The following is a 412,984-nucleotide window of genomic DNA, read 5'->3' as shown; positions in this document are numbered from 1 at the left end:
CTGCAGAAACGATAGTCCTCTACTTAAGACTAATTCATCAACAGCCATTCAGCAGTCTAGCTCTACAAAATTTTTAGGGTTGAAATTAACTGAAAACCTTCATTGGCAATATCATATTGATGAGGATTTAGTTAGCAAAATGGCAACGGGAATATATATGATTCGCAAATTGGCTCCAACTACTTCATTAGAAATACTGAAATTGATATATTATGCCAAAATTCATTCTCACTTGGCTTATGACACTTCCCAATAGGGTTGTTCACCATATTTTTTTTATTTAAGAAATCGAAAGATCGTGCTTCAGAAGGAGCAATGACAATAATATTATGCTATTTTCTTCATTGTACATGTTTAGAGAAGGCTTTAAACAGTGACAAATTTTACGTTACGCCAAAAAGCCCTACTTCCATCTTGAATTGGTGTGTGACGTCACAAGCCTGTAGATGCCCTACTGCAGTGTTTGAAGTGGCTCAGCAGGGTTATTCCACTTGTTTTAAAGATCTCCAGCGTCTGCCGCCAGATCAGTGTTTAAATAAAATCCAAATTTATCCTATAATACGAGTAATAATAAGGAAAATTACCCTTACTTGTACATATTTATTGCTCATCATATCAAAAATAGCACTACAACGCACACATTTCACGAGCTGTCTTTTTGATACGTATAATCAGTATATTCCAAATCGATTCAATAAAAAACTTGGCTCACAATAAATATAAAACACTATTATGTAACACTAATAAAACTTGAAAATCGGTTTTCCAATCACTCTGCACACACAAAAGAATTTGCACTCCTTGAAGTTCGAAAGGATTCTCCACACCTCACTTACCACTCATCACTAACGACTTAGAATCAGTTTACGTTATTTTACGTTGACATTACGAAGACAATGAAATGAATAGGCTGAAACAAATTATTAAACTAGCTAAACCAGTTATTGTAACATCAAAAAACTTCGAATTTCACTTTCACTACCTACTACCGTAACCAAAATATGACCAAAACAAAAACAAACAACAGCGCAACGAAATTCGTGAAATGTAAACACTGACGAATGCTCCAAATGAATTGGCAATAGGTAATCAAATCAAACAGAACTTAAGAGGCGAACAAACGAATGAAAATTAATATACGTTCGATGTATCCTCTAAGTACAACTAGCTCAAATATGAAACATATCCTTCGCAATAGTTAGATACCTTAGATCGAAATGTATAGGGTTGATTGAACCAGCATGGAAGAAATACATAATTTCGTCGAAGATGTTACATTCACAACTCACTTCACTTGTCGCTTCACTCTTTACTTCATCGTCTATATGCAATCAATTCACTCAGGGGTACATTAAGGGCACAAATTTTGTTCACTTGCACTAGCGGCAAAATGAAAGTTCACTGCACGTAGGTAGTTTCCTTGCAAATGCAGCTATACAAAACTTTCAATTCCTGTCAACAATTACACTACATACGTTGCCTGCCTAACTTGAAGAATGGATTTTATGTCGCCTTGATCCATCCGGAAGGTTCATGCACAACATAGGCCATTTCAAAATAAGGAATAACCTTGGCAAATGTCCAGTCGGCATGCAGAGTGCTCAGCTTAGCATCGAGCGATCGAGGGTACAGGCCAGCCGTACAGGCTTGTTTCGTCATCACCTCTATTTCAAGATGGCGGACCGTTTTTGGCGGCGTTTAAAATTGTTCGAATTTTGATTGCTAATAATTCCATCATTACTTTTTCAACGCATCTGTCATTCATCCCAATCAAAATGAAATTACATCAGAAGTGATATACATTCGTTTTTTTAGACCGTTCTGATAGGCTTGAACAACCCTATTTATTGGCCAATCCATTGGATATTGGATTGTGGACCCACTGACACACACCAATTTCTAGCCCAATCTCCGTTTCACAATATTGGGCACAATTTCTTGGCCAATCTAGATTTTAGAACGGGTTCTATTTTCTCGAGGCCAATCTCCAATCAGAACTCAGTCTTGTCGACTCCTAGTGGCCAAATCTAGAAGCTCGTTGCAAAACATTTCACCTCGGCATTTTAATATCATATATAAAAACTTTAGAAGCATAGCAATCCATGGAATAGCTCAAATAATTAATATGTACTTTGAGGGAACATAAATTCACAAACATCAACTGTCTAAAGTGGGTAATTCGGAAATAACATTTCGGATATTTAATGAATAAAAACGTCGTGATTCTCCTCGATTGCGTCTATATTTTGTTTAAATTACAATTATTAAACTATTTTTCATGATTTGAGCGCTAAAGTTTCGGGTGAAAGTCCCAATTGATGACACAATCTCTGTTTATTCGATGAACATATTCCAGCCAAAACGAGCCGCTACGTTATCTTGGCTCACCTATGAGATCACAATATTTCCTATCTCTCATCATTCAAGGAACTCACGCGAATGAAATTTCGAGCACTTCGAGAATATCTTTGCAGCCCCTCGAAATAGTTATTAAATTTACAATTATTATGCCACCTCCCATTCTGTAGCTCATTGGCCATGGCCCTTATATAAGGGCCTTGTCATTGGCAATCAATCTGCGTCTTGAGATGCTCTTTTGTCATTTGCGTTATGTGGCGTTCTCTAGTGGGGTATTAGAACAGTATAACGGCCAATATTGGTGTAAAGCCGTGTCCCAATTGGCCATTTGGCTATGCCAATTCCAGGATTTAGCCATGACGCCATCTTGGAAGGATGTCCCAACTCGTTAGCCAGCATAAGGGAGGGAATTTAGGCAGCTAACGCGGCCGCCAGATTTAGGCATCGAGGAGTGCATCCTTCGCCTCACTTTTCCCATGATTCAAAGCGTGCAAAGCGTCTTCAGGAGAAAGGGCATCATGGCTGTCAACAAGGGATAGTAGGTACTTGTTTGCAAGTAGTGTTGATATTTTGAGACTTGTTCGAATAATTATTAATTTTTATTTTGTTTATAATAATGAAATTGCGTTAATGGAAGTGTAAGAATTACGGAGAAATTAGTTAAAGAGAAGGCGGCGTTAATTTTAATGCTAATTATTGTTTATATGCTTCTTGTGTATGTATATGTTATTTTATAACTTTTTATACCGATCACATGTTATGTTTTGCTACCGTTTACTTTTCTAACGTGTTAAATAATGCTTATTGATGTTTATATGCTTCTAATATATTCTTAATTATGTAACACTATGTCTAAATTCTTATTTAACACTTTTTGTACATTAGGTTAACACCCGTAAGAATAAACAATTATTATTATATGTTATTGGACAAAGTCCCGAAATTGGAATCGGAATAAGTAACAAAAATTAAAATGTATGGTGATTAAAAGATGATACCGAAACCTGATTTATTTACGTAAACCATACTTTAAATAAATTTTGAAAATAAATCCCAAATCAGACGGTAACCGTTTGAATAGACTAAATAGACCTGTTCTAATAATACAAAACTAAAAATTAAATTGCTAAAATATAAGGAATTCAAAAAAGTACTTGGTTGAGAGACGATTTAAATATTACAAACCAATTAAAAGGGATATAAGTTAACATTTCGCCACCAACTTAGCTAAAACCTCTTTAACAAAACCATACGGAACTAAAAATACGAATTTGAAAGTATACCCCTACTTTACTATTACAAAAAGGTTGTCTAAGATACTAAAATTATGATTAAATACTCTTCTCCGACATCTAATACTCAAAATCACATTTTAACAATTTAGGGTGGGTTTTGTTCATCATTTGTTCAAATCATTCCGATTATCTCTTGTTTTGCATTGGCCTAGTGCCCAGTAGATGGCAGCACCTCCGTAAGGATGTCCCAATTCATGCTCCCTTGTGGTTGGCTGCCCAGAATCTGGCTGGCTAAATACATGATGCCTAATGGCTAACGAGTTGGGACACGGCTTAAATATTGGTACGTGTCATACGATGCCTAAAGCGTAGCCTACGTTATATACAAGGCCGTCCAACGTCGGGAAAAGGCTGGGACAGCGCACGTAGTTGAGTCTTCGGCCGGTAGAGGCGCTCTTTTGAGAACATAAATTACATGAGATCTTACGGGAAATAGCAACGGAAATGATGAAATTACGTTATTTTTATCTTAAGAGAGGCTCTAAATTCTTTCTAATACTTGTAAATCTACATAATACCCAGCAAGCCACCTTTAGGGTGTTTGGCAGGGGAAAATAATGAAGAATGAGAAAAAGCGAGGATATTTATTTTAAGGAGGTCTCGAGAAAATTAGTCCTATTTTCTAGGGTAAGTCTATAATTAGTCCTCGAAATTTCATTCGGGTGAGTTCCTTGAATGATGAGAGATAGGCAATATGGTGATCTCATAGGTGAGCCAAGATAACGTAGCGGCTCGTTTTGGCTGGAATATGTTCATCGAATAAACAGAGATTGTGTCATCAATTGGGACTTTCACCCGAAACTTTAGCGCTCAAATCATGAAAAATAGTTTAATAATTGTAAAATAAACAAAATATAGACGCTATCGAGGAGAAACACGACGTTTTTATTCATTACATATCCGAAATGTTATTTCCGAATTACCCACTTTAGACAGTTGATGTTTGTGAATTTATATTCTCTCAAAGTACACATTAATTATTTGAGCTATTTCATGGGTTGCTATGCTTGTAAAGTTTTTATATATGATATTAAAATTCCGAGGTGAAATGTTTTGCAAAGAGCTTCTAGTTTTGGCCACTAGGAGTCGACAAGACTGAGTTCTGATTGGAGATTGGCCTCGAGAAAATAGAACCTGTGCTAAATTGTAGATTGGCCAAGAAATTGTGCCCAATATTGTGAAACTGAGATTGGGCTAGAAATTGGCGTGTGTCAGTGGGTACACAATCCAATATCCAATGGATTGGCCAATAAATTGGCAAGTGTCATACGGGCTTAAGGCGATTGGTTTTGGACCCTATTGCAAAATATTTTTCGATGGAAATGATTACTCACTAACCAAAACTTACCAAATATACAAGAATTGCCATGAGAAAAAAATCTCCTGAACCGGGAATCGAACTGCGGTCATACCGCCATGCGCGTCTTTAGGGCAGGGTTGAGACTCTTAACCGGTCGTGAAGGGGCCATAACTAGGACTTTTTTCAGGGGGTGCAACGATCAGTTTGCCACTATCCCTCCCGTGATCCCCTTCTCTCTTCCACCCCTAAAATATAATACCTCTGTAATCCATTTTTTTATTGTGCGTTAGTGGAAATTACTCGCCGTATATATGCTGTGAAGAACTTTTATTAATATTAGTTACAATGATTTTTAATTATTTTGGCTAACTAATTTAATTATGAAAGTTAAATAACTTTTCTAATAAATGTTTCAAAATTTTCTGCTCCCCTCTCTGAAATCTTCGCCAGAGGCACACGCCCCCCTGCAACGCCCTAGCTCCAGGGTTCGGGGATTTTGAAAGTTAGGATTTTCCAGACTCAAAGACGGCTGTTTTAGACTAATTCATTGATAAAAAAGACACTATATTATGCAGGCGTAGTAGATCGTTTTACCAATGCCAAAGCGTTAAAATAGGCCCTATAAGGTTAAAAATAATTTGTATTTTGACTCGTTATAGTTGGTAAATTTGCCGGAAAATTTTGCTATCTGCTTTACGTCAAAGTAGTGACATATGAAAATTTCAATTTTTATCTATAGCGTATGTTACGACTCCTAAGCATCTCCCCTCCCCATGGATCCGCCACTCTCATCTTGTACCATGAGCCTCGGAACAATTTCCATGGGAATCAAAGAAAGTCTGCTCAGTGGCCTGGAAATCCAAGATCACAGCCTCGATTCCCGGTTCAGGGGAATATTTTCTCATGGGAAATTCATGGATATATCACCGCCGTTCACGCAGCAGGTTGATTGCGTGAATCGTTCAGGGGCAAGGGGGTCGAACCGATTCTCACCCAATCTCACGTGGAGGGGAGGGGGGTCCTGGCAAGTATCACGTCATTTTTTCCGCAAGAAACAGCGTAAAATTGTAAGAAAACTGGGTGGAATTGAGCAAAACGTGTTCCTCTATTAAACTAGTTAAATTATATTTTTTGTGGGAATTTTCACAGATGGCCAACGTTCATTCAGAAGACAGTATTCCATTGCGCCTTGTGACCCCATTTCGGCCTCTATTCCTTAGCTACGATTCTAGTCACACCCTTGAGAACATGAGAAATCAGTTTCTTGACCGTAGACTGACATGACGGAGTAAACGTTTCCAGTGACTTCGTCAAGTTACTCTACCGACAGCAGGAAAACAGTGAAAACATGTCAAGAACTTGAATTTCAAAACTTTTTACCTCTCTGCGATAGAGTAAATGACTCTGAAGATTGCAAATCACTGTTGCTTATCAGGAAACTCAATGACATTTCTAAGGGCCATGAAACTCCTGCAACGCAACCGGAAGATCTTCTCGAGATATTAAGTAGACCTAGTCCAGGTAAGGTTACTGAAAAAGTGTTTGTCGACTGATTAATTATTTGATAGTTAATTAATTATTATTAACAAATTTCCCCAAGTGACCATCGCTTATATATTTGAAATATATATGAGAGAAGCTGCAGTAGCTTTCGTGGCGGGTTACCTAGTCCGAATCGCAGAGGAGAGAACTGAATGTATAGGGTGTCTGGAACCTCTCGCCGCATGTCAAAAAAGTGCTCCCTCACTGTTATTAGTGAATCATTTGAATAGATCATAGATAGATTGTTATCCTAGCAAAAACTTTACATATTTCTCAGTGTAAGCAGTGCGCAAACTTGACAGCAAAATTTTATATTCGGGCAGTACTCTTTCTGCAACGCCAGCTACTTGAAGAGCAATTACTGACATTCATTTTACCAAGATTTCTGAAGGAATTTGCTTGTAAACAATGCACAAACCCGGTATTGCTTCGTATAATATTACAAAAAATTTTTAGGCCACTTCTGGACAATTATGCTAAAATGAAACGGACACTGTAACATGGAAAAAGTAACAGCACCTGCGTTTAAAAAAATATCACTTTGTCGGAAATACCCATAATTTTGAAAACATTATTCCGTGAAAAATACCAAAAAATAAAGGCCAAAATTAAATAAATATGGTAAATGTTAGCATAATCACGAAAAGAGAACTAATTTTGACAAAAATCGCGTCTGTTTCAAATGTTCGCCATTCATTCCCATACGAATTTTGTTCTCAAAACAGCGCCAGCGGCGAAAATTGGAACTAACTCCAGACATGCTCATTCTGGCCGTTTTAGGCTCACGTTGGACGGCCTTATGAATAACGTAGGCTACGCCTAAAGCCATGGCCAACTTTAAACAGGCCGGAACATGGAATTTTGGCAACGCTGTGCCGCGGTCCTATCGTGTTTGTTTGAGAGCATGGCGACTTATGCGTGAAGAGTATCCGTGTAACCGAATAAGCATTAAAATCTCTTGTTAAAAAGGCAGAACTGGACTTCTTTTGTGGATATCATATTGTCTAAAGGTACGTACAATAGTTTTAAGATAATTTTTGGGAGCTGAAGGAGGAAAATCACGTTTATTACTTCAAAAGTGTCGCGGTCACATGCCGGCCGGCCATAAATGGTGGGGAATTGAGAGTGCAACAATACTGGTTTAAAAGGGGGAACAAGAATTATTTTTCTGTACTTTGTTTTGCCTTACGGTAAGTAAAATAGTTTAAAGATATTCTCAGTGAGTTGTGAGTGGATATTCAACTGTATTTCATCCAAAGCATAGCGTCTGTTGGCGGCCGGCCACGAAGTAACCTTGAGAGTACACAAATGAAACGAGGCGTATTTGTCGGGATATAAATGCTGCGCTGTTTTTACAATTTTATTATTCTCGGGTTAACAGTGATTGCTATATTTGGTGTGCCTTATGAATAACTATGTGTAGTTGTGTTTATAATAACGTCGTATATTATTGAACGACGAATGGCTTCTCGTTTACTCTGTTAATATATGTCTCCAGGTACTGATGTTATTCATATTTTCCAAACTTATCATGAATGCACTGCTTTTTTTCTGTGATCAGCGAAACTATCTTTATTAATGCAACTTTCCATTATTTTCATTAAAGGGGCCCAAGCGTTGTTGGGTGCATATTGCAGAAGCAACTACCTATCCACCAAAAACAAGGGGTATGTGACTGTGTTCCAGTTCACCAAAGATGAACGCAGTAGACAGAAGTGGCTGAAGAATATCCCTTGGAAGGATTGGAATCTTTCTTCAAGCGCAACAGTTAGCGTCAAGCATTTTGCTGAGCGGGATATCCTACACCGAGTAACTTACATGAATAAGAACGGTGGAGTGAAAAGTTACGAGTTAGATCGCCTAAAGTTGTCCCCTGGTGCTACTCCCACAGTGTTTCAGGCCCTCTCCTCTTCTTAAAACTTCTTATTGTGATCAGTGAACCATGAAAATCTGTGAACATAAGTAGATGAGTTGTACTTCTAAGAAATGAAATCAGGAAATATTGTATGAATCAGTGGAACATGAAAAGACTGCTGATGAAATGACAATATATATCTTTATTTCCGAAAGACATGCTAATTTGACATCTGGCCGCCTTCTAATACTGAAGGTACATTGGAAAATCAATTGCTACTAAGTGATATGGAATATATAAGTGGTATTTTGAACTAATTCATCTTTCCCTTCCAGGTAAAACTTCTTGTTGTGATCAGTGATCTATGAAAACCTGTGAACATAAGTAGATAAGATCTTGGAAATGAGATCAACAAATATTTTATGAATCAGTGGAACATGAAAGAACATTGATGAAATGTCAATATTTGTTCTCGTATCGATAAGGGTACCTTAATTGATATTTATCTGCCGTACTATACTCTAGGTATGTTGAAAATCCAAGGGTACTGAGTGATATCATATATGCGTGGTATTTTTGAACTAATCCATCTTTGTATTGCAGGTAAAACTCCTTATTGTGATCAGTGAAGCATGAAAATCTGTGGAAATAATTAAATATGAATTATTTCTTGGAGATGAAATGAACGAATATTGTATGAATTAGTGAGAACATGAAAGAACTACTGAGGAAATGACGATACAAGTTCTCATATTGAAAAGACTTAGTAAATTGACGTCTAGCCGCCTTCCAATACAGTAGGTATATTGGAAAATCCATGAGTGCTGAGTGAAATTATGTATATATGTGGTATTTAGAACAACATAATAATTTTCTCTGCAGCTAAAACTTCCTTTAGAGTGAACTTTGAAAATTTGGTCTTATAATCAATTATTAAGAACCTGGTGTGGCTACCATTATCGAGATTAATTCAATAATTTCCTTTCGTTTGTAAAATTTGATTTGATTTTAATCAGTATTGAGTTATACGGTAGTATAATGTTATTTGTTGAGACATTTCTCCAATTCGGAAGTCATTATTATTTCATTATACTGGTCTTGGTGTTTAGAAATATTATATTGACAATATATTTATCTTCCTTATGGCTTCATATTTTTTTCACATTTTTGTCTAATACATAGAATGTTAAGACTAGTTTTTTTGTTATATCACATAAAGTTTTCTAATTAGCCCTTACATTTGTACTAATCATGTTTTTTTCATCAAATTTTTCCATCAGATAATGTGGTGCCTGTGAAACTGATAGCTGTTGCTGGTGACGGTTCATCGGTGAACTTCAAATGGCACGATCTATGGAGGTTGTTTCCGGCTGAAATTGAAATTAAGAACCTGTGGCAGCTTTTATTTATTCCACTTTCTGGAGTAATATTTATGCTTTGATGGCCATGCCTTGTGACATTGTGAGGTTGTTTGATATGTTGTTTGACCTCTTCAATGTGAAATGTTTACCGGAAAATGTATATATCTGATTTTTATTTTAAATAAATGTTGTTAAACGTCATACATTTTTCTCTCTCCTGAAATACCGTGGCGAAAGGTGCTATAAAATAACGCATTACTTTTTAACATGTTAATTTATTAGGTTATTCAGGGAGGTGAAATGATGTTTATTTTAAAGCCGCTCTTTATTTCTAAGTCAATAAATTTTTTAGGGTGCTATTCTATATAAACAACCAATGGGTTAAGCGGTATTTCCTTCTTGGTCTGAATTTCTGGGTCGTCGATCGCGGTACTTAAATATATTTCCGTGCATAATCTCGTATCCCTTGCCTTGTTATTAGTTCTCACGATTACTTTTAATAAACAGCTGTTATAATACGAAATACAACCACTCGAATAACTCAACCCTACCGTAGTTTTTATCTTAACTTTAGGGAGGGTGAAGGGATGTCCATCCGTATTTACATCACACAACGTCAACAGCTGAGAGGCCGATCCACCGGACCCCAGGCAGTAGGACCCCTGACGTCACGTAAAGCGCTGTCGCCAAATTGCATGTTCCGGCCTGTATTAGAGTTGGCCATGCTAAAGCCCAATATTTTAACCAATATTGCGCGCCGATATATTGGCCAATAAATTGGCAAGTGTCATACGGGCTTTATTGTGTAGTTTTATGGGGAAACACAAGTGCTGCTACTAGAGCATTCTCTTTGCAAAAAAGAGCCTTGAAAGTTATGGCAAATGTGTCCATCAGGTCTCCTGGAAAGCCATTATTTCTAAAATATAATATAATGACACTACCAAGTATGTAAATTTTTTACTGTGCATTATTTGTAAAAAAGAACCCTACCTTATTTTTACCAAACTCCTCGGTTCATGCCTATCTGACCCGAGGGAGTGAAAATATACATATCTTACAACAATAGGGAACTTGCATACATTTCAGATTTAATCAATAGCCCCAAAATTATATAAAAATATATGTTTGCATACCTCGGTGAAAGTTTTTTTATTATTTTATGACGTGGTTTGCGATATTTAATGCATCAAAGATCACGAGAATTTTCAAATGCAAGTGAGAAGCGAAAACGCCCGATGATTGGCTGGTAGAAAAGTGACGTCATAGTTCAGTACGAGGCACGGCGGCACGGCCATAGTAGGTTGCATACTTGAATACATGCGACGGCGTGGTTATGATTCATTTATTGAAGTGCAGACGTATCGGAGTTGTTCATTGTGACTTCAGGGCTATTATTTCATTTATTTCTCCTCCATTGAAAGCGATAGATTGCGTAAAGATGAAGGCATATGGTTATTCTTAGGCTGATCCTAGCAAGCTTCCTGTTACTGATTCCATCATGATAACAGGGTATTTTAGTGAAACTGTAGACTTCGTCGGCTCGGAAAGTCGATGCCGAGAAATGGAAAGGTAGCTGATGTGCATCTGTAATGTTTTATAGTTCATAACATAAAAAGTGCCAAAAGAGGTCCACATCACTCTGCCTCGCTTATTTTTAACAAATTGCCTACGAGTATAAAACATATTTCAAATATTAATGTTTTTAAGACAGAATTAAAAAAAATTCTACAGCCTAAGGGTTATTACAATGTAAATGAATTTTTGTCTGATAGTTTATGACAACATGTATGTTTTGATGTCCTCCCTGACAATGTTCTATGTCACATGTTTGACCCATAGAACAATAAAGATATTATTATTATTACAAATCGTGTGCAAACCAAGTTGCAGGATGCGATGGCACAGAAAATTGTCTTCGAAAGGCTCCGACGACATTATATAAGAGGCATTAAACACGAATTCCCATCATTAAAAACCGCCCCACAGGTGAAGTTTTCAAACTTATATATTAAAAATACAACTAACGGAAACTGATTTCTTTAAATTGAAATATAGTGTATCACTATTTGTGATCACTTTCTTTTCACATAATTATATTTTCCATGAAACACAAATGCCAATCGTGTTAGGATTTTAACACTAGTAAGATCACATATGTAAGCCTACGAAGAAATTGTTATTCGTTGAGGTTTTCAAGAGGCTGGCAGAACACTAATCCAAGAAGAATAAAATGACTATATCTTCCAAATAAATCACTTATGTGGTATTGTATTGTTAAGTCGCTGGCTTTAAAGTTCACCGAACGTCTTACCATTTATAAGATACAAGTTCACCGAAGGAAATTATAGGAAACAATCGATAAAATAATATTCCAGGTCATTATCACTAGGCCACACGACGACTGAATGTGCAAAATAGTTTACGGATCATAAAATACTTGCTATTTAATCTGCGAAGAAATTGAACTGGTTGACATATGTTTGGATAGTTCAGTCAGATTAATTGCCATGACAATGATCCTTCAAAAGGATACTAATTCAAAGAAAATTATCAAAAATCCATAGGGTTCTTGGGATAAATATGCAGGGCTCTTGGGATACACGCTTGTTGCTCGCGCTTGCATCTCACGGGCGAAAGCAGAACTTAATCGAAATAGTAATGCCACCTGATGGGCAAAGTCTGAACTTAATCTTAACAGTGCTGCCATCAGACGGGAAAAGAGAAAACTTAATCAGACGAGTACTGCCATCTACTTTCCAAAAAACCTACCGAAATACAGAAAATTGATTTCGAAAGGCATCCACGGAATTATAAAATATGCATTAAACATGAATTCCCTTTATTACAACCCAACCCAACCCAACCCAACCCAACCCAACCCAACCCAACCCAACCCAACCCAACCCAACCCAACCCAACCCAACCCAACCCAACCCAACCCAACCCAACCCAACCCAACCCAACCCAACCCAACCCAACCCAACCCAACCCAACCCAACCCAACCCAACCCAACCCAACCCAACCCAACCCAACCCAACCCAACCCAACCCAACCCAACCCAACCCAACCCAACCCAACCCAACCCAACCCAACCCAACCCAACCCAACCCAACCCCAACCCAACCCAACCCAAACCAACCAAACCCAACCCAACCCAACCCAACCCAACCCAACCCAACCCAACCCAACCCAACCCAACCCAACCCAACCCAACCCAACCCAACCCAACCCAACCCAACCCAACCCAACCCAACCCCTTACCGACCATATGAAAATCGAGCAATCCGTCGTTAGTGGACAGCGCCCCTTTGGCAACGTTGTAAACTAAAAACAAATGAGGTTTGTAATGCCCGCTTTTATGTCCCCTCACGCCACCCCCGGCGACATTAGGAATTAAAACAAATGAGTACTGAAACTCATCTTAACACCTGGCGGCGACTTTTTAAACTTAAACGACAAATGAAATATGAGAATCGTTTTTATTGCGCTGTAGGTGAAAAATATATTTACGACACCCAAGTACGTAACGAAGCGAATGCTATTTTCCAAAGGACGTGGATACGTAGAACCATCGTGGAACTGAGACAGATAACACTCATCTATCAATTTTGATTTATTAAATGCGTTTAATGATAATAAATTTTGCAGAATCTTTCGACGGCTTCTTTTTTATCTATATTTTTTTTTATTTTTGAAGTATGTATCATTTCTTCAAATATTTTTTTGAAATTACTAGCAGTATTTAAAATTACGGTATTTTTTGTAGATTAAGCAGTAGAAATACTTCCATTAAATAGACATCCTTATGCATCTGGTAGATATTTAATGATACTTGCCATTCCATCTAAGATTCTTCCATGGCCACTCCAAGAAACGAGTTCCAGCCGACAGAAATTCCTAGGTGGGTTTCAAATCTTTTCTTTCATTTTGAACTCCGCTATTAATCCGGGATATCCTAGTAAATTGGTAATTTTACAAAGAGATTTCATGTGAGCATCAATCGGTGGACGAATTAGTGTTGGTTTCTCGAAAAAATTCTTCGCGCGAGTGTATTTGGAGGTTGATTTTAATATTGTTTGAGTTATTGCTTCAATAATTAATAGTTTTAATTATTTCTCAATAAATTCTTACCACAGACTTATATGCTTTTGACATTCTCGCTCACCAACGCTAATGCGGTCCTGGTTTGTTGTTACGAAAAGAACTTGATTTTTCGAGGGTATTAAATGAATTATTTTTATACTTATAGTATATTGTGGAAGAATGTGGAACACTATGGATGAATAAATGACTACTTAGAAGGAAGAAAAACATGACCCGTGACTGGGTTAGCATTTTACATTGACGCTTGTTAATCTATACCTACACAGCACAATAACTCGCGTATATAATGTAATATAATTTCCTTGGTAATGTATTTTTTAACGTATTATTGCTGTATTACAGCGTTGTTATATGTAGGGATTTTCATTATGTATATTGGTGTATCCATACCGGTATAATGCATAAACCTGTGTAAAATATTAGCGACCAAAAATATTCATGTAACATGTAGGAGAGTATACTGCCGAGGAAGATTATATTTGTGGATTAATATTCACTTTAAAAACTAATAATTGCCTATTTGCGCATTATCGGTTTTAATGAGTCAACTCATCATCATTGAGCGAAGTAGTGATATCCTTGAAACTACTACGTTGTGTACGAGTGAAGTTCGTTAAGTTTCACGAATTTTTAGGGATTTATGTGGTGTTAGTTGTTGAAAAGGATAGTGAATTTTCCTTTTTTCTTGAATTTCATTCGCTGGGCTTAAGAGACATGTGTTTGTGAGGTATTTTTGTGAAAAACGCCTTTAACGTGTTCAGTGCCGGTGTGCGTAGAAAACTCCAGGAGTGGACCCAAAGTTAAAGTTTTCAGCTTTCCAAAATATCTTGAGTTGGAGATCAAGTGGATTCGGCCGATCAGAAGAGACAATTCCACCTCCACGAAAAACAGTAAGGTATGTACTTACCCTTTCACGCTGTAATTATTTGGATGTAACCTCTATACTATCTGATCACCGTGCTCTTCTTTTCTCGCTTGAGTCCTTGAACAAAACCTCTTACAAAATCCCTCATCTTATCCATAAGAGAACTCTTGATGATGAATCAATCATTAACCTTGTAAATTCAATAGCTCTTGAAACCTGGGATGATATTTATGAAGCAGGACATGCAAAAGACAAATTTAAAAAATTCATTGATACCTTCACCATGTATTTTAATGCAGCTTTCCCCAAGATATACCTCAGATGTAGACCGAAAGACTCCAAAAGAAAGCTCTACTCCCATGACCTAGTAGTTGAGAGTCGACGCCTACGAGAGCTTCATCAGGAAGCTAAATATGTTGATAATTGCCTAATGGCCTCTTACAAACAATCTCTTAAGGTCTTCAAAGAGCGAGTGATGACACACCGCAAAATCAACAACGAGATGTACATCACTTCCTCGACCAATCCCATAAAATCAGCATGGGATGTTATTAAGTGCAACACCAAATCAGGTCAACATAATGCTATGCATGATAATTTCAATGGTACCCTAACTACAGATCCTGTAATTATTGCTACCAATAACTCAACTTTCAGCAGAAAAACCACTGACTCCCCTCCCCCATACCCCTTACTCACCAAAAGCTCTCCATCCTTTAGGTCCTTTTTTCTTTTTCCCACTTGTCCCAAAGAGGTTCAAAAAGTCATAGAATCCTTTCCAAATACATGGTCCTCAGGTTTTGATGAAATCCCCATTCCAATCATCAAAGCAGCTAACAAATTCATATGCCATCCCTTGGCAGACATCATTAATTCCACTTTTGACAATGGATATTTTCCCACCTATCTTAAGTTAGCCCACGTTACCCCTATTTACAAAAAGGGCTCCCGGTCAGATCCATACAACTATCGGCCTATATCCATTCTCTCATACTTCTCAAAAATTTTTGAAAAAATCTTATATAATCGTCTTGTAAGTTTTCTGGAACAACAAAAATTGCTTCATGAAAGTCAACATGGCTTCCGAAACAAAAAATCAACAATCAGTGCCATATTCCAACTACTAAACTATATCCACAAGGCTCTAGATAATAGAAATTCCACTGTTGGCATATTTTATGATCTTAGCAAAGCCTTTGACAGTATTGATCATGAAATTTTGTACTATAAACTCTCGAGGCTGGGTATCAATGGTAATGCCTTACTCTGGATAAAATCCTTCCTTACTAACCGGCAGCAGCAAGTCAAATTTAACTATCATACTGCGAAAGGTCCCAAAATTACCCTGTCAGAGCCACTAGAAGTTCATCAAGGTGTGCCTCAAGGCTCAATACTTGGACCCCTGTTCTTCCTAATATTTGTAAATGACCTTCCCAACTCAATTACTGTTGGGAAACTGCTCCAATATGCTGATGATACGTCATGTCTGCTACAATCAAAAAACTCCACTGAACTTGGATACCTCTGCAGAACCGCTGTCTCTGACATGAACGAGTGGTGCAGATCCAATGGTCTCACCATAAATTCCCTGAAATCCTTTCATCTTCAGTTCCATCATAAAAGAAGTCCTCCCTCTTCCAGCCTCCTACTCCGAGTAAGTGATAACCCCATCCTTCGTTCCCAAGCCATTAAGTTTCTTGGGTTAACAATCAATGAAAACCTGGATTGGTCTCACCATGTAAATAATGTTACAAAAAAAATAACAGTTGGCATCTTCCTCATTAGAAGATTAGCTCCAATCGTCACCTTAGACACCTTGAAATTACTTTTTCATGGTAAAATCCAATCCCACATCACCTATGGGATATTATTCTGGGGAAATAACTCTCTCTCCAGAAAGATCTTCTCTCTCCAAAAGCAAGCCCTAAAAGCTATGCTTCGCCTTCCCTCACGTACCCCTGGCAGACCCCTATTCAAAAAACTGTCAATTCTTACTGTTCCATCCCTCTACATTCTAAACTGTGCCCTATTTGTAAAGCAAAACCCAGAAGATTTCCCAGCTCACCACAAAGTACACTCCTACCGCACTCGTAATCATAATAACATTCACTTGCCCCATTATTCTCCGTCCTCATCTCAGCACGGTCCACTTCACTCAGCTTCAGTCATCTACAATAGCTTACCACCGAGCATAAAATCCATTACATCCATATCCAATTTAAAAAAATGTCTAAAGGAGCTCCTAATTAAGAAAGCATACTACACCTTAGCAGAATATTTTGATAATGGCTGTGATTGTTGTAAAATGTGACCCTCTATTTTATGCCTTGTATATATTTATGTATGCATGTATACCTGACGATTTCTATGTTGCATAATGTAACCAATAGAAATAAAATTATATTATTATTATTAAATTATGTAATTTCTAGCTAGATGTGGCTTGGGGATGTTGATGAATGTCTCCAATTCTAAAAGTGGTGATTTAAAATATTGTAGCAGCAATTCGACTGAAAATTCTTTTATTTTAATTGTTTCTTGTATTATTTCGTTCAGTAAACGTGTGGTTGAAGGAGTTACTGGGAATTATAATTTAGCAGCCAAGTTTATAGTATCGAATATTGTTTCTTAGCTTGCCCTTTGGTGTGTTATGCATCTGAAACTCAGTACTCAGTTAAAAACACTTATTTAACTATTCATTCGTAACCTAGAGTTGAAAAGCTGCTTGAATTATTTACGCCCTAAGTTATATAATCGGGTATTTTCAATGAAACTTACTGAGTCATTGTATTTTTGGCGTAGTACCGTATACTACGGGGAAAAGCACATACATTTTAAGGTATTCTTGCTTTCAAATTAATTTGAGCTTATGTATCATTTCGCAAGACCAACAATACTCACTTAATAAGTTGCATGGAAAGCAATGATGAGAAATTCATCGAGTCTCGTCAGAAACTTGTATATGTTATAAGTGTGTATGAACCGCCGTGAATGGAAATATGAGTTTTTCTATTACAATCGTGAGTGGTGCAATGAACCGGAATTTAACTGTGTCCGGCTTTCATCATCTCAAATTATCTTATGCTTATATCTAGTTTTATATAAAAAATCATTGAGGTATGTATAGTTATCTCCTATATTTGCCAGCCAAGTCATTAGATATATTTCTCGTTCAGAAATGCCTTAAATTGAAAATGAAATGACTAAGTAATTTAGTTGCTATTTTTTTATTTATTAATTTTAGGTGTGTGAGCTGCACTTCACATCGAGTGATGTCAGAAAAGAATCTGTGGCCTTGCACGAGAAGATGGGGAGATAATTCGTGTTGAATTAAAGGTGCCGAGACTGGGGGAAGGCGCCATTTCTTCAGTTGCCAAACTATCATTCAGAAGACAGAAAGACAGTGGAATAAGTTCCATATATATAACAATGGTGGATGTGGATTTGTTTTTTTTTTAAGTGGATGATGTGACGATGTGGCAATAGACATTCGTTGGAGAAACTATTGAAGATAGTTAGTATGGCTTCTGCCAATGCACTTAAAATAATTTTTGATCATAAGAGAAAGACAGTATTTGTTTCAGCAAAGTAGTTCATGGTAACAAGAGAGAATTGCAACTATTATTGTGGTTGAATAATGAAAATATAAAATATCTGTATTTTAATTCTGTGTTTTTTTCTTTCCTGCCACTAAAATTCATTGTGGTGATGTCTTCATGCATGGTAAGATCTGAGATGTGATTTAAGAGATATCATATTCTTTATACATATTTTTATGCTGGTGATTTGGCAGGACTTTCAAATTTTTATTAGATTGATACATCTACTGAAGTGACATTGAAACTTACGGTAGTTATAACTACCGTTGTGTGCACAGAGAATCATTTAAGCCTTTTCTGGTGACATCGTTATCGGACGACGGTAATCTTCACTTGAAATACAGTTGTTTGTCTGTGTACCATTGAAATTATCTTTATTTTAAGGTGTTTATCCGGTATTACCTGGCTGAGGATGTGGTACATGAAACCTCCTACCTCGATGAGAAGTCAGGAAAACTAATGACCGGCCAAAAATGAAATATTACAGCCACATGCCAAGGGCCTTCCCCGTGGTGCCATATCCCAAGGGTCTTCCCCGATGTCCTTTACTTTTCCACTTCAAAGTAGACAGGGAGGCGCCATCACTGAGGGAACAACGTCTTGAAAGTGCTGTTGTGGAAGATGCTTTAGCTGAGAGTTTGAAAACTAACGGAGCATATATGATGCTGTGGAAAAGACTTTTGGTAACGTAATTTCTATTGTGAAGTTAATAATACTCTTTATTTGCCTAGAGATCATTTCACAGAACAATTAGTTATGTACATGATATAAGGCACGTCAATTATTACCAGGGATTACATATTGCAATCACTAAGGTTAAACATAGGATATATAAAACTGGAGAGAAACATTATCTAAGATTGAACTCGATCAGGAAACAAATTTTGAGTTCTTAAACTCCTTGATAGAGTAAAACTGATTATTCTTTAGAAACATCAACAATTTCCTTTTGAACATCATTGTGTTCTCTTGATTTTTGATGTCAGGAGGGAGCCTGTTGAAAATCAACAGGCCCATATGTTTAGGACCTTGAGCAGTGTTTAAGGTCCTGATGAAAGATTGGTGTAGATCTCTACAGGTCCTGGTTTGGTAACAGTGGAAATTGTCATTGGTCATGTACTGGTTTATGTTTCTCAAAGTAAATAGACTTAGAACATAGATAGAGACACAAGGTATGGTCAGAATACTAAGTTTTTTGAAAAGAGAGAGGCAGGGTGCATGGTACGGAGCATTACAAATTAGTTGTATTACACGTTTTTGCGTTTTAAAAATTGAATCACTTGAAAATTTGAAGTTAAATAAGCTTTCAGCAATAAGGATTTTGGATGTGGTCGTTAAGGGCTCGTCCTTTGGGGCTCAAATCCATTATTATCTTGATTGCAGGTCTTGTGTCGAGAATATGTGTATTTTTAAAATCCATATGATCCCTCAATCCGTCTGAATCAGTTTTCCATGTGAATTATTAGTCCATAATTATCTTGAATCCATATGAATATACATTTGAAAATTTCAACAGTTAATTGGTACAACTGTTGAATACACCAGTAACTATTCAAATCCAAAAGTAACTATTGAAACTCAACGGTAACCATAGAAAATCCAACAGTGACCGATGAAACCCTAGAGTAACTGCTTAAGTCCAACAGTAATTGTTGAAATCCAACAGCAACTGTAGAAAGTCAAACAGTAACTGTTAAAATCCAACACTAAGTGTTAAAATCCAACAGTAACTGTTGAAATTTTCAGTAATTAATTGGGACCACTGTTGAATTCAACAGTAACTTTAGAAAAATCAAACAGTAAATGTTGAAACTCAACAGTTCCCTTAGGAAATGCAACAGTGACTGATGATAGATAGATAGATTCGTTTATGCGGTGGGGGATCAGCTCCCAGGGCACTTTTACCTGTAGGTCCATTGTGCTTACCACCGTTAATGGATCACCCAAAGAGGCCAATGTCCTTAGCGAAGGACAAAAGGTCCCCAATGGGAAGATCTCTTACTTCCTTGGGCTCTATAAAAGGTGAGCCCTGTAGGGGCTTTCTCTAACTCGATAGCAAGTCTTATCGACGTTGCTACGTCGTTAGCTTATCGAAAATCTTATCTAAGACAATTGGTTTTCTCTATGTTTGCTTAACGATATTTTCTCGGTAGCACTTACGAAAAATGTCGATAGCTTATTGGGGTGCTTGAGAGCATGTCTTAAGCTTATCGACGCCCGCCATAATGTTTTTCGGTATCGGTTTTAAAGTTTTAATTCTGCTACATCAAAGCGATAAAGGTGTATTCACTTGAAAAATTGTCGGAACACTTTTGCGAAGGAGGTGTAAAGCATAAAACGTTTTGCAGTAATCAATTAGTATAAATAGTGGCAACAGAGACATTAGTTTTTGCGGGGGCGTAAACATGCTGTTTGAAGTAGATTTAAGAAAGTTAAGTCCTTGTGAAAATTGGGGGGAAAATAATATTTACACATTCCAATTATGGAGCTTCGATTATTTTTAGTTGGTAGTTTCTTTCGGCTCGATTGATGGGACCTCACTTTCACTCTTGAGGGAAGAGCAAATGTAATCAAGCATCTAGTGCAGAGAAGACGACTTAGGAATACTCAGAATAGGTCTCTGAACACCTATTTATAGGGTGTCCCAAAAAAACCGAAAGTTTGAAAGTTGAGGGGGCATTTCCATTTTCCTATGCGAATGCATGAAAAAACATCCCATAAAATTTTTTAGCTCAATCGGACAATATTTGACCCTGCCGAAACGCATTCAAAGTTTGAATTTTTGAGTTTTCCAAATTTCATGCAATGTTGCCTAGCTCTAAGGGTCTTGGGGGATTTTAAATTAGAAACCTCTGAAAGAAAATGCTCTCTTATTAGTATACTGTCACAATGCGGGTACATATGCACTGTGAACAACAAGCAATATGAAAAACTAGAGTTTTTTGCCACTTTTTTCATACATTTTCCTATGCCGCTTAACAACTATAGTAACAGATGTTGCCTCTGAGCCTCATCATTTTTCAATTTTTTCTTGACTTGAAAATATTTTATTAATTGAACTCCTCTCTCTGCAGTATCATTAACAACCTTAAGGTGTTGAACTATAGATAGGCCCTTCTGATAGTCTTCGTCACTTTTCCATGTGCACGGATCTCGCAAAAAAAATGTCGGCGAAATACCAATAATTTTGAAAAACTTCACAGAATTTTTGAAAGCGAAGTCAGCGAGAGTCAGCTCACTAATAGGTCGATTAGGCGGAAGAGTAGCCCGAGGTGCGTCATCATCAGACCCCTCATTGTCTCTGATTGCTTCCGCAATGTCTCTTTTCTCGTCGTCAGAAACCATTTCATCGAAGAGGGCCATACAATTCAAGTTTTCGAAAGTTTTAACCATAGATGGTTACAAAACTTGGCCAAAGGTGCTGCGTAGTGAGGGTCTTTCTTCCGACCAAGGACTTTAAGTAGCTCAAGATCCATTCTCGGAGCGCTCACTGCCTCGGAACAGGTGTACCAATGTTTCATAAATGCAATTGCAATGAAGCAACACAATTTGAATAAATTGTCACTGTCATGTGTTGACAAACGCAATTGCTTGCCAAAAATCCACGTTTTAAAAGCGTAGAGCTCCTTATTCATCCACCGTGATTTGTCAGTTGGGCCTGGGGGGGCGAACCACATACTTCTCTTTCTTGGGAACCACACCACCCACCCACACTATACACAACTCCAAAAGTTCTTTGTAGTCGTCTCGAGGATGGTGGTTCTAAAATAATATGGGGCATAATTTTAAATACTAATCCTGAGGATGGACTTTAAATCACCCTGAACATCCTGACATTTACCATTTACGAACCTGCAGCTGAAGAATACAAAATTTGATAAAGTCATCTACATTTGAAATATCCTTCAAACAGCCTCTTGTCGTCTTCATTGCTTGGAAGTAATTTCCCATCCCAGTGCAATGCTAAAGGAGCTTGAGGGTGAAAGTCTTGCTTGATAAGCCTTACTGTCTCGGTCCTTTTATTCACTCTCATTCTATGTAGATGAGATTTGGAAGATACTAAATGGATTTCATCCCCTTTAAAACCCAATGCAGATGCTGTCGCATTGGCGACAGCCTGGACTATCATAGACCCAGCGGCAGAGGACGTCTGAGTCCGCTCTAGGGAAGCAGTCACAAGGCTGTCGGACATTATACTTACTCTACGGCGCTTTCCAGACCTTGTCCGCCTTTCAAATTCTGTAAAAGTAACAAAATGTTATTTCTCCCTTTCTTCCGCCATATTGGTCAGCCTTCCCGCACCCGGAAAAATTACTTTATTCCGAATCCGACGAGCTTGTTGTACTCTCTGCAGACATCTGTCGAACGAGGTCCACTTTCTCATCCAATATTTCCTTTTTTTTTCTCATGCCGTTTTTTCCTTAAAAATCCTCTTCTTGAAGTCTCTTACGGTTTTCTAAACGCTTACAACACTTAATATCAATACCCGCCATATATCCTTTTCAATCAGTTTTCATAGATATGTAAAACAACTTGTCCTCCTCCACAGTAATGTTTGAAAGGGCGTCTTTGCAGCCGATGTCAAACAGACGGTCGAGCACTTTGCTGAATTCCTCTCTTGCGGACACTGGCTTCTCACTAGTTTTATTTTTATCTTTCCCAAGGGCACGGTAGTTCTCGTAAGCTGTCAGGAGCTTCTTTGGCTGCTCGAACCTCCTGCGTAGGAATATTAGACTTTCCCCACACAACAAGTAACTCTTTGATTGCAATCCTTGCTGCATCTGCCGCTGACATCGATCCTGGAGAACAGTGCAGGTTGTAAAAGAAAACTTTGAGAACTTCACGCAGCATTGGGAGTTTACCATTGCCGGGAAAATGTTTGGACTCATAACCCACCAACCAAACACTTGTCGCACTTCGCATAACAGGCGTACCCTTCGACTTCACGCTCATTCTGGCCACCGCCGAAACAGCCTCGACCTCAAAACACACGACAATACCTCACGTTATCAGTTAGTGCACAACAGTAAACTCCACGAGTGACTGATAGACTAAGCCGGGATGCTTTTAACATAAAAAGAGCGATGTTCTGAAAGCGCAAAACTCGAATCTCAGCGCGACACGGCGGGGCAATATGCACTCGGCTGGCGCCTGGCGGCCGCAACGGCGAGCGGGACTTATAAACACACCAAGTTGTGGCTATGAAGCTCATTTTGACTCAAGTGTCGCTGCCAACGACTATAGAGCTAGAGGAGATGGTTTGAACTTCAAATTGGTTGTTTTTTAACACTCGAACCTCCTGCAGGGTAGGCAACATTGCATGAAATTTGGAAAACTCAAAAATTCAAACTTTGAATGCGTTTCGGCAGGGTCAAATATTGTCCGATTGAGCTGAAAATTTTTATGGGATGTTTTTTCATGCATTCGCATAGGAAAATGGAAATGCCCCCTCAACTTTCAAACTTTCGGTTTTTTTGGGACACCCTAACCTATTTAGCTAAAGACGTTTCTGAAAAGTAGGTGTAATTATTAAGCTAAAAGTTATAACAATATGGCTGTAAAGTCGTCTATTTTTTTATTATGAGCATTTAAAATACGTCTTACAAGCCATCAAGGAAAAACGTAATTCGCACCGCCGCCATCTTGAATGACGTCAGCTCATGCAATAGTGTTGTTCTTAACCCCTCAAGCGCGGCGGGCATTTAATTAAATCCCATGTCAGCGGCCGGATGAGATTTAAATGACTTCGCCTTTTTGGCATACTATCATTCAATAATTTATATCTTTCATAATATACGATCAGTATCGTTGAAAATTTTAGTTAACTTGCGTAATATAATGCGCTACTACATAATAATTTTTCGAGCGATTTGAAAAAGTATTTATTGTTTTATGTATCTCCTTTTATAAACTAATGAATAAATTTTCAATATCGAAAGATTTTAATTTGGTTTCGAATAAGCAAAGAGATCTCTAACATTCCATGCATTTATAAAATACAATTACATGATGTAATTTAGTTATTTGGGGTTGAAAATGTCATAACATATTGGATACTTTCGATAGGATTACCCGTTTCGTCTACTTGAAATTTACCACTCCGCCCACTTGTCTGACTTTTTTCCATTATTACCGTATCATTTCATTTAGGTAATCACATGCTAATGTTTCAAACGTCAACATGTAAATATTCAAATGATTTTACCTTAGAAAATCTGCTTTGTGTGACATGCTTTGAAGCAATCCGAACATAATCCTACTGCACATTTTTCACACCAGTACACGCAGTCTCTTCATTTCCCATATTAGGCACAAACTGCACACCTCCTTTGAAACTTTGATTTCTTCCCAGCTGCAGGAATTTTCTTTAGGAAATGTATTTCTGTGAGTCTTGGAACTAAATTGTGTCATGAGTGACGGCCATGTCCAAACAGTTCGTATGACGTTTGATATTTCAAAAATATTACCTCGACCAATGGCACGCGAAATGATAAGTCAAATTTTTATACGTGTTTTTCCTATGATCAACATATGAATTTAGGACTCCTAAATAACTTCATATACCACTTGTAATGGCGTTTTCTTTCCATTAGTTACGAATGCAATAACAGGTCCTTGAAATTCACCCTACCAATGAATTTACTATAACCTAACACACAAACACACTTCCGAGTCTTTTTTTTGCCTTTCAATACTATTCCCATTTCGTAGGATCCCCAATTATAAAAAATACCACTTACAGGAAGTACACCCGATGAGAATTTCAACACACTGCCTGAAAGAACACCACACAGCATGAATGACTCTAGTGGACTGAAGCTCGTGGTTTAGAAGCTCCCTCAAAAGACGAGAAAATATCTCGAAGGGGCCCTGGTATATGCTGACTGTGTAGATGGAATCTTATCTTCGTTGATTACTGTCCAGAAAAAAAAATAAAAAAAAATAAATGCAGAGCGAAGCACATGGCCCCTTCGCCTAGGACTCTAAGCTTATAAGGACTAACGAGGCGGGCCAAACACACTTGGGGCTCGAGGTGACGACAAACAAGCAGAAGACGGAGAGAAGGCATTCAGCTCAGAAGATACCGTATCTCAAGCTAAAGTAGCTGACCCCTCTTGACGTCTCTCAAGCAGAATAGGCGGAAGTTTTCATGATAGAACAGTCGAAGGAAGGCGTTGAGTTTTTGGACTGAAGTCGTCAACGCACTGGTTTAAAACGGAATTTTATCGAAGTATTTTAAAAACATCTTGAAGGCATAAAGCCGTTATGGATATTTTATTGGAGAGGAAAAACATTTCTTCGAATATTAGAGTAATTAGTTTTAATTTAACATGCAATATCTGGCGGAGAAAAAATATTATATACGGTAGGTCAGGAAGCGTACTGGGTACGCATGACGGCGGCATACGAAATTTAAAGGGCGCGTACTGGGTACGTATGACGGCGTTGAGGGGTTAACCACCTTGACCGTGCACATTATTGAAGTTTACAGCGGAGATATTGTGGTTATTACGCCGTATTTTTCGTGTCGTAGTTATTCCTCGATATGTCGCAGCGTATAGCTTCAAGTACTGCATTGTGCCTAAGTGCAGAAATACGACTAGAAATGCTCCAAATAAATATTTTCATGCGGTCACCAAAGACGTAGAACGAAGATTGGTTCGGATGAGAAAGTGCCGACGAATGTGAATGAATGAAAAAAATTTATTCTAATATTAACGCATTGTTTATCAGATTTGACACAATCCTATACCTACTCATCTTCACCAGTGGAAAGTTTTTTCACTAGCTGGCTTTATCCACTTCGAGGGGATCTCTGTCCGACACTTTTTGAAAAAATTGTATTCCTCAAAGAGACTAATGCAACCACATAGAGCAACATTTGAGAAGTTTTACTTTAAAAAATAAAATATATATTTTTAAAACATACCTTTCTCGTGTACTATTTGTAACTATCCTTACGAGCAAAAACAGGTTAAATATTTTTTAAGATCTCTTAGTTTCCATAAGGTGGGGTAAGTGCGACTGTGGGGTAAGTGCGACTCCCCTCCAGGAAAATCGTATTTCCGTTCTCGAAGCAGGTGGCGGTCGTGCAACATATTCCACACATTGTTATGAAACCAGAGCCAACGACTTTGTAATACTTATCCCTTAATTTCTCGTTCCACATGCTTAGGAAATATACCTGTCCGTTCATCTCGTAGTCTTAGTTGGTTGTGAGGAGAGTGTATACCGCAGTTCCCTCTGAATCAACGCATCGGAGGTGTTTGGTAAGAACTATATCTTGTTTTCTCTTCTTCATGGATTGGTTTTCCTTGCTTCACTTAAAATTTAGGAACTTGGGTCATTATATTTAGTTTAGATGGGGGTCGCACTTTCCCCGTCGTAACCATTCATTCCTACCTTCCGGGGCAAGTGCGACCCCGTTACCTGGGGTAAGTGCGACCCCCTGTCGCACTTACCCCAGGCTACGAGGTTGAAGTATGGATTGAATTTTTAGTTTCTGTCTAACAGATCTTGCGTTAAACTTTTAGTTTCTGTCTGGCAGTTCTTGCGTTAAACTTTCTTAAATAAATGTTGCAAAACACCGAAGTTTATAAAACTAGGTCTTTTAATAGAGTCCTCTCATTAACTCTTATTTTGAAGGTTTATCTGATAAAGATAGCTTACTTCAGTTTGTTGATTGATTATGATAGGGCATTGGATATCATGTTTTCTGACGAGAAGGATGTAGACGACATGTAAACGGGGTCCCCCTGGCTATGCCATTGCGAAACCAGTTGGAAAAATTTTCAGCTGGGATTAGTGTTCCTACTGGTAATTCTCTTTGAGTTGAAAACTATGTGTACAGATGTTTTGGATATATGCATGCAGGCAGTGTGCGATTTATACATGTAAATGGTTTGGCTCTTCAGCGATCACCGAGGCCCCACAACACACATGTCTATTGTGAAGTGTATCTATTTGAAAGAAGTTACAAAAAAGAATAAGATTCTTAGAACCAAAGGTTTTTTGTAATTATATAAAGTTCTACGTTTTTATTTGTAACTTTATTTACAACATACTAAGTGAGAAAATATGATAAAAAAACAAATAAAATAAAGGTGTTCCAAGATTAAAGAGAACCTGACGCATATTTGAGAAGGTTGTTTGAAAAGGTCATTTAGAGATTTTTTATATTACAATGCAATTAGATGGAACAAATTTACTAAACAGTTACTAGAACCATAAGACATTATTACAGTTTATAAGCTGTGAAATAGAACTTTTTCGTGACTTTTGTCTGGTTTTTAAGGGCCAGAATAGTGTTAAAATCCATTTCCGGGAATGCAATTTACTAAACTTTTCTGGGAGGGGTGGATATGTATGAATGCACCCATTGCTTAATTATTAGTACATATGTACATACAATAATATTGATGGTGTAACTTGGCCTTAAATCGCTACTTTAGTTAGAAAAACCACCATACTTCAGATGGAGATAATTTCACTCCAATAATGCCTCCTATATGTATAGCTACTCTTACGTATATGGTTTGAAATTTTGAATTGATTACTATTTTGTGTTGTATGCACTAAATTGGAATGGGACAATCAAACGTGATTTTATTCTCACCACACTATATAGTGTGCAGTACAGTATATAATGTCCTAAGTTTGATGGAATATAAATAAATTAGACGGTTTCTGGTGTAGTAGCATGTGTGGAAACCAAATTGGAAGCATTGATGAAAGTCCTGGGCGCTCGCGAGAGACTGGGCGCTCGTCCCGGTCACAGCCAATTTCCAACTCAACCGAGTCCCTTACCGTAACCTGCTTATATATGACCAAGCAGCCAAGATGGCCGGCCTAGGCATATATTAGAGGAGTACGGTCCGGGATGGACGGTCGGCGAGATTGGCTGCAGACGGGACGAACCTCCAGCACACATTGCGTGTCGGATCCTTTATTATGGTTACAAACATATTGCAATAGTCATCATTTTGGAATAAAAGGCCTGTACCCTTGCGGAGACAAGCTAATACAGATTGGTTATCAACATACATAGTAAGTTCTACAAAGTCAGGTAACATAGGTAAAAGAAACAGAACACCTCGCAAAGCAGCTTCCCCTTCAGCGTAATAGATAGGTAACTGGTGAGGAAAGGGGATAATCCTTTCGTAGTCCAGTGCAGGACAGACAACTGCACCCTGGAATGGGGTGGCGTCAGTATAGGCCCTGTAGTGGATACCGTACGGAGAACATTTCCGTACCTTCTGGAAGATGCCATCATCCCAGCATCGATGGAGCCAGTCGGTCCGACGGGCGTAGCAGTGATTAATGAGGAAATATGGCAACTTCAGGATGTAGGCAATCCACGCGACATATCCCGCCAGTTTAGGAATGTCAAGAGTTCTAAGACGAGGAAGAATATTAATGGCTAAATGTAGCCGAGTGAGAGAAGATGGAGTGAGCTGAAGGGTAGAGGAGATGGTGTCGATACGAACACCCTCGTGAGTGTCTACGTATTGTTAAAAACGATAGAATATTCGGGTAATACGAAAAAGGACTAAATGGAGCAGTTTACCTGACTGAAATATTTTCCATATTGTTGGTGCACTGATATTTCGTTAAGAACGAATAATGATATCCGCGAAAAGCAAAAAGAGAATTTTCTCCATTCAAATTTTAGAACGACAGCAGCGTTTTATTAAGTTAATATGCGTTAAAGTGGATTTAAAAAATGTCACTGCCATTCTATGTAAATGAAAAAAAAAAAATTTGTGCGGAGAGGTTCGAATTACCTACTTCGGATTGTTACCGTGGTAAGTCTTCTCCTTAACCACTAGTCCACCTCGCTCGTTGACACGTCGTGCAATCATTACGAGCTTTGTCAGGCAAGGGAATGAACCAGTCTTCCAGTGTCGCTAAAGCAAACTGATTTTAGACACTCAGTGGCATTATTTGCTGTGATATTGCGGCGGATATCTTATGTGTATGCTATGTTCGCTATCGCGGATCGAAATGCTTCAGCGGTAATTGTAAGACAATATACTTCGACGGATCGGTTAACTTACGAGAGAAGGTAAATTGACGTTCTGGACGTAGATGTATTATCTAGCAGGAGCTGCATATTTTATGTGATATTAAACATTGCACATTTCCTGCATACATTTCACTTTAATGATGTTTTTATAAAAATATTACGGGAGGTGGGAATGTTGTTCAAATTTCCCTCCCACTGGTACAATAGAAAATGCCGAAACTCGATTTCCAAACTGCGGCGAAAGTGGCGCCACTCCATTTGTTGCAATACTTTTGAATCCGACTGTACCATTTGAGTTGTATCCGTTTATATCCGAATATATCTTGTTGAACTAACGCTGCGTGAATCTTATTACCACTGCCATAACTCCCTATAACAATAACATAATACAGCCATAATTTGAAAATCATTCACATTTATAAGATAATCGCAAAACCACGGTCACAACAAAGGAACATGTTTTTACATCAGTAGCGACGTAGGATATAAAAATGCCAGAAAGAAAACTATAATATCAGTTATTTACTCGTTGGATTATCTGAACAAAATTAAATTCATAAATGTCAGATTGACATTGTGGACCTTGAATGAATTCAGTTTGTTTCATGCATGCAGCATCTAAGTTTTTCTATAAAATTACATTTTAAATTGGTAACAATGTCACTCATACTTATCTAACACAGTGGAGTAGTAGTGACATGTGAAGTATGCTGTTCTGCCACCTTTGGTGCTCATACAACAGAAGCGACTTATGTTAATCTGAGGATATTTGACGGCATTCCTTACCTATTCTTCCCTAAAATCTTATCTTTGCCTTATGTAAGTCACTTAGCTCTCAATAAGCTGCCTATCGTGCTTTTCTATAAGAAAACCATAAGTAACGAATAACTCTCTTACTTTGCGCTATTTGAGTTAATTCACATGCCGTGGCCAAGAATGGGTTGTGGTGTACGCTCACCTTTCCAAACCAACCAGCTGGTTGAATCACTGAGTGAGTGATATGCATATTAGAAAACAGAAGCTCTCAATTTTTCTTTCTGGTTCAGGCTAATGTAGTTCATGATTGATTTGTAGTTTTTTATTTCAGGAAATGTTTTACCATGCAAAAAACTCAGTTTTATTGGTAAATGCTGCCTTATGTCAAACAAATAAGCACATTCCTTATGATATCAGTGTGATGTTGTTACTGGGGAAAAGAAACCAGGACCATCCGGAAACATTTGGGACAATATTGTCTTTTCTTTACCTGTCTTCTGCCTTTTTAGAAAACTAATGTACCGTATTTCTCCGAATATAGTCCCCCTCTGAATATAGTTCCCCCCCCTAATTTTGAGGCTTCAGTTTCAAGAAAAGGTAAAAAAAATGCATTTTAATATATTTTAATATTTCCAAAAATGCCTTTACTTTTACCACAGGCATTTTTGGAAAAAAAGGGGGGACTATATTCAGACACACGGTATTTTGGAGGTTCCTCTGAGGCCCCTTAAGTTGGGGGCCAGCAGAAAACTTACCCCTTGCACCCTCTCTATGCAGCCCTGGAACAAAAGTTGATGCATATCCCTGTGATTTACACATGAACACTTCTCCAGTGAATAAAAGAATCTTTATATGAATCAGTATTGTACAAGATAAAATGTTTAACAATTGTATAAAGTGAGTCATATATTACAAAAGTGATCATATGTACATTCATGTTTGTATGTAAAATTACATTTTTATGAAAAGAAGACAGTAAATATCAGTTACAACATCATAATATTTAGGAGTCAGTGTTGTATTAAAAATATCACTTTCACTCTTGCCGGCAGCACTCATTCTTTGAGAACAGTTTTTATGCAAAATATTTATAGACTGCTGTTTGAGTACATATCATTTGCCAAAATTCGCTCAGTCCTTCCTTAGGCTCATGATATAGTGAAATTTCAATTGTGGGCCGCATGAGATGGTAATTTAAAAATTTTATCACTCAGTCTGCTCTGTGGCCTTGTGTTCCTCTGCAGTTTCTTCAATTTTTTTTGGTGCTTTCTCAAGTGGTGCTTTGATCTCCTTCCTTCGATCTGCTATCGTTGAAATTGAAGCCTCATCAGAGGAAGAATCGTCGTCTGACGCTACTGTCATCAAATCATCTAGCGACACCGAACTTGCAGAAATACCAGCATCATCATATATGTCATCAGCATCTGTTTCTGTTTCATACACGGATGTATCTGCGACTGTGCTCGCAGAATCATCTATTTTCAGGTCCTCTATTTTTAGATCGGCACCTATGTCAGAGTCGTAGCCAATTGGTGAATCAGGAGGTGCCTCTATTGTCTCTCCTTGTGGTTTCAATGTTTCACGGGAACTTGCTATATCTAATGGCTCAATTTCATCCTCAGGTTTCTTTTCTTGCTCCTTATCCTCCTCTTCTCCCTCAGTCTTTTTTGCTGCTTTCGCTGCAGCTGCGATATCTGCAGTCAGAGACAACCCAGCTGCCTTACGAGACATCAATGCCCTCTTTATCTTTTCCTTCCTTGCTCGCTCATGAACCACAGCAATGGCATCTAGCAAACTATCTCCTGGTGATGTTGAGCGGTCATCGGAATCCTCATCTTTCTTGCTTTTCCGAACAGCTTTTTTGATCGATTTGATTTTGTCCTTTTTGGTCTTCTTCTTATCGCCTTTTGTGACTTCCAGTAGAGTTGACTTCAGCTTCTTCTTTTCTTTTTCCTTTTCTTTCTCCCGTTCCTTCTCCTTTTCTTTCTCTTTCCTTTCCTTCTCCTCTAACAGTTTATTCTGAAATCTTGTCTTATCCCTCATTAGTTTCTTTTCCAAGTAGTCTCCAGCATCTATAGGAGACATAAAAGTATGTTATCAGGGAATTAGATAGAAAATTCAAATGCTTCCTTAAATACAGGCAAAATTCTGTATTAAAAAAAATGGATTATCTGTTGACCTGGTGCCCATGTTGTTGCTTTATCGATGAACTTGTTGGTCGTTTTCCTTGAGGGATCCAATATTCTTGATTTCATGTAGTCTTCTGCGTCTGTAAAAAAATTAATGTTGAGGTATTAATTTGCTGTAGGAAAGATTGAATATAATTTTTTATACATTAATGGTATGTACCTGAATTTTTCAACGATATGTTAAAAAATTATTATTTACTTTACAGATGAGGTCTTCTCTTTCTGTTTTAGAGAAAGTAAAGATGACATGATATTTATGATCTACTTTCATGGTTTAAAAATAGAGTTATCATTATTTTTGGTCCTTAGGTGCAATAAGCTTACTTCTTAGAAATGAGAAAAGTTTAACTGTTTTAAGTTTGCCAATTATAAAGATGTTAACATATGTAATGCGGTCACCACTGATTGAAAATGTTACATCCTTTCTAAAGGAAAGGCCATCACCTTTTGGCAGAATACGAATAGAAATGTTTTCAAAATCCACCAACTCACCTAGTGTGATTCATGTATACTTATTTTTACTATCAATAGTGTGTCATTTAAGATTTTTAAGGTTTTGCGAGAGGTATATTCTATTTATTAACTAAGAAATAAGTGGTGTAGTGTTGAAAAATCCTCAGAAACTTCGAAATATATCTTAATGGAAGCATTTTTTATAGCATTCAACTTTTAGAAATATATTTGAAATATTCAGAATGATATTTTCAAGTTTTGCTACATCTATGCATTTTACAAACCCAACAAGAAATTGCAATTCAACAGTAAGGCTTTTCAGCCTCCTTAGAATGCTCACCTTGTTAGAGTCATTTGCTGAGATTTAAAAAAATGAATTGGTAATTGGTGCAAAATTAAAATTCCTTACTCAATAATATTAATTGGATCTGAGTAAATTTTCATGCCAAAATGACGTATACAATTTCGATATAATGTCTTTTGTGAATGCTTAACTATATGTACTATGGATCAAAGAAGTTTCCCTGCAAATTGATTGGGGCTTTTCTCACTATCGATAAAAATTCAGCTTCTCCTCTAATGACATCTTTTTCTCAAGTCTAATTGTGACATTGGAAATTTAGGACATATGAAAATGTTTAACGGTACACTTCTGTTATTTATTTAATCGACTTTCCAATATGGTTGAAAGATGAAGCAATTTGTAAGATATACTCTCTTCAACCCACTCACACAGACCATTCCACATTGGATATGAATGCTTACTTGTTGAGATTTTTTATGGAGCAAGGTTACATGGTAGCAAGTGCATTTGTTTACTTTTCATCCAAAGTTTAGGATACTAGGAGTCTTTAGCATATTTTATTGAAATTAAATTTTTTAGTTGCATTTACACATGCGGTGGAAGTCAAGGATATCTATTATGAGCATATGAAACCGTGGGATTGGAATTTTTATCTTGATGGACATGAAATTAGAATAACATACTGCAGTGGAGGAAATTGAATACCATCCTCAAGCATATGTAGCACCTCTCCATTTGTTGGGGAATTTTTTTGATCCATTGTACAGTGTACCATAATTTTAACCTGAGTAATGCGAGAAACTCCAAATCTGAATTTCATTCATTTTTTCATAGTACTGAAAAACTCCTGTTTCATGAATGTGACCGATCATTATTGTCACAATGCATAATTAGGACTTAGGATTTTGTGGTATCATTTGGGATATTTTAGGAGTACTTATCCTATATGGAAAGCCTTACTAAAGTTATCATTGGTACCAGGGGTGGAAAATGGATATTCTTCTGGTAGGGTAAGCCTAGAGTACCACACCAGTACTGGACAAGATAAATAAAGACAAAGGGAAGAATAGTAACTTAGGGTTTGGGCGCACATTCCAGGCTGAATTCAGCCTTATGAGAAAGAAACTTTTCTCTTTTCAATCAAGAGGAATGAATTTTTTTAGATGTTTCATCGAATCATATTACACTCTCTTTTACTCAGGTTTTTGCTCCTCAAAATATTAGACTTAGTAATTCCTTAATTAATAAATTGGTTCAACAATTCATTTCAGACAAAATTCGTAAATTAAGATAATTAGCACATATATATTTTTTGTATGAAATGGCTTCACATTGCTTATTTATTCTTAAAATTATGGTTAATTGGTGCTCTTTATGAGTATATCAATCAAGGCCATAGCGAGGAGGTGATATCAGGCTGTTCAAATCCCCCATTAATATTGGGGAGATATAATATTAATGTTATTGTATCCCCTCCTTAACAGAATCTCCTCTCCAAAAGAGCTCCCAAATGTTTTTGCTACGGCCTTGATCTTTATTATTTTGATTAGTTGTTAAATATTCATTATATTATCATGAAAGCAATACCTATTTGAGAGGAAATGTTGAAAAATGCATTTAATGTCATAATAATTACAGCTCACATTTCTATGATTACTATAAATTTAAAATTAATTTGATTTACCCCAAAATTTGTGAGTTTTTAATAATTATGGAAAGTAATGTGCCCTTTTCTGTGACTTCAAGTCTTTAAGATATGTCTTATTGCAGTTACCACATCATTTTTCTTCTCCTTTATTACTACAGTCAACTCATACGCAAAAACAGACGGATGAATAATTTGATTGAGAAATGTATGGTTGAGTTCTATTATTATATTGGTACATACTTATGTATTACTACTGGGCCCCTACATGCTGTATTTAATTTTTAAATATTTTCTTTCTTGCGTTGATGTCATCTAATGAAGAAAGATATCAGTGGGATTTTCTTATAATTCTAATATCTCTAGAGTTATTTGCTGGTATTCATATACAATGGTGGGAGTGAAGTACATGATATGTTTTTCTTCATTACTTGAATGTGACATGCCATGTAAATCAATTTGTCTAGTTGTAGATAGTCAGTGAAGCACACACTGCTATTAATTTGTGTTAGATGCATTATAAGCCAAAAAGTTTAGTTTGCATGGCACAGGAACTTTATTGCAGTGGCCAAAGGATGCTATGATCCAACATTTCTAAACTGCATTGGAGTTCTGTTATGCAGTGTTTTTGCGTGCAAGTATCACAAAAATTATAAAATGATTGCCGACAATTTGGTTATGAAAACATATATGTAGAAGCACCCTTATTGAAGTTATGGCGTTTGAATCATTGATTTATGAATTGTCTTTCTCAAACGTTTCTGGGTACAAAAGAGCATTTCTACTATTTTGAAATGGGATAATTATTATGGTGTTGCCATTTATTTTTGTGTTGCTTTGTACTACCTTTGTTTGATTTTTTTTTAATTTTGCAATTGACTAGTGTGGTAGTGCATTTTTTTTATGATTCAATGGAGAAACTGCTGGAATGCAATGCTGGTTTGAACATTGACGTTAACTCAAGAGACAGATTTGTTGTGAAAACTTACTGATTTTCAATCTCACCTTACTTTGTAAGGCATATTTCTTGTAATAGGAAGACAGCATTATGATAATGATTTTAATCTATAAATTTGTCATCATGTGACCAGTATATTGTATCCTATCCAGCCTCTGACAGCTTTTCATACACTGTGGTTACCAGGCCATAGAAAGAAAATTTTTTTGAGAGGACTATTGTGGTACTTCGATAGTTGATAAATTATTGGGGTATTATCATGGGGACAGCCCTATAACTCTATCAGTGATAAATAGTTCTTGTTTTTTTTTACTAACTCATATCAGCTGTGGAGTTCAGTTGTATCCCATTATTTATTTTGTTGGGATTTACTAAGAGTTAACCAAGTATAAATTTCATGGGGTTTTAAATACCTTGATGCCCTTCACTCTCTATGGCCTTTTCATTTAGTCTGGTATTGAAAATTTTAGCTCCCGAGGGATTTTCACATAAATATCCATTTTTAAACGATTCTAAAAAGAAATTTGGCATTGAAGGAACATAATTTGTCAATATAGGTGTTCACGCAGAAAATGCATGTTCATTCATCTGCACGTGACATTAGTAAGGAATATGAGATGTTGTAAGAGAAATCATTTTTAGTTCTTTCTTCATACTTATAGTGAAAAAAATAAGAATGAAGTAGCCTAAGTATGCATTTATAATACACCTCATTGTGGTATTAGTAATGTTAATCCTAATTTACTGAAGTTTTTTCATTGTGTTGAAATTTTTAATATATGTTGCATCTTTTAAATTCTTACTTTCTTGGGGAAATTAAGATTTTTCTCTCATTTTTTGAGAAAATATAATTTCTTTGGAAATCCAATTGCATTTGTGTTAAAATGATCAAATGTTACATCTAAACATATATTTTCAATATTTTTCATTCATAAAATTGAATTGCCTCTTCAATGTCACCTAATGAAATACTCATATGCTTTCTTTGATATGCACAACATAATAGGATCCATCATTTTATGCATTATGTAAATATAAAAGTATCTAGTATTAATGTACTACTAGAATATGTTGCAGGCTTGTTTTTATTAACTTTACTGAGGCCTAAACGGCCTTTTTATAATGGAAGCTATTAGCTTTTCATATGTGACTAATTAAAACTGTTATTTTTTTAGGTATTATCTCATTTACTTTTGCTGTCATGGTGAATAATTGGATTATATATTAACAATTCTATTAAGTACTGAACTTAGAGTGATTGGTCTATTGGACTTGACATTAACATTTATCATATTGTTTATTTAATTTAAAGAATCATTTTTTTTGTGGATATTAGTTATTTCTATTAAATTATTGAGATTTAAATTCCCTAAGAACAAAAAACCAATCAAACAAGCAATATGGACATTAGTGAAAAAAAAAAAAATTGATATTCATTAATTAGTGGCTATTTGATGTTATTTTGTTCTACTTTAGCGTTTAACCTGTTCTTTTTAAAGTTACCAGCTTTAAATTTATTTGGACGAGGTGACTCATTATTATAGTGATTTAGCTTTCATTTTGCAAGAGAAAAATTAAAGAATTATTTAACACAGTCACCCTTAAATTTAATCCCACTCTACTGCACCTTACCCTCTGTTTATGACACAAGCAGTCCAACCGGCACGAAGTCATTAGGCGCATCAGTGGTGTCATTTTGCAGTTTCAGTCAGGTTCAGAGGTTTGGTCCAGTTTGCAATAATACGGATATGTTGGGTTAATAGAGCTGTAAAGTTACTGAGACCTGCACACATGGTTGAAAAATAATTTACTTGGGTGCCAAATTAACTTTAGAGATCAGTAGGCCTACAATTGTGTACTTTTACAGTGAAGAGATACATACGTAAGCATTTCATAGTTGAAGTGAGAGAGTGATTTATAAATAACAAAATAAATACATTTTAAAAAGGAAGAAGCGGGGATCTAAATGCAATGAAGCTTGGAAAAATATTATTTCTTTCTAATATTTTAACCTATATGTTGTCGTGCATAAAATGATTTGTAATTTCATTGCCTTTGATTTTACCTTGAAAAATAATACCCACTGTAAGAATATTATTTTACTTCATAAATTTAATTTTCCGAGGTGACCCAGTTTTCACTGAGCATTTGATTTTAGGTCTCTGCAGCTGTGTGGATTTTTTATACCTAGTGATGAAAACTGTTGGAAACCAAAATCTGGTAAATGAATTGCCAGGCACTTTTTACTATAAAGGTGGGTATGTATTTATTTCTAAGGTTTTCCAAATGCATTATGATGTGTATCTAAATGATATTTTCTTATTTCACTCAAATACTCACGGAGAAAGTGTTGGGAATGGGTCAAAGGTGATATTGCTGAGTTCACACAGTCACATGCCTGACGTTTGACAAATGTATTGAATCCATGTCACTAACATACACTTCTTCAATTGCTTTCATCCATATTAATTTTCATTGATTTTGCTTAAATTAATACCCTTTCTATGACAAAGTGCTTATAATTTGGAGTGCTTAATGGTCTTCATTAATTTTCCTCATAGAAAGATGATTAATTAATTGATTCCTGTGGTAATGGTCAGTTGGCAAGTAACTGTCTAAGGAAAGGGAATTAGATGTTAGTCTATGGGAGAAGTTATGTGCTGTGGCCAGTGGCGTAGTCAGGGGGGGGTCCAGACCCCCCCCCCCAAAATATAAAAATACAATTATTTTTCCCTTTCAAAATAATAAAATATTGAAAAATTGTAAATGTACATAATATTTCTTTAGGAAATGAAGTTTTTTCGATTATGAAAAGTGTTAAAATTAGTTTCAAACCCTCTACTTAGTACCCTGTTTTTCAAAAATTTCCCCCCTGGTTTTGGACCCCCCCATTCCCCGAAAAAAATTCTTGGCTACGCCACTGGCTGTGGCCTCTCTATAGAGCTTTTTTGTGTGAAGTCTTGATATCTTCTTGCATTATGTTTTCTGGCCTCCCAGACCATTTGCATATTAATGTATAAGTTGGACTGATACTTTGCTTGCATGGTGGCACAACGCAAGGCAGAATTCTTATTGCCATTTTCATGAATAGCTTCTGTGTTCATGGTATTGCACAAGTAAATAAATAAAAATAAATGATAATTCCTCATGTGTGGGACTGAATGGAATGGTGAGAACCACCAGGCCTAATTATACGTAATCGCAAAATAATATCGCAAGCTGGGGTAAGATTTTTCTCTTCCGCAAAATGGTATGGACTCGAGTCACACGCGGATGCAAATATCTTAGAAGTGGCAAGCAGTAATAATGATTTTTATAATTATGATGTTCTGTTCTCCGTATTGTGATTAGTGGATATCCTAACGAATCAATGAACTAAATAACTGCCAACTATTTACAGTATTCCATCAACAATAGAGCTATGTAACTGAAAATTTGAAAAAATATTTAGGTTTCATAAATATTGCACACCTTACATTCCGTAGATTGTTGTTCAGTTGTGACGATTAGTAATAATTAAATAAATTAGTAATAAAATTAAGTCTTGTATCATTTTGGTTTTCTAAAATGTGGATTGTTCATTTCACTTTAGATTCCTGTATTCTGCGTTTTAGGGAATAGCGAAAGTAATTTTTTTCCTATTATCTCCAATGTTCCCGATTCTAGGAAAAGGTTCCCTACCTGTCTGGGAACATAATGCCACAGCAATTTTTGGGACTACTATATTTCCTTCCACTGCGGATTTCAATCAAACATTTAGATGTTGAATTAAAATTTGAACTATTCAAATATTTAAGCATCCATCCACTACATCGGTTATATCTCTAGGACTCCATTATTGAACTTAATGAATAGATACTTACAAATATAATTATAATAAACTGTTCAAATGAATGAAATTTTCGAAGATTTATCAGTGAGCTGATGTATTATGGTATTTTACGACATATACTTTAATTGTTTCAATCATAGGACGTGGTTATGTGCTGAGCTCCGGCAATAAAAAGGGGGGTTGATGACGATTGTGTTACGGGTTGCATACCGAAAACGCCTTAATGTTAGGTCGCATTCCGAAGTGGTAAGAAATTAAAATCTCTAAAATTATTTTGATATTATTTTTCGAGAATAGGTTATCTTCTTGCCCTCTTCATGCATTTGTGGGCCATTTCTTGGAGCATTGGTCTCTTGTTATTATTGTTTAAATAAAATACTGCAAGACCAACGTTACCATAAACCGTACCTTTGCATGAAAGCCTTGATAATAGAACAATAAAGTTCTGAAACGTTGGCTTTATATGTTTTTTTTTAATAAAAAATAATAATTATAAGAGACCTATACTCCAAGAAATAGTCTACAAATGATGTTCCTACGTTGGTTGCCCGTAATATTTTGGATGAACATTGGAGATCGAGGAAAACTAATGTTCGCTATCCCTTACTGTGCAATACACCGTGCTGTTGTGCTATGAAAATGTCGCAACACCTAACACCTTGGAAGTCCGTGCCGCGTAAGTCCTTTATACCCACATCGATCTTTCGGCGTGACATATGGAGATCGCGTGCCACGACGGCAATTCTCACATAATCGCACCTTCCACGAATGTGGTTGTTTCATGCAACAGGGTACGGTAGTCCACTAGGGTTGAAGCACCGTAAAAGAACGGTAATGATGGAATCACGTAATTTTAATGAGACCCCGTCTTTGTCCTCTCTTTCTATGTAGCAACTGACGCCTTGGCATGAATGATACGTCTTGTCCCCTTTGACAGGCCCGGAACTTGAGCGAGACCGACGGGGCACAAATCCCCCGGGCGGCAGATTTCAGGGGGCGGCGACCATTGAAAAGTTTATTTAAAAGTTATTTCATTTTTCTTATTGAATTATTAAACAATAGTTATTAAATTATAATTTATTAAGCTAAACTAATTTGAACTGCTTATTAGCAAACATATGGTGTGTAATTTCAATTACCGCATCTCAAAAAAAAAAAAGCTTACGGATATATGTATTACATTTTAGTGGTGGGGGAGGGAGGTGGCGGCAAACTGATATTTGTCCCCTCTGACAAAACCCCTAGTTCTAGCCCTGTCCTTAGGGTCGGTTTAACTAGACGCTTAGAGAGAGCACCTAGTTGTGTCTTGATGATATTGGCTGAGCTCCTACGCATGGGAAACCATTTTATATAGGAGCTAACGAATTCGTGCTCAATCAGAAAAAAATTCAACAATTGAAAAAGTACGCTCTTATGTTCTGAATACCCTCAAGGAAGACTGTCATCGCGGAATGAGTGTTCCTTAAACAATTTTTTTACGGCTTAAAATATGCTCGGAAAATAATACGTACCTACTTTGAATTTTAATATTGTTTATATATCGTGGAAGGACAATTTTAAATGCTGTCGGCTTAGAACGTAAGATTATATTTGTGAGTGAAATTCTAGGATGAATATTGAAATTTAAAACGTATCGCATGTTGGAACCAGCAGGGGACTTGGGGGCAGTTATGAGGAGCGGGAATTTCCCCTAAGTAATGCTCGGAAAAGTGGTTGCCACTGGCGTGGTTATCTGGCGTAAGATTTTATTTCCCCAGTCCAATGCACTGTATTTATGAGTTTTGCGTAGCATGTGTTATGCGTCAATTTTACAAGCGAAAGCTTCGCGTACCCTTGTTCCGCATAAAGGGGTTGTCCAACTTTCAAGGTCATCGTGAAAGGTGTGAGTCCCCCCCAAAAAAACCTTTATCCACCCTTGGCTTTAACGGACCTACTAAAGGAAATATATTTTTCTTGATTGTTTTACTACGTTTTACATGAGTCAATCGGACGAACCTAATAAGGAATATTTTTCTGGGAGATTAGAAGGCCATGACAATAAATGCTCTAGTCCAATATGCATGGAAAACTTGTTATTTTTTTCATACGGTCTTTCGTGGAATTTCATAGCATTTTTACCACACCACGACCCCTAGGCATCGGCAGCGGATTTCAAATGTGGCTTAAATATCGCCGAGAGATCAATGGAGCTCGTCGTATTTGATATGGTGGAAGCGGAAAATTTGGTCTCGCAGGTTTGTCTGTGAATTATAATCAAATGATGATCATATGCTTTTTCATTCTTTTTTCCACGATGTGTGGTGACCATATCGATTACATATCAGTCGTTTTGAGTAATGCGTGATATAGAGTTCAAGTGTAGGTACGTGGATGATTCACTCACTGGCCCACCAAAGCTTCTTTTGAATAGCCGAGGCTTTAGTTCACATTTGACGAAGTCATTTGGGAATGACCGTCTCATGTACAGGGCAGGTGGGCCAGTCCCTTTCCCTACGGCACCGCATACCGCCAAGATTTTTCTTCAGGTATTGAAGAGGGTCTACCCGCGATTTGAACCTGAGCCCTTTGGCCAGAAATCAAGCGGTCTACCTGCTCTGCTACTATGCTCGCCTTGAAAGGCTTGATTTCTTCAATTTTGGATTTTATGTGATTTTATACATCCTTCCATTGTACTGTCTCATGCTTCAATTGGACTAGTCAGCTTTCATGAAGAGATTGCATTTTCAATTATTACCTAACAACTCGATCAGCAAATATGTGGGTGACTAAATGATATAAAGTAATTGACATATTTTAAGCAAATGTCATTTTTTGCTGGAAGTAACCGTGGAACGGTTTTCCTCTTTCGAGTTTTCGTCCAATGTAATGAAATACTAGTTGTAGTACCTTCTGAAAATGATACCTAATACAAGAAACTTACTCGCGGAATATTAGTGAGGGACGACTGGAGTTAGTCTCTGATTTTTCGTCAGATTATATTCTCGAGAAATGTGGCGAAAAATTAATGACTAATACCATCTCGCTCAAGTAATTAGATGTATTAGTTGCGTAGTGTGTGCAATAGGATTACATTTTGAAGCGCCTTCTGGGATTAAGTTTGGTGTCTAGTTAGTATTTGTTTCGTAATATTTTTTTAGGCAATTTGAATTTTAATGAATCTTAAGCTTGAATTTTACTCGTAGAGTAAAGTTTTACGTTTCTCTGTTGGTGAAATACTTTCGTAATGCTATCATTCAACCGTATAAATTCAGTGCGCAGTTGTAAGTGTCAAGAAAGTCATGCGGAAAATGCTCTGATATCATATTTCCCTAGTAATTATCAGGGTAATTCTACAGATACATTATTATTGAATTTTTCTTATGCTATCTATCATATCTTGTTTTGTGACATCTTTGCTATCTCATTCCAGCCGTTTAAATTCTCATTTTTGTCGTGAAATTATTTATCAACATTCCCACCCCGCTTCGTTCGGTATCGTTGACTGAGAATTATTGTTTTTCATTGTTTCGTCTTTTATTTTTACGTTTAGATGCCACACTTCTCCATTCACGGATAAATCATACACAGACGTAAGGCGTAATAAATTATTCAATGTAACATATGAATTATTCGAGTCTCTACCGTAAAACATTATCTTACATGTTGGGCCTGAATTTAGAACAAAGAAATTTTGTCACTTGAATCATCGATAGGATACGGGAAATGTATCCGTCATGACAAGGAAGCAGAATTTTCGTGATAGGCTGGATTTGGTCCTGAATTAAGGCACAAGTCAGTGAAGATAAGGGGGTAATAGTTGCCGAATAGTTCGCGTCACGAATGATCTACGCGATGGCCTCGGCAAATTTATACCAATTTATCGGTGAAGCTGTCTAGAATTGAAAGCACGTTGTAGATAGGCTTTCCATTATCTGATATCGTTTAACTTGATATTAGAAAAATATCTACGAAATGGTCAAATTCTAGAGAAAAAATGCACTAAATATACAGTATTCATCCTTGATTTGATCATATTAATGTAGCATTTTTTCTGTACTCCTATAAGTTTTGAATATTCGTGACTCCTTTGGTCAATACAATCAAGATTTTCTTTTGGACTTTACACATATAATGCCCTTGTATTTACGTCATGCTGGTGTATAATGGTGATATCTCATATTTAATTTCATCTAGCTGGCCAGTTCAGTAGGAAATACATGGAAATGATCTGTAAGCTTACGTATTTCACGTGCCTTAGCCGTGGTTAGTGGTAAAAGATCGTTTGAGCTATCACCTGGAAGTAAGCTTAAGTTTTATGCAAATTTATTGGGCACGAGTTCCAACAGATCGAGTGACTGGAGTAAAGAAAAAGGTAGGAAAAATATAGGGTTTACATTGGCGCCGTTTTATCACAAAAATGCATGCCTATGTCAGGAATGTTGTGCATTCATTCCGCCGATTGCATGTCAAGTACTAATGCGTCATTCCGATGGCGTTGTCCTTTTTGGAGACAAAGATTAAGCAGCTTTATTCATCGTATCGAAAAAATCACATTTTCGTCTCGTTACTTCAACTCGTTGTACTTGAAGGAATATTTGTTTCTTTTTTTAAACGTTTTATCTTTTGCATTTTTTCCTCTGATAAAGGAAACATTGTCTCGTCTGGTGACTCTGTTTTTAGCTTCTAAAATAAATAACTTGGGATAAATACCTTCCAGACCTAACCTGTGCCCAAGGAAAAAAATTATAGTTTAGGGATAACGAGCCGGCCGCTTTGTGGTATTACTCATGGTATTACTGCGTGCTCCGGGATGGAAATCGTTGAAGGGAAGAGCGAATTTGTTTTCTTTTATATCTTTTAAAATTAACGGTCTAGTGAGATCGTTTAGCTTAATTAGGCTAAATGGAGTGCTTAGTGACCATACCATCGATAAAATTCAGTTGTCTGAAATACAAATATCTATATTCTTAAGAAGTATTCCTCCTTTCTTGAGAAGATAATTACCAGGGATGCCGACTTACAAAAAATATTGGGGGGCCCAAAACGGGGATCTTTCCCCGGAAAATTTTTTAAGCAGTGAGTTTTAAGTTTTTTAAGCATTTTATAAGAGTCATATGATCAACATTAAAATCCTGATAACTTAAATCTCGATATCTGGACACTCCGGGGAAAATCGACAAGCCTGACACTTTTTTCCTCACACCCATAACGAATTTTTGTGGGGGCTCGGGCCCCCTTAAGCACCATGAAGTCGGCGCCACTGGTAATTAGTGATCTGTAAGTTTAACACGGGCGAATAATTACGGCTGAAGCAGTGGTAGTAATGCGTTTTTAGAATCAGAACTAAGTTTGACTAAATACAGGAGTGCCCATGCCCCTCAAATCTATTGGCGTATTCCTACCCCATTCTCCCTGCACCCTGCGAAATATAGTTTTCATTTTAAAAATATCCCCAAATTTTTATTAGCCTCCCTAACATTTTGTTGCGCCTGTTATTCACTCTGTGGGAAGGCCTGACGTAATAGCACTACATTACCGAAATAATTGCTTTGAATTTTATGTTATATATTTCAATAATACCCTACTGATGAATAAACACAAATTTTATTATATTCTTTAGTGAGGCCCATAGAGGAATACAAATTATTAATGAATGCAGTAACCGTCGCTAGTATGACGTGAGTTGTGCGTCAGAACCTGATATTTTTTCTCCCTTTTGAAAGTTTGTCGAAAACAAAAAGTTAACCTTAGGTGTTCATTTATTTTGTTTTGTAGCTACAATTTTCCATGATTTATTACCAATGCCAAAGTTCCACTCAGTAGTGATTTGGCTTTGACGAAAACAATTTTAGTCGTGCTATTGTACTATCATGTACTGAATATCAAATACATATGGCTGTAAAATGGAAAATATGTGATACTATTATAAATTAGAATTTATTACGGAAAGAACCATTGATTTATTTGCGGTTTGGTTGAAGGATAAGGACTGTATGGAAACAAAGCAGTCAAGACCTTAAACTATATAATCCTGAAACGAGAATACGACAAAAATATAACCAACCTATCTATTATCTTGTTGCATGTGGTTTGGGTTTTCGCTACCTTACGAGCCGAAAAGAAGCCCCAACTCCCAAAAAATTGTTATTTTCAGTATATTTATAGGATTATAAATGAGCTTTTAATCTCTTACCATGCTGAAATATTTAATATGTCATTAATTAATGTGCGATTTAGCTTTGCCAACTGTCGCGAGAGAGTTTTTCATACATGTAAAGAAGGATTTTTTCTCTCAGTTAATATTTTATTTGCTTTCTTTGAATTAAAAACATATTTATTACATACGCTCAAATACGCAGCAAAAATAGCGTTAATTCGGTCATATTCTATTATGCGGTAATCGTTTCATTTATGTCTATTCTTGGTACCGATTCCTCCTTTTATTGAGGGTTTTAAATCCGAAATTTGTGATTTATAATAAAGTACCAAGAAATAAACGACCACACTGGTTAGTTATGCGCATATTAATTGAAAAATATTCTCAACAAGGAATTTAAGGAGTTAAATCATAGTCTTCTTATTTTTATCGAGAGTTTATCTCGGAAAAGTGTGCCCGGATTGCAGAATTGAATGTCTAAACGGATGCTTTGAAAGAAGAAAACTTGCTGTGAAAGAAGTACTTAAGTAGTGGTTCTGCCTCAGCTTTCCCTGTTTTCTCACTCGAGTGTTAACCCCACTATAACCAATGTAGCTTATAAGCAACATCAAACATTTATAAATGTTCTGCTCAATTTAGGAAATATCTAAACTAAGCATTATTTTGTGGTGTAAATTGTAATGACGAAATATTTAGCTGCAACGATAATTATGATTGAGAGCAAAATTTTCAAGTTTTCAAAACGAAAAATCTTGAAATTTGATTTCTTAAAGAAGCACCTCTGGATTAGAAAGGGCTAATACCTGAGAGACACCCTGGATGGGAAATTCTATTCATGCCTACTCTCACAGTATCTCACACTAGTACCTCACAGGTTGGCGCCGAAATATTTCACGTGGTAAATATAAAATATTTTCATGTTTTGTCGTGAAGGTCCCACCTTTTCCTCAACCGTCTTTGGACTTCCCTCAGCTGTAATTTAGTGGTCTAACTCGCCAGTCCGAAATATTTGTTCCCAATCGATTTATTCGGCTAAGGCGCAGCTATCGAGTGGCGGAGGTGTTTTAACCTCCTTTTTTCGGGCGGACGTGATCGGATAAGCATCACGCATGTGAGGTCTTTTCCCGACCAATTTGTTCGATGGTGTGACTGGAAGTCGTGTCGTCAGCACATGGTGGACAATATCCTTAGACTCCAATAGTCCATTGCCATTAATAATTACCAATAAATCATGAAAAAAACTTTTCATGGTATATACCTGCATGAGCTATCATGCAATTGTATTTTCTATTGTTTACTTATCACAAAGATTAAATCGAGATTTGAATATTTTTAACGGTATCTTAAGCAAAAATTTTGTTGTATCCAGATTTAGCATGCTATCAATAACTACATGGAGTGCGATTTTCTTTTGATAGGCTGCGTTCGATAACCTATAGGTCAAATAAATCGTTTGATAACAGCTGGAATAAAAATAGTCCACTGCGTCTGAAATTCCAAATCTTATCTTATCGATCTCATCTGCCTCATCATTAGAGTATTTGGAAAAACATCGAGAATTGAAAATAACATCGCGAAAGAAAACGTTCCAGCAGAGGTTTGATGCTCGATAATGAAGCATTTAGTGTCAAGCGTATTCACAACGTGAACTAGCTAACCGGTTCCCAATCGAATGCAAGGTGGCCGAGGTCATACTAACTGAGGGAATCGTCTTGTATTTTTATGAGGAAAAGGAATACATTATGATTAGCAAGCATGAATGCATGGTAAAATGAATACAGAAGTTGATAGTGAGTTTTATTATATTGACCAAGCGCTAATCCCTTTTTAATTTTCCAACGTGCAGTTCCATATACTATATTATGCATAAATTGAAATTTGAATCAATCGTCTAGCCTTGCCACGTGAAATTCTACTTCTCAGACAGCGGTCATCAAGTTAAAATCACGTATTTTAGTCAATTTGTAAGTTGGTCAAATTTAATGTTGTATTTTAGGTATTAGGTACTTATTCTTCTGAGGCGAAACATTTACGATTTATTTCAAAACTTCTTTACCGAAAAATCATTTTAGAACCATTTTATGCCCAATGTGAAAATTACGGCGGAATATTTTATCGCAAAATTAATCACTTTGTGCGTTTACAAGCTAAAGTTTATACTGTTCATGAATTAATTTTATCCTTATTGTAGGCTATGCTTATTCGGAGGTTATTCTTAATATTGTACTTCGTGCGTCACAGAAATTCGCTGCGTTAATATTTCCATCACATCTTCGGCCGTTGCCGATTTTATCCGGGTAAATCGCTCCATAGAATTCTAGCTCTCAATGCCATACCGAATATAAACATCTTTGGTTGATTGTTTTACGGTCCCACCCGGAAATTAAGCCTTTGTTAACGTGAAGTCTATGTTTTGACGGCAGCCGTCCGACATTCGCGCCGGAACGGCCAAAATAGTTGATCTTATCTTCTCCCTGAATATTCATGCTTTTCATTAATTAGCTGGTGATATGGGTGTCAGTTATATAAGGGAGCCATTCAGCGAAGGGATCGCTTTATGAGTTTAAGTAAAGTTTTTTTTCTTTCAAAAGAAGTATAGTTAAGTGGCGTTGATGAAGAAATATGGGTGCAAACTTTATTTTTAATTTTTTTAAACAAAATATTCTGTCGCAATGGTTATCATCTTAATGTGCTGTAATTACAGAACATGGGAATTAATGCTACCCACTGAATTAAATTGCAAGAAAAACCCTTAAATCATCGTCAAGTAAGCTTCACTTAACGCTACTTGTAGTTGTTCAACCGTGGAAAATCGGAGGAAAATCCTATGGAATTATTTCTTCCGTCATTTATCAACATATGTTTACCATGAAAAAGTAATAAACAGGTATTAGTAATTTTGGTCTCTAACTCTCGTAGGAATCATGTAAACTTAGACATTCCGTTATGCTTGGGAGGATAGAATTTACCGTATTCGACAAGGGAAGCGGAAAGTGTTATTATCTTTTAATATTATGCGTCCTTCGGTCACGCAATGTGCATGAAATCTCTTCCCTTACCGGTAATGTTTCAACTCTTAACTAAGAATCTTTAATGGCGTAACAAACCTGGAGGAATAATTAGAGTATCTGCATAAAATAAGTTGTTAATGAGAATTAACAGCGAATAAGTCCCTTTTGAAAGGCATTTTAATGCCATAAATTTATGCGCATTAAAATGCTATTATCTTATGCTTAGGAAATAGCAATTTTTTCTTACACCTTTATCCACGGCTTAGTATGTGCGCACTTAGTTTTCAAATCTTTTCATCTTATGAGTAGCGCGTTAAGTAGAATCCTTTGTTTGCCTTTGTTTATTGACGTTTCTATGAATATGTGTGAATTATGGCCTACGCTAAGCCGTTCATTTTTTCTTGTGTTATTAACATTGCGTTATATTCACCCTGTTACTTTTTATTCGTTATAATTTTTATCATGTCCTGCGTCTAAGTTATCGTTATATGTTTTAATGCCAGTAAAAACATTTCAGACGATTGTTAAAATTATTTTAAAAGCAATTGTATTATTTTATTTGCTCCATTAATTATTTTTATCCGTACATATCATGCATATAACTATAAGGCATTTTGAGTGACAATTTCACGCCGTTCATTTAGAATTAAAAATAATATATCCTCAAATTTTTCATCCGTCATTACCGTTAGGGTAATGAGTCACCGTTGTATACCACGTACTATAAAACGGTGAAATTCATATGCATAAATCCATCAGTCGGAAACTCTGAAGTTGCTTATATTTCGTGTCCCATTTGAATTCCGTCGCTTGGCATCTGATTGCGCTTGAATTCTAGCTTTTGGGGTTTCCCGCCCTCATGATATTTTTAGATTCTTCTGTCAGATAAGAAACTTATTGGTCATTTGGAGGTGATCGGACAAGAAAGTTAGAGCGCTATTTCTGTACTGATTGGAAATTCTTAAAATAAATCTCTCTCTTGATATCAGTTTGCCTCCGTAGATGTAGAAGGTAACTATTATCGAAAATGATAAACGCAACTCAAGAGTTATTTTGCCATTCCTGAAAATTCATATCAGCTTTATTGCACCGCAATAAAAATGCAAATATGGTCCGCTACCGAAAATATATCCTTTATAGTATTATGAATCAGGCATACAGAAGTGGCTCAGAAATGGACAGTTTACTATCTGCTCTGAAGGTCGCATGTAATTCTTGAATTATTTGAAGCAATTGCAAGACGATGTTCAGCATGTATCAGAACTCGGATTATTTTTTCGCGGTTAAGGGATGATCTCCTACCCGTGCGTGATTTAGCTTGCTGTATTAATAATGCATTTCCAATATTAACATTATTTATGAGAATTTTCAGTTCTCTCAGTCTTATTTAAATCAATGTGAATTCGTGATAGAGACTGTATGCGTATTGGAATCAGGTTGATCGATAATTTGAGCTGTTTCAAGGGCAGGTCAATAAGTATTTAATACTCTCTTTTAAATTTTCCAATTCTGAATTTATACCTGGCATGGCTGCGGTTAAGAAATTAACTGAAACTACTCAGATTTTTAGTGTAAGAAAATAGGAAAATGACTTTTCATTCTGTGAATTGTACATTTTATTTGAAAGGTTAAGGAATCGAAGAAAATCAGAGTTAAAAGAGGGCCAAGTTGACAATTAATAATTACTTAGCCAATTATAATGTATTTTTAAAATTCATTTGTTAGAACTCACTCTCATACGTTTAAATGAAGTGCTTTAAGAAAAAAACTTCCCAACATACGAGGAAAATTATGTCCTGTGAACTTTTAAACTCCTGTGATTTAATATTGTCCGAATTGTCTGCTATTTTTAGCGTTATGTTCTCCATCACAAGGTTTATTACGCAAACCTCATTTCATTGCAACAGTGAATACTCATGATGAGTAGAGTTCTTCAAGCCGAGCCTCTAACCCCAGAACATGAATTTCCAACATTTCAATCAGTGATAAATTACCATATAATGAAGGCAAATGGCTGAGCGGATTGTTTTATTTTATTTTGGAATCGATTTACTACGGTCGATATGAAGAACGACGAACTCTAATCATTTTTCGTGGATTGGGGTCACACTTGCCAATCAATCGCTGGATCCGGAGGAGAGCCTTCTGGAGTCCTGCATAGGGATCACGAATTATATGGCTAACGTGCGAAATTCATTTTCTTGATGTCTGATATTTCCCTTTGCAAGGTGTTTTATATAAAATTGTGAATTCCATTTAAGGTTTAACTTCCATGTTGAAGAGTTCAATTTGATGAAAATCAAGCAAGGCTAGCATGAAAAAAACTGCTGCCATAGCTCCTCAGAAGTGAACTTGTGAATGGATTATTCAGGTCAAAAATAAAAGAAAATACCAGTGGGGTAAAATTACACTTAATCGGAGGGTACGTAATTAACAGAAGTGGTGCTTATTAATTGTAGATTATCGCAGTGATTCATGTATTCGTTGCTTTTCGGGTTCTGCTGCGTTCTGAGGTTATAATATTAGACTTACAAAGATAATTGATACCATGGTGATTCGGCGAGCTTTTTAGTCTCCCCCTTATTTACTTCTCTTGTTGTTCATTTGTTTCTCATCAAGGTCAACGTGTCCAAATGTGTCGCTTGTGGATGGCATTTCAAAACCTCAAGACGTAGCAGACCCAAAAAACTGCGAAAACAGTGGTAGTGCTTCCTTTTAAAGCGATTCAACGTTTATTGCCGGTCTGCATTCGACTTAAGGGTTGGGGAAAGGCCATTAAGTAAGATAATAATCCAATCCCACCAAAATTGGTGTGGATAGCTTGACTTGAGTTTTCATTTGGGCTGACCGTTGTCTTTCGTTATCATTGCGCGGGAAGTCTTGTGATATTTTGTGAGAAAAAAGCAGTGGGGTAACTTTCATGTTTAGGGAGTCAATTTAAACAAATTTTAGTATTCAGATATTAAGTCGATGCGCATTCATTAAGTGAATGGTGATTGGCAGATATTGGCAAAAAGGTGTAAATATGTTGTAAATGAAAAAGAAAACCCTGTATCTTTCCCCATTCCTCCTATTTCATTATTTTTATTTTGAACAATTTAGCATTTTAAATGATAACTTTGACTGGCATAGTTATACGAGACAGTTGCAGGGAAATGATAATAAAAATACAGGGGGCGAAATACCCTAAAAATAAGTAGTATCCCTGGCATATACTTTAAACATTTCATTGAAACTTTAAAGGCAAGCGAATTCTATAAGTGACAATTTTCGTTCTTAGCTAGCAAATACTTTGAACATAGGCCCATAAATCTGTTGATTGGTTCAAAGCGGAGTATCAACCTTATGAGTATTAATCTTTTTGAAGTCTCCCATTAAAAATCCCGCTTTAGCGCGTGAAAATGCAGTTAAAATGATTTTTACGCTCGGAGCCCTAATGAAAGATTAAGCTGAATAACATCCTGGCGATTAATGAAATTTTGTGGAATGTTCAATATTGGGGAATTGGGTCGACTATTGGCAGCCGTGAATGCAGCCATGCATGAAGAAATTAACAGTATTGGCCTAGGCTATGTAGAGCTCCATAATGGTGTATTATCATTCCTGACTTTTTATTTGGATATATCATTATATATAAACAATTTTTCTCCGATTGGGATATTTTGAGTACGACGTCCCAAAATAATGGAACTCAAAGTGGTTCAACTTGTCATATTTTCACTTGAGTGTTATTTATTTATTGTACTCATAATTTTGAAAGAACATAACGATTTGGATTAAGTCGATTGATCATGGAGGAGTCATCCAAGGTGTGTATAATTGAACTACCACCTCTGATTTCGTTACATTCGCTGGAACATCAATTGTCCTCACTTTTTTCATACTCCTCAATAATCCTCAAGTTCTATCTATCTTTTCTATTTAATTCTATCTTTTAAAATATTTTTCTATTTTTTATTACCATAATCGTATTTTTTTAGCAAAAAAGTCTGATTATTTTTATGTTGGATTGGTCCGCTTTTAGTCACCTCAGAGGATCTTGTTATGAGGTTCTATTATTTTTTAACGTATTCATAAATTTATGGATGGCGTTGCGGCGTTATGGATTAGCTACTGCGTTATAATGTTGCTTATAGTCTTCGTAAACTCCCAAATATAATTTTCCCCTTACCTTGAAAGTGTGAAATTCTTGGCCCTAGTCAGGTGTCAACTCTACCCTTGCGTAGTAATATTAATATTCGGATTGAAGCGCTGAGTGATTTAGCAAACACATTTGTAATTGATAATAATTTTAGAGAGGTACTCTGTTGTAAAATCATTAAGAAAAAATTATCTTTGTTGATAAAAGTACGCTGGTTTTATGACTTACAACGCTGCTAAGTTTGATTCGTTGATGCTTTATTAACATAGCATAGAAATTTTATATGTACATGGCTATTATTAATGCTGTAATAAGTGGAGTTATCGGTAATGTATAGTTACGGAACCATCCCTATATTTTTAATATTTAGTTTTTGTCAGTCCGATATTAGAAGATAAATCGCATAAAAGGGTGACAAAAAAGCGGATCGATCCCCGAAAACTGAATAAAAATCGAAAAATAATGTTTGAGCATAGTTTAAAAAATTCAAATTGATCTTGTTGCCACGTTAGACAAAAATATTTATAAAAAACTATCTATTTCTACCAATTTCGATTGACTGATTAACTGAACCTCTTCCATCAATCTAGTTCAAACGTATGTCAAACGAGTGTTCATGATGGGAGAAAAACTCATAAGGAATGCGCTTGCTTTGTTTTGTCTGTGAATTTTTATTTGATATTTTTTTGCGTCGATTATTTAATTTTTTTCTTACTTCTCTACATGCCATAGTTCCTATCTTCTTGGTGGTGCAGGCGAAGGAAATTCATGGCCTAAATTGATTGGTCGGAGGAAAACGTATCTGAATCCGGAACGAAATGATTCATCGATATCAAGAATTTGACTTGATATTGGCTCTGCCCCCTGTTGAGAGGTGAATTTTGTATCTTATTTTTACTGATAACGACCGAAATTTTGTTGTAGATTCGAGTATAATTTCATGTTAATGGGTATGGATATCCCATTGGTTCCAAGAAGTCCTTGTGCTCAGGGAATTAGACTGTGTTCGAACCTTATCTTGCCCATTGCAGAAAAAAGGTAAAGAGTTGATACTATTAAAATTATAATATTATTGCTACTAAAAATTAAGTAAATAGTTGTTACTATCACAGGATGTGCCTAATACTTCTTTTTGTCTTATCATGAGCGCGTGAATATGACTGGGTCGTCTACTTCCTTCTCCATCTTAGGGCCGTGTTACATGGCAAATTTATTTATTCTAACTCTTTCGTAAACCCTTCCATACGGCAAATGGTATTGAGTAAAGAACCTAATTGCACGAATGAATATACGCAGAATATAACCTGTACTAATTTAGTTCAGTCAATTATACTATTTCACGTTCATTCGTTTATATAAAATCTTTCACCGCGCCCGTGAATACAAAATCGTGCGGAGTTTTCTGATGCAGTTCCATGTGCAATTTTATTCCCACTCCCCATTCACCAGAATACGGCTTAAGAATTCGCGTGTTTTAGATGTATGTGGCGGTTATATCGTGAGGGGCTCTGATTTTTTTTAAAGTCGTTAAAGATACACTGCCCTTCCTTTCCGAGCACGTTCACCTGGCCGTTGAACTTGGTGTTTGTACGAGGAAGGAACGCCAGCGCTCAAAAGGGAAAGTCGGAACCATTTATCCTTGTCACTCTTGAAGTGGGCGACAAAAATTAGGCAGGTCGCAAGGGTGTTTTGGGCGTCTCACGAAGTTTGCTGGAGAAGAAAGTAGACGACGATATGTCGAGTGCACTAACATTAAAAATTAAAGATAAAATCACTTTCCCGGACTTAAAACCAAGAGGTAAATGCCCCAATGGTTTCTGTGAGATAGTGAAGGGGGTTGTTTTACCCATAAATTTCTCTGTAATTTGGGACTAAATTACGCTGTAAAGACATTTATTGGCTCGTAAATAAATTTTAAGGCCCAATTTTCTCTTATTACCTCCAAGGAATATTATTGTTATTAGTAGTATTAATATTATCATGAGTATTCATTGGTTTCGGAGCCAAGACGCTACTATAATCCCAACCTGAAGAAAATAATTCTGAATCCGTAATGTTGCTGAAATAATCTTACCCCTATTGACGATAGAGCCTTGGAAAGATGTGCACGAACACATTCGGAGGTTTTTTTCATTCTCAATTACTAATACACGCATTATTACGTCAGTGATCGATAAGTGGTGAAACTGTTTATTAAATAGTTCAATTCTTATTTGTTATATGATAGGACTGTTAACTCTAATGAGCGTGGTGCCTCAATGGCATGAGCATTGGGTCTGATTGGTAACTGAATCCCTCGGACACTCCCAATTTTAAGTCCTTGTGGCTCAAGGATAGGAGCTGGCTCCCCTACCCTGACTATGGGCTCCACACTACTGCGATTAAGTTTTGGGTAAGCTTTTTCCTTACCTACCTTCGGGTTCAATCACTTGTGAGTGTTAAGTCTACCGAATCAGATCGAATGTTTTTTCAGTACAGATGACACTTATCAGCCAAAGATCCTATAATTTCTGTTGTTTTGATGTGAATTTATTTATAAGAGAAAATTTGTATCGCTGTCTTATATATGACGTATAAAATCCTTTATCGCTTCCGGTTTTTCGTGATTCTTACCTGGAACATCTAAATAGTTTCAAGAGTTCCATTGTGTTGTATTTCATTTCTAAATGCATAATATGCTGCTGTTTTTTTACCGAATAAGTTTATTTTATGCCTATACGAGGAATATAGGTCTTACACAACAAAATAAAATAATTTACATGGGATTATATTCTCCGAATCCATTTTTCGTAAATTTTGGCTATTTATCACTTGAATACCTACAGAGTATCATCAGAAGTGTTTTTGCCATTTTTCAGTTTTGCATTCATGCCGATGTATCATATTTTTTATTTGTTTGTTAAATTCTCTTTTTCGGTGTTTTCTTTTTCTTTGTAAATTGTACTATCTGTGATACTTATCGTAGCCTCCTTCACATATTATGAGCAAATTTTTTCTCCTGTTATTTTACAGTGTAATTTATTTACTTTTTTATTTCTCATGGGAGCACTGTGATCTTTCACAGCAAAATACAATAATTTAAATCGTATCGTATTCTCTGAACGCATTGCCGTAAATTATGGACGCCTGCTTAGGCTAAAATTTTCGCATACATCTACGCTATCCTCTCGGTCTCTTTCCAAGAAGCTCCGCTCAAGTTTCATAGAAGGAAAACAGATTCCAGAAATTAGAACGCGGAACTGATTCCGGGGAAGAGGGAGAGAGAAATAACCGTGTTACCAAGCCTGTCGCTATGTTTTCCATGAATGGTCATTACCCCCTTGGTGTCATATGTTCGTGCGTGAGGGAAACACGACCGTGCACGCGAAATAGGCGATCCATCGATTTCCTTACGATTATTTGTTCGGGGGTGGGAAGTGGCGGAGTGGGAAGTGTGGAGGAAATTTGTTGGGGGGAAGGGTTTGAGGCGATAATCGCGGGGAACGAGCGGGGTCGGGTGCTGGCGATGTAATCTCGGAAAGGCACGAAGGCACCTCTGGAAGCGCTGTCCCTTAAAGGCGCAGGCGATATGTGTCGGCGGCTTCGGTCTAAGGGAAGGTGGCGGAGAAGGGTGCTGGGGGCCATACCCTTTTTATATTTTCCCCCAAACAGCTTGCAAACAATCGGTTGAGCAGTCGGGTGTGCGGCACTTTTGGGAAGTCATGCTGGGTACTCGTTCGAGCACAAGACGGGCCGAAAGGACGTCGTTAAGGTGATACGGCGAGGCGGCTTTCTCTCTCGCCGGTGGGAGTTCCGACGGTGATCGCGCAAGGCGTGGAACGCGATGTCAACCGAGGATAAAAAATGCCCCCAGGAGTGCGAATTGAAGCGCTCCGCAATGGTTGCCTACGTGACCGATGTTTTCCTGTGGGGAATGTCAGAAATAGAACCCCCAACCCCGGGAAAGAAAAAATGATTCTGGCTGAGGTGTTTCTGCGGCTGCGGAGGAATCAATTTTTTTATGCGTTGACCTCTCGGCACGAGGGTGTATAAATAGGAATAAAAGAAAACAGGTAATTGATTAAGCACACTTCAGAATTCGTGTCCGATTCGAATGCATTATTTTTTCCGCCTGGAAATTTTATCGGTGCTAAGGGGCGAGATATATTTTCAAGCATGACCATATTCAAAAGATAATATTTAGTTTTAGTTTTTTAGAGTTTTTTACCTCTCCTGAAAATTATTTTGCCCAGGAACGCTAAATTTGAAGTTTTATCATGTTTTACGTCAGATTTCCAAATATATTAAATATATTTAGGAGTAATGGGTAAAAGTATGCGTACTGCTTTTACCAAAATTACGGGAAAAGGTTACGGAGGAAATTCTGATTCCAGCTTAATTGTTTGTCCTAAAAGCATTATTTATTATATAATGAAAAATCCATTGATATTTTACATACCTTTATAATCACTATGGGCGCAAAATTTCCCAGGCTGATTGTACCAAATTATTTTTTTCTTGGTCGACTGTTCATTTATTCTTATGCTGCGACTAGCGTTGGAAAGTCTTACCCGAACAACCTTGTGCTGGAATTTAGGGCAAAGGTTTGAGGGAGATGTTATCTTTTCTCTTGACCCTATCGTGTCAGAGTGGCTTAACGCAGGGAGTATCGAATAACTTGCGTGTATGCCAGTTTATGGTGGTGAAGTATATGGCACAGTAACGGCTGCATTAATACTTGACGCATAGATTCGGCTATCCTTTCATTGGTGCCATTTATACAACTCGGTCGAATTAATGCTATTCGACATAATTTTTCTCTTCATTCTTCAGAATATCCTTTCTACCGGATATATTGATATCTAAATTACGACAATATTTTATTTTTAATGTTTATAACTCCCGAGTCTGTTGATAAAACATTTCCTATATCCATACATAAACTCAAGTGAAGGCCCTAATTCTTGCCCTAAAAGTGACGACTGAATAAATGTTTCCAAATATTACTAAATTTGCTAATCTGGGTTTCTTTTCGTAAACTTATATGGCTGGTATTAATTCAGTGAAATGTGTTTGAATATATATCAGAATAATGGAATAAATTACGTATACGAATCCTAAAAAGTTTAACTCTTATCACATGCATTCATAAAAAGAATAATTTTTGTTGTTAAGTGTAAGCTTGAACAACTAATTACACAGGGAATCCATAAGATTTTAATTAAGGAAGTGATTGCGTGGAAAGTTTTTTATTTTTCTTCATCGAAGGAGTGTTTCAGTGATGTTTACTAAGAATTCATTAATATCCTAAGATGATTCATTTTATCGCATCTTATCGTAATTTTACCGATAAAATTATCGCCATTTGAATCGTTCATTGACACTCAATCAAAGCTCGAAGTGTTTTGATCGTAAGTGTGCCTCTCATCGCTTTTACCCGAGGAGTGACGGTGAAGGTTAATATTTGAGAAATACCCATGTGATGAGAAGATTTAAAGTAAATATAATGAATTTGATTCAGTAAATGCATGTAATAACTCTCTAATGTTTTCATGGTATGAAAAATTGATTGTGTTATTAATTATTCATTGAATATTTAGAAATGCTGTTTTAACTTTTCTATGAGACAAGTACCATTACGGCAGTTTGAGGCGTCTAAGTTTCATTGTCTTTTTTCTTCCACATCTCATTTCCATAGCCCTAATTGAAATCTTGATTCGGAGCATACGAGGACCGCAAGTATGTTATTACATACCTTAATTAATTATCTAAAAGAAAACTAAATTTAGTGCCTTGAAAATACATTTATGAATCCTTTAGAAAATTATCAAGCAATATCGTTGATTTTCCCTTTCTTAAATTGATATAAAATGATTTTTGTGTTTTTGAAATGTTTTTCACCCTTCCAGTCAAGCGCCTTGTGAGACCTGCCTTGACTTTCAGGCCTTGCGTCGTAACTCCTTGAAATGCGGCCCATATATTTTCCAGGTCAACTTTTGAATTAATGGCTTGGGTTTCCGCCCCAAAAAAATGCCTGGTGGATGGAAAAAAAGATCTGAGGTCTCACTGGAATGGGAAATATGCTCCTTTTTACTTAGCTCACGAGAGCTGCAGTCCTGAGGAAACTCGTGAGGTATGATGTCATGGTATATTTAGTTTAAGGCTAGCTTATGTTCTTCTCACACCATGGTTGGTGGGTGATGATACATGGGGAGAATTACTCTCAGTGATGCTTTTCGAATCAAATGATGAATTTTTCGTGCTTTGAAAATACTATTTTTTAAATTAGTCATTACTTTCAATGATTCAGTACTTTTTTAATTTACTTGAAAAACAAACAGAAAATGATCTTAAGTAGTGCAAAAATAAATTCTTTTTTGAATCTTGAGCCTTAGGTTCATTAATGTTTATTGGTCTCCATAATAAATTGAGAATACTGGCAGAAAATTTACAAAATAATATGCGGAACATAGATTAATAATGAACATTTTTGTTGCCCAATAACTCTCTGGTAAAAGTAGATGTTTCGAAGCTAAGGGAGTAGCATATGGTAGACATAAGTACCTGAACTGATCCTTCACTTTAAAATTCCATTGGAAATATAAGGCTCCATATCCCATTCTGTAGACGATTTCGGCTGGCCCCATTATTTTAAGGATCTTACTCATTTCACATTCTCAATAAATTTCGTCATTGCTTTTAAGAGAAAATAAATGAACCTGGGCTTTACATATTTCATCTAGATTTTTTATCGTTAAGAATATGTATTTTGTATAAAATGTCATCCCAATTTCCCATACATGAATATGTATAAATAATACCGCTTTCATCACTCTCAGGCATTATTCTCCAAGCTTAGGAGGAATTCTGCAAACTAATTTACGGGCCGTAGTTTCTACAATGAGTAACCTAATTTCTCGTCAGCTGCCTCATATTTTCAACATGCTAAGCGTTCATTAATTTTCATAAAGGTTTTACTACTTTCTGGAGACGGTCTCGATTCGGTTGGGAATATGAGTTTGGAATTTCATTAGTTTAGTTGAAAATTAATTGATATTTAAATGCTTGAAAAATCGACTATCATGTGTTGAGGAAATTGGGAATATCGTGAAATTTTCGCAGTAGCAAAAGCCTAAAACTTTCTTATTAACATGACGATTATTCACAAGAGGTAGTAACTACGAGTTTTATCCTTAAAGATGGCTTTAAACTTCAATTTATGTTTAAACTTCATGTTAGAATAGTTGGTTGGTATTTTTTGTAATTCCACGCTCTCCACCCTAGGAAAAAAATCAATTTTGGCACCCCGCTGCCAGGCTTTTTATGAAGCCCTGAGTGCTTTGTGGGGATAACATGACAGTAGCCCGCGCTCGTCGCGTGGAAGAAAGCCGGCCGCCGCTTCTCACTTTGCCCTCTTATCTTTATGGCCCTCCCCAACAAAGGGACAGTAAGTAGCTTTTGTGTTTTTCCCCATCAACTTGCATAGGTGTATGCCCCGAGCGAATACACTCACTTTGTCTCGGAGTGAGAAAGACACGTGCGCCCTAGGTTACATGGATTTGGTCATGAATGACCTTTTCATTTCTCCTAGTTTCCCCTTCTAAAATATAAGGATTTAATTTTGGTAACAACAGTCAATTTTGCCACTTAAATAAATGTTGAAATATATACATTTTAATGGTGAAACTTTTTTCGGCATTCACTGTGGAAATTATTTACTTTTATCTCCATAATTTTCTCACGTCTTGTATTTTCCATTTTTTTGGCTGAGATAAATGTACTGAAATCGAGTAAATATTTAAATTATAGAATATTTCAGTTAAAATATTAAGCGTTGAAATATTTCTGTGTCTTGAACACTTTACACGAAATCCATGAGAACTTAGTCAATTATTTGTGCCTCATTGCATTTCAACTATTTTAAGTTGGCAAATTCCCCAAAAATTTTTTCTTACGAAAATGTGGTTTGTGGTTTAGTGGAAAGCGACCGCTAGAGGCAAGTTTCATGCCTATACTGTGATGTTTCATTGAACGTAGTTTCAATTTCCACAGCTATCGAGATTTTGTGGCGCCGTGTATACTAGCTACCCGCAATACATTGCTCAATCACACGTAGTGTCAGCGAGGTAGCAGGGGTAAATAACACCTTTCATGTCATCCGGTGGTCTCCAAATCAATCACATACTGCAACATTTTAATCTCTTAAGGTCGTTTTACACGATGAATGATCATTCGAATAATCATTCGAACCGTTTCTGACATGATTTGTTTTCGAAGTTGCCGACGACGGAATCCTCCGATAACGTGTGCGCTTAAATATAAAATGTGTATTGCTTTGACTTTCGTTGGGGCATGACGGACTAAGTAATGAGAGGGATCCAAACGGTCGTAGTGGATAGCGGAAAAATACTTTAAGAAATCGCTGCTGTCGTGCCTTTTTTGATCCCGTAACGAAGTAATAAGTTGTTTTCGCTTCTGTGCAACCATACGAGGGCTTCAAGATAGTTCGATCTAGAACATGAACCCAAGGAAACTTACTCTGCAAATGGTTATCCGAAGTTTTTCCCCTTCTGATTCGGTAAATTAAAAAGTGAGTGAAAAAATAATAAGAAGGAGAACTATACGTTGTTTTTCGATTAGAAAACCTTTGGATACAAGACCCTAATTGGCACCGCAGCGTCCAGCACCAATAAAAAAAGCACAATAAGCTTAGAGCATAGGCTCTGCAAGGGTGGAGGCAAGGAATTTTTATGTTTGGGGTCCCGTCTGGTGCACGGCCTTTACAATGTTGTCGAACAAAGGTCATTCCTGTGCAATAAAGTGAAGGTACTGGGAAGAGAAAAAAGGAAGGGGCCTGCTCTATTTCCGAAGGAGTGCGCATAAGCATCCTCATAATTTCTACCATTAAGTTGGCTCAATGTTATTTCAATGCTTGCTACTTCCCAATTTCCGCAAGGCTACGAATGCTCTCACGTTTTCTTACGGGATATTGCGCGTAATTACAGTTAAATGTGTGCCTAAATAAGTGTGTTAAATAAGTGTTTAAATTAGTCACCACATAGAATTCACTTTTCTTTAAATATCGATGCAGGGGAAGATATTGGGCTGCGACATTCATGGATTAGTTTATGGGGTTTGCCCTTTGACTTTTAGGCAATATTGTGACTTCATAGGTGGGCCAATATGCTGTAACGGCTCGTTTTCGTTGAAATGAGTTTACCGAATTAACACAGATTTTGTCATTATTTGGGTCTATCACCCTAATGTTTTGCGTTCCAATCATACCGTATAGTTTGATAATTGCCAATGAACAAAATATCGATCTAATCTTGAAGAAAAACGACATTTTAATTGAATGAAAAGTCACCGCGTAAAGCGGCCTTTACTATCATAAGTCACTCATTCATTTATAAATAAGTGGACTGTCTTTTAAAAGCAATGTGTTTTGGAAAAGTTAAAATATATTCAATAGTATTCTGAGACGTACTATTTTGTAAATTAAATAAACCATTATGTCTTCAATACTTTGTGTAATTTATTGGTAAATTTAAGGGACCATCAGGAAAAGAAATTAAGTAATTTTCTATTATTTGGTCTTAAAATTTGAATAATATCATTTGAATTTGTTTGAATTCCGTTGTTCTATATTTTGAAATAGCACTTGCTAGACCCCTTACCTCGTGTTGTACAGCCCAATTAGTTCTCTGTTGGAACTGGAAATTAAATGTGTTATCTCATGATGCTACCTTAGTATTAGCACGTGTTTCTCAGTATCTCCAGGAGAACGAAACAAAGGAATCGGAATAAATCATCCCCGGAGACAGATAAAGGGAGTAGATTTGTTACAGTGAAAGTGACCTTTCTGTTACCACGTATCAACCATTCTAAGAACATTTAAAATAACATTCCTTGAATTTTCATTTCGTCGTTATTAAACGTATCTTCTCTTTATCGAGGTATCAGCGTTCTTTTTTTATTTAGAAGTTGCTATTTCACGACATCTTGTCAAAGAATTTAGAATTTTACGATTCTTCGCGTTTACTGCTCGTATTTATGAACTCGTTCTTATATCTCATTTTCGAATGGTAAAATTTTATTCGCTCAACAAGAATATGTTTACCGAAATTTGTAGACTGCCTGATTCAAGGAAAGGTTTTCCCTCACATTTTATGAATTCAATGAATTAACTGTTGTATTCGGGGACTGTCAGTTTTTGGGCCGTCATTGTGTTATGAAAGTGCATTTTAAATGTAAAAAGACCTCTTCATTTCAGACGATAAAGTAGTTGAAGCTAAGCTAACATGGCTTATTTTAGGGGAGGGTGATTATCTAAGTCTTGTGCTATCTGTCTTACCCCAGTGAAAACTGTTTATCAAACGAGAAGGGATGGAAGTGAGCGATAACGTTTCGCCTAGGCATAGGTCAAATGGAACAACTTAACGTGGTAACCATTCACTAGGTCTTTCATCGATCGCACGGGTGCGTATTGATGCTTGGTACTTAATTAGCGGTATGTAAATGATCAATTGGTCACCACACGCCCTCTAAGCGCGCTTGCCTCATGGGGATTGCATGTTATCATTAGGAATCTGCTCAGTGTGCCATCATAGCTTTCAGCTGGAATGCATAGGTTTCCCAGGAAGGGGTGCTTCGCATGTAAAGGAATCTTATATCCAGATTTTCTTTATTGCAGGGCACTCGTAGCGAACAGTTGCGTGCATAAATTCGTGCATCAGCGCGTTTGATGCTCATGACCTTAAACTACACACATATTACTTATGATAATCCTTTTCGTCTTACATAAGACGTTTCATCTCCAGTTATACTCTTTTTCATTTAGAAAAAATGAATCATTATTAAATGGAAGTCCCGCCACACTCGGAAATTGGGAACTTATTAGACGATTAATAGCCCAAATTGGAAAGCTTTTCCTTTTGTTAAATTCGAGGTACTAGTTGTTGCAATCCCTCATTCATTTATTTACAAATGCAAATTCCGGTGATGGTGAAGAATACATAGACCTTCTTGGGTGATATGTGAGAGCACGTTAAGAATATTTGTATGTCCGTTAGAAGAGTTGAGAGAACAATCAAGAACAGTTGTATGTACTTTGAAGACCAGTCTCCATCTTTTCCCTTTTGAAGAGAGTACAACAATAACGCCGAATTTCTCTCAACTACCCAACTTAATGGTGCTCATGAATTATGATTTCGATCGACTCCTCAATACAAGCATTCATTAAAATCGCAATCCTCGAGTAGATGATATCTAGGAATGCGTCACATGATATCTCTAGGGAAAGGAACTGCCTCCTCACTTCCCTGAGTGTGTGGAATTAATTTGTTTGTGGGTTAGTCTGGGGTGACCTCTAACTTCACCTTTCCAAATCAAACTTCTTGTTGAATCACGGAGTGAGTGAATAATATAATATGTAACGGTAGGCGCTCAGTCGACTTAGAGCTAATTCACAAATCTAAATGAAGGAATTATATGATATCGGGATTATATATGGGTAATCAATAATAGCGGACATAAGAAAAACTGAAGAATAAATCTCATAAAATTCCTCGTAAGCTTATTTTACGATCTGTATCTTACTTACTTACGATTGACCCTTACTCATATTCAGGTCTGAAATCTTATTTGAATGTCAAGAATTTTGTGAAAGTTTTTTTTTGTTTAGAAAAATAGAAACGAAATCTCGAATAAAATGTCGGCTGCATTGAAATAATTGGTACATGAGGTCCTACTGACATCCCAATCGATACATAAGAGAACAATGTAGGTAATGCAGAAATTAATATATAATTTGGCCGTTCTAACTTATTCGGGAACGTTGTATCGTAAAGTATCGTTTTTGAGGTACACTTTAAAATTTTCGTTGTAGGGAACAACTGAAAATGGCTTCATAGCGTTTCGCACGAATGCTTAGAACGAATAGTGCTTGCTGCAACGTGAGCCGTAAAAGTCTCTCTTCGAATATATCCTAGTATATTCATAAATTTTACTTATCTGACGGAGGTTAGTGGGTCGATAATCTAGGTACAGGCATCCTAAAAGGGCGCGACTGCACAAATTTCAGATTTTCATTGTGTTGGGTATGTGATAAAATACTCTAATGCATAAAAATTGGTTTTCGATGGGTATTGCGTTTTCTCTGGACCAATTTTTTAAATTCTAATACACTTTTTGGTATAAAAATGTACGATGGAAGGCTATGGCATCGCATACAGAAATGAAATTCCTGTCAAAAATGCGGCTAGGTGCATAAGTTCTAGTGACGGTGCAATATAAGTCACTAATCTAAGTGTTGAAACTGTTAAATAATTGCAAGCTTCAATGAGATACATCGGCTTAGTGCCTTTTCTTGAATGCTTATTCTTATTGCAACTGGAATAATAACATAAACCAACTGTATCTGCTTCTTTATTTAGACAGATTATTACTTTATTCCCAGTGGACATCAACGATATCAGAAGGTTCATTCTGACGAATGAAGAGGTAGTGCGTAGTGGTTGAAATGCTGCGAAATGAATCGCATAAATTTCTTTATTTAGTCCATATTTTCGTTGACAATAAATATGATAAGTAAATAGGAATATGAGGGCATATTTTGTTTGAGCTTTTCGTTTCGTAAATAAATCTTTCGTAAATAAAGTTTTTATTATTGTAAGTGAAGTTATGGGATTTAAAATTTGTCGCAGAGGCAATTACTCTACTATTGATATATTACCAAAAGCCTGGTGAATACAAGTAAGTATATTTTTAGAAACATAACTACATTATATGGGTGCTTTTTGATTACTCTGGAAATCTACTTCACCAAATATATTAGTGCTCTCTATCCATGGTTCGTATTTTAGTAATTACGTTGCATCCATTGCATAATTCTAAGTACCATGCATGAACTAAAAAACGAACTATAAATTACTCTATGCGTGATAATAACTTTTATAAATTTATCCAGCCTCTTTATTTAGGAATACTGGTTTCCTGCGTATACTTTGCCACGGTAACTTTTCGGTAGCCACTTACAACTTTATGAATAAAATTTTATGATTTCTGTGACATGACGAGGAATTGAATAGGATGCTGAAAAGCTAAATTTGGCAGAAAATGTCTGTATATAGTCACTTCATGATTGAAATTCTTAATTTTACTTTCTTTTTAGTTGAACTTACGATTGAAATTCAATTAGAAGAATATAAAAATTGAAATCTCTTTCCAACGGGAAATTATTTGGTGAATGTGACATAATTTGTCTTATTTTACCATTATGAAGGGTATAATGAGGTAATGCATGAAGTCCCCGAGTATTCGCTTAAAAGTACTGTTCTCTTTAACTTGGATGGAGCCATCCAAATAAAAATCTTCCCTTAATTATCTTGCTTTATTAATTAAAATAGAAAAACATGTTTTATTGCCATCTTGGTTTTATTCACCGAAAATCTTTTCATGCCAGAATTTAGCTATTGTTAACTGTGGCAAAGTGACAGGAATCCAGGCTTGGGTTACATTTCAGAATGAAACTCTTAAGCCAACACTATTTTCATAATTCATGGCCACAAGCATAACTCAGTGTAAGCCATTGAAATGTAAACCGTAACCTTATACCCCCACAGTAATTTATATAAGCAGCGACATGATTGGCCGGAGACGGCGTTTTACATCGCAACCCTGATCGTGCTCCAATAAATTATTGCTGTGGTACAAGGTGGCGTGATCAATTCCTCTCCGGAAAGAAGTTCACGTTGGTGGACGGAATAATTATAACATTCTCCGCTTTTTTGGAAGACTGAAATGTATGTACAGAAAACTCTCCCCCACATGGTAGGCAGGGCTGGGCGGTATTTCAAAACACCTATTTGAAATAAATTTGCATTTGGTATTTCAAATATGTGATCCGAATGAATGTTTGTATTTAAATATAGATTTTTGGTATTTTCCCATTCTAAAATACAAAATAAATTTTTTAAATACTTTTGAAGTAACTCTGATAACACTTCTGTAACATTATGCTTCAGAGATTACTTCGTTTTCGTTAGAATCGTTTTCTCCATTTTTACAACTATCCATTACGTGCCAAGACAGGTTATATTTTTTAAGATCTCTTAGTTTCCATAAAAATTTATCCTATATTTCAAAAGGTATTCAAAACACTATTTTCATAGTTTTTTTTTCAAATACCCTAGCCAAAGGTATTTTGTATTTTTCATTTCAAATGCATTTGAAGCGGCATTTTGTATTTCAAATAGGCACTCCTCGGCCTGTATTTTGCCCAGCCCTGATGGTTGGTATGTGCGCAGCATTGGTAATATGCGAGAGTCACCTGACAACTTTCTGAAATTGGTCTCAGCGAAAAATGAGACGACGCCTTCTCCGCCGCCCGCGACCCCGTTGCCGGCTTCGTCGAGGATGTTGGCCACGGCGTCGTTGTATCCCCCAGCAGTCTTCGTTTGGTCCCGCCTCTCCTTCTGCTTCTTTTTGATCATTGTCGTCGACGGCGCACTGCTGGCGCAGCCCATTCGTTATCACCTCCTGCAATACATGTCACTCTCGTGAGTATCCGCAATGACGACGCAGAATGTTTTTTTTTTACTAAGAAAAAAATCATCCCCCCTCCTCACTCTGCCAACCGCGAAGGAATGAGGGTAATGTCACGTGAAGACCCCCTCCTTTCCGCGTTATTCGAAGTAATTTTCATGCGATTTCGGGTGAACATGGGGTTTTAATCACGGCGTCCGCCTCTTTTTATTTTGGTGCAATTTCCGTGGAGGAAAATATCATTCATCTTGACCGAGATGCAAACCCGAATCCTCCGAATTCCCGAAAAGTCCACAAATTTCCACAGAGGAGAATGCTGCCTCAGTAGCTTAACTGGCTAAAACACTCGGCCGGTAATCATGAGATCCCGGTTCAAATTCCGCTCAAGGCGAATGATTTTTTCAATGTGGAATTTTCGCACATTTGTAAATCGCGGGTTACTCCCTGAACTTATCATCGTGGCTAGTCCCTTGACATAATTTAGCTATTGTCGGTATTAGATATTTTTCCCCTGCAAACTGAAACTTTTCATCGAACAATAGGCTAATATAACTTAATTTTCAAGTTTACTATATCCATAATGGTTGTTTTTTTTGTTTTTGTTGGTTTTGGCATTGTTTTGAAAATTGATATATTATTTTAAAAAGTTGTTTAAGCATCTTCAAAAGTGATCCCTACTCCTACATTAGTCAAGAGTGTATAATTCTAGGTTTCCGGTCGAATGCTTCATCAAAACTTTAGGCTAAAGTACTCGGCTAAAATTTGAGGGATCCGGTTTCAAATTCCGGTCAAGGCGAATTAATTTTTTCCCTCTTTGAGAATTTCGCATATTTGTGCATTGCGGATGACTCCGTAAAGTTATCTCCGTGGCTTGTCTCAGTGTACTAGAATTTGTCTTTTGTCTTGAAGAAATTAAGTTGTGATTAAAGTGAATTAAAGTACCTCATAGTTGTTGATGAGTGTGGTTTATTGTTATGGAGAGAAGAGAAATTGAAGTAATTATTGTAGCAAATGAAGGATTCGTGGAACTAAAATTAATTCAGAGTAAAAGAATTTATTATTACCAAGGGAAATTATTCATCAGAAAAACTTTGTCAACATTCACTACATTCACTCTGTCATAACATACGCTAACAGTCACTACATTTTGAGGCCTCATGACAGGATGTGTCGATGCTTTTAACTTATTTTGGCGAGGAAAAGTAAATACTCTAAGTATACAATGTAAAATTTCTCTCATCAGTGGTGATACAAAGGAAATATTACATTGCCTTACCCCTAATATCGGTATTTTTCGATATTTTTATTTGCGGCAGTTTGTAAACGTATAGAGAAGAGATTTGGTATTGAATGTATTTAATTTTCTTGCATTTTGCAAAAAAGTGCCTTGAATCATATAATTACTCCTATTTCACCGCCAAATTGTTTTAGCGTCATGATTTATGACTTATTTTAAAGCTAAGACTTTGCGTAAGACACTAAATGTAGAAAAAATGATTAAATAATCTTTTCTATTATTTCATTGAAATGTTTTAAAATTGTTAATGACTTATTCTCAAACTCTCCATCTCAGAATTGGTTCAAACTTTTATTTTATAATTTAAACGCCTCTATCCTTATGTTCCAAAAATAAAATTTAGTGGCAACTCATAAATGGATTTTTATAAAATATTTCAACATTTACATATTTTACCGGCGCGGCGTTCCAGCTCCTCCATTAGAAATACCGTAGGCGAATAATGTATGCCTGCGGGCGTGATGACTGCGCCAGACTATCGTAGTATGACCTACAGCTTCCATTTTTCACTACCAACCCCACCAATGCGTATTATCGATATTATTAACTATATGATTTTGACGAGCCCCATACGAGAGCTGCACAGAAAATCTGGATCAAACAACCGGCTAGTATAACTTAATTTTTAAGTTTAGTTATCCTATAATGGTTTAGTAAGATATTACTCATTGTTTTGAAAAGATGAGACATTTTTTTTTAATCGTTTGAACATATTCAAAAGTGATCTGTGCGTAAAAAGTACTCGTTTTATTTGTACATTGGTTCTCGTCATTTTGGTTGCAAGTCAATGGTTATTCGACGTTTTAAATGTGAATCTTACAGCTTCAAAGTGACAGTATCTTCATTTAAACCATTTTATCATCCAAGTGATTTGCATTTTTGATGCAACGCTAACTGCTGCAGGAAAGTTTACTAATATTAGTTTTTACTGTTTAGTTCAAACAGTGTTCGAAGTGAAATTTTCGTTATAGCTCAGTCAAAAATTTTTTTTCACCTAAAAGTTCCTCGGAGAAACAACCCATCATTATCGTGCGACTGAGACGAGATGGTTATTGGTTATTAACTATCTGGAACTATCGCTGTAAGTTTTACCTTATTTTTTCGCATAAAGGCTTGGTTCTCTACTGTAGATCAACATCGAGAAACTACTGCTAACAGTGGTGATGAAATCGATGTTTTTTTTAATTTCATAAAACTTTCTCAAAATGCTAATATAAATGCCATTAGATTCCGCTTGAATCCACCGGCGGTAATTAATCAGATTGGTACATCATGCCACTCATTGATTACGGGTATTTAATAATGAATGGGGTACGCTAAGTATCCATACATAAGTATTATATTTAATCTCCTCAAGAATAAAATTAATTTCGTGCCTCAAGATGGGTGAAAAATAGATCGCTTTAGCTGACTAGGATGAAGGCAAAATTTTTCTTCTGGTTGTGACGCGTTGGTATCACTGACAGTCGGTTCTCACAATTGCTTTTAGCAGAAAGTTTTTATATTTTTACTTAATTAAATGGTGGATATTAGTCAAAGTGGTTAGGTTACAATAGATGGCTTTCCAAAGGGCAGATGAGCCTGACAGCATGGCAATTATTTTTATTATAATTATTTTTACTCCCAACTCCATTCAATCTTCGACTTCCCTGTTAAATCTACACTCTCGGTGCCATCGGCAAATTTCATCACATTATACTTAGCAGTTTCCCGCGTGATTTAAAATAATAGCTCGCGTAATGAGGTGATCTCATTGATATCAGTGACGTTGTCAGGCGTTTCCATGTGGGACCATTGCATGCTGAAGTAATACAGTAACTTTGCAATAAAAGATAAAACCTAATATACTGGTGTTTGCATAACTTAACACTACCATGCCCGGCATAATCAGGTATGATATATTAATTTGCAAAACCTGTAGTTTTATATCAGGATGGAATTCACAGTGAAAAAAACATGCCACTCGACCAGGATTTCCCAATTGGAAGTCAGCTCAGTTACCAGGTATCCCTTTATGCAATTCGCTTCAAAAATACAATGCGGTTGGGGCAAAGCAAAGTATGATAACTTGATGTGGTAACTTGCAGCATCTCTAACCGGCATTTAGAAAATTCAGGATCGAAAACCGGACGTGTCACACGATTACTAATCGGCGAATCCCATCCTTGGTGTATGCTTTGCTTGAGCGCGTGACTGCGCACCAATTCTTTTATGCATGCGGCGCGTTTGGAAAACCTGTCTCACATTCTGCACTTCAACCCTATGTTTGGTTTTGATAGGTGAGGGTAGAGCTCGCTGAAGACTAAGCCATGTACGAAAGATATTCATGGTAGGGGGGTCAGCTTCTTCCCTGATTCACGTCGCATTTGAAAAGCGTAATGAACGTAATCTTCGAGTTAAAAGAAGCATCACTCTTTCCTAATAAGTCTTTTTTCCGGTGACGTAATAATCGTTTAAAGCTTTCATATTAAAATTTTGTGGAGTAAATGGGGTAGGCAATTCTCTGCATTTGCCTGAATCTCGAATTTCAAAATGTTAACTCCATATTTTCTTAAAAGTATTTGAGGTGCGGGCAAATATCAAAGTAGTTTGTACGACTCGGAAAATGACAAGATGACATGGTGAATTTAATAAGAGTTCAGCGTCACCAAAAAGACCAACTACTACCGCTCGAGAGGGCGTAATGCGTTGTCTCGTTTTGGTACTGAGTCAATGACAGATTTTCCGCCACAGAAACTAAAGAACCGTTTCGCAGTCACGCGCTCTAGTGCAAAATTTACATACGCCAAGGATGGTAATCCCTGCGAAATAATCATGTGGCCTCGCTGAGACTTGATCCCCCATCTCCCACACTGGCATTCGCCCAAGAATCGGTTGAAACTTAGGCTACGGTTACTATGCGTGCGAGTTCTGACCAAAATTTGTTTGAACGAGTACGTACGAATTTGTCCGAGCAAACAAAAGCCTGTTTTCCAATTAGAGTGTTTACACTGACAGCGACTACCACGTGAGAACATGCGCGAGGACGTCAGAAGTAGTTGAGCGATCAAGTAAATTTGATTTTTTTTCGCGCGATTTGCGTCTTTTTTGGGTGTCTTATTGGTGTTAGTGTTTTATCGTTTTATTAGTGAGTTGAATTTCGAGTGATTTGGTTGTTTCACCATGGATAAGGATAGGAGAAATTGATAAGTCTTGTGTACGGGAACAGGTGTTTGGAGTATATGAGAGACAAAAACTATCACAACAGAGATATTTCTCGGCAAAATTTCAACTTAATCAACGAACTTTCAAGGAAATATAAATGTAATAATAATTATTCATCAAATTCTTCCATCTTTGGAGTGCGGCAGAAACGTACTGACCAAGGGGACTTCATAGAGGAGGCCCAAGTCCATCCCATTGAAGGCTGATTTACGTATGTTGCCTCTTCGGTCGAATTTTAATCTGTTTTTAAAGTGTCCGCTCCAAGGCGATGAGTGCAATGCGATCCACTTTTCTCCAATACTCTGCAGGAAAATTTTTGCAATTGCGAGGAATAGCATTGGGCTTTTATGAATTCGATAGATCACATCATCATGTATATAAATTTCGATTAAAACCGCTGATTATACCTTATTTCCCCATGAAACTCGGATCAATTTCCCCGTCAGCGACGCAAGTGACGACTTTTGTTAACCCATTTAAATGCACCGTGAGTGACAACACGTTTATAGGCCTACTTGAGCATCCTCTTCTGTAATATTCGTGGTACTGACTATCAGAAAACGCGCGCAGTGTAAAAACCGTGTTCTAACGAGGATTTCGGACATACTCGTCAGAAAAATTTTTCGTCAGAACTCGCATGTATATTAACCATAACCTCAGGTGGCGTACCCCCATACCTTTGCGATTGGATTGTGGCTCTTCGTCAAATCACTCCTCCTAGCTCTCCTGTGCTTGCGGTGTCGGAGAATTTCCCGCGCTCCTTTTTCATTTAAAGGGCTCTTTCTGGCCGTTTCCTCTGGCGCCTCTTCCTCGGCGTCGTCGCCTCAACGCGGGCTGTCGCGTCCTCCGCCGCCGCCGCTTGGTCGAACCCCGGAGTCGTAGACGACGAAGACCCAGCCGCTGATGCTGCACGTGGAGGACGCAGACGGACCCACGCGGACGCGTTCGGTAGACTCTCCCCGCTCGAAGTCGACAGCTCACTTCTTCTGACTCCTCGGCGGGGATTTCGCGTGAGGTGTTTCGTGCTCCGACCGGCCGTCGTCTTCATCGATTTCAAATGGCATGCGAGCCGAGACGAAAGACTTTTATGTGGAGTTGCTCCGTTTTGCGCGTGCGCCTTCGAAAAGGTTAAACGGGACAGGACCTTGCCGCAAGGAAACCGTGAGAGAGAAAAATCCGAATCTTTTTTAATTTGCGAACTTCAATTTTCGCTTCGAGATTAGCCGCGTTAATTTATTCCCCTTGCGTTATCGCGTCACTCCTCGTTCTGTTCATGGCATTGGTAATTATAATTGAAAAAATTCATGCGGTCATTGTTGACCCTCCTGCGTGTATGCGTCATTCATTAATGTCCCTCGTAAGCGTTTAATCTGAATTCTGCATGCCATTTGCTAATTTTCAGGTGGCAGCCGCCGCGTCAGATTCGCACCTTAGGTAACTAGAGGGTTTAAATCTTAGTGTCGCCTTGGAACTTTTCGAGGTTTCGTTTATAAATGGCGCTAAAATTGGTTTTGCTACCAAGCGAATGTACACAAATGGCACGTCCGGTATGGTATGTCCGTACACAAATGAAAATTCAACTTTGTAAAAGATAGTTAAGTATTATTAATAGTACTTACGGTATCAACTTTTGACTTACACTTCAAGATATGTACTTTTACAGGTTACGCCTTATTTTTTAATATACCTGCAAACATCATTAATTTGTTTCCAAATAAAAAACGGCGGAGGAATGCGAAATTTAAAATGCTCATATTCGTAAATCACTTTCGTTTAATTCAATTTCATTTTCCTCGTTTTCGTATCTGAATAACCTTACTATAGTTGGTCCTATGATGCCTACCTTTAATGAAAATAGTTATAAGTTTGCGTTATCATGGAGAATAAATACAAGTATGATGATATCACACTTAAAGCCAATTTTCATCTCTGATTACTCTCCAGGAAAGAAATGAAATTCAAATAACATTTTCATAAAAAATAAGTTAGATATTTTACTAAAGAAATTAAATGGATTCATTTAGTTTTCCTCTCAAGAAGCTCTGCGAAGAGTCTTGCGCAATTTGCATTCTGATAGTGATAATTTTTGTTCATTTCCAACCGTCAAACTTTTTTTCAAAATATCTAGAAATAGATTATCTAAGGAATGCCTTGCCTATTTTTTTTTAGGAAGTTTGACCATCGTGCATATATCATTGGTTATGGTTACTACTGCAGACTTTTCAGAGGTAATTAAATTTCGTAACATCATAACATTTACCGTCATTTATCAGAAATCTAGATTTAGGACTGTATTTAACACACTTTGCTTGTGGTTTCATTATTTTATTTATCCTGCGTATCATTGTATCTTTCTAGGTATCAGCGTAGGCATACAGTTAAAAAAATTAATAGCCCCGAGGAAAACCTTTCTCACTCGTTAATTCGAATTGAAACGTTTGAAATGAGAGAAAATTCATGTTTATCACGTTGGTTTGGGCAATAATCGAAGCATATTTATAGGGCGTTACCGTTTTGTTATGGAATTTGCTTTATCATGTGGTGCTAATATTTCGGGTTGTTGTAAATCTGTTATTATCATTTTGCATTGTAGATACTAATAATGAGTTAGTGCAGATGAAGCATGGATTAAGGAAATAATCCTCAATAGCTATCACCCAAATCGCATCCATGTGAATTATCCCTGGTGATATAACGGAGAGAATCACCCTTGGAATTACGCTAGTGATTGTATCCTAATATAAACCAACCAAAAAGTTCACGAAGAAAGTAAAGCCATGAATTTTTTGCACTTTTTGTTGATTCGCATTATCTTTCACAGTAGACTTTTATTTTGTGTCTGCTATCGCGAAAGCAAATTATCTACACTTTAATGCTGGTATTGGTTTTCCAATATGATAGGATACTGATTGTTCGAAATTGCGGGGCCAAAAACAATTTGTGATCTATCTGAATCATTCGTTTTGTTTGTGATGTGTGAGTGCGTACTCTCCGTCATAAATAAGCAGAAAATTATCAGCGAAAGATATCTTACCAGTAAAATGAATCATTTCCAGTCAGTCCGTTTCTGAGTATCGTATACTCATTAAGAGATTTTTGAGTACGTAAATCATCATATAATGATTTGCGATTATCAATGATTTTTTTCTTTAGAGGACGCATTACCCCAGAATGGTCGTATTTCGTTATTTTCCGTGTCCCGTGTCGTATTACTCGTTTAAAACTAAATCTATGACCCGAAAATGAAAAGGAGACTTCGTTGACATCCACTGATTTATTTCGTCCGTACGATATGTTTCGAACCATAGAGAACCACATGGTTCGAAACATGTCATAAGGACGATATAAATCAGTGGAAGTCAACGAAGTCTCCTTTTCATTTTCGAATATTAACTTCCACATAATTGAGCCTAATACCATTGAACGACTTAACCTATCATCTTTAATTTTTTGGGACCATTAACACGTTGCGCGCCGGGCTATTTAAATGTAGAGGAACGGCATATCTGGGTATCATAATAAGTAACGGACAACTGAAAACTTACTAACAAATACGTTTAGTGAGCTTTTAAATTGTTTTAGTTGACTCGCCTAAATGATGAGAATCTTTGTCGTCCGTTCGGACGCGGGGGAAAAAATGACGAGAATTCTCGCCATCCGTCCGCAACGTTAAGTAGATTTTTTTCTTAATTTTTCTCTACCTGAAATATGACAGATTTAATGAAATGAAAATAATATGCCGGTATTCCTGGAAAATTTCAATATGATAGCGTATGTTATTAACGTCTTATGCGACACGAAAAAAGACAGATCGAATTTGCGTCCTCTTAATAAAGGGCGTACCCAGGATCATAACTGGGGGGGCAAGCCAAGTTACGACATTTTAGCATGGAAAAGGTGAATGAAACAACATTTTAAGAAAATTATAACAGCACTTTATTAGTTTATGAGATTATTTTCTTGAAAAAATAGTTTTCTTTTACTTACATATCTTAAAAGATATGTAACTAAAATAAAATTATACTAATAACTTATACTAATACATATCATTTTTCTTGGGTTTAAAGAAAATTTGTTGAATACTTTCGCTTTAATTCAGTACCGATTTTGCTTAAAGACTTTGGCGATTTTTGCTTCTAGGGGGGAGGCAGCTGCCCCCTCCTGCCCCTCGCTGGGTACGCCCATGCTCTTAATAGCAATTAATTAACTAAAATTGGAAGCCAAAAATAATTATCACTCTCGTACTTTAAGATCTCATCATAAATTGGCACTGGACGCATTTTTCTCTCTTGAGCTAACAATCTCACAAAGAAACCTGCGGGGACAACGGCTTAATATCATATCTGACGGAGGAAGTCTTATGCTTAAGGTCCCCTTCCTACAGCATCCGATCTGGTTTCAGGATCTCTCTAAAATTTGAACGCGAGCGCTTGTGCTTTGAAGACATTCTAAGCTTTCACATCAGTCCCATATACTTCTGCTCAAATTCCTGTCCCGAGTGTATAAAATTTCCTGCAAATCAGAGTTCACCAGTAAAGAGAGGAGGCGTTCGAAATGTAGTGCTTCAGGGACATGTTGGCGTGATGAAGACGAGCGTCGAAGGAGAGGTAGACGGGAATGAAGGCAAAGGGAGGCCCGGAATGCGTATTATAGGTTAAGTTATCTCGGATAAGGATAGATGTTTAAGAGAAGAATTATGTCACTGTGAAAAGGTTAGCTGATGGGAGAGCTCCGCAAAAACCAGTGACTGGATTTTTAACTTTCAGGTATAATGGTGATAATGAAAAATTCACCGTGAAAAAAGTGGCGAACGCAGTGTAAGTGGGTATCGAGCCTTGATTTATAAGAGGTATCGATTATTTATATTATTAAGAGGTATCGAGCCTTGATTTGAGCACCCACAAGCCTTCTGACATCCAGCTAGACAATCTGTAATGGAACGTTTTAATTCCTATCTTGATTGACTCTTGATTAACACAAGGATACTGAGAATATCGGCAAGTATATTTGCCTAGGGCCTTAGCGAGCGCGGGGGGGGGGGGGGGTTGTTAGGGTTCAAATCTCCCTCCGAAATGCTTGAGAAATAGCTTTAAGTATACCCCCTCTTCACGTTGATTTTCTGGAAACATATTTCTGGTTACGGCCTTTCATTCAGCGGAATCTTGCTGTTTATCTACAGTGTGTAGTTAATCATCTTGTTTTCTATAGGCCGAACACCCAGTGAAGGACTGAGTTGAATGGATTGGAATGGGTTGAAATAAAATAACTTTATTTAAAAAGGAATTTACTGTATTGGAGCAAGTTCCGGGAGAATAAAATTAAAAAAAAACTGAGTTCATTAACTGTCAAAAAATATAAAACATATTTACTACAACTGCGAATTGGTAAATAAGATAGATAGCACTTAGCTATCAATATTTTTGTAAATAAAAAGACCACATTCGTGGTGGCAAATTTGTAGCAATTTTACGATTTTCAGGCGATTACCTTGTTAGTTAGCGATAACCAATAATTTACTTTCACTGTTATATAACAAGTCAAAAACTAAAATTGTGACTTAAGTTCATGAAATTAGTAGCAATTAATTGGTAATTGATTTAATTAATAGAATAAATTGATTTTGTACTTGCGGTGTTATTTTAAAGGTCAGTAATTATCATAGAAATTGGAATAATTATGCGCGCAATTTCTCTTCTGTGTACCTTGGGTCAGTAAATAGCTCACCACTTGTTCGAAGCGGATGCCGACGAATTGGAAATAAATTTGGTAGAACATTCCTTGATATCGTTTTGGTGGTCACTTGTTTGGGTAGATGGAAATTTGATAAGAAAATTACCATAGAATAACGTAATATCGATTTTTATTGCTGCTCTGATCTCCCATTGTTGATAGGAAATGATTTTTGGAATTATATCTCCTCGCATTGATACACCGAGAGACGGTTTAGTCGTGACTAGAAGCTATACATGCTCAGGTGACGTTTTTTCTCCACAATATAATGTCTGTCTCTTGAATAATTATTTTTCCTGTTGAGCAGCGAGTATGGATTTGAGCATGTAAGTCGGCCTGGTTATAAAAGCGAATCATATTTCGTCTACATGTAATTTTGGTCATTTATGGACCTAACATCTACTTCATCTACTATTGTTTTACATAATGGCTCATGCATATTTCGCTGTAAAATTTTGTATGCATCGCAAATAATGTAAAAGTAAGAAGGATGAGATCTTTAGGTTCACCGATGTCGTCTAATCCCATTTTTCTTCTTGATTGGTGGTATTATTAGTTGCTTCAACGGCTATGAAATGGCTATTGAATAATATTTTTCCCAGTAACTTGTCGTTCTTCTGAGGAATAACTTATTCAGGTTACGTAAGTTGTAAATAATTAGCGTGCAAACAGTTTTTTTCTACTCGATTTACTCTGTGTGGTGTGTTTTTTATGGTAACAATTAACGAAAGTATTATACAATACTTGTAAATGCATACTCAGTACCAGATTGAGAAGTGAGTAATTAAAAGTCGGTGTCATAACTATCTTAACTAACTTGGGAAATATAACTTCATCCTTCTAGTTGTTGAGTCGCTTTTCCTACGATACTATTCAAATCCTTCAAATCAAAGATCCCAACTCGTGGAAAAGCGCATCTCGACCGGTCAATCCAAGTGGAAGGTTCTTGATTATTTTCCCAGGTATCCAGGAATATATGGGGAACATGGGGCTTGAGGGGGCTCGGGCGCCACTGTATGAGTCTTCATTTTCGTCATATTTTTCGCTTACTTTATCGACAGATACTGCAGATGATGAAATAATTAATAACAACTTGTAGAAAATCTCATACAAAGCTCCTTATTTGTTTTGGATATTATTTGTTTAATGATTGGTATCGAAAGGGAATTATGGATGTAAAAGTATAGAAATAAAATTATAGCAAAATATACGTCTGGGCTCAAAGTGTAAAAATCGAGACCGTACGCAATGCTTAGTTTTTTTCGACGTTGATCCATTGTGCGGTATGTGTATGAAAAGGGTAGAGGCGTATCTCATTTTCTTGAAAGAGCGATTTACAAGCCTTTTGTCTTGGATGAGGTACTTGACCATGAATTTCCGTAATATTTTGGAGCATTTACACACCTCCTTCTAAACTAATCGCTAATATTTATTATTTCCCTTCTATTTTATCCCAGGAAGAATATAATGATGAGAGTGTACCTGAAAATTGAACTTGTATCGTTTATAAATTAATGAAATGCATACACGCTAGGCCATATTTAGGATCTGTAAGTAAATACCAGCAGGGCCAACCAAGGGTATAGATAAACTCATCGCGCGGAGTTCCGAGAGGGTTTGTGGGTGGGACTATCGACTATCGGGTTAAAAAAATTATCTTGAAAATATTATTTGAATTTCAAGATAATTATTTACATCTGATACATTTTCAATTGCTTAATGGATTAGTTTTTTGGCAGATATTTTTCGATTCTTGTCCCATGACGCTCACCAATGTACTCTGATTGTGAGCTTAAATTTGCTCCTGTGCATCAAGAGTAAAATTAAGTGTGATTCACCGAATAAATATGTACGGGCAAGTTTTTCCATCCGCGTCAGAATTAACGGGCGGGAAATTGGTTTATAAATGGGTGGTATTGGCATAAGCTCCCCTTGAAATGAGGGAAACTCGTGAAAGGATTTCATGCAGAGTGCTCTGAAAATATCTCTTATTTTTTTTCTTTCCCATTTCATGGCCGTCAAAGGCTGTAAAAACTCAAATATTCCTCTTTGTTGTCTTTATTGTTTTCCTGTCTTCTAATCACTGTAGCCACGTAAAAACGTAGCTAATGAGTGAGCTTTTTAGAGGAAGCGTTGGTTTTTCGCAGTTAATTATTTATTAAACCTTCCCTTAACATTACATAGCCCTTTGGATGTTTAATATCACTCATTGCACTGCTAGATGTTTAAGCCAGACACTGAACTGTCCTTTGGAACATGCGACTCCTGGGTATGCCAAGTAACAGAATGACATCCAAAGAGTATTAAATAATATCTTCCCCAGTTTCTTCGGTGGCCTATTTTCAAAAGCCCCGCTATGCCTCCGCCCGCCACGCGAAGCTCAATTGTTTAGTCACATTTTTGTGGATGGTGTGTCTGTGTTCTTATAAAGCGTTATCGCGTTATCATCAAAAGTCTATTTGCCAAAACTTGGATATAGATACACATTCATCAAGAGTTTTGAAGATAGAGAAATTTTGTACGCTTTATAGTCAATGTAAGGTACGGACAACCCAGACAATATAATATGGTGTCGTTTGGGGTAAGTTCAGTTGTGATGAATGTAATCGTTTTAAAGAAAACGTTTCATAGTTTTGAAGAAAGGTATAATAACCCCATTTTGTTATCATTATAGGAAATGCCGGAAATTCAAGTGTTCAGGATAGTTTTGTTTTACTCTGTTATGATAATTGTTATGCCAGTTGTGTCATTTTTTGCATGTAAAACTTTCCTTTTTGACGGTGAGTGACACCAGTTTTTTAATATTTGTTTCTTTAGCATATAATATTGCACTTTCTCCATTAGATTGTTGCGTATGAAAAATAACGGGAAATGATCTTTCTTTCTAGGTTTGCTTCAGCTGTCATCAATCCAGAGTAACGTGTATTCTGCCTTGTCCGCTGTTTTAGCTCTTCATGTTGCTTTGGGATTTTTTATTCATAGAGCATACTTTAATTCAGAAGCTCCAGCTAAGCCTGCCAAGGTTGATTAAAGCAATCAAAGGTAAATTTTACGATTTGATGGGATTATTTACTTTTCAATAAGAGCGAGGGGACTGACCTCCCTCCAGTTAACAGATTTACGGAAGAGTAATAATTCGCTTATATTTTCCCATAGTTAAACGCTGACGAAGAGATGGACAAGGTGTACGTGAAAGGGCAGAAATTATTCATTACGACAGAAGAGGCGACGTATGATGGCACATTCCATTCAATGGACGCGGGGAGGAATAGATTGACTGTTAAAGATGTTATCAAGCATCCTTCAGAAGAGGCCTTTGAGGGTCTCTACCATTTTTATCGCTCTGAAGTATTAAATGGTATGTGTTGATCTGTGGCTTCAGTGGTGTAAATGACCGGTATTATGTTTTTACAATTTGGCTGTTGTACCTATTATTTTTATGCACTGACTTATCAAATGTTCATGATTTAGGTTCGAATCCAATAAGTATGACTCACCATTTATTAAAGCTTCATTTGTAAATGTGTCCTCATGTTGGTAACGCAATAAAATACTAAGGCAACAATTTTGGGTGAATCAAAAATTGTTGCATAAAAATTTTAAAGGTTAATGCAATTTCCATTTTCTGGCTCTAAAATGGATATCATATCTTGAGGAGAGAACTCCATATTTTCATTGAAAGTAGCATTTGCAGTGTTTATACTCATCTTTTTGATTTTTATTAAGTTCATTGCTTGGTCATTATACCCTTCTAAATTATATCTTTATCTTGTGTTGGGTGTGGGTTACTTACCTAGAGAATTCATTTTCATGGCTCATAATCTGTACCATATTAACTTTATAAATATGGATTTGTAAATTTCCTAGAGAATGTTATGCTTTGATATTGACTGTGGTGGAAAGTTATTCCTTTTGTGGGATGCAATGAAAATTATGGAGAATTGAAGTGAGCAATGGGATTGATATCATGGTCGTTTCGTCTTAACCTTTTAACCTGTGGTTTTGACACTGACCATATGTTAATTATGATTACATTTTATTGTAATCATTTGTTGAGTTTTTTTCAGTTATCTTATCTGTTATTGTGAAAACTAAAACTTTTACCCGAATATTGTATCATTAGTGCTTTAAATGTTTTGTACTGATGCTGATTTACCTATTATGTTTTCCAGTGCTCATCTAATTTCCGCTAATTATTCTTCATTATTTTGAATCCTAAATTCATATTCTAATGAGTATATGTCTACTTTACCTTACTAGGTGGGAGTAGAAACTGGCCAAAATGAATGTACATACTCAAATTTATGTTTTCATTGCTGAGAGATAACTGAAGGAAATAGAAGTGTTAGTTAGTATTTTGGAAAAAGAGTTCATTCATATCAATAATTATTTTAGGAGTTGAATGTGCAATTATTATGTCAGGTGGAGTTATTTTTTCTTTCTAATGAATTACAGTTGAGCCTCAATAATTATCTGTCATTTAATGAACTCATTTATATATCTGCCTATTGCTTTTGCAGGCATTTCTCCTTAATTTTCTCATACTCTCCTTTTTCTGTCCTCTATTATCATTCCCCGCCCTACCCTACCTCAAAAATACTTAATTTTCAAAGCAAAAGATGGAGATAGTGTGAAGTGAATAAGAAGGTGTTAAAAAATCATATATCTGTAGTTGGAAGCACACAATTGCTTCCAGGAAATGCTCATATCTTTGTCATATATTTATTTCACCTAGCTTTATACCTTATCTTGCACTCAGTTTGGATTGTAAATAAATGAGAAATAATTGGTTCAGATAGTATGTCTTTTTAATAATGTAAGGAGGCATGTGTGAATTATCAGCATTCCATGTGTTGCCTTTGTTGATAAACTTAGTTTTGGAAATTTCAGTGACACTTGTGGTATGCGTGTACAAAATTTAGTGTCTTGAGTTTAAAAGTGATTTTTTTCTCTGCAGACTTCTAAGATTATTGTGTTACACATTCAGGTTTTATTTGTCATTGAAAATGATGAACACCCAATGATTCTTTCCAAATTAGTGAGTGATAAAGGAGCAGATATTGTGATCTCAATTAACTGAAGGTTGTGTATAAATAAAGTCTCTTCTTGATAGTTCATTTATTTTTCACTACTTTGTATCAAGTTCCAAAAGTTTTACAAGATGTGTCATTGTTGTTGATTTGAATAACCACCCCAGTACTACTTAGATTTCCTTTGAATTTTTTTTTTTTCATGGTCTGCATTTATTGTTTTAGCCGGTAAATTAATTCATCAGTTTACCTGGTGAAGTAAATAAGATAATAGGAAAAGGCATCAAAGGATATTTGATTTTATTTAAGTTTGATGACCAGTGTCTGCTTTCTCGTATGGGCATCTGGTAGTGTCAGAGTCTAATGCCTCAGTCTGGTGAATGCTTGTATTAATTTCTCTTACATTTGTGCAAAGGAAGTATTTTCAATTGGTATTCTATATTTCATTGAAGATTGTGCCAAAAGAACCTTTTCAAATTGTAGTTCATTTGAAGATTGCTCTTCACCATTGACATTAAATGAAAAATTCGGAATTGGCCAAAATAATCTCTTTAATTGTTGGAATTACATTAAGAATGAAAGAACTAAACTTATTATCCGCTTTCCCAGCCAAAATCTCCTTAGATTAACAAATTTTTTCCATTTCATTTGATTGGAATTGATGTGGTATGGGTAAAATTGTGAAATTTTATAAATAATTTGAACAGGAAAATTTTACAGTTTTAAACGATTGGAAATTATTCAATATATATGAAAATTAAGTTAAGTTATCTTCATTATCCTTAGTATTGGAGTTAGTGGGGTACAGCGCCAGGAAACGTATAGCCTCTTGACACTTGTGATGATAATCCTAGTTTTGTATGATCTTTTGAAAAAAAAAGAAATGATTGACCCTTGGAAACTGGCTCCCTTACCAACATTTCAAGTCTATATTGTGTTCGCTACTTTCGAACATGAAACACAACATGTGGTTGAAAATCTATTCCACGTAGTAGGGTAAAGCCACCGAAGAGGGATCCCTTGTTAAGCTGAGTTATGAGGGTTGCAACATGCCCGAGTTTATTGCTTGGGACACTGTCACTTCCTATCTCCTCCATCAGATGTAGCAGACATGTCCTTTAGTTTTGAAAAAAAAATTTTGGCTATAGCTGAAATTTGTTTGTTTGCTTAGGAAAATCTGCATTGGCTGTAACTGACTGTATGCGCAAAAGTATTATAGGACTTCTGGTCATCAGGATTAGCTTGTGAGGATACCTATTTTACTGTGTTCACAATAGTATATGTTGCTTCAATGAATATTGATAAGGTCTAAACATTTACCCATAATTCTCTAGCATGGTGAGCAATGCAGTAGCCTGAATTAAATTGAACTATTTTGGTCTCTCCAATACTATTCTTTGAATTCTTTTCACCTCTGTTCTTCTTGTACTTTCATATATTATAGCAAGCCTAATGGCTATATGTTCTCGTTAGGGTATTTCTAATCCCTGCCCCTTTATTTTATGAAAGAGTAATATCTCATTACTTTATGAGATGGACTCACATGTCCATGGACGAATTTCTTAATTATCCGTCAAACATTTAAATTTTTATTTTTTATCACGGGAAAGAAAGAAGAACGGGGAAATGTTGGGCAACTTTTGCTTTTAATTGGTCTCAAACTTCCCTTTCGCCTATTTGAAGTCACCTTAAGTGTTGTCCGTTAAGTCTTTTAGTATACCTTTGTATCCATGATGGCAGGGATTAGTAGTTAATATATCAACGTGATCAATGTATTTTCTTGATATTTAGGAATTATTAATGTCATGAAAATTTACTTTCATTGGGGCATGATCCTCTATTGGTATCTTTGCATTGCACCTATGCCTTTGATTTTATTTTAATTTTTGTTCTTAGTATCCTATTGTTTTTTCATGTAGTGCAAATTATGGACCCATTAGCAAGTCCTTGGTTGACCCCTGGTACAGAAATAGTGGGAAATAGGAATTCAAGTATAATGAGAGGTGTCCAAGCTCCACCCGCTGCGCGTGTGCCCTTCAGTCGGCGTGGTATGTGGTAGCATTTTATTGAATTTTTTTATTTATCCATAGTGCTTGTATAAAATGGAATTTTAACATTTTTAGGAGTTGTTTCACAGTTAACATGGCTGTTCAATTGTTTTTCATAGCCAATTTATTGATGTATTTTTTGTAATTATTGGATGAAAAAATCTTAAGATGGCAATGATGAATTTATTTTCAGCTTTGTGTTTATGAGTCTGTATTTTTGGTTATAATTGTCCTGAACACTTGTGATTTTATCTTTTTTCACATTGACAGTTTTGCATTGTAGTTGAATGCTTACCATTCATTTTTAATAACAATTTTATCATAGTTTAATTTGTTTAGTAGTTGCAGCCTATCAGCAACTGCAGTCCTTATCTTATGTCCTTGAACTCCACTCAGTAGCCATTAGTGTGAAAATGATGCTGGGGGTCAGCGTAATTGAACTTATGTGTATACTTCTTAATCAATCAATCATGAAATATTTGAAGGAGGCTTAGGCCTCTGAGGGGTAGGGCAGATGGATGAGCCTTTGTATAACCCTCCTGATCAGTTGATCATGTTGGGAGGGCCCCAGGGGCTGGTGACAGATTAATGAAATGATTACATGGCAAGAAATTAACTGGCAAAATATTTACTTGGAGATGATTGAATAGATTATTGGAACTTCAGCTAAGTATTGAGCCAATTTTTTTAGTAGATGTTGATCTATGAAGCAACTACATTATTGAGTTCTTCTTAGTTTTCTTATTTATTTGGAGTGAAATATCAAACAAACCCATTAATGTTTACTCATTTTAACTGGGACAACCAGAGTGCATTGATGATATTCATAAGAAGGGTTTGCTGATCAGGGTGAAGGAATGCGGACCCTACAGCTTGAGGTAGGGGTTCTTTTGGATAAAATGGCCATTACCAGGTTTCCCTCTCAATAAAGAAGAGAAATGGACCAAAAATACAAGGAGTGAGACATGTTGCTTCTAATAAGAGAGTCTCAAATATTGTAGTAATTTTTTCTCTAATGAACCTCTGCGGTTTGAGAGCTTGATGGAAGTATGAGGAATACAATGCAAACAAAAACCCATGAAGAAATTCAGCAATTTCAGCCTTTTTTTACGTGTCAGGCACCACATTTGTAGGAATGACTGTAAAGTGCTGAATTTGTTATTAACTAAGAAATCTAATGCAAAGCTTTTAAATTTTTAATTTTTCTATCACAATCAATTGAAGAATACCACGACGAGCCAAGGTGATAAATTTAAAGAGTCATCCGCAATACACAAATGTGCAAAAATTCCACTCAGAAAAAGATCATGTGCCTTGACTGGGAATCGAACCCGGATCCCCCAATTACCGTTATAGTTCACAAATTTCCACAGAGGGGAATGATACCTTGGTAGCTTAACGGTCTGAAGCACTCGACCAGAAATCGAGGGATCCGGGTTCCAATCCTGGCCTAGGTGAATGATTTTTTCTGTGTGGAATTTTCACTGGCTCCTACTCCTGTTACTCCTCACTGGGAGATTTATTTAAGCAAATTGTAAGCGCTGAGCTTAATAGTAAGGGCCGGCTTTGGAGAAGGCACAGTAAGATGACAAGTAGACGTCTGGTTTAACACCTTTTAATTTGCACACAGCACAAGTACATTGCTCCCTCTATCACCCGGCACGGGACTCCTCCCACTGCTTTTGCTCTCCAACCACCTACCACACCCACGTCATCTCGTGACTCTCTTGGCATCTTCCTATTGCCTGGAAAGAACAGTGGGATCTTGCTTTACATGCATCTTCCCACGATGACCACGTCCCACGCCAAGATATTACAATGTGTTGAACGGTGTTTGGTATTAGAGCTATACCTGAACGCGGAGACCGGTCCCACGCCAAGAGGTTGCAAGGTATAATGGGTGTCAGATGCAGGGGCGCAGCCAGGAATTAAGGCTGGGGGGGTTTAGGTGTAACTAATACCGGAATGTGTGGGGGTGTGGTATACCTACCAGGATAAGCGGTAGGTGCGAGATTAATAAATTATGGAATTTTAAGGTAAATGGTTGAAAATGGTGAGTTTTGCGGCTTTCTAAGGGATATTTTATTAATCCTTACACTATTCTATTAGTAATATCAATCAAATTAAGTACTATGGATTAAACTTAAAAAAATATCTATCCTCGGGGGGGGGGGGGGGTTTATCCCCCAAAACCCCCACTCGCTGCGCTACTGGTCAGATGTTAGACCCTCGTCTTAACGTGACTGGGTCTCTGTATCTACTGATACCCCAAGAGCGAAACCAAGCCGACGCGAGACTGGCAAATCTTGTTTGCACTAGAGCTATTAATAAGTGTCTGTCTTTAGCCAAAGGCATTGCAAAAGAAGCAGGAGGTTTGGTTTGTGAGAAGTAGTGAGAGAGGGTAAGTTATTAGGAGGAAGATGGTTATCGCCTGTGCTTTTAATTTGAAGCTGAATGGAAATGAGTCCATTAAAATTATAATAGGTGTAATGGTTTTGCATTAGTGTGTCAGTATCTGTGGTATCATTTCCCAACCTTAATTTTTGTATGGATGAAAGCATCTTGGGTTTCCAACCGGGTCAGGGTCTGCATGGTTTAGGCCGATGTTTCGTTGGGAGACTTTCCCTCTTCAGGGCTTCTCCTTTTTTTGTAGCAGCAGTTTTTTAAATTTCAGGCGTAAAAATTTTTGCTCTCACTATTCCAACAATTAATTTACTATCAAGTTCACATCTGCTGCTCCTTATATGTGTAACATTAATATTTTTTCTACATTTCATCTATTGTTGAGTATGTCTGATGCATGGGCTTACCCGGCGAGGGGGGGGGGGGGCAGCTGCCCCCCTTAGAAGCAAAAAGCACAAAAGTTTTTTTTAAGCAAAATTATCACTGAATTGAAACGAAAGTATTCTACGAATTTTCTTTAAACCCATGAAAAATGATATGTATTAGTAAAAGATATGTAACTAAAATAAAACTATTTTTTCAAGGAAATAATCTCGTACACCAATAAAGTGCTGTTATAATTTTCTTAAAATGTTGGTTTCATTTACCTTTTACATGCTTCAATGTCATAACTTGGCTGGCCTCCCCCCTAGACCATGGCTTGCCCCCCCTCCCTATACCATGGCTTGCCCCCTCCCCCCCTTTTATGATCCTGGGTACGCCCTTTGTCTGATGAACATTTTACAGCCCTTTTTCTTAGAATAATTTTTAATCTACAGAAGTATCTATTTTTTTTTAGTTCATGTTACTACTAAATTTAAAATTGCTTAATTCTTGTTACATACTAAGTTATGTATCACGGTTAAATTGTTTAAAGAAGAGAAAGTGTCCTTTTTATTTTCTCTCCATACTGTCACTGCTTATGCTAAAACCAGTATGAATAGCAACATTAATTGAGTAGCAGAGTCATAGCTGTGTAGCTTATAGACCTAATTTTCATCTATGCAGTGAAAAAAGTTTAACCCACTAGTGCATAAAGTTATTTTTGTCGAATATTCATTAAAAAAAGGTAATTATTCTGGTTAATAAAGTTCATTTAAACTTATATCTGCCATTTTAAAATTTTCACTATCAATTGTTTAAATAATACAGCCCGTCCGATATATCGGACGTTATGCACAGGGAGCAGCAGTGTTACTGTAGTGCATTCCAACGGAAATTTCGCTAAAATTATTTAGTAAATGAGAGCAATAATCATGACAGTGATTTGCCATTAAAAGACAATAAATGAACAACATTTCACTTAGAAACATAATTTATTGTGACACTTTTACGTGATATTCCTAGAAACATTTTGGATGAAACCTAACGTTGCATTTACTACAAATGAATTTTGCTTTCCCTTCACACACTACGCTGTCTTTGGGTAACAATAAATAGTGGCCAGAGGCTTAGGCGATCAAATCTAACAGAATTAATTGGAAAAGGGGTACGTTTTCTTTGGATAGTTGATTTTCAAAATTATTTTTAGTATGATCAAGGCAAGTGACCTTTGAAATTTAAAAAGGAAGTCTTTTATGTTCAGTTATTTTTCGATAAAGATGCCACGCATTTGGGACAGTAGCATTGAAAAAATGCTAACATTAGCCACCACCACCATTTATTCTGGACCTATATGAAGCAATAAACTGGTCCATTTGATCAGCTCCACCCACCCCTAGGCTATGAGATAAGAAAACTGTTGGCTGAGGTACAGAAATCTTGCTTTTTTTCTCTCTTGACCATCGAATTTTAGCAGCGACTGAAAACTTTTCATAGTTTGTTGCAGTAGTGATGACACAATTATCTTTGCACCTGACAAGTAGAGCATCATCGCAACTTTTAAAGCGATAGGCACCTTGCCTATGTCCCTTTTTCATCATCATCTTTGTCTGGGGAGGATAATTTTATACCATTCCCTCCTGTATTCCACCACTAGCACTAATATTTAGAGAAGAAAGGTGCCTAATGAGTTTCACTGAAGTGAAGTAATAATAAAAAATTTGTATCCTATACCTTTTGGTACATTAGCAGCATTTACAAGAGGTACAACAATATCTCCACTTAGACCAAATTGCCGAGGTTTGTTGGCATCATTACCGGAGTACACTTGAAATGTGAGCTTAAAACTAGCACTGTTATATAAGGACATTTTTAAAGCCAAATGAATAGGCATTCCCTAATACGTTGCCTTACATAATGCTTCTCGTAATAGGGTGTCCTGCTCTCAACAATCGATTAGTTTTCTTCCAGGATGCCAAACAATTGGAAGCCAGTTTCAAGCATCATCAAAATAAGTCTGATTTTGAAGAGACGGTCACTTCCTTCACTTTGTGAACTATCATTCAGGAGTAAATGTTGTAATATAGTTTCAAATCAGTTGTAGCAATAGCTTTCCGATAAATGTGAGGGCACATCATTCTCTTTGGACCAAAACAAACCTTTATTAGGATAGGTACTTGCAGGCCACCCGGCATTGCTCGGAAAGGATAGTACCCAGAGAAGGGAAACTTAAATCTTGGAATTCATGGTCATATTGACCTCTCAATGGGAAAATATGAAAGAACGTATGAAGAAACACGATTTGTCGGAATGCATGGTTGAAAGGTCAGCAGGGATATCCGTGGGCCATTTACCTTAGGACGGTGAAGTTACGAGAAAAGGCAGTATTGGAACTGGGAGATATACATATAAACATGTCAGAGTGATTGGGAATGTTGCCGGACGGTGGGAGAGTAAGCAGAGAATGAGGAATGAGTGCTAGGTGATGCTGAGGGCAATTTCAGGGTTCTGTTGAGAAAAGGACGCGTTGGACACAACCGAAAGTAGTGCTACGGGGTTTGTGAGCATGAGATGCTCACAAACATCCGTGGCGTCCATTTTAAAATTCATCAAGTTACTAGGAAACAATAATAAGATAAACAAATCATAATTTGTGCCTGAAGATTATGATAATTCATTGAAACCCGGGTCGTGCTCTGTAAAAAGTAAGTGGTATAAGTAATTGTGTGATATCCAAGAAAAATTATTGTTAATAATTTAATTAGAAAAATGAAGTAACTGTTTTAATAAAATTTTCAAATTTTTCTGCCTCATGAAATCTGCTGCCCAGGGCACATGCCCCATCTGCCCCACCCTAGTTCCGGGCTTGCAAACATATGCGTAATTTCTTTTCTTCGCAAGGGGTCTGGAAAGACTTGTTTGTCTCTCCCACCTGCAAGTGAAATCTTGTAAAAAAAGTGGTGATGATTGAATTTTCTTTCAAGTCATTCTTCTTCTGTCAATTCGGGGGTAACAAAGGTCAAAAGGTCACAATCTATCAGCTGTGACTGTTTTTATTCTGCTTATTTTTAAATGGCAGTTCACAGAAGACCTCCCTAAATTCTTACTTGTCTGATGATTAATGACTTTGATTCTATGTTTTGCTATCCTGATGTGGCGCAAATGCTTACCTAAAATTTCGGCAAGCAACATTATTATATTATATGTACATTTTTTTCAGTAGTTATTTTTTTTAATAAAAATTTTAATTGATTCACATTTTATTTCAGAACCAAAATCTATGCCCAAGGATATGCACAAATACTACTTAAGCTTATTGAAGAATTTAAAAACCATTGATGAAGTTGATGATAATTTTGATCTTGCGGTAGGTAGAATTAATTTCAATTCCTTATTACTTGAGTTTTTTCTTGTAAAATAATTTTTAAAATTTTTTATTGCACTTAGGTGGCTGACATAATGAGCCACTCTATTGTTGGTGTCAGTTGTGAAGGAGCTATGCTGGGACGCAGAGGGAAACTTTCTTGGATTGGTGTGTGCTGTCCTGATTTTAATGCTGATGAGGAAGAGGCATCTCAACTTACAGCTGGTCCATCCAGTTTGAATTTGTATTTGTTTGATGTTGCCTTGATGGGTACAGTTGCCTTCAGCAAAGGGCTTAAGACTTTCTTCGAAGACAAGCACAGCCCTAAAAAAGTAATACATGACTGCAGATTTTTCTCGGATTGCTTGTATCACGAGTTTGATGTTAAGCTGCAAAATGTCTTGGATACTCAGGTATGTATTTTATAGATTTTATTATTCTCATTGGAGTCATATTCTTTCTCTCTGAGACTGAAGGTAGATAATGTGTAGGTACTTGTGCTTTCAAGCTCATATACATGATGAAATCTTGTGAGGATTTTCATTGGTACTGGAAAAATAGCCCCTTTTTCTGGCCTCTTGAAAAACCGGAGTTGAAAAACCAGAAAAAACTATGAAGGTATCTTTTACTATGGCTTAAAAGTTGCCAGAAATCAACTTCTGCATTTTTAGCTGATTTCTCATGGCACCATTAAAATAAATTACTGATGCATGTATATTGTTGTACATACAATTACAGCAGACTCCCGATTATCCGGCTGCAGTATATCTGGGTTGAGGATTATCCGTGCATGATTTTCACTCTCGCTCAATTTATTCCGCGATCTTTATGAAAAAATAAAATTGGACGCAAACTCATCGGAATTACTGCATTAATGCTAGGATATCCCGGGCTTATTATTTCTATTAGAATCCCCTTCGTAAAACGGAAGCGATCGATCGCTAGCTGCATTCACAGGAGCACCGTGTTCGTGTTTTCAACTACTATCAAAAGCAATTAAGGCCTCAAAATCATTAAATGCCTCTTGGGTGCTGAGTAAACATTTAAGAGTTAAGGTGATGCTATCAGGATGTCCATCACTGCATATTTTGAGCTCTGGTCTCAACAGCAACACTGTGGTTGTAATTGAAAATCCAAGAATAAATAAAGAACAAGGCAGGGGCCTTTTAACAGTGAACCGATTATTAAAATATCCATTTGTAACCCATGATATTTTTAAGAGTTGGAAATAAAATTTAAGGAAAAATAAAAGTTAAACTACATCGTGCCTCTCCCCATCTCCGACCATTCAATCCATTATAGACTCTTAAGCTTTGATTTTCTATGGGAAGCCATGGATTGATTGAGGAGGGTGTCTGAGATGTCTCCTCTTTAAAACCAATTGTGAAGGGATAGTGTCCACTGTGTTCCTTTCAAGGAAGTCCTTCAGACTGTAAGCCACTCCGTAGGGTTCTTCAGTGTTATGTCTTGATGTTGTGAAAAAAATGCATTCCTGGAAGTTAATGTCACTATTGTCATATGGTATCATGTTTTGGGGAAACTCCCCTACTGCAGCTAAAGCCTTCTCTTTACAGAAACAAGCCATTAAGGCCATCTGTAAAGTTCCAATCCGAACAAGTGGTCGGCCACTGTTTGTGTCCCTTAGGATACTCACACTTCCATGTATTTACATTCTCTCATGTGCCATGTTTGTGAAGTCTTATCCATATTACTTCCGAGTTAACTCTGACTTTCACAGTCACAACACTAGATCAAAAAGTGACATTCACAGTTATCTGTATTCATTTAGCCAATGTCAGAAGGGACCATATCACTCGATTGCTGCAATCTACAATAAGATACCCTCTGATTTGAAATCCCTTACCTCATCAAAGGTTTTTAAGAATAGATTGAGAAGCTTGCTATACAGCAAAGGTTATTATAGTGTTCAAGAATTTTTTAATGATAATTTTTAAATGTTTTAATGTTCAAGAATTTTTTAATGATAATTTTTAAATGTTATTATAGTGTTCAAGAATTCTTTTTTTTAATGATATTTTGTAATCTGTGTTTTGTGATTCTTTTATGTCTCTCTGTATCTTGACGAAACCCATGGATAATTGTATCCCTATGGCGTTAGTGAAAATATTATTATTAAATGTTATTATTATTAATGTAATACAGTCCAGGAGCGGCCAAAGGATTTATTAATATGTAGTGATTCACTTTGATGCTGTGGAAGTACAAGTACATTTGTAAAAAAAGTCATTTTGTGAATTAAACAGCCCAAATGGTAGGGTGACGCTTGGAGAGACACTTCACATAGGAGACTACCTTAGAAAATCTTATGCTCCAAAAAATCATTCTTTGACAGCTGAACTACTTCCTCCTGTTGAGAATGGATTTTTTAGTAATTTTAAGATGAAGGACTTCTTTGATTTGAAGTTAAAGACTATTATTAAATTAAATTTTTAATTTGGAACAATTTTCTTGCCATAAGTTTTGCAACAATAATCTATTTCAAGTTACGTATGTTGGTTATAAAATGGAATTCAACATATACAGTAAAACAGCAATGTAACTTTCACAGGTATAATGAAATTTCACTATTGCAAACAGTTGTTTGCAGTCCCAATAAAATATATGCATATAAGTTTACGGAAGGTTTATTCAAGATCAAAGCCAGATCATTTTTTATATCAATCTTAGAATGTTGCAGGGAATAGCAATAAGTGGAGGGGGGAGTTCATTTATTGGATGAGACTTTAGGGAATGCAAACTTAAGACTTGTACTTCGCCAAAATCAATAACTAGTCTAGGCAGAATCATTGAAAAATTATGTCTGCCCAAAATTATGTTATTACAGCAGCCTTGTTAATCAGGAAGCACTTTCAATGTCCCCTACTCTTATTAAAATGTAATGTTAATACATAGAATAGATGTATTTATTTACCAAAATTATCTTTAAGATTTACAATGAGTGAAATAGCTGCTTTACAGATTTTGCATCATGAAATCAATCATGAAGTTACTTTATGATATCCTCTAAAACAAATATTATTTTTTAGTTTGACTACTGCTGTGCTATGAATAGTGGCACTTTATGAATAAGTATTTCTCTGCTAATGATGCGGTCATTAAATATCTGTCACTCTCTTCTAGGTTGCTGAAAGTCTTGTAAGTTTTCCTCGAATGAGGGTTGCAGAGGAAAAAGGAGGAAGTAAATTAGTATTCACGAGGAGTTTGAACTCGTGTCTTACCCATAAACTTGGGCTATCCCCAAATATGACATACCAACCAAATATCAATGATGGCTTTATTAAGGTATTTAAATTCATTGCTTCTGTTTTTAATTGAAATTGATTAAATAATAATTATTTGCGACTAACAGGTGAATTTGAGTAAGATTTTATCTTCCATTCAATTCTTTATGCTGGCATTACTGTATAAACTAAGTTTAATGCAGTGAAAATATTTAATTGAAGATAACTAATGTATTGATATGTGTGTATAAAGATAGATTAAATTTAATATGTATATACTACTGTTTAACTCTATTATCTATTATTCTGAAATAACTATATGAAGTCTAAAGCATTTCTGTGAACTTTTTAATATGCTAGGATATAAGTTTTGAATCTGAAGATATTTGATTGCACGAGCTCCTTCTATCCCCTACTTTTTCATGTTTTCAGAAAAATATTGAGATTTGGTTCCAGCGCCCTATCACACCATTGATGGCTAAGGCTCTGACTTTTCAATCAATATACCTTATTCATCTTTGGAACAAACTGTCACAAGCCCTACCTTATCCTGCATTTAAAGCTGGTGTTGATATATACTTGTCATGTGTCAGAGATGCTGATGATGACACTGCATTTCTGATGACAGTAAGTCCTTATTATTAGTCCTCAAGTGAATATGTATATTTCTCTGCATAATATTTGATTGTTAAGAGATGATCACCTTTATCTAGGGAAAGAAGCTAGACTGAACTGTCTGTTTTACATTAAAATAACATTTTGTTCTCCTCCATTCAAGTTTATCAAACCTATGATGTCATCTATAGATGAGCCAACACCAAGGACATATATGTCCTTGGTGTTGGCTCATGGTTTTTTAGGTTTTTATTCAATGTAAATGGAAAAGAACAAAGTATTTTTTATCGTGTGTGAAATCACAAACCTCATTTTTATCATGGGTACCATTGATTTTTATAATTGCATAATTATATGATGATCTTATCATAAGCTCCTTTCTGTTTAGGAAAGCGTCCATGGCTAACTCAGTTCTCTTCCTGATGTCTGTAGTGATCTATCTGTTTTCCTGTAATGTGCTTCCTTAATAGCTTTTTTTTGCTAAATAGCTGCCAAAATAGAATTGCTCTACCTGATCAAGTTTTTGCCCGCCTACTTTTATCTCGAGTTTCATATTCGTAGTTCACTATGCTTTACAAAACTGCATAACCTTGGTCTCCCTGTGATTAATCCTCATGCCATACTCTCCACAATGCTTGTCTAACACATCCAATAGAGCCAGCAGGCCTCTTGCTGACTGGCTTATCAACGCCAGATCATCTGCGAAACTCACTGGTTTAAACATCATTCCCCCCACTTTTACTCCTGTTTCCAACTCATCCTATGCCTCTCTTACCATCTCCTCAATGTACACTAGGATGGCCTGAAAAATGACTCTTTTTCAGGATCAAACTTGCCTTAAGCGGGAGAGTTGCCAACTTATATCAGGGTCTCAGATCTGAAATTGTATCAAACGGAATATTGTTAACTACTGCCGCCCGAAACCTGAAGTTTAACATCTTGCAAAAATTCAGGCAGAATTTCAGGATAAACACCTATGGATGATAAATAACTACAACAGATATGTTTTACCAATAGCCAATGATGAATATAACATTTAATATAATTTTGATGAAGTCTAAAATTTAAACTTCGAAAGAATGGCAAGTGTTGTGATCTTGCTGGTTATGAGTTAGGAGACTTAGATTGGATGCAATCCTAAATTAAACAAAAAGGTTATTGATTGTAAGTATTAATTTCTTTTGAAGTGTTAGCTTAAATTTTAAGAAGAGCTGGAATTATGATGAGACCATTACCTGATTGATTAGCCACCCTCAAGTAAAGAACGTAGCAGCACTTTGCTTAGGATACGATCATCATCATCGCAGTTTCTACCGTACATAATTGGAATAACATCGAGCTTCTGCAATGAAATTGTTTTCAAGGCAACCCACTGTCACCCTCCTGCCAGTTACACTGAATTAATTTTGCCTTAAAAACAATCTTTTGATAAGGACTCATGCACATGAATCATAGGTAAGACATTTCAATAAAAAAAACAAATACTGATTATCTTATTCACTTACAAACATATATTTAATTAATCCCAAGAAATGATTGGGCCCAATTTACAGCATTATGTGAATACAATTATTAACAGGTAGAAATATTCCTGGACAATTTGACAAGAAATGGGTTATATTCTTCAAATTTTGTTTGAAATTTGCCAGTTCTTTTTTTTTACTCATCGTGATCCGTTTGTGGTTATCGTAGTGGATATCCTTGCTAGCCTAGGGATCTCCCTTCTCAAAGCTGAGCCGTAGCTTGCCCTACGCATCTCTGCTTTCCTTCCACACCTTTCGTCTGCACTCTTTCTCCACCAATCTCCTTTTTTTGCTCATATCCTTGCCTCCTGTTTTCTCTTTCTTGTCTCCCTTATTAACCAAATAAATTACATTGGTAGTGTTTTCCTAAGGGTAGGTAAATTTCTAAATCATCTTGGCATCAAACCAGCCTTCCACAATAGAAAGAACCTGATATATTTGCTTCCTAGTGTAAAAGACCCTGTCGATATCAGAGACCAAAGTGGAATTTATAGGCTAAAGTGTGGTGATTGTACGGCGTCTTACATTGGACAGATGGGGAGAAGCCTGAAGGTCAGGGCAGAAAAGCATAAGAGGGACTTTGAAAACTTCTTGACTGAATTGAGATCTTTGTTCTCAATAAGTTATGAGGAAAACATTGTATTGAAAAAAATATTCTGATACTCATATCTGTCTTCAATGAGAGAAATTCTATTAAAAACAGAAAAAAATTTCAATGAATATTAATGCCAAGATTTTGCAAAAAAAAATTGTTTTTCCAGAAGTCCAGCACGCTATGTAAATTTGGCTGGCATATGGGTATTCCCAGACTTGAGATTTTCAGTTTTGGGGTGCTTTACTTATTTTAGCAATTTGATAAAAATTAAAAAATGAAGGATGTTCAACTGATGTGTGTAGCCAAAATTTTTGGCTCGCGGCCAAGTGATGCTATAAGGAATCAATACATTTGTGGACTTGCATCCTCATGGAATGCGATCTGAAATCTTAATTGTTAGTGGGCATATGTTTCTTTGTGGGCAACTTTATTTGTGTTTAATTTAAATTCTATGTGTCAAGTTGATAACCATTTTAATTTCAGTATAAATATCATTTTTAATCTTCCTTTTGACTTTATCAAATAATTGTGTGTGTGCACAATTTTAGTCTTTCCCCCATGGTTATATTAGAGTGCCTTATACACTCCTCTTTCTTAATGCCCTATGCAGCTGTATATTTGGCTTACACCTTGGGCCAGCTTTGATTGATTCTTGGCATGATATAATTTTGGCTTTTAAATTACTTACTAATTACATACCCCTGTAAATCACTTCATTTGCCAAAGTAACTATAGTGAAAAGTTTCCACAGATTTCCACAGTCGCTTTGCGTTAGTTTAGTGTGTACCACTGCAAAAAGGAAGTGCCATCTAGGAGAAAACCATCTGTGGCTACTTTCCTTGTAGGATTAACAGGATACCAGATTGGCACCTTTTTCCCGAGGTTTAGAGACCCTCTCTCTGTCAGGAGGAGACCATTCTTGAGTGCAGCTGCTCTTGTGCCTTCTCTGTCTCATTCCTTATCTCTGTCATGCCTTATCTCTGTTATGCCACATTTCTATTGGAATTTTAGTATGTACTCATCATCATTATTCATTTTGTTTCCTTATGTGGAATAAATCATATTTTACCTTGATTAGGGGGTCATTTGTGGCCGTTCACGACGCATACTTGTGTAACCATGTACTCCTTATATATTGAAAATTTAAATCTTAATCAATCAAATAGCATATTTTTGGTATTGTGTCAGCTTTTGTTTAGCCAAAGCCGCAAATATTCTGATTGAGTCATATTATTAATTATTAAACCAATATAGTTGAGATTTTAGTTGTTGCAATGCAATATAAACAGAGTAATAATTATATTTTAGATGTTGAAATTGGTGTGCACCACTTTTTTGGTTTTGAACATGCATTCTTTTATCTGTAAAATTTAGATGCGGGGCCTGGGCCAAGGCTGGGTGATTTATTTCCTTTTTTGAGTTTGAATAAAAATTTGTTTTTTTATTAATTTAGTATAATATTTTAATTTTTTAGTGTATATTAAAATGTTGTTTTTTATTTTTCATTTTTTAAAACCATTAATTTTTTAATGTTTTAATATTAATTTTAAAAGCGGTTGTTTACTTTCGCTCAGCACCAAATAGCCATAAACAGTTTTAATTATTGTAACCATTAAAATTTATGCTGCAGTTGAGCGATTAATATAAGTGTTTATTTAAAAAATTCATGTTCTTTCTACCTTAGAATATAAATAAAATAGAAATTGCTTAAAATAGAAATAGCTTAAGAACGTCGTGTTATCTGGTTCTGATATGTTCTGAAAATTTAAGTTGATAGCTAATCAGGAAGTGGGATGTATTTGGGTTGCCAGATTTTTCCTGGAATGACTAGCAAACAGACGAGAAAGTGACTATAAAAATGTTGTGATATTCAGATACACCTGAGATGCTTATATGGGTCTCAGATTGCATAAAGAAGGCTCTTGTTGACCGTTACAATGTGTATTTTATAATATTTTCTTCCACCTTTTCAGAATTATTATCATTTGATGCCTGAGAAATTTGTTCCTATTTTACTGCTTCATCATAATGAAATGCGAAGGACAAGAAGCAGATATGGTAAATGGCAGAATACCAAAAGTGTCAGAGAAGATGGGCGGAAGAAAACGGATTCGGTGCATTAGTTTACATCAGGCTGCTGAACCAGTTTTTCAAGAAAATTCCTGAAATTAATCTTTTGTTATTTGATTTTTAATGGTAATATATGATGGGATTTTCAGGTTGAATACGTATTGCATTGATGCTTGTTACAAACTGTTGAGAGTTGTTTTGTAATGACACTGCTACAATGGGATAGGCCTCTTTTTTGATACTCAGTATTTTAATATACAACCACTTTTTATGTTGTGAATGCAATTGTTGTTGGTATTCATCAGTATATATCTAGGACATGTGCTAGTGGCTCTTTATTCCTTCTGATAGACTGTATATTCCAGTGTTTTTTTAGTATTGATTTCATGTGGAATAAATATTTTGGTATTTAGCAAAAGTTAACTGAAACTTTTATTTTATTAACCAGCTGATTACTGAGTAATCATGTGTGCTGTCACTCTCTTAAAATATTTTATTGGAATCTGAATTTTGAAGGATAATTACATTAATTCTATAGTTAATTACAGTAGAATTTTTAAGATTCAAATAAGTTTCTATTTTTCAATATTCACAATGATATTTAACGCATTTATTGCCTTCACATAATGACCGAAACACGTACTTACTTCATCTTCACGCCGTTTCCGTCATTATGACCGAAGAACTATTTTTGGCCTCTCATAGCTGCTTAAGTGCCACCTATATGACGTGACCTGCATGTCACATGCAGCCGAATGCTCACGAAAACTCAAATGGAAAGGATACAAGTTTTAAAATAAAAGAAAAACATTTTGGTGCAATGGGTGGATTCGTCTAAAAATCATCGACAGGGAACGTGTCAAAACTTACCGACTGAATCAATCCATTTCCAGTCTTCTTGTTCTGAAACGATTACATGAAACTCTTCAAAATATTCTGACTTGAAATGGAACAATATGTTGGATATTTGTGGCTACAAAATGATCAAAATCCTTTTGGAGATGAAGTTCAGTTTGTCATGGAGTTAAGTTTTACCATGATCTGACTTATGCCAACCCATCACCTGGTATTTAAGAAAATATTGGTTATTTTAACACTTACAGTGCAGGTGTAAATTTTGAGTTCATATTCAATGGCGAATCTATTATTATGCTAATTTCATGTTTAAAAGACTGATTACCATACAATTATGTCATGTAATAATTTTTCTGCAAAAAAAAATAGAGGCCTTTGACAAAGTGCCCAAGTTGCCTCTTTCTGTGGGTGGCTCAGTATGCTACGAAAAATGTTTTGATGGTTAAAATACGAACGTATTATTCTAATGGCACCAACTATGAATTATGTAGTTGTCTTCTTGTTTGCCCATCTGCTATGTAGCCAAATCAATTTTATTGTTATTTTGACAGTCTTATTATAGGGTGCACTTACTTAAAGCACCCTAACAGTCCCTTGCATGCCACTTAGGCACTCATATTGTGGGTTTGCATTCCTAACTTAAGGTTGCCTGCCTGGGAAGTTATTCTATGAGTAAGCCAAAACCAAAATATTTGGTCAAAACTCTTCATACATCAAGAAAGTTGAGATGTGTTTCACATGAACCACGAGACGCACATCTATTCAACATCGTGGATTACTGAAAACAGGAGAAATGTGACACATGAGAAATAAGAATTGGTAGGAGCATATCCTCACTCTGGTATCTGGTACTCACATACCAAACTCTGTTTATGGAAAGCTTGCTGATATGCTTTTTCAGCAGATACTTTGAAGGGGTTTGCAAAAGTCACTGTAATTTAGGGACTTGAGCCATCTTTGGTAAGAATTTGTGGAAAATTGAAATTTTGCTTGCGTGAACAGCTACGATCTTTAAATGGAATTCTAAAATTTTTAATTTTTATAATATTCATGCATTCCTCTTGAGCTCCAACTTGAGAAATAATTGGGTGAAGTGTAGATATTTCTCGTTGTTTAAACAATATAATTTGGCAAAGGCACCAGGGCAGAAGAGGAGAGAGTGGACAAGTGCCTTATCAGAAAAAAGGGAGCGTCAGCAATGCAAGTGGCCAAGGAACAAAAAAACCATTGGAAAGAAATGATTTCTAGAGACTAGAGCACGTGATGCATTGAGGCACAGGAAAATCAGCCGACCATGCAGCATGTGAAAACTGAACATGGAATTGGTGTTATTTTGCCACCAATGATCATGAAATGTTAAAAAAAAGCCAAGCATATGAAATTTAACAAAACCTTTTGCCAAAATTGGCTCACTGTAATTTCATTGTCTAACTGCATTTCAGCAATGGCCTGGCATTGGTTATATTCAGTTATTTTGGCCTAACTAATGCCCTAGCCAGTGTCTGGCTGATATCTGATATTATCTGGGAGAGGAAATTAATACTGAAAAAACAGTAATTTATAGTAACTTGGGTGTCAGAGGAACGGCAGTGGGAGACTGGGTAAAAGGGATTTAACTCGCTCTCCATTAACCACCAACGCAAACGTCATCATATCGCCCAATTAGCCTGCTTAATACTCTGGGAAAATTATTTGAAGCCGTTATTCATTACCATTTAAAAGTCATTCTCCACGACGAGAAAATTATTTGCCCGGAACAGACTGGTTTTAGTCCCAAGACTTCAACGGTCCATCAAATTCTCCGTCTCACAGAAAACATCACCGCTGGATCCAATGCAAGGCTTGTTTAGCATGCAGTTTTCATCAATTTGGAAGCAGCTTTCGATCGAGTCTGGACCCTGGGCCTTATTCACAAACTCTCCTTCCTCCCAATACCAACCTACCTTCTTAAAATCATCCAATCCTTTACCTTCGGCCGTTCCTTCTTTGTCCAAGTAAATACCGCAGCATCAACATTCCTTCCTATCACCTCCGGCGTCCCACAAGGCGCAATCCTTTCTCCGACTCTATTTAACCTTTACGTAAACGATACCCCTACCTCCCCCTATACCAGCCTATTTTTGTATGCAGACGATACCACAATCCTTGCCCAGGGTTCAGACCCGGAGAAGACTGCATATTTAATCCAAGACCACCTGGACGAGTATGAAAACTGGGCCACCGATTGGAAACTTTCCGTCAATGCCACCAAGTGCGAACATGTGTGTTTTTCCAGACGCCCAAAAGCTGGCGATGGCCCGCAACTCTTCTACAGAAATAAAAGAATCCCAAAATGCCTGTCTGCCCGATACTTGGGAGTTGAAATGGACAAACGACTAACTTGGGTGATCCACATCCAAAATAGTATCAAGAAAGCCATCGGAGTAAATGCATCCCTGTTTCCGCTAATTGGGCTCCAAATCGCCGCTGCCCACGAAGATAAAATTACTCCTGTATAATGCTACGATAAAACCATTACTAAGCTACGCATCACCAGTTTGGCTGCATGCAGCGGCAACTCACTTGCAGAAAATACAAACCACAGAAAATAAAATCATCAGAAAAATCATTGGCGCGCCTTGGTTTATCCGGAACCAAAACATCAGAAAGGATCTCAAAATTACTCCTATTCTAGCGAAACTAAAATCTGCTCTAGAAAAATTTGCCCTTACATTTGATAAAACAAATAATGCACTGTTAAAAAATCTTTGGGACTATGAACCTCCGCTGAAACCAAAACACCGCCTCCCCAAATGTGCCCTCAAACCTTCCCATATCCCTATCCCCTAATTCCCTGTCCAGTATTATTATGCCATGACTCTTTTAATCTGTAAAACGTGATCAATTAATCTGCCTGCAACATTACTAAACGAAACGCCCATGAGACAGCTGCAAAGCTGGGAACTGCGGAAAACAACAACGAGAAATATACTTGGACTTGGACTCTCTTCATTAACCAACTTATCTTTTAATTTTTAAACAGAAAAATGCCTTGAAAATTGGTTTTCATAGTAAATAAATTATTTTATATGATAACTTTGATTTATTTCTTGGAAAAGATAACAAAGGATATGTGGGAAGGGAATCTCCATAAAAAGTGGCTTTGAGACAAATCATAGATCAAAACTAATATATGATGGCTTTAATAACGATTTAATTGTTGATGTAAGCACATGAAATTAATATAAAATTGAAAATGAAAAAAGGAAGCCAGTGAATTCAACATCGATTATCCGTTTTACTTTTATTGCCAAATAATGTTTTGACGAAGCATACTTCAAAGTTTTCGTATTCCCGCCTTGTACCATGGCGCCCCTGGCGCAGTGCGTGCTTTCCTTGTCAGTAACAGAAAACATGGCTCGTTTCTGTGTCGTTTACAGGTGAATACTTGGACGACTTCATCTACAACTTCTGAAATATTTTTCGTCATCACGGTAGAGTTGGAGATGATAAGCAGGAAGCGGTCTCAGTACGGAGATTTAGATCGACTTGAAGGTTAGCACAGTTTTACTTTTTTCATTTAATGACGAGAGCCGTTTTTCGGATTGTAGAACAACTGTATGATGTGGAGTTAGATTTCTTTGAAATATACCCTAAATCAATGGAACTATTTTAATTTCGTAGCATTAACATATAAGCAGTTGATATTTCAGTTTTTACGTAGTCAATGGTTTGGTAGTGAATTTCCGTTTCAATTTAATGGCGATTCAGACATTTGTGTGCTTGTGATCGGTCATCTGAATTTTTGATTAATTTGTTGGTAGTTGTCTATTGGCATCTGTTATGTAGGTATTTATAAATAGTAATAATGCTTTTACATTGTCATTGGCATTGTTTTAGCTAATGTTTATTCTTTATGCTGTTATTAGAGTAAAGTGTTATATTGACAAAATATGACCTCCCATATTTCGTGCTTGCTTGGTACTGAGTGGTCTGCGGTGTACGAGCTTGGATCACTGGAATTGCGCCTCAATTTAAGCAAGCTAAATGTCGCAAACTTGTCTTAAGTTGAATTTATTTTAATCGTATAGTAATGGGGAATGTTATCAATGACGGTTATTGGATACTAGGCTTAATTAGGGCCTAATCATTTAAATTTCATATCTTTTCACGGCAATGGTGAAATATCGGTGTTTTTCTGTGTGTTGCACTATTATATTGTACGATAATTCATCCTCCATATGGTACGGTCCGCCCATTGAAGCTGTCAGTTGGCCCTTCATTTATAGTATATTTACAGATTTAGCGGATTGTGCAGAAGTGTCCGAACGCATTTAAATCCAAGTAAAAATGAATTAAGTTTATAATCAAGTAAATATATGTGCTTCATGATTTGTTAGTTGCAATCGTTTGCGAAATTATGATTTTCGGATCTTCCGTGTAACATGAAGTGCAGTCTGCTAATTGAAGAAAATTTTATATTTCTGTGAAGATTGTCATATTTGCAAAGCTCCCCCTGCAAGTGTGTACTTCATTTTAAATGTGAAATTCCAGTGAAACGAAATCGCTTTATATATTTTTTGCCCTATGATCATTCACGGGGTTTGTCAATATGTGTCTATCTTGAATATCTTGCGAATGATGTGTTTGCAGCTGTTGTGAGAGCGGTGCAGGATAAGTCGGTTATTTATCAGTATTTGCACATGATCCCGTTGGTTGCTGTGCAGGCCTCTGTGTCCTCCGTTACATAACCATTTCTTTACTGATGGGGTGCGGAACTTGCGGGATCTTTAGTAAATGCCCAACTTCGGATAAGAGGAGATACTGTATGTTTCTGAATACTCGGAGATTTTATATCCATCCATTATACACCCATCCATTCCTTGGGGGTTTACCTTGTTATTTTGGAAATCAATTTCGGTTTTTCCTTAGACCAAAAGTGATGTACCCGTCATACCACGGTTCCCATATCTTTTCTTTTGGCATTGCCTATTAGTATAAGTTAGGAAAGCACACCCTGAATCGTTTACCCAGCTATTGTTCGAGGTCTCACATATGTTGCGTGTGAATAAATTCGCCTTAAAAAAGTGTCAGCTCGTTCTTTTACTCGTGTATCTTTTGCCTAGAATTCCTGATTTTGTGGTGCCGCGAACCGACATTTTCAGAATTATTGCTGGAATTAAAAGAGGAAATGGAGAAATTAATAATTATCTGTTTCCACGTATATTTGAATTCATTTTCATAGTTTAAGTAAAACTCTCACGTTCAATTTAACTGTGCAGTCGAGTGCTGACGATTGCAGTCGAGGTATCATTTAGTGGGCTGAAAGTAAAAACTGCATTTCAGCCATTCATATTCTGTTATTTTTGTCTTAATTTTGTATTTCTGCCGAATGAGATGATATTTTGAACTTTGTCCATTTCATCTTAAGCAATTACCTTTCAATTGATTGGTTTTTCCTTGTTCTCAGTCCTAATGAGGCACTTGGTAACTCGAGTTTTGGGTAGTTTTCGAAATAAAAAATGTGTGCGAAGGGAATGTTGATCGAACTCTTTCGGCGAGTGGAAGAAATGGATATTTTTCGATTTGTCTTTGCAGTCTGTGGTTTAATCTTTGGCCTTGGTTTTTGCATACTAGCAATACTTGGCGCGAATGTAGGCTATAGAGAGTGCTCGCCAAGAGACATTCGGGGGCCTGTGGCAATGTTCTCCACCCCACACTTACAAGCACATTGAGAATATTTTTTTAAATTGAACCCCAGATCCGCCCAGGCATCTATTTGACCCCCCTGATGACATCCATCCGTATGAGATCCAGAATAGTGAGGCATACGCCCAAAGGCTGGGCCGTAGCGTGCGGGTGCTCAGGGGTTCCAACCCCTCGAAAAAGTGTGGGAGATGTGTACCATGCAACCCTCCAAATGCACCCTTCTCGAAGTATATAACCCTCCACAAGTAAACTGCTCTCAAAACGTTTTTCTATCTCTTGTGCATAGAAACTCGGTGAAGGTCTTTTATTGCTATTTTTTTCATTGAAAGTCAATTTATCCGCGTTCCTCTCGTACTCGTTCTCGACGTGATAACATGAAGCTGTGTCTGACCTAGTCTGAGCATGGGATGAAAGAACTAACTGGCTTTATTTTTTGCGCGTACAAGATGATAAGAATGCTGGTGTCGCCTCTAAACGCCATTGCATACAGAGTCCTCGACTCGCCCTCTTCTATCTTTGGATTTTTACAATCAGACGTTATTTTTAGCTCAGCATTTTCACAGTGATTTCCGTTGATGGTATTTTCTGTAATTGAAAAATAAGCCTAAAGATTGCATTGCGTTATGGCACAGAAATCGAGCGTCATGCGTTCAATATATATTTGGTTGGAGCTAAAATCACGACAGAAAATTATGGGAATGCATAAATGTCAAGATTTCATTTTGCTAACGATACTATTAAACCTAATTTTTTATTAGTTAATGATCAGTTATCCGTGTGAAGTAGTTCAGATTTCTCAGAAGCCGTATCGGCGTACTCCGTGGGGAAGACCTGCTGCTGCCCCATGAAAAATTTATGTTGTTGTATCCAATTTCGAATCTTTTCGTCAGGGCTAGTCATCAAGAGTTGTGACCTACACACTCCTTGATAGGCTCTATATAAATCCTACTACGGCCATGGCTGTGTACCTTTCACAACTGTGGAAAAATGTTGTAGTTCGTGTTGAAAAATACAAACGTATTATTTTGTAGAACGTATTATGGATAACCTATTATTTACCGGCTGCGAATCGAAGGGTTTCAGGGTGGGGTTCAAATCCCGTTTGAAACCTTTGGACGTCATGAACCGTATTCCTCGGAAGTGCCAGGAGGCACAGGGAAAGAACTGTCCCCCATTTCATGAATTCCGTGAACATTTGAAATTCATACGCCTGTGGTTTTGTGTAGGGTGAGCTCTACCTTCAATTATACAGACTACCTTTGGCTGATCTCTGCGTTAGTGTGTTTTATTGTTAGTTGTATACATATTTGATTCCCAGATTTCGTATTGACGAGATTTTTTTTCTATTTTTATCTATAAATTCAGGTATTTTGGAACGTCGTGACGTTCTCATCCGATTGCCTACCGTACTCTACAGGCCGTTGAATTATTTTTCGGTGTTCATTTACATTTCCAATGTATATTCCCTTCTTCAGGTGTGACTTTATTGAGATCTTCAGGTATCACTTAATTGAAATCCCGTGTCACCGTTTAAGTAACTGGGATAGTAGCGGATCCCAATGGCCTCTTTGACTATGAGATCGGCTGAAAATTTAAGAAAATTCCTGATCCTCCAATTTTGGGCATAATAACGGTTTCTTTGAATCAGTGTGAATCTTTGCACAGGGGTCAGAACACGCCCTCAGGTTAAAAAACAAGTCTTCCTTCGAAACTTCAGCGTTATAAAAAAAACATCGCTCAGAGCGAAGCCCGAGAAATGTTTTTGACTCAATTCACCAAAAAATCCTAAATCATTTGTATTTAATTTTGCGAATCTTGAATATCGTGAAATCTATTTTCGTTTCAGCAAGCAGCAAAGTTTGGTGTAAAATAGATGGATTTGGCATGCAGTTAAACCAGTGATAAAGATCTGTTCGATGACGAGAGGAGTGCCGCCTCGTAAAAATAGTACCCACCGTTTTCCTTTTAATCTGCTTAAAGCCTTTTCTTGTGTTGGCGAACCTATTTCGAAATGTTGGGAAATTGATCAGAGCCTTTAACGGAAGGGAGCTGTGGGCCGGATACTCAGCAGCAGGCTGGAGGGAAAAAAATTATATTCACTTTCCTTAATCAAGAGAAGAGTTTCGTGTTGCACCTCGTCTCCTTTAAGAAATTTCCCTCATCTCGGCACCTAAACTTGACCTGTTAGACTGGTTAGCAGGGTTTGCGTGATGGTGTTTTTCACAGTGGAACGTGCTATCTACGTTCCAGTCTGGTTGGGTGTTTATATCCCTTCCATTTCATACTCTGCATTTGATTTAACTCGACTGTCTTTTATGCTTGGCGCACATCATTATATTCGTTCGATGTATCGCATTCCTAGGATGGATACAATGCAGCATTCCATCTTTCTATGTCCCTTGCTAATTTCTTACGCTTTCTCGAAATTCTTTTTCCCTTATGTCCTTGATCCGCGTCTAATCTATCGACCTTCTTCGGATGACTTTTCCATAAAAATTACCCTTCATTATATTTCTCACGTAATTACTTTGAGATGGCATTATCTATTCAAATTTTCTGTCTTTGGTATCTACGGAAAATCGTAGGGTTTCTCTTCTTCATTGGGAAATCTTTCCTTTCTGTAGAAATAGCAAAGCATGGTTTCGCTAGTAGTGGACCTCGTCGTCCCAATGACGGCGCGTGTATTTCCCTAGTCCCCACCTATTCCTATCATTTCCCCTGGAGGCGTCGTCGGGCTCTCATCCTATACTTATTTCCTTCCCCGTCCCCTCCCCCTTCCGAGGTGTGCGGGTGAAAAGCTTATAGACCCGGCCCTCGGGAGAGTAACCCCGCGAGCCTTTTCTGGGTCCTCTTTCCACCTGTCCTTCTTTGGCGTATGGTGCTCCACACTCTTTATGTTTAGCAGTTTTAACATAATTTAAATTGCAAACGGTTAAAATAAATTTCTACATGGTAGTAAATAAAAAATCAAATGAATAGCTTAAACTAAGCCCATTAATCATTTTGTGCCCTACCCATGTCTGGTTGTATCAAATTAATAAATTAAAAGCTACTTGCAAATTACTGTTATGGTAGAATTCCACCAGGGTAAGCCTGAAACAAACCTCTATATGGTTGTGTCTACACCCAAGGGCGTACCCAGCGGGGGGCAGGAAGGGGCAGCTGCCCCCCCAGAAGCAAAAATCGCCGAGTCTTTAAGGAAAATCAGAACTGGATTGAAACGAAAGTTTTCTACAAGTTTTCTTTTAACCCATGAAAAATTATATTAGAATAAGACTTGTAACGAAGATATTTTTTCAAGCAAATAATATTATAAATATAGCGCAGTTATAATTATCTTAAAATGTTGGTTTAATTCACCCTTTCCTTGCAAAAATGTTAAGACTTGAACGACCATGGCTTGTCCCCCCTAGTTTTGTTCCTGGGTACGCCCTTGTCTACATCCCGTTGTGTTCACATTTAAATCAGCGCTGTGACATCGTGTGGTAACGTGGAAGGGGAGGTGGGGAAGTGAATTGTCCTCGAATATGTTTGTTGTGGACTGTTGTCTTTAGATCGGGGAATAAGAGTGACACGCGAAGGTCGACTAAAATTCTTGAAGGGAATGGGACTACTTAAGGGTGCTCTACTACTCTTGGCTTTACCCTCCTATCTGGTCGACCACACCCCGCGATAAGGTCCCAAGAACGTTTAAAAGACTGATGAATGAAGCTGTTTTTTTGCCCATAGCAAAGAGCTCAAAATTTGGTGCAAGCTGAACGTTTTTAGGGCCTTAAAAATATTTTTGACCGAGTAAAGGGGAAATCTTGATAAGAGGAGAGCGATCGGGAATCGCGTGGCAGAGGAGCTTTTTCTTACGCGATTTATTTACGTTTCGGGTGGGTAATTAATCGTAATACTAATTGAGAAACCAACCTAAATTTGAACTTCTATTGCGTGTTTATTAAGACTAGTCTGAGGTGTTTCGGTTTTGCAGGTTAATTTGGTAATCAATGAATCTATCTTTGACAAATGTCCGCAAAAATATGCCTCTTTGCGTAGTATATCCGCAATGGTTGCAGGACCCATTTTAAAAAGTTATTTCAATCTTATCCTATTATTTAATGAGTCAGCTAACCAGTTAGATGGCTATAAAAACTGCATGCAAAGAAAAAATTCCGCATGGAGGATTTCATCGTTCACAGATCTTAAAGGATTTCATTAAAATAATATACGTTAATATTCCTTTGCAATAAGTTATTGCATATCGGACGTTATATTTTACGCCAATTATATTTTACTCTTAGGGTATGAATTCTATATTACCTTACTTGGGGACAGTCAAATGAATTCTGCTAATGTAAACACTGCAGCTTTCTTTCTTAAAAGGTTTACGAATTTCGGGTTCAGACACGTTGGTAATTCTGATTGAACAATCCGGTCTTTCATAAATGCATGTCAGAAATTCCGTATTAGTGTCTCATTGATGTATTGGGGAGACGATAAAGCTGTAATGCACCGTTTCTTCAATTAATTAAAGGTATTTCGAAGGATAAAATATTTTTCTTTGCTCCTTTCACGTAAATACAAGATACTAAGTGCCTTATCCATTTATCCTGATCTTGTCGTATCTGACGTTATGCAACTCGAAGGACTTGATTCGCCCCCATTTACAATTATTAATTAGAATGCCGCGCGCGATAGCTATTGTACTATGCATAAAATGGGAAATGAACATAAACGTGAAGTGACGATATTTGGCTAAAGGGCTGTCAGTAAAGCTTTCCATGAATATGCGCAATATGTATATTCTTTGCGTGTGGGAGAGGATATTTGCGATGGGGGAGAAACTCATTACGTCACTTATAAGTGAAGTAAAACCTTCTATGAAACGTTTGTATGCAAGCTAACATATTATCTGTTGCTTGTTCTTCTTGTAGTACTTATTTTTGAAAAGCGATTTACCTGTGAGAGATGTTGTTGACATGTGATCGTCGTATGGGTGCTTGGTATCTTGCGTGAAGATGTACTAGCTCACCATTTTCGAATTCCGAGAAGTTGGGTGGCGTAAATTTCGTGGTGTCGCTTTCATAATTGAACATTTCTGTGAGACTGCTACTTTAGTATGATCTCTCTGGAGGAGTTGGAGGATCCTCTTCGGCTTCTCATGCTACATGTAAATAAAGGCATTTCTGTTCTTTGAAATCAAAATTTGGTCTTTGGCCAAAGGTTATCACCTCTGGCCATTCAGTCTTTTTTACATCCGTTATTATTTACTTTATATTCATGCCTCATTCTAAGTATTTATTTCCATTGATAAATTCATTGATGGCTGACTTCATTTTTATATTCTTGTTCTGCAATATCTAACTACTTATGTGCTCAAGTTCTTCCGAATGCCCCTTGCCTTCCGAATTTATGCGTTTAATGTTCATGTAATTCCTCGTCGTTAGTTCTTGCTCATTGTTTGTCGCGAAGACTGTTTTCCGCAATACATTTATCTGTAAAAGTCATGCGATTTAAATCATTTGTGTGGTAAATTGTACCGTCTAACATGGCCAAAAATTGAACGGTGGGAAAAGTGTGGCACGTCTGTCTCTTTTGCAAAACAGAAAATAGTTAGAAATCTATGAAAAAGGTATCAAATTTCGATACATTTCTTGGTAAAACATCCTACAGAATATGAATCGGTTATAAAGACCTGATTACTCGATGAATTAACACGTTAGTGTTACTTTGCGCATGCATAAACTATTTTGATGTACGAATGCATGAAGATACTTAATTACAACAGGTTCTATTTCTGTTCATGCATTTCTCACAAGTTAAGTGGTTAAAATTTGCATTTTTATGTTCATGCATTTACATGTTGTACTTCTAATTTTGTCGTGTAAACCTTAATTCTAGGTTTTCGAAAATATTTTGCGGCTTCTCGTACCTTTCCAACTTTACAAGCAATTCTTCAAATTGCGAAGTTCTACTCTCAAAGGCTTCCCAATATATTTTTACATGTAATCGCGCACATTTCACCGGGGACTCCCACCCAAAATCCCCTCTTCCCATTTCCTGGTCTTTTTAGCCCCATGCTTTTATGTTTCTGCGTCCCCATCTCGCCCGCTTTTCTCCGTGGAAGTGTTTTCTGTCGACATGCACTTTCACTTCTTCGCCCAGGATCTCCCGCCCCCTCATCCCGTGCCCCCTCTCCTTGGCCCCCCTGTCGACCTCCTTTCTCGTCATCACTCGCCTCTCATCAATGTCCCTCGCACCCCTTCCCTTTCAGCCCTTTATACGGAGAGTCGTCTTGTGCTATTGCTTGTTCCCTAAGTTTGCCTCGTGACGGGGGAAACGTTGACGATGACCGGGGACAAGGGCCGACGATAGGCGATAGGTTGTTTGGTTTCGGTAAAAGCCTTTTTCAGTGACGGGACACTCAGGCCTCTTAAAATTCTCAAAGGATAAAAGTATGTTACGGAATAAAGGTGATAGAGACTTGGTGGCTCAGTACAAAGTGAGTGGAATCTTACCATAATAATACAGACACAAGCCATTTGTGGATTCCAATTTTTAATGCTAGACAATCGGTCTCCGCTATCTAACCATTATATCTTCTGGCGTACCTGTATAATTATTTTTATCGGAAGTTGAAAATACCTTCCAAACAACTTTATTCGTAGTAAGCGATTTAGGACCTGTATTTTTCGATAATTTCTTGGTGATTAGGTTGTTAACCAAGCTTTTATGTTAAACAATACCGAGAAGTAGTCTTTCTTGATGATAAGTGTAATGTATGTATGATGATAAGTGCGCGGTCAACCTGCGAGGTTAAAATGCCGTGATATTCCAAAATGTTGCCAGTTACACTGCAATAAGTGCATCCCCATTTTCAGAGACTTTCTTCCGAAGAGAACGACAATTGTGGATTTAATTTAAAAGCTCATGCGTCTTTCATCAGAGTTTCGAATTCATATCTCGATAATAGAGTATTTGCACGTTTTTGGTGAGGCCTGTTAAAAATATCAGTTTGGTTTAATTAAGCAAATTCCAACTCCTACAGTCGTACGACCATGGGCGAATTTGTTATTAACAAATAAACATTCCAAAATCAATGTTGCGCTTAAAACACTCCGCCGCCATGCCAGACGGCTTGTGACGTCAATCCCCATACTCAACTGACTGCAGTTCCTCCGATCATCTGCGATTGATGGAAACCTTGTTTATTGTTGTTTACGAACACTGAGGTGAATCTGACGGAATAAACCATCTGTCCTACTATAAATTAGTGGTATATTTCGTACAATAATTCTTTAAGTTCGTAGCCATGAGCGAAGATAGATTAATGGCTTGTGGGACAAAATTCCGGAATGAATATTGTTTTGTTCCGATACGTGGGAGCACCCGTGTTTCTACATCGAACAAGATTTTTGTGGATGTTCCCGATAAGCCTGAACTACGACGGAAATGGTTATTGGCAGCCCGGAGGGATCTTAAGTCGATGCCATTATTACACACAAAAGAGTTTATTATTCCATTCAGAAAGGAGAGACTAATGCGTAATACTGAAGCATATGAATGTTTGAGATCCAGTTATTCTTGTATACAAACGGCCGTGTATTCATTGATGATATACATTGCATATTTTTTCACTTCGGATGCTTACTTTCATTATGTATGCTTGATGACTATGGAAAAACATAATTGGTAACGTCAGTATTTTAAGCATTTATACTCGAAAAGCAGATATAAACAACGTTGGAGTGGAAAAGGAAAATTTAAAGAATTTACAATGCAGTAAAGAATCGTAAAGAAAATAACGTTACGGTAAATGTATAAATGGTACAAATTTGATGCATTGCAAATACCTACATGCGAGCAATTAGTAACATATGTTTACCCCTAAAATATTATAGTTGAGGAAACACAACAACCTGCCTCCCTACATTTAAATTTTCAAATATTGACAGCATAAAAGTGCGGAAACATAGGGAAAAATAGTTTACTAGAGGTGTTAATGAATAAAAAACTATGCAAAATTACCCTTACTTGTACTTATTTATTGCTCATCATATCACAAATAGCACTACCACGCACACATTTCACGAGCTGTCTTTTTAATACTTATAATCAGTATATGCCGAATCAACTGTTTCAATGAAGAACTTGGCTCACAATAAATATAAAACACTATTATGTAACACTAATAAAGCATAATTATCGGTTTTCCAATCACTCTGCACACCACACTAAAAGAATTTGCACTCCTTAAAATTCGTAAGGATTCTTCACATCTCACTTCCCACACATCACTAACAACTTAGAATCAGTTTACGTTATTTCACGTTAACATTGCGAAGACAACTAAATGAATAGTCTGAAACAAATTACCTACTAAACCAGTTATTGTAACATCAAAAAACTTGGAATTTCACTATCACTCCTACCGTAACCAAAATACATATGACCAAAACAATAACGAACAAAAGCGCAACGAATATGCGTGAAATGTAAACAATGACTAAATCTCAAAATGAATTGGCAATAGGTTAATACGTAATAAAATCAAACAGAACTTAGAAGCGAACGAACGAATGCAAATTAATACGCGTTCGATGTATCCCTAAGGCACAACTAGTCCAAATATGAAACATATCCCCTTCGCAATAGTCAGATACCTTTGATCGAAATGCATACGGTTGGTTGAACCAGCATGGAAGAAATAAATTCCTCGAAGATGTTACATTCACAACTCACTTCACTCTTTACTTCATCGTCTATATGCAATCGAGTTAGAGACTTAATTGTTGGATGAAACGCTTCACGAGTCTATTTTCTCCCAACTCGGGAGACAATGAAGTTACAGACCTTATAAAAACGAAGATAGGCCCTAGGTATACACCGATCACGAAGGAGTCAACGTCTGTGAGGTTATTTGAAGAAGCCTTAACGAAACCAGGTTCCATTTTGCAAATTTACTTGCAGAAAAATGAAGAAATATCGCGTAAAATACGTGAAATATAAGTTATTCGTCAATGCTCCCGTCTGCTTGCAACTATAATATGGGAGATGACGTCACGTAACGAATAGCCAATTACAGGTCGTTTTACCCTCCAGAATTTCGATGCTAAAACAAAGGTTATTAAAACTTAAATAATAAATTAATAACAAAACACATGGAATTTTCATTAAACATATGAGAACTTCAAACATGTATGCACTAAATGGAAAGGGTTTCATGCTTATTCCTCACCCATGCAAACACACTATACCGGAGCATCATATTGTGTGTGAATGGTCGTAATTTTTTAAATTGGGCATTTTAGAGTAAAATCTATGGCTTATCGTGCCATCTTTACGTATTCGCGAGTGAATTTGTTTTAAATTTCTTTGTCTGCTAGGAATTTTGTCAATTTCAAGTCAATCATCATTATATATTTTTCCTCCGGTTAATAATCCTCATGAAATTTGAACAGTCCTTTCGAAGCCAAGAATGAGCTCATTTATGGCAGATTGTAGTGGAAGTTGAAAAAATTACTTTGTGGCTACTATTTTATCAATCTCGGATATCTTATCGCGTTTTCAAGTTCGGTTATCTAGTCGCACTTAAGGTTGCCAATACAGGTTTGAACGATCGGTGATAGATGTTCCTAATGTGATGTCTAACTCGGTGCGAGCTCTACTCGTTATCGCTTACCTTTTAAGTGAAAGACGTAATGACCGCGTAATTGTTTTCCTGAAATTCTTATGGGAAATAATTAGGGATTTCAATTAATTTGGAGTCTCAGTGGAATGTCCTGATGTTAAATCGGCAGAAGGCCCTGACGTGCGATTTCAATGGGGAGGTGGCAAGCGTATCCTATTTCCGTCCGTCTGAGCGCCAGCACTCCTATTTCCCACGCTTCCACTCTCTCCCTCATGCGGAGTTCTTCCTCATCACTTCACGGGGAGAGGAGGGTGCGAGGTATCAGCCAGCCGTCTTCGTTTCTACCCTTCGACTACCTTATAAACGGTTGTTTCGTTGTCAAGGCAAAATATTAGTCCCAATATCACTGCCTGAGAAGCTCCAAATCATGTTCCGGACCACTAGCGTTACATGTCTTCGTCAGCTATTGTCGTCTCCAAGGAGTTGCGTGAGGTTTTGTTTTGAAAATGTAAATATACGATGTGAGGATATATCAACTATGATTTCAACACTTTACATTAACTTATTCTTTCCGATTTATTATAAATTTGGCGAATTTAGTAATGCTTGCAAGTAATGAAAAATACCCAATCGTAGAATTTTATTCAATGATTAACAGGAAAGTTTTAGGACCCAAATGTTTGAAAGTTTTTTAAAATTTGAGCTTCTATATAAATTGATAAACGTCCCACGTCAATATGTAGGTAATTAAGAAATGCTTTTTAATGTACATTTTTGAAAATAGATAAATGGAACTGCTATGCAGCGTGGCCTATTTGTGTGAATTTTCTAGGAAATTCTATCTTGAATATCTCGAAAAACTCTTCATTCAATCAAAAAAGATATTTCATTGATCCTGCCTCGTCTGAAAATATAAGGGACAATTTTTTGCGTCGCTTAAAAAAATTCAGTTCATTATCAGAATTCCTTGAGGGACACTGCCGTTTTCTGACGTGTATTTGAAGGTGACTGGATCGATATGGTGTATTTTTAGCTTAGTTTACGTGTAATTATGTTTTGGTATCGCATGAAGAGTATTTTTGAAATCGGATAATATCAACGACTATGGTGCGTAGGTTATTAATGTTTACGACTGCAGCTAGAGCATTAAAATTTAAAATGCAAATGTTAAGGCATAAATGAGACACAATCAACGATGAAAACCAAGGTGATATTAGCAATGTCGGCGGCGTAGCATGTTTCATAGCTTTAGTTAATACCCTTTCATTAAACAATGGAAATTAACAAGTTATTTTTAAATATTTATTTAAGTTATGCAACGCTAGGAATTGTTCAAAACCACACGACAGATTTGATTTAGTTCATCGTCAGGTCCATCCTAGGGTGCGCGTGAATAATAGTGATGACAGGACAAACTACGTGTAAAGCTTGAAGTCGTTATCAAAAAAGATGGCGACTATTATTTTAAATTGCAACTGTGTGTAAATATTTACAGCATGACGTTAGTATTCTGGGTTAATGCTGGGACGAACCGCCCCTATGGTAATGTATACTTAGCGGCGTATCTGTTAACCAACATGGTCTAGGATTCCTCTTCTAAGGTGCCCCACGTCATGGTGCGCGGAGCTCCTGGAAGCCGGCTTCGCTTCTTCCTCCATGCACCACCGCTGTCGTCCTCGCCAGTCTTATGTGCTACCTTTCCTGGTGATGTGCGCCCTTCTCAACATCTCACCTCGTCGCCCAGAGTTCTTTTCCTTTAGTAGCGGCGACACGGGTGTGGCGTGGCACTCGAGGAATTATCAAAGCGCGATAATGGGAAATTTTTGCTTTCGTCATCCCGTCTTGGGAAGCTTCTTCGACTTCATTCACACAACACACTCCCAGGCCCTCACCCCTTCTACTCGGGCTGGAGTTGGCTGCGCTCCTAAAGGGTGACGCGAAGTGCTTACGTCTACCAATTCTGTCTCCGTATGCTCCTCACATTCGGGTGTCTCGGAGATCCTCGTTTTGGAGTCGTTTCTTGTGTCCCAGGAGAATGCTCCGTCATCAGTCGCATTCGAACCGTATTTTGTAGCGTATTCAAAATCCTAAGATCGTCGCTCTTGCAATATCTATTTATTCACGACCAAAATCGTGTGGCATTATGGAAATTTATGCTTCAGTCATGTTATTCTGTACTTTTAACATCGCATCGCACGGGAAAAAATTATCTTTCATGTAGTGAAGCTTGTTTACTTCGCCCTTATGTCAGCAATGAAACTTGGATGCGATTGTAGTAAGGGCCGTTCGAATAGTCTCCGTATACTAGAAAATTGCGTTTGAAAGTGTATTTTACGGGTCGTTGTATTTTGAAAATTTCATGTAGGCCTCGGTAGCGGTGGGGTCCTCGCCTGCCAAACCTTAGATTGCGGGTTCGAATCCCGCCTGGGTAGGTGGTCCCAATCCAGGGCATGGATGTTTGTGTCGTGCTTCATCAGTCCTCCGTTGTAAAGGCCTATATGTGCTGTTTACGGGGAATTGGAAATAAATAAATGTAATGACTCCTAGTTTGAAACAAATACTGCGTATGTTCTTACCGCATAAAAACGTAGTAAGACGCTTGATCAAGCTTACATCGGTCAGAAATTTTGTTTGACAAATTTTCAAGGTTATAAAAATTTCAAATTGTGAACATTTTGTTTTTTTTTATCTCGGAGAAAATAGCCGACTTGAATTGTTATTTTCCTTATAAAAATTCTACACCATCTTCTGTCGACTTCTCCGAATTTTAGCCGCTTAAAATGTTAGGGGACATGGAGGGGTAAGAAAATTTACTGCTCTAAATTTATAGCAGAGAGACTTTTTTGGATTCCTTTCCGGGACGTAACATCTATCCTATCCGTACCGAAGAAGAGGACGGCTTGCTTGGAGAATCCTTCGGTCAGTGGAGGCAAATACCTTGGGGAGACTTATGACCAGGTTGACCTAGAAGGGGACGTTGGCCGAATTACCATTCATGCTAAGGGCCTCTTGTTTCGAATCTCGGTACTTTTAAGTCTGATTTATGTGGGAAGAGAATGTGTGAGTATAATATATCGTTGGCTTTTCATTGAGGGTTTTAATTTATGTTGCTGATTTGAAGGGATTTGATGGGTAGGGTAAACGGGATTATTATGATTCCCAGTTCCCGTTCTCTTTCATGACCAAGGTATCCTGCCCCTGAGGCGCTCGCTACGTACGCCCTATCAGGGAAGTGTTTAAATGTAACTGTGTGTACAATTAAAATTGGTTGTTACGATTAAGATTATCAATTTACATGTTGTCATTTACTGAAATAAACATATTTGGATGTAAAATATGTGTATGAATTGATAGGGTGAAAAGCCAAGGGGTACAAGTGATATTTTTCTCAACTAAAGTTAATTGTTAGAAGAAATACATAAAAACTTGGTTGCCATGGGATACGAGTGCGTCTCTGTTGTGTGCTGACATTGAGTGGAAGATCAAATGCACTATTAACTATCAATTTGATCTTGTTTGTTTTCCATACTTAATTTATGTAACTAACAATGCATAGAAAAAAGAAATCACTTGTACCCCTTGACTTCTAACCCACTCAATTAAGTTTAACGGATAATTGAGATTACTTCTATTCTTCGTTTACTGGTTATCCAATTGTGTTTCTACTGACGGGATTCCATTGGCGGCATTTGATTCCCTTATTTATTTTTATGGACGTTTTCTTGGGAAGGGGAAAATTGCAAGCATTTATTTCAATATGGAGAAATTCCATCCATCACGCGACAGTCTTCGGATTTTAAATGTATAACAGGTTTTGAAACGACAAGACTAGGCATATACTTACGAGTAAAGTGAATGAATTTGCTTTTTGTCGTTCACTGACGGCGGAATTGTTTTTATTTTGGCGGGAGGAACAATTGGAACCAGTGCGAGAGCGCCCTGGCAGGAACTTATTTGAGGTAGTCGAGGTATTCCCTCATACCCTCTCCTTTTCTCATTCATTCCGACCCTCGGATTCTAATCCCGCGACCCTGATACGTTCCTGCCCTCTCTCCCACCCCAACCTAATTTCTGCTCCCCGTGCCCCCACCCCATCCCGACCACCCCTCCTCTTCCTCCTCTCCACCGTTTTCCCTCGACCCTAGGCCGACAACGACCTTCCCCTCCGTTCCCCTTCAATCTTCCTCCCTCTCTCCCCACCGAACCCTTCCCCACATCGAGTCCTTATTTCCGAATCGAGAGTGGCGCTGCCTATGCAGTGGTTGGCTGGGCATTGGCGTGCACGGCGCGGTCCTCCCCGGGACCATCTGCAGGGATACAAGTGTTTTGCGGGAAAGAGCAAAGTCGCCCAACGCAGCGCGGCACTCGTTTGCGTGTCTGAACCCGTCGGATTCGTGACGCTGGGACTGGAGTGCTATAAGAGCGACGAAGTTGACTGTTTTCCCTTCGGAAACCCTGCGAGGGAGCTGGGAAAAAGTGGGATGATTCCCCACTGATGTTTCACTTGTCCCGCGAGCTCTTCCGTGCGTTGCGATAGATTATTTTTTTGGAAAAGAGTCTTCTCCTTCGTGGCCTTATTCCCGTTCCCCTCTTTGATCCTTTCATTGTTCGATGTGCGTGTTCGCGCCGCGGCGTGTACCCTGGAAACCAACGCGCCTCTTCACGTCGACAACTGTTTGTGTCCGTCCTTTCATGATGGAGCACATCCACCGCACTTTCTCGTGAAGGCGAACCTTCCGGATTTTCTGCAGGATTCACCTTCCCTCCCTCTCTTTCCGAGATGGTTTGTGGGTCACGGAGTCTTGCTTCCTGAAGGAGAGACGACCCTCGCAGCTAGTGCACGCAGTATTCTCCCGCTGAAATGTATAGGGCCGAAGAAAGGTCTTCCGGACGGTGGTGGTCCAAAGATTCAGCAGCGGTCTCGCCGGCGAGGTCGTAAACACAACAAGCGGCGGTTCCGGGCGTTGAACCCCACGCGGGTTCGTTCCCCGGGCGAAGGAGAGGGGACACGCGGGGGGATTTCCCTCCGCACACTCGAGGAGTGGGAGAGGTCCACATCAGTCGTGCATTCTAGTGTTCTGCCGGAGAGAACGGAGTCGCGAGTTAGCGTGGCTGTCGTTCGCTTGTGTAACCAGTCTCTCTCTTCTTGACGCCGTGGAGTGATGAGAACGCTGGCTGTTTTATCTCCCGGAGTGTGCAGGATGGAACCCCGGGCAATGTTTCGCCCCTACCTGGAGTAGTACTCCTCCGGTTTCCCTTTCGTTCCGCGCGCGCCGGGCACGCCCCTCAGTCCGAACGAGGCTCCGGGTCCGCCGCGTGGTCCATGCCTTCTCAAGCCGTGCCTTCTCATCCTGCCGCCTCCTCCTCTCCTTCCCCGGACGAGACCGCCACCCCCGCCGGTAACGCATCCCCCGCCTCCCCCTACGTCTTTGCCGGTCTCCTCCTCCCGCATTCTTCACCTCGGTCCGGTCCCTCGTGCGGCGTCCCCGACGCCGATAGCGACGTCGCCCGCGAGGCGCCATGAGGGAGGACAGGAGGAGCCAGGCGGGGCAGAGGCATGGCAGGGCCGGCGGAGGACGTCGCGGCCGGGAGCACATCGAGCTTGATAGTTTCAAGGCGGAGTATTGCGCCTCAGGTGAGGAGGGAATAAAGGCTGGGCGATACTCCGAGAGGATGCTACCTCTCGACGGGTCATGCTTCGCCATTTTTATTATCTTATAAATTACAACAAACGTACGACATCATCTTGAAGATTCAGGGTGCATTACATGACTCTTATATCATATGCGTGTCAAATCGTGAGTCTTGAGAGAGTTTTTTTATGCCACTAAGGAGTTTCAAATTATTCGAATTAACGCGATTAACGGAGACATTTAGTTATATCATCTGCCACCAATTGACTTACCCACAATTGATACTCACAATTCGATAGCGACGAAAGCAGACAAGGGCAATAGCTTAGTGATTTTGATAAATAGATTACTTGATCATATGCCTGTGTATCAAATATGACATGCCAGGCATTTACTTATCATGGATCATCAATAATCTAGAATATAATAATTGTTTATTAATGTCTTGGAGTGTAGTTCTTTAAGAAATAAATGAAAATGTTTTGGCCTACGTTTTGGTATATTCATATATCAACAGGGCTTTTTTTGCTATTAGTAAGATTTGTTTTTCAAAATAATGTAATCATTTTCATGGCAAAACTTTTACTTTTAATTTTTATGGACTTAGACTCCAAGACAATAATGAGCGTTAAAAATTGAGGTTAAGAGAAAGAAATTAAACCTTTATGTAATTTTCTTAGACCATACTGAGAAAATATGTAAATCAAACTCTCCGTACTATGTCACACTTTTCATTGTAAACCCGACCAGTTTCTACATTTCGTTTTCTTGGGTACACTTCAATAAACATCGTGGAACAGTGTTAGTGTTTGCTTTCAATATGCCTTCTTTATTCCACTTGGCATTGCCGAAATTCATTTTACCCAAAGTAGCAGAGTTTTAGGTTCTAAACTGGGAACAAATCAGCTCAAGTTGCACTTATACTCTGCGAATACTGTATATCAGTTGTGTAAAGTTTGTTTGCTCATATAATGAAAATATTAAACCATAATCACACGAGAAAGGTTTTTTTTTTACCTATAATACATGAGGAATTCAGTCTTCGTTTGCTGTCATATTCCCATGAGCCCACCTTAATAGCTCTTCAAAGTTGAATAATTTTGTTAGATGTTTTTCAGGGGGGTTTGAGAATTTTTTCTAGAAAAAATAATAGCTGAACCATGGTAATTTTTCTACAATTAGTGTAGAATACCTTTTTACTGCACTGCACAAAAGTTGTTTCGGAAAACGTAATAGCTTAAAAAAAATATTATACACAGGGAATTTAATCCTACTTGACTTAACGCATCATTAAGTGGATTAATCAGTAGCTATGCTGTTATTGCAATGACCATTCGATTCAATTATTTTATCAGTTTGGGTAAACCCGCTGATGTAACTTTAGATCTAGAATATTGTTTCAAGATGTAGCCGAATTTATGCATTGGTGTATTTCTCTCGGTGCCTGATGGGGATTTTAATTCTCTAGACCTAAGCTTTTAGCTCAAAACAATTAAATCACACGAGCCTTTTCACGCTGCTCCTGCGAGGTCCACAAGTCGTATTAAACAAATTTGCTATTCTCACGATTTTTAAATTTATATTGGTCACCCCGAAAATAGCACTATTTTGCGATACAAAGCGGAATACAACAAATAACAATAGATGACCACAAACATTAATGGGATTAGGGGTATCATGTCCAGGTGGGACTCGAACCTTCGGCCTGCTGTTTGGCAGGCAAGGACTGGACCACGCCGTCACCGAGGCCGGGTCTAAAGGTGTCTTTGAAAAATGTCCGAGGATTGCTCACTTTATTATGCGATGAATCATATGCAATAGTTTAATATTTTCTCAACTATGACCAGCATTATTGAGGCCGAGTTGCCTTCTTCAAATTTTTCATCAGCTATAAACTTACTAAAATATCTAAGGCGTTAATTCCTTCATCTCTCCGGCTGTTAGGCCGTCTTGCTTCATCTACGATCCTTTTTCTTATCCTTTCTTCTCCTTTAGGTTTTTCTATCTTTATTCCACACTCTTATATTCGCATCCGTGTACTTCGTCGTGCCAACTGTCATTTTCCTGCTTTTTTCTGTGGCCATCTCTCTTGCCTTTATTTCGCGGTGAAAATCCTTATAAATTCATATGCTATGAGAGGGGGAAACCCATTAGGTGCAAGTCCAGGGCTGAGATGAATGATGAGGGTTGTCATGAAGGGCATCCTGTGCAAATCCATGACTCAACTTAGAGAGTGATTGATGCTAAAAATAAATATTCTACGGTAGAAAATAAACTAACGATAGGGTCTCTTATTGCGAATAATCAGATTAATCTAGGAAGAGACATTTTTGTCATCCGTATTGACATTGTTACTGTAGCGTTTAGAGATTTAATTTTCCAATTTAAGGTTAGATTAAGTAATTTTATATGAATACTCCCCGTGATATTATGTATGTTAAATATATGTGTAGTTAAAAACGAGATCGAGCGATAGCAGAAGTAGATTGATAGGAAATTCTAAGATTTCCCTAATCGGCGGTTGGTTGGGAGCTAAAAACTCTAAAATTTTTCTCATATTGGGGCTGGAGGAGCAAAGCAAAAGGAAAATAATTTTTTTGATACCGTCAATGATGTATGAATCTGTTCGGTTAGCGCTGTGACTTTGGAAATTAAATTCCACGGCAGGGTAGGCGTCTATGTCTGTTTATCTAATCAATCGTAAATTTATTCGTTTTGAGCGGACACCACGTTGCATGTTTTGTTGCGATCCGCTGGATCTCATGCGCCGTTCTTCTGATGTGAGGTTGAGAATTTTTAACCCGTTTCGTAAAGAGCTGGCATGTAACCACCACGGGATTCTATCCTAATTTCCGCGAGACCTTACCTTCTAAGCTCAATATTTATACTCACCTCCTTGAAGGGGAGAAACTGTCTTTTTATCAAGCCAGCACAATGTGACTGCTCACCCGGAAATGGACTTAATCTATCTATCCTTCCCATCTTAAGTGTGGATTCGTCTTTATTGGCTAAAATATACCCTGAACATCCTGGTAATACGCAATAATTTAGCTATTTTAATCTCCTTTGTTGTTTTTCCCCCTTTTCCTTTCGGTTTGTGGGTTCTTGGACGGTTGTGTTTGTTTTGCACCACTCTGGTCTACAAATAAATAAGCCGGAAGTAATTGAGAGAATTTTTATCCCATACTCAATTGAAATAAAATATCGTTTGCCTTTTTCTAAAAAACGGGGCTTATGATAAACGTGGATTTCTTTTAAGAAGTCTAAGAAGATTTTGCATCTCCCAGGCTTTTTTTCCAAGGTCCCATGTGCATTTACTCGCTGATTCGCATTCCGTTTGGATAGGCGTGTTGCAGGAGGTGTTTGGACACTAGCCATTAGGCTGTAAGATGAAACAAAAAAATTGGGCAATTGATAAAAAAATACTAATTCAGTAAAATTTACTCACTGCTTGAACAATCCTTATTTTCAGAGAGTTTTTTTCCAGAGAGTCAGCGTTTTTATCGGTGAATGATTTCAATGAATTCTTCTCGGGTTTCCAATCGGGTTAGGGTCTGCATGTTGTAAGGCGACGTTTCGTTGAGAGGCTTTCCCAACATCTTCAGGGATGATGATTAATATTTAAATGTAGACCCAAACTGGATTTGAAACCCGAGAAGAACTCATACAATTACTTACTGCTTGCTTCGAGAGGAGTAGTATTTCTCGTACTCCGTTAGGGTATATCGTACACTCAGAATCGCCCTCTCGGAGTGGTATATCTCTGCTGCTTTGGGGACTGCCTTCGACCCCCAGCTAATCTTCCCGACCTGTTAGCGATGGGAATTGAGGTCAGGGACGTGCAGGTGGATGCTGCGTATCTCATTCTGCCGCGAACAACGGTAGCCGCGGATGAGTTGGCGGGTGGTGCGGCCCAAGGAGAAGGGGTGGTGGAGGGTAAGGGTGGCGAGCTCACGGCTGTTGCACGAGTCTGCCGCGAGCGTAAAAAAATAACACGCGATAACATAAAGGGAAAGCTTAGCGGTGTCGGATCGATGAAATTCCATTTTTACCTGCAAAGCTCTTTCATGCGTTCCTTGATATGTTTTCTGGTCGGGATTGCTGCTCTAAAAGTCGACTCGAATCTCCACCCGTCAATCATTGTGAGTTATAACTCGTGAGAGAGAGAGATTGAGCGCAGGAGTCAAATTGACGAAAGCTTTGTGTGCGTTTCCTTATCGTGTTGTACTGGGGTGATAAATTAACGTGAATGGTATTTGGTAATATGGTGTCTATAAACATTGGTTGTTGCTTGAAGGAAGAGTTGCGGCCAGTTTCTATTATTAATCATCATTTATTTTTGTCATTGTTACCTTCTTAGTGAGAAAATTCTTCATATCGTCTATGATGACCTGTCATCATTTTGCACAATAAGTATTTATGTTTGAATATGAGGATGAATAAAACTCGTCTATACTTAGGTTTTGCTTTCTCAGGTTTAGGCGATGAAAAGTGAGATCTTAACTTGGCAGTTTTACATTACTTCTCTCTCTAGGTAAATGTAAAAGTTACATTCTGTTGCCTACATGGGACCTTAAGGGGTGAATTTTTAGAGAGCTTCCGGAAGATTTCTAGCGTCAGAAGGCCTGTACAAGTCTTTCAAGAAAGACTGAGATGTTTATAGACGCATAGCTACCATCTGGTTTGCTTGCAGAGGCTTAAGCTGTGTAAAGATGAAAGCTAGACCTGCGACATGCCCGTGAAGTAGAAGTAATATAGATACTACCCAAATTAAAGATAGTAAAACTTTCTATGTTTTTGTACTGATTTTTACGACTCGCCTTGCTCCAGTTGTGGTGTCTTGTTTAAATGTATACATATATTATGCATACCGCTTGGACTGTTGTACAGATCATGCGATAGTTGGCATTGGTATTTTTTATAAAATACTAGTCGCTTTTTCCGTAGACTTGCATATGTTTACCAATAAATGATTTTGAATCAGAAGTTGAAAGTATTTTTGTAATCCATTTCGGCGTCGTGACCGTTCCCGTCATTGGTGGCTGTCATTGGTGCTGTCACTTGACTCGGATGAATCGAAGACACTTAGTGTGGCTACGAAAATCACGAGTTTTGCAAAAATGTTTATTTTTTTAATTTTGCGCTGCCGTTTTTTTCTTTGTATCCTGGGAATAAACACGGATTTCGACTGTGGCGCATGCACTCGTGCTTTCTCTAGCGACGTCGTCGTAGTTCTCCTCTCGTGGACTAGATGGGGAGCATGAAAAAGCCCGCAACGTTTATGGCCTAGGATTTTCTTTTTCGGCCTTGGCAGCTCTCGGCTGAGATCTTTCCTCCCGGGCGTATCTTCCTTACGCATCGAAACATCACGCACTCGGGGTCATCCGTTTGCTTTTCCGCGCCCTCCCTCTTCTGTAACTCCCCCTTTTACCCTCTCAGGCACGTCTGGATCTCCCTTCTGCGTTTATTCTAAATGATGAGTGCTGTAGAAAAAGGGACCATGGAGATTCCGCTGGGTATTAAGGAGGGAGGTTCGTGACTGCGCGATTCTTAGCAAACACCGTTCACCCATATTGTTCTAAATATCAAAGGAAATATATAAATATGAGCATTGGAATTTCTACGCGAGGAACCAAGATCGAAATGGCTAACTCAGAGATCACGTGATGTGTCTGTTGGGGCTTATTGGCTGATATATAGATAAGTTTTGTTTTCGCGTTGCTCGCTTCGATTGTAAATTGCATTTCCATTAAATTGAGTGCTCAAAAAGAAGGAGAAGCGTCATAATTTTGATGAAATATTTTAAAAAGTATTTCATTTGCTAACTTTTTCCATTTTCCATGTTAATACCGAAGTTGTGGATTCAGTATTGTCCTCGGCTTGTGGCTACTGCGTTGCCACTTTGAGCACTCTTGTATTTAATCTGAGATAGGAAGTAAATTTTGGCTGGTTTACAACTCCATGTTAATGGTCGCCTTTTTCCACGACGGTGGTGGTAAATAAAGTAAGCTAGATTTCTAAATTGTTCTCAACTTATGAGTAATCTCTTCAGCAGTAATCATGGCAATGAATGACTAGTCAAATTATTCTATGATAGTGTTGGAGCGCCGCGCTTTACCAGAATTTTAAGAGCGTTCAGTCTTTTCTGGTAATGTTTTTCTCGTGGTTTCTTGAATCCCTTTATCTTGAAACTGTCGAAAATATTTTCATTTAAGCATCAGTGCGTGTGAACTTAATTTGAAAAACTTCTCAAATATATTAGACCGAATTTATCACGTGAATGCTAATTGTCCTCGCCCATTCATTGTGTTATTTAATAATGATGATAGTATTAATTATAAGAGAGTAATTATAATTAGACGTAAATATTTGAAGAAATGAGAATCCATGTGCGAAAAACTACTTCACTAACATTATCAACAGACTTAAGTCGGAGCCTTAATTGTTTTCTCTATCCACTCCGCCGTATTTTTGCATTTTTCGTATTTTGGAGAAGATATTGCGTCAACCACTTGGACTTTTTTTCACAATTTTCACGATTCATTTTCCTTGAACGTGGTGTCTACATCCTCTAGGAAATGGGGATTAAACGAAGATGTTTAAATTATATTCTTTCTTCTCTCAAGAATTTGACGGGGAATTTGAGAGGAAATGAGGTAATATTGAGGCTGAAGATGTTTCATTGCTCTCCCACATAATGAGCGAGCAATATAAGGGTGGTGAAGATTTTTCGAAAAAAATAAATTGTTATTAGTCGCCATTTTCCCTGTAATGGGGGCTTTTCCTATGGGATGCAATCTGGTATGGCACAGAAACGAGATACACTTGTTAAAAAAATGACTAGAGGATTGCCTTAAGCCCCTTCTGGGCTTTTAGCAAATGTCTCGTGTCATTTTCACTGTTTCAAGGATAATGCTTTGTAAAGAATTTTTTTTATTGATTGTAGTTTTTGGTTTTTTGTTGCCGTGGTAGGCGGTGGGAGAAGTTTTTAATCTCGAAGAAATTTTTTGTATGCTGCTGATATTATGGATAATGCTAATACCAGGAATCTTTATCGCTACGCATTCAGGAATCTCTACGCATTGTCTACCAGAGAGTTGTACCTGAAGTCCTCCGTCTCACGGAGAAAGCACACTGTATGCAACCCGCATATCACGGCGTGGTTGCGTACGCCATACGCGTAAGGATATGCGAGCCAAGTGAGAAGGGGGGGGGGTCTGGCTCCGAGTCATTATTTCCCCTGTACCTGCATGCCTCCTATTTCCATTGATTCTCCAAATTTTTGCGTTTATGTTTCCACCATTTATGCTAGTTTGCAAATTTCATTCAGATATTTCTAAAACTACCGGCTGGCGTCCTTGTCAACGACGAAGGTTCTTCCTGAGTTATATCAAATGAGTGTTAGCACTCGATCCGTGACTCACAACGAAGGTGAGGTGGTGATGGTGGAACTTACCTCAGACTAAACCACGGACGTATGAAGTCCAGGGTAGGTGGGCTAGATCCTTTCCTCTCGCCTTTCGAGGATTTTTGTACGGGATTGTCCGAAGGCTTCACTCAGGGTTTGGATAAAGTACCTACTGGTCAGTAGCCAGCCGCTCTATCCAATACTCCACGATTCCGTAGCGATGATGGTATCGTCTCGAGTATTGAGTGAAGAGGTGAACTCCACTCCAAGACTCATTTAATACCCCCGAACGAGTGAATGTGCCGCAATCGTTTGAGCTCAATAGTCCTCGGCCACCCTCTAGGTTAGTTGTTTATGCACCAAGTTTTTCGCAGCTTTATTCATCGTCTATGGTTCTCCATTATTTTTTATTTGTCCCCCTCTGAGTCCCCTTCACTCCACCTCGTCTCTGCTGCGTCTCTTTTTAAATTCTCTCTTCAGAAATCATCGACATGTCGTCAGTAGGGTAGTTTCCCTCATCAAAGAAAACGAAATGCATTGATTGCTATTCGTTACCTACCATAAGGGTTTTCATAATATACAAATTATTTGGTTTTTGGAAATCCCAGTTTAAACGAATGGCAATGATCAATTTTAACCTCATTTGAAAAAGGCCAGATTGGCGCCCATGCGATTCCACTCCACGTGACGTCACAGGGACCTAGTTTCTACACGAGAGGATAGGAGTTTTACATCGTCTGAGATTACCAATGCATGCATGAGTCACAGAGCTCAGGGAAACATATCTTAATAACCACTTATTAAAATTGTCTAAGGTGGGAAAGTTTCCTTCGTTTGATAAGGTAGTAATAATACATATTTTAGACAAGCGCTACCTGCTAGCAGGGTACTCTGCTACCTGATAGCAGCCTGCGTCGTATCAGCGCTCAAGCCTCGCCTCAAGGTCACCTCACAGGGCGGCAGTGGGACCCAGAAATACGTCACACGGACTTTTCCCATCATTCCTACTTAGCCGTCGCGTTTTCGCGAGCTTGAAAATTTTTCTCTTTTCGTTTAATCGCGAAAAATAGATGTCGTCATTCGAAAATCTAAGAGCGTAAAGTGCGTACTCCAGGAGTAATAATCTTTCGATTAAGGCAATAAAAAATAATAGGAAACCACCCTATTCGAAGATTGTTTTCGCTCAGTTCTCCTCTCCGCTCTCCTATCTGCTAGCCTTTTCATATTAACGTATCTATTCTCTCTCACGTCCTTAATAACGTGTCCCATGTAATTCATTCGGAGCGGTCCTTTGCCCTTCTTCCCGCCCACTTTGTTCTCCTCTTCATGCTTCCTGATGTGACCGATCAAGTTGTCCCGTCTTTTTTTATGGTCTCTTTTTCTTATTAGCTCTTCCCCGTTACTCACCAGTTCGATCCATTTTATCTTCATAATTTTTCGGTAGCTTCCCATCTTAAATGCTGGTACTCTTTACTTCTCTGCTCCTGTAAACGTTACCACGCTCTCTCGCCTTGGTTGGTTGGGTTGTCTTGTGATATTCTTTCAAATACATCTCCCCTTCCCTCTTTATATCTGCATTCGGTTGATTCGCATTATCTGCTTGTGTTGGGTTTAAATATTTCCTTTTTGCATGTTGTCGATATTTATATGTTTTTGTTTGTTGTATCGTATCATCCAAGTTATAGACCTTAATGGAATATTGAAATGAAAAGTACTTTCACTTATCCAAAATAATTAATTCTTAATCTAACCAATAATTAATAATTATTGTGGAAAACTGTAACTACATTTCATGCCAATTTGTAGAGTTTCCACTTCATCACGCCTGAATCAGTTGAACTTATGCATGGAAATAGGAAATACATATAAATAAAATACATATAAATAACAATATAAACTAAATACATATGAATATAATACCTGTTTTAAAGGTCTATAAGAATTATTTTGATCTCTTATTGACCCTCAAGAAAAAAAACTATTTTTAATTTTACTATATAGTTTAGTTATATGTTGATGAACCCAATATTAAATGCCGTTCAAAGGACGTTTCAAAAAAATATATTTTTCATTTTACTATATAGTTTAGTTATATGATGATGAACCCAATTTTAAAAGCAGGTCAAGGGACGTTTCAAATAAGTAAACCAAATTTGCGTGATTCTTGCGTTTTTGAGTCCGGGAGCATGCTCGCAGCGTACGTGCTCCTATCGATCGAAGGTCGGTGCGAAAGTAGACACTGTGTCAGGGAGGAGTAAGAGAAAGGGGAGATAAGGGGTGTGTGGGGGCTGGGGTAAAGGGGAGTGGATGAGAGAGAAAAGCGAGGGAAAATGGCCGAGGGAAGAGGCGGTGGGTTGAGGAGGAGTACCCCAGGGTGGGTGTGGGATATGCCGCGGGGTGGCTGCATTTCTGCGAGTTCTTCTTCCAGTACTTTTCCTTCTTCCGCAGTCGAGATTTCTGTGCCCCATGAGCCCGTCGTCTTTGACACGGAGAGAGCCCTGGTTTTTTTCCTCCCTTGTGTCAAACGCGTCGCCCATCAGATTTTTGGCCTCGAGGAGAATTTCGGGGTGTTCGACTTAGTTGTGGAGTACTTCATCTCCCCAACGTCATGGCGTTACAGCCAGTTCTCACCATTCAAAATTTGTACATCTCTTTTTTTCTATCCTTTTGCTCTTTTTTTCTATCCATTTCTGTGTTAGGGCTTTTGCCAAATTTTTCTTCAGAATATTAAAATAAAGCGAAAGTGATATTGGACAATGAATAAACTTTTCTTGGGTTCCCGCGTGGGTTAGAAAATTTGAAACAGCTGACGTTTCGGTTTCCGTCTCGTATGACTTTGTCTTTGAACAATTATGTCTTCTATTCCTCCTTATTCCATTAATTCTCCATGTCGGCAAAGTTGACGAGGCGGAACCCGAAACGTCGGTTGTCTTAATTTCTTACCCGCGCGGAAACCAGAGAAAAGTTATTACATTCTATTCGACTGGAAAGTGTCATCATAGATTTTGGAAAAATTTTTGAGGACAGTTATCTGTATATATGTTACTTTTTGACGTAAACATTGATTGGAATTAGGTTCAGGTCTCTTTTTTTACCTAGTTAAATGCAGATACACTTATTTCAGCACAGCTTGTAAAATTTACAAGTGTTTCATGCTTCTACAGTGGAAAATATTTCCAGATGTAATTTAAAAAATTTAAATCCTGTCCCTACATACATCTGTGTATAATTTTTCTTGCTATGAAGACTTGACTAACGTATTTGCTTTTGAGTCTCTGCATGGAGAGTAAGTCGTTGAAGGCTACTCTCTTGATGTTATTTTATTGGACTGTTTGCTTAAAACTTAAATATCCCATCATCTGCCCACATAAATCTCTTCTCTTTAAATTTTATAACTTACAGGTATGAGTTTTCCATCTGCAGTACCCATTTGAGATGACGATCAAATACTCTAATTATCTTTTCGCGACTTAGGTGTATACATTTTTCCTCATTCGTCAATTTATAAAAATGTTTGTGTATCTTAACGAAGAGACCTTAGGCGTCGGTTAATTTCTCGTTATACGTAATTTAATGAATTAATATCATGGATAATTAATATTTGTTCTCTCAGTTCCCTGGTTGGTTCTGGTGAATTGTTCTGTATCGGTGAATTTTCATCATGATTTTTTGTTAGTTGTAGCCACTATATTCTTCTTTTCTTGAGATAGTGGTTATGGTTGATATAGTTAACAGATGTGAGTCATTTTTTTTAAATTCGTACATCCCACTTATCTCTATTTCTTTCTTCTCGTGCCCATATCAGTATGCCCATTCCAAAAAAAGTCTTTGTGTGGCTACAGTGGAAAATAATCAAGATAAAGAAGGCCACGTCGTAACTTTTTACCGGATGGGGAATAAAGTAGATGGTCGCGCGATAATGTACGTCGTAGAGTCTGCGTATTGTTTCAATGTAGGTGACCTATTTATCTAGCGGTGGAGCTCCTGGATTTCCGAGTCAAAATTACCGTACGGTGCGACAATTGACCCGACTCGCTTGGCTGATAAGACTCGGCAAATGAGAAGCAAGCTTGTGGGACCCTGGAGGGTAAGCGAGGAGGAAAACTTTTTTCGCAGAGTTTAAGCGAAGGAACCAAAGAATTAAGATTGTTCTGTGCATCCTAGAGATAAGCTATTTCATTGACGCTCAACAATTTTTCTAAATTACAATTAAACGTGCTAGTTAATGAATTTAGTCCTTCTTGTTGGCCGTGATGAAATTTTAGTATCATTTCGGAGCTACACAGTAAAAAGCCTCAATTTTGAGCCTGGAGAAATAATTTCATAAGTATAGATCCATGAGCTCTTGAGTTTGATATCAATGCCGTCAATTATACAATTCTTTGATTTCACACTTCAGAGAAGGGAAAAATTACCTTTGAGGAGATGCGGGGCTGGAGCTGGGACAAATTTTCTTTTTATTTAAACAGTGTTTGACCTAGGATTTCTTATTTCGTAAGAATAAATAGTGGAACACAAATTAAATTTACTTGAGATGCTCTCGCTTTAAATGGCACTCGTTGAAAATACAGTGGAACTTGGTTATAACGGCATCGGCTGTAACGTCAACTCGGGTTTAACGTCACATTTTATACAGACCAGCCAAATTTGAACATTTTATGTGTTACGAAAACCCGTTTATATCGTCAACAAATATTGCGACGCTCGGGTATAGCGTCAAAAATTTTGCGAATCTTAGGTTGCAAAAGTGTGATTGTGTAATGTCCCAAAGTTCATAGAAGCTGTGTGTAGAAACATCAAAAGCAAAAACAGGTCACAAGCTGGACGTTGAGCTGGTGACGGGATGCAACTCTTTTGTTTAAAGAAGATCACAAATTTTTTTCGACAGTAAAGTAAGATTTTTTTTAGGCTATAAAACGTTTAATTGTGAATGTCATTTTTTTTATTAACGTTTTTTATTATACATATTCCAATGTACGAGTAGATTTCAATAAACAGTGTTGTATATAGCAGAACATTAGCGTTTTTACTTTGTCCTTTCACTCAGATTTAAGGCTGCTTTTTTATAACGTCACTCGGATATAACGTTAAAAATCTTCTGGTCCCTTTGATGACGTTATAACCAAGTTCCACTGTATTCTTATATTTCACCTTTTTCTTGGGCACGGTGCTCTTTAAAGTTTGAGATGAAATGATGTCTTTATACAAATGGAGCCCCTTAAGATGCAGGATTTAGGTACTCATCCCATGGAATGAATGGTTGAATGTTGTCGTAGGATGCATCATTAGAACGTATTGGGGGAGAAAGAAAAATAAATAATCCCGAGGATGGATCAGGACCATAAAATGGCAAAGGTGGTGTGGGTGGAGCGTTTCAGAAGGCCTTAAAATGAAATTGCTAAATGAAAGCCTTCTGCTGAATACGCCGTATCTTGATTCTTCTCCTGTGGATTATTGCCACTTGTTTCGCCCCTATTAAGTGCTCCACTGCTTCTGTATGGTTGGGCCTCATGCCGTTTATGTTTAGGCAGCCTAGATAGACCATTTTATACCGTCTGCTCTACTGATTTTGGCATTTTATGTTTTCTTATGTACTTATCTTAAAAAAAATGCATTTTACTTTTATTATATTCAGCTCCATTATTTTATATATTGTCATTAGAGTATTTCCTTTCATCTAACACTGGACATTTCAATCAGTGTCTGGGAAATTCAACGATATTTTCGAGCTCTCAGGGAGAAGTTGCCGAAGGACGATGATTTTGTCTGTGGCCGAAGCATTGCTATTATCAAATTAGATGAATTTCTTTTCGTTTTATTATGATTTCATAATTTTTGAATTATTTTGTTTTGTGAAAGCAATATTTTTGGGTTTTCTAAACTTCATGGAATCTTAAAATTGTCCCTGCTCTCCGATCGTCACACAGCTCAAATAAAATATATGTCATGCGTGTCAAGAAATTTCTTTTCCTCAATCTAATGATACCCGATCGAGTGATTGTTCGACACATCATTTGTTGAATCACGGTTCTGATTGGCTGAAGGACAGTGCAAGCGATGGTTGCAGTGACGGAAGAAGGGACGAGTCGAGTAATGGAAAAAGGGATGGGATATCCATCCTTGGAGCCATCGCGGAAAATGGTCGTGTGGAAAGGTCATTTCTTCCGCTATTATTGGAGCTATCCCTCGGAAGGGATGGAAAATATGATCATGTGATTCAGGTTTTACCTGAGTGTATGTCCTGCTTGACTGACAGTATTCGATGGCGGCGGCATCCGAGCGTATTTTTTTCCGGCATCCACGTCTTCTCTACTGAACGCATTTTTCACTAGCGATATAAATGTAATTCCTAGAATTAAGAAGTGCGAAACTAAGAGTAAATATCTAATGTTCATCCTTCCATCCTTAGAATATCGTGTGAGATTTTTCGATGTTTTTTCAGCCGATTCGGCGTCAGCATCGTCAGACCTACCTCCATTGCGTACATTTTTGTCCATCAATGTTCATTTATATACTTATCTCCATTTAAACGCAATATCCCCTTTCGGAGGTTTAAGTTTCGTATTTATACGAACAGATCTGCTTCCCCTCCCGAAATTTCTACGTTTTAATCCATGCGCTGCTTCCGGGAAGTATAAATGATAAACAGTGTTGCGCATTTAAAGGGAAGGAAATGGCCTGAGATATGAGAAAGGAAGGAAGGAGGGAATAAATGAAACTTGAACCAGTCTGCGCTTTTTTCGCCGTGCGTGAGGTCGCGTCGGGCGGTACTCCCATGGCCCCGAGTTCGTGGAGCGTGTCATGGGAATGATGTTTGGAATCCTTCGGTGTGGGATACGTGTCCCAAGTCGGCGGCCTGATTGGATTATGTGTAGTTGAGTGCAGTCGGTGGTGAAGTGTGGGTTAAAGGTGGTCACCTCCAGTGCATCTCCGTACGGTCAGCTTATATCTTCCATCTCATCTCACCATCTGGGTCCCTCTCGCGCCGTGAATCGTCGGCCTTCCCTTTGCCAAGCTTTCTCCCACAGTCACTATGGTATCAAGAAGGAAAATTGCTGTATACTCAATCCTGCGCTACATTATCCGAAGGAAGGTCAGTTAGGTCATCTCATTTTCCGATTCCGAAGTGAATTGAGTTAATGGGTTTTTTTACGTTAATGTATTTCAGTCGTCTAATTTGCTGATGTTATTAGAATGGAGTAGCTAATTTAGTTTACTGTTTCCATATTTACTTTGTGCATTTAATTCAAATTGCAAATAGTAATGAGCATAAATACTTAGTTGTTCCACTAATAAAACATTATTACACAACTCTAATTTCGTCGAGGATTAACATCATCAGTGTTATTATTTTTTTTGGGTAACTTAGTCGCAAGACTTCTTTGTTTTATTTTGCTTATTGTCTCCGTCGTCAGGAAATTGTTTGGAGGGACGTCCTGTCATTAAGGAAATAACATAATCATTCTTGTCGAGCTTATTTTCGTTTTTTTTACACTATTTCTGTAAAATATTCCCACTTCTCAGTAGAAAATTAAGGTTTTCACACGAGATGTCTGAATCGAAAGGAAGGTAGTTGTGTATTATCTATGTAGGACGAATTTGTAAGCGGAAACCGTGTGCACTCTCGTCCGGTTAAGTGGTTCGAAATCTCGTTGGTTAGCACATACGTTTTTTTTAAAGGGAAAATTCATAATTTCTAATGATCTCCTACCAGCGAAGTTTTATCATTTTTTACGCATTCATATACTGTTTTATGATGGTGATAAGCCCTTGCCATTCGTAAACTACCGTTTTACTTTTTTATTTAGTACTTACCTTAAATTTTTATTTTTTATTCGAGTAGTCGGCCAAAGCTCCGTTTTAGCTTTCAAAAGGAGGTGACAATATTTACATAGCTTAGTTTTCCTTTGTTGTATTTTTGTGAAATGTGAGTTCCTAATTGATTGAAAATCTCTTGTTTAGAACGAACGTGGATTAAATTCGGCAAAATTTAACACGTTTAATAGATTTTTAACATTTTTAATCACAGGCATTGATATTTTACGTTATAATATGCGTGACATCGCTAGGTTAAAAATTTTTAAGAAATACTTCTGGTTCATAAACTGGTTCATAAACTAAGTTTGACGTCACGATCGTCAATATTTAGTTTGATTTCAGCTTTGTTGAGAATAGTTTTGTGACTGCGTTAAAATTAAGTGTTTTCAAAAGAATCCTTTTTTTGATGCGTAGTATTCCTCGGCGTTGTCTAGATGATGTCTCCATGCTTCTGGGTTCTGGACCTGAAGACGCCGGTTGGAATACCGGAGAAACTGTCGTCGCAAAAGAAAATCTACGCGGTGAAACCCAGAAACATGGAGACCTCAAATCCTTTTTTTTTTTTTTTACCAAAAATGGAATCTAGCTCGAATTTGTGACTTCAGTCGTGTCTACAACAAATTCACTTCTTTTGGCATAACTATGGAATTGAAAGTTGAAAGAGAACGTCTGTTGGTCCATAGCAGTTTAAAAGTGCGTAAATCGACTTAGGATAGTAATAATTTAAGAAAAGCTCGAATTTACCTCTAAATTTACCAGCATCGAGGAAGAAAGTTATGTCGGTAGAATGAGATATAAACTATCCTAAATACTGAAAACTTGATTTCACGATTGATAAATGGTTTTTGCTGCATTTTGAAGAATATACCATCATTTGTCTGGTTTATTTTAAGCCGAATTACTCCGAGTTTAGCTTTCGTGAACGGGACTTAAACTCGAGGTGGTGACGTGAGTGGTTGTCGCAAGGAGTTGAAAATATCTTTGGAAATGCGCGTGGTTTTTAGCATCCCCAACCTCAAAGGATTCGCCATCGTTCCCTTTGAATAATATCAGAGGATGGGGCCGACTAATTGGTTATGTCAAGGACCGTTGGGCCGTGAAGCTACCTTTTCTTTCACGTAATTTTCTTACGTGTACGTGATGCGTTCAGTCCTTACCCCGCTTACTCCCTTGCCTATCGCCGAATGAACTAATCTCATTCCCGTCATCGTTTTTCGCTCGAAAGGGATCATTAAACTGTGCCCGAGTGTTATCCATGTCATTGCCACCGGACGGAGCGCCGGATTGTGCTTGCTCACTCGCCTCCCACGATTTATCATTAACTTCGATCCCAGAAAAACAAAACCCTGTTTGGAGAGCGTTAACGATGTGTCGCCGGTATTCCCCGCTGAGCCAGTTCAATAATGCAAAGTTCTCCTTTACAAAGGATTTTTGAGTTATTTACTGCTGTTTTTTTGCAATCCTTACGACGCACGTGAAGGCGAGGATTGAAAAATGATGGAGAGTTTACCCCATTAAATGTTCTCAATAATTTTTGCATGGCAATAATATGTCCACGCTTTGATAATGGCTCGTGCTCAATGTTTTGTACAAATATGGCTTGACGCGCCATTTGTAAAAGTGTGTGGCATAGCGGTGGTTGGAGGTGTGCTGTTTTTGGAACGCGTAAATTTTCCCATAGTTGTGTTTCTCTGACTCACTCGATTTATAGATTCCATCTAGGCTATTGAATAGTGCCTGTCTTCATGCGTTCCAATTAATTCGAGTCAATTCTTACTAGTTATTTGATGCCTTTTTAAATCCAGACTTATTTTATGTTCCGAATTTAAGTTTGATCAAATTTTAAGGAGACCAATGTTTGAGCAATACTTTAAGCTGAAAATTGTAGTAGCTATATTTTAAGCTGAATCTTTTATTTTTGTCAGCGCTTAAGCCTTTTGTTAATTGAAGTTTTCTGAGTATAACTATATTATTGAATTTCATTTAGTGTAAAAAGGATGTTGGGCCTTCTGCAACCCTATTTCCTGTGGAAGATAGGGGACAAAGAAGTGGCTAAAATATGAAGGCATTTTAATACTTCTAAATTAATGTAATACGTAATGATACAAAATATAATCATATGTTATTTATGGAAACCCTACGTTGTCTTGAACCAAAATAAGCCTCGAACCAAAGGAGGATAAACGAAATAACGCATTCACTCCCTCAGTTGTTTCTCCCGGAGGCTGTTTTGGATAGTTTAGGGTCTCCAGACTGAGTCGCAGGCGTTGAATTTTTCACACATTCGGGGTAGGGGGCCAGTTAATTTGCTGGGCTACCTCCCTCTTCTACGATTTTTAAGTGGAGTGTCCGAAGGCTTTTGGGTTATTGTTATGCCCTTGGTATTCGAAACAGAGACCCTTTGATCAGTAGCCAAGACTAGAGTATTACGCTCCCTTAGCGAAACAGAGAGAAGGGAAATTAAAATACGAAGTAAAGTGAGACTTACGTCTCGTTTTCTATCACATTAACGATTACTGCGATGAGTAGTTACGCCAGCGCGTTGGGGGAAACGGGGCCGCGGAGTAAATACATATTACCGCCGTACGTTAATAGGTCAATGGAACCGTTGCCTCGACAGTCGTGTCCCCAGAGCGAGAACTGTATTACGAGCCTCGGGCGAGACGTCCCCTCGTTACCGTCAAGGAGGAGGAGGAGAGCGGGGGATGTGCGTTTATTCTCCGCCTTCGCCCACTCGCTCCTTCCTCATCAATTTCCCCGTCATCTCCGAGGTGCCTGCCTGTCATATCCCACCGTGTTTTATATCCTCCCATCCTTAATGTGCTCATCATGCTATCGCCCCACCCTTCCGCAACTTCTAAAGGCTTACAGAAAATAAAATATGTACTTCGCATATTGCACACTCAAATTAGTAGTAGAAACCAGGGTTTCCTTTGCTCTGCTGTCATTTATTTTGTGTCAAAGGAAGTGCTCTAGCTTTTATGCATGCATAAATTAAGAAATATGGGTTTGAGGAAATGTGGGATAAAGGGATGCTGTGAGAATATTTGGGATAAAAACAATTATTGAGGTCAGGTTTTATTGGTGGGAGGGGAGGCTGTTGACAACGATGGGGTATAAATTTGGAAATTATATGCATTTATAAGGTTCATATTGAACGCAGTAAACGTTTACGCTGCCTATATTATTAGAGGAAATAGGTATGTCACCTTTTCCTGTGTGTGTAATTAATTGGGATTTATACACTAGTATTATTTGGTAGTATTTCTCAACTAATTTTCTTTTGCACTTATTAATTTGATGCTATGGTAGCTGGCCACTGATGGATTCAAGGTGGTTAGGAAAAATAGCGGCAAGGAATAGATATCTACTTATTGGAGGGCCTACGTGCTCATATCATGTAGTGTGGCAATGATGTTCTTCATTATGGCAAGTACAAACTTAAACCGGTTCATAAATTTAGGGTCCTCCTTGACGATTTTTCGTTTGCAGTATATCAGCCCTTAGATATGATAGGGCTCCTTTAATCCACACTGCTGGTTGGTCCGCAGTATCTTGAAAGTATTTATGTGAAATCCCTTTCTATTTTTTTCTATGCCACCTTTTGATTTATTACTCTATACACACTCCTATAACCGACCGTACACATGCCGAAAATTTGGCAATATTAATTCATTACATTCCAACTTATTATGACGTCTCTCCACAATTTACTTTTTATTTCATACCTTGGTACCGTGAATCACTTGCAAATATTGGCTTGCTCTCTTTAAAACAGCTATGCAAAGCTTTGTATTGTAACTGTTTTACTCGTGATGAGCATCGAATGACCTTAGGCATAACTTCGGAGAAGTTGACTTTATTAATTTTTTAGTTTTAGGAGCTGTAGTGGAGTACATTTTATATTACGAATGATTAGGGATCATACCGGTCAGGGAAGTCACGGAAGTGTCAGAGAAAATCTCCATTAGCAAAAAGATGAAAATCGTGGTTGAACGCGGGGAGCGTTGCTGTGTTGGAGCAAGTGGTTGTTTTGTTACCGTCCGGGCTAAGTAGCAAGAGGTACTTCGTGATACTTGACTTTATCTCTGTTTCTACTGATCTCGTTGGCGGTGGGGTAAAGTCCTCGCCTACTAATCCAGGTGTCGCGGGTTCCAATCCTGCCTGGGTGGCTTTTCGCCCATCCAGGGCATGGGTGTTTGTGTGTTTATCAGCTTAATTTTAAGAAAGGACTCTATAGTCCTAAATTCGGCCGACAATTGAAGGCGAAACAGTAATTATAATAATTATTATTAATACTGCTTCACTGAATTGTATGATACACCTCGCTTCATTTTCCACAAAAATGCCTTTTTAATTGGTATTAAATTAAAACGACTGGTAATTGATAAATTGCTAAATGCAAACAATTCGGGTTGAAAATTGGGAAAAAGTCAGGGGAATTGAAAATGGTAAGTTAGGATGAATCCTGATGCTGTATAAGAGTATATTATGCATTTAAGAAATAGCGTAGGGAATCCCATTTTTATAAAATTGATTGATTTCAAGAAACATTTACCAAAAATTTATCATGGTAACAGACATCAGAATTACTTCGGCTTTTAGCGCCTTCTGTCCCCGCTGTGTTCCCTTAGTCTGGGATGTAGATTTGGTACACAGCTTATCCTCTCCTTGAAACCCTTGTCACACTCTCCCTCCCGACCCAAACACCCTCCTCCCTCCCTATCCTCTCGTCTTCACTCGGCTCACTCCTTCAAATCGATTGTCCTTTTTAGGAGGGATATGGAAGCAGAGATGGAAATTTCGATTCATTTCAGTGCATCATTTCTTTGGATTTAGTTCATGTTAATGGTTATTAGACGCAAGTTTGGTAGATGGGTTAAGCCATATCCATGAATTCCACTAATTTGTCAAGTTCTTGGTTTGATCCAATATTTACTCTAGATTTATTTCCAGAATAGAAGCGGACATCTCGCTTTGTTTTTCAATTGTGGTCAAGCCTTATATTAATTGTTTTTATGAAACAACTCCCTTTCTATGACCAAAATGTGTTTGAATTATAAGGTAAAATGTAAAAATTATACTTCAACATGGCACCGCATTTAGGGAATATCTATTACCTTTTGCGTGTTGTATGACCGAAAGGATTCAAGTTTTATCTTGTTTTTTTAGCTGCAGTCAAATTTTAGTATATTGTGATTACAATTGAACATTAATTTAACGCGAATTTTGAACCAATTGTTAATTTTGAACCATTGTTTTCGGTAGCCAACATACCACATAAGTAGAAGCTTCATAAACGTAATCGGAAACCGTGAATCTTGTTAAACTCCAAAAGCAACGATCGAAGCTTCCATTGAACTATGCAAAAACCATTCATTTTGTGCGGTTTGGAATAGGGTACGTATCAAAGCAGTTTATTCTGCTTGGAAATTTATCATTTCGAAGGATTAAAATATGGATACGATTCAATTTTGCATGTAAATGGCTCGATTTGAACCATGTGAAATGCACATTGTGCATTGAACACTTTGATGTATTGCAGTCAGTAGCCTTGAGAATAGGCGAAGATTTGGAGCCCGAGACGTCGGTCGAATTTAAATCCCTTACCCTGTGGCCAGGCTGTGAGAGTTTCATTTGTACTGTTCGCCGGGAAAGTGTCGAACCATGCATTGCAATAGGTTCATGCCTGTGAATTGTCCAATCTATTGAACGTATTTCGAATGTTTTGAATTTGGTTGTCATCCGATTCTACATTAAAATAATCGTTTGAACTATTCTGATTAAAACGATGGGCATCGCCTCAAAATCCGCACAATGTTTTCAGGTTTTACGGAAGCGTTGAAAAAAGAGAGATTCATATTTTGCCAAGCGGAGTGGTTCAGGGTTTCGATTTTCCTCCAAACATCAAGGGATATGATAGTGTAGTAACTCGAGTATTTTATTTACTTCTCTTATTGAGAATATTATATTTACTTTTCGCACTGAGAATAGACCGTAGAGAGTGCGCATTCTACTTGGTCGCACCACATAAAAGATACCAAATGGATATTTTATTTTCTTCGTTGCTTTACGCTTAGCGATGGACGTTTAGCGATAGCGTCGTTTTTGAGCTTACGACATTACGGTGTTTAAATTCCGACCTTCATGCTGCTCTTGATATACTGCGATTGAGGACATCGAGAGTCGTCTGGAGATTATGTGGCGCCACTTAGTTAGTTGGGAAATTATTTAGTCCATAGTAAATTTAGAACTACGATTCAATTGATCCGGTTCAATTCCATGAACTGTTCTTTTTGAACGATTCATTTATAATGACATTGCTCCAGTGGGGAGAAGGAAGTTGGAAGGGGAGGAAGCTGGGAGTGGGAGGTTTTTTCATGGAGGGCGGTGAAGTCGGCGGGGGTGAAGGGGGGTGTGAATTGGGAGGTGCCGGGTGTTTTCTGGGCGCCGCCGAGGAGATGGGACGCTCGGAGGGAGTTTTGAGTTAGTGAAATGGGGAACCGTCTCTTTCTCTCCCGGGGTAAGGCAAGGCCGATCTTTACGGTATTCCCCCCGCTCCGTCACTACGTCAATCTTTTATATCATTGCGGAAAATAAATGCAAATTCCACCCGGTTGGAGAGCGAGCCTATAACAGTATTTCCGTGTTTATATTATTTGCCGTCGTCGATGCAATTATGTAAAATGATTTCAGTAATAAAAACATTCTTTGCTTGAAGTTTTCTGGAAACTTCTACCGCTTTAATTCGTTGTATATCGCCAACGTTTCAATGGACGACTCGTCCATCGTCATCAGGGTGAAAGAATTGGACGATGACGGCGACTTGTCCATTGAAATTTTGATGATATGCAACGAATCATACCGGTGGAAATTCCGAGAAGAGTTCACGCAATTGATTCGCCGGGAAAGTAATACTTCATATAGAATTACTTAATATTTTAAAAACACTCTATATCTTATAAATGCATTGAGCAGTCAATAACAATTAGTTACATTTGCGCGGAATATCTCATCTCTTCATTTTATCAGCTTCTATGAGAGTAGCCTCAGGTTTTTCCAAAATACGCACGTATTCATTATATTTGTTAGTACATATTTCAAACTATAGGGCTAAATAATGCAGCCCTCAATATCTCCTCAACTTGTGCTTTTTGCAAAATATACGTATATCTGTGGGAATTGGGTAGGAATTTTGTTGTAGTGGCTAGACTGTTGGCTTCACATCCCGTCGGCCCGGGTTCAAATCTCGGTGGTTGCAGGAACTGCCTGATCCTTTCTTGAATGCTTTGTTGAAGGCACATGTATGTGGTGCAGCACACCGCCCGTCAGATGGGAAGTTAAGGACTGGGGATCTTTAATCTAATTATGGCTATGAATGAATGAATCATTCAGGAATAAATGGTAATTGGCTGTGAATGATTGTTTTAGGTTAGCTTCAATCTATTATTTATTTAAAATTTTCTGAAATCCGTTTGGTTTTTATTCTATTGCATTTAATGCAACAGGTTTAGTTTTTAACTGGATTATTTACGGACGTTATTATTCTAAATTATCACTCATACTCACCTGTATTAATTAAAGGTTTCTACCTCAACTGTAGTACTGCATGCCGAATTTCCTGCCTTTATTAAGAATGTAGTTCACGCTCGTCAGTGTATCGCTTGACTTGACGGAGAACGTTTTTCGGTTCAAGTGGTGTGACATGCATTGTCATAACTATCATGTGCATCCCAGTCGACCTCCCCTGCTCTCTACATGCAATAAGGAGTTTAAAAAGTTTAGTGTTGCATTTCACTTTTTCTGTTGTTGAGGACGCTACCGTAATGGCTTTTGCCTTGAAAGTCGCGAAATAACAATTCTGCACAGTTAAGCGTTTGTCACAAGTATTCTACATCATCGTGCTGTTCTAATTGCAATTGCATCCTATTGCCTTAAATAAATTTTTAATATAGATCTCCGAACTTATTATTTTTCATATGTTAATGATTATGTGTGCATGTAGTCTCTCAGAATATCGAGCAGAGGCTAGCTACCAAAATATGCAGAAATTTACTTGTCTTAATACATCGGCTTCCAAATATCTAATCTGATATTTTTTTATGCTCCAACCTACTTATTTTTGCATTAAAAATTCTGCTGCGGTTTCGCTGGTTACCTTTGCTCAGCCAAAATATCATCGAAAACCGGATCAGATTGGAAAATGATATTTACGATAGATGAATTAAATTTCGAGGTAGAGAAGTAAGGAATGAATCATTTCTAAGGTGATCATGACTTATGAAATCAATAGGTATGTGGAATTAGGATTTCAGAACAATGTCAACAACGTGAAATTTAATCAACTTTCCCTTCTATATGGATTTATTCTCTTGTAAATCATTGTTTATTTTCTAGAATTCTTGGCCCTCAAAAACTTTGAAAATCCCTAATACACTGGAGAACCTTTTTGTCGAGCCTCTGAAGCAATTTCAAAACTTTTTACAGCGGAGAAGCAGGGAAGGCTTGCTCACCCCTCTTCTTTCGACTTTAGATATTGAAGATCAACTTAAAATCTTGATTTTGAAATAAGGTGATGCCAAGCCTTGGCGAAACCTGGGTCGTGCATTAAACTTAAGTGAGGAATTGCTGTGTCGACTGAATGGGAATATACTGGCTCCTTTGTAGAATTAAGTTTCCGCATGCTTTTCTCGTAAGAGTGTATCAGGTGTTTCGCTTGCTTCGGTGCGGGAGTCTTAATTCTTCCCTTCGGGCTCAATTTGCGCGCCGCCTTTATGGTAAGTGGAGTGTGTGGTGTCAGAGTTACGACCATTCGCAGGGTAAAGCACGCTTTCTTTCAAAGTAATCTACTGAAAGCCGCATTAAACTGTCTCGCCTACGGCCGGAATACGACAGCCACTGTGGTAGACTTCTGTGTCAGTGTCATTGGTCTTAGTTTCGTGCAATTAGCGGATTGTATTTTTTCTTCACCTATTTGCTTCACCGTTGGTAATTGAGCTCATAAATTCTCTTACAGTGTGTCTGAGTGTACATTTTTAGAGCTTTTGCGCTAAAATTTCTGTTTCTTTCTAAGTGTATTTTAGGTTTGTAAATTCATAGAAGAATTTTTGAAAACGGGCTAAGATTAGAAATAAATCGACTAAAGCAGCTGAATATGCGAAGAAATGGGTTAAAGTTGTCCCTGAAAATTTGATTTCGAGGTCTATAGAAGTGCTAATGCAAATATTAGCCTTCCCAATTATTGCCTTGTCTATTATGAATTGCCCATAATTAATATTTTCGCAGTTAATTGTACATATTTATTACAATGTGGAGGAAAATCACCGTGAAAAAACGTTTTAATTTAATCGGGATTCGTTCCTGGATCTCCCAATTGATGGTCAGGAATGATTCCACCAACAGCGCCAGACCATATTTCTCTGAAGTGAATTCCATTGTGAGAGTGACAAAAGTTGTTGTGTGTCTCAGGTCCTCTCTGTTGCACAGGATACATCAGTCTTGCTTATTTCCAACAACCGAAGGAAAAATTAATGGCAATGAAAAAAAACTTAAGAGGGACATACTCATGACGATCATTGTGAATTTCGCCGTCGTTATCGCAGCAGGATTGAAATATACCAGCCAAATCGGTCCGTCTATAATTATTTTGCCGAATATATTTCGAGCCACATTAGTATTTGACCTTGCATTTTTCCTATGATTCATCAATGTTCATGTATTTGTTTCATTTAATTATCTCTTTTACCTCGTGAAATTTATATGTTCATAGTATGTTTTTGTTCTATCATTGTTAACTGAGCTCTAATAATAGATTCGTTTTTAAAATTCATAAATCAGTATGAATATAAAATAAAAGTAACTGATGCAGGCGAGATGTAGTGGAAGTTCATTGTGACTTAAAAATAAAGAGATGGCTCTTTTCCACAAATTTATTGAGTAACGCGTTTCAACCGTAAGGTCACTCTCAAGTACACTGTGAAAAGGATAAAGTATGGAATTGTGTTTATTTTTTTAGATTTTTTCGTAAACTCTTTTAATTTTTTTACTGACATTTTCACCGTGTACTTCAGAATGACCTCACGGTCGAAAGGCTTCGTACGTCATTCAATAAATTTGTGGAAAAGTACAATCTCTTTATTATTGAAACTAATACATAGCATTCTAAACTCTGCCATAGACTGTCCCGATCTCATCTCCAATCTAACTTATAAAGTTCCATGCAGACCCACTCGCACGCATTCGCTCATCCATATGCCCATTCCCAGATTGTCACTGACCAAACGTTCCATCCTCTTCCGCCTCTCTTCCCTCATGAATTCTCTTCCAGACCACGTTGACCCGTTCTCTTTTCCTAACCACACCTTTACGAACCGCGCTCTTTCCTACCTTAATAGAAACTCTTAAGGTATATAAGTTTACTTTCAATGCATTGTCATTTATTTAAATTTATTATGTTTAATTGTGTTTGTATTTTTTATGTTTGTTATACTGTGCCTCTATAAACTGGCAACTATGCTGTATGAGGACAACTTGATAAAAAATAAAAAAAGTAAATGTAAAATACCCAGGACATAAATAAGTTCTCTGTCCCCGTTCCACAGTTCTCCTTGCCTTTGCTCCGCTTTTTAGGGCAGGACTCCCATGATCCAGCCATCTCCTTTAAGGAGGAGAGACTGCCGCCCTAATTCCACTCATGGGGGTCTCCTCATCCGTTCCACCCATAATAGCGTCTCTCCTTTGGCCCTCTTTCACTTTATCTCTTCCTTCCGATCCACGCTTCATCGGCCACGTATTCTTTCCGCCTTAGCTTCCCGTTTCGTCCCGTCCGCTTGATCAAAGGGAGGAATTCCCTTTCCCATCTTATCCCTCCTTACACACATCCCCTCTGCTTCCCGAGAAAAAAATATCCTCCGATTCTAGGTGGATTTTTATTATTTTTACCTCAGTGCCATCCTCGCAGCTTGCTCTCTTTGCTTGGTGAGTGCTGCTCTGTGGAGTTGGCGTCCCCATAGGCCTCAGCTGCCCGCCCTGCTTCGCTCCCGGTAGTTCCTAGGCTACTCTATTTTTTCCGCCCCTGCGAGAATTTCTCAAGTACCTCCGGATACTATAATACGGGTCAAGTGGCTTAGGGTATGGAGATGGGGATAATGCAGCAGTTGAGGCTTCAGTGTTTCTTCCTTCAAAGAGGAATTGCATCACTCAGCACATATTAGTTTCGCATCTGGTGTACGCCAAACTTTCAGGGGTTTATGTAAGAACTCACGTTGGTGCTGCAAATTGGCACGCCGTGGTTTCGCACGAGATGTGGTTTCATAGTGAGACGTTGCTCCATCCATTTCTCGTCGTATTTTTTCTATAGATCTGATTGATTGAGTGTTAAAAATTTCATTTGCTAACAGCACCATCTCCATTCGGGAAGTTTATGGTTTCCAGGAACTTTATAATCATCTTTTACTATTTTTATCTGTGTGTGATATTTCAAGATTTAATGAACACCAAAATTGAAATCTTAGGGATTTGCGGTACTCGAGTGTTATTTTATTAATCGTGGTCTGGCTGCTTAATCATCATTTACCAAGGTAAATATCTATGTGTGATATTTCAAGATTTAATGAACACCAAAATTGAAATCTTAGGGATTTGCGGTACTCGAGTGTTATTTTATTAATCGTGGTGTGGCTGCTTTTGCCCTTGATCCTCTTTATAAATATTTTCATGCCGAACTGCTGCAAAGTTTACTACGCGTATTTGTTTTCCTCTTTTAAGACCTTACTCATCAAGGTCTTTTTTGCTAACCAAGTTTTTTCTTTTAAAATTTTAGTCAGTGATAAAGTGGTTGCTCTCTGATATATTTTCGGTAGAAGCGTTATTTCGTGTTATCACAATTTAATCTTTCTACGTGCCCTGAAAGTAGATGGGTCTCCCTCGATAAGACGCATTGTGGCACCCAAAGGGTGGTCTTGTGCGTCAGTGACAGCTTTTCTCGTTGGAAACTATTTTTTATCGTTAACTCGCTGAAGGCATAAGATTGAAAGCCTGGTTTGGAAGCGAAATAAACTGTGTTGAAAACTGAAATTTTATCCTTAAGGAAGTAGATAAATTGGCAATTTGATATGTTGGATTTAGTTAGGGGAACACTGCATATCAAACATATGTATTTTACTTCAGAGTATTTATTTATTTCATTTTGGAGGAATTTTCTTTGACAATCATCGATTGCACGAATTCTTCGCCGTAGTGTCGTGATTCGTTGTATCAACTTAAAAATGTAATGTTGTTGTCATGTTTTCTTTTCTCATAGTTTTGATACCCTCGAGGGCGGAGTATAACCTATTGTTAGAGATGGATTTTTTCAGCTATTAAATCTATCATTTTAGTTCATGCTTTTTTTCTGCATGTGCAAATTCCATTATCCAATTCGACTGTCACCGTACTAAAATGAGGTTACATTATGAATACTAATTTATTAACGAGTTTTTTCCTCATGCCGTGCGTAGGAGTTGATGAAAACAAAATTATGAGGGCTATTTGGAATGCAGCGGTCGTTCTATTGCGCTCGCCTCTGAAGGCGAACCAGTGGGATCACGCACGGTCAGTGGCACATAACCGTTCCGTCTCTCCTTACTCTGTAACTAATAAAATAATGTTATGGTAATATTTTGCTCCCTGCTTGAATTGCAACAGGTGACCGTAATCCACTATCGAAGTTGATATTAAACTATAATCGAACGTATTACGGAGCATGAAATTGGAATAGGAAATTATATATTCTAATTATTTCCATAAAAGCTTTAAGTTAATTACCATTCTATCGGTGCGTTCATAAAAATCGCACTGTACATCCTGCAGAAGACATTAACCAATATTTTGAGCTAATATAATTTTCACATTAAACTTTTATTTTTCTCGTACCTCGCTAAGTTGTTGATTAATATTTTCTCTATCGTTGTTGATGATGGTTGACGTAGTAATTGAGCTTTCAGGCCCCTTTCCTTCTATTTATTCTAATGAAATGATATTGAAATTGATTCAAAACAGTTGGTAGCAGGTTATACCTTGAATCATTAATATTTACATTTGGCAATTATTTTTTACTTTTATACTTACCGTATTTTGTACTTAATCAATGTAATTATCATATTATAATCAGTTAATAATAATTCATAGTAAGATCACGAGTGATTTTAAGCTAGACGTTGTAGCATGTTTTCAGCCCAAAATATGTACTTACTATTAATTTTTTCTTGAATATATATTTATGTTTCACGACTTCCATTTCCTCCAGCTTTTCAGCCGTTCACGAGTCGTTTTGATTAATTTTTCGCATTCGGTATCTTTCTTTTGTCATAGCTGCTTGTGTTCAGTGATTCACTCGTTATCACTGGCTGTGAGGGAACATGGCTTCTAATCTGCATTCGCTTTGGCATTCGTTCCGGTCTCTCGTGGCTTCGTTGTCTGCTACCCGTGACGCGTTTTATGGCTCGCGAAAAAAAATATTGTCATCGTGAGGGAACGCGTGAGGGCATGGATTCTAGCAATTCTAGTCAAGTCACTTTTAATCTCGGGTGAGATATCGTCTCTTGATTAGTCTCCCGAATCCCCTTTTCAGTAGCCATGAGGACGTCGTTAACGAGATTCGGGTGACGCTATATCGCACACTGGCACAGGAACGCAAAAGCTGGCCAATATGACAAAATGGCGTTTGAAATTCCGATTTTTTTAGCGTATAAATAAATAGAACAGTGTTTCATGAATCAGGAAAGGATACCAGTAACTTTATTGTTCTGTCATTGTTGATTTTTATCGAAGAACGCGTAGTGCGACTGAACCTGACTCCGGCACGGGGTGAACCTCGCTCATTTAGAAAAGAACCTGCCGGTCACTAGTTCATCTAATCCCCATTGAAGAAAGCATACGCCATACCAGAAAATACATACTACCAGCGTAAATAGTAATAATATATTTGTAAAGGAGACCAATAATTGTATTTTTAATTTTTTAAACCCAGAGTTAGGGCGAGTTTTGGAAATTTATTAACAAGCGTGTTATGCATGCTTGTTCACTCCTTTCCGTCGAAAAATTACCAAAAACTAACGAGCGAAAATCCGCAGAGGTCCGAAAATTCACTGGTTAAAGCATTCGGCCGGAAATCGAGGGATCCGGGTTCGAATACTATATTACAATATACATGTATAATATTGCTGTAGAGTATCATTCTTTTATTATTCAATCGATTTCGATTATTCTTCTCTGAATTTTCGCACAGTTGTGCATTGCGGATGACTCCGTGAAGTTATCACCGTGGCTAGTCCGGCTGTACTTTAGAACCTACCAAAACCTAAGTTGTTATTATTGTTCGCCAAATATTTTTTCGATTTTGAAGAATTTGCGGACATAAAAAAAAAACCCGGAGCTAGGACCAGTTTTGGAAATAAAATTTGTTAACAAGCAATGTATGCACGCTCGTCAATTTTTCTCCGCCGAAAAAATACAAAAAAATTAGTTTTTATTATTTTTGGTCAACTTTTTTGTTCGATTTTGAAGAACTTGCGTCGCCGCGTGGTCGCGCACTTGGGTCCGTCAACGGTATCCAAGGCACCCCGTGCGTGTGTACCCCACGGGGTTCCGTGCCACTGGGATATGTCACGCGAGAAATACTCCATTCACAGTTGTGCGATACAGTACGTTCGTGTCGGGTTCGTTGTTTTTTTGTTCGCGTCCCCGTTCTCACGGCTCCCACCCGTTTTATTTCCTTTTCCACCGCGGATACCCCGCCGACCGCCAATTTGTGTGTGCTTTTCTTCCTCCCCGCTCCTTTTAATTAAAGCAGGCACCTCAACTTCTTCCTCGTGTGCAGCGTCTGTCATCCTCCTCTCCAATATAAGTCTTCTCAGTCTCTGTAGCTGCTGTTCGTGCCGTCCACCTACAGCAGTTATTAAGCCGAGTTTGATTAATCAGGCGACCGGCAAGGTCGCACGCATTGGGGAAATAATATCTTTGCTATTTTTATCCCAATCTTGGGGCGCATTCCACTCGCAAATCCCAGTACCGTCGTTCAAAAATGAGCATCTCAAGCGCTGCTTTTAAAAACTTTTTTGGCTCCTCATGATCTTTCTTTTTATTTCTCCTTAATGCTCCCATGTTCTTCTTTACTCGTTTTGGTTAAAAGTTTGATATTTATTATTAAGACCAAGGTAGATAGAATTCGGGCTGGGATTTGGGACTTAGGTGTGGATGGGGTAACCAATATCTGCTGTAGCCTGTGAATGTCAAACAGTAATTGTACGTCTTTATTTCGTGTATTATTATTTGAAGATCGTTTGCAAGTGGGAAATTTTCCCAATGGTCTCGGAAATAAATGAAATCAAAACATGAAAAAATTACGATATCTTCCTCAAACCTTTATAGAAAATATATATTTTTTTTTTTTTAATTGGCTCGACGTCCACCCGAGTTTTGTCCTATTCAAGTTCGAAAAAATTATACTATTATAGGGTAGTGGAAAAAATTTTTACCGATCCTTTTTAACCCGCACTTTATTCTGAACTCTTAATAGTTTTTTACCGGCAAAGATTGGTTTCACCATTTTCTTTCCAAGTTCTTGTCATCAGCATTCATCTTGTTCACCATTAGCTCCTGGAAATAGTGTTTCTCTCGCAGCAAATATTTCCCGTTTATCGAGTCAGATTCGTGAGTTAACTTAGGGCATTCCCGAAGTGGGGTACAACCCGCTAGTGGCGAAAAAATGTGATTTTTCGTATTTTTCTGGTTTTGGACCAAGATACAAGACTATATTTAGGAGTTGGAAAACAAGGAGGTACCTTGAGCTGTTTTACAGGACTGCGAGCGTTAGATCTCATGACATTCGCTTTTCGCAAAGAACTGAAGGAAATCCTTTGATGTTGAGTCAGTTAGTCCTTGATCTCTCGCATCAAATACTTCACATACAGAACATGAAGTTTACTACATTTTGCCTTTTCTACGCTTGGCAATGAACGAGCTTGAAATCTTCCGAGGCTGGGAAAATTTCCCCATACAGAGCGGAAAAATTCATCTGGGATAAGGCGAAGGATATTTTTATGGAAAGAGATCCTCCCTTTTATGGATAATACAATTACTTCTTAATTGATAGTTTGATTTATTATCTCAGCACGTTTCAATGTATTTTAAACTTAGGATATCCTGTGATGATGGGTGAGAAATCTCGATGTTTAATACAGCGTAAATGACCAAAAGTGAAAATCATTCGCAGTCATGAGAAATTAAAATCTGAAGGTGGTTAGGGTCGTTCGTGAAGTTATTTCTTGTAATGAATATTAATCAATTTGCTGAAACTGCTTATCATTTGGTGTATCCTTATATTTTTACCTTCAGAGTTATAAAATCTCGATTTTTAGTTCAAATTGGTCTCTGTAACCAAGGATTTTGGTGGATTTTCTGCTGGTCCGAATTAGGAATGAAAACATAGCAAATTCAATTGTCAAAACTGGAAAACTTATCGTTCTCAATAAGCTATAACCGAATACTGTCGACTATAAAATTGTATCTTGGTGGTTATTTTGTACGAATGATGTGGAAAAGTTTTGTGAATTTTTTAAGGGGAATTCTCTCCATGTGCGTTAACTTTGAACTAACAAACTTTTGGCACTATAGTTGATTGAAGGAGTACCTTTCTTATGTTTATTGGGTAGTAAATATTTGTTTCGCAATATTTATTATTATTATTTGTATGCATTCTGAATTCAAAACCGATAATGCGATTGTTCTATTACCACAAGTTACGAGATATTCGAGCTCAATTTAGTGTAAAAATCACCAATTTGAAACTAAAATCAAGTATACCTCCTATCCTGTAGTATTATCGGTCCCGACTTCAAAATCAATTTTAGTTGAGAGATTAAGATTCAGCTCGCAAAATTGCGGCAGATATGGCCCTTAAAGTTAAAAATGATGTGGACCGTTAGATTAGCAAGTATGTGTGATCGGTGTAGCGAATGAAAATATGAATTCTCTTGTGCTCCAAAGAATAACTCTTATTTTTCGAAAGTTTGTCCTTAAAGCACGATATTAGAGATGAGGATACTACTTTTTTCTGTGCCGCTGGAAGTGCATTAGTTTTTTTCTCTGCGTTAAAGTACAACAAAATTATCGGTAATACTTTATTGTTAAATCTTAGAAAATCAATCAATCGTTTAGGCAAGCTACTAATTCATTACTTCGATACAGTTTATTTCCTTCAACGCCCAAGTTGGTGTTTTAGTTAGTGTGTTTATTTAATAAAACATGCTGAGTTAATTATTTATTAGCATTTATTATGCTGATCTCAACAGGAAAAAACGTTAAGTCTCTCACTCGATGCAGCCATTTATGTTCAGTTGCACTATTTTATGACCTCATGAGAACTCGCCTGTGAATGTGGATTTTTGTGTAAAGTTCTTAGTTGTGAAATGAAAGCTCAGAAGGGCTGTTTTGGCCATCAGAGGGTTTTGCGATTTTTTACTGGCACGCTGCTAGTCTCGTGGAAGCGGAATAGGGTTATGTGATACGCAAAACTCTATTAACATGCATGGGTCTGCCGGCTATGTTCTAGTCTGAGACTCGGGAGTGCTATTCACGACGCTCTTCTGTGCTTGTCGAAAGAGAACCTTTGAAATCTCGAAAAATATTTTGCCGAATATCTTATTTTACGATCGCTCCGCAGTAGTGGCATTTCCCAGCACTGGGTGGCGTGTACTATGCCGTAGTACCCTTTTTGGTTTAATGAATAGACAGGGAATGTTATTTGGTACCTTCTTTCGCTTGACTTGAAAGGAGTTTGCTCCTTGCGAATGAATTAGTAAAATAATTTGCTCGCGCGGGGCACGGCGAAGTTCATTACGTCTTTGCAAGAAGTTGGGCGGTTATGAGCGCGTATTCTCACCCTCAGCTTTTCGGAACGGTTGAAAGAATTTTATGGAAAGGGTCTTTACCGAAGTAGTTCCTCTCTCGTTTTGATGTTTGAAGAAGATTACAACGAACATTTCATTGTGGAAGAAAATTGGAGGCCGGTATTTCTAATGGAAAGTAGGAAATAGCGTCGTGAGATTATCCTAGAGAAATGGAGCGTTTAAAGTCGCTTTATAAGGCAGCCAATCTGGTTCGCTGAAAATTACAGCCAGGATACAATTTTAGTTGCTTCATCTGGATAGCCATGCTTTCTCACTTTTGTATTCCTTTCTCGTATATGTCCGCTTATTGATTACAAATGACCTGAGTGATTTCATGTTCTTAGTTTTGCCAACACAAAAAGAGGGATCTTTGGAGCTTGCGCCGTTGAGAAAACTTAACTTCATTGAAAATGTCGTTGGAATTTTTTTTATTATTTTCTCCTTCCTTAAATTTATCTCTGTGAGAGACGCCATGGTTGAGTAATGGGCTTATTCTCCAATTTTGTTATATTTTCCATTGCGTTAGAGTTGTTAATATTAATATTAACACGCATTATACATTATCAATACGTATTATTCCGTTCCTCGATCTAAAGCCTACTCTCGAGCTTTTCGCGACGGCGGCCGTAATTCTTTCGCAGATAAGTTGATGACGTATCGAACTCATGCCGAGCAGGTGCTCGCTTGTCCCGTACTCCTCGGTGTTGTGCATGAGACTCGTGAAGTTCATTGTTGTAAACACTCCTCTGAACGATGATGTCCCTAAATGAAAGGTTCTTCCCGTAATATCTAATAGTAAATTAACAATAGCTTTAACGACGTCACCAACTCATGGAGAAGAGGCAAAACTATTGCGTTTTCTTAATAAACTAACGAGACAATGACTTAATTCGTTAGATTTTTTAAAAAGTATCTTTCCCTTCCACCTATCAATTATTCACCAATTGCGACCTAGGGTAAGATTGAACGACCCCATTGCTGGAAGAAAGCTGCACGGATCCGAGAAATCCTGGTTCAAGATCAGAGCTTGGAGAATGATTTTTCCCGCATAGAATATTCGCTTTCTTCATGACGTTAGGGGGTGTAAAATCGAGGAATAGTGATTTTAGTTTGCTGTCAATCACGGTGGAAAAGCCTGTCACCTCTTGAATGCCAGCCGAAGTGCTTCGTTCGCCCTGATAACTTTTCACCCCCGTCTCCTCCCGCCTGACCTTTCCCTCGCGAGACCTTATACGTCTCTCCACCACCCAATTCTTCCGCTTCCTTCCCTTTTCGCGTCCTGCCATTAGCCTGCTTCCGTCCCTCCCATGTCATCCATCGCCCTAGGTCTCCTCTTCCTCCCGAAGTGCACCCATCCTGAAACTTCATAGCTTCGTCCACCTTCTTACTCTTTGCCCCAGCTAGGTATTCCTCGTGTAAAATAGGTGGTCGGATTCCGTAAAAGACCTCCCTAAACCATGGCCTTCGATGCCGGATCTGTGAGAGTATCGCCTATCTATAAGATATGTAGAAACGGTTTTAGTAATTTTCCACGCTACATATTTTATTCACTCAACCGGTTTCAAAGTCACTATCAAGAAAACGGTCGTGACGTGTAAACGTTGAAACCGGTTGAGCGAAAAAATATGAAGTGTGAAAAATACTACAGCTGTTTGTATCTTATTGCAATTAATTTACACAACGTGAACTCGTCAAAAATCGATCTGGACCGCCTATCAGTTTTTTTCATGTCGTTATTGTCGATATGGAATAGAGAAAAAACTGATTTTGTACGATTTCGTGCGACAAGAGATATTATTTTGAGGCCTTGCGATCAGTGCAAGCTAATTTATGTGCAAAATTAAGCGTAGATCGCTAAATCATTGTTAGCTTCGTATTTGGTTTTTTAAAAGGTTAATTTTTTGGATCCTACGTGTTGAGTCTTATAATTTTTATTGCATGATCTCATGCTTGTTTGAGTATACAGTGTGCAGTTTTTTATTGGCAAGCGTTATTGCTTGCCCTCTTGAACATGCAAAGTATGATATCCTTCTATGCTGGCTTAGGTGGCACTAAGCTTGCGTTTTAGTCGTCGCTTTTGACGTGAAAGACCTTGTGAAGCACGTGGTGGTATAGGAGTTGTTCTATCTGTAATGCTTCCATTTTCGAGCGAGACGTCTTCCTGAGACAGTATTTCTCACGTTTTAAGTACCATTGTTCTCTCCTCGCTCGTGGGGCTTTCGGCTAAGCGAGTTGACCGTGACATTTTCTGGCTACAATAATAATACGATCACTTTTCACGGTTCCGCTCGAAAAATTTGCCAGCTCGTCTGCTTTTGTGTTATTTCACAGCGGAGAAAGAGCATTCTAAGTCGTTGCATTAGCCTGTTGGAAATGAGAATGTTTCCATTTATTTTGATAATTAGCGTAGGCACGAGCAGAACTTTTATTTTTCCCCTTATTCCGAACACCCTGCCTTTTTGGCGTTTAATTGTCGCAGTTATAACCTTAGAGAGTAAGAAACCCTGAACAAAACACGACACAACTACCTACAGCATAAAATAATATAAGCAACCCTAATCCCTATTTCTCAAAGGAACACGTATTTGGTGGAATAATTTAAAATTAATATTATTAAATTACAAATATTCAAAATAATTATAATATGCGATAGTAATCGTGGAATTAGTCCAAAATGAATGTAAAATTATTTTTTGACATTTTCAATGACTCCAAAATTTTGGCGTCTCTGTAGAAAATAGTGCTGGTTCTTCAGTAATTAATATGCAAATGCCAGTGAAAATTAAGGAAAATTTTAGCGCCCTAGTGTAGCGTTCTCTTAATTATAAAAACACCAACCGGGTTTAACAATTTATTGTCTCTGAGTTACATCGAGGGAAGACGTTGAGTTGTAGACTGCTCCCCGTTATGCCGGGCCACGGCCTTTTTTGCGAACGGCAGGCGATGACGCACAGGCTCTGCGTTAGTCAGCCGCCTCAGTAGACTGTCTCGGCTAGCACCTGGATCCCAACACCTAGGAACGACTGCGGAGTTAACTAATGAAATGTCGAATGTAGAAGACCTTAATTGGTGGAAAACTCGTTGGGTTTTGTCTGATTATTTCGGCAGGAAAGAGATGAATATTGTAATTCGTTGTCTCGGGCGTGATATCATGGAGTCGATTTAATATAATGAAATGTAAAAAACTTCATAATTCCGCCTTAGTTTATGTAACTCTACGACCTAGGGTTCGCCCTGGCACGTCATCATCATCACCAGATGATTCCGTGCCGGCAAATGATGATGTCGAAACCTTGATCGTAGAGTGTTAACTTTATGTGAAATCATAAAGTTTTTTGCATTTCGTTATGTAAACAAAATCATAAATTAAGGAAAAATTTGGGCACTGTGAAAAGAACGCGAAAAAAATATTCAAACATCGAAACGAAGCGTAAAAGTAGTGCGTTTCAATAAACATTAGCCAATTCCTTGTAGTTTTGTTTGTACAGTTGTTTTCATGAAGTAATTAATTTATTATTATCTTTGAAAACGTCCATATTGAATGGGCTTCTTGTGCTGGAATAATTATGCCGGCCGTTGGTGCACGGTTTCTTTCTACTGTGTCCGACTGAGCGAGCACGTCCCAGTTCCCTCGCATCATGGATATTCTCTCGCCTCTTCCATTGCCCCGAGCCTTCCTGTTGCCGAGACCAATGCTGCCTTCCCCCCGCCCATCCTCCTCTTAGCCCTCCTGATGGATTCTCGTCCGGTCCTCCCTCGATCGATTCTCGGCCCGCGCGATATTTCCTCTCTTTCGCCGCGTCTCCAGCTCCCGATTCCCACCATCTCTCGCACGCTCGCTCGCCCCGAACGAAGTGTTCTTTTATTATTCCAGGATCCACGGTACGGCCGGAGTAGACTCTTCCGCGTGTTCCGTATCCAACGGTGTCGGCGTAAAGAACGTTCTGCTACCACTCAGGACTGTAGAGTAACTAGAGTTTAGACTCAAACATAGGCGGATTTAACGGGGGAACGGGGGCACGTGCCCCCCCAAATGTTTAAAAAATAGACAAAATTTTTATACGGTTATCATTACGTTAGTTTTGTTTCGTGTGTGACGATGTGCCAATCATTTAATTTCTTATTAATAACTTTCATATTAGAATAAAGGGAATATTTGGTACAGTAATTGTTGTATCTTGTTCTTAATCTCAAGTATGAGAAGATCGTTTGCTTGTCAGACCCTTGTGCCCCCCCCCCCCCCAGAAAAAATCTTGGATCCGCCCCTGGGCTCAAGTCTTCCGAAGGAGGGTGAAATGAATACAGCTAATCAGAGAGAGCCAATCAGAGAGAAGCGCCCAGTCAGACAGCCAATCACAGTGGAGCTCCCATCCAGCCTACAGTATATAATCGAGGCAGAAACCAACAGCCGACACCTTCGACCTGAAGACGCTGGCAGGATAGCCAGCGAAACTGTTGTCCACAAACAAGCTGACGCGGAAGAATACCCTGAAGAAATGCAGAGATCAAACCATCGCCGCGGAAACCTACGTTCTAACACGAATACAGCTAATGTTGATGCACAAAAAGTATGTTCAATTGAAAATTATATTCGTTATTATTCGTTGTCTCGGGCGTGACAACGATTTTTTCGGGGATTAGCATCGGGATTTTAAGCATTGAATGTTCTACCGGTTATGAGGAACAATCTCTCTCTGTACTCAATACGATGCCATTACAGGCGGAACCGGTTGTAGACTCAGGGTGAAAAAAATCCTGTCGAAGAGACAAAGTTACTATTTTTGTTATAATTTGACGAACAATGACATATATATTTTATTTCGAGTGCATAGTTTCGGTGGAGGCTATTGCTACAATCCATGCGGAAGGTATCTAATGCCGATGCGAAGTTCGGAAACGCCCTAAACACGGACTTGCCCTCTTTTCGCCAAGACGGTCTCTTTGCGGTTTCCTCCCTTCCTTCCCGGCATAGAATTCTCGACCTTGGAGTAGGAATGTCGTCAAACGGACTTCCTGGGTGCGGGAATCCCAAAACCACCCTCAGCCTCCGGATGATCCCGCAGAGTAAGGAAACTGGGCTTTGCGGTGAAGGTTTTTACCTCGAGCGGAAGAGTTACATTTTATTTAATATTCGGTGATACTTTACCAGCTCGGAATTGGTTAAAGTAAAACATAATCTGGATTTTCGATGAGGCTACAGACATTCAAAAACATTCTGGCCAACGGGCTACCGAATGCCAGTTCATCGATAGTGCCGTAACCAAGGTGGTAGTGGAAACGAAAGGTGGGGATTCTGATGAAGAAATTCTCTCATGGTTGGGTCGTTTTTTCCTAACTAAATATTAAATCGGCGGATTCGTATAAAATCTACCTCCTTTCTGAAAAGATGGTTGTGAATTCTGAGATGTCCTAAAATTGTACCGTTTCTGTCAGAAGTCAGTTTTCACGGAATGTTTTGGCAACTTTTTCTGGCCCGTTCTGTTTTCCCGTCGAAATTTCACTTTCTGCATGTGTCCGTTTTCTTACCGATAGAAGTTGTTCATAAACATTTCTGTATAGAAGCGGTTCCCAACATTTTTTCCCTCCCTTACACCTCTGTGTGTACGTATATAACTAATATTGTACCCCCACAAATGTAGCGTGGCCATTTTATTACATAATTTCTTTACGGGTAGGTGACACTTTCACTTATTACTAATTGTATAAATAGAAAATATATTTTAAATACCGCATATACTCAATATGTATACATATTTCCTGGTTAAGAGAGACATAATTCTTGGCGTCCGCCATTACCGATTATTTTCGGATGGTTCGTTGCATATCCCCAGTACGCGTATCACCGGTTGGGAACCGCTGTTGTATAGAATGCATTGTCAGCCGTTTTTATCAAGGTGAAGGTTCGGTGGACAACGTCTTCGAGTCATCGATACCTACAAACGCTTTCGTCGCGTTGGAAACCCGATAATACGTAATGACATAATTCGTATGTTTCCACGTATGACGAGTTGCGAAAGCGAAGGAAACCAAGGATAAATTAGCGAGAACAGTGAGGTTGTTAGCAAGCGCGAGCGAACTGTGTGCAGTCGAAACGAAGGGCGGGGTAGGAAAGAGACCTTAAGGTAAGGAGGTCGGCCCAAAGTAAGTACTACATTGTATTTGTATTAAAATGTCGTATAATGCTCTTCGAAGTAACATTGGTTTAAGGCCACAAAAATCTGTTTTCCCCGCTATATTTTCGGGAAATTTCATTTGAAAATTTGCATTTTTACCTATGTTTATGTGGTGATACTTGGCTGAGCATCCGAAAACTATAATTGGTTAATTGAAATATGTAATAAGCTATTGACACAGTATGTATGTAGTTTTGACAAAAACTGGCTCGTAAGGCTGGCTCAAAATTTGGTCGTTCTGACATAATAATCATGATAAAAATAAAGCTAAGGCTCGTGACTGTACTGAATGAACTTGACTAGCGAATGTTGGAATTAAATTTAAATCACATTAGCTATATGGAAATGGCGCTAGTGTCAGCTAAAATCGTCCAAACAGATTTAATTTGGAAATGTAAAGATAGAATTATCCAAAATCTCTGTTCCGTAGCTCTGCATTTTTAACTCGATGCATGTTGACTATGATGGTATAACATTTCGTAATACCACAAGTGGAAAGCATTTTCTGAAATCGCTCTGGCGCGAAAACCCCTTTATACACCTTAGCGGAAGCTTTTACTATGTAGTACATTAAAGTATTGTACAATCGGATCATCTATGGCAATTGAGCGTTTTTCTGTGCATGTGCTACCTTTCAACCGAGGCATGGTCTGCAGAATCGTATCATTGATGGGATTCATGTCGGTTTTGCTCGATAAGTCTGCTAAGACAGAGAGAACATTGATTTTCCACTTTCCAGCGATTTTCCTGTTTCTCTAGATTTCAAGACAAGCAATGGCATAATCAGGTGACTTCCTCATCTCTTTGACTTATCTCTATGGCCTTCTGAGGTTTCAATGCCGTCTCGTTACCTTAAACATGCCCGCTCCCATCAAAAGTATGACAACTTATTAGTATTTATTTAGATTTCGCAACTTTGAGTCAAAATTTGAGTCTAAAACCTAGGTTGGAGTTTCCATTACGATTTGTGAGTGAAGGTATGCATTGATTTGAAAATAATTTACGAGGTTTCATCACTTTCGCTCGACCAATATTTTTTCGTCACGCATTACTCTTTTAAAACTTTTATCACCTTGAAAATTTCTGGGTATATAGAGTAGACACTTCTCAAATTCCTTCTTCTAAGATCCGAAAAATTTAGATGAGTATTTCCTTCATCATTAACTTTTTTTAATCGAGAAAACTATTAATGCTGCAAATGGGGTTCTCTGTATAGTCTGATAATTTCAAGAGGGTAACGCAAGTTTTAAACAAACGATGGGTAACGATAAAATACAGAATATGACTGGTTGAGGAGGATTGTTGTTTCCTCTGTAACTAAGATAAAGGTGGGAAATTTCTTCCGCGTATTAAAATTCTCTCCGGGAAAGAAAGTGGTAAATCGAGACACGCTAGCAGTATAAATAGTTCCCTAAATAGATGCGGCAGATCGCTTGAGATGGACATCACTAGCCTGCTCTTAGCGAAACACGGAGAGGTATCCACGATTGAACGTCCAATCCGATGGACGAAGTTTTACGCGCGAGTTCCCTTCTCAAAGAACCTTGGTAAGAGCTAAATTTCAAATTAGTTTCCTCACCCATAGGGGATTAAACGTGGTACCAAGGCTGGGGAAACTGTGCTATTTCCACTGCATTAATCCGACGCACTGGAGAATTGCATTTGTAAAATTATCTCCTGGGTTAAAACAGCGAGCGACCAGAGCGAAGCAGACTGCTTTGTTTGGTGGCGACTTAAATTCTCACCGAAACTCTTCTCTCCGTAATGAAGTTGGTTTCATTGGGCCGCTTTGTTCAGGGGCGAAACTACTTCGAGCTTAACTAAGAAGTAAAAGTTGCTGGGTACTTAAGAGGTTCTTTGCCAGTTAGTTAATTCGTATAAATTTATTCAAATGACTGTGAGAAGTGGAGTGTTCTTTATGTTTTTCAAAATTTTGAGAAGGATATAGTGGTTGCTTTGGGACATGTGGTAGGGATTAGAATATTTGGTAAAATCTTATGGAATCCATTGAAATAGAGAATGGGGGAAGAAGGATTTTACCAAGAGTAAGCTACAATTATGTTATTAATAGAACAACTATTTTACATTTTTATCTGCCTATTGAAAAATGTGACGTAGGTATCGAGACAAATCACCTTTAAATGTAATCTAAAAAGTATAAACATCTCTTTGGAGATTTTACTTGTCATTTTTTCATCACACAATGTAAGCACCACTTAGACAAAAATTTTTTTACAGCTGGTGAGGATTTAAATTTTATAGAAAAGAAAAGTTTAATAATTTATGTTTTTTGGATTTAATGAATTATAGATTCTATATTTTCAGTTTTCCGAATAGTATACATTTCGTAACGTTTTGGAATGGTGCATTCGTGAATAAAATATCGGAGACCAAATTCTGGCAGGTCAAGATTTGAATTACTCCCATGAATATTTCCTAGTTACATCTTAATGATAGGAATATCATTTCATTCTCGTATTCTGCACAATTTCTATTGACAAATTTTAGTCTGGGAATTTTGTCGTGTAAATTTTCGTTTCACGAATTGAGTGTGGTGTATTTCGTCTAATTTTCCATTATCTCCTTATTGATACAGGGTTAAAGGTTCAGAGTTCAAAGAAATGCGTTCCTTCAGCTGGGGAGCTGATGAGGAATGGAATATCTTTTGGCTCGCTAGTAAAGATAACAAAAAATAAGTTCATCGTTACCTTTGCATAAATTTACTGGTGCAGAAAAGTAGGTATTGGAAATCCTATAGATGATTTTCTTTGGGGAAGGACAGTGCCTCCCTTAAGTCACGTATTTATTCTGCCGCTGTAATCCTTTTAATCTCCGTTATCCGCACGGCTTTCGTGGTAGGGTTAACTTATAGTGGTTACAATTTATGAGTCTTGACCTCCACTACAATGTTCGTTTGCCGAACATCGCACTTTTCCGTGGGAAGAGGATGAGGCTTGGTAGCGGACATTTGTAAAGGTGTGGTGGAACGTAAAATGTAAGCATGCCGACTTTATTTTATGGAGTTGGGATTCTATTTAGGATTGTTTAATTGCATCCAATATATCGTATCTCATGTTTATTTTTCCCTTCCCTATTGTCTTTTTTCTCTTCGTCCTTCTTGATCTCCTCAACCACATTTTTTGTTGCTCTTTCTCGTGGGATTTTCCATAGATTTTTCTCTCGATTATGGTTTCCATTAATTTCTGTCTCAGGATTTGGCCATTCAACTCTGTTCTTAAAAATAGTCTTTCGTTTTTCGATCCGATGTCTGCTTCTCGAGCTATACGCGGTGAGAAGCGACGGCCTTAACCCTATAGCTGGTAAGTTGATGACGTCCCGCGCTCCTCCCGAGCGCGTCACAACCACTCAGCCTCTCTTCGGCCTCACTCATTGTGCTCGCGTTATTCGTCGTTATTTATACTTTTGTGTTTCCTTTCGTTGTGAGTGATTCCACCTGACTGAGTTAATGATTTTGAGCTCTAAAGACGTTACCTAATCATATAGAATAGGTAGCAACCTGCGCGTTGTTTTTATTTTAACTATGAGAGAATGGCTGAATAATAAGTATTTTTTTACTGTAGATTTAATTTCCCTTTCATCTACCGAATTCTTTTTGCCAAATCTGATATCGGGACTGAGTGATGACCCCAATGTTCGAAAAGGATTTTTCTCGGGCATTCGACCGGGTTAGCGACGTTTCGACGCTTCGAAGGAACAGTTTGAGCTGGATGATGATCCAGACATGAGAGATCTTCATCAGTCCCCCCTGAGGACGATGGAAATTTTTTTCTACGAAGCGTCAATTCAGCAGAAATGGATTTCCTAACCCAATCAGAAGTCCGAGAAAAATTCATCCCCAGTTGTTCGACTTTCATGAAAGCTTACCTAAAACGGCAGACTGATGTCCGCTCGTCCGAAAAAAAAACATAAACACTCCCTACGCTTGTGCTTCCAGCCGCATTCTCTTCCGAAACCAACCACCCGCGCCCTCCCACGGCTTCTAATCCAACTTCCACGACGGCGGAGGAGCCCTCCTTCCACTAATCCGGAGCTTCGATCTCGTCCGTTGGAGCGAAATGGCCGCGATAGATCGATCTTTGGTAACGCAGTCACACAAGCCACTGGGCCTTAGTGAGACGTAAATAAATGGAAGGTCCATCCGTTGATGCTATTAAGTGGCTTGGCTGTTTAGTAAGCAAACATTCCGCTCCCCTTTGAGATAGCGTTAAAGCATAAATGCTCAGACTTCTCGTCAGATAGCTTTAAAGCGCGTTTGCGGTTACCTCCAACAAATGGAATTTAGGTACAGGCACATAGTAGCTTCAAGTTTCCAAAACGGGTTTTCACCGTGTGTAAAGGTATAATGAGATGGTTATATTTGATGGAATACGTACTTCAATTTATCATGCCTTCAATTTTTTTTTGCATTTTATTCAGACTCGAAGAGGGAATGCCAAAGAGTCCAATAAAAATTGTTGCACTACAAATTTAATTTGGAATGTAATAAAAAAACAACACGGTTGCGAGGGTATGCATCGTGACTATGGTATAATTATGCATTAGTATATCAATGCGTGTCCGAATTTTTTTAGCTCGGATAAATTGTTGATTATTTAATACTTTTAAATAGATTATTTGAAGAGCATTATTAGAGGAGATGTCGAATATTATTTTTGGCTCTTAGCATATATAGACAGTATTTTGTCTTCTTCTGGTATTATGTTGGCCATTGGTTTAATATTTTTCTGCTGTAGAGCAGTTAATTTGTATTTAATTTCCCAATAATTTGCTGATAATGGTATTAATAAACCGTTTTTAAATATTTTTTGAAATCGTATTATTATATTTCGGTCATAAACTTGAGAATATAATCGTTGATTACCTGTTTGAAACGGAGAGCGGAGCAGCTAAGTGCTTTCCGTCTTCAAGTTTAGAAGCTGGCCTGTAGATGGCAAGGGGAGCCCGCCACTTCAGATTTCCCCTCTTTTCCACTCACCTTTTTTATTGAGGCGGCTCGCGAAAGAACTGCGTGAGATTGTGGGTGGTGACCCTTTCGTGATAAATCTTTGGTCAGTTCCGAGGGAGTTTTTATTACGGCCCATATTCTTTTCCTTCCTTGATGATATTTTCTTGGTTCTTTCTTCTCCTTTCTTGATGATATTTTCAGGGACATTTTTCAGAATGAGTACAGTGAAACCGGTCAAGGACATTCCTTTTTTCATAATGGATATAGAATGTTGAACTGTAGTTTAATTCGCTGGGACACGACTTGCATATAAATTGAGCTTTATTTTCTGATTATTGGTTCTAATGAAGGTTGGAATACTATTTTTAATCATGAAGTACCCATTTCATGATCTCCAACGCTTATAAACTTACTCGAATTGACTTACCGAGATTGTATTAAGTGACCCTTGCGTGATCAATTTCTGGTCAGTAAACAGTTAGCTTAGTATTTGAATTTGTTTGGGAATAATCATGGAATTGTCTGTGGTGTGTCACTGTGTCAGTAAGCAAAGATAGTGTGAACGAATTAGTGTGAAAATTCAGTTATTTCGTAGAAAGTATTCTTGTTGCTCTGAATGCAAAAAATACCTTCTTGACCTATACTCAACCCGTATCAACGGGTTTTGCTTTTAGAGCTTTAACCACTGTGGAAGAATGTCTTTTTGTATGTACTGGTAACATACATCTATATTGTCTATAGCATTTTACTCTTAGTCAGGGGATCCTCGTTCGAGTCCATGTGAAAGGTGATGATCATTTAATGTGGAATATTAAGCTTAATCGTTATAAATCTTGTTCTAACGAATTTGTTCTCAAAATGGCGAATTTTAATGTGGGTGCGGTTTGAGTTCATTTGACATCTAATCCATTTATTTTTTCTTTCGTTAATAACTTGAGAATATAAGTGTTTTGTTCATATTTTATTTGAATTGAAGCACTCGCGAATGAACCTCTATCCGTAGAATTAGAAGTTTATTTTCACATATTTCTTCCTGGCCTCAGATTCTCTTTTTTTTGTCTATGTCTTTCTGATGTAAATTGTATCAGAGGCGCAGCGATGGGGGATTTTGGGGGATATAAGCCCCCCAAAACTCAGAGAAATTTAAAAATTTAATACAATTTACTTTATTGAATAAATATTACTCATAGAATAATGCAAGGATTAATAAAATATCCCCTAGAAAGCCATAAAACTCACCATTTTGAACCATTTGAATAAAAAATTTCTGGGGAAGGCCACCCGCACCTCCTGCATTCCATACCCCCCAGTATTAGTTGCTCCTTTTGCCCCCCCGCCTAGTCTCTAACCTAGCTGCGCGCCTGAATCGTATGTTGTAGCCAGTGCATCCTCATTGGTTTCGTCTGATGTTTCTGCTTATACAGTGGAACTTGGTTATAACGTCTTCAAAGGGACCAGAATATTTTTAACGTTATATCCGAGTGACGTTATAAAAAATAGCCTTAAATCTGAGTGAAAGGGCAAAGTAAAAACGCAAATGTTCTGCTATATGCAACACTGTTTATTGAAATCTACTCGTACATTGGAATATGTATAATAAAAAGGGATAAGACCCATGTATGCGGGACAGCCCCCGCTCCCTCCAGAAACCAATTAAACAAAAGAGTTGCATCCCGTCACCAGCTCAATGTCCAGCTTGTGACCTGTTTTTGCTTTTGATGTTTCTACACATGGTTTCTATGAACTTTGGGACATAATATAATCACACTACCACTTTTGCAACCTAATAATAGCAAAATTTTTGACGCTATACCCGAGCGTCGAAATATTTGTTGACGATATAAACGGGTTTTCGTACAACATAAAATGTTGAATTTTGGCTGGTCTGTATAAAATGTGACGTTAAACCCGAGTTGACGTTACAGCCGATGCCGTTATAACCAAGTTCCACTGTATATTGTAGTGAGTATCCCATTAGAGATAAATAAAGCGGATCAACATATCATCTGTACGTAAGCTGAGCGTGTTCTTTGGCTTTCCTTTGAACTCTTCGCAAATTTTCCGTTTGTTTCCCACCATTGATTTATCATCTCGGGAGTAGCGCGCTGGTATTGCGCGGTCATAATTCTCTTCTGCTTTCTAGCGTGCGAACTCGGCGACTGGAATATTTTATATTCTCTTTGCAATTACCTTCGTGTCCATTCCTGGCTCTCCACCGCTTGCTAGAAGCTCCGGGATGAGTGCAAGATCTCGTCTAGTCTTAGGAGCCTGGGGGAAGTTCAGGTGGTATTATTATCGGCTAGATGGGGCTGCGCCTTACCCATAGTACATTCCTCGATGCATCGGTAGACCGATAGGGAGCATGCTGTGGGTGCCGTTAACACCGCTTGCGAAAGGACCGATTTAGCATTCTTTCTTGGTCTGTGGTGGGCGAATCGAGATCGTCTACCGTCTTGGTGAGTGGGCCCGATGCTACCATTCCCAGTCGCGACCTACCTACTCGCCTCCCTAGCCCGTATTTTGGAATGTAGTTTCCCAAGCTCTGTTTGGAAATCGATTATAGAGCAATCTTATCGTATTTCCTTTGTTTCACAGAACAGTCATGTTGAAAGAAATGAAGGATCCTCCAAATCCACCCAAGTGATTTAGCCGATTCCTCTGCTTCAAATGATTCAATGCTTTCCCGATGCATGCTGTACCGATAAATTTCTGGTCTTTCAAACGGGGTCAAAGAAGTTACCTCCGAAATGTTTCAGTAGCATTATTGTTTGAGATTTTTCAAGCCTCTGCTGTTTTCTACTTAGTAGTTGTAACAGTTGGTAACCTTAAACGAAAAATTTCAACTGGGTTGCGTATAAATTCCCCTGCGTTTATTAAACTATTTTGTGTACTTATATGGGATGGATTTAATTTACTATTACATTAGGAAGTATGCCGGATTTTTTTTTGTAATTGCATCCCTTCTTCGGCTTGGATTATTGTACCTCTCCATTCCTCCCTATCCAATGTCGATTACTATGCTGCCTCATGTGTCTTTTTCCCCTCGTCCTTCTTAATTACCCCCAATATTTGTCCATTGGCCATCTTCGTAGGACTTTCCCTTCCCTATCTCTCCTTAATGTTTACCAGGTTTTTGCTGTCTCCTGATGTGACAGTTCTTTGCAGTTCGTTGGCGTTCAGTAGGTACTCCTTAGTGCCCTATTTTATCCTATTCTTATATGTACGTCTCTTTCCTCTTGTAAATGTGCTAGTTTTCTGGGTCGGCGACGCATACCGCTAGATATGTGTTTGCGCAGCACTAGTGGGCGAATTTTCGCGAACAGCGCTGATGAGTTTCAACAGTGTTCAAATCCACATTAGTCAACCAAACTGCAATATATCTACAGCTATACGTGTTATATTTCTTAAAATTTTGCGTTGAAGAATCATTGAACTGTGCGTATTCGCTATTCGCAAAAGGTCAATGCATCTCGGAGGTATGGTCCTTTGAAACCAGAGCTTCGGCTAGGAGGAGTAAGACCTCCAGCGCTCCCCGATAGGCTCCGGCAAAGCCCCTGCCGTCCTCTGCCCTGCTCCCCTGGGTCCCATTCTCAGATTCTGCGATACCCCAGGGAGTGCGCGGTGGACTTCTAAACCGGCCGGCCGCCCATTCAGCCAATCCCACGTCAGACGGAACACTTGCGAGTAGGCGACGCGCGCACACCTGTTGGCGTCCCTGTTCTCAGGGTCTTTGGGTCAGGGCACCAGAAGGGGGTGGGGCGGTTGGTGGTTGCCCCGTGGTGTGGTGCTGGGCGAGGATGGGTTGTGGCTATCGATCGGGTCGCTGAATGAGGGTTGAAATGGGTAACGGCCTCTCTCAAGGAGACGAGGGTATAAAGGTCTGGTGGTGCCAGAGGGTGAGGGAGGGTAATCAAGTCAATGACGAGGATTTTCAGTAAATATCGTGCTCTTTGCTGATATTAAATCAGTTCTACTGGTCATGATAGGATATAGCGAAAAGGAACTTTTAAATGAGTAATTGCATTCATAAACCGATATGGGTTTAACTCAGTAGTAGAGCCATCATCTGGGATATCAACCCACACAGTAGCTACTATTGCTAAAAGCGGTTTGTCTAAAAGCTTTGCCGAATGGATTTTGGAATTCTTAGAATAAAAAATTAATTTTGTTATACTCCTCACAGTATTTAATAAAACTCACGCGGTTTCGACCTTTTCAGGTCATTATCAAAGAGGTAACAGAATATAAGTTTATTTTTGAGTTTAACATGTCACCATTCCACGAAGTGAACTCGCGAACCATTTATTTGATATTTTGGAATTCTTGGATCGGAATTATTTGATTGATTCCCTGCTAATTTTGCATTTCCCCAGAAATACAATAGTCCTTAATATGCTGAAGTGTGGCTTCACATACCATGATGTCGTCTCAGCCATGGAGGTGTAATACCTCGAATGTATGAGCAGTGCTCTTCACCTAGAGCCATGATTTCTAAAACGGCACTTGGCATGAATTTGGAATGAACAGTTCTTATGCATATTTTTGGGGCTGCTGAAACGTATGCTTTGATTTTTAATGAATGAATATTAAAATGAATATCATACGCTTTCATGCAGGAAAAGTGATGGATTTTGGTAGCTTAAAAATTGTCAAAAGAGAGTGGTTTTTATTTAATAATACTGTAATGGGCTAGTGCTGATCTCAGCTTGACATGTTTTCATGACTATCTGAAGCCTCTTTCTTGGCTCTCCAGCCATTTCTGAAGCATTCAAGCGAAGGAGGACGGTCGATAAGGGGCAACCTTGGAGGCTTGTCTATCGCCTTGCATCATGGCTCTCTCCGTGCCCTACCAATAGATCTCTCCGACTGATTTCCTATCCCAGGTACAACCTCTCCCCCCACTTCCATTGAAAACCTGTATTCTGTTCCGCAGTTGATCATGCGACCGGAAAAATAATACGTTTCGAAGGCATGGTTTTGCAATAGTCCTCAGTCCGTGGGTTTGTTTCGATTTTGTTTTTAGTTATTTTTTCACAAGTTGAGTCGTAATGGTTATATTTTTAAGTTCCTTAACAAACAGTTGCAGAGATGCTTTCCTTTAGGCCGAACTGGTGTGTTATTTGGCAGGTAAAATATGCTGAAAAGCGAAACATGAATGAACAAGGAGGAAAATAACGTTATGTTTCTTGGTTTTTCTAAACTCTCTTGTTTTGGCGATGTATTTGAGGAGTTTTTTCTGTGGTGTTTCTTTCTGGTTCAGGATAATAATTCTGGGTAATATTTATGGATCAACAGCGTTGCAAGCATGGCCATCAATTATATTAAGTGACATCATTCTTATAATATGCAAAGAGATACTTAAAATTTCTAAACAGTCGCGTATGGTTTGTAGACATATCATGGATACCATGCGTTACAATTAGCAGTTTATTCAGAGAATCGTCGGGTTAAAGTTGAACAGATAGCATGTATTGCTTATGAATAGCCATACCCTTGTATATTTTCACTGTCGATCATTCTTTTATTTTATTCTGTTTAATTCACTTCATTGCGTTGGGCTAAATTTATATTGCGTCAGATAGTAGTGCCTTATATCTCTCTCCATGCTTTAAGTAATTAACAATGATCCTGCCTTTTATGGTGAGAAAAATTCTACTTTGAGATCTTCTCCAACTGATTGGCTCAGACAAACATCCTAGCCTTAAGAGTAATGGATCCATCCATATGCAATTGGGAGAGGATGTCCCTTTACATTTCGTTCAGCTGGAATTCATTACCCTTCGGACATGGCTACTCTCATTCGTTATCGCATCGCTGGGGCAGTGATATATATATATAAAAAAAAAGATCTCTTGCCTCTGCTGACTTTTCTCTTTCCCAACTCACTTGGCAAAACTTTCTCTCCCTTTGGATTTTGCTCCCTCTCTTCAAATTCCAGTCCACTCGAAAAGCCGCACTTCTCCACACATTCCCCCTCCATTGCGCTCGTGAATTCATTCCTTTTTTTTATTTGTTTACTTTATTTTTTTATATATCCTCGACTTGATCAATTGGCTCCAAGCCATTCCCTACACCCCCCATCCTTCGCCTCCTCGCCGCCTTTTGCCGCGGCCTCGTCCGGTATGTCTGGGCTGTTCAGAAGGTCGTGAATCGGTTCTCGGTTCTGGAAAAATCCGGTGGAGAATGCGGTGCAACGGTTCAATGCACGGAACCGATTTTTTCGCGGATGCGTGGCTCCTTTTCTACCGGTCGTATTTTTTTCTGTTTTCGAAGTAGAATTACTCGTATAAAACGTAACTTTATAATCTTGAAGCTCACGATGAAATCGACATTTTATTCGCAACACAGAATTTAGTGAAATTTTTGTAGTATGCAGAGTAAGCAATTATCTATATTTGCTTGTATCTCAAATATAAATGTACTACATCGGAGAAAATTCTGATATAAAATTTTCAAATTTGAGTAACAGGCAGATGTTGCCTATATGTGCGCTCAATATTTGAAGATGCTTAAAAAAAAGTAATGTTCGAGCCTTACTCATGCTGGACAAAAAAATAGGTTTCGAGAGTGATTCCTTACTGTATAAGGCAATTAGTATTGGTATGTATTGGCTCGTTTGAAGGGATGTACAGGTTAACGAAATTCATCGATCCGCAGAATTCTAACCTACCTCGATGAAATCACATATGTTGGCATGATTCAACTGTTCAACCAATTCAACCGTTTACCCATTTGGAGTCGCTTGTCTGCTGTACCGGACGACACATAAAATTTTATATCACACTCCTAAAGTGTGAGGTAAGCTGAGATTATCCATAAACATCTTCTTTATGGAAAGAATGGAAGTTCAGAAAAATTAGGGTGAAATTGACGACGGCGGGGAAAGCTTGGTTTTATTTGGCGTAATACTTAAGTTAAGGAAGCGACATTCTGAGCAGCAAATGTGATAAATTCAACATGATGTAATGCCAAGAAATTGAACTTAAAAAAAGGGTAATTTTTTTACCCTCAGTGCCCAACCAAGGCCAGCAATACGGGTTTGGGTGGTAATACTCTAGCGGGTTACTCTGGGCTTCGGGCCCAAACCAAACGAGTTATTTCGTTGAAAGATTTCGTGCTTTCGCGACGAATAGATTGCGTGAAGCAATCTTCAGGAACTGCATCAATGCCTGTAATGCAGTTCCTGACCCGGTGGCGATCCCGAGAACTCTTCGCGCGGTTTATTTCGTGCCTCCTATGGACCCCGGACATTTTTGGGACCCCGGCGCAAAAGGGGAACGGGTCTTGCTGGACCTATGGTCCGAAAAATAAAGTTTTGCCGAGTGTCGGGTCACATCCCTGTTCGATAGAGATTCGGCTTGCTGTTTTTTTCAAATACTCAGTGGCTGAAACGGGGCAATGCACCCAGTCCTATCGTCAGAAGTCGATTTATGCGGCACAATGTGTGAATTTCTGTTATAATTTTGATCCCCAGTTACCAGTCAAATGTCTGACTCGTTATTGTTCCTCTTATTTCTTGGTTTCAGGAAATTCATTAATGACGAGATTGACATGGAACAGAAGAAGTTTCAGTAAAGCGAGGACGGGTTGTGTGCGAGGCCAAGAGCGAATACTGGGAATTGATATTTTGGGTTATCGTAACGTTATCATCTCATAGGTGAGGCAGTAATAGCCGACGCCGACGTTAAAAATCGACGGGGGCCGCGCCCAGGCGCATTTAGCGCTAGCGTGGCGACGCCGATGGTCCCTACGTCACTATCAGTAAAAAAAAATTCAGTTCGAAGAATGAAGAAGTGCAAAGCTAAGATTAAGTGATGATTGTTTATTTTAGCATCGAGTACATTCTGAGAAATACACATCCTCTTTACGGCTCAGTCGGCGGTTGCGACACGACGTCGACTCGTTTCCGGCACGGTGACGCCCACCCGTAGACAGTTGTTAAATATTTGTGTTCGGAATGATCTAGAAAAGTTTTCTTATCAAGTATTTTATTTAAGGCGTTGCGCAGAGCAGTCATTTTTCAATCTATCCTTATCTATTGCTTGTGAAACTTGGGCTCCAAGTATTCTTCAAGATATAATTCGTTGTTTCTGGCGTGACTTCGTGGAATCGACTTGGCGTAATGTAATACAAAAAACTTTATGATTCCACATAAATGTAATGTCGTACGACCTAAATTCAGACGTGGCACGTCATCATCTGGTTCATTTGTATCGAATACAAATAATAAATTGTCTCACAAAAATTCATTTGGAATTTTTCAAATGGATTTTATGTGACTATTTATTCTGAGTAATCTTCGATGGAAATGTCATAGATAATGACTTGCCACGTCAAAACCTAGGTCGCACTGCATTAAGTTTATGTGGAATTATATTTTTTTGCATTTCATTATATTCTTTTAGATTATTGGGCGCGGACCACCAGCTCAGGCGACACAAGTCTCCGGTACATCCGCTTTTATCTCGCGAGGGCGGATTGGAGGGGAAAATAATACCTAGAAAAGCCGTCGTGGCGGCGTTAAAGCGAGACAATTAGCACATCGATCGGCCGACACCCCTTGGCGGAGATTACGAGAGAAAGATTTTTAAAGGATTACGTAAAAGAGTGGCAGTGTGAGGAGATGTTGGAGGCTTGAGTTTTGAAGGGAAGAAACGAGGATAGCCGAGAAGGGATAGGTTAAGCCTCGCTCGCGGCAAATTAAGGAGGAAGGTTCGCGACTGCGCAATTCTGAGGGAATACTTTTCGCAAATCATTAAAAAAAAATATGTTTTGACATCAAAAAGACAGCAGTTGAGGTCTAAAAGAAGAATTAGGGATAGAAATAATGTTGATGATTCAATCTTTTGATATTCATTGAACACATGCTCCAGCTTTTTGAGCCGACCGTTGCGCCATTTACATGAAAATAACGTGAATTTATTTTAATAAAGCTTTCACTTGTTAATAAGTGAGAAAGTAGTCCGGTGACGAGCCTAATTTGTATTTTAATGTGTTTCTCACTTTGAAATTTACATTATATCGATGTTTGTTGAAATGAAATATACATGCTGGCATTAATATAAATTTTTCGTCTGCTTGGAAGAGTATAGCCGCGAGAACCTTAATGAAAAAGTGGATTTTCATATTTAATTTCCAGAAAATACAGTGTACTATCTATTGTCTAGCGTACTGTCTATTTTTGGGACCGTCAGGCGAAGTCGCACAGCTCGGAGAACAAATTTTTATGAAAATAACATTTCTTTGTCTCTCGGACAAACCTGGGATACATTGGATTATAGCCTTGAACGCAGCAGGTTTACGAGGTTCATTCGAGAAGCGTAGGAAGTATCCATCATGGTGCAAGTTTTTTTTTTTACTATGAATCAAAGCGGCGAAACGCCAATAGCGAATAGGGTTGAGGTAAAGTATTGACGTCATCGGAAAAATTTGATTTGATGTTCTGACGGAGAGCTATGAAAAATATTGAATGATAGATAGAAATAATAAATATTTGAAAAATAACGTAAAATACTCCAATGGCACCAGAGTCGACGAAAATGCGGTGTGGTATACACGACACACTAAACGATCAAAAATCTGCACTTTGGCTATATATCATGTGATAAAGCGTGTGGTTCGTAATCCCATTCGGCTCATTCGTTACGACTTCCGCCAAGCGTATTACGTCCCATGGAAGGCCGACTTTACACCCCTAGCGTCTTGGCTTTATTGTGTCTTCCAGAGCGCTCTTCTGAGGTCCCATATCGATTTTCGTTCCGGAGTATTCTTCTCCACATCTTTTACGCCGCATACCGCCGTGGAAAAAAACACCATTGTAAAGGCGGGGAAAAGGATAGTGTAGGCAAATTAGAATCGAATCTTCTGAGATGAATCGGGTAACTTGAGGTGCTGTTTGCCGTTTTGTCCTCGATTGTGGAACAAGATCCTCTTTTGTTACTCACTGAAAAGGGTGCGATCCATTTCCGCCTGGGTAAGAGCTGTTTCCTCACTTAAAGAGATGAAACTCGGTCACTGGACCATCGGTTGACTCCGGTTACTTCCGATCAATCGAGTCCTGTGAGGTCAGAGACACCCTTGTTGGAGTATCTGAATGAATTTATCGACACACATAATCACGCGCAATTCTTTCACTTTTCTCTTATAGAGCTTTCATGGCATCTCCGTTGAGTTTGGAGGGGGCTTCCGGAGAGTGCAGTACACGTACTAATTACTATTCCTCGAAATTTCACGGGGAGTAACAAAAATTTTAGCGATCAAATCGAAGTTGTTATATCAAAGGTGATAAAGGTTTAAATAGAAATTGATGAAACATATTCTCGGGAATCGATTCTTTTATTATGGTAGTAATTGTTACCATTAATTGGATTAAAAAACAATGAAGTAATGTTTTTCGCAAAGCATCTTTCATTTTGTCCCTGTGCATTAAATCAAAAATTTTTACTGAAATTTTAAAGATTACATGTCTGGCAAATTTTCTCTATTAAGTTAAGTAAATAATAATGAAATGGAAACAAACTCAATAAGGTTTATTTCTTTAATCCGTTATTAACGCAGACTAGTCACATTTCGGATGTTTATTGAAATTTTCATGGTATTTACTCGAGTAGTTTACTAACTATGTATAAGTAAACTACTTAATATTTAGTAAGTGTAAACTTTAACAGGGTAATAACAACGCTAAAAATTATTTCTCACCAAGCTCCTTCCTTAGTGCGCATACTAATCACAATTGGGACTGAAACATTCATATTTGTACTATTTATACTTTGGCTGTGCCTAGATGTGCGAGTTAGTCAATCAGTCTCGACATTTTGCTTTATATAAGGGATATAGATGTCTTGGGCGGGCGTGTTTAAGTGAGCGTAATTTATTTGATCTAATACTTTTCCTTATATCCAGTATCAATAAGATCTTGTTAATCTTATGCGGTGTAGGTAAGATTAGGTCTTGCATTAAAGAATTCTATTAAAGTATCGTCGCGACGCGTCGTCGGTTCTTTTTTTCGGCATCTCCTGCTTTTAAACTTTGAAACTGGTATCACAGAGACTGGAATGTATGATTATAAAGATGTTCTACAAAAATTTAACTGTAGTCGAGTCATTTTCGTCTTTAATTTTACTGTTCTATGTGGCGTAAACTTATCGGGACATGATTTCTATTTAGTTTTATTATTTAGAAATAGCTACCATCTAATCTCTATGCTGAAGGAATTGTGCGATAATGAGCGTAAGTGTTGAGAATGACTGAAATTGAAGGAAACCCCAGTGTTATTGGGACACGTAACGTTAAACACGAATGTTTTCCAGAACAATGATCATTCATGAGACCACATATTTCCCATTGGAAAGTGTTTTTACATCCAGTAGACTGCTGAGATTTAATGTATAAAGTCGAATTCCCGGTGCGTGATACACTTTCATTTTGTGTTCAAATTTTGATGCTTCATGATGTTCATAATATCTCTAGGATTATATTTTTTCTGCTCTATGATTTTGATGTAATAATAGGGTAGCCGTTCATGATTTACGAGGTCGCAGAGTGAACTCCCGTGCGAAATTTTCTTTCGGATTCCAAGAAGGAGGTTTTCTCATAATGTTGTGAAAACGTTAAGAGAGAGTGAATACGATCGATGGCAAGATGCTTATGGACACGCGACTCTATTTAGCTCGGTGTATTTTTAAAAACCCATTATTATGTTATTGCCTCAGCTCCTTCGAGGGGATACAGCAACACGAGGTTTATTATTTTGCATTTATCACCACAAGATGTGAATTTTCCGTAGTACTGGTTTTCGTCTCACTGGCTTGTTGACCGTAAATATTTGTGGTATTTTTTAATTTCATGGGGTTAATTATTTTAGATTTAGTTAATAACTTAATAGCTTTTTTTAATCCATCTGTAGTATTTTTTGAAGCCTGTAAACTCGTGGAAGATTTTGGAATTGCGCTACATTATCCTCTAATTTCTTTCTGATGCATTGTTGTAAGCTTTTTGGTCTTGAATTACGTAAGTACCCGTTATGTAGAAGTTCGAGATGACGGCATCGTTTGGCTCTCTTTTGTAAGATTATTGATTCCTAATCAAATGAAAATTATGTAGTGTTTAAAAAATATTTTAATTCTGGAATGAGATAGGTTTATTAGTATAGAAAGCTACAGACTCAAAGGACTGCTTATACAGTGATAATACCTCTGGATAATGGTGTTTGTTTGTGGCTTACTACCCGAAAGTATTTTTTTAAGATTATGTACAATGGTGACGGATACCAACTTAACCACTATTTGTAATATTATTTTATTAATTAAAAACGTATCTTCTTCAAAAATCTCCCTTTTCCGTACTTTTTCGACATTAAAGTAGAGCTAAATATCATGTCTCGTATTTTGTTTCATGAGATATGGGGATATGTGCCCCGTCATTTATTTTTTGTAGGTCCTTGTTTCGCCGAATGTTTTATTCTGACGTATGCTATAAAATAAGTATTTGAATTGTAAATTTCATTGCTTAAGTTAGGGTATGAATTATATTTTTGAAAAACGACTGTTACTCTAATTATTGATTTCTAAGTTTCCGTGGTTACTAAAGGTCAAAGTAAAAATTATAATATTTTGTTAAGGAAATAGCGTAAACTGCGCCTTATTACGTACCACAAACTTTCAATCTTTTTTAGTCTTGATAGCTCTTTACTCAGAGCTCACGATTAAAATAAAAAGCGAGAATGGGGCATAACATTTTGGAGCTGTACCCCAAAACCACTCTCTGACATATTCAAAATTAACTTTTTTTTTTTAAGTTAAATTAAATTGTGGACGTTTTGATAGATGTCTCGCATTGTAAATTATCCCGCGTAATACTCACGTAATTATATGGCCAGTCGTAGGATTCTATCGTCTAATTTCATTTCTCTTTGCCGTTTTATTATTAGTCTCTTATTATGGCTTAGGTATTATGTCTTTGTCTAATACCTTTGTTCGTTAGTAATTTCCTGTTATTTTAAGTGTTTTTGTTTTTTTTTAATTTTATGAATTCTGAAAGTGCTTTCTACAAAATAGAAACAGCATTAATGGGGGCTGGCGTCGTCAAGACTTTAGAGAAAAATGAGAAGGCAGTTCAATCGTCAACAGACCGCCGCCCGGCTTTTTTCATTCCCTTCCGACTGTAGTGACGTTAAGTTTTATGGTTTACGGCTGCAATGATAATCTTGGTCGTGATGACCTACTTTAGAGATACGGCGTTTACATTTCAATGGTAGAGGGATCGTAAAAATTTTAGACAAAGAAAACGCATCAAATCGTCCCCAAAAGCGGCTATTTTTCTTATTTGCTTTTGCGATGTTTCTTGCGAGGGTCGCCCGAAATGTCCGCGTACAAGATTCTTAGTGTATACGTACTGTTTTCTCTGTATGGGTAAGAGATCTGTCGGCTGGAAATTCGGTCGTTGAAGCGGTTTTAAGAGTACGTATTTGTCTTCCGGACCAAAAGTCAACGTACGGTCGTACCCTATGACCTACGATCCTTCCTATCTCACAGGCCCATTTGCTCTCCCTCAGCGTGTAAGCCGATGCTTCTCCGTGTTGGCCTGTGTCAAAATATCGGAAAATATCGCGATGTTAAAATGTATCGGGAATCTGATATTGAGTTTTGAACAATAGTGATGTATGGTTGTTGGATAAAAATCGTGTTATATCCACCGATAACATAAATGATAAAATTATTTTGTTCCTATAAATTTTTTGCTGCATTAGAGATACAAATACAGTCAATCAAAATATCTCGTGCGAGAAAAATATTACGATAAAGTACTCTGATATATTATGCAATAATTACCCGATCATCGGCTATTTAGCGATACATCGTGATATTTTATCGGTTGGCGATTTTTTATCGCGTGATATATCATGATATTTTATCGTGGTATTTTTATCAGTCTTCATAACAGGAATGTTATCGTCTCGATATTAGTAATTGTAATCACGGTTGTCCTTATTGAATATTATTATCGTATCACGATACTGTATTTTTAATATCGCCCAGGCCTACCCCCAGCGTTGAAGATGATGCTACTCCGGGTGGTTAGCCTACCGAAAGACACGGGGCCGTGTTGCGTGTTGCAAGCCTCCAGGCGGCACTATTGATCGCACTCCCTGTCCTCTCCCGGCTCCCCATAACCTTTCCCTACCTCTCGTAAGCTCCCTCTCGCTCTTCTATACCCTTTTTCTCTCTCTATATGCATGTGTATGCCTATATCTCCCTCTACATCCACATATACATTCATAAATCATGCTTTTCATTTTCTAGCCCTTTTTTATTTTAATGCGTCTTGTTTGTGCGTGAAATTTATCTAAGATCACTCACTTGGTGACTCAACCCGAAGAATATAAGGTTGGTTTGTGTAGGTTGGGGTAGTGCTCACACCAGACTAATTGTAATCCTCTATCGTGTGGTTCCACTCACTCCGGGAAGGGGAGCCTGTTCCATTCCCTGGGTCCCCACTGATTTTGAGGATTTTTGTTCAAGGTGTATATCTTTTAATGTTTTTCATGTAGGTTTGATCAGGCGTTTTTCTTGTACAGAGATAATCTACTGGTTTTCAAACTCATGGCAGCCGGGTGTTACAGAGCCGGGTGTTACAGAGCTAGTTGCCAAAATCCCGTAAATATCCTATGCTGCTGAAGAGTTTTGCTACTTATAAAGTATGACCGTTGGTAGCTAGAGGTCGCGTCTGCCTCAAGCACCATAATTTTTGTGCAAAATTAAGCTGTCTAGAGCGGAGTCCAGCTACCAAGAATTTGGGGGAAGGACATTACAGCATGCTATTCTTGCCTCACATATCTTGGCCCATAAATGTGTGTAACGTCATCCCTAATAGGATAATTTGGTGATCATGACTTCCGAAATCTGTAAAAATATGCTGCGAATAGATATATTGGTACGAAATACGCCGTTTTAATGAGAAAAACTTCAGTGTTTGATGACGCGATGTTGCTTATTAAAATGCGATCGTAAAAATGACTCTGATTTCTCTTCTGGTTGAAGTCATGACCCCTTTTTTGCTTCATCCTTCTCTCCCCTTATCGGTTGCACAGCGGCTGTAGCGTACGCTTGTCCGCTTTAAAATTGAATCCATTGTTCGCTTCCAAAGCCATGCAGATTAAAAGTGGCCTGAATTGGGAACTCTCGGGGCACTCAATTGCGGGCTAAGTGAAAATTCACGGGTCCAGGTTTAGCGATAATGTTCTGTTTTATGCGACTTTGTGCTAGGATTAAATGGATTATGTCATAGTGAATTTTTTATTCCTTAAAAAGCAGGGTTAACGAAATAAAATGCTTGGTATTCTTTGCGTGACTGCAATATCGAGGTGCATGTACTCGGAATGATTACGTCGGCCTTAGAGATTATCTGTTAATGCCTCTGAATATTTTATCAATGGAGAAGTATATTTTAAACCGATGTGAGTCGAAAGTTTTGTAGCTAACTCCACCATATGAGTGAATGCTGTTAATTTTCTCCCTTAGTAAATTAGTGATAGAGTTGCAAACAAGATGAAAATTACCGATCACATGGGAAGTGAAAGAATGATGTCTTCTAGATATCAGCAACTAATTTTTTATTCCTAAAATATTATATTTATGAATTGGATGGATGAGGCAATACTTTGTGGAGATCCATTATGAGATATGAAGTGAAACACTTTGCACTTTCCACATAAAAAATTTATTACACTAGAGTCGACATGTTTCGCTGCACTGCGAAACATGTCGACTCTAGTGTAATAAATTTTTTATGTGGAAAGTGCAAAGTGTTTCACTTCATATATCATATTATATTTAGTCTACATAAGGCTTGAATTTTGAATTAGTTGTAGATTATTCTCGGTATTTGAAATTTTCAAGGTACTGACTTCGTGGAAATCATATATCATTTATGTTTGAAAAAAATCTTGTTTTTTCCTCTCTTAATACATAACCCGGTCATGGATTCCATGGAGGTTTTTTTATAAATTCTATATGCATTTTACACGTTGTGCTACCGCGTTAACGAAAAATTGTGTTTTTTCCGCTTCCAATTTACTTGGGAATCTTTTCCGACTCAGTTCTCTAAGCTGCTAAAGTAACCGAATTTATCCTCGAATGTATGAAATCTTTTCTGGCCGGACTTGTTGAAAATGCGATATATCCATCGGAAAATATAATCTATAAATGGTAGTTTCCATAAAAATTTAGACTGTAATATAGAACTCCGCTACCGACCACGTTTTCCAGTCTCCATTTCATTTTCCTTTAAAATGACGTCGGATATCGAAATCACAGGTCGTAGATTTGTGTTGAATAATAAATTTTAATGGAAATCACCATTTTTTGTTTATAATTTATCACGGATTTATCCTCGAATGCTATGATGTAAATACGACGGGTCAATGTTGACGCTTGCATTTATTCTCGGTAACTTCACGTGGGAAACATCCTGTCCCTCTTATCATTTGTTTTATTTTCAAGGAGCGAGAGAGGGTAAGCATTTGCTCGTGCTCGGAAACTATGCGAGAATGTTTCCCGGCCATTTGACTCCTTTGTGTGTTCGAGGAGGCGAAGAAGGAGGGGCGGGAGAAATGAAAAGGGTCATTTATTCATCTTTCGATAGCCGCGTTTGTCGGTCCTTTTACCGTTCCGGTTCATCTCGGAGCGAAAGTTTTCTTTTATGAAGTGGGCCTTCGTCGAGGAAAGGGCCCTGGAATCGGAGATGCCGCAGGAGGGAAGGAGACTGGCGATAGAAAGAGACTTGGGCTAAAGAAAATGAGGAAAAGGGGAGAAATCGGTTCTTAAAGGTGGTAGTTCTGTGACTGAGCTTTTCTAAACAAGTTCTTTACTAGAGTGTCGTTGCAAAGTTTCGTTAAAATAAGCAAACTCCATCGAGGGTGGGAAGGAATTCTAAGAGATTGTCTGTAATAAATTCCTTATATTTTTAAGTAAACAAGTTTTTCAGTATGTGGAATTACCCTATAGCCATTTTGACCTGATTATTTTTCTTCAATAACAATATTCATTTCCCTACAACTCAACACGTAGTCCGAGTACGAGCCTGCGTCATATCTTCATTGCAGTCCTATATTTTATGACAGAGTATTATTTTTTTGTCGTAACGATAGATATATTTTAGAATTAATCAACATTCTTCGCATGCCTAAACAAGTGTTGCCTAAGGAACTTGAATAAAATTTCGGTTTTTCAAATGCATTTTACGGAACATTTAGATGGGACAGCCTATTTCTTTGGCCTTCATTCGATTAAGTACTATTGTGGAAGAGCATACGTGTTAACTTTCTCGAAAATGAAATGGACTTCGTTTTGCGAACAAGCCCTCTTAAAAAGAGCGGTTTTTAGCGTCCTTCTCTTGTTTCCATTGACCAACCCCTCCCTTCTCTTCCGTCCCTCCTTCCACTACCTCCCAACCCTAATGTCCTCTCTCAGCCTTCAACAAACACATCCTCTCCCTCACAGCCATGAGAAAGGCTTTTCATTGTTTCACTTCGACCTTGATGCCCTCTGAATTGATATCAAGTGTCTCACTGAGTGGTTTTCTTCATGGTGTTAGCAACCTTTTGGTAAAATAATACTTCTATGGGTGTAGCATGGATAAGTTCTCATAATACGACACACACATATTGTTTTTGGTATAATTGTATGTTCTGGTGAATGCGGCTTCACTCTGTGGTGACTAGCAAAGGTGCGAAACTTGATGCACGATTTATTTCAAGATTTGTGGAATTGTACAAGTTACTATCATGATTATTTTGCAGAGTTCTCTGTTTCGTTTCATAATGCTTCTTTCCAGCGGTTATGCAATTTTTCCTTACCTCCTCGCTAAATTATGTATCTATGTCCGCCCTGCGAGTATGAATAATGTCAGAGAAATATAACGCAGCACTGTGAAACACATCGACCTAATTCATTGTAAAAGTACATAGATTTTGTTCAAACTTGATTGCAATCGATGTAGACAAAATGATGCTTCAAAACTTAAAGTTTAATGTTAGTCTGTTAAAATCACATGGGCTATTTTGAGAGAGAGATATCACTGGGAAAAAAAATCCTTGAAAATTGTTGTTCTGTGAATAATGTTTTCAAGACTTTGAGAAAAAAGTGGTATCTTTGTTCGAATGTAAAGGTTTTGGAAAATAATAAATAAAGACGGGGAAATAAGTGATTGAAACCGAATAACCAACCGAAAATTTTTAATAAAAGAAATTTTTTTCATGTAAATGAAATACCTCGCCTGAGCTAGGAAAGGAACCTTAAATCGACTTCCCTTAAAACATAGTTTCCGGCGTAATTCTGTGGAAATATTTGATAATTAACGTAGTGAAAATACTTGTCTTTTTCCACTCTTCTTAATTTCTACCTTTGTTTTCTTTTCACTGCGTCCATTTCTGTAATCTTTTGATCTCATATAAAATTCCTCTCTGGCGCATTATGCCGTTTTTGCCTTGAACATGTCATTATGTGCCGAAACCTGGGTCGGTAGAAACAATGAAGTGTGGAATTAGATAAGTTCTTTCATTATGTTAAACACGTTGCCCTGCCTTCCAGGGCACATGCGTATTTACGTTATTCATTATTCAGTTTTCCTTGTTTTCTTTTCACTGCGTCAATTTCTTTAACCTTCTGATCTAATCGAAAATTGCTTTCCACCTCTCTCCCTCGGCTTTAGAAATATATTTTTTTGTGGGCTTGCGATTTTTTCTCAAGTATAGATCTCTTGCATCTCTTTCTTTATCGTTTTTGATGGGTTTTATGGCTGCTCTACTTCTTGAATATCATTATTGATCTCTCATATAATAGAATCATCCCGGCAAGGATTTTGAATTCGTTTATAATCTGAATAAATTTAGGAAATAAATCATAATTCCATCGCCTGCTCTTCATTATCTCTCATCTCAACGGAATGTAAACCTATATTTAAGCAGAGATTTGATTTCTCTCGTGACCATATATAAAATGTGTTCATTCAACTCCTTCCGGCTGTAAGTCTAGTAATATGTCCATTCAAGCCAAGGAATAAGTCAAGAAACATGCTCCAAATCAAGGTATAAGAGTCACAATCACGAATTTGATAGTGTGTTCTCATTGCTAAAAATGTATCTAGAAAAACATCTCTAATATTTCCAGTGAGAGAATATTTCGAGCTGGTAAATAATTGAAAAATATTTTCGTAGTAATTTCATAGGAGAAATGTTTTTTAATTTGATGCTTTGTTTTTGCAAAATTAATCTTTTGACTTCATCTTTACGGTTTGACCTTAAATTTTAAGCCGTTCTGGGTTCGCAAGTGCTTATTGATGGGAAGATTTCTGTTAAATTGAATGATTTTTTTGCCTTTTTTATCGCTTGATGACCCGTCAGCCGATGGAATACCAGATAGCATTTGCTAAAAATAGTGAAAGAAAATCAGTGAGGTAGGATGGTGAAGCCTCCCGAACCCCATTTTCAGAGGCTTTCTTTGCGCGACAAGGTGTCACTAGACTTATCCGTCTTCCTGTTTGTTAATATTTTTCTTTAATTTTTAACCCTTCCATTTGATCCATCAAGCACTCTCCTCTTACCTTTTCAGTCTGAATTTCACGAAGAGTAGAATGAAAGCACAAAATGTCGGTGCCTCTTGATCGATCGCTTCGCTGTCAATTTCAAGTATTTGTTCGTGTCGATATCAGCTCTATGAAACGGCCCAAAACATCAATATAATGGGAAGTTAGACTCCCTTTACTGGTAATAACTAATGGTAATGATCCAATCGATGTGAAAACTGCCATTGCGGACTTTTGCGTATCCCAGAACTTATTACAATTCTTAATTTCATTAATTTGCTTATTCCTTGGCTTGAATGGACATATTACTTGACCTAATAGTAACTTATTAATTTTATCCTAACCTTATATGCGTATCTTTTTGGTTTGCTTGTTAAAGTCAAATCGAGCCCCTAACCGGAATAATTTTTCGGGAGGTATTTCGGGGTAGCGCTTGGAGAGGGGATATACAATCTTTCCAAAATTTCGGGGGGCGGGGAGGGTATTTAAACCCCTCACCACCCACGGTGCGGCCTTGAGTTTTGTATTTGTTTGTAACGTAGATATGATTTTTGTCGTTCCAAAAAGCTGCCAAAGACGTTGCAGAATTTAAGCACACACCAACTTTTAGTCAAATTATTTCTCAAGGTAAGAAGTTACTAGACTCGCCGTCTTGAGATTCTCGTTTTTTGACCTAGTCTATGGTCATTTATCAGCTGCTGGTTGTACCATTTTCAGTGCTTTTTTCCTCTCTTTTCATCTATTGCATTTTTAGGTTTAGTTTTTTTACCATGGACTACTTGAATGGGAGAGTATGTAATTAGAATAGGAATTAAGTTTTCCGCCGCTAGCTCTGAAAGATCTAGGCGCTACTACTGCTAAGAAGCCCTCGACTATGTTTTTTTAGTCTTGATGGTTCCACGGAGACTTTAAATTCTATGTGGAGTAATGGCTCATGCAGCGCGATGGCAGTTCCTCGCCTCTTCACTTAGTAGTTCCCCTGGGAGACAAGCGGCGTTTTCCTAGCACTAGTTGAGTTACCGACCGCTAAAATGATTATCTCACAGGCGTGGCGGAGGCTTTGCATGGAAATGAAACGAGCTATGATGATGAGTGGGTGCATCCCTGGGAAAAGTATCCGAAATACATAATACAATGCCTTCTCGCCCGTAGAGGCAGTAATTTATTGCATTAATACTGTTATGTCGTCCGCGAACCCTGTGACCCAGGCGCGTTCGCGTGGAATAAAAGGGTTTTAGTTTCCTGTGAAATGGTGCCGTGGGTTTTATTAATCCTCATCTCTCCGATGCCACTTTTCCTCCATGCGTGTTGGTTCTCGCTTCCTTATTCTCCTCACTTTATCTTCAAGGGCTATTCCCTATTTATTTGCTTATTAGTGCATTTCCCAGTATTCTCGCGCTCCATTTTCCGTTTTGAGGGAAGGGTGTTTTTCCCCATCCATCATTTTTTTTCCTGTGGTTACTTCCTTTTAGTCTTTTAGATGCCGATGTTTGAACTAATTTCTACTGCCAATCTTTATGAAGCATTTAACACGCGAGTGCTTTTAGGGGTACATTTGTTCTTGGGTGTCCAAAACAGATCTCCACATCAGTTTTACCTTTTTAACTTGGGAAATGAATATTCGCTGTGCACATTCTATTTTAGAACTTCAATAATGGCCATAGTTTCCACATTAAAAAGCCATTATCGAGTTAAATAAATTACCTTTATAATGAGAACGAGAACCAGAATGAATCTTGCGAATAGTTTTCGTGGTTTCAATGTGTCTTGGGCTTAGGACCGGGATCGGAATCGAAGCCGAAGAGAATCGGTACCGAAATAATTTTCCTACAACCTAAAGCTTTTTGAGCAGAATATACATTACATTGTTGAGTGACGTTATGGATCCTGTCACCTGTGAGATAACTTGGATTATTGGCGATTTTCATAATTGCCTAGCAAAAATCATTAATTACTTTTTAAAATTATTTAATGGAATTGAAACTTTTGAATGAGAACCGGAACATAAAACATAAATCGACAAAACTGTTCTCTAGTTAAATTCAACTGAATTTAACGTGATATGATAGAAGCTCGACACGTTGAAATAAAACTTAAGAAGCTTGTACCAGATAAAATCTCTGTGAGCCGAAACGCATTAAAATAATTATGGCAAAGTGCAACTGTAGGCCTGTTAGTTCAGTATGTCCTCTAGTTATTTATTACACCTCGATTTTGTCATTGAATAATACAATAGTTTCAGATGAAACGTGATGGAACTCCTTCGTGGTAGTTCAAAAAGGTTAGGCAGTCGCAGGTTCCACTATTATTTAATGATGGGAACTGACTAATGACTCTTACTATATAAATGCAAATGATATCCATAAGAAGTTCCTGATGATACTTCGTATATAAACCAGTCGCATCAATGAATAATTGTGTTAACTGCCATATCCTTGTCTTTCCGAAATTTCTGGATTAATGTTTAGGTTTTTAATCATTCAATGTAGGGTCCCATGCATCAATTTTCAAAATGGAAAGCGCATCTGTCTTTTTATGATCGATACTCGTCCATGTATTCTTTTTATCTGCTTGTTGCATCCTACTCCACACCAATTTAACACTGGATGTTATTTTTTAATTATATTGTATTATGTAAGCACTCATCAACATGATATAGATACACATCGTAATTTTTTATCTCCTGGCCTACTATTTTTTTTTAATCGAAGCGTCCCAGTTTATTCTATCGTGTCAGTATATTTTTTATGGAGATTCTGTAGATCAGCGTATCTTAGCAGGTTTCTGTCATCGTTGTCCAACTTGAAGGCAGTTCTCGGAAATCATTATGCTCTGGGCTCGTAAAATCCAAAAATATACTTTCCTTCCTTTCTTCGTCTTTTCCGCCGGCGATGTTTCTTTGCTCACCTTGCTGATCCTCCCGGTCTTGTTTCCACTTCTTCCCTTCGCCTTTTGCATCTGTATCCTATTTTCCATTTGTCACTTTCCCTTTTAAGCTATCGAAAGTGATATATGTGAGGAAGAACTTGAATGAATATTGCTTACACTCTCATCCTTCGCTTACCCCCGCGCTTCTTGCACTCCATCCGGGCCCTCCGCGATTTTCAAATCCCCTTTCACCTCTGTAGTCCAAACTAGTGTCTGATTTATATTGTTATGTAATTTGACATGTTCAAATTTTTCGCTCTCGTTATTAAGTGAATGACTTGCTATCATAAACCACTACTACCGAGGTTAAAATGAAAATGACGGTACTCGGGAATTGTTAAATGTAATTGTTATATTTTTAACATTTTTTCTCAGGAATTAGAGCTGCCCATAGCGGCATTAAATCGACTAAAATATTCTAATAATTATTGCAATATTAATTAAGAATGGGACAAAAATTCGGATATTCTAATGCAATTTATGTAAGATATTGCGCGGGTATCCATTTTTGCGGCCGCCAGCCTATGGGGTGCAGTTAATAGAGCACATTTAGAAATTTATGACTTAACACTTTCTGGCGAATAGGATGATTATACTTCTCTCCGGTTTGCGCGCGGATAAGAAAATCCAAGGCAGTCGACGTTTCTGGTTCCATCTCGTTGCATATTCTCAAGGCTACTGAAAATAAATGTCGGCTGCCTTATATTTTCTTACCCTGTCGCAAACCCGCGAAAATTATATTCAAATTTAGATATGTTTACAAAAGTGACATTTACTTCGCTTGTCGAACCAACGTTATTAATGCCTATGATTTTCGCTATCGATAAAAATCCTAACTCCCTAGTTCTCTTCGTGTCTCCATCTTCATGCTTCATTCATGGTGGGTTTTTTTTTTAGCCCTCCTCTCCCCCCACAGCTGCTGGTCGTCCAAACCCTCAGTCCTAATTCTCCCTCCCTTTTCATCAATATAATCCTCCCTTTTCACCCCTCTCCGGTCCGTCCGTGGAACAGCGTTGACGCGCTGGAATCACCTTTAACCTTTTGGATCCATTTGAGTGATGCGAGGGAGGTAGCGGGGGCAGCGGTGAAGCGGGGAGGAGAGATTGTATACACTTTCCAGGGAATCACGCTCGTTATGCTCCGTGATGTGGGAGATTCGTCGAACAGACTCGCTTATTTTTCCTGCCACTTTTTTATCCATCGCGTCGGGGTTTAAATGAAGTTACTGACTCCTCTAAATTCTCTCTCCAGTGCTGGTAATCCTGTATAACGGCGAATCGCGTTTTCTACTCAGTCATGTCTTCGAAGGGTAGAACCACGTCGTATCAACTGTCAATGAGTTGCGATTGCGTCAGTGTTATTTCTGGATATTCATCATCGCTATTCTCGGGGCACATACGTCCTAAATGCTATGTTTGCAATAAAATTGAATTTACTTAGTCGGTAACAAAATTTCCTCGGACTCAGGAAAAAAATTATGGAGTCTTTCCCGTATGGAACACTAATTATTTTACATTAGTTTTTTATTTATGTTTATAGATGAAATCCTTCTCAATATTTTACCTAAAATAATGAACTTATTTATTAAATTCATTAGTATGCATAAAAATTATTTTAATCTTTTATTTCGCAATTCGTAAATAGAATTTTGGTGCGTTTTTAGCATAGCCAGAACTTTGTTTTACAATTGGATTTTTTTAAATCTTGGAATTGTTGGGAAACTAGTATTTATTAAATATTATAATGGCCTCCATCTTAAACAATCTAAAAAATTGACTATATTTGTTACTAATCAGCATCATTCATAGAGTGTATTGCCTTCTAGTATTTTTCTGCTGATTTTGCTACTCATGCCAAATAAAAGGAGCTTTGCTTTAAATCGAAATAATAATTAAAACTGGTCTCATAATTATTGAAATCTACTTTTCAGATATTTACATATGACATTCTCGCTCAGTGGACGTTATTTAATAGGGAATCTTTTTTTATATTTTTTGAACGCCATTTGAATTACGTGAAAATAATTTTATTTACGCCCTGGTAGTTAAATTCATTAGCTGTATAGTACATCGGCATAGCAATATGAATTATCTTTTGATTTACTATAGCAAGTTTATTTCTCCACGTGTTTCATTAAATTACAGAAACTTTCGCGGTCCATGTTCGTCAGCATTAATGACTATTTTAAAATATTGACGCGGGTCATCGCTAAAGTCATATAGTAATATTGAGGTCACTAAATGGTTACGAATTCCAATAAAATAAATGGAGACTTGGACAAACAAAATTGAGAAAAAATAGTATCCCTATTGATAGATTAGGTATCATGAGTCTCTTGTATTTTTTTCTCACCAAGCAATGATTGAAGGCATAATTTACAGTAAACTGAGGCTACTGTAATGGAAATTATCTGCGTGATAGTGTATCCTATCATGTATATCAGAAATTATCTGGTTGCGGTTCGAGTCTTTCAAATGCTTGGCAATAATAATGGTCAAGCTTGATCTTAGTTACTCATAATTTGGTGTCGCAAGATATTCCGTTTTTATTGATGTTTTTTATGTTAAAAATTCAGCTCCAAAATCCTTTTGCCGTTGACAGCAGGGAAAATATTTTCTCACTTCTAATTTTCATGGCGTTTAAATGGAACGGATGGTCGTAATTCTTACCGTCTCAAAAACTTGAAAATTTTGAACGTGATCATTGTTCTTATTTTTATAATTTTTGCTTTAGGTGTATTTCAATGTTCCAATGGCTATTTATTTTCATCTCTCGTTGTAAGATATCCGCTTAAAGCTATGCAAATCTTTGAATTTTTTGTAACTGTCCATAAAATCTATTTCCCCAACCGCTCTTCTCAATTACAGTCAGTTCCGACTGCGTTGTCGGGGAAATAGGCGTGTCAGGTTGGGTACGGAAATAGCATAAGGTATCGATCCGCTTATGGTCCATTTTCGATAGTCTCATGATTTGATGGCCTTCTATCTTTTTCGGCGTGAGGCAAGACATGAAATTGATTCGTTGTGGCGTAGACGGCTTTAAAAATGGCTTTATTTTTTTCCGGCAGCGCAATAATATGGGGATGGAAACAAGTCTATCGCACTTTAATGAAGCGATGTCCGATGGGATCCTCGACGTCTCTTGACACAATTTGATGTCTTCCACCTCTGAAGCAGAACGGAGACAATATCGAACAAATGTAGTGCATTTGGAGATTGATCCTCGTGGAGGGGGTATAATTCTTCGGCTCACCATGAGGCTCGCTTCTTTTGACACATTCTCTTGTCCTGTAAACACGTGAGCTCGTTAAGAGAATAATTTGTATCTACCTGTAGTCGGTTATTTGTAATCCAGCATTTCAATTGCCCAGGAAAGTTTGATGTGTGGGTAGACTGATGGATTATATCATGTAGGAAATCCATCATGGAATCCATCCGATTTTCCTCTTTAGTGGAAATATGTTCCTTTTTACTTCTAGTCTTTTTAACTCCCACACCGGAAATTTTAATGCTCTGCTATGGTTTATTTAAGTTTTAATCCTTATATTCACTGAATTTAAAAACCATTTAAAATACTTATTTATTCTTCGCCTATCATAAAAGTATTTCGATTTTTTTAGATTTGTTCACTTTTTTGAGTGCTTGAGTGTTTACCAATATTTCGTCTTATTCAATGACATTTTCATGGTGTAACACTCAAAATAAAAACAACATATGGGCATTTGGTTTTAGATTCATAACTTATGTAGTCCAACACTCGAAGATTTTCATTTGAGACGTAAGATTTCTCCATGTTTGTTGCAAATTGCGTTCCACGAAACAGCTAAATGAATAGTATTTAATGGTGTTTTTCAATCATGCATTATGATATGTGCGCCACGATAGCGTGTACTAGATTTCTAATAGATTTTATGCTAATTGTGTGAAAAAAATGGTCTTATTCAAGGCGGAGTTTTGAATAATTAAAGGTATGTGGATGGCAGTTCAAATGAAAAATGGGAAATGATGCATTTATGGATAAATATTTTGTGTAACCAGGCGACAAGGGAAATGGATAGCTCTTAATTCTCCACTGAATAAACTGGAGAATATCCGGGAGAATGTCTACTTTGAATTCGGTGGTTTCATTTTTCATTGAACACGGAAATGAAAGATACAAATGAGGTCAGTTGGATAGCATATTTTAATGTTAATTATGCCAAAATTTTACCTTTGCTCTCACTTCGTAGTAAATTTATATGGCGCATTAGACTCAAAATAAAATTCTTGTACAGTCTGTTCTCTCGAGGAAATTCGTACAAAATTTTGTAAAAGTTCTTTGTAAGGAAGAGAGATGGCAACATTGAAGCATCCCGCGATAATTAAAACCAAACTGTGTCTCTAAACCCTGTTTTACCCACTCTGGAGAGGTGAAAAAAAGAGACGAAAAATATGTTGGGCTAAAGAGTTTTGACGTCGGGGAAAAACGTCTTTTTGAGCACCGCGACTGTCTCGAAAGTGGATTTTTTACGTATTCTTAGCATGGGACGCGGGAGAGCTAAGAGGATGAATCACCTCCGCTAGGCCGGTCTTCATTCGTAATGCATCACATGTTCGCAACTTATGCTACCATGGATAGATATTTTGTGTAACCAAGCGACAAGGGAAATTGATAGCTCTTAATTCTCCACTGAATAAACAGGGGAATATCCGGGAGAATGTCTACTTTGAAATTTAGTGGTTTCATTTTTCAATGAATACGAAAATGTAAGATACAAATGAGGTGATATATAGGATGGATATATAGGGTGATATACAGACGAGGATAGCATATTTTAATGTTAATTTTGCCAAAATTTTACCTTTGCTCTCTCTTCGTAATAAATTGAAAGATAGTATAAAGTCAAGCAACATTTGCTCACTTCTCAAGTTTGAAATTTTTATCCCTGTACTTCCTCAGTTTTTAGCGTTATTGCATTTTTAACTTAGACGTTGAATATTGTTGAAATTTTTAAACTTGTAGTACGTCACGAAAGAAGACTGGTGGATTCATGCGTCCTATCGACTTATTTAACAACGAAACGAAGGCGGCGCTAAAAGAGACTTATTGGATTAAGTGCAGCGTGTTCAATACAAAACAATTCTTGCAATAAATACTAGTATTTCTTTTTCCAGTATATTGTATTAGTTTCATGAGGACAGTGGCAAAAAGTTGCTTCGCTGAGAATAATTCAAATTGTAATGCCATTTCGGTGCTAAGCTATTTCATATTTTAGTAAATTTTATGTGTTGATGTCCACGGCTTTCATGTGCGGCTGCGTATTGCGCGTTGTCATGCAAGCTTTCGCGGCCATTGCAGGCCGCATCATCAGGCATTCATTGCGGCGCGAAAGCTTGCATGACAACGCGCAATACGCAGCTGTACCCGCAAGTTGACGATATCAATGACTATCCCTGCGAAAGCCTCCGCTCCAAGCTATTTTATCTGTTGGCAATAAAAGCATGCAAAGAAGGATATGAAAGAGAAGAAATATGTAGATTTAAAAGATTAGCTCATAGGATAATTGAGTAGAGAGTTGTGTCGAATCGATTTTAGGATTGTTACGTGTTTATTACACTTACCATGTCCAAATTATATTATTATTTGTTGATAAAAATCACTGTGGACTTAAAAGTGAAAAACTTATAGATTACTGCCACATATTAGAGACTCATCAATCTAACTTTCTTAGTTTTTTTCTTTGAAATTATTAATTATTGCTTGGTTTCTCATACAACTTCGAGCGATGGACAAATATTGTAAACCCATGTGTGTGCAGTAAATCTTATTTTAATCTTATGTCTCACGATTCGTTCGACGATTTAAAAAAATATAGCCTTACTTGGGCATATATTTTTGCCAAGTTTAGAAGTCTCGCTTGGAGCAAACTCATGAGTCTATTCCCCTCTTTTCCTTAATGTTTCATCGACGAAGTTAAGGAGTTTCCTATCATGAACTTCCAAGTTTTCATTTTTGCAAGAGTATTGAGATAAGAGGAGTATATCATGAGGTCATCCGGGAAAAGTGAAGGCACCTGGTTTATAATCCCATTGCCTGCACTAACATTTTCGTGCGTTTCCCAGGGCATCTCGCGAGCGCACGTGTGTGGAGCACGGCTCGCAGAATAAAATAAAACAAAAGAAAAGCGGTTTAGCGTTCGGCCGGGTATCTTTGTTCGTTACCCGCTGACGTCACTCTTATATCGATCCCCGTCCCCCCTCACTCATGGCTTTCGCCTCTCTCATTCCCCTCCTCCCCCTCCGCCAGAGACAATTGTCTTCCCATACCCTCCCCCTCCCCCCTCTCTCTACTTTATCCCATTCTACGAGCACCCTGACCCCCCTCTCTCGACCGATTAGCCTCCTCCCTCGCTAATGGAGTATTCTACTCGGTGGATTCTCCAAACCCCCTCCACCGCGTGTCCCGAGTACAAAAGAGCCTACTCCAGCGTCGTCCGCGGACCAACTTTATCCCGGTAATTGCTATCTTCTCCTCCTGGAAGTGGTTTTATGGTACGAAGTCTCTCTCAGTCCGCACGGTGTAATTGCAGTCGATCCGGTATCGCTCGCCCGGAACCTACGCACATTTTTAATGAGGTTGCTGGACGTGATTGTGCGGGATTAGTGGGTGAAGAGTCATGAACCCTGTCTTTTGGTACGGACTTCGGGTCAGTTTTGGGCTCGTCAGGAGTTTTGCATTTATCACGGATTTGGGGAAAGTTTTGAAGTCAGTCTTCTCCTTGGTGTAGAAACTACTACTTACCATTCGAGACAAATATGGATAAAATTATAATTAATAAAGCATCATCGTAATAGTATTGATAACCTAAAATTTGTTTACTACAGCCCTCCGTACCATTCGAGACACTTACGGAAAAAATTGTTGTTGCTAAAGCCCCATCCTCATAGTATTACAACCCTAAGATTGGTTTACTAAATTCCTCTGCTGTATCTAACCTAGCTCCTTCCAGTCTCTATTGTTCTTTTACTTTGCGTTTTTATTATTTGCCACAGATACTTGTCTCTTTGTCTTCCTCGGGGGACTTTACCTTTAGTTTTTCCCTCCATGATATTCCTCACGTAATTGCGATGCCTGATGACAAGGCTTATCCACCGGGTTTTTATCTGACGTACGGTACTTCATAGATCCTGGTCTTCTCATATACTTCCTCGTTTTGTTACGTATGCGTTATTAATGTATTTGTAGAATTTAAATAAAATAAATTTTTTGAGCTGTTCATTGGAATGTCTTAGGTATCACATGCATATTAAAATCTTAAATGTTTGTCCTATCATATGAGAAAATAGTCGGTCGCTTTAAAGTCGAAAAGTTAAAAATGAAACCACTGAAATTCTACAATTTATTAATTGAATTGGTGTGTCGATTCTCTTTCTTGTATTTCTCCATGGAGAGAATAATTATGTTACTAGGACTACAGGGGAATAATATTTTTGCACATGAACCACTGAAATTCTGCAATTTATTAATTGAATTGTTGTGTCGATTCTCTTTCTTGTATTTTTCCATGGAGAAAATAATAATGTTACGAGGAATAATATTTTTTCATCGGCAAATTTTGTTTTGACGGTGTAATTTTTGAGAATATACAACACCTAGTGTTTTATATCGTTTCATAGTTTTATGACAAGTTAGTCATATTGGATACAATGTTAGACTTGCATTGTTTTCAGTTAAATTGGTGTGTGGTATATCTTAATTTCATTGGATTGCGTTATTGTAATTTATTAATTCAGTGTTCGTTCTAATTAAAATTTGTAAACCTTTTAGAGAAGATGTTTTTGTGACACTGTATACTTAGTAATTTCAGGGGATCACTCAGGTTTTTTTGCTGTGACATATATATTTCCCATGAAGTGATGCGGTCAATTTTTAAGAATATTTCTATATTGAAGTGTTAAAAGTGACCGCATCGTTAAACTTCTTTCATGTCTCGCCACCGGACGCAGTTGGCTGCCCTGAATACCGAGTTCCACACAAATTTATCATTTGGAGTGGCCATTAGGCACGCGCGTTTTACTTCGTCCATATTTCTCGCATCCGGCGGACGAATCGAAGCACTTTGAAAAATCAAAATTATCGCTGAATTGGGAGTTCTCGCTGAATTTCAAATTCGGTCGTGCGCGCAGCAACTTGTAATGATTTTGACCTACATTTGCCCCTTCCCTAGTTACGTGGCTGAATCTTCTCCTAATTCATTCCCTCAAATGGTGGTGGGTAGTATCAACACTCGTTGTTTTCTGCTAAAATATTCCATGAATTTTATTTCACCCCGTGACGTCAAACATGCTAAATAGTATATGCATCTTTGCGGCAAAATGTGAATGGGAAAATTGGAATTCGCTTTGAGCCGGAAATAATGTTTTCAAATTACAGTTATTAATTTTCTTATTTTCCAATGAGGCCGTATACTGCACTTCGCCTCAATTAGCAAAAAAAAACGCTTATAAGATCAATCGGGTGGCGTCAGTTATCCAAAGCTTTGCGTTCTAAAATGATAGTGTGGCCGGCTTTGCCCATGTTGGGAAATGTTACCGATATCTTATAAATGCTAAGTTGAGTTCGGTCGTTCAAATTCCCCCCCGTAGCCTGTATCAGCTGGAAGGGAGGGCTTAGTATTCATGTTTATGTGATAATATTTATAAATCCTCAAATACTTACCCCCGTGAAAAATCGATGAATTAATCTTATTTGTAGCATTTTTGGGGGTGAGGTTGACATGGCGGAGGACGGAGGAATCAGGAGACAATTTGTTGGCGACGCCAAAAATCGACTTGGATTTGAGTGGTCACTGGAGTGAGTGAGTGAAAGCACTTTTGACTTCTGTCTCCGGCGTTTGTGATTGCTGAAGGAACAAAATTGAAGGCAGTAAAAAATTGTCACTATCTTGTCTTACGTGTAATGGATTAACTTTTTACTGAATGTTTTTACACTATGATAAAAATGAATAATGCATTTGCCTTTTCTCTTTTTATTGTTAACTCTATACCGTATTAATTTATGCTCAAAGAATTTATTCACATGATAGATTTTTTCATAGATGTGGTACCACCTTGTCCTAGGTTGAATGCTTATATTTTGTATAGGATTATTTGTACTTCATAAAGCACATTTTACTTTGGATATCTCAATTTAATTCTTGAGAAGTCTTTAATAATTATTTCGAGGTGCCCATAGAAATCATGTTATTCTGAGTGAGAATTTACTTTTTGAGGGTCCCGTCAAGTGTGTACGTGCCAAGAGAGTTGGGAACAGTGTTGGGAATTTAGCTATCGTTTTCCCTCTCCCCATCTTGAAATGCCCCTACGAATCTTCAGAGTTGGCTTTCAGTTTTCCTCGACGCTACATCAAGAAGCTCTCCACTACGTCTCTTGATTCCCCTCTAAATAAGTGGTAAGAGGAGGCAGGCGGTTAGGTCCTCATACTCTGGCGCAAGAACTAACTGAAATTGCACTTGCTTCGGATTAAAGGCAATTCGTTTTTGGTGGCCGTAGGTTTCTATCGGTGCTCTTTCACGTTTATATATGCTTGAACATGCAAAACGTGTCCTGCTAAATCTTGAAAACTGGTCCTCATAGATTTATGTTTTCTTAATCACTACAGCAATCACTAAAAATACCGTTTAGCTGTCCTTAAGTTTCCCCTGTTTGTTTGGTGTAGTTGTCCACCCTTTTCTGTGAGAGTGGGAAGAAAACATTTAGTTGTTTTCGTGTAATTAGGATTTGAATGGGTATTTGTCTGGAATAAGGTGAAGGAGATAAGAAAAATGAATGTTGAGGAGGAGGACAAAAAGACAGCAAATTATACCAGTTTAGAGGGTGTTATGTGTCCGAGTATTGTATTTTACTTAATTTCAATTCAATTGAAAGAAATCTGCTGCTTCGTCTGCTACTGGTGCGTTTGCGCTCGTCTTTCTGAAGTCAATAAAAACTGTATTCATTACGAAACTGAAGACGGTACATGGCCTCGTTTAACGAACTAAAGCGTTGTTATTTACTTCTTTGACTTATGAAAATTGCTACCATTGCTGTTGCTACTCATACTCGCCACTAATTATTGTATCCTTTCTTTAGAAAATTTAGAATAAATAGGCGATTGGGCTGGCGCGGATATCAACCAGCATCAAGTTAACATTTATTGTGTCCCATAAAAATACCAGCGAAAAAATTGAGTTTAAGACTAAGACACGTTGGATTTTCTTGTAACCAAGATCATAGCATGGATTAGACATAATTTTCCTCAAACCTTATTCTTTGTGACTTTGAGAATTATGATGTGTTTGCTAGGATTTAAAACTCGTGCATCATTTTATCCTTCACAAATTTCAATGTTTTTGCGCAGTTCGTTTTTACCTTACTTTTTATAAGCAGTTATCGATCCAATTTCGAGAAATAGATGTTGTTGTTATTGTTGGATTTTGTTTGAGAGGTAAAGTACATTAAATATAATGACAGGTACCAAAAACATTAAATGGACCCATGTAAAACAACATTTCCTTACTCGAGTGCTCTTTAATATAAACGAGTCGGTAACTTCGCGATCTGTTTTACGATGTATAACTGTTCACCGTTTTGCATCCCTCCTTCAGTGATTCACCTGTCGCTCCTCGTTCGTAGCTGCGCCCTTCGTCTCCCGTAATGACCTGAGGTCACGTCACATAATTTAGCTCTTCCACTTCAAACATACAACGGTTATTTCTCCTCCAAACCCAAGCAGTGCTATAAAAAGGCCAGTCTCTGCCTCTGTTGCTTTTTTTCCACTATAATGGAACGTATGAAGGCAAGTAGTTGTCATTCAACCATTCCCATGAATGGTTGGATTCACAACGGAACCACATTCTGTGTCATTGAATTTTTTTCGCTTTCTTTGTGTTATGCTTGGGAAATATTAAATTTTACGGTCACGGTCTTTATTAAAATTTAATTTTTTAAATAGTTTTTTTTTGCCATTAATATTAAGAATATTTAAGTTATATTTCGCTCTAATGGAAAGAAAAATTATTGGACTTGTTGCCTTTTTTCTATAGATACGTTCCTGTATATTGTTGCAGTAGTTCGGTAGTAAATCCCTTTTCATTTCAATTTTGAGGTAATCAAACCTCTTTTTTTAATTATTTGATGTAAGTGACCTCATATATAAATGTGGCTTTTCTATAATACTTAAAAAAAAGTATGTCTTTGGTACCATCCGCCAGTTCCACTTGTCCATTAATTAAATTAATGATCTTATGCCTTGCTTTATTGTCTCTTCCCCTTCACTTCGGTTCTTCTACGATGCCTGAAAATTTTTATTCCCTTGGAGTAGTTTCCGCCTGAGCTGGGATGAGAAGGAAGGTTTCCGACTTCTCCAATCAGCCGTTTCCTAGGGTGGAAAATTGCTTAATAATCTGCGAGGGAAGTTAAAAGGGGCTTCTCGCAGGAAAACTTGAGAGTAACTTTGAAGTTGTCCCGTAAACTGATAGTGCTAGCGGTGAGATATTAAAGGTAATTTCTATGAACAAAGCTGAGGCTGCTTTAGTTTCCGTGGCTCATCAATAAACTTCCAACCCTTGTGTCTGTACCATCGAACATTTCTCTTACGCCAAAATGGAAAGGACTGAAATTTTATTAGAGACCAATTTCCAGTTTCGAAAATCGGCCAAATTAAAAGGGAAGTTTCCGACGAGCAAGTCAATAGGTATGATATACTCTGGTTTTGTTTTAGAAGTCTTAACTTACGTCATTGCACGGAATCAGTTTATCTTTGCGCATATTTAACTAAGCTATAGAGCATGTTTTTTTTTTCGAAGTAATATAAATATGGATGGGCAACACGAAAAAAACGAAAGGCGTGTGAAGAAAAAAACTTTTTTTTCATATGGCTCGGAAAGAACGTGAAAAAAAACTTTGTTTACTTCAACCTCGGTTCAGTTCCAAGCAAAGAGAGTAGGTATTTTTTTAACTCTATAAAATTTCCCTTAATGGATCCCTAATTTCGTACGTGTGATGAATATATTTCTCCTGATATATAGAATAATATATCTCCTCCTCCCTGTACCTTATAATTTATCGTGTACCTGAATGTGATTCGTAACCGCTGTTTGTGATGGATGGTTTTAAAGAGAAAGTTAGGAAAATAAGTTATTTGAGAGGTTGCTCGTTTTATTAAGTATCAGGACACCTGAAAGTGCTGAGTATGTCGGAATCTTGAGGGTGTAAGGTAAAACTTGCATATCGTTGGTGCGTCAGACGTGGGAGCATTTTAATTTAACGGAGGAAAGCATGAGACCTTGTGCTGAGCTTCGTGCGTAAGATTAAACACGGTGGCGTATTGATCGAGATAGGTATCCGGAGTACTCTTGCTAACAATTCCATCTCTTCAAGCTTGGTCGTCCTCTATCCGAAGCTCGGACTTGGGGGATTGAATCTTAAGCGCGATAAACGGCCATTCCATTCATAGCTAATGGAAGAGAAAAGGTATTGGTTCTGTCGCACAGAAAGGAAAATTCATGTTAATTCCGAAATCTAATTTGCGTCCGTATTCAATTCTACTATATCCTCTGCTTCATGTAAGAAAATATTAAACCGAGAGAAATTTCTGCAAGTGTGTTGATATTTTTATTTACTTGTTCACTATTATACTCGTTCTCTAGTATTATATTTTTCTTAAATAGTTATTCATTCTATTTTTCGCCAGTGAAGGGGTCAAAAATGAATTTCCTTATCCCTCTTTGCCTTTGATTCTCTGCCTACAATTTTTCAGTTTCGATGGTAATTTTTCTGTTTCGATCTTTGAATAAAAAGAAAAATAGATGTGCGAAAAATCCGCAGAGGAAAAACCATTCGCCTTGACCGGGATGAAGTCGCATCCCGGTCAAGGCGAATGATTTTTCCTCTGTGGATTTTTCGCACAATTTGTGCATTGCGGGTGACTCCGTAAAAGTTATCACCGTGGCTAGTTCCGGTATACTTGAACAAGAAAAATAGATAAGTAAATAGATAATTGTCTTGTTTCATTGTGTTAGCAGACCCCCATTATTTGCATTTGATAATGATTTAAACTTAATTCATTCCAATAATTCATTCTCGGGTATTTCCCTTATACTGTCGGAGGATACCTGTTAACGTTGCGGTGGATTTTCGTCTATGTTTTTTGGGATAATTTTTTTTGGTGTATAATCCCATTCTAGAGATTTTATATTTAATGAGACTCGGTCACCGTCATTCAATCGCTAGTACTTTTTTCTATTTGCTTCGCGAGTGAAATAGTGGTGAGATTTTAAGTTGTGTTAAAACATTTGAATTTGTGTTACATATTTAAATGTTTGATGTGACGTATTTCCCCTACGCCACCATTGCTATTGATCGAGGTTACTATTGATTTTAAATACTAAGTTCTTTTTTATCGAAATAGGCATTTAGTCTTAGGTTGTGATGAAGAGAAATTGGATAATCATTTGACTGCATCAAATTTTGCTGTTTTTTTCACTTTTACCAAGGGAAGTTGACTTGGCGTGCAACAAGTGCTTCAGAAACTTCATTTTATGTCTGTGTACACCTCTGTCGGTTATGTTTGATGGTACTCCTTCCGGTCATCGCTGCTATCGTTTTATCAAAATCTCTCAGTTATTTTCCCCCAACACCAGTTGGCCGAGGAATTTCCTTTTCCACATGGGTATCCACTGTTTATTTTTTAATGGTTATTTTTTGGTGTCTCTCTTGGTTGTATATATATTTTTTGGTCGCCATAATTTATTAGGCTGTTCACTTATATTTTCTTTTACCATTTTTGCAGTATTTTTTGAAATATTTTTCTTGCAATGTCTTCCAATTTTAACTTAGATATTTAATTTGAAGATTTTCAAATAATATTACTGAAACTAAAAAAATTATGTTATTTTATATTGTCGTAGGTGTGTTTGCAACACCGCAATTTCCCTTTTTAGTTCCATTACTCTGTCGTCACTGCAACTTCATGTATAGTCTATGGCCATTTTTTCACTCAGTAGTATTTCCGCTTTTTCACGCTTACATTGTCATTTTTGGTGAGGTCGCTGTTTGTATCCATATCTATAGCTTTAACATGGGAATAATCAGCAGTTATGTAGGGGAAAATAAACATAGCAATATACGACTACTAGTACAAATACTTGAATTTTGGAGGATCATGAATGTCAGAGTATCAAAGTTTCAATAACATTTGTGATATGTGTGTGGAGTTTTCATTTTTATATCTTATGGTAGGCGACCTAATTTACTCTTTATCTTATTAATTATTTTAATTTTCATCACATTTAATGGTATTACGTTTATAAGTTCTGAATGTTTCGTGTATAAATTATTTTATATTAATTATTATTATCATTATTATTATTTTAAATTATTCTCTATGTTTTTATTGGTTCTTTTTTAATAATTTTGTTTTCTCGTCCTTCCCCCCTGGCATCCCATGCTTTCTAATTTCAGAGGAGATCTAAACAATCCGTCAGCCTCGTGCTTCGTCCGCTTCAGTTCCGGCATTCAAATGTTTCAGGCATGCGATCCGTCCGTTCCTTAGGTGGTCGCCTTCGCCTTGACTCTCGACGGAAACTGAGACGACACATGGCACGCCTAAAAGGTAATTGGAAGACTCTTTGGTTTCCAAATGTATTGCGTAACTGCCGCTCTCTTATCTTGCTTCTTCATTCGGTAAAATTTATGTGCCTGTTAAGAATGCTCATTGCCATAGGTCTTGCTGTGGTTGTTCCCGACCGAGGATATTACAGAAAAGGATCCTCAAGTCAGCCTCTAAATGTGCTGTCACTCATCACGCATTCAAATATGTTTACGAGTGTGATCCGGAAGGGATCCGAGTTTCACTGGAAAATCAGGCATAGTTGGGGGTTTAAAACCGAAGTTTATATACATGGTGATGTGATATATCAAATTGATAACTTTTTAATGCTATTCCTCGTGATAACAAAAACTAAAATGCAAAATATTAGAGCAAAAGTGGATCGCATTGCATTCATCATCGCGCTGCGGATATTTTCGAAAACCGATTAAAATGCGACCGAAGTGGCAACAGAAATCAGCCTAGTGTGGGATGGAACTGGACCTACTCCTGCCAGTCCCCTTGTTCCCAACCTGCCGAGTTTGCGACGGAGGAATTTATATTATGAAGTTCACATGCATTGAGAGCGAGTACGCTCACATCGGGGTCGAGCCGAGACCATTTTGGGTTAAGGACCTCTGAGATATCCAGCATCTCAATTTGGGTTTTATTCCCTATTGAGATATAAAATATGGATACGGAAAATTGCAGATGAAATCAGTTTTCATTTGAAACTTAACTTTGAATTAACTGCTTTTTGCATCTCATTCATTTGAATTTGATCACGATGCAAGTTAATCGTTATCTGTCATTCATAAAATATCTGTTGTTTTTGAATTCATATTACGTGGTATTTCGTGAATTACGCATCAAATATACATTAATTTTTCGGAAATCAGTCGCTATTTTTGTGAGCTTGGCAAATAAAATTACCGTGATCTTGGCGTATGCCATTTTTCTGTAAAACACCGTCGAGTTGCTTAACTGCATCATGCAGTTAATACGACAGTATTTTTCATTTATTTTCAAAGAACTCTTTGAGCATGAGCTCTATGACTGTCTTTTTAAGCAAAAGCAATGATCATGGTTTTCTCGTTACCATTGAGAACGTATCTCTCTTTTGGCGTTTGCCAACCTTATCTATGCTAGTGCTAGAGGCTATATGTATTTGCCTAATCTGCTAAAGATCATCAAAAAAGCGTATCAATCTGGTAATCTTTCTTAAAAATATCTAAGAAGCCGAGTTACCAACCGCCAAGAAAGTTTCTTTACGGCGATCCCAAAACTTAAGTGTGCGTGCATTTGTAAATTTTTGCTACTAATAATTCAAAGTATGACTTCTATGCAGATTTTACCTTCTACTCATGTGTATTTTGAACGTTATTCTAATAAAAAATAAATATGTGTCTATACGAACTTTTTTTCTGAATAACCGTAAATGTTTTACGATTAATCGATATTTTTGTGCAACTTTAGAATCATGTTGAAAATTTGACCTTTTCATTTCGATTAAAAATCGATTGATCGAAAAATATATTTCGGCCGAAATTTTTCCATTACTACTCCCGCCCCTATCTGATAGTAGTGACATTGTTTTGTTTTTCGTATGGCCTTTGCCTCTGTATTACCCTTTCACCTCCGCCCTCTCCTTATTCATATCACTCAGCTCTGTCGGCATCCTCCCTTTCCCCTACGCCTCTCCCCACAACCGTTTTGACCTCTCGCCGTTTTGCCAAATTGGCTGGGCCGCCACTGCAGTGTTTGGATGGTTGGGCGTGTCCGCTTCCTTGCCCTCTCATCGTCTCTGTTCGCGTTTCGTTTCTCATTCTACCTTTCTTCGTGTCATCCACTTAATCCTTCACGCCATCTCCCGTCTTTTCTTTCCCTTGTCGGGTTTTGAGTGCTGTGTTGAATCAAGCCGGATGCGGACATTTTCATTTCCTGCATTAGTTTTAAGAGCATTTCTTTGTAAGCCTTTTCCGTGATTTCTCTACTTTTGTCGCGACCTTGAGATGAATTCTTTAATTGGTCATTCAGGGGTATGTAGCGCAAAGAATTTTTTTTTCTCGGCCTTTTACTACATGCATCATTCTCCTCCCCGTGGGAAAGCCAGGTCTTTTGAAGTACTCCAAGTGTTTTGTGAATATATTTCTTTGCAATAAATATTTCGTGATATTACTCATTGAGGTATTTACCACAAATATCACCAAAGTTGGGATAGACACAGTATAAAAGAAGACACACGTTTATTTTTTAATTTTCGGTGGCACCACCACCTTAGAGTTAGGAACAAGAGTCAAACTTTCTCTCCAATAAAACATACCAACTTTGGGCATATTACGTCAGTGTAGACAGTGAGCTCGCATTTAGGATTTATATTTTCTTGCTTGTGTCCCTAAGGACAAAAATATGAGAAGAAAGTGGTTGATGACTTACAGAATGGAGTTAAATACTTCATCTACTTTGTCAACGGGATATTTCTCTATGTAAATACACTCTTGAATCTCGGTTACCGTAGGGTTTTATCCAATCGCCAGTTTTTCTCGAATGGCCACCAAATTTAGTATGTATCACTCATTTCACTTATGTAAACAACCACAGAAATGTACCTAATAGTCTACCAATTTTAAGATTAAATGTAAAGGAAGGTGGCTACTCTCGAGAATAAATACTGATTACGATTAAACCTAGGGGAAAATAAGGAATATACGAGAAATATGAGGTTTTTAGCAGGGTAAACTGAACATTTGCTATTGTGATGCCCATAAAGTTAGCTGCATGCCAACGGAAAACCTAAAATTTCTACTCGTTTCTGCAGTTGGTTTCAGTTCAAAAACAGTGTAAATAGTACTTCAAACTTATTTTTGTGACTATAAAATAGTTTTTTATTACCTTTTAACAATCATTTGGATATGTAAGATTTAATACTTTCCCGGCGAACAACATGTAAAAACTCTTCTAGGGATACCGCGCGGTAAAGATTATATGAGAGCGCCGACGTTTCGGGTACCGACTCGCATATCATCATTCATTTGGATCATAATCATTTGGATCTCAACTCCGGCCGATTGGGGAAAACTATATAAGTTCTGCATGGTAGTTACTAAGTAAATGTATAAAATATAATTTTAGCTAGCAATGGATCTATTTAAACTCAATAGACAATGTATTTACAATATTACAATACTTGAAAACGTTTGTAATGTAATTTTTATTAATCGCATTATTATTTATCTGCTTACTTGTTCTCCACGCATCGCGCTAGTGACGACGCAATCAACGTTTTACAGAAAATCAGCCGCCACGATCAGGGAGACGATCAAAATTAAACTCGTATTTTGCCTTCTTAAATCCGTCTTAAGTCAATTTTTCCTTTGAGAAACTATTACAAAGCTCGACGACGATACTTCGATACCTTGCAATCTAGGCTCTACCGCTCTACTCTTTTGCAAAGTGAATGGTTTACCGTACGATGACGTCGGAAGTCGTTTCAGGTCACGCGACTTCAAGCTGTATTCGAGCTTTTATAATTAGCATTCAATGACGTTTTGAAGTACTAGGAGAGGTTTGGGTTATATATTTGAACTCGTGAGAAAATTGTCTATTCAATGTGACTTACTAGCACGATGAACAAATTTCATGCATGCCCCTCATTGCATCAGAAAACGAAATGCATGCTCTATGAGAACGCATTATAGAAGGGGAATGACTCAGCACTGCTCAGGCATTAATTCAATTGTCACGCATCTTTACTTTTTACCAATCAAATTCGTCATTATCACTTGTTCCGATGGAATTTTTACTTTAGTGGGAAATGTGTTATCTTATCTTATGTATCTCTGATCGGTATCGTACTATTGCTGTTGCAATATCTTACAAACCACGATCTGTGACTGTTTAAAAGACATTCAGTCGTCAAATCTTTATGGACTATGATGTGGAACGTGCCAAATACTGTGCATTGCAACCCGTGTCTTACGGTTTTGGTGATTTGGGCCCTAACAATACTACAGCCGTACCGGATTTGTTTAAAAGTAATAGCCACAATCTTGAATGTTTTCTCGTGCTATTAAGTAGCTCGGAAAAGGTGAGTTAAAGTTATTCTTTTCATAAGTGCTCCTCTGGGTCGTTTTTTGATGGAAGCAGCAGTATCTACTTACTTCGGAATCATGTGTCGAGTAAAAGATTCTTGTCGTATCGTACGTCCTCTTTATCCCATCCATTGAGCCTCCTAGTCCTTATCACACGCAGCTTAGTTCCAATACTATTTTGTGTTACGCATGCATTACAATATGCGGTACTGCATCGCTTAAATCAGGTGTTTTCTATCTTTACCTATTCCACCTCCTTGTTACTGTTTTGCGAAAGCAGTTTCACCCGTGTTTCTTGATCTGCCGAGGCACCAATTCGGCTTTCTTAAGTGGCCCTTCATTCTCCCTTCGAGGATTTTCGTATTCAATCGCTGCCATCAGAAACAGTGCGAGCAAAATGTCGATATCCTGTTTATGTTCTGTTAAGTATTTTATGGTAATTTCTTTAGGAACAGTTGTGTCTATTTAATTTAATGCAAAGAGGGATGGCAATTTTCCACAGATCTATTTTATAATGTCCAACGCTTTACGACCGCCAGGTCATTCTAAAGTACATAAACTCACCATGCATTATTAAACAAATTTGTGGAAAATTGCCATTTCTCTTTTTTCATTTAATCAGGATTTCATTCCACTTCATCTCGCCTGCCACAATAGGGTAGTTTCCTTCATCAAAGAAAACGAAAGGCATCGATTGCTCGCCCAGTTTAGACGAATGTTAATGGTCAATTTGGTCAGATTGGTCAATGGCCAGATTGGCGGCCATGCGATTTCACTCCACGTGGCGTCACAGGGGCCCATATGCTATACGAGTAGTCAGGAGTTTTACATCGTCTGAGATTACCAATGCATGCATGAGGCATAGAGCTCAGGGAAACATCTCTTAATATAATCACCCATTGAAATTGCCTATGGTCGGGAAGTTTCCTTCGTTTGATAGGGTATTAATAATCCTTATTTAATCAAAGCGCTACCTGCTAGCAGACTGCATCGAATCAGCGCTCATAGCCTCGCACCGAAGTGGTCTCACACGGCGGCAGCCGGAACCAGAATGACGTCACACGCGCTTTTCCCAGTATTCATACTTAGCTGTATTTTTTCGCGCGCTTTAAAATTTTCACTTTTCATTTAATCGCGAAAAATAGATATCGTCATCAAAAAATCTAAAAGCGTGAAATACGTACTTCAGGAGTAATAACCTTTCGATGTAGGCATTCAAAAAATAGGAAACCACCCTATTTCTCGTGTCCATGCTAGACGTGTTTGCCAGCAGTAAGAATTTGATAGCAGCGGTGCGTCGTCCCTCCAATGATATCAGTCCTCATTCAGTCGTCGAACGGTGCGGTCGTTTCCTTCGTTTCGGTCTCTGTGCCGATGCCATGGCCTGCTGTTAAGTCTGTGGCCGCCAAGGAAATCGCAGAAGTGGCAACTGTATCTAGTGCGGCAGTTGCTCTGCTTTATACCGCCCACGGTATAAGTCCACCGAGGAGGATCACGAGACGCTATAGATCGTTCAGAAGCCATGTTCCTGTGATACCTGTCTCGGGAAGGGCAGGGGAGAGCGGAAGTACGACGCCGCGATTAGGAGACATGGTTTCAGGACTCCTACTGACGTCGATTCCAGGGTACCAGAAGGTCAGCTGCCATCATCAGCTGCTAAACTTGGAACTCCCGAGATGTCAGCGTGGGAACTGCGGAACATGTTTTCAGAAGTCAATTGGAAATGATATTATCTGTAGATTGATCAAGTGCCAATTCCAAGTTAAGTAAGTGGATGGAGTGATTTGTCGGCCGGTGTTTCTTCAAATATCGATGAAATGCAAAATGAATCGTCAAATATAAGAGAGGCTGGGCCCTTGCTCGAAGAAAAAGTGAGTGACCCTGAGATCAAGCCTAACGAAGATGGACAAGATATCTTGAAAAACACTGCCGAGATTAAGGTTGAACCTTTGACTGTTGTTGACCATGTTCAAAATGTTGTGGTAAGAATATGCTCCGCCAGTGATGTGAAAACTTCCGCAGAGGACATTGATGGGATATTGAGGCCAAGACCTCGTCAAGGTACGAACAATGTCTTCCATGCTCCTCCTATTATAGTTGGTTTTGTGAAATAGAGAAAGGGAAATGAGCACTATCAAATCGACGGGATGAGAAAAATTTCACCTTGTGAGACGTGGGGCTCCTTTTTGATTCAAAAACCTAGTCCCAAATTAATCCTACTATCTGCATTGACGAAGTCCTGGCGAAATTCAATAGGAAAGATTTAGCTCTTGTGGAGGTCTCTAAATGGACAGAAGGCTAAATTTTAATGGGTGAAGCACGGTAAAGCTTTTGTTAGATAAACAGATTAACAACCAGGTGTTTCTATTAAGTCACAGAAAGATTTGGATCGATTTAAAAAATAAGGATATTTGTTCCCCTGAACTTTAATTCAATGTTAACCTAGGGTCCCCTTCTTACCCAGAAATAAGTATAGCTGATGTCTCTGCGATTAATTAACAGCACCCTACCTTCGGAAATGTCTAATGTTTCCTCTTGGCCGTTAAATGTATCCCATATTAAACCTCAATCACTTCACGCTCACACCAATGAAGTCAAATTATATTATTGCTATAATTTTATGCATTTAATTGGTATGAGGGAGACATAAGCCTTCTAATAAATCGGAGGTCTTTTACCATCCTGATCATGTATTTTACTGGTAGGACAGAGAAGAAAGAGTTGGAATTTAAGTGCACTAAAACGCAAAAGCATAGGCCATTCAAAGCAAGTGTACGATGCCTAACCGGAGTTTATCGCCGTAGAAGTTGACTGTACAAATTAGAAATGATGATATTATCAGTATACAACCCATCGAAATAGCATTTTCTGTCTGACTTTGAGGCATTTATGTATCTAACAGGATTCCGATGAATGCTAATGTTGTAGTTATGGATGATTTAAGCATTAGTCCTGCTAATCACTATTACATAAGGATAAGGTATAAAATGCTTTACTATGTAGCAATCTCAACATAGTCCCGATAACACACACCATCCATACGAAGACTGCAAGCACCACTTTGGGTATAATTTGTTTTGGCGACTTAGAAAGAGTGGCATCGTATAGACAAACGTCTAATACTCCGATCTCCTGCCATGAGCCGGTTTACATTATCTATTAAATGGCAGCCCCTGCCTTTATGCCCAAAATTATACTCTCTTGAGACTTAAAATCGTTCAGTGATGAGAAATTAACGAATCATTTCTACGAAATAAATTTGGTTGTTATCGGTGAACTTTGCTCAAATTATGAGAAAATAGAGTTGGTAAACGCTGTGCTTCTCAAGACTCATGCTCCCATAGCAACAATCCGTTATCCGCCCTCCAAATCGCCACAGTAATACAGACAAAAATCAAAGATAGGAATGATACTCGAGCATCGTTTAAACGTACTAATGACCTGAACACTTACGCGGAATGCAGAGAATTGCGAAAGCAAGTTAAAAATATGATGCATTAGGCGAAAAGAGAATACTTAAATAAGGACACCAGTGAACAGACAAACACCAAAACCATTCGAAAACCTATGCGTGAACTGGGTTTAATACTAACAGTACGGAATTAATAAGATAAACGTCAACGTACTCGTACCCAATAAATTCACAGTTAATGAATATAGTAATAGTAGTAGAGTCTTACAGTGTCATAGTGCCTCTCGTTTTTCTGGAAACCAGTTATTCCTTTCTCACGTTCCTACCCCCTATCGCAGGAGAGCCTTCAATCTGCTGTCTGACCTGTTGTTATCTGCTATCTTATTTGCTGTCTGCCTGCTATCTTCAGAAACGGGACGAGTACCTCTGCGCCAACGAGCAATAAGCATGTTATAATAAACATCGCCGTAAAATAAAGGTTCATTCCCGTAATTTTTCCTGTGCTTCTAAATACTTTAAGTTAAAACTGAGTGACATGTTATGTAAACAAGTTACGTATATCATGTTTAACGAAAAAGTTACAAATCCGTGTGACATTGTATTGTAAAACAATGTTACATGTAACATGTTAAACGGATTTGTAACTTTTTCGTTAAACATGTTATATGTTACTTGTTTATTTAACATGTTACTCAGTTTAAACGCAACTTTAGGTGCACCACTCCTAATGGGCCAACATCCTGCGATATGGAAGTATTCGCTAATTCGCCCTGTCCAGAAATTCTCCGAGCACACTTTTTCGATCAGACCTTTGAGCGATAGAAATCGTCTGTGTCTGTGCGAAGATTCTTGAGTGAGTGGTGTACGAGCTACAGAAAACAAGAATTGTCGAAAAAAACATATTACATGCATGTTAATCTGGCTTTCGAACGGGATATATCATCGGAACAACACTTCTCAACAGCATATTAGAACTGCAATGGAAAATCGTAACTTAATTTAAGCGGACTCAGCGTCTTGGACTAGTTTTCGATGGCGGCGGTTCGGCGGAACCCATGCCTACAAAGTTGTAACTGTTTGAAATAACTTGTATTCATATTATTTTGATAACTTTTGTTCATGCCAATTAGGTTTTAATTAGCAGATTAATTCCTCTCTTCGATTTTTTTCACTCCATACGATTGATTGATTGTTCAGTTTGGGGAATACTATAGTCTCTCATTATAAGTTTTCCCTTGTCAATTCGATAGTTTCAAAAATTTTATTTTTTTCAATATTTTGGTTTTCGCTTTTTGGCAACAGCTTTAGGTTATTTGATAGGATTATTGAACGCAGAAGATTAGTTTAGATACCATTCAGAATTTTCTCAGGGTGTTGCATTCGGATTTAATAATTGACTAATGCAGTCTTTCACTTCAACGTTGCCCAGAGCAGTTGTTGCATTTTTTCAGGATACGTATTAATGATTGTATAAGTTTAAGAGTAGTATTTATTTAATTTTGGTTAAGTTGAAACCAAAATTACAATCCTGTCCCTCAGTAATTTCAAGAATTGGAATGAAAATTTTCTTCAACCAAAAATATACACCAAAACAATAGTATTAACTGAAGTCACCTCGTTAAATAAATATTTAGATATGTATAAAGGAACGTGTGTGATAATCATGTGTCATTAGCGGAAGAAAACTGTGGCATGATCACTGGAATTTTCTACATTCTAAACATTTTTAATTACCGCATTATTTTTCTCGAACTCTTGATATAAATAACATCCATTACATCGAGTTTAGCTCATCCGTAATGATAATTTTCACCTCTAGTAAGTTTTCGGAAATTATTACTTCAGGATTTGGGAAATCTTGCTTGGGTATCACATCACAAATTATTATTATTAACTAGGTAAATTCTTTAAATGCGCTTGAAATAAGGATAGCCATTGAGGAACATTATCATATGAATAGTTCTAATATACGTGATTATATTTTTCAATAGTTTTCTATATTGAAAGCGAATCAACAAAACGTTTATAATTAGTTTTAATTGCAGATGTCGTGGATCTCTCAATCTTCTGGGTTTTCGCCGCGTTGTTTTTCAGAGGTTGACCTCAACAGATGTCAACCTTTGGCAAACAGCGCGGCGAAAACCCCGAAGGTGGAGAGATCCACGAATCCAGAACGCCGCGAAGACGACGAGCCAACAATTGCAGATGTAATGCCTGGCAAGAGTGTCCAAGCCGTGATAGTGGAATCATTTAACTTCGAAACGTTAGTAGAGTTTGTAAGAGAGTAATTAGATTTGTAGAAAATATTAAGCGTTATAATTTCAGTTTTTTCCACGAAACAAAATCGAAGAGATATTTCGGCTGAGCAGTGGCGATCCAAGTTTTCAACAGAATGTGAACAGTGCTGGAAGTGTGACCGCGTATCTGTTTGGTGAAAATGGTAATCTTCCCTCTCTGCCATATCCAGGGAAATGGACGACCCCAGCCCGACCTTTTGCTGCACGGCGGCCTCCCTCGTTTCAACGGATTGTTAATTTCCTCCCGGGAAACGTGAGGTGGATTCTTCAATGGGCATGAGGATATCTTTTGTCTCAGCGGCCCGCTAACCTTAATTATAATTTCGCCCGGTCCTGCCCTACTATACGATACTTTCACCTTTCTCCGGAATCCAGTGACGCATAGGTCTTCCCAATGTTCTTTTTTTTCGCACTCTCGATCCAGTTCTGCAGTGTAAATAGACCTTGAGCGAATATATGGGATTATTTCATAGCATCGTGCACTTGTGTCCTACGATTATCTCAGAGAGACTCCAGTTTTCACTTACCTCAATAATTCATTGATCTGTCTGTTTCCCTGGTGGAATTCAGTCAAGATTTTAATGGTAAACTTATCGTAATTCGTCAAGTTTAATCAACTTACCTATCCGGATGCGACATCATCATGAGGTTTTCGAGGAGAACGCGTGCTGCAAATTTACCTGACGATGTCAAAACCATATTTTTGTTTTAATCGTTTCTTGTAAAATATAACATCGTATTTTTACAATCACTGCTTTTGTGGAACTGTCCAATCGGTGTCATCGACGTACGTCATATTTTTAATGCCCATTCTAGTACATAGTTGAGAGGAAAGGAATCACGTGTTTGTAGTGAACATAAAATGAAAAATTGCTTATAAGTTAATGACACAGGTGCTAAACTAATTGTTAAAAGAGAGAATTTGAGATATAAGGCAACAATGATGAAATGTAAAATTTAAAACTCAATATGCCGTAAAATATCTCCCAACGCTCGTCCCCTGCGCTACATTGAATCGATGTGCCTGTGTGCGGAAAGAGGAGAGTTTCACCGCATTGACCAAATCCCAGCTTCTCAACTGTAATAGCCATAATCACTTACACACGTTAAATAAAGCCAAAAAAATCTTTTGTGAGGTCTTAAGGGACCTAAACTAAGGCTTCCTGGTCGAAAACCTAGTATTCTTCGTAGCACTGGAGAGACCCTGCTAAGGATCTTCCAAATGTCCGTGGTTCGATTCCCGGTCCATAAGAATTATTTTTATTGGAAATTAATTTGAAACTGCTAAGGATACCTAGTTATTGGTAGGTGTGCTCAACAATCGCTCTATTAGAAATAGTCGCACGCATATTCACTCACATACGGTTGGCTTTAACGCAACAGGAGAAACTAGCTCCAAGAAGAGCGTAGTTGATGGTCGGAAAGGGACGAGGAACAGGTCGATTACGTATTTCGGCACACAAAGTGGCCTTCATCAGCGAGCTTAAGAAAAGCGCATTTCTAACCCAAGGACGAAAGTGAAGATGGAAGGACAACCTAACTTAATATTATTCCCCACCAGTTCCTTGTCTTTTTCAGTTAAGCTGTCCTCCCGTCCTCCACGGTCAATAAACAGTCGCGGAAATCTCCCTACCAATGAAAGCACTAGGTTCTTTACCTCGAAAACTTAACCGAAATCGACTGTGATTACGTTCACTCATACAGCTTTTAAAAATTATGTTGTTTTTGATGGGTGAAGGTACCCTATGGTTAACCCAAATGCTTACGAATCGCTCGTATTGAGGCTATTATCTTTAGCTAGACAATTTCGCTAAATTAGGAAGTTATCTTTGGTAGTGCCCAGAGGACTCACCCGATTTTGAAACGGCAGACCCTTCACCCATACGTATGGTCTACGTAATGGGTCACCACGCATCCCCCCTGCCATTTTGTAGGTAGAGCTAACAAAGTGAGACTTGATTATGAATTAACCGTTATTATTCTTTTCGTTGCGTATATTTTCTGTTTCTTTTGTCAGTTCAAGATATTATAATATATACCTATTTAATCTTCACATTGGCGTACGATGAATTAGCTTAATTTGAGTACAATTAATTTTTTTCTGAAAAACACAGGTTCTTATCTTTAATGTAACTAAATACAATTGGTATGGATATTGCTGGGAGTATTGTTAGCTCTGAAACTGCATCTATTCATTTTTCCCTTGCATCTCTGCACTCATCGATTCTGCCGATTAGTAGTAATATAGCTGTTGTGTTGATGTGTATTTTAGTTAATTTATCCCCTGGCCTGTGATCAGGCTTAATCCTCCTCTTAATACCTGGTCTAAGTTAATGTGCTGTATAATATGAACCCTTGATCATCACCCACGTTGGAGGGTTATGACAGCGTAATTTCAGAATTGTGGATATAACAATTATAATTTTTAGAGAAAACAAATCAAGGTGCATGCAGCGAGATGAATATCGAACTAAACATGAAATGACGATGCGAATAGGATCGACCACGCAGACTTAGTGAGTGGTGCTTAATTTCTTTTGAAAGTTTTAACAGAAACCAAGGATTTGATCAATTTTAGCGTTGCACGATTTTTCACTTACTTCATTTGCGCAGAAGGCGCTTAGTTGTATGCTTCAACATTATCAAGTGCACTGTGTTTCACGAAAATCGTTCGTGAATAGGCTGACAGGCAAACAGGGAAGAGAAAATGGGAATCGGTGAAAAGGCCTGTTTACGAGCGGTCTTGCAGAAACACGGTGCACTCGAGAGTGTTGTATCAATCAAAGAAACGCGTCTTGCGCAAATATTTTTAAGTGGGAGATTGTGCAGTGTGTCACTTAATCAACCGAGCACTTCGCCACATCGTACCGTATGTGAAACGGAAAAGCAATATGAGAATGTATTCACTCACGTCGAACATTTCCCACAAAAAACCCTGAATTCGCAAAAATATCACCTCTACGAGATGGCGGCCCGCTCACCTGAGGTCACATCAGCATGAATCGAGTCGCATCTTCCGAGTAAAGTACCTAGGTGCGTCCTATTATTACGATAACAGCGATAATTACGATCATGCGACATGAACGCTCTCGCACATTTCTGAAGAAAAGGAATACAAAATAATAATGGGAGAGAAAAAACATAAAGAAATTAGTGAAAAAACATGAAAATTTCGTAGGGAACAAATAAAACAAACACTTAATACTGGTCATAAAGTTAAAAATACATTAATTTTAGTCTTATTTGACTTACGTTTTTAACGGCATTATTAATAATTAACATAAATGAAAGGATCTGATAATAATATTTCTGCCGTTAAAAGTATACACTAGCTGATAGACTGCGTTTAACTGTAGATGCTAACCGTTATCAAGGATATTTGTATCCCATCTTAGCTCGGTTTATTGTGTTTGAATCAGTCTTATTAGCCAATAACCCCTTTACCATTCACGGTACAAAAGCGTAGAAAAAGGAAATTTCTATCTCCTGCGTGTGGTGAGAATCTCTTGCTTAGCCACTTAGTGAGGCACTGGTAATTTATTTCGTGGAAATTCAAAATATCTGCCCTTCCTCTCGCCCTGAAAGTGGTAAATTTAGAAGGGATAGTTTTTTGATCCTTCATGATGGAATGTAATCCCGCGACCGTTGAATATTCCCATGGGGCTTTCGAAAGCCTCCACTCATATTTCTTCCCTCGAGGAGAGGCAATTTCCCAGTGGTATTAGCAAACTCAGCGCCCATTGGCCCCCGACTAAAAAATCTGTCGTTCTTTTTTTTACTTCAAATCTCTCAAAATCAATGCCTTCATTTTGAAATTTGTGTCTGTAGTAAAACTCATCTTCCTCTGTTTATATTTTAAAAACAAAATTTGTAGGAAATATGGATGTCATAAATCCATGCTATTGTTAGTTGATGCTATTTTCATAATGTTCTCTTTTCTTCAGAAATCGTTGGAACGCTTTGAACCTCTTACTCTCTGCTTCCAGTTACTTCCGTTTTGATCATTACCTAAGAATTCTATTGATTTATTCTAGATGCTCCATAGAAACATTATTTTTAAACCCTCGCGTTTTTTAAGGCTCGCCGAACGGCGTCGAGTTGCGATGCAAAGAAACTACTTAAGTGTTGTCGTTGGGATTAACGCCCTCTATCGACAAAGAGTCGTGTCGGATAATATACCGCTAGGTAAAACTTAATAGTGACTTGAAACCTGGTTAAATTAGAACTTAACGAGTGTGTTGCCAACTATACGAAGTTATTCTAACTTCATCGTAATATATAGGTGACGGATCAAGGAGAGTGCAAACCTTCATATCACACTTGCTGAAGTGGGTGTTGCATTAATTTATTCTTTATCTCTCATTGTATTATTAAATTTCATCAAGTATTGTAATTAAATTGAAGTAAAAGTAGCCTTCAGTAATAATAACTACCTACATTTGTCGATTAAAGGTAAACTTACTGAATGACTGCGCAGTGCGCACCTCTATATCGCCACCATCTAGTTTCATTTCGATAAAAAGCCAGGATTGTAACTGCTCCTGTCAATTTTATTGATATGATTTTTCGGCTGTATTGTTTTGTTGTTCTCGGTCCTTTTTTTCACTGGAGTATGCTCTAGTAATGTCTTGTAATGTGGTCAGGTGTTAGATTACTACTATAGATTTCTCTAAAACAGTGAATCGCATGAATGTGTACAGTACTGGTGCTTAAGAATACTAAGATATTTTGTCGTTGAATTTTCATAAATATGATGTTAATAATGTGAAATTTTATTTCAATTTCATCGTCGTTCAATCAGTTGATCGATATTATTAAAATTAGGAATAGGTAGAATTTGAATGCATAACGCCCAAAGTGTACCCTCCATTTTTGCCTTATCCTATCATCCATAATCTTTTAATGAGGCTTGGGTGATTGGTCGGCGTCAACAGTATTTGTCAGCAATATACTTTGGCGGTTAGCTTAACCGCATGAAAGAGCGTTTTCTTGCCAGTTACACGTGGCTCGTATTTCTTACGCATGGTTCCCAGCTGAAAAGAGCTTATGGAGCCAAAAAAAAGCATCTGTGGGGTTTGCCCTCTAGCGCAGGTTGATGTCGGAACTCATATTTTTGGTGAATGCTATACAACAAAAGACTGATGTACTATTGGGAAATATGAAGATAACATTTTGTTTTATATTTTAAGCATCCCTTCCAAAGCTACAAATTACATTTCCTTTCAGAAAGAATCGTCCACGAAAAAAATGTTTGAAGCATAATATGTCGGCGTTTTATTTGAAACCGATGTAAATGTATAGATTATTTGCTGCTACATGCTGTATAAATTCAAATGGACTATTATGTTTTTAGTCATTCAAATCTTATTATTACCACTACCATACCATATGCTTCGTAGTATAGAAAAAGATTTAGAAAATAGTTTTTCGTATTAATCTTACCTTTAAAAAGTCATATGTTGTAAAATTAATTCAGTAAAGTTAGGGAGGTTAGGGTTTTTTTGTGGTTTGCATAAAAGCCTGCTCATCTCAAGCCCTTTGGTCCGAATTTGCATATTGCTAGGTAGGAAGACCTCCGACATTTTATAAACCGACATTTAAAAAATTCATTTAAAACATTCAGGAAAAAATAGCGTCGATTGGTAGCAGTTACTTAATTTATAAAACATGTATGTGTATGAACAGCACTACAGCTAGTAGTCTTTGTGGGAAATCTCGCAGAAATCTATGGAGAGTTAATTAGTGTGGGATTCACGTGACCAAATGTAATTAAATTTAAGGAATTATTATTTTCGTCGTTCTTGGTAATTCGTGGACTTCTATGTGACTATTACGTACTCTCAGTGCGCCTCGTGTCCGAGGTAGCATCCGTAGTGCATAAAAGTGAATGAGTGTGACGTAAAACGGTGGTCTTGGTTATTACCGAATAATACGGCGTTGCGCGATGTCTCATGCTATGGCAAAATGCCGTGGAAATGGTTTTTAAAGGTCCTCAGAATGAGTCAAGGGATCTATACATACATACGCCCCAGTGGCAGAGGAAGAAATCCTGGGGAACGTGGAACAGCGGAAATTGCTTTTGCTGTTTGGACTACTCTCTGTTGAGCTCACTCTTGCGGGGAAGAAACCAATTTATTTGCCTGCGAGGCTGTTTAGTTTATTCACCGTCGCTGTGGATTTTTTTATTCGCGGAGATAACTTGAGGGAAGCGTAAATGCCGCAGATTCATACGCTCTTATGGAAATGGTATCCACGTTTACTCGCGCCCTTAGGAATCCTCCTCGGTTTTATGGTCATTCTTTTGCTGACGAAACAAACAAATGCCTCTCATGAATTTTTATTCGTTCTTTCCGCGTTATAAAAAGTTTATCGTAGCGTTATTGTTATGTCTCTTATAAATGTATGCATGATCAATATTAGAGCATAGTTTAAGAAAGTGTATATTTATCATCTTTAGAACCTGAGCACCCGTTGATCAGAGATTAGTATAGGTGTTAACTGTGTTTATTTGAGGTTTTACCTTGTTTATTTTGACGTTCAATGCATTCATTTTGGAGCCCAGAAAGGCTTGAGTTTATTTTCCTAACGCGGCGTTTCATCGGATGGAAAGTATTGAGTTACATTCAATCAGGAAATTATATTCCCATTTTTATCGTTCATATTAAGATATCACTCTAGAAACTTAAAATTTTCATTCATGTGTTAACTCATTTTCCCACGCTCGTTGCCTGCGATCGGAACTCAAATGTCTTCTTTTATGAAAATCTTAACTATCCTCTTGAATGAAGTTCGTGCATTAACTGATACGATTTCTTTATGCCGTGAGATGTTTTATTATTTTGAATCACCCCAGAGGGAAATATTTATTATTTAGCAGGCATTTCTTCCAGGGAGCGTTTTGATATCTTAAGGAACTGGAAAATGTTTGGTGAATTTTTTTAGTTGAATTGTAAATTAAGTTTTTGATGTGCTAAATATGTTGATGAATATGAACTCGTTATAGTTTATTCTCCCACTGCAGGTCTTGAAATCATATTCCGAACGAGTTCTTTTTCTAATTTTTATTGGCTGAGCATATGTGCCTTTCATTATTAGGAAGCATTAGGAGGACCCATCAATCCCGCTCGACCGGTCTTATTTTGTCTTTTTACGACATATTATTAGTTGTCCATCATCATCATCATTATCATCATCACTGGTCAACATTCCTAGGATTGGTTTGACGCAGCTCTCCATTCAGTTCTCCTATCAGCTAATCTTTTCACTCCTAGGTATTTCTTCTCTTTCACATCTCTCTTTGCTTGTTCCATATATTTTGTTCGAGGTCTTCCTTTTCCATTCTTGCCTTCCACCTGTCCTTCGACGATTGTCTTCATCAGGCCATCATGTCTCAATATGTGGCCTATAAGGTTGTTCCGTCTTCTTATTAAGGTTTTCATGAGGCTTCTCTTCTCTCCTACCCTTCTTAGGACTTCCTCGTTACTAACTCGGTCGATCCATTTGATTTTCATCATTCTTCTGTAGCACCACATTTCAAAGGCCTCTATCCTTGCTTTTTCCGCTGAGGTCATTGTCCATGCCTCACTTCCGTATAGGAGCATACTCCAGATGTAGGTTCTTATAAATTGTTTCTTTACTTCTATATTTAAGTTTCCCGCTGTAAGCAGGTCTCTCTTTTGGTGGAATGCTCTCTTCGCCTGGGCTATTCTACTGATAATTTCTTTCTTGCTAGTTGTCCATAACTTGAATTGTTATCTTGAAATTTTCGGGGTTGTTAAATTATTGTCAACAACTACCTGGGTCTCAAATTTAGATGAATGACGGCCGAGAAACCTCTCAGGTAAAATTTTGATGCTAAATAATATCCGAAGATTCAAGCGTATTGTGTAATTTTTCATAACGAAATGAATACTTTCAATTTTCCACCATGATAATAATTATAATCGTGGAAATTTTCAGGTGTTGATTTCAACATTTGATTCTTAAGATACACTTAACGGTAGCATCAGTCTTTTTAATGTACACCTAAACTTTTATCTTGATTACATAAGTTATAAACGACCGATAAGTCACGAAAAAATACCGGTCGCGGTGGGGTATTATATTCCCTTAAAGAAAGCAAGCTTTTTTTTCTTTTTAAGTTTCTTCTTAAAGAAGCGTTTACCCCTCTTCCCACGTTTTTTGTATCCCATTTTAATTTTTGTGAGCGTGGGTGAGTATATATATCCTGATGTTCTGGAATAGACTGCGGTATTTCGGCCATCTCTGAGCGGAAATTGCTTTGTCGTTAGTGTGCCATACTTATGGATGGAATCCGGATATAGAGCATTTTGTGATGCGGAAATGCTACGTAAAAGAATAAAATTGCATGTGGTGTTGAAAGAACGAGTCCAATCCTCCACAAGCATAGGATGATGTACGAATTACTGAGATTCATGATGTTTTTAGTAATTGAAAAACTCATGTTTTAATTTTTATATGAACAATTTTTCTGCTTGTCAATCGGGTGTCAGGCATGCAGTACTATTTATGCGACAAAAATATTTCAAGCATATACTCCTAATAATTCTGTGATGATACCTGATAGTCCTCCGTAATGACTTCATTTCTCGCGCTCATGGCGTAGAGCTCATTGAAACTGCGCGTTATTTGTGTTGCTAAGGAGTGCACCCCATTTAACCTTCGTGTATTATCTCACTTTGTCAGGTGATGATTATCTTAGCATTAGGTCGTAAATGCGTTTTATTTATGAGTGGTGTATGATTTCCGGTTTATCATTCCTTTTAATCGGTCGATCACATTTTATAAGGCCTTGCGAAAGTTCATCTTTTCCATGTCAATATAGCCTAATCAACTAATACCTGCTGTTTTTGTAGTGAGTGGCAATATCATTTTAAATGATATTCGTTTTTGTTTATTGGTACTGACTGCATTATTGAAGGAAAGGAATGTTAATTTTCAATATTTTGCATGTTGAAGGTAGATTATAAAGATAATTAATGCGAAAATACGGAAGAGTAAAATAGGTAAAAGTATCCTACTAGTATCAAGCGTTACCTTGTCAATTAACGACTGATTTATTATTCACTATTAATTCAAATGAGAAATCCTTTTTTCAGAATGAATTATCACCACTAGAGTGTTACATTGTGCTCCATCAGTATTCAGATGTATCCTATCGTTATATTAAAGAGTATTTCTGTGAGTATTTGCTATTCCGTACTTTTTGAAATTATGGTATAAGAAGATAGGCAAAGAAAAGAAACTCGTCAGAGTTCTTATTATACAAATACAATTCTTTACCGAATCATCTTAAGCGTCATAGCTTAACTAGTAACATGAATTTATAAGGGACTTAGGATTTTCATAATTCCTCCTTTTATCTCTGATATTGTGTTCCTGTGTAGAGCAATGGCTTGCAGCGTTGGAAATAAACTGAATACTTTTCAATCTGCGAGGTTTCCCTCGTGGACTTCGAAATTAATCCAAGACGTGTAATTATTTTGAATTATCCATCTCTCGATAATGAATGGCTTTTGTTGGCTTTAAGGTTCAGGCTTGGAACTAGAAACATACTTGCGTTTCTTTAATGTGCTCGTATGGAATTCAAGTATTTTATCTTACAAGTCTCCATCTCACCTGCATCATTTGAGGTGGGAAAAACCTCACAAAGTTGCTTGTTTACCCGAGAATTGAAATGGGGCATAATGCTCGAGGTATTTTTTCGATAAGGGAGAGAGCGCCCCAATTCCATTGTTCAGAATGCCCTGTGATAATCACGAATTACGTCATTGTTATCGGGTTGGTATTTATTAATCAAGAGACTTTTACATCCAAGCGAAGGAAGGCAGAAGACCATTCGGTGTGTCTAGAGGTTTTATATTGGTTTTGTTATTATTGCATTGTTCATAATCAAAGAAATTATGTCCACTTGAGTGCTGCATGCAACGGTTCTCGTTCGCTCAATGCTTCCACCCATTGGTTGGTTTGCACGACATGTAATAATATACTATAATGTCTTGAGTCTTCGTGAACGTTGTATCATGGCTGTTTTCTGAATCCCGGGTTGTTCAGGTATGAAGGCGTACGGCTGCTGATAGATTTTATGTCGTTGCAAGTTTTATATTTACGAAAATGGATTTTGTGACGAGCTGTGAGGATGATATACTGCTGAAAATACTATTGCTATTTAAGTTTTTCACTTCTTGATAATTCAGTGAATCTTTTGGTTTGAAGATACCTATCGGCGTCCCTTCGACAGCGTGGTTTGATCGATATTATTTATAATTGATTATTTTTATCTTGTACAAAATCATTTCCGTGATACATCTGTTAGTAGCTGACGAAAGCTGGTATCTGATGAAACGGGTCGTATAGTAGTGTCTACTCATATCATCATAATGGTCTGGTGACATACTCTTGTGATTGGGGATTTTCCAAATCCTCAAAGGTATTGCCTACGGAGGTGACAGGGCTGTAGGTTGGCGTAGATTTTTATATCTAATTACAAAATGTTTGCTATTGTAATCCTATATGTCGAAATTCTTGCTCAACGTCATTGTTTAATTACCTGGCATGGGGAAGGGGATTTATTAAATCTATGGGAATATTAACTCTCCGTTGGCGGCAATGGCGCCGTAATATATGCAGATATTATATCTTTCGCAAAGATGATGCCAATAATACCCCTTTCATAACCTATATGTTATCGAAATAATGTTTGTGATGCCCTCGTCTGAGGTTTACTAAACCCTTGGGAATATTGGCACTATTACGGTAGCTATGGTGCGGCAAGTAGATGTAATTTTTTGTATGAAATTTTATCAAAGGTGATGTCTTCGAGATGATAACCTGGGTGTAACGAAAAAACGGCTCTCTAGGTCCGGATTCCATCCATAAGTATGGCACACTAACGACAAAGCAATTTCCGCTCAGAGATGGCCAAAATACCGCAGTGATTGTTGATTCTGTCATCGTCATTGTTTGCTTACCCATGTGATATTATATATAACACATGAGATTTACTTAATCCTTGTAAATATTGGCACTCCAATGGAGCTTAATGTGTGTGTAGATTTTATATTGTTCGCAAAGTTTTGCCATTATGGTCCTATGATAACCTGTACGTAACGAAATAATGTTCTTACAGTGGCTATGGTGTGGCAAGTCGGTGTAAATTTTTATATTTATCGAAGGTGATATCTACAAGATCCTATGATAACCTGTATGTGACGAAATATGCTCATTTCGTAAGCATATTTCGTCACATAAATCGTCATTGTTTTCTTATCCATGTGATGTAGTATTTGACACGGATATTTACTTAATCCATGGGAATATTGGCACTCCAATGGGGCTTACTGTGTGTGTAGAATTTATATCTTTCGCAAACTTATGTCATCATGGTCCAATGATGTACATAACGAAATAATGTTCTTAATGTCACCATCATTGCGTGCTTGGTGAGCATGGGAATGTAGTAAATCCCGGGGAATCAAGGTGGGTATGGTGGTGGCGAGGGTTTACGGGGCGACCCTTATCTTTCGGATGATGGGGTAATTCCCGGCGCCGGCGATCCGATGACCTCGCGCTCTTCTCTGGGGTCGCTGGTGACCGCTCGCCACGGCAGGATGAGCGACGGGGAACAGGGTAAGGGTATGGGATGGCAATAAGGGAAAGATCGGGGGGGTTGGGGGTCGTGTTGTGGAGATAGCGAAGCGAGAGAGGGTGGAGCAGTGTGGCGTGACCGGGGGTTGACGCCCCTCGTGGTAGTGTTTCCACTCGAATTGGAAATGTCAGCGAAACCTTTTCCATCTCCGTGAGCTCACCCTTTTAAAACCCTCCGGCTTTACCTTCACCCCTCCCAGGTCTGCCATCTGTGTCCCCGCCCCAAACCCCTTTCATCTTACCCTTTTTGATTTCCTTCCACTAGAGCAGTGTCGTTCATGAATGTTTCGTTCTAAATGAACGATTCGTGGTCACGAACCGATTCAATTGAATCACAGCTATCAATTCAAATCGTTCGCAATGAAATAAACATTAGATATACCGCGTGAGTTTAACCGTAGGTATAAGTTTTACTTCAAAATTCTACTAGGAAAAATGACATTTGTAGGCATAGCAAATTTTTGTTGACTCATTGAGGGGGTTTTTGTGCATCGTGAAAATAATTGATGTAAGATTTCATTGAACTGGCCAAGTCATTAAATTAGTAAGACATCCAAATTAATTTTAATATGTAGTACATCATTCCAGTGGCGTAGTTGCGTTTCAACCTTCCCTCCCTTTAAAAGAGGCGCCAAAAACGAGTAAGATGGCCTCAGTGTATAAAAAAAATACTTTATTTCTATGAATAATTTTAAAAATTTACTGTTTTTGAGTCCTAAAAATCACGTTTTCAGCATAAAAAATCTCCGTACCCCCCTTTGCCCTAAGGTGTTTTCCATATCCCCTGGAAGGAACCCGAAATCTCCGGTTAGTTCATCTCTTTTCAATTTCCTGGCTACGCTACTCTATCATGCGATGAGCCTTGTTGCACTTCACGCATTCCTCCGAATTCGTGGATTTGTTGGATTCACTGAATCGTGACTTGTCATATTTTCGTTCATCGTGAACGATTTGACGAACCGAATCATTCTCGTGAACCAAGTAACATGATCCGATTCATCTAAATGAATGGGAATGCCCACGTTTTCTCTTCGCCCATGGCAATTCCATCATTAATCCCCTTCTCCAACGCATCTCCTTCTCTCGTCGACCTATCTCCAGGTCTTCCCTCCCACTCACGGCCTTCCCCCTCTTTCCCTTCCGGTCGAGTTATTACGCGTCTGTCCTTCGAGGAATCGTCTCCCTCCGAACCCTTTTTGTGAAACTCCCTCGAAGGGGGGGGGGGAGGGGGGCTGCTGTATAATCCTGGAAAAGGTTTCCTCGGAAGCCGCTGACAAAAGGTGTGGCGCAGGTAATTTTATGCCGGCGTTGCGGTGATAGTAAAAGGGCATCTTTTGTCGGGAACACGGGGTTGAATGGGAGGAATATTTTTTTCCAATGTTCATCGCCTCACGGGTATGAATAGGTGTGATGTGTTCCTAGTTTCGTGGAGTTTTGGTTATTATTCCCAACTTTTCAGGCATGGAATGCCAATATCGTCGTCAAATTATATGTTTGGGAATTTGCCCTTTCCCTCTTAGTTTTTATCTCTCGAATACACATGATACATGGCCTTTGCAAAGAAATCCGTGTGAGGATTCGGGATTGAAAATATAGTGAATTTATTTTCTGTGGCAATGCCTTTGATATCAATCAGCATGTATCGAAATTTTTCCCTCGTCCAATGGTAGGCAAAAAGAGGAGGAGTGAAATCATCCTGTTTCATGAAATCAGGCGTATTAGAGGTATCTGTTTCCTTCGGTGTGTAATATTATGAACCACTCGTACACAATAATTAGTAGTTAAATAATATAAATGCATGTATTTTTATTGACAAAACTTTATTATATATCTCAACAAGGGAAAGATCGGGGGGATAAAGATTTATATTTGTTAATTATTAATATGAAAAACTGATGAAGGTCTTAAAATAAAGCGAAACGTTGGCTTACAACTTTTTGCATTATGTATGACCTATACTTAAGGAATTGTTTAATCATTAATTAAATGAGGTCGAGATAAGAGAAAAAAGAAAAAAATAATTAGTATGAAAAAACTAAATTCAAAAAATTTTAAATGTAAAATTTACATTCATATTTGTTGATTACGTACTCATGGTCAACGTCGCTAATGATGAGATAATAATTGGCATTGGTGAAATTATGCATGAAAGCGTTTGATACTTATGTTATTTCATTTCATCACGACTCGTTTCCAAGTACATTATATTACCACTTGGTGGTGATCATCTAACTGATTATTATGCATGGGTGATGTCGCATATGCCACATGACACAGTGAGCATGGAAAATCTATTCTTGTCATTTTTGTTACAGCTGTATTCGTCTCTCCTATCTTTGATAAACAAAATAATTTAGTGTTTAAGGTTTTAAGGCAATCATACGCATTGTGAAGATAAAATATCGTATTTTAGATTAAATTGGAAAAAAAGTGTTAAGGTTTGCCTTTCGTTAATCAATCAAGAAAAAAATAGGCAGTATTTCACAATGAAGTATCACGTTAAGTAATAAATGCTAGATGTGGGAGTTCTTGTCGGATATTTTCTATCAAAATCTGTGATTTATCATTCACGTTATCGGGGGAATACATTGTTATTTCTTTTTTGTTTCTCTGTATTTTTGAGCCGACCTACAGTTAAAGTAATTTGCGCCTAAGGGAAAGGAAAACCCAATGTTGACGTTAGCCTGATAATAACGAAAGTAGCCAAGGGGACCGCTTCTTAACTTCCCATCTTACGGACGAAAAGCTGCACTTATAATGCCCTTCAAAAGACAGGGATTGGGCTTTCTCTGAATAATCCCCGCGACCGCTGGGATTCGAACACTTTCCCACGGGGTGAAAAACGACAGCGTATTCCAGGATACTACATTTTGTGTCCACTTTATCACTGAGAGCAATGACTAATAATGTAAAGAATATTGTGATAAACTCGATTCAATACTCGATACTCAAGCACTTATTTTGATTCGGGGAAATGGGATTTAACACCTTCCTTGTTAGGCCACTGAGTATGTACCGATAATTAGAAGCAGGTGGCAGTGTAGGATGTTTCCTAATCGAGATGCGGTACAGAACCACCTGAGTGTAGTATTCAAGTGTATCGGGAAGTCGCGAATCTTATCCTTGGAAGAGATGAGTATCTTAAGCCCTTGTTGCGGAGCTTCATTACGTGAATGGGTACGGCCGCAATAGCGCTCTGAGCTGAACGGCAGCGGATTTTCCTCGGCATCGTCGTCGTTTTAAGCCGGAAGTCGTTTGCCGCGGAGCGCATAAGGCGATGAGCGTGCGGGCTGGAAATCGGAGAGCGGATTTGTGGACCGGCAAAGGATTCAAATGTGAAAGCGCCGGGTGGAATTGGGAGCTCAAATAACACGAAAGGATTTGTGCCGGCGCGAGTGCGCCGATGGGAAGGTGCAAGGAATGTCGGGAAGAAAAGGGGATGTTGGCTAGAAGAGAAGGGTTCGCGTGGAGAGTGTTGAACCAGGTGTGCCATCAACCTGCCCTTATGAGATGTTGACTAGGGTACCGCGAGATGAGTTAACGCACTCACTGTTGAAAAAATATATAATCCACTGGACAAGGTTTCTTGGGTAGTTCTCTTTTACTTTTACCACTACTTTTTTACATAAAGCGACCCGGGTGATATTTAAATGGCAGGGAAGATTGGCTATCGACCAAATCTATTCGGCGGACGAAAATAAGAAAAAGAAATGGTGCACAGTGGCATACCTCGATGCACTTTCTCTGAAAATGGCTCATCATTTACCTGGAGACAAATTCCGCATGGCCTTCAAACCTAATGTCACTCTGAGAAGACTGCTTGTAAAATGTGAGGATCCGATAGATCATTTAGACAGCTGTTGAGTGTATTCGTTGAAATGCAGCGATTTGCAATGGTGTGTACTTGGGGCAGATGGGAAGAAGCTTCGAAGTCAGGAAGAAAGATCATCGAAGTGCTTACAGAAATAACAAAGACGATGGAAGTAATTATTTTAAACGCTTAATATGCAGCTACCATGGTAGCGATTTTAAAATTAACATTTTGAATGTATGCAACGAATTAGACTCTAAGAGAGCAGTTGGAAATTTTAAAAATTATTGAAAACCAGGACAGCACTTTGATAAACGAATATCTTTACCTATCCTTTTTCCCTTTTCTGGCGTCCGTTTTAAAATTCATCTCTTCCTCCGTTAGGTAACTACATTTAGCTACTACTAAAATACTATTACTAAAAACGATAAAACGCTGAGCCTTAAGCATTTGTATAAAATCCGGCTGAAGCTCCGCAGGATCGTGTCGGTATCGTTCCACTCATTGTATATTCTACTACAACAATGATCCATTTAACTATGTATTTAAGTGTAAAGGTTTAGCGTCTACAACAAAGATTCATTTAACTATGTATTTAAACTTAAAAGTTTGGCTTCTACGGTCAAAAGAGTGAAGAAGAACACGCGAAAAACTCTGAAAACGGCGAAACGGTCATTTCTTCATCTCGTCACGGGCAAAATATTTGATTGGTGCACTTCATTGTATTTTTTAATAGATAGAACGACATCTTTGCATTACAATGAGCTTTTTAAAATTAAATTTTACCCATTCCTTGATTTTTGAAATGGCCGAAAGGTAAGTTTCTATTTCCGAGGTTTGGCAGGGTACATGAATATCGCAGTTACGTATGCTGTATGTAATAATATTACTCAACTTTTCACTTAAGGAAATGTTTGTATTAGTCCTCCTACTCAAAATAAACTAAAAAGACGAAAATCGTCGTTTTGGTATTATGCATTGCCGTGGGGCGATTTTCGTATGTACCACATTGGTTCAAAAATTTTATTTAACTACGGCGATTAAATTACTCTAGAAGGAAATGTTAGCATTCCATTACATCTGATAATATATTATAATTACATGAAGTCTCATTCGCGGAAATCATCATCATTTGTATTCCGCGGGTGAGGATTGTCGAGGGGCTTACATGAGTCATTTCTTGGAAAATAATGCCGTTAAATATAATCTGGTGATTCATTTGATATTTTATGTTCCCTGTTATCGTAGTAGAGGATAGGAAATAAGGAAAATCGTTCCATTCTGAAGAAAGCCTTACTTCACCTCTCTTCCCAATACTACTTTCCTGTGTCATTTAAAAGTTTGCTTATCAGTGACGTGTTTTCACTGGTAATGTTTTAAATATTTCTCGAAAGGAGAGATATTTTCATAGGGACTAATGATGCAGTTTTCAATCAAGCAATGTGGGCCTTGCCATGCGGAGCGTGATTAGAGAATAATGCTTTTTTATAGTAATTACTATATATTTTTGTCGTGTATAATGCCTGAAAATCATATCAGTCATATTTTACCTGACTTAATGCGTTATTTTTCACCCACGAATGCAAAGTGGCGAATTGGAAAGTCATTAATATTGTTTTTGTATGAAGATGAATCAGTAATGTAATTAAATTTTTTCGTATGTACCAATTTCTCAACTGGCGTTTGTAAATGCCAAATTTTAACGGGCTTTGGTTAATCACTCTCATTATTTTCTATGGACTTCATCGTTATAATAAATTGCTATCAATTCATTTCATTTATCGTTATACCCTCGTGGCCTTTAATTTTGTCCATAATCAAAAATTATTTCTTAACACGTGCTGGACGCCGGTTATTTCAGTGAATAATTATATTTTACCAGAAAATAATAGGGTTTTCTCCTTTGCGTCGCCTTCTTGGTAGATATTTTTTGTGCTTCGGCAGTGGAAGCTTTTACCCGCGATTACAAGTTAGTGTGCGCCCGGATTAGGTAAATAGCTAGAATTTGATTTCCCAGAATCCTTGCCTCAATTTTTGTTAATAATTACAGTGCTGTTACTTTTAGTTATTGGATACAGACCGACCTATTGCCTCTTATAAACTTCAGTATTGTTTCTTCGCAAATTTTTATCACTTGGTAATTTTTTATTTAAATATCATTTTCCTCTCTGTCTTTTCTAGGTGAGTAATCTGGTGTGTGACTGCCTTCGGTGGAAGTGATAAGGCTGAAGGGACGGCACGCTTTGCGTCTGGATAATAGATATTAGCGTCCGGTTTCCGCCTACGTAATCCCTTCCACGCGCAGAGATCGTGTTGCCAATTCAGCTGCTTGTAAGTACGGCCCATATTCTCGTTTTATGCTCCGCTACGCCTTCGTTTGGACGGAACGTAAATCTTCCTCATTGCGTGTTGTGGGAGGAAGGATTTCGCTCGGCAAATGCAGTACGCGTGCCGTGCTTCTTTCGTAAACAGATCGTTGCCCGTACGGTGCAAAGCTGTTGTTAATATCGCTACGGATCATCTTCTAGAAGACACTGTTTTCCATGTCTCATATCACCCTAACTAGTGCGAACTATAAGTTTTAGCTGTTTATGGGGAAAAAATAATAGTGCGGAAAAGTAATAGTAGGGAATAGTTATTAGAATGCCTGTAATAATAATATATTGCAATGATTATGAATAACTTTTGTGCCCATGTCACACGGCTAAATAGCAGGGGCTTATATAACGGGGGTCTTCTCCCGGAATGAGGAAAAATTTTAGCGGTTAAGCTGTCTACCGTCCCAAGCTCAGAGCTATTGCTATATTCCCTATATATTTATTAGTATTGTTTAACCTCCTGAAGTCTTTATGCCAAATTCATTTAATTACGATTCCTGGAGTGTTCATTTAATTTTATTTAAATTTTTAACTTTATTTAAAATTATTAAACGTCCCTTTACTTCGATCTTGTCCCGGTCCCAAAGGAATACTCATGAATCGTTTAATCTACATAAGCTACTGTTACTTGGATTAGCCTTGGTTATCAATCTTGATGGTTACCATCTCGATGCAGTAGTTTTTAAGATTTAATCGTAATCTTGTATGGCTGTTTATGGCACGTGTATAGAAATAGCTGTAATTTTCTGTGTCCATGACTAGGCCTCTTGGATGAAAAAAGTTAAGTTAATGCCGCTGTGTGATCCTTTGTAATAGTGTTTAATTGATTCGCCCTAATTTGTATGCTATTGTAGAAAACGGTATTAATCGCTATTTGCATTTAATGATTTTAGTTTTCAAAACCGACTTTCAGTAGATATCTTAGTACTGTAGAATATTTTAAGCGTGTATTGAGCCTTAATTATCTTTTCAGTTTAAGATTTATTATATAAAGAAGCTAATCGGGGAGAGGAACTTCGTGGTTCATTTAGCGGATATGGAAATAGCTTCGCTTCTCTAGAAATAGTATTTTTAATATTAGAGAAGGAATTTTTGTGGGGAGGGCCTTAATTTTGTGTAATTAATATTTATGCCAACTTAACCAGTATTTCTGGAAAATAACATTGGTAAATATCGTTCATTCCGTCTCTGCGGTACGTGGCAATGGTCGATACTGGAGCCAGAACAATAGGTTCTAGGTGAAGTACAGAATTATTCCTCTTGTTGCTCGGTAGCTAACAACTACGTCAGAGGAGAGATTAATGAGAGCAGGGTTCGTGCTAAGTTCTGATTCATGGACTAACGCATTATTATTATTATTATTATTATTATTATTATTACATAAATTGTTACAAGTCGACCATAATGTCGGGTGGTAACATAAAATCAGGAAGCACATAATACAGAGAAACAGAACCAGAATATATATCCATGATAAAAATAACACCCTAATTCTAATCACATACAACTAAGAATTTAACATTATCCCAATAAAACAATTTAAAACAATCCATTAAATACATTAATTCTAATATAATGCAACTAAAAAATAAGCATTGACCCAACTTCAAACTCTCTTTTTGAACCATTATGTATTATATACGCAACTGATATCAAAGTTGTTGAGTATTAGATACCGTTCACATTGTTTGATGAGGAACAATGATGAAAACGAAAATAAAAATTGTAATCTTTACCAAGGATCAGTTCATATTTTTAATGGACTCAACCCCGGTTTCGTAACTTATTGTTGGTTAGATGTTCAGCTGTATGCTCATGATTATATCTGTGTATATGCAAAATGAAGTGCAGAGGGAATTTATCGGGGAAAAGTGAGATTGGAATTTTTGGTAAGAGTGTGAAAGGGTTGTAATTTGAGCTAAATTGAATGCTGATTGGAAACAGGAAGGATTAGACATATGAAGATTTAACTGCGTAACCAAACCCGAAGCGTTTCTATTTAACTTATTAACGTGTGTAGTGAACCTTACTGACATAATTGAACTGCTTTTATTTTCCGTAATGGTTAGTTATCACAGAGGTACGCCTTAATTTAGTTATAGTCATTAGTAATGTTGAATTAAACTAAGTTTGCTTTTTATCCGCGCAGCCACGCAGCTCTATTTTATTCTTGCAAAAATATTGCCGTTATTATGGTGGGAAAAATGCATTCCATAGAAAGCAAATAATGGTAAATTCGGTTTATATTGTTTTTATGCGTTCTTAAATCTGAAAATGTAAACATTTTAATTGGTTGTCGACTGTGGTATTGCATTTTGTTGGCTATAGTTTATTTGGCATTAACTTGACAAATAGGTTGGCAACCAAGACAAGTTTTTGGTGCTGGGTTTATGAGTATTATTTTTATAAATACAAGAAGTGATGTTTACGCGTAGTGCTGCTTGCCTGTGAAGAGGTATGTTAGCCTTGGAATCGTACTTTGTTCATCGAAATCTGCTTAACGAATATTGTGAGTAGCATCTCAGGTATTGTGGCATTTTGAATGATAATGCTTTGCCTCTTTTCTGGGCAAACTTGTACTACAAATAATGGCTTAAATATCGTTCAACTCGTCGGGGCGCTGTGACATTAATTTCATAATTAGTATTTCAATTTAATTTTCCTCGATTATTTTTACATGTACTCTCATTTTTAAAAGCTAAATTAGTTCTGTCTTATTCTCTGTTTTCACTCGCGGCAGTGTCTTCCAAAACTATGTTAGGTTTGTAATTTTTCACGCACACCGAATGAATGGCCTAAGGACTGACGTTGGCCGCAGAAGGCATAGTGATTTAATTATTCTTCAACTCATAAGGGTCGCTGTAAGTTTGTGCTCCTAATTAGGATTTCAGTTTTATTTCCCTCAATTATTTATACATGTGAACTTATTTTTTTAAAAGCTATATTAGTTCTGGGGCTCTCTGGAGTGTCTTCCAAAACTATGTTAGGTTTGTAATTTTTCACCCGCGTTGAATGGATGGCCGAAGGACAGACGTTAGCAGCAGAGGGCAGGAAGAGTATTGTTTTTTGACATGCGAATCCATCAGTCACTTCTTAATATGCTTTTACTTCTATTATTCCTATCGAAGTGGTTTGGAAATGGAGTGGCAATAGGAATGAATAGGGCGTTGCCCAACGTTTCGTATTCTCGCGTGAAAATGGCTTCTCTCCGCGCCACTTTTTGTTTTCCTCTGTCTCATCTCGTCAGCAATATCTATCCTTGGGCGTGGTTTATGTGGCCTGGGCGAGTTGAGTTCCTCCGAGAAATATAACTCATTTATCATTTTTCACGTCTTCCCCGTCGCTATCTTCCGTAGCCTCTCAGTGATTGCATTAATAACTCTCGGAGGCTTGTTCACGTGGACACATTTTGCTCAGTTCTGCAACCGTTCAATTGAGAATTCCTTTCTTCGCTTATTTCGCTCTGCGTTTTTTCAGTGGATGGTTTTGCAATGCGATCTTCCAATGGTCTTTCAATGTGGCCATGTAATTAAGTTTACTCGTGGTAAGTGGTGAACGTGAAGTGATCTTTTTGAATTCTTTCAGTGGAGATACTTTTCATCGGCAGTAGTGGAAGTCAATTTTGTGAGAGAATTTGATAAAATTCATTTTTCCTAATTTTATGGATTAGATTCAACCTCTCGTCCATTTTATTTCGTTTATTATTGGCATTGTAGTTATGATAATTGTGAGTAATTTCTCTCCGGTATAATTGAAAAATTGATTTCTTGTTGTTTCTTTCGAGAATGTGAAACATAGTTTTGTGGACAACTTGCACTTTATGAATGTTTCCAATTGATATCAATAAATTTTAGCGTTGTTATTTATAGTAGTCCTTGTAGTTGCTGAAATTTTGCGAAGGAAATTTTTCTAAAGAGTTACAATAAAATTTTCAGCCATTCAAGTAATTCATGGTTAATGATGACTTACACTACAGTCATTGTCGCATTTTGACTATACATGGAAGAAGGTAGAAAAAAATTTAAACTATCTCTGGGATTTGTTATATTCAAGTTTTAAACCCCAACGGTATTTAATCCATTTATATTCCATCTCAAAAACTTATTATAATATATCCATTGCTCCATTATCATTCTGCGGGGAATTTCAGCCGTTGAGAGTTCTCCATGTATTTTTTAAGGAGGGAATGTTTTAGGAAGACTATTAAAGCTTTTTGCAGATTATCTAACGTAAATTTTGATGGAATCTGTTGGCACTTTTCAGAGGTATAGCTCAATGTAAGCGTACCTCCTCTTAATTTTCGACGGAAGGGTTTCGAAAAAAATTTTAGTGCTTTGAGGTCATATGATATGGCCGTTGAATTCGAATCGTGGCAAATAGGGCATTTCACCGCCTGTATTTTAAACTTTGCGAGTAATCTAGGTTCGTGCTTCAATATGTTCTATTGCCTAAGTACGCTTGTCAAAGTTGTGCTGGAATTAAAAGCGGTCAAATAAACTCGTTGAGCACTTTCAAATAACTAGAGGCGCTCTCAATGAAAACCTATCGCTTCGCGTCCTTGGCTCTATATCTCGATTCTCTTTTTTTTCGCGTTCCACTAGACGTTCATTGATATTCACTCAAAATATTGGCTTCTACAACCGCTCATGCAGGTCAATATGAAAATAAAATTTAAGTAAAAAAAAATTTTTTAATCTTGCTCTTTCCAAAAACAGTGAAAAATGCACTAAAAGTAAAAAACAATCCTTCTATCACTCAGAGAGTAAAGCGTTGGTGATGATTAGGTTTATTATAAATGTGAAGAAAGACAAACCCGATAGGTGAGTAAGGCTTAGCTGCCACGCTATAGTGTCCTAGTGGTGAAAAGCGTATTTTTTTACTTTTTAGTGAATTTTACACCATTTTTTGAAAAAGCATGTTTTTTAATCTTTGTTATGTTATTCATATTTTCTTCTTTTTCGTTAGAATATAATGTGAATTTTAAATTTATCGTTAAATTCATATTATTTTCATTATTTTAGTTTATTAAAGAGAGGCCAATAAGGATACCAAAAACTTCCTAGCATAAAATGCGAAATTGCAAGGTCCAAAACGATGGTGGTCGCGTAAATTCAACTGGAAAAAAAAAACATTTTAATATGTATCTTTTCCCGGATTAGATCTTGCAATCTTCTGGTCGCTAGGCAGACGCATTAACCGTTTCGCCGGATAATTTCTCAGACCTGCTATTTTATGAAGAGTGAAATCATTATTATTTACCCTGAAGCTGAGCGATTAATAAAAATATTAACTGTCGAAAAAGGTGACTCATATTGACTTTGAAGATCTAAGGATATTGTATGAATGCATCATTATCTGGTTCTTATATGTATTGAAAATTTCATGCCGATCCGACAATGGAAATTGGGTTAAAAATCAGTTACAAGATTCCATCGATGAAACAGACAAAGCAAGTTAATAAAACGCGTGTATTCAGCAGATGTATTCAATACCTTCACCTTTGAGTAGTTTACATTTCTCTGACAACCTCATAAATTATCGGGACGTGAAAATTAAACTGATAGCATAATTTTGCGAAAGTTTTTCCCAGAAAAATGTCAATATTTTATTAAACCCTCCTGAAATTATTACAAAAAATGTAAATCTGAATTTTGCTGCACATGTTTTTCCGACTTCGTGTAGTTATGAATTTTTATTACTTTCTTTAGATTGGTCACGGCTGGCTTTAAATTGTGTGTTACAATATTGCCGTTTTGTTTATTGCTATGAGATTGATTTTTTGTTCTTTACCAAGGACATGATGCTATCTAAACTTTGGGAGGGATCGTGGAAATCTGGTGGGTCGATCTGTTGGCTTACGTTCAAAATGTCCCGGGTTCAATGTCGGGTGAAGCCTTAGGACACCCCACTCCAAAATCCTCATTTTCGATATGGTTAACGGAAAAAACTGTCCTCCCTACCCTGAATGTGTGGCATTACACGCATGTGGCTTAGTCTGAGGTGATCTTCACCCTCACCTATCAAAACCAACCTTCTGGTTGAAACACTGGGCGAGTGAGTTTGTGTTACAATAAATTTTTCAGCAACTTAGCTAGGACACTCTTACTATGATGTCATTGTGTTATTCGCTCTATTTTATCACCATAGAGCTTAAGACATTGGTTGGTAAAGCTAATGTATGGAGTAACTTGTCGTGTTTTGTTTCATCATTCCATTCAATTAACAAACACGCGGCTTCGCTCTAAATGTGGCCCATTAGCTTGGAGAAGGTAATTCTTTCCTCACGCGGTCTAAATATCGAATATAACATGCGAATTTCCGCGGTTTCATGCATGTGGCTACTTTTGAGTATGCGTGACGGAAAATTAGTATTTACGTGATTATCAAGCAAAATTATGCGGGAGCACTCTCTTGGATATTTTTTCTGCGAAAACATTGCCCCTTGGTATTTTCGGTCATGAAATAAAGAGCTACCTCTTGGACTTGAAATATTAACATTTCACGTGCGTAACATTTATTCCAGTGGAAGGAAATGATGGTTATGTGTGTGGGAAGTTTATAGACAATTTATACACAAAAATTATGTGAACTTTCAATGTTTGTGCTGGCTCATCGTGAATTGCTGGCGTGTGAATGACAAATTTAACTGATGCTGCAGTAATCGTACTAGGAAGTATTTTGGGGGATAGGTTATAAAGAGAGGGAAAAAGAAAAGTTAATATAATGTTTATTTTAAATTTGGATAAGAGTATAAATCTGCGCTAGGGTGATATGAGCCATAATCGATCTTATGTATCATTATAATCCGAAATGGCTTTTATTAAAGTATATTTTTATGTTTTCTTAAAAATATGTCTTGATAATGTGTTATGGATGTTCTGTATTTTATGCGTGTATATACTTCACGAACTTCTACTATAACCTTATCTAAAATTCGAATGAATAGATGAGTTATTTGGTTTATACGACGAGAAAAACACCGAATTCCTTGGGGCTTTGCGCCTAAAATAATGATTCCTCCGGCTGTATGGAGGCAATTTAAGCTCTCTAAACTGCTGCCTGTATTGTGGCTCAGGTGTTTCAACTAAAGGATTTTATCAACGCTGTATATGCTCAAGGTATGAAAAATACCCTCCGACTTTTGCAATTCGTACTCCTCTTGCGTACATCTTCAGAGTAAGAATATGCAAGAATAATTTTTGGCTCCTCTCGGTACCGAGATTTGAATTACTTAAATCCGAAATCACGTGATGGCTACGACGATAGCGTTTGTTTTTACTTTATTTATTTCGATATTTTTATGTTATTTATTTTTATGTTATTTATGCCTCCACCGTTGATTTCTCCGCTGCTGTCATTTTCCATGACGCACTCACATCTACATCTGCATAATAACCCGCAAGCTGCCTAAAAGGCTTGTGGCAGGGGTTGTTAGGACACCAAAACTCGTGGAGAAGCATTCTCCAAATTTAAGTTCTGATAAATTGTTTCCTTGCTTCTATGTTTAAGGTTCCCGCTGTAAGTAGACCTTTATTTCTGTGGAATGCTCTCTTCGCCTATGCTATTTCTACTGTTTATTTCTTCCTTGCTTCTTCCGTTGCTTGTTATCTAGAAAAAAATGGGCACTTGGAGTAAAGCTAGCTCGAGAAACAACGTATGATGAAAATTTTGAGGAAGGTGTTATTTTTGGATAACTGTCATGGCATTCACTTTCATTCCTCCGTCCGTTCTCCTTTGCCATTCGTCCCACTCCTTATCTCGACCAATCAATTACCGTCATTTTCTTTTTCCTGTTTTTATCTCCACGCAGTCCATCACGTGACGTGGGTTTACCTTCGTTCTTTGATTTCCCCGAACCACGCCCCTGCGCTCTGCGATTATGTCCTGTGCCTTTTTTCACCCCTGACTTACTCTGTGCAGAAATTTTGCTTCTTTTTGAATTCATCTAATAGCTTTTTTATTCAGGGCTGCAATAAGGCCATTAACCTCGTTTGCAAGAGTGCACTAACATGTATTCTTTTCCTGAGCGCAAGTGGAAATTGGTTCCATTTGGTGATCTTCCTATTTTTGTTTCGCCTCCCTCGTATTTCGATCCTTCGTCACTAATCGTGTCCAAAGATGCATTAGTTTTACCCTGGTTATGAAGTATTTTGTTTGTGCTCTTCGCAAGATATTTTTCCTTGCTGGAAATGTTCCATCCGTTGTCTTTTTGTTTTTTTTTAAATTGGCATTACAGAGACTATCCATGACGGATTATTTTCTGCCATCGAATGCTTGATAAAATCACACATTTCTTGCCAGTGAAGTTAGCATTCTTGTTTTTATTTCGAATTTTTATTTATTTTGATAATTGCATGGATTTATTTTATGTTAATCATTTATTTTCATCCAATTTAACCCCTTCCACTTCGATTAATTTTATTAATATCATGCTCCTATTCTCTATTTATTTTTCCTGTGGTTCTCGTTTAAATGATACACTCGTCATTGAGCGGTTTGGCATCGAAAGTTCATGATGAGCTAGACTCGTCATTACAGCGCAAGGGGTTAAGCCAATCAAAAAGGAGGAAATTGTTGCATGAGATTATTTAATGTTTATACTTTATTTTTCCTTTATTCTCAATAAAAAGTTTCTCAGCTTTTCTTTCTTCAAACTTTGAACACTGTTCCGGCGGTTAAGAAGTAGTCGATTCCTTTAAATGGTGTATTCCTCTTTCTATGAATTGCCGTAGTTCCATCGATTACTACGTGAATTCGGTATGTAGAGCGTGGGTCAATGTTAAATATATTGTGGGTGTAAATTTGCTGGAATTCAATTATATATCGTTTGCATAACTGCTGTTACTTAAATTATAGTAATTCAGCTCTGGATTTCGAATATAAAAACCCATTTTCTGTTGGAAAAGCATGCCATTGGGGTTATTCATTGGCGTAGTATTCTGTCAAAATTGTGTAAATCACGTTTTGCCATGGAGAGTTTTTTTGTGATAATAATTAAACCTGTGGCAGAAAATCCTTCAAAGTAGTTTAATTTACATTTATTTGTGGTTTATAGATATGTTATCTCCATTTAGATGAGCCGCGTAGCCTTTAATAAATGTTATGGTCTATGCATTATTAAAAATATTTTTATTGGAGTGTTGTTGTTCGGGATTGAAATTTTTGATTTTGAAGACATTACTAAGAAGAAATACCTTAGAGAGTGCTCTGAGTATTGCTTCAGTATCTTACCACCGAAAGAAGTCTTTGTGTTTCAGGAATTAGGTTTGATCGAATCCCAGTAATGCTTCACGCTTTCAGAGTGGAGTAGTTTTAATGAACTTTAGTAAAATATCTTTAATTGCAAATCATATTAATAGGGTGGTTTCTTATAATTTTGTATGGCCTAAATCGAAAGATTATTACTCCTAGTGTACGTATTTCACGCTTTTAGATTTTTAAATGAAGATATCTATTTTTCACGATTGAATGAAAAGTGAAAATTTTCAAGCGCGCGAAGATGCTAGCAGGTAGCAGAGTACCCTGCTAGCAGGTAGCGCTTGGCTTAAATAAGGATTATTAATACCTTATCAAGCGAAGGAAACTTTCCGACCTTAGGCAGTTGTAATAGGCGATTAAGAAATGTTTCCCTGAGCTCTGTGCCTCATGCATGCATTGGTGATCTCAGACAATATGAAACTCCTATCCCCTCGTGTAGAAACTAGGTCCCTGTGACGTCACGTGGAGTGGAATCGCATGGGCGCCAATCTGGCCTTTTTCAAATTAGGATAAAATTACCATTGTCATTCGTCTAAACTGGGATTTCTAAAACCAAATAATTTGTATATTATGAATACACTAATGGTGGGTAAGGAATCGCAATCAATGCATTTCGTTTTCTTTGATGAAGGAAACTACCCTATTGAAGACTTTTAAGTGTTAAATTATCGTTGATGCAGTAAATTTTATGTAAAATCGAACTAAACCGGTAAATTTAAAAAATCGGTAACAATAACTGTATTATGTCTTATCTGGACTTATTTGGATCTATTTTTCATTGTTGTTTTGATAACCAGTTGGAAGTGAAATGCATCAGAGTTCAAATCAGGAATCGTTTAAAAAATATAGGGCTAATGTTGTTTTATTTTTCTGTTGAAAAAGTTCTTTTCACGAAAAAGTATATGCATTAAGCCTCTTAGCCTTTTCCTTAGCTTAATTAAAAAAGAAACTTCTGCTCCAATAAATGTTATTTCTCGTATAATTTATTATATTATTAAAAAATCACTGCAACTTATCCTTAACAATATAAATTCATCAGATTTCCAAAATTGTGTGTAGAATTATATCCGTGAATATATTTTATAATCCGTGACTCGTAATTTAAGTAAATTACTTCAATCAACGAATTACTTTATTGAGTATTCAATTCAATTTGAATAATTTTGATTATTTTGATTGCCTGTAAAATCTCCTGGAGTGTATAAATCGTCCTACAAGGATGAAAGGAAATTAAGTCGGTTGCATACGGAACAATGTAACGTGAACTTAACTAATTATTCCACCCTCTCAATGGCTATGAGAACCTCAGCTTGTGTAGCCAATATTTGTTCACTCTTGGGTTTGATTTTGGGGCCCCAATCTGTCTGTTATTAAAACTCTTAAACGTTCCACCAAGTACCAACCTGTGCACTGTATAATTTAATTTGGAACGTCGACCTAATGACTAAGTTTAGAATGTCGAAAAAAAATCAAAATAAGATTTGAGTTGCTGAATTTGAGTCCGAGATTTTACTTTCGTGACTCCCCACAGGTGTCACTTTCTATCGATTGAGAAATATTTTCCTTGCCCTTCTGAGGCTCTCGCAATTTTTATTGATCGTTCCATTCCAACTGTGGTGCATGGAGGCTCCTTCACATCCCTCGTGTTCAGTAATTACTTTGGTGCGGCCTTTGGCATGAATTGATCGCCACTATCCGACTCCCGTGGCCAATTTATATCGGTCCCCGAATCCAAATTTAATGTCGTGCCGAACAAAATGGTTCGAGAACCGAGTGGAAAGAAATGGAGGAGGCGGAAGAACCCGGGCAAATATGAGCATGACATGAAACGATCGACAGGTAGAAGTCTCGAGACATTCCGATCAGAGGCTTTCATAAAATGAATCCAATAAGTTTCTCGAACCATTCTGAGAGTCGTTGCCTATATAGCTGGATTTTTGGAATGCATGTCCTCCTTCCTCTCTCTCCTTACATTTCAATGATCGACATACATATATAATAGATCGATAGATATTTAATCTAGCGTCTAATATGTGTCTATTAAAATTTTACCGTTGAGGAAGGTTCGAATAAATTTGTTAATTAACCCAAGTGAGATGAAACGATAAAGCTTGGTTTGAAAATAGTGTGCTTCAGCAGAAATAGTCGTCGTTTAGTTTGGTGGATCGGAAAAACCATTTTTAGAAATAAATATTCAGTTGTTGATTTAATTTTATGGTTGTTACAGTTCTTCCAATTTAATCATGTGCGATAGATATACAATTAATCTTCTACTATTTGTATAATAAAACTTTACCGTGGAGCATTGTTCTTATAAATTTGTAATTCAACTCTTCAATTGAGAACAAACGTTAATGCCTGGTTTGAAAATAGTGTTTTTCTGTAGAATATGAGCATTGTTTAGTAGGGTGGGGTGATTTAATTTTGTGATTGTTGCGCTTTGGTCAAAATATCATTGTTTTCAGAAAAAATGTAAACACCACAGAAACTGTATATACCTATTGGAGCCTCATATAGTAATATTATATCAATGGGGAAAAAATAAATTTCATAATGCAATAATAAGCTATTATAATTAGTATGCATTAAATAATATATATTATTAAGGTATTATAGGAACTTTCCATGCAAATTTATATTTTTCTAAAGATAACTTTCCGATTATGGTTTCATTTCTTAGTACCATTATCACGGTATATACAAGCCAAAAACTTCGCCTTACACTTCGAATATTGGGTATTATAAAATAGAGGGAGTGGAGCAAAAGTGGAAACCGTGTTTTAAATTATGTTATAACTATAGCTTGTTTTCTAATGGAATTATTCTAAATTCATGAAAAAACTCGCGAAGATATTACCCTTTGTAACCGCTTTTGGTTTAATTCTAAATTTATCGTTTACTTCGTAAAAATAATAGTTAATTAAAAATTGGCACTTTGATTAGATATTCAAAATATGCTAGTTATGTGGAAACGTTTGTATTCTGGCTATAATACTATAGCAAAGTGAAATATCATATCATCTACTAATTATTCATTGAAAAATCAACGCATAGGCTTAAAAAATAGCAATTTTCAATAAAATGTTCACTTGCAAAAGTCATATATGTAATTCTCATTTTCACAACTGGCGCACAAAGTATGTTCTTTTCTCTTGCGGAAACAATCGCTTTTATCATAGATTGGACTTCCCAATTTTCCCATTTACTTTTGGGCTTGGGGCCAATAATGTTCATCGGCTTCTCAAACTGGCGATAAGGTGATGTAGTAGAGAGAACACATTTAGGTGAGGAAATGTGGAAAAGGTTTCCACATTTACCCGAGTTGCATTACATTGCTTCCACATTACCAGCATCGGCATATTGAACTATGAAGCTAAAACTATGCTACATTTTCCAGCTAGTAGATTACTTAATTACACCTGATTGTAGCATGTTTTATGCTAAACAATAACTTATATAGCACTAAGAAATGGCTTGATGGAATAAATGATTACACTAAATTTAAAAACTTACCTCAAAAGTTTTACGAGTAATGAGAAACTTGGAACAAGTATTTTACAGACAGTAAACCATGAGTTGACCGTCACCGCTCCTACAGGCTTAGTAAAGAAGCAGGCCAAGAAGTTGATGCGGTCACCGCTAGCCTACAGTACCTCCCAACCCCTAAGGTTATGCTTCCACATTTGCACCAGTCCCTCTCATATAATATTAAATAATATATATTATGAAGCTCTTATAAGAACTTTCCATACAAGTATATTTTTCTAAAGATTACTTTCTGACTATGGTTTCATAACATGTGGCCATTATCAGTGTACATACAAGCCAAAAACTCCGCCTTATATTTCGAATATTTGTGATTATTAGGTCTCGTAGGAGGAGGATGAAGTGGAACAAATACAAGAGGTGTTGCTGGCGAAGATGAGGCAGCACAGTCAGCTATAGGCGGAAGGGAAAATAAGATTCAGCACAGGCGATATCTCATTAAAACATCCTCATTAATATTCAGGGTAATGAGCAATTTCGCATTGCTCGAAAAAAATGCAGCTTGGCCCCTTTGACAGAATGATGTAACACAGCCGCGTCAAAATTTATCTGCTAGTTTACGCGCCTACGAGTGACACTGGAAAATTTCTTTTAAATATATGTGCTAAAAGTATCTGTTTTAATTCACGACCTTACTTCGTTTTTATTATGACCTCGTTAAACGGTTTTGAAGCTGACTGAATATGTCGGAATTATGGATGTCTGATAGCACTAATTAAATCAGTGCTTTTCTAGTTTCACGTGTATATCTCTCACTGGTCACATTTCATTCACTAGGCAGGTAAGAAGATTTTAGAAAAGAGTGTAAATGGTAAATTTTATGGAATGGAATGTATTTTTTTTTGGCCATTAAAGCTAGTAGTCGAGCCAAAAAATATCAGGAGCAATAGGTGCTGTTTGTTGATATCCCTATCAGTGTTGGGCGTTGTCTTCAATACTTTAGTATAATATTGACGAACTGTGCTCAAACGGAGGTAGTCATTTATTATGTTTGTGGGTCATTATGTATTTAGGTTCTAGGTGTACTAAATATCATAACCCGAGAATGTCAACGAATCACCTCCTAAGGGAAATGAATTAATCCTGTTTACAAAATCTCAAAGTTTAGCTTATACATTCCGTAAAATCTTGCTACTCTCTTCCCCATCATGATTGCGTTGAAATTTTTTCGCCTAATCTTTATTTCCACACATTCAGTACTGTTCAGCGCACGCCATTCCGTGTCTAACATTCCAGTTCCATTACTCTCTTTTAGTGTATAGCGGCCCATGAAATTCATAGTCGCTTTGACCCGGTATGTCTAGGAACCCTAGGCTAGAGAAAGGTTCTCTTAAATTGACGTTATTTGGCAAACATCGTCGGTTGGGGTTTGACCACGCCCATCGCACAGCTGATGGAGTTCGTTTTTCAACTCGTTTTTCCTCAGACCGGAGTGAGATCTGGCATCTTTCCATCTCGATCCAAATTTAGTTTCCAGCTTACATTCTTGACGTTACGTCAGAATGTTTTGAGTATTTCAACGAAAACATCCTGCCATCCTATCTGTCTATCTTTACGAAACTAGGTCATCGCTCATTATCCTTAAAAACCACGCTCACTCAGTGGCTCAACCCGGGGCTGGTTTGGATAGGTGAAGATAAGGCTCACCTAGGCTATGGGCGTAAAAGGGTTTGAGAATCGTAGTTGATAAATTATTCTTTTTTAAAGGCCAGTACTTTATCTGATCGTTTTTTTAAAATCTATCTTGCTTCTATGTGTAACTTTGAAACATCCTAAAGTTAAATAAGAATAAATATTGAATTCCATAGTAATTATAGGTATTGTATTAATATTATTAAGAACGGTAGTAATGTCTATTGCATCCATTCTATCAAAAAAATCAATCGTAGACCGAGAAAAAAGAACCCCTTTTGAATGTGGATTTGACCCATTTTACGTAGCACGTATTCCATTTTCACTTAAGTTTTTTTAAATTGCAGTTATTTTCCTAATTTTTGATGTATAGAAATTGCCATTATTTTACCAGTAATAATAGTGATAAATACATCGTTACCAGAGATATGATTAATTACATTCTCAATTTTCATCGTAATCTTATTAGTAGGATTATATTACGAGTGATATCAAGGAGCTCTTGAATGATCAAGCTAGGATGGTAGTTAATTATAACATTTGATTTGCATTCAAAAAGTATTGAAATTTTTCAATCCATCTTGAATGGAAAGTGAAATATTACAATCAGTTTCGACCTGAAAATTGGCATACTATGCCTCCATTTAATTTAACTGAAGCCAAAAAGAGGCATATCACTGTTAATGATAAAACTGAATATATTATTCCAGTTAAGAGAATAGACTAGAAGTGAGAGCAGAGTTATCATGTAACTGTAAGCCCTAGCGGGACCATAAATAGCCGTTACTGTCCCCGTAAGATGCAACAAATAATGAGATGTTGCTGGTGAAAATGTGATTATTTATCAAACTCACCATCTCACCGTGTGATTCAATCGGAAGGTTGATTTGGATAGATGAGGGTAGAGCTCACCCCGGATTGGACCATGGGCATTTAAATGTCGTACATTCAGGGTAGACTATCCTGTGCTAATTCGCGCTTTGAAGAGTATTATTTAGAGTTTCCCAAGTGTCCCTTTACCTGAGATGTGAGCCCATGACCCATATCTTATTAGCCTAGCACTTAACCCCTGGGCTAACGTGCTATAGAACCCCACGGACTTAGTTATTAATTGTGACGAGAATACTTTCTTAAGAAGGTACGCGGTAAAATATCTGATGCTGGAAAAGTCCAAAAATGTTTATGGTAAATCACATGTTTCAATGTATTGGTTGGTTTTTCATTCTGTATTTCACTCTGATTTTCGGAACGTGGTCACGTATGGGTGTAGGTTCCCAAGATTGGTTGTTACAGTTAATCCATGTGCTGCTGTAAAAATTAAGTAGTGTTTGTAGATATAGAATCCAGTAGTGTTTCATGATTGTGCGTTTTTGTCGGAATGTTCATCCACTCAGAATTAAAATTCTCAAATTCCGTATTTTTGGCCATTAAGTACTTGCATTAGTTGTCATGATTTCCCCCCCCCCCCTTGCCACTTCTGGTAAGAAATGTTTTCATCAGGCGCTTAGACCCAAGCTACTATCTCGGAGTGCTATAAATATTCTGTGGATATAACATTTTATTCTTCTTAGTCATTGTGAAACTTGTGCTACAGATTGAAAGTTTAGCTTTGACATGGACTTTATTGGACCCTTAGTCGCTCGACAAGAGAGAAACCAACGTTGACATTATCCCACTCCTAATGAAAGGCAATACTGGGGCCAACGGCTTAACGTCCCATCCAACGGACGGAGTGCTGCTCTTGAAGTGGCACTCAAGCAGGGTTGGGGATACCTCTGAAAAACCTCTGCTTCCCTATCCCTACTTTCTCCCTATGAATTACTGAAACCCAATCATTCTTTTTATGATAACCCTGTATTAAGATACAGAAAAATGCTGTTACCGGTCTTTTCTTTATGCCCTTTAAAGTTCCAAGATGTTAACGTCAGTTCATAACTCGTAATAAGTCACAAAAAAGACAAAATTTTACGTTTCGAGTGGGAGATTTGCGTCCGGTTATACAAAACTCCTGTAATTCTCAGTACATTTATTGGAGTTCGTGGGTTGAATGTTCCTGCATTTGTCCTCAAATGCCTTGCGAAGACGTGGTCGCTCCCTTGCTCAAATCGCTTCGCTCGTCCTCGAAGACTGCGCTTTCAGAGCGCGATTTCTTCCTTAACAGCGGCTCCCATTGAGAAGCACTCTCCTAGAGAGTCCCCAATGCCCATTCCCCTCCCGCCATCGTGTTCACTCGTGGACGAAGTTGTGCGTCGCCGAAACATTGCCTTTTGACTACACCGGAATGGGCTGAATGGCCCTTTTCGCGACCCTCGTGCGGCAACTTGACAGTCACTAGCGCTCTCAGCCTCTAATATTGCTGTCCCCTTTTTCCCTCGCGTCCTTCCCCATTCTCCTCATTGCCTCACCCACGCCTCCCCGTAGGAACTAACCCTTCCTCTTCTCCCCCTCCCCTCCTTCCGGCCCTTTGCGTATTTTGAGGCGCACGGCAGGAGCAAGTTGTCTAACTTAATTTCCTTCCTTCCTCTCCCTGTCTTCTCTCCCCTCTTCTTTATTCGGTTACGCATGCGACCCCGTTCTCTTCCTCCCTCACACTTGGCTGTTCCTTTTAGTAGGAAACCAATAAATTACGGCCATGATTTAATTATTTGACTAGCTTTGCCTTCGTTCGCGATGTCGGCGTTGGGAATGCTAAATTTTTCACCCGTCCTTTCCCCCATTCAGTCCTACGTTCGGCATTTGATAAGTCATTTTTATTCTCCTGCGTTTATGCAAATTATTTTTTATCTGCGTGTAATTTGTCTCGGAATTTTTTTCAATTGGCCGATAATTATGTTCTCTCATCCCGTCATGCGGTTTTGTATCGAATTGAGGGGAGTTGGCAGTTGAAGGAGCGATTTTTTTTTACTTAGAAAATATGGGGAGGGAGTGAAAATAATTACTTAGAGCCATGAAAATACATTCAAAATACAGTTCCGTGACTCGTTGATTATTCTTATTCCATATGGGGTTGAATGAACCTTTCATCTCGTGATATGATAGAATTCCATTGGGATGCAAGTCATTTTGGAGCGTTAATTAAATTAAAAGTTATTGGGAAGTTTTGTAAGTTGTTTATTACGTTTTATTTATTTCAGTGAATAATTACTACATTGTACCTTATGTATGTCTATATTCTCTACACTTAGGCATATTAAAACGGAATATCAGTAAACGTGAGTACTCTCAAGTAATTTCAATAAGTACTAACGTAATGGTGATGGTTTTCCGGGTTGCTCTCTTGCCATACGTGGCTGGAACGTCGGAAAGAATTGCTAGAGTTCTCGCCAAACATGACGTTCTGACGCGATTTAAAAGTTTGAAGAAGACCTCAGACCTCCTCCGGAGTGAAAAAGATCGTCATCCATCAGATATCTATGAAGGAGTGTATGAAGTAGCGTGTTCCTGTGGTTTATCATACATCGGGCAAACATCTAGATCACTCAAATGCAGAATAAAAGAACATCTCAAGGCAACCGAAAAGAAAATTTTTCGTCTTTCTGCGGTTGCAGAGCATGCATGGTCGGAACCTGGGTACGTCATACTTTTCAAGGAATCGAAAATCATCGCCAGGGAAAATAGATATTTCCCTAGGCTGATAAGGGAGGCGATAGAAATAGCGAGTCACCAAAAGAACTTCAATAGGGAAGACGGCTATCCTTTAAGGTACGTTTTCATAGACGCGTCAGAGGCGCACGCGCGCGACGATACGCGTCACGTATTCGCGTGAACCGTTCACATGCAAGCGAAAGCGAACCTGCGCGTAGGATGTGCTTGCGCGACATCTACGGCAAAGAAGAAATTATAAAAAAAAAGAAACGACACGACCGTGTGTGAATGTTGCAAACTAACTTTCAGATATATGAGTTGGAGTGTATTTATGCGAACATATTTGAAGGGAAGAAATGGATGCAGTACTGCCATTGAATCCTGTACAAATGGAATGGAGGTTTAATGCCTTATTGGGCCTTGTTTTACTAAGAAGACGGCGATATGCAAGAAAAAGGTGGTGGTTCGCCCAATATTTGAGGAACGCAGAAGGCAGGGAGACTACCATCATTTCCTCCAAGAGATGAGGCTTAACGACCGCGAGTCATTTTTTAATTACTTAAGAATGTCCCCAGAAATGGTTTAGTTAGAACTATCGAATTCTGATGAAATTTATCAAAATTTTCGGTCGTCATATGGCTCATTGAAAAATTTAGTAACAATTACCAAACCAATTTGATAAATTATATCAAACTGGTTTGGTAATTGATACCGAAATGGCCACAGCAGTTCGATAGAAACTATCAAAATCAAAAGATAATAAAACATACGTAGCGTGCACATGTGAAATATTTTCAATCCATAAAACACTCTTATGATTTAAAATCATAAAATTAATAGTTAAACGTAAGTTTATGCCAAAAATATACATAAAAAAGTAAAAAAAAAAAAAAACTCCTGCTAGCAGCATCGAACGTGGGCCCTCCGCATGATAGCGTTGGGCGCTAACCACTGGGCTACACCGGTTGCCATAACAAGTGCCTACACAAACACAATAATATTTTATTAATGTTCATAATTAACCTTTGCGTTGAAATGTGAATAAGATGTGATTAAACTTTCCCTTTGTAAGCTTAAGAGTAATACTTGATGCACACAATTGCACTAAGTAGTTACTCCATATCCATATCTAGTGCATATGCGCAAGAAAACTTTGTTTGTACGCTTTTTACATCGATCTAGAGGTGATTTTAACGTGCTGGGTGATATCCTTAGCATGGATTGCGTCTAGTATGACGACTTTAATCACGTCATTCAACATGATCGCGAATGATTATGCCTCAAGAATACCTCCAATTAAGGTTTTTATGTGTCGAAATACACAAACATCTCCTAACAGCTTTAATATCCATGATAATACGCTGTTCAATCATTGTCTTTGATGCACCGGCTTACGGATAACATTGCAATGTAAAGCAGAAATAAACAGAAAAATGAACGTAAATAAAACTAAAACTTTATCGCCATCACAAATAATAAAAACAAAATCATTTCTACCAAATTACCCGGATTTCCGAAATGATAACTTCATCAACGAAACCTCGCTGGTCGGCCATGTTTGAGATTCTACGCGTCCCACGCGTCGAAAGTTGAACATATTTCATCTCGGGAGACGCGAAGCTAGGCGAACGTACGCGATATCACACGAAGAAATCCGGGCTTCTGATTGGCTGAAAATTTCGCTTTCGCGTCGGTTCGCCTGAAACGCGTTCATGAAAACGTACCTTTATCCTCATCTTTCAAACGGCTTTTCCAACAATGGAATTCAAATCAACGGCCGCCGACTAGCTATATATATATAAGGATCGCAGATCTGCAGATCATTTGGACCCGAAGACGGGAGCTGGAACGCGCCCGAAACTGTCGTCCGCAAAAACATGAATCAACGCGGTGTAAACCCGGAAAACCATCACCAATCAACTCACCGCGGAAGCCTCCGTAGTACTAACGTAATCTTCTATATATATAAAAGAAAGTCGAAAATCGTGTTAGTTAGAACACTTATAACTCTAGAACGGCTGCACCGATTTCAATGAGATTTGGTTCTTTGGATTCGTCACAGGCGGGGTTAACACATAGGCTATTAAAAAAAGGATAATTTCACAAAAAAAATTCATCTCTTTCCTATGGACATGCATTTAGGAGTTATAGTAACACAACAATTGATAAGTCGGTCAAAACTACAAATTAAATAATTAGTTTTGTTTTTACCACTTTAATAACTGAATTTAGTAACAATATAACATTTTAATTACTAAATATATTCAAAATATTAATTAAATTGAAATTACATTTTTTAAATTTAATTCGAGCTGATTGTAAGCCCAGCCGTGGCCCAGCTCGAGTTGACACTTCACTACCGTGTTTGTAAACAAATCTCCAAGCAATTGTTGGCAAACGGTAATGTCCGACGATGTATGTTATCTATCTATACATATAAAAGAAAGTCGAAAATCGTGTTAGTTAGAACACTTATAACTCTAGAACGGCTGCACCGATTTCAATGAGATTTCACCGTGTTCCTGTCGAGGAATCGAGTAGTTTGCTCATCAACAAAGAGTTCCAGAATATGATTGATCACCAAAAGAATCAAAGATCGTTGATTTAGCGAGCAAGAACGAAGATGTGGATGACTAAAACGAGGTAAATTCAAATAGTTCGTACTCTGCATGGATTCGAATCTTTTAAATGTGTAACAAACGAAGACGAAATCACCAACTATCTATCTGAATATTTTAAGTCCTTGGACGTACCTGGCTTACCAAGGCTCGATTTACAGAAAAATGTAGTTTCTGTGCTCATGATCTTTCGAAGCCTAAACCAACCATAACTATCCAACGGAACGTGTTTGATCATTAAAAAAATTGGTGATGAATGTGATTCACGCAACTTTACTCAAAGGAAAATTCAAAGGTTAGGAAGTCCTCATTCCGTAGATTCCATGATCTCAACTCATATGCCCTTTTGAGCTAAAACGTATTCAATTTACAATTCGTGTTGCATTCGTGATAACGATTAAAAAATCGCATGGTCATTCTTTCAGTTTTTGTGTTGTTTGTGCTCATGTGCTAATGAAAACCCATGATTTTCTCATGGTCAATTTAGCGTGCTATGTTCACGAGTCGATAAACCATCCTCTGTATTTCATCCATCGCTTCAAGTGCGTAGCTAGGATAGGGGGTTTTGGGCGCAGCTAATACCACGGGTCTGTAGGGTATAGAAAACTCGCTAAGGTAAGCGGGAAGTGTGGGGGCACTTCCCTCAGACATTTTTTGAGATAAATGGTTCAAAATAGTGGGTTTTGCGGCTGTGTGAATAGTTAAATATGTTTTGTTTGTTAGTCATCCGTCCCCCTAATATTAATAACAAAGTCTTTCATAAAAAAATTCTCTAAGCTCTTGGGGGGGGGGGGGGGGTTATCCCCCAAAACCTCCCCTCGCTGCGTCACTGCTTTGCTTCGCTATATTTATTTAGCTTCATCCGCTTCATCTTGCACCTGATAGCAAAACAAAAACTGTTGTTTCTCAGAAGGTGCTTGACGCAAGGCATTAAACCCGAATGTGTAGGGCTCACCGTGGTGCGTTTACGTATGCAGTACGTTTACGCAGTGCATTTTTTCCAAACAGAGATACTAAAACTGGCGCGCCTTAAGTCATTTAATGCGAATGCTGCTTCATAGGGGCTTTTCTTGCACGATTTTGAGCATCAGTCAAGCGTCGGTCTGGGGTCGTGTCAACCTGCCCCCTGAATGGGCCAAGTGTATGCAACAGACTTGGACCTAAAAACATTTTTTACAGCTAATAACGTAAATAGCCAACAACTGAATGCGTATAATTTTTATTTCATGAACTGCTTTATTAAACCACAATGCCCAAAATTTCTTAAGCTAAAACGTTAGAAAATTTGTTGAAAAAATCCGCGTAAACGTGCTCCGATTCACCCTATGTAGATTCAATAAAGAAAATGTCTTTCTGACAAGCAATTTTGATACTCATTTACGTAGTTTTATTGAATTTTTACCCTTATTTTATTATAACAAATTAAACATGATTAAAAACGATACAGACGCTCCTGATTTATAAATGGTGTAAGTAAACTGTAAGTTCATTGATTGTTAGGCGGTACGAAGTTCGCCGGGTAAGCTTGTATTTATTAAAGAACTGTATTAGAGTAAACGTTCGTTTTTGGCCTTCAGGTTTACTCTTATTTACATATTTCTTTCACTTCAGCGTTTTCATTCGTTTCCTCAAGTCGATGAAAACAAAAAGAATCCGAAAGACTTAAACTGAAACGCTTCTCTCTATAGGTGCGTTTACACCGTGTAACATGTTATATGAAACAAGTTACATGTAGCATATTTAAATAGTAAACGCTTCTTAATATTTCAAATTTCCTCCTGAATTTGTTAGAGATGTGAAAGTACAACTAGACTTAATTGACTTTTTCTCAATCACAGATTGGTCGATTATTATGCAATATTTTTTGCTTTGAAGTAGTCTCTTAATGCATTAAAATTTACTGGCATTTTTTCTAGTATTTGTGGATAATTGCCAGTAACTTTTAATTCATTAATAAGTTAAAGTTCCACGACATTTAGCCTTAAAAAACTCTCGCTAAGTTCAAGTAGTCTGTTTAGTAATGGTATCCTCTTTATTTCAATCCCTCTCTCCTGTTGCTTAGTCTGTCGGGTGTAGTTAGCTTCGCCTGCCTGACCCCTAAGGGACGTCTCTTTTGAAAATTTGAATTTCTCCGCGATCTTGACGTTCATTGATTGTGAAAGGAGGGTCAGGCGGGATTACGAAGATGGTAATGGGCTAATTTTAGGGCTATAGGGATTCTCTGCTACTGTTAGCAAATCCTCTCGCTGGCCCAGCTCAAATTTTGGCCGGAGGTATAAATTCTCGGTTTTAACCTATATTTGAGACTGTTGAGATAATAATTTCTCCTTGCTGAACTGGTTTATGGGCCCAATTCAAAATTAAAATCATCCCGTGTATTTCTCTTGTAAAATATTCAGAATATTCAAACAAACGACATATTAAAATGGAATTTTATTGTTACATCTTTGTAGTTAAAATGCTGTTACATTTAATCAATAATAATGGAAAAAATTATGCGATTTGCATTCTATTCTATTGTGTTTATTTTGCGTTAGTGACCTTGGTGGTAGCGTTTCTAACGGTTTTTTGAGCAGGTTATGTCATACTCCTTTTTATTCAAATATCATGTGACTTTTTTGCTATCGTGAATCTGGCAATGTAGCTTTTGGATACTCTATGCCCAAGCAAACAGGTCTTTAAAAAATCGTCTCACCGAGTAGCTGTAACGGAGGGATAATTTTTGCTACCTGGACGTGTAGAGTTAGTTCGAATAGGACGAGACGTCGCCTTGACGCTGATGACAGTAATATAACCAGGACTTTCTTTATTGCAATTTAGGGCTCTTTGTTAGATTTAGGCGATAGTGGTGGCTCAGTGGTTATTGCATTTGTTTTATGATCGAGGGGTCAGGTTTCAAATCCCGGTTGAAGTCTTCAGGCTCTCCTAAACCAAAATCCTTGGAAGTGCGTATGGCCGTGAGAAAAAAATGTCCACCTGTAATATAAGTATAATATCACTCGCCTATGACTTCATCAGGTTTAGCTTTTCCTGCACCAATCAAAACCAACCAACGTCTTGAATCACTGGGTGAGACAATTGGATGGGTCTTTGCGAATTTGACGGAACCGGGTTCGAGTCCACACATAGGCGAATAATTTTTCCAAATCGAGTTTATCCAACACTATTCATTATCCTGGATCAACTTATTTTGAGTCCAATTACCATTTTTACGTATATTGCTTTGAAGAATGAAAATAGAAACACTAGAAAATAGATAATGTGGAGAATATTTTACCATCTCCAAGTCTCTCTTATTTTAGGCATGATGTTCCTTTTATTTTTCCTTGTCTTACATTTGTAGATTAAATTGCTTGTTTCCGCGTATACACTTGACGTCGGAATACCTCTCCAACGCTTTCACGTCCAGTATTTGGTTATAATAAAGAGGCCGAGTGAAAACTGCGGCTTCGTACATAAGCGTGAGAAAGTACTAGCTGTGCTACGTGAGGGAGGTTCGCTGGAATTAGAATGATGCTCTTCGAAAATAGACACTTGCGGTCTTTTAAAGAAAAGGAAACGTACTTTTGCTCCCCACTCCACACACTTGGAGAGAAAAATTACCAGCTTGAAAATTTTATTGGCCTTTATTTATGTAATGGTGAAAATTATATAACTTGGTCAGCTTATCTAATGTTGGAATTGAATTGGCGGAGGTGGCAGTCTAGCACGTTAGCATAGCAAATGAAGTCATCAAAAAGAGGGGAAAATCTGCTTTTACCTCTGGGAAGGAAAACGTGCTTTTTTTTAGAGTGCAAAAGACTCTTAATTCAAGGGACATATCAGCTCGCAGCAAGGTTGCATTTAGCAGAGCCTGGGGGTGTTTTAAATAGTTAAAATAATAAAATAGTGTATTAAATAATATTAAATAAAAATTGGATTTTGAATAGGGAATGTATTTATTCGAATAGGAAAGGTATTTAGTCAGCAATCAGTTTTACGTCAGAGGGCTTGGAGGTATTTTAAATAAATCAAATAATTATACTGACTTACTGGAAATACATTTTATAATATTTCTTGGAGTTAAGGTCAATGTAAAACAAGTTATAGCCAACGTTTCGATTTATTTTAAATCATCCTCAGGGCTGCGTTGGCTATAACTTGTTTTACATTAACGTAAACTGCAAGAAATATTATAAAATGTATGAAACTAGGTCAAGAATAGAAGAGGAGAAAAAAATAATAATTATTATCTTACTGGAAATATTTTTTAATTAAGTGCCAATCGTACTGAAGCCGCAGAAATCAATTTTCGGTGAAGGTAACTTATATGCTGCTGAATTTTGCAAGGTTATTTGGAGTAGAGACAAGTATTTTCATGCCGGGAAGCGCAGTTAGTTATGTATTCATCTTTGTCACTTCAATTTCTATCGTAATTTTCCTGTGTTCTGAAGTGAAAATACACGTTGTAGGAGTATTTTTAGTAATGGGCTTCGAGCTGTGGCTTATGCCAATCTTGCCGCGTGTACGGCGGATAGAATTCACATAAATTGGCGTGAGAAAAACATGTTCCAGCATGTACCTGGTTGAAAGGTAAAGAGATCAGCCGTAAGCTCCACTCATCTTGGAATAAATATACTTTTTAGATATTTTCAAGTTGAAGAATAAATTATACTTCTACTCTAGAAAGAAAACTTAAGAGGATAACTTTCTCTAGTCTACGTACGTGTTCGGAGGAGTAATGCTTTTATAAATTCAAGTGAGCTGTCACATTTTGCCTTATCGCAAGCACATTAACATCGGAACACTAACTACACGAAAATAATTCCTTCTATGTACTCAGAATTTAGAATAAGAAAAGTATTTATTCGAATAGAAAAGGTATTTAGTCAGTAATCTATTTCAAGTTAGAGGGCATGCGCGTACTTAAAATAAATTAATATAATGAAATGTGTGCAGGAAGTGACTTTTTAAAATTCAGTAGAAATCATGCTGAAGCCGCGGAAATCAGTTTTCAGTGATGATACTCACATGTTGCTGAATTTTACAAGGTTATCGCGTTGAGGGACTTAAAATATTTTAATACCGAGGAACTCCGTACACATGCGCCATTCATTAATTGCATTTGTCAACTGGCTGGTTGGGGTGAGTTTTTGACTCACCGGTACAACCCATATTCGCGCCTTTCGCGTGATGATTATGAGACAACTACTCACTGTCATCATCTTTGCCGTTTTAACTTCTCTCGTATTTTTTCTGTTGTCTGAGTACATGTGATTGCGATATATTTAGTAATGATCTTGGAGTTGGTTGAAATGTAATGTGATGAAAAACGTTTCTCGCTATCTCTGCATAAACATATTTTTGAGGCATTTCAAGTAGAAGGATAAATTATTACCATAGGGCTGGTTTATTCTGGGGAAAAATTACCATTGTGACTGAGGGTAAAAATTTTGTTGGCTTTTCTTTATGTAATCGTGGAAATTATATAATATACTTAGCTTATCCTATGTTCTAGTGGAATAAATCGAGATGGGAGTATAATCGCGTTAGCTTAGCATACTATGCCGTAACATATTGGGGAAAATTTGTTTTTACCTCCTTGGAAGTAAGATCATTTGAAGGTGAAATGAACTAAATGAACCTGTAGAGTAAAATTACATCAATCTTTTACGTTTTTTTTTTCATTTGACATGTAGTTCTCTTAAAATGATGAGCCTTTGAGAGATGGTTAAATACGACGTGTATTTCTTTTTATAGACTTTTATTTCTAGAATCGTAAAAATTGTAAAGTATCCTCATCTCATCCATTATTCTGATGGAATAAACCGAGAAATAAGTAATGAAAGTGAATAGTTGTAAGAAATAAGCAATAGCTAAGCTTCCGTTAGAAATAGCTACGATGTGTGCACATGCTTGTAATGAGAGGGTTGAGGAGGGCAAGGAATGGTGCGTACATGATATTTGTTACCTAAATAAGCAAAAAAGCGCTGCTAGGATTTTTATCTTATCCTATCTTATCTAGAAAGCTAGCATAAGTGGCTAACTTTCTCTCCTCTTATCACTGTTTAATTATCTCATTTTTTTGTGGTGAAGTGAAATTCGTTTCCATTCTATTACGCCTGAAATCTTTAACGGTCGCGTAGGTATAATTAATGCGAAATTATTTTGTGTACGGTGTCCTTGTAAATCGAACTGGTTTTATGTTTACTAAATTTTGTTCCTGACAACACTATTGGTCTCGAAATCTGTGCTCAAAATAATTGATTTCCATCTCCAGCGAGTCTCACTTGGCCGAATGAAAACTGCACAAAACCGATTGCCTACGGCTGTTCAAAACCGAATGCCTATGACTAACTCATTGCGATCTATTCATCCTGAAGGCGTTCCACCCATTGTGGTGCGAGTTCGCCGGGATTATCATCGTCTATTCATGATCGATCGAGGATAGCCAGCAATCCGCACTGAGTTTTTTTTCGAAGAGTATTGACGAACTTGCAATAGTTCGCGTGGGTAGCTTGGCATTTCCCTCGATTCCCAGGAATCACCCGCAGCGTATTGCACGACTGACGATATGCGTATTTTATGCGTCAGGGGCATTCTTCTGTTGGTTTATTGGTTAGTTCTATTATAAATTCAGGCTAGCGTATTATTATCGCATAGGAATCCACTGGGTCACTGTAGAGATCTATAGTTATTTTTGGGTGAAACGCTTTAGATATTTCTCCATGAATTCTCAACAATGATTTCAATTCCCACCCATATTCATTCAAAGCGCTGGATTTTTGCAGCCCTATTCATTGTCCGTTTGATGTATTCACGCATTGATTTTGAAAGAATACTTTTTATGAAGTGCATACACGTTTTAGAAAATGGGGCACGTGTTCACTTTTCTAACAGTTTGAAACTTTTTGCTATTGTTCCTGGGTATGGGAGTCACTATCAGTTCAGTGCGGATCTCTGTCTATATGCACTCTAAGTTCTGTTGATTTACTTTTTTTATTTTATGCTAAAAATAAGGGCAGAGTCTGACAGCGAGATAAATGTTTGAGCATTTTGAAAATATAGAAATGGTATACAGCCACTGAAAGCAAAAAAGGAATTTTATTCGTTGCATACACCCCGCACAAGATCATTCAAAGGCAGGAAGCTAGTCCCGTACCTCCCAATATGGCTTTACATATCGTATTTAACTGGAGAAGTGCGCAAAGTTCGAATGTGTTGACTTTTTAATTGTCTTAAATTGTCGTATAGAGCCCCAGTAGAATTACCTATCGAGTTAAATCCGATTAATATGCTTGGTATTTTTACAAAAATGGCCATGAAGAAAAAATACCCTGGCGACTGGAGACAAAAATTTTCCTTATTGCGTGATTTCCCTCGTGCTTAAGTGAATCGCAATTCCAGCGGTCCGTCCCAAGATGCCCAGATACGCAATTTATTTGTCTCACTTGATTATTGGGTATCAGCATTCCATTGTTGTGAGTTCATTGACATTAGCGTGCAATTTTAGCGCAAATTTCATAGCAGTCACCGATCTAAAATATTCGTGCCGATACTTCTTCTCTTCATATTTTCCAGTCCTCAAACCGAGTCGTCATTCAAGGCCGAAAATGAACTGAGAAAGAATATTTGAGCTCATGTGGTTGAATTTATTCACGAATTGATCTAGGTTTTGCTCATTTGCAGATTATGCCCTTTATATTAACTCCTCCAACATTTTGCCATTTTAAACTTCTCCATAAATTCATAGGATGGGTACATTGTATAGTTTTCTTGTGTTAAGCCGAATAAGTTGGGTATCTTAAAATACAGCTCTACTGTTATAAGCTGGTCGACATCGAATTCTATTTTCGAATGTCGAAAAAAAAATAAGACATTAGATTGCATCGTCTTCTCCGGCGTGTGCCAATTTTCACGTGGGGGACGGAAAAAAAACCTCATTATGACTTTTTTCCAATTAGTCCCAGAAAATATGCATTTGTCTCTAATATTGCATCCATTGAATCTGATCCGCTCCCTAAATTGCTAGAGTTCTAGTTTATTTAAACTTTAAATTTGGTGTTGAATCCTTATTCTGAAGTTGTGGTATTTTTATTGCTTAGTTATCGAATGAATTTGAGCCTTACCTAAAAATATGAACTTCATGAAGTATATCAGTGTGTTAGCTTCTTTACGCTTGATGCCATTATACTTAAGATTCGGTCACGGAAAAGGCAAAGTGCCGTTGAATTTCGGTACCTTATATTAACCTGACTATATTTATATCTATCCTATCTGAAATTATTAATAATATCCTAAGTAGAGTGGCTCAAGCAGTTCTTCTTTTTTTGTAATGTTACCGATTCCAACGTGATGTAGGTTTCATTTAGAATTCGTATCTTTCTACTTTTCTCCATGTTCTGAGTAAATAGATAAGGTATGCCAAAGAGAATTCTTTAAATGTCTCCAGTAAGTAATTTTTTATTATGTTTATGAATCTATACCGGCGATATTTCTTAATCGTTACAGTAATATTTCGAAATTTCTTTTTTCAATAGTGACCTTCGTTGTGAAAATTCATGTGTTGAATTAAAGGTCTTCCTAAAAAATAAGGTAAAAATAATTTCCTTCTCCTCGTCTTATGATTTAGATTAGCCTTGATGAGTGGTATTAGTATTTGCACCGCAACTTCAAGCACATGCGAAGTGAAATTTTATCTTTCTCCTAAATTTCTGACCTACTGTTGAATATTGAGTCATTGTCTTCAATTTGAAATTAACATCTCGATGAGGAAATATGTCAATATAAATCCATTTATGTGTATTGATTTTTGCGCGTGGTAATAAAACGCCCCTTGAGTGATTTAAGAGGCTGAATTTGTATCGGAAAATATTGATGTATCCTGTTCACAAATTTCGGGAAATAAATATTCGTCTCTCTACCCTTACGATTCAATGAAATCGAGGCGAATATCACAGTTCGGGATTTTTCTTTCTCTTTCACCAAATTACTGATGAAGTATTTTGTGGTTTGAAAAATTTCGTCGTTAATATTTTTGGCGTTAGGCTACGGGTGTAACGATCTCGTGAATTTAACCCCATCGTTAAATTTTTTATTTGATTTTCCTCCCCTTAAGCTGAAGTTTTTTTTCAACGAAAAACTGTATTTATGTGATGTTACCTGGTAGTACCTGGAGTATATTTTTGCTTTTGTCTGTAGTTTGCAGTTTATATTTTTCCCTTCGCAGTATCTCGTTATCTAGTCGTTCTATCGTTGACTTTTTGGTTATATAAATGTTGTCTTCCAGGGAATAAGTTTTTTCTTGAATTCTAACGTTGGGCTTCTATTTAATTATACATTTTCGTAGTGATATTATCGGATTTGATATTATTTTGGGAATTCGTGTTGAAAATACGCAGTATGTATTTGGTTTATTTGACTTGATGTTGTGGAATCACTATCACTCATGAAAATCGAGCTTCATATTACCTAATGGGGAATGACAAAACTTATATTATGCCTATAATTCAATTAAAATGAGAAATAGAGAATTTTAACCCTATCAATAATATCTCTAATTACTCGTAAGTGCGATGGCCAAATCTTACATTGTGAATATATTAACATCATCGTTTTGGTGCATGATAACACCTTAAATGACAACGCTCGTTTGTGTATCAATAGGTTTGTCATTCTCATGTCGATATATATATATCTATTAAGGTTACTTAGGACCTTTTTACTTTGTTTTGGCATTACTTATTATGTCGACGTTTTATTCGAGACCGTCGAAGTAAAATCGCGTACATCCTCCTTTTTGCTCCAAGTATGTTCTTTTGCCTGTGTTCATATGCTTTGCTAAGGAGTCTTTGACCCTTTGTGACCAAGTCCCGTGTATTTCGGTGGTTTGGGTCCCCTATCTCATCATCATCGTCATGAATTTCACAACCATATTCCCCGCTTCGGTATTTTCCTCATCCCTCGCTTTCATCGATTGCGGCTTGCTCTCTTCCCTGCGCGGGAACAACGTAGCGGATCCCCGATAATCGCCCCCTTTATTATTATTACGCTCTCCGGCGTCGTATTATCTGGGGAGGTCTCCCCACTGGGACCTCTACATTGCTCACAGCACCAGTGAAAATTCGTTTTCCTCCCATTTAAGGTCTTTTCTTTGCGGTTGCGTTGGTGGGAGTAAGTGAAAAAATCTAACCCGGCTAGTTTAGGGACACCTTTTTTTAATGTACCCTATTTTTTAGTTTTACGTAATGTATTTTTTCATATTATACCAATTTTTCAACTTTGGATTAAAATAATAATGATATTGATCTAAATTTTTGTAGTATTCCTACGGTGGAAATACAGTGTCCCATAAGGTCCCATCTTACGACAGATTCTACGAGGTATGTGCAAAAGTATTATTTTCGATCGCATGAAGCGCTGGAACGCTGCGATATAGAGGTGGTGATTCTTTCGATATCTGCTCATAGAAAATGTAGGGAGACCGTCACCCAAGCGTACCGATGCATCGCAATGGGAGTAAATGTTCCCATGCGGACCTTTGTTGGTCTGGTCATTTATAAAAAAATATATTGATATAATATTTTTAGTGGACATAGTTGCATAGCTTCTAGGACCGGATTTCTTTTGGATGAAGTTGCATTGCTTCAAAGCTAAATTTCGGGTTCAATATTACCTATTAGTGCGATATGAGGGCAGAAATAATTAATTTAATGCCTAATGATAGCATTTCCGTTAGCTATAATGCTAATTACTCCGGTGGCGAGACAGAAAAAATTACTTAATTTTCCCTATTTGCCATAATATTGGCCGCAAAGGTTTGTTTGGGAAAATAAATAAATAACAAGCGATCTGAGATGTCGCGACTTTACCAGCTCATTCTCTGCTCTTTTTATGGAGGAGGCGCGCTAAAAGCGAGGGACCCGCCGGCTTTCATCCGTTGAAGGGCCTTGTTCATTTCATCAGCCGCGCGGAAAAAGAAATATGATAGGACCAACTTAATCCCTTGAACACTCGAGGAAATTGGTCTCGAGCAAGTGCTCGCCTAACTTACTCTCTCTCTCTCCCTCCCCTCTCGCCGTGGAAAAAAGCGATATTTCGAAAGAGAAGCAAAAGGCGGTACTCAGATGGCGTTCATCTCCATCCTTTTCAACAGCCACATTCATTCTCGAATTCAGCGCAGCTGCGCGCGGACCCCGCCGTGGCAAAATAGGGATGGTAAGGCAAGGCCTTCCCTCCGCGCCGCCTGGTGATATGGCCGCGGCGGATCAACAAGTGTTGGGTCGTCAGAGAAAGAGGGAATTGAGGGGGGAGGGATGGGGGTGTGGTGGGGAGGGATTTTTTGAAGGGGAAGGGTGCGAAGAGAATGGCCGAGGAGGGAGGGTAAGGGAAAATTTCGGGCGACGACACAGGGGACCGAGTTAGTTACGGCAACGGGAGAATGGTGGAAGGAGGTCAGGTTGGATAGGACGGTGCGGGCAAACAAGTGTCTTCATTAGGATAAAATTGAGACCGCCCGCCTCCTCGGATGGCATTATGGGGTAAAGAGGATCTTGGCGCCGCGTTTTTGGACCCCATCTATTCGTGGGTTTAGCATTCGTGGTTTTATATAGTTGTGTGGCACTGCCTTATCTGTGTGCACCCTCGCCGGCTTTATGGCGTCGCCAGTGCCGAGACTTCTCGTGACTGACTCTCTGCCACCGTTGGCTTTGTTTTCATTCATTCTGAAGTTTCAGAATATAATACAGTTCACTGTTCATACCTCAATTAAGGGATTAGATCAAAACCAGCTCTTCCGTATTTTGACTGAATCAAGCAATGGAATACTTAAAATTATATTTTAAATTTAAATTTAGACGGAGATCAATTCTTCTAGTATTTATTATATAGCAAAATATAATGCAAGCATGGATTTTTAAACGGAATGCGTTGATGAACAGCTTTAGTGATAGTAATAACACCATTAAAGGTGTTTACAACATTTTTCCAATAATTATCGGCAATTTATGTCAAAGAATATTAATTTAGCTTTTATACGAGAGTATTCATAGTTAATTTCCTTCTTCGTCAACGCTCAATCCTCCGACTTGCGAAATCGATGATATAAAATTATATTATTTAATCAATTACTTGTTACTAGCAATATTAGAAGATTACTATCTGCGACTCCGTTCTCGCCGCGGACTACCGAGAAAGGCGTTGAAGCCTGAGCTCTGCCCAACGCTGAAGAAACAAAACACACGTGAACTCCGCGGCCGGCCATTTCTCGCAGGCGACGCACAGGTTTAACAAAATGTACGACCCACTTCTCTCGGCAGCACTACCGAAAAAAAATGCGTTTTCACCTCTCGCTTATTTTTGAATTCTCATTTCATTGTTTTTTGTGTCGTCATTCTTAATGACATCGTTTACTCTGATTAGAATTTTCAATTTAATTCAAGCATTGAAAGATGGATAGAAAGGTAGATTTTCTGCTAAGGAAAAGTCTTCTTTTACAGGTTCAGTATTTCACTCTAAAATTACAAATGTGCGAAAGTGTTCAACCTCTCTAAAAGCTCGTGTTATCATTAGAAATTTGAAGGAGGAAAGTATTATTCTGTGTGGCATCCTTTGTTGTTGGACTGGCCATTTTTGTGAAAAATACAGGTGAATTCAATGTACGTAATAGAGATAAACTTCAAGATTTTCAACTAGTCCTTTGAAAAACGGCCGCACAAGTTAATCTCACAATAAGAAACAAAAGCCATTGGTATACTCAATGACAGAATACCTATGTCTTTTAAAATATTTTTTTCCTGGGATTATAATATTGATGTTCTGAAGTCACACCAGCATTTTCTCTTTGTAAGTAGATTGCCCGTCGCCTTCAGTGATGTTAAGTTTTTTGTCCTTTAGGCATATATGAATATTCACTCAACTGTCTCCGGGCTCTCTGTTTGAAATGGTTGCGTGTGAAGTAGCATCTCGTTAATCTCAGTTTTTTGTCATTGTTGTTTTAAGGACGGAAGTTCCTTCGAAATCGGTATACTATGATCTGTATATTTGTGCTCACGTTACTGCAAGATTTATTTTTATGTATAAGTACTGTGGTATAATGGAGTTAACTTCAACAGACTATAATTGAATAAAAAGCGATGATTGGTAGTTAAAATGAAAACTTCTAATTTGTTCCTGGAGAAGTCTTATGTCTTTTTACACTTACAAATTCAAATTCATTTGCCCTTGAAACTTGCAATATTTTTATAATCCACAGGTCACATCGATTTGACAAAGGAAATCGGTAAGTTTACGAAACACAAAGTAATTTTTGAAAAAAAGAGATATAACACGAAAGACTAGCTTATTAAGAATTCAGCAGAAGACCGCCGTCTAACATACAGGGGTGTCGTATTAAAAATGATCTGTGATTAGGACGAGTTGTAACTCTGAACAGGTGATTTGTTAATTTATGTTTTTTAATGTGGGTTTTATATTATTTATCCGGAATGATGTGTGTCCTTCCTAATTTTCCCTTTCTAGATATGTATGAATGGTAGCTATTCTTGGTCTATTGATGTAACTTGTGTCTAATAAAAGGATCAGGTGAATGAGCCAATTTTCCAAAGTTCCCTTGACCACTTTAAAGAAATGTTTTGAACGTAATGTAAAAATGAATATTCATCTTAAAAATGCTGTGATTTTCTGTGAATAAACTCACAAAATTCTGAAGGGAGCCCATTACTCCTCTCATGTTAATTTATGGTTTAGATTTCAGAGGAAACATATAATAGAGCGGAAATCGGATTCTGTGCATGGGATCAAAATTGAAATGACGAAATCCGAGACAACGGGAGGGATGTAATGAGGCTGATGATTTCGATTTCAAATTTCAGCTACATTAATAAGGAGACTCACGAAGAAAGGATTAGTTCAGCATTTTGATGAAACCTATTCATGAATAGGTACTTACTGTTTTACTTTGCTGTTTTCATTCCCGATGATTATAAGGAAGTTGGGATTTCAATGTTGGTGCCTGCGTAGTCATCATGCGCCCTCTTCTTTTCTCTGAGGATTACGCGTCCTAGTAGAATTTCATACCTTATCTGCTGTTATCTTTTTCCTCGATGGAAGAAAACCGACGCGTCGGATACTACCGTCGCGACGTGATACTACTGCTGACTCCCTTGTGCCATTTTTTCTTCCTAAACATGGCTTGGCCGACCTCTTGAGCAGTAAATAACTCCTATGTGGAGGTACCTTGAGGACGTGATTGTAATGCTATCGTCGGCTCTTATAGCGCGAAAGTAAGCGGATTAGAGACCCCGTATTAGAAGCCGCGTTGCGTCTCGTAAGGGCCTAAACACCCCACACCCTTTCACCTTCCTCACCCTCCTGGCTGTGTCCTCCCAAGCCCATCAACTTTCCAATGAAAAGAAGCAGTTGCGGTGGTGATGGTGGTCTGCGTTCAGTGGCGGAAAAATGTGACCGGCAGATAAATAAAGAGGTCTATCTCGGGATAAATTGAGCGGAATGGGTTCTCTTGGTGTGGGGTGTGAGGAGTATGGGTGGCGTTGTCGGGGAGGAAGATGAAAAAAGGATGAGACAGGGACGGAAAGCACCGTTGGAAGAATTGAGAAGGCAGGGAAAATATAGCGATTGTAGGAAGACAGGAGAGGATGGGTAAAATACATTGTAGGAATGAGAGAGATTGTAGAAAGTGTGGGTTGGTGAGGGAGTGCGTGTACCCATGGGGCAAGGGTGTTGATTCTTTCCTCGTCTTCTGGCGAAGATACCGAATCCTGCCGGAAAAATACGTAATTGAGACTTCAGAGTAAATTTATACTATTGCACTCAAGGTGGCTGCTCTCTAGCCAGAAGCTGAATTCAACAATGAAATTCCCAATTGTAACATCATTTTTGAAAATAGAGAAGTTCAGCGAGAGAATCATTGTATTAGAATTGAATTGAAAATAGAATAGAATTGTAAAGATATTTTATTAAATTTCAGCCACTTCTTCTTTTCCCCAAGAGTAACTGAACATGAGTAAAATTTTCAGTCGGAATAAACAATATGAAAACAAATACTGTTGCCGTTATCAGCCAACGAGAACCGACACCCATCCCGTGATATCATTTGATTAAGAGCAGCCACCGGGAAAACTTCAGCCGGTTAAGCCTAAAAGTTTTTTTACGTAAAAAACAAAGTTTTATGCTGGATTTGTTGAGAAATTTTAGAAATTGTCAATCTCTCAAACTGGTGATTTGAAATGATGCGTCTGATTTTAAATGTTCGCCGTTGACCTTTTTTAACCTACACCAAACATCTTTCTCCTCATCCTATGACATAACTATGTTCGTTCTAATCACAAGTCCTGCAACGGAAATTTTATATCACTTAGCGATTTTTTAACGGATATTTTACCGATAGAGACTTCATTTATTATTAATCTTTCACATATGTTCCAGTTTGCCCTCGCTGATTCCACCGCCAGTTGTATCATCACTGCTGTTTATTTTTTTTAATTTTTGACTGCGTTAAACGTTGGTATCCACCGATGGTTCTATCTAGTATTTTACGTCCAACAATAATTGACTTCTGTGTTTTTGCTCCCCCTTCCATTCCAGTTTTGGTAAAAAGTTACCCCATGCTCACTTGTTAGTCCCTTGAAAATGGCTTTGCAGTGTTTTCAGTTTTTTTTTAATAGCGATGGACTTCAACAAAGTGACACACGAAATTTTTTTTTCATAATATATTATTAATCATCAATTTCCATGCAAATTAAGTAGCTTTTTAAGATTTTCAGGTTTTTTAGAATACGAATGATTTTTTTCTAACAGTTTGAGGAATAAATATCATTAAAATAAAAAGAAGACTTCCTAAATCCTCTGTACGTGTTCCCATGCCATAAATATTTAGTAAATGTCTTGAAGTGCGTATGATCCGGTTGAGGACGGGAACTTATTGGTAGAGTTAGGCTGGATGTGGGCATGTAATAATTCCATGGCATCAAAGTAATGCTTAAAATTTAATGGAATATTTCAGTGAGCAGCGCTGAAAATGTATTTCTTCTGGATGAAAATTTCTGTGGATGATAAGAGAATCAGTGGCAGAGGAACCAACATTTCAGACATAGCCGTGGAGGTGCTGATTTTTCCAATTCCTAAGCATGTCGTTGGTGCCCCGTTTGGCAATTCTTAAATCATAGCTATTGAAACGTCAGCTCTTGAAATACTTACTCGACTGCAACCCCTTGAAAACTTCATCCACAGTATTCTCCGGGAAAGCATTCGATATTGCGTTTACCTCCTTTTGATTTTGGTCTTGAACACATTGGCGTAGTCGGTATGTTTTATGGACGTTTAACCTTCCAAATTGCGGGAGTTTTTTTTTCGATTGAAGGCAAAGTAATTTGAGGTTTGTTTTATTCTATACATTCTAATCAAAATTATGTCCTAAATTTTTTTCATAAATCTCTTCTTAAAAAATTGGAACAGATATGTAATTTGTATGAATATGCTACCCTAGAAGTTTTGTGCTCCTAATAGAAATCCTCTCACCGAAACAACGTCGATTTCTTGCTCGCTCGCAGTAAACTTCGGAAAGTTCAAAAGTAACGGATTATTCTACTTCCCTTCCACTGGCGCCACCGTTGGGGAATGCGCTAGCTAGGAAAGGAGCGCAAAAATCTTAATTCCTCACCCTGTTCCTGACCTTTCAACCCCCGCGGGTCGTCCTCCCCCTCGGTCGCGATCGTGTTTTGCGTCTTGCAGGGCTGACCGTGAGGGTTTCTTGGAAAGAGGGAGATGAGGTTTTGGTGAAGAGAGGAAGAAATTAGCGCGAGGATGGTGAGAGAGGGGGATAGAAATTGAAGGGGGGGGAGGGAAGAAGGGTTGTTGTGTGAAGCCTTACACTCGACCAACACGTTAGTTTGGCTGGAGGTTGTCTGAGGAAGGGCGAAGGGGGAGGGAAGTATTTCGCGTTCCCCGTGGTCATGCGCTTTCGCCGGTGAAGTTGTTATCGATTTGCCGCCGCGGGTTGGTTGTGTTTCGGAGCGGCTTCAGCAGGATGTATAACGGCGGAAAACGTACCGTCCGCGCACGCGCCGCCAGTTTCGCGTCTCGTCCATATTTACGAATGATTACGTTGCGTCGTTGTTTTTTTCCCGTCCTCGCGCGTGTTGTAGCCGCCGCCGACGACGACGTGAAAGGTCGCCGTTATTTTGTGTCATGCGTTTATCCTCCCGTCGTGTCGACCGTTCGTCTCAATTAATAGCGTGAAACGTGAACTCTCCAGCCGTCCGTAGCGTTTAATTTTTCTTTTCGGGCGAATAATTAACCCCTGCATATGGCAGGAAAGTAGGCGCTGCTGGGTTCAAGTGTCGCACAACCGTCATAGCCTCTTTTGCAGTGAAAGCTCTGAGTTTCTGCGCTTCTTCGATGTCGCGCCCCATATTTGTGTCTCGACGTGGGTCATTCAACAGTTATCCGTCGTTAAAAGGGCATACCGGGATAAAAAAATATGCGCCTATCAGATTTCCCTTCTGAAAGCTGGAGGAAATCACGCGCGTTCCGTTATTGCTCTTGCGTCACGCATTTCTTTTTAATGTGCTGTACGAATTTCTTCTTTTAAGCTCATTTTTGTGTTGAACTTCAGTTAGGCCTTTACTTAAAAAGTTCTGCCGTTCTGCTACGTGGCGCCCTGTTGTGCTAAAAATTCATACACGATAGGAGTTCCCCTCTTTTCCCTGCGTAAAAGTGTGATGAGGCATCAGAGACCGCCTGCGATCCCGCAAAAATAGAATACAGTGTTTTCGGATGGCACGAATTGTTTTTTTTCCGCCGGGCGTTTGTTTTCCTGGAGGAACTCGTGCCCGTGCAAAAACATTCAGGTAGTTTTTCTTTCGGTGGAAATGTGTCTTATTTTTTTACGGATGGGGAAATGATTGCTTCTACCTTTCCCTCGTGGAGTCTTCCTTCTAGTTTTAAACTCGGTCGCTCTCCCTTTTCAGGGGGCTCGTGCCAAATGATAATTTTCTCGTGATTCACTGAGAGCTTCGGCACTTCACGGTGTCTCCCCGTGTTGAGGACGTCGACTGTGTATCGCGAGCGTTCGCTAATTCCTTTTTTATCGGCGAATATTTCTAGGAGAGGCTACTTCTCTCTCTCCCATACCCCTCTCTCCTTCAACCGTTCGATAAATGCACAGGTGAAGCCAACGTGGACTGCTCGAAATCGCCTCACGAAATGAGAGAGAGATAGAGAGTGATACGTGAAGGGTTTTTGTCGTAGTCTCTCCGTGCCAGCTTTTGGGAGAACACCTCGTGCGGTTATGGGAGCGATGCATTCTCTTAAAAAACGTTGCGAAACGTAGGTTTTCAAACGATTTGGATTTACGTCCATTATCCCACCCGCGCTGGAAGCTCGCTAAAAATACCTCTTCCACCTTGGACGTGAGCCCATGCCGTTTCGTGTGGGACTCCACCGCATTCATGTTGTGTTCTGGTGAGGATCCTGGAGTTTTCCTCCTTCTGAAGCGCTCCGCACCTATATCCGCAGTTACATCGAAACCGGTTTTTTGTTGGGCCATTAAGTGAAGAGCTGGACGACTCACTATTAAAAGTGCTTGGTTTAGAGGTGTAAGAAGACGGTCTTATGCCAGTGCGTCCGGCGACTCGTGTCGATACCGAAAAATGTTTTTGCGACCAATATCACATTTATAGGTACCACTCCCATCGAGCGACAAGGCCTCATTGACAAATCATCATAGCTCGCTGCCTCGAGCGATTGAATCGCCATTGCATCCGGTTGTGTAAGTCAATGGGGTCGTGTTTCGCTTGACCGCGTGAGCTGGTGTGATACTTTGCGACCGACACAGCCGTGATTGTGGCCGCTCACGTTTCATTCCGTCGCGTCTGAGTGTCGACGTATAATTCTTTTGTGATTCGGTTCGCCTACCGGCCGGTTCGTTGACAAAGCGTGTGCATCGTGAAAAAAGTGAAGAATCGCGTTCGTGGGAAGTGATGTGGCTCGGTGCCTCGCGGTATCCTCGTTCGCCCCTTGTTTGGGAGGCCTTGCAGTTGCGGACGCGACGGCTATTATAGCGCGACCGTCTTTTGCGGAACGTGCGTCGATCCCTTGTGCCACTAGCGTGCTGTTGTTTACCCTTCGTTACGCTCCACCCTACTTTTCCCCACCTCCTCCTCTCCCTCTTCTCCCAACCACCCGACCCAGTATGCGCTCAGCCATCGTCGTGTGAAGTGCTACCATCACCAAGGCTCGCAGCCAGTCTTCGCGGCTGTTGGTGCACCACCAAGTCTTGTGAAAATTCTGTCGCGATGGCCGCCTCCGGAGGGCACCGGTTCGCTCACGTGGCCCCGGCCCCTCCTGCGGGTTGACGAATCCCGATTGTGATGCATTCTTAAGTGTGGCACTGTTTAAATTGTGTTACCCCCCCCCCCCCTCCCGCGACACTGTCCGTTTAGAGTATTATGAACTTCAATTCACGTTACGACCACTAAAACCCGGCGTCTCTTGCTACCGTACCATCCCTGTCGTGACCAGCTCTGCAAATGTCCCGTTAAATAAACCAAATTACCCCTCTTGGCCGAGTAAAAATAGAATTTTCCATAGACAATGTCATTGCAGAAATTGTGCTCAGTTATACCTCTACCATATTCCATAGTGCCACCACTGGTAAACGGTTGAAGTGAGTTGAACGGTCGGAAGTCCACCATCAACGTCGGATGATCTGGAAGGACCTACCATCCGACCATCGGGTTCGTCGGTCTTCGTAGGGTGACAGACCTACACACTTCACAGCCACCGGCTTCCCGACTCTTTTGCCCCTATCAGTCGGATAGCGCCGTCATGGTTTAAACGGATAAAGTGAATCGTATCGAGGTCGAAAGTCGGCCGACAACGTTGGATGATCTGGAAGAACCGATTATTTTCGATGGCCGGTAGGCTACCCGCAACAACCGGCCTCCCTTCGATGTCGGTCTCGATGGTTGAATGGTTCGGTCAGTGAGTGTACAGCTTGTTTTAAGCTGGAAGACGAGGAGGTGTGGTTGCTGTCGTCTCTGCAAGGGGCCGGAGCCTCGCGTTCCGACCAGCAGAGGCGCAAGTCGGAGCCACCACCGAGTACCAGGGTTTTTCCTGCGCGAGCCCGTGGATTGTCCCTCGCGATGACAACGGTCGCGTCCGAAGTGGTGGCGGCGGCGGGCGGGCAAACCCGCGCTGCCAAGCGGGCATCGTGGTGCGCGCTCACGGCGGTGAAGCGGCGCGTTGTGGAGGGTGTGCGGAGGCCTCTGGAGAGGCTGAGGAGGGCCAAGGTGGGCGGGGAGCTAGTGTCTGAAGGCGGGGACGAGTCCTCGACCGGAGGTGCTGTGGGTCTAGGCGAGAGGAAGGTGTGGAAGCGCAGAAGGAGTGAGTGCATTCCCAATTGTACCTAGTACAGGGTTTTAAAGCTCAGGGAAATGGCTGAGGGTTTGAAATGGTAATGGGAAATAAAGAGAAGATAGGGAATCTCGTCCACGGCGTCAGGGAAAATTTATGCGTAGTTTTCCGCGGCGTTGTCTAGATGATGTTGATAGACGCCGGTTGGAATTACGTAGAAACTGTCATCGCAAAGAAAATCCACGCGGTGAAACCCTAAAGCATGGAGACATCATCCAGGGAAAATTTATGTTTTGACGCGCGAATCAAAAGAACCGCCGCGCTGTCGGCTGACCGAAAGCTTGCGCCTTTGCCCCTGAAATATATCCTAACATTGTTTTTTAAAGGTCAGGGAAATTACCGAGGACTTGAATTAGGTCGAGGAAATTAAGGAAAGATTAGGGAATCTAGTCCGTGGCGTCAGGGAAAATTTATATTTAGACGCGTGAATCAAAAGAGCCGCCGTGCTGACGGTTGACCGAGAGCTTTCGTCTGTGATAATTACAAATACTATTGATTTACTTTTCGAAACTCATCAATTCGAAACTAAGCCATCTTTTTGTGAACGTAATGAAGTTATTTAAGTTAATAAAGTCGTACGTATTATGTGTTCATTGTATAGGAATAAATTTTTAAAAGAATTTTAATTTATTTGTTAAATAATTTTGTATGATATTGTCTCTTAATTAAAAAAAGAAAAACATCCTTTCTCATGGTAACATTAATCTATTCACACAGAAGAGATTCTTGAAAGCATTTATGTGGTATTTATGCTTTCAAGTGTGGCTCAATATAGATGCGAGACAAAAACTGTCGGAGGACAACGAAGAAGACAACTGGAAGCATTTGAATTGTTTTGTTGGAGGCGTAGGGTGTTGAAAATCACTGGGTAAAGAGAGCGACAAATGGAGAGGTAATTGAAGGAGGAAAGAAGGATTCTTTAGGGTGGCCTTCATACAAAACGAGTAAAATTAATCGGGTACATCCACATTTTATCAAAACAATGTAATAAGGCTTGAATGAGGGAAGAAACCGTAGAGGAAGACTATATTGTCTATATCTATGACTAGATAGTCTATATTGCATAAGGGCATTTCCATGAAGATGTCAACTTTTTCTCTCAAATTAAAATTTAGGCGGGAAATATTTTATTTTGATAAATCAACAGCTAAATGATTGAATTTTATCAGTATTCAGTATCAGAAATCAGTATTTGAAACATCATTCAAAGCCTTATTAAAAGTTTTCAAATTATACTTCGATTCATAGTTTTTTGAAGATGCTTGAAAGACTGCACTTAGGAGATTGACGTGGCAGTAATTCTGTCGCATGTCAATTTTGGTCATATTGAGAAGGTATTTCGATAATTAATATTGTTTCTGTACATGAAAATCACCTTTATAAATGTTTTGTGATCATACACAGTTATAAGTTTTGCAATTTTTGTGTATTTTAAAATTTTATCGAAATATCCTATTGCAGATTTCTCTAAAGGTAATTCCGTCTCAAACAGAATTGCCCATGAATCGTTAGTGATATCGGTTAGAGTATCACCTCCTGTAAGAGATAAAGAGGAAAGAAGGATGAGGATCGCAGTCTGCCTGGAATCCGGGAAACAATGAGCCATTCGCTTATTGGAAGATAGCGTATTTCACTCTTACTCCCTATCAGCACAGAAAAATGAAGTGATAGCTTATTACTTCGCCTCAGGCGATTCACTTTGGGCTACTTCAATTTTTTTACCATCTCCGCCCCGAAAACAGCACATTTTAAGGCATTCACTGCGGGGGAATCTAACGAACAACAACATACGACGATCACAAACACTCAAGCCGAAGAATGGGGCATAATACTCTGGCGAAACTTGAAGCCGCGAACTTCGGTTTGGCAGGTGAGGACTTCAAGCCGCCGCCTCGGCAGATGTCTAAGAAACAATCATTATTAGTAAGATTTATGCGCCAAGGTCCCAAGGATACCTTTGACAAAAATAGTGATTCGAAAGAGGTTGTGCCTTGAATTTTCTTGCAATGTACAATCGTGAATGAACATCCAACATTGAAGTAATGATGCTAGGAGAAGCCAGCTTCGAAATTTGTACCACAGAAGTTAATAGCTGAAATGCCCCCGTAATCAAGGAAAGAAATAAATAAGGTAAAGAAGTAAGACGTGCACATAAACAACGAGTAAAGCTCTAAATATTTTCAAAGCATATTATTATGGTTTCTCTATAGTCAAAAGGTAAACTATCCTTAAAACTCGTGGAATCGAACTCGTAGGCCACGCATCCGTGTAGTAGGAAAAATGATAGAAATTCATTTCCAAGAAAGAGCGATATTTCTTTTCCCAGAACCAAATCAATGGAGTAAACATGTTGACGGGTTATTAAATATTACTGAGGGAACTTTGTATACATATTTAAGAGGCCATTTGGCGGGAAGATGAATAACACAATTCAACAGAAAATTCCGCACAATGGTCTCATTTTTCATTCAGCGGCTTATTTAGTAATAGTGCGATTAGCCCTTATAGTTTGCCATTATTGATATGAATGGAGTATATTCTTGGGTCACAAACAGTCACATGTGTACTAACGCACAACACATTAACCATATGATATGAAAGCGACACGGAATTTGTGATGAGACCTTGATTTACGAATCAAGGCAATTGGGTCATTGACTTGTTGATCAGCAATCGTCGATACCATCACGCTACAATTAAACATACACTAGCATCCGTCCAAGAATGTTGACTTTAAGCAAAACAAACTGAAAATATCGATTGCGACCTCCCAATTGCTAAGATCAATCAATATCAGCTAAAACAAGCTCTGCAAGCCAATCCCTGATGACGCTAGAGGCTTTCTCAACCGGGTAAACACAGGCTATCATGATTGTTTGCATTTCACCCGCCACCATATGGCGGTACCCACTCAAGGAAAATTATGATAAAGACAGAAAGGGGCAGTGGTATCAAAAATTCGGGTACTTAAAAACGGTGAATACCGAGACCCGTAAAAGAATGTACCCTGTGTACTTAGAAAGTTCGGGTGTATACCCGGGAACGTACAAAAAATTACAGAATTATCATAATCCGTTATTGTATTAATGGAAGATCAGCCCCTACATTAATTGAAAAGAGCTAAAGTAATGCGAGTTTTTAAGTGAGAATATGTACGATTGGCATTCAGGAATGAAATTGTTGTGGTAGTGAAGTTCGTGATAATATATCCTTCTATAATTCTTCGTTAAAACTTTCGCGGGTGCTCGTCATGTTGAATTAAAACTTTTGGGCTATATCACCGCGTCAGTTTTTGGGTGGCCCCAACGTTTCCCGACCTATGCTGGTCGCTTTCTCAAGGGAATCTGAAGAGGTGGGATTTAAAATGCCACCTCTTCAAATTCCCTTGAGAAAGCGACCAGCATAGGTCGGGAAACGTTGGGGCCACCTAAAATCTGACGCGGCGATATAGCCCAAAAGTTTTAATTCAACATATCCTTCTGTAGTAAATCTATGAACTATTTTAAGGTTTTTGAGATCAATATTGTACCACCTAAATTTCCTTATTTTGAAATTCTATTTCCAAATTTTAGTTATTCTGAATGCTATTTAAAAACTTATCTTAAGTTAATTGGCAGCTCACCTAACTACAACATATATAAGATCCAAGCCTTCACAAAGTTCTGCTTCTATCAGAAAAGCTCACAAAATCATGATTGTATGGGTAAATCCTTCCCGGGTTTTACACTACGTGTGCCTCTCCATTGTGACCGACGTTTCATTGGGATTCTTTCTCGACATCGTCAGGGCTGATGAAAATGTAAAACCCGAGAAAAAATGATCCCAGGTAACTGCCCGCAAAGTCTGAAATATTTCATCATCATAAACATATATTGCCCGTGGCTTGGTGGAAACTCCATTGATAAAAACCATACCCAATTGAAGCAAAATCAAATGCCATGAAAATTACAGCAGAGGATTCTCCGTTCTTGCCGCTATAAGCGCAATCACATACCGTGAATTTGAATAGGCTTACCTAAGCGACCATGGCGAAAGAGTGATATACAATTCATGGGGAATAAAGTTATTATTAGGGCTCATAACAGAAATTTATATTCGTGACGATAAAATTTACCGATTTCACAACTTTCCAAAGCTATTTCTCGCGAGCGCAAATAATTCCATTCAAATATTGAGAGTATTTGGTTCGCTCTGTGGTCATCGCCGCGCAGAGTACATTTGAAAACCGATTAAAAAGCGAAAGAGCGAAAAGGCAGCATAAATAAAGGTCCTGCGGGACGGAATGGGACCTCCTTAAAGAACCGCTGGTAAGAACTACAGATGAGCCATTCGAATCCCTCCAACCGTAGAAAAGGTTCGAAAACTCGAAGCTTTCGTGTTAAGTTGGTGATTCGAATCCTTCTATACCTTCTATAAGTATAGATACCCAACATACAGGGGAAAGAATGTTTGATAAATGTTGGAAGGGGAAAGGATGTTTGATAAATACAATGATGAAGCTCATGGTGAAGCGCTTTGTACCGCGTATAAAACTTTGAAACAATAAACTTTAGTACAACGCATTAAAATTCTTGTGGAAAAGTGCTACGATCTTTTATTTATTTAAATATGTCTAACTTCCACCAATTGAAGCCTGAATCTCTTGAACTTAATAAACATTAGATTGAACCTTGATCCTAAATACCTTTAAAGGCTTGTTATGCGTGACTTTCCCGGCGAATAGAATGCATAAACTTCTCTCAGATTTGCGCGCGGGTGAGGAAATGTAAGGCAGCCGTAGATTTCCGTACGTGCGCGCAAACTCGATAGAAGTTTATTCATTTTAATTGCCCAACTCTTTTGTAACTTGCAGGTGTGTTGCAAGATTCATAAAGTCAAATTCCTTGCGATTTCCCTGAAATAAAATCTTTATTTCCGCAAACTTTCAATTCTTTTGATCATTACACATTTTTTAAATTTGAGGAGAGGTGATTATGGCTTGCAGACGGAGAACATCCCTTCTTTTTGTCATTATTGGGTTACTCTGGTAGTATTCGTCCACGACTTAACTCACTACATCCCTATCCATCTTCCTCTTTGTGGAGGAAATCGTAGTATTATTGGCTGATATTGGTCAAAGGATGTAGGCACCGTTTTATCCTCTTCCTTCTAAGTGGATCCGCTTATATATCCGTCGCATCTCTCTAGTCGTTACATTTCTCCCGCCACTTTCTCTCCCTCGTAACAGATTGCCAACGGATCACGAGAATAATCGTGCTTTGCGTGCCACCTCTTACGGACAGGTCACGAATATATTCGTGTTTTACACATTTTACTTAGGTTTCGTTTGTGGTGTGCAACGTAATTGATTTTTTTCCTGCTAACTTAGTGGTTTTGGTTTTGAGTTAATTTTGACTCTTGAACTACGCATCCATGTCACTGTCGTAATTGTGGTCCGTAAATTCATCATTTGATGTTGTATAAACTCGAAATGTTTTTTGATTCGTGAGCCGGGAAGAGAAGATGTTAATTTGGGAACAATTGATTATTGGTTCCCCTGTACTCATACTCTTATATCTTCCTACTATTCTTCATTTTTCATTCGTTATTGCATTCATGATATCATATTTACTCGAAACGTGATTTAAATTTCTCTCTTAATTTATTAATGTCTGTCGTTATTTGATTCTTATCCATATGCTCCGTGTAGCCAAAACATCTGAATTTGCTGTTTCAAATTTTTTCTTTACCTTCTCTAACTGGCTCCTTTCTTCTTTTTGTTGGAGCTCAGACTTGTCTCCGATATCATGAACCCGCAGCAAATAACCCATTCCTAATCTTATCGTGGCATACTCATGTTTCACCACGTATACATCACAATGACGACCACCAGTAGGAGCAGCGGGAGAACTCAACCCTAGAAAGTTCAAATTTTAAAGCCTTCTTGACAGTTTTTCCCTATAAAAACCCCTCGTTCTGCGCGCAATTTTGATATTTCTAGGTGGATAGCCACGTCACGTTGTTACAAAAATAGATTCGACGCCTTTGATATTCTCATGATTGACCCATTAGATATTGAAATCGGTTTGTTCTATCGCCTGTAATGTTGATTCACTATGTTTTTACTTAATGCTAGTAGGTAAGGGTCAATATAACACCGGTATTGGATTATTTGCCATGTGATGATAACGCACAAGATAAAAACTACTCGTAACTGAAATACTTAGTCGCCCATGCGTAAACTATTTGTTAAAGAAAACGTTAATGTGTCCAGTGAATCGGAAATTGCTCGAAATTTTCAAGGAATTTTAAGTGAAAAGGTATTAACATCTTGGAATATATGTTGACGAAATAGTTAACGCGCGCAGGAAAATCTAGCGTCTTTCTTGGACTAGTTTTTTAGTTTAATAGACGGTGGAAATCAACTATAATTTGCGCTGTTTCCTTACGCAGTTTGACCAAATGCCGTTCTCAATCATTGATGTCGGTCACAAACTTTTTCGGGGTTCGTATATGAAATTCATTGAGCAACCTCATTGAGCCTTCTTTCTGCATCAGGGGTATAACAATTAACATTGGAAAATAACTAAAAATGAAGCCTTTCATGAGCGAAACCTACGTTGGCGGGACTTGAATCCTTGACCTTCGACTTCACTGTAGTTAACTCTGCCTCCACAGAAGCCAGCAGTAACACGTTGTTCCCTTCTTCATATTTGATGGGTGTCTCGGCTGCCGATTATTCTACATCACAATCGAGTTCGGATCGATGAAATGCGAATTGGAATGCCTGCTTCCGTGCTTTAAGTGGGACGTTGAACTCTGTCACCTGTCGCTCGAAGTATGCTGGTTTTCCTCCGCTTATCTCTTTGTATTCCTCTGTTACCCAAGACTTCAGAATCTCGGAAGTGACACTATTTACACTCGCCCTTCACGATGACTCGCTCAAATATTCTACCTATATGGAGCCCACATAAATGTATCCACAGTCAAGCGGTGAAATAAATTTGTTTTCGGGTGGGTGCAAGTCATGCTGGTCGGGTTTACTCATCTGGTTTGCTTTCTTCGGCCAGTGCGCTTCCTCGTAGCCGCTTTTTTTTTTTAATTTCCATATCGATTGGTGGGCATTGCTTGGGAGAAAGTGGTGACTGTGCGTAGTTTTATCTCACTGGTCTTCCTGAATGGACGAAATGTTGACATATGTCATTCGGTTAAGTGAATGCTATGAATGAGGAGTGAAAAACCTAATCAGTCTCGTGGAATCTCATGCTCTAATCCAAGAAGCCTACCTACACCCAGCGTCTAAAATACCGTGCGTTAGTGTGAATACTCTTTTTGTTATAGTGTGTTAGATATTCTTCATCAATAACTCTCAATCTTTTAATCACCAATTCGTCAACATGAAAACAAAAATGGCATGACTTGTATGCACTCTTCTTTCTTATGCTTGTGACCCTATATCTATATCAGTAACGTTTATCAGACGCTATTACGCCGAATGTTTCACAGGTTAATTCGGAACCTATTCATCAAATCTACGTTCTACCCTATTTTCATGGTTATGTTCATTAATTTTCCCCTTACAATCTTTTCATGATCTTTCTCAAAATGAAAATAATTGACGGAAGTTCTTTCATTGTGTTATAAATGTTTTCGTTTTGCGTTAATATTTCACATCCTCATCACAGCGTTTCGAACCATCTTCTGTTTCATAAGCCGGCTAGCTGTGTTCCGTAAACTACTTTTCTAATGACTTCATCCTTATGTTGAAAACTGTTTGTTCAACCGTTGAATTAATTTTTCATTGGTATGTTATTTTATTAATTTTCTTCTTTGTTTTTCTAAATGGGTACCGGAATAGTTTTTTTTCGGGATAGTTTAGCTGTTGGTTGTCGTACAGGTTATTTGGATTAAGTTCATGTATCTTTTCCCCTGAGTATCTTTTGTTGACCTTGGAGTATGTCTCTGTACTTTCACTGCTATCTTTTTTCCTGTCTTTCCATTAAATGTCGAGAAGCTGCTATTTTTTCTTTAGAAATTTTACTTTAAAGATTCGGATGTTTCCTTTTCAAAATGCTTATTTTGCCTCTTTCTTTGTTATGTTGACCTTTTGATTTTACTCATTCTATTTCTACCACTTATCTTTTCCTTCGTGATTATTAATCTGCCTATTTTATTCTAATTTGTGATGTTTGTGATGGAGTTTGGTTTCGATTGCCACGGGATAATATTTAACCTTGAGCGGATATTGATTTATTCGTAAAATCAAGATTAAAGGAGTTACACTGTGCCGAGACAAATGCCTGTTGCCTACACTCAACTCTTTAAAAGTATTTTCTAGTATTTGATAAATATTTTATTTGAAATTCAACAGCGTCGAATAAAATATACCTATTTATATTTTACTCGATTGTATAGATGGGTGTAATCTACTTTCGTTAGAATTTGAACTGCTGACGTGGTTCACGTTTTTCATGAAAATGTCACCGTTGCTATCTAGCACAAGGCTGCTATTTTAGAAATGTTTCTTTTCCCAGCGCAACAACGGCTGGTTCGTTGTGAAAAGTAGCACGGCAAGGGGAATTTATTCAAATACTTAAGCTATAGAAAATAGCTTCACGGCTCGTAGGCGTCCATGAAAAAATTCTCGCCTTCTCTCGCTGGGGGGCTGCGCCCCCTCAGATTCCCCCTAAAAAGGCCTATGGCCTTTTCTCGATGAGGTTGTTAATATCTGGAGGCACTGTTTCCGAGTTTTTAGCGTGGTCAAAGTTTTGCCATCTTGGTTCGACAATTTTTGGACTTAGTCTCCGACTGATATTTTGAGGTGGCCAAGTTTTGTTTTGAAAATGAACTACATTCAGTGAAAAAAGCGTCCATAATCACTAGTATGTGATGGTCATCGCATTTTCCCCATTATTCGCGATACTTCAATTATGTATAAACTCTGTGTCCGTTAGCTACTTTACTGGTATCTTACTTTATCTTTGAAAATATACTTTATTACAGTAATTGTAAGTTTTCCGTTGGCTATAATAAAATTAAATAGCAGTATATGTGGAGGCAAATGATTATTTTACTCTCGTAAAATTTTATTTTCAGCTGAGCTGGTTGTAGGACGTAACCGTGGTGATTGATAATAATTTTCCCTGGGAGAGATGTTTGAGTCATAACTTCGCGGAGGCTGCCAATGAAGTAAGAAAAAAAGGTTTACATTGTGCGTTCCATCGGTTATTATATATTTATTAACTGTATTGTTATAACGTATTAACGAGTTATGACCAAAAATTTCACCAAATAGTAAGCATTGACTCTTATGGGATTATCAATGTTTTGGTCAAAGTGGGCGTGGCTTGTCCTACCCAAGCACCCCTATTCCGGCCACACTTCGCTCCACGCTCGGAAACAGCGGTGCCCCCTCCAGGTATTTTCAACCTCCTTGCCTTTTCTGGTCACTCTGCCTATTATTTTCGATGATATCTTGCCTGCTTACTAGTAAATTGAATCCTAAGAATACCCAACAGTTCTTGGCTTCCAGGCTTTCTGACTGTTACAAGGTGTAGACTAATGGCTGACACAGTGAATTTGGTGCCGTTAACAAGATTCTCCGCGATTTTCAAAATCCTTACCATCATCATCATAGATTTTTTGACTCCCAAATTCTGTTTGTAACGATCAGACATTGTGAAATATAATTATGATATTCATGCTTTTGATGTTCGTGTAGCGAATACCTGGATCGAAGTAATTATGACACGAGTCCGTCGCAGGTAAACCTGACGCGTGTTCATTTGCTCGCATTGTGTCGCGCCGTGGGACCGTGGACGTTTCAAGGCCAAGACGTGGAGGGATCAATCGAGCGCGTTGACGCAATTGGCGTTACCGACAGCTCGCCCTTGCTCCCGAAGCATTCATTCTCCATCGCCGGCAACGGGGCCACAACTGATCTCGTCGCTTTCCTCTCTCGAAGCGGGTCACACGCTCCGTCCCCCGGCGACCTCTTAAGGGGCGTCGTCTGAGCGGAAAAATACCCGTCTCGTAACGGCTCAGTGCTCTTCTTTCAATTCCTTTCGCTTTCCCTGTCATTGCCTGAGCTGGAATTTAGCGAAAATTCATATTCTTCAATCATTTTTAGCATGTCCAAAAAGTGGATATTTTTCTTTCACTAAATATAAATTTTAGTATCACATAAGCATGAATTGCCATGAGAAAAATTCCCCTGTACCGGGATTGGAACCACAGACTTTTGACTTTCCGGGCCACTGCGCAGACCACTACTCTATCCAGGTTCGTTGATTCCCGTGGGAATTTTAGTACCATGTGCCTCTGTAAAATTGCAATGGGAATTGAAGAACTTGGATAGCCCTATGGTCTGTGCAGTTACCCTTAAAATTAAAGGTCAGTGGTTCGATTCCCGGTTTTGGGGAATTTTTTTCTCACAGCAATTCACATGTATTAGCGCCGTTCACCTGACAGGCCTAGAAATACTTCACTTAGTAACACCCCTAAGCGGATCATCTGGTATACGTGCGTTACATAATTAGGAATGCAGCTAATTTCCACGAAGTGAAGCCTGATGTGGTTAAGCTTATTAAGCTATCATCTTGAAATTTTCAGCCCATACAGAGTGGAAACTGGTCAATATTTGCTCATATCTCAAAATTGAAAACTTTTCATCGCTATTGAACGCTGAAAAGGCTTAAAGCTTCATCCTCATGTTCCACTCCCTTCAGATAATACTCTGTGTAGTCCTGTTTTAAGTTTACTGATGATATCTGTTTATTGATCTCATACTAGTACATATATCCTTCCTTTTTTTCTATTCTTGCTCCAAAAAGGTGTGACACTGTTACTCAAATGATATCCGGAAATTACTTATCTACCTACTTGGTATTCGTTTTTGTAGTAATCATATTATATGGACGATTTCAGCATCCACGTTGAATGAATGGATCTCTTTCGTCGGTCTATTTTACTTATAATAATATATTCGTGACAGTCAGTAACGTAGACATTGATGCAGAGATTTTAAGTCAAGGAGTGTAATTCTAAGAATTCTGTCGCCAATGCTGTCCCAGATGATTGGTTTATCCGCTAGAATTTTTTAATCGATTTCTTTGAAATCGCTTTTGCTTTGAAAGTTTATCCAAAACTCGTGAATGGATGTTAAATCAATGTTTAATCCGGGAGAGTGTTGCAAGTGTTATGTATAACTCACAAGAAAATCTTAAATAAAATTTCCAACGGCTAATTGTCAAGTCTGTAAAGAAATACGTCGTTATGAAAAGCGGATTTTAGCGGTCAGTAGAGAGGAATGGAGAGCTGCGTCAAAATAATCATAGAATTTTTGACTAATGATGATGATATAATAATATTTTTTAAAGAAATTATATCGATATAAAAAAGTAATTTTGGTATTCCTGCACATAAATAACATTATAAAATTATCTGTCACCCGAATTGCTATCGTAGAAAGGTCTGTTCCTCCTGAATTCCAGATTAATTTCTTCCATGAGCGAGTCCGGGTATTGCTATGAAAGTTTGATCGTAACTCATTGGAAGGCACTGGATATTTTTGATTCGAAACAGTGTGACAAATGTTACGCTTTAATCCTCGGCAAAATTTAAATAACTCGTAATCCGACAAGGTCTATTTTTTTGTTAAATGATTTTTAATTTTTACTCGGCCTTTGATAATATCAGTATCCGGCTGGAATACAAGAGGTTTTTTTTTGTGTTTACGCTAATGAGATATGTTCGTGTTTTCATGTTCGTAACGTTCAGACATTATGTAATACAAGTATCATGTTTATGGGGGAAACTTGCGTTTAGGACCGTCACCTTACGACGATCTGTATTGCCATCGAAGAAAACTTCTCTCCGCCAGAATGCTAGAAATCGATTTTCTTCCCCGAGTGAATCCAGGTATTGCTTTGAAAATTTGATCGGAACTCATCGGCAGGTGGTGAGGAAGCCAAGATATCGTCTTTCCGAGGCTCGCTCATGCATACATAACCTTCCTCTCCCCAAGCTCTAACCCCTGTAAGACCTCTCCCACGAATACTGTTCTGTGCGACGGATGTTACGCAAGGTGGGACTTAACAGCTGGGTGAACTTGTGGTTCTTCATCACAGAAACAGCTCACCGGTCGTTCCCCATGTCGATGGCGCTAATTAATAGAAATGTCCCGCGGTGTACGCATTTACGTGCCGCGTGGGTTAGCACGTAAAATTTCGCGAAGTGCGTTGGCGGTGCTGCTTTCGTTAAAGTCGTGCAACCGGTGTCTTCTTGAGCGGCTTTCCTTAAAAATCCTTAATTTGCTCGTATTCACTTCAGGCTGTTCGAATCGACGGCTAAATACGTGGGGTCGTTCACACAGACCCGAAAACGCAAATCAGTGTGAAAATTCGGAGATGGAAGTAAAGGGTAAGTCACGAAAAAGTAAAATATCATTCAGCCATTCATTCTCTCGTTAGTAGCAATAAAAAAATGAAAGATGCAACCCGCTTGTCGTAAGGTGATGAAGACATTAATTTACGGTTTAGAGAGAACCGCTCATTGAGGGAAGGAATCGATCACAAGTAGATAAATAACAACTGACCACGTGAGGACGATGCGCGAAGACGTGGGTTAGGGTAAAATCGGTGAAGTCAGTATCCGAGTATATGAGTAAAAGTTTATGGATTTGAATTTTCTGGTGAAAAATGTCACATTTTCAGAGAATTTGGTGTTTTTAGGATCTACGACGTACGTCTTATGCATTTAAAAAGTGACACCTCGTTATCTTTGAATTTTTTTATTGGACGCTGCAATTTCTTCGTGATAGCAGTTTCCAGAAACTAGCAATTATTGAATCGCATTGTGATTTACGACTCCCGGAGATGTTAGTTCATTTTTATCAATGTTAAATTTGTTATAGTTAAATCATTTATCATAGCCATTAATTCTACTGTCTTTTTTTCAAATTTTTGTGTATCATTAATACTGGTATTAAGTTTCTAACATTCCCATTTTAGTGGTCGATGATAATGGATGTTTTTTGGTGCGACGCATGTCTCCGACGTGAAGTTTAAGAGTCGGACGTAGATACACTATTTTCATGGGATGTGTCAGCCGATTGACGTCCCATGAATTATTATCCAATGAATCCCCTGGTAAATCGAATGTTTCTTTACTCATTTAATGCTTTTATTAAGCTTTAGTTTCTTTGGTGCGTGTTTAAAAAAGCGTCACAACTAGGGAAACATTTGATCACGTACATGGTGGAAATAAACTTGGAAGCGTATAGCTTTGGAATTGGTATTCGCCTGGGTACCCGCCGGGATGTGCTCATAAGATTGGAGACTTTAGGAAGGGACTGTCTCTATCCCACGCTGAATGCCAACAGAACGTGTTAGGGGAGGTGGACGTGCTCCCTCTGAGGTGGTCAATGGTCATTCCTGTTTCCCCCAGTAGCGCGCGCAGCACGCACGTTGTCACTGCGACAAATAATATCATTGAGTCGTAAATGAAAAGAAAAAAATTGTTATATACCACCAATTTATTTTCAGGTATGGCTAGATTCGACGCAGCGGCGCATTCTTTGATGTTATTCATCATGTTTTTGATTTTACTCTTTGCACGTGAAGGTGACGCCGCTGAGTCGAAAATAGTTGTGCCTGAATATAATTTGGTGGAATATAGCAGTGTTTTTATTTCATTTACGATGAAATGAACTTCCACAAGGTTGAGCCTGAGACGATAGACATAAATATCATGTGGTCGGCGAATGTAGGTTTGAATTATCGAGCCTCTGGGAAGTATTTGCAGAAAAATATAGGGATCCGATGCAGTGGCGGATCCAGGATAGGGACAAGGGGTGGGCTAAGTAGGGATTTAAATTCCATCATTAGTGAGGGTCGGAAAAAATTACCATTCTATCTAGTGTAAATTGGATACCCAAGGGGGGGGCTATAGCCCCCTTAGCCACCCCCCATAGATTCGCCACGGATCCTATGTTCCTACTCGATGAGGACGCGTCACTTCCGTTTGACCGGTTTGTTTACCAATTACCAGGGAGGGCGAGCACTTATGGCGAAAAAGATATGCATGTTTTTGTTTTTAATCCTGGTCCACAAAGGGCAGTGGCGTTGCTCCGGCGCGGCGCGAGCTCTGTTCCATAGAAAGTGAGGCAAGGTTAGGGGAGACTGGGGCACAGTGGGACAGTTTTAGCATTTCATTTTTATTTTCCTCAGAATTATTAGTAAATGAAAAATTTGGGTACCATTGCTTGGAGAATATATTCTAAAACTTATAAAAAAATCCGCAAGTAATACATTTAACTTAAAATAGTTGAAATACTTGAGTTTCTTCTTCGATGAAAAGTGTCCCACTCTGCCCCAGCCTGGGGCAGAGTGGGACAGTGCACGGGGCAGAGAGTGACAGGCTTGCATTTGTCAATAAAATACAAATTTTAAATTAATTGAGGGTAAAAATGAATTTATTGACATTAATAGGTGAAATATATATGCAAGTGAGCATATTAATCAATAAAATTATTATTCAAGATACATGCGCGGATGAAAAATATTTAGTCATGTTATTATACATTTTAAATCACTGCTTGCAATGATTTTCATCAAAATTTAATTATTTTAATGGCTTAAGTACTTTTAACTGTACTTTGTGTTAAATTTAGTGACTTTATTCTAAAATTGGTGCAATTTCTTCCATTTCCAATCCCCTTTTGTAGGCCTTTCATATGAAAATCTTGAATTTTCTTGACATTTTAACCGCTCATTTTTCAACATTTTCTTATAAGCAGGCTGTTTTTTTCCCTTTCCTTTGATGATATTAATTTTCCAGTCTCTTTTTAACCAGTGTGTTCGTAGGGATCTCCTGTCTTTTCTTCTTTCTAGTATTTTTAGATATTAGCCTGATAGACTTTGGACGTATTTTCTCAGGGGGTGACAACATTGCCCTCTAAAACGAAGTTTTCACCCCGGGATGTCCTGGGCTTTCGAGATTCTCCTCGGGTTCTAAATGAAATTCTAAAGGGGCAACAAACTGATCTTAGACATTGGCTTGTGCAAGGTGTTTGTCATTAAAAATACTTGGGTTAACAGGGTTAAAAATACTTGGGCTAGTTGAAATAAACGTAGAAATGATATTATTAGATTAAAATTCTTTTTTATATGTTGTCCCACTAACTCTGCCAAGTTGAAAATTGTTATTCTCTCTCCTGAGTGGTTTCTAGGCCATTCGCAGTTATTATATTATTTTTTCAAAGGGCCAAACACACAATCTAATGACTGCGGTTTGTGACTCCAGTGAGGTAGTAAAGTAAACATTACCACCCCACTCACTTTTACTAACTCGATAGCATCAAAAGAAATATGTGATTCATGGTTGTGTAAAATTAGTAATGCAGTATTATTTTTAGAACACTTTGCATGATCGATGAAATGCTTTATAATCAGTAAATATAAATTGATGGTCGTCCCTCCAGATGGGTTTGCGTCACCTGCTGATCTCATAAGTTAAGCAGTATTTTTGGGAGGAATTTCACTCTAGATAACACGAAAAGATGGAGAAAATTATAATAACCTGAGCATTTGTAATGTAGCATAATGTCATCGAGGAGCCTCTTTTTCAGAGGGGGTAACTTCACCTACTTGTGTTTCATCTTTACGGGCTATCACTTTTCCTTGGAGTTGAACGATAGTGGAACCACTTTCATCATGATTGCATACACTTCCAGCAGAAAATACGTGTTTCACATAAAGACCTGATAGATGGGAAAAATGCACTCACAATCGTCCCGTTGAAGCCCGCGGATCTTGCCAGTGAGGTTTCCTCTAGTTTCCGAAGGCTAATCAAAGGATTCCGCTTCATAAAATCAGAAAACAAATAATCATCAGCTATTTCTTTCTGATCGCAGGATGGTGGGTATTTCTTTCCATTTCTCTGAGCAAACTCGTACGCTAATTTTTCGTGTGCAGGGGATAAGGTCTGTGGTGCAGTTGTGCTGCAGTTGTTATTCACAGTTTAATATGGTGGTAATTAATTTTATAAGCTATGAATCTCAAATATTCAATTTATTAATAATTTAAATTAAATAGATAATACGTAAAAGAAACTCTTGCCTCAAATTTCTCTTTAAAAATCAATTTTAATTGCCTGTTATTCTTCCTTTCTCGTAAATAACTGAATGTTCCCTGAGTAGGCCTATAGAAAGGAGAAATGTCGCAGCAACTAATTTTTGAGACTCTCTCCTCACTACCTAAAGCTTGCTTATGGCCAAGACTGAAGTGTTCCATATTAAGAGCACATCTATATAACAGTTGTGGGATTCAAGAAATTTAGACAAATTGTCGCATACGATCGGAGTTCACACTAATTACTCACTTCGGCCTTACTTTTCTTATGTGCATTTCTGTAGCCATTCTGTACTTTTATCGTCACATTTTTGCATTGAAATGCACTGCTTCAAATCCTAAAGCATCAATATGGAGCCAAAACACTATAAAGTCACCATGGCATGAAATTAGAGTGCATTTAGGTTACGGAGATAGATATTTCGAATCACCTGGGCTGTAAGTCGGCGTCCAACTGTGGCCCAATCCGAGTTGTCCCACTGTGCCCCAATCCAAGTTGTCCCACTGTGCCCCAATTTGAGCTGTCCCACTGTGCCCCGCGTGTCCTGAAGCCTTATATTTGTCAGCAAAAATTTAAAACATGTTACTTTCGGGAAATATGCTTTAAAAATGTTAAACAGTCTCTAAATAATGTACTCGACAAGTCATTTTTTATGAAGCTTGTTATAATCAGGAAAATTGCATAAATATTCACAACATGAAAGTTACGAAAATTATAGCAAAAAACATATTATATAACATTTACGCAAAGCTACATAACATTATGAAATAAGATTTTTGTGCTTTATTTTTCGTGATATGACTTCTTTAATTTTATTAGAATTGCTCTTTGACCCAGTAAATTGTTTAAATAAATCAATTGTCCCACCGTGTCCCACTGTGCCCCAGTCTCCCCTACTCCTCTCCCCGCTTGTGGTATCCGAACTAAAGGCGGCAGGGTCTGAGGAGCGATTTATTTCTTGGGTGATTTGTCTTTCACGAACTCTTTGCCTTGGGTTTCCCAATGTTTAACCTCTTAAAAAATTGCATGTATAGAGGAGTTTTTATGCGGCCACATGCAATTCAAAGAATGCGGTCCGATAATAGGGGGCCCCGCCCCCTCAGAATGGCGAGCATAAAGTAAAAATTATGTGTTTTTATACATATATATATATAAGAAAAAATTCTGTTATGGGCGTTTTTTAAATTTTAAAATCTCCTATTCTTGCGTGAAACAAATCAGGTCCTCTCCTAAAAAGAATTCACAATAGCTAATGACCATACACCAGTACTCATTCTGGATATCTGAACACTGAGGTAATTCTCTTTTAATATGAAATATAGGTAAATGTTAACTAGGATCTGTTTTACTTGCCCTGAAATTTTCTAGATCATAACGTTAGTTTTTTTACAAGGATTACGCCAGGAAAAACGACCAGTTGAGCGGGATTGATTCTTTATATTAATTGTGCACACGTTCGCGTTGTTTTGGTAATATGAAGTTTAAAGTCGTGAAAGAGATTTCTTGCGAATGAATATCTGTAGGCGATCAGAAATTCACTTCTCTTAGCTTACATATCTCTTCATCTTGCTCTAAGGTGGCCACTCTCCTGGAAAACTTGTAAACCGGAGAAATTCCGGGAATATCATTGTGATGGACCTGAAATTTCTTTGTAAATAATTATGCTACGTTTTCACGTGTTAACGCCGTTATAAGGAAATTCTATGAAAATTTTAATATCGTTTGAAAGGTGTGGAAATGTCAAGGAATTATTTTTGATGCTTAAGTTGTCAACTTGTCCTCTAATAAGAATATGATGTCATAAGGAAAAGGAGTGTAGAAAGCGTTGAGAGCAGCGTGGGCTGGAATGGATTATATAGTCTGTATACCGTAGGTTGGCGCACGGGCTCACCAGCTACCCGAGTCTTTTCCTCCCTCTGGCGCTCGCGGAGCGACTCAGGTTGCTGGCGATGGATTATATAACTGCAAATCATGTGTTTACGTTTGATCCCTTCCACTTCAATTTATTATCTAAATGTCGTGCTCCTATCCTCTCTTCATTTTTTCTGTGGTTCTTTTTAAATGGAATGGTGGGTAATGAGATGACATTTTGTAGTTTGTTATCAGCGTAAAACAGTGAAATAAAAAGTGACTATTATTTCATATTGTAAAGTATCTTGTTAAATACACCGAGAGCACAGCTATCGCTACTCGTATAAAATCATTTAATTACTTCCAATGCATCATATTTCATTAAATATGAATTCTTTATGCACATTGTGGATGTGTTAACATTGTTAAACTTTCAAAATATTTTCCCCCTAAATAGTTAAATGCACCAACGGATGACGTTCACCGGGATACGAACCCGGATCTCCCGATTAGCTGTCAGGTGTGTTAACCAGTTACACCACCAAGCCATTTTCTCAGAGCGAACTTCGGGATGGATTTTACCGAACAAGATCTTGACGTCACAAGTCCAAACTGTGGCACAATAGGCGTAGGTCGTGCTTACTAAGCCACTGTCGGGGTGAAAACCCCTTATTTTGTCGCTGGTCTGCGACGAATTTCACAGCACTACAGGAGCAAGTGACTTTGTACGCGGTCTCGCGCACGGGTGCAAAGTTACACCAACGGATGAAGTTTATTTTTTCATGGCGAACTTCATCCGTTGTTGTATTTAACTTTGCACCCGTGCGCGTGTCCCCTAAATAGTGCTAAAATTATGAAATTATGATGACGAGCTACACTCGTTAATGCGCGATTTGGCATCAGAGGTTCATGGCGAGCTAGAATCGTCATTTCCGCGCGGGGGCTAATGAATGATTTGACCTGCATTCAATTTAGCAGTAACAATCTCGTATTTGCGTCAAGCGTCATTTCTGTTGACACTTGCTTACCAGCGCTCAATATTTTTTGGTCCACCGTCTTTTTTTTCCGTTCAAGGAAGCGTCAACACCGAGTCCCAAGTGAAGTGACGTCAATACTAAGCTTCCAGATGTAGACTTGCGAGAGTCACCCTGGAGCCTAAGTAGCCCTTGACTTCACGTGGCATTGTTGTCCGTAATGCCAGTTATGCATGCTTGGAATGCTTTTCTCTTCTACGGTTTCTGAGATGGCTTTGAAGTTGTCCTGAAATCTTTTGTCTTTTAAATCGTGGTGACCGAGTCAGAGCTATTTGAGAGAATAGCTAGTGAGAGGTACACTTATATATATTTTGTTGGCTATTATCCATTTGAAGTTAAGTACGTTTATCTATTTTTGTTTTGTGTATTTTTTATGTTGTCAGTACGTGATGCCGCCGCACAACTTCGAAAAATATTCACGTAATTATATATTTCATTTGTAACATTTAGAATCCGTATCAGCTACAGAAAATAAAGGTAAACTTATGCCTTGATGGTATTTAATTTTTCTATTTCTCTGGGAATCCTGAAATTTTATTCAAATGTGCCTTTTTAAATAAACTGTATTTAGCACGATGGTGAAATTTTGGTGATGATGGGAAAAAGGAAGAAACGGAGATTTTCTATGAGCAACTGCAAAAAGAAATAGGGAAGTTAAATAACAGGGACTACTTAATAATAGCTGGTGATCTTAACGCTAGAATTGGGAAAGAGCCAATTCCACAATTGATTGGAGTACATGGAGAAGACCATCTGAACCAAAATGGAAGTAAATTAAGAGAATTTATAACTTTCAACGAATTAAAAGTAACAAACACATTTTTCAAGAAAAAAGATATCAATAAATTCACCTGGTCAGCCAGGGGTCACCGATCCCTAATTGATTACATAATTGTTAACCGAAAATTAGCCTCGAGGATAACTGATACACATGTATATAGAGGAGCAAATATATGCACCGATCATTTCCTTGTTAAGGCAAAAATACAACTGTGGGCAAGGTGGAAAAAGCATAATACGGAAGAGAAACAATGTCAAGTAAAGAAAATCTTCAAAGCATACCTTTTGAAAGAGAGTAGTATTCGAAAACTGTACCAACACAGGATTACACAACTGCTCGAACAGATAAAACCAGAACATGACATCAATAAGGAATGGGAAAATCTTAAGAAAGCTATTTTACAAATAGCTAATGAAGTTTTGGGCACCAGAAATAAAAAGAAACGGAAAAGAGGTTTAAAAATCTGGAGCTAAGAGATAGCACAGGCCATCGAAAAAAAAACAAAGCATACAGAGAATACCTACAGAGAAAAACAGAGGAAACGAAAGAAAAATATCACAGGGTCAGAAACCGCACGAAAGCAATAATAAGGAATGCACATATGATATCATGGGATAGATTTATAAGTGGAGTAGAGGATGATATTCATGGTAGGCAAGAAATAGCATATAAACTGATGAAACAACTTAACAAATCAGAGAAAGATACTGCCCAACTAAATGTTATACCGAAGGAAGAATGGATAGAACACTATAGGAGATTGTGGTATGATCCAACATTAGATGATACGATCAACACTCCAGAGGAAACAATAGGAGTAGACCCTATTGACTTGAAAGAACTAGAATGTGCTCTGAATAAGACAAAAAATAGGAAAGCTGCTGGCATAGATGGAATTGAATCAGAGCTGATAAAATATGGAGGTACATCCCTACAAATAAGAATCCTCCATCTATACAACATGTGTTGGAAAAAGCTTGAAATCCCAAAGGATTGGAATGTGGCGAAGGTTGTTTCATTGTTTAAAAAAGGAAAAAGAAATAATCCAGAGAATTACAGAGGTATAAGCCTACTAAATACTGCATACAAAATTTACAGTAGAATAATAAATACTAGACTACAAGCTATCTCTGATACCATTTTATTAGAAGAACAGGCTGGATTTAGGAAGGGAAGATCTTGCATCGACGATGTTTTTACTTTAAAACAAATAATTCAAAAACGAAGAGAGTTCAATCTGGAAACGCATCTGGCATTCATAGATTTTGAAAAAGCATTCGATCGTGTAAACAGAGAAATGTTATGGTCAGTTATGCAGAAAAGAGGGTTTCCTAGACATCTGATAAAAGCTTCCCAGAGTCTATACAGAGACACCAGAATTGTAATTGACACAGGGAAACAGATCACCCAAGAAATTATCATTAACCGAGGAGTTAGACAGGGTTGCAGCCTATCCCCAACCTTGTTTAATCTATACATAGATGACGTTCTAAGAATGTGGAAAGAGAATAATGTATCACCAGGCATAGAAATAGGACCATCTCAATACTTAAATACGATGCTGTTTGCTGACGATCAGGTTATAATACAAGATAAAGAGGACAAACTCCAGATGGCAGTACACAGACTACACGAGTTGAGCAAGCTATACAACCTGAGAATTTCAAAAAACAAAACAAAGACTATGGCATTTTTAGGAAGCAACCCGATAAGAACAAAAATTGTTATTGAGGATCAAGTCCTGGAGCAAGTGTCGCACTTCCAGTACTTAGGATGCGACATAACATATGACGAGGAAAAAGATATTATAAATAAGGTTAACACTTTCCAGAGAATATGTGGCACTATCAGAAAAACTCTAAAGAACAAAACAAGAAAAGAAACACAAATAAAATTTTACAAAGTGATGGCAGTCCCTACTGTACTCTACGGATCAGAATGTTGGGTAACAAAAAAGAAGGAATTAAGGCAGATAGAATCGTCTGAAATGAAATTTTTAAGATCAGTTAAAGGTTGCACAATATTGGATAAAATAAGAAACACTCAAATAAGAGATGAACTGGGTGTCCAAGCAGTCACTGGCAAATTAAAAGAATACAAACATAGATGGAAAGAACATTTACTTCGAATGCCAAATGAAAGAATTCCAAAGCAAGCAATGGAATATCAACCATTTGGCAAGAGAAGTATAGGAAGACCAAGGAAAAGATGGTGATGTGGAGCCGGAACAGGCTTAGTAGCCTAATCCTGGAAGGAAGAAGAAGAAGAAGGTGAAATTTTCACGCTAAATTTTCCATTCATTGGACTGTCCAGAACTGTTTACTTTTAAAGTAATTAGCTTATTTATCCTTTAAATAATTTATTTGGTATTTTTAGTGGTCTTTATATGACGTATTCTGTATAATGAAGCAAATATGACATGTATTGCTCTAAGATACATCTCCTACTCGACAAAAAAATACACTGATGTGCAGCGTAATATTAGTGCCTTAAGCATTGTTTTCTGTTTCATTACTTATTATAAATTAACTCAAATAACCTCAAATGTATAGTAATTGAATCTTTTAGAAATTAAGTTTAATGTTGCAACACGTTGGAGTCGGTTATTTTCTGAACAAGTGAATTCATTTGACAGGTCGCTACTCCAATCCATGAGCGGAGAGTTTGTACTAATATTTTTCTGATGCACTTAAGATGTGTACAATGATTGCCACATCCCAAAGACTGGTGAATGTCTTAATTAAACAAGATGAAAATATGTAAGGGTGAGGCTTGAGAAACCTGAGAAATGAATCACTGTGGAGAAAAATTGTGAAAGTACCTTCAAATGGAAAAGGCGTAGTTAAAATCGGTAAATTAGTGAAAGAAAAGGTCTGAAAACTTTTCAGTATCGATGGATATATTTTTACTTCACTCCTTCTTCTCCTTGAACTCACAAGGAGGGTGTTCTTGAGTAATTTTGCGAGGCACATGAGTGCAAATCGGTCGTCAGCACCACGATAGTCGGCGACTATGTAATTACCACAGTGTGTGCGCTTTCTTAATGGGATTCAATATTAAGGGATCCACGTGCCCATACTGTAAAGTATTGATTTAAGGAAAGCTATTTTTAGAATATAATTTGCATAACCGCAAGCTTTTCATTATGAAGTCGTAGTGCTGCGAGAACTCAACAGTTAATATCGGAAGGTTGATTACTTGTATGTATCTTTTCCGATGTGTTTTCTAACGATTATTTTCAACTTTCATTGAAAATATGGCGTTAGAAAACTTTGAATTGTCGTTTTAATCATTATCAGACCGCATCAATTGTGTTATGTATTATTCATTTTTCCCATTACTGATTTCAACAGGATGTCTCTGAAGGCCACTTATCATAAAAATTGTCATTCATGGAATCAGAGCCACTTTTATTTACGAATGAGACAAAAGTATTTTTCTGGACGTGCTGTAGGCGGTAATATTATGATGATGGGGAATTGGGATCATTTTGCGGGTAGGAAGGTTCGTTTGTAATTGTTTGAAACAATTGGGAATCCCAACTCTTTTTTTAGATTACGCTTTTCATTTAGTGAACTTATCTCTTTGAATAGGAATGTGCTGAATATTCATAGAAACCTAAAAAAAAGGAGTGACGTGTTGGGTATGGGACTCCCAAGTATCAAAGTTTCCCTGCATGTCATTCTTTGCAAGCTCCATTACTCTTAAAAAACATTTAATGTCGTGATTTCACATGTTTTATATTTTGATTCATCTTTAGCAACACTGTAATATATTTTTTACCTTTGTAAAGTGAAGTGCATTGGAAGTAGCCTCGATCGTTAAAATTCCAGGGTTTTTCAATAAGGTTGGTCCGAGAAACAAAGTATATGTATTTTTTTTCCAAAATATCCTCCTATAATTGTGCCTCGTCAACTGGCGCCCAAAAACTTAGGCTCTGCGTGCTATATTTTCTGAAATATGGTATCGAAAGTCTACCTTTTATACACACTCTTACGGCAGTAGTTGCTTTTTACTGGCATAGCATGCATGTACTTTTGACAACAACCCAGCATATTTTATGAGCTATTATATAATATATCAGACTTATGATGAAAATGAAACGTAGGCTCGCCACTTGACTACTTTTCGAGTTAAGAGCAAATGAATGCTGTAATTGAAGTGAAATCACGTTAGTTGTATGAAAATGGTGCTACAGTCAGCGCAAATAGCTGGTGAAATTGCTAACTGGAAAATATAAGGTTTGCTTTTACGTATTTTCTGTAGTCTACGTTTGCTTTTTAATCTCGATGGATGTATTTAAGGATGGCAAAATAATTTTTTTATGAAATACAAGAGCAAAAATTATTTGTTTTGACTCGTACGGACACGAAGTGACCACTCTGGTATGGTTAATTTTTCGAAGAGTTTCTACAATGCCGACCAATTGCAGCGATCGAGTGTTAATATTATTCAACATTGTTGAAGTCGTAGGAAATATTTCTACCTATCTTCTATCTTCTACGTATGAAGAGTGTTAAAGCCGTATTACACGGGGCACGGAATTGCGCAGGTTAAAACTGCAGGTTAAAACTAAAAATTTCTCATTATGGCGTGGAATTGCGCGAGTGCACGAGCGATATTAGTACGGGCTATGTGCCATCTCACGTCCATGCATTCTCACATGCGTTCTAGCAATTCACCTCTTTACACGACGCAATCTTGACTGCAGATTCGAACACACGTCACATTGTACAAGTACGTTCCCAATGTAAAACGGCCTCCATACACTTTAGCGAGGTATCGGCTCAAATGAAATTTTCGTTCTAAATCGACGGCGCTTCAACGCGACACACGTGATGGTTGAAATGGTGGCTTGCAGGGTTAAATAAATTACGCGAGTTCGGGGTCACATTCTGCTGCCTTTCTCTTCGCGCTGTAAGTAAAAAAACTTCGGATCGATGCTAAGTCTTGTCCTTTCAAGTTTCAGTCTGACCTCGCGTAGGTGAGAAAGTAATTTTTTCATTTAAAGTTCTTCGACTGAAGGTAAATTAGATTCTTTTCCGAATTGAAGCGATGGTGATGCACCTCTGGAGTTGCATTTTCATTGGTGTGTTGGAATCTTACCAAACTCGGGTTTTCTCGCTCGTAGATTCATGGCCGGGATAAGGTAATAACCTCAGTGTCAAATCTTAATAACCACACGAAAACTTATCTACTTTTCCGCACGAATGCAACCATGTATGAAAAACGTAAATACGGGGTCTTTAATTTGAGAGTTTCATTTACCCTCTCCAGTTCAGAGCACCGGGTCGTCGTGATGAATATTAATTATCTTTATTGTTCACCGAAGGAACTTTATCATCGCAAAACACGTGAAAGTACTCAGCTACGTGGTTAGAACGTGATTCCATTTGGATTTTAGAAATCACATAATCGCGAGGAATTCTAATTTTTATGAAGGAAATGTTTCACTCGTAATGAAGTTTTCTTTAATTATGTATATCCTAGATTTCCTTTTACCATTCTAATTTCCATTACTTTCTCAATCAAAATGGCAAAGAATGAATGAAATTCAACTTCACTTGTAAGTGTAGGAAGTTTTTCTTGAGCTTTTTACAATCAGAAATTTTGTATTAACATGGAGTAAAAATATCGTACTTCACATTCCTGCAGTAAAATATCCTGTGTCTCTTTTGGTGTGGGTTAATTGTCTGATTTGTGAAAAAATACCGGTGAAATATCGAATTACGTGTGTTTTTAGTAGTTTTTCTCTCTTGTGTTGGTTATTTGTCATTTAGAAAATAAATTTGCTTTTGTGCTAATTGAAATCATGTTTTTACGATTATTATATTTGAAAAAATATACATAACCATTTATGGCTTAGTAATATTTTTATATTCGATAGCCTTTACCAAAAAATGGTAATTCACGTATTTTAACCATTGAATTAAACTCATAACCTTCATAGCCTTTGTCAAAAAATGTTAATTAAATGTGAATTAAACTCATAACAAAGGAGTTTTATGTTCATTGCAACAAAAAGGACATTTAAAAAAATGTGTTGTTAATCGGCCAATCCAACTAAAGCATACAGTCAGTGAATCTAGAGTGCAATTGCTAGATGTCATTAAATTCTGTACAGGGGTTCACTCTGGTAACTGCATTGAAGAATAATTTTACGAGAAATCTTCTGATATTCATTGGAGAAACAATATCAATCGTCGCTTTGTAGTATGCTTATCCTATACTTGGCTCCACTCACATTTCGCGCCTCCTTCCAATTATCGGCAACTTTTGACTGAAAATCATTTATAAATTATAAAATTTCCTCGTTTACATACGATATAATTTTTTACCACATGGGTAACTTGATCCCAGAAAGTTGTGTTGAGACAGCCGATCGTGGTAGATTTTAAGTTGCTATTGGTAATTCTTGAATTCAACGAATTTTGGTAAATGTGTGCTTAAATACGATTAACTTCCGTTTTAAAAGGAATCATTATTCAATTCCTATCCGAGATATGTTAATAGCGTTTCTTGGGGAGGGGATGTTTCGGTAATCAATTAATTTAAGCTCCGGATAGCGATATCACGTCTAGTACAAAATGTGATTGTTGCGTTCTTGCGTTAAACTTCAGTTCTAAAGAAAAGAAATACACTAAAAATGAAGTATGTATTGTTCAGTAAAGCACAATTAAAATGGAATGATGCATTTGTTCACGTAATTAGAATTAGCCGTGAAATTAGGTGTCTGAGGAAGCTTATTACCACCATATTAGATCAAAACTAAACACCTTCAGTTTTCTTCCGCCATTATTTCTTGCGTTCTTAACACGGAATAACATAATCAAGCTTTGTAAAGCCCATAATGTGAGTCAGTGACGCAATACAGCGTCTCGCCGTCAAGGAAAAATCTTCCCTGGCACTCGTGGTAATAACGTCCAAAAAAAAATGCGAACGCCGAGGGGCGCCGTGTCGCCATGCCGAAAGTCGTCCAGTCCCACTTCGTGTTAAGTGCTTTGAGTTTCCCTCAGCCTGCGAAGTCACCAGGTGCTGCCTTATCGTTCACTTTAGAAAAAAAACCGTCGCTGATTTCCGGGTAGGTGCCCTAACGGCCGGTTTGTTCAGTATTACGATAAGTCTCTTTCAGGACTCACTCGTGGGTAAATATCCGATTTATCTACCAGTAGAATGGGCATCAGGAAGTCATGGGGGAGCATATGGTTCTTCGACCTCGTTTGAAGTTTCGAAGCTATATCTTCTCTAGCTTATCTTGATTTGTGTCTTAGCTTGCTGTGTTACGATGAGTACGGCGTGATTCAGCCTTTTTCTTTGTTGGCCAAATTTCTCCATTAGAGGCGATCCCGAAGCAAATACTAATAAGTTCCCTTGTAGTCAGAAGCATGATACATTATTTTATGTGCTCGTAGTCAAATAGATCCTTTGGTTATATTTTAGCATGATGTCACCCCCGTCGCCATTTTGAAATCTCTTTGGGCTTTATCTATGACAAGGTATTGGCTGAAAAAAAATGTTTTTTGAGGTACATTTTGAATGAACCCGCTCTTCATCGCCAGAGATGGGAGTTAACTTAATTACAAAAAGCGATTAATATGCTTAAATTCGTTTCATTGAAAAATTACATGCTATTGCATGTAACTACTTGTTTTCTGAATGTAGTTTTATTTTCCCTTAACGCTACTTGCCATCGACCAAAATAAATCGTTCAACTTAGAAAATAGTTACATAACCTGTGAAACATTGAACCATAGAATGTGTTAAGCCATCAAAAAAGAGGCCTAATTTTGGCTCATAGGTTTTCAGATGGCCCTGTGAACTAGTTGCTAATTACTGTTCTGATATAGTTCATGACGATCCCCATCGGATGAGGATATGATAAATTTTTATTTTTCTCTGCCTCTTTCCATACCCTTTGTCTTTTCATTAAAATTTTTTTCTTTAGATCGGGCTAATTACAGTACCCGTAATTGCCACAAGTACTACCCAAAATTTCTACTCTACTTTCCTCATCGAGATTCCATCGGCGAATGTTTCAACCGTGTATCACATTCTATTACAATACTTGGCATCCACGACATGCGCTGTCGGTCACGTTCGTACATGGTAACAGTTGTCATCTACTACCATTTAACCCCATGTTCCAGATAATCCCAGCTCGTAATGCTCCCTCCGTTATGAATTCAGCTGACGTAGTATCGCTCGCAAGGGTCGCGAAAGTTCACGAGGCCGATGTTATGTCGGTTATTTGCTGACTTTTGAATACTCACTTATAGGTAAATCTTTGGAAAATTTTCCGCTATCATTATTTGATTCTCAACTTATGTCAGACTATTTCAACCCCATGCGCGTCCATTAACAAAAAAAATCATCACGCGATCGAATGAGGATTTCAGTAATTGTGTACGCGTGTATATGTGTAAGTATATTTTTCGGTTAGTAATCTATCGAAAGTTGATTTGAAGATTGAAAGAAAGAAAATCTATTTCTTCTACACCAGCGGATCTAACCGGAACCCCGAAGGGGTACGCGACGAACCAGTCGGGCGTACGCCGAAAATAAATAGGTAATGGCGTACGCCAGGAACTTTGTATCTCTTAACCAGGAAATATTTATGCATATTATATGGGGTATTTAAAACGAAGTTTCTATTTATAAAATTGTGTATTATTAAAAGTGTCACTAACACAGCGGTGAATTATGTAATAAAATGTGCACGTTACATTTTTTTGGGGTACAATATAAGTTAGTTATATGTACATTGTACATGTATAGGGGTATGGGAGAAAAAAAAGATTGGGATCCGCTGTTCTACACGGACGCTCAGATTTTATCCTCGTGCGGGGCGAGGAATAAATCGGTGTATCGTAGATGCAAAGAAAATGTTCCGCGAAGAAAAATAAGTGCCGAGTGTTTGTGATGACGTAGTGGTTGCAGTGCGTTCAGGATAATTTTATTCTATTCCTCTTATGCTCGAGTTATACGAAGGTTGTCTAATGTAAATAAGTATGTGGCGCAAATTTATGTTATAAATTTTTTTAATCGAAAGGGATATGAAATAAGAATAAGCACACAGACTATGGGTGAAGGTAAAATCGCAATGGATTGGAGAAAACCGCATGTTGCTCTCATATTAATCCTTAATTGCATGAAGAAGAAAAAAAGGAAAGACAATGGCAGGTTCCACAATTTAATAATTACTGCGACCGGTTTCGAATACATAGTATCATCATCAGGGGTACCGACTTACAAAAAATATTGGGGGGGCCCAAATCCCTTGCCCCGGAAAATATTATAAGTAGTGAGTTTTAAGTTTTTTAAGCATTTTATAAGAGTCATATGATCAACATTAGAGCCCTGATAACTAGAATCTCGATATCTGGACACTCCGGGGAAAATCAGCAAGCCTGACACATTTTTCCTCACACCCATATCGAATTTTTGAGGGGGCTCGGGCCCCCTCAAGCCCCATGGAGTCGGCGCCACTGATAATCATCAGGCGTATTATGTATTCGAAACCGGTCGCAGTAATTATTAAATTGTGGAACCTGCCATTGTCTTTCCTTTTTGTTTCATCATGAAGGAGTTCCATCATGTTTCGCCTGACACGATTGCACTTAATTGCATGTAAATGAATTTGTATGGAAAATGATGGAATTCCATTAATGGTTTATCGTTGCGAACTGAGCATTTTATGATTCTAGAATAGGACAAAATAATCGTTATTTGAAAAATAATGTTAGATTTTAAATTCAACGGAGGTAGAAATCGATTGAAAGACCATGTTTTCAGTAATGATGGAAAATAAAATTTCTCTGAACAAATAATTTACATACGAGATTAATTTTAAAACTCGTAAAATGCGATCAAAATTAGCTCTTTTAATGCTTATTAGATGCTACATTTTAGCGTGGGGCGGCTGAGGAAATTATTTGGCATCTTTGCTGAACTTCAGAATCGAATATGTATGCAAAATAATTTTATTCACTAACCAAGAACCGGTCGACTAAGGTTAAATTTGTGTTAATCTTATCTTCCGTTAAGTTAGTAACAATAAGTTAACCTGTCTACCAGTAGTTTGATCGTATCCACCTAGCGAATCCTCACTTTTCTCACGTAGTTTCTGTACCTTACTCATTCATTATTTCTCTTCGCTAACTTGTGCAAAGCGATATGCGCGTAATCCTTACTTGCTAACAAGTTTCTCGGTTCGTTGGCCTGAAAACTGTTTGAAAAATGAGTATTTTTCCCATTAAAATGCTTCATTTAACGTTGAAACTAGCGCCTAGCAATGGGGAGCATTATCGACACAAAGAATTTGCGTGTGAATTTTCGAGTTCATTCCCCCTTGGTTGCTTCTGGAATTTGGCCTCCTCGTATTCGAATTTGTTCCGCGTGCTTCAATGCGCGATCGCGAGGTGGCGAGTTGTTTTAGTCCCTGGTGCGATAATTCTTTTTTTCGGCGACTCTTTTAGCACTCTGTCCACTTTGCCTTCAATGAATGGAATCCATTGTCTCGTGTCGAAGTTATCCTTTCCACGATTTTCAGCGAGACAGCTGCCCAAGCGTAGTATTCCCGCCGATAGAGGGGATTCAAATCCGCGTTGTGAGTAAAGTAGATATGACGTCCAACAATGGCCTCTACTAGTAAAATGTTGGAGTGTGAATTTTCGGAAGGAAATACTGTTTAGCACTATTCCTGTTTCTCTCTTCCATGATTCTTTCACAAATATAATTTAAAATTACCAAATAATTAAAAATGCTTGAAAGCGTTGATATTCAACGCAAAAACGGATAGTGATCGCGTTTTAATTATAAAATCCAGTGAAACAGTTATCTTGAGTTCTCATCTATCTCTATCTTCAGTTATCTCGTTTTGAGTTTCGTCCTCCGTAATAATGTCTGCGAATTTGGGCTTCCACACTCGTTGCATGTTATTTATGCTTTGATACATGTACTTGAAAAAATCAGGGGTGTCCGTGGTGCGTATAGCTTTCAGATTAATTTCAGGATGTTCCCCTCCCCGTGTGTAAGACATGCAGCATAATTGCAGGGTATTTGAAAATTCGAAAAGATTCGCGGGTTACTTGAAATAATTGAGTGATTTAAATTCGAGTTCGGCATTTAATGTACATGACTAATAAATATCTGTAATATTGTTACCAAATTTGAGTAATTTTGAACTTAGAATACCAAAAATGGTTTTACCTACTTCCCTTCCCACTACCCATTGAAGTTAAATGTCATCAGGAAATAGAAAAAGGTTTTAATACATGAATTATTATTAAAACTGATTGATATGGTGGACCAAATATAGGCCTACTATCCTTTGCAAAATTCTGTCATTAGAGATTGAAGACTAGTATCTCGAGTATCGCTTATTCGATTTTGAAATAAAATGCGCCTTACTAAATCTCCTTTATTTCTTCGGTGGATTTATGGCGTGCAAACTATTATGATGTTGATAATAATTATTATTATTAATAATTATAATTCATTATGCGCTCAGAAATGGAATTTCAGTGCATTTTTCAGGTCACAGAATTGATGTTTTATTTCCGACTTTTTTGCAACAAAAAAAATCCTGATAGTGCAAGGTGGCCCATAAGAAGGAAGAAACCCCCCCTGCCCTGAATGTGTGAAAAATTCACAAACCTTTTACTTGGTATGGGGTGAGCTCTATCCTCACCCATCCCAACCAAACATCAGTTTGAAACAGTGAGTAGTTGATGTTGATAATTAATTTTTGTTTTTGTTCTTTATCTTTTCAGAAGACGAAGATGAAGAGGAAGGGGAGGAGGATGATAGGACATCGGGCATCACAGAGGAGGGAGAGGGAGGAGGCGGAGGGGGGGATGGGAGTGGCGATCAGCACAGAGTGATCTTCCTTGGGCGACCGCAGCCATATAGGTTTTGTTCTAATTACATAACTACAGCAAAATATTCGGTCTATTCCTTCATACCTAGCTTCCTATTTGAGCAATTCCGTAGGTACTCTAATTGTTTCTTCCTGTTCATCGCATTATTACAGGTAAGTTTGTCTATCATTCTTCCTTTTTCCCAGTTTTAACAGTGGTATTGCACTAATTTGCCCTACCTAAAAGACTGTGGATTATTGAATGAGCATGATCAAAAGTGGTTTTTAAGGCTTAAATTGGAAACTTTTAAGTTACGAAGTTCTCTTGATAATCATCATGTATTAATACATATATCACAAATGAAAACAATAAAATAAATTCCTATTTCATCATTAAGTGTATTTTTTATCATCATATTCACTTGTTAATTGATAGTTGTACCGTAATGTTAGTTTTTAACTATTTTTTGTTCTTACCTACTATTTTGAATTATCTTTATTATCAAAAATAAAGCATTGTGTTGTGGTTATTTTATCCTCCAATGAAATACAAATCAAACCCTTTTTATGGTCAAATTTAATGTTTCATTGACGTACATATATAACCAATACATTTTTGTGAATTTTCTTATAAATTTTATCATGAAAGTTTATTCTATGGTGAAGCTAATTAATGAAAAAAATGATTTCAATAATCTCTCTTATTTTGCAGCAAATTCCTGATGTATCACCTACTGGGAGATACACCACATTAGTCCCATTAATTTTCATCTTAAGTGTATCAGCTATAAAGGAAATTGTTGAAGATGTGGTAAGTAGATTTTTACATTCTAATTTTCTTTTGGCTTGAAGCTTATTTTTAACCACAAAATGTGTCAATTTTCCATGAAACATGGAGAGCATAATTGCACCTTCAATTGTACCACGTAATTTTTTTTATTTTTAACTGGTCCAAGTCAGGTTTTGAAGTTACTGGCTTTTAGAATGTTGACCTGTATGGTATTTTAGTTCATAATTATCATCTCCTTATGTATTTTGGATTTTATCAGTGGAGGCTGAATATGTTCCCACATTTCTTTAATGTTTATCTATCTGTTCATTTAACATTGGGCTTTCTTTTACTTATTTCCTTTTTAAGCATCCTTTTCTGCACTTTCAAAAAACATGTTTTCCTTTCACTGCTAAATTCTCCACTCACCCGCTGCTCTCTCATGGGCTTAGATTTAAGGATAATTTTAATATATTATTATCCCTCAATGTTCGGGAACATTTGCTTGCCATTTTTTCGTCTTTTCTCTGGAAATTAATTCCAAATTAAATTGCTCTTTTGCGTTAGGTGAAACAGTTCGATTCTGCATAAGTCAATAGCACATACGTACTGTCAATAATTTTTCACCATTAAGCTTAAAAAAACTGAAAAATGCAACCAAACTACCAACCAATGTCAAATAGAGCAATCAAAACCAGTACAGTTCAGTTAATTGTAAAGGTGGAAATGCAGGCCCAGAAAAAATCATGTGTAAATCATCTCATTGATCTCAGTCTGTCATATGTTGATAAAATTGCATGAAACAAATTGTTTTCATGGGGCCAAATCTATGGTATGTTAGTTTAGGGAAATTTATAAATCCTTTGAATTTTTCTCTCATTTTGAGGATTTTGGGAAAAATGTTGCATTTGCTTTGTGTCAGATTTCTGTAATTTTTTACTTTCTTTTTTTTTCAGAAAAGACACAGAGCAGATGGTGAGATAAACCACCGTGAATTGGAGGTTCTTCGTGACGGTCATTGGCAATGGGTTCAGTGGTTAGATGTGGTCGTTGGCGATGTTGTCAAAGTGCACAATGACAATTTTTTTCCTGCAGACCTCATCATCCTTTCCTCCAGGTTAGCGTAATTACTTACGTATTCTCCTGTTTTTGCTCTATTGACTATTTTCATTTATATTCTCTGGATTGTTTGGCACTGCTAAAAATTTAGAATTCAATGACTTAAGATGTAATTTTAAGTATTGGTGAAGGTGAGTATTTGCATTCAGATAGATTAAGAGACGGATAGTTAATTCTGTTAATAGTCATTTGGAGTATTCACCTTTCTCGTGCCATCTCTATAACTGTTGAATTTGTGTCATCCATGCAGTGGTTCAGAGGTGACATAATAATATAATTCTGTTACTTCGTACTTGGTTATTTAACTCTTACTCAAGAGTCATCTCACGCAAGAGGGTTCAGGGGAATTGACACATTCACTGTAAGTCATTTCAATTGACCCAGTCCTCCTTCCTGTCAAGGTTATGCTTTCTCTGGTATGTAAAAAAAATCCAAAATATTCTCCTAGCTGGATCCATGGCTGTGACCCTCAGGTAGCTCCCTTCTTTCATTTTATAAGGTCCATTTTGGAACCATTTAGGCCTAAAAGTAAAAAAGACTTGCATTTGGAAGAAGTGAAAAAAAAATATATGTACCTCATTGAATGTTGTATACCTCAATGAAATGTATCCAAAGAAGACATTAACATACACTCCAGACCATAATGCATATTAACTAAAATATTTGGTTCACGGTTGTTTTGTGAGACCTACTTGGACACAGGCTTGCCGTACCCTTGCACTGATCGAGCTCAACCTCATCCTGGACCCTTCCTTGGTCGCATCCTTATGCTGCACACTTTTTCCAACGAAAAAGGTCCAAAAATGGTCCACCTATTGGTACGTCTGTATTCCGCAAATAATCAGTTGCTAGTTTTTCCAAGTGGGTGTGAGGGCAGTGTGTGGAATATTCCTACTAGGTGCAATCGCATACGGTGGTGTCATGCATGGGTGGGGGGTGGTGAAAGTATGTCATTCATGTTCAGATGCCGTTCGTTTCTAAGTCAAATTGCTTGCAGAATTTGCCAATTCTGTCCAGTCCTCGAGGAGAGAGGACGTCCCTTACCGTAGCTCCCTAAGTGGAAATCGAACCGTTGACCATGGTCAGGGAGGGGAGTAAGGTCACAGTTTTGAAGTGCTCCGAGTGCAAGAAAAAGCTGAGAAATGGCGTGCAATGTGGGAAGTGCGGGAAATGGTTCCATTTTAAGTGTTCCAGATGTGCGATTGAGGACTGCATTAAAGAAAAATGGCAGTGTTTTCGATGTAATTCGGAGTCAGATATGTTGCAACTGAAGGAGAAGGAAAGGATTATTAAGAGTCTGAAGGAGGAGATATCTAGGCTTTCCTCCCAAATGGAAGCGCTGAGTGCGGAAAATGAAGTTTTGAGGATTAAACTTCATCAGAAGGAATGTTGTATTAGTTGCAATTCTAGGAGCATTGGTGTTGAGGTTTCCTCGAATGTGCGCGAGGCAGTGACTTCCGAGCGGAGTCAATGCAGGCAAGCAGTTAGGGCGACACAGAAAGCAGTTGAGGGAGCAGAAACACCCGAAGTTGGGAAGAAGGACGAGAATGGAAGGCCTCCGGAAGAAGTGGCGGAGGAGGGGAAGGAAGCGCTTGCTGGCCAACTGATGGGTGGAGTCCTTCCTGGAAGTGCAGTGAGGAAGGGCACCCCAAGGGTTCGTATTATGGGGGACTCACTACTGAGGCATGCTGCGGAGATACCGAGGCTTAAAGGGTATGTGGTCGATTGTTTCCCTGGTGTGAGAACAGAAGGTCTTGAGAGGATCATTGGAAGAATGAAGACCGAAGAGAAGACTAATGGTGACAATGACGAAGTGGTGGTCATTCACGTTGGGACAAATGACGTGAAAAGGGCTAGAACAAGTGACCACGTGGTGGGGTGGGTATGGGATATGTGCACAGCTGCTAGAACGGCTTTCAGTTCGGCAAAAATAATCATAAGTGGGATTCTGAGAAGGCGAGATGTGCCGGACAGAATCATAGATTATATAAACAAAGGTTTTGATTGGGTTTGCAAAATGAAGGGGATGTTCTTTGTGGATCCGAACTGTTGGGTAAAGTCAATCGACCGTGGAAAAGATGGGTTGCATTTAAATAGATCAGGATCGCAGAAGTTTGGAAAACTAATTTGTGATGTTGTGGAAATGTATTTGTCGGGAAACTAAAGAAGGGACTTGGTGGTGATGATCATAATGTTGATCACAGTGGGAAAGTTATTGTGAAGGGTGAATTGGAAGGTACAGGGAAAAAATATTGTAATGAAATGAGTGAGTCCGTTTCAGACGGGAGTGAAGGTCCCTATATGGATACTGGGAAAGGAAATACACTAAGGTGCAGTAGTGCAAGTGATACAGACGTAATAGAGACGTTATCAGGAGGTGTTGAACAAATAGGAGAGTTCTACAGCGATGTAAATACGCTAAGGTGCAGCACATCGGCGAGAAATGTCACTATCCCCAATACTTCACAGCACCAAGATTCCAAACTTCTAACGTGTGAAGGAGGTGGAAAATGTCTTGGAGATGCAGGTAAGGGCTTAGCAATTTTGCAGGTTAATTGTCGAAGCATTCTAAATAAGGTTAGGGAATTTGAAACGTTGGTCGATGCATGTAATCCCGACATTGTGGTCGGTACGGAATCTTGGCTTGGTGATCATATCATGTCAAACGAGATATTTCCAAGAGATTTTACGGCATATAGAAGGGACAGGAATAGTCGTGGAGGAGGGATATTTATTTGTGTAAACAAAAAGTTAATTAGCACTCAGGAATGGGTAAGGGATGATTGTGAAATGATGTGCGTAAAACTAAAGAGTGGAAACGAAAAGAAAAATTTTAAAATTATTGCCTTGTACAGAAGTCCCAACGAAGGAATGCATGCAATGGACGTTTTAGCGGAGGTATGCTCGGAAAGTCCATCGGATTATACTCTGATAGCAGGGGATTTAAACCTTCCGGGAATTGAATGGTCAAACGACGTGGCCACGGTCGGGGGAGGGAGGGCGCAGGAAACTGCTAATCGTCTCATAAAAGAAGAGGGCTTTGTGCAGGTTGTAGACAAACCCACCCGAGGGGCGAACACCCTAGACGTCATGCTGATGAGACCAGACAACTTGAATAGGGAAGTAGACATTATTCCGGGAATAAGTGACCACTCAGCTGTATGTCTTCAGCTAAACTGGGAAAAGTGTAGTGGCAAAGGGATAAGAAAAACAGTATGGCAATACAACCGAGCCGATAACAATGCATTTCAGAGTTTTCTGAGAAGTAGATATTTGGGGTGGGTAAGCAAAGGTAAAAACGTTGAGGAAATTTGGGATTCTTTCAAGGATATACTAGAAGAGGGGTTGCGTACTTTTGTTCCGATAAGAATTCTCAAAGAAAATACCGATCCGGAGTACTACAACAACAAAATTAGGTCATTAAAAAAAAGGGTAAGGTCGAGTCACAAAAAACGCAATTTGAGTAGTGATTCAATGGTAAATTATAGAAAACTATGCAGAGAATTGAACAGGGAAAAGAAAATTGCTAAGGAAGTTTTTTTACAAAATATTATCTCACAAGATAATGGAAACAGGTTTTATAAGTATCTTAGAAGAAGAAAGGACAACAGAGAAAATATACCGGTTTTGAAAAATGGGGACGGAAATTTAATCACTAACGACAAGGAGAAGGCAAATGCTCTGAACAAATGGTACGCAAGTGTTTTCACACATGCAGCAAAGCAAGTAGACACTTTGGGCTTGGAACTCAGCTTCCAAGACTTTCAGAGAGAAACAAACGTGGTATGTAACGCAAATGTAAAATGCATTAAAACTTCGAATTCTGAGATCTGTAAAAAAATTAGTAAAATGAGGAAGAATAAATCAGTTGGGCCAGATGGCATATCAATAGATTTACTCAAAATGGGAGGCAGTGAAATTACAAAATATGTGAAACATTTATTCAATGCTACGATAAATAACAAAGTTCTACCCAAGGATTGGAAAAAAGCATACGTAACACCCATCTTTAAAGGAGGAGATAAGGGATTGGTTGAAAACTACAGACCGGTTAGTTTGACGTCAACAGTGTGCAAATTAATAGAAAAGATAATTGCTGATTATCTTTGGGAACTATGGGAGAGCACCGACTGGTTGTTTAATTTTCAACATGGGTATAGAAAGGGGCACTCCTGCGAAACGCAACTACTGGGTTTTTGCCAAGAAATTGCAGACTCTATGGATGAAGGGATAGAAGTGGATGCAATAATTGTCGACCTGTCAAAAGCATTCGACAAAGTAGAGCACAATCGGCTTTTAGAAAAAATGAGAAAATTACCACCTCAAACAGACAGTAGACTGTATTTTTGGGTCGAAAATTTCCTGAAGGGTCGAACGCAAAAGGTTAAAGTGGGTGAAATGTGCTCCGAAGAAGCACAAGTAACGTCAGGTGTCCCACAAGGTAGCGTCCTTGGACCGCTTTTATTCTTAATTTATATAAATGACCTCCCAAATAGCATTAACTCCCATATTAGGCTTTTCGCAGATGACTGCATCATTTACAGGAGAATAGAAAGGGAAAGCGATCGAGAAGTGCTTCAAAATGACATAAATAAAATGACAGTTTGGGTGTCAAAAAATGGAATGGACATAAACGTAAAAAAGTGTAAATTTATAACTTTTAGTAGGAAACTAAATGGACCTAGGAGAGAATATTTATATTCAGGGACGGTTATTCCAAAAAGTGACCGATGTAAATACTTAGGGGTGTATTTAATGAAAGATTTAGGGTGGGAGGCAAATGTCGAACAATTAACAAAAAAGGCGTTCAAAACGTTACATTGGGTGATGAGGAATCTTAAGGAAAGTGATCGAGCTACAAAGGAGAAGGCGTATAAGACATTAATCCGGCCTATTTTAGAGTACGCGTCACTAGTGTGGGACCCGTATGAAAAGGGACAAACAGAATCCATCGAGAAGGTGCAAAGAAAGGCAGCAAGGTACGTCATGGGGAAACACAAAAAGACCGAAAGTGTCGGTAAAATGCTGAAAGAACTGGGATGGGATACACTAGAACGGAGAAGAAAAATAAATAGGCTTTGCGCACTCTTCCGCACACTGAAAGGGGAAAAGGCATGGGGGGAACTTCGGAGGAAGATTGAATACCCCAGCTATATTGGTAGGCATGATCACCAATTCAAGATGAAATGCCGGCCGCAAAGGACTAACGTAAAGAAATTCTCGTACCTTAACAGGACGATTACGGAATGGAATAGACTCCCTGCAGAACTGTTTAAGCCCTACCCTAACAACGTAAGGATTTTCAAAAAGAGGTGTAGAGGATTTATATTGGAAAATTAATATCACTGAATTTTAATACTTTCCAGTTTCATTTTGGTAATGTATTTCTCATTTGCTATATTTTTGTTTTTCTTTTTATTTTGTATAACCTGTTACCACCTGGCAAATAGCCAACTTGTAACTTGTACTATATAATAATAATAATAATAATAATTCTTTGGAGACATTCAACTAAAATGTGATCACTTTTCGTATTATCTTTACTTCTCATCCTAGACCCTCAATCAAAATACTTATTTAATCGCTCAACTGTGATGGGATGCCTGTCTCTGTCTGGGATGCCTGAGTCATGGTGACTCCATAAACTTTTATGAACCAAACATTTGTTATGCAATTCTTGTGAAATACTTCATCAATAATATTAAATAATTACCCTCGAAAATATGTGTATATTTTCTGGAACTTCTTCTCATAAAAATCTCATTTATAATTTATGAAGTGTCATAGTTTTTAATAACAAGTAGCAAAATTCAGCTTGGCTTGTTGTATGTGAATGTTTTTATGTGCGTTTACTACCTTTTAGCTAAATTTCCGTCATTTATCTCTGAAATTCTTGCAGTGAGCCCCAAGCTCTTTGCTACATAGAGACAGCCAATCTTGATGGGGAAACAAACCTCAAGATACGCCAAGGTGTTTCAGAGACGGCATTGTTACTTGAGACCAAGGACTTGGACCAATTCACTGCAACTATCGAATGTGATCTTCCTAATAGGCATTTGTATGAGTTCACTGGAGTGCTGAGGCGTAGTGGAAAACCGTAAGTAAAGTAACTCGTAAATTCAAAGATAATAGAATGCATTGCATCAAAAGTTCTAATTCATGGAGGGAGTTTCAAAATTCTTCAAAATTACATTTTTTTACTTCTTATTTTAGATTTCTTTAGTTTAGTGGTGCCAAAATTCCACTGCTATACCTTGCTAACCATTGAGTTTATCTTTTTTTACCATCATTCTCATCTCCATTTTGGTGAGATTAAGGTCTGTTGTGACTGATGGCCGGTAGATAAGAAGATATAATTCCCGCAATGACCACCATTTTAATGCTATTAAATTTCTTTAAGAAGATCAACAACAACAATACTTCTCTCCATGTAAATTTAGAAATGTAAACATCCATAACATAAACATTAGTGTAAACATTTAATCACAATAAGGTCTTAACCACTTAAGTGAATTATTTGTGTCAGACTGTAAGTGCCCCATAAAGGTATCTTATGTGAGTCTGGAAGTTGCTTGGATAGGACTGGAATGGTCATAATCTTATGCCTCAATATTTGGAGTTACTTTTATTCAGGGGAGTAATGTTTTTTTTTCTTTCGTTATAGGATTGTACCTTTGGGACCTGATCAAATTCTTCTTCGAGGGGCTAAACTTCAGAATACCAATTGGGTGTTCGGGGTAGTGGTATACACTGGACATGAAACAAAACTCATGATGAACTCAACTTCTGCCCCTCTAAAGCGCTCCACTGTTGATCGAATTACCAATCATCAGATCCTCTGGCTATTTTTTATTCTGATTGTGTTATGCTTAGCATCAGCCATATTCAATGTATTTTGGACTCAGTCTCACATGTCAAATGTCTGGTACCTTGGTGTAGATGGTGAGTTAAAAGACAATAGCTGATTTTTATTTATGCTGGAATATGAAATCAATCAATCGAATACTTCAGTTGTAATAATTAGTATGTACGTTTAAGTTTTTTCGGGAGACTATCGTCATTTTTTCTTCCCCTTAGATAGGTAGATTTAAAAATCTTATGTTTTCCTTCTTTGCAGATCTATTCAGCGTTAATTTTGGTTATAATCTCCTCACATTCATCATTTTATTCAACAATCTCATACCTATATCCCTTCAAGTTTCTTTGGAGGTGGTTAGATACATTCAGGTAAGTGAAAAATGTACCATTAATGCCTCAGATATTTTTGATTCCTAACCAGCATGAGTAGACAATGCCTGATAATATAAATATAAATTAATATATATTCTTGGAAATATAAATTCTTGGGAAGCAAAGTGCTCAACATTGGTTTGAGTATTTTTTCAAAAATTAACCGTAGAAAGTGTTATAATATCCTCTGTGAGGTTTGACGTATCATTAGTCTCTATGTTAGATAATATTATATGTATTCATTATTGAAAATGTATTTTGCAGGCTACATTTATTAATATGGATATTGATATGTATCATAAAGAAAGTAATACTCCTGCAATGGCAAGAACTTCTAACCTCAATGAAGAATTAGGACAGGTATTAGTTTTTTCATGCTAAGTTTTAATAAGGGTTGCTGAAACATGCTATCAGACACTTACCTAGTTTCTTTTACATCCCAGGTCAAGTATATTTTCTCAGATAAGACTGGAACACTCACAAGAAATGTGATGGACTTCAAGAAGTGCTCGATTGCAGCTCAGATTTACACCCTTGAAGATAATGATCCCACTCAAGGCCCAATAATTGAGGTAAGTTATAAAATTGTTTCAGGCTTGATTTTGTGGTGGAGTTCGCTATATCCATGATGAAGAGCACAAATGGTAATTCCCACACTTTTTAATTCAACACTCAACAACCGACCATGGTTTCAACTTATTGTGTCATTTTCCTTGAAATTGCCATTACCATTTGATTTTACCAAATTAGCATTTGTGCTCTTCATCATGGATGAAGATATTTTTAATTGGTCTATTATTGGATACTGATTTTTTATACTTGGTATGATTACTGCTTGTGTACTATTATAAGATTGCTTTGGAACTTGTTTAAATGTTGTTTTTCTTGAACTTTTGTGTTGTTGGCCCATTTTTGTATACTTCTACATTTATCATTCTCTAAAAAAAAAACTTTCATGATTTCCTGTTCAATATTTTTGCTCATTTTTTTATCCAATTTTATTCCTCTAGAGTTTGCGGCATAACGATCAAGCTGCACCATTCATCAGAGAGTTTCTTACTCTGATGGCTGTTTGCCACACTGTCATCCCAGAGAGTGGGGGTAAGGAAGATGGGCCTCTTACGTACTATGCTGCTTCACCTGGTAGGTATTCACCCATGTTTTTCAACTCTGATGCTCATTATGGATTCAGGTTGCTGTTCAATACAATTATGTACTCATGTAATTGAACTTGGATTTGAAATTCATTCACCACTCCAGATTTAGGATTTTATTGAATACAATGATTGATGAAATGATCCATTATTATAATTATTAGAGATAGGACAGGGACTAGTGAATTAAATCGAATCTTATTGAATCCATGGGTTTGAGATGTCTGCTACTATGAATTTTAATGTTAGAGAAGTTCATGCTGAGCTAACTAATGGAAGCCGTTGGTGCTTAATTTGTAGAAATATCATCTTCAATAGTTACATATTATGTTGGCTCTTACTGTCTTGTTTAATGGCTGTTTAAAATTATAAAATGTTGAGGTATCATTAAATTTAAGGCTGTATCATAGAGTGACCTTAAGAAAATCCAAGGCTTTTAGCCTATGACTTTACTCTGCATTGTAATAGAAAAAAATATTTTTACTAATTGAATTTCATCACATTTATTATTGCCTTTCAGATGAGCGAGCTTTGGTCAATGGTGCTCGTAAATTCGGTTATGTGTTGAAGACAAGGACACCTGAAATAGTGGAGGTGGATGCCCTTGGTGAAAAGAAACTGTTCGAAGTGCTTCACATTTTGGAATTCACTTCATCGAGGAAAAGAATGTCCGTAGTGGTGCGCTTGCCTGATGGCCGCATAAGACTCTATTGCAAGGGAGCCGACACTGTAATATATGAAAGGCTCGCTCCTGCTGGTGGAGGCCCAGGTGCGTGGGGTGGCCCCGGGCCTGGAACATTGGGTGAAGCTGGGGGGATCAGTGTGGAAGAATCACAGCATATTAAGGATATGACCCTGAAGCACTTGGAACATTTTGCCTCTGATGGGCTAAGAACATTGTGCTGTGCAGTTGCGGATGTTTCGGATGAGTTTTACGAGGTTAGTTTTGAGTTGGAATGCCACAATTATACAACTAATGCTTTACATCAATGTGTAAGTTGTTAATGTTTTAACAAATTAATACCTCTTTAGTAAGGAAAGGTGTGGGTTTATTCTCCATACTTCCAAAGGTGGATGAAGTTATGTAAATTGCTTCCCTGTTTTGAAAATTATGGATTTTGGCAAAATGCCTTATTTTTAAAACTTTTTTTTAAGATATGAATGAACTGTGACCAAATCATCATTTTTTAAAAGTATTTATGACATATTTCACAATTAATTTTAGTGATTCTAATTATGTCTGATCAAAAATTGCTTATGTAGCCTTTAATGTGTAATTTAATGGTTCTCTGTAAAACCATCCCGTTATTTGTTATAATGTTAACCACCTTTTGATACTCAAGTGTGATGATAAATGCGTTTTTTATGGGTGGGACGGACTTTGCAGGAAAAGGCAATGTGTAAGGAGTGTTTTGTTTTCGGAATTTTTATTCAGTGTATATTCCTTAGTGTGTGAAACTTTGAAAAAAGTTAGAATGCAAATTATTATATGAATGCAAAATTCATGCAGGCAATCTTTAGGTGTTCTTATTTTTGGTTTACCAATTATGAACCATTCTTTTTTTGCTGTTAACAGCATTTAATTTTAACTGTTTTCGTTATCTCTGGTATGAATTTAATTCATGATTTACATCAAAGTAAATTATTTAATAATGTTAAACATTTGGTTTTGTTGTAGCCTACAACTTTGTTATTATACATTTTGTGCATGGAGTATCAAAATCTTTGCCTAACTTCATCACCCAATGAATTTGATTAAAAATTTTGGTGCTGATTCCAATGCCTTAGCGGTATGTGCCAAGCTGAACTGATGGTATGAGAAGACAAGCTGTGCTAAAAATTAGAGGTGAGCAGGATGTCAACACGATGGGAAGTGGTTAAAAATAGTTGAGAAGAATGTGTCAAAGAACAGTTTAGCTGTGAAATAAGCTCTCATAGAGGAAGAAAGAGTGATTTTTTAAGACTGCCTCAGGAACAGTGGTGAAATTCTCAGTAATTGCCATGATAGAAAATTTCCCTGGCAAAAATCAAACCACGTAGGTTTTCTAGGCCTTTGTATAAATCACTATCTAATTCAAGTTCCTTAATTTGGAAAGTTAAAGTCCTGGATCCTGGAAACTTTTCTTTTGGCAATGTATGTGAATGGAGTGAGGAAGTTTAGCATATGAGGATGATACGACATCAAGAAGTCTCAATGTCAAAGTTGAGCTTACCCTGAACTGTATGAATGCATGGAAAGCTGTAGGAGTTATTAAAATCGTGGAAATGAATAATTAGAGCGAACTGAGTAAAGCTAGTGGGCATTCTAAAGAAATTTTATGGCAGGGACAGAGGATTTCATTAGAAAGCTTAATTTGTATATGGCTCATAATAAAACAGAAAGGAATGCCAATGAAGAAATAAGGTGGGTTGTCTTCCTGGGGGTAAGAAGACAAGGCTGTCCATTGTTGTCCTTTCTGTCAAATATTGCTCTATGATTTTAAGAGGGACCTTGGAAGAGTTAGATGCAGGAGTTAAATTGGGCAGATTGATGTTCAAGTCAGATATATTCACTAGTGATTGGACACTGATTTGCCCTTAGGCTAAATGCTTGCTGTGTATGATCATAGGTCATATGTGAATTGTGTGAGTGTGATAGAAGAATAAATAGTCACCAGAGTATGCAAGTGAAATGATTTTTTTAAGCTTTGAGAGCACGGAATGTGAGGCTTGCCATAAAAGTAGATGGCGACAAATTTGAGCATGTAGAATAATTCAACTTCATTTTTGGCTGCAAGTTGGAGGGAAACTGACATGGCATTTAGAATGTCAGAAGGGAATAGTGTTGGTAAAGGAGACCTTAAATTTAATGGGAAAGAGCTGGTGAAGGTATCATTTTATATCAGTATCAAGAAAAAGCTAGTGGAAATGTGGAATCTGAGGAAGGAATGTGAAAATAGGCTAGAGGCACCCAATGTATGGGTTAGGTGGAGAATGGAGAGATTGAAATGTTTGCAGAAGAATAAGAATGAAGATTGCTAGATTTGCCTATGGGAAAAGAGTCTGATGATGGCTCCCAAAGTGAAAGGTGTAGGAAAGTGCATTCAAGATGTTGTGAATCCTAGAATCCAAGTCCTGTGTTACCCTTAATTGCCCTGATGAGGACACTTGGCAAAAAAGAGACCTAAGGAATGCTATTTTTAACTTTGTTTCCTTTGCTAATTGAGGACATGTTACGTTCAGATTACCCAGGAATAATGATTTGAAGGTTTTGAGTGTATGATGAAATTAATTTTTTGTTGAACTGTTATCATATTCAAAGGAAAAAATATTTTAGGCTTATAGAAATATTTATTGCATATCTTATTCTGCATTTGATGGTCTTTGGGAAATTAATGAAATATTCTTTGCATTAATTTCTGCATACATATATACAGAAATGCATGGGTTTCGTAAAATGTTGGATGAACATATTTTCTGAATATGAAAGTGTTAACAGTGGAGTTTTTGTCAGATTTATTTATATTTTTATTTGCTGCATTGTCATTTATTATCATGAACTTGGAGAAGAATGCATTTGTTACATATTTTTAATGCAATTTCCATTTTTAATTATTACTTCTATTTGCTGGCAATTTGATCATTTACCAATCTTAAAATTACAATGTTACGTAATGTATGTGTTCGGGTTAATTGGAATTATAAGTGTGTTGATTTAACAATTTATGTTGATTGTGATTCTCTGTTGTCACATGTTGCACGTATTTGTATTTAATGTGTCATTATTTCATTCCATCTATCCCAAATTTGCACAGGAGTGGAAAAATACGTATTACAAAGCATCCACATCCATACATTATCGGGAAAGGAAAATTGAAGATGCAGCTAATCTTATTGAAAATAATTTAGTCATTCTTGGAGCAACTGCTATTGAAGATAAATTGCAAGAAGGAGTAAGTATTTTGTCTGAGCTGTCTATTTTAGGTTTCTGTGAATAGTGATATCAGTGGCATAGTGAAGGGGAGGTATGGACCCCTCCCAAAATATAAAAACACGATTACTTTGCTTCATCACGAAAGTACAAAAGATTTCTTTGAAAAATTAAGTTATTTTTTCGATTATGAAAAGTGTTGAAATTAGTTTAAAATCCTCTAATTAGTACACTGTTTTTCAAAAAATTTTCCCCAGCACCCCTCTGGTTTTGGACTCCCCCTGAATAAAGTTCTTGTCTATGCCAATTATCGTGTTATATTGCTCCATTAAGATATATTTAATGTCAAAAATGCCAAATAACTGATGCTGAGGAACTTTACTTAGGTTTTGAAGGTTGGAAAAAATTATTCTTAATTTTTTTTTAAATCTCAGGGTGTAAAATGCTTTAAAACCAGTTACGTATTTCTTTGAATCATTATTAATAGATATAAGTCCATTTATTCAAAGATGACGAAGTATCTTTGGCTAATTTCAGTAAGTATTATGTATTTTTGTGTTTATTGTCACCTCATCAGTGTAACTTCTCTTTCAGGTGGCCGATACCATTTTTGCACTTTTGAAAGCGGATATCCACTTATGGGTTTTAACTGGTGACAAACAAGAAACTGCCATCAACATAGGGTATTCTTGCAAGCTGATAAACACGGATACAACACTTTTTCTGCTGAATGCCGACAGCTTAGATGTAAGTTATGATAAATTTTAAGTTTACATAAATTTAAATGAGTGAAATTTAGCCAATTACTATTACTTTAATGATTTCTGAGGTATTTCTCCATGTCCTGGTCCAATACCAATAGATCCACCTCTCACTCAATGCGTCCTAATTTGGTTATTACCAAAAACCAATTTGCGGGTACTCTCTCATGCTTATACATATTTCCTGTCTTCCCTTAGTTTGGATACTGTTTTCTTTGGTCCATCGAATGTCATATCCACAGTAAATTTACCCATTATTAAACCTAATAGGGCAGGACATATAAAAGTAGTTGTGTTATTAAAGTTTTTCTCCAGCAAACTTACCTTCTTGTTTGTGAAGACTTCATGCCTGCCTGTATGTGGAAAAAAGATATAGAGGTGTAATGAAAAATAACTCTAGAAACTTTCCAAATACATAGCCTTTATAGTTGAGGAAATGATCCTTGTATCCTCAAGGGTAACAGCTGAGCACCAGTTCACATCCTAAGCAACTATGTTTATAACATTCCCTTTTACGTATACTTATGAACTTCTCTTGAAGAAATTAAAATTATTCCCTTATACATAGCATGTGACTTTGTTGACTCCTTACACCTAAAATACCTAAAATAAATTGGTGATTTCGGAGTACATGACTCATTTCACCTCCATAGTTCTGTGAGAAAGAGATATTTATTTACCTATTGAGGAATCGTTGCTTACCAAACAACCAAAGTACACAGTTTTTATGTTTGTCTTGTAAAATTTCTAGTGTAAATGAGTAAGTTGAAAGCCATTATGTTTCCATATTGTTTTTTTGCATTCACATTATCCACTAATTTTGTCGATGCTCTTTGATATATGTAATATATAAAAGATTGAACTGCTGATCATATTAAGTACAGTCGATTTACGGTTCTTAAACAAAATTAATTGAATACCATTGATATCAAGCGCTTACAAGAGTTATGGATATTTAAGATATCAGTCATTTACTTTTGTTGAAAAATTTATGTTGTTCCCTTGCTCTGAAAATGCGTGTACATTCAAATATTTTCACAGTCATTTCATGTCTTTTGTGGTAAAAGGGTTTAAATGTTTACAAATAATGTGATTTAGTGAGTTATATGTGCTATTGATGTGTCCCTATGTGCATTTTATTTCATTTAACTATCATCATCATCATCAGTGTTCATCAATTCTAAGATTGGTTTGATATAGCTCTTCACTCAATTCTCCTATCACCTAGTCTTTTCGCACCTACTTATTTCTTCTCTTTCTCATCCTTCTTTACCTGTTCCATGTACATATTTTGTTTGATGTCTTCCACATAGGTGTAATTATGTATATTTTTAATATATTTTTGCCTTTACAGAGCACCCGTGATGCAATTATTAAACATATGGCAGAACTAAAGGAAATGAGGGAGATGAGGGCAGAGACTGAAGTGGCTGTAATCATCGATGGGAAGACTTTGAAATATGCTCTTGGTTGTGAAATTCGGAAAGATTTCCTGGACCTCTGTATATGCTGTCGAGTTGTAATTTGCTGCAGGGTTTCTCCTATCCAGAAGGCTGAGGTAATCTTTTTTCTAATACATTTCAAATGAGTATATTTAAACATAATGTTGCATCTAATTGTGAGATAGAAATGTGTCTTCAAATTAAATTAAATATTTGGAAACTTAAAGGTATAACGCTTGTGTTAATAACATCTTCACATGAGAATATATTGTATATCGATGGCTAAGTTCTAACAATACGTATTTCAAAACTTGGGTTGACACAGGTATCTTCAACAGAGTGTAATAGCATTAAAAAATAAAATTAAAGCAAAAAAAAACTCCTTATTGGCAAGTGTATGCTTCTTTTTCAGTTTTATGAATTTTTGGTTTATAATTTTAGGGTACAATTAGAAAAAATTAATCGTTTTTTTTTTGCTCTCCTGAAAAGTTACTATTTTTTAGATATGTGTTGTTAGAACTTAGCCATCGATATTTTGATCTTTTTCTCTGTTTGTTAATAGAAATGCAGTTTTTCTGCTTAATTTTTTGGTAATAGGTATTTATAGAATTAATATTTTTTATAGGTGGTGGAGTATGTTACCATCCATACAAAAACTGTCACATTAGCCATAGGAGATGGTGCCAATGATGTTGCCATGATTCAGAAAGCTCATGTTGGTATTGGAATATCTGGTGAAGAGGGATTACAGGCTTGCTGTGCATCTGATTATTCCATTGCTCAGGTATATGTTTAGCATTGATTTTTATTGTCCATTAAAATTGAATACTAGGTAGTGTAATGTTTTCTTTAATATTCTGGAGGAGTAGGTGTTTACGGGGATCAGGTTGGTGTGGTTGCTAGAGTGTTGGCTTCCCACCCGGTGGGCCTGGGTTCAAATCCCGGCAGCGGCAGAGAATTTTCAGAAACTAAAATATATAAAATAATTAAATATGCCCGATCCCTGCTTGAATGTTGTGTGGAGGACATCTCAAGCGCAACACTCCGTCCGTCGGATGGGGCGTTAAGCCGTGGTCCCCTTGGCGCCTTTCGTAAAGAGCAGGCTAATGCCGACGCCAGGTTTCTCTCCACCCTTCCTTACCTACCCTTCCCTCATGGCACAAATGACCACAGCTGTCGGTTGCCTCCTCCAAATACCATACCAGTAGGTCTTTGCTCAACATTTTTTTATATCTCCTGATAAAGTCTTAAGTTTGGTCTTAGCCATTGTATGTAGCACTTAATATATCATAGAAAACAATATAAAAAAGAAATTTTGGTCCAAGGTAATCATTACACACTATAAATTTTTATATCCCTTTCCCGGAACATTGGCTCGTACATATTTTCACTTTCCCTTGATTTTTTATAATACAGCAGACTCCCTTTTATCCGTGTTGTGGATTATCCATGCATGAGTTCACACTTGTTTGATGTTTTCCACAATCCTTGTAAAAAAATTAAAAAACGAATGCAAAAGCACACGGATCCGTATCCCGGGCAACTTGTGCAAGACTCAACATGGTGCCTGACAGTGTAGTTTCCAACATTGCACTGTGGTTTTGAAGCATTCGTGCAAACCACTTTTATGAATCCGTGACCTCGCAGCCTTAGGAATGTGGTTGTCGAAAACAGGTGTTATATGGAGTAGTAGGAATATGAGTACAATCACGTTATCGCCGTTTAAAAGATCACGATCGGGAGAAGGAAGCTCTTAGTGAACCCGGAAAGCATTCTAAAAATAACAGAAAATGTGCGTGAATAATAATAGATTGTTTGATTTACGTAAATTGTGAAAATTATAAGAAATTAAATTGAAAGTTTGGTTTATTTTTGTTTTCCGATTATGCGTGCCACCTCACCCCATCATTAGCCCGGATAATCGGGAGTATGCTGTAATAAAGTTATTTATATGTGAAATCAATACTGCAAATGTTTTACAAATCAAGTAAATAAGGATAAATTTGAAAATTTAAAAAAACTTCTATACATTGCCTGTATTGGGGTACTTCAAGACAAATTATGATAAGAATAGAAAAAATATGTTAACTGAGACCTGATACAAAACGTAAATACAGTAAAACCTCTATGTAGTGAACCTCTTTACATCATAAACCTCCATATATCATACCACCCCTACGGTCTCGTCTGATTTGCATGCAAATTTATAGGCAAACCTCTCTATAGTGAACCTCTTTATATCGTAAAGCCTCCACTTATCATACCAAGGAGACACCCCCGAGATGGCCTAACTACCTCCGCAAATCGTACCGAGACAACAAGAGACCATTAACGCAGCCATGATTACGTACATGGAATGATACTTTCAGCAATACATGTTTCTCTCTTTTTTTTTCTTATACACCTCATTATGCTGTCATTTTCACGTTAATCATAAGTTGTGGCCATTTTGTTCAATATGAGATCATACCTAACAGTAAATAAGAAAAAAGGTACCCAAATATCCCAATCATTTAAAGTGACTGTTGAATTGAGAGATCACATCATTTTCTCTAAAATCATGGTAAAAATCATGCGATATCGTTCGCTGTCTGTTATTATTAAATAATAAATATATGTTCACTGATGCATGCATGTGTGTTTAAACACACAAATATAATGGTTTAAAAGACAGTAGTGCCTTTCATTTCCAAAGGATATGAAAAAATGGTGCCTATCACTAAAACCTCTCTATAGTGAACCTCCATGCATCAAAATGCCCAAATTTACGTCCCTTCCATTACGATGTAAAGAGGTTTTACTGTAAATGCCTAAAAATATAACAACTTGTTGTTCAATTATTGGCATTCTAAGTTTCTAATGATTTTGTGTTGCTTCTTTCCAGTTTCGCTTTCTGACAAAACTACTTTTTGTTCATGGAGCTTGGAATTACAGTCGTATGTGCAAGCTCATCCTGTACAGTTTCTATAAAAATATTTGCCTGTATGTAATAGAATTGTGGTTTGCCATTTATTCTGGCTGGTCAGGGCAAATTTTATTTGAGCGGTGGTCCATTGGTTTATACAATGTGGTAAGTGAAGCATCATTTTATTTTATAATGTACTCAGGAGAGTATGCTTGCATGACTCTTCATCTTAGTATGTCCTCTTAAATTTTACAGAATAGTTATTGAGCGTGTATTTATTTAAAGCCTGCATTTTCCTCCTCATTGAAGATTAGAGAGGAAGAATTGCATATTTCGGTATTTCATTTTCCTATCGAAGTGTTGACTTGACCCTATTTTACTGTAGCACATTTATTATGATGCGTGTCTACCAATATAGTTTTGACTCTCTACTTGTGGTGAAGCACATCAATTGACATATCTATGTTACTTATGCTGTAAATTCTGTTATGTAAATTTTCAGTGGTAAAATTTATTTATAATCAAAACCATTTGGTTCTCTCCCCTGCTTACATGCAATTTTACTGTGACTATCAAAAAAATAAATAAACTTATTTGGGTCATAGAGTCAACAATTGATGTGATAAAAAATATTTTAGACTTTTTAAAATTTTGGCTGCAACAATATGAAACAATGTTTCGTTAAGTATAAAAAGATATGCATGAAATGTAACCCTTTCTTTAGTGATCTAAAGAATTTATTATCGGTGAATTGGTAAGAAATTTGAGCACTAAGTTTATAAAAGGTTTGGTGGAAAGGCCAAGAAACTCAGAGACTGCATGGCTTATATCTAAATTCTATTAAAATATCACTATTTATTACCTAATTTTTTTCTTGTGAACAATCAGTTAAACCAAATACAAAGTCAGTTGCACCTCCAAGTTCTTACTCATGGATGGATTAAAAATGGAATTTTTGCCGTCATCACTGCTCAGTGTTTTTACCTCTTTCCTATGTCTTTTTTCAGCTCTTCACAGCTGCTCCACCGTTGGCAATGGGACTTTTTGATAGACTTTGTAGTGCAGAAACCATGATGAAGTATCCTAGTCTTTATAAAACAACTCAATCCTCACAGTTTTTTAATGTACGTGTATTTTGGGTTTGGATTGGAAATGCACTTATCCATTCTGTGCTACTTTATTGGCTGCCTTTTCTAGCACTTCAGAAGGATGTAATCTGGGGCAATGGTAGAGAAGGTGGTTATCTACTTCTTGGTAATATAGTTTACACGGTGAGTTCCTGGTTTTTGTATTATTCAATTTATCATTGCACATTGGTATACACAGTTTTCATTTGTGTATCATAGGCACTGGGCCTTTGTCCAGTTGGGTAGTAGCATTCATCATAGAAAACAGATCCCATTAATTATGATCTTTGGCCCACTGTTAATTTATTCATTATGCACCAATTACAAGAATTGGCCTTTCAATGCCTAATGGTTACGTATGATAATGGCTGTAATTGTATTTATAAACATAACTCCCTTGATAATTGTCAATATTTCTGGGTGTTTTTTTTTTAGATTTTCACACAAATGAATATGTATCAAAGTTCACAGATCTGAGAGGTTTATATTTTTATAGTCATGTTTTATGAGTATACAGCTGGTTGATAGTCGATGATTTTGAGTTAGTGCAAAATATTTAAAGTTTTGGTGAAGACTGTTTATATTTTTAGTCACTCTTTGCTGCCCCAATATGTTTAACTTTTGTGTAGTGATGATATATATACATAGTTTAAAACATCTTTCAAATGGCGCTTAGTTTGTAGATGTGGGCATCAGGAAAACTTTATCTTTTGGAAATTATGTCATTTAGCATTTTGATATATAAAATCGTAGCCTCTGATTGAGGTTTTGAAATTGGTGCTCTTCATCTATGTGGAATTGGCAACTATTTGGTTGTGGATGAAAGGGTACACCCATAACTCGAGATACTACTAGCATCACTTTTGGTATCTCATGTATCTGTCTACCTCAGAAGAAGCATATTTTAACTGCTTATAAACATCTCTAATGTCAATTGAAGGTAATTTTTAATTCTATTTTTTTAATTGCAGTATGTTGTGGTGACAGTTTGCCTTAAAGCAGGCCTTATTACAAATGCTTGGACGTGGCTTACACACCTGGCCATTTGGGGATCAATAGTAGCTTGGTTTCTTTTTATATTAATTTACAGGTGAGTAATGCTCTTCCTAAATTTAAGGTTAGAGCAAGTTTTATGGTGTACTAACCAGATTTAGTCTTTTATTTTGGACACTTTACTACATGTATGGTAAAAATTTTGATGTTGAAGACTTCCAAGGACTTTTTCTATTATTGCCTCTGACAGTATTTTTTGTAATTCAGGTTATTGTATGAGGTTTTATATTTAAGTATTTTTTGTTTTTAGAGTTTTTGGGTTTGAATGTTTTCTACTCCCAAATTTCTTTATCCTTTCCAGCAACTTCTGGCCTACTATTCCATTGGGAGCCGTCATGCTTGGAATGGACAGGATGATTTTCTCCTCACCAGTCTTCTGGCTTGGCCTAATTCTCATTCCGTTCTCTTCTCTGCTTCTTGACATTTTTGTCAAAGTGTAAGTTTTGGCTATTTTTACTACTTTTCCTTGCTCTTATGGTGTATTTGTTGTTCATATGCCTCCAGTGATATGATATAACCAAGCTAGGAAGTTAACTCTTGCCGGTAATTAACTTCAAAGTATGTTTGAGTGTTGGTTACGTCTGGGAAATGGTAAGTGAAATCTTTTATGAGTGTATGTGTAGTAGAGTCTAGGCTTGGGGAGAAAGATTTAGAAACCATGTCTGAAGAAAAGCCTTCTCCTTTCTCAAGTCGGTGGAATAATTTTGTGTTGTGGAAGATACGGCATCTACCATATGCCAGTTGAGTGCTAGCCATATTAATGCAGCAAATTATTGAACTCTGCCTGAAGAAATGCTTTGAATCTAAGAAAACAAATTATGGTAAGCCAGATCTTATTTTCTTTACATAGATTTTGTAATTTCTAAAGGAATGTACCGAATGTAATGAAAGCATACACATATTTTTTTTGAAGGACTTGCATGGTCATGGTTAATCAAAATTATTGAAAATTTGACCCTGAAGAAGAACTTGTTGACCAGTACTTTGAAACCTCGATCTATCATTTTTCAAGAGGTTGGATGGAAAAAACTATGAATGCAGGAAATAATGAAGTCAGTAAAATTTGACACAGTTGCCTATGGAGCAGGAGAAACACCGCATTTCAACTATTTTAGCTCAATTTTCATTATCTTTCATTCTTCTGCTGATGCTTTTGCCATGAAAGTTATTTTGACGTGTGTGTAAGCCATGTTTTTTTCCTTAGAATGAGGATATTTATATTTTTATTTTAGTTTTTTCTTCAATAATCCGTTTCAATATATGTGCTATGTACTATGAGAAGAGGAATTTACTATGGGAATCCAGCGATTCTTTCTTCGTCAGCAACTCGGCCACAGTCTATACATTTTCTTTAGACTGCGACTATATGTAGGTAATTTCTTCGCAACCGTAATTAATTTTTATGTGGCTGTAATTTGAGTGTTTATTTTAAAAAAATACCTGTAATTGATGAGGTATTAATATTGAAAGATAACTATTTAACTCATCTAATGACTCCTAATGATCTTAGCAAGATTCAGCGTGTACATATAAAATGATACCTGCACACAAGTTTTTGAAAATGCCTTAATTGCCGAAAAAGATGAAAATGACGCATTCTGTAAAAGAGTCATTGGTGGACTAGTTAAAAATAGGCCCCCACTATTGATTATGATGTGCAAAAAGTAACAATTTTGAGTTAAAAAAAGACTCCTTTCTTTTCTGGTAATATCTTCTAAATCTATTTCCAAATACATACATAGTTTATACCTATTATCACCAGAAGCAGTGCTCCTCTTGTAATCTTGAGAAAGACAAAAAATACATTGCATTTAAAGTGGCTTACCTTTGCTTAAGTCATCACAGTGATTTTATTTTTTTCGCAATCAATGAACTTATCATGCCAAAGTGAAAAAACTCACTGATTTAATGTCTTCCCACACTGGAAAGTAGGGAACCACACATATGAGGTGAAGTTTGAAAGTGACAATATTGCATAAGCAGAGCCAAAATTTTTTTCCTAAAGAGAAGGAAACTTACCCACTCATTTCCAACTAGCTTAGCACCAGATAAACAGATGGATTTGAGTGACTATTATGGAGTGACAAAATATCCTGTGAAGATATCCCTTCATCAGTGGCTCTGACAAGCAAGATATTGATGGCTAAATTCTAATAACACATATCTCAAAATTTGGCCGGTTTGAGACAGGCATCTTAAACAAAGTGTAATAACATTGTAAAAATAAAATTCAAGCGAAAAACAGCTCTTCGTTTGCAAATGCATGCACCTTTTTCTGTTTTGTGATTTTTTTGTTTTAATTTCAGTGCACAATTAAAAAAATAAATAGTTTTTTTGCTCTCCTGAAAATTTGCTATTTTTGAGATACCTGTTAATAGAACTTAGCCATTGGTATGCCGAATCAATTGGTGATAAGCTCAACTGTGAGGAAATTGAGTTTATCTTGAATGCCAAGTCTCTGTTGTATGTTGCCTTAAATGGCATCGTAAATGCTTGGTTTCCTTTATGTCAAAGATAGACGCGGGAAAATAATACATCGGGACCGTGATCTACAAACGATCAATGCAGGAAAATGATACTTCAGGGAACAATAGATTCAGGGAAAAAATAACATTGTCTCTATGGAACTTCATTTGTGACTGGGAAAAGTGGAGGATAGATGTGGGAAAACAATGTGAATGAGCAAACAATAGATCGAGGTCCCACTATTATAAAAACTATTATTATGTAATAAGAACAGGACGTAAACTCAGCCACTAATTTTTGTCCCCAAGCTGTGTTTTATACTTGATTGATTTGTATAAAGTAATCTAATTAACATATTCTACCCATAAAAATGTTGCAACCATTAATGTAATAGAAGCTTGATGTGAGTTTGAATTTCATTGTTATTACAGAGCTACTTATATGTGACCTGGCTTAAGAAATCATCATGTAAAAAATTCTCATTGAATAGATGGAAAGTGAAGAGATTTTGTTAAGAAATGCTACCAGGCTCTGGGCATGCTGCATCTGAATTGGAAATTAGAAATTTAATTTTGAATTGTTTTAAACTTCTATTTACGGGCATATATTCAAAATTATATGCTGAATTTTACTAAAGGTAGAATATTTTTGTTTTCATCCTGTAAGTACAGAATGGTGGTTAGGGAAATTTGAAAATTAATTTTGGTATTCCTTCATCAACATCAATCAACTTTATGCTTGTAGTTGTCTGAACTAAGTATCAATGCTTCTGCAGCTGCTTTTGCAGCTCATTGAATTGACTTACATATTTAGGCATTCTCAAAGCTAGGAAATAACCATAAAAAATAGAAATTTGCCGTACACAATTCAACTACATATATATAGCTTTATTCCTCATGATTATTTTATGTTCTTGTGCTTTCAACAATCATTTTTCTTAAAATATTGTAGTTTAAATTACCAGCACTCATATTGCCAAGTAAAATTATGTAGATCTTAATGCATCAAAAGAGTAAAACATAAATCCTTGTTCTCGTTTTTAAATACAGCAGACTCCCAATTGTTCGGCTGCGGATTATATGAGCATGATTTCTCACTACTTATAGGTCTTCGGCAATCTTCACAAAAAATATAAACGGATGCAAAAACACCAGTGTTTTTCCATTTTAATGAAAGGATATACCGTTTATACTTATTAATTCTATTAGATTTCCCTTCGTAAAACAGAATTATTTTATTTACTTGCTGACGAGAAATGTTTCAAGTTTAGTTGGACTTCTGCTCTTGCATTGCAGAAGACAGTGAGTGGGGACCCAAGGCGGGTCCCCTGAGGGTTACAACACACCGGGGGCAGGACCCAGTAACTTAAATGATGCGCCCACGCACACAGGGAGGGGAAGGGAAGGAAAAAGAATGGAAGCGCCGCCGCGATAGGAGCCCAATGATGCCTCTGGGAAGGGATAGGGAAGGAAGGGCGGGACGGAAAACCCTAGCTGCTATAGAAGCGACCAGGGCCCACTACTAGCGAAACCATAATAGGGTGGTTTCCTATTATTTTTTTATTGCCTAAATCAAAAGATTATTACTCCTGGAGTACGTATTTCGCACTTTTAGATTTTTAAATGATGATATCTATTTTTCGCGATTAAATGAAAAGTGAAAATTTTCAAGCGTGCGAAAACGCGACGGGTAAGTATGAATGCCGGGAAAACTCTGTGTGATGTCGTTCTGGATCCCGCTGCCGCAAGTGAGGTGACCTTGGGGCGAGGCTCTGAGCGCTGATACGATGCAGGATGCTAGCAGGTAGCAGAGTACCATGCTAGCTGGTAGCGCTTGGCTTAAATAAGGATTATTAATACCTTATCAAACGAAGAAAACTTTTCGACCTTAGCCAGTTTTAATAGGTGATTACTAAGACATGTTTCCCTGAGCTCCTTGCCTCATGCATGCATTGGTAACCTCAGACGATGTAAAACTCTATCTATTCGTGTAGAAACTAGGTCCCTGTGACGTCATGTGGAGTGGCATCGCATGGGTGCCAATCTGGCCTTCTTCAAATGAGGATAAAATTGACCGTTGCCATTCGTCTAAACCGGTATTTCTAAAACCAAATAATTTGTATATTATGAATACACTAATGGTGGGTAACGAATCGCAATCAATGCCTTTCGTTTTCTTTGATGAAGGAAACTACGCTATTTATGTTTCTACAGAATGGAAAAAATTTCCTATGAGGAAGGAAATTTCTAAGATTTTCCATAGATGTTGCAGATGACAATGAGCTGTGGGAAAAGAAACTCTTGATTAATTTTGGAAGATTCTTCCAATCGTTGACCAATCGTAAGTTAAGAATAGCCTTGCATGTGATTGAATGCAGCCCAAGGGAACTGGAGATTTTGTCAAACTTGGGCATGTTTGCACTGCCACCAGTCAAGGTCAAACTGGAGAGGAAGGGAATAGTTGAAGTGAAGGAAATGGGGGAAAAGGAGGCAGAGGCGAATGAAGTAGAGATTGGATGAGTCACAGCCACGCACTCACCTGCATAGATAGCTTGCTGTAGTATGTATATGGAACAGTGGGAATACGAGTAAAATCATGTTGTTGCCGCTAAAAAGATTGTGGACAGGTGGAGAAAGCTCTCAATGAGTCCGGGAAGTGATGTAAAATAACAGACTGGGTCCTGTAGAACCGCAATATAATAAACCTGGATATAGAAATATTGTGATATTACAAGAAGTTTTCCATGGTGTAGACGAAATTTACATGTTGAAGTACGGGGATACTACCCTATTACAAAGTTTTACTATAACGAACGGACTTAGACCTTAGTCAGTTTTAATATCTATGGTAAGATTTTGTGAGGAATGGCAAAAAGTGGAGAGAAGAGTGTGCTTAGGGGACAAGCTTTAAAGAGGAACACAAACCTTGACCTATTGGAGGAAGGCCGCTGAAACGTCAACTGGTCAGTGCAGCAATGCCGTGTGTGCTTAACTTTGTATTATGAATCTCTCCAAGTTTACTGCAAGGACACATACTTACTATTTGATCCTTATGTTGTTCTTCATGGTGATTGGAACTTAATTTTCAGTAGCCATTGACCAACTCATGCAGTAGGTAACATTAGTATGGTTGCTACCATGCCTACCAAAATTTATCTCTATTTGCCGCCACTCAACAAACAACAAACACTCCAGTAGCGCAGTTAACCGTTACTGCTCCAAATAATTTTCCAGACAGCAATGAATGTTTGCCCTGCCAGCAAGTGCGGTGTCTTCTTTAATACTTGGGCCATTTTCAAGTTGGTATATGCTCAGTAACTTTTTGTGGGAGTAAGACTTGAGGCTGTATGATCGTCTATCTTGTGACGCATCAAATCAGTGATTAGAGCTCACGAAAGCCATGCTCCGAGATGCACAGTGCTGTTGAGGCAGTTGCATAAGTTCACCACAAATGATGGTTATGGATTTGTGCAATGATATGTATTCAGTGTTGCCCTGAGGGTAAGGAAAACAAGGGAATCATCCAAAACAAAGATTTTTTACTCCTTTCTGGTTGATCACGAGCTGGAATTAGAGTGGCATAGAAACCATTGTAATATGTCGTTATGAAAAGGCTAGCAGATAGGATAGAGGAAAGGAGAACTGCATAAAACCAAACTTAGGACTGTTCACTTATGATGATGATGAGAGACCAACGGAGTGTACACCTCTGCACCTCTTTGAACATTGATGGAATGTGTGCATCATGAACAACCTCATATTATATCTCCTCAATTTTTTTCTTTAGAAGTTATTAAGAAGAATCTATCGCTTTCATTGAAACTTTTATTAGAAAATACAAAACTAAGTAAGTATTGGTGAAAAAAAAATTAGCTTTGCGACAACACAATAAGGAATTTTAAACTTTTTGGGTCCTGTGAATGTTGTTATTTCAAGATTCTATTGTATTTAAAATGTTTTACATTGAAAGTGCTATACATGCATCTCATCATGATGATTTTCCTACCACTAAGAGCACTATGTATTCTTTTCTTTTATGTCTTGACATTTCTTAAATTTGAGTGAATAATTGATGTTTTATTTTACTTATTATTAGGATATATAATACTGCCTTCAAGTCAACAACAGAGAGGGTTCGTGAGAGTGAGATTAGAAAAACTGATCCAGAGAAGGTCATTCTTAAAGAACCTCGACACAAGTGAGTATATTGTTATTTTTTTATTTTTATCTTGGAGTAAATTTATGTTTAGGGTCTCCATAGCATTTCTGGTTTTGAAGTTTCACTCAATTTTATTGATAATAACACTTGGATTGATTACTGTTTACATAACATTTGTTGAGTGATTAATAATATGGTGATAAAGTTAATGTTGCATGAATATAAGTAAATTGGAGGTTACTCATATGCATGGATGCTTTGTTATCTTGGTGATATATTTCTCTCCAGTGTGATGGGCACTTGTTGCATTACTTTTGTTATGTTTAAATCTATAATAGATTTATCATCTAATAACTTGCTAAATTTTTAATGCTAGAGGTAATGTGAGCAGTTTAAGGTACATATTGGATAAATGGATCTTTATTCAACCAATGTGGCAAATTACCTCCCTGAATAAATGTATCCGGCCATTTGCTAAAGTCAGCATACACTCTGCATACATGTCTTTCACTTACTTTTAACTATCTTTTGTACAAATATATTTCCTGTCTGCTTTATTAACAAACAGCCTTTTGTTGTTTTGTATGTTCTTTCTTCTACTACATGAAAACTATAATTTTGTCCTTCATATTTGTTTTTCCTAAAGATAAGTGGGTTAGCATTTTGGTTGCCAAGTCCTTTTTATTATTTTAAGCTTATAATATGTATAGCCAATATTTTCCTTAAGTTCTACCTTATGTTTACTTTGGATATAACCAACTTCTATATTAATTAGCAGTGATTAAATTTGCTTTTAATTTTATTGTTATATAAAACTATTACTTTTATTGATACCTATATGATTGTGGTTGAATTTAGCATTTAATTCAAAACTATATGTTGCCTTTATTCGAGAAAGTTAGTGAGTAGGCATTGGGATCTATTTTACTTGATACTTCTGCTGTATCATAATGTAGGGTATAAAATGTTTGAGGTATTTGAGTGTTTTTTTTTGCCTATTTTGATGCATAAAAAGGCTTCTTCCCATGTTTTATCCCCATGATAAAGATGTAAATAATGACAATATAGATATTGGTAAAATATTTATTGATTAAAATATTAAGTCTCATTTTGTAGTTTTCTGGGATTTATCCAAAGCATTAGTTGGAAAATAAAGAGTCTTAGCATCGAAAAAGGCTCAGACTAAAGTTGTCTCTCATAAATTGTGAGGAAGAGGTATTAGGCAAGTTTGATTTAGGTCTGAGAATCTGACATTGAGTATCAACTTCTGAAAATTGAGTCTGTTCTTGGAGTGAAAGTCAATGTAGTTGACAAAGCAAGAAGTTGGAGTTATTTAATAGAAAAACACCCACTTTAGGAATCTCTGGGGTTGAAGTGTTATTTTTATTTTATTTCTCATGTTGTACAGTGAAAAAAGTTAATTCTAACCCTCCTTATTGAGCAATGTTTTAGAAATTCATCTATCCATGTTTGGCGATTTAATTGATATTAGTATTTAATGTAAGTATTTGGCGACCCAGTATAAGAAGAGGGAATTACCTTATTAAAAACTTTTATTATATATACCTTTATTCTGTTATTCTTTTTATTGCCCAATTGATTCACATAAACCATTTCTGTACAATTGGTAAAAATACAATGCTAAAAACAGTTATTCCTCAATTAGTGCTTGTCTTTTTTTAAGAATAAATTATTTTCCCATGGGAAACTTTAAATTAGGATTTGATTATTTGCTATAACATTGTAAATCTGTGCATAATCCACTAACAAGGAACATTAACGGAGTGTAACGCCCACTTTTGCTTCAAACTTTGCACATTTGTAGATTAATGCAAAAAAATGAAATTTGTGAAATTTCCCGTGCCCTCGTGACCTGTGAGTCAAGATATCAGCGATCAAAGATGCCCGATTCGTCAATTCGCCGTCCGTCAGGGGGAAGGCATGCCGGCAATTGGCCCACTCCTCGCCGGGCCTCGACCCAGCCGCCCGGTGAGCGGCCAGCGATGCGATGCGAGCTATATTTCGTCTACGGCGGAGTCTCACGCCCCGGCGAATCGCTCTTTTGTTTTCTGTTAGTCTTTCTGTATTTCCGATTTTACCTGATCCTTATGGAGCATCGGATTGATGGGAAAATTGCTCTGCATTTAGTTATAATATATAGCAACACTTTGAAACGCGGAAACTTCGGAATGATACTATAACCCGGAGTAATTCGCGATAAGAATTTATGCTTCATCTTTCTGCCCGTAAATGCGCAAAGGAAACGAGATAGGGGGCATGTTTCTTTCAAACTTTTAAGGGGAAACCCAAAATAAGCAACACATGGAATACGTCAACAGCCTAGGCCTCTCGGAGACGAGACGGGACAAACCCCATCCGTATGAATGGACGGGGTCCCTTGCCCTTTGGTGGGAGTTCGGCAAATCTATTGTATGGGGAATGGACAACCAAAACTCACCTAATTGACTGATACGTTCAGACTAATCACTCTGCATTCCGGTGCACCGAGCTCCGCAGGGAATATCCTCGGGACGGTCAAGGCCCAAGAGAGTTCCAATGGCCGTACCGTGAGAGGATTATAGATTTACGAATTTTTTAGATTGTTCAGTTCAGTTCAAACATGTTTATTTCCATACTGTTAATTTTCACAAAGATATATAGATAGTAATAATACATTCATAAATACATATAATTACATATTCATACATAAATTCATTACGTATTGCTGGGGAAAGAACCTGCCCGAAATACTCTTCCTTCGAAATGTTTTTGGTTAACAATCCTGAAGTTGATGCAACGCAATGAACATTGGCGGCTTGAAAAATGTCCGCGCGTGCGGGGAATTTGCCATCCTTCTCTTGCAAGCAGATAAGTAGAGGGGAGAGGAGCTCACCATCCATTGAAATAGTCAGTTGAATAGTGTAAGAATGAGTGGTTGCATGTAAACTCTGTGCCACTGATTCCACCACTTTCACCTCTCGAAATTTCAGAGTGCGCCCGGAATGCATTTCCTTTTTAAAACCACTGGTCAGTATTTTAAACTTGCACACTACCATTTGCAGTATTACTAATTAAATCCTTAACCTCCGTCACGAACTCTCTGGCCTTTTCTGAAACACTCTGTTGTTCCAAGGAATGCTTCTTGGAAACAACTCGCGTAACCTTGTGAGAAACAATGTTGTTATGCTTCTTCCACTTCCAAAGCCACGGAGGAGTGCATTTAAAGTTTGTGATTGGGGTATCCAGTTGACTATTTTCCTCAATTGCCCACCCCGCAAATCTCGGTCATGTACAATTAGATTATTCTCTTTGGCGGTCTTGAAGCGGGTGAGAAGAGCTTCCCGGATAGATTTATACTTTTAATTTAAGGCTCCGCTTTCTATTATCTGCCTCTCATATCGATGAAGTTGAGTTCGGCTAGTTACGAAGCGGAAGGTGTGCCGAACTGTCTCTAGTCGCAACTTGCCCTTTTTCCCTGACTTCCAAAAGTCAACTGCCATTTTTTTTGGAGTATTGATGGCTCTGATCTCGGTTTCTTCATAGGGGAAACATCGTATGATGTTGAAGAAGAAGGAGATGTTGGAGAAATATCCTCATCCCTCTCCGAATCACTGCTACTTTCTTCAAACCCCTCCACAGTTTCCTCATTCCTCTCATTGTCATCGTCAAATACAAGATCATCTTCGACTTCCCAATCGTATTCACCATCTTCTGCACAGGATTTCAATATCGCTGCAACACATATATTATAACATATTTTTACTACACAATATAATTATAAATAAATTAGAGAAGCAAGTAACTGACTGTTAGCATAATAATTTCATCGTTTAGTTATCATAAAACACTTACCTGTGAGCTTTTCCACCAGATCAATTTCTTCCACAGTGGTCTCCGAAAAAGAGAGAGTATTCAAAAATTTACTGCTCATCAACCTCAAAACGTTCAATGGGTTTATCACCTCAGCCATTATAATTACCCGAACGATGTTGAAAGCTATATTATACTATTAAAAACAGCAATCAGATCGTTTTTGCTCAATCCACAATACAAGAGCAGAGATAGTGCTGGAGATAACCGTATGCTTCTGAACAAACCAAAAGATGAAGTAGAACTGACAAAACTCCAATTCCTCGCTGTTTTCCGTCTCTACTGGTGTTTATATTTTGTTCGAGGAGACGGGAAATGTTTGGGTGATTTTATGACAGTACCTGAAATGGTCGAGGATGCAGCCGTTTCCAGAAGCGAAAAATCTACTAACGCCCTTTAGAAATACAATAGATTTGCCGAACTCCCACCAAAGGGCAAGGGACCCCGTCCATTCATACGGATGGGGTTTGTCCCGTCTCGTCTCCGAGAGGCCTAGGCTGTTGAAGTATTCCATGTGTTGCTTATTTTGGGTTTCCCCTTAAAAGTTTGAAAGAAACATGCCCCCTATCTCGTTTCCTTTGCGCATTTACGGGCAGAAAGATGAAGCATAAATTCTTATCGCGAATTACTCCGGGTTATAGTATCATTCCGAAGTTTCCGCGTTTCAAAGTGTTGCTATATATTATAACTAAATGCAGAGCAATTTTCCCATCAATCCGATGCTCCATAAGGATCAGGTAAAATCGGAAATACAGAAAGACTAACAGAAAACAAAAGAGCGATTCGCCGGGGCGTGAGACTCCGCCGTAGACGAAATATAGCTCGCATCGCATCGCTGGCCGCTCACCGGGCGGCTGGGTCGAGGCCCGGCGAGGAGTGGGCCAATTGCCGGCATGCCTTCCCCCTGACGGGCGGCGAATTGACGAATCGGGCATCTTTGATCGCTGATATCTCGACTCACAGGTCACGAGGGCACGGGAAATTTCACAAATTTCATTTTTTTGCATTAATCTACAAATGTGCAAAGTTTGAAGCAAAAGTGGGCGTTACACTCCGTTAATGTTCCTTGTAAGATGATGTTAAATATTTCCGTAATGGTGATTTTTATCACACGAGAATAGGCTACTAAGTTGATGTAGATTATGTACATTTATTCCATGTGTGCCTACATTGTTGATAAACTTAGAGACATTATTGATATCATTTTCTAGTTATTTCCTAATGTATATTTCATGCAGTGTTTGTACAGTGATCTCCCGTAAAATGTTTTTCTATTTTTATTTTGTTGATGCAATATAGTTTAATCATTATCTTCGCTTGAGTATAAATGCCCAGGAGTAATTCAAATTATTTATTCAATATAAGGGTTAAGATTGTTATGCCATTGCTATGACCTAATATCTGTTAGTATGTATTCCAGAAATTAGTGTGCCTTGACCCATAGTATTTATAGTGTGTTCAAACGTAATATTATGACTGCCATTATGAAGGGCATTTTGAGGGCATATTATTTCGGAAGACAGTGAAATAAATTGCTACATGACTCCTAGCTCCTAGAAAATCAGTTTAGTTAAAATATTGTCATTTGCCTTTAAAAACTGGGAATTATTCTTCATCGAAACTCAACGCATACTGTAAACTTAAACCATGCTGTGCTGTGTTTGTATGAGTTTAGATGATGAGAAAATCATTTGACATCATATAAGACTGTGGTGTTAGTTAAAACTTCACCCGATGCTGTACAAGGATGTTTCTTTCAGTTAGTCAAGAAATTTTAATGTGTTGCCCATGGTGTGACCCTCGTGTGGTTCACGCATAACTTTCTTCTCATGTCAGAGCAAATTTAATAATTTTCTTAATTTATTAGCTGTTGCCATTTAGGGAAATCGTAAGTTAGAGACATAAATATTGGTGTATCTATGCTATACATGGTAACCAATGTGGTGTGACTGGAAGTTAAGAGTGACCAACCAGAGGGTCACACTTTTTCCTGAATGGTGTCAATCAATCTGTTTATTTGTCATTAAATGATGTAAAATCACAATAGACATCGTCAAAAGATACATACAGACATAAAAAGAAACAATAAGGAACAACCTTGATACAAAAAAACTATTTATATGTCAGGTATTACAAATACATTACAATAATAATGAAAACGCTTGCAAATTACAATTGTATTACAAATATATTACAATAATAATGAAAACGCTTGCAAAGGAAATACAAACACCTGTTGCCCACATGCATACTGAAAGGCTAACTTCATAGACTGCATATTTTTGTGAAAAGTCACTCTTTGAGTTCTTAAAACTGTAAGATATCAGTGTGTAAAAATTTTTCTCATTGTTACTTGGTAATGCTAGAGTCATATTTCACAAAGTGATGAGGGCATATCTTCAAGTTTCGGTTGGGATACTTAGAAAGATTAAACTAGGATAAGCTCAGATTTTATAGCCTCCATCTGTGATTTTATGCATGAATATTATTTTCATAATGTAATGTAAACTATTCGCATGAAGTATTCTCGCGATTTCAACCAGTTTTAATCGCTGTATATCTCCATCGTTTACCAGTTACAGGTGTAAGTACGAAAGTTAAAATCATTGTAGAAAATGGAAAGATCTATGTGAGCAGATTTCTTTGATTTCTTGGAACTCTGAGCACCTGTTTCCATCAATGTAAACAGTATAGAGTTCTTCATATGAGTGAAAGACCCAACACGTTATTTACCCCCCAAATTTTGCAGATATCAATTTCATTCTAAATGTTACAATTAAAGTTTTTATTTATCATGTTTATTGACTATCCGGGACTGCTTGATTCCTTTAGCCTTTCTAGAATGAATAAAAAGTCTGGCGTATTTCAAAATTGCTTTCTATTTTAGTAAAAAATGTGATTTGTGGGTTTTCTACGGAATTTGTTATATTTATATGTTGATATATTTTGCCATTGTAGTGAGATGATTGCATAAAGATTCGGTCCTTCACTGAAAATGGATTATGTAGTATTAAATGTGCATATATCTTGCTTGAAGACACTTACTGAGTGATGAACTACCCCTAGATATGTATTGTACATCTACATTTAGATAAACATACATATTTATGTATTAATATTCTTAGTGTTTCCTGATTTTCATTTTGTGAAGAAAATGACACGTATACATTTTTAATATATGCCTTTTTTGGCCTAGCGAAATTATTACTATTGCAAGTGATATTTTAGTTTTAGTTGGTTCATGCAGGAATATGTCCCGAGTTCTGCAAAAAACAAGATTTCTGAAATATGTTGTACAAATGAGTTTTGCCAGAGCTAGAATTCTGTAGGCGTAGGTATGTGGTATGGTAGATATTGCGTCTTGCTTACTTCATAAATGGAGTCAATAGGACACTGTTTCCCATGATTACAGTTTGACATAACATATTGGTAATAGTTATGAAATATAATTTACGAACTTCCCCCATGAAATGTGAATATGAGGAAATTTTTGTTCTTGGTTTTGTAAATAGATTTGACTAACTTGTTCAAGCTCGCAGATTAGCTCCATAAGAGAATAGCCTTAGTTTGTTGTCATGAAATTTGGTTGAAAGATAATTACTGTTCATTACCTTGTGTAATGCCATTTCTACATGATGATCATGCCAGTGTGTTCAAAAAATCCACAGAGAATAAAGCACTCGACCGTAAATCAGGGGATCCGGGTTCGAATCCCAGTCAAGGCAAATGAATTTTTTCTGTGTGGATTTTTGCACAATTTGTGCATTTCGGGTGACTCCATACAGTTATCACCATGGCTAGTGTCGGTATACTTGAATTAATATGCCAGAGTATATAATCTACGGTATGCTCTGGCTGTACTTATCCATTATGTATATTTAATATTCAGCTACGTGATGATGATGTTGTTCGATTAGAATATATCTCTTATATGTCGTAATGAAATATAGTGTTATGTTGTGGGATGAAATATTGTGAAACTCCAGCATCCTGTCTTAATTTTTTATTGATGTTGATAATTTGGATAGGTATTAACTATGTCATCAGGATGATATAGGTGCTGCTAATTTTTTCAGATTAAAAGTAATTGATGGAATTAATGCTGCAAAAACTTGAAGATGTGCCTTATATCATTTTCTTTGTAAGTACTTGTGTCTTTTAGTATTGATTATTTTGTGGCACGAAAATGGATGTCCTAACAGCTTATTTGTAATTTTGGAAATTAGATGAAACCCCCGTTTTGTGCAGCCTTAACCATTAGCACGTAAATAGTAGAATACAGTATAGATGATGTAAAGTGGCCAAATAGAGTATACACTTATACTACGTGAAGGATTCTTAGGAAAATATGTCTGTGTTAAGTAAATTATTGGAAAAATCAACATTATCTCCTTAGTAATGCTAATATATTTCATCTCAATTTTTTTGAATCTTGAATTAATCAATTTTTAATAATCTATTTTAAACAAATTTTGACTCTTGCCCTTTTATTTGATACCATAAACGTACATATTTGGTGATAAATTAGAATTTTTGAGACAGTGGATGACCCCTTTTTTTTATTAAGTTCATAATACTTGCTTTTTTTCCTATAATTTTCCTTGATGTTTTAACAATAAGTAGATTCCTAATGTACTGTAGAAATTTTACCTCTTTAAATATCAAAGTTTCTAATGAATGCATGGCTGGCCTTATACCTCTCTGGCTATGCTTAAGTATCCAGGGAAAAAATTTGACATGGATTCAGCCGTAGGCCCGTAGTATTTACCATTGAAATTCCATATCCTAAGTTCCTACTTTCAATAGAATTACAATACATTTTTGAGGAGTTAAATTTTCATTTTTACCATAGTTAGACTTGCTTTGATTCATATAACAGTGTATTTCAATGGGTACTTCTTCATTTCTTGTATATAATTATTGAATTCATCAGTTAGGTCAAAATAAATTGTGTTACTTTGTTTGAAACCCATATTAGCCAATGGAGTGGGCATAATTAAAGACATCCATATATTTTCATCAAGCATTTTTGGTTTCACTTTGAATGGAAATTATCATAAATGAAAGCATGCTATTTTCTGACAGTGAAGTCACTATCATTTTGAGAAAGTTCTCATGATATTGATGGCATGTTATCAGTCACCAAGTGGACAAAACACCAAAAGACCTGAAATGCCACAAAGAATATGTCTGCGCAAAAATGCACTTATTTACCTTAGTGTACAGTCAGGAATCAATTTTTGCAGCTTTGATAAAAAACAGTGCAACTCTTTCATAATTGTATAGCAAAGTCTTTTTAAGAGTGCTGTTGACGAAGAATAGGGTTCTTTGAAGAATGATTGTGTCTGATCATGTGTTTGATAAATGAAACAATATGGTGCTTGCGGTGAAGGTCTTAACATTATTTAAGGGAGATAAGATATAAATTATTTTTAAAATTAATGAGAAAATATTAGTTCATAAAATTTCCTACTATTAGTCAGTTTTAAATGAAGACTTTTTAATGAAAAGTTAAAAGTCTTTCAAAAGTAACGTAACTTCGTGCTTCAGGAGTTTTTTTTATGGTTTATTTTACATATTCCGATCTATTTATGCTATATTCATCCTATATTCCTCGTCGCATAATTTTCTTGTATCTTTAGGTAATGCAATGATGTCATTTGATTCTTCATCATTATTTGTACAAATCAAAAGTTATATTTTTACTTTCTCTTATTCTCTTTGCTTGATCGTGGACTTTGATTTATTTTTTATTATTCTGAAAACATATTCATACTTTTTTTCTGGCTCACCACCATACTTCTCTTTCGGAAATGGATTTCAACGTTTCTCATGGAATACAGTATTTTGCTTCCGATGATTTGTCTGCACTTCTGTTATGATTGTGGACATTTTGAAAAGAGAAATATTAGTAACTTAGATGTTGCTTTGGTTTTTTAACGTTTGATATTTAATTTTTTGATCGTCTAACTGTATTCTGGTAGTTTAATTTTGGCTTTGGGTGATTCAATTGAACTCAACTTTAATTTTTCCCTTACTCCAGTATGTTCAAAATTCTAAGTGCATGTCTTAAATTGGAATTTTGTAATCACTGATTTCCTACGTGAGTAATTTTTAAGCAACTCTACTACCTTACTCAAAGTATCCATCTAGGTTATCAGTTTTGATGGAACTTATGGTGGAGGCTTATACTTTGTGGAATTAATAACAATAATAATAATTGAGTGAAATACTTTCCTCTATGTCCTCTATGTCTTGAATATCAATTTTATATTTGGAAATAGTGCAAAGTATATCATTCTATAATTATTAATATTAATTCTTTATTTGGTTTCAAACATATATATTGTTAAATGGTTTTTCGCCTGTGTGGCATGATTTTCCGTTTTTATGCCAGTTCCTTAATTCATGTGAGCCACTCAATACTTGTAAGAATTCTCTACTTGTCATGTTGTGACTGAAATTAGGCCCTGAGTTTAATTTTCTTCAGGATTCCCATCACTTCATGCAGAAACTTCAAATGAATAACGTATGGTGGTGAGCTTGTAGTGACCGAGTTCAAGTTTTTTTTGGAGGGAACTTGAGGAGTGAGTGTTTTTCATCACAGTATATTGTAGAAGCTCTGCTGGCTGATTAAGGAACTAACAACCAGCAGCTCTCACATATGTAGGTAGAAAACTGAAGAAAAGGATGGGAACATGCCCACTAATGCCATTCATTTTGAGCATTAGAGGTCACTCACTCACAGTGATTCAACCAGAAGGTTGGTACTGTTAGGTGAGGGTAGAGCTCACCCCAGACTATGCCATAGGCATCTGAATTCACGTACAAGGTAGGGGGCCAGTTCCTTTCCCTTGGCCATCTCGCGCTTCTAGGATTTTGTTTGGGGTGTCTCAAGGTGTCACGCAATATTTGATTGTAGGACTCACCGATCAGCAGTCCAATGTTCTACCCACTGGGCACTGGGCCACCATGCTTCCCCGTAAGAAGATAGACTAGGGCAAATGATTCATTGAGGAGTTGTTAGTACAGCAGACTCCCAATTATCCAGCTGCAGTTTATGCGTGTTGCGGCTTATCCGTGTACGAGTTTTACACTTTTTCAATGTTTTCCGTGATCTTTAAAAACATAAAAATGTTGCAAAAGCACCAGGATATTTGCATTTTTAATGCGGAAACCAGGTATCACACGGAGGAGTTGGAATGTGAGTACAATCACATTGTCGCCACGAAAAAGATCGCGGTCGGGAAAAGAAAGCTCTTTATGATTCCGGAAAGCGATCTTAAATGACAGACGACGTGCACGAATAATGTTTAATCATTTGATTTATATGAGTGATGAGAACTAAATGATATTCAAATGAAATTTTGGATTATTCATGTTTTCCAATTATTCATGTTGCCTCTCCCCATCTTTAGCCCGGATAATCGGGAGTAAGCTGTATTACATTGAGAGTAATTTTAGGTGAAGAGGGTACCAAGGCTTCACTGGTTCACTGAATCCTCTTATAAAGCTACTGCTTTGTTTTCTCATGCATGACTGTTATTATACTAACTCAAGTTACCCTGAAAACAATCATAAGTTTTTTATCGTTTAGTTTTGCATTTGATTTCTGTAGCCTCTGGACCGAGATAACTCGATTTGCGTGTGGGTTAACTTCTGGAAATGATCCATGGTGATGAAGCTTTTATGGGTGAAGAGGAGCTCAAGGCCTTTTATTATGGTCTGTCTGCTTGTCTGTAATGCGGTGATATGCAGTGTAAGATAACTGATTTCCAATAAAAATGATTTCACTCTGAGGAAAGGATTCTTAGTTAGGTTAGCGGTCAGCTCTGATTCTTTTATTGAGAATTCTGAATTCTAACAATTTCCTTATTCTGGTAACATTCGGAGGGTAGGAGACTGAATTTTTCACTACTTTAGAGTGGGGAAGAGGTTGGGTTAACATTAAGGAAAGCCAAGAGGTTGGAACTGGCACAAGTTGGTTTTCTGATGCTAAATTTCCATCACATAAAGTACAATTTAGGGGCAAAGAGTGATGATTTTCTGTCACTTAGCCATGAAAATAAATTTCAAGAATGCATATAAAGAGCCTGGATTTCTTCAAATATATAATTGAGGAATGAGCTTTGGCAAATTTAATTCCTAAATTTAATTTATGCCAAAGAGCCTAATTCATGCTCTATGCACAAAAGAAATGACATCTAGGAGTGTGGTGTAATTGAATCTCCATCAATACCATCCGTTGACATAGTGACTCAGAACCTCGTCTCTTGGCCATTTGATTTAATGTTAGCAGGAATGATCCAGTGTCCGATTTTTTTTCAAAATCCATAGCACCTTGTGCAAACATGTGAATGACTAGTAGGATTTTATTGACATCAAAAAGAGTAGGTATTTCATGATTTCATGATGATGAGCTTAGAAGCATTTAGGTCAAGATGAAGGCAATATAGGGAAGACAATTTAGGATCAACTCTTCAATGTAAAATCTTTTCTCCATTTGTCCTTTTTAAGTTATTAAAAGCTGTAATTGTGCCAGCTGGGATGTGATAAAGTGAAAGTTAAGAGCAGAAAGTATGACATATGATCAAAAAAGAATAGTTATACCTGTAAATACCCCAAATGAGCTGGTGTACAGCAGAATAACCTTGTTATTATGTGTCCTATCAACGTATACTCAACCACAATGTCACGTTATATTAGTAATGCCTACTACCAATATTGTTTACTTCAAACTATTATTCTATGCATGCATATGCAATAATGGATGTCTTGGCTGTCAGTTTTTCTTTGCCAGAACCCTCAAGTAAAAAAATGTCAATTCTATGACCTGATCTCTGAGATAAACCTTCCTCATCCTCCCAAGTCAAATATGTTTCAAATTTTTGCAGTGTTTGACGATTCCTTTGAAGTGAATTCAAATATGGTTTTTGAATTGTCATTTTTCTCGGCAATGGTAATGTGATTGGGATTAATATTTGCAGGTATATCCCAGGGTGGTTAGTAATATAGTGTTGGTTAGGACTGCAGTCAGTATTTTAAAATGTCTGAACACATCTGATTGCAACAAAATTATATTCCTTATAGTTAACCGTAATTGCATCATTGAAGAAATATATGAAAACGTGCCCTGTAATATTTCTGATGGTTTTGAAAAAGACACATTTTTTAATGTATCTAATGACATTGTAAATCTTTAGTACCATTATCAACTTGCACTGGATGTGGTAACTTGTGCCTATGATATGATTACATATTCTCATTAAATTTTTACAAGGAGGTACTACGATTGAATTGAAATAATTTTTCATATCAGTCAACTTCAGCTAGAAAACAAAATTGGAGGCAGAATTATTTTTTGAACTCATCATGGAAACCTTTGTGCAGCCATGCTACATATTACTGTTCCACATGAGATTTGAAATTTTATTTCCATTTCACTTTTTTTCAACAATCTATTATTTTACTTCAATTTCTGGTTTTGTTTCAGTTCTTTGTAATTTTATTTGGGAAAATAGGTATACCTACTATTATTTTACTTCAATTTTTGGTTTTGTTTCAGTTCTTTGTAATTTTATTTGGGAAAATAGGTATACCTACTCATTGAAATCTCTTTTTTATTGCCCCAGGAAACTATTTTGGTTCAGACTTGTAAAGGAATCATTTACTGGATCATTTTCCGCACAAGAAGATACAAAGGTGGATCATAATTTATGACTTACCAAAGGATTTTAAATTAACTGGAAATAAATAGAAGAAATTCATATGTTCCATGGCCATAGAAGGCAGCCAATTTAGTCAACCCATGAAGTACATGATGAACATTTTTGATGAGGCAATGGATGTTTTTCTCGTTTAACTTTTATTTTCACCCCTGGCATTGTTTTACTGAATTGCTAGCATGACTCAAAGTGCACATGATAGCACCAGACTATCGGAATCAAGCATTGAAGGTTTTTAACAATTTGAAAAATGCTTACGATGGAAGAATTTATGAAATTAGGAATGATGCCAGAAATCAGATCTGAAAATTCTGAGCAATGCAAATGGTAGTTAGTTGTAAAGCATTTTAAGTCTTGTAGGATATTTTCTGGGATCTTCCTTACTTAATTGCTGTTGAAGATGTTCTAAGTCTTGCTCCTACCCTTGAATAGATCTTTGTGCCTTATAGTGTGCATGCATTATATAAGTCAAGTTCTTACTTTAACCTGATGGTAATGTGAACAGATCTGATGGAAAGTTTAATTTTCTGATTATGTTAACACTCAGGGAATTAAAATTAATTTAAAGAATTTAAGAAGATCGAAATCTCAGGGAATTTCATTCTCACTGTCAATATAACATGGAAGTCTGATCTGAAAGTAAATAGGCTTTATTTTTATAACAATTGAGGCTGCATTCAATTGGTGAGTAGGGAAGGCATTGTTGAAGTTACTTGACTCATTGATGATTGTGACTTAATAGTTATATATTGCGGTTTTCTCATAATGATTCACATGTGTACTAATGTGGCCAGTTATTTGTGGATGTCTGGTTTACACTGAGCTTGAACAAACGTTAGTAATTTTTCCTTTGTCATGGAAAATTTTTCGATATCTCTCTTTTTACAGTGAATAATTATTTGTTATTTTTTTGATTATTGACTGTATATTTTATAGACTTTTAAAGGTATATTGTATGTTTTTTGAATGATACATGCATTAATAAACATTTTTATAAAATCAGTCTAGATTCGATACTACTTGGATGAAGAGCTTTTTTTTTTTCTTTCTAACAACAGTCAGAACATCTATTCTTTTTTTTACTTTATTTATTGGCCATTCGAAATTTACATTCAATTATTTTTGGGGTTAATTTCCATTGTTAAGGCCTGAAACTTTGGGGAAACATATAATTTTTGATGCACTTCAAGTGTATATTTTTTATTTTTCAAAATATCTGGGGGCACTTTTCACCATTTTAACTTGCTTGACCCTTTATAAATTTTGTCCCTTGGGTTGCCCCATTGTAGCCACCTCTGCCTTATCATTCAATCTATCTGGTGGGTATTAATGGTGTTTATTCCTCATGGTGCATTATATGTACATATTTCTAATTCATCAAGTCAAAAAAAAAGTAACTAATATGGTTTGGATGGACGTGTATGCAGTCTTCCGAGAAAAGTGAACAAAGCTGTCATCTTCCATGATGTATATCAAACCTGCTGAGTTAATAACTGTGAAGTTGCATCAATTTTTTCCATTTTTCCCATAGCTATTAATGTGAACTACCTTTTATGAAACTTAAGGACTTACTTTGTTGAAAAAGAGACTCATTATCACCTTTAAAGTAATGTGTGTGGCAAATGGATTGGATGGAGAATTTATAGGACTACAAGGCTAAAGAAAAACCTTGAGCATGTGGGATATGCAGAAAGTGGAAGGTTCTGTAATCCATGAAAGTGTCACTAGGAAAGAAAACAACTCGTACAAAAAGTCAATTCAATTGATTTCCTATCATGTACTTATTCCAGTCCTCCAAAAGATAATACACAAAGTTCCGTGCTATCTTTGACTCACCAACAACTTCTTACCTCCCTTCCTCTTCCCATCCCTGGTCCCTCCCTTGTTTCAGTTTGCAGTTCCAGACGTAGGCTCATTGGATGCTCAGATGGGGAAGGTATTGCGCTCTGTGCTAACTAGGGAGGTAGTGATACATAATGCCTTAAGAGAGTGGGAATGCATGAGACGTTTGAGGAGGCATGCACACTTAACAGTGTTGTTCCCTCAGAACTTGTATCCCAGTACATTAAAGAATTTGGTAGATAGAAGGGAAAGATCAAGGATTAAGGAAAGATAGAGATTATAACAAAATACTTATTTCATTAAGGTGGAACTAATACCGGGATGTTTGGGGTGTGGAATACCCACCAGGATAAGTGGTTGGTGCGAGATTAATAAATTACGGAATTTTAAGATAAATATTTCAAAATGGTGAGTTTTACGGCTTTCTGAGGGATATTTTATTAATCCTTACACTATTCCATTAGTAATATCAATCCAATTAAGTAAAATGGATTAAACTTAAGCATTTCTCTGAGCTCTGGGGGGGGGGGGGGGGTTTAACCCCCAAAACTCCCCCTCACTGCGCCATTGGTTAGAGAGGAGGGAGAAGATGAGAGATGGTTACTTACTCGGCAAGAGTGTGTGAAGTTATCAACTTACCTACGAAAGGATTCAGGCTGTTGATTTTTCATGACGAATACCTAAAGCTGTAGGCTGATTGAAAAACCGAAAAGTATGATAACCTTTATTTATGAAACTAACACAAAAAAGAATTTAAGGAATAGGTGAGCAAGCTGATTGATTTCATACTGAAAAATTTAAAAATTTACCAAGTTTCTATAGTTAGTCAGTATTGGAGAGTTTTCCCTTGCCTTCCTTTTTGATTTCAATGTCGTATTCTTTGGAACAAGTTTTTATTCATGAGAATTCCCCAAAGAAAAAATTCATATGGTCCTGGAATTAGCCCATGGAACTTAGGTTTTCTGGGCCAATTTGTTCGCCAGAATGCTTCAAGAAGAATCCTGGATTGAAAATTGACACTGAAAGTCCAATTTGTGGTTCTATTTCTGTTCCAGGTGAATTTTTTCTGGTGTAGGTGAATTGTTTCTTGTGGTCAATGTGTCTTTTATCACCATAGCTGCTCTAGGCATCGATAGATTTTAATACATAGTACTGTAACTGAAGATTATTGAAGTGATAAATGTAGCCATATTATGTTATTCAAGCAAAAATTTTTGTGAACATGATTCTTAATTTATTTCATCTAATTTCTCACAAATATATATGTATTCCATGCTCAGACGTCAGCTATTGCACATGATTTTACAGAACCTAGTTTGTTACACATGGTTGTAATACATATTTCCAAATGATATGCTTTAGAAAATTTCATATTTTTACCATCTACTAAATATAAGATGTGGTTTTTAGTTGGATAAGATTATAATGCGTCAGATCATAAAAATGAATGGCAAAATGCTATGTATACCAGCGGGTAGGGAAATCTGCTACTAATATTGTAATTTCTCGATACTTTTGTTGCAATAAATTGAAATTGAAGGTCTTCTTATTTGCCACGAATATTCAAGTTGTCTTTTCTATCATACTGAAGTGGGAGATACAATGGTTGATATTTCTTTTAGAATGATAAGTTATTTTTTAGCCATACAAGTGTATATAGTTAATGTTGAAATATGTAGCCTAGTCTTGGTTTTAGCTTATTAATTATAAAATTTCAGATGTCTAAATAGTAAAGAGTTGTAGTTATTAAGGTTATTGTATAAAATGTTGTTCTTTAGTCAATCCAGTAATACTTAGCATAACAATTTCTGGAGGAACAAAATGTTGTGCTTGGCAGTCAAATTTTGTTTTAATAGTAGTGGAATTGATTTCAATTAAATGGAACTAGAGATTTAATTGGTTCCAAGGGAGTATGGTTTCAAACATGCTGAACTGTACTTCAGACCTATAAAATTTAAGGTTAAATAACTAATGTTAATTATCCGTGACAGCAGGGGTATAGTCTTTGAATTCCCAGCAGTCCCTGGTGAAACCTCTTTAAATCAATTCTCTCTCAAATGAAAATACATACTTCATTTTCTTGCTACATCTTTGATTGGTTGTTTTAAAAATATCTGGATGAATTGTTACGTTGAGTTTTGCTGGACAGTACATATAATAGAAATGCAGTGCCCATTTTATTTTTTTAATAATGAAATGTTTATGGTTTAGTTAGAGTACATAATAGTTTTTGGTGTGTTTTTGTCTATGTATAAATGTTTCAAGTACAATAAATTTGTTGGATGTCACTTTTATCACCTATCGTTGCATGTACAAAATGTTTTAGGACAATTAAGTTATAGTGTCGAGCATAAATCTGTCCCTCTTTAGTTCTTCACATCTTTAATAGATGAGTGAAAATAATCAAAGTGTAAAGTTATTGATCACTCCTCTGAATATTTGCTTGAAAAACATGTTATTTGTATACAGTAATGCTGAATTTAGTTTCTGAGTTCACAGTGATTTTCATTGGACTAGTACTCATGTATGCTTCTTTGACATATTATTATGCATTAAATTTTTTTGCCTTAAGCAAAATGTCCAAAAATCATTTGCTGTAATATTACACTTCATGTACTCAGATAATTTTCTACATATGCTATCACTTACATGTTGTGTACACATTTATTTTCTGTGGTAGTATTTGAATTATTGACCATCACATTCAACATCAAAGACAGTTAAATTTTGAAATGAGAGTTATATTCTCTCAGACATTTTTGTATCTATAATTGGCAAAAGCTATGGCTCTTAGATATGGTCAATCATTCCAATTTATAGGTGACCACTGTGCTTCTGTTGCTTGATGCATGTTGTAGCATTGATGGTATAGATTCACCACAAAACCTTCTTCGAATGGCCCTGTCTAGTAAAGGGAGCATTAAAATATCAGTCAAAGAAAACTGCCACAAAATAAGGGGTTATGAAATGTTATACTCTCACAGCATGGGATGTAAAAGTCTCAGGCATTATTCTTACCTCTAAGTTAATATATACCTTTTTATGTTTAAGTTCTGTATTCTACAGAAAAAAATTATAAGTTTATTCTGTGCCAAAAATTCTTTAAAAGTCCTGTCTGTGTTTGTTATAAAAGCTTTGAAAATGATTTTTGTTTGTTGTGTTTTGTTATGTATTTGTTCGTCAGCTTGAGGGATTTTCTCTCATTTCTTGGCTTCAGATTATTTCAGTGCTCAAATTTCAGTGTTCTTTACAATACTTGAATTGAAAGTGTAGTTCTTGTCAAACAGATCAGTATTTTCTGGTTTTTACGTGGCTGTTTTGATAACTGCGTTTGAATTTTCCCTCCTCCTTCAGCCCAATGCATGCTCTGGAACAACTCACAAGGTGTAAGTACATGGGTTTGTCATGGGTTTCTGTTGAACGAGTTGATTAATTTCATTTTTACCTCCACACATTATTTTTTATTTTTGTTTGCACCATAATTGCAGTAGGCCTTGCAAGCTGGTTGAGCATGTTTGCTTCACATTTTGGTTTACTTATATTAAGCACTTGAAGGCCAGAATAATTATGTGTTGAACAATGCAATGTACGTGCCCATAACAAAGGCCTTTATTAGAGATTTATACAAGGAAAACACGGTAGCTTTTGCATTTGACACTTTTGTTAAGAGTGGAGGAAAACATATTTTTGATACCTCTTCTGAATGGTTTTTACTCACGTGATGACGCTTATGTGCCTTGAGCACGCACTCTCTTTGATAATTTTTTTTTCCTTGAAATTGTTTGTGACACTCATTGGCCTCTCTACCTCTCTCAATCTCTCATGTTTTGAAATTTACTGAGCATATTTGTTACTTGAGGTAAGAGTTCTAAGTGTTTAATATAAGTGTCCAAAGCCATTAGCTTATAGATGACCTTTTACTGTAGTTGCAAGTAATTTCCTAACTGCACTTAAAGCTGCCTTACTAGTTGCTATGGAATGACATATGACGCCAATTTCAGACTGACTGAAACAGCCAGGCTTCTCAAGAATGTGAGGAATGTCTTCAAAAGAACGACAACTCGGGTAAATATGGAAGTGGAATTATCGCGTAAGTACTCAAGATTTTTATCTAACATTTTATGTCACTGACTTCCTGTAATTATTAAATTATCAAGCCAGATAAAGTAAACTAAAATGCCTGTTTTGTAAGTGGTATGTAGAATTTAGAGGAGCACTACAGTGAAACCTGCATGATATCTTGTGCACATTGGTGAGAGCATGTTCTAGTATCTTGGGATAGAAAAATGTTTGGTTTTATGAGCCAGCAGTGAATTGAAATCTGAATGTAATTTGATGAGGAATACACTTGAACAAAAGAAGCATCATCATCATAATCACTGGTCAACAAGCCTAAGACTAGTTTGATGCAGCTCTCCACTCAGTTCTCCTATCAGCTAATCTTTTCACACTTACGTATTTCTTCTCTTTCACATCCTTCTTCACTTGTTCCATATATTTTATTCGAGGTCTTCCTTTTCCATTCTTGCCTTCCACTTGTCCCTTGACGATTTTCTTCATCGGGCCATCATGTCTCAAGATGTGGCCTATAAGGTTGTTCCGTCTTTTTGTTAAGGTTTTCATGGGGCTTCTCTTCTCTCCCACTCGTCTTAAGACTTCCTCGTTACTAACTCAGTCAATCCATTTGATCTTCATCATTCTTCTGCAGCACCACATTTTGAAGGCCTCTATCCTTGCTCTCTCTGCTGCGGTCATTGTCCATGCCTCACTTCCGTATAGGAGTAAAATAAAAGAATAGGATACAAATTTTCATCTTTTACTTAATCATGCACTGGAATCAGCTTGATGTGCACCATCATCTTTGAAATTTCTGCAATATAGACTGTATCTTTTATTTTCTAGTTGAATTCTTTTTATATATGTACATTGTCATCATTTTTTCTAGATTAAGATGTCTTTTATTTTATTTCTCATTTTGACCATGCACATATACATATTGTGACGAACGGGTTTGCGTCCGTTATAATGTAGAGCAGGAAACACCTCAGAGCGGGGGCGACGTGAAAAAACGAATAAATTTTAGGAAGCGAAACGAACGGGATAATTGGAAGGGGAGGTTGAGGGTAAAGAGACCACACGTATTCATGGGTTGCGAACACAAGAAATGCGTTTATTCACAAAAAACGTGATAATTAAAGTTAACATACAAAAAATATGGGGAGTAGCACTTGAAATGATGTTAGTAGGGCCGGATTGTCAAGGATTGGATTCAAAATACAAAGAAACCAAAAACCAATTGGAGAACCTGGAGAGTTGCCAAGGTGCTTTCTCTCTCTCTCCAATGCCCGGTGGCTCAATGCTCAACTGACTCGAGCCAAGAAGCCAGCCGTAGTTGCCTCAGGAGTCTGCCGATCATTTCTGTCTCTCCGCATGCCTGGTGGCTCAATGCTCGACCCACTCGAGTCAAGGCGAGTCGTAGCTGTCTCGGGAGTCTCCCGAGCGTCTCTGCACCGTCTCTGCCCGATGTCTGGTGGCTCAATCTCGTTAAGCACACCTCGTGAGAGGGGAAGGGAGGGGAGGGCAGTGGTTTTCACTTGCGCGCTCTGTCGGGTTTTGATTCACTCACATCGTTGCGCAGTATTAAAGAAAATGCTGTTCACACGTACACAAAATAAACTAAACTTACACTAAATAAACTTAACAGCCAAAAAAAGGAAAGGGTAGAAACTGGTACAAGTGCTCCCCATAAATAATAGTTAGCGCTGCCGTTACAATATCGATGGCTAAGTTCTAACAACACGTATATCTAAAAAATTTGGCCGGTCTGTGTTAACATTGCTAATACTGTTAATAAAAAATAAAATTCAAGCAATAAACACCTCTTTGTTTGCAAATGTGTGCTTCTTTTTCAGTTTTATGCATTTTTGGTTTTTAATTTAAATTAAAATTATATGCAATTAAAAAAATTAATCGTTTCTTTGCTCTCCTGAAAAGTTGCTATTTTTGAGATATGTGTTGTTAGAACTTAGCCATCGATATGTTCATGTGTCATTCAAAAACCAGCCTTGATCGAGTCTGACTTTTCTTGTTGAATAGATCTGCAAAGTATACTTTCACAGCAATGAAAGATCAGATGCTGGCTAAACTGTTTAGTGCCAGCCTATTTACCCCGGAAAGCTGAAGAATGCCAGGCCTTTTTTTTTGGCAAATTTGTAGGTTTGCGGTTAAAAATTTACTTAAAGCCTAATATGTATGCATTTTCAGAAACTATTTTTTCTTTTAATTTGCCCCCAAAACTTACAGGTATGTAAACATAGTTACCAAAGCTATATGAAACACAAAAAATAAAAGGCGAAAGTGTAAAAAAACCCGGCCGAAAGATGGGCCCTTGGCATTCTTCACACCTACCCCCAGGCCGATGGATCGGCCCGCTGGCACTTTAAGGGTTAACCAGCAAATGTTTTTCTGAATGAGTCCGAGTAGTTAGCATTTTACTCATTTTTGCTTTCATGCAATGAGTAATTTTCCTTTCCACTGTGGCCTTCATTTAGATGGAAAAATATATGGATTGAGTTTAAATATCTTTGTAGCGCCTCCCATATCTTTAGTTTCAATATTAAAAGCTGGCTCCTAAAAAGTTATAATACATAGATATGTATTTGCTGATTCTATAAATCCCTGGGGAGGGTTCTCATGAATGATTTGGTTTAATGGATAATCATTAAATGAAACTGCTGGCGAGTTTCGTATATAATGGAATCGGTATACAGAGTTGTTACTAGTTTAATTTGGAGGAATTCTAACATATTAGGAAATTAAAAGTTACTTGCAGTATTCCACAAATACTTTAATTTCATTTGACAACCAGTTTCAATGCATCTTGCATCATCTTCAGGTGAACCTATGCGTGTTACCTTGAGGTAAAATATGTACTTATTTCAGGATCAGTTTCAATACATTTTGTATTACCTTCAGGTTCACCTGAAGAATAATATCTTCCTCTTTCGGCCATTCATTTGGAAGTTCAAAATTTTTAAATTGCTGAAATTGCTGCCCAATTTTTGTAAGTTAGTAATGTCATTAGAGATATGACTCTGTTACCCCTTGCTGATGAACTTTTCACTGGTGAGGTAAGGAATTGCTCACAATTGTGTAAATAACAACAAACCAATTGAGGCCCTTTCACAAGACCAAGGAGTAGCTGAGAAATGGTGATGCATTTGGCATGAGTTTATAATATCATCAACTTATTTGTTATAGGGTTTAAGCCGATTGTTCACCGCAAATTGCACAAGAAGTAGGCAATAGATCAAAAAATGGAAAAATACAGGTCTCTTTATTTTTCTAACTCTATCATAATTGGCAATAAAATAAAATTGGTGAACAAGCCGCAATAATCCCAGTTGGTCAAACTATTTTTCTTTAATATTTTGAAATGTTAAACAGTGTATCATTTGATCTTTCATTTAATGATATTTTACTCAATGCTGTGATTGACTTGCCACTTAGGATTAAATTACATAACAGTCAAGAAAAAAATTATTTGACTCACTTGGATTCTAATCTAGGTCTCCCTTTGAATTAATATCTATGCCTTGCTTGTTTTGCTTACAAGACCATCATTTTTTTTGGGGCAAGGATATTCATTATTTTTCTCTACACAAGATTATTCATTACTCTAAATATGGTCCCTTGAGAGTATGCATTTTCTGTCATCAAATGAGAATGCTGGTGAATCTCCTTAGTGAAAATAATTCAGATGAAGTAGCTGAATATGGTACATTGAAAAATGGTGAAATAAAAACTTGCATTGGAAAACAATGTTTACCATTGCTATTTCTCTATTTTCCCAGGAATAAAGGGGGTGGAATGGGTGACCCTGTAGTTGTTGCCTGCTTTTAATTTTTATAAGATTATCAGAGGGAAAGCATTGCTGGTTACCTAGCCATCTCTTTCATCATCTTACCATGGACTAAAAAAATTTCCATCATATTACGGTCTAATAGATTGAGAATAATTTCATTCCCCAGCACTGCCTAAGGCTTCAATAGAAAAGAAAAATTATAAACTACACATCAGTAAAGCTAGCAATGATCATATTGTGATTTTAGTAATTGTGGCTAAAAGTGACGAGTATTTTATTTTACTATGAATATTTTAAATTGAGGAGTTTCTGTGGTTAGTCCATGCTTGCGTTATGATTCCCAGTTAAAAGTAATTTTATTCCCTATTTCTGAAGAAAAATTTCTTGAAAAGTATGAATTTTACATAAGTTATTTGAATTATAAATTATTTACCGTAAACCTAAAACTTCGAAGAAATGAAGCTGATTTTTTTGGGTATCGATGCTTAAACACCATTGCAAATTGTAATGTGTTGACATCTAAAATCATATTATATTTATTTATTATCTCAATTACCCCGGAAAACAGCACAATGAGGCCTTTACATAGAGATTTTATACAATCAACAACAGATGATCACACACACCCATGTCCTGGAAAGGGAAACCTATCCAGGTGGGACTCAAACCCATGACCTTCGGTATGGTAGGCGAGGACTTATCCCCACCCCCACCGAGGCCGAGAATATAAAAATAAGCCAGATTTTAGTGCCTCCCTTTTTATTCTGTCACAGCCTTGAGTTTGGGTAAATATAGGAGAGTTGGTTTTGAACTTATAAGAGTGATTTAATTTCACCTAGTTAACAGGTAGGGGCCTAATTCCAAAATATGATATTCAGCTAATTCAGCGTTTCCCGAACTTTTTCTTTCCACGACCCATTTTAGCCCATACGTTTTAGCCGCGACCCCTTAAAAATGGTTGTCTAAGTTTAAGTACATAGTTCACCATATTATTTGTATACATCTCGCGACCCCTTTCCTAACGGCCCGCGACCCCACTGGGGCTCGTGACCCCCAGTTTGGGAACCGCTGAGCTAATTATTTGCTGATTGAGGTTTCAGGGGATCTTTTATTTAGCTTGTGGTTCCTTATTGAAGCCTTATTATCTTTTGAGATAAATATTTACTTTTGCAATTTTTCTATCCAGGATAACAGTGCATGTTGACTTATCGGTTGTAGGAAAACAATAGTGTGCACTCACAAAAATAAACCATTAGCTGGCCACATGTTAGTTATTTTACATTTTTTGAGTTTTCAATTTTTATTACCAAGATGAAGTACCTATATCAAATATCAAAAATGTCTTCTTAGATCATTCCTGTTCACTTTTTTCTGCTTTTGAATTGAAAACATTTCAAATTTAAAGTAAGGATAGATCAAAGTTGCAGGTTTCACTGCATGTATCATACTGTTGTTAGTTTTGTCTTGTTATATTAAATTGAAGTTAAATATATTTTGGTGCTTTCTGGCACAGTACAGTAGATTTTTTTAGTTCCTGAAAGTAATTTTCCTTTCATTTTAACTGGAAATATGTAACTGTTCTCCGAGTTGATTTGTAAACTTTACTGTTTGATTCTAGAATACTTAGAAGTTAATGTGTAGACGTTGCTGTGAATGATTTGGTTAAATTTTGAATGTTATGATAATTCCAAATTATAAATCGTACCAAAATGAATCTTGAACCAAATTATGCGGTAACTCAATGACTCAATATTGTGTACATTTTTACATAGAGAAAATTGTACAGCATCAATGCCTGGGAATGTGCACGCTCATAATTTGTTTGGATTAAAAACAGCACTGATCACGATTATTTTATTTTTGTTTTCAATTTGGTGTTTGACTATTTCCACTTGGTATTTAATTGCAGTAATTGAACTTGACATAGTTGTTTTTCACTTAATATAAGAGTTTTAAAGAATTTGTCATTCCTTTTTAATTGAATTATATATTTTTATCTATCAACAAGAGGTCATTGTAAAATTTTGATGGATTAATTCAATGAGCACAATGTATTTTCTTATTAAAATTTTGTTTTCAAGTGCTTGAATAGTGTAAAATGCATTTCCTATAATCTTGTAATTTGGGGAATTAAAAGCTAATCAATTTATGCTCTCAGATGAATAATTTTGGTAAAATGTGAACTGAGTCACATATTTGATTTGAAAACTATTTTTTCACTTTATTCTTGCAGACGGATTTGCATTTTCCCAAGAGGAACATGGGGCAGTGACTCAGTCAGAAGTGATTCGAGCTTACAATACCAATCTTCCCAAACCAGGTGGTATGTGAGTTGTTATATTTAGTTCTCAGGGAAGCACCATTCATTGTTGCTTTGGTGTGTCATTGTGGATTGCGTGAATGCTGTGGTTAGTACTGTGTTTGTACATAATATGTTAACAGCTACATCTGCATTCTGTGTCTTTGGTTTGAGTACAGATACCAGAGATTTATCAGGATAAATCAGCATTCAATTCTAACCATTCATAATTTCCTTTCCCTGTTTTTCACTATGTGTCATCCATATCTTTGTGAATACTATTTTTGAATCATAAAATGTTCCTTAAATCAGATTTCACTCAGTTCACTTAAATTTTAATACCAAAGATGTAAACATTTACCGATTGTGTACCCATATGCCATCTGTGACCCCTGATACATGAAGTGATGTATGTAATCAACGTTGGCTAAAGGAATATGCCAAGACTCTCCTGTTTTCATCGTACATTGAGCTAGTTTTGTTTTCTCTTCTTGTGATTGTTTGTGACCATGTTCCTGATCAGTGTGTGTCTGTCAATGGAAATAATTAAATGCTTAATTTTATCTTCTGTTTGAACAGTTTGGTATTACAGTGTGGAATCCTGTTAGAGTGTTCAGACAGATAAAAGGTGCTAATATGAATAAAGATATGCAACATTACACTCTTGAGAAGTAATACTCTTTTTTATTCTTACAATTCCTCCCTTTTTGCAATAATTATACATTAAAAGCTGAGTAAATGTATGCTTTGTGTGATATCTTTGCAATTCCCAGCATAATTGAATGTTAATTATAATTTAATGAACTGAATTTCACAATAACAACAGTCTCTAGTGGTAAAAGTTTATGTGCTCAATTGCAGAAGAAGGGAAGATGGCTCAAAAATAGGGTTGGGTTATACTTGAAAGAGTGTAAATTTTTGAAGATGCGACTGAAGTGATGAATTTGCTGGAAATAACCCAATCATGCTTGTAATGCCAGTTGCATGTAAGTTTTATGCTCCCTAATATTTTTTGTATTGCCTAACATCTTGTGATAATATATTTTGTCTTGAGAGCAAATTCTGAAGTGGTCTCAATTACATGGGAAGATCAAAAATGAAATGTTACATGATAAAAATGACTTGTTATTTAAATTAGTCCACTTATCTTGTTCGTAAATTGATGTTTTAAAGGGGTGTGATTTGCTGGTACCAATTACTACGTACTCATTTTTATTCTAGTATTGAAGTTTCAAAAATATTTGATTGCTTATGGCATACCATATGAAATCAGTATCATTGGGTTAATTAATTTCCTTAATACCATTGAAATATCAGGCACCTCTTCTTTGTGTTGAGGCATTTCTATTAGTTTTTATTGCATTATGTTGCTGTGGAAAATATAGACAATTTTTTTGGAAGAACTTGTGTATGCAGAAAAGGTCAGCTCACGTAATTGAATTCCTGACATTTTTTATGAATATTTCAGTTTTTTTATTTGTTTATTGTTTTATAGATACCTTTCTCTGAATGTGGCAAACAGGAGCTGTTAAAGAGGAAAAGATCTTTGCAGAATCTATCACTGCTGAATGGTGGCGACAAATTCTCTCTTAAATACTTGCAAAAATGAAGAAAGTTATCCCATGAGTGAAATGGTATCAGTATTAAAAATTATTTTGATTGTTAGAGATCATGCAAACCATACATTCTTGATAGAATTCTCTGATTTGCCCACAGTGGCATACGTATAAAATTGAAATAATATTTTTAAAGATATAATTACATTTCAATAGTACCACTTCTTCAATTGCTTAGAGTTATCATACTAATTTTCATCATTGCTACAAAGTTAGACCATGTGATTTATTTTACTTCATTATCTATATGTTTCATGACTTGTGTATGTAACATTCATATCAGTGTCCAGTAGTTCTTTTTCAATCTGATTCAAAAAGACTCCTAGTTTTATGATGTGTGAATAATTTCAGCATAACAGATATTTGTTGACAGAATGAATGCTTTTTTGTTTGTAGACTTTATTTGACTCTGATATTTTCCGAAGGCTGCTATGATAATTTGATAAATAAGTGGTGTCTGTCCTAATTATCCAATGAATGTTTTTTTTCAAAATTGTCTTAACATCCTTTCATTAAAGTATATTTTCGAAATATGATATTATTCTTTGTTCCCCTGAATCTTGTGCTTTTTTCCATCAGAAATTTATTTATATATTTTATGTGTGCCTGATTTTCTTTTTAAGATGCCTCTGATGGGCTTGTTGCTTCAGGAACTCAATGTATTGTCTCAGAGATGCTGGCTTTTTCCATCTTTTGTACACAAGAGCCGTAACACCAATTTTAAATTGGAGAAATCCTAATCTCCCCTGCATCGCTTCACTCTAGTCCCTTTTTTTCATTATTGCTTGGGTGGTAAGGCTCTCTTTTCATTTCCCTCTACTCCTCCATTTATTTCAAAGTCATTAATGCATTTCATCACTTACCAAACTCATAAGGCTGTAGCGCGTACAGGGTAGGTCCTTTGTTGGAGCTGGTACCCATTCCCCCATGCTTGTCCATGTTTGTGTAAGTCACATTTACTCATGAACACGAGGGGTTATAGGATTGAATTTCAGTTCTGTCCACGTATTTCTATTTTTTTCTCTCTGTGGATATTTTAATTTCAATTTGATGATAGATCCTACAATGCATAATTCCATGAAATACTTAAGCCCTTGGTTTCACCATATATGCAAGTAAATGATAACTAACCATTTGGAAATAAACTGAACATTTCAGTGTCATGGAAGTCTTTTAGCTTTCCTTGTTATGTAGAAAATAAGAAGAAAAAAAAAGTTTTATACGTGCTTATAGTGATTGGAGTAATCAACTAAATTATCCCCAAATTCAGATACCTACTCGAATGCAGGCTTTCCTTTGAATGAGTTCTGAACTGTATTAAGTTTATGGGAAGTGGAGCTTTGAAGTTAATCTGTTGATCATCCCTGAAAATCGCATTATGCTCCATAATTAATACTAACTTCCCAAGGGAGATTCGGAAATGTACTTGGGAGAAATTTATGAGGAGCATAGGCATGTGCAGTATGAAAATAGGTGATACAGTTAAAAGTCCTTGTTAGGAATTCAACTGGACCAGGAAAATAGAGGCTTCTTCGTAAGAGGGTTTGCTATAAATAGGCACCTTGCGGGTTGTGTTGTTGCAGGAGGAACAGAGTTCATGTAGATTGAAGAAGTGAGTAATGTATATAGCAGCTGCAGTTTACTCCTGCTGGCTTTTTTATTGAAGGGATGAGAAATTCTTACCGCGGTTACATATTAAGCGAGTCCATAACATATAAACCCCCTCTGTGACTCGCTCACTCTTGGATAAGAATTCCCAACTTCTTCCAGAAGAGTTTGAGAGCTGAAATTTGTTGGACTTTTGAGGGAGTAAAGATTATTTGGAGAAGAATTTTGGAAACTCCGGCTTTCTATACCCTTCTCCTCAAAAAAATTCATAGGGGTACAAACTCTAGTGTTTCCATATATCCCTTGTATCTACAGCCTCTGATGCCTCTAGTGTAATGGGAGATGTTTACCTTTGTCAATTATTCGGGTGGGGGAAGATTGGTGCTTAGTAAAGTGAGCTAAATATTTCAATTAATCTCTGAAATTCAGAGGACAAGTCTTCGAACCTGGCCTTCAACAGTCCAACCCAACATCCCACGGATCTATACAACCTCAGTGTACAATTGCAGAAATTTTTCAAATGACTCCCAATTCCACCTCAGATTATAAATTCTGGGTAAAAACTGGAGATAAGATTTGCTTCCTGGGAAAATATCAAATACCCTGATATTCCCCCTCCTTCCCCTCGAGAGTATGGGATTAAGAACGATTCAATGTTTGATAACATGCAATAAGTCCCTTGTCAAATCCAGTATCCATGTTTGGCTAAAATATGGTGAATCAGAAGGCATCATAGGTTGCTACCATGGCACTCCTACTTCTCTTAAGGTGCATAGACTGTGACAATGCCAAATTAAATTACTGAAAGGAAGGATATTTTCTGTCTAAAGGCCAGGTCACAGCAAAGCGTGACTCTCCGGATAATGAGGAATTTGGAAGTGAAATTGCATTTAAGCACATTGTGAAATATTTTCTAAGTGAAAAATTTTGCTGTATAGAGGTCATTTTCCAAACTGTAGCCCCCAGATGGGCCTCAATGGGTGGCTGCGTAATTATAGATGTTTGTTATGGGGGTAATTCTCCATGAATTATGCAAGGGAAAGGCCTGGAAAGGTAGCTATGAATTCACTATGAGGAGGTTTCCGTAAAATTTTACTTTAAGGAGCTTCATTTTATTGGAGTTTTTCTGTTCATGAATTCCAAAAAGTGAACATTTATGTTTTTCGAATTGATTTTTTTGGTGAAGCACTCAGTTTTATTGATTTCATACAGAGTCACACACAAAGGTGTAGGTTATTATTCACCAATGGAGAAAATTCACTTCCAGAAATCATCTGAATTAACGTAGATTCTAACGCTGATCTCCTGATGTACTGGAAATTTTCTATTTATTTCCTAATGAAGAACCTCTATCTGGGAGTAAATTTAGTTATCATGTATTGATAATATCAGCTTTCAAAGTTTTAAATTATTGGATTCAGGATAAACTTATCTTTATAAATTTTTTATAATTTTCATTCCAGTACTGCTGAAATTTACTGATATCAAAATCCAACTTTCAAGCATATGGATCATGGCGATGCAATAAAAGTTTTCAATAAAAATACACATAAAGATAAGAGCATAACATGCATTTTTTGTCAAATTTTTTAAATCTTTCGTGGTATGTTTCACCAACTTATCTTTTTGAACTTCCATCATGAGGTAATAATGATTTATGTATTTTTCTAGTAGTCATGTTCTTGATAAATTATTCTTAAACTTATATTTTTCCAATAATCATACCTACATGATTGCTTTCGGTGAGAATTCTTTCATGTTCAATCCATGTCTATAATTTTATCAATGGCAATCTTCACTACTGGCAATCCACTGGTATCTCCTGGTCAAGGATATTGAAAATAAATTTGTCTTCATTGTATATGCCTGTATGGCTTTTATTGGTCCCAGAAATCCAATCCTGTTTTCTCATACTCAAATGCATGGGTAAATAGGAAATGAGTAAATAATTTGAGCAAAAGTTTTTCTGCGATTTGCTTCTTCAAGAGGGTTGAGTAAATTATCTCTGTAGGAAAAGTTATCCTCATCATTGTCTTTTTGTCTCATGAACTTGCATTCTAACAGGATTCCACTTTAGTTAATTGGTTTTTAACGTTTCACAAGTTTGTGGTATCTCTTTTGGTTGAATTCGTATGTTTTAAATGAAAAATTTATAGAAAAGAAAATGGGCATTCCTTAGTATGCAACCATTCCTTGATTCCTTGTTAGTCATATTTATGCACGAGTGATTTTTGTAATTTAATGTTATTTCCTGTCCCATATGTTTGTATTTCCAATTTTATTAATAATAAGTTGGTTCTTTTCCGTATTTTCTAAAAATGACAGAAGAGCTTCCATTGTATGGTTATGGAGGATATACCCTGAATGGGCAATGATAAGAGACAAATTATCCATTCATGGTCCTTTCCTCAGCAATTTTTCCTACGCTTTTGGTGTCATACACTCTCTACAGCTTTTGTTCCCATTCCTTTGAAGAACTAGTTGTTTTGAAACTGGAAAAGGTATGGAAGGGAATGGAGGCAATGAGGAAAGGGAGGGTAGAGAAATGTTTTGGGAAATTATGATAATTGAAGCTCAACTGAGTATGGGTGAAAATTGAATTGCCTATTCTGTTTAAGGTATATTTTTTAAACATATGTTTCCCTTCTATAATAAGTATCAAGATCAAAACTTTTGATGTGCAAGATGGAACTTTTTAGCTTATGTCTGAGTGTGGCTTGAGGTGTGTAATTATCAAGAAAACCTCAACCTCATGCTACCATTTGGGCTCTAAATTTTGACTCTAAATGTATTGAAAGCTTATTTTTCTCATGCTTGGGCCATGATGGCAGTTGCCTTAGCCGCATCTGCCTTAATCTAAGTTTATTTTTCGGAATGGTGCTATCTAATATAGCCTAATACCAGAGCTTTTTAATCATTAGCATTTAACATTTGGTAAGTACCCGAAAATGTTTGGGTTTCCTGGCTGAAAAATTCATAAGGCATGAGGGGTTCAAAATAGCATAAACTATGTGGAGTATAATGTTAGCTTTTGGAATATTATAGATAAGGAAGCCATTATATTTTATTAATCAAAAGATGGCTATTTATGTGATAGAAAAAAGTAAATATTTGTGTTTTTCATGCAATTAGTGATCGACTGTCTGCACAAAAAAATTTACTTATTTCGAGTGATTAATATCACATTCCTATGAGTAATGTTTAATGCAACAAAAATATTATGTATATATATTCATCTATTTCTGAGATAATATTATGACAAGTGTCTTGTAGTATTTTTCCTGCCATACCTTTATGAATGTCATATATTCAATCACTCGTCTTAAGTAAATCTTTTAACTAGTAATGGCATTTGAAATTCATCAATGGACATGAAGATTATATCTGATGTTATTTTTGACTTGGATGAAGGGATAAAATAGATTAATTCGCGTGCAGAAAATTTTATCTGAAGAATTGATACCTACTCAGATATAGCATCTCCTTCTCTTTTACCTGATGGTTTGTGTCCGATTGCATATTTTTTCTCAGTAAACATATTAATTAAGGAATTCATTGAAAATTATCAACTTTTAAGTATTTTTTTCTGTAGGGAAGGGGAAAAACGATTGTTTCCCCAAGTTTGAAAGGGCAGGTTTTTCATGGTTATTTCGTAAATGTTACTTAAGTCTTCCAGGTTCTTGGCTTCATTAATGAAGAGATTTTATTGCTTGTATTCAGAACTCTTCCATTAAAATGGAAGAGTGGGTACTGTTTTTCCTAATAAACTTATGTGTGAAAGAATGAGTGTTGTATTAAGCAAAAAATTATTTGTGATTTGAGATGGTAAGGCTTTCTTATGCATTTTTTTAGCAAACATTTGGCAGTACATTTCTCATAATACTATGGGAAATCTTTCACCATAACTTTTTCATGAAATTCAGTTGATACTGCAAGAGACACACAGAGACATTACTATATTATGGTTGAAACTGTTTAATTATGATACATATTTACCAAATTAGTGTTTCATGTGCAAGTAATGGCTTTAACTGTTTTGTGATTAAGAAGTTTTATGTATGTTCTTAGCTGATATTGTTACAGCTAGGTTGCTGAGAAAGATTATGAAATACCTATAAATTTAATTTTTGCGAACAGTATTTCAGGGGAGAAATGATATTGTCTGACATTACTTTGGGAAAAGTTAATGAAAAATTTGTATATATATTATTTTATGTTTAGCATTTCAATTTCAGAGGTATTTCAAAGTACCTTGTATAAACTTTGAGGTATTTTTTTAATAATGCTAGCCTCTGTAATTACTTAACAATGAAACTGAAACTTCAGAGCATTTTTGGTCAATAATTAGTTGAAATTGATAACCTTTATCTGTAGTATTACTTAATCATGACATTAATTTTCCTTGTTGAAGGGTAGACTTCTTAATGCTGTTCAAGTTATGAGTGTTTAGGTTCAGTACCACTTTTCAATCTTATCTCACCACCAATTATTCTGATGCACACAAAAATTTGTGTTAACCATGCAGTATGTCTAATACATTCTTGCATTACCCTTACAATTACCTAATGTGATTAAACGCTCCTTCCATGATCCAAAGATCTCTTCAATTTCATCAATGATTCTACCTGTCTAATTACAGACATGAGAGCTCAGGTTTTAGTGGTTGGAAAAAAACTGTAGCCTGTGATGTGATTTAGCCATCTCTTGAGACAAATTTTCACATGATGCAAACTAATGTCTTGATTGATATTAAATTGTCATTACTTCTGGAGTTTATTACATCCAAAGTATTGATTTCAGCTAAAAATTTATGTGGTTGATGGATTTATTGATTTACTTTCTGAGTGAAGTACTTTAAATTGAAACTATCAGACTGATAAGAAATAAAAATAGAAATTTTTTTTCCCTCAATTTTTAATTGCATATCATGACACACAGTTTAATTTTTTATGTTTAACTTGGAGAAAAGATCTCAGATTTGATTTATTTATGTACATCCCTCCAGAAGCGTTCACCATTATAAATCAGTTATCCAGACATTATTGACTTTAACAGTGCATTACTATTTTCAGATTTTTTGTTCTGTCATCATGCTCAGCTTTGAGGCATGTCTAGTTTAATGAAACTTCCATTAAAATTTTTCTTGGGCGGAAAATTAATTTTCCATGGAAAATCTTCAAATGTCAGTTTGTGAAATTTGGAAAAAAATGGGCCGAAAAATTTTATTCTGACAATGATGGAGTTTTGTGATTCTTCAAAAAAAAACCATTAGTGTAATTTGCTCTTAAACTTTCCAAGCAGAAAAGTATTTTTATCAAATGGCAGTGTTTGGCCTAAATATGCATAGTATTGGGTTTTGTGATAATTTATGGCTATAACGGTGTAGGGATTTCAACTATGAAATTTTGTTTAAAGAATCCTTGCCTAATCTTAGATGAATCTTTGTAAAATATTTATGTGCATGAAATTATTTTCCGTTGTTATTGAATTATTTTTATACTTTATGAATTATGATCCTCTGGCCATATTCATTTTAATGTGAGTAGCAATGCGTAATTGAATATTTTAATGTGAATACTTAAAAAAAATCTAGAGTTGTTGCAAGCACTGTACCGAAAACTAAAAGTCTTGATGATGCAAGTGATTACAGGTCAATCAACACTTTTAGCCTTCAAAAATCACATTAGGACAACAAATAGTACCTATATAAATGTGTATAAATGGTATTGGTGTTTGTTGGTGAGATACTTCATACTATCACAAACTCACATGTCCATATACTTGCACCTCTTGATATTCTTGTGAATAATTAGCAATTTGGGGTTATCTTTAATCCCGTAATAGAGAAGGAGTTATTTTGGTAAAATGATATGCCTTATATTTGTACGAAACTTAATTGAAGAAAGGTAGTGTGAAAAGTTTATTCCATCTGAAAATGTTATGTTTGTCATGAATAATTTATGGTATTTGATTGAAAATGTAATTGGCTACTGTTCCTGAGTGAAATAACTTTCCCCGTTATTAGAGATATTCTCTCGTAATAAATGGTGTGAAATCTTATAACATAAGTCTTTTTGCATTTGGCTTCAATCATCACAAGTATTTTTAATGTTTGGTAATTGGGTATTTCACCATTACTTTGCAATTTTGAATGTGGTCGAAGGCTCACAAACATCAAGGGTGATGATTGTGAGGCTTCATCATTTTAAAATGTTAGGCTTCAGTTATAAAATACATACATCTATCCTATCATTCATGCTTCATACAGTGACATCGGATAGGCCAGTGATTTCTAGTGATGTATTAATTTTTTTTTCTCTGTTTATTATGGAATCATATTTATAATGATGGTTTTTGTGTAATATACTTCATGATGGAATGGATGATATTTTAAATGCATAGAAGTTTGCACGGGGTATTTTATAGAAGGGAAAAAATTCTTAGATGTTGCATATTCTACAAATCATGAAAAAGAAAAAAAATCTTTAACTCAACCATATCTTTGTGGCCTCATGTGAATGATATTTACAAAAATGTCTGAAATTCCTTTTAACATGAATGAATAAATAAATTCCCAAAATTATTTTAAAAATTATTGAAAAATCATATAATAAGTCCTCATATCGAGATAACATTATATTCTTCTGATACCTTTGTGGAAGTTGAAGTGAAATGACAGATTTCCTTGAGATTCATAGTGTAAGAGAGGAGTAGTGATATGATTAGTGGCATGCATTGGGAGCTAAGCTTGCACAGCGTTCACCAAGGCTACCAGGCTCTTCAAAATCACCACTCATCTGGAGCGAACATTCTGAATTTTTTGGTAATGGTCAGCAGATGGCAGTGCATCGGATTGTTCTCTCTGCCGGAAGCCATAATGGGTCGATGGGAAGCTCAGGGATTTCCCAAGGTCTCTCACTTGATCCCTCGCTTTTAATGGAAATCGCTGTTGATAGGCCGCCGGAAGCAGTGAACTGTTATGTGAGTGCCACCAAATACCCTTTGCCATTCCATGGAAAAAATTGAGCAGTGGGCTACGAAACGAAGTAGGTACTTACGAATCTTGTTTGAAATGAAATCTATTGCATAGTTATTGAAAATAAAGCATGAGGTTCAGAAGCAGTGTTTCTTTTGAAAATACGGCTAAGTAACGAGTACAATAGCTAAAATGGCACAGGTTTGTGATTAATTTATACCTATTGAAGACGAACCCTATACTATTCAACCAAATACTCCACATAGTAAGCGACCACACTCCCCATGATGTATTAGGTATTTTACAATGAAAAAGGAAAAGTTTTACTTACTATTTAAATTTCTTCCCACACTAAGTTGTTATTATAGTTGCTGTTGTTCACCATAACATGTCATTTTGATTTCACTTAAACACTGAAGCTGTGAAATTCTTGAAATCATATTAACGCTCCGATTTTATTACATCTATTACTGCTGGTAGTAAAACAATAGAGTATGAGATGCATTCTAGTTATAAGGTCCCAGATATTTTATTTTGCATAAAAATTAAAATAATTTTAATTTGAATTTTTATCACTTACCTATGTACATAAGTTCCCTGTTGCTGTAAATATTTTACACGAGGCTAACTCATTGATTCCATGGTAACTGCAAGTGCTTCTTCAGCTGTTTATTTTTTCAGAGAAAAATCAATCATGCAATAGCTTATTCAGTCCATTTTTGGAGAATGTGAACTCACCAAGACTGTCTGTTGAAATCCGTCAGAATTCTAAAGGAGACAGACTATTGGGGAGGATGAAAAACTACTTCATGAAGAAACTGCTGTATTTTTTCCATCTGATGTGCTGCTGTGTTGTCTTTGTAATTGGGCTCATGTTTTTCTCATCTGTTTTTCATGCAATGTTCTCTCCTTCGAGACCGGATCATTACGATAGCTCATATGAAGAATGAGATTTATATCCCATTTAACTTTCAGGCATACAGTCAGGCTGGTCAATTTAATCAACAGCACTCCGTTCATTTATGATAAGATTCAGCCTCAATAGCATTAACATTTGAAATTTTTTTTTTTCATTTTATCAATCAAAAATATACAGGGCTACGGTTACTTTTGGCTAGCATATCCTGTATTCCTAAATCTGCAATCACAAAAAAATCAAAATACATGTACACAAGTTAATTTTTTAACATCTCAGTCAGTCATTCTGCATTCATTTTGTTTTTTTCTCTCTCAAGTTTTGAGCTATGAAAATGAGGTTTGATGTGGATTCTAAATCTTCATATTTTGATAGTAGTTTTCAAATTTTAGCAATTAATCGAGAAGAGAAAAAACAAAAAATGTGGTTTTTTACTGTGGGAGTGTTGTGTGACCTGCAACCAATGTGTACTTTCTCGCCTTGTGGGCTGCCTAATCGCCAGGTAATCTGTTCTCTTACTAATGTGTATCCACGCTCTATCGTTTACCATTTACGTGTGTGAGTACCCAGATAGCACAAAGTAAGAGAGTTATCTGTTTCTTAAGGAAAAAAATGATAAGCAGCTTATCGTAAGCTAAGGGGTTTATATAAGGCAAGGGTAAGATTTTAGGGAAGAATAGGTAAGGAATGCCGCCAAATACCCTCAGACAACGTTAGTCGCTTATGTTAGAGTGCCAAAGGCAGCTGAACAGCATGAATTTAAAGCCTACCGGTGAAATTCAGCGAGTATTTATAAGGGCTCAACAATTGATAACAGATTTTCCCGTAAATAGAAAAAAATTAACAACTGCAAGCAACCGGCTGGTGAAGATACAAAGCATAATACAAGTACTTTATCCTTGTGGCAGAAAGAAAAAAAAATTAACACCAGGGAGAACCAAACGTATGACCTAGGCATACGCAGCTCTATACGCCAACTACTACACCACGGCAACTTATGAGTGTGAGAGGCATAGTTACCTGTTAAAAATCCAATTATGTAGAAAAACTTGGCTGGTAAGTGCATGAAAAACTGAAATTATTCAAGGTCCACACAATATAACATTTATGAATTTTAATTTATGGTTTGATAACCCAATGAATACAATATATACAGGAAAGATTCCTTCCGGAATTTTTATATTATTTTATGTCGCTATTCTTGTGAAATTATGCGTTTTTCTTACGACCGTTGTTTTGCCATCAGTTCATAAATGTGAATGATTTTCAAATTATGGCCATTTCTACTCTTATTATAGAATGGAAAAATTATTCTTATTCATAAATCCCGCAGTGAATACTCTAAAACGAAGGAATAAAAACACTTCTACGGAAGTGTTGAAAGTTTGGCATCCATTTTGTCATTACTCTGGATGTTTGTCGGCCTGGCTGTAAGAAACCCATAACAAGCTTACTTGATAAGCACCTTCCTTATTTCTTCCTTTCACCTTCGACTTATAATGTGCTAGCTGGGCACTGTAAAGTCTTGCAGCCTTGCAGGATCATGCTCTACCAGAGCTGGTTCCACTACAAATGAATTTTTTTACCCGGCATTGCCTAAAGAGGCTGAATTTTAGGAAGCACATATTTAAGATTGGAGTGGCCGACTGGAATGGTCTTCTGTAAATCTGATCTTAGCTTGTCTGTACAGAAATTCTTTCACTAAATCATTTTTTTCTTAGTCCTTATGTTGAAGCTAATTTCAAAAGCAGCATCTGGTTTTCTGTTAACTGAACGAGGTTTCTTTTTGGATGTGCCTGTCATTACTTAGGGAGATAGCTGCATGGAGCAATTCTTTTCTGCTGCACTGGAGTATCTGTCTCTATTTGACGAATTCCAAAAGGAGAGCTCTGGAAGCCTGCTTGCATAAGAAAAAAAGTATTGATGTAAAAGCAGAGAGAAAAAGAGAAAGTGGATTGCTGCCTCTATTGAAACAGCTGACTGCTACACCGGTAAAACTGTAGTTTGAGACAATGAAGGCACATGGAGTAAATCCTGAAAGCAATGGTATCTCTATCATTCTGCAGAGGCCTACACAAGGATGGCAGCAAATCAGATTTCTTTGTTTCCTAGAGGTTGGTAAGTAGAACAGCTTGTATCTTTTCTGAGTCTAACTGATTATTTGAAATGCTTCGACATTAACCATGAGTTGGAGGTGGAGCTGTCCCTCTCACCCTCACTTATCTCTGTCCGTGCTACAATAAAACTGGTGGAAAATTTTATCTTGATACATATATGTTTACTATGGTGAAACATTTATGATACAATTTTCAAGCACACAAAAAAACCACAACCTGCAAAATCAGCTCTGCAATGTTTGTCTCTTTGGCAGTACATGATGAAGCTTTCTCAATTAACCAAAATATGAGGCATCAATCACGTAGATAATCCATTTTAGGCAACCCATTCAATTTTTTGTCAGGATTGTATTAAAAAAACCCATCTAATGGGCAAATTAAAAATAATAAGACAGTGCATGGCTCACTAGAGTATTTATTCCACTGTAGGGGAACATGAAGTTTCAAATGCAGGAACACAAAACCTCCTTTTATCAAGTATTGAATAGGCATCATACTGTCACTTAAATCCTGAAAGTCTTGGATTCAAAGCCACTTAATTCACATGATCACTTATGCAAGATTTCATTTTCCAATGCGAGAAAGTTCTTCCCCATTTTATGTGTTATTTTTGTTGTCCTTATTTAAGGTAAAATCTAAAGTGCTTTCAGTGATTGATCCTCTGGCATTCTAAGACATGATCTTGTCACTGTTTCCAAATAGTCTTTCATTTGTTGACATTGTTAATGATTCAGCTTTTCTCTACTTTTTTGATGAGTTGCAAAATTCAGTTTCCATCTGTAAAAGAAAAAAACAAACATTACTGTTAGCACACTGGTACAATGTAAAAGAAATGAAAAAAACATTGGAAGTCTGAAAAAAAATCAGAAAAATATTTGAATATTCTAAACCCTTTTATTGACAGCTAGCCATAATACTCCTGTGGCTGGTTAAGGTAAAACTGTCACAGGCTGATTTGTTGGGAAACATTTTTGCAATAATAGTTGTTTTTTCTGTCAAAGAAATAATATTCCATGCCTTTATAATTCTTGCATAAACCCTAGCATATCCTCAGAATTGGGAAGAAATCTAAATGTCTTAAATAAAATTAAAAACTATAGAAATAATTAAGCATCTTAAATATTGCAAACTTGAACTTCCTGAACACAGTCTTGACAGTCTTTGGATATCCCCCTCAAAAGAGGCTGGTAGTATAAGGGTTGAATGAAATAGTAACCCTAAATTAGAAGCAAACTGATTTAAAATACTTTTTTCAGAGGTAAAATAAATATAGTCAGTCCTCAATAGTTTTACACTTAAAACATTCAGTGTTCACATAAGCTGGGAAAGTTTCTCTTCATATGATCTTGATGTGTAAATTAAGTCTGTGTTAATAGTTCAGCATTCTTGAAACCATACTCAACTCTTACCCCACCCTCTCCATGTAAATATTTGCTGAAGGAGTTTGGAGTCATTAGGGATGAATTATTAGATTTTACATTAGAATTATACCACCACCAGCCAGAGAATTAAAAAAAAGTTTTACCTGGTAGGCAAACTGGGAGATGACATTTCTTTCTTCTAAGAAGCTTTCTTGGGCAAGGTTTTCCTCCGTTGACTGCTGCAAACTGAAATGTCAATAAATTCATTAATTGAATTTGTTGCCAAATTATTACAAATGAATCTTGCCACCGTCCAACTCATAAAGTTCGAACGTTTTACTTTATGGTCTCTGTAAGTATGAGTATGTAAGAGTATGTATATGTACCGACCTTAACAACTCGCACTCTTTCTTTGAAGCCAGTTCCACAGGAAACACTGCATTGACTCCATGGGCTCCACTCGGTGGCAACACAGTCAATACGAGACTCAGGTTTAGGAGGATAGAAACCAGTGCGCTCCAAATCTTCTTCTGTTTGCCTGACAGTATTAGCGACTGCAGTACCAGGACCTTCTAATGGGCTAGCCTCCAGCATATCTATATTAACAGAGAACATCAAATTTCTTTATTCCTTCATTTTAAAATGGGATTACATTTATTGTTATGATAATTTCAAATGTACAAAGCTTGAAATTTATAAGTTCAACCATAAAATTTCTACTTTATTTCAAATACCATTTGAGTATAATGCATTACATTCAATCAAATTTAATGTACCTATATACTACAATTACTGAGCCAAAGGTGACTTAAATTTACCTCTTATAATGCCGCAGGCTCCAATGCAGTCCTCTCTTGTTCTGAAGTTATTTCTGTTTCCTCTGCAGCCACCATAAATGAATGGTACACACATTCTCTTGGCTGGCTCAAAATACCAGCGAGGGAAAGATCCTCTGCAAGGTCCTACTTCAACTTCTTCCATGCATACCTCTAGAGGGGAAACATATATTTTTTATTCAAATTTTATATTGAGCACTGATGACTTTCATAATTCTCTAAAAGCACACACTAAGGGTACATACAACGTTATTCTTTGATTTTAATTTCTGCTATAACTAAGAGGTAAAACTGATAAAATCTTGGGATAAATATAATCGCTAATAGTGACACATGGAGAATAGAGTTGATATCATTTTTTTACCATGCCTACATTAACTTCCAATTTGCTTATACTAAAGAAAAGGGATGAGGGAGGAAAAACTGCTACATACAGAGTAAATCCAATTAAATGGTATTAAAATTATTTTTGATTTAAAATGATTTGTTTTTTATAGTAGTGTAATTTTTGAATCATCACCATAATGTTTTATAAGCAGCATATCAATAGTACAACTCTTTCTTAGTTGCTCTTTATTCCTGTTCACTATACTCCTTGAGTAGGTGCATAATTTAATTTCTCCATTTGCTCTAAAATATGCCCTCTTACTTTCCTTTACTTATGTTTTGTGGTTCTCTAATGTACTTTCCTAACCTTGCATGGGTATAGATAGATGAGGAGCTGAGCATGTCAGAAGCTCCCCCAACCCCAATCCCACAAATACGAACACTCATTATATGTATGTGGAAGAATTATGTCTATGACTTTTATATGTATGTATTTCCATGTATAACATATTCTAGAATATTATTTTGCTTATTTCTTTTGATTCGAACATTTTATCAGAAAGAATGAGTTTTATTATTTTACTTTGAAATTTTAATGAACATAACATGTACTCAATATAGATACTATATGTTGTCATGGAATTTCCCAGGTTCAAAGTAATGTTATAGAGTTCTCCCGAAGTCAACTTAAAATTATCAAGAATTTATGTGGTTTTCAATGGTTAGCGGCTCACAGCAAAATTTATTTTTCACTAATGATGCTGCTATAAAAAAGTACACTTGCGGAAGGAGGAGTATTGATCATAAACTATTTCTTTGATGAAGTTACATTGAATTTTGACTGTTGTTAATTGACTTCAGAAAGCTTCACAGAAAATCCATTTATGAACTTGGGTAACTCCTAAACCTTATTCTGAAAAAAAACAAATATGCAGTCCAAAAAATGATCTCACCATATTTAGTTCTCTTCTCAGTACGTATATGATTAATAGTTTTGAGATGAATCTTGGTTCTAGTGATATAAAGTTTGATTGCTGGGATGAAAGCTTAAGAATCACATTTTTACTCTTATCTCTATTGATTAACCCTTTCGCGCCGGACCTTCGTTGAGGGAAATTCTTCTTCAATACGAGTCTCTTGAAAGTTTTCTTTACTCCCCTGAACGAAGCTTTTTCGCATCGACTGAAGGCAGTGGTTCCCTCCCTAACCATTTTAGGACCCAACTCAGTGGGGCGCCGATCCCTTTCCTCGGCCTCCGTCCCAGGCCCTAGAAGGATTAAAAGCCCCTTCCTAGCACGAGTCCGCAGTCAACTGGCTAAAATATTACTGCAAAATATATGCAAATATTTGTTGTTCGCATCGATTTTTTTCCATTCAAAATGAATTTCGTGTTCTTTTCTGATCGTGCAGAAATTTTAAACGAAGTTCTCACGTTTATATAGACTGATTTAGTATATTTGCTAGTTGTTCTATAACTCCGTTGATATTAACGTTAGAATTTTGTTTGAAATTTCCATGTGGTCAGCAATAAAAGATGAATTCATTTCTAGCATTGGATTTCTAAAGATAGCAACAAATATTTTTTTGGAAAACACACTGCAAATAACAGTAGTTGACCGCGTGGAGAGGACAGGAAAGGGTCAACCTGAGCGGCCGAAGAAGGGACTGGGCTCGCACTAAGGCGGATCATGAGGGGCGACCGCGTCCGTGGGTCTATTGTTTCAGCCATGGTCACTTTTTTTGACCTGTGCCGCACAGGCGCGGCATTCGTTGCTTAAGTTAGGAAAATTAACGCCGCACAGGTGTGGCATTCGTTGATTATGGAAGAAAATCCTCGCCGCACAGGTGTGGCATTCGGCGCAAAAGGGTTAATGCCATGAGAACCTTACCCTTGGCATCTGCAATGTTCACCGAGCATGGTGGGCCACTGCATGAAACTTCTTGATGGAGAGGAACGTTACATTTGGCTTGTATCTCTGGTCCAACAGTATAGAAACGAATCCTACGTCTCACACCATCTCCACAGGAAACACTGCATGGACTCCACTCACTCCATTGGGTGGTAGCACACATTGAAGAAGACTTCAAGAAAATAGGACTCATTTCACAAAAAGCTTGGAATAATAGGCAAATTAACAATCTAAAATAACAGATAACTCAATGACTTTAGATGGAAAGTAGGTATGGGTGTGCATGAAAAATTAATTGGAGGTGAGCATGTTTTTTAAATGGAAAAATAAGGTAAAATATAAAAATTTATCTATTGCACTTGTCACCATAAAATTAAAATATTAATCTCCAAATGGATGACTATACGTAAATTAAACTTTAAGAGTGATAATAAGTATGATTATATCTGACATTGGTTTTCTTAAATTTTGGATGCAGTGTTCTGTATTGTGGGTGAAGGAACCAAATCAGTAAGTAAACTATTTCTGTGTTATTCAGTAAAATGGCATTATGTCACTTGATTTTCTACATGTGCAAAGAGGTATACGTAAAAAAACATTGCATGGACTTGAGACTCTAACACGATAAGTAATTTAAAAATATTAAAATGTACTAAAAAATGGGGAAAAAATATTATTTTCATAATGTTAGAGGATCTATGTTGGAATTGCAGTCCCTCCACATACCAGCATAAGAATATTATCACAGGGAACTGGGAATTCAATTTCATACTACAGAGGCACTCCTTGGGAGGGGTGTGTACAAATTTGCTAACCTTTGGGGTTCAGAAAAAAATCATTTTTGTTTGTGTGGGGGGCAGTGGCGCAGCGAGGGGGGGGTTTTGGGGGATAAACCCCCCCCCCCAGAGCTCAGAGAATTTTTTAAAGTTTAATCCATTTTACCTAATAAGATTGATATTACTAATAGGATAGTGTAAGGACAAATAAAATATCCCTCACAAAGCCGTAAAACTCACTATTTTGAACCATCTATCTTTAAAATTCCGCAATTTATAAATATCAACCTACCAATTATCCTGGTGGGTATACTATACCCCACACACCCCGGTATTAGTTGCACTTAAACCCTTCCCAAGTTTAATTCCTAGTTGCACCCTGGTGGGGGGAGGGGTCAAAAATAGCCAAAAACTTTCTTATATAATACTGTAACACTCCCAAAGTACTCACATCCAGTCAATATATTTTGCTTATCTGTACCTTATTGATTCAACAGATTTAAGTTGAGTGTGAAATATTGGCTAATGAAATATTGAAAACTTTTTTATCTTTAATTATAGGATCATATTTTCTCAACAGTCCAAGTCAAAGTTAACACGTCTATTCAACATATTTTGGTCAATACTCACTCCTTGGGAAAATTCTTCATTTTCTGCACATGCCAGATCATCGGCTCCTCCTCCAACCTCAGCAACACACTCCTCCCTCTGCACCAGCGAAACATGTGGGCACTTCTTACGACCCATGCGGTCTCGGAAACGACGGAAACGAGTTCTGAATCCTTCGGGGTCTCCACAAGCAGTTGGAGAGCATGGAGACCAATGTCCCCAATTAGTAACAGCACATGGCCCTTGAAGGGAATCATCACCGCCCTCTCCCCCTTCTCCTCTGTTGGTGAAATTTGCAGATGGAATTCTAAGTTTAATTCTTGGTGCATTACTCACATGTTTGGATATATGTTAGTGGTGGGCAGACTTTAATAAAACAGATTTTGATAACTATAGGTTGTCAATAGCTATGCTTATCACCAACTATACTTTGAATTAAATAGGCTACTAATATATTTTCAGTTTGATAATTGCAATCAATATCAGATTTTGTGCTACTAGTCAACAATCAATCTGATTGAGTTACAGTATTGGTTATGAGGCAGTAACAGATACTATGAGAGAGAAAAAATAAGTCTTAGATGGCCATTTAGGTATAGCAATGTGGAATTTATATTAGGATTTATGTTATTGGATGACTTACGGGCAAAATGGTTGATTTTCTGCGACACACATTTCCTTGGCCACCAACTGACGATCACACCCAAGCATTTCAGCTTTGGCTTGCATCACATACTCCCTGGTCCTCATTCTGAGTCCCTTGCCACAGGAAACAGAGCAAGCACTCCAATGAGACCAGTCTGTTGTGGTGCATTCCGCTGCAAGATGTAAACAACACACAATGAAAATTTAAACTGATTTCAAAGAATTAGAGTTATCCATTGTTTTTTATCTGATCACTTTCTTTGATTATGCACATTTCTCTGTAATCCATCTCATCTGAGACAAAATGGGACACAAGTGCCCAAATGACTTATTGTAAGGTAGAGAATAGATTTGATGCTATGGAGATGCTTGTTGTCTCAACTCACTCTTGGGACCGCATGTTTAAAGAACGTATCAAGGCAATTATGGGAATCTCAGCTCTCATTGAAGGCCTCTCATTAAACCTCCTGAAATTTTCTATAATCATTCAACTTAAATAATGGGCACACCAGAAAAATGTGGAGAAAATAGGGTGGAAACTTTGTTACAAAAACCAGCCAATCATGTGGCATAAGTCATTAGAAAACTGTCAATAAGAAAGCCAGAATTCAACCTCAACATTCCCTGATGACTGGACAAGCGCTGGGTGCCAAAATATTTTAATGCAGGGATATATCCCGAAAGTTGAAATGGTCAGGTGAAGGGAGAGCTCACCCAGACATAATCCTCAGGTGTGTGAATTCCACACATTCAGCGGGAACTTCACACTTTCACTGGGAAATGCTGCACTAACAAGAGGATCTGTGTTTGGGGTTTTCTGATAGCTTTACCAAGATTTATAACCATGGTACTCTTCGGTCAGTAGCCAAGCATTCTACCCACTGTGGTTCTTGCAAAAAGTTGAGATAATTGAATGTGAGATGTTGAATCTCTAAAAAATTTAAGTACATTTCCAGTTAATTTCATTACTACTGATCAAGAAGATACAATGCATAAAACTCTTGTGTATTGACTTCTTTCAAAGATATTGGGCTACCATGCCCCCCAGCCAATGCAGATTGGGACCTTATTTGAACTAAAAATTGGCATTTGCTCACAATGGAAATAACTCTTTCTTGTTTGAAGTTAGATTTTGTCCATAGTTGCCTTTTGGTCAAGTTCGGTTATAAAATGAGGATGTTTAGAAGGAATGATTTTCAAAATTCCAGACTTTAACCAGAAATTCATGAAGACTTTGTGGAAACTACTCCAGTAGTTCAGGTAATATTCCCTTGTCCAAGTTTTCCAAGTGTCAATTCACTATTCTCCTGCATTAAGACTGGTTTACAGAAAAATATGACCATATCAAATTAAATACCTACTTTGCTAAGAATTACCTTGGTGGCTCTGGGATATTTATGAAAAAAATTTATGCACACTGGGCATCATCTATCATGCTCGTAAGAACTACGGCCAATCACTGCACACGTTGCATTGAAAATGGGTCGATTTTCTCCTTAGTTAAACTTGATTGTTTTTCTGGTTATTATTTCTCCATTCCACAATTATATCCAAGCTATGTTTCATCCAAGATTGACCATAATTCATGGTTTTGGGAGCACGGTATCTCAGTACATAGGCGGATCTAAGGGGGAGGCACGGGGGCACGTGCCACCCTCCCAGAACCTTAAAAAATATGGAAGATTTTAATAAAGTCCCATTATCATTGCGTTCGTTTTGTATTATGAGGTATTCCTGTGACCCCCCCCAGAACAAAATCCTGGACACGACCTTGCTTGTGCCCCCCCCAGAAACAAATCCTGGATCCGCCCCTGTCTCAGTAGGTATAGTATTTGGCTGTTGATTAGGGGTCCTGAGATGAAATCCCGGGTATAGCCTTCAGACACCCCAAACAAAATCCTCAAAGTGCGTGGTGGCCCAGGGAAAGGAACTGGCCCTCCAACCCTGAATATGAGACCTGCACATGCCTATGGCTTAGTCTGGTGTGAGGATGAACCAACCTTTTGAGGGTAAATTACTGAGTGAGTGAGTGAATTCATGGTTTCAGTTAATAAAACGCGGATGAAAAGAACAAAAAAATGACCGCGGCACTGAGCAGTGTGCGCTCATAAAAATATTCACACAAATTCAAAATTGACCTAAACCCAAGCTAATTTATCATTAATTTAACAGGTTCCAAATTCATTTTTCATTATTTCCATTGACCTTACGGCACTGGAATTTTACATTAAGTGCTTGACACAGTTACGTTATCAGTAAATTTTTTGTTAAATCTTAGGTTGGGGGAGTGTGTGATTTTAGCTACTAGCCTCTGTGGGAGAGGAGCGAGAAATATTTTTCCCCTCCAGCCTGGCTGAGGGTCTCGGAGGGAATGAACCCTTGTAATCTGGGTTGGTGACCCTTCCTTCTTTCTTACCAATGGATGGGCTTACATTTTGGCACATTAAATTCATGGAATAGGTAGGAAACAATATGAAATGGGCAGTATGGTAGGAAATTCCAGTAAGCGCCACCTGCCAAGAGGACTGACCTGGGAGAGTTAAGCCCCTTAGCAATCCCTACATTAGGAGAAAGTGCCCAGGTACGAGATATATGGATATAAATAAACATTTTGGGAAACTTCTGCAGTTATTTGAGTAACGGTCAAACATTTGAAAACGTTTCTCCTACGGTCAAAAATGGTGCAAAACGTGCAAAAATGTTCTCGTGGTCTAAGGAAACTAGCCTTTAGAATGCAGGGTGAGAAAATAAATTTCTGTGGTGGAGGAATAACAATTTTAGGGCAGAGAGAATGACTGGATGGAGGAAAAACAAATTATGTACATATTCACTTACGCCTCAATGAGTCCTCACTGTTCTCAGCAAACTCTGGCTCCAAACCTAATTCATCAAGTTCTCCTGCACGGGAGAAATCAGTGTCACAAGTCCGTTCAAAGGTTTTTTCCCTCGTGAGATACAGTCTTGCAATAGGAGCCATCTTCTCTGCAGTCATATTAAAGAAGGGTGACCTTGGATCACCTGGATCTGTTGGAGTGATTCGCCGGATTGGTTGCTGAGGCTCAGAGGGTGAATTCGGTGACTAAAAAAAATCATTATCATGGGTTCTAACATTATTAATGTATATAGGTTTAAATTCCAGGAATTTTCAACAGGAATTCTCTCTATGATGAAAGTCACTGAATTACTTATCAAATTAAACAAGCTCAATCCACCTTAAAATTGCTAAAAAATTCCAAGGAATTTGAGTGAAAAATGTGGAGCTTAAATACTTCTCTTTGGAGTAATTGTAATATAGTAAAATGAGCGAATGAACAATGAATGAGAGAAGAATATGGATTGTCAACGCTTTTTGCCTTTGAAGAATTTTTCCTTTTAAAAATTAACTATCAGGCCACCCAGCATTGCTTGGGAAGGATAGTATCCAGGAAAGTGGGAAACTTGTATCTTGGAGTTCATGGTCACATTGCAGAATTTTTAGGAATTGGAACAAAGCAGGTATGATGATGGTATACATATGTAACATATAACAATGGAAAAAACCATTTCCGTATACTGCACATGGGATCAGCTTATACTCTGCTCCACAACATTGATCATTATGTATGCCCATTCGTGCACAGACCAAAATCATCACGTGAACGCGTACCCAAACAAAAAGGATTGCCCCAAAATGGATTAATAGTTAAGGCTAGATTCTTTGGATCAATATTTTCACTATGAGCGTGTCAAGAGGTGTGCCTACCCGGCAGGATGTCCAACCACAGAAGTTGTATGACGTGACGCAGTGTCATAATTATGAGGGGAAAGATCCCCCTCAAAGCCTCAGAGATATTTTTAAAAATATTTAAAGATATAGTCTAGTTTTGGCATGTAATAACTGCATCTGCATAAAGTTAAATCTTTAGTGCCAAAATGATATAAATTTCCTGGCATGTCATTTTGAAAAAAATTGCCGTTGATCGTTCCCCCCCCTCTCCTCATACACACCACCCCTTCGCCACCTCAGACCATCCCATCCCCCCCTCCAAAGCATATTTCTAGTTACACCACTGACGTGATGTAACAAATGGTAATGAGATAATGATGCAAAGAATACATTGGGCCCAACCAAATGTAGCAATACAGGCTTTGGATGCATGAGATGCACTTATGTACTGACTTTGGTTGCAATCCATGTAGCCGTATGGAAATGAGTTGTGGACAGGCAAACAGACTTCCTCTTTTATAAGCATATATAGATGGCATTAACTGATAATTATTATTACCATTTGAGGTAATTACCTCCCATTAATTTCTAAGGATTCCTTCCAAAAAATATGGCTGAGCATGAGTAAGATCGCGTTAAATAATTTTTATCCATTATCAAAAAAATATTTTGGAAAGGCCCGCTATTAGATGAGTACCATTCGAAGTATGGAGTTGAATACAGTACTCTCCAGAAATAAGGAGAGCAACTACCTCCTTGGCCATCAAATTCCCTGTGACTTTTCCTGCCATTGTCACCATGGTTGGATCTTGGACATTCTCTCCAAAATTTCAGATTTGCCTGAAGTGATTCTTGACTTTAGCATAAATTAAAATTAGCAGTTGAATATTTGTTTGCTGTACAAAAGAGTAAAAAAGAAAGCAAAGAGCTTTGACTATTCATTCCCTCCCTCATTTTAAACACTACAGTTACAATGAAGAGAAGCATTTAAGCTCTGCATTTTTCATTTAAAAATTCCTTGATGTTTTTTAGCAATTACATGTAAGGTATACTTACATAATTTTTAATATACTTTGAAGATCATTATTAAGTGTAATATAAGCAACTTAATACACTCACCATGTAAGTGATTCCATTATCTGTCCCTGCATCATAGAGGTAAAGATCGATAGTCTTGGATGGAACCCAAGTGCAATCTCGACGGCACAGATCCAACTTGGACACCCCAACTATCCAATCGGGTGAGGGTCCTGGAAAATTATGGCGCATATTTGTATGACTTCGATTAATGAATATTTTGAGGAATTTAATCTTATAATCCTCCTTTAATGGTGAAAAAACATTTGCATTTAAGAGATACTGTTGGAAGAAGTAGGCATGAATTTTGATGATGAAATACATAATTGATTTAAAGAAAATAAACGATACAATGCATATTTACTTAAAATTTAAGTTAATAGTGACTATTAAGATAAGAAGTGGTGTTTGCATTCATTATTATTCGAAAAGATGATATGGATGCATGGGAACAGGTCAGTGGCGTAGCATTGGGTTTCTGGGTTGCATGACCCGCCCCCCTTCAGTCTTTAAAAGAGGCGCCAAAAATGAGTAAGATGGTAGGGTGGATCGGAAAAATCGAATTTTTTTAAATCCATCTGGCCCATTGAATAAAAGTTGTGGGACCGATCAAAAATAAGGCCTGAAAATTTTGAGACCTCTAGGTAACCCTTGCTCAAATGCCACTTAGTGGGGAAGTGTAAAAAATCAAAAAACTTAATATTTTATGGTCATTCCCTGTAGATTTTCCCAATTCACTGGCCTTTGCGACAAAAAGTTTGTGCATTTTGACGTATTTGCAACCGTTAAGCCACAAAATGCCAAATTTGAGTGCGCATCCATGAAGAAAATATTCCAACCCCCACACAGTGTCGCAGATAGAGGAGCAGCAGGCTGCTTCCATCCCCTTCCTGAATGCCTCTCCCCCTCCCACGCCCCAAATACAGCAAAATTTATCCTGGTTGAAAGTAAAATAGAATGCGTAGTGAGATGACTTGTCCCTTTTTTGGCACCTCATCTGCATTGAACAAAGTGACGTGTCCAACTTTTAGAGAAGTAATTATATATTTTTGTAATGTTCGCGATATTTTTAGATCCGAGAATGCAGGCAAGGAGCCTTCGGTCTATGAAGTGGCCACTTGAGTGGCAGGAAAGGTGTGCGAACTATGGAGACGAGTTTCTCCTCCAGTAATGTCCGAGAGCTGTAACTAAATGGATTTTGGGTGTAGTAAGATGGCCTTGATAAAAAACTTTAAAAAACTACTCTCACAAAATTAGTTTTTGAGTCCCTAAAAATCACATTTTCAAGATCAAAATTCTCAAAATTTATGGGGCAGGACCCCCAATTGCCTTGGGGTGATTGCATACACCCCAGAAGGGCCCCGAAATCACTGGTAAACCCCCCACATTTCAAAAACCTGGATATGCCGCTGGAATAGGTAGACAGAATTAGTTTGCATATATGTACTATGTATATTCTATATTACTTCTCAACACCTTAAATCCCTCACCCAACATGGAGACAAGTGAAAGAAGGTGATGCAGGCGGTCAACTTTGAAGTTTGAAGTCGTGTTGGCATTTACCCTGGGATACCACAATCCACCAGCCTTAATTATTGTCCTCAGGTATTTTTTCTGCAAGTAAGAATAATTACACGATACAATCAAATATGCATTTTTAATAGTGATACTATCTATCTTACTCTAGCAATATGGGAACTGGATGTATGAGATGCACCTAACAGAAATTAATAGGTGATTCAGTGATCTGTTAACTGAAATTTATATTTTCAATGATGTGATATATCGAATTCATAAATTTTCAATGCTATTCCTCATCATTGGATATAAAAAATGGTAAACATTGAGATTTAATGGTTCACTCTCATCTCAAAACTGATCTTGGAAAAGCCATGAAAATGTTCTCAAGGGGGAAACAAAAATCAAGCTTCATTGGGATAGACTTTGTAGTCTCTTTGTTCTTGATCTTTATCTAGAATCAACACACGGATCTGCTCACAGAAAAGTATGTATCCACATCCAGCGGTAGTGGTCCGGTCAGGTATTTTTGCGTGTTTTTGCATTGTGATTAGTGACTCCCCTCTACAGAATTATTTTTGACTGTTTGGACCAAGTTCTTATTCTTTCAAAAAAATAGATTTAATATATATACTTTAAAAATTATATGCTTATAATAAAAATGTGTACATACATATTTAAAACATGCATCAGCTCTTGCATCGCATAAGTTTAATTGTAGGAATACTTGTGCCTTCCCCACAAAAATGCTAAAAATGGCCGGCCTCAAGTACTAGGCTTCAAGCACAAGGGCGCTGGACCAGGAAGTGTTAAGAATAGAGTTTTTTCCTTTGAGAGATAACGAGACTGATTACCAGAGGAGTTCACACACACCTTTGCTCTCAGCTCCCCCTCCATGGTCCTCACAGATCCCCACTCTGCCACTTGCCTCAATCCTGCAGAGGCCAACCCTCCCTCTTCCCAGAGGGTGAAGTTCCTGTCATGGGAGGCTCCAATAACATCACTGAAATGGGTCAACCAAAGGCTGAAGGGAAAGTCCTTTGGATGTGTTTTATTGGACCATAGTCCCTCAAAGATGAGCTGCAATTTTAAGGCAATGAAAATCCCAATATTCTCATTAGTCTTAATCATACATACTTGGTTCTCATGTAATATTTTTATCTCTATAACCTCACATTTATATTAGGTATGCATGAACAAAGGATGCGATGGAAAAGAAAGCTAGGCACTTTAGCTAAAGATGAAAAATTAATCAACTCATACTAAAGTGAATTCTTCTAAAGTCCTCCAAGCCTCCATCTTACCAGTAATTTGATGTGCTCCTGGTTCATCATGAACAAAAGTCTTCTTATAGTTAGATACTATGTAAAATCTTTCTGTTTCTCTAAAAAAAAGCTTACTTTAAGATGTAAAAGCCTTCTGAGTGGGAGGGGAGAATTATAGGAGCCAAATCTTATGAGTCCAAACTGGTCTATGGTGTTGTTTAATATGAAATATTTGTGGTATATCAATTCAATGCAGTGAGTTGATATGTATTGACTAATGACGGTTGATCTCTAGAATGCTTTATTCTTATGCACATACAATAGAACTTAGATAATCATTTGTTCAAATCATGAGAAAAATCCACATGGATAATTGAAATTGATGGATAATATTTTAATAACAATTTCTTACCAATTATTTCCAAGGTTTCTGTGTCTTCTTCTTCTTCTTCTTGTATTTTTGTCACCCATTCCATTGAAATATCAACTATTAGATTTTAGGAGGAGAAGATTGATGGAGGCTGGGTATGAATTCATACGGATTAAACGGATAGTGGGGGAGTATTTGAGGAGTCTGGCTGTGGAAGTGAAAAGATTGTCTACAAAAACCCCAAGAGCAGTCAATCAGACAACAAATGATCGAGGCTCTACTGTAATTGAGTTTGCTTTTTTACACATTTCTGTTCGCCCTTCCAATGATTCTTATATTAATTTTAAGAGGGAACCAGGATTGACAAATAGGAGTCACAAACAAACTCTGGGAGTTGGAGTGTGATCCTCATTTTTAATTTTCCTTAAAGTAATTAAGGTTTAAATATATTAGAAACATGAACTTATTTACTTCAAAATTTACTTAAAGTATTATAAATACTTTAATATATAAGTGAATGAACTGCACATGAATTATTATAGGAGATATCTGGAAATAAATTTGTAGGCCTTAATCAAAAAGCATGTGGTTTCTTCTCTCCCGCATCAATCCCTAAACCATTGGCCATTTGAATTCTTTTTACTGGCAAAAGACTCAAACCTGGTATTTGGCTTCATCACAAGCACAGCACTCCTTTACTGGACCCGTCTCATCAGTGGAAGTGTCATCATCGTCTTCCTCTTCATCTAACTCGCATAGCTCACGACTCAGAGCCCCATCATCCATGAACCAATTGTTGTCATTCTCATATACCATTGCTCTGGATGTCAAACAGAAATTCATGTTGTTAGTTCATCAGCATTTTAAAAATTATTTACACAATTGAAATATAATAAAAAATATGTGGAGGGATATTTGATGTATCCACAATGACATTCAAAAAGAAATTAGCTTCTCTAAATTCATTGCAGTTTATATATTTTCTTCATCGAATAAACTTTTTTTTAACTTTCATTAGCATTTATTGTTTCAATAAGATAGCATCAATAATTTTAAACACTAGCATTAAAAAGTCAAGACTCATGGGATCTTAGCAATAATTGCACCTCTTTTGGTTGCCTAATATAGATGAAAATGATTGCCATGATAGTTTACAAATTCACCACTGTGTTATGGACTGTATGCAGAGAAATAGCACCTCTATAGAAGTTATAGTCTATTCACTTTATGTCTACGGGTGAGCTTTCGTGAGAGCCCGGACACTCTCGGATGGCTTCGCTGATAGCGGAGGGGTAGTACCAAGAGAGAGAGAGGAGGAGGAGCGAACATAACTTTGCCAAATGTACATCGCCGCCCTAGTTTGTCACTGAAAACATGTGAGTCGTAGGTGGCCGCAGGCATTTTGGCCCCGGTGCCGAGACAATATACCTACTCATTTGGAAGGCATTGGGGATAATCCTTTCACAGAAGCCCATGACATTGTCAGCTACCGCACTGGATGAGCCACCATTGGTGGAAGGCATACTTAGTCACAGACAAGGAGAACGCGTGAGGTTTGGCAACACTGCTCCTCGAGCAGACTCACAATGTTCACTCGGTGGAGGTCTGAAAGTGACTCACTGAGGCCGCCTACTGTTTGCTGATTGGCAATGGCAAAGTCACTTGTCGAGAAACTTTCCCTCCCCTTATCTCCGCTTGCTTTGGCCACACCAGCTCACCCACAAAGATAAAATGAACAGAGTATAGTGGAAGTAGCACGTAAGGGAATTTGGTAGCCACTGGACCCACACTCAGGAGCCCACATTTTTGCTGGAGGAGAGGGAACAACTTTGAAAGGGCCCACTTCCAAAGAAAAGGACCAGCATTTTTCTGCATAATAGGGGCTAGAAACTACAATTTTATAAAAGAGCATATGAAGGTGTGAGAAACTGTGTCATAGTGGAAAAAGCAAGCTGGAAATCAGCAAAATTCACATTTTATCAATTGAGAATTGCCCACTCATTACAAATTTTTACAGGAATAAGAAAGTGCCATGGGAAATTCTGGGGGGATTATAGCTCTTTTCCTACCTCCTCTTTTCCATGGGCTCAAAAAAAGTGTTAACAATTGGTTTGGTGAAACGAATCTTCTCTTAATTAAAGATAAACTGTCCATCAACATGCCCCTATTCACTTGCTTCTGAATGCATTCATAAAGAGATGTGATAGTTCCCACCCCTTCCCAGTCCCCTTCCCAGTCCCCTTCCTTTCCCTTCCTCCCAATAGTGGATCATGGTGTGTTAAGCGAATGTAGGCAGGTGCGCAGCTAGGAAATAAGGCTAGGGGGGTTTTAGGAGCAATTAATACGGGGGGGTATGGAACACAGGAGGTGCTGGTGCCCTCCCCTAGAAAATATTTATGATAGATGGTTAAAATGTTGAGTTTTACGGCTTTCTGAGGGATATTTTATTAATCCTTACACTATTCTATTAGTAATATTTATCCCATTAAGTAAAATGGATTAAAATTTAAAATTTTTCTGAGTTCTGTGGGGGGAGTTTATCCCCCAAACCCCCCCCTCCCCCCCTTGCTGCACCACTGAATGCAGATACCATCCTTTTGGCTTCCTAAGAGCCAGAGATATCTCATACTTCTCTCTCTGTTACCTACTTCAGTCTTCATGATTATTCCCAGCATAGAAAGATGGAAAATGGAGAGTAAAGGAAAGTAAAAGTATTGCAGCAGTTGTCCATACCTGAATACAATGCAGCCGGACCCATGCCTGGGGGCCGTCCACATCACTTGCACTTCAGTTTTGGGGTATTCGGGTGATGCCTCCATGACGGAATTAATGCAATCTTCATTGAATGCTGTAATTGAGTCGCCAAACAGCTGAAATTGGCCCACCCTCTGCGGGGACGCTATCCCTCGGGACTCGGCCGGCTCTACGCCAAGGGCAAAGCGTGTGAAGCGTTGGAGGCGGGCGTGCGTTCTGGAGCCCACAATGGACACTGTGGAGGATAAGACACTGCATCAACTTTGCATTGCATGAACATAGAGAACAATCATCCAGCTATTTGACTGAGAGGCCAAACGTTCTGCTAAGAGCCACGATAGCCAACAACTGGTGATCGATATGCTGCACCACATAATCAGACAGAATCACCTTCTTAGATGCTATTTCAAACTCTGTTCATATGATCACATCTGAATCAAGTTATACCAATATGTTAACAACCGTAGTTCCTTGTTCCTTCAAATAATGATGCAGAGTTGACCGTGTGCTTGAAATAGACATAACATGTAAAGTTTTTAGGATCACGTTCATGTTAAAATTCTTTAATAATTTCCTACCTCTGTTAGCACAAAGCAATCATTATGGTCAATGGAAAGTGAAAAAATTAAAGCTACACTTCCGATAATAAGAGGAAAGTCAGAAAGGAATACACGGCATATGGGGTAGTCATATTTTCACAAAATGACCTGAAATAAAATTATTATCCTCATCGATGTACATGAAATACACTTACAATTTTAGCATTCTCGTTGCAGAAGTATCGCTCACGGGTTGAACTCTTGTAAGAGGCACAACCTTCATATGCTTTGTAGATTGGGGAAAAATATTTGAGGTTTGATCTTAATCTTACTGAAAAGTTTTGGGGTCTCCAGAATGTAGTTTCAGCCAATAGCTAAACCCTTCACTCACGTCTCATAATTTATTTGGGCATGTAACTGTGCAAACAATGCCTTACTTCCTGATGGCTCAATCACAGTACTTAGGTCACAAAGCCACCCAATGATGATATGTGAGAAGGGCTGGCAGAATTCACATGCAAGACCACCTATTCAGCTGCGATTAATGGGGGAAAGGTGCATCTCTCCCAGTGGGGAGCATTCCAAATATATATATTTTTTCCCCAATGAGCCCACTGTTTTGTAGAATTATCATGGTCATCTTGTGATAAATCTAATGACCGTAAATACACAATATGACATTTAAATGCATCAGGAATAATTAAATAAATAGTATAAGACTACTAAATTTATTTTTAAAATAATACTTTAAGAAGGTTGATCATGAAAATGATTAGTGATCCCATAATTTTATTTGAATTAAAGGATCCTCACCTGTGTATACTGCGCCAGGTACGTACTTCTCTGGTGACCCACTGATGAGGATATGGTAGCCATTGTCTCCAAATGACTTAGGAGTTGTGATTCCTCTGGGCTCCCGAGGGCAGCTGCCTCTTGGTGGACCTCTTGCGTGTGCTGTGCACCACAACAGGAGCAGCACGCACCATGATGCGCGAACACCCATTGCTGTGACCTGCAATAAAGAATCACATTACTTCACAGCAAAGAAGTGTTTAGCGATTAAAGTTGTCCGGCAATTAATACAATTTTGAGTTTCCTTTTTGCCTTCCTTCACTCTGAACAGGTTTTCTTGAGAAATAATTCCAGTTCTACCCTTTACATTTTGTATGCCATCTGTGTCACGCAATTTATAGCTCACCCAACCGATTTTGAACATTTTTTTTCATTATCAAAAAATCAATTTCTCATTGCCGGCGTCGGCAACTTACCCAAAAATGATATGACCATGAATATCCGAACTGCAAAACTTGTCAGTAACAAAACTGAGCCGTAAAATAGCAGCAGATCTATTCTTTACCGCCTGTATATTGAATTTAAGGATTGGGATGACTTTAAAACGTAAAAATAATCAATTTATTCAATTTACAATTCAATTTATTTTCTTTATATAAGTCGACATGTTTCTGGGGCGGAAATAGGTTATTGTTTTGAGGGGACGGGCGCGTCCGAGCGGTTCATTACTTACCGTGGCGCCTTGATGATATGCATCACCCTGTAGCGATAATGGGTCCGAGGTAATGCGTTACCAACTGCCTAGGCCAGTAGTTTTTTGATATTCAACTATTATCTTTTAAATGATGTTAGTTAAACTGTTGAAATAAACCCTTAAGTTCGAGAGCCACCTTACAAATTACAGTGTTTTCGGGGCTTGGTCCACCACTGACACGTTTGCTGCTATTAAATACGCTTTCCATTACATGAAGTTAAAACAGTAAAAGTTATACCGCGGCACCACGTTGTTGAAATTTACATTATTAAATGTTTGACTTAAATATGGAATTGAAGTGTTATTGGCTTTTCTCTCCTGGTATCACAAAGGAAAACTTCTTCCAAATATATGCGGAGACTGTTCCCTTCTCCTTTTGTTCGAGCGTTGCGGCCGCCTCCGCTTTCATCAGAAACTTACAATTGCATTTGCAAGTAATGCACCATTCAACAACTATATTGCTTCTGGAATATCATGCATAAATTACGATGTATTTTGGTTGATATAATAAACCGAATCTACCATTTAAATGTTTCAGCGAGGATATTTCTTTTTAGTTTTAGCGTATTTTATTGCTATTTTTTCGTATTTGGCCCATTGCGGTTTTTTAAAAGATGACTATTTTATTTTAGCGAAATTGTTTTAATAAATTAGAGCTAAAAAGTCTATAAAAAAAGGGTATGCAATGATGTACCGATCACATTTTTTTGAATGCCTTAGGCGATTAAGCATGAAAATTTTTTTGAACTAATTTAGACCCAGGATTTTTGTTCTTGCATACCAAGGCCGTAGCTTGAAATCCTTTGACGCTCCACTCCCCTCATTACGGTCTTGAGTTACGGTAATACTTGCTGAGACTTGCACAGTGGCGTAATTAGGGATATGCTTTGGGGGAGATGGACCCGATTGACGGAGTGGCGACCCCCCGGAAAACGGGGGATCCGGAAAAATATTTGAAAAATGACATGACTGGAAACAAATTTAGCATCTTTTTGACACTAAAAATTTAACTTTAAGCCGATGCAATTATTGAATGTCAAAACTAAACAATAGTTTTAAATATATTTTTAATTCCTCCGAGGCTTTGGGGGGGAGGTATCTATCCCCTCATCCCCCATAGCTAAGCCACTGGACTTGCATAGATGGTAGAACTTGCATAACGACATTAATTGGGTGCGTAGGATCGATCGTAAAGCGAATTCAATGGTATGTTTAATATCACCAATATTTTCGCACGAGGAATCGGTTTGAAGAGCAACAGTTCATGTAAATTGGAATATGTTAAAAATGTGTTTCGTTTTCAAATACGTAGTAGAATAAAGTAATTGATGATAGAGTGAATACAAAATCGGCGAAATTTGTTATTTCGAAAAATGAGCGCAAAATCAGCTCTGACCGTGTGCCGAATCCATCGCAAGAGGAACCTCGAGCCGCAAAGCGGGGATTTACTGCAAATGGTATCGGGCTCTTTAGTTTTGAATATTTATATATGACTTAATTCTAATGTCGTTCACCCATACTGACATCCAGGGACGGATCCAGGATTTCTTTCTGGGGGGGCACAAGCAAGGCCGTATTCAGGATTTTGTTCTGGGGCACAAGGATACATCGCAGTACAAAACGAACGCAATGATGATGGGACCGTATTAAAAATCTTGCGTATTTTTTAAGGGTCAGGCGGGGGGGCACGTGTCCCTCCTCCCCCTAGACCCGCCTATGCTGACATTCATTCTGTTTTGGGTGTTGGGAATGTGATTTGATAGAGAAAAACTGATTTACCCACACAATTCAGCACTCCAAAATTAGGTAGTCAACGATCCAGATGCATAAGAATACTTAAAATTCGTTGCCGGGTGAATTTATCACTCTATAAGAAAAGAGACAATCTGGGTGAGTGATCATTGGACAAATGATCTCAGTACAGTAAAAGAAGAGTATGAATATGTGGCTGCGGGACTGAGAGGCGACATAAGGGTTAAAGGTCACTGACTCTCCTTCAGATGGCTTCCTTCTTCAGTGAAGCGAGGTGACCCGCTTGTTTCCATAGTTTCAATGACGTCCTTATCAATTCTTTCCAATTCCAGGAACGATGAAGAAGACGCGCAGAATATATTTTGCAACTTGTCTTCGCGACGAACTCACTTTAGGAGTGTAACATTTCGAAGCCTGCCGCGTGAAAGGCGGTGAAATATACGCGAATTGCCATGAGAAATTTTCTCATGGCAACTCATGAATATCACGAGGATGTTGGTGCGATGAACCAATTATACTTATGCCATTTCCATAAAAATTTTAAATGCATATTAACGCATATGCATATTAAAATTTTAATGGAAATGGCATAGCTAGTAAATGGTCTAGTAAATGTTTTTCATCGACTGGCGCCCACAAAAATAGGTTTTCCGTGCTTGGCTTTTTCCGTATTTCTGGAAAGTATTAAAATATCTGCAATATACCAAAGTAATTATGGCAGTGCTTGTCTAAGTATACTAGAAATGTTAATTACTTTTAAATTTGCATGTCAGTTTGACGATAAACTGATGCAATGTTAGTTACATCATAAGAATCGACACAAAAATAAAATTAATGCGGTTTGGAAAACTACTTTATTGAGTTGTTAGCGATTGAATGCGGTAATTGAATCAAATTACGTTACTTTATCGAAAGAGGCTGTATGGTCGACTGAAATAGCTGGAAATAGTGTAAATGTAAAAATATAAGGAATATATTATCTGCGCATTCCATGAGCCGTAATCAGTGGCCGATTGAGGGGTGGGTGCGAGGGAGTCGGCCAGTGGCGTAGCCAGGAATTTCGTTCGGGGGGGTCCAAAACCAGGAGAAAAAAGTTTTTTTTAATAGGGTACTAAACATGGGTTTTAAACTAATTTTAACACTTTTCACAGTCGAAAAAACTTCATTTGCTAAAAAATACTTTGTAAATTCATGATATTTCAATAATTTGTTTTCTTTTATTAAAATAATTGTGCTTTTATATTTCGGGGGGGGGGGGGGGGTCCGGACCCCCCCTGGCTACGCCACTGGAGTCGGCTATTGGGTGGAAAATTTGAAAAGATTGTAGTTTTAAATGCGTTCTCCGATGAAATTTTTTTTTCACCAACTTAAAAAACAGTGTTCAAAAATAATTATTAATACCTTATAGGCATTTATGCCTATCAGATTTCAGACACATTTTCGCTTATAGGTGTAGCATACCAGCAAGGCGCTGTTGAAGTGAGTGAACTCTCTCCCCTAAAAATAATGTTCTTAATCCTGGGAGTATGCTTCACACCGATCGATATTATTCCGATCGGATTTCATTCCGAACGGCTGGTTTTCATTAGCTGCATGGCAATCGGAATTCAACCTATTTGAAAATTTTTACTCCCACGACACACCACGACGATTCATATCCAGTGGCGCCGATTCCATGGGGCTTGAGGGGGCCCGAGCCCCCTCAAAAATTCGTTATGGGTGTGAGGAAAAAATGTGTCAGGCTTGCTGATTTTCCCCGAAGTGTCCAGATATGGAGATTCTAGTTATCAGGGCTCTAAAGTTGATCATACGCTTCTAAAATGCTTAATCAAAAAACTTAAAACTCACTACTTATAATATTTCCCGGGGCAAGATCCCCGGTTTGGGCCCCCCAATATTTTTTTTAAGTCGGCACCCCTGTTCATATCACCATCAGAATGAAAATTTTCAAACACCAAAAAATGCCGATCGCTTTGCTAACCAATCGCAATATACTTTTCGGAATGAACACCGATCAATTGACCAGAGCCTTAATTTTGCCTCTTCACCTCAATAGATGTCCATGACGGAAAAACGTTTTTTTAGCTACGTCCGCGTAAAGTATTTGCATGGGATCGCGCCGTCACAAACCTACATTCTTAATCTTCTCGGTGGCAGTGGCGAATGTAGATCACATATTTGGAGGCCTCCGTCAATATAACGTCAGATTGAGTAATTTTAAAGAGCGGCACTCCGTGATATAGTCATCAATTAAAATGAATGCAAAATAAAAAGAAGAGGAAGTACGATTTCATCACTGTATGCCGTACCCGCGCGGATGGTTCATTAAACTAATCCACACATCGGTATTTGATTATTTATTTAATTTCCTGATTTCGGGGGACGCCGAAACCCCCTACACCGCCTTACCCGGTCGAACCGATACTGCAAACTTTATATAATGGAAAAAAATACGCGAAAGAACAGTTCTTGTGCATGTCACACTTTCCCGGAGAACAGAATATATATTAACTTTTCTCGGGTAAGAGCGCCGACGTTTCGGGTAATATTTTAAAATATTCATTCAGTAGCTGTGAGAATGGGTAACGAGTCGGTACCCGAAACGTCGGCGCTATTACAAAGTCTTACCCGCGCGGAATCTCGAGAAAAGTTTATGTATAGTTCTTGTGCACTTTGCGCTTATTTGCTTTGCTATTACTCATCCAACAACTTAGCCTCTATCAATGGCTGAGAAGCCGGGCAAGGTAAAATTAACTACTGAACACAAATGATGGCGCGCCGCGACGCATTTGAATAAAACTGCCTTAATTTGGACTCTATTGTTCTATTGTCATTATTAGCAACTTGCAAAAGCATTTTTTAGTCATCACCACAGCTTAATAAATACGCTGCGAGTGAACGCACTTATACTTATCCCGTTTTTTCTGTGTCATATTTGCCTTCAATTAAAAGGGTTGTCTTGGAGCTTTCGAAATCGACTGCAAAAAGCAAACTTAAGACCAACTTTACCTCTACCTATGTATGATTATGATTGGAGCTGGTTCGAACACCTATTTAATAAATTATATGATCGTGATCATTTTTCAAACACACTCCTTCCCTACTCATTTTCTCCTTGGCTGAAGAAGTGGCTACAGCTACGAAAGTCTCCCAGTTGTATTTTTCGTGTGAGTGTTTCCTTTTTTTGTGTCTATGTTTAGTGACTGTGATTTGAACCTTCATACTATGTGCTACGTTGCATCCCATTTCTACAAAACATTGAATATAATGTAATAGGTATATTAAATCAATAACACTTATGCAAATATACCTATTAAATAAATAAAGTTTCCCTGTGTTTCGTTAAAAATGATCACGAGCGGTGGAAAAACTACGAAATATTTTTATAGTGTATGATAAAATATTTTCTATCTTAATATTCGGTGAGAAAATGGTAAATATCGTCGATGGCGAAATGAAAGTCGTCGCCCCAAGTATACCTAGTCATTGTCCCTCAATTATGGCTGTTGATTCTGGAAAAGAATGCTCAATTTGAAAAACTCACGAACCTTAAAGCGAAGAAGGCATTCATACTCGTGATGCAGTGGAAAATGGAAATTTTATTTTGACTGGACACACCCAGCAATGGCCTTGGAGAGCATCTGGGGAAGAATCACTATCGAAAACCATTTCCTCTTGTTTGCTTCTTCAGCAGTTAAAATCCTTCAATACGGGAAAAGCGGTAAACATGCCCTCTTTGTAAATATCAAAAGATGGAGATTCCGATGGGTTGAATAAGATTTGCCGATAAGAGTTAGAGAAATAGAGTGGGATCTTACAGGTATTTGGAAGGGGCAATTGACGGCTGAAGTGATATCTACTAGAGGATATGTGCGTGGGCAGTTTTTTTTCACTGACATGTTACTATTTAAAACTTACGCTTGTGAAATTGCCAAGATATATGTATGAAGTAGAAGTTTGATCTGCCAATCCGTTGCTTTGATCTTATAAACGGCATCATGCCATCATTTCCGCCATTCTTTTTTCCATTATTATAGCTTCTAGCTGAATAACTCTCATTCCACTGACGATAGCGTCATGACCGTCTCACATGGGTCATGCACTTGCACAATCTGACGTTTGTGCGAAGGCGCAGTCCGAATTGCATCTTGTAAAGAACTGCTAGAACACATGCGAGAATGCGTGGACGTGAGATAACAAAATGGCCCATTTTCTAATTTCGTTCGTGCATTCGCGCAATTTCACGACATATTGAGAAATAAATTCAGCGCAATTACGTTCCCCGAATAAAATGGCCGTTACAGTTGCCCTTCAATATCTTTTAGCTCTGATTGTTTTTACGATTTTTATGAAATGAGTTTCATCATGTACAGTTAGAGGAATGTGCTTGGCAGGAAGAATAAAGAGCGATGAGGAGCTCTATCACTGGAGCCTTCCCTGATAATTATCTCGTCAAACGGTAATATTTGAGAACGCTCCCATAAGTATCACTCCCGCTCGATAGGCCCTCTTTCGCCGCGAATTACTTGTTTATAATGTAGTTTATCTTTTTGAAATTTTCATTGTATATTGAAAAATTTATTTTCAATATTTTCTGTAGGTACTTCAAATTTGAAAATTTTGACTCAGAATTTTCTCAGGCGCAAAATTTTAATATTTGAGAAACAGGCATGAATCGGAAAGGTTCTTTTTAATATACCATGAAAATTACAAGATGACAACGTAAGTTTTACAAAATAATTCGCACCGAAAAACATGGGCGTATCCAGCGAGGAGCTGGGCGGGGCAGCTGCCCCCCTTGAAGCAAAGATCGCAAAAGTCTTCAAGGAAAATCAGGACTGGATTGAAACGAAAGTTTTCAACAAATTTTCTTTAAAACCACGAAAAATGATATTAGTATAAGAATAATGTAAATAAAATATTTTTTTCAAGCAAATAATTTTAAAATACTAACAAAGCGCTTTTATAGTTTTGTTGAAATTACATTACAGAGCCACCGTAAAATTCACCTCCTTTTCAACAAATCTATTATCTTCAAATCTACAAATTACAGCGACCACCACATACTACCTCCATCTACCAATGCGCCGGGGAAGATGCATTTTAGTAATTCATCTAATTCGTTCCTATCCTGCCTGAGGGAAGGGGCATGACCTTGCAGATATTCGTGGTCTTGTTGACGAAACACATGAGCCACTTCGTGGAGGAGGCGCACGGCTGCGAGTCAAGCGCCCACAACCCGCGGCAGCAGTCTACTGATGGTGAGTCCAGCCTGAGAGTCAAATGACGCACGAAAGCGAAGCGTCCAGACGGAAGGACTGTCGTGACGTACCGAAAAGTGGGGCGAGGGGAGAGGGGGCGGGATGATTGGTGGGTTATACGCGTGTCACAGCCGGCACGCGACCCATAGCGTGGGTGGGCGGACACAGCGAGACGATGACCGCGAGAAGACGGGCGAAGGGCTCTCGCGGGGAAAATTCTCTTCCCAAACCACTGACGAACCCAGGATCAAGTGCACCTCACCAGGGGCGCAGCTAGGAATCAAGGCTGGGGGGGGGGGGGGGGGTTTAGGTGCAACTAATACCGGGGTGTGTGGGGGTATGGAATACCCACCAGGATAAGCGATAAGTGCGAAATTAGTAAATTGCGGAATTATAATATAAATGGTTCAAAATGGTGAGTTTTATGCCTCTCTGAGGGATATTTTATTAATCCTTACACTATTCTATTAGTAATGTCAATCTAATTAAGTAAAGTGGATTGAACTTAAATATTTCACAGAGCTCTGGGGGGGGGGGGTTTAATCCCCCAAACCCCCCCCCCCCCCCCCGCTGCGCCGCTGCACCTCACATCACTCCCGCTTGACCGCCCATTTTTCGTGATGTATGATGTATCACTCGTCTTCATTGAGCTCACTCACTCGGTGATTCAAGCCGGAGCGGAGGTTGGTTTGGCTACGTGAGGGTAGAGCTCATCCCGTGCTAAGCCACAGGCGTGTGAATTTCACCGGGTTGGAGGGCCATTTTCTTTCTTTGGGACACGTCACCCTTACAGCATTTTGATTACCTAGGGATTTCCAAAGGCTTCACTCGCAATTTATTATGCCATCATCTTGAAATTTTCAGTGCAACTGAGAGTACTCTGGTCAACATTTACCTTGACCTCAACATTTCCCAACATATCCCCGTGTTAGTTCAGGCTCGCCTTTGCTACGCCTTTTCCTATACCTTATGTTTTATGATACTTATAATGCCGAACGCTTCTAGGAATTGGTAGTGGTGAATTGAATGGGCCTTAGTTTGGCTGTAATTAATTATTTTTCATGCGGTTCGTTTAACATGCCTTACATTATTTGAAAATAGCAGTCCTTAATTGAAACGAAGTACATATCACTTTCATGCAAGGTTCAAAATATGCTCTTGTAATTATATCTCATCGTTTGTCGGGCACAAAAATATGCATTGCTCGCTATATTTTCTGGAATTTGCATTTGAAAACACAGGTTTTTGCACAGGTGCGTGATACTAGTCCAAGCACATGAAAAATGCCGATTAACTCAAGAATATGTATGCTCTCTCGACAAAATACTAATATAATATTCGATATGCCATAAGGATGTAAATTAAAAGAAAATTTATGCTCGTCGCGGAACTAATTTCTGAATATTAGTTTTGGAAAAAACAGCATTGTTTCCGGTGAATTTATTTTAGCGGGTCTCGTTTCGTTGTCACGACGACTTTCTCAACGTTTCAATCAGTGGGACGCGGAAGGGGTCCCCCTTGCGGGGCCGTCCGCATAGCATAACATTGCATAACCATAATTGTAGCTATTTACTATAGGATGGCATTATCTTGTAAATGTGTATGATCCGTTTAAATAAAATTTTCTTAAACTTTGCATGTAAATTGATGAGTTTTCATTACAATAAAAGTGATAGCTCAAGATATATTTTGCGCCCCCTCCCTGAGTTTTTTCCTGTATCTTGTACTGGTTAATGGTTTCAATTCTTTGAAAATTCAGATATTTTATCTTTAAAATATTCAGAACTTTCACCGCATTGTGCCACGTATAGCATAGAAGATAGTTGGTGAGTAATCAGCAAATGAAAGTTGAAATTGAAGTCAAATCACGTACAAGTTACTTGAAATCTGCGCTACGATCAGCTTAAATAGCCAGAAAAAGTTTCAACTTAAACTTATAAAGACTTAATGATCCAGTCTCTGTACCCACGCTTTGATTTTTTATCGTGCTATATGTCGTTTATGTTAGCAAAATTATCATTTTGAAATAGTTATGCGTGAAATTATTTATTTTTGGATCCCTCAGTGGCGAACATTACGAGTAGCGAGCGAAATTATACGTATTGGGGGGTGAGGAAGAGGGTAGGATCTACTAATAGGCCGTGATATCGGGCGGGGATGTGGGTATGAAATACCCCCTCCGGTGATGTACTAGTTGTCACACATTTTTCGTTTCGGTGTGGGAGGAGGGGGGTGAGGATAGGTGAGGTAGAGAAGCAGTTTTCCCCGGATCTCCATACCCTTGCGTTCCATTGAACTGCATTAATTCTTTTTAAATTAAAGCACCTCAAGAAATCCTGGTAATAAGTTCAAATTTTGCCCATTTTCCATTTAAGATGCATTGACGTCAGCCATATCAGGAGATCCTGGTATGTCTTCAGATTAAACCAGCGCAGCGTACCGAGATCATCACTCCATTATAATGGGTTCAATGCAAAATGATCGATAATGTATGTACAGCTGTGATGCACACAAAATGCATCGTATCTGCGCAATTATGGCAGCCCATACCTTGGGAAATCTTCACCCCCGAACAGGTGTTAAATAGGGTAGTTTACTTCATCAAAGAAAACGAAATGCATTGATTGCTATTCGTTACCTACCATAAGGGTTTTCATAATATACAAATTATTTGGTTTTGGAAATCCCACATTAAACGAATGGCAATGGTCAATTTTAACCTCATTTGAAAAAGGCCAGAATCTTTCGATTTAGGCAATAAAAAATAATAGGAAACCACCCTGTTGCCAACCAAAACGTTTGCGCTGGGTCTTGTATAAGGTCACTTTGGCATAACCCGACATGCTATGCTGGAGCGCGAGATATCATAGAAGCAGTGGATCAAATTAACGGCTGCTGTGGTGTTCCACTCAGGAGGGGCGCGTGACAAGGGTCAAATAGATAAGTTAAGCTAATAAGGGCACTAGATAAATATAGAGCTTGACAGAGAAGAGGGCAATTTTGGGATTACCAATTAGCGAAGCTGACTAAGCTGGTGCTGGTATAGTAAGGCATGAGATACGAGGTTGCCCCTCCTGACTTGGACATCCTAATTTCTCAATGCATGCATTATTATCTTTTTTCAATGCTGTATTTTTTCTCAAATCGTGAAATTGAGTAATTAAAAATTATTATCTGTATCGGGAAAATAAGCTGAACATGAAAGGTAAGGTAAAAAAGGCAACGTAAGAATTCACACATTCTACGATGCTTATCATCGGCAATTTTTAAAATTACAAAGAATGTTTGGAAAAGCATGAGATTTTCATATAAAATTTAAATGAAAAATGTTCTTCTTTCGTCAATTAAAAATGCACGAGTATTTCACGAAGAAATTAGAGTTTAAACCGTTTTACTCACATCAAGTAATTCAGGGACATATGATATTTCCTGGAACTGGGTTTAGGTTAGATGAATTTTATTGGCCTTGGCCGAATGTAAATTTGCCAACCCACACATTTCTCCCGACTCGACTGGGATCCAAGGAATAGGAAATGAGGTTGAATGTATAGGAGAGGGTGATAAAGCTGGACCTACTACTGAGGAATGGGGACTTTGCTCGTCCATTTCATACCCGATCGCTTGCGTTTTTAGGCCCATTCCTCGAAATAAGCAAAGCGATGCTAGTATTGTTGTTTTCTTAACCTCCAATCAAGCTGCTATTTAGTACGTTTGCAGTAGGATTAACGCACTGATATTACACCAATGGCAATGATACTCAAGCGCATTGAGGTAAATGGGGTAGGGAAACACAGCTCTCGGCGGAGGTTAAGATCATATATCTATATCCTGGCTATATCACCCTACATGAAGAGCACTAAAAGACTCCGGTGAATCATTGAATGGTAACCATGGTAACGTTTCGGGTGAGGGTATCATGAAAAATATGGTATTAGAATATACATTTGCAACATCCTCTGGTTTTAATAAACCCTAGAAAACGCCAAAAGTATCTGCCGGGAGAGCCTAACAATAGATTTTTAATTTTTTAACTCGTACATCAATTTTAAGAATGCCTCAATATTCACGGTGAACATGGCGAAACAGAGCATATTTCAAGGAATTTCCTCTGGGTGACCCTGAAACTGCTTGAACCCCGATCACCAACCCCAAAATACTCTAACAATTATATTTTGCTATCTGGCTGCAAGATAATAATTTACTGCTGCTGTGTGAATGAAGTTGGTAATTTACTAGGCCATCAAGCAGATATGTAGAGTACGCCTTTTTATAGGGGCAACAAGTTTTTCCCTTCGGCGAATAGATCGTGGCACAAGGCAAAATTCCTGTAGCCTACTTTTTACATCATTTTATGAAATGTGACGAAATGTCACTCTCGGACATTTTACATTTCTCTCATCAATTAAAAATTATTTACACTCTTTTCTTTGTTAATTACGACCGATGTAGCTTATTAAAAAATTAAAAAAATTAACTTCTATTGAGCCCTCGTCAGTTTTTTTTTGGTTCTCTAAACGTCTTTGATTAAATATGAATTCAGTGATGCACTAGTTCTATCCTAAAGGCAAATTACTTTCCACTAGATAACAGTCAAATCTAAAACTATAGCAAATCCTCAATGTAGAAGACCTCATCTTAAAGTAAGTGAGGAAGTAGAATACTAATTAATTAACTTAATTGTTTTTGTCATTTTTGGTGAATCTCAATTAAAGCAACTTCTAAAAAATGACAATTATTTGAAGATGCTTAAAACGCAATTTTGTTCTTTGATTATACCTCGGTTGCGCTGACTCCTATTTTGGATATAATCATAATGGGATGAACATATTTGGCCTCCTGCCATCCATTAACAAAATCCTTCTCCAAATTTGCCTTTTATAACCCTCTATATTGGTCATAAAAATTTTTGTTGAATCCTACCAGTGAAAAAATGAAGGCTGACGAAAAAGCAAAAGCAGCTCAGGGGCCGTATTCTGTATTTCGTCGGTGCCGCACCGGTCGGTTTCCCTTTCAAGCCCACCGACTGGACATCAAACCGTACCGACAACGGATTCCGCACCGACGACGACACTTTCAGCGATTCTGTAAGGTCGTCGGTTTCAAACCAGTCGGTACGGTTCCCCTTCCTTCCCAAACAGGGAAAATCCGAATATATCCGAAGTTTCACGTGTCTCCACCAATGAAAGAAGGGTAAAAACAAGTGAAGACTCATTGGCACAGTTTGTTGTCATCATTCTCAATCTTTTTATTTGCGGAAATTACGACTTATTGCTAGATTAAGATAAACGATATTGGATAAGTTGTTAACAATGCTTATATAATGTGTGGTAGTAATGCTGTACCTACAGAATCGAAGGAAACAATATTACAACATCACAATAAAGTTTGTATGTGATGGAGATTGTTGTTGCTGGAATGAATTATTGAAACTATCCTTGAGATCGTAGTTTCTTTTTTTAAATATTGGTTCCGTATAATGCTATTTATTCATGATTTGGTAATATAGTTGTCATTAAGTAAGTTCCGTATAAATGTTATCAACGGAAGATTATGCCATTGGCACCGTAGCAGACGAAAATAGCATACCATGGAACGTGAACGTAGGATTCAAATGCAAATGTAATATTAGAGGAACAAGTTAGGAAATTGCTATAAAAATATGGAGCTGGGTGCAATTAAAAGAAGTGTAATGACGAGGAAGTAAATAAATTGTGATTGGGTGAAATACATATGTATAAGTTGCGCATTCCAAGTGAGAGAAAATGATAATATTTCGGTAAACCTCATACTTATTAACAAATATCTTCTTTTATCGTCAAGGGAATCAATGGCTGACGATGAAATTAAATATAGTTGCCCGTTAAAAATGAAAGAAACTGATACCGTTGTGGCAAACTTCATACTTAAATAAAAAGATCTTATTTCTATGCCGAGAGAAACGCCAAATGATGATTGAGTGAAATAATAGTTGCCTATTCATAGTGAGATAAAGTGATAACATTGCGGCAAAACTCATATTTAATCAAAAATATCTTTTTTATGTCAAAGGAGCAAGTAAATGATGATAGAGAGAAATAAAGCCTATTACAAGCGAGTGAAAGTGCGGTAACATAAATGAGAGAGTCATTATATGTTAGCAAACCTCATTTTTATTAACCATTATCTTATATTTCTGTCAAGGTAATTAATATAGATGATGACACAGTGAATTATAGAGGCGTATTCGAAGGGGCAGAAAAAGATAACATTGGAGAAAACCTCATTATTTACTCGGTGATGAGGTAAAAACAAAATAAAACGTACAATGCGCACCGGGGAATTCATGAAACCCACTAGTCGGTGGCCGTACCGACACCTCTTAGCTGTCGGTACGGCTACCGACGATCTCCCGTCCTCTCGTCGGTGCCGCACCGACCGGGTTCGTACAGAATCACACGACTTCTTAACGGGAGTCGGTGTGACGTCGCACCCGACGAATCGGTGCCGCACCGATCGGTTTGGAGTTACAGAATACGGCCCCAGATCGTGTGCCGAATCCATTGTAAACCGAACCCATCGTAAAGCTGTACTTTCTGCCTAATGGATATCACGCATGAGAAAGCAGCTAACCATGGTTTAGATCCGAAACAATGAAGAAAAAAAAATTTCCAGCAAAATAATTCCCACGATTACTAAAGCGTTTCCATACCTGGAAATATTTTTATAGGAAGCATAAATAAAATTGGAAACTATTAATCTATGAGCTTGATCAAACTAGTGCTTTTAGCGAGTATCAAGAGTACAACCTCACCCATTTTGGGGATCAATTGTTTCAGATAATTACAAGCGTACATTTTCGTCTAATACTAATTATTTACTGTCCTTAAAAATCCAGAGTATTAAATTAAATGTCGAAAAGGCTGAATACCCAAGAAAAACAGTTTTTTGTGATCACTGCAGTGTGCATCCAAAAACATGTGTACGTTGCCATAGCTTAGTGACAAAGTTTTTGCGATCCCATGTTTATGGGCAATAAATGCTCGAATTGTGTCCCCTACCACCTTCAGAAGTGTTGCAAATTCTTCCTGAAACACCATGTGTACACAATGTACAAAAAATTAAGGGCACTTAAAGAGGAAAAAAACTTGATGTCTTTAAAATGTCAAAGTAACAAATGTATCAACGGTAAACTTAATAAAATCACGGAAAAAATACGCTAGCCGTTCTTAAAATTTTACGACTACTCTTTACGGCGTTTCCCTAAAAACACTGAGCTGAAATTTCACCCTAAGGACCTAGAGGTGAGTGGATTTCTTATTTCAGCACATACCATCAAGTGGCTACAACACGGTGGGGAGGCTGGGGAGGATTGATCGTTAATTCGTTACAATCAGTAATTCAACCCAAAGGTTGGTTTGGATATGCCAGGGTAGAGCTCGACCCCAGCAAAGCCATAGGCGAATGAACATCAAACATTCATGGTTCCTTTCCCTAGACTACCTCGCACTTCGAGTATTCTTTCTTGTGTTTCCGAAAGCTTCACCTTGGATTTGAACCCGGGGCTCGGCAGCTAAGCGCTCTAACCACTAGGTAACCACGCTCCCCCATAAGATAGATAATTGGCCAAAGTATACCACGTGAACCGTGCACGTCCTTATATGTATTTGAATGAGCAAATTTTTAATTTTGAAAACGAAATTAAATGCTAAGATATTATTTTTCGCTGGGAAAACGAAAGATATTTCAACATGCAATTCAATATTTAAAGCTCTTAAAGGCCATTTTACACGGGGCAAGTAAGGGCGCAATCTGACGTGTGCACGGAGTCGGCGGAGTCAAAATTGCGTCGTGTAAAGCGGTGGAGCTAGAACGCACGCGAGAATGCATGGACGCGAAATAATCCCTTCTAATTTCGTTCGCGCATTCGCGCAGTTGCTCGCCATAATAGGTATTTGTTGCAGTTCTAACCTGCGCAATTACGTGCCCCGTGTAAAACGGCCTTGAAACTTGGAACTAGGAATAAGAGTAACCTTCCAGACAAGGGCGTACCCAGGATCATAACTGGGGGGGGGGGGGGTCAAGCCATTATCTAGGTGGGGGCAAGCTATGGTCTAGGGGGGGCAAGCCAAGTTGTGACATTAGTTTATGAAATTATTTCCTCGAAAAAGTAGTTTTATTTTAGTTACATATCTTATACTAATACATATCATTTTTCGTGGGGTTAAAGAAAATTTGTTTAATACTTTCGTTTCAATACAGCACTGATTTTTCTTAAGCACTTATGTAATTTTTGCTTCTCGGGGGAGGGATTTCCTGCCCCTCGCTGGGTACGTCCATGCTTCCAGATTTGCATTTAACCGATAGGAGACGCCGTCACTACAGTTTTAGTCATCATTCGAACGAGATACACGAAGAGGAAAATGCGTCTTGGGAACCTCTCACGTGCTAACAAACAAATCGTCACCGTTACGCACACAATAATATTGACATTGAGTTTACAAGATACTAAGAAATTACATATATGAAACTCTCACCCATAATCTATTTCCTTAGACAAATAATACACTTCTTTGGCGGTGTAACCTGATTATGAAATAACCAGTCCCACGTAGGATTTGGTATTACCCTCGGCGGATTTTTATGAATAAATTTCTCACGGCATGACCAGCCATTGTGCTGGGATACCATAAGATAGGGTGGAAATTCCATCGTTATCAGGTACCTGTTTGTTTCTAGGTATTTTCAATAGGGGGCAGCGGAAATTACTTCATTTCCGATATCCTGTGCCTCCTACAGAAATCATGGGGAAATAATCTGGAGACATAATGCAAAAAATAATTCATGCGTTTGTTGAATTTCCCACAACTCAGAAATTATATTGAAAAGCCAGGCATGGCCAGGTTTTATGAGTTCTCAGTCCGTACGACAACTAGCGTGTGTTATCCCGGATGTACCTATGATGATTTTGTACAAAATATTCTTCCCTATTTCAGTCACTGGAGGTGGATGGTCATACGCGGAGATGATTAAAAAAGGCTTATTGTTGTTGGAGCTACATACCCAGAAATTTCATGTTCGAAATATTTTATCGAATTGGAGAAGATGAAAATTTAAGAATCTTAAAAAGTATTTTTAAAATAATGTTTCTATAGATTAATTCTGCGTGAATAAATCAGAAGGGCCGAAGGAAATAATACCAGTACAACCAGAGGTAACAACAGATGTGCCATCAACGTAATTAATAGCTGGACTCACTTCTTCGACCAAATGCGTAGGTATATTTTTTCTTATTTTTATTTCTCTTTTATGGTTTGGGTGTGTTGTTCCTTCTTATATAAGGGATAAATTCAACCCCCCTCCCCAGAGTTCATAGAAATTTTTAAGTTAAATCCATTTGACTTAATAGCATTAATATTACTTATAGAATAGTGTAAGGGTTAATAAAATATCCCTCAGAAAGCCATAAAACTCACCGATTTGAACCATTTATCTTAAAAATTTTCTGGGAGAGAACCCCCGCATCTCCCGCTAACCCTGGCAGGTATTCCATTCCCCCCTGTATTAGTTGTACCGAAATCCCCCCTAGCCTTCATTCCTAGCTGCGCCCATGATCCACTCATTAGTCTGTATTAATTGCATGGCTGTAATGAACTTGCATGGAGCAGTACATGATCGGTGAGAGCCCACACTTCCTGCTGGCATGTACTTACATACATGGTACATGAGTTTTTTCAATAGCTACGAAGACGCAGCTTATTGCATGCATGTTGGTGTATTCTCACTCCCTGCCAAACACCATTGAGACGGCTTACAAGGTATTATGTAGAATGTAATGTTCGCTGTTCCCTTAAATACATGTGCATAAATACATCAACATGACGCACAGAAAGTCAAAAGGCCGTTTAATGCTCTTCGTTTGCTTGTAGCCATTTATGGAGAATCGCAACGCTGTTCTTCGCATTACGCGTACAATATTCCTTCGACGGAGGCCATTTGATAACGGCGATGGCTTGCAGAAGACATGCTCAGATTGAACTTTCTTTCAAGCCACATACATTTCGTTAAATTTTGCTCTGTTAAAAAAAGCTGGCACTTGAACACATCCATATTTGCGGAAGGAATTTTCTTTCATCAAACACGCACCATTAATTCGGTTGCTAAAGTAGATTCACCGTAAGGCTGCTTGTACTTCCCGCATAAGAACATCAAAATACCACATGTGTATACGTGTCAATACTACTTGTTAGGCACGTGATCAGGGGGAGGGATAGTGGTATGTACTCTCTTCAGAACCTGTCGATATTTCTCCAAGTTTTCCAAAAATATCGTGTTGACACAAACTCGAGACCAAATGAACCAGGCGCGGATCCAGGATTTCTTTCTGGGGGACACAAGCAAGGCCGTATCCAAGATTTTTTTCTGGGGGGGCACAAGGATACCTCGTAATACAACATGAACGCAATGATTATGGTACCGTATTAAAAATCTTGCATATTTTTTTAAGGGTCTGGGGGGGGGGGGGGGGCACGTGCCCCCGTACCCCCCCCCCCCCTAGATCCGTCTGTGGAATGAACACTAAGTTCATTGGCCTTTGATTACATATATTAAAATTTATTTTCTCCATAAAATCCTGTTTTTGATGCTTTCTCGACGCATACATGCGCCGATAGGATGGTTCACTTTTGGTACTCAAGGAGGAGGGCTGAATTGCAGTAAATTCTGCCTAACCGGAACACGACTTCCTGGATACATTCCTGCCAGTACTCATACATACTATACCAAGGTCATAGCCAGAAATATTTTCTGGGGGGGGGGATAGAGAGGGCTTGTGAGAGGGAGGACTGCTTTTCTCCCCAGAGCCTCCCCTCGCCGCAAGTCATTTGTGGGGAAGTGCACCTACGACTACATCTTTCAGACATTTTGGAGGGGTAAGATGTGAATGCCTTCATCCCCTACTCCCTACTAAAGGCCTAGCCTTATACAGTAACATTGTATTGGCTCCAGAAATATAAGCTCGGCTGTCAATCAGGCATAAATTTCATGCAAAATCCCTCAGAAAATGTTCTAAAATACGCCAGCCTCGGTGGCGGAAGTGAAAGGTCCTTCCCAGTCATACCATAGAGTAAGTATATTATATACTTACTCTATGGTCATACTTAAGGTCTTGAGGTCGAGTTCCGCCTTGGATATATTTATCCATGGAATGGGTGTTGTAATTGTGCGTCGGTATATATTATTAGCCACTATGTAAAAGATCCAAAGTTTTTTTTTCGGGTGTATGGGAAATAAATAAAATCTCACTCACGAGTTTTGGGATCCCTTCTTCCTTCCTAGACTCAGCTGCTTGCAAACTGGGCAGACGGCGATGACTTCCTCTCGCTGACGAGGGACGAAGTGAATCGAGCCTCCGAAGATCCTTTTGCCACTGGATGACCGCACAAGGGAAGCTCTTGTTCTGCACTATCAACAGCGGGGGAGCCCGCGACCCCCTCCCCCGCATCCAGAAGATGTGGGTGGGGGATGAGGGGAGGCGGTGGTTGGATAGGGGGAGGGGGTGAGGAGGTCAAGCACTCTTTCGAGAGGAGATCAAGGAGAAAGAACAGCGGCGGCTTGAGGGTGAAGGAAAAAGGCGAATGGAGAAGGCGAGGAAAGAAGGAGTACGAAGAAAAAGAACAAAGCGTGAGTCAGTAACTCGACTTAGGATCGGTTAATTAGCTTTAGATTAACCGTGGAGAGCATGATACTATATAATATGATAGCGTATGAGTTTGGTCAGTTTTGATTTACGGAAAATTTACGTGAATTTTTTTGAACGCGCAGCGTCTTAGACAGTTTTTTATGCGCTTTCCCATAGACCATGTAAACTAGTTTATATAGTATAAGCGCTTTTCTGCCTTGTTTTTAAAGCTGAATACGTGGAACAAGGACGAAGACGTCTATGTTCAAGTTCAACAAGTGTTTATTTCCACAAGGTAGCATAAAATATACAAATTTAAAAGAGTAACAACAATAACATAATATAACATAACACCTAGTGGAGCTGTTTAGGCTTACGCCTCTTCAGCACTACTGGGGATAAACACTGGTACGGGAGTGGTATTGGCCCGGCATTCACCCTAAGGACGGCGGGAAACCGGTAAAACCAAAGTCAGGCCACCACGGTACAATAAACTTTGAAATTTCAACATGCCAAATATAAACTATGTTGATATAATAACAAAGAAGGGATGAAAAATAACATAGATACTATCCATTTGCAATGAAAAAGTAAATGAAGTGAGCAGGGCAGTTCGTTATCAGTTCTTCAGAAGAATAATAGATGTCGTCCAGTACGCTTTAATTATTTTCTAGGAACACCTCAAAGCCTTGCGTTAATTTTGCGCTAATTTTTCGTTAAGTTCTTGATTTAATTTTTCGATAATTTATTCAGCTAAGCGAACTTTAAGGAGGTAGGTTCGCGGCTGCGAGATCTGAAACGAACATTTTTTGTGTTATTTATAGTAATATTATAGTTTTGCCACCAGAGATGACGTCCGTTGAGTTTAAAAATAAAAATCAAGATATTAAGGAAGTGGAAAATTTAATCCTTACATGTTTAAGTCAACAATATCTCTTGTTATTTCTGTCTTCCGTAAGGTCAATTTCTGGTTACTAATGGTGAATTGCCTTAAACTGAACACTTCATTATCTAAAAGCTCAAAAAGTAACCCCGTGACGGGCCCATTTTTTTGGCGATTCTAATGATGTTAAGACCACAGTATCAGTTTTTCTTCTAAAGAGATAAATAACTTGTTACAGTTATCAACTTTTTTATGATTAGACAACTACTTCCACAAGAGCCCGAGTAAAAAACACTTTCAAATGCAATTCCAGACATTCTAGCGCGGGCAGCCTGTTTATGGTGTCGCTAGTTGATGAAGTGCGATTGATAGAGCGCATTTTGAAATTTTCATGAAAATTACTAGTATGTACTTCGTTACTCATTAGACGAGAAGAGCTCAAATTCTCTTGAATTAAAACGGTACCAATAAGGATGGATCGCCAATCTAGGGACATAGAAAATATCGCAAGTCCTCCAAATCTATTTCACGTCACGATACGTTCGTACACTCACTTAAAGGAATACGTCATCGATTGGTATGGTTCGCCATAATTTAAGTTATGCCAAGTCAAGTTGTTGTGGACAGGGCGGAAGAGAGGCAGAAAGAAAGAAAGAGAGAGGGGGAGAGAAATGTGGACAATTATTTCAAGGCGTGGGTAGAGCATCAAGTTTGAGGGTAAGTGGAGCGATTAAGGCTGAGGACCCAACAAGGATGGAAGGGGAGTATAGTAAGGGGAGGGGAGGGGAGCGTGGAGGAGATAAGGAGCCAAGAGACTTGGGAGGAGGGGCAGAAGCTGACTGACGGCGGAATGGAAACAAGTGACGAATCTCACTGCGACCGACGTCTTAGACCACGAATGTTACAAAAGAGGATCCTTAATTGTGCCTCTAAATGTGTTATCAACCACCGCGCATTGAAATGGGTTTACAATTATCGCCACTCGCGTCGCTGACGGACATATAAAATCCGAGTTTCACTGGGAATAAAGGAATAATTAGGGGTGTCAACCAAAATTTATAAGCATGATGATGCAATATATCAAATTCACGAAAGCTCCATGCTATATGGTGGTTTCCTATTATTTTTTATTGCCTAATTCGAAAGATTATTACTCCTTGAGTACGTATTTTACGCTTTAAGATTTTTCAATGACGATATCTCTTTTTTCAGTTTAAATGAAAAGTGAAAATTTCCAAGCGCACGAAAACGCGACGGCTAAGTATGAATGCTGGGAAAAGCCCGTGTGGCGTCATTCTGGTTCCGGCTGCCGCCGTGTGAGGCCACCTTGGTGCGAATCTATTAGCGCCGATACGATGCAGGCTGCTAGCAGGTAGGAGAGTACCCAGTTAGTAGGTAGGGCTTGGCTTAAATAAGGATTATTATACCCTATCAAGCGAAGGAAACTTTACGACCTTAGGCATTTTTAATAGATGATTATTAAGAAATGTTTCCCTGAGCTCTGTGCCTCGTGTATGTATTGGTAATCTCAGACGATGTAAAACTCCTATCCTCTCGTGTAGAAACTAAGTCCCTGTGACGTCAAGTGGAGTGGCATTGCATGGGCGCCAAACCGGCCTTTTTCAAATGAGGTTAAAATTGACCATAAGCATTCGTCTAAACTGGGATTTCTATAACCAAATAATTAGTATATTATGAATACACTAATGGTGGGAAACGAATCGCAATCGTTTTCTTTGATGAAGGAAACTGCGCTATTCCTCGCAATTACAAACATTATACTGCAAAATATAAGAAAAATACTCAAGTATTGCACTCATATCCGCGGCGCGGGCATTTTTGAAAGCCGATTAAAATGCGACCGGAGTGTCAGCGTAACTCAGCCTTCTATGAGATGGAATGGGGCCCTCTCTACGCAGTCCCCTTTTCTCAGATATCGACGCCGAGCTTCATGGATAAGAGGGAAATGAAAGTTTACCGGTGGCTTAAATTTAAAATGTGGGCTCACGCTACTAATTCTTTAAGGTTACATGTTTCCTTTTAGCTCAGCGATTATTTAATTTAATATTCTCAAAGAAGTTTAAACTAAATTTACAATCCGAACCAATGATGTGTGGCACTGGGTGGTATGTATTAGATAAGCACTTATTTAAATCTCTGCGAATCAGTGGATGGGGGGATGTGAGGGGCGACCCCCACAGTCCGGGGAAAAATGTTTTTGAAAAATGACACGCTCACATTATTAAAATTTGGGTTTCACTCATAATTCCGCGGGAAATCATCACAAAAGGGAAAACATTAATATACACTAAATTTGCTTCTCATTCTCTGAGGCTTGGGAGGTGGGATCTATCCCCCTCATAGTTACGACACTGCTGTGAATTATATTTTTTGTTTTTCTCAAATTCTACCGCGCAAGCCACCCCAATGGTCGCTTGGTGGGAGGTATTAGGGAATAAGCAATGAACCTGAACGAGAATGAGGGAGGATCGTGACCCCCAAAAATTTTGAATGCTACGTTTTAATATTTTTATTAAAAATATGCAAGATTTTAATACGGTCCCATTATCATTGCATTCGTTTTGTATTACGAGGTATCCTTGTGCCCCTCCCAGAACAAAATCCTGGATACGGCCTTGCTTGTGCCCCTCCCAGAAAGAAATCCTGGATCCGCCCCTAACCCCTCCCCCCAAATTTGATGCTGACTCCGCCCTGAAATTTACACAGATACTTATGTTCTTTGTCGCCAATTATCAGAGCCTAATTTTTCTGGAACGTTCAGAAAATATGCAAGCATGGATGCTGAAAAGTAGCAATCAATGTGTTTTGAGATTTAAAATGAGTTTATTTTCTGTTAGTTAAACTAAAATCACAATTTTTTCTGAAATTATGACAGTATATATTAAAATTAAAAGATGTTTCTCTCAGCCTTCACGAGTGAGAAATTTGTGCTTGTAACTAAAGAAGCTATCAGAGAGGTGATGAAAGATCATATGAGCTCAGAATTAGAACATTGGAAATGGAGACTGTACACTATTAGCTCCAGATGTTTAAAATATTGCATACTTATTAGCAGTGGTGCAGCGAGGGGGGGATTTTGGGGGTTAAAACCCCCCCAGAGCTCAGAGAAATTTTTAAGTTTAATCCATTTTACTTATTTGGATCAGTATTACTTATAGAATATTGTTAGGATTAATAACATAATCCTCAGAAGACCGTAAAACTCGCCATTTTGAACCATTATTCTTAAAATTTTTCTAAAGGAGGGCCCCCGCAACCCCTGCTTACCCTGGCAGGTATGCAATACACCCACACCCCCAAGTATTATTAGTGCCTAAAATCCCTCCTAGCCTTAATTCTTCGCTGCACCCCTGCCTTTTAGTGAGAATTGGCTAAGTACCAGCGATGTGTGGTCCATTAAAATTACTTTATGTTCCAATTAAAGGTAGAAACCTCAAGATAATGCCTCCTGTTCTGTACTCTCTCTCTCAAGTAGGCAGCTTCCCCTAATATCCGATGCCCCATTCATAACTCCATTAAGTATTAGTACTCTCAGCAGTGCCAGATACCAATGGGGGCACGAGGCCCCCCTTGCAAGGCCACCCACATTGCTGAACCACAATCATAACTTTATTATATCATAAGATGGCATTGTTTGTATATGTGCATAGTCAGTATAAATAAAACTATCTTAAACTTTGCATACGACTTGATTATTTTTTATTACGATTAAAGTGAAGGTAGCTCAAGATATCTTTTACTCCCACTTGAGTTTATTATGTATCTGCCACTAACTTCAAGTATGAACTTTAATATTGATGAATGGCCCAAATGATCATAATCTAGTGCATGCTTTTCTGTGTTTCATTTCTTTTAATTTGCTTGCGCGATCATAATTTTTATCAAAAGTGTTTATTTCATTTTCAGAATAAAGGGCAATAGTAAATCAAGGGGGGGCAGTTGTTACCATCATACTTTGTGGAAAAATTGAATGGATGGTAGTCTACAAGGAGACTCTTCAATCAAAATCTTTATTTTACCAGCTAAATAATCAATACTAATAAAATAGTTGATGAATATCTAAAAGCCACTTGTCTGAGCATTATTGCTCCATATCAAACCATGTACAGATGGACTGTAATAAAACTTAAACAAAAATGTACACAACTCCAAAGTCACGTATAACATTAACGTAAGGTGCTTCACTCAGTTAAGGCAGTTGGCCCCCTCAAACCACTGGGAATGGCTTTAGTGCTCATGATCAGGGGAACCCTTTGAGTTTGGGAAAACAAAGAAATTGAAAGCACTTATTTTCTCCTCCACATTTTATATTTTTTTGCCGTCATGTGTCTCATGAAGATTTAGAATGCATTTCTTTACACATTCATCCATTGGTTATCCACTGGCATAAAACACTTTCCGATCCAAGTCTTAGTGATGGAATGACAAGCAGTTGGAGAAGTGATAAATGAAATAAAATAACTAAAACTGCCACCATATTTTGGGAGTGGTACGGAAGGGTGAGGTTGGGACTTTTTAAATTTCCTCCCAATAACTCCTGACTGGCCACATTCATACCTGTAATTATGTCTCTCGTAATTCTATGAGTGGTTCAGAATTACTATCCATTAGTCAGGGAATGAGTCATGCTAGGGCTTGTATGCAGTATGGGCATCTTAATGGGGGCTAGCCACAGGCTGGTGTAAATGGCGCAAGTATTTTAAAAACAATCAAGCTACAATGCAAAATGAGGATGATATCAAAGTAGAGTCTTATCTCTTGAGTGTAAAAGAAATGAAGTATTCATACATACCATAAGACAAGGTGAACACATTATCAACACCCCTGCGCAAATTTACCATCATAGGTTGGCAAATCAAGGTGGAGGTACTTGCTAGGTATTCTCTGTATACCTATTTAGTGTAGTTCTTATTTTTTAAAAGACAGATGGAGGAGAAAGACTAATTTTTATTATTATTCATACATAAAAT

General features: G+C 37.5%; 4 protein-coding genes across 12 annotated transcripts; 2 read left to right on the top strand and 2 right to left on the bottom strand.

Annotated features, from left to right (window-relative positions):
* Nucleotides 1–30,953: 30,953 nt before the first annotated feature.
* Nucleotides 30,954–72,784, bottom strand: LOC124162268 (DNA ligase 1-like). The gene is made up of 4 exons (XM_046538741.1): nt 72,433–72,784; nt 67,040–67,248; nt 32,242–32,331; nt 30,954–32,134 (listed from the first exon to the last, which is right to left on the bottom strand). The coding sequence occupies exons 2-4, from the start codon at nt 67,233–67,235 to the stop codon at nt 31,269–31,271; spliced, it is 1,152 nt and encodes a 383-aa protein (XP_046394697.1). The 5' UTR covers nt 67,236–67,248; nt 72,433–72,784; the 3' UTR covers nt 30,954–31,268.
* A 7,589-nt stretch (nt 72,785–80,373) lies between these two features.
* LOC124161934 (piRNA biogenesis protein EXD1-like) lies at nt 80,374–99,158 on the top strand. The gene is made up of 8 exons (XM_046538199.1): nt 80,374–80,527; nt 80,642–80,843; nt 84,435–84,563; nt 90,596–90,693; nt 90,774–91,103; nt 93,832–93,993; nt 94,365–94,559; nt 98,639–99,158. Exons 2-8 carry the CDS (start codon nt 80,660–80,662, stop codon nt 98,786–98,788), a joined length of 1,248 nt encoding a protein of 415 aa, XP_046394155.1. The 5' UTR covers nt 80,374–80,527; nt 80,642–80,659; the 3' UTR covers nt 98,789–99,158.
* A 3,808-nt stretch (nt 99,159–102,966) lies between these two features.
* LOC124162736 (probable phospholipid-transporting ATPase IA) lies at nt 102,967–365,776 on the top strand. 9 transcript variants are annotated; one of them, XM_046539361.1, is made up of 24 exons: nt 102,967–103,124; nt 201,809–201,959; nt 302,190–302,449; nt 302,988–303,086; nt 304,001–304,161; nt 310,063–310,260; nt 310,828–311,105; nt 311,281–311,390; nt 311,658–311,753; nt 311,837–311,965; nt 312,404–312,536; nt 313,068–313,486; nt 316,342–316,479; nt 317,052–317,204; nt 318,573–318,776; nt 319,286–319,444; nt 321,545–321,730; nt 322,573–322,836; nt 323,664–323,782; nt 324,047–324,181; nt 330,307–330,408; nt 349,808–349,896; nt 355,904–355,993; nt 357,465–365,776. In XM_046539361.1, the coding sequence occupies exons 2-24, from the start codon at nt 201,878–201,880 to the stop codon at nt 357,476–357,478; spliced, it is 3,618 nt and encodes a 1,205-aa protein (XP_046395317.1). In that variant the 5' UTR covers nt 102,967–103,124; nt 201,809–201,877; the 3' UTR covers nt 357,479–365,776. The 9 variants fall into 9 exon arrangements, 8 of the variants coding, with proteins under 8 accessions (XP_046395317.1, XP_046395318.1, XP_046395312.1 ...); XM_046539356.1 differs by lacking the exon at nt 102,967–103,124 and adding an exon at nt 134,734–135,028; XM_046539362.1 differs by lacking the exon at nt 201,809–201,959.
* A 3,823-nt stretch (nt 365,777–369,599) lies between these two features.
* On the bottom strand, nt 369,600–406,948 carry LOC124162737 (spondin-1). Its single transcript, XM_046539363.1, has 15 exons — nt 406,739–406,948; nt 387,709–387,907; nt 386,336–386,591; nt 384,263–384,422; nt 382,841–383,047; nt 381,940–382,063; nt 380,492–380,622; nt 378,502–378,745; nt 375,665–375,839; nt 375,043–375,301; nt 373,616–373,808; nt 371,382–371,552; nt 370,954–371,159; nt 370,728–370,809; nt 369,600–369,979 (listed from the first exon to the last, which is right to left on the bottom strand). Exons 1-15 carry the CDS (start codon nt 406,931–406,933, stop codon nt 369,969–369,971), a joined length of 2,613 nt encoding a protein of 870 aa, XP_046395319.1. The 5' UTR covers nt 406,934–406,948; the 3' UTR covers nt 369,600–369,968.
* Between the last annotated feature and the right edge of the window lie 6,036 nt (nt 406,949–412,984).

Source organism: Ischnura elegans, chromosome 7 (assembly GCF_921293095.1).
Source record: "Ischnura elegans chromosome 7, ioIscEleg1.1, whole genome shotgun sequence".
Classification (NCBI taxonomy): domain Eukaryota; kingdom Metazoa; phylum Arthropoda; class Insecta; order Odonata; family Coenagrionidae; genus Ischnura; species Ischnura elegans.
This window is presented reverse-complemented; position numbering and strand designations above follow the sequence as displayed.

Coding starts and splice junctions, on each gene's coding strand:
- LOC124162736 (XM_046539355.1), top strand. CDS start 270,372: ATGACAACGGTCGCGTCCGAAGTGGTGGCGGCGGCGGGCGGGCAAACC. Junction 270,613..302,189: donor GGTGTGGAAGCGCAGAAGGA/GTGAGTGCATTC, acceptor TTATCTTTTCAG/AAGACGAAGATGAAGAGGAA. Junction 310,261..310,827: donor CTGAGGCGTAGTGGAAAACC/GTAAGTAAAGTA, acceptor CTTTCGTTATAG/GATTGTACCTTTGGGACCTG.
- LOC124161934 (XM_046538199.1), top strand. CDS start 80,660: ATGGACAAGGTGTACGTGAAAGGGCAGAAATTATTCATTACGACAGAA. Junction 80,844..84,434: donor TCGCTCTGAAGTATTAAATG/GTATGTGTTGAT, acceptor TTTTTCATGTAG/TGCAAATTATGGACCCATTA. Junction 91,104..93,831: donor AAAATGTCTTGGATACTCAG/GTATGTATTTTA, acceptor ACTCTCTTCTAG/GTTGCTGAAAGTCTTGTAAG.
- LOC124162268 (XM_046538741.1), bottom strand. CDS start 67,235: ATGGGCTGCGCCAGCAGTGCGCCGTCGACGACAATGATCAAAAAGAAG. Junction 32,332..67,039: donor CAATTTCAGAAAGTTGTCAG/GTGACTCTCGCA, acceptor ATTTTTTTACAG/ACGCAGAAGACTACATGAAA. Junction 32,135..32,241: donor AGCAACAACATGGGCACCAG/GTCAACAGATAA, acceptor TGTCTCCTATAG/ATGCTGGAGACTACTTGGAA.
- LOC124162737 (XM_046539363.1), bottom strand. CDS start 406,933: ATGCGGGGGAGGGGGTCGCGGGCTCCCCCGCTGTTGATAGTGCAGAAC. Junction 387,908..406,738: donor AAGAAGGGATCCCAAAACTC/GTGAGTGAGATT, acceptor TCTTTATTGCAG/GTCACAGCAATGGGTGTTCG. Junction 383,048..384,262: donor GTGATGAAGCCAAATACCAG/GTTTGAGTCTTT, acceptor TTAAAATTGCAG/CTCATCTTTGAGGGACTATG.